We start from the raw sequence: 576716 nt of genomic DNA, 5'->3' as shown, positions 1-576716 counted from the left end.
TTCATTAGTTGATTGAAAATGCCAGCAGCCAGCTGATTAAACAACTGCATGAAGAGATTTGCAAATTTATAATCATAATGCTTTCTTTATGACCGAATTCAATTTCAAGTGAAATTTAAGCAATAGTTATATTCTATTAACTGCAGCTGGGGACTGACTTCCTTAGCCACCCGTGCAGCCTGTAAACCTAAGGCATTAAAATAACCTCTGGAATTCGTTAGAAAGTTGCAAGCTTTATGCGGGAGCTGGTCCCAAACAGACCTTGAGCCAAGCAGAAAATGTTCTGGTAACGCTGTCAAACGTGTTAACATAGAGCTTAATCTTTGCTATCTCTAGGATTGTCCAGAACATGAAGATCCAATCTGGATGTTTAGCTGTGTTAGGACTATGTTAGGATATTTTTAAGTCCAGGATTTTGTTGTGACCAGGCTGTCTGAATCCAGATTTATGTGGAAGAGTTCATTTCCAATACATGAAACATAATTCAGTGTGCCAGAAAATAGCTGCATAGACAATATTGTAGGCATTATAACAGAGACAATACACTTCAAAACTTCAGCAACACTACAGAAAATTGTATAAAGCAGGAATATGCTGCACAGTGTGGGTGTTTCAGAAATCAGACTTTTCTGATGCCTTTTTTGAGCCATTTCTTTAAAAATGCAACCGTCCTATCCTTTCTATCAGCTACCAAGCTGAGTGAGTTTGCAAGTCTCGAGTCTTGTACCTTCTTGCCAATGGATGGTATGGAAACGAAGGGCTAACATAGGGTCAAAAAGAAACTGCATATTCACGCGCTATAAATACATAGACGTCACAACCAGCTCACGAACCCTGGGCCAAATATGGCTGGAAGCCAGGCAAAGATTAAAGCTGTCATGTATACTTTTCCTTAGCTATCTGCGTTTGGCAGCTATATGGGACAGGATACTGCACTAGATTAACTTTTGGTTTGACTGCCCTTATGTAAGAAATATTTGAAATTTTATTTTAATATGGAGCTCTCCGACATAAAAGAGGGTAAGAATGAGCCTCATATAAAAGACTCTGCTCAAGATAAAATTACACTGTGAGATACAAAAAGATATGAAGCTCTGCCCGGCTAATTGCAAATAGCTTGGATTTTCTGTTCTGGGCCCTCCATTACTCCCTATAACTATAAACAATACTGTAATATGGTTATAAAAATGTATCCTGGTGACATTGTTTCCTCTTTCATAAGCCTCTATCTGCTTTAATGTCCCTATCCCAGCTGGCTATTACTTTTTGCAAGGGTGGCCTAGCAGGGCAATTTCTGGTAATCTGTGTCTGCCTCTTTAAGCCTGGACTGGAGCTCGCGGAGCCAGCTGAGAAGCCAGAAAGGCAGGGGCTCTGTCATTTCACTATAATTAAATATGTGTAAACTGTGACAACGTGTTTAATTCCTCTATTCCAGAGATTGCTTGTTTTTAAGGACTTTAATGCTATGGGAATTAACTATTGTGGCCAACAGAGATGAACTTCCACAACACAAGGTAGAGACTGTTGCAGGGATCAGAGGGGAAAGAGCCCCCATCCCAGCCCCTGCCAGTGCTGCACACTCCCACTGCCCCCAGCTGCCTTGTGGCCTCAAATCCCACCTCGGAGGGTGCTAGCACCTTGTCCTGCCCCTGCACAGCCATCACGCAGGGCGATACAGGTTCCCACCGCTTCCCCTGCTCTCACCTGCACCCCACACCGTGGCCAGGCCGGTACCACCATGCTTAGGATGTCGTGCCACTGGAGAAGCAAAGGGTGCACAAGCCTTCTCTGCAACATTTGACCAGACCTGGTCCCTGGGTGCCTGGGCCTCCCTGAGCAATGCATCGTGCCCTCCGGGGCACGGGTAGTCAGGGTGGAGCAGGTCATCAAGCTCATGTAATAGGTTGCCCATGCCCTATGGCCATGGGGCCGCACGCCTCTCCAGCAGTTGTGACATGTAAGTGAACTTGCGAGATCACTGACAACATTCAGATTTGGGAGAGGGTTAGTCAGCGTGAAGCAACTCTTGCTCTTACATCAGGAGCCCTGCTTCCCTCCTGGCCTCAGCAAGCTACTCAGGCATACAGAAAAGCCACACAGAGCTCCTCTTTATTTTTGGCTTTTTGAAGGGTCACCATGATATGGCAACGTCTTAAAATATGGCCATAATATTTTAAAGGAACTATTCTCAGCATACCCAAAAAGCTTCTCAGCAGAAATGCTGGTCTCATGAAAGCTAAGCCAGAAAAACTTACCACTTGACTTATTCAGTTACATTCCCAAATAGCTGAAAGCTCATAAAAACCTAAGATATGTATTGCTTTTTATGGAAAATTCTCAAACATACCAGCAGGAGAGAGAGTATTTGGGGTGGGTGTAGGTTGGGTTTTTTTTAATTTTGAAATATTTTAATGCTTGCTTAGACTCATAAGGGAAACGATAATGAGAGAAAAAAGTGGGGGTTTAACCTCTCTCATGGTTTCTCACTTTGACATACTGGGTACCGGCTCTTTTTTGTTTTTTTTTTTTAACATGCTGATATTTTATCCAGTGGATCACAGAGAGTATTAGCAAGAAGTACTCTGACATATGTATGTTTTTACAAGGAGTCTTATGTTAAATTCAATTATTCCCCCCATTTTAAGTGACTGGGAACATTTCAGTGTTAAGTTGATTGGCCAGAACTCTGTGGAAGGAACACCATTTGTATCTCTTTCAGCAGCTAACAAATAGTAACTGTAAAAAGCTTCTTAAAAATAAACTAGTATCTCCAAGTTTGGGAGTGTTGAGATTCAGAACATTAGTCTGTTGTAAACTTAAGTAGCAATGCTTCTGAATTTGGAAATTCACACTTGCATCAACAGAATTCAGGCAAGAGTACTAATTTCCTTTGTCCCTTTCTTCACAAAGTGCAGAATTTCAAAAGATGAGGAGAGTTGATTTAGTTTTATCTGTACAAGGTCTATGAGGTAGTGATGTGCAGACTCGTATTTCATTTAAAGTCATTGCAAGGGACTGAGTTTGTATCTCAATCTCAATATAACAAAATTTGCTATTTTTGCTTAAAACAACAGAATTCTTTTAAAGTTTTCCCTTTTCCTCCAGATAAAACTATGCTGTAAGCACCTGACTTTTCCGTTATTATGAGCTCTTTACACTTTTAATGATTAACTATTTAAACTAATGTTAGTTATGTCTCAATGCAATAATGTTTCCAAAGAGCTTCTTCGAGGATAGATGGACAAATAGTGATTTAATTACAAAAATTACCACACTGACATGCCAAACACATAATTAATGAAGAACAATTAGAACATTAACCCTCGTCATTAATACTATATTGTTCGTTTAGTCCTTTAACATCTTAATCCAGCAGAATTAAAATTAGTATCATCACAGTAGTAAAAAAACAAGGGTCTCACCTCCATAATAGCACTGACGTAGCATTGGTCAGCAAAAAAGTGTTCTTGCACAGAGAGTGCAAGGTGGTGGCACTGCCAGGGCAACACACCTTCTGCTTCTAAAGCTGTCTGAGCGCTTGCACAATACTTTCTCTTGACTGATAAAGACACAAACTTTATGTCCCACACTTCTGAAAGCTGCAGGCTTACAGGATAAGGGTATTTAATTCTTGGATTATCAATTCTATAATATTTCACAGTTCTTTAAAGATTTAATGCCATTTTCCTCTTTTTCTTTCTGTATATATTTATAACTTTGAAATAAATTTTTTAAGGTTTGATTGAGGTCTCCTGTTTCCTTTTTCAGCTGTTTGGGCCTTTCAGCTGTGATTCTCTCAGGGACAGAGGATTTCCTATAGTCACACCAGAGAAATAATGAATTTTGCTGGACACTGCTGATGGGTTTGTCTCTACAAGGAACAAGATTCTCAATAGCCAAAACATCTCCCACTTTTTTTCTTCCATGAACGTACAAGGTTCACTTTTTTGACACAGATGAGCATTACATGAGGTAGAAAAAGATGTTCTTGTCTTTATACAAGCTTGAAATTATTTTTTGTTGGTGTGGGAAACACTATAAGTAGATTGCAACTTGGAATTACTGTGAGCATATAGAATAACAATTACAAGGCATACTGAGATTATAGATGGATTTGCAGACATATGGAACCAATTTATTATTGACTATTTGTGTGCTTTCACTGTCAAATATGCCAAAAAACATTTCAATTATAAATAGGTATTTGAAAAGTTATTTCCAAATTCTGTAGAAAAGATTGTATTTCTGCTTTGTTAAGCCAACCTGCATTCCTGGATGTTTTCTCTGCCTTTTCCTGATATTTATAACAAGCCACGGTGGCTGGGAATAGATTCTTTCACTGACAGTATTATACAGCATTGAACAGAAGAAATGGAGAACACATTTACATATCAAAATAACTTTGTACTTTGCAAATGAATTATTTTGCAGTCATACGTTCCTTCATATCCTACTATGACATAAATCACTTTCTTCGTAGCTACTTCCTTATTATGTATGCTTCCTAAATTAATTATTTAATCCCAGAACAGTTTCAAGTCTGGCTCTCTATAGCAGACTAAAGCTACAAGAAAAAAAGCAAATTACACTCTCTTAAATTTTTATTACAGCCCATCATCTCTGCGTATATAAGTATATGCATATTTGTGTATATGCTTAGAAAATATTAAACAATCCAAAATATCTTGGTGAATTTGTAGCTGGCTTTTCAGATTGAGACAACAAAAATCATCATAATAATGTATCGTATTGATGGCTGGATCTGATATAGTAATTTGTCAGTAATTTAACAGTGGCAACTAATCATTGAAAAGTGACCATTTTGTTGTCTCAGATGCTATGACAAGCAAATGCTGACCTGTTTTGTTGTTCCATTAGTGGCTAGTTTTGGCACTACGTGCAGCTTGAATACTTCTTTGCCTGTGGCTCTGGCCATGGCCAGAGACACTATGGCAACTTTCCATGCTCAAAGCTGCTGTATAGTTGCTGTTATATAACCACCCACCTGGGGGCTAAATTAGATTATGCCTTTCTCATTCCTAACTTCTAAATAAGTATGCAATGTGTCCATCTGATAAGAAGACCTAATTACCCTTCTTTAAGTGCTCATATTAATTTGAATGAAAATAAGATTGGATGGTGAACTTTTTAAAATTTATTTTTGTGTTGGTGGCAAATATAGTAAATTAACCATGTGTCCTGTATTTACCTGCAAATATGATTAAAATTCTGTATGTTGAAAAGGACATCCACTGAATTATTTTTGGCTGTATACATTGATTGCCCTGCAAGAAAGGAAAAGAACTTTCCGGTACACATTAGTCTAACATTTGCAGTCTCATCCTATTAACACAAATTAATTACATACAGTTGTCCAGGAAGGCACAGTGAGAGAGTGCTGAATCTAATAAAACCTTCTGATACTTTACTGCTGTGTACTGTGTTGCATTTTTGCATGTGGTGTTAAAGAAACCTAACACTGCAAATACCATTTAGAAACAGTTCCCCTCACATTCAAGGCTCTAATACAAGAAGTATCTATTTAGTGGACAAAGAATTTGAGAGTCCATATGGATCACTTGTTTTTTCTCTTTATCTCCTACCTCCATTTACACATATTTCTATGATCTGTCTCACCTTCAGTATTGCCTTTCTAAATGTTAAGATGCTTCTGGTTAGACAGAGTATATGTTTTCAACAACAGCTAAGCAGCTTAGGTATTTATTTGTATTTAAGAAATAGTATACAGTGAATTTTCCAGTACGTAACTGGAAGGAGCACCATGGGTGATTCAAAAGTGCATATTGCAACATATTTCTTCTTACTTAGTTGCCTCAAATTTGACACAGTGCCTTTAAAACTATATTTATACTATATGTCATATCTTGAATGTGAAAAACAAATATCTAATACATTACTGGGGCAGAACTGAAAGTGAGAAGGGAATTATTTGGGTAGGTTGAAAAGGCTATAAAAAATTAACTGTATTGGAACCCACATGCACAGAGGTTGTTTCTGGATGAACTAGGGAATGTTAAAGTCTTGCAAGTGGCATGTCAGAGTTTGCTTTGTGCCTTTTCTTTAAAGACAGAAGCTGTGAAACTGAATCTTACTTATATAGTTCTGTGACAAAGAAAAAAAATTAAGGTGTAGGAGCAGCTCTTGAGACATTTCAAACAGTCCTTTGGGGTTTTTCTTCAGAACAGCTTTCAGTTTTGCAACTGAGTCTGATCTCGAGGAAAAATAGCCAAAAGGGGAAAAAAAAGGGTGAGTGATGAGAAGGTTTTAAGAGTTTAGGGCCATCAACACAAAGAAATAGAGGAATGTCAGAAAGGCTAGGAAGAAAACCACTTGAGTTTATACAATGCCAGTAAATTAAATCTGATTACTTTTTTTTTTGTTAAACTAATCTTTAATTCTGGCACCTGTGAGCGTTGCTTTGGTTGCCCTACTTGAAGGCACAAGGCATATGGCGCGCCTATGGGGAATTTACAATATTCAGGAAAGCAAACAGGGTCAGCCATCTACTGACTTCCTAAAGCAAAGTTATGTTGATTCATCCTGCACAAAAGGCAGCAAGTCCTAACTATATATGCATGGCCAGGAACTATCTCTACTCCTACTGGAAGTGTGCTGGACAATGAACAAATATTTTCAGTTCTTCCTTCATTGCCTGTCTCTAGATTACATAGCCTAAAAACTGAAATGTATTGCCACTGGCAATGCCATCCTGCTCCAAAGTGGGGCAACGTTAGCCCTCTCAGCACCTGACCACAGGCTAACTGATGTGGCCTCTATCAGCATTCAACACAAAAGAAGCAATAAGTAGCTAAAAGAGGCCTTTACTGAACAACTTTCAGCTTTCCTGGACATCTTAGTTGATAACAAAGGCAGTAATTAGGCCTTTGGATCTCAACTGGGCACTCTAATTAACTTGTAGTAATCTTCTCTGGTGAAAAACTGAGCCACTCTAAATGAAACAGGATCAAGGCCAAATCATTCAAGGCCAAATTATTCAAAGCCAGGAAGTATAAATGCACATCAAGAACCTGACTTCTTTTTCTCACCTCCCACTTTTCCTTTATGTGTTCTTTGTAATCAGCAGCCCAAAGAGTATACTTAAACACTACTGCTAACTATTTCATAAATATAATTTTCTCCTTACCCTAATAATGTTCAAGAAAGGCTAAATGTATAAACTGTCAACAAGAACATTTTAAAGGAACTTGAGGTAGACAAACTACTGGTTCCACAGATCACAGATAATATCTCTCTGCTCTTTTCTGCAGTTCTGGGAGACTATGAGTTATCAGGGTCATGAGTTCTTCCATTTGGAAAAACAGTAAAACAGTAAAAAGCTTAACTATCATCTGTTTTTCTCCAATATGAACTAATTACAGAAAATATTATGTATGTCATTTAACTTTCTTTTTCTTAAATTCCTTCAAAACATTCCAAGTATGTCAAATTTCACTTGCAAATGTGACGCCCATCTACAAGAAGAGCCGGAAGGAGGATCCTGGGAACTACAGTCCTGTCAGCTTGACCTTGGTACCAGGGAAGGTTATAGAGCAGTTCATCTTGGGTGAGATCACCAGGCATGTACAGGACAACCAGGGGATCAGGCCCAGCCAGCATGGCTTCATGAAAGGCAGGTCCTGCCTGACCAACCTGACCTCCTCCTGTGACAGGGTGACCTGCCTAGTGGTTGAGGGAAAGGCTGTGGGTCTTGTCTACCTAGACTTTAGCAAAGCCTTTGATACCGTCTCTCACAGTATTCTCCTAGAGAAGCTGGTGGCTCATGGCTTGGACAGATGTACGCTTTGCTGGGTAAAAAGCTGGCTGCATAGTCGAGTCCAGAGAGTTGTGGTGAACGGAGCTAAACCCAGTTGGCGGCCAGTCACAAGTGGGGCTCCCCAGGGCTCAGTGTTGGCGCCAGTCTTGTTTAATATCTTTATCAATGATCTGGATGAGGGGATCGAGTCCACCCTCAGTAAGTTTGCAGGCGACACCAACTTGAGCAGGAGTGCTGATCTGCTCAAGGGTAGGAAGGCTCTGCAGAGGGATCTGGACAGGCTGGATCGATGAGAATTGTATGTGGTTTAACAAGGCCAAGTGCCAGGTCCTACACTTGCGTCACAACAACTCCAGACAACGCTACAGGCTTGGGGAAGAGTGGCTGGAGAGCTGCCCAGTGGAGCAGGGCCTGTGGGTACTGGTTGAGAGCCGGCTGAACATGAGCCAGCAGTGTGCCCAGGTGGCCAAGAAGGCCAACAGCATCCTGGCTTGTATCAGGAGTAGTGTGGCCAGCAGGAGCAGGGAGGTGATCGTGCCCCTGTACTTGTCACTGGTGAGGCCGCACCTCGAGTACTGTGTTCAGTTTTGGGCCCCTCAGTACAAGAAGGACATTGAGTTGCTGGAGCGTGTCCAGAGAAGGGCTACGAAGCTGGTGAAGGGTCTGGAGAACAAGTCTTATGAGGAGAGGTTGAGGGAACTGGGGTGGTTTAGCCTGGAGAAAAGGAGGCTGAGGGGAGACCTTATCGCGCTCTACAACTACCTGAAAGGAGGTTGTAGCGAGGTGGGTGTTGGTCTCTTCTCCCAGGTCACTAGTGATAGAACAAGTGGAAAAGGCTTCAAGCTACATCGCGGAGGTCTAGATTGGTTATGAGGAAGAATTTCTTCACTGGAAGAGTGGTCAGGCATTGGAACAGGCTGCCCAGAGAGGTGGTAGATTCACCATCCCTGGAGTTATTTAAAAGACGCATAGACATGGCACTTCACGTCATGGTTTAGGAGACATGGTAGTGTTGGGTTGACAGTTGGACTTGATGATCCTATAGGTCTTTCCCAACCTTAATGATTCTATGAGTCTATGATTCTATGAAATATCCCTTAACATACTGAAAATTCTTTATGTGTTATACTTAATACTTCTTCATATTTAATCATTAAGTCATAGGTCATCCTAGACATGTTATTTAACTCATTTTATCTTGCCTCTGTAGCGATATTGGCTTATCCAGGTTTTGTCAGATCTCAGTAAAATGTGATTTTCATGTATAACAGATTGGACTGTAACATACTCTGTAGTGAGAGAGAGACACTAGTAATAGGTAAATTGGCATAAGGCGTCCCTCAGTGTTGGTAGCCTTATGATTGCTCTTGAACTCAAACCCATTACAGAGATGTTCTAGATCTAAGACATTCAGCCTCTAATTGTACTCCATTTATCAATACTACCTTCTTAGTCAAGAAAATTGTAATTTATTCACAAAGTTTTCCATATGCATGACTCATAAATAGACTACATCATGAAGCATTAGAAGGCCAGTTCTCCACTTGCAGTCCAATAGGTTAGCTGATTTCAGAGAGCGAAGGATTCAAGCCAATAACTAAAACAAAAGGTTTTTTAGAGGTTCTGCTTCTGCTGTTATCAATACTCAGTTCATACTGTAACTGTAAAAATAAACATTTCTTCATCTGTCAGATCCAGACAACATTACTGGAATCATTAGTGGTCATTTGCTGAACTTGGAAAGGAGAAACAAATTTCATTAATCCATTTATTTGAACCAGAGCTGACCAGAGAGCTCAAATGTCAATGGAAGGAAACTTGCAATGTTATTTTCTGAAAGATCATTTCAGGGGAAAATCCATAATGAACTAGTGAAGGAAGTATTCAGCAAAGCTAATAATCTGCAGCATGCTTTCAGTAGCTATAGGAGAAATTTAGAATTTCCCCATATTTAGTTCAGTGGTAGAGAGAAAAAGTTCCAGTAGAAAGACCTTTTCATAATTGGCTCAATAGAATAGAATGTATATTATAGTCAGCTTCATTTTAAGTGAGTTTCACTTCATTCTGTAGGAAATATCTTTAAAAATGTGATGGCAAAACAGACACCACACAAAAATTTAGAAGACAAAACAAAGTGAAGGACAACTTATGGAAAACTAATCACACCGTATCTAAACCTGCTTTTAAAATGCCACTCCTGGAACAAAAGTAAAATCTGATGGTGTTGTTTTACCAGCCGTTTATACCTTATCAGGTAGTAACCACTTTAAATTACATGAAATCCTACACTAAGATGACTTGATTTCATCTGGGACAGAGTTAATCTTCTTTATAGTAGCTACAATGGGGCTGCGTTTTGGATTTGTGCTAAAATCACTGTTGATAATGTGGAGATGTTTTAGCTGTTGCTAAGTAGTGCTTACACTGGTCAAGGACTTCTTCAGCTTCCCACACTCTACTGGGTGCACAAGAAGCTGGGAGGGGGCACAGCCGGGACAGCTGACCCCAGCTGACCAAAGGGATATCCCATACCATGTGACGTCATGCTCAGCATATAGAGCTGGGGGTAGAAGAAGGGGGAGGGGACACACACGTTCAGAGTGATGGCGTTTGTCTTCCCAAGTAACCATTAGGCGTGATGGAGCCCTGCTTTCCTGGAGATGGCTGAGCACCTGCCTGCCCATGGGAAGGAGTGAATGCATTCCTTGTTTTGCTTTGCTTATGTGCACGGCTTGTGCTTTACCTGCTAAACTGTCTTTATCTTGACCCACAAGTTTTCTCACATTTACTCTCCCAATTCTCTCCCGCATCCCACTGGGGCTGGGGGAGTGAGTGTGCGGCTGTGTAATGCTTAGTGGCTGACTGGGGCTAAACCATGGCATAAGTTTTGCTACATCTTTTTGCATGACAGTTAGCTACACTCTGTTTGCTTATCACATGAGTAAAACTCAAGTGGACTTAGTCTTTCATGCCCTGTTGTTGGTAAATGGTAACCAAATTGTCAGTTAGCAACCTCATCATTTTTTATGTGGCTTGTGAAGCAAACCATTACCTTAAAATCTTATGTTTTATCTCATTTTTCAGGTATTTTAAATTTTTGTGGTGAATCCTAATTTAATAATAAATCTGATAGATCTAATTAATTCATTAATTAGATGAATAGTCAGTTTCATAGTCTTGTTTCTGGAAACAGAGAAGGCAGATTTCACTAAGCTATTTTAATATCCTCTTCTGGAGAGAGACCAAGATTTTGCTGGGTATCGTTACTGACCCTGGGAGAACTAGATGCAGTAGTACAAAGTACACAAAAAAAGAGCATACTTTCAATAACGTGGAAGACAACCATGATTTTAGAAGCCAATTACTTCGGAAGCCTGGAACATCGACTTCTTGTTATGGTCTATGATATTTACACCAATAAAATTAAACATCATTCCAAAAAGCTGGCAACAGGTATTTTCACAGTAATTTTGCACAAGTAATTCTAATGATCAAGCTGTCACTCAGTTACTCCCCAAAATAACTTTATGATGGAAAAGTACTGCAAATACTCCCTTATGTTGCCACATAGGTGCAAAATCATGTGAGTGACACACCTTTAGGAAATGCTGAGTTGCAGTACTGCATGCAAAACTTCATTGAAATGCCTCAGCTTGAACATACACAAATGGCAGCATCAAAATCATGGACGTGTAAAAAAACAGTAAATGACATATAAGGAAGTGTAAACAAAATCATCAGGCTTTTACATGGATTTTATCCTATTCCTATTCAGGCAGAAGTGACATTGTTGTGGGAAAGGTTATTCCATTTGTATTCAAAAGAAAACTCCCTTTGAAGCTAATAAATTAAAAACTGTCAATATAATCTCTGGTCTTTGGGTTTGAGATTTTCATCTGTGCGTAAAATAGTTTATTTAAGGAAATTACTGTGCAGGATATTTAAAACCGATTTTAAAAACCCACAATCTGCGATTGAATGCAAAACATCCTTTTACTAAACAGTCAAACAAGGTATGAAAGATACATCAACACTACAATGCCAATATTATAAGCAAGTACGAGCCAGGATATTTCTTCAGGTTATATTGTGTCAGTCAATTTGTCAAAAGATATAGCTTCAGCAAAATATTTATAGCAGAAATGTTTATAACAGTTTGCACTGTAATTATAAAATGGAATCCAAAATATGTAAGTTCCTTATATTTTCAATTATTTAAGTATTTGTTCCCTTTTCAATAATGAAGTATTAAATTTCTTCTAAATCTATTGAAATGAGACATGGTAGGCTAGGAAAGAAATACAAAACTTCTGAGAAAACCCTAGAAAGGTCTACCACTATTTGTCATTCTAATTTACCGGAGAAAAAATATAAATGGTGGTCATGTGGTAATTATAACAGAGAGCAGAATATATTTGCACAGGGCTGGTAATTGCAATTACTCTAGTTTTCTGTGTAATTTAGGGAAGAAAAATTTAAGCCACACCTTAATTTGTTTTTTAGAAAAACCTAATCGATTTTTCAGACCGAATACATTATATTTTAGTAAATACTTTATAGCATTGTCTTGAAAAGCCATGAACTAAACAAAATTAAAATTAATAAACTGTCCCAATTAGTGTGAACAATTTTTTGTGACATCAAACCAAAACTCTGAGAGGCTTCTTTCTTAACTACACCTATTATTCTGAAATAATATGCATAATTTCATGTTTGAAAATTATCATCTTATTGATTCAATTAATATTTAACAATTTTAACACCAGTGACATTAACATTTTTCAGTTCTTGGGGATAAAAAAGGAAAAGAGACTTGACCTAATTTATTCTTGTCTCTAGCTTGCAATATTTTTCCTTTTGTCCAATGTAAGATGAAATATCTGGAACAAAATCTTAGTTCCAGTTGAATACAATTTCCATCAATGGCCTGAAATTTCACTGTATAATGAAATTATACAGAGCGGATAGGAATTAATACATTTTGTACTGCTGCTTTATATGTCATATTGACACTTTCTTATGAATAATGAAGACTCCAGCTAAGAAGAATTTGTCTACAACTAAAACTTTTTCAATTATAAAGGTGATTATCGATAAGAAAACCATACTTACAATGTTAGATTGAAAAGAGATATGCCAAGGCTAGTCCTCAGGACACTATGGATAAGATAATAAGGAACTTTTTCTGTCAAGTGCTATCCTAAAGAAGTTTGGAATAGATCAGAGGGAGAGTGGTGTAGTTCATATTCTGAGAAAGTCCTCAAGGTGCTAGTCTTACTGTGTAGATTAAATTAATCACACCAAGACAAACTTATTTCCACTTTATGTGATTTTGGAGATAGGTTTGAATAAAATGTTGCTTAGGATCATTTGAACGTTCAGATCAAAGATAACAATGTAATTCAATAAAAATCTGCCCAAGTCTTGAAATCCTGAAAACTTAAATGAGCTTAATATTTTTTCTGTACAAAAAGTGTCTATTAAAATTATTAATATTAATATTTAATTATTTGAATTGTTATAAAACATAATAAAAATTAATTGAAAAATTAAATAAAATACGTCTTTGATGGATGAAATATTTTCTGCAATTGCAATAGATACTTGTGGCCAGATTCCACTTCCAGTTTCATGAATGACTACTATAAATCTTAAGTGGGAACAGAAAGGTAGTTCATGAATTGTAGTTTCTTCTTTCACACAGAATTCTTGCATTTGGGAACCCATAAACGGATATAATGCTTTAAAAAGAAGTAGATGTGAAGCACATTTCTATCTAATGTTTTAAAAAGAAGATGTGAAGAATAATTCCATCTCAGAGGTTGGAAAGATTTTTAGGTTTGCACTAAGCATATTGAACCAATGTAGAAAGCAAGGTGGAAAAGTGAATAGAGAATTATATTTAACTGAATTTTAGCAAAAGCTGAAAAAGTGAACTAATGTGAAGACAAAAGACTGAAACAGAATAATAGATAAAGTGGGACAGGATAATAAGGCAATAGAGTAAAATGTTTTAATGCATTTTCATATTGAAAAGATTCCATTTGAATTAGTTTCTTAAAATACTTGGCAAGAGAATGTATATTCGCCAATAGGATATTTGCATTGTACAATAAAGGACATACATCTTATTAATAACTTAGACTTTTAATATTGTGTGTCGTGTTTTAACCCCAGCCAGCAACCAAGTACCGTAGAGCCGCACACTCACTCCCCCAACTCCAGTGGATGGGGGAGAGAATCAGAAAAGTGAGAAAACTCATGGGTTGAGATAAAGACAGTCTAACAGGTAAAGCACAAGCCGTGCACAAAAGCAAAGCAAAACAAGGAATTCATTCACTGCTTCCCATGGGCAGGCGGGTGCTCAGCCATCTCCGGGAAAGCAGGGCTCCATCACGCCTAATGGTTACTTGGGAAGACAAACGCCATCACTCTGAACATCCCCCCCTCCATTCCCCCAGCTCTATATGCTGAGCATGATGTCACATGGTATGGGATATCCCTTTGGTCAGTTGGGGACAGCTGTCCCAGCTGTGTCCCCTCCCAGCTTCTTGTGCCCCCCCAGCCCGCTCGCTGGTGGGGTGGTGTGAGAAGCAGAAAAGGCCTTGACTCTGGGTAAGCCCTGCTCAGCAGTAACGAAAACATCCCTGTGTTATCAACACTAGTTTTAGCACAAATCCAAAACACAGCCCCATATGAGCTTCTGGTGAAGAAAACTAACTCTACCCCTGGCAAAACCAGCGCACTATGAAATTTAAATTTCCAAATATTGCATATTTATGATGTTAGAGGTTAATTATAGATCTTTGATCTATATTACAGTATACATGAAAGCTCTGCGCTTGCTGACAAAAATGTCCTTTTTTTCATTACAGAGAACATCTTCATAACGAGTAATTCCCATAATCCAACTTTTAACATTATTCATAATCAAAATACTAATGTAGATTAATTGTGCCAACAGTTAAATTTATTTAAGAATAAGGTTAAGTAGTTAAATAGAACAATGCTTAACAGATTTTGAAAGGTATTTATATCAATGGCTGTCAAAATTATGTACTTATGAAATAGAATCTAAGGTAGCCACTGGTACTCCAGGTACTGGTACTAGTAATAATGTTCATCTAAGACAGGATATAATTCAGTGTATTCCAGTGTTCAAAATTCATAACAGCACACATGGGTCTGTAATTGTACTGATATTGCTCTGCCTTTCTTGCAGTTTTAAAATATTGTCATATACCGTTGTTTCCAGAAGGGCAATGTCACATATTTCAAATATGGTCTTTTCACTGCACTTGATTATCTCATTTAGTCTTCTGAAGATTCTTTCTAGAAACTCACAATCCTGTTTTGGAAACATGAAAGTCTCTGGGAGTTTTTTTTTCTGAAAGAATAACACTGGTAATCTGCATAATCTTTCATATTATTTATCTTCACTTTCTTCTATCTCCTGGTTCACAGCTACTTTAGTACTATTGTACAGCTTAAAGGCTTCAAGTGAAAGCAGAATTTTGTTATGGTAGTAACTATATTTACTCAGAAGGAGAGACAGCTTCAGCCCTAGATAACCTGCATTTCTTGATTAAGACAAAGGATGTAAAAAGTATTTCCATGTAACAAGGGAAAAAGTCACCCACCTTTACAATAAAAGTCTGTTTTGCAGCCAAGAACTGAACCTAGTTTCTTCTCCGTTACCTGAACACAGATACAGAAACAAGTTATGTCTTAGACTGAATTAAAATTATTTTTATTTCCAAAATATGAGATCAAGCAAAGGAATAACTAAAGGGATATCCACGAAACCCGAGCTGAATAAAGTAATGTTTGTAGTCCAAAATAAAAAGTTCTGTTTGCTGAGTTTGCTGAGTTTATTAGACATCTAACATGTTGCTAGCAAACATTTTTGGGGAAATAACAATATTTGAATGAGATGAAGAAATAAAGGTAATTTTTTTCCCTCTTAAAAATCAACAGTCTAAAGTAAGTTTTTAAATGATTTTTTATATTTCTAAATACTGACCTGATTTTGAAAAGTGTAGGCTATCCACATTTCACTGAACGCATACCGCTCTGCAGTGATTTTCAGGTGGAAAATAACTTTTAATGAGGTAGCACGAAAGAAAATTCTCATAAAGTTAGAAGTACAATATGTTAAAGAATAACACATGGAGAACGTGCCCAGTTTTCTAATTAATTTAAAACAATTGGGACTGCAAACAGTATGTAACGAACTATCCACTTAATGTTCAAATAATCAATATTTATATGAAACAAGTTTGGCCTTACTAGTCACTGCTGTTAACATTTTTTTTAAGAAAGCAGACAACCTTTTCACTTTTTTTCATGCTTGCTATTATTTTTAATACTTGTCAGAATTTTGAATTTACAGTGAATTTACAGAAGTTAGTTGACATATCTTTTATAGAGTGAAGTTTTCCTGACATCATCTGTAAAGGTGTTATTTAACTACCTGCCCAATACATAAGCAATTCAGGCCTTCACTAATCTTAGTGTTAAAATTAAGGTTTCTGTTATAATTCTCACATCTTGCCTAGCTCCAGCAACACTTGTTGTTTTGCATATCAGAAACTGACAAAAAAAGAGAGATCAGTAAAATCCTGACATATAACTAATAACTCACACAATTAGTCTACATATACAGATGAGGTCAGCTTCACAACAGCAACTAATAGTCAAGGGGATACACTGCCAGCATGTTTTATAGCATCCTGACCCAATTTTTAAAGGATACCAATCATCTATCACATAACTATTCAGTGCTGCAACACCACTGTTAGTCAGGTGCATTTAAGGATTTCCCAAGACTGTTCCTAGGACAGAGCTTGGTAGATCCCCAAGGCCAACTCTTCAGTGTCCATTCCCACCTGGAGAGACAAAATGCTTGCTGCACGTTTGCCTTGGGAGTCATCAATCAGGCCAAAAGAGCAATCCTGAGCTGCTCCAGGGAATGAGCTTTCCACACAGTTATACTGATTTAACTGAAATCGTACAACTTTGTGAATCAAAAATTCAATATTGTTTAAATCTTAACGTGAGCTAAATCAAAAGCATCAACATAAAAATTGTTCAAGTTCAAAATGTCAGTGTTGACACCAGTCATTGCAGAGACAGAAGAAAAACCTTCCACCAGTACTTCATAAGATAAATAAACACTTTGATGAATCCATTACTAAGACAAGCCCGTGTAGTCAGACACATTCAAGGTCTCCAGGGTTAAGAAAAAAAAATGAGAAGCAGCTCATATTTTTCACAATATGAATACTTTCTAGGTGTTGATTTGTTTGTTCTTTTATTTGCTTCCAGAGATGGTAGAAGTGAAGATATTAAGTAAAGTAAAAAAAAAAGTGTTAGCCTGGCTGTGAGGAAAAACAATGTTACAAGCTCAGTTTTTCAGCTCGTGCAGGCTTACAGGCTGTCTTTCATTAGAAACTCCATTTGCCCACCTACAGCAAACTCAAATAAATGCACAAGTTTAAAGAGAGGTGTAAATGAAACCTAATAGAAAACCAAATTTTAAAGTATAATCCCTTGAAAAAAAACCCCACTGGCTGGATAAACAGAAGTCCTTGAAAGTAAATGTCACATTTCCAATTCAGTTCTCGTGTTCTTGTCACTCAAATAATATTGCAAAGGTCACTTTATTGAAGTTTCATGCCTGAAAAATCTATACGCATTTTTTCTTGCTAGGTTTTAGAAATGGTCTTCCAGTCACCAAAATCAAGTTATCTTAAGGTCCCATGTTATTTAAGCAGTACAACAAATCAAACTAACCGGAGATATATTTTGTACTCATCGTAAAATACTATAAATATACAATAAATACTTGGCGTTTATATCAAATTCAAGCCTTTTGAGTGAATATACCAAAAAGATAAGTACTTACTGACAGAACAAATTATATGATCTTAGAATCATAGACTGCCCTGAGTTGGAAGGCACCCACAAGGATCATCAAGCTCAACTCCTGTCCCTGCACAGGACAACCCCAAATTCACACCATATCTCTGAGGGCGTTGTCCAAGTGCTTCTTGAATACCGTCAGGCTTGGTGCCGTGACTGCCTCCCTGGGGAGCCGGTTCCAGTGCTCCACCACCCTCTGGGTTACAAACCTTTTCCTGATATCCAACCTACACCTTCCCTGGCACATCTTCCTGACATTCCATTGGGTCCTAGGGATTTATTATTTAATCATTTGATTTATTACATCAAATGCATTCTTATGAAGAGAAATGTATTTGTAGGTAAGTAGGAGACTATAGAGATAGCACTTGAACCGAGGTCTGAAAATCCACAGACTTGAATTCAATATGTGGGGCCATGATCTTACGTCTTTTCCTTTTTCAGGGTCAGGGTCAGCAACATTACTCCCCCTAGGCCTACTTTAACTGTAGAGTAGGATGGACAGAACATAATGCCTCCTAGACAGTAAAATGCTCTTAGTGATAAAAATACAGTTTCTATCTTTTCTAGTGATGCATCTCAGACAAAAACTAAATGGCAAAGCTAAAAGATTTTGAAGAAGGTCTTAGTTTGATGAACAGTATCTTTCACTCTGAGACAAAAAATTAGTTAACCACAATGTGCTACTCATCCAGTATCAATGGAAGAGTGAATACATCAAAATATTAATTGAGTATTTTCTCACTTGTCTGATATTGTAATCTAGACATTGAACTGGAGAACTGTGTGTTGAAATGTGGTACCTGCTGCAAGACATTTGTGCACAGTAGAGCTTTCATAAGCCTAATAAGCCCTGTAGTTTTAAACAGATGCCATGCACACTCTCTGAGGAGCACTGAAGAACAGGTGACTACCTAACGAGCATGATCCCACAGGGGCTGACTAAATAACCTCAGTGGAGGCTGAGTGCTTGCTGACTGCAACAGCAGTGTTAATGGAGAAGAGGAAATTGCCCCAGATATTCTCATGGCTTACCTTAGGAGTAAAGGAGCCATCTCTATAACTTCTGGCGATAGACACCTGCCTTCTGGAGGAGTCGTTCTGACAGACTCTGAAGAAAGCCACAGTTATTCATCTTCACCAAATCCACCTGTCTGGATTTGGTATTTCCCCCCCAAAAACAACATCCCTCTAGACAGAGAGGTAAGGGAGAACACTTCAGTGTTGCCCTGATTTTTAAAAATAAGGGACCCAAACCTTTTTCTCTTGCTAAATAAACCATACAGATTAGTCTTCTGAAGAAGCCTGAGCATTCCTTAAATGGGTATCTTAAATCAGTTCAGCTTGAAATCTAAATATCTTTAGAGTACACTGTCCTTGGCAGACAAAGTGTCCTAGTCAGAGTGTTTTATGCCTGTCACAACATGGTTTCAGTATCTTTTGGGATCCTCTGGTGCTTCCATAGCACAAGTTAAGCATCTGCCAAACCACAGCAGTATTCACTAGGGACAGAGATGGTTCTCTAAAAGTCAAGAAAGAGCAAGTCATGTCTCTAAGCTCCAGATCTGACGTTTCTACTTTCTGTTATGCAATGATACACTACTATGCCAGTAGTATTTTTTATATTTATTTCAAAATTTAGCTTCTTTCACTATCTCAAGCTTCATGAGTTTCCAAAGGATGTTGTTTTCACCAGTCTTAGGGAGCAGTATACCCTGTCTTCCTTCATACTGGCTTGTATCATCTACTTGTATGACTAGAAGAAAAGGGTTTGAAATTCTTTCTGCATAGCTGCATGTGTCTGATTCTTGAGGCCTTTTTACGTTACTGATGGAGCAAAAAAGGGCTTTCTAAACCAACTGTTGAAATATGTACAAATGAAGAAGGTATAAATTTTTAATTAAAGGATGTCAATCCCAAAGTTTGTGTTTTTTATTGTTACCAGAAAGTATATCCCAGTGGTCAGTCATATAGATTAGACATTGCTGTATCAATATAAAGATAAATCAAGTATATATGTAGCTACAGATATTATATAGATATAAAAATCTAGATTATGAAAGTTATATAGATAATATTTCTGGGAAGGGTGAAGAAGAAATTGTCCGGATAAAGCCTAAAAAATACCTAGATGTTTGTTGTCTGAGATTGGTCTTGATGAAGTTCTGAAAAAGAAACTGGTAAAAAAGATGCATCAACTCCCAATAAGTCAGAAGTGTTAGACAGATGGAATTTTTCCTAAAAACAGAGGTGTCTGGTAGAAGTGTTTCTGTAGATTATTGATAGTGAAATTGTTTTTCTTATGCACTGCAGGGAATCATGCCTAGTTTTACAGAGCAGAAAGGAACTGTTTAACATGTACTGCAGATTCTCCACTGGTATTGATGAGCATGCTGAGCTGGAAAGGTAACAAATTATTCCCTCTGGAACTAATCGAAGCAACTTCCTCTTCCCCACCCTTTTAATTCTTCTCTTCTTGTTCCCTTCTTCCCTTGAGATTTCCAGTTCATCTCTGTAAGAAGTGACTGAAAGAATCCATTACCAACTATTTCAGGGAAAAAAAAAAAGATATCATGCCAAAATAATAGCTCTTTATACAAAAATGTAGGAGTAGGAAATTAATTGTGCTAATATAAGCAAACCCCAGTACTTCTGGTGCAGTAGAAATGTGCTGTCTCAGGGACAACATCAGAAAGTAACAACCATAATGCATTGTTGTGAGCTCTTTGATAACAACCTCCTAGCTTCTCTCCACTGATCCACTATGGAAAATTATCATAATTATCATAATAATATCATAATTTCATAATTGATTTTCACCTGGTTGTTATCCAAATGGAAGAGTACGTGTGCGGCCCTAAACATTGGATAAGGTTCTATAATATTCAAACACAGAAATAAACTGGGAAATAGTATTCTAGCTCTTGAAAAGGGGTAAGCTTTACTATTATTGACCCCTAGAGCTAAAATAGGTAGTGCCAATGAATAGAAGGTATCAGACATAGTGCAACTGTTCACCAGTAATCTGTATATAAACAGTCCCCATAAGCATTAACAGCCCCCTCAGGTAATCACATAAATTTGTACACAGTGAAATCCATTCTAATATACAATGCTTACAGCTAGGGTTAATTTCTGCACTGAAAGCCACTGAGAAAAAAAAAAACGTGATCTGCCATAGATGTCCTCTGAGCAGAAAAAGAGTTTTAATTGCTTCATTCACTTAGTTTTGAATTTAGTTCCATGTTTTAAGAAAAAGGAAAAAGGAAAAAGGAAAAGGGAAAAAGGAAAAGGGAAAAAGGAAAAAGGAAAAGGGAAAAAGGAAAAAGGAAAAGGAAAAAAAAAAGAAAAAAAAACGGGACGGGATGGGACGGGACGGGATGGGACAGAATAGGAGAGGAGAGGAGAAGAGGAGAAGAGGAGAAGAGAAGACGGAGGAGAGAGGAGAGAAGAGGGAGGGGAGAGGAGGGGAGAGGAGGGGAGAGGAGAGGAGAGGAGAGGAGAGGAGAGGAGAGGAGAGGAGAGGAGAGGAGAGGAGAGGAGAGGAGAGGAGAGGAGAGGAGAGGAGAGGAGAGGAGAGGAGAGGAGAGGAGAGGAGAGGAGAGGAGAGGAGAGAAGAGAAGAGAAGAGAAGAGAAGAGAAGAGAAGAGAAGAGAAGAGAAGAGAAGAGAAGAGAAGAGAAGAGAAGAGAGGAGTAGAAAAGAAAAAAGGAAATTACTGCAACAGCAGTTCTGAAATTCAGTGACAAGACTTTCAAAGCTTCAAATAATCTTCAGGTTACAAAGATGCCAAAGAGAAGTGTCTTAATTTTCCCTATATTATTTTTGCATCTTCCTATTAAAGATCAACTGCAAGACCAGAAAAAAAATCAAAACAGGGTGCAAATTAAAAAATAACACCCTGGGTGAAGCAAGCCAGTCACTTCTTTCTTTTCAGGCTTTATATAACCAGCCTAAGAAAGAAAATGCAATGTCAGAATGTACAGCAATATAGCAACAGACAAGAAGTCTGTTTCCCTGATAAAATACCCTATTGTCTGATTTACAAGGAAATATATTTACAGCTGAGGAAATACATCCATAAATACCCAAGGTAATAGTACCCTTTGGTCTTTTGCTGTGGCAGAGATCAGTTTCAGAAAAGCAAGCATTCCATTAAATTGAGAGCTGTGTTTTCCTTTTCAAAATCTGATTAGAGAAAGAAGCCGAAATAAAACTGTGGTTGTCATCCTTTGAAATGCTGCTTTTAAATAGATCCTGAAAAATGCTCATTTCTGGGTGAAAAACAAATGCTGATAAATCTGACTTTCTCCACAGTGAAATATTCCAAAGAGACAGAGACAGACACATCGCTGAGACAAACAGTGGGACTATTCCCAGCGGTAGAAGGCAGAGCTTGATGTGCACCTGACAACCTGTGGTGTGGAGAAGACATGACTGAGAAGGCTCTGTTTTGGAATACTTTTGATTTTACTAAAGTTCCACTACATACAGCAGTATACCTCTCTCTGTTTTCAGTGCCTGCTGAGTGCTTCTGTGTTGGTCAGATGTAAGGACCCTATCCAGGGTCCTCTTTGAACTGTCAGCACAAAGGGGTTGGCAAAAGGGAGGCTGCCTCACAGTTACTGTGAAAAAATCATGTCTTTGTCTCCTGACAGCTACTATCTGGTTGTCTCACGGCTACCAAAAGTGATGACCCCGTCCTCTTCTTGTACTTAGGAGGATGAATGCATGCAAAATTTGACAGACTGACAGCTGATCGATTTATCACTTACCACAAGGGTTTCTTCTTTCATTTCCATTTCCAGCTTCTTCATGATCACTCACCAAGGCAATCTAGTTAGGCCACCAGCTCTTCAAAACAACTAACTTCCATTACCTTTCCATGCACCAGACTCAGATAAAACCTCACTATTCTGGTAATATTTACGATCTAAATTATCTGTCTCAGATTCTGAACAAGCTTTTGTTATACTAATCGTATAGTACCTAACTCTGTGAAGTACATTCATTGCTGAATGTATATTCTGTAGCATTTAATAATTGAATGTAAAAAAATTATTACAAGGGATTCCATCCAGCAATTTTTTGGCCTTTCAAAAACTTCACTTTCAACAGTCAATAGATTATTTTGAATACACACGACAGTCCAGATAGACAGTAAGGTGGGGGAGAGACAGGGCAGCGCTACACCTGAAAGCTACGCAATCTAGCTGAAACACACAGTAGCTTTTTGGCAGGAGATATAAAATATTTAATATCTAATAGAGCTGTCTTTCTCTGTCCAGCACAGGCACCCACGTACTCAGCAAAGCTTCAGGGAGACCCTTTCTAAGGAATAACACAATTACTTTATAGCTCTTCTACCATAATTCTTAACCAAGTACTTGCTTCCAGGTCATGCAGATAGGCAGCTTGTTCAATGGGAATAAAAGCTCATACAGAGAAATTACCAACCTATCTTCAGCTCTGCATCTTCCTGTCATTCATACAGTGAAAATTTCTCTTAGCCTGCTTCTGTGGTACAAATAAGAGTGACAGACTACTAGACCCTTACGTCTGGCAATTCTACTAGCCGTGTATTTGCCATTTCCTGATTACAAAGGAGCTGATATCACAAAAGGATTCAGCATAAAACCCACTTGCAGTCTCCGTGGTCTCTCAGTACAAAGATGGCTTGTCAAAACAAGAGATAAAAAGCCTGAAGTCTTTGGTGCCATGGAAACCAAACAATTAACAAATGTACTTTTTCTTACTTCAGCTGGAACTGCACTTGAGCCAGCCTTTTAGCAGAAAACTATTAAAACCCTCCCTGTGACTTAAGTAGTGGTGAGGTGCAGAGGACGGAAAATACAGAAGAGTTATCTGGGAAGCACAAAGTAGTGTTCAGAAGAAGCAGGGCAAATGACTCAGGAAAGGAGGGGGGCTCAGGGGGAATTTCAAGGCTAGAAAGATCAGCAAGCTGACACGTCTGGGGTTTTACATAACAGCAACATTTTTTATGATTCAGGCGTGTATAGAAAAGGCAGGGACACAGGGGAAGGTGCTAGGTACTGTAAACAGCCTTTTCTGCAAGATGTTTTTCAGCAAAGGTCACTGCCTTTTTCTTTGGCACAGTAAAATACTTTCAAGCAGCTCCTATTCCACAGACCTCTGAAATAGCAAGTGCAGGACAGCTTCTTCCCACTAATACTCCTCAGCTCAGGACTCGGTGACAGCATCTTCTGGGATTGCCTCTTTAGTAAACTAATCCAAGGGCTTTATTGGTCATCTCCAGTAATGCACCGTATGACTTGAAGATGAAGAAAGCCTGCAGCAGTGCACAGCTGCATGAGACAGGACCACCCTTGCAGCTTCTGAGTACCCCTTGAACTTTATTGACAAGTCTGCACTGCTGTGGTGCATATTGAGGTTCACGCTTTCCTTAGTGTTTTGGAGACCAAGAGAGCAATGCATCTCTGTTTTACTGTCTCTGTTTCTGGTAATCTGCAATTTAGGGATCTCCACAGGGCCAAAGACCAAATCGAAGATCCCATAGCCTTTGCTGCAGTCGGTCAAATACACTGAAGAAAAAATATTTGTGCATTACAAAGTACATGGAAACTGCATCCAACTCTTCAAGCCCCAGAGCTGAAAATCGGAGGATGCAAGACTACCACAAGGAATTACCATAAACCTGTCTTGATTCTTTTATTATTTATTAAGCATTCACTTTTGGCCACTGTCAAAAATGAGATACTAGGTTAATTGGCCTTTTAGTCTCACCAAGAACAGTCAGTCTTCCAGCCTCACCTGGGCTGCTGGTACTGCTGGGGCATTCGTTTGCTAGGCCAACCCACAGGGGTAAATACTTCTCCAAAACCAGTGCATTTGCATTAATCAAGATACTACTAAATAAATGTTTTATCTGTTCTGGCAGGCGAGAGTTTGACAATTGCTCTGACTAATTAAAAAGGTTGTGTGTGGTCATGTAGGACTCAGGAAATTTTGTACATGCCGTGGTTTAGCACCAGTCGCAATCAAGCCCACACAGCCGCTAGTGCATCTTCCCCGTCCGGGTGGGATGGCGGAGAGAATCTGAAGAGCAAAAGTAAGAAAACTCATGGGTTAAGATAAAAACAGTTTAAAAGATAACAGTAGTAGTAGTAGTAGTTACAGTAACATTAATAGTAATGAAAAGGAAAACGATGCGGGTGGGGGACACACACACGACAAAACCCAGGAAAACCAAGAGATGCAACATTTCACCATCCACCAAGAGATGCCCAGGCAGTCCCTGAGGAGTGATCACTGCCCCCTGGCCATCTCTCCCCAGTTTATATACGGTTATATACTGGGCATGGCGTCATATGATATGGAATATCCCTTTGGCCAGTTTGGATCAGCTGTCTCGGCTGTGCCACCTCCCCTCATGGCTTCTTGTGCCCCCGGCAGAGCATGGGAAGCTGAAAAGTCCCTGACTAGTGTAAGCACTGCTCAGCAACAACTAAAACACCAATGTGTTATCAACATTATTCTCATCCTAAATCCAAAACGCAGCACTATACCAGCTACTAGGAGGAAAATTAACTGTATCCCAGCCAAAACCAGGACAGTAAGCTTCTCCACAACTCCCACAGTTACTATTAATTCAGGCTGCTTTCCGCAGTATACCACAGGGAAAAATTCTACAATCAAAAATTTAATTATATTAAAAATCTCAGATTCTTCACACATAAAATTGATTATTGCCCAGATCTTTTGTTTTATTTGATCACTAGGCAAAACCTAAGTACTTGAATTTCTAAAGAGTATGTTTTTTCCTTAGCTGTGAAATATGAAATAACTGACAGCATATATTTTTCTTCTTTATTGTATTTTCTAGGTTTCATTATCATGGATGTCAGTCAAGCTGATAAACTCAATACCTTTTCTGACCCCTCTGCTATCATAAAGGCAATATTTAACTTTGTGGACAAGATCCTCTTCAAATGCATCTTATATAACTCTTTTATAGGAAGGCAGAAGACTGACAGATTCCAATTTCTTTCTGTACAATAGTTCCCCTTTATTGCTATTCAGATACCCTAAATCTTTAAATCTATTTGCATATTCAAGCTAATAGGCAATACGTACTACTACAGAAATATCTTTCCCATTTTCAGGAAGTATTGGGTTTGCAAATACCTATTACTGGGTCTTCACTCTTCTGTTAAGCCCTACTGAATTAGTGGATACAAGTATTACTACTAGAGAGTCCATTGCTCACTGTGTTAACAATGAAAGGCAGTGTTTCATATCTGTACTAAACAATAAAACATTATTGTAGATCCCCACTTGGCTAAAACAATTATACGTCTACCTAGCACAGTGTAGTAAGCAGCCTTGGCCAAGCCATATAAACAGCCCATATGGCTACGCTGCCTCCATTTTGTAAGACTATCTTATTTGAAACTCATTCTGATGTTATTCCAGAGCTTTGCAAGTTACAGTGTAGACATGCACTGGGTATATTTCAATATAGCTTTCTCACTATGCAACAAAATATTTAAACACACACTTAATTCCTAATAAATGCTTGATGAGCAGACACTCAATGTCAATAAATTTACAGGATTAAACTTCAGATGTATTTTTGATTGCATTCCATAGGAGCAAGTAAAAACTGCTGCCTTTAGATATATAATTACTAGTTGAAGTAGGCAAGATTATGTTATCCTTTTGGCTGTCTGATAAGAAATGCAGTTCCCTGCGAGTTAATGACATGATATTTTCTCACACTAGTAAAACAGCAATGACATCTATATTTTTCACAGCCAAGCTTAATCATAAGTACATCTGACAAGATCTCAAAATACATTGAAGATCTTTCCTGCTTCATGTGTGACTTTTCTCAGCTCCTCCTTCCCATTCTGCCCTCCCCAAGTGACATTTAAAGATTCACTATCCTCCCTCCAGATCTATGTCTGAAAAGCAATCGACTGGACTTCCAGGCGTCAGACGCATGCTTTTTTGTACTAGCTGTTAATTTTAAAGATGTTCTGGTTTACAATTGCTTTGACATTTACTCTAGAGGATTTGTGCTCCTGAATACATTTACGTAATTTATCTATCCCCAGTTGTTTCTGAAACCCAGATAAAGGCAGAGCTTGATCATTACAAGGTATTGGCCTTGAGTGTTTATTAACTGGTTTGAGTATCCCTGTGCTTCTTGCATCACTTCTGCAACTAGTATGGCACTTCAGTCATCTCTGAATGCTTCATAATCTTTAACATGTCTTCAGTGGGTTTAAATAAATAAATATAAAAATATATCATCTATAGTTAAATGTACAAAATACATCAATAATACACGTCTATTTATTTAGCACATCTAATATGTTCCAAGTTGCTTGCAGCATTATATAAACAAGTTAAACATGAGAATTTAAAAGAAAAAAAAATTCAACTACCTAAACATAATGTCACAATGAAAATCTTTCCAGCACAAACATTCCAGTGGATGAGAAAACAAACAAACAAACAAACACAAACTTTCAGATTATGCAAACAAACAAAAAGAGTGTGAGAGTAAGCTGGGGGAAGGGAAAGAAGGAGAGAGACCCAGAAAGAGTGAGTGAGTGAAAAATCAGAACTAGGTAAAAAGATTTTAAGTAAAAACCCTGCAGGACCGAAGTAGGCAAGAAGGCACTGCACAGCTCCTTTTCTAGTAGACAGACTCAAGGTACCTATAGCAGTATAATGATATTAACCCATTTCCTCTCTGACAAACAAGGAAAGCATGGCAACCTTAGAAATATCCAGCAATGGCACAATAATATCTTAGCTTGTGGCAATGGAGGGTGGAAAACAAATTAAGTTCACAAAATATGCACTTACAGGTAGATAAATTTAAATGATTATTCAAATCTATAAGCAGCAAAACAATTTAAAGAATTATTCTTTTGTGATCTTATATTTCTATATGAAAATCCCTATGAGTACAATATTGAAAAATATAGAATCATAGAAAAGTTTGAGTTGGAAAGAACATTTAAAGCCCATCTAGTCCAACCCCCTGCTGTGGACAGGGACATATTTCACTACATTGAATTGCTCAAAGCTCCATCCAACATGGCCTTGAACATTCCCAATCATGGAGCATCCACAACTTCTCTGGGCAACCTGTTCTAGTGTCTCACCACCCTCACCATAAAAAATTTCTTCCTTATATCTAATCTAAATCTACCCTATTTAAAGCCATTACCCTTTGTCCTGTCACTATAGGCCCTGTAAAATGTCTCTTTCCACCTTGCTTGTAAACCCCTATTTAAGTACTGAAAGGCTGCTACAGGGTCTCCAGGCAGCCTCCTCTTCTCCAGGCTGAACAATCCCAACTCTCTCAGCCTGTCTTCACAGGAGAGGTGCTCCAGCCCTCAGATCATTTTTGTGGCCCTCCCCTGGACCCGCTCCAACAGGTCCATGCCTTTCCTGTGCTGAGGACCCCAGAGCTGGACGCAGCACTCCAGGCGGGGTCTCACCAGAGCAGAGTAGAGGGGCAGAATCACCTCCCTCAACCTGCTGGCCACGCTTCTTTTGATGTGGCCCAGAAGTCATTGGCTTTCTGGGCTGCGAGTGCCCACACATTGCTGGCTCATGTCCAATTTTTCATCCACCGATATTCCCAAGTCCTTCTTTTCAGGGCTGCTCTCAATCTTTTCATCCCCCAGCCTGTATTGATACCAGGGGTTGCCCCGTCCCAGGTGCATGACCTTGCACTTGACTTTATTGAACATCATGAGGTTATATGAAATTATGCTTTGAACGACCTAAGGATAACACTACACTTCTGTTAAAATATTAGGTATTTAAAGGCATGAATTACTAATACAAATTTAGAATAAGACAAAAATTAAAATATATTCATATGCAGAGTTTCTACCACTTTTTAATACATTTATATGTGTTTAATTTTTATTAAAAGTAGAAGTCAATTAAACTTCATATCAATATTTCAAAATTCTTCATTAGTAATATAAAATTATCTTAAATATATGACACAAAACAGAAAAATATAAGCTATCAATAGTATGTATTTTAATCCAAGCAGATTCAAATTACGTTAGGTAATTAATACACTGAGTTAGAGATTTTTACATCTAGTCCTAGTTTCTACTAAAAAAAAATACTGCTAAACTTCAATACAATTTAGTTTCAGTAATCTAAATAGAGGCAGACTCTAGTTCAATGTCTAGACTGTCTTTAAAACTTCAGTGTTAAGTATTTATTGTTAAGAAATTCCTTTAAAGTCACCAGGAAATTCAGCTTATTTTAACTTAATTTAATTGCAAAACACTTATAACTTAATAATTTTTCATTTCAATTTTAACTTTTAATAGTAAACAGAGTAAAATTCCTGGGTAAATGAAACTATTTTCTGTATGTACACATATCCTGGTTTTGGTTGGGATAGAGTTAATTTTCCTCCTAGTAGCTGGTATAGTACCTCTGCCAGGTGCACAAGAAGCCAGGAGGGGAGGGGGCACAGCTGAGACAGCCGATCCAAACTGGCCAAAGGGATATTCCATATCATATGATGTCATGCCCAGTATATTAACTGGCAGGAGTTGGCCAGGGGCCAGTGATCTCTGCTTGGGGACAGGCTGGCCATCAGTCAGTGGGTGATGAGCAACTGTATTGTGCATCACTTGCTTTGTATATTATTATTACTACTACTACTACTACTATTTTACTCTTTTTTATTTCAGTTATTAAATTGTTCTTATCTCAACCCAAGAGGTTTCTTATTTTTGCTCTTCGGGTTCTCTCCCTCATCCCACCGGGGGCGGGAGAAGTGAGCAAGCAGCTGTGTGGTGCTTAGTTGCTGGCTAGGGTTAAACCACAACGATACACTATATATATATTGCTCAAAATTAAGACTATGACTGGCAAAGGATGGAGTGGTGAAATGTCGTGGTGATGTTTCTTTGGAAAAATGGACAAGTAAAGTATTTGGGTGAGGGTATTTTTGTAATATGCTCTAGAAGGTGTCTGAAGTTTGAGCCTACTTAGTATATGCATTGTACTTACGTTCTTGTTTGGTTTCATAATCTGGATTGTGACAAGATCCTAACTGGATTTGGGAGTACCATAAGATTGTTTTAGTGAACTTTCCATAGTGAGTGAAAAGATGGTTGAAGTGCACTCTAAGACAAGACACTGCAGAAATCAAATTGCATTTCTCACTGGGCCCCAACCAGCTATCCCTAGCAAGTCTCTTCAACAGCTCCAGCCACAAAGCTTACTCCATCCTTACACCTGCCCACATTTTCAGGATACATTTTTGATGTTTCAAACTTGCTTCTTTTAAAGTCAACAGTAGAAACATTCTGTACCATGGTTTTGTCCGTGTTTGTCAAAGTTAGCATTTCCACTAGTCAAATAACTCAATAGCCATGCTCTTTGTTGTTCAAGGCCCAAAAAAACAGCAGGCAAAAAAAGGAGGGGGAAAATAATGCCTTTTCCAATGGAATGAGAAATAATAGAGAAATACAACATCTTCATTATCAAGAAAACATACCTGCACAAAGCATTTTCCATCAGCTGTGATTAACTTCAAATATCCATGTAAGCAGCATTCTAGTTATTGCATCTGCAGTACAGTTGATGCCAGTTCTTTTTTCTCATCTGGTGTAGGATCTAGATATGAGTATTTACAGTCTGTCAGGGTAACCTGACAAACCAAGCTACAGATCATGATCATTGCTATACTGACAGCTTGCCCCCAGGTAAGAAGAAAGGTTGTGTTAGACTCTTACATTCTTTTGCAGACACAGATAAATGCAAAAACAGGCTGGAGATGTTCTTGCTGAAGGTTAAGGAACCCTTGGTCTGAATAAAGCAAAAGACACTGAATTTCCTGGATGGAAATGGATTGGAAATGGATGGAAATTGCTCTTTCTGCATCACAGAGGACAGGGCAGTGAGATGGCATAGAGTGATTGTTGCTGGAGTTAAATGGGAATAAGATGGGCTATTTTCTTTTATAATTTTAAGGTTTGAGGATAGAAGCAAAGCAGTCCTTTGGGATGAATAAGGGATAGATATATTTTTTATCTAATGCAGACAAGGAAGGTAAGAAAAAATTGTCATGAGCTAGGAAGATTTAATGTTAATCATTGCCCTTGCTAGTGGACGTTTCTAAGACATCTCTGAAATCTACTGAAAAGCTGTAATTTCACAACCACTTCACAATTACATAAAGCAGGCACAGCTGTCAAAAGAAACAGTCTGCATTTCCTGCCTGCAAGTGCTCGCTCTCCATCTAGTATCACCTCATGTTTCTACAGTCACAACTAGCATTCATATAGCTATATGCTAAAGCTTATGAAGAATATGATTAAGGATATGCCAGCTTAAGGTGGCCATGAAACTCCCATTACAGTTTTGCCTGAGTGAGAAAGGACCTGGCCAGCAAATACTAAAATTAAATATAACGAGTTGTGAAAAGTGAATCCTCTTGCTCTATCATATATTGGTGACCATAAAAAATGCATACCTGTAGGTTTTTTGGTGTGGTTGTAAATCCATCTGTTCCTCTCTGAAAGGCCCATTTTTTATTCTCTTATGCAGTTGGTGTATCTATATATTCACTTAGCACACACATTTCTGTAATTGCCAACACTTGCCATTCTAAAAGGAAGAAAAGATCTGAAAAACGCTTTTTTAAACAAGGTTTGAACTTTGTAGGAAGTACAAGATATTTTCTCTGCTGTACATCCTCTTTCTCTACTTCACATATGTTTCTGGTAAAGGCTATTTACAATTTTTCTTTCTTGGTTTCTCAATTTCTTTTTCAAACAAATAATCCCTAGAGAAGATTTACAAAAGGCATGAACTGGGGAGGTGGTATCAACATCAATGGTAACAGGCTGATTTACAGCAGCTGTGAGCCTGTTCCATTATCACTACACACATTCAAAGTAGAATCTGATATAGAAAGTGCTTCTGTTTAAAATTTTCTAAAACAAGTAGTTTGCTAAACAGCATCAGTTACTTTTACCTACAATCTGTCTGAGATTTCAAGATCCCTTGATCACAGTTGATAGTGTCCTTATGATTGCTTCAGAGCAAGAGTCACTGGTATTTTCTTAGAGGTTCTTCAACTGGAAGAGAAAGGAGTCAAAAGGAGAAGAGGCAGCCCAATACATTTAAACTAGAAATACCCAAACTAGCAAGGGGAAGGTGGATGACACATCCTTTGACTTCATCAGACAAAGGTTGGTCTTTTCATTTGATTTCTTCAGATCAGGGTTGGATGCCCTTTCTTGAAGATTGATTTTGTTCAGATACAAAATTATAGTCCTCAACAGAAGAGCATGTAGATGCAATCCCAGTTTAAACCATCAGCATACAGCTGCAACCACCTCATATCAGCTAGGAGCACAACTACACCCATCGCTGCTAACATGCAAACTTTCTGCTCTTCTCCCATTCCTCCCCTTTCCTTGACAAACCTGTAGCTGAGGTAGATGAAAGTCTGTGACTGGTGTTATAAAGGAGATCAGTCAAAAGAAAATTATAGTTCTCCTCCAATCTTAAAATGGATTTATCTCTAATTAGCATTAGCTTTTCTAACTGTACACAGTAACAAATATATTAAATCAAAACAATATCATATGCTGTATCTAATATCATATGCACAACTTTAGTCATTATTAAAATGCTGGTACTCTCCTATCCATTAATAACTGTAGATTGATATTAACAATCTAATAGTAAACAAAGCTGCTCATTTATTTGCAAGAACCTTTCACTCACACACAATAGAATAATGAAGTATGTTTGGTTCTAATGGCATCCTGGCAAGGAAAGCAGGAAAACAAGGAGCTCTGTCAAAACAAACACCATTTCAAATAACAAAATTCCAACGTATATGCAGAGAAAAAGAAATTCAAGTCACTGCTGTTATAAAAACACAGCTGAAAAAGTGTCTTCACATGATGTGTATGTCATCATTGCAGATAAATATAGCACATTATGAAACCCAAATTACTATTACTATTACTATTACTATTACTATTACTATTACTATTACTATTACTATTACCTGCACCATAATAGAAGAATTGAATGCATAGCAACCTATTGGCTCTCTAGAGCTCTAGTTCTATTAATCATCTTGTTACTTCTCACCCAAACTGACAGAAGTTGAATAATCCATAATCCTCTCATATTAACCTTGTTTAACTTTTATTACTTCCTATGTTCCTGCTAGGAAACAAACAAAAACATTGCAAAGATGATTAGGCAAATATTTTCCTCAGAAACATGCCCTTAGGCTGATCTAATGGATAGTGATATAGTCTAGTACATTTTGCAAAACCAGATTAATTTTAGAGTATCCCTGTATTTATGGACTACATGGGAAATACTTACTACCTTGTACAATATAATAGCGTATTTTGTCTATTATGTGCTACAGTTGTGAAAATACAGTCTTGTCTTATATATTGAATTCCCTAAAAATTATTTTTCAGCTCATAATAGACGATGAATATTCAGAAATTTCATATGGAAACAAGATATGTAATATCTAACTGTCTGGCTACACCAGACTTAGTGCTCTGTCACTGTTGCACAGGGTTTATATATCATTCCTCCGAAGTTGTCCAGTCAGCTCCGTATCATTAGTACAAGTTAATTACTGGCTCCATCTTATGATTAAAGTGTTGATGAGTTTGTAAATAAAACTGACAATTATTTACCTCAGGGCCCCAAGAGCACCCACAGCCCTGCCTGTCCCTGCCCACACCCCTGGGCTCCCCCAACCTGCCCAGGGCCCAGGACCCCGTCTCACCCCCCTGGGCCATCAGCCCCTGCCCCAGCGATGCCACGGCAGGGCTGGTCTCCAGCTCCCCACAGTCCTGCCCAGCCATGGGCCCACAACCCTGCCCAGCCTCAGTCCATCCCCATGACCCTGCCTGGCCATGGGTGAGCGCTGAAGCTGCCGGATTCCCACCCCAGGCACACAGGAGGGGTCTGTGCCTTGCAACAGACTTGAAGCAGGTTTCCGTAAGGCCTCCCACGCTGCTGTGCTGTTACAAACAGTCTCTCGCCCAAGGACCTTGTAGAAGAAGCACTTTCCTCCACGGGATGATGAAGGTGCCATTTGCATGTGCCCCAGGGCACAGTTTCAGCAGTGGCCTGGCAGGAGGAAAATGCCTTCAGCTGCACCCCCGTGTGTTTGAGCATGTCCGGCATGACAGACCTGAGGCAAACTCACAGCTGAGGAAGAAATCCTCCACACTAACATAGACACATCTATGGTGAAATGTATGGTGCACCCAAACACATCAAGGGGCTGTAAGGAATAGCTGCCCTCTGCCATTCCCACTACCTATGGGGCAATCTCAACCTTAATGCTGTGTTTCGTGTCTTGACTCACTGATTCACTTCAGAAGATGGTTTAGTCTTGGGTCGAAACCTACTCCAAATTGAACCAAATGGAGAAGCCCAAACCTGTCCAGCCTAAGGTCTGTTAGGAGAAGCATGAGCAGAAATTTCGACTGAATTCTTTAAGGTTGTGCCTTTGGCACGTTAAAATGATGGGTCACTGATACTTCCCTGATGAATGTTTTATGTCAATTGCTCATGGCGTTAGCACAACGCATTTCACAACTTTCTCTTAGACGTTATTTTTAGACATTTCTGTGTGACAATTTACTCTAGCCAACAAAAAAGCTAAGTATTCATGATCATAACATGGCACTCTTTCATCTTTTATGTTATTAGTTGTACTCCCGTGCTAGTGAAATAGCTAGCTGCTCTCCTGTGTCATCTGCCTAAAGAAAAATGTCCAATATAAAGGAAAAGGTGAACAAAATTACATTTTGAAATACGTCTGACCCTAGCATTGTTTTGTACTGCTCTAATATTTATTTTCCTTGATTAGAAGGTTATCTTTTTAATTGCCTTCTCTGACTTTAGGACTACTACAATTAGGGTCATAGGAACCTTTGAACATCTGTATTTGGCAGAGGAAAGGAGAAGTAAGTTAAGATTAAATACACAATATTTGGAAAATCAAAAGAAATACAGAAAGGCTCTGTTTAATTTAACTGTTCAAGGTTTTCACACAAAATCTCAGGAAATACACTTTTGGGCTACAGAATTCTTAGAAAGCCAGGGACATTTTTTCCACACTGAGCTGATATTTTCACTACAAAGAGACTTTATTCTTCAAGCACTCTCCTTTCTACCCTAACATAATCAATCCAGAGCTGAGAATGCAGATATTAATTTGAACAGGCCTCGAATAAATACATGCCTGGAAGAACACACATTTCCTATTATCTACTCACTGAGGAGAGGAAGAGAACTATAATGATCAAAATAGGAAACCTCTGGATCATAGAGAACCTACTTTTTTAAAATTAATTTACGTAGATGGAAGAAATGGGCAATATACTCCTCCAAGTCATTATTTCAGGCTTCAGCTGAATGTGGAGTATTTTGAATACTCCCTGGCTATCTGACTTTCAGGAAGGACATTGAGCCAGTAAATCTTTCAGCTGAAATTTCTTTAAGTAGTAGCTTGAAGGGATGTAATGACTTTCAGAAAGAGGAATCTTGAGCTGTTGCCCATCAGGCCAAATTTGGCATTACATAGCAGCTAAGTAGGGGTAACAGCCCTCCATTGTGTTTTTCTGGATTAAACAACAGGCAAAGTTTCTATGGATCAACTACCAAGTCTTATTTCTTCTAAATAAGACTAAAATTCTGTAGGGTATTTAATCAGATTAAAAGGTAAATACCAAGATAACAAATAAAAGGTTCAATTAATAACCTTGTTTCCACTTTTGACTTTTGTCTTTGTACAGAATGGAGGCAGAGGTGCTTTTCATGCAGCAAGTGAAAGTGGGCAGCTGGACTTGGTGGGAAAACTGAAAAGGAGTGAGAAAAACTCAGGCATGTAGTTTTTCCAGGGTGTAGCTACTGACAGGGGTCAGGAAAGGGAGAAGCAATGTTGAGCAGAGGGGAAATGGGAAAAGAACGGAACAGAAAATGTTTTTTTGCCTGGAGCTTGAATACTAGAAACAAGACAGGCTAGTAAATTATGACTCCTTGATCCTCCCATCTACAGGACAGGTAAATCATAATCTGCTATTACTTCTAGGCTACCTTGCAAGTTTCCTGTTTTCTTCAGCATACTCTGTGTATCTGAGGAGCAGATTAATTTGTCACCTTCATAAACTGTTTGGCGTGTATGTGCATTCACCAAGACTATGCCTCTTAACCCTCACATTAAAAAATGTGTATTGTTTTAAAAAAATTACCATAGCATGTTAAAATAACCTGTATATTTAGTAGCAGGACAATGAGAAAAAACATACTTTTTTGCTCTATCACACATATAAACGTCAGAAGTCTGACCTCTATCCTTGCTCCTATCTCATTGAGTTTTCTCTTCAGCACTTCTCAAAGCATTTGCTTCCAAAACATATTTTTAGTCACCTTCTCTGACTCTGTCACTTAGCTGCTGAGCTCATAAATGCGAACAGTTAGCCAGTTAGCCTAGCAAACCAATAAACAGCTTTGCATTTGCTGAAAACATAAAATGAGTTGCTGAAGCACAAAATAACAGTTATATTGCTAATCTTTTTCATTATTTCATACCCCAACTTTCTTAGCTTTTCTGGCACTGATTTAGGAAGGGTCTGAGAGAACATGGGTTTTTTATTCTGAAAGGACAGCATTAAGGACTGCGGAAACCAGCTTCTGGGTTTCAGGAACACTACTCCAATAAAAATAACAAAATGTATTAGACACACTGTTTAGGATGTGCTATGAGCTAAACTTGTACAGAAAAAAAAGATTCAAGGCACCTAAAAATTTTCAAGGCATGCCAAAAATAATGGGAGTGAGGAAGTACTGGCCTGCACCAGATAACTGTGAGAGATCAGTCACTAAGAGAAGTCCCCCACAGCTGCTGCATTAGAAGATGCCATTACAGCACCTGATGCATGAGATTAGCCAGGACTTCAATAACAATCTGTACTGCCGGAGCTCTGTCACTGCAAGCCTGGGAAGGAGGCAGAGACACCTATCTCATGGGCCTCTTAGAGGGCAGCAACACTGTCTCCCAGTTAAAACAAGTGAGGGATGATGTCAGGGTTCATGTCATGTCCAAGGACATCGAGGTCCTGGTCCAGTGGTCCTGGTCCATTGAAGTAGTTACACCATCATTTTCTTGCAATTTTTCTCCTACCAAAAGCAATAGGAACCATAGAATAGTTTGGATTGGAAGGGCCCTTTAGAGGTCATCCAGTCCAACCCCCCTGCAGTGAGCAGGGGCATCTTCAACTAGATCAGGTTGCTCAGAGCCCCATCCAACCTCACCTTAAATGTTCCCAAGGATGGGGCATCTGCAACTACAAAGAATACTATCTTTAACACCAATAAAAGCGTATTTTGACAAACAATGAGTGGTTAAGATACAAAACAATAACAAAAGAAAAAACTCTGAAGAAAGCTATACCAAAATAAGTTTCAGAATGCAGTGGGTACCTGCTTTCAGCGATTTAAACAAAGCAGTCTTGCAACTGCAGTCACAGAGCTCTTAGAGGCAAAACCTTGTAACACAATTAACTTCACTAAAAACCTTATTAGAAGCAGTGAGGATTAAGCATGACCAAGTACAGTAACCAGACGCACAGAGCTACATAATGTTTTAGACACCTACTCCAGCCAGCCTGTTCCTGGTTTAATGGAACAGAATGTCTCAGAGCTCCTAATGAGATGATAATGCTTGCAAAATGAGATGTTCTGGTGACATCTGTTTGATGTCGCTGTGGAAACTTTATTTGACTCAGGCTGGTCACTTAAACTGGTAGTTTCTCTTGCTTACAGTGTCAGAGCTGGTAACCACTTCAGTAAGATGTAGGGATAGATGCAATCAAATGTGGCTGATTTGCTACCAATGCTACTTGTAAAAGTATACTTCTAATACAATAGAAATATATCAGACATGTAATTTACTAGTTCTGTAGAATTGTGATTTGGATTTTTTTTAACAAACACGTGACTCATACAAGGAAAGGAAAGCACAAAAAAGGTGCAAAGTAAAACCTGACGCAACACTAAGATAAAATATAGAGAACAGGGAGGAGAGAAAAAATGTCCTCCACGTTCTGCAACTAGACCAAAGTCTGATTAATATGTGTTGACTGACACTGTAAAAGGCTATTGTCTAATTCCTTAACTGAATTACCAATGGTAACATGTAAGGGTGTTGGTTTGTGGGGTGTTTTTTTGAACAATCACTTTACCTTTTTTTTAGAATTTACTACGCTATATTCAGAGTGTATTAAAAATGTCATGGAATGGTTATGCATCGTCTAGATACTTCTGGATGTTTCATTATTCCACAGATCCATGGCCTATAACAAATGAGATCATCCTTTTCTTTTCCTTCTTCTTTTTTAATTCAAGGGAGTTTCAGGGATGAATTTAAGCCCTCAATTTTACATTGTTCAAAAGATAGCAAATGGGGTCAAGTCTCATACTGATAGACATTGCAGCTTTCCTGATAAAATGGTCAAATTTCAGGACATAAAAAAGCTTATCAGGAGATTTTCCTCTTCCTTAGAGCATACTTAATTTTCTGTCTTCACAAGAACACTGTTCTGTAGCATGGAGAGACACTGTAGAAGCAGCAATTTGAACACTGTTTTGCAGTGGGAGAGGGAGTCAGATCTGATTTCCACTGAAATAATTGGAAATACACTAATTTCCTGAGAAGCTAGATCAGATTTAAAAAAAAAAAGCAATGTAAGTAACAGATCATAACAGAACCATGGCTGGTAGGAAACTTTACTGACCTGCTAAATCTTATAGTGATCCATCCCAAAAAATTGCATGCTGGAGAACTTTCCAACTGTCCAGTATCCTACTTACTTCTTTCAATAACTTTTACTGTTACATATTCATGAATTTATCTTTTGCTTTCCTTCAGTAAAGACCAGGTGATTAATTTAACAATAACTCTGATTTTGCTCAGGAGAAGCACATTAGAAATGACAATATGACTAAAATGATAATAGAATAGAATTTCGTCGACAGGAACACTTTTCATTCTTTCTGGTAATGAAAACAAGGGTTGCGCTTGACTTCATCATCTACATAAATATGCAGCAGTAATAGATCAGCTTCACCCTTATTTGCACTTTACTAATTTATCCTCTTGCCTCTTAGAACGATGCATAATACAGTTCTTGGTTTTAGAAATATAGTCTTAAAAATATTCTCCCTCTTCTTTCTCTCTAATATGCACTAATTGTTGGAAGACTAAAAGTAATTTAAAAGCAGTGTATTTTTCAGTAACAGTGGGGTTTTTTTTACAGATTAGAAAACCAGGACATGAACAGGCATTCAGTGATATGAGCTTTAATTTGATTAATACACACTTTTTCATAAATCTGAGTCACCAAGCAAATCATATGTTCTGTTTGCATCTTTTTAGCCAGGCAGAATTAAATACAACAAATATCATTCATACATAAGGAGAAAAGGGTTACAAGTTTTAAGTCAAATTTTAAAAACAAAGCATAGTTCCTCCAGTATTCATTTCCTTTTTATCAGCTATGAAGCAGCCATTTTATTACCATGTTCTTTTACACTAATGGAAGTTATTTCACTTAAAATCACATGAAAATCTGTATTTCACAATGAAAAGAGGGAAAGGTTTGTGAATAGTATATTTAAGAGTGGGTGAATACTGTAAGATTCAGATTAGAAGTAGGAAAGTCCATTTACTTCCATTTGTACTCAACTAAACCATTTGTAATATTGCTGTCTGACAAAAACAGGAACAAACTCTTGCCTTTATATATTAAAGAAAACTATTGAATAAGTAAGTTAAATACAAGATTCTATTTCATTTGGCATTATAGAAAGCTTCTGAATGTGGCAAAATTAGCAAAACACCAAAAATAGTTTAATGAGGCTTCTGTGATCACAAAACATCCTAAACATCGTTGTATTATCTGGACGTTATCTGGACAATATCTTCTGTCCATATTCACGGTATAGTTCTGCATTACTTCTAGCCTAATAATTTTCCCAGCATGGGATCATAGTATAAGTATTCTTTCCAAACAAGTTTCACACACGAACATCAGCTGTAATACTGCAGGTGAAAATTAGGTCCATATTTGAACCTACTTGCTGTGTCTCATTTTCCCCCGAGAATCATTTCAAGTATTACTGGGTTATTTCCCTGTATGTTTAATGGTGTTTTATACATGAACAGTGCCTTGCAGTCAGGTGTCTGCAGAACTGGAGGCAAAATAAACCTTTTTTTCTTGAGATTACCACAAGAGTTAAAAAGAATATTTAAATCTTCATCCATATGAATGTGAGAACAGTTGAAAACACACTCAGGGCAACTCTGTAGAGCAGCAAGGCCCAACATAATAGAAATATGATTCTGCATTATAGACAGGGAGAGAGAAATAAGTGTAAAAAATAATGACCCAAGTCCAGAAGATTCTGCTCTTTCCTTATACTGACAAATTGCCTACAAACTACTAAGTATTGCTTAGGTAAAGGTTGAAAGTTTGAGCCCTAAATATATTCCATTCACACTGATGGTCTTCAACATTGGCTCCCTCTCCTCTTACCCTTCCCTCTCCTCCTCTGATGTTAATAATTAGGTACTACTTTTCATCTAGTGAATCAGGCCTCATTATCAGGATACCTTGAATCTATAGTGACGCATTTTGTCTTTACAGACATAGAACTGTGGGATTAATTTACTGGAATAGCTAGAGCAAGATGAATTTCACCTAAGGTGGCAGATGGCAGAAGTTGGGGAGGAATAGAAAAGACACTCTCTGTGACACTGCAGGATCACAGATTTCAGGGTTGAAAGTACAGAAGGGAATTCCTCGATGCTCAAGATCCCAGTTAGGCTGCTTACTTTCAAGGGACAAAACAGTCTCTTTGCTCCTCTCCTGTAGCACTGAGGGTGAGGGGAAAACAAAACAAAACAAAACAAAACAAACCCACAAAACCCTGCTCTGTATGCACTTTAGTAGGGAGTACCCAGAAGTCTTGAAAACAGCAGAGCCCACTTTCACATCAGCCTTCCCACCTTAGAAGCCCACATGAAGCTTTGCATGGCAGGTAAGCAAGCTGAGAAGCAGCATGTCAGTGGGATGAGATGCTGGCCTGACCACATACCATGCTCAGCAAAGCCTAACTGCTGACAGCAGGTTAAGCGGACATCCCTCCAGAGTGACAGAATGCCACGATCAGCACACTGTACAACTCGTGCAAGTGTGCAGAATTCAGGCCAGGAGCAATTCTGAAGCTGTTTTTTCTTAAAACCTACACAGGACACTCAGAATTAGTCAGGTTTCTCTACCACCCAACCTGTATAAATCTCCGCAAAATATTGACTGCTCTATCAGAAACGCCTTGGCAGATCATGTGTGCTCAGTATACCATTACTTTTTACTAGGTTTCATTTAAGCTGAGCTGAAATGAAAACATGATTGTGAGAGCCTCTAACTTGTAAAGATTTCCAATACAGTTTCGCAGTAGGTTGGTAAAAAGCTTCGATGTTGACTTATGGAGTGAAACACAATTACCACCAGGTGTTTCAAACATGCCAGCAACCATCAGCTCAAAGTTCTCATGAAAACAACAATTGCTATGCAAAAGTAATGTAGAGTGATTACATTTAGAGTACTTACGGCAAAAAGTAATTAATTAACGTGAGAAAGGCATGCAACCTCATTTTAATTCTTCCCCTAACAATGGCAATCCATATGCCAAATTTCATTCTAATTTCTTTCAAATGAAAGAAATTTTTTCTGCTGAGTGGTGCATTGACATGCCAGAAGGACAGGATGTCATCCAGAGAGATCTAGACGAGCTGGAGAGGTAGGCCTATGAGAACCTCATGAGGTTCAACAAAGCCAAGTGCAAAGTCATGCACCTGGGACGGGGCAACCCCTGGTATCAATACAGGCTGGGGGATGAAGAGATTGAGAGCAGCCCTGCAGAGGAGGACTTGGGGGGACTAGTGGACGAAAATCTGGACATAAGCCAGCAATGTGTGGGCACTCGCAGCCCAGAAAGCCAATGACTTCTGGGTCACATCAAAAGAAGCGTGGCCAGCAGGTCGAGGGAGGTGATTCTGCCCCTCTACTCTGCTCTGGTGAGACCCCACCTGGAGTGCTGCGTCCAGCTCTGGGGTCCTCAGCACAGGAAAGGCATGGACCTGTTGGAGCGGGTCCAGGGGAGGGCCACAAAAATGATCCGCGGGCTGGAGCACCTCTCCTGTGAAGACAGACTGAGAGAGTTGGGGTTATTCAGCCTGGAGAAGAGAAGGCTGCAAGGAGACCTTATTGCAGCCTCCCAGTACTTAAAGGCGGACTATAAGAAAGATGAGGGCAACCTCTTCAGCAGGGCCTGTTGTGACAGGACATGGGGCAATGGTTTTAAACTAAAGGAGGGTAGATTTAGACTGGATATAAGGAAAAAAATTCTTACAGTGAGAGTGGTGAAACACTGGCACAGGTTGCCCAGACAGGTGGTAGATGCCCCAGCCCTAGGAACATTCAAGGTGAGGTTGGACGGGGCTCTGAGCAACATGATGTAGTTGAAGATGTCCCTGCTCACAGCAGGGGGTTGGGCTAGATGACCTCAAAAGGTCCCTTCCAACTTAAACCATTCTATAATTCTATGATTCTTAATTGTTGTAAGATCTTTTGTGGATGTAACCCACTTGTGGAGGTATTCTAGGTACATCTTCAGATGACTGCTTATAGATTGTTTTGTCATGGTTTTTTTTCATATCTGCATAGCTCTCATACTATTAATTACAAAAATAAGAGCGAGAATGCTGATAGACTAAGGCCAGAAGGGACCACTGTGATCAGCAGGTCTAAATACTCTGTAACATAAGCTGCATTTTTTTCTCATAGCAGTGCTACCACCTAGTCCATATTTTGAGATTTAAATTCATAAAATCTTTTGAGAAATACTCAAATGTGGCTTGAAGCAAGATGAATATATCACTTTTTTTCATTAAGCATTCTATAGTTACTTATACTCATGGCTTAATGAAAAGACTTCCATTTCATTTACAGATTTTACTGTTAAAGCTTAATTTCACTGTACTGGATCTTGGTATCTCATCCACTCATTTAAAAGCAGCATAGCATCAGGTATTTTTCTCTCTGTATGGCTGTAAATAAGTAAATATACTGTAAATAAGCCACTTCTTAACCATATCCCTCTAAGACGAATTACTGACATTGTTCAGCTTGCGTGTTTGGGGATTTTTTTGTGCAAAAGCCTCCCTGTTTGCAGCAGTGCTCCCAGTGACACAACCCCAGGTACCTCCACAGCCTGCATTCATGATTCCAAGGTTATGCAAGTCCTTTCAGCTACACAGAGTTGCAGGTTATGTTTAATTAAACTGGCAATTTCAGAATCTTCATTTTCCAGTATAATAATCAGTTCTTAAGGTTTCCCTCATGATCTTCATTCCTAAATGTATGTGACTCTTCATTTCACTATATTAAAACTACCGGTTTGCCTGTGCTAAATTGTGAAATTCAGTGTAAAGCAATAGTGTCACGCCATCTCCTCATCCATTAAATGTCACACCTACAAGTCATCAGTGAGAATTTTGTACTTTCTTTCAGAATCCTTATATTAAACTTAAGCAGGCTGACAAATTCTCTACAGGTATTGCTAGAAACATCTATGGAGCTCAAATGATTTATTACTAAAAGAGAGATTTTATTTTTCTCAGCAAATTTTAAATATGGTTAAATGTTTATCAGGGAATGCAATAACCATGCAATGGAAATGGTGCAAAGTTTTCCAATGGGAGAACGCTGCACTCAAGGAAACAGTTCCATAAAATGAGACCTCAGCCTGCACCCAGTAAATGTATCTGGCCAAAGTGCACCCATGTATCTACAAATGCCCAGTACCTACGTATATACAAATGATCGTTTAAGAACTGCGCAGGAAAAATGAGTGATTAAAGTGCATGTCATTTTCAATGCATGCTGTAGCATTTACTTTTGTTTTAAAAAATACGTTTCCTTAGGTATAGGACTGATCATATTCTGGTTTCAGGCTCATCTAGCTGTTTTTACTGTATTGAAATAGCTATTGCTCAATGTTAATGCAAATCCACACACAAATACGCACAAACTTGCCTCCTTCTGAAAGTGGAGCCACATACAGGCTTTCATATAATAAAATAGGTTTGGATTTCACATCACTGGAGAGCTTTGTTTCTTTTCGTATTCAAATACATGGATCTGGCTCTGTTTGTATGTCTCTTGAGCAACAGGTAAATTACAGAGATTTAAATTGCAGTTCAATAAGAAATATCAATGAATTCCATAAATTTCATCTGACTTTTACCAGCCTGAATGAAAGGAGAACCACGCCTTAAGTACCACTTAAGTACTTGAAAATGAGAATGTTTTTTATATGAGTTAAATTTTCAAAAAGGTATTTTCAATCCATAATGACACCTAGCCATGAAACTCTGTTGAGTTTTGTGTACACTGTTTTTTTTCTGGAAGTTTTCCTGAGGGTGCTGCTTGCTTTTAAGTATTACGTAAACATTTTGTAAGAAAAGCATTTTGTATTTCATATTACAGAGATAAGCTGATGGTACAGACCTATTGAAAAAAAGTCACTTGAAAATTCATGCAAAGTACAGTATATCTTAAAACAACTGCATATTACTTATCATTCATTATACATTGAAACAAACACAGAATTTTAATTCTCTGGTCTTCAACATTTGTACCTGTAGTGAATATATTTAACACTAACACAAGCTCTGTAAAGCTAGAAGCTGTTGTTTTCTCTGCTTTTATCTTTTCCCAAAATGCCATAAATGTCATTAGGTTCAATGTGACACATCTTACTGTGAAGCAACCATGAGGATAACAATGTCTAAAACAATACATTCACAACATTATTTTATAAAAAGATCCCTCTGTCCCTTTCCCTACAATGCGGCATTTTAAGTAAAATTTACTTCACTGCAACACTAAATAAGCAAAGCTTAATATTTATCTCATATCTTTGTAATCTACAATAGTGTATGATTTTGTTACCTAGCTTAGACGTATGAAAAATACTAGGAAATCCTACATTTTTGATACAAGATAGAAAATTTAGGCAATTCTGAATGGTTACATTATTACATGTAATAAATGTGTAGTACATACTTCTGACTGAAAACTATGTGTAGTTTAATGACTCAGAAGCAGCCATTAAGCATTAGCTTCACTTTCAACTAAAATGATTACCTTCTTCATAATCAGTTAAATGGGTGATACAAGTACCTATGAAATTAGCAGAACAGAACATAGAGGTGAGCAAGTCCCATCATTTTTCAGGGTGTTTGCACGTGATGAACTGTATGTTGGTTAAGTGCCTTTTTTTTTCTTTTTCCATTTTGGATATGGATCATATTCTGATTTATGTATAGCAGTGCACAGTGTGCATCTGGATCCACACATATCTTAGAGGATGCAAAATGTATTTTAGGCTTTAGTAGTTGAAGAAGAGCACTGCTGTAATCTTTTTTGTCATACCTCAGACACCTACCCGCAAATAGGCAGGGCTAACATTGCACGAAACCTTGATGGAATAATTTTTACAATGAGGGTGGTGAGACACTGGAACAGGTTTCCCAGAGAGGTGGTAGTTGCCCCATCCCTAGGAACATTCAAGGTGAGGTTGGACGGGGCTCTGAGCAACCTGGTCTAGTTGAAGATGCCCCTGCTCACTGCAGGGGGGGTTGGGCTAGATGACCTCAAAACGTCCCTTCCAACCCAAGCTATTCTATGATTCTATGATTAGTTTTTACCGTTTCAAAGTTCCATTGGTGCAGTGTTTTAATGAGCTTTCTGCATCTTTTTAAGGCAAAAGGTAAAAACCATAAAATCGAAAATATAAAATTCAAAATTGGTTAGAAACCTGCTGCAACATCCTAATACACCTCAGAAAATGGACAGAACTGAGTTCCTTTCCAGAGCCAGCAAGAAAGGAGGCCCTCTCACATTAGCATGAGGTGCTGCAGAGATGCTACCTCTTCATGGGTCTTTCATCCACTCTGCAGAGAAAACTATGGCAAGGAGAGACTTCTACATTTCTTCACCAAAACACAGTTTTAAGATGGACTGAACAACTCCTACTAATAGATATGAAGGGATACACTAATTCTATCAGCAATTTTGAAAGTGCGCTGTATGTTTGAAACTTCAGGAGACAATCATGAAGCAGCACAAAGAGGTAGCATTTTGGCAGTACACGTACAATAAAATTTTAGGGAGTTTATAAAAACATATGGAGTTGCCATTTCTGTTACAGTTCTCCAATTCTCTCAATTTATGAGAAACATAACTTAAGACAAGTTGAAGTATTTGCTTAATGACACACACCCCCCTTGCTTTACTTCAAGAGGAATTTGAGTAATCATTCCTGTTGCCTATTTAGTTTTGTACAGAATAATATTTTCAAATTCACACAACAGGGTGGAATTCAGTGGGATTATTTATCTTTCTAGGAGTGTAAAATTCAGCCCTAGCCAGAGAAATCTGTTTTGGTTTTTTTTTTTTTTTCTTTTACTTCAGTGTACACTCAAATTAACCTTTCTGGTTAAAAAGATGTAAAAAAGCATATCGGGCAAGCAGGTGAGGTGAAACTTCTGCTTCACCCTCCACCAGAAACAATGATCCCTGCCAACAGGTTCAGAACTTGAAAGCAGACATTCAGTTGTAAGGGATCATTAGTGCCCATTCCCTGATTTTCTACCCCAAATTAGCCATTTTTGTGGCACGGCAACTTCCTCCCCAACAGTCCAGCTGCTCAGGGGTTAGACACAGTTCACAGCATACATTAACACTGTTTTCACATTCACAGCTTCCATGTTAGAGCTGACTATGACAAAGTCACACTAGAGACGCTGATGATCAAAAGCATGTTTTAGGCAGGAAATTGAGCTTCTGTGTGTCAGCTACTTCTTAAGGTTTCTCTGAAAAGTGAGGTGGAAGTTTTGCTGATACTCACCAGGAACCAGCTGGGGCCTTTCTAACTAGTTGTTAGCCCAGTCCAAACCCACTCCCTCATCCTTAAAATTTCAAAAAGATGTAGCTCCATTACTATCAAGCACTGGGTTTAAAATTATGTACAATTAAGGAAAAAAAAAAGCCTTTTCCAGATGAAATAATAAACTCGGCATGTTAAATTTATAGAATTACATATTTACATTGTAATTTTTTATTCAAAGTAATAAAACCACAAGCAATTTTTAAAAGGAATATAATTTTGAAAGCTGCAGAATCTCCGAATATGTTATAAATTCCGCTGAAGTCCAATACTGCTTCAACAATTTGAGTGATTAGTGGGTGACGAGGATCTGAGAACTCAAAGGAATTTCAATATTGTTCTAGGCTGTTTCCTAACCTCAATCCTAGCCCAGAAAATGCTTTCCTGCAGAGATTAGCCCTTCTTCTTGAACTGAGGGATTTTTTTCATATATTTTGTGTTCCTAGTAATGTCATCAAACTGTCTCTTCATATGAAAGAATGGACACAAACACCATGTGTGCAATAGCCTGTCTTCAGTATTAATTTGCTGATTCCAGGCAGACAATACAGACACATAGACATTTTCCTGTGAACTAACCCTCCATAGTTGATGTGGTTCCACCACTCTGAACTTTTTTATTTTAAAGCAAGTTTGTGGAGAAAAAGGAATCTGACAGAGCATCTGGCCAACACGACTTAGCATCTTCAAAGACCCAGACAAGGGTGTAGGACTGTCTTTGCACATGAAAACAAAGCCAGGGGAGTGGTGGATATGCTGGAGTGCAGGGATACCTTTCAGAGGGCTCTTGATAAGCTGGGAGAACGGAAGTAACAGCTAACAAATGCATGAAGTCCAACAACACCAAAAGCAAAGCCCTGAAACTTGGACTGGGACTCTGCAATTCTGCAGAAAGGACACAAGCGTGCTTGTAAAGCAGAAATTAAATACGAGTCAGCAGTGTACCCTTACAGCAATAAATTACTGGAATACTGGGCAGTATTTGCAAGAATCAGCCAGGGGTCAAGGGAAGCAATTAGTCTACTCAGTGTCCATGAGGCCACATCTGGGTGTTCAGTTTTGAACACCCCAGTTCACAAGAGAGATGGGTACACTGGAGGAAGGCCTGTGGAAGGCCACTAATCTGGCCAGGCAGCTGGAGCACAACAGATGAGGAGAGACTGAGTGTGATACATTGTTTCAGAAGAGAAGGTTAGGGGGAAATTTAATTGCCATCTTAAATTACGTATTAGTTAGGTAGAAGGCTTAAGTACACAGCAAAAGGACAGAAGGCAGCCGTCACAATCTACATTATGAGAAATCCCAACTCAGGATAAGAAAAAACATTTTAGTGAGGGTGATTAGGCACTGGCACACGTTGCCCAAAAATACTGTTGAATTGCCATCCTGAGAAATTTTCAAAACTTGCCTAGACAAGGAAGTGATCCAACTCTGAAGGCAGCCCTGCCTTGAGAGGACGTCTGGAGGCTCCTTCAACTTAATTTACCCTAGGAGTCTATGGGTCATTAATAAAAAAGATAAAGGCATATCTTACTCCAGCTAACAATAACATTCTCAAAGGACTGAGTGCCCTTCCGCTATTTCTTTAGTGGCTTACCACTTAAAGACATATTAAGTATTTTTATAAAATTGCTGAAACTACTCATCTTATTTAAGAACTTGCAGAATTGGACCATTTAGCTTACATACTTGGTATTGTTTTGAATGCATCTTTCTGAATTTTTCCAATTTAGAGCTACATGATATCAAGCCTCTCCTACAACTTTTAAGAGAACGCTATTTTTTGAACACTTAAGCATTGCCCGGAGTTGCTTCATGGAACATAATATTTTAAAACATATGTCTATATTGCACATTTAAAATGGTATCTCCTCCTCAAAGTCTATAAAGTTAAAACATATACACACACGCACATGCAACACATGAAGAAAAGCTTCCCTCATATAGACACAAATCCTCATTTTGGTACAACTACATACAGGCCATAAACAAAAACCTTATATAGCATACACAAAAGTTCTGTGTATACAGTAAGGCAGGCATATGAAGTGGAAAAAAGTCCATCATTTCTCGGTATGTTACATTAAAAAGACAGCTAAACAGATAAAATTAGCATTTCTTGCCTAAAGCAATTGCCTCAATTTGTACATGGGTTGTTTCAACTCCAAATCAGAGCCCATCTTTACTTTAAAAAGAGAAAAGGCCTTGTCGAAACAATCTGAAGAGAGAACAAAAGTTTTCCTCTCTGAAATCATAATACTACTGTATTTATTACCCGTAAGACAGAAAATTTAGCCATATCTTCATTTCGGTAGAGTAAGATGTCAGGAAGTTGCTTGTCCATATCAACATTTCCTTCCTGTATATTTGGATGTTTACACACCATATGCTTAGTGAGTAAGAATACAGACATAGCGTCTCCAAGATTTTTTCTCAAGTATCTTTTAAAGGTCCAAGAGCTTCATTTGACAAAGCTATCTAAGATACAAAGGATCAGCCCAGTTTTCTTTCACACCAGTTTCACAAACTTTTGCTACAAATGCAACGTCAGTACATTAAATACCAATTGGCTTTATCACGATGAACCCAGGATAAAGCTCATTGTGCTTTGTTTTCTAGATGTTTAGTTCACACACATGAAAAGCAAACATACAGGACTTCTTAAAGTTCACACATGTGTGCAGCTGGTAGACGGCGGCGTATCTATCCGGCTTTTGTTTTCCTTAGCATCATTCAGAGGTGACTTGTCACCTATCTGGCATTTGAAGACTTGCTTGTAGGCCTTCCTAAAATTTTCAGAGAGAAATGCGTATATAATCGGATTCACAGAAGAATTGCTGTAAGCCAGGCAGTGTGCAGCTACTCGGAAGAGAAAGGAGGCTTGAGTCAGTGGGAAATCACCAAATTCAGCCCAGAGATGAATCACGTGATGCGGCAGCCAGGAGATGCCAAAAACCACTACCACCACCAACACAGTCTGTGCTGTCTGAGACAGGGAAAGGAAAACACAGATGTCTGATGAGCACTTGAAGAATCAGCTTTAAACCTGCTTCAAAACCATTGGGGGTGGGGGGAGGGTGGGGAAGGTATACTGACAGAGAACACACTTTGGAATATTTATTACTGATTTTACTCCATTACCTATATGGGCTTTATTTTGCATGGTGAACTACTGCAAGGAGAACCTTAGCCTTGAAAATCCCACAGCAAAAGGCAAATGTATAACTTTGCTCAAAGGTCAAGAATGGTGTTCCCAATTCCCTGCACAAAAGCCTAGCCTAGTCTAAAGTGGACATAAGCTTGATGCAAAATAATTATAACATAGGTCTTCGGGAAATCTCATGAGATCTAACGATCTGTATTTTAGTATGGTGCACAAGGATTTCTGACCAAAATTTCAAGAGAGATCTATTATACGTGAAGGCAGCTAATGGAAGAGCTTAGAGGATTCTAACACTTTGCCCAAGAGTCTATAAGGAGCCAGGGCTTTTTTGAAAGTCTGTCCTTTAAACATAAAATTTCCACGTGGGGAGTCATATAACAACATTCTGGGATACAAAGAGGGGAAAAAAAGAGAAAAGTAAGGAACTTGAAATTTCTGGTGATCGCACATTGTCAAAACTAATCTGGAAATTAAAGCTCACCACCAGGCACTGAATCCAGAAAAAAGGAACATGAAACACCCTCAGTGCTGCGTTCTGGCTCTACTTTTGTTGTCTGGATGGGTCTAATGAACTTTATGGCCCTTCCTCCATAAACATTATAATTTCTATATTAACACTTTACAACACAATTTTTCAGATAGGTTAGGCTCTTCTTCACAAGTAAAACTAACCCAGTGGCCACATAGTGATAAATAATGCAGCACAGAGAATATCTACACTTTTCGCTAGTTTATTGAACTTGATCTGTACTTCTTGAATTGATTAATGCTTGATAATAATTCAGACTGACCTACCTGATCACAACATGATTTAACTTATAGAAGCTTACATAAAAAAATAGTTTGATTTCTGTGGCAACAGGCCAAAATAACTTATGACAGATACTGCTGTTGGTTAGCAAAATCTCACAATAGAAACCAAAGGACATTATATCTGTAGTAGATATAATTTGTTTAGTTTCAAGGGTTCATCTGTTTTCACAAGCTGTTCCTCTACTTAGCCCTATGGAGTTTAAGTCAGTTGCCACTAACATACAGCCACATAAATATTTTCTTGTTCAGGCCTCATCAGGAGAATATGTGCTAGCAAGGAAGAATAAATTAAGAGCAGGTCATTCTCTGACCTTTTCAATGTGTTAATATTCCAATTGAAAACACGTTGTCTGGATACCGCATGCACAATTACTTCAAAAGAGGCATATTACTTCAGTTTCTTCAAAATTCCCCGAAAAATTACAACAGGAAAATCACTGACTCCAACAGACTGTATAGATGCACTTGAAAGCAGAGGTTGACCCTGTGTCTCTTGTAACTATTTTACTTAAGGTATTTTGTATCTGCAGAATAAGTAATTTTGCATTAGGAAACCTCACAACATCTGTTTTATCCCATTATTCCTCCTAAGCCTAACTTCAGAGCTTACCTTTCCAAAATCATCACTATACCTTGCAACCAAGGTAAGACTAAAGGGCAGCTCTTGTTTTCCTAATGGGAGCTTTCTTAGGGTTTCTCATTAGCAAATAAAACCCACCTGAAATACATGACGTTAATATCAACCAAATTTGTGACCAAAAAGCATGAAAAATAGCATTTAGGCACATTCATATTTTTCATTAACTTTTTTTCCACACACAGAGCAAATTAATTTTAAGATTCTACTACTGAAATTTTCATAAAGGTTTGGATAAAGCTAGAAATGTATAACTGAGCCTGAAATGCATTCTTAACAAAACAGGAAGAAGGAAAAGAAGAAAGATAAAGTAATCAGAGAGAGACAGCACACTAGAGAAAACAGAGTTGCTTTGAAAAACACGAATTAGGCCTTACTATCAGAAACTTATTTTATTGGGCAAAAAATGTTTTGGGCTGCCTTTTTTTTTTCCCCTTTCATTACCAAACCCTGATATTTCCAAACAGTCTTGGGTATGTCTGTAATGCTTTTCCCCAAAGCTACGAAAGCTATTTCCTAGCCAGCTCTGATATTTATTTGCAGTTTTTAAGAGTTAGTGTTTAGAGGACATGCACAGATATTTCCAGTGTGAGAATAATTTAGATGAGAGTAGAGACGGCAATATACAGAATGCCTTTGAAAACCACACCTTTGGCCTTGACCACATTAAGTGCAAAAGTATGTCAGTTAAGTATTTTACAGAATCAGGGTCATAAAGCTTTCAATTCTAGGAATTAAAATCTACTGACTAGGATATTTTTCAAAAAAATAGAGAATGCATAAATAATAGATTACTTGTTCCCTGCTGAGCCCCTGTATATCTCATTTACATTGCAGACAGTCTGCATGCCCATATGGTAATAGTGATCAGATCAAATGAAGAGCTATAGCCTAAGGGGTTTTTCTGACTCCACATTCATAAACTGAGAAGTTAGTCAAATGACTACTGTGGTCAAATCTGCTCAAAAATCAGAACCATATTACATTAACTGACAAATTCAATATATAAACACATCTTTCAAATATTGTTCTAAATGACAAAGCTTATACTCTGCTTTAAAGACCTTTCACAGTTCTACTTGTAACCAGTATAAAATTTGTCTTGAATATAACAGAGGAAAAATGTTTTGTGGAAAATCAATAAAAGAACTGTAGAATCATTAAAAGTCTCTTATTAGACTCCTATCAGGAAGCACAATAAAGCTCATTTTAAAGTCTCATCATATACCTAGGAATTCTTCATAAAACACTTAAAAAAATCAACTAGTTAAAAAAATAAATAAAAAATATTTATGAGTTGGGGAAAAATGCCTGTGAGGCAGAAAAACCCATTTAATATTAGAGACAGGTTGTCTCTCCATGTCTAAATTTCAGATGCTCTGGTGTTTGAAATACAGGGATCTCAGCCAATGGCTTGATGCACTGCGATGGAAAACTTGGATCAGAAAAGATTCCAATCCTGCTAAGTTCAGAGAGACACTGAACATGTCATTAAATACTTAATTTCAATTCCTTCTCTCCATTGCATCTTTGGCAACAATCAACATAATACCAAATTAGTTTAGCCATAAAACTAAAATATAAACAAATAAATATCAGTAATGAAAGCAATCTACCTTTTTCTTGGACGCTTCTGACTTCTTTGACATGTTTCTTAACTTTTTATGCAGATGATTAAGAACCTGAAAAGATTAATTTGCATCTTGTATTTCACCATATTCTAAAATTCAAACCCATATATTCTAGAATATGCTCTCCAGTACTGCATGAGTCGCTTACAAACACTGCTGATCCAATTTACACATTTCAAAAGTGCACAGTATAAAATCCAAAGGAATTATGTTTCTGCATCCATGTGAATCAACAAATATGAAGCCGACCACAATCGAATTCACATATAAAAATTCAGGTGTATTATGCAACAAATGCATGTTACAAATGAACAAGGCAACAAATGGAAACCTATCATGCACCTAGAATTAGCAATCATTCTTCTTCCATAAAAATGTCAATGCTTGTTAATGTAGAATGACCTTTACTTCATGTAACATAAAAAGTGTATGTTTTGAGTCAGAGCTTTTCTGAGTCACCTGCATAATTTGCTTTCCTCAGATGGATGTTTGGTTAATATAATCAGGGTGATGGCGCTATTTGATCTTCTAAAGCCCAGGCTTTCAAAAATAATTTATACTAAAATGTATCTCACATGAGGCGTGACCTTTATCAACAATTTGATGATACTTGTCATGTACCTTTCACAAGTAATTTTTTAAAAATATGTCTCAAAAAGACTCATCATCCAAGAGCAGGGTCCAAATTTTAACCTAATGATTTACACATAAGATTTTGGATAGTGAATGCACAGAGGTGAATTCCCTGCTTTATCTGCAGTCATTATTAACTGAATCTAATATATTCATATGTCGTGATTTGTAGGCATGGGGGGCAGGGAACAGCTGAATGTGTTTAACAAGTTGTAAAACATAAAGAATTAAAAAAAAGGAGATGCTTAATTAAACTCAAGGGTTTCATTAAAATATGGTAAGAGGAATTTTTTAGAGAGAGTGTCAGAGTGTAGAGCTCAAGTTAGATGACGATGATGGTGTTAGGATGCACTTTACATAGCTCTAAGATGAACTGAGAACAATTCAATAGGTAAGATCATCCAGGATGAAAAGGATTTTTTTTAAGGAATATACACCTAGATTTTAGGGCTTATAAGGAGACTTCTTGAGGTGGGGAAAAGGGTATAAATTCTACTTCTCTTATGTCATCTGGGGACATTTTCTCTGTTTCCTTTGGGATGCACGGGTAACAACTGCCAGGACAGAAACCAGACAAGATGGCCTATAGCCTTGATCCCACTCTGGCATTTGAGTCTTAGAAACATACATAAAGAATTAAAAGAAATGAGATGGTATTTGTGAATAACCATAGCTCATCAGTGGATACCACTTTTTACATATCCACTCTTGGCTACCAGTGAACCACAAGCAACAATAAAAATAAAAATCACTTGTGGCCGCTTAATATGGGAAGTGCAGTCCATTCGTACTTATCTGTGCACTGACATGTTTGTGCATGAAAGGCTCAGCCCTTCATGCTTTCCCTATTCTGAAACTCTAGCCAAGTTGCTACCAAGGCTAACCTGAGCTCAGGAAAGGCAGGAAAAAAAAAAGTGTTTTCTCTGAAAAGTTCTGGGTTTGGCTTCAGCACTTCTTTCTGCTCCAGGATGAAGCAGACCAGAAGGAAGGGACAGAAGAGCCCCCACAGTCCAGCAGAAGAACAGGGAGATGATCCTCTGGCTCACACACCCTTTATTCACCTGACAGCACCATGTACAAGACAGCTGAATTGCTTAGTCTGTGGGTGAAAGTGTAACAACAACAAAAAAAGAGCGTGGGAGAAATGCCGCAAAGTTCACTTTGCACCACTGCTGCTTCACCTCTCACACCTCCTTCATGTAACTTATGATAGGCTGTTTCTACTAGACCTTTGCAAATCCCATCACCTGCCACCCAGAGACTGTACTGTGCTGTGATTTTCCCTACAGCCCAAAATTAAAGTCAGATAATCTCTTCCCAGAAATCAGAACTGAAAAATCTTCTTTTAAAGTTACAAACACTTTTTTTTTCTTTTGTTCTGAAACTTTGAGCACAAAGTTTTGCATTGCGTCTCTCTCCAGCCAATGAAAGATGGAGCAGACAAAGCTGTTAAGTTGGATATTTGGGGGGCTGGTGGTGTTGAAGATTTAGATGATAACCTTCCAACGAATCCTTCTCAATTTCCCCTCTTTTAGATTATATACATATTTCATAAAATAAGTCTCTGCAGTAAAAACATGCTGGCTCTACGTGGTGGTGTACCAGATGGTACGCAAACCAGCAGCAAGAGAAATAGGCAGAATTTAATTACCTGTCAACAGCAGTGGAACAGCACTCAGACACCTATGCAGGACACCATGGAGGGATATTAAGAGCTATGTTTATGCACAAGCACTACAAGGCAAATCAAAGACACGTCTCCTCACTGCCCTGTTCAAATTACCTCTTCTCTGGGCCAATGAATAATCAATTGTTCCTCTAACAGCCACTGTCACTTCACCTGAATGAATAATAATTTTACATGTGCCTCTCATTTTGGCTCAGTTTATTTCTCTATGGAAAGTCTTTCAAAATATCCACTAATAAATTTACACATGCATTTTTAACTCACAGAATGAAATACCTTGCTAAAAAACAGGTCACAGCCTTTTCCAATAAGGTGTTACATTTCTGAAAAATTCAGCTCTGTGGAAAAATTAAGTCTTTACATGAAGCTTTTCTAACTCCAGCTTTCATATACCTGTTGATCAGAGAGCCTGTCTGGCTCTTGGGGAAGGAACAGCTTTTCTTTTTTTCTGGAGATGAGGGTGGGTGCTGCGGGAAGAAAGTTATGCTGTTGTGAAAGAGGGTGTAAGGACACTTGTAGGATCATAGAAGTGTGAGAAGGTCCAGGCTGGTCCGGACCGTACTACCACAACTACCACTGATGGCATTTGGGAGGCCCTGGATTCTGCCTACAAACTATCAATTTCTTAATTTTTTTTTTTTCTGCAGTTGTTTCAGAGACTACCTCCAGATGGTTTGAGAGCCCAGGCTGAGGGACTATGACCAAAACAAGTTGAAAAGGGGATTTTTCCAATAGGGGAAAGAGTTAAAAAAAAACTTAAACTCTCTGTGCCTATTCACAGAGGTCTACCAAACAGTATAAAAGTTTGAAGTCCACACTTGTTGCAAAGTGTGTTTCCTGTCTGGCTATACAGACTGACTACACCTTCATTATCAGCCATTGAAAATCATGCAGAAGGAAAGACTGCCCATGGTCATTATCTAATAAGAATGAACTGCTTGTTTAACAGAGCTATAATGCAAGCATTACCTTATGAGCCACATTTTATAATATGAACCTGATTTAAATTCAAGTGCCATTGCCTGCGATCCATTTTTTAAAATAATGATGCTACTTCTATTGTCACAACATATCCTTCACCCTCTTTTGTTTAATAGTGTGTCACTAATGTATCATACCCTTTATTTTTTCTTTTCAGTGCAGTTTAATAAAGTTTTCCCTGGCTGCTCAGCAAAATTTAAGGTATCATATCTTTAGACAAAAACCATATAAGCTTGTATTTTATGTTGAGGGTCCTACTTTTTGTGGCTTACTTTTAACCAAGTCTATAAATCATACATGTCTTTTGTGAATTCATAATGTTCAGAATGATAGATAATAATGGAAACATTCTTAAGGCAATAAATATTTAAAAAAAAAAAATTTTAACATTATACATCTATTAAAGGAAAAGTTTGCTAATGATTTTAGGTGCCCAACCTAAAAGTTTGATTGAAGGAGGCCTAACTTTCAAGGACTGAACCCTCATAACTGGGTACTCAAAAGCAGAGACACCCAAAATGAGTTGTCACATTGCATCACCCTGGCAGATGTCAACTGTTAGAAGCTCACTGGGAATCATTTATCACTTTGCCCTTTAAGAACACATTAGTGAGCAAATGTTGTAACAATGTTACAGTACACATAGAAAAAGTCAGTTATAAATAAATATGATCAGAAATACGGTAAGCAATTTAAAAATAAGAATACAGGCTGTCTAGAAGTAGGTAGCACTGTAACTCAACTAATAATGATATATTCACTGCTCCTCTGGCTGGAGTAGTAAGCTCCTTGCAAGACTAGTTCTGTGAGCCAGCAAAAGCTGGTTGCCTATGGATTTGTCATTTCTTGACTGTGTTCCCAAAAAGATGTGTCGTGTCTCCTCCAGAAGTAGAAGCTACATAAGACCTCTTCCCCTATGGCTTGCCTGTCGTTTAACAGCTGAGTGCAAACTGACTCCTTAAAGGAGAGAAGATGGAGACTCTCCTCCTCCTTCATTGACTCCTGTTTCCTCAAAACTAGGGACATATCATTCCTTTGGATATTTTCACTCCTCTGTCAAATTTGGTTGAAACTAACACAAAGTTATTTGTGGGAGAGAGGAAACAGGTAGCTGTACACATGCATGGCGCAGAGCATGATCTCATAAATCTCTGCCTTATAGAGCACATCACGTGAGACTTCCAGTTCTGATTTTGTGGGAGGATGCTGTTTCCAAATACCTAGCGCTATTTCAGGACTTCCATAGGTTGCAACAGTCTAGCTGGCCACTGGGGAAGATACAAATCTCCCCTAACACAATTTAAGAGAGAGTGAGAAAGAACTCGGCTCCCTATTAGAGTGCCTAAAAAATGAGACTTTCAAAACGGAAAGTTCAATTGCAATTTGCTTATAAGAGAAACAGAACGACCTTAAAGGAGTCTGGAAAAGGCATTATATTCAAATAGAGAAATGAGTCTCCTTTGTCTTAATCTGCTGTATCAGAAGATTGCATTATTTAGCTGATCCACAGTTCATGAAAACCAGTGAAGTACATAAGAAAGTAATGCATTTATTTCTATAATACTTCTGAGGCTATTACACAGCAGCGATCCTCTAACCCTGCATGCATCCAGAAGCCAAAATACTTGTACTTCATAGTACTGTAGTGACATCAGTAAAAGCTCGTGGTGACCACTCTGCTGGAGACCTGTGAGACTAGCAATGGCTTTGACAAATCTAAAACTTCAGCTCCGAATTTCAACTCCTGTCATCCTTAATTCCTCCTCACTCTGCCCCACATGCCAAAATACTGCAGCTGGAGATTTGCCAGTGGCTCCTAATGAGGGCAGGAGTGAGCCTTGTTGCTGCAGGGTACACATACCTTGAACAGCCTTATACAAGAAGTGGCATTTTTCAGCTTCGTTGACACTGGTAGGAATACCACATATCTCCTAGGTGTCTCCTAGAACTCATCCCTTCAGTTTGGGTCCTCCAGCCTGACACCATGGCAAGTAGGTAGTACATACAGGCTCAAAACACATCACCAAGAAAGGGTGAGATCCTAGCCTCGGCAGTAATTTAAGCACAAGATTTTAGCTGTAACTTTGAGTGGCCCTGATTTTATTAACTTGTTCTGGGCATGTATTTTATGTAGAGTTGTTTGGGTTTTGTTTGTGGTTTTTTTTTTTTACACTACATATTCATACTAATATTGAGGTACCTACTTTAGTAGTGGTGCTTTGTGACAACATGGTGTGATGTATTGACTATGCTTACATTTTATTAAGTATATTTCTCCCCCCCCCCACTACGCAGTACTGTTATAATTTTGAAAGACTTGTTGTCAATCTTTTGTCATATAATTAGACTTTGAAGGCTGGTACTTTATGCCGAAACTGAAGATGCTTTGGCTTTGAAAAACACAAGTAAGAATTCTTAATAGCTGAAAAGCTCCCTCTGCACACATTTGGTAAGTCTCCCTGAAATATGTAATATTTTCTGAAAACTCTGATGATCTATGGCTACACCAAGTTCCATCTCTCTCACAGCTCAGTCATATTCACCACTGTAGGTGAAATACCAGTGTGTTCACCCAGGGGAAACAGAATTCAGTTTATGTACTAAAACATGTATTTGTTGTCCATTTGTTAGGTCCGACTTGTTTCATTACAAACAGTAATTTAGAAATATTGTCCTTTGAGTTCTGCGTAATTCCATCTTAGCAGAGTTGGATGCCATTCTATCCTTAATTTGCACATGACAATTAAGTTGATTTAATACATATGAAACTGAACAGAACATGAAATTATTTGTTCAAATTGAATACATTAATTGCATCTGTTTAACTTGCAAATTAAAGAACTGTCTTCTCGACACTTAAGCAGTCCTTATTTGCAAGAGCAGACCTATTCTCTCAAACGTAAATGACTGCCTAAGGAGAAATCTTGCTTCTGAAGGCTGCTGGCACAGAAACAGGAGGATCTCTGCCCAGTTAAGCAGGTAGCAGCCAGTGCTCCATATCCTGTCCAGCAGCAAGCAGTGGACCCTGCGCTGAAGGCTGCAATTAATATTCACAGAACCATGTGGCAGTTTGCCTGAGCAGAAAAGCCCTTAAGTATCATTATTCAGGCACCCTTACTTACTGCTTCTTCCTACCCAGGTCCTCAAGCACTGTTCCCTAGCACCACCTGCCCTTGATGAAGTTAGAAGTAAATCTCCCCTCTACTCCAACCGGGTCAAAACAGGGCTCCCAGGGACCAGGCAGCACGATGCACCTTTTGCTTTTAACATGTTAACTGGATCAGACCAAACTGGTGGATTTGTGTCATTTTTAAGTACACTGCATTTTAAAGAACTTTGTCTGAAGCCTGAACAACTTGTGGCTTTGTTGTACTTTGAGTTAAACTCCTCATACAGCACTGCAAGAAACAGGAGAGTTGTGTTGACAGAGAAAGCAGCAGAGCACTGGGGCTTCTTAGCATTTTGCAACATGGAAATATGGCAGAGGGGACCCCCAGTAATCACCTGAACAAACCCCTCTCCCCGCCCCATGCAATCCCTGTCCTGACCTTCCTGTACCACACACACACGTCCCCCACAATCATCCCTTGGTTATAAAACCTGCCCTCTCCCTTTGCGCCACAAACTCACCCCCTGTCCAGTTGCCTCCTGACGGTGCCATGTCCCTACATGTGCCCAGGGATGTCCCCGCAGCTCAAGGACACGCACCACCACCCCATCCCTTTTACATACCCTTCACCACTACCTGCTTTGCCCCACCTTGGCATAGCAGAAGGAGATGAGCAGCAGCGGGAGCAGATAGCCGAAGACAAATGTGCAAACCACGTACATCTTCTTGTGGCCTGGGTTGGGCCAGTGCTCCCAGCAAAAGGTCTGGTTGCTGGTGTTGCGGTGGAACAGGCGCTGGTGGTGAGCCACCGGTGAGGCCATGGCAAAGGAAAGCGCCCAGATGAGCCCCACGCCCAGCAGCGCGTTGCGGGAAACGCGCAAGGCCGAGGAGCGTCGGGAGTGCACGATGGCCACGTAGCGGTCCACTGACATAGCTGAGAGCGTGAAGATGCTCACCAGCATGGACACTGTGAAGAAGTAGTGCATGAACTTGCAGATGAAGGCACCCAGCACCCAAGAGGGGAGGATGTAGACAGTGGACTGGAAAGGGACGCAGAAGAGCAGGTAGGCCAGGTCGGCGATGCTCAGGTTGAGGATGAAGATGTTGGTGGTGCTGCGGCGCTTGCCTGGCTTGCTCCTCGCCAGCACCGTGATCACCAGCGAGTTGCCCAGCACCCCCAGGGCGAAGATCAAGCCGAAGACGATCAAGGTGATGAAGTTGTCGATGCCGATACCGAAGAGGAGCTTCTCCTCCGCCTCCGGCAGCCCGGAGAGGTTGAACTCCCCGCGGGGCGGCTCTGCCCCAGCCCGGGACCGGTTGAGGGGCGCCGCCGCAGGTTCCCCCGGCTCCATCCTCTCCCCCTTGCTCGCCGGCCAAACTTTCCGCGGGCGGCCAAGGGGAGCCGCCACTCCCCGGCACCGCCGACCGCGGCGAGCCAGGGGCAGCAGCCCCCCGCCAGCGCCGGCCGGCGGCGGGGACGGAGGGGGGGAGGGAAGGAGGGAGGGAAGGAGGGAGGGAGGTGCCGCCGCGGAGGGCTGAGCTCCCCGGGGACGTCTCCGTGGGGAAAGGAGGGGTGAGGGGTAAGGCGTGAGGGGCGAGGGGATCTCCACACGCCCCCCCCTACCCCCACCCCCCACACGCACCCGGTTTAGCTGCAGTTGCCTCGGCGGGGGCCCGGGGCGGCAGCCGGAGCGTGGGCAGGGAGCAGAACCGACGGGCCCCGGCCCCGGTCCCGGTCCCGGTCCCCACCTCGGAAAACTTGTCTCTGCTTTTTGGCTTCGCTCCTCGGGAGGCTCAGGAGGCGAGTCTTCCAGCACGGCCGGCTGGAGCGGCGCTAGGCGGGTCCTGCTCGGCTTAAATGAACTCTCTTGCAAGACAGAAATAATTAAGCGCCTGCGTAAACCCACCTCAAGAGGTAGCCGGCAGCAAGAGTTAGTCCAGAGTCCACGCCGCCTATGCTCGCTGTTTTCATCCCTTTCACGGGTTTTCATTAATCGTTCTGCGATACGCAGTAGCCCACAGGTGGCAAACCTCCTTACTCCTTCCAAAAATAAAGTAAAGGAAACGAAGGTCTGGCCGCTCCTCACGCTCAGCCCACGAAGCCCGCCTTGCAAAGCCCGGCCGCTGCGCGCCCCCACCCCCGGGAGCCGCAGGGCGAGCTTCGGCAAAGCCGGTCCTTTCGGCACCGAAGGAAACGTAAAAACTTCCTCCGGGGTATGGAGGCGAGTTCTTCTAAACATTCACACAGGCACATCCACCTTGCGGACGGAAGAGATTTGCCTGAGGGTTCGTAAACATTTGTTTTCAAACCGCCGGTCAGCGAGGTACAGCTGACCGCGTCGTGTTTTCTCTCTCTTCCCCAGGGATCTCGGCTGCGAATTGTTAAAACCCGCTTTGTGATACAGGGCGCAGGCTGGGCACACCCGGCGGAGGGCACAGCCTGGGAGAGGCGAGGATGTTTCAACCAGCGCCCTATTTACTGAGGGGCTCAGCCCGGCTCTCCTGCGGGAGCAGCTGGGACAAGCAGGACTGCCCAGATGTGCAGCTGCAGGCAACCAGCTTTTGCTCGCTTATTTTGCAGCCCACAATTTGACTGGCTTTTTTTACCTTTCCTTTTGCTAGGATCATAGAATCATAGACTGCCCTGAGTTGGAAGGCACCCGCAAGGATCAAGCCCAACTCCTGTCCCTGCACAGGACAACCCCAAATTCACACCATCTCTCTGAGGGCGTTGTTCAAGTGCTTCTTGAATAGCATCAGGCTTGGTGCCATGACTGCCTCCCTGGGGAGCCTGTTCCAGTGCTCCACCACCCTCGGGGGGAAAAGCCTTTTCCCAATATCCAACCAACACCTCCCCTGGCACACCTTCCTGCCGTTCCCTCGGGTCCTAATACACGCTATCCTATCCTAATACATGCTATCCTGTAATGCTACTTATATTGAGGCATCTGAGCAGCTGCACATCAGCTGACTGCAGAGCTATTGACTTCTGCAGATCTAGATTTTAATTAAACTTATGTATGGTCTAGTCCATTATGTTGAAAGGAACACGTAATGGGAGAGCACAATTCAGTTTCTATAGATCTGAGAAACTTTTATTTGGATTGACCTGTTTTCTATGTCCATTGTAACTCAGTTTAGAAGTTACAAATGTATCAAGCAAAAATAAACTAGTAAAGATTCCTGAAAGACTAGTGGGTTTTTTTTTCCTTCATCACTTTGTTGACGTGTTTGATTACCATGCAAACCTCTGTAAGGGATCTGAGAATGGACGTTGTTAAACATTTCTAGAATATATCCGATGTTGTGGACTTTTGGGGAATGCTCTGAGTATATTGTGAAAATTATTAGAAGTTTCTATGGATTTCCTTAGTGTTGCCGACACCTGTGTTTGCCGCTATGAATTCCTTCATATAGTGAAATACAAGAAGTACTTTTGAATATCGCTGATGTTTTGCTTTTGAATCATGTCGCATTGCCAGACATCACTCTTTTCTAGGGTGTCAGGAGTGCAATCCTAGCCTTGCTGTAGTTAATGCTAGCATTGCATTGACCACAACTCTCTGTCTCAAATGCTGCATTAGTCCTCATCGCTCACACTTTTGTTTTCTTAAGAAATGTTATCTTCTGAAGAGTATAGTCTGAAAGGTGACCAAAAGATATCAGACCGTTTTACAGACAAGTAAGCAGGAAAAGTGAGTACAGAAACAAAATCAGTTTTAAGGGAAAGAAACCTGAAAATCACATTAGTGATCTTGACGGGGGCATTGCTTCTGTTAGCTTCCTTAGATCTTTGACAGTTTTGTGGTTTAAGCTTTGCTTCTCTGTTATGTATATATTGTAAAGCATATAGTTCTTATAAGAGTGTCCCTGAGCATTAGGGGAAAAATCCACAGAGAACACAACTATATTGTAGCTTTTCTGTCAGACCTACAGGCTTCAGCTTTTACATCAGTGAAGGGAAGTTCCCACACTGACAGCACTCATGATTCCTGTTAAGATTGCCGTAAACAAACAGGTGTTGACATCTCAATCCACCGTCTTGTTACCTAGACTGAATAAATTTTTATGCAGTAGAATCACAGAATCACAGAATGGCAAGGGTTGGAAGGGACCTCTGGAGATCATCTCATCCGACCCCCCTGCTTGAGAAGCGACACCCAGAGCAGGGGGCACAGGAACGCGTCCAGGCGGGTTTCGAATGTCTGCAGGGAAGGAGACCCCACAGCCTCCCTGGGCAGCCTGTGCCACTGCTCTGGCACCCTCACAAAGAAAGTTCCAATGGAAAAGTTGTTACTAATTCCATACAAATAATTATATAATTAAATACACAAATTAATTGAAAAGCTAGGAGAGAAAATCAGTAAAAAATTTATGTTGTGCTTTAGGAAAATAAATCTCATATCTTTGCAAAAAGGCTCTCTTAAGCATGGGCCTCACACATTTCCTTGAAGTTAGTTTTATTGAATCTAGTGCTGAACACCTTTCGACTTTAAAAGATCTACTTTTGTCGAAACTAAAATAGCTTATGAACTTCAGAAAGAGCAGGAAATTAAATGCAATCTTCTTCTGTCTGTGGCCAGGATCCACAGTCATCTTTATCAGGTGTTATTACTCACTTCCAACAAAAGTATTTCCCACAGCAATCAATGGGAAAAATGGTAGGAAAAAATCTACAAAGGAGCTGGGAAACTAAGTACCCTGTTACGTCTAGACCTACCTGTTTATTCCTCAGTCGCTTAATCCGGAAGATATTACTGAGAAAAAAACATCACAAGGATGCCCTTCCTTGTGCTCACTCTGATGGTTGGGTACCTTATTTTTTCTATATGGTTCCAATATTAAAACTATTTCACTTACATTGGTACATTTTTATTTCAGGAAAGATAAATCATTTAACAATCCAACAAATTGATTTAAAACAGTCATCACTACTAAAGTCTGTGTTACTATGTAATGTAGATGTAATAAACATATCATCAAAATAATGTCAGTAAAATGCATTTATATTTATAAGCGAGCATTCACTTAGCGCCTTAGAAATAATAAACAATGCATGTGTTAAGACAAATTTCCTATGCTTTTTAGCTACAGTCCCAATTTTCATTTTTAGGGTACATTGACTAAGGCACAATTGGAGGCTGGTTATACAAATGTATACATAGGTATATGTCTTTATACATTGTATCATTCTACAGGAATAAAATGTGTATAATAGCACATACAACTTCTTCAAAGGTATGTTTCAGTAAAACGCCCTAGAAATTCTTTGGTTTGGTTTTTTTCTTCTAGTGAATATGAAGCTGGAGTTGAAATACAAGCCTCTGAACAGCACCCCGGTGTCAGTAAAAAGAAACAATTTAAAGTGTATTTGCATGAAAGCATGTGAGTAGCCCTGAACATTTTAGAGATCTTTTGACAACTCCGCCTGTAGCTGACTGACCACTTTTCTTTGCTGCAAAAATGGTCTCCACATTTGGTCATGTTTTGTTTATAAAACACAAGGCCAAAAATAGGCTTATTTTGAAGACTGACTCATTTTGTTTATTTGTAAAACAAGATCAGGCACAATAGTCACATCAACTGCAGACCATTATTTTTCTTTATGACAAGTTCCTGGAGTAGAAAGTTATGTTTTAAAGGCAGCTGTGAACTTTAAATATCATTCAAAAGCTAAAGAAAAAAGTTAACGGTTCGTAACTCACCTTTGATTCACCTTCTATAAAGTTATTAGTATGGAAAAGTCAAGTATCTAGAAGCATTATCTCCTCTTCTATCTATACACTTGGGAATAATGTAACCCTGAAGTCATAGTTGTCACTTCATTCAGATTTCCATAGTGGAGAGGTGTCACTAATAAACTGAAGTTTATTGCTCTTTGCTGACATTTGGAAAGAAGCAAACATCTGCCCCTGTTCATTTGAGAGCCATTGCCATTCCATCGCAGTTTGTGCTGATTTTTTTTTCTCCTAGTTCTCTATTCCATTCTTAAAAATCAGTTCTAAAATAGCCTTTAAAATGCAGGCCGTCAAACACACAGAACTAGATTTAAAGCTATAGTTTCCAAAATCCCATCCCTATTTTGTATTACAAGTTAGTGCTCTAAATTAGTATTCTCAACAAATGACCTAAAAATTATATACAAAAACAGGTACCCATACTTTATTCAATGCCGAGCAATTTTCTTTGTAAAAATAACAAAAGCTAATCACCATGGTCTAGCAACATGCTTTTGCTTTGTAGCTGTTGAAAAGGGTTGCCTGTTTCACTTGATTGTGACAATTACCCCATGGGATGCTTTTTAATGTTGGCTGCAGAAGCAACTTGCCTGTGCATAAAAACACAACTGTGTTTTATTTAAAACAGAGAGCATCAATACCTGATTTTCCTTGATGTAACAGAATCAAGACTATTTTGATGAATGCTCGTAATACATAATACAGCAAGTCTTATAAAACTCAGGAGAGTGCAGCAGGTACCCAAGCCATGGGCACAGTGTCTGCAGAAGTGATTTAAATGGCCGCTTAGTCTACCTTCAAGCAGCTTCATAAAATGGGCCGCTGACTGGTTTGAGGTAGTAGAGCAAGAATAGAAATGGTTAAGTTTTGTAAAATGCACTTCATGTTTCCATATGGGAAAAATAGAAATACAAGCTGGGGAAGAGACGTCGGCCATGTGGGAAACATCAAAGTTAGCCGTGCTGAAAGAGATCACAGTGGAAAGAAGCGACTTGGAAAGCGCGACTGCTGCTGAAGCAGGTGTGTGCTGCTGGTAAAGCAACCAGGAGTTTGCAGGTTGCTCTGCCTTGGCCCAGCTCCAGACACAGGCCAAGGAAGCAGTTGCCAAAGGCAGTAAACAGGCTGATGTAAGTAAAAAGGCCAGGGCCACACTGCCTAGCCCTGGAGACCTTGGTCACCAGGGCAGTTGTGTGAGTAAAGAGAGAAAAAGGGTGGGCAGGAGGACAGCAGCCAGTGGAGAGCGGATGGGGCACCATTCCCAGTGGTGGCTGCTGCCGCTACCCTCCCCTCCATCCCGGTGGCAGCAGGAGCAGCAACCTTGTCTTTCTCAGGCTCTCCACAGCCGCTCAGAGAGGGCCTGTGTGTCAGCAACATCCTGGCCTTGGCCTGACCCTGGTCTTCCCCATTGAAGGGAGGCAAAACCCAACTTGTCCACATTGCTGAGGAGCCTAGAGATGGCTCCAAATACAACTATGCAAGAAAATATGAGGGGATTGTAATTTTTTCTGCAGGTAACATGTCCCAGAAATGTGTAAATCATGTGATTTTGATTGCCTTTGGAATATTGAAAATTTGTTATATGGATGCCTATGTAAGCAGAGTTTTATAGTTTCTAAGAAAATGGTACAACTGTACTTCTGTACTGTGAAAGGCCTTGTGCAGATATGGTAAAGGCAGACAGTTTGTAGACAAAAACTACTAGGTCACTATTTCTGTTAATTTTATATGGCAGACTGACATCATATAAATTGTAAGGCAAGAAGAGAATTCTAAGAATTACTATTAGAATTACCAACAGATCCTGACTGGTTTACAAAACATGTTTCCTATCTTCTATTTGAATAGCCTGACAAAATTAATTTCAGTTACAAAGTTCTGGGGATGACTAGAAGGTTATTTTATTTTACAGGTTTGTATGCTGCCCATCACTTTACTACTGTTGTGACTTTGACTGTGACAGAATTTGAGGAAAGGACATTAAAAAGTAGAGATCGAAATGACAAATTCCAGACAGAAAAATCATTCCATAGTTGCCATAGATCTTAACTTAAAGTCTTGCAGAGGCCAGTTTTCTGTGCTGCTGTCAGCTCTCTGAGTCCTGGTGAATCCTTTTTCCAGCTTTCATCATTTTTCTGATAGAACAGAGACTGGTTTTACTTTCAGGTAATTAATGAAACTTTTCTATTGCAGTGGATGGAGGCAGCTTAAGCTTGATTCTGTTTGAGCCAGGCATCCCTTCTTTATTGATTTTGGTAACTACCCGAGTTGGTGCTTATTGATTCAGGCACAGCTGTACGGTGTTTTAATTTGCTCTGGGAGAGGCCTTCCTTCAGAGTCTGGATCATTGGACTGATTCTATTTTTCATTGTTCTGAGAGTTCATGGGAGATGTTAGTACTCAGAGTTTATTTGAAGTTTACCAAAAACATAGGTGAGGTTGTCTTCGCTTCCTTTGTCTCCCAAGACTCGCTGGGTACACAGAGTGCCACGAAAGAGGGTTCTGCTGGATGAGTTCCTAATCTAACTGCCTTGCATCTCAGAAGGCAAACAGAAAACAGAAAGAATGATTAATTATGTACAACCAGTCTTCATAAATACCTATTTGGCCTTAAAAAACACCCCTGTTGTAAACCCCACAGCCTTTGTAGACCTTCAGTTTTAGTGTTCAGCTATCACTTACAATCAGAAAGCTGTTTGTTATTGTTAACTTATGTTTCCAGTGCAGCAATTTAAGCATGCTCCTTTCTGGTCTGTTGATACGGAAGAGACTTTATTCTCTTTCCTTTCGCAGACACTTTTTAATATTTGAAGACTCTCAGCACTTGCTGGAGGCAGTTCAGGTTCACAGCTGTCCACCTGGTGGAGGGACTTGAAGGAAAAAAGATTGATCCAAACTACAAAGATTGCCTGTGCTTGTCTTCCTGGAAGGAAAACAGCAATGCGCCCTGATGTACAATGGTAATTTTTAGTGAATTCAGAGGATTATACAAGCTGTTCCAAAGAATCACTGAGAGTAGACGCCGTGGTGCAGCAGGCATATTATGTGTCTTTAGGTGTCCCACCTTTGCTTTCCGTCCTGCATACAGCCTGGTCCTTTGTGTCACCAGCCCTGACATGGAGCAAGAGAAGCTGGGGCTGCTTTTGGTCATCAGAACCCCTCATGACATTCTTTTTGTGGTGTTTTACCTTGCAGACTCATGACCTGTGAAAATCAACATGAGGCTGGGCCAGTTTTATATTTAATTAACCACATTGACAAACTCTGTCTATCTGTCAGAAGATAAATTATTCCTGTATTTTCTTTGGTATTTTTAACATACTGATTTTGAGTTATAGTTTGGCTTTGTCATGAAAAAGAAGACAAAGTAACTCATTTTAGGTTGGCTGGCTTATTGCTATTCCTTTTCTTTTTTCTCCTTTTAAAAACAGTCTGGAAGCCAGCCCTTGAAACTTCTATTTTTGAATTAAATGTACAATTTTTGAGTGCTAATTATGCTCAGCTTTCACTGATATCCCACTAAGTAAGTGTCCAGGAACACCTAAGTCATTCACAGCATCAGATCAGTAGATGATAGAATTTGCATAACTTTGTGAATCTGTTCCTATTTTTTTAATAATATTTGACCCTTAGGTTCACTGAGGTTGAAATATATCATCAATATAATTTGGTTCAGCTGAAGCCCTCTCAGTTTGTATCAGTTTTGTATCTGAGTCTTGACTTTTTATAAAAAGTCATTTATTAAAGGTAAACCCAGCCTATATTTACATATTCACTTAAGAATTTAATATGATAATATTGGTTAAAATTCAAGATTTTTAGATTTGTTATGGTAACAAGTATTTGGTGGTTTGTTTTCTTTTTAAGAAAACCTAGACACTGGAAAGAAAGAGGAAAGTATGGATACAGAAACTAACGAGTAAAAACAATTTGCAATGACTTTGGTCTTATTTCTCATATTTTTTCAGTGCAGAAAAAATAAACAATAGATAAAACACATTTCTTCTGAGGTGCAGAGAACCCAGAGAAATGTTGTTTAATTCCTCAGCAGAGCTTATCCAAATTAGTATTAATGAAACTAAAACACTTCAGGGATTTGGTTTCATGAGATTACTGCATTTTTCCTATTATTTTATATTGTGATATTTTCTAAGAGCAAGATGTTTGCAATTATACAAGTTCCTTGCAGCACTGTAGAAAAATGTATGGCTTAAAGAGAGGCATAATATTATATAGTAATGATTGAAGAGAACGGTTTTGTGCTTCTATTGCCTTAGGAAAAATCTGCACTAGGTTCTTATAATATTCATTTCCTTGTAAAAATTCTGAAGGAAAATTTCAAAGCTTGAAATTTTTGCTATGTTAGGTTATTGAAAAGAAATCAGCAAATTCACATTTCTCTCAGCTGCTTCACAACCACTAATCAAATTTTAAAACAGTGGACAACCTAATAGAGACTGACTTGAATCAATTGATACCAAACTAACTCTTGGCTGCTTACGCTGACTGAACAGTCATATAAATAGTTTATTTTTGTATTTATTAGTCATTTCTAAAACAGAAAGATTTAATGTAGAAATTTGTGTGATACATTACATATTTTCTGCAACAGTTCGGCTGTATTTATGGAAAGTAGAGAACAACGTACTATTGTTAAGGACTTGAAACAAAGCAGAAGTTCTCCGAGTGCATTCTGTATAGTCATTAGGTCAGAGAAATTACATTCATAAATTTCTTTCAGTAAAAGAAACTTTCAGTTTTGTGCCTGTACACACAATCTTGACTGACCATCATAAACATCACAAAGAGACATCAGCCAATTGTATATGTGCCCAGTGATGCATCATTAGCAGTGATGTACTGAGGGTGGTTTAAAAAGAACGTGGATACTTTAAGAGCTCACTTGAGCTACAGACTATGGAGAACTTTGATAATACCTACTTTTTGTAATCTTCTGTCACCAGCAGCCACACTTGAAAACCAGTTATAGCCTCGAGGATGTTTTTAAGAAATTACATCCATGTTTGAGTCTAGAAAACATCATGATCTCAGAATTTGATCCACTCGGACATGTTGGCGTTTCCTGTAAACAAACAGTCATCAGCAGGTACTGTGCTCCCCCGCCTTTTCATATAGCAGCTGCCATGAAGTAGGTACCAAGTATGCATGCATGCATGCGTAAATGAATCTGTCTATCTATCCATCCATCCATCCATCTGTAAGTATAATTTAATTAAAAGATTTTATATATGCAGGCACACGGTTATAAGACTCTCCGGACGTTTTTTTCCTAGAGTGATGAGCTGAAGAAAGAGTATCTTAGGAATATTAATTGATAAAACCACTAATATTGAATAAAAAGTCTTGAAAGGTGTGAAAGTTGCAGAGGAGATATGAGAGAATAGTCTTGAACATTTTCCTGTGCCCTAACTGTGCTCAGATTTTTACTTTTTGCACATTTCTGGCTAAGGTATAAGTCCTTCTGATCTACCATATACAATATAAGAAGTGTAAACACAAGAATAACAAAAAGTTTCTGCAGTATTACATTCATAATATAAGTTTATCACTTAGAATGATCATCAAGAAATACGCATTTATCACTCATTTTCTGTTTTTCTTTATTTTTGTACTTAGCTGTTTCTTCGAAATGAAGTACAGGTATTTTAACCATAAGAAGTTCTGAAGAGGCAACAAGTGTCAGAAGCTTGACCTCAGTGAGAAATTATTTAGTCTTAATTCTGTTCATCGGCAGAGGTGATGAGGGTAAAATAGGCCAAGCACATGACCTGTGATCTGGGGCTGCCCTGTGCAAAATTTCATGTGTTCTTTTGTATTTCAAATATTCTGTTGTAATAAAAAGAATTACCATATAAAAATCATTAATACTGATACTCTAATTAAAAAAATAGATAGCTGCTTCTTCTTGCACCTTTAGAGGTGACTTTTCATGATATTGATTATGGGAAGATTAAAAAACAAATCTTTTAAAAATAAATAGTAATGTTAAAATTGGCTTGCTATCAGCTCATAAGAGAACTGTATCTACTGAGATTTCAGCCAGAAATTCTCCCATACTAGTCTGCAATATCCCTGGGATGATGAGAAAATCTGCATCCATCCCTGGGGTAGGAGAAGAGATTGTCAGCTGAGAGTATGACACACCCGGAGTATCGGAGAATCTTGCCTGAGTAAAGAGAAATATTAAAAGTCACTTAACTGAAATTATGGATTTAGATGTTCTATTTTGATCATTAACACGGATTTTTATAGGATGTTAACCTACTGGTTAATTGCATCATCTATATCTTAATTTCCAAACCCCAAAAGAATTTGAGAAAAAAAACCCTAATGGATTTTTCAAATATTTTTTAGCTCAGAAAGCATATTATGATCTAGATTACACAACAGTAGGCTACAAAAAGCCTTATATTTTAATAAATTTATAGTTTCTTTATTATTACTAGAGCAAGAAATGCTAATGAAATCAGTCTTTAATTTGCGTTTTTTTATGTGGCCCTAAGCGAGGCAATGTTTTTGTTAGGTAACCACCAGAGGGAGCCTGGAGGGTCTGTAGAAAGAAAACGATGTAGAAAAGTGACAAAGCAAAAATGGTGTTTGAAAAATTAAAAAAAAAAAAAAAAAAGAGGAAAGCTAATCTTGCCTTTTCTTTCCAATGCAAGAAGCTTTTACACAAACTGATGTCTCCATTGATTTCAGTAATGAAGTTTGTATGGCTGAACAGTTTCCTGACTGAAATCCTGCAAGAGGGCGATGAAGATTAAATGATGCATCCTCATTTCTTTAAACCACATCTATAGATTTTTTTTTTTTAATTAAATAGTTAGTGGTGCTTTGTGTACACAGTAGCTAAAGTGCTTCCTTTTAAAAATTGATAAATTGCCCTAGCTTCTCATAAGGGCTGTCTTTAATTCAACATATACAACAAAGGGAAGGCATTAGATTTGAAAACTCAAAAATGTGTTTTCTTCTTTTGGTACAGGTAATACCCCTTTGATATCATAGTGGAAACTGGAGAAACTAAGGTAGCATAGCTGTAAAAATGAAATTATAACATATGTATGTGAAAACGTCTTTCAGAATGTAGCATTCCAGCTTAAAAATGGTTCAGTGTCAGAACCAACTAATGTATCAACTGGGATAACTGCAAAAAGTTTTTGTTCCACCATGTCCTTTTCAGTAATTTCACCAGTTATCTGGATGGTAGAATAAAGACTACAGTAAAAGTACGATACACGACAGTGTTATGTGTGTGATAGCGTCTCTCTGGCAATCTCTGAGTAGCAGTAGGTACTGAATAAAGAGTAACGTACTGAAACATGCCTCTGAAACTGTAGGAAAGAAACAGAGCTTCTGTTTGCTAAACCTCTGCTCTCTGGGTTATGGTACAGCCTCTCTGATTCACAAGCTGTTCCACGGTGTGACAAGATACAGTCCTCAAGAGCGGCAGATTGGCACTGGAGCAGAGGGGAGTGTTTCTCTGTGGTTAGAGTTTCTGAACTTTCGGTAAAAAATAGGGGGAAACAGTAGGAATTCCCTTTGTCTGCAGTCACCATCCCTGACTAGAACTTCAAACTGGAGGACAGAAGGGCAAAACCCAGCCTATTTTGCATATTAGCATTATACCCTATAGGACTCTCATATATTGTAGCATCATCTTAAACAGGGCAGATGGATTGAATCTTCAGCTTTGATATTTTAAGTCAGAAAAATAAACCAGCTACCCCTGGGAGAAGGCTTACAGCTGGAAGACTAGGTCAGAGAGATGAAGACTCAGTTCTTTCTATGGCAGGTTTCAATGCTATACTGAGGAAGTCATCAGATTTTTTTTTTTCTCCCCCTTGCTATTAGTAAATTCCCAGTGAGTTTTTCAAATGCTCAGATACATTGCTGACCAGAAACGTATGAATACCTAATGCAGATGACAGAATATAATTTTCCTTTCTTCACCTGGCAACAGGTGAAGAGAACTGTCTATCAGTTCCCTTCTTATGCTTGTGAGTTATCATTTCTCCAAAAGTGAGCCAGAACAAAGAAGTTTCCTTATCTGTTCCCACAAAGCGAAAGCAAGTTGATTAATAAGAATAGAAACCCTGAGCTCCAACTTCAAACATGCAGCTGCTTGATCTTCCTAAACAAAAAAATTGCCTCTTTTCAGCAATCCTAAAAACTCTCTTGGGTTTTATCTGTCCTAAATAAGAGACATCCTTCAACTTTAGATTGCTATTAAAACTCCAAACATTGTGACAAGTGTCTGTGATCAGACAATATCTAATTACCTCATATGTTTAGAGGAAATGCAAATACTCCATTGCTACTAAAGATAGTCATGTGGAAAATACCTGTATGTGTAGCTAGTTATATATAGACAGGAGTATCATAGGATACGTTACTGATTTCTGTAGAACTAACAAAATAGCTAATCGTGTGCTTAACTGGTAGTACCACCAAAACCTCGGAAGACATTTTCTTAAAGCATTCCCAGGTCTAAGGATAAATAACCAGCTCTTAATGTCAAAATGTTTTCATTCTCTTCCTTCTGGACAACTTACTGAAAAAATAAAGTTTCTTTTCAATCAGTATATTTTTTTTCACTAATGGCAGTTACACCACTGGAACTGGAGTTCTTGCCCACTTGGGAAGATTTATAAAAGAGCTCTTGTTGCTTTTCATGATTGGAAGAACAAGAGCATTATGACCCGTTTCACAGATGAAGGTGGTGCTGGGGTCAGTTCTTACAGCAGTGAGCATTAGTTGTCTGCATTGCATATGACATTACAAATTTTCAGAGACAACAACAACAAAAAAAAAAAGAAAAAAAGCAGAACATAGAAATGTGATTAGAAGCAGGAGAGACCAGCAAACAACTCGCTGATTATGGCTGTGCACCCATCACCTGAAAATCTTTCAACATAGGGAAACTTTAGGGTTGATTTACAAATTTAGTCCAATGCAAATCCCTTCAATAAGGCAGTCTTACAACAGTTCATCAAGATCTTCAAATGTGAACATGAAATGGCAATAGAATAAACTTCAGTTAAATTTTAACAGGAGAAAATAAACCTGTAAGGAAAGAAATAGCACTCCCAAAGTCATTTTTAGAGAAAATGAACAGAATTAACCCCAGCATTAACTGTTTGGTTCGACTGACCAGCTCCCCTTGTGCCGTGCTACTTGTTCTCATAACACAGCCAAAATGCATCTCTTGCCTGAAGGCAGGATGAAAATCTTCTTTTTAGAGCAGTAATTAATCTAAATCACAGGTTAAATAATTTGATTAAGTTGGGCTGAAGTTAGGTCACTTAGGATAAACATGGGTATGTTTTATACTAAGTAGAATAATTGCAACAGGTTTTGTTGCTGAGCTTGTTGTGAATAAATACTAAGTCAGTCACTTAAACAGCAGTTGTTTACAGCTGACATTTCATTAGCCCGAATATCCCTCCTGAATGGGTTTGCTCGGGGTAATGAGTGTCACACTTGGCAGTGGAGCTGGCCCTGTGTCTCCTTTACTGAGAGTAATGAGAAACAGTGAAATGAAATTTTGGAAATAAGGAGGCATTTGCACAAAGAATTTGTAACTTGCATCCTTATTCAGTTGATGACACTATTATCTGACATGAAAAAAATAATAATAAACAGATCGTTATCTTAGCCCATTCTACTCTTCCATAACAAAAGCAGTTTCATAATAGTAATCTTAGAGATTTGAAGTGGTGTTTAGAAGGGAATTCATAAGAAAAACAGATTTGAGCAGTGCTTGCCTGAGTCCCCTTATTAATCATCCCTGAAATCCACTGAAGAGTCTGTGCTAAAGAAATACATCTCAGCGGGAAATAATGATGTTTAGCTTCTTGCATTGGTAGATTCACTTAATGAGTTATTAAAAGTCAGAGCCTTTCATACTGAACTTTATTCATTACATAAAATATAGATGTAGCAAGAAACCCAGATACTATTTACTTCAAACTGATAATGGCTTGCAATGAACTTACTTTTTCCTCTGAAAATTAATAATCAGCTGCAGCTGTGGGTCTGCTTTTTAAAAAAATGCCAAATATGTTCCCTCCTTCTTTCACATGCATCATACAAATGCTGTAAAGATGCTTAGAAATAATGAACAGAATTGAAAATTATTAAAATCTATTTGTCAGCTATATAAAGGAATTCAGGTCTAGAAAGGGCCGTCTAGGCCAGTGTATTGCAGGGCAATCACCATGGAAAGATAAAGTACAGTCCTGTCAGTGTCATAGTGCAGCAGGAATTTCATCATTAGCATTGAAGCACTGCTTCTCTGAAAGCATCTAGTTTTATTTGCCTTTTGTTTAGTCCATGGTTCTCAAAGAATGTTGATTAAAAAAAGCACAACCCACCTTTAATCTTAGAAAACACTTAAAGAATCTAAATATGATGTGTTAAATCAGATCTATGATCTTCTACCTAAATTTTGCAACTTCTGGTTTCATATAGTTATTTTCTTTACTAGTGTTCTGGGGATGGAGATCTGTTTCACTCTGTGTGTGTGTGTGTGTGTGTTCATGCGTGCGCACACAAGTGCACGTGCCCACGTGTGTCCCCTTATTTTTCAGTCCAGGAAATGGAAATATTTCAGATCACGTTAAGCACAATGACAGAAAAATTTCAGTAAGTACAAGATGCTAGACAGTATGAAATCAAATTAATATAAAAACAACCTTTCAAAAATAAGTCTGAGGTGCCAACAACCACAGGGGTCTGGCTGCTTTGCCAAGACTCCTACCCAGAACTCAGTCACCAAGTGAAAATTTCACTGAGTACTCACCTTACTTGGCAGCTGCTCACCAGGCTAGACATCATCTATGTAATTTTCCTATTAATTAATAACAAAACCCTGCATTTTTATGACTTCAGGTTTAAAAATTCAAGACTTGGGAACAAAAATTTCATCAGTTCAGGTATTTGCAAAGTTCTCTTTCATAGGATTCTTCCAAATTCTCACATCATGTTGGCTTTCCTTCTGAAGGAATTTAAATACTGACCCATGATAGGCATACTCTGGATCCAAAAAAGGGCAAAATCAGCAGCAAAGGATGCCATTCTTTAGACATCACCTCATTACCCATATGAGTCAATCTAACAGGTAAAATGGGTTAAAAAAGCAAACATTTTCAAGACATATGTAAAAGAGCTTCCCAGTAATGTATATGAACGGGAGTATTCTGATAAAGTACATTCACATCTACAAGGCTATGTTCTGTCACTCATTCTATTCATTTTATGTGAATTAGTCATTAAAAATATATCGTGACCAGGTAAAGCTGCTTAAAAGCTCTTGCTGACTTGCTCACCTTGACAGAAAAAGATTAAAAGCAAATTCTGACCAAGATTTGCACTTACTTATGAGATCAACACACGCTATGGAAAATTTAATGATGCAGCATTTTTTTAATCCTCAGAAATGACCTAATTTATGTGCCTTCACTAGGGAATCTAAGCTCTGTAAGTAAACAAGACAAAGATGAATTTAAGTACTCTGAAATGGCCTCCAGAGGTCAACTCTCTCTGCTGACTACCAAGGAAAACTAGACTACTCACCCGTGTTAGAGCTCTACAGCAAATGACGGTATGCACCACACTGAGAAGTAAAAACATAAATAGAAAAAGACACTCTCAAGTTCCCATAGGTTAAAAACACGGTTCAACCCAATTGCTCTCACATATGTCAAAAGTCGGTGACAGTTTCTTGTAAACACATGGTCTATTGGAAAGATGACACAGAAGTTATAATTAGAGTGTATTACATGGATAGATTCCAGACTGCTTTCCTACTCTGTGTGCTTGCCTCCTGCAATGTGATGTCTGAAAATTAACAAAGCCATCTTTGTGATGAGGTTTTTTTGCTTGATTTACCAGCAAAATTTATTTCTGGAGGGTAACTACAAAATATCAAACCCTTTGATTCTTTTTTATAACTGGGAGAATTCAGTTATGTGCTGTCAATGCCTATATTAAAATAATCATCTTTTCAGTCTTTCAGTCACCCCCAGCAGAACTGTACCAAGGTATGGGGAAGATATTTTATGAACCCTGCAGATAAAACTTCCTCCAAGAAAATTCATGTTTAGCTTTTCTTTCTTTTTCTCTTTTTCTTCTTTTTCTTTTTCTTTTTCTTTTTCTTTTTCTTTTTCTTTTTCTTTTTCTTTTTCTTTTTCTTTTTCTTTTTCTTTTTCTTTTTCTTTTTCTTTTTCTTTTTCTTTTTCTTTTTCTTTTTCTTTTTCTGTCTTTTTCTTTCTTTTTCTCTTTTTCTTTTCTTTCTCTTTTCTTTCTCATTCTCTTTCTCTTTCTCTTTTTCTTTCTTTTTCTTTCTCTTTTTCTTTATCTTTTTTCTTTTCCTTTTCCTTTTTGTTTTTCTTTTTTTTTTCTTGTGATACCCTTTTGTTTCTATGCTGTTCCAAGGACCTTGATATTTTGTGGATAGACAACTTCTGTTTTACACACAACACTTTCATTTTCACACTGTCCAAGCAATAGTGTTCACATAATTTTATACACCCTAACAGATACCAGATTAAATTCAGCTACAGCCTACTAAGTTTCGGATACATGTACTCCTGCTCTCTTTATCCAGTTTGCCCATATTCTACAAAAGACCGATGGGTGACCTGGGTTGCCCTTCTCAGCAAGCACATCTCTTTGCAAAGACAGCTCAGGAAGGACTGAGGGAAAACTCACTCTGGATGATGCAGAATTGTGCAGGACTTGGGAATCTTTCTGGTAGGAAGACACAGGCCTGTGTTCAACCCTGGCACAGTTCAGTTAGCAATGCTGAACTACGCTGGTAACCTTTTGATCAACAAAATGTTCTCATACAAACCGGGTGACAGTGCACCTCTACCACCATGGTTTTAAACCATTTCCTAAACATCTGAAAACGACTGACTTCCTTGGCTATAAAGTAAAATTCACCAACTTACTTCAAGGCTAGTATTGTTCAATTATTTGAGAGAAGAGGAAAGAGCCCACTGAAGAGTCAACACTTCACTGTTCAAAGCCAAGGAATTAGGATTTAATCAAATCCATGTGAAAATCAGCAGTAGCATAATTTTACTTTCCGCTTCTGTGATATATTACATGGATTTTGTTTCAAAACAAGCTTAAAAAATGGGTAGCCAATTATTTCTGGTTTAAACAGACAAAACAGGCTTCTTGAATTCCACAGTAACTGATCTTTTTCATAGAGGTCAACATAGTAGCAATGGTATTCATAAATGCTCAGTAAAGGCACTGGATTATATGGCAGAGCTGAAATGGTAAAAATGTCCCTATACTGAAGTGCACAGGAAATGATCCCTATTACCAGCACTGAAAAACTGCAGGACCCTTCTGTGCTTGCAGCTGGGTTCTTGTCAGAAATAAGCAAATAAAATAATTTCTTTCTGAAAAAGCATCTGGGAGAAAGTCCTTTAAATTGAAGAGGTGGGTGTGACAAGGGAGACTTCCTTAGATGCAATGCCTTCTGCTTTCTGTGCGTTCAAACTCAGGGACACAGTATTGCCAGTAATTATCTGACTACCCACAAAACTGACATCAAATCTTGTTCCAAAGTTTTGAAAATATTGTATTTTGGGGGATGCTGAAAATTTGATGCTTTCTATTCTCAATTTTGTTTTTAACTCTAAGCTGTTCTGATAAACCTGATGAACATTTTTTTCCTTGGAAACTATGAAGAACAGTACTCAAAAGACCTCAGCACATGAACCTCTCTACTTGGCTAGTAAAATCACTTGTCTGCACTGAACCAGTAGACTGCCTGTGTACTTCATCGAATGTTATGAGGTATTTTGCAAGACTTTTTGAAAATATATATAAGTAATCTATATATGTGTATATATATAGAGAGATATCTATTTTTAAATGATACCAGACATAATTTAAGAGGCTGCTTGCATTTGAAGGCCAGGTTGCCATGAATTGCCATTCATTAAATTAATTTTCCTGTTTATCCTATACTACTTTGCGTAAATGGTCTTCACTGTTTGCATTTTTCCTTCAGACATTCATCTAACTATGCAGGCCAGCCACTCAAAACCAATTAGAATCATATACAGTATAATCCTCTATTGCCAAATTCTTATTCTTCCATCAGTCAAGGTCAATATAACTCAATGGTATTTTCTTGGCAAGAGAAACTATGGATAGCTTCAGTTTATTGTCAGAAGTACAAACTTCTATTTGTAATGCAAGCATAACTTCATAACCTCAAGTGCTATTTTTAACCTAGCTTTTTTGCCTAGCTATGCAAGGTGTATCTCCTATGTACAATGCATAATCATAATTTTTCAAGTAAAAGCAATGCTGATGAAAAAAAACCAACCTGGAAGCCAAGACCTACAGTTAGTTATAACTACTCATGCTTTAAATAGGAGAAGTGAAATTTCCTCACGCAGGAAGCAAAATTGGAAGACTGCCTCAATTTGTCCCAGCCTTCACCTTGCAGAGAGTAGAAAGCTGTTGAAAAAGTGCTTACACCTCCCCTGTGTCTTATTTTACAACTGTTGTCAGTAATAAGAAAATCATTCACAAAGTGTTATTTTGCATGTTCTGTTTTATTCAAGCAAAACATGTGTGTGTAAATGTTACTATGTGCACGTCTAATACTAGGGTTTGCTATCGTAACAGTTCACCAACTGAAGCCCTGTGGGCATATGTGTGATTGCTACTCGAGAGTTCAGAGGTTTGAACAGCAATTTGCAGAAGTCACTGCCCTTATTTCTTCTTCATAATGGTGCTGCCTCCTGGCACCACTGGCCCAGTTGTCTTTTACCTACCCAGCTGAGACCAAAATTGGACCAAAGGTGATATTTTTATGATATTCTTCCTGAATACATCATTTTCTGGGGTTGCAAAGAGTCCAGGTTTTTTAGGACTCATACCAAAATTGCCTCTGCAGTTTCCAGCTTGAAGTATTTTTCATGAACATAAAATTATATCAGCAGCAGTTAGGGCTGCAAAATACCACTTTCAGCTTGCTCTCATCTTGATAATTACTTTGCTCACTCTATCATGTTTGATGGGCTTTAATAATTGCATTATTAATATGCTTATGCAGGTCCCTAGTGCTGCTTAGTGGGCTGCCTTCTTTCCTCAGACAGGATTTCTCTTAAAATCAGTATGTTCCCCTCAAACTGAAAACAAAGAATTTCTTATTTGAAATTAAAATACAGCGTTCATGCTAACGCATCTAGTGTTTTAGGTCCACTTCTGAAAACTGTGGTACCAGGGAGTTAAGTCCTCAGAGAAGCTGCATAAGCAAGAGCTGTTCTCAGCCTTCTCCTAAAAGAGCATGTGTGCAAGGCAACCTACTTGTTCTGCTGAAAGTTTTGTCTTCATTTTCTAAACTGACATAATAACTGAGATGAAGGTTTTTGAATTTTTTGGAGCAAGCTGCCTTTCCTTGCTTAGGTGGGCTCATGGGGTTTGCACACACAGGTTGCTCAGCACAAAAAAACCTAGCAGTCCAGTATAGGATCTTAGGTTCTGGCAACTAAGCCTGACAATCCCTGTTTATTCCAATGCTAAATCCAAAGGGATCTGAAAACACAACAGATCCATGATGCCTGAAGTTTTATGAATCTGTTGTAACTGAAACACTTGTGGCTGCCCTCCCTCTATACCCAGTCTGTGTGACAGCTCTTGATATGCTTGTGTGGTGGTGAGGGATTTGAGGACCTGGCAGTTGGAAAAGATACTTTCTAAAGAAATGCTTGACTTCCTTTTATCATCTTTGAAGTGGGCGCTTGAGAAAAAGACATCACCGTTGAGAAAATATGAATCACACCTATAAATGTCTGTGTACTTTAGAATCTCAGTTTCTTTTAAATTCTGCTGACTTTGAAGTAAGTGGTTCCACTGAGCATAATTGGGTCTTGGGTCAGAGTTATCTAAGTAAGCATCTTCCCCGCCCCTCTCTGTGTCTTAATACAGAAATCATCAGACCGGCTCCCAGACAGCTGCACACACAGAGCCACTTATTTTATCAAGCAGAGAGCTACTGGCAATAAATTCCAACTAGCAGCACTTCAATTTGCTGGAATAATTTTGACCTGGGTTTTGTAATCTTTTAATTTGACTTCCCTGGTGAACTGCAGGGGGGGAGCTGGGCAGGCCTAGTTAAAACAGTTTTATTGGGCCTGTTATGCAAAGGTTCTTTGTGGAGCAGGGGTAAGGGTAAGGGTAAGGGTAATAGCAAAGGAAAGGAAGGATGGAGAGAGAGCTTATAGGGTTCAGTCTGCTGTATTTAAAGTTGGTCACTGTGAGCCCTCTCTTTAATCTCCACTCCGTACAGAGAGGACACGACGTGACTGCTCTGCAGAAGGACCAATTCTATTACCACCTGTTAAGCTAATGCTATTTAAGAAATGCTCATTATATTAGTTGATTTCTACTCTGGGTTAGAGAAGATAGCAGAAATGGCCCTTTCTGCCTATGCTTTTCAAAGTGTGACACTTCATACAGTGATTCATTCGATTAAATTTCTTTGTGTATCTAAAGGAGGAAGAGAGTTCCAAAAAACACCTCATATATCTTGTTACCAGCTTTTAGAGTTCTGCACATTTTAGCTGTTAAAGGCATGATAAAAGTTTTTATTTTACTTAGCTGAATGTCCTTGAACACATGAACAAATTGTGCAGCATTTTTGAAGGAGTTTTGTACAAGTTATTCATAAGAGATAAGATCATTACCTTAATAGCCACCTGAACAAAAAAAAAGTGCTAGTGAATTTCTTAATTATCCATTTCTTTTAAATCTCCATGGTACTAGAAAAGGCTTTTGTATTATTTAGTTTAGAAAGGCCTCTTGAGCAAATTTCATCCTCTGGTCTGACTGATAATGTAAATGTTTGTCATCCTTGGTTAGAAGTGCAAAAGATGGGTATGTAGGAAGAGAAAAAAAATAATGTATTTTCATAGGTAGAAGTAGCCTAGCTTCTACAGACAGAGGAGCAGCTACTATTGATTTTCCTTGTGAGTCTTTCTTACTTTAGGACCAGTGGAGGCACTCCTAGTAAGGAGAGGGAGAGGAGAATCCTAGCAGGAACTGTAGTGATGTTCTCTTTTAAAGCTTAAGAGTGAAATGGCCTAAATGGAAGAGATAGTGACTTTGAGGACTTTTAGCCAGCTTGCTTTCTAGAAATTCAGGAAAATAATCCATTATTGATACCATTTCATTGACAGAACTATTCCAAATGAGCTTAGTTTCAATAAACTGCAGTTTCCTTGTTTAGACTTTCATAGGAAAGCTGTACTTTTGTCCGTACTGAACCGTTTTCCAAGCCTTTGAAACAAAAGACGCAGCATGCCATTATATATGCCATGGGGGTTTTTTATCCTTATTTACTGACACGAGTATACTGTCAGCATCAAATACTGAACTTTTAGCATGTCAGAAAAGGTCTCCAAACCAATTTGACGTCAGTGTATTCTTTAGCCAGTAGTTCCGGATGTGTCTTGTTTTTATGACGTGCTGAAAGAACACTGTTATAGACGTGTCTTCCTGCAGCTTGATCACTTCTGAGTCAACTCTGGTTTTCATCTCAAAATGTCCATGGCCACATGCCTGCTTTATTTCCCCTTGAAATCAGAGCTGGCTCAAGTGTCTAACTACAGGTCAATAGGCTACGTGAACAGTTACAAGTATGACTGATAGGTAGATAACTCATATACCTAAAGGTATTGTATAAGATAGCCTGTGTCTTCAAAAGATGTAGAAATGCAACTGTCAGGCTGTACTTCCTCTCACTGTTTTTTCTATGCCATGTTGAAACCTGACTCATTTTTTAATCTGAGATTCTTCTTCACACATTCTTCCAGTACATGCATGTATTATGAGTCAAGACAGCTATTGTAAATGCTCACAGACGAAACAACGTTTCTTTCTGGAAGAGTATTCCTGCTGTATTTTAGCTCTGAACATTTTGCTTTATCACCTTCAAAGACAGATGGGATCTTCACTTCTTGCTTTCTACCAAGAAGCAAATATAAATGAAGACAAGAAGGGAATGATATAGAAGTGTGGTAAGTTTATGGAGGAATTGTGTTGCAGGAAAGCACAGGCAGTGCATCTTAGCAAGACATTGTATAAAGGTCCTATTATAAAATGCTTGGAACAAAATCTTTGAAGATTTGGAGTAGAAACTGTACAATTTTTTTCTGTGGATCATATAACTTAATAGAGAATAACGCAGTTTCTAGACAAAACCTTTTTTTATATGCCTATGAAAGGAATGCAAAATGCAAAGGATAACGCCATTCTCTACTTGAGACGATCTAATTTCCCAGTGAGAGTGTGCTGGGCAGATTGTGCTGTACAGTGCTTCTTAGAAGCGTTCATGGAAAAAACATCTTGTGCAACCTCCTACACCAGGACTCTTCCTTATCATGAGGATGGCAGGACCTTTGATATGGTCCATATTTTCATGTTTGCTGATGGCTGCCTGTGGGGAAGCATGAGTGTCAAGACCAGCACTCTGCCTTCAGTCCTTAATGCGCTGAGGTTAGGGCAACATTTTTAGTAGTTTCAGTGGTACAAGGAACACTAGAAGCTTTGCTGAAAGCCATTCACTTTTGCACCAAAACTTATCCATGGGCAGCAAACCAGAATTTTGCCCTTGTTGCTGCTTAGTGCAAATTTACCTGATACTGAAGCATTTCTTCCCTTCTCTATACCAAGGCTGTAAAGTAATCCCTAAATCATAACCGTGATACATTTTTCATTATTTCTGTTGGTATGTTCCACTTACTACAGATCAAATCAGCAAGAAAAAAAAGTCCTAGCATGTACTATTCAACAGAGTGCACACAGCAGTTTTTTCTCTGCCAACATGGGCTGCCTCATCTTTGACAGTTGTGACTTTTGAATAAAAAAAAAAAATAGCTTGAAAAACCTTTACAATATACAATTAACATTCTAGGTTAATTGCAGCACTATGTGAGTTGAAAAGTGATTGAGATATAAAGCATGCAGGGATGATACTGTCTCCTACAGATGTTCAGGAAAATAAATTAGCTTTTGCAGAGGAACTGGTTTTATAAGGAGGAGCACAGTTCCCATTCAAAATTGGAGTAGTCTCGTATGGTTTATGGCTCTTAATCTAATCTTGTTTTTAATTCGAAATACCTGCAACAACTTGCATTGTCCCCACAAAGCTTTAAATATTCGTTTCCCTTTGTTCACTGAAGATTACATTGTGGAAACAAAGGGTTTATTCAAACTGTCAAGTACATTAGAAGACTGTACACTCATTCAAAGTGCCTACAACAGAAACATTTCTTCTGAAGTCCTGATGGGAGTTACAGTAAAAGAAATATTCTGTCCTCAGCTTCAGAGATGTTGTAAGGAAATCCATTAATATATGATGTGGAACATTTAAAAGAAATGTTACAAAAACTAGGATAATAAAATGGAAACCATTCTTCCCACTGACATGATATTTTAAAAGATGTTCTAACAGAAATAATCATTTTCACACAAACTAGCAGCCCATGAATGTCTTTTGTGTTCATATACAAATGTGGACTGTCTTTTCTTTAGGAAGAATAATTTTTATTTAAGAATAACATTTAATGCTAGAAATAAACTCTTACAGTTAAAGCAAGCATCAGTTAGTGCAATTACTGTAAAATCATGAGCCAGTAACATCTCATACAACATTATCTGGGAACTTCATGTTTCCTGAGCTATTTACACCAAATATCTTCTAGTTTTTCAGGTGAAATCAAAGGGAATGCTCATATTTGTTGGATAAAATCATATTTTACTTGCCTAACCCTCCTTTGCTTAGCAGAATATTGTGGGGCTTAATTTGCCTTTCTATATAGTGTATTCATGAAAGCTCTTTTTTTAAGGATTCTTGGTATTAGAACTCGTTAAAACAGAATTTTTAGTTCATGAAAATTTTTAAGATTCTCAATTTCTTTGGAAAGGGAAGGAAAGCCAATTTAAAAAATACTTTTCTCACAAAAAAAGTATGACATACTTTCACCTAGATAGTTAACTAAAAAACCTTTTAAAAATAAGCACTGCACTTTTGATGTACTGCTTTCATTATAATAATGTTTCATACCGTAACATATTATTTACTAGTGTTCCAAAAACCTTCATAAACATTATACCATGTCATGCAATTCTATGATGTCATTACATTAATGTAAGAATGTAATGAAATTTATTTTGATATAAGTTCTCAAGTTTTCTAAAACAAATACCCTTTCGTTCAGTGAAGCTCCATTTCTAATTTCTTTGTTGTTATTTGTGGGAAATTTTGCCAAGACTGGTGTCACTTTTTGCTGAAAAAGACTAAATCAAAATGGCAGGTTCAGCTGAAAACTACTTGGAGAAGCCTTGCTGACCAGCTTGATTGCTCTGCATGATCTACAACAGAGCATTGCTTTCCCCTCAGCTGCCAGGGTATGTTCGTGGTGTAGCACAGCAGATATGGAACGTGTTGGGGCCCTGCAAGTCTGCTGATGGCAAGGCCGTTACCCCTCACGTGCTCAGTCATGAAGCATGTGATTGGGAAAAACCAGCACAGGTTCACCAAGGGCAAATCATGCTTGGCAAACCTCATCGCCTTCTATGACGAAGCAACCTGCTCCGTTGATGTGGGGCAAGTCGTGGACATTGTGTACCTTGATTTCTCCAAGGCTTTTGATATGGTTTCCCAAAGCCTCCTCCTAGAGAAACTCTTGCGTTACGGTCTAGATGAGTGGTCTGCGCGGTGGGTGGGTAACTGGCTGACAGGCCGCACCCAGAGGGTGGTGGCAAATAGCTCCTTTTCAAACTGGCAACCTGTCACACACAAGTGGGGTCCCCTGAGGATCGATACTTGGACCCGCACTGTTTAATAACTTCATAAGTGATCAGGATGATGGGATCAAGTGTACCCTGATAAAGTTTGCTGATAACAAACTGAGTGAGGAAGTGAACAATTCTGAAGGGAGAGCCATCCTGCAAGAAGACCTGGATAGGCTGGAAGAGTGGGCTAACAAGAACCTTATGAAGTTCAGCAGAGACAAATGTAAGGTCTTGGGGTCCTGGTGGACAACAGGCTCAGCATGAGTGAACAGTGTGCTGCTGCGGCCAAGAAAGCCAACAGGATGCTGGGTTGCATCAACAAGGGCATCACCAGCAGAGATAAAGAAGTCATTATCCCACTCTACTCAGCTCCCATCAGGTCACGCCACTATACAAAAATCATCCGGACAGGCTGGAGAGGGACCAGAGAAGGGCTATGAAGATGATCAAAGGACTGGGAAGCTGGCCATATGAGGAAAAGCTGAGAGAGCTGGGTTTGTTCAGCCTCGAGAAAAGAAGGCTTAGGGGAGACCTTATTACCATGTTCCAATATTTAAAGGGTGGCTACAAAGAAGATGGAGACTCCCTTTTTACAAGGAGTCTTATGGAAAAGACAAGGGGGAATGGGTATGAGTTACTCCTGGGGAGATTCTGATTGGACACAAGAGGCAAATTTTTCACAATGAGAATAATCAGCCACTGGAATAATCTCCCCAGGGAAGTGGTGGATTCCCCAATGTTGGACAGTTTTAAGATTCAGCTGGGCAGGGTCCTGGGCCATCTTGTTTAGACCGTGCTTTTGCCAAGAAAGGTTGGACCAGATGATCTTTGAGGTCCCTTCCAACCTGGCGTTCTATGAGTCTATGATTTGTCAAGTGCACAGTAAATGCTATCATTTATAATGCCAAACTGTTTATTTTACTCTTCTTATGCATCTTTTGCTACGCTGTTTGTTTAGCATGTTGGCACCATGGTGCGAGGCCAAGTAAAGGTTGCTATTGCAATTTAGCCTGTTTCCAAGCAAAGATGCCAAGCTTTTCCCACAGCATACTGAGCTTTGTTTGAAAGAAATCAAGTGAATTCACACGTTCCCCAAGCACAAAGGCTAACATCTATTTTCAGAATATATCATCACAGTGAAGAACAACATGTTCTCTGTTTAATGTGACTCTACTGCTTGTACAAGAAGATAAAACACCACGTATTTCTTTTGAGGGGAAACTCTATTAAAAATATCATGAAGATAGCCCATATAATTTAAGTTACCAAGTATTTGGTGCCTTAAAAATAATTTAAGCTATGATGAAGATTATTTTTACATTATTTAAAATAACCTATACCAGTTGTGAGTGAGGCTCACCAGGCTCTTATCTGGCTCTGTGGATGTCATAGAAGGTAGATCAAGCCCAGGTCTGTATCACATGAGAGGGGAAACATCACATAGGTGGAGGAAACCTTCGGGATCTCAGACATGACAAAAACATGCAGGTTTATTCTGCAAAATAGTCATATGCATTTACCAGAGGTAAAGACAAACTGTGATGATTAATTTCTTTTCCAACAAAAAAATTTATTTTCCAGTGATTTTCCTGTTTGCAAGACAGTTTATTTGCAGCACCTGCTTTGTATATCTATTTTACTCCCAGGAAAGACAGAATTTTACCTAATGAAAGCCAGTATCCCCTGGCTGTGTCGAAGGTTCGTGCACTGAATAATCCATGGTACTCTGCAGCCACAGCTAACAAGCCCGACACGGCCTGCATCATAGAACAGTATTTTCTTATGCAGAACTCTCTTATCTGAGAACTTTTGGCCTGCTCCTAATGAAAGGGCAAATTCTTCCTGCCAGCTACAAAATTATCCTCATTCACAAGGTGATATAAGCGCAGTGTCTCTTAGTACGTCTCCTCCAATAATGGAGAATAAAAGAATTGGTACAATATGAACTTTGCATTATTGTTCCTACCGCTGCCACAATCCCTGAGCAGTTTCTCTAATAAATCCCACGTGCAGTACAACTGCACTATTTCTTCTACTTGAGAAATCCTACAGCCCATGAATATGGGAGGGGTGGTATTAGTATGTCAGTAGAAAAGCTTTCCAGCGTTTTATAATCTGCAGAAGTCCCCATGTTCCTTTATTATTTAAAAAGGGCATAGGAGTGTTACGCAGTCAAGAAGAACACGCATCAGACTGTGAAGTCTGTACCTCAGCTGGCGGACCCACACTTATTTTTGAGTTGTATGCTAACCCTGTGCCATGTCAGCGTGAGTGTTTATGTGTGGATACACACAAATATATACTAGCCCTGTATTTTGGCGAGGTTTTCTTTACAGCAATAATAACAGTATGCTCAGGCCGGGAAGGAACAATGGCATGTTCATGTATCATGGGGCAATCTCAGTACAGCCTCAAATTTAATTTTTTTTTTAGTGTGTCCATATGGGTTATTATTCCTATAGAGAACTGATGTAGAGAAGGAGAACAATGCTCATCCAGACAAAGAGAACAGGGGTAGCTCTTGCCTTGGGAATACTGAGTCCCACCCAGCAGAACTTCATAAGCCTCACTAAAATATTTTTTTGTTATTCTGTCTTAATAGTAACATGCATTCAGCACAACGCAAGGTGCAACAAGGAGGAAACATGCCAAAACAAATGCAAGATGTCAACAGTTACAGCATACACCAACATGTAGTATCCATATATATTTTTTTTCACTAGTGCTTAAATGCATCATAGAGTTTTCACACATTTGTCCACCTGCACAGTACCCTTCAGCAGGGAATTTTCTGGCTATCCCCAGGATTTTGAAGATGAGCGTGTAGCAATTCAGTCTTAGCGCAAACAGGGGCATGTAGCGGAAAATTACAAGGCCTTTTACAAGGGAATGGCTATTTTCTCTGTTTTCCAAAGTGTAAAATCTGAGCCATCTTGTCTTACTATTATAGTGTTACTGTTAGGAATAACATACACTGTTCTTGTTCTGTGCTGTGCTGCTCAGTGAAATATCAATTGTGTTACACATGCAGAGATTTGTGCTTGTGCACAAGTCTACTATTAATTTTTCTGCTGAGACCTTCACCAGTCAAAATGTGCTAGAGTTGCCACTGATGATGCGTCATGCTAACCAGCCTGCAGTGAAACATCATTCTTTTCTTCTGTTAGAGTGGTTAGTAGGAATATTTTTTCATATCCTCACTCAAAAACTGTTTTAATTTTCTGTGTATACTAGTTACACCTAAGGTAAAAAACAAGAGAGCTAAGTTAAAGGCTAGTGTCTACATCCAGTTCCCTCCTGCAGTGTGCTTGGTAGTTGCACACATCCTTTCATCACCATCATTCGTGGTACCTAAAAGCAAGAGGAGGAAGTGTTCTGCTGGCAATGATATAATGAAGAAACCAAGCCAAATATCCAGGAAACAGTCCAGTTTCAACACTACAGTGGTGCAGGTCAGCCAATGCACCTACAATGCAACTACAAGGAACAATGAAAATGGCAGAAACTCAGAGGAAAGGTGATAGAGCCCGTGGCATTTTACATGGCCAATGTTACTACATGTATGTTTTTAGTGGGCTGTGGTCCACTAAAAATTCCCTTAGAGGCATTAATGGGTGATTTAGACTAGCTTATATGGTGTCCTTTTGTCAATGGGAGACTGCAGTTCAGCAACATAGTCTTTATAGCAGACTGCAGAAAGAAGGAAAAACTGTAACTAACCTTGAGGAGGAGAGAACGAAACACTTCAACATACAATGAAGTGTTGCCCAGCGTTATCTCTCTCTTCTGAAGATGGTAAAAATATGTACCCAGCAACCAGGACTTGCCTGATCTCCAGCTGATTTTCTACACAAGGACGTTTATTACTCCTTGTGCTACCCTCTCCCTCATCTGTCTGCCTCTTAGCCATTAGGGCATACAAAGAGAGACAAAGTAATCTATTCATAATGTGCTTATGTGCTGGCCTAGGATAAGCAAAATTACCAAAATTAACAGAAATCGTAAGAGCCTTTGTTCATTTTTTTCCCCCCCAATACTGTATGCTTTTGTTAAACAGTAATTATTTAAGCTAAACTTATCCACTCAAGCATCTGTCTCAAGCATAGAGGTTTGGGGGAAGGAAAACTCAGCCCAGATGGTTCAGCTGCTTCTCAGAAGAAGGAAATTCATGCTGCTTATCCACATTAAAAATAAATCTGATCACCCTCTCAGAATGATACCATTCTTATAGCTGTTCAGAGAGGAAGTTCTTTGGCCACTATAAAGCTCTCTGAACCCTAGCGACTTCATGCTTGGAACAGCTACATGCAAGGAATAGGAGAGACATTTTCTTACGTGCAAGAGCTGATCCCGGTCCCTTCTGCTAGTAGATTTGGTACCTGGCATGAAGGCCTTTTCTGGCATGTAGAATTCACTTATTCCAGCTTGTGTGCAAAACAAATTAAGAAATAAGAATAAAATAAGAATAAATAAATGTTATGTCCTTTGCATTTACAATTAAGTAACATGATCCCAACATAAAATGCCCTACTTATGAGGAAGTAGCAACATGGTGGTGGCACAGAGAGGTGCCCAGGGGTGTCACTGACAGGGCACTGTCTTGGCACTGAGGCCTGCAGTGGGTCACGGACAGGCTGCTGGGGGCAGCAAGGAGGCACAGTCCCTGCCTCCTCAGGGCGTGGAGAGACTGGAGCTCTGCAAGTGTGGGCACCAGCTACAGGGATCCCCACTGGGGCTGACTTGTAGGGAGGGGCTAAGGTGTGGGACCGGTGCTCTCCAGGCTCATAGTGGGGACTACCTCCTCCCGCAGGGTCCCACACTGGCACAGCTGGATTGGGCCTGAGGTGGGAAACACCCCATGGCCTCAGAGGAGCAGAAGCCCACCCTGGGCTGCCCACAGGGGATAAGCAGGTTCTAGGGCTCAGGTTCCAGCCACCAGGGTTGGGTTGGGACACACAAAAGTGCCTCCAAGGGGGGCAGTGCCTGGTTTAAGCGAGAAATGCTGAGGTAGAGCAGGTGTATCAGCAAGGTGTTGGCAAGGACTGGCATGTGATTTGGGTGTGAAATATGGTGGCCCCTCAGGAGGACACGCCAAGGTGCCTCAGCAGGGACAGCCAGCCATTGGTTTCCTCTCCTACCTAGTATCCAGGTATCTTCTTTTCTTTTATGCTTCTTAATACAGCTCCTCCAAATTGAGAACCTTTTAAGTAAAGATGCTTAGGCTCATGGTTGTTTTTTTCTCTCCCACCAGTGTTTCATTAGTTTAGGTGTCACTGCTGTCCTTGTCAATAGTCAGTACCATCCTTTCCTCCCTGGTCTCACATCTGGTGGAGCTTTGCAGCCAGGACTCGAGTTTCTTCCTCGTGTTGTAGAAGACATGAGATTTTTGTTATGAAAGAAAAGTGGGGACTGATGAGCATAAAATTACCCTGGTCGTATCCTTGGCAAGATGTCAGTTTTTACCTTGCTTCTACATAACAAATAATTTGTTTATATTCTCATTTTCACTACACAGTAATTGGAAGACAACAATTCTAAGTTTCCCCATCACAAAGTATTTCTTGTATAGTTATGTTATCAGGGAAAAAGCACTGATTACTCACTAAAATACCATGTCAATCTGCAAGGTATGCACTTAGATACTTTGAGACCCAATTCTGCTTTAACTCATGGCAAGAAAATTGTACCACACATTCACATTAACTTTACACCAACCATGGAGTGTTTTGGCTGTCATAGACCTAGCATGTTTTTGTTTCCCTATAGTGTTTATTGGGCTCTCAGGGGAAATATGGAAGTTTTCATGTAGGAGTTTGTTGATATGGAGAGTTATTGTAGGAGACGTAATGTATTTTGTCATGGCTATCTTCAAGATGCAGTATGGAAGGAAAGGACAGCGGTTTAGTGACAAGTGGGTATTTTTGTAAGGGACAGTTCAGCACAGCATAGAGGGCAAAGTTGAGGAGGCCTGAGCAGTACAATGGGATTGCTGTGGAAAGCTAATGAAGTGGTGGGCTTTGGAAACCAGGGAGCCTCCAGACCTGGGCTACCTCTGCCTCTTTTCCGCTGCCTAACCAGCCTGAGGACATCAGCACTGGAGCATTCCCCAGCACGACAGAGAATACCTGCAAGCCTGAACCTCCAAAAATTCCACAGAAAGTATTGATTTTCTTCTTTTTATATCACCCTATTATAATTAAATAAAGTTCAGAAAGAATCTTGGGCTCATCCTGATTAAAGAGTGGAACAGGAACACAGCACTCAACCCAGTGGTAGCAATGAGATAGAAACTCCATAACCTTGGAGAACATATTATTATAATACCTCACCTGTTAGTATTCTTTATATAATAAGGCATTAAAAGATAGAAAATCTCTTACTAGCTTTACCTGAACAAGAAGAGATTTAATAAAGGGGCAAACAGGTTGTAGAGGAGTAGTAGTAAACCTAAATTATATTCATCTGGGAGGAAGGGTGGGGTCTTGAAACTGGGAGCAGTCACACCAGAGCTGGATACCTGGGAAGAGAGGACTGTATAAAGCATTGCTATCAGTATGGTCGTGATCTGTTTGGGTAAGGTGAGCTGTGCATTAGAATAAAGGTGGGAAGACTGTAAATTTGATTTTACTATAAATTAGAGCTGCATTGTCAAGTTCAGAGTCAGTCTGGATCATTGTTCAGGCTCCCTTTATGCAATGCCATGACCTGGAGCCACTGTTAGTGCAGCAGCTAAACTGGAGTCTTTTCTTCATGATGGAAAATGTACCCATGAACCAGTTTAAGAAAAGAAATCACACTGATGCATTGCTGAACTTAGCATTTCTTTCAGCAAGGGAGGTCCTCTGTGCTTACTAATAGACCCACAAACCTATTACTGTGAAAGCTAAAATAAAAGGAGATAGAAATAAAAGATTTAAAAAAAGCAGATAAGTAAATAGTAAAATGATATTATATCTCTAGATATTTAAAGCTGAGTAGTATTCCAGAGTTATCTGGACTTTGAATGTCAACTTGAAGTGGCACGGTAGTATAAATACTAGAAGAGGTACAAGTTTTTGGAGCATCAGAAAGCTGGCAATACCACAGTCTGTTGCAAGGAATTGGTGGTTTGTGTAAGGAAGAAAATTACCCTATGCCTGGAACATGCAGGATATTGCTATGCTGTTTAAGGCCAAATTATAAGCAATTTGCAATCCGTTTAAAAGGATAGATCTGCTGGGACCCAAAGTGAGAAATACCGAACCAGGTCTGAGTGTTGGCACAGACCTACTAACATTAGTTTACTTCTCTCCCTGCTTAGCAAAGGCATCTCTGGTATTCTTGTATTACTTGCCTGCACCTTTTTTGTTGTGGATTCCCCCTACTTTGTTCAACAGGTGTTTCTTAGTACTATTAAAATTTATCTTGAAGGGAAATAATTTCTCTTGGAGCTAGAGAAAGCTTCTCTCTCTGTGAAGGGAAATGACTGCAGCTTGATAGCCCATAGTACAGCTGTCTTGAATCACACAATTCCTCTAGAAAAGATAAAAGTCCAACCTGTGTAATGATCTATAAAGGCCGTTAAAATTTTCCTTGATTTCTGTGGCATTAGAGGACAGTTCTTGGCAGAATCAGCAGTGTCATAAATAGGAAAATTGTTCAATGAGTAGCAGAGAGGGAGTATTGCTGGCCATGCTCCTTTCCTAATTTTGTATGAGGGGGGTGGTTTTGGTCTCTGCTTGTATGTAGATCAGCCTGTTTTCCCTGAGTTGAAGGAAATCTGTTTAATCTCTTGGATTACACTAGTACTATGCAGAATTATTATGGGCTGTTGCTCTGTGAAGCTCAGAGTCCCTCCCTTTAAACTGAGCTAGGAATGTGACATTAATATGAGATTTCTCCTGCCCACAGAAAGGAAGCCACAGAGCACCTCTTCACTAGCATCGGCCCTAACAAAGTACAAACAAATCCAAGGGGTTCAAAAAAGCATTCAGCTAATGCAAAGCAGTTAGAAAATGAAACAGTTAACAAAGTTTTAAGGTCTCATATGCCTAATTATTTGAAAATGTATCCTGCTCGTAGACTGATACTGGAGGAAGCTAATTAGCAGGTATTTTGGCAGTCTGTTGAGTTTAATTCTCTTGCTACATCCTGCTAGGTCAGGGTATCCAGAGGTTAATAATAAAAAATCTTTGGAAAATTCTGTCTTGGCAGAGCAGCTGTACATTGTGAGCAATTGCTGCATGTATTACTTTGTAAGTCACCTGACCTGTTAAAGATGCAAGCGGACACTTACCCACATTAGTAAGGCTGGGAAATGGAACATTTTTTTCTTGATTCAACTATGTAGACAAAACTACAATAAAAACACAATAAAGCCACAACCTTCAGGTGGTATTCTGCTACCTGACTTACCTCAGCCTCTTAAACTGAGGGGGAAGAGGCGCTTGCAATGACAGAACACCCATCCAGAGACAGCCCAGATCCCTGGGCCAAGCTCTGTGTCACAGCTAGAATAATGGTGCAGAAATACTGGCTTAACAAGTCAGGGGGGTGATTTCTCAGGGAAAGCTGAGAGATTACAGTTCGCACATTATATGTAAACAGTCCTTGGAGCAGACAGCATGTTTGGTAAAAAGGTGTGACTACTGTTAAATGAAAGTATGATCTTTTTAGAATGTGAAATCCATCTTTTGGGTACCCCTAGAAGCCTGATGCTAGGCTCTTGAATCAGAAGCTCACAGTAGCCTAAGCAAGCAGGCTCACGTGATAAATATCCTGAAGCACCAGATATGTTTGGTGCACATGGTTCATCCATATTTCAGTTTTGCAGAAACACCAGAAGTAAATGGTGCAGAGCTGTGCCTTTTCCAGTCATCTACATCTGTGCAGTGGGAGTGCTCTTCTAGAGAGCAGGTACTCATGGCCACCACGTAGGTCTCAGCAGATCCCTCTCTACTCTCCCACTGCAGCAGGCCGGGGGGCAGGAATCAGCCATTCTGTGCCAGCTGCATACAGCAGTTTCTAGACAAGTTCTTCACTCATATGTTCTGTGTAAACACATATTGTACTTGCTTAAGCTCCTTAGTTAACAAAGCTGGATAAAGAACTGAGCTTTTTACTGGGGATAGGTGGGTAGGGCCGTGCTTCTACATCTCACCTGAAAGCCAAATGCAATTTGCTTCGGCTGGTAGGACAATGTTTTGTGCAGGATGAGCTGCTCAGAGGACAGAAACCTTCCACTCTCACAACAGTTGTTCCTTCTCCTAATCTAACTTGCTTCCAACTCTCACTTGCCCCAGCACTGGCTGGATATTCCAGGTGCACAGTGAAAACCAAAACATCCTGCAGAAAGCCAAACCAATAGAAAAATCCCTGCCTCACAATGCATCTCCATGTCCTGACAATATTGCACCGAGTTCCAAATCTAGGGTCTAATGGAGCAACTGCTTTTTGCAGGACAAAACCCCCAGCACAGGGAACAGCACTTCAACTCCAGCCTCTGAACTCCTTCAGCCTGACTTTTTTCACTAATACCAACATTTTGGTATTATGAATACCAAGCTTGCAGAAGGCAGGCATGTGGCAACTAGGGGTAATGAGGAAAAAGGACATGTTGGAGAAATTCACAAGGTGGTCTTTTACAAGGAAACAGCATTTTTTTTCTGTGTTCCAAAGCATAACAACTAAATATTTTAATCTTGTCAATATTGTCTTGGTAATGAGTGATCCATACTGCTCGTATTTCCCATAATGTTGCTTTCTCAAACCTGCATTACTTGGACACATATGCATGAATCTACTGCAAAATTTTATAAGATTAAGCACTAGCACTGCTACCAGCGAAGATGAAACCTAGGTTGGCAAGGAGTTCAGATTTAAACTTTTCTTTAGCAAGTAGAAGTACTGATTAGTCTCACATTCATTTCTGGAACTTAATTATTGTAACACATGCCTTTTGAACAATGTACTGTATACAGAGGATAAGCATATCTTGAGGTCTTAGGTATTTAAAAAAGTAAATATTACACAGTACAGTCTTTGGATCTGCATAATGTCACCAGAAACATCTGCAGATCTTCAATTCCCTCTAATCTTATTACTTTCCTTACAGCTATAAACTGATGCCTCAAAATGCAACACTGTGGGCAAAAAGGTTTCTTCTCACCAAAGAGAATTCCTCTGCTGGAGAAATAGTCCAGTGACAACAGTAGCAGTATGCTAGGGCTTGTGGCATTTTTGTGCTGAAGAGGGAGTAGAAGTCATTCACAATTCTTGTTAAAGTTTCAAAGTCTCAGTCCTCTACTGTGCCCCTTCAGATACTAATGGGTTTTTTTTCATTAAGTTATCAGCTGTTCATGCCACTTGACTGCAGCCTCCGGAGAGTTATTGTTCCCTCTGCAGCTGACTCAAAAGCCAGAATGCAATGAAAAGGTATCCAGGCTTCCACTGTTTTAACAATTTTTAAATCAAGTTTCATGGTTTTAGGTGCTGGACTGGCAAGATTTTGTCTTTTTTAGAGTATTTAGTCTTGCAATACTTTAACCATTAGAAAGCAGCTTCAAATGCATCGGGAGAGCCTGCTAGCCTTTTATCAGTATAGGCTTGTATTTTCACACATGGTTTGGAATGGTCACCAGTGACTTCAGCTAGCTGAAGAACTGGCAATTCTATAATGAGAAAGAACAACTTGGATAAGTACTATCCACTAGTGAGATAAAGTTTGCATAGATATTCACAAAAGATAATTTAAAGTTCTCATCCTTTCTGTTATCTAGTGTTACCTAACATAACTTGTGTTATGTTTGCATTTTCTGACAGTCCCTCTTTCTTGCCTGCTGTAATTAGAAGTGACATGTAATTTCAGACATGATGCAGTGAGATGAACGGTTCCTGCCTCATAAAAGTGTTGTGTCAGTTGGAAAACAGAAAGGTTGGAGGAGATCGCACTGCTTCATGGTTTGTCCAGACTTTGACAGGTTCCTATCTAGCCCCAGAACAAGAAGCTTTAAAGCATTGCATGCCATGTGCAAGACTGCTGAATCACCAGGCTGCTTCCTTCTGGTGAAACTATGTACATCAGGTTTGTGATACAGGTGAAAGAATGAACAGAAGTTTGTACCTGGGTCTATTACTTTCCAGAATATAGGATAATTCACTGTTTTTAAGTAAAAGCTGTTACATGTAGAAAACCAAGTCTTCTGCCAACATCTGCAGTTACTGTTTCAGTCTTGCAGTGCTAGTTCAGAGTCCCATCTCTGAGTACGCAGGCATCCTCTTCTGAGTGCTGCAGAAGGGTATGTAACCCTATCAGTCAGGTTTTTAACTTTGCCTCAGGAATGTTCATGTGGCAGGAGCTCAGTGACATAGAGTCAGACAGTTCTTGTCTTTGTCCTTACTTTCACCCTTTCTCCTTGAACCAAATCACCCTGTGCCTTCTGACCAATAAGACAAAATAGTAAAATTGACTTTTTTTTGATGCACCATATATGACAGTTATTTTGGAAACATAAAAGATTGTGGATTTGTTGTCACAGGTTTATTTCTGTTACTATTAGAGGATGGGAAACAGCCATTAGCATCAACAGAAGGATTATTTGACAAAGCCATGAAAAATATTGCTACAAGGCAATGAAGGTACTAGGAAAATCTGTAGAGAAGAAAAATCTCTGCAATCCAGACTGAAGAGATCTAGTGCTCTAAAGACATACCTTGACTACGTGATCTAAAGTTGTCCAAAGACTCAAAAACAGTGAAGAAAAACATGAAGACTTAAGACCATTCCATGCAATACTAGCTGTTAAATGTGACTTTTTGCATCTTACATTACTTTCAGAAATTTAAATTAGAATAGATTTTATTTTCAGCTTGATTAATTCAGTTCAGTTAACCATTATGATATTTGTTAATTAAAGGTTGGTTTAACTGAAATCAAGATGAAACTTTGTCATTAGATTAAATCTTTATCCATTGAAGTCAGGCTTCTAGAAACATGTGCAGAGGGGTTTTAAGTGGTTTAAGTAGTGGAACTAAAGCTTTGGGCTGAATCTTATTCAGGAGGTGAAAATAGATTATTATAATAGCCTTTTTCAGTCTTAGTCTTGAAACTTAGTCTTTAAGTCAATGCATAGTGAGACAGATACAGTTAGATGTGAAACTGTCAAGGCAAGGCAAGAAATTAGTTAGACTGGAATTTCAAAATTCATCAATAAACCTTTAAAAATAATGCAGGTTGAACACATTCTGCAAATCAAAGGAAGACTGCTGAGTAAAAGTGAGTAAAACTGCTGAGTAAAAGCGCATACTAAAAGTCAGTTTCACAGTAAGTGGTTCAAGTTCTCTGTAAGCAGTTCAAATACTGTGACGTTTGGTAGCACAACTGCAGCCATCCTCCGTAGTATAAAGAAATGCACTTTCTGATACTTTCAGTTCCCCTAAAAGGATTACAATTAGATTTTCTAAACATTTTTATGAGCAAAACGGATCCTGACCAGGCCATTGATTTGCAAAGGTCTAGGGAAAGGAGCATTTTCCTCAGCTAAAATCAAGGAGAATTTCAGGGGTTTGTGTCTTACATTTTAGATGTGAAAGAACTCTTTCTATACTCAATGGGAAGATAAGTAATAAATATGGGAAGCCAAACTATTTTCTTCATGTCTTTGATTAGCTTTTAAAACCTATTTATCAGTAAGGATATGCTTTTCTAACCGGATGGAGAGGGAATGGCTGAAACTTGAAAACATGAGAAGCAGATGCAATAAAACAGTGAAGAAGTTGTCCAAACATGCTTCAGTTCTGCTGATTTAAATGAAATTTATCTTCTCTAATTGAAAAAAAAAAATATCTTCCATGCTAGTAGCATAAAAGGATTGGTGGAGGAAAGTGTTGTTTTATTTGAGACACAATTGTAGAATATACCAGGCCTGGATGTTTGATTAGATTTAACCTGCAAATCCTATTCTGTATATTCACACTCATAATTCAAGTGTAGACAGGTCTTTCTTCTAAATTCAGAGGCTGCCAGGTGCAGATGATAACCACGTAATAGTGCAGTACCATTTACAGAATGAGAATGTACTACTCTGCATGTGCTAAGATAGCTGTTCCTTGATTTTTGACAAAAGTAAAAACTCATCCTGTGAGCAAAAAGTCCGCTGCTACTTCACTTGTCTGATCAAGTGAATTGTATTTGTCTGGCTTTGTATTGTATTATATTTAAGGTCCCCAAAATGTTGCAAATTTTATGCCATAGACTGATTGCATCATATAGTTCAAATTGTAACTCATACAGCCATTTTGTAGCCACAATCCCTGATGTGCGTGACTGCAATTACAGTAATCTAGTCTCCTATTTCAGCAGTATAAAGAGTCTTGTGGAATAAGGAGGTGTTTTTCTTTTTTGTAATCAAATGTTAAGGCAAACTGTGCTTCAGATTTAGAAAATCTGAGTGCCTATCAACATACAGGCTATGTACGTACAGTTTTGTTCTGCATTGGGACTAAGTGTTTTAATCTAAATTTAACACAGGTTATGGGGTAAGAGGTAGCCCTGGCCCAGCCTGTGGGGCTGCACAGCAATGGCCACACCATGCGTACTAACAGCCAACCTAAGTTTTTGCATCTTCACTAACAAAACCCCTGGGTGGATGACATTCATGCAGCTGATGCTGGAAACTCTGTGGTTACCTTACTCCTTATCTTTTTGACAGGTCCTTCTGACACAATCTCAGATCTATGTAAATGTCAAATCCCAAGAATAAATTGCTATGAGGACAGAATCGAACTTTTAAGGGACTGTCTTTCAGAAGAACTTTTTGCTTGAATGTAAATGCTGTACAACTGAGCTGCTTAAATCTTAATGCAGTAAAACCAAGTGTGAAAACAAATCACATGTTCGTATCCTCACACTTAGAGAGTCTCCATTAGAAGAATAAGAAGGACAATTTTAAGTTCATCCTCCTTTGTGCTGGGGTGGCACACGTGCAAACTCATAAGGTCATTGCAATACCAAAATGCAAGTGGAAAACTCCTGAAACTTGTCCTTTTAGGTCTGTCTACAAGCTTTATTCTAGTTCTTTCTCACTTTTAGAAATGCAAGACATTCAGGCTACAACTTCCCCATTCCTTGTTTTTGTAACAGGTTATACTTTCTTCAGAGGGCTTGAGCTAGATCGGTTGTGCCATCTGAGACTGAAATAAGAGAAATGTGTAGCTTACTAATATTAAGAGAAAAAGCTGGGAAAAACTCTGAGAGGGTAATTTCCAATCATATCTACCCTGAAGTATAACAAACCACAGGCAGAATCATACTTTGGTGTGGTGTGGGGCGACAAAAGAAGCAGGAGCGACCTTGGAGTTTTTGCAGGAAACTGGTACCTGTGGCCGTGAGAGGCTCTTGTAGCCGTCACTGTCGTTTTTGCCATTTTGGAGGAAGGTAGTACCAATCCTGACAGCTTTTCTTGTGGGCATACAGTGTGCTAGTTACATATTATGACAGTTTATATAATCACACTCTATTTGTTCACTGAAGCGTAGGTTCACTAAGTGAGACCATTAAATGCTATGGGCTAAATTGCATTCTCTTATGCCTCTGCTCTACAACTACAAGCTAAGCCAAGGAGACCTGTACTTTCTACATTCAAAATGTGACACTCCACTACTTATTAGATACTTTGAAACCAAGTTGTAGACATTTCAGATTGGGTATCTAAATGAAGAGAAACTTCTGTCTTTAATTTCTGGCTGTATGTTTCTCTTCATATGAGACCTGTGAAACACTCTCATGCCACATTTACAAGCTGCATAAAAAATCACAAGAAGATAAACAATTCTGTCTTTAGAACAGCGTTTCTGCAGTTTAGGGCAAATATGATAAATAAGGCATAATAACGCATTACCTGCGCATTGTGGGGCAAAAATAGCCAAAGCACTGAATAGCTGTCTATCTACAGAACACTACCTCGCTGTGCGCTGAATGAGGCAGGGGTCCCACAGAAGAATATCATCCAGTTATGCACTTAGTGGTGGCCCTTATCCTTGTGTTTCTTAACTTTAGAAACCTTGACTCGATACCATTCCTGTCTTTGATTAGTTAGTTTTCTAAGTATTATGTATTCAAGGAATACTGAAGTTCTTGGCACGTGGTAAACAACAGTCAATAATATTGACTTTTTTTGCATCACCTAATAATGCTCCAAAGGAAGATGTAAAAGGTAGAGGAAGGCTCATAAATATTACAGGAAAGTTCAATAACATTGTGGTTTCATATAATTTTTCTACTTTTATTCTCTTTTCCTTCTTCCTGCTAACATTTCTTCAGACTTGGATCTGCTTCTCCATCCAGTGCCATCACCTGCATTTCAGCACTGTTGCTGCTGAAAATTGGATGGGAATAACTGTTTACAAATCTACTTTATATTTAGATATTATAATAAAAATGTAATTAACTTCCAGTGAGTGATTTGCAACATCAGAACTCTGGTTTTCACTATATAAGATGTACTCGAAAGTGCCTCTTTGCGTCACAAATAAGATCAAAAAGAAAATAATGAAAAAAGTGGAAAAAAATTTACTGTACTAACATTTCGAGGGATGATTTTCATTCTTATATCACTTTTTTGCCAAATACTGTACTAAAATGCTGCATTAATTTATTGCATAAATGCAATAAAATGGAAGAAACTGTAAATCAAATGCAGTATTAACTGCTAAGATAAAGTTAGTAATAGACATGCAAAAATGTATGTAAAATAAACTGCTTTCTGTAATAACTAGATCCTGATTTTTTTCTGTTCAAATTCAGAAATGACTGCAAGTATTGCTCTGCGGACTGAATTGTTAGCTGAATTCTGAAACAAATCTATGAAAAACAATTTTTGTAAAATTGCTCAGATCCTAAAAATTCAATAGTGTCTCCTTTATTCATTCTTCTTAAGATTCCAAGCCATTTCCTATTGTAAATTTTAATGCTATACTTTATCTTTCAGATGGGACAGCAATAACTGTTGTAAGCTTCACAGAGATCAAAACTAAAAAGCTTGTGATAGACAACCTGATAACATCATGAAGGTTTGTTGCCAGTTTGTAGGAAAAATTCCTCTTATTTCTATATTGTCATGGTTGCTATAAATTAAGCGGTTTCATTCAATGCAAAGACAAAGGATAAAGGTGGAGAGTTGCACAAATATTCAATTACTTGAAATTGTTTAAAGCTAATCAATAATTACCTAGCTGTGGACAGATTTATGCCATATCTGCCAAAGATCATCACTTAATATGTAATTGAAGTGTCCTGTAATTCTAATGTAGTAGCAATGCAGAGTAGGTTTCCATGTTTTACGCAGTTTATCTTTATATTTGAATTCATGACATCTCAATGATACTGACAAGCCACCACTTTCCTGGTTTCCTGGTTTCCAGGTTTCCTGGTTTCCAGGTTTCCTGGACCTGCAATGGCATGCCAAGGGTAGTGAATGAGCATCAGTGCAAGATGGAAAATTTAGAAGGAAGAGAGTTTAATAATATCTGTACTGTCTGCTAGTTTTCTTTCTCTTACTGAGGAAGGACAGTACTGTCACCAGTGTTAAGTTCAGGTGCACCTTTTGGGATAGTAAGTGCGTAATACCATTTTAATGTTTCATAGAACTGACGTTTCACTTGTCATTGTATGCCACCAAATACCTTAAAACTAAACCTTTTCGAAAGGGTTCAGTGGGTGTTGGATGGAAGACCGGGTCCAGGAAAGGTGTGCTGGCACAGAGATGGTTATTTAGGGCGGTGCAGAGAGTGGTAGGACACCTCAGAGCTCTGGTACGACAGCTGTGCTTAATAGCATTGGGAATTAATCCTTTTTATGTCATCTGGCATTGCAGACATTTAAAATTGCAGTACTGATGTAGCAGGACAGTATGGCCCATCACTTTTCATCTTGAAACAGAAGATCCATGAAACAGATGTATTTCCTTGGCAGACCACAGGGACTTGAGAGGTTTCCACTTGTGTTTCTCTTCCTTCCTGCTCAAACTGGGCTTTCTTAACCTTTCATACAAATTACCAAAACCCTTTGGAGTTACATCTGCTAATGGTGCAGATGCTTAGGAGAAAACCTATCATCTCCCTAAGATGTAATTCTGACACAAAACAATTGCTAAAGATTATTGTAGCAAAATGGTGTTGTCTTCATAATTCATGCCTAAATCAGCTGTTGGGGAAAAGACCGATATGTCTCTGTGCTCTTGTGTCCAGAGGGCCCTCCTTTTGCTATGGTTCTCTTAATTTCCTGCTCTGGGGAAATGACTGACATTAAGAATAATGAACGTACTGACTCACACTTCTGTTAGCGATTAAGCCACATTAAAGATTCTCCCTCCATGTGGGTGGAAGAAGCTGGGCCTCATTAGGGGTTCAGAAGGAAAGATCAATGTATTAATTAAAGTACTAGAAAATGACAGCCAGGATGTCTGGATCTGATTTCAGGCTGTGTTCTAGTTGCAGTACCTCATATGATAGTTCTTCTAGATTTAGTCAGAATTTGTTCCACTGAAAGACTGTTCATACTCGCAAATTTGAATAGGATTTCCATTGTTAAGTGTCAACATTAATAGCTTATCATCTTTCTGAGAAATATAACTTGTATCTGTTCATCACTGTGTATCATTGACATGGCTGTAGTTACCTCAGTGCAAATCTGAAGGTGAAGCTCAGGCAGAATTATATCCCATATTCTTGTAGTAGTGTAGCCAAAATACTGAAAAATTAAAATATTCCATTTATAATGACTGGTTTTGTTCAGGAAAGGCTCATTATCATTTTCTGTGGCACTCTAAATCCTGACAAATAAAGAGGATAGAAAATTGTGTAGCTCTTGGCACTGTAGCTGGACAAAAGTGTTATTAATTTTCAAAACTTTAAAAACTTATACACACAAAGATTACATTTTTTCAACCATGGCTGTTAAAAACTACCATGTTTAGAGCCTGGTGCACCTAAACTACTCTGTCAGGTAATTACCATGGTTGCAACAAGACCTCCATCTAGATGGGCTTTCCCACCTATTTGTAAAGATTTGCATTGTACTGTAAAAACGTTTGCATCCTCCACTGAAATATTTGGAGGTGGGTAACAGACAATAGAGTAAAATGAGGCGACGGTAGCTGATCCAGCATATTCCTAAGTGCAAAGTTTATTTTCTGGTACTTATTGTACATTCTGTCATTTTGAGGGGGTCAAAGGAAGAAGAAAGAGTATTAGAATGTGGCTAGAGACTTTGCTGCATTCAGCCATTCTTTCATTCAACTTCTGTTGAGTGCGACTGACTTGTTTCCACTGTTGTTAAATACTATTTTAATGCACAGGGTTAAACTTTTCGGCTGGATAATGAATGATTGGAGTCCACAGAATATGGTAAATGTATTTTCCTTTCACTTGGTCTTGCTTCTATGCTTGCTTGTATCACACATTTCTTGTCTTTCTATAATCTAGTGGGATCCTAAGTTCTTAGATGCAAAGGCATTATATTTTTATGTACATTCACTTGGTTCTTTTTCTCTAGGTTCACTTTAAGTGTATTTTAATTGGTAACCCCAAGACAATAATTTTTTATCAGTTTTACCTGTACTATTAACTTGTAAAATACTTAGTTTAACTGTTTTTAAGACTTTTTCCCCACATACTTTTTCTTCAGAGAGTAGCTGCTCAAACTGCTTCTTAGGCTTTGAAACCACTGACAGTCTGTTATGCCTTTTCAGATGTTGCTAAAATTCAATCTCATGTTTAATGATTCTCATTAGAAAAGAAATAACTTCTTACATCCATTAATGTAAATGTACTTTGGAAAGAGCTGCTTCTGACACAGTTGTTAATAGCCTGTTCTCATATTGCTCATCTCTGAGTGACTGTGACTACCAGCGAGTACTTTGGGATGTATATAATTAATGAGAACCAGGAGTATACTTGGTTAATGAAAAAAACATTAGAGCAGGAATTAGATGTCCTCTGCTTTCCTTTTATCCAAGGGAAGGACAGCTGATGGGCCTGGATGGTGTTCACCTTAGCATTAATTCCTTGTGTGTGGAAGGGATTTTGCTCCATCCTTCCTCTTCAACATTTTAGAGTATCACAAGCAATCAAAGCCCTCGGCATAGAAAATGTACAGGAATAAACTAGAACTCTAAGCTGTTGTGGATACATTTCAGATGGGAAGAACTGAGTTTCGTACTGACCCATTTTCTGTGTGTAAGTTGGACCAAGAGCCTCAGAAAATACATACCCATCCCTCTGTTCAGCAAGAGCAGCTTGAGTTCTCAGGCTATTTTTCCTCTTATTTATTTCCTTCCTACTAGTTTTCAGGGTGCTGTGGTGGCCTGGAGCTCCCTGGGGGCCAGGAGTGGCATGGGGTCCCCATGGGGGTCCCTCCCAGGGAGCACCAGGGCAGCCCCAGCCCTAGGCATTGGGCACCTCCCTGGGGATAGGACAAGGCTGGGCTGGGACATGGGGCCATGGGTGGGCCCACCTTGGGGATCCCATGGCTGGGCAGGGCAGGACTGTGGGGAGCTGGAGACTGGCCCTGCTGTGGCATTGCTGGGGCAGGGACTGATGGCCCCGGGGTCTGAGATAGGGTCCTGGGCCCTGGGCAGGTGGGGGGAGCCTGGGGGTGTGGGCAGGGACAGGCAGGGATGTGGTACCTCATGGCATTGGGCCATGACATTGCTATTAAAAACAAATGTATTGTTTCAGCTTCTTCCCCACCAAAAGGAAAACACTATGGATGTAAACAAGACAAAGAAACTATCTGCATTGCTGGAGACGTTCCACTGCAGATAGACCTGGTGAAGAGATGGGACACATGCTGCTGAGCAACAGCTGCAGAGCGCCCACGGGAAGGTGGGACCTGTGGCATGTGGTGGAATAATACTCTCTCTTTTAATGTTGCAGAAGAACCTGTTTCTAGAAGAACCCTATACTGGGGTGAAAGGGATATGCTAAATCATGGGTGGGTTTCCACAGGAAAAAGAGATTTGGCCAGTACATGACATTTCTCTTGCTAAAAATAGTTGTCTTTAAGGTTGTCTGTGCTTGCTTGTGTACCAGTCACACTGTGTTACAGGCAACAGCACAAAAGTGTAAATGTTTGAGACCGGGTGAGCATTCTCCATCTCTGTCTCTCCCATGCTCCATATGCATATGTTATATTGATTTCAGTTTGATTAATGAGGTGAATTTTTGGATTTCCAATATTTCACTGTTACCTAGTCTCCTGAGAGTGGAGAAGGCTGAACTTGTTACCACACATCTCAGAGGAATTCTTAAGATACTAGAGCAGATCGTGACTCTTAGTGTAGTCATCACACGCTTCAAAACAACATATTAGAAAAGCTTCCTAAAGTGAAAATGTCAGAGGGATGATTTGTTCCCAAATCTTGTCCAGAAGGTCTAGCTAGAGCTTTGGTAACCTGCTGCAGTTGGATGCCAACGGGTGCAATAATAGCACTATTATTATGTTTCGACTATAGAAATAATAATAAAAAAGAGACTAGGATTATGCATATCCACCTAATCATTATTTGCCTACAATATATTTTTTTCCTATTGATCTGCTTCAAATACTAAAAGCAGGTGTTGTGTGCCAGACAGTAAAGAGTATACAATTTATTTGGGGTAAATTTCTTTTTAAAAAACAAAACCTGTAATGGAACTTGTCTGCCATTTATTTCTTTACATTTCCCCCCACCCTTCTAACAGCAGTATTGGAAATTTAAGAAAGAAATTCCATCACATTTCTCAATAACCATTCTCCACTAGGAAACTAGAGTTCTTCACATAATAAGCATGCAGGAATGCAGTATATTGTATTTTCCAGTTCATAAAGTGTAACGAATGGAGTGAGCTTTTCTATTACTGATGGCAGCTCCATGCCTTGTGCTCGTCCATTTTCATAGATGTGCAAGCCACGTATGAAGACAAAGATGCTAGGTTTTGACTGCTTTTTGGTGAAATGCATCCTTGCTGTATCCCCACTGCATAGCATTCAAATTTAAGTGGGGAAAAATTTTTTTGAAACCTTGTTTGATTTCATTGTCTGCTTTGTCCACACAAAGTACTCAGGTGATGCGCCGTACGCTAAACACTGTGTAGGGATTCCTACCTTGGAATTGGATGCTTTAAACAATGTAGCTTCATATGATATATGGGAAATCTAGCAATTGTCTTGGTTAATTTTTCTATATTTATGAAGAGCGACTCATGTTCCCTACTCACACTGATTTGCCCAGCTCTCTTAATATGCTTTACCAGAGTGTGCCATGGTGCCTTCCTCCTAATTTGAAGCATCAACCAACTCTTAGGGATTATGTAACGCATGATGCTTTCTCTTCCCCACTGACCATGTCCCTCAGGGACAATTTGCTTCTAAAGAGTCATATGATTCACAGATGATTCTGTCTGTAAGCTCACTTCTGTGATCTGTGGACAGATATCGCTAAGCTGAAGGAAACTAGTAAGGAACGGAGAAACATTTTAATAAAACAAATAAAATGGACAAACATGGGTTGTTTCATGGTTTTAATTTTTCCCCAGGTAGCTTTTGTGTAGGACTTTGATTTGTGAAATTTGGGTGAGATTAACTGCGGATTTCAGATGTGTGACTGAACTTTTTCAAATCTTGGTAGACTGTTAGATCAGACAGTTTTGTTTCAGACAGATCCTGGTTTCAGGGGTCTTGTGGTTCCTCTCAAGGAGGAATTTTCTGGTTTTTTCAGGTTTTCTGCATCCACTGTCACAGATAAGCTTTGTGGATTTAAGCAAGCAATTTCATCTGTCTTTGCATCCATTTGTCTCTTAATTTGGCCTGTCCAGCTAGGCTAGTTTTTCATCGGCACTATGCCCATTACTGTGGTTTTTGATTCTGCAGTTATGACAGGGAAATATAATCTTGGCAGGATCTTGCAAGCAATGTTGTAATAACAATAATTAAAAATGTAATAACCAATATATACCTGGAGACAAAACATTAACTTAAATAATGATTCCTTGTTTTTATAAATGATTGTGGAACATAAAACTGATAAAGAAAAAGGCTTTTCTTTCTGCTTCTGAGCATCAGAGACTTATACTAGAGCCTACACTCTCAGAGAGGTACAGAGGTAAAGGCAGGGTAAGAGGACAGAAGCAATCAAATCCAGATTATGGACTCTCATAATACAGATAAATATGAAGCCTAAATGTCAGCTAAATACAGCAATTTTCTCATTTTGGTTTGAATTAAACATCTTTTTCTCTCCTCCCCTTACAAAATCTCCTGCTTTTGCAATTCATATCATTCCACTGTTCAAAAAGAAGAAAATCCCTGGGGGAAGCAAGAGCAATGCATTGTAAAGCTTTTGGAAAGAGCCTGCTGCATTGGAAGACGATATTGTAGGCTTACGGGTTCATACAATATTTATGCCTTATCTCCTATATCGTTTTCACTCCAAAGTTACTGAGCAGCTTGTGGAGCATGTGGCTTTGTTCTATTTTTTAAAAAGATTCTTTCAGCCTTTAATGCAGTTGAAACCAATAATCATATTGTGACATTTTCCCTGCAAGCCTTACATTTAACCATGATTCTCTCCTGGTGTCTGTGGTGCGAACCCTCCATCTGACTGGTGTGACTGAAATGTAGCCTGTTCTGTCACTCTCTGAGTATAGGAGTATGTACTAAGGAGGCAGGGTTTTATCGAGGTAACCCAGTATATAGATTTTTTTTTTTTTTTTTTTTTTTGTAAGCAATGTCTTGCTCTTCCAGTTACATTAAAACCCACCCAAGCTCAGTTATGGTAGAATGCAAATACAGGCATTTATTCACAACCTCCCAAACCAGCACAGTTACAAAGCGTTACAAAAAAGACATGTGCAGAAGTGAACGAAAACCTTGCCTAGTGTACTTAAAGCAAGGTTATGTACGAAAGTCTTTCTCCCTTATTCATGTAATACTATGTCCGTTTTGAGATGTTATCATTTGGGGTTTGGGTCTTTGCTTCCTGTCTCGGTTTGCCCAGTAGCTTCCACCTGACATCTAGCCCATTACAACTTCTTTTAGTTTCCCACAGGGAAACCTTCACGTATGCTTACACCTCTGCTTGCTCCCCTTTCTACCCTTGGTGGAGTGTTAGCTCTCCTCCCCTTCAGTCCTTCAAGGACATCTAGACAGACCTACTCTTTTGCTCCAAAATGCATGCTAATCCATGTTTATGCAGGAGATAATCAGGCCATTCTTTTTAATGAAAAACAGATTTTTTTCCCCTCCTTCAATACGTAACTATTGCTTTGTTAGGCAAGGGTTTGCTGCCGATATGTGACTAGCTAATAGACAATACTTTCCATCAGTGAGTAAAATTCTTTCTTCCTCTACTTAATGACTGCTTGCCATGTGTCGGTGTGAAAAGCAGTTTTCACTGCACTTCGTATTCTACACATTCTGTATAGAATTCTGTACATTCTGTACATTAAAACCATAATCGAGATACTTATACTTAGGTGCTTTCCTGCATCTCATTATTGGCTGAATCCTGCCTGGACTGACAATAAATTCTGATGACTCATCTCCAACCTCCTACTCCAAAGCATTCAATTGTACATACTAATGGTCTTAAGCTTTTAAAAAATTACATTTATAGCTTTATTATCCTAAAATCATATTGGGAAGAGATGTAAGACTAAATTGTGCTTTTAAAAATTATAATAATGCAGTGAGTTCTGTTGAAGTTCAATAAAAATAATGAAAAATTTGTAAAAAGTTGCATTTTGAAGACTAGACAGACCAACTACCATCAAAAACACATTGGGTGGAGGTAACTCAATCTTGTATTGCAGGTTTGGAAATGGCAGGTTTTCTCTGAAGTGATGCTGGTATTGTTGAAAAACCTTCTTAAGATAGGAAAATGGTGTTTGTGAGACACAGCAGAAAGAATAATTGATACCAGGGACTTTGACAAAGAGAAAGTGAGGTTAAACTCATCAAGTAGTGTCCATACTGTTTTTCAGTTTTTGTTTAAATTTACTAAGCAAAGCTGACTTGACTGCAAAGGGATTCTTTTACCTAGTTAGTAGCATCTCACAATCCAAGGTTTTGGATGAGCCAGAAGAACAAGACAGTGTGCCATCACTAATTGAGTATATATGCTTATCAACCTTGATTCTTCAAAACACCATTGATATCCAGCCTAGAACACATGACTGAATCCCATGGAGCTGCTGTAAGCATGTGTTTAAATGTCTTTTGTGAGTAAAGACAGAAAGAAATCTTGTAGATCTGCTTTTCAGGTCTTGTGCCTTCTTTCCATCCTCCAAAAGTTAAAATTCCTATGGCTGTTTCAGCCCTGAAAGGGTGAGGGATTTCCAGAAGATGCTGTCTTCTAGACAATCTTTGCTTTTTTCGGAACCTAAGTCCGTACCTGAAGCATAATTCCTAGAAGAATTAAGCTCCTTACAGTGTTAAGTGGCTGAACGCAAATTTTAATTCTCTTTTGTCACTGCTGGGCAATCCACTGTATATGCATGAGCCTTCCCGGTAATGAAGTTTGACCAATGGCTAGGTTTGTTAATTGCCTGTGTTCCAGGGCTCTGATGAGGCTGAAAGAGCCCTCTTCACTATCTCACTGCTCTGAAAGGTCTCTCATCTAATATGCATGTTACCTCGAAAGTGAGCAACTGTATAAGTGTTCCACTTCAGCCTTTTTGACTCCTTGAGATACTTGTCCCAAACACTGATGGCAGGAAACCTCAACTAATGATGCCTTTTTCTTCATGGGAACTCAATATAAAAATGGAGAGAAATATGGAAAAATTAATGTGTTGGGGTTTTGTTTAGCTTTATTGAACACACTCAGAAAGCATTGGCAATATTTACACAATTCTACTGCTAACTTTTTATTTTATTCTGTACAAAGATCAAATTTAACAGTTTCATGGATCTGGAGGAGGGAAAACAGTTTCATAACAGACAAAACTCATCTCCTGCATCAAAATAGCCAACAGGCACATCAGGTGCTAATAGCTGCACATGAATTTTGTGTGGGGCGTCATGATTATCACATTATCCTTCCCCAAATCATCTGCATTTATCTCCAAATGACAGTCGTTTTCTCTTCATTTAATGGTAGGAAAAATGAAGGAAAATAACTGGGGCTTTTCCTCAATGAGACTAATTTTTCAAGAGCAAAAGGTAAATTACATTTTTTGTCAAATAAAAAAAATCTCAGAATATATCAAATGAAAATAAAACCTTCTATCTCTTGCCCCAGGAAAGTGTAACATCCACTATTTCTATCTCTTTTCAGAGTAGTTCTATCTGAAGCCTGTTATGATAACTGAAAAGTTAATTATCAGTCTCACCAGAAGCTAGACATTGAATTGGGCCATGCAAGCTGAGGATTTAACTCACAGACAGCCTTAAAATGGAATGACTGTGGCAGTTTCGATGGAAAAAGGCAGGTGGCAGTGCCTCTATATTAGACAGTTTTCTAATCACGCAAACAGACAATGTCACTTTTATTGACCTATTAGCTCAGCACCTCTCTTGAGCGGTACATCCACATGTGTGAAAAGCTCTTGATAAAACAGATCATTGTACAAAAGGCAAATTCACCTATCCTGACGCCTTGTATAGTAAACAAATTCGCAACTAATGTCACTGTTTTTTAACAGGTGTGCTTGTAAAAGTAAGTCCTCCACACCACAGTAAGAAGTTGCAGGATCTAAACCTGAAGTGAGTTTTTCCCAAGTACAGGCATGTATTAATGATGCACTGTGTCACTGATTGTCAGCATTACTGGATAAAGCAGAATTATTTATTTACTTTGTAATCTAATATTTAAGACATGGGTATATATATAGAGAAATTGACAACACAAAAATAATTTTCTTCCAGATTTAGTACTTTGCAAGGGAAATAGTGGAGAATGTGAAATTGGTAAGAATTATTCTACTATTGAAGAAAGAGAAGGCTTCATTAATAGACAGCGTTGAATGAAACACACGTAAAGTATCCATAAATATTAGATGATGCTTGATATGTATTATTTTAAGCTAATATTTCACTTGAACAGCGGCCTTATGACAGAGGTTATCATTAAAATACTCTTTTTTCTACTTAACAAAATGGTTCCACCTTTTTTTGTAACTACTGTCATCATCCTGAATTAAATCTCTGACAACAGGCTGGATGCCACACATCACAGAAAATTCAGTTCCTTTCCCTGAAGAGCTTTCAGTCTGATTAAGCTGACATTAAAATCGATGTAGATCTGCTTATTAACTTAAGAGAAAGAGACTGATTACATCAGTCCAGATTTAGAGTCAAGGATCACAGTCACATACTGCTTTGAATAGGCAGCTTCAGTGAATCTAGGCGCAAGATGACATTCAGCAAGCTGTTCTTTGCAAGTGGAACGCCCATCAAAAGCACTTTTTCCCCCCACTCAGAGACGCTTTCCACTGAAGAAGGGGGATGCTTTTCGGTGCCACTCACAGTCCTCAGCACAAGCAGAGCAAAACACAAGATTTCCAGCGAGGCTGGAGACATTCTGTTTGGCTTGTTCAGCCTTCAGGACTAGCAAGAGAGGCCTGACTCTGAAAGGGATCCTTTAACTTTTGCAGTTGTTTCAACAAAGCAAGTGTGGAAACTTATTCTAGAATAAGTCTATTACTTCCTACATTTATTGACAGTTTTTAAAGACATGCATAAGGCTTGCAAACAGCGATTTCAGTAATTTCTATCCCATTTGATGGGAAAAACAGGAGCTAACTAAGAGTCATCAACTAAACACATTTGCTTATTGTTAAAACAGATAATGTTTTCCCCATCTGGCTGCAAATTAGATTGTATTGGAGCCCTTAGTTTGTGCCAAACCAGCAGGAGGGAGGCATTTTCATTAAAAATGTAGGTAATACAGAATTCTTCAAAGATCTTAATGAACTACAATCCCACAGCATGAGAAACTGATGTAGTCAAAAGGAAAAAAAACCTGCTATAATAAAAGTGTACTAGCTGTAATGATGTTCATTAAAGTCACGGTGAACCCGAGGCCTTTTTGTGCTAAATGCTGTTTCCAGCATGAAAGTAAAAGATGGAGACTACTACAAAGGCTTTAAGTAATAGATGAGACAGCAGATGGGCACAGGCAGATGGGAAGGAGCATAAAGAGGCAAATACTACCGGTCACAAATACTGCCGGTCAGCTTGCTTGGCAGTTATCTCAGCACACCCAGAGCTCAACCACAGTCATGCTGTGGGTGGGGGTTTTTGTTTGGGGCAGGGGTGAGTGGGTTTTGCATGGTTGGTTTGTTTGTTTGTTTTTAAGTTATGCATTATTGCAATTGAAGGTATTAAAGCAACTGGAAGAGGGATAATGAGATAGCTCTGCAGATGTTTACAGGGAGAATTGAGGGCGCAGATAATCTCACAATGTCACCTCTACCTTCCCCTCTAAGGATTTGTGTCAGTTTTAGTGGGTTATATACTCAATAAGCAAATAACTGGCTTCAGACCTTCCCACTTCATACTGTACAACTACCTTAATTTTGGTGAAGTTCAGCTCAGAATTTTAATTGCAAGAGATTTTGGTAATGGGGGTGAGGTGTATGTTACCTGTAAAACTAAACGTTGTAATGTGAAGAGGTGTTTGGCCTAAGGGTCTTGTGGTATTAAATATGTACCTGATTTAACTTGGATTGATGGGTCATTACTGTCATCAAAACCACATTTTCCCTTAATAGTCTTTCTACAGTAGAACACTTTAATATTCTTCACTCTGAAATATTTCATTTCTGAATTCATCATTTTCTCATGCTGTGAGATGCTGACACTTGATGTAAAAATTATGCATCAACTATATTACTAATAACAAAATACAACTATCTTTTGCTATTCTGGACAGGCTGGTGGCTCCAGTACATGCTATTTTACAGTTATACCGCCATAAAATTTATCTTTGAATAAAGATCAAAATGGAACAGTGAATCATGTTGATTTCCAAGTGTAGTGAATAGAAAATATTTTTTTGCTTATCATCTTAAGATGGCTATTTTAAAATTATGTTAGCAGTTTCTTATTGCATTTATTAATTTGAATATTGTTTAAAATGTATCTGGAACGCTTTTTATTTTATTAACTTCTAAGGACTTTTTGATTTTTTTTCAGGTTTTCAATGAGCTTGATGGAAAATCGCAGAAGAGGAACCTAGCCATGGCCTGCAATCACTATTGTACCGAACCCAAAATTTAATGAAAGATATGCAATAGTTTATGACATGTGAAGGAAACATTAGACAAGGCAATCTGAAGACAACATATGTAGTGTTCGCATAATAGGGATGACTGAAACAGCTATTTTCAGACAAAGACTTCCTTGGGCTAAGGCTGAACCACAGATAAGCCTGGTCTACAGAAAACTTCTCACACTGGCATTTTTACTGGGATAGTTTCAGTCACTGGCAGCTGTTCAGCTGCAATTCATTTTTCCAATAATTTACATCTTTCACTATATAATTACAACCTATAGCTATAAATGTTGGCCTTCACAGGTTTTATTAATTAATAAAGACTTTTCTGAACGTGTTCACAGAACTGAATGCTTTGGGCTGAAACTTTAAGATTCGACTATTTTAATGAAATTATTAAAATGTGCCACAGTATTTGAATATATTCACTTTAATACTAAACTCGTTGTCTCTTTTGGCTCTTCCCCAATGGAGGTGCCAATAACAAGTTTAAAAAAAGTGTTCACCAAACCACCTTGATCAGTTTGGTTTCCCTTTGCTTTGTTTTGTTTCTTCTTCTTAGAAATTCAGCTTTGTGCAGACAAGTAACTAGCATTTTTTCCTGTTTTCCATTTTAAGTACTTTTTCCCTTGAAATGTCAAGTTTCCAGTTTACATCATCTCTCTTGGTGATGCATCAGATTTCAGTCTTTCCACAGCTGTGTGAGCTGTACAACAATGGAGTATAATTTGCATTTTCTTCATTTTAGAAAAAGGGCATTCTTCTAAAACATTGAACGCAGTATGTTTCATCCCACTAAGCAAAGATAGTATGTAGTCAGTAATTTATGCAATATTTAAGTAGCTAGTTTTGCCTCTTCAACATTGCTGTCATTCCTCTGTTTAGCGGCAATCATTTACATGCACAAACATCCTTGTTTTAGCTACAAGTAGCGCTGAAGCAGAGATAGCATAACTGTACACAATATTTTTCTTCCAATATTTAGCTTTCAAGTAATTTTGATTACCAATTTTAAGAAAATAAATCTTAAAAAATCCGTTCTAGACAGGAAAAAAACAGTAGAAACAAAATACTGAGTCTGACAAATAGCAGTCTCACCTAGCATCATGTCCTGGTTTCAGCTAGGATAGAGTTAGTTTTCTTTGTAGTAGCTCATATGGGGCTACATTTTGGATTTATGCTGAAAACATTTTTGATAATGTGGAGATGTTTTAGCTGTTGCTAAGTAGTGCTTACACTGGTCAAGGACTTCTTCAGCTTCCCACACTCTACTGGGTGCACAAGAAGCTGGGAAGGGGCACAGCTGGGACAGCTGACCCCAACTGACCAAAGGGATATCCCGTACCACGTGACGTCATGCTCAGCATATAGAGCTGGGGGGAGAAGAAGGAAGGGGGGGACGTTCAGAGTGATGGTGTTTGTCCTCCCAAGTAACCGTTAAGCGTGATGGAGCCCTGCTTTCCTGGAGATGGCTGAACACCTGCCTGCCCATGGGAAGCAGTGAATGAATTCCTTGCTTTGCTTTGCTTGTGTGCATGGCTTGTGCTTTACCTGTTAAACTGTCTTTATCTCAACCCAGGAGTTTCCTCACTTTTACCCTTCCAATTCTCTCCCCCATCCCACCAGGGGGGAGTGAGCGAGCGGCTGCGTCATGCTTGGTTGCTGGCTGGGGCTAAACCACAACACATCACTAAACCCCAACCCTGGACTTGCATAAGAAATTTAACAAAAAGATTTCTTCCCAATATTTGACCTTATGAAAAACTTTCCCAGCTCTTTGAGCCACTTGACGTTGCCTCCATAAAACTGCCACAGCTGTAAGTAACGTTACTTGTGGTCTGGCACCATGGTTGCATTCCTTAACTGGGCGAGCATCATCATGTGTCTTGATCAGCCCTCATCAGGATATCTTGGATGACTGAAAAGATCACACGTGTGCAACTTTTTTGGTATGCAGGCCATCAGCAGTGCAGATGTCAGAATCTGGAAACTACAGGAGCATGAAGAAGCAATCCCAAGAGAGATCATCAGTTGTACCCAGGGACTGCTGCAGACAGAACATGTTCAACGCCATAGGGGCTTATTCTGGTACTTCACCCGATGCTTTTAGTTAGTGTTTCACATCTCTAAACTACTTTGCTACAAATGAAACTACCTTCTTTCTGCCCTTATTCGTCCTGATTATCACAATCTTCTATAAACTGGAAGATTACAGGTTTGTTCCCCCAAGCTTGGCCTAATGAAGTTAATGGTATACTTGTAAGCCCCAGCCATTTCCTACGCTACTGCTGCCTATTCCCCATTTGTATTTATTAATACTTTGATTTTCCCATTCCTAAAGGCATTACCTAGGAAAGGTTTAGAGTTTAATTACTTCAAGATTTTAATTTCCATCTTGTCCTATCAGATTACTTGCATCCTTTCTCAGATGGCATCTTCCACCCATTTTACGGGCATCCTTTTTATCCAGCTTATATTAAACAGGAAGGAATGCAAACAGACAACTGTAGGCTATGGCCTTGTTGAAATGCATCTGAGTCCCAAATCTTCCTTTAATCTTGAAGTATTCAATAATCCCCACTGATATCACACGGGTTGTTGCTGACATGCACTGCTACTGCAAATCAGGTCATTTTTTCAGGTGTTTTAATACGGACTAAAGAGCTCGTTTTAGGCTCCTACTCTCAAAAATCCCTATTTACATACTTGTGCCAATGACCATTACACGAAGTAGTGGACATGTACGAATGGCAGTAGCTTCTATGTAGAAGCAACACACCTCATATAACTGAATTATGCAAAAAGTGAACCTTCATAAGCATAGCTCTTCCTCTTGCTCAGTTTGCAGTATAGAAAAGTTTAGGGTTTCTTCCCTGAAACAAACTTGCGCCAATAAATCTAATCACTTTTTGCTTGACCAAGTCATAACTTGTCATTAGTTTCATAATATTAAAGTCTTCTTTACATAGGCAGCAAACTAGCTAGTAACAAGTGGATTTTTATATTATTTTGTCTATTTGTCAATAATCAGTTACAGTACCTAAAAATCAGATACATCTCATCTGATAGATAAATCCAATTAATCATTGGCAATTAATTATTTCTCCCACAGAATCAGCAAAGTCTGAGCTATGAATTAAATTAATTGGAAATTATGCTCAAGCAAAACTTCATTCCGTGGAATAGACACTAAGTCCTCCAACTTCTATTATCTACTCAAGCCTGAGTTGTCTCTGAAATATGGTTTTTAAACAAATCTGTTATATTTTCCTTCTCTTTTTTATTATATATCTTTGCTTTTTAAGTGTACCTCTTGTCATACCACCTTCCTTCCTACTACCAAGTTAATCTATTTTTTAATTTCCTGTTCATTGATTTTTTTTTTCAGTTAACTCTGTTAAGGAAAATGAAGATTCATACCACTAACTTGAGCTTACAAGAAATGGAAAAACTTACCAGGAATGTGGTAGACTACTGTGATCTCTGCTTCCTTCAAGAGGCAGCTTTAGTATTTAAAACAACTCAATACAAAGAACCTGTATGGTTTACATTATGACAGACATCACAGATTCTCTTAATATCTATACAGTAGTGTGTATTTTGGGAGACAGCTGGATGAAGTTACTCCTGTTTCTAGACTTCATATAATTTTTTTACAAGACATTTGTATTGAAGGCATTGTGAAATACCTAATAATTAGCAAAAGAAAATGTCATGGAGACACCTGGAAGTATTGCTAGGTGGTCAACACCCACTGGAAGACTCAGCTTTGGCCACTTACAATTTCACCAAATGTCAGTTATTTGGGAAAACAGTATTTGGGCTATGCCCTTCCCTACCACCTCCAAGACACTGCTTGAGCTATTTCTTACACTAGGATTGTGCAGAAAGTTGCTTCCTCCATGTAAAAACAAACAAGCACACTTAGGTTTTGCAACGTGCATTTAAAAATCCACAGGGGTTGTTAGTATTTAGAATTTAGATCTACCACCCAGGTAGAAAGTGAACATCCAGTAACATTGTCCTACCATGTCTCATGTTTGTTTTGGCCAGGAAAAAGAAAGCTTGGCATAGTCAAATCCAGAGCTGATCAGAGGTGACATTTTCAGTATTGGCTCTGGAGACAAGACAGCAATTAACCTGCTCAAGCCCCCTGAAACTCCAGGATAGTCCTGTACCATCTGAATGTTTGGAGGCTGTGGCTTTTCAAAGTTCAGTCTTGTTGCATTGTGACTGTAAAGAACTGTTCACAAAGACAAGATCAGAACTGTATTTACAGTGATTACAGAATATTTTATCTTTTGATAATTCAGACTTCTCAGTTTTTCTTATTTTCACAGTCTTTTACATAGTCAGTCCAAATAGCAGTCCTTTATTATCGTTAAATTTATTAGGTGTATAAACCTGAAGCGCTTTCTGACTGAAGTTTCAAACATCCTCCCATCCATCCCCTCTGAATTTGGGGCAACCTCTAGTATTAAGCAATGCAGTACAGTGCACACTGTAAACAATTGAACCGCTACGGAAAGCCTCTTTTCCTTCAACTTGACTATTTGCTTACCCCATAGCATAAGTCAATACATACCTGTCAGTCAGATGTGATCACCAGGAATAGACGTTCTCTGGCACAAATTGGGCTACTGTCATGCTTATCTTTAAAAATGCTACCGACACCCATGCTTTCTGGACCTGTTTCATCGTAGTGATGCAACACCCTGCGAGGGTACTGTATCCTCCTTTCTAAAACCAAACTTTACGGGTGCAAATAGTTTCCCTTTGTTGTTCACCTTCAGTTTGCTAACTCAGAACACTTTGCAAATGTAGACTTTGGGGAAGATCATGTTACACATTGACAACTCTAGCTAAAGCCAGTAGCAGGACAAAGTTATATGTGCACTTTACTAACAAGCATGGTAAGCATAGTTGATAGAATCCTGTCTTATTTACATTGCATGAGCTATTTAATCCGCTCCGACTGAAAGAAAAGCTAAGAGAGCGGTTAACACGCTGCCATGTATGGAAGAGAAAACTACTTCCCAGTGGGGAAAAAGTGCAGTGCAAGCAAATACATGCCCTATAATCGTGCACTTTGCATAGATTTATACTGAAAAGTGCTTGTTGTTTTCAAATCCCTCTAGACTATGCAATAGCAAACCAGAAAAATGGCATGATTTCCTATCCTATAAAGCTGAAGCCCAGCTGCAAAACGTGATTGTTTTTGTAGCGGGAGAGGAAACAGTGAGAAGGGGAAGGCCCCAGTTCAGTTATTTGAACTGTTTGCCAGCTTTTCTATGCTGATGCTGCTGCAGCTGTATTCAGGCATGCTGGAGTATGTTTTCTGTGTGAGAATGGTTGACTTCCTCTCATTGGAAACACGTTGAATAGCAATAAAGCAGAGCTTTGTAGACGTCTGCCCACACAGTGACTATAGCTTCTTCTCTCTTTAGCAATAGGAGCAAATGTAATAATGGTTATCATGTTTCAGATTTAAAGAATATGGTTTACTTAGTGTAAAAGTGATCTGAGCACACATTAGATTCTCCTGTAAAGGTGTACCATATTTCATCTGCAATCTCTGATTTAGTTTAAAAATGCAGTGCATTCAAGAGCTAGGTGATCACAAACTGCATGTAGTACAGACCTTAGCTTTTGCAGATATTAACTTCAAGGCTTACACTGTAACAAACAAAATAATATTGTCATTATCTTATATCACATATTTTAACACATATTTTATTTCCCTAAAAAAATGATTTTGTAATTTCAGATGTCAGAATCTTATGATTATGTAAAGAATAATAAATAAGTTATTTCATTGTGGGTGCCAGGCAATCACTCTTATTGGTATATACACTGAGCGCATTTTTATGTTCTAAACCTGTATTTTTCCAATTGCCCTTTTTGGAAACTTTCACTTGGGGAGCTGTAAATCTTCTTTTTAAAAACTGAACAAAAGCATTCCTCCTCTTTTTTCATAAGGAAAAGTAAAATGACTTCCAACTGGACAGCCCTGCATTTAACATTTGTTTCCAAGTTCAGTGTGGTAGGCAGTTAGAACTTTCACATCTCTGGATAGAGCTGATTTCTCCCAATGGCTCCCATAAACTGGCATTAGAAACAAACCAGCACTTCAACACACTGGAGGTGTTGGATTGAGAAAATGGGTATTGCAAATGGAGACACAGACAGGCAGAATGTCCTCTGACACCGAGCTGAGCGAGGACTGCTATTTTAAAAACCTTTCATAAAACTGAAAAAGATGAAGTGTTGTGCTGGTCATCCCAAAGAGAAGTCCCAGTTCTGAAGAATATGCAATGTAAGAGCCAAGGTACAATAAGTGGAAAGGGGAAAATGAGAAGAACAGAGGTTCAAAGTAGGTAAAGCCCTGGATATATCCATTTCTGCCCCTCCTCAGGTTAGCTTTCTGTCTGCCCACAGAAGCCTTTACCACACTCTATTGTGACTTAAGAAAAAGGGGTATACATGTATCATATGTATGTATATGTATGTGCACGCATCTCTAAGGAATTAGTGAGAATACAGGCACTTTAAATTGTGTAAGCGAAGAGCAATTCACACACAGGCTTGTTTTCCATCATTCATTTGTAAATTAACCGCACACACCAGGCATGTTTTCTCTGCTGATTAAGTACTAGTGAGAACCAGAAACATGGTAATGTGCTTAGTAGCACTTAAACACACGAAATATTTTCAATGAAGTATTCCATTAGCTGGAATGTTTATGACAGAAGAAACAGAAGAGTAAAAACACCTTTTATCATAGGACTTTTCTGACCAATATTGCAGCAGTACCTCAGACCTGTTTGAAATATCCTGCGAGATGACCGGTCTTACAGAAAACTGGGTCGTCAAAAGCAAAGATTAGGCAGAGACAAAAACCTGCAAATTGGAGACAAGTTTGAAAGTCTCCTATGTTCATTTTCACAGTCCTGTGCTACTACAACTACCTGTTACTGAGGTTTTTGATAATTTTCGGCAAAAAGAACATTGGTGGTGTCATAAAAATAATGCTCATCTCTTGAACAATGTTTTAGAATTTGAAGAGAAAATATTTAGGTAAAAAATTCTGAATAAAAATTCTTGTTTGATCATTATGAGGTTATTTCTACTTTAAAATACAGTACCACTCAGATCTTTAAATGCCAGCATTTCTGTAAACAATTATTTTTCTTTCTTATTCAGGCAAGGATATAACACATTATTTGCAAGGACTGTCAATATCTATTACATTGTCATCCACCCACTGGTTTCTTCATCCAGTAGGGAGTCATAATTTACCAGGAGAAAGATTTTTTTTCCAATGCATATTTACAATAAGGTCATATGCCTTAATACCCATGGGTAGTAAGAAAATTAGTTCTGACAAGATTTCCGAAGAAGGTCTGTCCCCTTGTGGCTGCATAACACCTCCTCGATTCTCAGGCTTCATTTAGAAAACAAAAATGCAAATTTTTTGACTCAAAGGCTTCAGAAACAGTGGCTTTTTCACTGCCCCTTTCACAGGTATTTGCTGAAGCAGAACTTATTTTGAACCATTTTTCCAAATATTTGGCAGAGATCTTCTACAGTTTAGCCACCAAGACCATATATAAATTTCTCAGCAACCGAGTCTAACTTTGGGATTCATCAGTTACTAACACATAGCTCTCAGTTTGTGACAGATCTCAGCATCTGCAGGTAATGGTGTTCTGTTTGCCTACGTACTCAGTCTGAGATTATTCAGACAAGCGCTTGGTGAGATGATGCTCCTGTATTGGAGTCTTCGTGGAAAAACATGTACCAAGAACTCATTCTGATTCTGCTTATAAAAGTACTGTAAACATGGTGTTGTTATTTTCAAGGACCTGTACATAATAAAACGATTTATGAAACACAGCAAACTCATACGTCTTTAAGACTTGGTTTTAAGACTTAAAGGAGTCATCTGGAGTTCACTGAAGGTCCATTCATGAAAAATTTCAAGTGAGTTCATAATTGGGTCTAGATTATGTTTCCTTTGCATGTAGGCCTTGATATAGTTAATCTTGCATCAGCAATTGTGGTGACAGTGGTGGTCTCAATGATGGTTCCTCATTATGGCTTTTTGCCATTTGCTATTTTCAGCTCTTGAAAGTGGATAGCTGTCCTTTCATCTTAATAGTACCCTGTGAATTTTGATCAAATCCTTCTCTGAGCTTATACAACATTGGTCTGGTTACCCATTATGAGGCTTTCACACTCAAACTATAGTTTCCCTAATAAGTCTAACCTATTGGCCAACCAGGTCAATTGTTTCTCATTAGGAATAATAAATGGCCAATTCTAGTACAGAAGTACATAAGAAATCTTGGGCAAATTCTGCTTTCCTTCCATTCCCTTTCTCTGATTTGCCTAAGGGAACTTTTTATACCTGACTTGAGCAATTTTTCCTGCACAGTTAATTAAAAAAAAAATAAAATCAAGATTAATTTCCCTGTGTCACTTGTTTTCATACCGTTGTTCATTCCGGTACAGCTCTTTACAGTGGCCCACAGAGCAGGGGTGAAATAGTGTGTGTGTAATATTCAAAAAAGAAGAGGACATTTTTCGTTCCTCCATGCAACAGGAAGCAAACAGAAGAAGAAACGACACTGACTTTGTAGATGGGGATGCATAAGCATTGCTGCTGAACACGCACACTTGCTTTCGCCATGAAGAGTCTCCAGGAGCTGGCATTCATTAGTAGCAGAATTAATTATAAGGGACAAATCAGAATGTCTACACTTCTAGCTACCAATGCTGTCCAGTGATTCTAGTGGTTTTACAGTTTAATTTTTAGATGTAAATGAGCACACTGACATCTGCCTACATTCAAAAACCCTGGAACAATAAGGGAAGCTACAAAATGAAAAGCAGGGGGACAGTCAACAAGTTAAGAAAGAGCTGATGCAGCTGTGCCACGTAACAGCCGTACAAGGGCGATAATTTTTCCATATTTTTTTTCTGCACGTTATATGGCAATCTTTATTCTGCAATTGTGACTCTCCTCATAATTTTATACACTTCCAGGCCTCAACAGAGTAACCATCCATAATTCTATGTACACACACATCCAGCGGTATTTTTATATATATTAAAATGTGTAATTTAATGATCTCTACATACATCTGTATGCAAAGATGTGTTCACGTACATGATCCACTGCCTGCAGGATAATCATTCTTGCTCAAAGCCACCTGTAATGTAAAAGTATGCAAGTCTGGGGTTCTGGTGTCTTTGCCATGATTTATTCATCTGCCTTCTGAGAGTGTGTTCAGATAAGATTTTGGATCTAATTTTACCCTGAGATTTTATGCAAAAAAGGCAGAGATGACCACATGAAGACTGAAACAGAGTGCTGTCTTTGAAAGCTGATAAATATTGGTTTATTTTTGTCACGCTTTTTAACAAAGTTGTCATTTAAAAGTAAAAATATGCATAAAGCTTAAGTACCAAACTCATTTATTGTGCTCCTCAAACTTTCAAAAAAATAGAGTGATATTTTTTGCCAGTGAAGGACTGCGAGGCAAGAGAGTGATTCAAAACACTATTGTCTGTATTCTTAATACAAAATTCCCAGACTTGGAACTGTTCATACCGGTGATATTCCATCTAGTCTTCTTCTCTGCAATCCTTCCTTCCTTTCTTCTGTGATCTTTTTTATCTCGCACTCCAGCATTTTATCTTCAGGTTTTCGCATGCTGTATGGTAGTCTTCACACTTACAATAAACACATTGCAAACTTCTCTCTTCGCACTGTAAAGAATTACTGTTAGGATGTTCCTTTCATACAATGGAAGTATTTAGCCAAATAACTGTTTATCCATAAGAACGTATGTTCTTACGGCCCAAAATATTTTTCTCAAACCTCCTCCATCTTCAAAGAGAAATAGGAAGCCGAAAAAGATTTACGTATCGAGGAATTAGTGGGTAGCTGACTTAATAACTCTCCATCTGTTGAGGTTTGGGCATGAGGCACTTGACAGGTGCAACATAAATAGAGTAATTAACAATGAACCTTCCAAATAAAGCGACTTCTTAAAAAAAGAAAAAAAAAGATCTATCTATAAATTAACTTCCTTCTTTCGGATTTTTGTACAGGATGGAAACGTGTGTTATTTGTCCAAAGTATTCATAAAAGCGAACCGCCCCCAACAAAAGCCAGATGAACTTCAAAAGGCAGTTTCCCTTCCCCCGAAACCCCGAACAGCCCCACCCTCGGGCTTCACGCCGCGAAACCTCATCCCACGACGGTGCCCGGAGCTTGCCAGGGCCTCACGCCGACGCCGCGCCGAGACGGGGGCTGCGGGGAGCCCCTGCCACGGGCCGCGGCTGCCGCTGGAGCCCTGAGTTACGCCCTGGGACTCGGGCTCAGAGCAGGCAAAGCACGCGGTTACCCGGGTATCTGTTGCGGGTGCACGGCTTTGAGTCTAGCATTGCAGGTAGCTATTTTTTTTCCCTTCCCCCCAGGAGTCAGGTGTATTAAAGCCCTATTAGGCCAAGTTATGGGGACGAGTTACCGGCCCGTCAGGCCCGAGAGGACGGGCGGGCGGGCGGGCGGGCAGGCAGGTTGCCACCGCTTGCCTCGCCGCGATCCGCCGCCAAACCCAGCCGCCAGCGGGCCGAGCCCCCCCCTCAGCCGGCAGGACAGCGGTGGCCGCCCCGCGCCGGCCACCGGGCTTCCCTGGCCTGCCCCGCCGCCGCCGGGGTGCGGGGCACGGCGGCTGCCCTGGCCCCCTGCGCCTTCCTGGCGGCGGGGCGCACCTCGCCTCCCGCACAGGTACCGGGCCGTCGCGCTGCTCTCAAGGTGAGGGGCGGGAGTAGGGAAAAAACAAAACCCAAGGGAGAAGAAAACCCAAACCGCAAAGCGCCGGCACCGAGCGGGGGGAGCTCCGCGCCCGCCGGCGGGCGGAGTAAGCGCGCTTGGGCGGCGGCGGGAGGGAGCGAGGCGCCCTGCTGAGCGCGGTGCGGGGCTTTCTCCCGCCCCCGTTCCCCGGCTCCATCCCCGCCTCTCCCGGTGGGTGGCGGGGACGGGGGGGGGGGGGTGCTGCCCTCTGGCACCTCGGCTGCCCCCGCTGCATGCAGCCCCGGAGCGCCGCAGCCCAGGAGGACGCGCTGGGTGCGTTGTGATTTACTCCTCTCGCTTATTTGATGGGTGGGTGGGATTTTTTTCCCCCCCTTCTTTCCGGGCGGCTTCGCGGGGGGGGCTGGCGGGACCCCCCTGCCGCTGCCGCCGGCTCCGCCGCGTTTGTTGTTGTGTTGTGGTCCGGGGAAGGAGGCGGTACAGCGAAGGGTTCGCCCGGGGCGGGGAGCGTGAAGGGTAACGCTTCGACTTGCTTCTCTTCCTCTTCGCCCTGCGTCCCTCCTCCCCGGCGGGGCGGCCGCGGGGGGTGGCGGCGCCGCGGGACACCTGGAGCGGGCGGCGCCGGCAGGGACGGGCGGCTGTAGGTGGCCCCTGGGCTCCCTCCTCCCCTTGATTCCGCCTCCGGGACAGGTACTTGGGGACAGGGCGAGCAGCGCTCGGGGCGGCCCGAGCCACAGCCAGCCGGGCAGGGGAGGGGAGGGCTGCCCGTGCCTCCCGGGAGTGCTCCGTCGCCGCAGCGGGCGGGAGAGGGGCGCGGGGAGGCGGCCCCGGCCCCGGGGGAGCCTCTGCCGCCGGTGCGTTGCATAACCCGGCGGGGCGGCACAGCCTGGCGCGTCCCGGCCGGCGGCGGGAGGCCCGACGTCGGTACCGTGGGCTTCCGGTTTCACATCGCGGCCGTGCACGGAGTTTTAAACAGAAACGGCCAACTTCTCCTTTTTCTTTCTTTCTTTTTTTTTTTTTTTTTTTATTTCTTTTTTTTAATTACCTCACGGGGCACAGCCCCGCCCCAGGCGGGGAGCTGAGGAGGGGGGCAGGTGCTGCCCTCGCCGCCATCCCACCGGCTGCCCCCCTCCGCCCGGGCACTCACCGGCTCCCGCCAGGGATTCCCGTGAAGTTTCTGTGAGGAGGGTGGCGGGACCGGGCTGTGGCCGGCCCGGGGGCGGCTGTGAGGCTTCCCGCCGCGGCTCCTGTCAGCGCCCCGCCGCCCCGGGGGCCCTGCCCCTGCCTCCTCCTCCCTCACCGGCTTGGCTTGGCCGGGAGCTACCGTACCTTTGGTGCGTGTCCCCGGCCGTGCTCGGGCTGTGCGGTGTCCGCGGAGGGATTGGCGGTGGGGCTGCGGCGGTAGAGAAGGCTGCAGTTTTAGCTTCTTCCTGTGCTTCTGGGGACTTTTTGAAAATCACCCAACGGTTTGTCTTGGGAAGAATGTAAACATGTGTTTTTGAAATTTTAAGCAGGGCCGTCATGATAGTATTTCTTGTGAGCGTCAGATTTGCCCTTCAATCTATCGTATGCTACATTTGGAGTAATGTTGATCAAAAAACCAAAACCCCAAACCTATGAAGAAATTGTGAAAGTAAAAGCTTTCTTGTGGAGAAACTTCAGTTTCCCCTCTTTTCAGTGGGACCAGAATTGAGCCTCAGGTGATCAGGACTGACAGCACATATATTGCACTGTTTTATTTCTGTTATATCCACTAATTGTTTTTAAAATGCTGGGATGAATAAATGTAACAATGTCTGTGGGGTACTGCTAGTTCACAAACAAGTTAACCTGTAGATTGTAGGGCGATTGCCTTTAAAGGCTTGAAATACCTGGCTGGAAGGATGAAGAAGTGCTCCCTGTCAGTCAAGGTTAATAATAACAGAGTAGGAGAACAGTCTTATTTTATGTTAATGATTTGATTACTGTTGGCAGTGGAGTAAGAAACAGTTCTCTAGTCTTTAAATGGTCTTAGAGCAGTCAGTGATAACTGGTATGAGTCTGTCAAAGCTCTCAAGCATCATGGATTATGTACCTTTTGTGTTTTACATCAGCTCTGCCAGTATGCATTCTGAATTATTCTAAAGAGCACCCATGAGAACATTAAAAAAGCTACACTGGGCTATACCAAAGTTTCTACTGGCAGGGGCCATGAGTAGGTGCCTAGCAAGGACCGAGACAGGGAAAGCTTGCAGTGGTGCTTCCCCACGATACTCTCTCTGGGCAGCCGTGGCTCAAGAATTCCCTTGGGTGCAAGTGTTGCCTTTTGTGCTTGATGGATAAAAACTTGGGGTTTTGGGGGTTTGGTTTGTTTTGTTGCTGTTTTGTTTTTCTTTGATCTTATACAGTAGTATTTGAAACCATGTAGACATCTAGTGAGAAAGGTATCTGAGGAAATAGGTAACCAGATGGGGAGTGCTTTACACATTATGGATCGCTACTAAGATGGTCAAAGGGCAATTTCTAGTTTGCAAAGGTCCGTGCGTGGAAGTGATATTAATAGATATTACCTTCCCAAGCAATGTTCATGCATTAGGCTCTGAGATAATCCATCTAAAATAAAGCTTAATATTTATAACAACAAAAAAAAAAAAGGCGGGTGTTACGCTTTTCTAATGTATCCTAATGAAATGGATTCAAATTAATTTTCACTGAGTTGGGAGAAAGCCACGAGTAAAATGTCGTGTTTTGTCAGCTTCACTGGATTTATAATAAGTAGAGAATTAAGAATAGAAATTGAGAGTTTTATGCCATGCTGTACCATGAAAGAATGTACACAAACTTTTAAAGCCCCTGTTCTATAATGATAATTACTATGGGTAAGGTAGTGAATGTTACAGTCATTATTGTAGGGATAAATTTTGGCCGATCACAGACCCTTTACTTTATGATAGAAATTGCAGTGCATTACTTGAACAGTTTCATACTTCTAGTTGCTTAATTTTGTGTGTTCTTGAAAACTTTCATGACAAAATTGTTATTCCATTGGGCTTTATTCCTGATGAAGTCAGCTCCCATAAGATTCTTAGATTTCTAGTCAGCTAAGGTCTTACATCCTTTTTAAAGACAAGCTTGTCAGAATTATAAAAATCATGGACTCAAAATACCCTGCATGTGCAGAGAATGATTATATCTGTTTTCAGGGCATGGCAACAACCCAGACTTGACGTTGGTCACCCTGTGAATCAATAGCATAACTGGGACATGCTTCCACTTCTTCCTAGTTCTGGGAGCCTGTGAAGATGAGTGTTAGCAGTGTGTTGGATTACAATTGAAGGTATGTGAAATGGTAATGGTAGGATCAGGCAAGAGAGCAACCCATCCTAGGGGAATGCCAGTGTTCTCTTTCAGTGCTGGCTGGAGAAACACAGAATTTGGGAAGAGATGCGTATGCTGCTGCATATGCACAAATTTCCCGTTTATTCTTTTTGCAATGTTTTTATTCATTATTCAATATAAATTACCCACGTGGTTGAAATAGCCACTTCAGATATTTATTCCATCAAACTGAACGTATCATTATAGTTTAGACTCTAATTACTCTGCTACATGATTGTTATGACTAAAGAAACGCTTTCATTGCAAACTGTTGAGAGAAGGCAGATTAAACCGAAATCCATGTCTCATAACAACTTTTGCTACTTATGTTGCAAGTAAGTGTTCAGAATGATGTGCTGCCTGTTTTCTGTTAACTTCCTACATGACGAAAGGAAGTGCTCATTTATTGGAACCTGGGCAGTTTGTTTCAGACTTTTACTTACCAGAATTAAATTGAATTTACATGAACATAATGATTTTTGACAGTCAGCAGAGTGTAGGGATTAACGTGGATGAAATCTAGTATTCTTTGGCTAAAGCACTGCAAGTATAACCAGCGTTTAATGGGGGAGAAGGCTCGCAGGTTTCCAGTTCAAGACTCTGGTCTTGCGCATGGGTTTAAAGTGTAAACTGTCATGGATTAAAGGTTAGCACTGTCTTCTGGATCATTGGTGAGGTGCCCAGTCCTGTGGTGTTTAACTACCTTAATAATTTTTCTCTCAGGCAAGATGTCACGTTGAAGTTGTAATCCGTGTTTTCTGTGGTGAGGCTCTTACTTAAATAAAGGACACCAGTGATGAATACCAATAGGTCAGGAACTTTAGGTGCAGTTTTTAATACAGCCAGCTGATAGTCTTTAATAAAGCAGGTTTGTCTGGTTTCTTTAAAATGCTCTGAGGATGGAAAGGGAAAAAGCCATTAAAGTTGTCCAGAATTGTTAGGTACTTCCAAGAGAAAATCATCAGGATGCTGTCATTTCTGAAGAAGCTTTAATTTGTATGTATAAAAAAAAAAGTTAGCAACCAATGGAAGAAGAACCAGAAAAAGGATATATGCTTTAGAGCTTGGCTGCTCAAATAACCTGTACAACTGGAGTTTCAGAGACATAACGCTAGGCTCCAGTACTTTATTTGCATAGTCCTTGTGTTAATACCCATTTTATGGGGCACCTGGCCTTCTGCACAAACTGCTTGATTTAGACCTAATTAGATAATTGGTATAAAATTAACAAGTTGGTCTCTGAGAGATGGATCCAGTGGCCAAAGACAGTGGCTAACTTCAGTGGAGGTTACATTAGAGCTATATTAACTGTAGCCTTCAGCTGTAGTTCTGGGTCTCACTGTACTAATCATTCTGCAGGCAGATTGGTCTCATCCCCATGAGACAATATGGTGATACTGACTAGTTCATAAATTAAAATGACACAACCAAAATCTAGCTCCCCAGGGGTTTCGCCCACCTGAGAGTTTAGACAAAATGTTCTTAGTTGTGCTAAGGACTGTAGAATTAGCTGTGGCTGGAAAGAGAGGCGTGAAACCTCATTGGCGGCTCTCCCCCAACGAGACAATGATGGTGTCTAATCTTATGTATTCAGTGATGTTAAATAGAGGCTATGTCACACTCAGTTTTAGATTTTCGTTTCATCTTGGTCAAATCACTCTGGATTTTCTGTATTTCTTTCTCTGGCTATTTTAATGTATTAGTAGCACATGAAGAAATTTTTCTCCTACATCTAATCACCATGCAAATATCGAGTATAATCCTGGTTGAATCCTTGTGTCACGTGGGCTTTTGGGTATAGTAGTAAAAATTTTTATGTTAGTTATGTGGATGATTAGCCATTTCATTAACTTTTCTGAAGAACAAATTGGACTCATGTTTTCTTCCTTTGCCATCTGTTTTCAGAGTCCGGCTTTTGGTTTTTCTTAAATTTTCTTGATGTCCAGGAGATATCAGTCTCTCTCATCTCAATTTCTACACCTCCTCCTCTTAGTTGAGAGGTTTGCAGAGACTGACACTTTTGTAAAAGGTTGACCATCCTGGGCTTAACTCTTCTGTAGAGATGTACAGCTTCCTACTATTTTCTTTAAAGGATTCAGAATCTATTATGAACAATTTTTTGTGGCTAAAGAATTTCTAAATAGCAGATACTTGAACAGTTCCTGACAACAGCAATTGGATTTTAATGTTCTGGGTTTTTCATATTCAGAAAAAAGCTTTATGCTTCTTAAAATGCTCAGTTAAACATAATTGGAGAACTCTTTCGTTAATATAAAGTGAGATTATTCCTGTGAGGCTTCTTGTATCAGCTGCAGGAACTGTGAAATCCCAGCTCTGTTGCTTGGAATAGCTGTAAATCTTGGATATATCCCAGGAAAGCCCACACAAAGGGTAAGTGAGAGAAAAACAAGAAATAACATGGAAATTTCCAGCCAGTTTTTTTTTTTTTTCAGTCCTGAAGTGATTTTGAAATAACTTGGTAGGGAAGTTAGTTTTCTAAATCTTTACTTCACTATTGCTTTTTATTTTTTTCCTGATGCTTTTGTAAGGCCTTTCAAAGGGGAGAAACAAGCCAAGCAATAAATCTGAGAAGACTGCTCAAATCAGAGTTTATCCTTTTTATTTTTTAATTTTTTTTAAAAAAACGCAGTGACTGAAGGTCCAACAGTGATTTTTATATTAATATTTTTTAGATTTCAACCAGTTTTGATCAATGTTTCAGCTGTACTAGGTTTGTTTTGCATGTAGAAAGGAAAGATGGTTTTTAAATCTTACTTTTTTTATATTTTGTTCCAACACTTGCAAAATTTCTTAGAGTACAATCGCAATTATTAATGTTTAGTTTCTTCAACTTTTGGGAAAGCTTAAACATTTTGGAATGTTTAAATTCAGGCCTTTCCAGGTCGGTGAAATTAAGTAGTGAGGGAATCTAGCGTCTAAATGTTAACGATTTGGAAGTGAGAAGGAAAGAAAAATCAAAGCAAATACACACCAACATATATTCCTGAAATTAATTCAGGCATATAGTGTTTTAATATGTTACCTATTGTGTTATCTTTGGCTTCGGCTAGAGAGCTGAAATCTCTGGATCACAAGTGAAAAGTTGTTTGTTCTTAGCCTACTTCTTATTTAGAATTCACAAAATTCAGGTAAAACAATGCAGTTGGACAAGTTATAGGTATGTTTGGAATTCAGACACTTGAAAAAAGAGGCTTGGCAGCGTGAGAGATCATTGCTAACAGGGACACATAAAACTGTTCTGGGGAAAGTTTATGTATTGTTTACAACCCTTATACCTGGTCTTAATATTTGATTTTAATCTTTAACTTTCTGAAAGAGATTTTTTCAAGAATACAGGAGAGGAAACATTGTTATCAGAGATACTCATATGTCCATTGCACCTGGCTGCATTTTTGTGTCAGTTGTCTTGATTGTGGTCTTGTGAATACATGCAAGACCGTGGAAAAAATAATGGTGTTATGCAATGGATTAGGTTTGACCAAGCACTTGTACAGTGCAACAGCAGCCTGTCATCTCAATGGGAATATATTTGTCCTCCAAAGATTCAAAAAGCCCTGAAATGCAGCTGTTCTGGAGTTGTCAGTGCCCTGCCAATTTTTTTTATTTATTTATTTTTTTAAGTTATAAATTGAGCCATGGTAGTTTCCAGATTAGAAGGCAATTGCATATTCTGGGTATCCAAGGGTCTTTCAGAGGACAGTATATAGCTGTTGTGTCTAGGGATCTACTGTCAGCCCTTTCTGGGCGTGGTATTGCTAAAGTGTGGTATGGTGGTAAGAAGCCAACCATGAGTAGGTTCATCTTTGGGCATAAGGTGTTTCACTAGTAAAACGGTCACAGTAAAATCATAGTTTCCAATGTAACGATAGACTTGGAGCCCCAAGGACAGTTGTCCTGTACCTTCTACTTAGGATTCACATTCCAAGTTTTACTTGATAGACTTCAGATCAACAAACTGAAGTAAGGTGGAGTGCCTTCAGGTTGGTAATGCTGGTTGGTAATGCTGGTTGGGTGCATTAAGTGGTAGAGATTATCTTTGCTGTTCCCCGAAATCTTCTTCCTCACCAACCCAGCAGTATCACTTTCACCTTTTCTACTACAGCTGATCAAATGTCACTCATTCCTCAGGCTGGGTGTCTTGATGAAGACACAGCCTAGACTTTTGTTTTTTTAATGCAGCAATTCTGCAGATCCCAGTGACAGCTGTTATTGACCTCTGGCCTTAAAATCTGTGCATAAACCTGAGTGTCATTAACATATCCCTAGCTCATGGCCATTTTCTTCTGACTAATATATATATTTAGAACTTCTATTGGCTTCCCATAATACCCGCTCCCAGGAAGTGTTCCTGGAATTTGTGACAAATTCCTTGAGTAACCTAGACTCTCAGCTCATCTCAGAAAAGACTCGTCAGCTTCTGGGATCACGGTTAATTCCACAACACCTCATGGTTAATAGCAAAACATTGCTTTATTATGTTGTGTAATGTATTGTAATGTTTTTCACTTACCTTCTTCCATCGTTGTTATTTTCCCAGATGTCAGCTTCCCTCTTCTCTTGTGATTCTAAAATAAAATCAGTCCTTAGTTAAACTCTTGTCAAATCTTTTAATAGTCTGCATGAAAAGTAGTGTTGGAATATCATCTGAAAAGCTAGCAAGGCAGAGCTTGCAGTGATTAAAATAAAATCATATACTTGTCCCTTTGAGTGTTCAGAAGGTACAGAATGAATTAAGATGGATTGGCGCATCCGTTCTTTTTTTTGTGGGAAGGACAGCCATACAACAGGTCCAGCAAGGACCTGTTAGAAAACTACGGCAGTAAAAGCTGAAGCCAAAACAAGGAAAATAACTGGACGGTGTTTTCAGTAGGTCTGTGGTATGGGATAAAATACTGATGAAACAATTCAAAGCAGTAACTTTGGAGATCGATGAGTCCCTCAAAACTTTATCCATAAAGAATGATATAATCATTGTAACAGGAAATTTTCTGATCCTTATTGTGTTGCAATTGTAGTGTTTTGACAGCTCACACCATTCTAGAGAGCTAAAGTAGGAGCAAAATGCATAATTCCCTACAATACTAAAGTTCACCTGTCAAGTTACACAGTGATCCCATTTTAATTTGGTTCTTCAGTGAAACAGTCACTGAAGAACAGTCAGCAATTTGATTCCAGGCATTTTCATCTTGCATTGCTTAGTTCAAAGGAGGTAAAAAAAAAAAACCCACAATGCCTGAAGGGCTGACCAAAAGTCAGTGGTGAACTGTTGTGGAAATCGTTGCCTGGTGTGCTTCTTACGGGCGGAAACTTTTCACATTTCTTAAGTCAGCCTTGGTGTTAGTTTTCCTTTTATTTTTGTGAAAGCAGAAAGGAAACAAAACAGTGATATTTTATTCATAGTTGTTTTCTACCTTAATTTAAGTGCTCAAATAATTGGGACTGACTTAAAGGAAAACAATTGCAATTATCTTGTACTTTGGATTTTGTTGGGCCCTTTACTCTTAGACTCTTCCCCCAAATGGTGGAAGTTACTGTATGGAGGCACTTCTTCCTAAACAAAGTGCATAGCTTCTACAAATAGAAACTCACTGGCTTGGTTTTTCATAATCTTTTGTAGGGACTGTTACGTTGCCCTGACTTGTTTGTGGAAAAGAGATAAATATAAGCTTCTGTATAGCTTTCATCAGCATAGACTGACTCAGCACTGTTCACCTGGAGGGTAGGCAATAACTTGGCTTGGCTTTTGTTTTTCAGAAAGATATTTTGGTCAAATGGGAACGCACCCAAAATAGTCTCACAGGGAAAAGTTGTTGTTTTAATGGGAATTTTAGTAGGTCCTTTTCAACTGAATGCAGGGCTGTTGGTGTTGAAAAGTTCATCTTAAATTTTGGCTGACTTTTAGAGTGGTTTGCAAAATACTTTATTCTTCTACTCCTGTGGTAAAAAGCTTTGTATGTGGTGTGGTTATTGAGTTTGGGGTTTTGTTGTGCCTTTTTTGTTGTTGTTTTCTTTCTCCCTTAATTCTAATTCCTGAACACCACAACCTCCTTTATTAATGAAAGCACTATAGGAAGAAATTTGATTCCAAATAAAGGCTGGAATTGTAGCCACACGTAATAATTTTTTGTGCCCCTGGAAAGCATGAGAAAGGTGCAAAATAGTTTTTGTTACTTCTCATTGGCCTTTTATCATAAATGGTTTGTACATTTCATCTCTGTGAGTAATATTTTGTCCAACTGTTAGGCCATAGACTGCATATAGCAACAATAAATGTATGCTCCTTGACTTCAGAGGAGTTATCTGGTACAATGCTAAATAGCATCATGTTCAGAATTCTTAACTGCGGTTTTTATTCTACCATAGGGACTGTTACATCAGCCACGAAGTGTATGTGGTACCTGTAGTATCTTCTTAACTATAATTAGCTTTTATTTCTGGTGGTTCCCCCCCAAAGCTGCAGTGCTAATAAGTGAATTAAGATTAATTGTGGTTAAGGTTGTTCAGTCTTCCTGACTCAGTGAGTGGAGTAGCTTTGTAAAGGCTTTTGAAGGACGTGTTCTGTGAGGCCTTTGGCAGTCACGTGACTAAATAAATAAATATGCAGATCAAAAGAACTGCGTATTTAAGTGCATGCAATTCAGACGACAGTGAAGGCATTCAATTTACTGCATGTACATATGTCATTTGTACAGCATGTTTTGAGTATGTCTGAAGTTTCCCTTGTTTTCCTGGATGCATTGTGCCTAAATGTGCGTGTTCTGCATAACATATGTATACAACTCCAACATAGATCTGTAGACTCATTCAGGTTAGCAGAGACTTTGAGAGGTCTACTGTCCATCCTTCTGCCCAAAGTGGGGTCACTCATAAGATCAGACCAAGCAATGTAGGGCTTTGTTTAGCTGCATCCTGAAAAGCTGCAAGGACAGAGACTCCACTGTTTCACGGTACCTGTTCCAATGCTTGATTATCCTTGCAGTGTATTTTTTTCCCCTATCTAATAAATATTTGTAACTTCCCTGGTTTCAGTTTACGTTGTTCTCCCTCCATGCACCTTAGTAAAAAATCTGGCTCCACCTTTTTAGTAATTTACTTTTAGATATTGGAAATTTGCTATCATGTGCATGAAGCAGAACAACTGCTTCCCTCAGGCCACTGGCTGTGCTTCTGTTACCAAAGCCCAGCATGCTGTTAGCTCTCATTGCTGCCAGGTGGGCTGCCGATTCATGTCTTGCCTACTGTTGTCCAGGACCCCCAGGTAGGTTTCAGCAGAGCTTCTCACCAGTAAGCTAGGCTTCAGGCTGTGCTCTCATTATTTTTCTGTCAGCCCTAAGTTATTCTGAATGGCAACCCTACCCTCCAGTGTGTCATCTGTACCCCAAGTCTGGTGGTGTTTGCAGACTTATTGAATGTTCTGTACACTCTGCTGGGTTGCTGTTAAAGATATTAAACAGGATAGGACCCCTAACCTATCTACTTGTAACCAGGTCATGGCCAGATTGTGAACCATTAACAGCTACTGCTTGAGCCTAATGATAGAGATAGGGGTATTTTATCATCTAGTAGTCTACCCATCTAAGTTATATCAGGTTAGGCGCAAAGGTGCAGTGGGAGACATTGTTGAGCCTTGCTAAAATCAAGGTAGGTGATACCACTGATCTCCTCTCATCCACAAATCCGGTAATTTTATGGCAGATGGCAATCATATTGGCCAGGTATGATTTAATCTTGGTAAATCCATGCTGATGATTCCCAGTCACCACCACAGAACCAAAAAATGGTGCACAGGACCACATCCAGGTGGGTTTTGAATGTCTGCAGGGAAGGAGGCTCCACAACCTCCCTGGGCAGCCTGTTCCGCTGCTCTGGCACCCTCACAGGAAAGAAGTTTTTCCTCATATTCAGGTGGACCTTCCTGTGTTCCAACTTGTGCCCATCGCCCCTTGTCCTGTTGTTGGGCACCATGGGAAAGAGTCCAGTCCCATCCTCTTGACACCTGCCCAGTATTGATGAGATTGCCCCCTCAGTCTTCTCTTCTCCAGGCTGAACAAACCCAGGTCTCTCAGCCTTTCCTCATAAGGGAGACGCTCCAGTCCCCTGATCGTCTTGGTAGCTCTCTGCTGGACTTGCTCAAGCAGTTCCCTGTCCATCTTAAACTGGGGGGCCTAAAACTGGACACAGTACTCCAAATGTGGCCTCACTAGGGCAGAGTAGAGGGGGAGGATGACCTCTCTTGACCTGCTGGCCACAGTCCTTGTAATGCACCCAGGATACTGTTGGCCGCCTTGGCCACATTGCTGGCTCATGGTCAACTTGCTGTCCACCAGCACTCCCAGGTCCTTCTCAAGGACCACCACTTCCTTTACATGCCCAGAAATTACATCCAAGTAGGCATATGTCTGAACATACTGTGGGAATAGACTAGCAAACAACAGAAGTAGGCTGGGCTGTGATGCTTTCTTTCACAGTGATCCCCCAGACTTGGTAATGTGTGCATAATCCCTTTCCTGCTCTTCCTTTCCGGGTGCCCAGTTGTTGTCCATCTGTTGGTGACTATGTGCATGCACGTCACAGGATGGAGCACCTGTATCTTGGGAATGTGATGATGAATGAGTTGGGACTTCATGTGGCCTGGGGGTACAAGCTTGTTAGGAACAGGATGTTGCTGCTCGAGTGATTCTTACTCCCTGTGTGCGTTTGAGGAATTTGCAAGAAAGGAAGGTGGCAGCAAAAGTGACAGTAAGTTTAATAATTATATTGGTTTAATCATTGTATTGTTGATTTGCTTATAGCCAGTGGGCTTTGTCTTGGATCCTCTTTTGTATTGATTTAGGCCATAATCTCACCATTAGCTTGATAAGAAATGAATATGCAAGTGTCAGTGAGAGGGTACGTGAAAAATCTTTATTTGCGTTCTAAGATGCATTTAAAGTGCTCCTTTTTTTTCTTTTGGTGGTTGCTTGTGGGTTTTTTTGTTGATGCTAATAGGCATTTAAAAATTTTCCAGTCATTTCTCCAGCTTTTTTTCTTCTAATCACCATTTTTGATATTCCCTTATTAGTAATAATTTTTAGGTGGTCTTTGGAAAACACCTGCAACCCTCAAAGGCAGTAAGACCAACAGTAAAACTGAGATTTGCTTGACTTGTAAGAGGCAAAGAAATTTAACATGATTGTATGGTGCTGAGCATGAAGTTCACAATGACTTATTGGGAATTTAGTATTTCTCAGATTTTACTATCGACACCGCATGCCTTACTAGCTCACATGCTTAATTTTCCAACTCTTTCTGTTACTGATGAACAAAGATACCTCTGTGTAGTTCATCACGTATCAAAAAACCATGTTGCCATGTGATGATAGTTGTCCGTAGTTTCATGCTGTACAGAACTATATATTATGTTTTAGGTATTCATTTTTATTCATTGCATTATTATTTAGGATCTGGAAAACATCTTGGGTGTAAGGGTACAAATATGTTTAATGAAACATTTCTCCAGGACCACTAGCTGGACTGAATGTAAGAGTTACAATTTACAGTTTAGAAATGTTCTAGTAACAAACCTGTCGGCAATCAGAAATACAGCTTTCATAATGTGTTTTGAATGGCATGAGTAATTAACTCATGATTTTAATGCTTCTAATGGTGTTTAATTGCAGTAAGACTTTAATAGTTTAGGAAAAAATCATAACAGATTGCAAATCATTGTGAGTATTTTAACTCAATCTTACATGTACCCCAAAATCATATTGACAATTTCTAAACTGAGACTGAAAAATGCATGTAAGGGAGTCAGATGCTGAAAGGTAAATAGTAAAACCTCCATAGTAAGTTTTAGATACTTAAGTCCTTTCTTTCTCTAATGTCTATGCTTTTTATATCTTGGGAATCTGTTTTCATGCTTTAATTTATTTGTGAAGTGTAAAATCTGATTTTCCTTTTGTCCGGTTTAGTAAATGAATCACTGCAAATAAAAGATTAACATGCAAATATGACATGGGTAGAGTATTACATTTGAAGATGGCCAAATGATTAAAGGTATTTCACAATCAGCCAGGTCTGTTCTTTAACCTGAGGTAAATAACCAGGGCTTTGGAAAGACAGCAATTAAATAATTTCATAATCACTCATGCATTACAGCAATAATACTGGCACGCACAAGCATGAAAGCTGGTTTTTCAGTGTCTTCCTGATACAAAACAGTTGTCTTCAGTGGGCTTGCTTGTGTAAGAAAAGACCACCCAAATAAGTAAGATCAATTAAATGCAAGATTTTAATACATTAATGTTGTCACACTTATACTAAATCATAAACAGATAAAAAGGTTATTCTGCATATGTCTTTTTGTGGTATTGAATCATCTTGCCACGAATTTTTTTTAATTGATTGAGAGAGGCGTTGACTTAGAGTACGTTGACTCAATTCCAGCTTATAATTGCATTCTGTTTGTGTGAAAATTCCTCCTGTAGTGTCAGTTGAATAAGTTGCCTGTCATTTACTGTTTTAAGCATTTTAAGTATTCTCTATTTAAAGGTTGCTGCAATTCAGAAATGTTTGAAATTATTTGTATTTGGTTGGGAACCCTGGCTTTTAAGTTATTGAACAGATTTAATCTTTGTTGTAACTAAAATTGCCACTCTTAAGAGACTTACTGTATTATTACAATAATGTTTTATGACTTGATGATCTGACTTTACACAGAATACCCATTTTTGAGGTCTGATATCACTCCAGTACCTGAAAATTAAGCTCTCATTAGATGAGACTAAAAGATATGCTTACGTTATTTCACTTAAACCTGTGTTGTAAGAACAAGACTAGCTCCTCTTTAGAGAGGTCCTTGTGATTGCTGTCCCAACAGAAATTCGTACCAAAGAGCCTGAAGTAGGCAAGTGACTTTTCAGCCTCACAACAGTAGTACCAGTTCACATGAAACAGAGAAAATAAAAATTATGTTCAGGGGAAACCAAGGCAAGCAATTAGAGTGCAGACTGAACAGAATGCTGAGTAGCATTGCTGTGTTTCTGACTGAGACAGATTTCCTACTGCTTGCAATAATGTATTTATAATACCAGGTCAGGCAGGTACAGTCAGGAGAGCTTTTTTCATGCTATCTCCTTTGTGAAAAATTGTATATGCTGGATTGTGTTTGGGTATGGGTAGGCTGCAGTGTGCAAAGGGTAAGCAAGTGATAAGCAAGATACTGGCATTGGCAGGGGTCTTATGACTTTACCTGAGAAAATGGTAATCAGTACCAAAATTATTAGGTGCTCTTGTTTGTGCTGTGTTATGATACCATTCTTTCATCAACCTGTGCATGTCCCAGTCCCACTGGGCCTGGTGGTGCTGTGCGTTTGGTTCCATTATTATCTGCTTGTACCTTTTCCCCATGTGGCATTTGAGAGGGTATGTGTGATATGATCTGCAAACCTTCTCCATTCTAGCAGGCAACTGGTTTATAGCATAATTCTGAGCGCTTGATGACTGGCTATTCATATGATATAGTTGGCAAAATAAGGGAAACTTATGTGTATTACTAATTGAATTTGAGAGAATGTAAGTGAACTTAGTATCCAAACTGATGGAAAGTTTACATGCAGCTATGTTTAAAAAAAAACCCCAAACACCCCCCAAAAAAACCAAACCGAGCAAACAAAAACAAAACAAAACCAAAAAACAAACCCAAACCAGTTGTGGTGGCAATTGCTTTCCACTTTGCTTAACTTTAAAGCATAGTCTGCAGTGCTTTTAGCTTTTGTTTTTAAACGTCCTTGTCAGATACTATGAAGTGTGTGGTTTGGGGGTGGGGCTGTGTGGATCAGGGTGGTTTTTTCTTAGTGAATATTGTATGCTTCAAGATAATAAATGGGCAAAACTTTTTTCCCTGGCATTGCTACATTTTTGTTTCAGACATTGGCATTAATTTTGGCAGATGCTCAAATATCAAACTGGGAATGGATTTACTCATAGATACCTACTTGTAAATGGTAATGCGTTAGACTTACTGGATGTACTGAAAGATGATACTGATTAAAATGGTAGAATTAGCTTAATAAGGGCAAGTTTGGTCATCCAGAATTACTGTAAGGTTTTAAAATACCATGGACTAAATGTTAGGGACCACAGCTGGGCGATGTTGGCATAAAGAAGGGACTGGTGTTGCAGATGGGACATCAGCAATGTATTTGGGAGGGAAAGGCTCCAGCTGCAACATCTCTTCAAACTAAATATAACTACTAACTTAGAATAGCTGGATTTCCAGTTAAAGTTATACTGACAGCTTAACTGTTTTATAATTTCATTGCTTGCAAACTGATTGATCCCTTATACTCTCAACAAAAACTGGTTTAAGCAAGCTGCTACATTAAATAAAAGACCCATTTTTTTTCACTCATAGATAACTCCAAGTATTAAATGACAGCTTTTGATTCAGATATCGTGTAAATTGTACTTCAGCAAGTAACCTGTAGCATTGACTGCACTTCTAGTGCTATGAGCTGTTGGAACTTGAGAGTACTATACGTGAATTAAGAGTTGATAGTAACAGGTTAGGTAGAGGTATTGTTTGAGGTGGGAAAGTTAGGCTTTCAGCCAAAACAGCAGCTCAGTATCTTATTTTCTGAAAGGTTTTAACTCTGCTAAGGAGTGGGATGAGAGGCACCGTTTTTGATTGAATCAATGATATGATGCACATGTTTGAAATGGCTGCTGCTGGAGGGTTTTTTTTTAATACATATGTGATTATAAAGTGTCAGTCAAAGACTGTAGAAATATTATTTGTTTTTGCTCTCCCATTGTGGAGCATTTACTGCAGAGTGCTCAAGATGGGGAGGGGATTTTAAGGACTATTTTGGAATATAGTCTTGGAGGAATGAAAGAGCAGTCAGTTTGTAAATTATTTGGGAAACGGTTTAAAGTGACTTCAAGAAACTTGTATAAAGTACCTAGTCTATCTCATGCTGAGAAGTAGATGCCTCAGGTTATTAGCCAATGTAGCCAACAAGGTGAGCAGAAGGCCCCTTAAAGTCAGTATCGGTCCAAACACAGCATGTTGTGCTGCTGTTCCTGTTCCCGGAGCTGTGGGGGCAGGGGGTGGTCTTTGTGCATGTCTCACAACCCTTTCCTTGAGGGCATGTGCTGACAAACTTGCAGAAGGGCTGACTAGTCGAGACCCTACTGTGCCATGTTTGGGTGGAGATCAGCTCCAACCCTTCCCAAAGGGTTCAGACCTGCATTTCCCACTCCAAGGAGCAGGCTGAAAAAGTAGAGGCTGTTGGGCAGGAGTGTGCTGCTCCCTTTCTTCAGTAGACATGTTTTTGTACAGACAGAATTACAGTTTTCCTGTACTTTTTATACTGATCGCTTACAGGATAAAATGGATGAGTAGGAGTTTGTTGATGAACTCGAAGTGGGGAATAAAGTCTCTTTGTCCAGTATGCTACCTGCCAGTGAAACCCAGCTGGCTCAAAGCTAGGATGTTTCATTTTTGCTCTCCCTTTCAGGGAATCACTGGGTTCGTGATTTTGTTTTGTTTGGGGGTTTGGTTATTTTGCATTTTTTTTTAAGTCAGTTGTCAGTATATGAACAGGTACAGCAAAAGGCAGTCCCTCTCTGCTTCCCCCCACCCCCACCCCACCCCCACCCCCAGCCCTGCTATGCTGCAGGTATACCATCTGGAAATGTGGACTGGAATATCTTCAGACAAAAGGAGTCACCTGTGTCATTTAGGGCTGTTGTGTCATGGCAAGAATCACGCCATTCACGCAGTCTCTGAAATGCAGTGGTCGGGCTCTTGCTTTCTATCTTGAACATAGCTAGGTTTTCTACTCTCCTCTGATTCTTCATGAGCCCTGCTCTTCTGACGTTTATAAACACTTTGAGTTTCAGCTTAGCTTTATACGTGGGCAGCATGTATTTTTTCCTCTTCTAGCACTGGCATTCAGCTTTGTTTTGCTTAGTCTTGACATGTCGTGGGCTTTTAGCCTTACCTTGTATAATAGGTGCCTATTGCTCTTGCCATCCTTGTGTCTGTTCTAGTGAAAAAATTAATGTCGTTAAATACGGCTAACCAGAATTGTACCTTATATTCAGCTGAGGTTATGCTAGTGGCTTGTATGATGACATAAGTTCTCTATCTTGACTGGAAGTATCCCCTTGTGATATAACGTAGGTCTGTGTGTCTGTCTTTTTTAAATTTTCCCCTGCCAGATCACATTGGTGACTCACAGTTATCCTGTGATCAAGTTGGACTGATCTTCCCCTCAGTATCTTCTAAAATGATCCCTGGTTTCCCACATCCTGTGTGAGTGTGCTAATCACAAGCTTATTACCTAATGGTATGGGCAACCTCCTGCAATAGCTGTTTAAGAAAAGGCAGGGAGGGGGGAACTACACTGGTTCCACTCTGCCTTGTGATAAGCCTGAGCCTGATGGTTAGCGTTTTCCGTGTCTGAGAAAGCCTGCTGAATTAAGACGTAGGATGGCAGAGAAATACCTCATTGTATATTGATGGGTTTCTGGTGTAAAATCATGTGAAGCTGCTTGGCCACGTCATCATGGCTGGACTGTTATTTTGTATGACATGGCAGAACTTGAAGTCCATGAAATACTTGTAAAATAAAAAAGGAGGTCTCTCTTGTGATTACAAACCACAGCGTTATGTGGTAGCTGAGAACAGGTTTTCAGAATCACAACTCTGAATTTAAGTTTCTAATGTCTGCCTAAGCTTCTCAAGTGGGTCGTAAGTAATTCTTCACACGTTGCCCTTAACTTATCTCCACCTTTGTTCGATATCTGTAATATGGGAGAAAGGTTTACCACCTACTCATGTGTTCTGTATACTTTATGTTGCAAGACCTTTAGGGAAGTAACTTCCTTGCTGTCTTTGCATATTGTCTGACATGAGACCCCCTCTTGGTTGAAGGCTGTGGGCCCTGTCATGGTTTTAATGATGGGATTTGTAATACTTTCTTATTATTTTATAAACATCCAGTTAACAATAAAAGTAAAATAGTTACTCCCCATACTTAACAAGTGCGACTTGTTCAGGAATAAGATATTCTTGTGATGAGTGCTGTGAATATTTTATTTAAGTTTAGTTAACTTTTAATCATATAGTGGATTTGAGGTATATTTTGGTAATCATCTCTGAAAGTGAATACACTGCTAGTCTCCTTATTGAAACACATGTTTTCTTACTTCATTATTTTGCCATGTTGCCAGATTGTTTGTTTGGGGTTTTTTTGTTTTGGTTTTTTTTTTGTATGCTGAATTTGATGTAGATGGTGAACTGCATTGGAAAACTATGCTGAACAAACTAGTGTTTGGTGTGTCACATTCTTTTGTCTTCTTTTTAACATGAAATAAACAGTCTGATTTTTCTTTTTAATGAAAGAAGGGGAAATAACTGTCTTGTATACATTTCACACATTCTCATGGTCAAATAGAAATTTTTCCTTGGGTCTGTCATTGTTCTTGTCAATGGTAATTCAGTAATGTCTGGTTCTATACTGTCTTTATACATACCCTGGATAAAGGTTGGGAAACCAGCATTAGTACCTGAAATTTAAGATTTAGATAAAACGAGGCAATGCTCGAGTTCGAGGCACGCGTACTTGAAAGCATATTTGAAGAAGCACACAAGTAAAATAATTGTATCAGGGTGATGTAAAGACTTAAGTGATTTCTCATGCAGATGCCCAGCGGTGCCAGGGTTGCTGCTGTTACTCATTAATTATTTAAAATTCCAAGTGCAACAACTCACAGCTTAGTGACTGTAACCTGCTAAGCCTCTGACCTAAACAACTAAAGCCCAAAATACCTGGACTAAAATTCCATTTAAAAAGGAGGTAGACTTACTTATTTCTCAGATATACAGTTATCCTTAGCAAAAAATAATTTTGTTTTCTGTGTCCAGAAGGTAAAGCAAACCATTGTGTCATTGCCAGAGAAAATCCCAAACTGGTGCCATAGTATCTGTGTTTCCAGATAGTCATTCATAAGCACAGAAAAATTGCGTCTCCACAGCTTTGTAAGTCACTTTGTTATTAAATTTATTTATTGGTTTAGGAGCAGAGGAGTTTACAAATGCTTGCTTAAGCTTCATGCAGTGTCACTTGTAGCTTGCATAGCAAACCATTTCAAGCTGGAGAACAGTGTTGTTTGGGTTTGTGATAGTGGACTGTGGGTAATGGTAACCTGTTAGGAGGCTGTCATGTGAATTTTCAACCTTGTTACAAGTCTTACGCATACTTACAGATTAAAATATTAAGGGCTAAGTCTCTATCAAATTACTTTCAGAGCATAATCTCATGCATGAACCTTCAGGAAATCAAGCTAGTAAAAGAGAAGGCTAAAAAAAGTGATAAACATAATGCACAGAAAGTGAGAAATATAAGCATATAGTTAAAGATGCATTCCCCCCCACACACACACCCCCCGCCAGAAGAGAAAGATTGGGTTTTGTGCCTCTGTGGCAGTGTATTTATGGGGAGGGAGGGATGTGACTCTACAGCAGTAGATTGAGCCAAGACGGAGTCAACTTGGGGTATGGTGAAAGTCAGACCCTTTTGCAATATCAATATTAATGCCAAAAGTAACAGAGGAGTGAGCATTTGCAGGAAACCCATCTCTTGGTTGATATGTTTACAGTATAGATAGATTATATATGAAGCATAACAGATGGATAGAAAGGTTGGGTAGAGAGAGGCTTTTTTTTTTTTTTTTTTTTTTTTTTTTTTTTTGAGTTACTTAGTTGGGAAGGATATAGTGGCTCAGTGTTTTCTCACAGCAAAGGTAACAGTGTCTGGAGAGGGTGAATCATCTTGTCCCATCTCTGTCTGTTGAATATGAGAAGATAAGAGCCAGCATACAGTGCCTTTGATTCATGTGTGTTTAAAACTGCGGGTGTGCATTTTGTCATCAGTCTCTACAGTGCGTTAATGAAATGCTGATCATCAAAGTGGCAGCATTCACTGGGAAGCTTAGGTGACCTACCTCACTTATGAGGGAGAATATACCATTTGCTATTTGGAGAGGACTTGTTTTTCTAAGCAGAGAACGGGAGAAAAAAATGTAAGTCTTCAAATATAGCTTGTTTTTATTCTTGTGGCATCTTTTCACTTTTATGTGAAAACAGAGTTAGGTCTTGTCTGATTTCAGAGTACCTTAATCTCAAAAACTGAAAGTATCTTTATTTGTTACTTGGAGACTTGTCTGTATGGTCTTTGATTGCCCCATGCTTTTTCACCTCTTGTACTGGTAGGATTATTACTTTAGCCTGAAATTCTCGGTGATTTGAATTTGATTGTTTTTTTTCTTTTTTTCCTGGTTAAAAATACTGCATTTATGTTATATATTATTATGTGCTGGTTCATCCTTTTTAAAAAATATTTTAGCATTTAGGATAAGTGTGTGCCTTTTAGTTCTTGACTCATTGAGGCCAAGAGGTGAAGTCCACAGCTGCAGAGGTGTGCTCCTAAAGGAAATATGGTACTTTAGAAGCAATGATAGTGGAAAGTGATGGTCTTAGGAGTATCTTTACAAAATATAGAATGAGGTTATTATGTGTCTCTGTTCTTAGCCATTCTCTCTATAACTTTCTCTGCCCTGTTTTTTTTCTTTTCATCAGATACTTTATTTTGCTGCACTGCCAAATTATTTTGTCTCTGGAGCACACAGGCACTGGAAAACAGTCACCAGAGATTACATGTCTGATGCTTTTCAGAGGGTTGGGAAAAATTTGTCCTTGCTCCTAGGTTTGTGTGTTATGCAGACCTAAACAGTCCTCCAATATGTAGCGGGGGAAAAAATCAGGCTGTCTTGTTGTGGTGTTCTGTGTAAAACACAGCATGTAGCAAATTGAATGAACCTGTTGAGATTAGTGACTGAGATAAAGGTAGACAAATCAGTCTGAAGTTCACAGGTGGGCAACATTTCCTTTTTGGTATAGGTTTAAGGGAGGTATATGTTACACACATATGTGGTCATCTCTGTTCCCTGGACTGAGAATAGCTCAGCAAAGGCATGGAAGACATACAAGGAAATCCATGTTTTGTTAAGCCCGAGGTGTAGGTGCTGCCAGCAGAAGTGCGGTAGGCAGAAGGAATGGCATGGTCGGGTGCTTGGGTGCGCTGGAGGCATCTGTAGCTTGCCTCAGGTCTTTGGGGTGGTACCTACCTCCCCCATCAAATGCACTGGCCTCTCTTTTAAAGTGGAGGTGATTAAGGAAACTTCCTTATGACCCTGGAGGTGGATTGACATACAGGTCAGAGTGCTCCACTAATCTTTGTGTTTTGAAGACAAACAGTAAGCATGTGGCTAATGCCATTTGACTATAATCATTGACGATTTGTGTTTATATAAGGCAGTATAGATATCAGTATGAGCTAAGAGATGTTAGGTGAGCATTTTTCGGTTCATGAAGGGAAGCAGAAAAGCCCTATTGAGAAATTTGTTTTAAAATAGTATCTTTTCTTTTTCTTAACGGGTGGGATGAGGCTGATGGTGTTCCAGCAAGGAGAGTGGAGTGGGCTGAAGGAAGAAAGAAGAAAAAAGCAAGAGAAACCAAAGCTACAAAAAATAAATATGTGGTTTAGCAATTTCATTATAACTGTTTCTAGGCTGTTGTCTGTAATCAAGTTTGGACTATCCTTAGCTGTGCTGAGGTGAGATTACTGAAAATCACATGCTTTTACAAAAAATAATATGCGATATCCTTCTTGTTGGCAATAGACAGAGGAAAATTGTAATCAAAGCAGTCGGAAAAGATCTTAAAAAAACCTTAGGTCCTGTCTGCTGTGCTTACCCCATGGCAATTTTAGGAAATGGCTTGCAGCAACGTTCTTTCTCAGAATATAATCTCTCAGTGTTGTAGCCTTTCTCCTGTGTTGTACTCTTTGTATACAACTTTAGTGTGAAAATAAAATAATTTTGGTAACCTTTGCAATGATATATGAGGTGTATGTAAATTATTAATCAGCTGTGCCAGCACTGGGGAGTACTTTCTCACATAAATAGTGTTTCAGAACTTGGTCCATCTCTGAGGGGTGATTTTCCAGGTCTGGGTTCCTTGCTAAGGCATGCACCATTGTCTATAAACATGGAAATTATTGTAATGTCTAGATAAACCAGGAAGGGCAGGACTGTGGTAGGCAAGGCACTGTGCAAGCATGATTAAACGCACCTATTGGTACGAAACTCCTGGTGACTTCTCTGGTTTAAATGGTCACCACTGAAATCTTGGTTTTGATAGTTCATGATGGAAATGTGTCTGGAATAATGTATTTTACTTTCAGGAAAGGTTATTCAGAGAAATATCATTGTGGAAGTCAAAAGTGAAATAAGGTTTGATCTAGCAAGGATTGCACACTTTCATGGGTAATGAAAAATTAAACCTTCATTAAATAACAATTAAACTTGTAAGGTATACAAGGCATGGTATTTTATGTAATAATTTAATGCTTGAATTAAGAGGGCAGGTTTCCTAGGAAGGAGTTTGCCGATGAGGCAGGTTACTTCTGTTGTATGGTTGCTCACATCTGTCTCTGAAGCATCTGATGGAATTAACTGCAGGTCACTCACCTGTGTCCACCAGAGGTTTTCTTTATTGGTGCATTGGAGTACTCGGTTACCATGATGAGGAAATTCTGAAGAAATAGATGAGGCATCCCCAGGGTCTCCATCTGTTCTGAAAGAAGTCTGAAGTGAAGGGCTTCCTTGCAAAGATGTATATCACACTGGGGCCCTAAAAAAAGCCCACTCAAAGTTGGCAGCCAGTGCTGGGCAGTGCGTCATCTTGCTTCCCAGGAAGCTATGTAGCCTGGACTTGACACTGGGGGGGGATGGACCACACCCCCCTACCTCAAACCAACCAATCTTTTGCATGTCATTTTGCTGGGTAGGTTTGTAATTAAGAGTCTACATCAGAGGGCTAGAGAAATTAGAAAGGACTTGCGTATTTCTTGAAAGTAATGACACTTTTTATTATGACTAGTAAGATCTGGATATAGTAGTAAAATGTAATATTTTCTTGGATAAGAACAGTCATTAATTTAGCAGGAAGTTTTAAGTAAATGCCTCAAATATTTTTATATTCTGTGGTTACCCTTCCCATGCGTGAGTAAGGCCAGGAGCACTTGGTAAATGTATCTGGCATTGTAGCTCCGCACCATTATGCAACACCATCAGTCTGTGGTGAATACGTATTCCTAGACAAGGTAATAATTATTTTCTGATACTTGTAAATATGTAAGTACTTGCATACCTTTACTATTATGTGTAGTTCTGCTGAGTCATAATTGTGTGTGGGAAGAGGTAAGATTAAACCTTTATTTTACATAATGAAATTACTCTTCAAGGATCATATTTAGCAATCCATTTGTAGCATCCTGTCATTTACATTTGGTAGCTTATGTATTTTAATACGAAGTAACCATTAATGTTCAATTAAGGTACCTGGAGCACATCGGTGTATAGGCTCTTGTAACTCCTAAATTGAAGTTGGTGAGCTGTAACTGTAAACCAGCTCCTGGGCTGAAGTTTGTTTGTATTTATAATATACAAAAATTATAACGTTCTGTGAGATATTACAGGGGAAGGACACTCTTTAGAGTCTGACAATTACAAGGGGTGAACTTTTCTCAGGCTCCCAGGAGTGAGTAAGAAAACGCTATTTTGCAGTTGAAACAGTGGAACCTGCAGAAGGTGATACCGTTGCAATTCTTGGTATATTCAGAAAGTTTAGAGAAGCATTTTTCTGCCTTTCAGTGAAAATTCTAAATTATAATGTAAACCTCTTTATAGGACAGTGTGCATGTATGGGAAGATGATTAGAAACTCTTTAACTCTTTTTGAACTACAAATATCCATTTAACTTCAACAAGCAGACTAGAATGGGCTAAAAAAATCTATATGATGATACCTGTTTCTAAAACTGTATTTTTAATTAACTGTTCAGATGAAGAGAAATAATCCCCGTGATCCCCACATACGTGTATTTTTGTAGGTATGGTTTATGAATGTGATGTGTAGGACAGAGTTTTTCCATCCATTTTTGTATTTGTTTGGGTTTTATTTTGTGTTGTGTTTGGCAGACAGCAAGGAGAAGTTTCTCTCCTTGGGTAAGGCAGTGGCATTTCTGCAGTTGTTGCTAGTTGGAATCTGGCTTTCTGTTGTGGAGAAAGCGGGAAAGCAGTTTGGTCTAGGCTTCCATCAGGTTACCTGTTAGACTGACTCTGTAAGAAGGTAAATTGATGGGAGGAGATACTTTATTTTATTTCCCCAGGCAAAATCCCTGGGCTGTTCTTGGAATTACTTGTAGCAGCCCGGATAGCTGGAGTTACTTCTGTATCAGTCATCGTTTGGTAAGTGCCTGGGTTTCGTCAGCAGAGCCGATTCAGCTCGGTACGTGGTTGTGGCACAGTGCAGGCAGCTGGGTGACTCTGCTGGCGGCATCTGCAGCTTCCTCTGTAACTCACTCACTTCATCTGAAAGAGTTGTTAGGTAGCTGAAATGTTTTCAACTTTTAATCCTATTAAATCAGTTGGCTCGCGTGGCCTGTTATTTCCTGAGTGAAACCCACAGCCTTGGTGGGGAGTCTTATAGGGGTGCTGGTGCTGTATTCTGCTGCAGACCTGCATAGTATCCCCTCTTATTTTGTGACTCAAGCTCATGTGCAAAATCTTTCACCTCACAGGGTTTACAAAACTTGCAGGGTTTCACCAGGAAGGTTTTGGGCAAATGCTCTTGCGGTCATAAACTTGATCTCACGCTCAGGCCTATTTTGGCAGCTTATTGTTAGATGTGATTCATGTTGGATTCAAAGGAGGCCACTGCATTTCTGCAGTACTTCTGGTTTTGCATTGTTTTGGAGCTTCGTGACTGTTCCTGTGGCTGTTTCAGTGCTAAAGCACAGATTCCTCTGCAAACAAGAATGTAGATCAGTTGACTGACATGTGTTCATAAGTGCAAGAAGCTGCTTCTTAGCTATGTACAGAGCTGCTTAGTCTGGCAACCTCTGTGTTACGAAGGTGAATAAAAAGAAAATACAAGTTTTTTTCCAGCTCAGATTTTTTGAATAGTTGGCTGCAAGTTCCTACAAAGATCCTACAATGAGTAGTCCCGCTGAAGTCAGTGACTCAACTCATTACATAAAGATTGGGGCAGGTAGAACCTGTGCAGTGTGGTCTCCTCACAGCAGTAAGAACCAAAATAAAATCAGTGTTTAAGTTGTAACACTTAAGGGTGTACTTGCATCCCGAAGTGAAAATGATCCATGTGCTCAATTTTTAATCAAGTAAGGCAGACTTCTGCTTGAGGCTAAAGTGAAAAATTAGGTCTTTTTCTTGCTGTAAATGATTTTGATATTTACAGGCTTGTGTGTATGTGTATTTCACTTCCTACTTGAACATCTACCGAGCAGTTGGCACTATGCATTCCCCTTCCTAATGCATGTCAGATTTTTTGGAAGCCTTTTTTTCCCCCAAAGGATTGCTTACAGTTTTCTCCATTTAATAGGTAGTACGAAGAATTTTGTAACTTTTTAGGATATTTTTGCTATCAGGCCAGTTACTTTCATCCTTGTGGCTAAAAAGTAGCTTTGTCTCTGCGTAAGGAATTTTACAGCAGGTACCTACAGCTAACCTATTTTGAGTTTAAACATCTGCATTCATTTATGCATGGAAAAATGAAGTAAAATCTAGTTGTATTAGTGCTGGTTTCTGGGTATGAGGTGGGAATAAGAAGGGGTTCAGCAAGTGAATCTTAACTACGTGCTGTCTCTCTTACACATTCAAAACAAAAAAAGGAAACAGAAGTGCAGATTTTACAGGTTTAATCAGTGCCATTAATTTTCAACTTTTACATCTATTCTAGCAGAGAAACGTAACACTCAGCCCCAGATGTAGGTGTACTCTCAAACCACACTCCTAAACTTTGAACAGCATTGTGCGTTTCCATTTCTCCATGCCTTTTTTCTTTCGGGTTTTTTTTGTCCTTACATGTGTAATTTTTAGCATCTTGCTGAAGGAGTTATGCACATGGGAATCAGGAGTGCGTTGATCAGCCGTTTCATACACTTCTCCAGTTGCTTGGTTTTCATTTTGTTTGCTTGCTTTGTGCAGACATTTGAGCAGAAAACTGGCCTTATCATTTGCAGCTCTCTATGGTGTGGCAGCATGGAAGTTCTTATGGCTTTTCTTTTCACTGGCCAACAAATGATTTGTAAACATTTATCTGGCTTAGTTTCACAGCATAGCTCATCTTTACCTGGTATATCTTTCTGCCTTGGCATTGCGGGACTGGGACTCCACTATGCGCAGTGTTTCATGGGTACAGGGGTGGCTGTCCTGGAGCGTTAGTCTGAAGGCACCAGGCAGATAAAGGGGAGGCAGAAGGACACTGGTCAGTGTGTTATGTTTGCTCCCTAATCTGTTTACTTAAACATGTGTATTACAGATCAAGTTTTATAGTTTATCTTTTGATACATGGCTGGAAGAGTAACACTCAAAACACTATACCTTCATATTCTGCTGTAGACGTTTCCAGTAGTTTTATATTCCACTCTGTTTTCCTTAAGTTGCAACGTAAGTGATGTGAGATGAGCTGCTGCTCATAATTTGTAGAGGAAAGGCCGGTTTGAGATAATTCAGCTCTGAAACCCAGTGTATATGAGTTTATTTGTATTTTTCCATGAAAATTTTCATAATCTCACAAAAATGTGAATTGGTTGTGCTGATTCCACAAGTTTAAAGGAGAGGGCTTTTTCTTTAATCTTTTATGCAATAGATAGTGCTGTTAAAAAAAAAAATAATCTGTTTCCAATTTGCCAATACCTTGAGTACACTTACTGTGAGTTTGGATATTTTAAATTTTTTTCCTTTGTGAGACCTTAGAAGTGGATATTTGTGAGGAGTTATTTAATCAGATACAGTGATAATGTGGCACCTTGATTTTAGAGTGAATGGAATTCAGTGAATAGTCAAATGAGCCCTGCAGACCCTCACTAATTTGAAAATTTATCTGGGGAGGGCACAAGTCTGTCAGTCTCTTAAAGTTGCAGTAGAGATACAGGACAAGATTGCTTTTGATAAAGTATACGTTTCTGTGATGGAAAGTCAGAAGTAATCAGTCTCTATCGTCAGAGTCCTTTGGTACTCAAATCTGTGCATGTAGTGAGGGTTATAACTATATTTGTATGTTCTACCAAGTATAACTGATTAATAGCCTGTTGTTTTACTTCATGCATTTTCTATCACAGCAAAAGTCTGGTTGTCCTTTTTTCCCTAGCCTTCTCATAAGATTATGCTTAATGAAATAACTTAACTTTCCGCAAAAGCGTTGTACCAGGATTTCTGATGCTAAGGTTTTATGGTAAATGCTTCTGTCTGTTGCAGAGTAATGAAGGGTTACTGTTAGCACCAGACATTGAACTTTATTACCGAAAGTTTGGCTTATAATTCTGAGAGGAAAAAGTCCACTTGAAACTTCTTTTGCATGTAGTTTTAAGTTTCAGGACGTGAAATGCTACCTGAAGGCAGCAGCTGTGTTGTATAAGATCCTGTACAAACATATGCTTCTCTGAGAAGAAGTATGTAGTATAACCACAAGTGTACTCTAAAAACTGAAATTTGAGTGTTGCGGTTTAACCTACATAAGCTCTGTTAAAGCTGAGGTACAACAGGATGAGCCAGAAAATACAAAGAAGAGTTGGCATTCCTGTCTTATGTGCTAGTCATGGAAGTGTGGGCTGTAAAGAACATCCATCCTCACCTCCACAGCAAATTGTTAGCAGTTAGTGTGGTGCTTTTTTTTCAGTAATTGCTGTTTATATAATGACAAATGTGAATTCAAAAGAACTTACTTGATCTTTTCTGGAAGTTTGTAGTTACAGAGCACTTGATGCATATTACGCTGTTTTGGTATTATAGATGTAATATCAAAAGACAGGACCTCTACCTAATTTCTAATCTAGTCTTGTTTTATGTGCAAGCTTCACAATAAACGCTTTACTTTCTCTCCTTTGTGTTTGGTGTTTTTTAAGGAAAGCTTTCTGATATTGCTTAGATTTGCAAAGTAGACCAGATGAGCGTTTTTTTTTTCCTTGGGATCTTTCACAGATCTTACCTTGGACTGTAAAAACACTTAAATGCTTATTGTATGAGACCTGTCTCTTTGTTCTGTGTCAGGTGAAAAATTTAATTTGTATTTCAGTATAAATGTATTGGTTTCAAAAATGCTGTTTTGGTTTTATCTTTTCAGAATTTGAAGTTCTGGTGATCCATCATGGGGAACCATGTAGGAAAACGAGAACATAGTGCTGACAAGTCAGCCAAGGTAAGTGTAGAAAATTGAAGAGGCAAGGCCACTTCAGAAATATGTATGTTATGAAATATATATTTTATTAGCACATTAGTGTGTTCACCAGATCACTTTCACCATTACTGTTTTGTAGTTGTCACTATAAAATGGCCGCCCTCTTTAAAAAAAGAGGGTCCTGTGAGATGTGGCCAAACAAGGACTTTGCTGTGCTGGATTTAATGAGAGATGTGACTTCCTGCGTCAGATCCATAGCTGATAAAAAGCTTCTCAGTCATGGTGGAAATGAATGAAATGGGGCTTAGAAGCATGGTATTGCAGAAATTTTTACAGAGCCAGTGAGCTGCATTATGTTCTGCGTGTTGACAGTTTTCCATTTGGGCAGTCATTGGCTTTATCCATAAGAAAGAAACTATATATAGAAACAGGTAAAATAAGAGAATTCTGAAGGAAAAGACTGTCAGCCTGAGGAGATACAGCTTTGAAAATCTCCCCAGAAAAAAAAAAGATGAGAACTGTTCACTGAAAGTTAGTATTTGTTTTCTAAGCTTCTGCTGACACTGTTGTGTATTTTGCACATAAGGTGCTATTTTGTTTGCCTTGTGATTATATCTTGTTTATTTGTTTTTCTACAGTGTACCAGAAGAGAATTCACACATATCTTAAAAAAAGACATCTTTGTAAACATAAAAAAATGCTTCTTGTTGCTAGCTATTACTAACTTCCCTCCACCCGTCCCCACCCAAAAATAACAGTTTACAGCCTGAACCAACACTGTATAAAACTATTGCCCTTTGCATTGGATAGATGATGTAAACAGATAGGTCTATGCTTTACCTAGAGGAATGCGGGTATTTTTGCATTGCTGTGGCAGATAAGCAACTATCCCTAAAAGGTATACAAACTAGAGTTCATACAATTATTAGTTCTTTGCCATCTCCTTTAGGAAAATACATAAGCCCACTGGAAGAAATAGTGAGAAAACAGCAGGAAGAGAGGACAACTGGCTATGTATGTTGTTGTTTTGTGTTTATGCAGTATTTTGCCAGATGGTTGCGTGCCCCAAAGCTTCAGTTTTGGTACAAACAATAGCATGAGTCCCAAGTTGTGGTCTTGTAGTGACTGGTCTTGTGGACTTCCCCTCTAGAAAATCTGCTCCATTGTGCAGATCCAGTGAAGTCAAATGGACCAAATGGATGTATTTAGCCAAATAGTTTGATCCTTTCTGACCAAGGGTGTGAGGCACTTCAGGTGCCATATGGCAGGTATACAGAGCTTGATGGGCTGTTGTGCACCATGTATCCCCTGCTTTGGTCTGTGAGGACAAAATTTGGTTAGAAAAACACATCATAACTTGTCTGCTGCTGTGGGATCATGTGTTTCTGATGCGTCTGGGTGGCAGGTGATTGAGTTGTCGGATGCATTGGGCCTCAAAAAGGAAAAGATTCTTCAATCTGTAGCAGCTGATGCAATAGGTGCAGGTTTGCAGGGGTGAGCAAGAGTCAAGTGGTCATGAGTCTTGCACTTAGTGTGTAAGACAGGTCTACAAGGAAATAGATTGCTGCAATTTTTTATATTCCTTCTTTTTCCTCATTAGTCCCTGGAGAATACTTGACTCTGCAATCAAAATAATATTCATTTACCTAAAATATTTTTGAAGGGGGAATTATTTCTGTAGTAATATCTTCTGTCTGTCACTCATCCTTCTACAATGACAAAAAACCGAAATACCAAACCTCTAAACTTTAGAATGCTCAATGCTTGATCAAAATCTCCCTTTATGCACGTAAGACAGTCATCATGTCACAAGAAATAAGGCCACAGATTTAAAATCAGGAAATATATGGTTAAGGTGCTACTATGTATTTCACATAACTAGTCAATCTTGATTCAGTTCTTACAGGCAGCATTAAAGTTCTTACTGGCAGTAGTAACCATTTATCATACCTTCCCCCCCCCACCTTATTCAATATAGCTATAAATTAGAACTTGTTTCCCACCAGTCTCCTAGTGTGGTATGAGAGGCAATTACTGAAGGCTTGCAGAGACTAAAGTGGAAATGCTGAAGTCCCTCTCCCTGCTCTTAGCAATAGAACTGCAAGGAACTGTGTTTCCTATCCCAAAAATACATTACCAGAGAACAACATTTTAGGCAGCTGCTTTGAGCCTGTGATGTCAGATTTGCTGCACAAACACTGTACTGGCTCCTGAACTGATAGACCAGTTCTCCAGATGGCTTTTTTAAGTATAGTGACATTAGAGGGACTGTTGCCAAACTGTAGCAATCGTAACTCTTGGTTGTCCAATAAATGTCCTGTAATATGGCAATTACTGTGGGTTGTTTTTTTTGGTTGGGGATGGGTTTTTTCTGTCTTTGAATTGACACCTAGCTTTGGTTCAATTTCAGTAAATTTGGGTATTTGAATCACATAATTAGAAATAGAGATCTGGAAAACAATTATTTCATCAAATGTCTAACATGACACCAAGATGCTTTTCAGTTGGGAAATATGCAAAAGACAACAAGATGGCTTCCCATGCTGTGATACTTCTCTAAAATATTGTTCTTCTCTTGATTTATAAATATGCCAAACTACAGGGATTATTTAATAAATAATGAGATACTGTGAAATTGATTGGATACTTTGAAAAATAATTGGTCTATTTGAATTAAATAATGCTGAAAATATTTACAAAACCCTCACCTTTTACTCAAAGTAATAAGATAGTCCATCTTATATCTGTCAGATTTCTTTCTCTTGTACTTGATGGATCTGCTTTTTTCTTACAGTTTTGTAAGATACATTAAAAATATTCAGTGAACCCAGCAATTCATCTTCTTTCTTTTTGCTTTGGATTATATTAGACTTTGCAGTCTGCTTAATGCATTACTACATGTGTAAGTATTTATTTTAACTTTGTTCTTAGTGTTATTACTTGGGTTTAAACTTCCATAGATGTATCTGAGAATATCAAAAACAAAAGAATGAGCTGTCCTCCATACCCTGAGTTTAAGTTCTTGGAGAGCTGAATGTAGAAGAGTGGAAAGAGTAGATGACTGAAGTTTTATTGGTCCTTGTTCAGTGTGGTAGTTGATCTGTGTTAACTTGGCACCATTGAGCTTCAAAGTGCCACATTCTCTTTTGTAATGACTAAAGCTGCCTGTAAGTAATACAGTAGCGCGGTTCTCTGCTGCTCTCCGTTTTGGTTGTCTTCCTCAGAGAATTCTGCACAGCAGGTACATTGCCATCCCAAAATCACTAAACATTCTTGGTACCTGTCAAAACTGTCCTTTAACTTCATTGATCGTTTGAGAGGTGGGGTTGGAAGGAAGGTTTCTGTCTTTGTCCTGTCTATTCCACAGCAACCACAAATATATGCACCAAGTTGACAGAGCGTAGTTTCCATGTGTCTCAGGTCACATAGTAGTGTGGGGAGCTGGAAACTAAGCTTGTGACCTGTAACAAGACATCAAAACCCACTGCCCTGCCTGCCACATCAAGAGATTGCTTAAGGAACTTAGACCGTAGAAACTTACCTATTTCATGTCCTTGATGTACGTGGGGTGTGCTGTAAGTAAACGCTGAGGACCTGAAATAAGTTGCCACCTCTGATAGCTAACTCTGAAAAACTTTAGGAAATGTAAATTGCCACAGCATATTGCTTTCTCACAGGTCAACGCTGAAAACAGATATAGTGATGATGAGGCACTCAGTCTACAACTCAATATTTTGTTGGGACTAAAAGCTGTCTGTTAGCAACGACAGAGTCTTGCTGTGTAGTAAACTTATGAAAAATCTTGCCTTTAATTGCCCTATGTATGTACCTACATTCTATAATGTGTTTTGCAGTGGTTGATGTGATAATTTTAATAAACTAACCGGTTCTTAGTATTTAAGGAGAACTCAGTTATAATTTGTTCAAGCTAAATTGCTACAGTGAGCATGTATCAATAAATTGCATTGGTTCTGTGCTGCTTCTGAGGAGATTGTGTTTTCTGTACTCTTTCCCCCCCCTTTTCCCCCCCCAATTGAGTTGCTAACTTTCAGAAATTTGACACACAGTACTCCTCATAACATTGGCAGAAAGTTTTCTGGCCCTCCCTGGTGGGTAGGAGGTAAAATTCTGAGGATGGCTGGCTCAGTACAGTAGCTGTGTTGTTCACCTCTGAGATGCTCAATGATCTGGAAGGTGTTCTCATCACGCTGGTCTCATCTGATGTCCTACCTCTCATGACTGCTTACAGACCTGAGCTGCATGTGTGTGTTTTGCCAGGTGCTTCCTCTTGGTATGCATCTTGAAGTATGTCAAGAAAAGGAAAAAAAAAAACAACAGATGAAGTAATCTTATTTGCTCTATTTATTACTCTGAAGTGTTATTTTTGCAAATAGAGGTTTATTTTTTAATACTTGCAGTTTGAGAGACACTTGACATAGAGTTTAGGTGGATTTTGAAGTCTGGGATTTGCTTTTCTGTAAAAGAACTTTAAAAAAAAAAAAAAAAAACCAAAACAAAAAACCCCAGCCAAACAAACATACATAGATTAATCAGAGTGCAGCCTTTTCACTTTTTTTCCCTAGCAAAGTTGTATAGCACTATTTTTATTTTCTAGTACAACTGTGTGTTTTCTCAGAGATTTGCCTTTTGCTGTTAAGTAATAAAGAGCACAGGTTACAGTGTAGAATTTCTTGTGACCAGCCAGTGTCTGGTTAAGCCAGTGCCTGGTACCAGGTTGTGCTGCTTTTGGAAGAGACAACTCACTTTCCAGGGTGTGAAGGGAGGTTCTGGGCAGTCAGGTTAAGCAAGACCAGTTCAGTTTGATAGACATCTGTTTCCTTCAAATTCTGCCATTAGCCTACATTTGGCCTTGAGCAAATCCTTTTGTGCTTGCTTTGTGCTCCTATTGAATTTCTTAACCTTCGTACTGTCTAACTGCATTGTTTGTTGGGACAGGTGCAGTGTCGTTCTGTATTAATAGTAGTGCTTGGAGACCTTGAGTGGAGCCTTCAGGCACTAATGTGCTTCAGCTAGTGAGATGATGTCATAGTGATACAGAAGTGACTGTGCTGTTTGAAGCCTCTGAGAATGCCAAGTATGCAGTAGCTATATCTGTCCTTAAAAATTAACCTTAAGACCATCATTCAATATGGTATTGGAAGTCTATGTCTAATGTCAAAGCAGGTGAGTAGCTCTGCTATAAAGTTAGAGGGGAACAGTTTGTGTCCAAGTCCAAGTTGTGTTTGAATAGTTCATTAAACTTTTCAGGTGCTGAATTTAATAGAGTCAATTGTAGTTATATTTAATCTTTCTAGTGTCCAAAATATGCTAAGCGCATTGTAAGTATGTGTGGAAGATAAACTGTCCCTGGATCAAAGCTGATACTTTTACACTTCCCTTCTCCCCTTTGTTGCATGTACGTGAAGGCCACTGAAGGTGTAGCGAGGCTTCTGTGCAGAGCAACTATTGGAACAGTTAAAGGTGGGAGGCGAGGCAGATGCGAGTGAGGAGCAAGGTCTGGTCAGTGCCACAGCACCTGCTGCTAGCTTTTAAGGAGTTGTCCGAATTGCATAATCTTGGCAGAATGTCACTAGATCTGCATTTCAGTGAAAACATGAGTAAATATGTAGGTAAAGGTTACATGAAACAAGTTGACAGCGTGTCTTTGTTGTGCACACAACTGCTAAGTATTAGTTTTTCTTGATTTAGGTCTTGAGCTGGTTGAGCTTGCATGGGTGTAAAAGGAAGAGGCGCAGTCGCTGTGGTTTTGGCTGGGGAGGAGGTAGGGTCTTGGGCTTTGTCCTCCCACCCTCAGCCTGCAGAACTGACTAGAAGAAGAGGGAAGTACACTCTGTACTTTTTAAGGTCTTGTGCTTCAGGTGCCGTGCTGTTGTGGTATAGGTTCCTTTCTTATTAGCTTTGATACAGAATTAGATAAACGTCCTTTTAAATGAGTTTAAGGAGAGTACCACTTAAATTAGGAAGCAGCTGGAAGAACAGGAGTGTAATGCACTGTCCATTCTTTGTGAATTCTCTGTGAACTGTTCTAGTTACTGAGATGGCTTTTCTAGTAAGAGTTCAGTATGAGAACATGTTGTTCACTGCTTTGGCCAGAAAAATGAAGGCGAAGCTGTTCAATCTTGAGGAAGCAATAAGTGACATGGAGATCCTGAAAGGGAGCAATATCTTCTCCCTTCCTTCCTCACATAAACCTTTTAGTGCATTTACTGTTGTGGTGGTCATAGATCAGTATGCAATGATATGTTGCATCACCTGCTCTGAAACCAGGTGAGATAGGTCAAACAAATCAGAATTTCCGTTAGGTCGATTTGAGAAGAGCCTTAAAAAAAAGGAAAAAAAAAACCAACCCCAAACCAAAAAAACCTTCTGCAGTAATGTATTACCTTAGAATGCAGTTATATCTGTAAAATCAATTATGGTGAAGTGCATTCTCCTTATTAGAGAAACAGCCAAGCTTTACTTATGGGTACCTAGGGCCAAACCACAGCAGAATCTCCAGTGTCAAACACGGTGACTGATAAATCTGTCTTGTAGCATTTATTAAAGTATTAAACCCCAGTAAATGTGCATTTTGAGGTTTGTCCTCGTTGTTTTCCCCTAATGCTAGTTCTGTTGTCTTTGCTCCTGGGCAGTAGCTGGGGAGAAGAGTGCTAGAGCCATGTTTTATTTTAATTCTCGGTTTAACATGCCAGTGTTTCTGATAGTGTAACTGGCTGTACAGCTGGGTCAGTGTAACTAGTTGTGAGACATGGTTTTACGCTATGCATCGGTACAAAGCCAAAACCCCAGCTCCGATCAGTTCTGATGCTAAATGTTCTGCCATGAGAAAAGATAAATTCCATGTTTCTAAGGTGAATTGAATCTTGCTCTCATTTGTAAATTCAGCAAGTGTGAAATGGACATCAGAAGGAAAAAGATGCAGCGTTTTCCCATACAGTCACTTTAACAGTAGCTTCTTTTTGCACTTCAGAAGCTGAAGAAGAATTTCTTACGTAATTGCAGTTATTTGTACACTGAGTAAATTTAACTTGTCTGTGACTACAGTTCAAAAAACTGATTTTTCCGCTTTGAGCTGAAATGTCATGGAATGTTTTTCCTTTGTACTTAACTTTCTTGTGCCCTCTGCTTCAAGTTTATGGAAATACTTAGGTAGCATTTGCCAGAGGGGAAGAAAAAAAAAAAGGTTTTTGCAAAAGGAAATTTAAAAACTTTTTAAGCATGGTAATATGACTTTATTCTTGATTACTGAGATAAGGTTCACTCTTAAAAACAATCTCGTCTTTCAGTGCAGCATCCCGTGGATGTGGCCATAAAAATATCAAAATTTGCATAGAGCTGAAAGCCACAAGATACATACCGCTTACCCTGGATAATTAGTGGAACTTCTGAGCACTGCTTATAATCAAGAAGAGGCAATAATGGAAATCCTGCATTTTTGTCACACTGCTGCAGAGTGACGCTCAGGTTGGTGTAGCTGGACTTAGCTACAACTGAAAGATGAATGTAGGGAGTCATGAGGGCACTCCACTTGCTCATGACCTTTGTGCAACTCAAAAGCCACAAAAGAGACTGAAGAACCAGGAATCTTAGCAAGTCTATCACCGATGAGATCTGTCCTTAAACAAGATACTATTATCAAAATAATAGTCACCATGTTTGGGTCCTCAGTTATTTCTGTTCTGTGTAAGAGCTTCAGGATTGGATTCACTGTCTGGTAGTGCTGAGGTTTTCAGACGAATTATGGCAATCTCATATACTGGAAAGTCTCCGTTATAAGGTACTATCTGAGGCTGTTACATTGAAATCTGAGTGGTTTTTTGTTTTGTTTTGTGGTCATAACTGACTTATGTCTAGCATACTTTCCCAGCCCTTCACCCCCAGCTCTTCCTTCCTCCCTTTATCTTCCTCTACTCTGTCTTACACCCAGTTTCCTTCTGCACACTGCTTTCTGCCAACATCTCCATCTCTGATGCAGGTCTAAATTCAGTGCAGTGTTTTGATTTTTTGTGAGGCATTACAGATAATACTTAATTGCTAACAGTGCAGTTGCATGCTCAGAAACGGTGAAGAGATGGCCAGCTAACAGTCAGTCAGATCAGTAAGGTGGGAACACCATAGAAGAAAAGAGAAAACTTGCACTTTTCTGACAACACATATCCACTTGAAAAACGGTTTTCTTTTCCAGCCAGCTCACTCTCTTCACGTTGACATGCAACTTTCAGCAGCTATCCCAGCCAACCACAGTACATTGCTATACAAAGAAATCCAGTAGTGCCATTGCCAATATTTGAAGGCTGAAGATCAAAACTCTCCTCTTATTTTTATGACCACCTATCATCATTTATGTTTTTTTGTCATGAAGTTGTGTTACTTTTTTGTGTTTATACATTTATATATACATTTGTTCTATGCAGAAAACAGAATTGCTGTTGAATTCTTTTGGGGAAACATAGCCAAAATTTGTCAATGTGAAGGGGAACTGTGTGCAAAAATGCTAAATCCGACTTTAATTCCTGTGTGCATGTAAATATACGTATGCACATGTGCATATATTAAAAAAAGTACAAGTCTATATTCAAGTATAGATACTCTGCTTATAAACCTGTACGGCTGCAAATGTGCTCACTAGGAGTTTCAAAAAGTAAGACCAGTAGCTCTCCACCCTGGGTAGTCTGGCTATCTGTTCTGATCTTCCCTGTGAACTCCAGGCTAACTGTTTTCTTAACGCTGAGCCAGAGTTTTCTATTGCAGATGAAAGTGGCCTTGTGGTGCGCAGTGATAAAACCTGAATAATCACTGTCTCTTTTTTTTTTTTGAATCAGTGTCTGAAATTCCAGACAATCCTGTGTTTTTGAGACTTAGCAGATGAAAGGTTGGTGCATGTGAGACTGATAATCTCAAGTCAGTGCCTGTAACAGTTCAGGAATGTTCATATCTCATAAAATATGTTACAATACTTGCTACTACTGTGTATAGGTTAAAAAAAAAAGTATCTTTAGTATATTTTAGAAATATGTATTACTAGTAGACATAAACGTATCTTAGTGTTCTAGGAAAGGATTCAGAGCTCACAGCAGGTGAGACCCACTGCATAAAGGAACAACTGTCATGTGTTCGGCACACTGCTACACAGAAGCTTGGTCTATCTGAGGTGATTGATGTTACTTCTGGAGCTTGGTCACATGAGATGAGCTTCTAGATCAAAAGCTGTACATAATGAAGAGTAAAACTAAGGTTTTTCTGCTGAAAAATAAGTTACCTTATGCTGCAGGATACTCCCTGATAGAAGGAGGTCCTGTCCTGTGATGTGGTGCTAATCTTCAGTTTCTTTCAGAATCAAATCTGTGTTCAGAGAAAACTTATATATTTCATTTGAGATGGATCTGAACCACTGTAATCCATTACATTCAGATTGACTTAAATGAAGCATGTTGATTTGTAGGTGCTGAGTGTGGATCTGCAACATTTAGCCTTAGGATATTTGCAGATTCATTTACCTGACAAATTACTTTTAATGTTGATCATCCCCCTCCCCCCATAATTCAATATTTTGAGAAACTATAATTCTTAAGATGAGATTTTTCTTTCTATTTCCTTCAGCTGATTTCTTGCATTATAAGTAGGGGTATTGGTAAGTAGAAAAAAATAGGTAAAATATCTATTTAAAATTCAGCTTTGATACTACTACTTCTTCTTGTTTTGACTTCAGTGCTTTGTGTTTTCCTTTCTTGCAGTCCTTTTAGGAGGAGAGGGAACATAACTCCATTCTGGAATTTCTTTGATGTACCTCCTCTGCCTTATGCACCCTTTACGTTTCCTCCGGTGTCTTGCCTTACATAGGCCCTATAAGGATTGATAAAAACATCTAAAAATGGGAGTTCTATGGAGCTTTAGGGAAAGGAGGCCAAAAGGTCCCTGTCAGTGGATGCCAAGATTTTTCAGGCACCAGGTTCTACTCTGATATTTTGCAGGGTGAGTTTATAATGCAATAGCATAATTCAGTTCATACTGTAATAACACTATTGCAGCTGTAGAGTCACCTGACTACAGGAGAATAAAAGATTTGTCATGTTTTGGAAGCTTATGGGGCTTCACATGTAGAATTTCTATTAAGTAAATTGTGTGTCTTTGATCACTTCTCATTTGACCTCCTGCTGCTGTATGTGAGAGACAGGAGACCCTCCAAACATGTCTTACATGGAGCCCACAAGGGAGATGGTTCCACCAGGAGCAGGGAGGGCTTGGCTTCGATACCAGCTTCCGAGCACTGGTCTCCCCAGTTGACAAGTTCTGTTTTTTTGCCCTGAGCATCTTGCTTTAATCAATTAGGCTACGAACTGTGGGCTGGCTGAGCAGGTGCAGAGCTGCTTTCTTCTGTGCAGAGCGCCAGATGGCCAGTTAATTGTCCCAATCACTGAGTAAGACTTGGCCAAGCCTCCTGCTCGGTTCTCAATTCTGCTACTGTGCTGCCAAGTTGGGCCTTGTGGCTTTAAGAAAATGAGGGCTTCAGGGACATGTCTGAGCATCTGGACTTCTCTTAGTCACAAATTAGTGTGGTGAGTTTCAAATCTGGAAATGGTTCCTGGCTGGTTTTTGTTTTCTTAAGTATCATGCTTTTTTTTTTTTTTTACTTTTAACAGGAGTAAGGACTTCTTGGTCTGAGTTAGAAGATCTTGCTTGTGAGGTCATTGTTAGTATTGAGGTATGGTTGCAACAGAGGAAAAAGCTTTAAGTGGGAATCCATATTTTGAAGGATTGCTTCTCTGGGATTTTGGAAAGAGAACTTGTATCTGTTGAGTTACCTATTACAGGAGAAGAGTTGAGGGAGGGCCCAGGATTTTGAGGGGAAAATATTTGGGCTCACTGGAGTTTCCAGAATCCTTTTTTTAGGATAGTTATTTCTAATTCTTAGGAAGAAATGGGAAATGATCATCTGAATGCTGCACTTAAGAAGATGTACTAGACTGTTCTTCTTTTAAGGGGTTGTAAACTTATCTATATGCTTACACCTAGTGTAATAACTGTAACTATAGTTTGTGTAACCTCTTTGTATGAATATATTTGTGAAATGTAATATATAACTCAGTTGCTTATCTGTCAAGACGATCCATTTCTGTTACAATAAATCATTTTAGGAAATAAAACTGTGGGAATCTAGAGGAAAAGGACAGGATGAAGTAGAGTAATGAAAATATGTCCTTTGCAATGGTAGGAAAATAAAAAGATGCCTAGGTGTTTCCAGTAGGCCACCTATTTTGTTCAGTGCTGAAAAGACAGTCTCTTGGTCTAAAGTGATTTTGAAGTCCCATATGGATAGTTATTGAAGGGCCTTGAATAGGCTGTCAGTCAATTCACAAGTAGCCTGTGTATGGGAAGGATAAATATATAAGTTAATACAATACAGCTATTTAAGTTTTTGTGTTTAGAGTTGATGAATTCTAAGCTGCCTTTTTTTTTTTTGCATTTGTCATGCTCCACCTGTTTTTCAGCCCTGAATCTGGTATGCGCAGCTCTTTTATTAATGTTTTGACTGGATCTGGTGGTACCAATTCTACCAAGAAGTTATCTAGCTGATGGATTACGCTACCTTTAAGGGAGAAGGTGAAGAGCTTTGCATAGTCTGTTGTGCTCATGTCTGAAGTCTGCACTGCACAGTATATGAATAATACCAGAAAGTCTGGCTGAGGTCTAACTGCTTTGAAGTTGTACCTGCTCCTTTTTTATGATGAGAATGGCCGTGGAAATACCTCTTTGTTCATGCATAGGTTTTCTGTCTCCAGTTAAATTCTCTGCCTAGAGAAGCAGCTGAATGTAGCTGGTGCATGTTTGATTCACAGCTCCCTGCGTGACTCCCTTAATTCCTGCTTGCCTATAGAATTGAGGCATGGATTTTAACCTTCACAACACACATGCAGTAATGTAAAATTCTATTTGTGTTCAGAGGGTTACTAAGTAACAGTTGCTGAGGGAAATGCAGTCTTTAACTGACGTCTGTGCACTTAAAATTGCCAGCCAAGTAGTGCATTAACATAGATTTTGCACATTAATGTAATGGGATTTGCTGTGGGCTATGTGTGAGCAAAACCTCGGGAAAAACAACAGCAGTGTAGTTTGAAGAGTTGGAGTCTCTTCACAGCCTGGTCTTTTTAGAGAGGAGGTGAAAACCCATTCCCCTTCTACCTCATCCTCTCCATACCACAATGTAATTATGGACCCTGATATATTTGTGTGTATTTATATCTATATCTACCTATAGCTATAAAGGCTTCCGTGTGTAATCAGTATGTTTTGCATGTGTATCTTCCTTTGGGGGAGGAAGGTTGCATGGCAAACAAACAAAAAGCCCGTTGTGACTCAGGGATAGATTGGGTGTTGATAATACGAGGAGAAGTTTGCCTTGAGCTGTGTCTCCTTTAGTAACTGTGTTTACCTCTAATTTTGCACAGAGGTTATCAGAGGATTCCTTTTTTTCTTCCTAAGGATCTATTTTCAAGGAATGTTACTTTGGAAGGGTCATGTGTCTAGCCTTGAGATGGAATTTATGTATTGAAAAAGATGCAAGTGAGCAACTTTTCCTTTAAATCAAACCTAGTGTAATTTACACTAGGCCTATGGGCTGGATCCCTTTTATGCTGATGAAAATGAGCTGTTGAACTGTCATGAAGTCCTACAGCTTTTAACTCCTTTCTATGTTACAAAGCTACTTTGTGTCTGCAGATGCTTGGAAGATGGGGTGGCCGTGTGTGTGTGTAAATGATTATTGCAGTGGGAAGGTAATATGAGCTTATTGGGCTGTATGATTTGCTCATCGTGGCCAATGTAGAACTTAATTTCAGTGAGGTTCTTGTATTAATTATATCATTATGTCAGTGTACATAAAAGATGTGCAAAACCGATTTTTCCTAAGTAACTACTACCACAGTCCTTTTATAAAAGCGGCATAAATATATGTCAGGCACATTTAGTTGTTAGTTTCTTGGATTTTTGTAACGTCTTAGCTGAATCCTAGTGTAGTATTTGTTAGTCACTGAGAAATGCATTATAGCTGGGAGTTAATATCATGCTATTTACTTGGGCTCTTCAGTAGCCAACATTGCTACTGTCATGTGGAGAGTATGGTAAATTGTCAACCTTGCAAAATTCACTTCATCTATTCACTCATGTTGATTGACTTTTAATTTTTTTTCTTGCTATGGATAATTTAAAAAAAAAACAACGAAACCAAACCTACTGACATCATCACTATAAAAGCTGAGTACATTGATTTTATTTTTTTGTTGTTGTTGTTCCTGGCATTGTAAAGCCTCTTGACATTTTTGATGGGGTATAATTCTGCAGTAGTGTTTGACTGCATTTTTTTGCCTGTGTTTGTCACACTGTAGTATCTGAGATTTTTTTGTAGTCTCTCATACAGTCCACCCACTTAAGTTTTGAGGCCAGAAACCGTTTCCCCAGGGGAGAAATCAGTCTTGAGTTCTTCATTGCTCAGTCAGGCTACTCTCTTTCTGTAACTCCCTGGGACCAGCTGTGACTGTTCAAGTGGTTTTAAACTGATGTATTAGCCACAGCATTTCCCTTGGGAGGCTGTTATCTCTGGTGGCAGTATTAACTCCAAGCAAAGTATCTTTAAAGTCTGTAGAAGAAGCAATGCAGAACAAGGGGAGAAAATTTGTCAGCAGAACTCTAAGTACATATCTGTTCTTCCAGACTCCTTTCTTGTTGCTGTATAGGGACTCATGCACATCTTCTTCTCTCAAATGCCCAAGTTTAGGAGAACTGGATTAAGCCTTTTTGCTAATATTGCCTTTCTTTGCAGTGTACTTCAGGAGCTGCTCATGAGGTCCAAGCATCTGTAATACATTCATTTACGGTCATTTAATTTAAATAGATAAAAAACCCCAACCCAAACATTTTTTGCAAAGCTACTTTCTGACCAGTAGGCCCCCAGCCAGTCCTCATGAATGGGGTTATCCCATTTCAGATGCAGGGCTTCACATTTGCCGTTATTCAACTTCATGAGATTCTTGTCAGTCTGTTTCTGTAGCCTGTCAAGGTCTCTCTGAATTGCTTTTGAATTGCTCTGCCTTTCAGTGTACTGATTGGTCCCCCAATTTGTTATTATCTGGGTCTTTTTAATAAAGACATTAAATGATATTGGCCTTAGTGTTGATCCCTGAGGGATGTGGCTCCTCAGTGACTGCCAGTTGGACTTTGTGCCATTGATCACAGTCCTCTGAACCTGGTGGTCCAACCAATTATCCAACCCTTGTATTCCACCTACCCACACCTCACCTTCTTGGTTTGACTATAAGGGTAGAGCAGCTGACTGTGGGAGGCTGTGTCGTAGGCCATGCTTAAGTCAGGGCACATGACATCATGCTTTTCCCCTCCTCCACAGGACCAGTCGTTTCATCGCTGGAGGCTATCAGGTTGGTCAGATATGACTTGCCCTTGGTAAATCCAAGCAGGCTGTTCTGACTCACCTTCTGTCCACAGAGAACAATTATTGTTAAAATTGTTCTATCATCTCCCTTCAATAAAAAGGTAAAAACAGCTAAGCATTTGAAATGCTATGTATTAAGTGTGGCTTTCGCTTTACCAATGCATTATCTCCCCTTCACTGTAGATGCAGAGGTTTTGTTAAGCACAGAATGTACCCTACCTTTGACAGTCTTCTACACTTCAATGAAGTACTGCACTTTGGGATAATTGACCAAAAAATACTGGAGTTAAGGCCTTTTTCTTTCAAGACAAATCCACATAAAAGAGAGAAGAGGCATGAAGTGCACTTTCTAGTTGGATGATGATCCTTGCTTGCTTAAAACCTTGCTAGAAAGATGGATGCTGCTCACAGTCTCACAAAGACTTGACAAATTGATACCAGCCTGTATATAGTAACTGTTAGCAGTACAGAGTTGCGTTGAGTAGTCACAGTAGAAAGGCAATGCTGACTGGCTAAGCTAAGGTTTGTTGTTGTTCTGTTTTGGTTTTTTAATTACATAGCTAAAAAAGAGGAAAGATCTGAAAATTAGGCCCTGAAGAAAAAGGTGGAATTGAAGAAGGGAAGAACAAGTGTTCCTACTTGGAGTTTGAGACAGGCCCAGGCAGCGAGTAGAAGTGCTTGCTGCTAGTGCTCCATTCTCTCCCAGAGAGCCTGGGGCTTGCACAGATAATGACTATAAAAGGTGCAAAAGTAGTACTTATTTGAACCACTTCTTTTTTTAACGTATAACTCTTGAATTTCAACATGATACAGATATGTTCTTGTTCCTGCCTCCCCTCACCATGATACTGAAACCAGGGTTTGGTTCATTAATATGGTTCTAGTAAAAACTCTGGTAAACTGAATCATCTTTTTAAATGTCAGTTTCTATTTTCTTTTTGGCTCACTGAGTGATAAGGTGGCTGCTCACAGGTGTGGTCGTATTTCTGGTATTATCATTTCTTCTGTCTGTACATGCACATGAGTGTTTAATTGTCACCAGGTCTGATACTTCTTTACATTGGTAGTAGAGAAGATGGACATACATTTTTAGTCAGTTGGAAATTTCTATTGCCTGTTTTTTCTCAGGTTTGGTTTCTTTGTTTGACTTTATATTTGGAAAATGCTCACAACTGTTTAAAGCAATGTTGTCCCTGTAAACTGTTTCATTTTAAAAAAACGACCACCAAACAAAGTGCTCCTGAAGAACAGAATTGTATATAATACAGATGGCATGTTTCTCATTCAGCCATTAGATTATCTGTTCGTGCTTTCCAAAAGGTATGAGAACAGCCTTATGAAATATATGGAGCATGGATCTTATAATCTTGGATGTCTGAAGACACTTTTGATAAACACTTTCTGATCACCATCTTTTTTTATGGTGTACATAAATGGAAGCAATTACCTCTACAGGAAAACCTCCCCTATTTCCAGGTGACTAATAGCGTGTACTTGCTGATGAATCAGGTGTCACCTGGGACTGAAGAAGCACTAAGTGTGAGATGTGAGTCATTTCCTCGGGCTCTCAGGGTTTGTCTTACCACTGGCTCATGGTGGTAAGGAGCAATAGTTAGCTTGAGGTGACTATTTCTGGAAGTTGAGAATGTGTTAAATTCTTGATCTATAGGAAAAAACAATAACATTTTACCTGTACTTATGGCGTATGAAAACACCAAGCCATGTTAGAAACTAGCCACATCACTTTACCAAAGTTTGGATAAATGCTAATAAGACAGCGTATGTAAGTATGCACACCTGCATGTTAACATTCAGGGCTGCGTTAGAGTGTAAGTATGCTCCAGAGGAGGGCACCAATATCTGAAGGTGGCAGCGAAACTGGTGTAACAAACCACTTGGTGGCCTGGTAGCCAGAACTTGCTACAGTCAGGCTCTGAGTGATAGCCCTTACAATGTCTGGAAGCCCTAATGAGATCAGGTGCTCTGAGTGGGTTTAAATTATGCACTCATTAAAGTGCATTTATCTCACAACTGTGTAAACATTCTGATATTATTGCTGCTGAATGAAACGATACATCCCCTATTTCTTTGTAGCTTGCTTCTTGCTTTAGATGATCTTCATATGTCACTTGTGGGGCAACTAATGAAATTGGCCCCTGCCATTCATTAACATTGGTAGCTCCTCAGGGTTTGTTTTTTTGCTGTCGTTTTTCCCCTCACAGTGGTCAGTGCAATTTGAATGCCAATTTAGGCATTTTAAACATAGACCAAACTGTTTATTTTCAGACAACTATTAAAATGTCATCTTTGTGGGCAATTGTTTTTGTATTTTTTTTCCCAAAATATTTTGTCTCTGAGGCTTTATTATTCCTTCTGAGATGGGAAGGTTACTGAACATGCAGGTTTGTATTTCAGCTTGCTAGCTTCGTACATGTGTTAAAATAGTCCATTTTTCTGCTAATCATATTGGTGCAATTGTAACTCTGTGCAGTAGTTTTTGTGAGAGCACCTCTGTGTTGGCTTAAAGCATGGAGGAAAGCATTGTTCTCTTTTTTTGCTTTTAGAAAACAAAATAACAGAATAAGAGGCAAAATAATGGGAAAATGTTTCTGGTTTTACATGGATCACTGACATAATGCCATTTACACAGAGGTGGCTGGCAAATTTTGCTCTGAAGGCATTCACCTTTGTGAAAAGCTGAGCAGGCTTTAATGTGAGTTCAGTAGAGCCTCTCTGGAGTTGCAATTTTATCAGCATCACAAAATTTGTTGCTTTTGAGGAAGCCACCAAAGAAGAAAGTACTAATTTTTATGTAATGTCAGACTTCCTGTCTCCTCAGCGTTCTTGCACAGAGTGATCTGTGCGGGTACTGACTGGGTACTTGCTGAAGACTCAGAGCGCATACGATGTCTGAAGAAGAATTGACTTCCTAATGATTTTTAAGTTGCCTTCTCTCTGAAAATAATGATAAAGCACCATGATCTTGTTTAGTGCATATGAACACAGTGAAAGGGAAATGTTCATCTCAGTAAGGGTCTGATCCTCCATTCTGGATAATAGGTGCTGAAGTCAAAGGAAGCAGTGAATGGGAGTGGTTTTTATTTGTATTGGAGACATCATTGTGTAATTTTTCCTTGTTATTGGAGTGGATTAGTTTTCGTTAGCTTTTTTGAGATTCTCCTGACTTGTGTTGTATTGCTTTAATGCTAATTAGGTGTATTGTCATGTGTTATTTATTGTCTATTTTATGACAGTCCTCTGCGTTCAGTTTACACAGTTTCTTGAAAAATGACTGACAGCTAGAGTATTTCAGAAATCAGTAAATCTTCTCTTTAGATTTTGCATTTTGTGGTTGGTAAGGTAACTAGTGAAAGTGGGAAGGGATCTTTGTTTTGCTCCTCTTCAAATGCCTCAGGCAAATAATAAATTGATTATAATATATGTTCTGAAATGGCTTTACAATACTTTTCTGAATATTTTTAGGATACATTTCAGTGTTAGTTCTTTGGCTCTAGGATGGATTATGGAATTTATTTATTTTTTTACTAAACATAGAGAAATATCTAAGATTTTCTTCCTATTTAGAGAGTAAATTTACTTACATGTCATTGACAGTTTGTCTGCTAGTTCACATTTGGTTTATATTTGAGAGACTTACAGAGGCCTGCTGAAAGGAAGGTCTGACAGATTTGGGCCCGCAGTTGGACATTAGGTGACCAAGTCCCTGGGATAGTACTGTGGCTCTCTGAAAAGGTAGTTGTTCCTGACTTATGATTTTTATATCAAAATTTAGCATTTAGCTTTCTGTTGCTTCCTGATAATTGTCTTGCGTGAGAATTGAAGTTGCTGAGAGTTGATGGGCAAAGTCTGTCTCTTAAAATGAAGTATTTTAAAATGTATTTTAGTCATAGTGCCAGAGGAATTTTGTTGAATTTGTATTTACTGGATTTCTTTCTAAGAGTATCATCCAGACACTCCTTGAACTCTAGACAAGCATTGGTAGTGAATCTAACACTAAGCCAGTAGAACCAAGGAAGCATTCTGACTTTTGTGCTCACTGTTGTGCGTGGAGGTTTATTGACGCCTGTGGGATTTGCTAGATGCACTTACTTGTCAAAATACAACCGAGAGACCGGATTTCAGTAATTGTTCGCTTGATAGTTGCCCTTTCCTGATCACTATTCTGTGCTGATTACTTAAGCTTCAGTTTTGGAGATCTTCTACAAAACCATATGCTTTGGAAGTGAATAGAGGTGGGGTTTTTTTGTTTGTTTGCCTGGGTTTTTTTTTAGCTTGCTTAAGCAGCAGTTAAAAGGTGTCATACTAGATTTTGTGATCGTAAACCACTATTTTGTGCCTTTATCAATTTCCTTTAACTAAAAAAACTTACTTCCATGCCAAATGTATTTCAAAACTGTTATCTGAAATCTTTATTTACCCTTTGAAAAGGGCAATCACATTTTGATTATTTTGTAAGTATCACCCCCATAAATCTTGACGTTTGAAAATATTTTCTTTTAAGTGGTGTTTGTGTGTTTATTTATACTATGCAGAGGAGCTGTGTTCATTCTGGGAGCGCAGAGTAATAAAACTCAGTTTCTTTAAAGATCATGCATTTAATATTGGCCTGTTTAAATCAAACAGGGAAGAGGAAAAGCTAATGTCATTCAGTTACAAAGTCCATAATTTTTTGTCTTGGGTGGATGGATGGGAATATTCATACAAAGACTTCATACGGTGTGACTGGTGGCAAGTTCATGGCAGCTTCCCCCTTAACCAAATGTTGCATAGCAAACCTTGTTTCTCCCATTAAAACTGGGGCAGGGTTGGGGGGAGGCTGTGTGATGGATTGGATCCAAGAGCCGGTCTGGTTCAGTTCTCTCCCCATCATGTTGTTAAGAAGGATTATTTTTAGCACCTCTCCCACCCCTTGTTTGACTCTTGAGGGCCCAACAAGTGTTTGGGGCAGCCCAGCTTGAGGGCACGGTGAAGAGGGAGGAGACAGGCCTAGTGTATGGGACAAGGCTGGGGCCATGAGGGGTGCACGCTGTTGAGGAGTTGAAATGTCAGGCTTTCTGGGTTAAAATACTTTTGAAAGAAAGATGTCTTTTTTTCTATTTTTCTCAACAACCCACCACCCCCCAAAAAAACCCTATACCCTTTTTGTACAAGACTTAAGAAACATTTGATAATTTCATCGTAGTGCAGAAACAAATGCATTGGTCAGTACCAAAAACTCTCAGTGGTCAAAATCTCCTTTGAACCTACAGGTCTTGTAGGTAAATAAAATATGTTTTAATATTAGGCAACTTGTGTGTAAAATTTTTCTTAGCTTTGGCCTAGAAAAACATTTTACAAATCTAGAGACTGCCAAGTGACCTAAAGCCATGAAAAAGATCTTCCTTCCAAATCAATATATTAGAAAAATTCCCTTCTAAAATTAACTGGTTGGTGTTATATTTGATTTTTCTTTTAATTCTTGGCAAGTAAGTGTGAATTCTGCTTTTTCAATGCTGAAAATGGCTTGCTAGTTTTTAGGGAGTTGAAGGGATGTAATTTTGCATCTAAAGTGCTTTTTTGTGAGCTTTCTTTCCTCATAAGCTAAGACTTGGGAAATGAAAATTAAATTTAAGAAGCTGAAATTCCATTTTTGATAGGCAGTGGCAATAGTTCCAGGACGTGTTTCCTACTCATTAAGCTCAGAGGGGATTTGGATTAGTATAATGTATCACTGTGAGTAGAACAGCAAGAAAGTCCTTTAAAGTTGTCTACTATTTTAGCCTTTGATTTTTGTGGTGGTACACTCTTAACACAAAGTAAGCACTTAAAAGATGCTTTTGTTCCTCAGTAAAGTTCAGTCTTCAACTATATATAGAAATGACCCAGACATACATGCTGACGTGTTTATTTTGCACACTGAAGGACTGGTTGTTGCACGTATTGGAATTAAGAATAAAATACCAGAAGTGAAATTCTGGTCTCCTTGCAATCTGGTTTGCTGCTGGGGAACTGAGCAGAGCTAAACTGTTGTGTTGGGTGTGAAGTTCCTTATCTCTGTGTTTAGTTGGCACAATTACGCCTCAGCTCTTTGTAGCCCGCATAGTCACGTGTGTTCCACTTCACTTCTGCAGGCTTGTGGAGTCAACCACTTTTATATTGACAAGTGAAACCTTACCTGTTTTTTCTTAACGAGGGTAATGCCAGGCTGCAGAGTCAGGGTATCAACTGTGATGGGCTTTTGTCAAAAATACCTGTCTACTGTCAATTGGAGTACTGCAAATGCCAGAAGGTTTTCACAGCTGGGGGCCCAGAAAAGATGGGTTTTTTTGCTGCTAAGGTGGCAGACTGATTAATTTCATAGGATCATAGAATGGTTTAGGTTGGAAGGGACCTTTAGGGGTCATCTAGTCCAACCCCCTGCAGTGAGCAGGGACATCTTCAACTAGGTTTTTAATTTCTAATAGCTTTGCATCATTCTTTGGCCTGATACTTTTACAGTGAATATTTCTGAGATGCTCTGCAACAACTTTCATTTTATAATCTATTCCACTGAAAATAATGGGAGGAAGATAATAACATTTGATTCAACTGAGTATTTTTCACAGTGAGGACAGTCAACCGTTGGAATAATGTCTCTAGGGCAGTGGTTGACTCCGCCACATTGGACACTTCTAACACTCAGCTGGACAGGGTGCTGGGCCATCTTGTCTAGACTGTGCTCTTCCTAGAAAGGTTGGACTAGATGATCCCTGAGGTCCCTTCCAACCTGGGATTCTGTGATTTGAGTTTTACTCTTTTAAGACACTCTGAGTATCATCTTGTTCCTGGGGCACTGCAGGCATCCCTTTGTGTGAAGAAGCAGATTTGGATGTCACTTCCAGGCATGATTTACACCCCCGCACCCACCCAAGCGGCAGGCAGACGCAGTGCCATAGAGTCAGCGTGGTTGGTGGCAGCCTGGGAGATGGCTGTACTCTCTCCCCTGAGTATCGCGACATCAGGTAACTTCTACACTGAAGTGTGGTTTGTAATGATGGAAGTCTCCCAAACCTACTGCTTTGTGGCCAGCCATATTCTAGGTTGCCCAGAGGGAAATGTTGGAAGAGCTCTCTCAGTGCCTTTGCTTCCTTTGCTGTTCAGTGCTGCTTTGTGGAAGTGCACACACGCAGCTGTGCAGTCTAGCACCCTGCAGAAATCCTTGTGGCATTGCTTTGAGGCAAGTTTGTAGTGCTGCTGAGTGTTGTGCTGTGCCATTGCGTTGTGCTCCCCATAGAGAGCTGCCACCTCTTTCCTCTCTTCTCCCTTCCTGTGGTTAAAAGGGGCAAATCAACAGGTTTACTGCCGCAAGCAGTCCTTTATAGACCACTAAGGAGGATTCAAGGCTGAGGATCTCGGTGGCAAGCATTCTGCTTTTTATTCATTGCAGGTTGGAGTCTTTCAGTTTGTAATTTGGTAAGTTCAATGTACAAGGTTGAAAGGCAATTTTTGCCTGGAAGAAAGCCTGAAATATTTGTAATTCTCTCTCCCTGACTCGTGCACTGTTATTTTGCACTTTTTTAACAGCCATAGTTTTGTTGGTTTTTTTTCCTCTTAACTATTAACTATTGTGTGTCATCTGTAACTAGTTGCTAGTTTTTGCACCTCTGTTGTACTTTTAGCATACATGGAGTATTCAGATACTTAGATGGCTTTTTTTTTCTTTCTGGTGTATCAGATTTCTGTATGAATTATTTTCAGATTTTATTGAAATGCAAGAATATAGAAATGGTTTAATTAGCAGAGGAAACAGGATTGCTTTTGTACACTTTTTAATTATTACCCTTCAGAAAGGCCTCAGGTGGTGACATTTGAAAATTACTAGTCTGCTGGGGTTAGGCACTGCTCTTGGTCAATGTATTTATAAAGCCCTTAAGGAGATAGGCTGAGAGTTGAGGCTGCAGCATCAATGTTGTGTTTATGACTTAAACCACTTCCTTTTCTTGAAAAAATAGAGAGTGAAATATTTGTACTTGTTCAGCACATGGCCAAAATGAGTGCTCAAAGGAAAGGAAATTAGTGAATACTCAGTCTAGATAGGCTAAAGTGGACTGTGAAAGCATCAGTATTGATAGCTGTCGCTCTTCATATTATTCTGGAAATCTGCTTAAAAACCTTTTCCAAAAAAAGAACTGCTGTTGTGCTTGATGTCCAAAGTGCCTATTTTTGGTTTTGTTCAGCAAGTGTTGTTACAGTTCCTCTTTGACTCATTAGGTCAAGAGCTGCATCCACCAGCGTGCCTGCCAGATGCTGTTTGCAGTGGCACTATAGGAGAGACTGCCTGGGTTCAAAGCAAGCAGCACCTGTGCTTTAATAATGTTAGTATTGGGTCAAGTTTTCTGGAGGCTGTCGAAACTCAGTGTGTTCCCAGGAGTGGTTTTGATCCTCTATTGATTTTCACAGTTGTGTATTGTGTGTGCCGCTGTGCTGCTTGTACAGCTGATGTGGTGGGGATTGCCCTGCTCTGTAAGACCAGGATGGGATTCGTAGAGTAAACAGCAAGTCATAGTCCTGTCCGTGCTTGTCTGAGTTTTATGTGATTCATGTTCAGGTTTCCTGTGTACATTTTCAGGATTAATGCACACAGGGTGAAAGACATGTCACAGGATTCTTGCTTCAGATTGAAAATATTGAGCTGGAGCATATTTTTGTGTCTTGTCTTCACTTGTTTTGCAAATTCCTTGCTGTTCCACGAGAAGTCCTGATTCTGGCAGTGTCTTAGAGTACCTGCAGAGTAACAGGTCACTCATAGCTTTTCCTCTCCCTCTACCCCTATATATAGGGTACATGAGTTTAGGTTTGTTTGGGTTTTTTATTTCACAGTATTCATGGAAAAACCTTGATTACTGCACAAGGTTGTCTGTCCTGTTTTTTGTTTTGTTTCCCAAATGAAGTCTGTCATTTTAGCACCTTGCTCCCAAATGCAATTAGTCTGTGTCAGTGGTATGGGCACAGTAATGTAATCACTTGTTTTCTCCCTATTGCATGCTTCAACATCCCTCCTCAGCACTGGGAGACTATCTTACAGACTAATAAAAGCTGCCTAGTAGCACACTGTGGATCCATTAGTTGTCTTTATCTGTTGCATTCTCAGCTGAAGAGATTTTAGCTCAGTTATAAAATATGAGAACCCCAGTGTGGTCAGGAACCTTTTCTCAAAATGAAACAGAATTGCTATAAAGGCAAGATATCCTGTGCATTAACCTAATTTGTAAGAACTTCTTCACAAACAAAAGTAGTTTTTAAATGCCTTTCATAAATAGAGGGAAGCACATAGCAAAATGGCGTTGAACTGGTAATGGGGGATGTAACAAATTTTTGAGTTGGAATTCAGTGTTTTCTGCTGCAAGCCCTCAGTATCTTAGGGTTTTAAAATAGACTGAACATATTTCTTCAAAGACCTGGATAATATGTTTGAGGGATCTTAAACCTTTTTCAAACAGTCTTTGTCTGCCTTGGTGGTTAGTGATGGGATCCTTTTGGTGAAACTTCTTTTGAAATTCTCCATTGGTGACATTAGCAGCAGTAGCACAATACTGGTGAAGCTGAGAAGAACAGAAAACGGTCCCTGGAAAACTCTAGCCCTCTCTCCTTCTATCACTGTCAATTTTTTTCATTCTGTTACCTTATATCTCAAATAAGATTTGGATACATGCACAGGAACATGAGAATAATTACTCTATATAAAGTTACTGAGTAGAGGATATTTTGAGCGTTGCATTTTTAGAAACTAAATGTAAGAATCTGTAGGGAATTAAACTGAGAATATAAGGTATACCAGAAAACTGGAGATAATGATTGTGATTAGCTTGCTTTTAAACCAGCTATTTTATTTATCTGAAAATTAATAGGAAAATTTGAATCCTTTCTGTGACTGGTGGGGCCTAAAGAAGGAACTGATGTAGCTGTTGCTGGAACACTTCGAAGGGCTTGAAGCTGTAGAGATACCATGAGCCTAGCCTCTGTCTGGCGTAAGCCTGTTCTGAATGATGGCAGTAGTCTTGCTCGGGGGAGTATGAATTAGCTGGTGTGGCATTGTTGAAATCCACCATTCGCGTTCTGTGCAAGAAGCCTGGTGCTTGCTAGTATGTGTATGAGTTTGTATTAATGGGAAGGGGGCTTCACAGTTAAGAAATCATGGGTGAGATCAGGAAGATGTTTGAACATGCTCGTTAGCGCAGGCCCAGGAGATTTCTGCCCACCTGAAGAGGGTCAACTGCCATTCCGTGAGCTCTTGCTGCTAATAAGCGTTGTCCACAGCACCTGTTCGGTTGTGTTAAGCGGTGCCTGTAAAATTCCTCACAATGGACAGGAGCTAAAAACTTTGAGACTGGAAGTATCTGAGAAGAAAATAACAAGGAACTTCTCTGTTGTTTATCGTAATTTTGTGTATCTAGTGTAGAGGAGGAATCAAATGTTTTACCATGCCCCCAGTTCTGCCGGGTCTCGTGGAGTTCAGTGCGGGACAGGAATCAATGAATGAGAGAAGGAACTGGAGAAATGGCTGTGCTGCCAAAGCAGCAGTCTGTGTACTCATGGTCTGTGGTGTCTCGCTGCATTTAGAACTTGATGTCAGTGAGCTACTTTTCTGAAAATAAAGGAAATTTTACTCTGTTCTTATTTGTCTCTGTTGGGATGGAGCTAAACATATAGTAGCTAAGTGCATAATAAGAAAACAGAATAGATTCTAAATGGCAGGAATGAGAGCACAGACAAAACCAATCTCTGCATCGGATTGAATTTCTTTAATTCTCTTTGAGGCGTAACACTAATGCTTCTTGAATAAGTGTTTGGCTTCTGATGAGAAGTTTCAGCTTTTCTGTGTGTCTTTCCTTTGCAAAATGAAGTAATTGAGTAACAGCTTTATGGTTAAAGGAAAACAAACAAGCCCATCCTAACTAGGATGCAAAACTGTCAAGGTAGTTAAGAAGCTGGCTTAAATACTCCAGAGTACAACTTTACATTTCCAAGTCCTATGTTGTTGTGAGGAATTAGCTGCTTCAGTAAATGGGATACACTTCACTGCATTTATTAGCCTGGTCTGTTACTGTAGTGCCTGCAGAACACAGGTCATGGTAACTCAGCATTTCTTAGCATTTCTTAGTATTTCCCATTTAGGTAAGGATAATCTAAACAGGCACTGATAGCAGCAAAATACAAATAGCTTTGCTTCTTGTAGTAATGGGTGTATATATAGCCAAAACATTATTTTTGATATTGCTCTTTGTTGCAAATATTTTGATAGCTGCCTGTTATTTGTATATTTACCTATCAAAATTTTAAAATGTTGTGTAATATGGAGACTGTGGTGTTCACTAGGTGGATAATGGGAAAACAGGTGAACTGAGTTACAAGGCATTGGTGAGCAGCTGCAATGGGAAGCTGGGCCAAAAATGTCTTGTAAAACTGTGGCAGATTATAATGCAATTTCTAATTTTTATCAGGGCTGAGTCAAGAGCAGCTATATATGTACATGTTCACATATATACAGTTGCAGTATATATGTACATCTTATTTTGTATCTGATTTATACAATGATAGAAGTATTTCTAGTCTGTGACCAGCTGTTGTGATGCAGTAGATGCTGGCTTGCTGCTTAGGTGTTTTATGATATTTTTGGAATATGAGTGGCCCAATTCACATAAGGAATGCAACTCCAGTGTGCTTCAGTAGTGATCTTGGTGCTCTGTGGTTTCTTTCCTGATGTCAGAACACCTGCAGAATGGGGCATGTCCTCCTCGCTTTTTTCTGTAGTACAGGTTGGCAACCTTAGTTCAGAGAATGGTCTAACCACACTGAGAATGCCCATCTCATCACAAGAAACTTGACTTGAGTTCCAGTTTAATGCTAATATTTGTGGTGGTCGAGATGTTTTTTGGGGGAGAGCTAATGAGTTTTTGTGAATTCAGGCATATATAATATTTACTTCATGCTAGAATCAGGTGTAAGCTATAATTCTCGGGAACAGACACTGTAAAATAAACCTATTTTGCACATTACTTCTGAAATTGCATTGAGTGCTCAACCTGTAAGTAAGAGCTAGATAGAATGACATTTACTATTTTATATGTAAGGGGTCTTTATTTTATAACCGACCATAGGCACTTTATAAGTGTAGGTAAAGAATCCCTCTTGGTACAGGCAATGTAAGGGAATGTGTTTTCACTTTTTCTGTTAATTAATAGAGAGACTTAAAAATTTTTAGGACACTAGAACAAAGAATTAAACAACTGGCTGAATCTTATGTTATAAACCAGCATTTTAAAAAACAACTTGTTTTACAGTATCTGGATCATCAATTGTTCTTCTGCAGTGACTTTTCTTCTGTTGTTTTTGGTATTACGAATATCAGATGTGCCAGTAATAATGTGTCATGTAATTTTTTTACTGCAAATAATAAAACGAAAGAAATATTTTTTTAAATTTACATTTTGTGTAAGAAGCCATGCCAAGTAGACTTACACCTAACTATGCACTGCCATGTTTTAGACTGATATATCACTCAACTTTCCTGTCAACATCTTGGAGCTGACGTCTGTCAACACCAACATTGGCTCATCCAGGGAGCAGACAGCACAGCTGCTGTTTACTTGTCTCCAGTGATTTAACTTGAAGCAAAATATTTCAGGGCTCAGTCTTTCTAATTTCCCTGAGACTGCCAAAACCATGTTTTAAAAGTAAGCGATGTTCACATCTCCCTAGTAAGGACTTGGAGTGACAACTTGTTTCATAGACACGGCTGAGTATCTGTTGGATAGCATTTTGTCGCCACTGGTCTTGATCTCTTGCAGAAGGTTTCAGACTCTTTCAGTCATTTCCCAAGAGAAACAAGAGCATGGGGAACAGCAATCCCTCTCCTCCTGCACCACCAGCTTTACCATACACTAAATATGATTGAATACATTTGAAAATGGAGCTAACAAGCACTGTCCTTAACTTAAAGCAATAGGGCTGATGAGGAGTTCGATTGTTCTCTTCATCTGGGAAAGCCCTGAACTTGGTTTGATCATCTAACTGTATGAATTTTGTCTCAACCACGACGGCACAATTTTTAGTGGCTTTTTGCTTTGGGATTGGCTCACTCTGCTGTAGCAGATGTCCTCTTCTGCTTTTTTCAGAGTTGAAGGCTGTTTTCCATCTCTTTCTACAAAAAAAAAAATAAAAATAGTTGCTGCTTACTAAACAACTGAACAACTAAAATAGGATGGATAACCCAACTCTAATATGCAGCTTACTGAATCAGTGGCCTCTATGTGCAAGTGGTTCTGTAAACCAGCACAGATGCTGTGGACCTTGGCGTGCGTCCTTTGTGTGGGTGGACAGCACTATTGCATTGCAAAATGGGTGGCTCCACAACTTACAAATGATCTCCATGGAGAAAGAGCTCAAGTGTTTGTGCTGATCACAAAGTTGTTTACCCAAAGCAAGTTGTCTTCTAATATAGCCACTGCTGGTTTCTGACTGGGTCCCTCCATCTTCCCAAGGGATGCTAGTTAACCCAAACTGAGGTGAGCATCCGCTAAAACTGTCTGTCTCCTCAGCTTTGAGATACATAGCTGATGGGTTTTCTACATGGGATGCTCAGGTTGGTGCCTTGAGGGAGTGCATAATCCTTTCTCTTCTGCAGGTGTTTCTTCCTCTGAAGCATATTTTCTCCTTTCTTAACTGTTCTCTCTGCTTTCTGTAATTCTTGTCCGCTGCTGTGTGACCTAGTAGGCTCCCTAGGTCAGTTGGTCTGTCCTTCCTCCCCCCCCACCTTCCTAGGTTGGTTGGTCTGTCCTTTTTTTTTTTTTTTTTTTTCCCCTCCTCTGACAAAGCTTGCTGTCTTGCTTCAGAGTCTCTTCGGTTTATGTGCCCTAAGTTTATACTCCTGTACTTTATAGGGAGGTTGACAGACTTGGTCTACCTGTCATCTTGTATCTTCTGTGTGTTTATTAATAAGGGGAAGTAAAAGACCACTTAGAGTTCGGAAGTGTGCTACATTTCTGAAGGGAGAACTGGTAATTTTCATGGACTGATTATGTAGCAGCATTTTCAAAACATAAATCAGAATTTATAAATTTCTCCAAAACACCACAGAAGGTCTTCTGAATGAGCATGTACTTAAATAGAGCAATATCTGCCCTTTAAAAAGCATATGCATGCTACATTTCTTTTTTCCTTCCTCAACTGTTAGTCAACTCTTTTCAGTAATATTTAATATTGCATGAATCATGTCATATCTGTTGCTGTAGTTTGTCTGCATTGCTGCAAGTATGCATGTAAATTTCTCTTGAGTACCAAAGTAAAACATTTTGAAAACATGAGTTATTTTTTTCTTTAGTAGTAATATAAATGTCTAAAACTCAGTGTTGCACAGGCTATGTTTTTTCAGTCTTTTCTAGCTAGGGATTGAAATGCTTTGACTTCTGGCAGTTTAAGTGCTGAAGCCATTGACTTACTTCTGGGTCCAGTCTAACACCAGGTAGCTAATTGGCAGATCTGTTTCAGAAATAGATAAGTGCTTTAAGCAGTAAGTACATAAGGTGGTTAAAGACTGGAAGATGGCTGCTCCTAAGCAACAGTAGCTCACTTACCTTTGCTCTGTACGGAGGAATGTTTGTGCGCTGTCTTCTAATCTCTTGGTTCACTAAGTCATCAGTGGAAGATTTCACTAGACAGAAAGTGAAATAGGGGGAAATGCGGAAACTTACAAGTCTGTCACGATTTTTAAATGTCCCTCTTAGATTTCTTCTCTAGTCCTCCATTTTATGTCCTCTAGTCAGATTAAAACAGACTAAAAAAAACCCAAACCATCTGTGTTTTTTGAGAGTTTTTCCCTCAGTATTTTGCAAAACCACATATATATATATAAGTAATAAAGATACCAAAACACTCTGTGTTAATGCCTCTGTATCCATTAAGAATGTAATGTGTGCATAATTAAGAAGTTTGAAGAATGTTTATGCTTGATAACTATAAAAGATGACCTAATCTGAAGAAATGTTTGTTTTACAGAATACTGAAACCAAGGTGGAGGAAGTAGCTAAAGAGAGTCCGAAAGCACCCAGGCTAACACAGCAGTCTTCAGAGGATAATGAAGTATTTGGTGAGTTACTCAAGACAACTGGAAAATGTTATTTGATCTGTTAGTTCAGGAAAGGGAATTCCACAAAGTCCTTGTGATCTGCTTAACGTTGGTGTATGGCATATGGGTGCGGGCCATACAGTTCCACAAAGACCTGGAAAGGTGGAGGAAAGGACCAAGAAGAAGACAAAGAGAAATCAAAGGTGTAAAATAAATCATCTCTGAAGAAAGGTTTGCAGTTGGTTACCACAGAGAAGAAAGATTGAATGCAAGCCTTCAACAAAACTAAAAATGGATGCAGTAAGACCAAAACTAACCTTTTCTCTGTCCATGATGGATAGGACAAGCAGTGAATTCTTTAAATTGCAGAACAAAAGATTTGATTAAATATTGGGAAGGGGAATCCTAAAATAAAAACTAAATAATTGGGTTGTATCATCTGGAGAGCATGGAGATTTATCATTGTGGGCCTTTAAAAACAGGTTAGACAAGTAACTGTCTAAACTGATGTAATGGAGTTCATCTTGTGGCAGAATGAGAGGCTAGATGACCTCTGAGGATACTTGGAGGCTGAGATTTTAGATGAGCTTCTCATTTTTTTGTGAATTCTCCCCGTCCCTTCCCCTGTAAGTTTTGCTGGTAGTTTTATTATTTGATCTGAAAGCAGTATCTGGCCTTTTCTGCATTAAGATTCAGAAAAGAACCTTATTATTCCAACTTTATGTTGATTTTATGCTAGTAGAACTCCAATTAAAAAAGCAGTAGTCTAAGGGAGGAGAGGCAAGGGCAAGGCTGAAAGTTTATCAGTTGATGTAGTATTTAGCTCCATTATGTTTTGGAGTGGAAACTCAAAATGTGCAAAATTCATGTGGATTTTATTAAGGCTGACTAGCTTGAAAACTTTTGGATGAGCCAACTGTTTATGAATACAGTAAGGAATTTTTTCTTTCAAGGTGCAAAAGGAATGGAGCATGAATAATTAATTATCTCTTACTATATATGGAAACGATGCTTATGGACATTTAAACTGGGTTTGTTTAAAATCAGATTTCCTCTGTGAGATAATGTCGTGTGATTGTCACAAGGGCCTTAATTCCTGGTATGAATGTTTTGAACACTGATCATATGATGCCAGCATCTGAAGAATCCACAAGTGGGCTTAAGTGGATGTAAGAACTAGGTTTCAACTTCATTAATTCAGTGGTGAGGCTATTACCTCATTTCCTCGACATCTGTTTCACCAGTTATGTGCAGTAGATCCAGTGCTTCTGGTTGTAGAGCCCCACGGCACTGTGTAATGTGCATCTCAAGCTGTGTCCTTTCTCAGTTTGGATCTCTCAGGTTTTCCTTCTGTGAGAAGGATGGAGACAGCAATGGAAACAGACATCTATCTGCAAAATCTCAGCCTTCCAACTTTTATCTATTCTGATCACTGGCCCCTGGTACCAGTGAAGTAAATCAGTAGTCAGACAAGCCTAAGTGGTCCATATGGGGACTATGGACTTCAAAAAATGGAAATTAAAAACCAGAAGTAGGCTTACTCACCATCCAGTGATCCATACCCTCACTACACATTCTTTTACTAATTAAAGAAGGTTGAAATGCAGTGTACTACATGTGCTTTAAGGCTAATGATTTACTAAGAAATTGCTAAGTATTTCCATGTTCCAAATCTGAACTGAACTGCTTATCTAAGATAAGTGAATGATCAACCTTTGATAACTTTGCACAACATGGAAAATTTCTGTCCAACTCCAACACCAGTCAGACTATAGCATTTCATATCAACCCTTTTACCACTTTACAAATGAAAGTCTCGTTTGTTTTGGGTTGGTTTTTTTTTTTTTTTCAAGATTAGATCAAAATGGCAAAAAAAGAGGAAATACAGCACAAATGGTGCCTGTAATCTTTTTCACCCTGGTCAAGTGAGGAATTCAAAATGGACTGAATGTGCAACTGAAAGCACTTTAGTGTGAGACGCCCTGAGAGTAGGAGGAAATTTTGGCAGATACAAGTTTTATGTCTCTGAGAATGATGCTACTGTGTGTACCTCCCTTTTTCTGCAGTCTAGGCAATTTCTTCAGATGTTTGCATCTATCTCATAGGGTTTAAATGATAAGCTTGAAACAGTTGTCCCTAGTAGAGTTATTTGTTTTCCCGTGGCTTAAATGATCAGATTACAGACCCTGCTCAATTATTCTCCCTCTGGCTTGATCTCTTTTGAGCTGTCCCTAATTTCTTTCTTCTTTCTTCCCAGTGATGCTAATTATAACGAGCCTCAAGTACGCACCAGGAGTTGGTTAATTTATAGCTTCAGCTTTGACTAGAATTTCTCTTCTGAAGAATTTTAAATAGCCTCCAGTGTCTCTGAGCAGGTGCAGTACAGCCTTCCCTTTTCACATAGATTGCTGTCTTCTGTGCCTTATTTATTTATTGTTCGCAAAGATCCCTTTTCCCAGCTTTTTCTGCACAATGCCACCCCCTACAGAAAGGTTAGCACAGGCAGCAGAGAAGTCAGTTCCTGCCTGGCGCAGCCACTGAGCCCCCCTCAGAAAGAGGGGCAGTGCTCCTTGACTTCTCCCCTGCCCTTTCCGCCTGGGTGCGTGGGTGTGCAGTGCAGCAGGCGCTCAGAGGAGTCGGGTCCCTGGATGGGGACTGGCTGTCCCTCTTTGCTGAGCCACCTGGTGGCAGCAACTGCCAGTCCCTGGTGGCCAACAGTGCCGGGACTGCCTGGCCAAAGGGTCCTTAGCAAAGGAGGCAGAAACCTCTTGCTTTGCTCTTGTCTCCCACCTCTCCAAGGTTAGTATTGTCTTGGACCAGGTGACAGTAAGATTTATCAGGAGCAGGGAACCTCCTGTGCTGTGGATAGCATGGAATAGATGCAGTTACTAGAGACTGTTACACAGAAGATATCCGAGGGAGCTGTGCTGTTTGAATACAGCAACATCTCTTTTGAAAATACTTGCTTCCAGAGTAAATGTGGTTTCTGCAGTCCCTATCATCTGGGTACACTTTCTGAGGCAAGCACAGTGCTATTGAATGAAAATGCTGTGGTGATAAAGAACCAAGTGTGGGTATCTCTTCCAAGTCTGCCAGACCCAATAGCACTCCCTTTAAATACAAGTAAAGATTGATCCACTGCTGTGGAGGACCACTTGTGAGTGAACACGGATGTCTTAATTTTTTTCTTCCTCTTCATATGATTTGAATTTGGGAATTGCCACTCTGGAGTTTTTGGGGGTTGGGTTTTTTTTTTGCATTTCTCTTCAATATTTTTATACTGGGGTATGGCTGAAACGTCCTTAGCAATGGAGCCGCGTTGTACCAGCCGCTTTATGAAACAAACAAGTCAGGTATGTTCTGTGCCTGAGAGGTCATTCTCAGACGATGAACTTACACAAGAGGATAGAGTGGAGAAATGGAGTAGAAGGGTAAGGATATGGGATAGAAGAAATCTAGTCTGTACAGTAATGGTATTTGTAACTATGAAATTCTGAATTAACAAGAGTTAGTTTTGTTTGTCCTTTGAAAGGATTTTCTTGTGACACCCAACAGAGTTCTGTTGTCTGATATATACTGAATATGCATCTGTGATGTGGAACTAGAATGTCTTGCTTGCTACAAACTTCTGTTGAACTTGCACGTAGTCAACATGGTCTCTACTGCAAGCAGCATGTAGTCAGAAAAGGATCGTGAATGATGTCTCAGTCCAAGTGAGAGAAGAAAATTGCTGAGTGGAGTGCTGTGCATTTAAAGAAATAGATTAGGAGGTAACTGCTGACCTTACTTCCAGAGATAATTTTCAAAAGTTGATTAGATCCGTTGCTACTCTGCAGCTGTGGGGCAAAAGCCAGGGGCCAAACTGCCTGGCATCCTGGCTGGGAGGGCTGAGCCTTCCTTTGGCACAGTCCCATATTGCGTTAACTTGGAGAAGGGCAAATGCAGATTTTTATTACTTTATTTCTACTACTTTTATAAAACTTTTATAAAACTACTTTATAAAACTCTTTTTCCAGTTCTTTATGCTAGGGCAGAACTAGCATAAAGTTACAAGCAAGGAAAAATTCTCCATGGGGGATCTGTGATATGTTGACAGCATATTCCCCTTTCTGATAGCAATGAAAAGTCTAAGTGTACTATCTTTCTCAAACGGGAAGGTTTCATTTCTATCTAGTATATCAGTTCTAAAATTGTATCTGTGGAAGTGGCCATGGTTCTTCATGGCTTAGTGCTTTCCAGTGATCCGTGCTGTGTGGCTGGAGTTGTACTTGTGGGGTGTTGGGTGGTGTTGTTGGGGTTTGGGGGCAGCGGGGTTGTGTTTTGTTTTTATACAGAAGGCAAAATGAACTCTTGCTGCCTTCCTTCCCCCCCACCCCCTGGTCAGAATTGTAGAGCTTTTTTTTTTCTTTTCATTTAAGCTGGAGCATTGCTCTGTTCCAGGCATGGTAAAGTGACGCTGGACACAGCACCACTGTCATTCTGCCGTTTCTAATTGCAGTGCTGAGTACATCCTGAGATATCTTTTGTATGCAGAGCTTCAGGATATAGCTAGAATCCGTACATTCAGCACAATTCCACAGCGACCCTGACTGACCCTGATTCATTGCTTATGCTGACGCCTGCTGCTGTGTCCTACGCAGAATGTCCTGTGGATATTTGTATAACCCTACGCAGGTTGAACTTCTGTCTCCACAAGATCTCCACCTGTAACAGTTTGACAGATGTAGTCATAGTCACCACTGGCTTCCTCTAACATGGTAGGACAAGGGTGGCTGCAGGTGCTGCAGTCCCACCATGTCCCCATGTAGGAATTTTTGGATGATGGGTATTGGGTACCAGTTTTTTTGGGTGTTTTTTTTTTTTAATTTTGTTTTGTGGGTTGGTTGGGGTTTTTTTTCAGTTGGGGATTTAATGATGGTATATAAAGCCCATTCTCCCAAAAATAATAGGCAGTGTTGACCTCCTACAAATTAACTACTGCTTGTACAAAATATACTTACAAGGTGGGAATATAATATATGATTGTGTGCTACGTCTGTATGGATTTCACTCTTCTTGCATCCATTTTTGCTTTTTAAGTTCTCATTTAAAAAAGGGAGGGGGCAGAATGCAAAAGGAGGAGCTGGAAGGCGTTTAGCAGCTCCTGGCTGCACAATGCCTTTATCAGGGAGTGATTTGGTCATGTCAGGAGCATGCTAAAAGCTGAGGGTTATTGTAGTTCAGTGACCTTCTTACTGGGAAGCTTCTCTCTTTGTAAACACAATCAATCGTGGGACACGAGCTATGACTTTAATGCAAAATAATGCAAGCTTACACACAAAAATCAATCTGGAGGGACAGCAAATTGTCCTAAAATAGACGTTATTACCACAGTGCAGTTATTCTCTCTTACATGAGAGGTAAATGGGGGAATTTAGTCTCCTGTAGTTTTTCATTATAAGCTAAGTGATGATTCTGTTGTTCCAGCTGTCCGCGTATTTCCGCATTCCTTCACCATCTCTTTCCTTTTCCCAGTTTCTTGCAGGACTTGGCCTGTCTGCTTCTATCCAGAGACCACTAGTTTATCCAGACAGCAAGTCTGGGTTAAGTTTAGGAGATGGAAAGAATAGATTTACATTTTAACAAAAAATGCTTGGCACTTTTTGTGCAGTTGTTGGATCTCAGAAGTAGGGCTGCAACTCTGTTCTTGCAAGATCTTATGTGTCATAAAACATTTTTTGCAAACCATGTGTAGGGAACCTTGCCCAGTTTACATATGGATAAGAGAAGCTGAAGACTAGAGAACTGCTGTGGTTGAAAGAGACCCACAGGATTTCAGAGGCAGCAGTTGGCCAACTGGTGGGATTTTTTGTTATTTTAGGGTTTGAAGCTTTTTCTAAAGTATAGGTAATTTGCATTCTGATGCTAATTCCGTGGTTGGTTTGGTTAAGGCTCATTTTTATGGATTTTCTTTTTTTAACAATAGCATTCAAACATTTTTTTCTGGCACCTGCCTGAGGCTTTAAACAATAACAGCAGCTCTTAGACATCTCACTAGTTAATATGCCATTATAATTAATGTACTGCTCTTCGTCTAAACTTTTAAGATTGCTTTTAACATGGCACTGATGTTTACCACAAGATTAGTGCACAAGCGCTTAAGGACATTTTAACAAGTCTGATCTGGTATGATTTTTCTTTTTTTCTCATCTGTACCACATGCAAGCTATGTGCATAACGGGAGTTTGGGTTCTTCTCCCCCTTTCACAGGGACTGGAGTTGTTACTAGATTCGTTAGTGTAGGCAGGGACCTAAGCTAGTGATGCCTGCTGTATTTTTAGCAGTGCAGGGCTGGTGGTCTGTGCTGCTGTAATTAATCAGCACAATAACAGTATAATAAATGATTTATTATTTTAAAGCTTGCTACACAGTGTACAGGACCTGCTGAATTTTTTTCGCCTTGTTTATTCAGTAAGAGTGAGTCTGTATGTGAGATGGGGAGAAGCACAATAGGCATTTACCATCCTATTGTTATCCAGAGCACACATTGTAGCTGATTGTAAAAGTGAGGATGGCTAAGGGTGGTCTACTGTCACATGTTACTCGGTGGTGTTATAAGGCCTTTGGCTAATTAGCTAGCCATGAAAACAAGTTACTCCTTTCCCAGTGTATTTTGTCATCTTTGTCCTGTTAGCAGGCTGCAGCCCGAGGGAGTATTCTGGTTGCACAGAAGAAACAGTGTCCTTAGTGTTCTCTGTCACTGATCCTTATGTACCATCTTTGGTTAAGGCACGATTTTATCTGTAGAAAGTGCTTCTGAAAGATCGTTATTTTGGGGAAAGTAGCTGGGATGTTGCTGTTTGTCCCATTTCCAGTTTTGCTGAGGCTGAATAAACGCTTAGTTTTGGATGGAGTGAAATAAGAAGCAGAATGCTCCTCCGTGGGCCAAGTGCTCTTCTGTTGTGTTAGCTGAAACAGATGTTGTCACTAAAGTTTAATTATAATGTGACTTACTTTTTAATGCAATGGCTAGAAGAGAACCAGAATGAGTTTATGTACAAGTTATTAGGAGAATATGGAAACACAGCTGAGGTTGATAATCCTCTTGTGTCTTAAAAAAAACCAAAGTATGAAAGCCACCAACTTTGGCTTTCTGCATAATAAGAATTATGGAATTTCATCCCTAACACCTGATTTGAGCCAAAATAATGTCCTGTTGCAAGAATTGTATTTTATTAAAAAAAAAAATAAATCCACCTGATTCTTCTTAAGCTTTCAGTGGTCAGTTATCCTGGTTAAAAAGAGGCACTTTGCTGATGGTCTAGCCCCCATAATTACCTCTGATTGTGTGACCAGGCTCTGTTAGGCTGCCCATAGCACACATCATCAGAGAGAGATGCTAACCCAGATTTTTTTTGTATCTGAATGCAGAAGACAGAAACCAGGAGGGGAAAGGGATACAGAGGTAAAAATTTTGGCCTTACACAAACAGTAGGTCAGTGTCAAGCTGGTGCTTCCCATCCAGTGTGCTGTCGATTGGGTGAAATTTCAATTCCTTTTAACTCCTTGTCAGGATCAGATGGGCTTGAGAAATTCTGGCTTGGATTCCTTAGAGGTACTTCCCACTGACACACCCATTTAAGCCTCGTTCATTAGCAATATTTCAATTAGCTCTATTGACTTAGGCAAAACTATGAAGACAGTGAGTTAAGCTTAAAAATAAAAAATCCACCAACCTGCCCCTTCCAGCATTAAAGGGGTGGGCTGGAGTATGAAGAGCCGTGGATTTTCTCATGTTCAAGTTGTTGCCTGAAGAGTGTGGAAGGGTGGTGAGAGAGGCATTGTAGCTGCATCTTCTTGTCCAGCAGCACCCCTTCTGCAAAAGTACCAGACTTGGTATGTGACGGGTGTAGCTCTGGAAGGGAAAGCCAAGCAGCAGTAAGCAGCTGGGAAAGGATTATGGAAGTAGAGAATGACAGCATATTGTAAACACCCCACGCAAGCTGTTCACAAGCAGGTGTGGTGAACCTGAAAAGATATTTTTATTTCTATGCTGAGTTTATCTAAATTATGCTTCCACCTAATGTATACCACTTGCAACCGTGTCTACAAGACTGATAATGAATCTAATGGTAGTGAAGAGTGAAAGCAAGAAGGGACGCAGAGCTTTGGAATGAATGAAAACTTGCAGGACTTGGCATCTGTCGTCTTCCCCTTGGCACTCCCACTTCTGTACCCTGGAGCTCTGTGAAAACTCCAGGGGTCCAGTACCATGTCAGGCAGCACATCCAACCCATACTTGAAGCTATGGCCTTCTGTTATGTGTTTGTTTGAGAAGGCCAACTGTGGTTTGGCATAACTCCTTCAAATACACAGCTTGGCAGCAATTGTGCAATAGTCCAGTTTTATGGGCATGACAGTGTCCCTTTAAGTGCTGACAAGGAGGCACAGAGCAGAAATTCACATCTGAGGTATCTATTTTTGATGAGGAAAATAGAAGTGAAAAGGACTAGTATTTACTGGTGTGCACACACTGGTACTTGTACAGAAACATCCTGGTGGTGACAAGACTGCAGTCGCTTACAAGCCTTGCGAGGAGCAGAGAACAGCCATGATAATGCTGTTCTTTATTTTCAGTGCTGTTCAGAGTAGGCTCCCTCCTTAGAGCCTTCCCTATGCTTCCCTTCCCCATTGCCAATGAAAAGCTTGGCTTTCTCTAGGCCTTTTAATATTCCCACTTAATTAGAAGGAACCATTTTTCTACTGGATACAAAGTATCTCCATCAAAACAGGAACTTTAAATTAGTCTGAGTGTGGTGTTTTTGGTTTTTTTTTTTAGTAGCTGTCATCCATTGTAGATTTTTTTTCCCCTTTTTGAGCCTTCTTGCTGTAGCTTTTTAAGATTTCTGCTTCATGTGATATTAACTATGGAAAACTAACAGCATCCCTGGTAGTGCTGACAAGAAGGATGGCAGCAGAAATCAGTATTTTAAAGACTAAACTCAGTTGCTTAAACACATGTATAGACGCTGTTGCAAAAATGCTTCTAAATCTCTATCTCAGGTGACTTAAATAGAAACTGTCTACTCATAACAGAAATTCACAAGAGTTCTCATTTCTGTTCTGAAAGATCTGTAGTAGGATTTTGTTTTTAACCTTTGCTTGTGGAAAAGTGATTGAATATGCTCTTGAAATAAAAACAATAGTTTTTGGACACCGAACTAAGCCACTATGCAGTGTTACCACAAATAGACTGAATTCAGTGGAGACAAAATGAAAATATTGATGCTTCTAAAATAGCTACTTAACATTTGACAAACTGTTTCTTCCCTGAAATAAATAGGCTTCCCTGAATGTTTATCTGGATGTGATGACTCTCTTTGCTTTGATGTATCTATGCAGGACCTCCTGCTTTTTCAGCACAGTAACTCGGCTGATTTCAACAGAGCCATGAGGTGGGTATGCCTGAGCTCCTACCAAGGAAGATGCTGATCTTGTGTCTGTGGGACGTGAAGTCCTTGGCTCAGCTAGCAGGCTTGAGGAAGCCGTCTCTTGCACCAGACGTTGTGCACGCCGCTGAGGCAGCTTCAGGCAGAAAGACATTTCCATTTTTGTGTCTGTAGACGCCTAACAACCCGAAGTCAAATGGGAGAAGTGGAGGATTTTATTCTTGAACTGCCGACGGGCTAAGTTTTAAATGCAGTTCTGGTGTTCATTGTTGCGAGTAGACTGAATTTTTTGCAAAGCATTTTTGGGTGGGATTAGTTCTAGACATGATAACATTTTTGCCTCCTTCTACTTCACCTATTCATCGGGTCTAAAATGTTCCTGTATTTCATTTTTGTAAGGTAAGGTTATGATAGGAGCAAAATTTTGCAACATTAGTAGCATTATTCTGTTACATTTTACTTTCTTTTAGGCTGTCCTTTGTGTGTCATGTTCAATCTCATATATAAACTGGCCATCCTTAAAATGTCCACCAGACCCTCTTGTTTGATCTCCAGATCTTATGGCTATGGTATCATACTCCTCCTGCATTTGTCAATACCGGAAATCAATTACAAAATGGGATGAAATGGAAAACCTAAGATACGTGGATACCAGTTACACAGCAAGCCTAATTTCAGTCTGAATCCCCTACTGAGCATTAGATATTGTTGTGGTTCAACCCCAGCTGGCAACTAAGCACCACACAGCTGCTCGCTCACTCCCCCGCCCCCTGGTGGGATGGCAGAGAGAATCAGGAGAGTAAAAGTGAGGAAACTCCTGGGTTGAGATAAAGACAGTCTAACAGGTAAAGCACAAGCCACACATGGAAGCAAAGCAAAGCAAGGAATTCATTCACTCCTTCCCATGGGCAGGCAGGTGTTCAGTCACCTCCAGGAAAGCAGGGCTCCATCACACGTAATGGTTATTTGGGAAGACAAACGCCATCACTCTGAACGTCCCCCCCTTCCTTCTTCTTCCCCCAGCTTTATATGCTGAGCATGATGTCATATGGTATGGAATGTCCCTTTGGTCAGTTGGGGTCAGCTGTCCCAGCTGTGTCCCCTCCCAGCTTCTTGTGCCCCCCCCACCTTACTTGCTCATGAGGTGGGGTGAAAAGCAGGAAAAAAAGGCCTTGGCTCTGTGTAAGCCCTGCTTAGCAGTAACTAAAACATCCCTGTGTTATCAGCACTGTTTCCAGCACAAATCCAAAATACACCCCATACGAGCATGTAGAAAATTTAACTCTATCCCAGCCAAAATCTGCATATTCTCCACCCCTAGCCCTGCTTTCCTGGAGATGACTGAACACCTGCCTGAAAGTTTACTTATTTCAGTTTATTTGCAAAAATTTCTTGAAATCATCCTACTGCTCTGTTTCAAAACATAATTCCAATATGAAGATCTGAAAGCAAATTTGTTTCAAGGTCCATGCTGAAATAAAACCCTCAACCAAAAACTATCAAGAACCCTGAAAAAACGGAAATATTCCCTCTTCCTTTTTCCAGCAAATCACTCTGCCCTTGCTTTGAGGGATCAGTGGCTGGCCAGCATCATTGTGAACTGTACAGCCTACAAAGGGACAGTGATAAATGAAACTAAACAGAGGAACTTTCCTAGATTTCAGCAGAATTAGGAATATGCTTTAACACTTTGAAATATGATCCAGACTTTGACATAAATATTTTGGTGGATCTGGGTTTAAAGTGAAAATCAGAAGTGACAAATCCTGGATTTGTCCGGCAGTGAGGTGTTACCTCTGTTTCCGTATGTCAGCAGCAATAAATCTGGCTTCTATTTCAAAGTCAGAGCTCACCTGATTGTAATAATTTGTGTTCAGCAGCTTGTTTTCAGGATGTGGATTGGAGTCATCAGTGGGATTGAACCTAATTAACAGGATTTCTGAAAGTGAGAAGTCCAGGAGGCGAGATGTTTAAATGCATGCATGCTTGGGATTTTATTTTTCCGTTTTAACTGCTCTGTTTTCATGCTGCACATTATTTTTTTTTTTCCCCCTCTGTTACTCAAGTATCATAATCCAAGCGCAGGCTCATTTCTAGCATTATTTCAGTTATTATTAATACTGCAGAAGCACCTAGTTGAGGACTAGGACCTCGCAAAGCCTGTTGATCTGTAAGCGTAACGGGAAGGTGGTTGGAAAGTTGCTCTGCACCCCTTACGGCCAATCCCTCTTCCTCAGAGTACTTCCTCTGCCAGGCAAACTACTCTCACATGGAGGAGTTTGTTGCTCTCTAACTGCAGTGCAAGAATCAAATTACTCTAGTTTTTGCAGATGAACTGCAGTTTCAGAATGAAGCCTGATCTACTTCAGAAAGCTCGGTAGCAGAGTCGCAACAGCACAATTACTCTATTGCGATGTGCGCTCCATTAGCACCCTCTCTACACGCTGTTTCTATTCTGGGCAGAGTTACAGCTATGATGTTACACCTGCACTGATGTAGTTCTGCTAGTGACCTCTCCCTGAAGGCAAACATTTAAGTTATTTCTCTCTCCAGCCCTTCTCAACAACAATCTTTTTATATTGATTTGTAATTTTTCTTTCAATTCTAAATAATGATAGGCATGAAAAATGTCTTTCTACTTTGTTAAATTTTCCCCACCCGCTTTTTTTTAACGTATGTGCTGAATTACAAATGTCTCCTGCAGTGAAAATAACAGGCCTTTTCTAATGTATTATTAGTTCCCTTGTAAAAAGGACCCTTTTTAGCACTACCTAAAGTTAAGATACCTATTATGAGATTTCTGTCTGAATGTTCTTGCAAGTTTTTTTTTTAAGATTCCAATGAAAAGAAAATAAGAAAAAGAAAGCGTGCAGAGCTGCCCCCTCAAGAAAACAGAAGTGAATGTCTCGAAACCAGCATGTTACTCAAAATCGCACGCTGCTTTGGCTAGTCATGGTGACTCCCGACCTCTTTGTCATAAATCACTACTGACACACACAAATATCTGACTTTTCTAGTCAGCTCCCCGTGTTTTTCAGAGTATCATAATCATGTTCTTTATCAGGAAAGAAGTGTGGGAAAAGGCTGAATATAAGCTAGTTGGCCATAGGGAGCTATTTGAAGTTAGAGCATTTTCTCCACCTTTTATACTAGTCTGCTTAGGTTGACATAGTTGTGATGCAGCACTGCAACATAAAGATCTATATTTTAAAGGTCAAATTCATAACTCAAATATTCTGATTTAAATAAAATATAACCCCTTTAATTTAACTGATTTCATTGAGGAAGTATAGAAATATTTGACCCTTATGATAGTTTTATTTAGGTGTTTTATTTGCTTTTTTAATTGGATAATAAAAAGGGGTTTAATTTGGAGGTTCTCAGTCAGAATGTTGGAAAGGTATAATATTTTTTTGACCTACAGTGTTAAAAGAAAATATGTGTGCAAAATAATGACATTTTCATCTGAGTGAAATATCCTAACATTTCTTCGTTGTAGAACTTGTAACAAGGTCACATCTTTCTGAAAATGGCAGTTCATTTGCATGAAGTGTAGGTGTTTAGAATCCTTCAGACCTCCTTAAAATGTTGTGGTTACAGTAGTGCATTTATTTTAAGGATATTATTTATACATAAAAATGAGGAATCATGCTAGTAAGCTGTGTTTTTCACAGAAGGGGGAAAAAAAGTAGAACCTGGATTAGGGGGAGGAATTTGATAAGGTGTGTTTATGTCCTTTCGTGCACTGTAGATGCATCCATTTAATTCTTGGTGGGGTCTAGGCAGGCTTGTGTGTTTAATTCAGAGAACAGTAATGTGCACACAGTGGAGATGCATAGGCAATTTTCTTGACTCCCTCAAGCGTAAGCTCTAAAGTGCATCAGTATTCTGTAGATTTTAGCCTGTAGTACTGATGTGAGTTCTTGAGTATATGCTACTTGTGCTAAAGTGGCATGAATCAGAGGTGGCTTGTTTGGGTTTCATATTAATATACATATGGGTAAGAGGCTGGGCATTTCATTTTTGAGATTACTGGTGAACAACTTCATGTTTTCAACAAAACAATTCAAGAATCATTAAAGCGAGCGCATCACAAGATTATCTTAGTGACTTGAACAGATTATTGTAAAACAAATTTTAAGAGGTCAGAAATAAAAACATACATATTCTTAGGAGATGGTAGGAGAGGACAGCACGGATTAACCTTGTTCTTTGCTAATTGCATGATCTTTGTGTGCAGCTTTTTAGTCTAGTGGGTGGGTTTTGAGTGTAGGGGTTTTCCTTGTGTTTTGGAGTGGTTTGGGGTTTTTTTGTCTTGTATGTTAGTATCTGCTTGTACTAAGAGCCTTGGATCAAATGCACTTACAGGTTTCTGCCTGTGGCTTTGGGGAGAGACAGATGGATCTGGGATTAGAATCACATCTGTATCTATTTTCTCATTCTTAAAACTGCTTCACCATTCAACAGGAAAACTCTAAGCTTGAAATCCTTAGGTAAAGGTTTACTTGTGTGCTTATACCTTCTAAATTAGCCCAGTGGTCAGCAAATTCAACTGTCATCGGAAAATGCAGAAGAGAAATTCCAGGTCTATGAAAATCCTTCACTTAAAATGTCCTGCTAGCAGTTCTACCTCAGCCTTTATATGTGGTAGGCAACATATCTCAGATGATCTCAACTCTCAGGGGAACATAAGAATAGAGGCATTCTCTGCGTTCATGAGTGGTTAGAATAACACTGTGCTTAGTGATCAAATGAACAATCCCTTTGAGCTTTCGAGATAGTACCCCCTCTCACAGGGCATCGGAAAGCATTTCTTTAACAATTATGCAACAACAAAGCACAATAGGATCACTGATTGCCATGATTTCTTTTGGAGGAGATAAGTCAGAGTTTGTATATTACCTTGTTGTTAGGATCTCAAATTAAACCACTTCAGCAGTCAAGGAATGGAACATAATCTGTTGCCGAATCCCTGATATTAGTGGAATAAGTTGCTGCATAAATAAGTGTTCAAGATTTTTTTGCCTATTAACCCATAGATTTTTGCAAAGATATCACCTGCCTGGTGCTTGGGTTTTTTGTTTGTTTGTTTTTAATCCTTTTTCTGGCCTGCCTGCTTAGCATTAATAAGTTTAAAAATCCTCTTGGTGTAAACTGAACCTGTACTGCCGACTGTGCTTTTCATATGCTCTGGGTTGCTTCTCAAACCTCCTGTTCTTTCTGTTTACTGTGACTTACTCCTGGTGTGTCACTACGCTATTTTACTGCTGTTCTCTGCTTTTCCTTGCCACCAGTCTTTTCCCTGTGCTTTTCGTCCCACGTACTGATCCATTTCTTTCTGTCAGACCTTCTTTAGCTGTGTTTGCATCCTTCTGTCTGCCTGGTTCCTTCCTTTTCTTCATTGCTCTCTCCCTGTCTTCATGGTCTTACTTTACTGCCAGGGGTCAAATGTACCTCCTCTGCTTCCTAGCAGCTATTCTACCCACAAATACCCAAAGTTCTCCCCCTGGCAAGCTTCTTGATTATTAACCTGGATGTTACTACAACCATACTATACAGTATTAGCCAGCCTTTCTCTCTTCTTCCATCCTTGAAAATTAGAAAAAGGGGGGAAAAATCTCTATGTTAAGGGTAAATTTTGAAGTTATTCAGATATTTTTTTTTTTTTTAAGATAAATGCCTTTTCTTATCTGTAATAAGATGACAGGATATATGCTGCATGTGAGATGCTGCAAGCCACGTGCTAATGAATATTCCAGGCTTGCATAGATGAATACTGGTGAGATGACCTCGGTTAATAGCACTGCTCGGGGCTGTTGTGGCCAGTCTGCTGTAATAACAAGTTCTAGTCAAGACATGAGACATCTTCCACAACAGGATGTCCTTGAAAAAGAAAGTTTCTCTGAAAAGTTTCTTCTAACAAATTATACTCATTTCTGATAAAAGTCCTTAGTGAGTCTGTAAGCAGATTTTGAGCCTAAGGTACACAGAGACAGAATCAATAGAAGTGTTTTATCTTTCCAAATAACATACTAAATTATAAATACAACTCTAGGTAAATTCTATTACAAGTTGGTCACACTGTCCAGAGCGTAAAATACGATCATCACTGAATGGTTCATTTGTCTTACAAATAATAGAAAACTAAGTCTCGGCTGAAATTGGAATCTGACCTACTGTCTCTAATCTGCTTACTAGATGGAGGGGGGGAGTTAGTTGTAGTTGCTTAGATAGCAGCAATTTCTAAGTAAAATTATGCCAGTGGGGGAAAAAAAATACTTCTGCTTTTAAAAATGCCACTGAAGTATTTGCATCCTGACATACATTTCATAAACTACAAATCCCTGTACATTGCAATGCACAGATCTTAACTTACTGTGATTGAGCTACTGCAGTTGCTACTAATAATATGAACTAAATTATTTTGGGTTTATGGTTATTAACAGATTTTTTTGTTTAAATGGTTTTAGCAAACACATGGCATCCCTGAAAAGCTGAAGCTTTAAGAAAGCAGTACTGGCTTGCCATCAGTCTCCTAAGCAATGTACAATGGTTGAACGCATGTATTTGAAAGGCAAAGGAACTAGCTAACCTGAGAACTTTTAAAAATGTTAAGTAAATCAGTTCAGTTTTGCAATTCTTTTCTTTGAATGTGAAAACTAATGTCAAGATTATCTTCTATTGTATATGTGTGTACACAAACATATTTGTATGACATACAAGTGTTGCACAGTTAGACAGCAGTAGAATAAACGCAAAAGTGTGTGTGTATATATATATTCTGTGTTGTTTCGGATGTTCATGCTACCTAATCTTTTCATTCCAGATGAAGAACAACAGAAGTGGAAGGTTGTAAATTGCATTCATTTAAAATTAAGATCAGGTGCTTACATTTTTGCTGACACAGTGCCCAGGCCCCATTAAAAAAAAATCTCAGGGGGAAAAAAAAGCCTGGTATAATCTTAAGCAAAATTGCTAGTTCTCAGCCACTGAAATGGGCCTCAACTTAATCTTGACATTCCTTGTGTTAAACATGTACTGGCTTCCCCCCTCTTCTCTCCCTGCTAATTAGATTGATGCTGCCAGCTTACCATCTTCAGACCAAGAAACATATTTTACTTTTGTATTTATACTATTTATCTATACTGCAGGTTTGTCTGTACTTTTATGAAAGGGAATAAATTTCCATCTTAGCCCTAGATTTCAGATATGACCTATTATTGGTCATTATATGACAATTATATGACCTATTATTATATTCCTGTGTTGTTTTACTTAGACTTCAATCTTAATTTTAAGCAAAGTTTTATTAAAGCGGAGAGTCCTGCAGTGTAAGTTTAGTAGGGTTTTTTTTTGTGGGTAAAGATGAAGACTAAACCTATTTTTATATTAGAAGCACATGATGTCAAGTAAATAGAAGCAGCTTTGAGCTTAAGAGATATTTATGCTTGGTTTTTCCCTTTCCACTGCTTTGCAGATAATTACCTTCACCATTGTGCTTTGTATTCTCAGCTGAGACACCATCTTGTGGAATTCAAGATTTTACTGTGCGCTGTTTGGGCTGGATTACTCTGCCCAACTTTAAAGTTTTGAAGTAAAACTCTGCTTTACTTTTAAGTAGTTCACTAACAAAGGCACCTTTAACAGGGACCGTTCATGCAGACGATACCATAGATGCTGTAGGACAGTATGGTAACGTTCTCCCTTTTCCATCTCATCCCAGTAGAAGAAACCATGATGGTTGGCTTTAAGCTGCTTACCAAGAAACACAGTGTTTGCTGTATTTTGCATTGCTGGAGTGCCAGAAGCTGGAAATGGGGGTGTATAAATTTGATATTTGATTTGATGTTCTTTAACATAGGTTCTTTTTTTTCCATCAACTTTATATTTACTCAATTTACAGGCCTATACGTAGGTGCCTCAGACACTGAATTTTTAGGTTTTGACTTGGAGAAGTTTTAGAGACAGTGAAGTAAGTTTTGCACCACTCTTGGCAGGTTTACTGATCACATACTGAAGGGCCTACCACAAGCTGTGCTTTATGATCCCTGCTGAGTAAAAGCTTCATGCATTTCTCCCTTCTCAATCTTTTCTGCTGATGGAGCAGAACACACTTGATAATGAATCCAAAAGCAAGCAGTTATCTGGGTAGTAACAAAATGCGGCATAACTATGGTCTCAAGGAAGAATGGGGAGGTAGGAAAGTTGTGCTGATTTCGCTTTATCTTGCAGAGTGTGTTTAGCACAGCTGGTTTTCTTAGTGTCATGCTGTGAGTTTGGGTTTTTTTTAGTATGTAGGTGAGCAGTTTTGACGTCTGAACCTACTGCTGACCTTTGTTCCTTGTTCTCAATGTATTTTAGTCCTGTGGGTTAGTATCTTGCTTCAGATTTAAAATCTAAATAAAGCAGATGAAAATGCATGATAAATTGGCAGCATGTTACCCTATCTGTTGGAGTATGAAATGGGTACAAAATAAAAAGCAGATGTTGAATAGTTAAGCAAACCATTTTCATGTTGTTGTTGCATTTTCTGAAATACTTGAAGGGAATTTTTAAATACTCCAGAAAAATTATCAGAAAGATATAACCTCTGTGTGTTATAAATAACAAAGGACACTAAACACAGAGGTGAGCTCTGCAGAACACCCTTAAGTACTTTCACATTCACAGCTCAGTCTTGAAGAAGAAAATTGTAAGCGGAAGGGAAGGACTAGAATAATTGTGACCGTGCAAGTGTTAGTAATGAACACTATGTCAAACCATGTTCTGGAAACTCCGAGATGTAAAATAACTGTTGACGTTTGGGAGTGTGTACAGGGGATTTTTTGGAGGAGTTGAAGGTCAAAATAACTGATGCCAGTCTGTGTATGAGCTCCAACCTGACAGGTGAAATACTGACACCACTGAACGCCAGTTTTGTGGGTAGCAGTGCCCCTAGCTGTGTGTGTTTCCTAAGAACGATACTGGGGACAGCCAAGCAGGATGGCTGAACGGACGCACACTCTTGAACACCAGCTGCCTGTGACATCCAGTTTCACTTGGTGAAGCACTAATTCGATCCTTTGCTACTACTTTTTTTTTATGAGCACATTGTAATCTCTTTGGAGCGGTTGGTTAAGTTAGCAATAATAGTCCAAAAGCAGAACTTGACAGCTGCTGCTTTATTGCCAGCACCTCCATACAACCCATTTCAAACAAAGCCTATTTTCAGGGTGGAGTGGTTACACATTTGGCTTGTTTGCTTTTAATTTCCATTAGACTTTACTGCCAAAACAACCTGGCCGTACCAGTTACAAGGCTGAAAGTTGGCTTGCTAACGAGAATCAATATTTGCCTTAAAAAGCAATTTAATAGAGCTCATACAAAAGCCCTCTCCAAAGAGGGAGGCTTCTTAAGGCGGTAACCACACAATAAAAATACTTAATTCCACTTTTGGAGACCACTCATTGTTAAATTGCTCTGGGTGAATTATATTCCACTGTATGCTGAAAGAAGAGACTTAGCAGTTGATTTTTTTTGTTATGCCCGCATGGGGCAGGTTGAGAAGGGAAGCAAAAGAATTGTACAGGTATGGAAAGTACATTTCTGCTGGTAGGGAAACAGGATGTTTTCTTCTTCTGCAGCTGAATCTTGGTGTGAATTCATGGCATGTGTCTCTCACTGGCCATGATCATGGGTGGAAAGCTTTGAGTACTTGGCTCATTGCTGTGTTTCAGGCAGCTACAATACCAGAGTGTTTACATCCTAAGTGGGATAGAGAAGTTGGCTGATCAAGCACATAACTGATCCTGGAATCTAAAGATTTATTTCTGTACTGTAAAATTTTTTCTCAGTGAATGATTTATTTTATATGTGCACCATTAAAAACAAAGAGGTATTTACCCCGCCTTTAAAACTGAGGAATAACGAGATACAAAGGATCCTTCTAAATTGCAGGGCCCCAGGAACATTTTCCAGCTCTCTCTTGGGGCTGCGTCCTGGCTCCTCCCTGTATTCCTGTGCACACAGTCCCTTTGCTGCCTTCCACACCTCTGTGTCCATGTTCCCATGTTAAAGACACCTTAATGTGCAGGCTGGGTGACAAAGGATGCCAGAGCTCACTTCCTGCCACATAGCATGGGCACAGCTATATAACCTGAATGCATCCAATATGAACAAACAAAAAGGACGGGCTGTTTTTCTATGTTCAGGCCGTTGCGGGTATGGCTAAGTCTGCCTCCTAATTCTTTAGAGATTGGTAGTGATTACTAGCCCTGATCAGTTTTCAGTTTGTATAAAATAGATGCAGGAAAGACCAAGGAATGCTTGGACAATATGATGAATGTTCCCCAACATGGATCAGCTTAGTTCTGAATCATAATACCATGTAATTCCTGTAAGAGAGATGAAGTACGTAGTCCCTGATATGTATGCTTGGTCAGAGGTAAAAGTGTTTCACTCAGTCATTTTTATAAGACTTTTTACAGATAGTGTAGGGCAAACAGTCTTTCTGTAGAGGAGGAAAAGACATTGCTGTAGCTGTTTCTCTGGTATCATTGGCATCACTGGCATGTCTCCAGTCAGCATTCAAGTGCAATGGTATTCTTTGAGTGTTAGGTTTTTCAGAAGCAGAGCCTCTTGCTCTATTTCAGTTGCTGTTACAAAACATGAAAAGACAGTCTCTTTGAATAAATTTCCTTCTTCCAACCACTGACCCTTTTAAATGTGGGGTTTTTTTTTTTCAATTTTGATTCCTTTTCTGGCTACCTTTCAAGGCATATTTGAACTAGTTAGCTAACCCTTCTGCAGGCTTAATGCTGGTGGTACTCCTGAGTTATTAATGCTCTTGCTTGTGTGGATGTTGCTAGAGAAACTGTGTATGCCCACCATAAGAAGCTTTACTGGCAGAAGGTAGGCTGGTGCTGTCCTCAGGGATGTGGTGCCTCTGCATTGGAGTACATCCACCCGTGCCTTTTGCTGACATTTGCACAGGGTTTATCTTTGTTAAGGAAATTGCCTTTATTCATGCAGCAGGTAGGCTGGCATTTACTAATTACATTGGATTTTTGTACGTGTATGTGCAGGATAGTGGTGACTAAAAGCTTCTGCTTTCAAAACTTGGTAATTTTGTTGCATAAAATAAGTGTCAGTTGTCTCTGAGTCTATGCTGACTTACAGTTGTGTAGATGCAAATGTGTTTTTCACAGCGTGGCTCAACAGAGTTAATATTTGTTATTGCATCCAAGATGCATGTTGGATTTACAAGGTTGTCCATCTTGGATATACAAGGTTGTACACCTATCCAATTATGTTTAAGTGCCTGTGAACTGGGCTGGATGTCATAGATCCTAGGATGAACGCAAGTGGTTCCTAGTGACTTGAATACCAGTCAAAATGGTCTTAAAGAAACTTAGCAGATCTATCCTGCAGTGCACGCAGAAAAGCGGCTGAAGAGTATGCAATTTTTCTACTGGTTAGTGGTGGTGATGATGATAGTGCTTAGCTAGACCCATACAACCCCAAGGGTAGCACAAAGTGTGCACTAGTTAAATGTGAGCTAAGCTTTCAGTTCACTTTTACTGTGTTCAGGAATTTGAAGCCTTTTATTGCGTGTGGCAGACCTGGCAATGAAAACAGGTGAAACCAAGATGACTTCCACTTGCAATCATCTATTCAAACTGCAGCAAGTCATAAATGAAAACGTATGAAAAAGAAAAAATTCTCAGATAATAGCATGGTACAGCTCCAAATCCAGTTATCCTGTATCTTTTTCTCATTTTCTATATGGAGCGCAGCACGCTGCTTGTACCATCAGTAGAAGTGTAGGATAACTTGAAAATTGCTGATTTCAACCAAGTTGTGTCAGCCACCTGCAAAGAATATGGGCCTTAATTTCATTCCTTTCAGGTATATAGAAAATATTTTCCTTGTCAGAATAGAAAATTGGGAATTCAGAAATGGGGTGGATGTTCTTCTATTCCAAATACCAGCTCTCTCCTAGTTTCTTGGTTGCTTGACAGACCTTGTCTTATTTAATGTCACAGAAAGAATTGTCAGGAGGAGGTGTGGGTAGAGAGGAGGGGATTTGTTTTGGTAAATGCCTCTTTATGACACTTTCTGAAAGACAAACAGTCAGAGCTGGAAGCTTTTGCCAAGTGCAAGTTTTTGTCCAAATTATGAACTACTTACATTTTAGAAAATGTATCTTAATTTGTTAATCAGTATATGATTGTTTGGATTTCTCGGGCAATACTATCCCCAGTGGGCGCTTTTGCTGCTGGAAGGGATATCCTTCAGGTTCAGCCCCTCCTCCAAGTGTCTCATGTTATTTAGGTAGCTAGGATAATTCAGTGTATACTGGAGGCAATTCTGTAAATTGAAATTGCAGATGGAAACAGGGTGGAACCCTCTGTTTTTCTTACACTCATCAGGTTGAGCACAGATTAATTTTCTTTCGGTATTTTTGAAGGCCAAAGACAATAAATGAGGACTCAAAAATAAATGCATTTGTTTTTTTGCATTTTGATGCTGTCAGGGAGCAGCAGGAGTGGCCTGCCCAGCACGGAGGTGAGCTGGGACCCAGGGTGACAGCACAGCAGGCACCTCAGGTACCCGAGCACGCAGAGCAGACTGGGACTGGGGACGGCCATTGGGGTGGGGTGCCGCCTGGTGACCGCCAGACAAGTTGGCAGTGTTGGGATAGGTCCCATCTCCGCAAGGTGTGAGGCCTGGCACCGTAGTGTTATTCAGGCCAGGCACGACCAAGGGCTGGAGCTGAACCGTGACTGCAAGCCAGTCGCCTGGGAGGCTTCTTGCAGCTCCTTCTCACAACTGAGCTGCTTCCCAGCAGTCTGAGCCCAGTTACAGCTGCCCAGGAGCAGAGCTGACCTTGAACGTAGGCAGGTGAACTCCCAGACGTGTTGGGGGAAGAGGCTGCAGAGCCTGCTGGTGCTCTTGGGACTCTGGCAAGGTTATCTTAAGCTGCAGCTTTTCAAACCATTCCTCACAGTTAGTGAAGATGGAGTCAGCTTTTTCCCTTTTTATTTTTAATTTTTAATTGCTGCTTATTGTATCATTCTGTCTTGATTCCAGTAGTTCAGGCTTTCAGTGGGGAAAAAACCGAGACTCTCATTAAGCCACGAACACAAATCTGGGGGTACGTGGGCAATTTTCCTGCTACCTCCTCCAGCACATTGGGCTCCTACAGGCTGTGGCACCCCCTTGGCAGGCTGCACTGGTTTTCCTGCTTTCTCAGGACAACCAAAGCCCATGATTTACTACAGTGGACTGCATCCTAAATTGAGAACTGAACCAAATCGCAAAGGCTTTATAAATAGGCTGCATTATTTACATATTTCCAAGGGATGCCAAATAACTTTCTGGGATAGCGCATACTGTGAATAGAAAAGACTGCTGCTGCTGCCAGACAGTCCTAATCTGTGGCTACATAAATATCCTTAAAGCATTTACCTTGGAGATAAATGACCTTTTTATTTTCAGAGATAAGACTAGCACAGCTATTTTCTGTCTAGGGAGCACTTTTTACCTTTCGTGAGTTGTCTGCACAACTTCTTAAGAGGTAGAAAACCAAAAACTTCCTGCTGAGGCAGAGTCGTCGTCTTTGTTTATTTCAGAAATCCATGGTGGCTTGCACATAGTGCTCCTGCACACACGGGCACCCACACGTGTTTCTTGTCTTGCAAGCGCAAATGGAGCATCGTTTAGAACTACTAATCGTACAGCCTTCTGCAGGCGGGCACAGGTCTGCTGCACCTGAGGAACCGCCCAGTGGGAGGCTGCGACTCCCAGGTTAGTGCAGCACCAAGCCTGCTCCAGGTGTTGCCCAGGTTTGTTGGCTGGGTGCCGAGGGCTGCGAAGTGACTTCTGCTGGTCTGGGGTGCGAGCGGAGCAATCTCTGCCTGCAAAAGGCAGACACGGTGTCGCCTGGATTCCTGGGGTTGCATCTTTGATTAGGAAAACCAGGAATGTGTGGCATGTGCATCTTGTATATACAAGTGCTGCCCTGTGATTTTCCTTCTGGTGTAACCTATTGAATTGCTCGTAGGCTCTTCGTAAATTATTTTAGAAGTGGTAGTTTTACTCATTATCATACTTTCTGGGTGGATTGAGAGGAATATGCCCAAATTACACTTGGAAAAATGTGTTTATGGCACTTATTGCCTGTTAAAATATTTCAGATCAAGTGTAGCTTGATCATACTATCATTTTAGTCCTCAGAACTTTTTCTGAGTGTTTTCTTTATCACAGAAAAAGTGACTTCATACATACTCAAACAGCAAGATAAAGTTTGTGAATACTTTTTTTTTTTTCTTTTTTTTTAATAACAGTAACTCCCACAAACTGGTACAAAGCTTGGTACTGTGCAAGCAGTTTTTCACTCTTAGAATGCTGCTACTGAAAAGCAGATATTGTGTAAAGTACCATCGATCACTGCCGCGGTTTTATACAGTTTGTCACCATTGTTCTTCGTATAGCATTGAGTCACATTTAGAACTATGGTACAGCTCACAAGTGTTCAGCAGAGGGAAAAAAAGTGTTATGCTTTTTTTTGTTGTTACTTCAAAAACCTCCCTTATTATTTATAATCTAATATCAATCATTTGTTAGTGTATAGAAAATGTCTAATATGGCCTAGTCTAGATGAGAATATGTTTATTAATATATTTGACATGTATAACATGGTTTGTAATGATGGAGAGCAGGTTCTAAAGACTTAGAATAGCCGAGGTTAAGAGACTAAAATATTAAAGCGGAAATCTAAAAGGCTGTTCTGACAGACGGTTAACTCAGAGGCAGAAATGGACTTTTGGTGTATGTCTAGATTTACTTTAACAGCTTTGGGATTTCTTAATAATTTCCTGGATTTTTTCTGTCCAAGAGCAAACTATATCTCAGGTAAAACCCAACTGAAATGCTACATATACATGTCCTTAATTAAAGGGAAGAATTGTACTGATTTTGGTGGTTGGGGTTTTTTTTGTGTGGTTTTTTGTGTGTGTGTGGGTTTTGTGGTTTTTTTTTAACCGAGACTGCTGTTCCCTCTGTGCCACAGAGCTGTTTGTGCTCCCTGGGTATGTTGCTAGGACCCACTAGGTTGTGCTTTTGCCAACTAAGGACCCTAAGTCTACTACAGGGTTCAGATTTTTCCTGAGATTTGATATATTTCTTCTAATATAGTATTGATTTAAACAAGCCATTTCCTTATGTGCTTTAGTGATTCTACCAGGAATTCTGTTTTCATTTGGCAGATTTTTCTGGGCTGCATTGAGGGTGGTGCTAATTGGTGCTACCATCATTGCCACATACTGTAGTAAATAGGTAAGCACAATAAATGCTTTTCTCCATGCTAAGCTTCCCTCAGTCTGTTGTAATGTCTATATATAAACTGGTCTCTGTACGTTCATTGCTATAACGTGCATTCTGGGGTGGGGAAAGATAGGACAAAGACTATAAGAAATGTTTCTTTCAAAGGTGAAGCAACCTGAAAAATTGACATTTGAAAACTTTTAGCGCTTGCTGGAGGCTGGAGAGGTTAAATTTTGCAGAGAGGGAGCAAAGCATTCATGAGTTTTCTAACCAGTTCTTCTCTTAAAAAAAAAAAAAAAAGGTATGAATTGACAGTGATTGTCAGTTTGCTTGAAGAAATCGTATTCAATTGAATTTGTTAAAGGAAATTTTCCTCATGTGCGTGTTTATACTTGGGAATTTAGCAAAGGGAATACAGGCTATTTTTAAGATGTTATTTTACATGATTTAAGACAAATAATGATCAGATAAGGCAAAAGAAGTGGGATAAATTAAATGAACTGCTATACCGAAGACCACTGGATGCTCAGTAGAAAGATTGGTCTGTGACAGCCTGTGGCTTTTATGTTCAACCATGTTGGTCTGGAGTATATTAGCATGAGGGAGGAGAGACTGAAACTTGTCTCTGTGTGTATGGAAGGAAGTTTGATATCAAGATGAAGTATTATGGTAAGGTCAAAACCGAGTACTATTTCTGCAAGCAGAGTTTAGAACAGAAGACTTCTTTAAAAAGTGTCCACCATATACACCTTGAAATAAGCAGAAATGAACATGGGAAGGTGAGAGGGGTAGGGAATTTTAATTTTTCTGCTTTCAATTAGTATGTAAAAAGTACATAAAATGTGCATATAAATACTATGTTATAAAAGTATGCTGTCCTTATTGATAGACTTCACAGTAAAATTCAGTCATGCACTAGATTTACAAATAATTCTAGCAAGGAACAGTAGGTGAGCCGCACTTAAAAGTAGTGGAGGATGACCACCTCTGTGCTAAGTTCATCTGTTTTTCTATTGATGATCTAGCAGAACAATATTGAGGAGTTAGTGATTGCACATGCTGTGTGCTGGAAATTAATCCATGGAAAGAACCTCCAATAAGTCTATGCACCACAGTTCTGTCCAGTTTAGGCATGCCGTGAGACTTGGAGCTTGACTACTTTGTATTTTGCTGCCAAAGGGAAACCATGTTAGCACCGTGCTAAGCTTCAGTTAATTTTCAGGATCTCTTCTGATTGAACTGCTTATGCCTCATGCCTTAGAGAAGCTGTACAACTTTCAGTTGGCTTCAAGAGCATGACAAACAAGATAACTTGGAATTGATGCATGGGCAGACCACATTTGCTCTCAGTCTAGCAAACATCATACAAATACATCTTTTAGAAATGTGAGATTTCATGCTGCACAGAGGGTACCAATGGCACAGGCTACTTTGGAGATTTTGTAATTGGCTGGATGGCCGAGCCCAGAGAGTTGTGGTGAACGGAGCTAAACCCATTTGGCAGCTGGTCACAAGTGGGGTTCCCCAGGGCTCAGTATTGCGGCCAGTCTTGTTATAATCTTTATCAATGATCTGGATGAGGGGATCGAGTGCGCCCTCAGTAGGTTTGCTGATGACACCAAGTTGGGCGGGGGAGTTGATCTGCTTGAGGGTGGGAAGGATCTGCAGAGGGACCTGGACAGGCTGGATCGATGGGGCAGAGCCAATTGTGGAGGTTTAACAAGGCCAAGTGCCGGGTCCTGCACTTCGGTCACAACAACCCCATGCAACGCTCCAGGCTTGGGAAGGAGCAGCTGGACAGCTGCCTGGCAGAGAAGGACCTGGGGGTGTTGGTTGACAGCCGGCTGAACATGAGCCAGCAGTGTGCCCAGGTGGGCAAGAAGGCCAACAGCGTCCTGGCTTGTATCAGTAATAGTGTGGCCAGCAGGAGCAGGGAGGTGATCGTCCCCCGTACTCAATGCCGGTGAGGCCACACCTCGAATACTGTGTTCAGTTTTGGGCCCTTCACTACAAGACAGACATTGAGGTACTGGAGCAGAGAAGGGCAACGAAGCTAGTGAAGTGTCTAGAGAACAAGTCTCTTAAGAGGAGCGGCTGAGGGAGCTGGGGTTGTTTAGCCTGGAGAAGAGGAGGCTGAGGAGAGACTATCATTCTCTGCAGCTACCTGAAAGGAGGTTGTAGTGAGATGGGTGTTGGTCTCTTCTCCCAAGTTACTAGTGATAGAACAAGAGGAAATGGTCTTAAGCTGTGTCAAGGGAGGTTTAGCTTGGATATTAGGAAAAATGTCTTCACTGAGGGAGTGGTCAGGCATTGGAACAGGCTGCCCAGAGAGGTGGTGGAGTTGCCATCCCTGGAGTTATTTAAAAAAATGTGTAGATGTGGTACTTCAGGGCATGGTTTAGGAGGTATAGGGGTGTTGGGTTGACAGTTGGACTTGATGATCCTAGAGGTCTTTTCCAACATAAGTGAATCTGTGGTTCTGTGATAATTTTGCCCCTTCCTTCGGCCAATATAGAAATGTTTTTTTTCCTTTCATGTGCTACCTGCATGTATAGATGAGCATATAAAATGAAATGGGGAGAAACATATTTGTAATTGGGATGTGGAGGAGGCATCTCTGTATGATCTTTGTATTAGCACAGCCATTTAAATTCCTCTGGGAAGGTTGAGAAATTAAGTATTTCTTCTTTCAGTGCAGAAAGGACAAAATTCCAAAACTGGATCAGTCCATGGCACCAACCAAGTGACGCTTAAGACTGGATAAGAGAACTGTGGGCTGCCACCTTTCCAGCAGTGCTCCGTTAGCAGAGCCGTAAAGGGCTGATGGGGTACCGCTGGAAAGGCGTTTGCCAAATGTATTGTGAAATTACTTTGAAAGCTCTTAGTCAATGTAGACAAATGTCAGTAATCCAGAGCAGCAGCAGATTTTCAGAAGGGGCAAAAGCCCATGCAGTATTTATTTTCTAAGTGGGAACCTTTTGAATTCAGACATTTTGTGTTAACTCCCAGTATCATAAGATGTACGTGGGTTTTAAGCGTTTGACAGCTTAAGTTAGGAGAAGTAGCACTTTAATCTTGTGATGACTATTCTAAATTGATTTAGAAGTGAGTATGTGTTGTCTGCTTGTATTAGCTTCTGACACCTCTGGCAATGGGCAGGTAGACTTTATGACCAGGAGATATTTCAGAGGTGAGTTGCTGTGCAGAGATAATCTGGAACTTGGTCCAGAGGAAGCCTGCTAAAGCCTGCAGCAGTATGGCGAGTGATCGCTGTGTTTGTGGAGGTGTGGAGCTTGTGGGAGTGGAGAGTGGTATAGGTGGCACAGCAGAGTGGTTTGGGCAGCAGCTTTGGTTCAGGACCCTAGTGAAAAGGAGGTGGGAGGAAGGACTGGCAGCTGGGGGGGCAGAGGGCAGAGAGGGAGAGGGTGCTCGACATGGGAGAGCAGCAGGATGATGTGACAGATTGGAAGTCCAAATACTGTCCTTTCCTTCAGGGTTGGAAGACTTAGGTCCAGACATTTAAGGCTGTGGATTCTGTGGTTTGCAATGGGGTGTATGGTCTTTCCATGTGACTTCATGTAACATCTCCACTCCCTGCTAAGTGCTGGGCATTGCTTGCAGGCTAGACAGACAAAGCGATTTGTATCTGGCTCTAAACGTCCGAGTTCGTGTTTCTTGTTAACCTCTTCATCATCAAAAGAAATGGTCATCTCTTTCTTTCTGGTATCTTTCTTCCACTTAGTCTCGGGTTTCCGCCAATATTTTTTTTATTCTTTATGTGGAATAATCTCTCTGCTGTAAGACCCTGTGCCAATTCAGTCAGTGTAGACGGCCTCAGTCCTTTAAAGTGTTCATTGTTGTATTTGCTGGAACTTCCTACTTGGTTTCAAGTATTCTTTATTCTGGTTTTAGGGCTACATTCAAGTATTTTGTGAAAAAGATATTGCCTCCTGTAGACCCTATGATAAGTTCTGGAGATAAGATTTTGCCAGGCAGGCAGACATTTTAATCAAATCTCATATCAATTGTTCAGGCACATATTTGAGTTTTTTTCTGAAAAATATTTCTTTGGATGACAAATCTCTTCACTGAGGAAATCACTGAGAAGGCTCTGAATAGCTTATCATTGCTGTATGAGCCAAACTACCTCTATAACTCTTGGGTTTTTAGTCGTGTAGATTATAAAAAAATACAAAGGCATTGAAATAATTCTTGCTAATAGTTTAACAGACGACCTGTATTGCAGGTTTATTGCCTGTACTACAATATTTTCATACCCTCCGCTTGTTCTGCCACAGCAATTACATGGCTCTGCTCCTGGGTCCGTGCTGACGTACTCCATTAGGCAGCTTCTAGACAAAGCTGTTTTGACAAGCAAGACAGAGCATGGTGGCAAAAATCTCGTTCCCTCCCTTCATGGTAGTCAGCAGGATGTATCGTCCTTGGCTGCTGTGTTCCTTCTGCCAGGGCTTGCAGAGACACTTTAAACGGCGAGACGGGCTAGATGCGGCCTCGGGAGTCTGTGCCCTGAGAGCACATTTATGACAAGGATGCTCAAGTGTGGGTGGCTTCTGTATATGGCTTTGGATATGGCGCGTGGAATTTGTCCTCTGAGTAACCTGGCTTTTGGATTTATCTTCAGAGTTCAGAGTGATCGTTTTGACTGTCACCCTCTAGAATCCCATGCTATTATATGAATACATTCAAAAATCTGTTTAGACTAAGCATTCTCAGGCAGACAAAAACTAGAATCTGAAATGCCGAACATCCCTGAAGTGACACATCTGCATTTACTGTGTTTTTAAAATTAGCAGTTAGCTGCTGATCTTTTAGGCAGAATTACTTTCTCACTGTCCATACCAAAGGCAGAGCTGGAGCTGCAGGTGACTGCCACACGCAGTGTCCATATCAGACAGGGATCTTCTCTCATCTTGAAGTGGAGGTGAGGCTCGTGACCTGGTCCTCTGCCAGAGGGCACAGAGGTGCCCATGTCATCCACCGCATTGATGCAGCTGGTGTTGTGGCTCTTGTCTCCACGGAGGTGTGAGCTTCTTCCACTGCTCATGTCTTGGATTGAGCTGGAGGCGTGAGTCACAACATGGTCATTGCATTGCCCCAGGACCCGGAGGTACTCGCATCTTCTGCCTCCTGGACACAGCTGGAGATGTGGGTCACAACATGGGCTTCTGCGTCCTGGCGGGTCAGGGAGCTGCTCTCACTGTTGGCATTGTGGGCAGAGGGTGGGAGGTGTGGGTCTTCACCTGGGCTTCTGCCTCCCACAGGGCACAGAGGTGCTCATATCTTTTTAGAGTAATAAATCAGTTTGAGATGTGACAAGCTCTGTGAGCAAATTCTGTGCAACTGGAAGAAACTCCTGCTCTCTGTTGCTCCTCTGACCTTTCACTGCAGAGGTAAGGTGAAAATTAATTCCGGAGTGAAGATAACATCAGACCAATAGTGTCTAACAGTTGTGGACTTGCTCTGACTGTAGAGAGCTGCAGTTCGGGCAGCTTGAACATCTCTACAGCTCCTTTTGGCTTTTCTTGAGTATTTTTTGTCAACTTCTGTAGAGCCAGATCTTCAATTTTGTCTTACATGTGCAAGAGTGCAACACAATGGGAAATGGTCTACAGGCTTATTTGTGCCCGGGTATTTCAGATATTTTTAGAAGTGTTGGTAAATACGTACTTTGTAGCCCAAATGTGTAATTTATAGGACTGTAGTGTATCTTGGTATTTTCTGGAAAAAATTTTCTTCTAAAAACTACCAAATTAACTGCAAATTCTCTGTAACACTGGTGACTCCCTGAGATCAAGTTGGGCTGTTTAAAGCTTCAATTCAGAATGCATTAACAGGGTATAATAGAGAAATCCAGAGATACAGCAATGTACACCTGAAGGCCGCATGAAAATTTCAAGTGTATTGATTACAGCATCCTGCAAGTAATTCACAGCTACCAAACACCCAGCTTGAGTTGTGCGCTATTCTCTCTAGGACTGCCACGTTCCTGTAATTTGCTTTTTTCCTGCGCCTGCTCTATACGAAGCTATCTTGGAAATCAAACTTCGAAGTTTTGTCCCCAAACCAGCCAATCGGCGCATTGTTTTGGGGGGAGTTACAAGCATTCATATTCATACAGTACTTCGGGCTATATTCACTACCATGAAGCGTTTCATTGGGGTTAGGTTTAGGTAGTTGGTCTCAGGAAAACTTAATACACGTGAACAGTATTATTCTGTAGGACTAAAATGCAGCTCATATAAATAGGGGCTTGTAGCCTTCTGCTGCAAGTAGTTTCCCTGTTGTCGCAATTGAAGTGTGTTTCTTAAAGGTAGTGTATTACAACTGTATTTTATTCTGCAGTCTGTACTTCCTAAATAATAATCTACCACTTTAGACACTTAAACCCTGGTCAAGAAAAAACAGCAATGTTATCAAGCCCTCCTTTGGAGAAGCTACTGGTGCTGTTTTCATGGCATCAGTATGTGATGGGGTTTTAACGGAAAGTATTCTACAGCTGGGGTTTTTCACGCTCTTTATCGTGCTCTGAGCAACTCCCTTTGAACCAGCTGGTTCAGTCACTGTCCTCACCTCACTCATTTCACTGTCATTTCTTTTTCTGCTGATTTTAAGGCGCTATTTCTCTGTGGTGTTATGAAAGAAATTGAACTGTAATATTGCGTACTCAGTTGCACTGACAGGATAGGTGGAAAATACAAAAGATAGTGGAAGTTGTGAAATCTGATGTAAGTGCTGTTCATTTTGTTGTGCTGTTACTTTGGGAGGGTGTGGGAGGTTTTGCAAACTCACAATTATTCAGGTTCAGTGTGATTGTAGCAGAAAAGGTTACTAATCAAGCAATCTTTGTTTAATATTAGTCACTTGGACAAATTTTAAAGACTACAAATGCTGATGGATCAAATAGGTGATTTAATTTTACTTCTTTAAGGACATGAAATTGTTCATTATAAATGATGCCCCAGCTCACTTTGATGTGGGAGGATCCTTTATGAGATATTCAGGATTAAAACAAACCTATATATTCTAGTAATACAAAGAAACACTTTTCTTTGAAACTGGTGGGTCGATAAAATTCTTGGGTTATGTTTTTAAAAAACTCTCTGCAGGCTGAGTGGAGAATTGCCAGATGCTTCTCATAGATTCCAAATTTCTGCCATAGCAAGTCCCACTGGTTTCAACCACAGGCTTTTTTGTTTTCTGTACTCTCCTTTGTAACCCTCAGCAATGGAGGCGATGCCAGAAGCTCTAGAAAACAAGGGAGACAGGCTGCGAGCCAGGCCTACACTGCTGCATTCCTCTGCAAGGGTAGGCCACCACGTGGGCTTCGTTTCAGCTCTTCATTGTAAATCAGTGGCACAGATAACCCAAGTGACCAACTCTAGGAAAACATGCAGAGTGCAAGGCAGTTAGTGCAATCAACTGGCTTGGTTTTAATTAAAATGTTGAGATGAAAAATTGTTTTCCCACAGGGGATATTTTTAACTTTTTTGAATGCCTCTTTTTACTTGCACGTTTCTTTACTTAAATAGGCTCACAAGCACGCAGCACTTTCACGCACCCTTGGGGCAAGTAACAATGTCCAGAGCTGTTTTCTTTTTGCTAGGGTTTGCGCCATGTGTTCCCAAATAGCTGGCTTTCTTTACATGTAGCTGGTCCATGCAGCTAGGTAAAGGCAGCAGATGGCTCAGTAGAAAACTCTTCTGCAAGACCTCAAAAGTTAGGAGTAACTGGTAGTTTTTTACAAAGATGCATCACTGAATTGCAGAAATATGTTTATAGCCTGTACTATAAAACCCTCTTAGCACAGGGGAAGAGGAGGAAATTAAGCTCAGTGCAGTGACAGACAACGTGTAACTTACGCCCCTCAGCTAATTTCTGGCATGCTGAATCTGGTGTGACTTTCAGAGTAGGTTTAAGACGGAAGGGTCTGTTGTACCTCTGGTTTTTAAGCCTCAGTGTCATCTGAAATGGGAGGACGCATAGAGTAGGTGTGCAGTTCCTATGGCTTGAAAGGCATTGCTGACTAGCTTGCTTTGGTCTCTTCCCTTTGACACGGCCAGAACGAACATGGCTATTTCAGCTGCTGCCACTACTCATTTTGCTACTTTAAGCATCTGTGTGAAGGGCTAAGTTTCTCCAGTAAGACAAGAGAGGAAAGAGGATACTTAAAGACATAAATAATGCAGGGGGTACAAGTTTGGGGGTGGTATGATGTTGGTTTTCCTCTATCAGGTCTAAAACCTGGCTCCCAGAGAGCAGCCCCTCACAGTGGGTAAGGGGGATGTTAATGCATTTCAACCACAGTAACCACATGTGCTTCCTGTTAATATCCAGACTTTGGGCACGGACTACAACATTGGGTTATTACTGCACAGACTGCAAGTGCTTTCTCATCTCTGACATGATGCAGATGCTAGGAGCTGCGTGTGCCTTGGTGAAAAGCCTGACAATACATCGGAGTTTTCCAGCAAGAGGGCCCCTGGTGATGGTATATCAAAAATCTCTGACACAGATAGCATTACTACTTTTTAGACAGTGATACTGTAAAACTTAGTTGCCTTCAGTTGAACATTAATGGTGAACACAAGCTGCAATGAATATACAGCGTATCTTTAGTTTTTATTTTATATTTGTTTTATCAAATCAAGCCTCTCAAATTATAAGTTTTCAGCAAAACTAAAAATTATGTGCTGTTTGCTAACTCACAAGATAAGACTTAGGCATGTTAATTAGAGTGTCACCATTCCAGCTAGATGTCACATTCCTGTCTGTTCTCATCTGGTTGTTGATTGATTGTGACGGTTTTACCAGGTAAGTTGAAAAAGTCAGTATAGTTACCCTACCAAATGAGGTACCATGAGGCAACAATACCCCACAGCACCAGCACCACCTGCTACAGGGATCCGTCTTCCAAAGGCTGTTAAGTGACAAGTACACCTTTGTTAGCTTTACTGCAGAGCGATGCTTAGGGGATGCATTTATCATGAAACCGGTACTCTTGTAAAAAGCAGTTGTTCACAGTTACAGGTTAAATGCTTTGTCTGAGACAATGAAGCCTCACAGAATTTAGAGGAAAGAAAAAAAAACCAAACCAACAAATCAAGCTGTTGATTACCCTACTGAACTTGCAAAATTAATACTTTTTTTTTTTAATCACTCCATAATCCAGCATTACTTGGTTGATGAACTTAATGTGTATTGGCTTCTATGTTGTGTTCATCGTCTAGCTTTTAAGCATTGTGTTCCTGAAATGAAAGAGGCAAACTTAAGAAAGCAGATAAGACACATGATATTTGCTGTTAAAGGACATATTTTACTGGTCAGGTTGCATGTAACTTTATAGTTTGCTTCAGTATAAATAGGACCCTGAAATAGTTGCTCCCATATTGAAAGAAGTGTATGTATTTTAACCAGGTTCTGGGAGACCCATGCAAATAGTACTGCTTGTACAAACAACATATACCCTGGGCCCAGTACTTAAAATCTAAAAGTCCTTTCTTGTCCCCCAAGCAGGGGGTTGATGACTTTGATTATCCTTGTGCAGATCATCAGTGACCATGTATAGTAAAGAAAGTTTCTGGCAGATCACATCTCTTGTTTCGGCAACCTTCAAGGTAAGCGACTTCAGAGGTAGATTTTTCCAGCTCTTCTTCCCAAGCTTTGAGAATTCTTTCTGGTTGCTAAGGGAAGTCCTGAAAACAGCACATCTCTGGATGGCAACCAGGCCTACTCTCTTGTGCACTGAGGGAGCTGAGAAGAAACTGTCAAGTCAGCTTGGAAGGTTAATTTTTTTTCTCAGTGTCAAAAGAACAGCAGCACTAGTGTTACAGACACCTTTGATGGGCAGCAAGTTTTTCATTGACTAGCCCCCTGGAAAGTAGGTTGCTAGTCATTTGAAGAGAGATTTTACTGGGTGTCTTACCTAGTAAGACATCTGCTTGTGAATTTATGACAAAGTATGTCAGATGTTTGAGGGTTTTTTTCAGCAGTTCTGGAATACATTTTAAGTTAGTATCAGAAGTGAAGTGAGAGGAACTGCACTTATTTTTTCATTCTGTAGTAATTAGTGTCTGAAAGAATTGTCATTCTACTGTGCAATTTGAATTTTTGTCGGACAGCATAGTTTTCTGCTAAAAAGTAGATATTCCTATTTTACCTGAGTGAACGTAGTATCTATTTCCTTCAAAGTATGAACATAAATAATACAGACATACTGTCACTCCTTTCTCCTGCTGAACCTGCAAAGACAGGTACTTCCATAATAGGATGCGAACTGGCCCTTCCCTTCTCTCCATCAAAACCTTTTTGTGTTTTTGTGCAAGCTCTGCTGCATGGCCAAGCTCTGCTTCTCTCATGGCCGTTCTTCAGCAGAAGTGGGCTGAGGAGGGATTGGAGAGGCGAGATCTTTCATGAGCCTGGAAGCAACTGTGCCAAGACTTAGGCATTAGTGAAGGCCTAGCAATTATTTGACCTATTGGTTTTCAGTCCGGCAGTAGCTCTCAGCCACCATAATGCTGCCTGCAGAGAACAGCTAAGAACTGGTATTCCACAAGGCATCAGGGGTTCAGGGAAAGCAGCATTTGTCAGGCTCTTCCTGGAAAATTTGAAGTGGATTTCATCTGGCCACAGCAACGCAGTCTAAATGTCAGCTCTAAAAACGTGTTGTGCCTTTACCAACAGCAGTGCAATCCTTTTCAGCAGGCTTAGCCAGGGATCTTTATTGACCCAAGATGTAGTACAGAACTAAACTCGGTCTTTTGTTCAACTTAGTTCAACAGAAGTAAATACAACTCTAGTAACAGATACTTATGAGCCTATACTGGGCCAGGTGGGGGTCTTCCACTTTTTACTATATTTTTAAGACTAAGGTTTATTGTAAGGAAAATTGTGCCAGAACAGACCCCTTATTCACTGCTCCATCAGATCAGTGTAGAAGTGTACTTGACTCATCAGTGGAATGGAAACACCTTCGCAACCTTTCATTCTTGTCTGGTAAGAGCCTTATACGCTCTGTAATGTCTAATGTATGTGGTGAGGGAGAAAAGTCAAAAGAATGCATGTTATGCTTAGCAGATGGCTTCTCATTTTTGTGGAGTTTTGGTCTACAGCTTGATTAGACCATAGGAAAAGCTGAGTTTCTTGTGCAGAAAAATATTCTTTCATCAGTTACTCTGAAGCTTTGGAGAAAATTTACCTCTTTTTCCGTAAAATTTATAAGCATTGGCAAGGAGGGAGGGAGAGCGAGCGAGCGAGCGAGCTGTAATAGAAATGGTCTCTTGGCTGGAGTGTTAAACTCATGTGAACCTGTATTTTAAGACACGCTGGCATTTCTCTCTGCATTCATTCTGCTAGCAAATGGGAAAAAATGTTTGTTTAAAGGCTAAATGCACCAGCAGATCAGTTCTAGTTGTGTCCAGAGCTATGACAAACTGTTTGTTTCACAATTATGCTGCATGCCATCTATTCCAAACAAAATATGTGTTAAAAAACCAGAAATATTTGTTCAAAAATTGATTTCCAGCAGTTTGACAAGCATCAGACAAGCCCAGTAATTAGATCTGGGAAGTGAAATGTCTGATGGCATGGTGCCTTCTAACCATATCAGTGAAGTTAGGCCGAGAGCCGTTTTTTGTCTGTAGAGTCTTAGCATAATGAGGATAAATCAAGCTTTGCAGTTCAGATGTAACAATGCAGGCATAATTCTTTCCTCCTTCTCCCCAAATATTTATGTAGTGGAGCCTAAATGCTGCAGTGTCTACTCCGTTCTGCTGTGAGCTGCGTTGTAGTAAAAGTCCAAACCAGGAGCTGGATTGTCCCTCTCACTGGGGCTCAAGGGTGAGAGTGGAACTGCCTCACGCATTTTCATGGGATAACTCCTGTATTTTTCTGAAGCCACTCAGCAAAGGACCAGGAGATCCGTAGGCTTGTTCGCTGAACCTTTCTCTGCACCAGTTTACTGGTTTGCACCCATTCTCTCACCCCCTTTTCTCCTTTTAGTCTCATCAGCACTGGCTGGAAGCCAGGACTGGCCTTTGTTTCTGGCAGACGACCTGTGCCGGTCTGCAGGATGAACAGCTTTTGCTACGCTGGCGGAAATTAAGTGTTAAATTGGTCTGATTTTGATTTGATCCTGGCTTTTGTAGTAGGTCAGGGTGTGTAATTACTGCTGCATGTTCAGACTTCTCATTTACATGCACACCCAAAGCTCCATTGCCCCATCTACTCAAGAACAGTTAGAGCTGGGAGAGGTGTGTGATAGTGCGGGAACAATGGAAGTGTGTGATTTCATGACAATATCCAAAGCTTAGAGTTGAATTGGAGCTTCCAGCGGTGCCTTATGCAATACTTCCTGCAAAACAGTTCCTTAAGGTCCTTTTTGTAGAGAACTTAACTGCGTAAAAAGGAAGGGCAAAATGTTCTGAAACAGTTGCCTTAACGCAGAGTTGGAACCCAGATATCCTCAACTGCCCCTCGTAGGTAGTAATGACAGATGTGCATTTTCTGTCCTTCTCATTCTTTCAAATGCCCTGATATTACCACAAATGTTATTAAAGCCACATGTTCCAGAAGAGTGGCTTTCAGCCTCTTAAATAATGCAAGGCAAACTATTACTAATAGATTGCACATATGCCTTACTACTACAGCTTACTGAAGATCTTGAAATCTTAGGTGTTAAAAAGCTGAGTGGTTTTTAGGTGTAATGTTTTGTTGTTCAAGTGACTAAAACCAGGTATGTCAATGCAAAATTCCAGAGGTTTTAACTAATATTTTAGTATCAGCATTTCAGTAAACGTACTGACACATAGTTGACTCAGAATTGAGAACTGTACTGCGTTATATTTAACTATCCAGTAGTTGTCCTATAAAAGAAATAGGACCCAAAAAGTAGAAAAGGGCAAATACGCGTTATATTTCATGTACTGAAGAGCACTGCTTTATAAATATACATGATTTAAGCTAAAATGAAAAATGAAAGGTCCCTAAAGTTAAAGTGAGAGAGCTTTCATCTTCATACCCTGAGAGAGGCCAAGAAAAAGGAAATTAGTAATCAGTCACAGCAATCTGTAGTTACTATAAAAAATATTAAATATTGGATGTTATAAATTTGATTAATGTAGTTCCCGGTGTTTGTAATGTGTGAATAATATTTAATTCTTAAGATCTTATACAAATATTTAAGCTGCTGTCATATATTTTTACAATCAATATTTTTAATATCCTGTGACTGTTGAACTAAGCCTCTCTTGAGGAGCCAAACTAGGGGAATGTGCGTCGGCTTTTATCAGCTTAATTTTCATCATTTATTTTACAGCATTTGTAGAGGGAGCGGCAATAAGAATGTGAGAGGAATTACAACTATCTTTAAGAAAGCAAGACTGGGAAGGGATGGGAAGAGATTAAAAACTTGTAATATTTTTTTAATTTACCACATTAAAACTCTTAGCTCAGCAACCTCTTTCTAGGTTGTCTTCTGTATGGAAGAAACTATGGACTTCTCTATACAGGAGGAGGGACTATCGCAGAGCAGCTCTACCAAGTGACCCATGAGAAGGGCATTTGTATCCAAGGGCTCTCCATCAGAGATTGTATAAAACAGGTTTCCATGGTCTTGACAGTAGCTATTGTTCGAGCCACTGGGCTGAGAGGTCCCAGCTAATTAGAGGCTTATGCAAAAGCATTATTTTGATTCTCAAGAAACGGAATAAACTATTAATGTCAAATTGAGCATTAAGGCACCGTGGGTTTGAAAATACTTATATGTGGCCCAACCCCTATTAAAGGCAATGAGGGGTTGGATTTATTATTGTTTCATTGAAAGCATCTTTGGAATTTCTATTTTGTTTCGTTAACAGACTGCTCAGAATTTTTGGTCCCTCTGTATTCATTCACTTTGGGAGTCACTGCGTACACAGGGAACAAATGGCTCTGACCAACAAGCATGGGGAAAACTGTGCCAGCGGCAGGCTCAAGAGCTGCTCGGAGCGAGGGGAAGCGGAAAGGTGGCGTTGCCTTCGGGAGCGGTCCTCAGCCGCGCCTGGAGCGCCACGTCCCTGCTCGGCGTCTGGCTTCCTCCTGCCGCTTCTGGGCTAGAGTGAGGATGTGCTTTTCTCCTGTTCTCACTTGCACAGCTTTGAATGGCTTTGTTCACTTAAATGTAAATAGGTGACACTTTAAGAGCCGCCTGGGAATGGCTATGGCAGTGCATTCTGCTGTACTTACTCTTTAAGCCATTTTTGAGGTTTTTTAAAAAAAAAAAAAAAAAAAAAAAAAGCCCAGAGACCTCTTCCTCTCTGGGCAGCTTTCTCTTGTACAAGCGATGTGGTATAGGAAGGGTACTCTTTAACAAGAGAGCTTCATCTTGCAGGGAGAAACAAAACCAAGATTATCAGTATCATTATATGCATCATATGCACAGCATTTATAATGGATTTTAACAGACGTCTAAATACTTGTTTCTAAATGAAAGAATAAGCATATGTTTACATGCTCCGTTAATTCTGGATATCCTTAAGATATTATTAAAGCAATCTGTCTCTCCAAATGCACTTGCAGACTTTGATTAGCTCAAATATTAACAATAGCTCTCTGCTATATATTTTTAAATATTAGAGAAGACTTAAGCATGCAGAAAATCTAGAGGAAGACTTAAATGTGTGCTTTCACTACTGAAATAAAGCATACAGAAAGATTTATACTTTATAGCTCACTGCGTATGCATTGGGAGAAGCTACTTTTGTGGCACAAATACCCCTCTTTGTCGCTTACCAATACCCGTATTCAGTGACACAAAGAACAACTGTTATAAAAAGTATCAGTATGCAGATGCTCCGGTGTTTTGTTAATGCATTTAATTAAACACAATAGCCCTTTTGTTTGTTTTTCTTTTTCTGTCCGTGAATGGATCTGTATTATGGTATAGAACCTAGGCTTAGAGTTGCTCTTTAAAATGTTTTACAGTTTTAGAACGTGTCGTATATCCATGTTAGCTCCTTTTTCTTTTGTTGGATTAAGAAAATTATTTGGGGGCTTTAATAGTTTCTCATAAGTTTGACAGTATCTTTTCAGGAAAACCAGAACGCCCAAGTTGCCAGCAAATATTCTCCTTTTCCCCACTGATGAGGTCTTCAGTGGTAATTAGCATTAGTTAAATAATTGTATTCCCCAGAAATCCTTTCAGATGTTTTAACCAAAGAAAATTTTCTTGAGGTTCCCCAATATTTCCTAGGTAGCTTTCAGAGAAGAAACAAACAAAAAAAAAGGTTGCACAGCAAAAACTGCACATTATGTTTTTCTATGGAAAAACTGTAGCAGACTGATTACAACAAATTGTAACCTAAGCACTGGCGTATATTTGCAGAAGCCATCATTACTGTCTTGTGTTGTTATCCATAAAATTATTCCAGAATTATTCTCAGCCTAGGAAGAGGTCTCTTTAGTGCCCCATGGGTGGGCGAAATCATATGAAATGACTGTGTCAAGTCTAAAATTGCTCTGCTCTGGTGGATCAGCAAAGCACTTGAGGCCAGAGTACTTTGAAAACCTAACGGCGTTTGCCAGATCCTGTCCTTCCCATGGCAACAAGGACCAAATCCAGTGGGGCTTTAATAAGGTAATTAGAAGACCCTAAAGGTAACATATGACTAACTGTAACTTACCTCTGAAATTTTGAAGTCCTGTTAACTCCAGAAATGTTTCTGACATGGAGTGAGTGCGTGGGAGGTGTCTGCTCTGAAGGTTGCTTCTCAAGCAGTGACCTACTAATATTCTTTAAGGTGTTCCTTGGGGGCAAGACAAATTCTGCAGTGGATGTGGTTTCCTTTAGAACAGTAGGAATAATGGTACAGACCACAAAAAACCCTCTATAAATCTTTTTGTCACCGATAGAGGAGCTACTACAGGTTAAGTTTGCTGCAACTGATTCTTTTCTAACGTTTTACCGTGTGCATGAGAACCCAACTGTGGAGACGGCAGCAGACATTTCACTTGCACCACGAGGAGTGTCTTGGCGCCTTTCTTGGCTAAAACCTCATCAGTTTCTGATAATTGTTCTTCTCACAAGCCCTAAGGGCAAACTGGACCATTTTGCTCTAGGCCTTCATCGTCAGAGCTAGAACATTGTATGCTGAGTGTCAGGATCACGCATGGAGAAAAACCACCATGGGAGGCCGAGCAGAAATTGCGGTTCAGTGTTCCCTGCTTTTTTGAAGGGAGGACAACTTAAATAGTGAAAAAACCCACCCCTCATTACACCTGTTTGATCGGTATTGAAGTTACAGTGTGGGACCCCAAATGGGGACAAAACCTTCAGTTACAAAAGGCCCGACATTGTGGGAGAGGGAACGTGCACTTGAGGCGGCGCAGGCCTGCAATGTCACTTTATTTTTTTTCCGTTTTGGAGAAAAACGGCACATCTTAGAATTGCAGTCTTCAAGGGAAAGTACGGGAATTCTGATCCGTTTGCTGAAAGCCTCCTGGTCAGTAACCCTTCCGTGTGAAGTTAGTTTCAGTTGTGCTTCAGACAACTTGCTGATCTACTTACAAATATGTTTAATGAAAAAACCACCTAGAACTACTGCAAATTCTGTGTGAGAACATCATCGTGGTTTCAGTTCCAAGAGAGCTTAATGTTCTTAAAGGCTGGTAGAGAACATAGTTTCATTACAACTGCACATATTACGGGTTTTGTATGAAATGAGCATCTCAAGGCGAGGGAGAGAAAGCAGCATTGTTCCAGGGCTGTTTTTCACAGGCCTGTATTCATATCTCATCCTTGTTGTTTGCAGGAGAGGCAGATGTGAACCAGAACAATGGGACCTCCACGAAGAGCCCAGCGGTGACAGACTCCAAAGGCACAGCAGACCCGAAGAATGCCTGGCCCGAGGCCAACCCAGCTGACACGACTGGTCGCCCCCACTTGATCCGCCTCTTTTCCCGAGATGCCCCAGGAAGAGAAGACAACACCTTCAAAGATCGGCCCTCAGAGTCAGACGAGCTACAGACCATCCAAGAGGACAGTGCAGCAGCTTCAGAGAATTCGGATTTGATGGCTTCACAAAAACGCTCCTCTTTCCGGCACGGATCAAAAATGGCATCTGCGAGCACTACAGACCATGCTAGACATGGATCTCCAAGGCACAGAGACTCGGGTCTACTTGACTCGCTGGGCAGATTCTTTGGAGGTGAAAGACACGTTCCCCGGCGGGGCTCGGGCAAGGTGAGCTCTGAGGAATAGAGAACTGCACAGCTACAGCAAAATAAAGTACAATTAAAAAGGAAGGGTGGGACTAAAGGAAGGTGTAACTGCTATAATGCAAGAGTTGACTTAGCCAGCAGGACGGTACTTGCAGATGTGTAATTTAATGCTTGGCTTTAAACTGAAAACAACAAAAAAAAGGCATAGCTCTGGGAAACAAGAGGAGCTATTCTGGGTAGTAGCGAGGAGTATTAGAAATCCAGGTGGCTCTAGAAACATTGCTGAGAGGAACTTTTATGAACATTTAATGTGGTGCATTGTATGCATTTGTATGCTGTGCCATTTAGAGAAACTTCAGTCTGCTTTTGTGTGTCGTTCTTAGATATTTGCAAAATGGAGCTGGATGAGAGCACTAAATGCAAGACAATCCCTAGATAGCTTGGCAGTCACTGAGGGACTGAGCTGGAAAGAGATGTTAGTAAAAGGAAAAGCGCCGTGGCCAGGCTCTCAGCCTGCTTGTGCGAGAGCGTGTTTTAAGATCCATTGATGGCATTGCTGAGGAGACGGCTTGACAGATATTATCTCGAACCCCAAGTGCACAAAATAGTCCAGCTGCTTTATTCTGTGCAAACTGAAGATTTCTGTTCCAAGCATTTCATATGAGAAATCGTGTAACAAACCATTTCTTCATGTAATTAATGAAAGGGTATTACTTGAATTCTTTCCCTTTCCAGGATTAAGCCGCCTCCTCTGATAAATTACGCAGATGGCACATTAGCTCGCTGCTGTTCAAGTGGCAAAGTTTAAGATCTTTTCACTGTACCCTTCGCCCTGTAAACGATAAGTGGAGCCTTGTGCTTGTGTGTTTACACACTGCGTAAGCGTTTGAGCTGAACTACTGTAGGACAGTAAAACCTTTGTTTTAGCTGAATATCTTGTTTGAGGTAGTTGCTGAAGTTGTGCGTTGCAGAAAGCAATGCTCCTAGTTGCTGGCTGGGTACGGATTTTTCAATAACCGCTGGCAACCTTTGCTGTCCGTTGCCCGGTTCTAACCTGTGATGCTCGCTGGGCTGGGTGAGCGCGTGCAGCTTTCCCGAGCTGGCCGTCTCGCAGCGTCGCACTGGGACGCGATACGCGCTACCCTGTGGTTTAAAACTGACGTGCGATGGTACGACCGCTGCAGGATGTCGGTGTGCTGCACAGCTCCGCGCTTGGAAGCACAACGTGTAATAGCCCTTCCCCAAAGAGGTGCAATGTTTAGGCCACTGGATGAAAAATACTCTAGGAACTTAAAACCAGAAGCTTCTCACACTTGGTAGCTGGTACTAAGTTAGTTGTGTATTTGGTCTTTTTGGTTCTCATGTTTACAAACTGGGGACTATGGTCTTTATGACAAAGACTCAGCAACTACGCGGGCGTTTCTGTAGGTACGTAACGTCCGTACATGCAACACGCAGTTGCTGTGAGGATGAAGAAAACCACTTTTTGTAAAACTTTTCAAAAGTTTCAGAGAACCACTTTCTGTTACTGCCAGTATCAGAGACTTTTCCCAACACTGCTATTTTCTGGAACCTGGTTGGCTAGCTCAACTCTTGCTGTCTTGTTCATATACTGTGTTTCTCAATAAAAACAGCACATGAAATGCGCTTTGTACACCAGGGAAACATTACCAAAAACGTAGATTCTGCATACAGAATATACAGAGGTATGTACGCTCTTGCTTAGCAATAAAACAAACAAACCAACTCACTTTTATTAGTGATGACTGAAAAAAATGGCTACAAGTTGTACACAGGTTCTGTATTTTTTGGCATGAACATGATTGCTATGATTCTCTGCAGCTCTCTGTAATTGTATATGAGGGGACAGGACACCATCTTTTTATCTCTGTTACTGTTCAGTAAACTGCTGGTCTGAAGCACTTAAATGTCTGCAAAACAGTAGAGAATTACAGACAATTCTAACTTTTTTTTATAACCTCGCCAAAGTAGTTATTTGGGGCTTGTTGTTGGTGTTGGTTTTTGGTTTGGGGTTTTTTTTTTTTTAAGAACAACTCCATAAAATGTTACAGGGTCCTGATTTGCAGATCTCAGCTGGAAGCACAGAGGACTTCTATTATCTTGGCAAAAGTCAGTCACAGTAGGACTTCCAGGGCCAAAGCATCTCCAGCGCCATTTCACACAATGATAATATTGGTGCATGAAAACGTGCCTGAGGAAGCTCTGTCATAGGAGGGTTTCAGTGTGGAAAATACTCAGCAAGTGCCACAGACAGTTGTTTCAGCCATTATTTTTTTAGCCTTTGAATCAATGCCTTTTGGTTTCTTTTGTATCAAGGAAGGGTTGTGGTGTCACTTATTTACACATGCGTGTGCAGAGGAGATCTAGATGGCCAATAGTCTTATTTGTGTTAAAACCTGCATAGCTGTAACTTGCTGAATTTTGTAGTGTCAGAGTACTGATAGATGCTGAAGGTGTTCATGGAAGAGCTGAAACAGAATAAAGCCCCCTGGCAGTTCTCCAGACTCCACTAAGTAAACAGGTCTTTGGTAAATAAGACCCCATGAAAAGCACCTTATAGGATGAATTTCAAAGACTTGGAACTGAAAAGTTCCTGGGCCTGGACTGTTTATTTGCTTGCACTTGTTTCTGATGATTTTTTGAAGCATTTCAATGCAATTCTGCAGCTGCCTTTCTTGCAATCTTCCTTTTTTCAGCCAGCCCGTGCCCCAGTGGGAGCGCGTATCTCAACTACCCACACCAGCAAGCACTGGAATGCCAAGACAACACTTGCTCTTTGTGCAGATTTAGGGCTGACATTCAAGCAAAACGCATTATAAATTCTTTGTGGAGGCATTTTCATCGTGCAGCCGCAGCTCAGAAGCACACTGGTGAATAATATTCACTGTTGTGTACGGAAAGGTGGGGTAGGAACAAAGCAGGGACTGTGTCGTGGCCTCCTTTTCTGCTGTGCAACAGGTTCTCCCTTACCCTGGAACTGTGAAGTTAAATTAAGTGTGTGTGGGAGTCCCGTGGGAGTAAATAAAAATAGAAATACTGGAATGTACAGAAATACCCCTTCTCCTCAAAGGGGCAGCAAATGCATTTCCCATTGTTCCCCCTGCCCCATCAAGATTTTAGATAAGCTGGTCTTGATTGAGTTTCAGTTGAATTTTCTACTTTTAAGATTTTTTTAAAGGTAGACTATTCCAAACAAAACTGTTGTGCACAGCCTAAATTGTATTTAAAAAGATTTTTGAAAGGGTGAGAGAAAGAAAGCACGGTGCAGACATTTTAAAAAGCATGCAAGACAGTAGTGTAACTGTAACTTATTTCCTTTCTAATCTTTACAGAGTATTTATCCAAACATTTGTAAAGTGTATAAGCAAGTTTGTGAAAATGATCAAATCTTTCTTGTGCCTCCTAGATAGTAGCCTGTATTCAACTTCAGTAGGTACTGAGTGCTGCTTTGTTTCTTTTAGGCAGTTGTTTATGCTTTCGTAGTTCTTTTGTTTATGATTTTTTTTCCTACTAAAGTTTGGATTGTGAAACAAGAACTTTTCAGTCCTAGTTTAACATCATGCATATAACGTACTAAACTTTAAACTACATTTGTGACACACATGCAACAGACCAAAATATTGTGAATGACATAATATTGAGGGTGCCAGAGCAGGGGCACAGGCTGCCCAGGGAGGCTGTGGAGTCTCCTTCCCTGGAGACATTAAAAACCCACTGGGATGCGTTCCTGTGCCCTCTGCTCTGGGTGTGCCTGCTCAAGCAGGGGGGTTGGATGAGATGATCTCCAGAGGTCCCTTCCAACCTCTACCATGCTGTGATTCTGTGATAGTAAATAATAGGCTGAGGCCAGCCTTAGTGAAAGATAGAATCAATTTTTCTCTTACATTTTTGCTTCAGTTTTGTATGCAAATGCATAAGGTCCTCCTGTTGCCTGTATGAAGCCTCGCTCCTGTACTCCCCTCCCAGTATACGTGGTTTTGGGTGTGAGGAATGTGGAGGGTGGATACGGGGCTTCACCTTCCTACAGCCAGATAGAAGGTACGAGGAGTGCTGGGCTGAAGTTCTTCCCAAACTGTGGTTTGGGAACAGCATTTCTAAAACAGCAGCTCCAAACCCACCTCAGAGTTATGCAGTTGCTGTAACGGGGATCTACAAAAAGGGTTGTGATAAACGTGCACAGGCAAAAAGTTGAGGAGCCGCGGGTTTTAAACGATGACCAGGGCAGTTGTCAGAATATCCAGGCATCTTTTTAATCTTTTTGCACTTGAACTCAATTCACATTTCTTGTGCGAGCTTTAATGTATCCTGCAGCACCATGAAGACTTTGAAAAGTAGTTAAATCAATGCTAGTCTGACCAGTCTGTGATGTAAGTAAATACCTACTGTGATTTTTATTTCCAGGTTGTAGTTTTCAGGGAGTGGTATTGCTTGTGGTACACTGTTTTGTAAAACCTGCTGTGCAAGCAATATGCTTGTGAAAATTTGTTTTCTATAGTTTACGGTGGCTGTAACAATAATTTTGTTTTAATCTTTTGCTTTATATGTGCTTTATGTACTTATTAAATTGTTTACATCACAAAACCCGTGTACTAATGATTTAATTTGTTTTAAATACTTTAATCCATTAACAGAAGTTGCAACAACCTACTTCATGGTACGTGATGGGGTTTCAGATCATTCAAAGATGCTGTTTGTCCTTCTGCAAAGTTCAGTTAAAACAGCGTACGGGGCAGGCATGAATAAAGCTTGCCTTCTGTGAGGAAAGGGCTAGGTTTTAAGTAACTGAAGCTACTAAATCTGGTGTTCTCGCTTGATGATAAGGGGAATTGAATCTGGCCTCTCTTTTTTTGTAGCAGGTCGTAATGAATGACAGAGGACCTCAGAATGGTTTTGTGTATCAGAACTGCCAGTCTGATTAAAGCTCACTGCGCGTGTGCGGTGGGCCTTGGCGCGCTTCAGATTTGTCTGTTCTTAAAAAATAGCGACCTGTACAAAACAAGCAAGTATCGACAGGTGAGTGCCGCGCAGCACGCGGTAAGGGAGAGGCTCAGGAGCCAGCACACCTGGCTGTGTACCACAGGATTGGTACTGACGCGTTCACGTAACACCCATGCTTAATTAACACATTATTTAATGCGCCAGAACTAATTATCTCTTGCATTTGCACGGAACTCACTGCTTGAAGCCATTATTAGAAAAGATAAGAGGAATTTGGGAGTCAGATTGGGCTGAACGCCATGTAAGGGCTGCTTAGAAGAGCAGGCACTCGCTTTTGGTGAAGCATCAGTGATGCTCCGTGCCCAGACTCACTGCGGACGCAGGGCAGGGTTTAGTCTTGGGCTCGCCCATTTGCGTTAGAAGTTGAAGAGGAAATTGTGATGGGGCGGGACAGGAAAATCCTATGCGCTTCACTGCTTTTACTATTGTTTATATGGCCTTTTTTTTGGCCTCTTAAATTCAGAAGCATATTTAGTGCTGTGTTCAGGCTGAAATACTAATTAATCAACCGAAGCATGTGAAAAGATCACTGGTTCTAATCAGTCTACAGTGAAAGACTCCCCCCTCCCATTAAACTTCTAACAGTATCTTCCGGTCAGTCTTTGCCAGACTATTTCTAGATGCTTCTCTCCACCAGTATGATCTAATAATGATCATCTGTTTAGGAGGAAGCTAATAAGGTGCTCTGAAGAAGAGCTCCAAGGCTGCTTCTGAGAGCTTGGTCAAGCTGCAGCCCTGCAGGCGAGGCTTGCCTGGGCCTCAGCGCCAGGGCAGTGCTGAGCCACGGCTGCTGGAGAGGCAGCGATGGCAGCTTTGGGGTCTGGCGGGGGGAGCTGGCCGTGCCTGGTCTGCAGCAATTCCTCGCGGCACCACAGCCTGGGGGAGGAGGAGGTCTGGAGTTGGTTTTACCATGATACCCTCAGGGGGCTGCTGGGTTACACAGGTGGGAGGGGCAGGCAGGGACCCCGAAACTCACATACAGAAGGTCAGATGCAGGTAGTCAAAACTTAGCATGAGGATTTTCTCTACCTACCGTTAAGTTTTTCTCATTGTGTTTACTTCACTGCAGATAAACCAAATTTATAAATGAATGTTTTTATATTAAAATCTGTTACACTGGGGTTTTTTTCCCCGATCACGTGTCTTAATTCCTTGCAAATGAAGAACCACATTATCCTCAGCACTCCATCCTAGAATGCCAAAATCAGTGACTTTATTCCTCAGCCTTTTTGAGCCTGCACAACGGTAAACACCACCCAATTGAGGCAAAAGTTAATAATTTTTTTCCTGACCGTGCTTTGTCCTTCCACCATTGCACGCCATTAGCGACAACTGCTGGCTTTCAGTCTGTATGCTGATGCAAAATGTCTTGCCTTGTTCCTGAAATGGTCTCCAGTGAGCCAGACCGGGTCAGTTACTCATTTCATGCGAAGGTTACTTGGTTTCTGAGCTACCTGCACTCCTCCACTGCTGTTTTTCAGGTGCTTTTACTGAATTTCTTACAACGCAATTTACATAGTGTTCATCAAATGTACCAAACTTCTGCTGCAGAGCCAAGATGAGCCTTACCCTCTCTTTTGCGTCTACTTTTTCACTTCTGATACGTTGCACATTAGGAACTGCACAAGCCTCAGGTTTTGGGTGGTCCGTCTCCCTCCCTCACTGTACACTGACTACATAACTGGAAATTTTACCTTTGATAGTATTTCATTCAAATAAGCTATTAACCACCCCACGTCTAAGTGTTTCATAATACTAAACTCACCTTGCTTTTGTAATCTCCCCGTAAGTTACAGGGATGTAGGCAAAAATACTTTTAACAGCCTGTACAAGGGTTTAGCTTATCATTTTCTTAACATATCAACGGTGGAAAAGACACAGAATCGGACCCATCCTTTTACAAATGAGAACCAAAAAAATAGCATAAGGGCAGGTGAGCGGGTGCAGCCTGAGAGGTCAAGTGTGGATTTCAAGAAGTTAACGCTGTTGTACAGCACCATTTTTACATCCACTGGGGGCTGTAACATTTTTCTCCTGTTTCTGGTCAGCGGGTACGTAGCGATAGTGCACGCCTGGTATTTATTTCTGTTTTCCAAATAATTGTCGTCATCTTGTTCAGTGTCTGAGCATCTCAACTGTATGACAACACTAGGCGACGGGTCTTAAAACTTTTACAAATTTCTGCCTTCTAACTGATAGCCATAAGCACAATGTTACAGTCTTTTTGCTCTAGCAGCACCAAACAGCTGCGCCTCTGCCAACTATGTAGTCTTATCAGTAGAAATGTAGCAGTGTGAATACTGATCGCTGATGCCTTCCGTATCTTGGACGTTATGTCCTTAAGGCTGTGAAGTTTGTTGTAGCAGGAGCTACCCCGGACACCACCCTGAGAACACCCACCAGCCAGTCGCAGTTCTGCTGGAGCGATCGTCCTCAGCAATCCCCAGAACCAAAGCTTTGCAGTGGGATTCTGCGGTGGGTAATTTCAACAAAGCTTAATCTGTGTCAGCATCTGACTGACACCAACTTGATAAACCGGCACAGAATGGCTCCGTACGCACCAGAGCCTATAGCCAAACAGATAAAGAGCTTCTATCATAGAAGCTCTTTGACTAAAATGATTCATGCTAGGCAGAAAAATGCTTTTAAAAACCAGAGGTAAAGCAAAGCACTGGGTTTTGGCCCTGAATCCATTTATCGAGTGTCATAACAATGGAATAAAAAAGACACAGAGAAAAACCCAGAAGGTTTGATGGCACCAATCTCTCACGTGGGACCCATCATAAAACAGAACTACTATCCTGACCCACCGTCTCCATTCTTCTTTATTTTCCCCCCAATAATTCTTTGCTGTCACCCTCTAATTTCTGAACGCCCATCTTCAAGGTGCTAAGGAGTAAGAGGGTTATGGCGAAGAGTAGTTCTGGATTATCGATGATCACTTACCTCTCTTGATGGTCAACGTTCTCCATTGTTTCATTTTTCATGCTGTTTTTCTTCTCATCTTCCTTCAGTTTCTTACTTTACAGTCATCTCAAGTCTTTCCTCCCGTGTTTTTTACTCCCACCTTTCTGCTAGAGCTCCTCCTTTTTCTGTTCACCACCTGTTTCTAGACGAAGACTACATTAATGATTTCAGCACAACACGGGAAGGCATGACCTCCTGGACTCTAAACCTCTCCCCTGACCAATTCTGCTCTGTCACTTGGAGCAAGTAATTTCATTTCTCCCCTAATTTCCACGTTAGTAAAAATTAACAGTACCATTACAAGGATGTGCGCGTCGTCCTTTCTAAAGTGACTAGAAAAGCCTGCTGAATCAGCTAATTAAGTACAACGTCACCGTCAGCCCAGCACGTGGGGAAGACGCCAGCATTCCCATCGCTTCTTGTAACAGCTCAGTAAGTTGTGAGCTAACACCATCGCGGAGAGCAGGTCGGTACTTGGGTTGTACCTGAATGAAAACGGAAGCAGCGACACCAGCGTAACATAGCTCTGCTTCAGCAGCGCACGTTTACAGTAGGCGTGGCGCGACTCGCGTAATACTGAGTAATACATCACGCCTGAGCTATAAGTTCCACCGCTGCCTGATGAGACGCTGGGCAGCAGCACTGGAAGGCTCTGGCTCAGTGTTGGCTGTGCCCAGGAACACTAAGCCCCAAGTACAAAGCACCTGTGAATCCCGAGATGAAGCAATTTCTATATATGAGCCCCTGCCAGATTTCCCATGATTGCTCTAGTCAAATGGTATCGAATAAATTTCCTCTTGTTAAAAAAAAAAGGTGCATATATTCTCTGAAAGGATGCATCTCAACTCCCGTCTGGGGTACCGCTGTGAAATGGTACTAACTAACTACAGCAAGTCAAAGCTGGGTGGGAATTTCCTTACAGGGAATTTGGGTTCAGAGTCCATCTCAAGGACTACACAAAATCAGCGGAGCGGCTTACAAATTGCCCGTTGCTCTTTGACCTTGCTCCTCCCACAAACCAGCACCAACAGTACTCATCACTTAATGCTTAAAGGCACAGTTTGATCTACCCGTACGGTCGCAAATTCCTTAGTGGGGGTTAAGCACCACATCCTGCAGGTTGTGGAACAGTTTGGTTTTCTAAGGCAATTTAAATGTACTTCTCATATGAATTTGCAACTTGTAGATTTTGTATTATTTCTTTTAAATTCATTAGGTATCTTTAGTGAAGACAACCCATTGAAAACCACAAGACCTGCTGAATCCATGAAAACGTCCATTGTTTTTCATTCTTACTAACATCAAAATTGCTTACTTGGTTTGATTACATTTTAAATCGGCTATTTCTGTATTTCATTCATACACACTTGGATTTTGCCGTTACAGAACTGGCACGTTTCGCATCCTAAAGTCGGCAACAAAACTACGTAATAATGATACTGAAAGGAATTGGTAAAACTACAAATTCAGTACTCCAAACCAAAAATACCTTAATACTATTACTGTCACTAATGCATATCACCTACTGATTGGGAATTAGAGCTTTAAGTTTATATTGACATGTATATGCAATCTTTAGCTATAGGCAATCCTCTTGTGGAGGAGGAGAGCGCTCAGTGAGAGCTTATAATATACATTTAAAAGTCCCCCTTAATGAGTACCGGTTGCAAGATCTAACATGTCATGTTTATACCAGGCAAAGTCCGATATGTATTTCCTGAGATCTTCATAAAATCACTAAAAAATGTCCGCCATTACTTAACCACGTATTTTACACTTCTGCGTCAAAGCAGAAAAAAAAAATCAAGTAGGAGACGTTGAATATGTTGTTACTGCAATTCTGTTTATATGAAAATGAATGTAATCCCCCAAATCCCGCCCTGTCTCAAGTCAGGTGCATGCATGATCACAAACCTGCGTTATCAAACACGGTGGCCAAAAGTGCAAACCACGGGCCCTCTCTCCTCCAGCCTCCTGCGGAGTTACGGCACAGACGGTAACACCCCTTGACGCTTATTAAGCGCCACAGAAAATACCAAGAGCACCGGTCAGGCCTGCTCTCGCAGACCACTGAAGAGCATGTGCTCGGGTAGCTTCACCTCAGTTAGAAGCGTAATAATCATCTTGCACAAACCCCAGAAAGCAGCACATCCTGAATTACGTATGGATTCTTGTTACTGTGCTCAAGAAATGGCAATTTTCTTTCCAACAGCTCTTTCAACATATGAGTACACGTTGTGCCAGTGCATGGCTAACGCAGGGAATGCAATGCCATCGTATAGCTACGGTTAAGACTTCAAATACCAGTGTGGTTTCTTTGCACCACATTGAAACCTGTTCTGTCTTGGTGGCCAGCACACGTAAGGCAGGCGGCCAAGTGAAATAACGCAACTCTCCTGTGCGTCACCAGAAGGAGCTGCAAAGGACTCCAACATTAAATCCTTCCCCATTACTGAATAACTGGGTATTTTACGTACATTTTGAAGAGTGTGCTTATTGACAGTATTAATCCTGAAAACTATTAATTTCATAGTGAGGTTGCAAACTGTGTCCATGTCATACGACCTCCCAAATACTCTTCAAACTTCCAGTACAGGCAAACTTTTTCTATTCATTAAGATTATTCTGATGAAGGGATCTTTTCTTTTTGTCTTTTTTTCAATGTACAACACAGTTGACTCTGTAGGGATCCTTTATTAAGTTGACTGGGAACAGTGAAAACCTAAGTGTCCTACTCTTTTTTGAAAGAAAGGCTGCTCACGACTACAAACTCTTCAGTTACCCTAGAAGCTGTACATTTTTAGTGTTTTTGTTTGGTTGGTTTTTTAAGGGCACAATCAGAGGCACTTCTGTTTTCAAATTCACAGCCAATACCCAAAGGCTCTGTGCTCTAGATTATACTGTGGAAGTATATTTCATAATATACGGATGTGGAAGCCAAGTTGCTTTTCATCGGCAACGCTCCCAGGGCTGAAATTCATGACAACGTTGCAAGAGGTGCGGGGAGAGCTCGCCACAGCTGCCGGGCGACAGAGACCCGTAATGCAAAGAAACAAGCAGATGTCACCCATTTCTAAACCACGGTTGCTCTGCTGCATTCCTATTAGGTTTTAAGGTTAAAGCTTTTTTCCCCCAAAGCGCTTAAAGCATATTTAAAGATAAACGGAGGTCTTCTGAATGTACTGGGGAAGCGTGCAGTGACTAGATGAGCTCATTCAGAAAAGCCCTATTATAAAACACCACCTCAGGAGCCCAACCTAGCATGATAAAGCAAATCTGTTTTCTCTTTTGTTCAGCAAAGCATTCCCCGAATCCATTCAAATGTAACTTTTAATACCTACAGTTACTACTCCTCTAGGGGAAGTGATTTTCATGAATCATGATTGTGAGCAATCTCAGAAAAAAACCACTGGATTTCACCCCCCGCCCCTAGGAGGCCAAAAATTGGAAGAACCAACTACAGGTGCAAGAGCAGTTCTAACAATAAATTAAAGGGGAACATGTAATTAACTGCCACAAACCGAGAATAATATGGAGGATTCTGACCGCAGATGAATCTTGCTGATGATAAATGAAAGGAAAGCACTTTGAAACGCTGGGAAAACCATGGTATTGAACTCCTACAGAACCAACAACTAAAAATGGCTTTGGACTTGCTACTACCCGGCAAGCTTTGAAAGGCGACCCAGTCAAAGACCATGCTGACATTTCGCACCACAGATGGAAGAAAGTTTGTACGTACTACACGATAACCTTTTCAATAAGCCAAATTATTAGCACCTAATAATTGATCAGAACACTAAATTCTGGAAACTCAACCTCATCTAAACTGTAAAAACCTACTACCCCACCTCTACTGGGATAGTAGCCCGGCGGCAAGCCACAGCCTGCTGTGGAGTTGCGGCTACGTGCCATCAAATCTGATTTTGAAGTGTTCTGCTTCATGTGCTGCAGTGGTTCTGCAGTTAGAGAGCAACTGGTTCCTGCTGCTGAAGACGGACGTGCAGATCTGCAGCACCACAGTATTTATCACAGTATTTATCCCAAAGGCAAGGCAGTCAACCTGGTTCCAGAGGCAAAGCAATGCTTCGCTTGAATATAGATCAGAGAGACAAACACATGGCTGAAGTAACTTGTTCTAAACATGCGGCAATGCCTTTCTGGCTCCCTCTTCCTAATCACAACATATCAGCAGAGGATATTTTGGCAACACTGGAACTAGTGACAAAGCAGAACCTGCTGCAGAAGTACAAGCAGGACTGACTGCCTGACACTACCGAAATCTTGCAGATCCAATACAGTTCAGGAAGTCCTGGCTTTTAAACAGTAAACATCTACATATTGTCATCATGCAAAAAAATGACGCTGATAAATACCAGCTGAACTTCTCTGCACTGGCTCATTTTTTATCCTAAGGAAATTCATCTTCTAAACAACATATCTGAATTTCATTTCTCCTCAGAATTACGTAACTTAAAAGGCAACTCGTGAAGATGGATATTTCATCTCATTTTGCATCATCCAACATAATGCGACTGAAATGGATTTAGATAGATGGATCACAAGATCTGATGCCAATCACTTAAAAAAACCCCAAAAACTGGCAGGAAGCAGCTTTGAGCAGTAACACGGGATGGTTTCCTGGGACCTTTCATTCAAGAGTCTTAGAACACGTAAGTCTTTGTGCAGCCTTTTTCAGTAGTAACAGCTGGAGGCAGCCTGGGTCGCTCTGAAAGCTACCGATGTCACGAGATTTCACTCAAAGTGCAGAAAGACTCTTCACACCTTTGAAAGTCTGTGCTATAGACACAAACTTATTTGTCAAACACCACCAAACCGTTCGTGAGCCAGGACTCTTGCTCCAACAATCAGACTGAGCTTTTTCCCTGACAAGTGGGTCGCTCTTTTTCTATACGTGATGAAAGCAAAGTATATTTTAAGTAACTATTCACCCTGTTCTTCAGTCAAATGTTCATTCAGTTTGTGCTACTAGGGGAGCGCTTGTGTGAGCTAGTACAGACGAAATAGAAACCCACAGTGAGACAGAAGCCAATGAAAAATTTTTAGTATCCACATGATGCTTATAACACCACTGTATTTTCCGGGAATTCATTACACTAAGAGAACCGCTGCGACACTGTTGCTGTTTCCATTCTCTCCTACCTTCTCTGTTCCCACTGAACACACTTCAGATCTGTGGCACTGAACATGAAGCCTTGTGCCTCTACGTGTGCAGTGACAGGCAGGTGTCAGTGAGTGGGTCAGTCGTATGCAACGGTTCTTTTTTCAACTTTGCCATGCTGCATCCAGATGGCAGTAACCACACCGAATTTTTGACGCTGTTTTCACTGCAACAGATGCATCATCCGCTAAGTACCAGTCAAGGTATTCACCCTTCCCAATATGTTATTCTTGTTATTTATTTTACCTTTGCTTACTGGACTTCCTTCTGTATTGCTCAGGAAGCTCTACTGAAAAATAGGAAGTATCATCAGTCTCATTCAATTCCCTTATTCTAAAAAACAAACAAAAAAACCCCACCCCAAACCAAACCAAAACCCCAAAAAGCATTGCTCTTGCAGTTCGTCGGTGTTATGCAGGCTTTGGGAACTGAGAAATGGTACGCGATCCATTCCTGCTCTCGCATGGAGAATGACCCATTTTAAGTCATTAAAGTAATTTTAAGTTTTTCTCCATTTCAGGTTTCATTTCTAAAATTACGTTATACAATCCTACTTCTGAAAGAAGGAAAATGACAAGGTTTCTGTTATCAGAACTTTCCAATAACAGCTTTAATTCCACCCTGGGCTGTAACGTTAATAACGTGTACACCCAGATATATATGCACAACAGACGTCCAGGTACATACTCTGTATCTGCCACTGTATTAAAAAAATCGTTCCTTCACAGCACAGACAACTTTCGGTTGCAATCGCTGTTGATTTCCAAGGCTTTTTTCTCTTCTTTTCATTCCTGGTGAAAATGACTCGTCTCTTCATAGAGTCGCCCATTCTCTTTCCTTCCCAGCTGACTTGGCGATATGCCTATTCTGCCTTTCAGGATATACACGCAGCCAGGGCTAGCCACCACGTAGGGTCCATCCCCCAGAGATCTCAGCATGGCCGGCCTGGTGACGACAACCCCGTAGTCCACTTCTTCAAGAACATTGTAAGTCTCCTCTCCTCTTGTTATGCACTAAAATGAAGTATTTTCTTCAGGACCCACCAGTAACCAAATACTCCCCAGTCGTTAGCCATTATTTTGAGCCTTGTAAATTGTACTGTGCCTTTGAGCTCATCATCCCGTTCGACACAAAAATAATTTCTACCTGATAACGCAAGCAATACTGAAACGCTACAAGAAAAAGTGGGTGAACGCCCCATCAGCGTGGTCAAATTTCAGCGACCACCATTACAATTATACAGCTTCGCCATTTACAGGTTTTGTCCTTGTGTCTTCGGCACTGGCAGTATTAAGGAATGTTTTCTGTTTAAAAAGAGACAAAACTCTGATGTGTTCTAGGCAAAGCCTAAGACAGAGGAGTTTCTCAGTGCAATTACTTAGATAGCGCTTGATCCTACTAACTCATAGGGAGTACGCAAAAGGCTTGATGATTCCCTACCTTTATTTTTGCCTTGGTTTTACAACTTTTTTGTGTTGGCTTTTAGGTCTCGCCCCGTACACCTCCCCCAATGCAAGCAAAGGTAAGCGTTTTCAGGGGCTCAAGCATTGTCCAAGATATTTTGTGGGCTAATTTATACCGATTCAACTGCTAGCCTGATTCATTTCCTTTAATGGCACTAAGTTAAAATCTGGAGTTATCACTGGGAATATTTAAAGCAAGGGAGCACGACAGAAAAGCCATGGTTCTCTTCCTCATGCACTTCCTGACTTGCTGGATGAGAAATTAAAGCCACTCGCGGGGATTTTTATATTCATGTTGTGGTTGCTTTATGTAAGGAACTAATAATAGGTAATGCTTTCAAACAAGCCTCATCCACCAGGAACTGTCCTTACACTTACTAAGCTCAGCTGGCTTCCAAAGTACATAAAACTGACAAACCATGGCTAGTGAAGCCAGTTCTTGTAATTATAATACAGAATTTTGCTTGTTTTGTTTCATGGAATGACTGTGCACAGATTGTTGTTTTCAACTCCTGCCTCACTGTCTTGCCGGTATTTCATTATTTTCACTGCATTTTCATCATCATCTGTGCACGGTCCACCCAGATGCTATGTTCCATAGTGATCATCATGTCATTGTTTCTATTTCTTGCATGTACAGGGAAGAGGATTATCCCTCACCAGATTTAGCTGGGTAGGTTATGAACGTGCTTTCAATAACAGCCATTTTATTGACCAGGCCAAAGCGTATCTTGCTCCATTGCCTCAAGCTGCTGCAGCAACGTGATAATTTTGTTTTGTCTCAATTTTGCTATTTCGCATTTCCTGTTCCACTTTCCTCCCACCTCCCACTTTAAGACGGTAACTTTGTTGCTTGCTCTTATCCAGCAACTTGACAGCCTTGCAGCCATAATTTCTTTTGCTTTAGCAAGAAGGGAGCAAAACCCACTGCATGGCAAAGCTCTCTTCCCTTAAAGACTCCTGGAAGACTCATCTGCTGCATTTTTCTTTTCCTGGGAAAGGCAAAAATGGGAGGGAGGGCTGGGACAAGACGGGCGCTTATTCCACAGTTCCAGTTGCTCTTATACAGTAAAGTCCGCAAACCTAACGCTGTCACTAATCAAGCATTTTGTCCCACCTTTCCTTGCAACCCCTTTCAGTAAGAAGTGATCTGCCTAAACAGTTATTAGACCAGTTCTTCCCGCAGTTATCTCACAACTAATTAAATTCTACTTCTCTACCACAGGTTTGATTTTGTATGAGATGGACATGTAAATTACTTGCATTTTAAAGACAAAATATTAAAGCATTCAAGCCATTAAGCATTTCTTTCACTATCAATCAGAAGAACACAAATTAGTTGACGTGTTTGACATCTTGGAGCTCCTGATACTGAAACATTTTAAGTTTTGTCATTCAGCTCAACCTTCTGAGTATCCATTTTTTGGTTATTAATTCCTCTTTTACAGATTGGTGCTTCCCTCAGATTTGAGTATATTCAGAATTTCCTAACGTTTTCCTTCACCCTTGTTTATTACGTAGAAATTATTTTATTCCAACACCTCTAAATATCCCATTTGAGTATTACATTTCAGTGATCACAAACAAAGATTACAATGCGCATGTGATAATTTGAATGCGATAGTTTGCAATATATATGAAAATCTTTCTTTGCAGGGTGGTGAAGGACACAAGCCAGGATATGGAGGAAGCGGAAAATTCTATGAGCATAAATCTGCTCACAAGGGACATAAGGGATCCTATCATGAGGGCCAGGGCACTCTTTCCAAAATCTTTAAACTGGTAAAGTACAACTGAACTTACTCTAAGTACAAAATTTGAGTCCAGGAAAAAGAGAAGCCAAACCTCAAACCTCTTCAGAACCTGCCATGTTTGAAACAACCACATTTCCTTAAAGCTTCTGAAGGAACTAGATTTGCATCGATAAAACAGAAGGTTATCACATGGCCTAATAACTACTTACATGATAGGAAACTGAGGTAAAAATGCACAGTCAGTTACCACCAGGAAAGAAGGTAAGTCCACAAAGCCCCACAAAGACCCGCACCAGGATCTGCGTTGTTACTGAACTCACAAATGACCTGGAACACAGAAGATGAATGAGGTGACACAGCTTGCTGTGCTGCTGCTGCTGAATTATTTAGAACAGTGAAAGTGAAAGCAAACCGATAAACTGCAGAACGGTAGTATAGGGCAGTGTGGGACACGTATTTGGTTGAGATGCAATAACAACTCGAACAGTCCCTGCTCCCAGGTGGGAGGCCTCCTATAATATGTCAGAACAGTGCGCCGCGACACCACGTCGTCGGGCAAACTAGAAAACTGTGTCATATGAAAAATAAACATTCAGTCAGATTATCTTTAGGCCGGTTCAGTTTACCGTTTCGAGTCACCGCACAGCCCCACCAACACAGCGAATAAATGAAAACAGAACAGGGAAAAAAAGTCAGTCGTGAGGATTTTTCACGTTCTATGTCAGGAAAGACAGATGTGAAAAGCACATCGTGTCCACTGGCAGCGACTTTAACTAAGACTGTATTTTCCCTCAAAGGTAGGGAAGCATTCACGAGTAACAAATCATCTAGGATGCTACTCGCACATGAAGAATGGAATCAGCAGTAATCTTAACGTCAAGACAGGAGGTCTGAGATCCCCTTAGCAGAGCTGATCATCTCAGACTCTTACTACCCTTACATAACAGCACCATCACCTGTAGCAAAAATACATTTTTCTAACTCTTATGTGGTTCAGGGTACGTATCTTCCATGGTAGAGCTGTTTTTCAAACATATGCAGCACCAAGTGACAGCTTGCAAACTCCAAGGAGGTAGTAAGAATCCTTACGTTGCAATTTAAGGGAAGGAATGAGCTCTTCAGAGGCCCAGGTAGAAATCAAACATTTACGCTTTAAATCTAATTTTCACACCATGCACTTGGAGCTTTTTAGTGGAGTTCAGACACATCAAGAATACCATGGCTATATACTGACATTGTAAAACTTTTTTCGAACATCTGAAAATACCCGATAATAACCTCTCCCAAAAGTTAACATTCTCTTCTTTACATAACCATCACAACTATTCTAGCTTAGATTTATATACATATATATATATGATGATACACATATATCACTTCTACTTTTTAGACAGCCTTTTCCAAGCCATTATAACTTTGGAACTCTGGTAAGAGTTTTACTCCGCCCCTTTTGATTTAGGCCCATTGTTTATAGCAGGAGGCATTAATAACGATTTCTTTATATAGTTTTACAGTCTTTTACAATACAAAAGTTAACCATTCTTTAAGGTAACTTTGAAAGAAAAAAAGACAATTACCTAATGGATTACATGAAACTTCCTAGTTCAGTAAAACTAAGGAGCACTAAAAGATGAGAAGAAGAGTATAAAGAAAGAAAACAAAATCCCAAAGTGCATATATGCTTAATTTTTCTGAAGTAAACAGTTCAGTCATCAACTAATTACAGTAACAATTACCACACCATCTCACATTTATGGTCATAAGTGTATCGTTCAAGATTTACCTAGAAAGTTGCTAAAGCTGCAGGAAAAGATACCCAGTTAGCCTAACCTTAAGTTCCAAAAATGAAATGCTGAAATCTCAGCTTGAATCTATAAAACTGCTCTAAGGCTTTTCTCAACTGCAGAATTACAAATTGTCACAAGGGTTTTTTTTTCCTAGTTTGATGTTTTCTTATTTCTTCTAAAAACAGGCCACATTTCAGCCTTTTATCTTTTCTTAGTTTCCCCCCCCGCCCCGTATTTGCATCTGAGCTTTCCGTACAAAATGATGTTGATATAATCACATTAACAATCTACCCTAATAAATATTACAGAATAAATTCTTACATTTCAGTTCTTTCAGATGTGAGACTATTACAACTTGTATGCAAGGTTTGCAGTTTTTGGTTTTGGTGTTTGTTTTCTTGGGGTTCGTTTTGTTTTGAAGTATACATACAGTTCAGGGGTAGCCATAAAAATGAAAATTTCCAAGATGTCCAAGTAAATAAATTGCTTTCATTAGGAAGGCCTGAATAAGAACATGCACCTACTAATAATTCATGAGAGACTGCCTAGCCCTTTATGAGATTTAACGAGAGTAAATTAATCCTATGTGAAAATATATGAAAAGCAGTCATCTCTTTGCAGTGAAAATTCCAATAACATTCAGCAATATACTAGAGGCCACTGCAAGCTGTTTTCTTTGACAATATTTAAAATTTTGTTGTACTAAAGATCAATGTTTTTCAATTTATAGCCCCAAATATAGAATACCTTTTAATTAACGTAACTCTCTTCTTCCTGCCACAGGGAGGCTCTGGGTCCCGACCTGGATCGCGGTCTGGTTCACCAGTTGCTAGGCGCTGAAGCTCTAAGATGCCATCCAAGGATCATGTACTCTGCTTCATAATGTAACTGCCTTAAAATGAATAACAACTGCAACAATTACCTAGATAGATGCAATCCATTATTTAATGCCAACTAGGTTCTGCATGCAGTAGATTACACAAACTTCTATTGGCAATCCCTGACCAACAGTTGAATGAAAGGAACACAAGAAGTAGCTTTACTAGATGTTTTCCTTATTTTACGTGAAGTAACAAGATCTCTGACTTTACTCATTCTTCTTCAGGATGCCCTAACTGTATGCTGGACTTCATTATTTCTCCCAAGCACCTAATCTGAGCTCAAGTCTGCTGGTTTCGTTTTAGTGAACATCAGAAGTACAAATAAAGAGCTAATGTCTTGGCTACTGAGCACTGCTGTTAATGAATTTCTGAGACACTGCGGGTAAAAAAAAAAAAAAAATCCACCATGTGCAGAAGTTGTAAGGACTGTTTATCCAAATACTTTTTTTGATTTGGTGTTGTTTTTTTTTTTTTTTAATCTTCCTTCTCTCACTCACAGAATAATTTATTTTCATAACAGGATTAGGCAGTCATGGAAAGGTTTACCAAACATTGGGAGTTCAAGGTATGTGAAGTGTGGGAGGGGGCAGATGTTGTAGAATCAATACGATGCGAAGCAATAGTAACAATGAAATTCTTTCCATACCACGAATTGCTACCGCATCCAAACCATTAGAACTAAGAGCAGATGAGGGAGAGAAAGAGGATTTCAAATTTGAGTTAGACTAATGTTAAGAAACAAGGGATATTCCCAGAGAAGAAACATCTAAGATTGCACAAGCGACCACTGGACGTCACTGGTGCTCCAAACTCTGCTGTAACAGCATTAACTTTGCAGTACAAGTAAATAAAGATATGAACAAATAAGTCTAATTTCTGAAAGAGAGCCCTTCAGTACTGGTATCTCAGATAGTCCTGCACATCTCGCGTTAGAATTTCAGATCTTTCTCTTGGTATTGCAGCAGTGTTTTATTTGGTCGGCTCATCTTTTGCCTGAGTAACATCTGGATGCCTATTAAAGACAGCACACCAAAGCAAACTCATAGTAAACTACTGTGAACATTTAACTGTTGTACTGTAGTTGCCTTATAGAAACACATTATAGCTGAGTTAGATTTAGATATTAATTGTCCACAAATTACTAAAACAAATCTGTGGCAATGGTATTTCCAACCACACTTAGGGAAGTAAAAGGCTCTTCTGAATTGCACTGTTTTATTACTTAAATTTACCATTTCTTCAAGCTGTCATCTAAGTGTATGATTAATTGTTTCATTTTTTTTAGTTTTAGCCTACACGTTTTAGACTACAGTTAATGCTTCTCATATTCCTAATGCGTTCCTAGTAAGTGCCCAGTAAATGTTACCTATAAATATGTACGTTAATTGCATTTCACATCTAAACCTATTGTAGGTTTAAATCGGTGTCCATTAATATGAAGCAAGGAAAGATGAGAGGATAGAAAATACATAGAGACTAAAGAAAACAAAACCACCAAAATTATTAAGCGTACACACAGATATTACATCTTCTATTACCTACATTGGTTGCTATGTGTATTTTTCTATTGTAGCTTCATTCAGATGTATACTCTGCAATGTAATAGTTGATTTAATTCAAATCCGTATTGTTCTTATAGGAACACAGCTTTTAAAAATATTCATTATTGAAATAAAGTAATCAACTTGAAATGAAACTTGGACCAGTTTTGTCTTTTACGACAGAGAAGATCGCATATGTGAAGTTCTGTGCGTTTTTTCACAATTTACAAATAATGTTCAGACACTAGAAAATGACACTTCGGGACGCAGGACCCAGTTGCCTGCACACATGCTTCTAGTGACATTGCTGGGGAATCAGCAGAGCCCACAAGGCTGACAATATGACACAGGATTTATGGGAGGCCAGTGTCTTTATGGAGTGGCAGCTGAAGGCCAGGAGGATACTGCAAGGCATAAGATACCTATGTGCAGGCAATGAAATCCTCCCCCTTCACAAACAAACATAGCACAAAGTATCTTCTTTGAACAGGGTATGTGAAAATCAAGTTGCGTTTTAAAGCAGCCTTCGAAAATGGGAAATAATATTTAAGGTAAAAAAAAAAGAAAAATACATCTTTAAAAATACTGCACTATAGAACTACAGAACTTATCCAAAGCTTCTTCCTTGCCTTTACCACTCTGCTTTGCCGTCAGTCATCTTTTCCAGAGGCTAGAAGTAGCTTTTTTGGATTTACTTCCTATGGAAGAAAAAGGTACAGTACTTTAAAACATTATTTTACCAACACAAGTCTCTCTAAAGAGATTAAAACTTAGACTGAAATCTATTCGTTTACTCCCCCACTAGCAGTTGTGCTGAAAAACAGCAGTTTAAACAGCCATTTGATTTGTAAGCAAAGGATTTTTCCTGAAAGAAGAATGCACAACCAGTACTAGGAGTGTGCCATTTCTTTTACTGAAGGAATGGACATAAACCAGAAGAAACACTTGAGCAGACACAAGCCAAAAAGCCTGAGGCTAGTGTAAGTTTACTGCTGCATCAAACCAGGAAGAACAGAGGCATTCCTAAGCACTATTCACTTACCCACTATATACAATGTGACTCTTCAAACAGGCCTTAGAACAGAGACTTCTTTCTGCTTCCCAAAAAACCGCATCTACTGCAACATTGCTTTTGAAAATATCAACATATTGGTTACAGCGTCTGTATTTGTACTGAACATCAACAGATGCACTGCTTTGAAAACCTCCAACTCAATCCTACCAAGGAACCTGGGCTATGAAACACGCTATGTCAGGATGCTCAAAAGTGAATCCTTCAAATTCATGGGGGAGGAAGACGCAGGGAAGCAAATCAAATACCATGTTACCAGAAAGTTTTTTAAAAGTCTATTTACTGTGACTGACAGGACTCCATGTGCTGGAGGAGTAGCAAACTGAATTCAGGAAAAACGTCAGCTGACTCCATAACTCACACTGCTTATGTAACACTTCCAAGACTTACAACACCCACTCATTGCCTCTAACCAAGACATAACACTTTGAGAAGTGACCATTTAAAAAGGGCATCTTTTTACTCAGGAGATCTGCTTTGAGGACATGCTCACCAAGTGTGAACCACTACCAGTTTTTACATACTGGCAAAGCAATCACAGCTAGAGCAGACCAAACGCTTTCAAGCATTCAGGAATCACGTTCCCATTACGAAGGATGAATTTGCATCGGGATGTGACTAGCTATAAATCATCCTCTGTCAAACTGGATCTGGCAACCTCTGGAAAGTGTCATCCCCTACGCAGCAAACCAACTCCAACAAACTTTGCTGTGCATTTACACTGCATTCTCTGAAAGAACAGGGGAAGGGTTTTATACGTGGTACCTGCAACACAGCACATTTTACTGTATTATTACAGCTAAACAGGGAGCTATGCCACGGTGCCAGTATGCCTTCACACAACTGTAAAATACATCTTTCTTAAATCGCTGAAACACTAAGAGGCTGCCTGGAAGGAAAGGCACTGCTAGAAGACCTTCACAAACATCCTTTACGTATAATATTGAAACACACACTTCTGGTTAATGGAGTTTTTAGACGTTCCTAGAATCCAGAAATCAAATGCTTAAAAAAAAAACCACACGAAACAGAATTTGGAAAAAAGTAATATTATTTAACATGTTTTTGAATTAAATATTCCACATAACAAAAGGGTTATTTTCATGTCACCAACTATATTACTTATATACATATGCCAAAGAGTTAACAAAAGAATTAAGAGATGCCCTATCAAAAACCAACAGTGATTTCTTGCTTCAACAATCTGAAATAACTAGTTTGCATCATAGACAAAGTATAGACAATATTTACAGAAAAGGGTTTGGTTTTTTTTGGATCTGAGCGCAATTATCATTCAGAAGGTAAAATTAAAACCCAGCTCTATATTATATGGTACAACAAATCCACCACCGATCTAGAAGTACTCGCGGCAAACCAAAAAGATTAACTTCCTGCAACTGGGATTAGTATTTACAAAATATACTGATCAGCCACACAGAGGCTCATATAACTTTAAATATATATATATACATACAAGCACACACATATATATATCTATATATATGTAACATATAAATAAAATTCAAAAGAACAAGGTAAAAATAAGAAAAGGGCTTCTGTCTTTGGAATGTCTAAAAGATGACTGTATGTTTTTACTCCAGTGTTTCTCTGTTATGAATATACTTAGGAAGTGGCACCTTTCAACGCATTACTTAGTTAACTAGGTAGTTTTGCTGAAACAATGACTTAAACAACAACAAATAAAAGTAACATATTCCCAAAACTCACAAAGAAAATAATGAGGAATTTACAGATTTGAAATGGTAACTTTACAGCACTGGGGAATACTGTGTAATATAGGTGACCTAGCGTGCATCTAACTTGCTCACTGCTAACACAAAATTGTATGCTTACTTCCCAGATTTAGTATATGGCTGTGTTTTCCACAGACACTGAGATATGTACCTGCTGATCCAATACAGCAAACATAAAAGAAGAGGCTTTCATTGCAACCTCTTCTAGCTCGGATTCTCTTTAAATAATTATTGCCAAGTTTAAAGCCTCAGACTTTTACTGTAAAAACTAACAACTAACTGCCTCTGCGGTTGGAATGGAAATGAACATGCTCCCTCTCGAGAGTTTAACTCAAAAAAAGCCAGAAGCTCATGGCATATTATTTTTTTCAACAAACTCTCAAAACATACTAAGAAAAGCCTAAAACAGAAATACAGCGTTTTCCTCTGCCTTGTAAAAAAAAAAAAAAAGGAAAACAAAAAAAAACCCAACCAAAGCAAAAACTATTTTATACTGCATGCACCTACTCTGTGACATTTTGTATCCAACCTCAATTATTTAATTGAACACAAAAAAGAAAGCTGACCAACAGTTTCATGGTTTTCCCACCAAGTTATTCTTCACCTCCTTTAAAAATGGGAATCATTCTACTCTGATATAAAGTTCCAGTTTATTTTTCAAATAGATATACTGGCTGTGAATTAGAAGATGAAACTGTATACAGTATTACCTGAGTTCATTGATTCACAGACAACTTAGCACAGATTAAATGATGGTTTCCCAATATTCTTCTACGAGCTTAAAAAAAGAATGCTTCTTTTAAGTAATTTTTGTAAATAATTAAAAAAACTATAATATATTATTCTATTGTTAATATTTTCAATGCTTGAAGGTTTAACTGTAAAAATCCACCTTCTACTTTTTTGAAAACTTGTTTAGAGAAATTCGAGTCCCAGAAACATTTTTAGCTTTCACATTTTAAGGTGTCATCGAAAAACATTGCCTATACTTTGCCATTCAGTTGAAGATTCTTGTACCACTTCTTCTAAATTCAGAGCACGACTAATATCTTCCCCCTCTTGTTCCTGATGACTAGCAGGCTCTTGTACAGGACCTACCAAAGCACAAGAGAAAAAGACAGGTGAGCATGATTTGATGTATCGTGTAAGAAAAATGCAAACAAAGCACATGGGAATAAAGGAATCATGCTGGGAAGGGTATTACAAAACTACTTCAGATTCTGTAAATTCATTAGATGCTCTTTGAAAATTAAAAAAGCTATCTAATATAATAGATTGTTCTCCTGTAATAGTTTTGAGCTTTCTATTTCTGTACTACAGAGCTCCACACAAAAAACGAGGAACCATAAGCAGTAACCAACCTCTGTTTCAACCTGCTTTTTGGGCTGATGAGGTAGTAGTTGAACATACAACTCTGGTCTTTGTACCTAATTCCTCAGTAACTTACGGGAAGCGTTTTGTGCTTTCCTAGTAGAGCATATGGCTTTCCGCACTCACTGTTACTACCATTATGCTACATACCAGTGTAACCATGAGCCCGTTTCATGTGCAGTTTCATATTGCTTTTCTGTGTAAATCCCATTGCACAGTAATCACATTTATAAGGCCTCTCTCCCGTGTGCTTTTTCATATGGACTTGAAGAGCGCTCTTCTGGTTAAAAGCCTTTTCACATAATGTACACTGAAATGGCCGTTCCCCTTATAAAAGAGAAAAACATATTTAATAATTTATCATTTAAATATAAAAACACAGTTCAGAATTCAGTAAAAATCATCAAGATGACCTAGGAGTTAAGTAGGCATGATCTTTTTCCTTGAGACTTTCTCAGAACAGTGCTGTGGCTCCCTATCATCAGCAAAACATCCCAAATGAAATATGAGAATGTTTACCTAAGTCCTAAACCACTGTTATTGGTATATTTCTTATCCAATTTATTATCTAATAGACGTGTAAGAAATCAGTTTACCAGTTTCTCGTTTTTAGATCATTCACAAATAATGTGGATAAAGTAATATTATAGAATTAACAAAGCCGATGTCCGTAAGAAACTAGGAAGCTGAACGTGTTAACAAAAAAGAAAAAGTCTGGGAGCTCTACGTGGGACCTGTGGCCTCCTATGCTAATAGCTGCTAGTGATTCTGATATCTTACCAAAGCAGGCATGTTCTTCCAAATCTGCCAGAATACTACTAATTTCTAAATATAAACTCAAGAACTTACTCATTACAGAAATATTTAAAAATTTTAAACCACCTACTTTGCAAAACCAGACCTTTGCTTCAACACTCAACACCACAACCTCCCACATCACCACAAGACGCATTGCTGTATGTCATTAGGGGCTTCTAAAAGCACTTTCTCAACTTACAAATACACTTTGTTATTACTTAGCACAATAAAGCACAAGAAGGAGTATAAATGCTTTTCCACCATTTTCTTCAAAGAACCAATTTCTCTCTTCCTTCATTACCTGTATGTTAGTGTCCCCACACGCACTATAGCTTCTATGCTAAATCCAACTTCTCTGACAATCAGTAAAAGGTCCTTTAAAGCACAGAACTGCTCTTTCTATTTTTGTTAACAATGCTTTCACTATGTTTCCTCAGATACTTTTGACTTCAGCTCTTCTATTCTGTTAAGATCAACAGCCTTTTTGATGCTGTGCAATGGACTACCACGTGGATTTTTGGTAGAACGAGAAACACCTGCTTCCCTCTAACTTCGGCAACATTTCTCCAACCTGCTTTTCACAGATAAATCTGAAAGTTCAAGATATTTAGAGCTATTCAGAGAAACAACGTGTTTTCCTTCTGGCCACTGATTCAGTAGGTATTGCCCACTAGACATGGTTAAAAATACTTAACCAAGATAGAAATCACAAACACTTTCTCACAGACAAGGATCACACCTTTTAGGAAAGCAAATCTGTTTAGACTTAGGTTAGTCTTTCCTATCATAATTCATGTAAGAGCACCCATCTAGAAACTTCTGTGCAGCACATTTTCACTCTTTTGGTCTTAAGGGATTTAAAAAGAACATTCTTTTCTGAAAAAAGTTACCATCATGTGTATTAACTTGCTGTTTCAATGTCAGACAGCTGTAATATAAAAATGAATTTAGCAAGAATTGCACAGTTTTTGTGGGCATTCCCAGAATGTGAGCACCCAAGTACAAGAAACCCAGAAGTACCTGAGGATTTACTGAGTAAATTACAAGTTATTCCAAAATAGAAAGAATTTTCCTTATGACGGTGCAGATTTATGAGAGAGAGATGCATAAAGGGACTCTCGTCTGTTCCCAGCCTTCCTGAAGTGCTCTGTCTATTACAATGGGCAGCATGAATCAAAGCAGGGAAAAGGGAAACTGGCCTTCTTCCCTGCTTTCAGATTGTTTTGTGAAACTCTGAACTGGCACTTTTTTTAAAGCCTGTATTATTTAAGTCAGTTACACAGAAAGAAAATTATTGGGGAATTCTAAAGGCTTTTGATCTTGGACTGTAACTCCTGTCTCTCTTTTCCTGCCCCGAATATGACCAGAATGCTACTTTCTACCTCAGTAACCACAAAGCAGCTCTACTCCCTTTCAGTTTTCTCTCAGGAAGAGCAATCACCATTTCTCTCAGGGCCAGGGGTGGAGGGGAGAGAAGCATAAGCAGTCAACCCGATAGATGAGGATACACAGGGTCAGCAGAGACCCCTAATGCATGAAAAACAACTCTAGGAGATCAGATCAAAGTTGCCTCCCGTACTCAAATGAGAAACCACCTTCAACCAGTTGGTACAAATACTCTTTATAAAACATGCTTATACACACCCATAGTACAGTAATTGCATCTACCAGCAACTGATCAGCGATGAATGCTGCTAGCTGACAAATGGCTGCAAATACACATTAACCTCATCCAGAGTTATTGCCTATCTACCAGAAGTTAAGGTTTGCTGAAAGTAGATGACCCGTCCCACTAACATTGAAGTCTATCCTATCACACCTGCACTGAACACTTCTCCTCCTGTTACAGTACTCTATAGCTGCCATTTCTGATACATATCGCCCACACTGCAGTATTTCACAACTTAGTGCATAAGGATCTCATCCCTTTCCAGCTCAACGATCACCCATGTTCTTCATCTGCTTCTTACGCCCAGCACCTCCCCTATCTATCCATGTCTCCCATTACAACATCTCTAAACATGCTCTTAGGATTCCTAAATCTCAGAATTTCCTTCACAAAATGACCCAAACCATAAATTCACGAAGTTCATGAATTGTCTCTATCCAACCTATCCTTTCCTACTGCAGAGTTCTCAGCAACTGAATGAAATGCAAACAAAAGTCAGGGCCAGCACCTAGGACCTCTCCGGCTCTCAGCTGCCGAAAACCCAAAAGCTTGAAGACTCATGTATAAATGAGGTGCAACAGCTCTTGCAATTACTGCTCCTATTTTACCTTTGATGGTATACAAATCATGTGCTGAATCAGGCAACTGAAGTGAGCCAAAATAATTTTACCAGAACAAATCAAAAAATGCCAAAGTAGGCTGCACACTGTATAGGCCTCATCTAATTCATCCACAAACATTCAGAATCACTGAAAAATTATTCTCTGTTTCTTCTTTTTATCCATGCTAAAACAAGTATCAGGCTACATTAATTTCTATGCAAACCTCACAATATACTGTGAAAGCCAGCAAGAAAGCACAGATAGAAAAAGTATGACCCTGTCTTGATTAATTATGTCTCAGTAACTGCTTTTGTGCAATAGTAAGTATGAACTAATTTAACCCTAATGGAAGACTCAGTCATTCATCACATAACAATGACTTTTCTATATGGCCACTGCTATATGGGAAGTTAAAGCAGGTTCCTAGACTGTGGTAATCTTAATATGTTTTCACCTTCATCTACTCCCACGCCCCTACCCTCCCCCTCCACCCCCCACCCCTCTGCCTGCCTTCCCTGGAAAGCCTTTTACCATTTATTATTCATAAAATCACAGTACACAGCCTCAGATGTAGACCAAAACTCCACCATATTAAGTGCTTCATGAAAAAAGAGCAAAGAGACAGACCCTACCTTAAGAACTTGCTATAAACATAATGTAAGAGAAAAAGAAATTAACAGATAGACAAGTATGTAAGGACACATTAAGATAATGCAAATTATCAATACCAGCAGTGGTCCCAAGACATCAACAACCTATCAGATATCATACACACACATAAAAAGAATTCAAAGGTACTACTGAATAAACATTTATATCCCTTCCAAACATTTGGAACAGCATGGTAGGATGCATACGTGTGTGTGTGTTTATATGAGATTGCATTTGTCAAAAGCCAGAGAAGAGAAAGTTTTGATGCATGAAATGAGAGCATGCACAAGACACTGGATATATAGGCAAGTTCAGAAACGCAACACTAAAAACCACAAGACTGAATCTGAAGGTGCAAAGTGAAGGTCCATTCAAAGATGAAACTCAAATTGTAGTTCACAAGAGCAGCAAATGATGCTAAGCAAGGAAAAATGACAGGGTTAACAAGATAACTTGAAGAGATTAGGAACTTTGCTTTAAATGCATGAAGAGCAGCCAAAAGCTAGCTACCAGAACTTGATACTGGGGAAATAGAAAGCTCTGGCTGACTCACTGAAAGAGAGTTACCCTTTTTTGGGGGTCATCTTATGCTACAGCACATCCAGTCAAATTCCTTGGTCCCCTTCAGCTTAGCAGCAATACAGGTAACTTCCCCCTTTCCTTTTTAACTCTAGCAGCGGTATGGAAAAAAGACAAATTATTTTGAAGAACTGACTCCTACACTTAGAACTCGTGTTCTTAAGAACACTGTTCTTAAGATACAGAAGATGAAGGGGAAGGCAGTTGGGCTATTCTATGTACAGCTTTCAACCTGGAGCAGGGCAGAAGCTGCAACCTGAAAAAGCACTTTTATCACAGAAAATGGGTGATTGCTAGCATAGTTTTTTTACAGAGTAACAGTTGAATAAAATAATTTAGCAGAAAAGAACAAAACTAATTAAAAGCCCTGGCATTAGAAACAGATGAACTTAGTAGTTCAATGACAATGAAGCATTGCACACAGCAGTCAGTATCAGCAGTCAAGACTGTCCCTTATTTAACGTCACTGAGCACACCCACTCATTTGCACGTTCTCCTATATGCTTGAAGATCATATCCAGTGTCTTTACACCACTTGAAACAAGGCTTTAAAATATCTTTTCATTAATCTGTTTCAGAGACTGATGAACTTTTAGATACAAGATCGTGCATTCACATTACCGTTGCAGTACTGCCAGTCCCAAAATACAGAGACGCTCCGTCACACCTCTGAGCATGATGTTCTGGCTTTAAACAAAACATCACCGTTTCTGAGACTTCAAGTCTGCACTTTCTCATTTTAATTTCCAAACTCTTTGGGTTAGAAATTTACTTCTTTTTTTTTTCTAAGCTTAAGTTGATATTTAAATGCAGTTACCTGAAACCATGAGCAAGGACTACAAATTTAACAGCCATATATTCACGAGGAAATCTTGTCACATAGAAACCATTTCTGGTGTTACCTGTGTGAATCCGGCTATGTCTTTCCAGCTGACTTGGCTTAGCGAAAGCTTTCTCACAAGTATCACACTTAAACACTCTAGGCTTCTGGGAACTCAGTGAAGGTCCAGCCTGATGGGTTTGCATGTGTTCCTAAGCCAGTATAGAAAAAAAAAATACATTTCAGACAATTTAAAAAAACTTCAGTATTTAACTTAGAAATATATTCACACTTTGAAGAGAAAAGCAGAGGATCTTAGTCATCAGCAGACAAACTGGAAGAAGATGGAAGCTTGCTGGGTTTTTTTTCTTTTAAATAAGAGATCGTTTTTGTATATCAGCTCTTTGTAAGGTTGATGCATCAGTACCGTTACATTTCTGAAAACCTCTGTCAATAACTGTATGCATTGCTTTTTTTTTTTTTTTTGCATACATTAGTCCCTTCACTAATTATCTGAAGTAAAATAAAATAAAAAATCCCCAAAAATTACAAACATGGATTTTTGGACAACTGTGCACTGTAAATTATTGTTGGATTTCTTCCCTCCCCTCTAAGTATCCATTTTCCCACCCTGTGTGATACATAGGTATTCCTACTCAGCACCTGAATAAGCATCACTGTAAAACTGTACAGGCCTCAAAGAGGGGACTATCACAACACACACCCAGAGCTACACAGTATCAGCATCCAAACAGAACTACTTCACAATGAATGCTTAATTTAAAAAATAAAAAATCACTAAGGTTCTTACAGGTAAGAAAGCAGAATGAGGGTATGACATGTTTTATCTTTATGAAAAAGCATTAATAACAGTTCTTCAGTGTTTTTAATTCACTGATCCTGGGCCCAGAAATTTTGCTAGCATAAGGGAATACGTTATGTTATTAACTTTTTTTCATTTAAACCTCTTTATTAATACTAAGATACAATTCAGACTACAAAAGAAAACAAATACAAACATATTTAATCTAAAAAACTAATCTAGAAGTGTATGTGAAACAGCACTGTGAGTACTTGTCCGCTTTCTAAAAATGTGTGTGGAAACTCTTTTCTAGTCTATTCATGACAGAATAGACTATTTAATTAGTCTTTACTACACCTAAACAATAAACCTTCTTGATGTCTATGAAGTCCTATTTCTCACTCCATGACCTGAAGCAACCTGCGCCTGCAGAATTTGGTTTCACTGGAAAATCAGCGTGACAGTTACAGGGAAGGACATTATTATCATAGTAATTGTAATAATATAGTATTATAGGGAAAATAATAAAAGCTCTTCTCAGAAAAATCACAGGAGATTCACAAACCGCAGCTGGGTTAGAGGTGAAGAAAACATTTTGCTTTTATCTTATTCCTTACCTCCTGGAGCACTGAAATGGTGGAAGCATGCTATGGCCTACTCCAGAAAAATTATCTGAAACTGGCTGCTTCTTTCTGACCACCACAAAAAACCCCGAACCCAAAACAACAACAACAGCAAAATCCAACCCCAAAAACCCAACACCCACCCCCCCATTTTCTACTTGAAAGCAAAGAGGAGAGCATCAAGATAGCGGCTGTAAAGCTTTCTCTGTCCCCTTTCTCTGAAGCAACAGTTTGTGATACTAATCTGTTGCACTGATGTGCAAATCCCTTACAATTTTCCTGTAAAATATATGTTTTTGGAAAATAGTTCATGGAATACAACACTGTGAAGTACAAGCACTTCTTCACAGACATGTCAGTATTTCTGTGATTTTTCATACAATATTTTACAAGTTTATTTGTGTAATTCTTATATTTTTGCAGATAGGAAGTATCTTGGGGCCCCAAACAAGTGTTATCTAATTAGAAAATAAGAATAGGAAACCTTTGAAAGAAGCCTTTACCCCCCACCCCACATGTATTGGTATGCAACTCTCATGCTCCACCTGTCTTGAAACATTAATTGAAACCACCTCTGAAAGTATGGCAATGAAGTTAGTTTCATTCCATTGTTTTAGTAAGATCACAACCTCATTCTGTTTTCATTTTAGAATGATGTCCATGCTTTCTTTACTACCTACAGTCACTTTGCCAGTATTTCCACTGTCTAATGACATGGAATTGGACAGTTTAGTCACTGCACATGTCTTAAGATTCTCCTTTCTGAAGCAGTAAAATCAGGACAGTCACCAACATCAAAAGGGGAACTGAACATATTGGACTGAAAATTTTTTGTCACTGGGGGTGTTCATACATAGAATCTCTAACGATTTTCTTGTGGGTAATTGTGAAATTGCTGGTACTGCCACCTTTGGAAAAAACAAATACAGTTAAGTACTGGCATTTGAACTTTGGTACTCCTACCTCCTACTGGATTTTTCTGGGAAGCCTGAAATTTGGCAGTGCTCTTAATATTTTTGATGATCTCCAGAATACCAGCAGTACAAAATTAAGACCTTCAGTAAGAGATCACTGAACACTGACCCCTTCCCAAAACCTGTGGCTTCATTTATCTTTGTTGAGCTTCCTGTTCAAGGCTGCTCGCAGCCAATGTTCTGGAACACCTTAATGAAGAAAAGAGTTTGGTGAAGAGGTGGAATTTGTTTTATGACATGATGGCCAACTGTCTTTCTCTTTAAAACATCCTCTCCTCCTCTTCACCAAAACTGAAAAATGATGATTTGAAGATTCATTTTGACTTTCATGATCAGAAATCTTCTACTGGGTTTGTACAGGATAAAGAAAACCTTCCTGAAATAAGATTTATCAGCTTTCATAGCCACTAGTTGGACTGATAAAGATCAAACTCTTATGCTGGTCAACAGACAGTAATAGTGCTTCCATGGGGATCAGCTGTATCAAACTGCAAACTTCTGCCACATTTCTCATGAAATGTTCCAAAAACTTAGCTGGTCACTGCTAGTTTATATATGGGAGAAGAAACTGTTGAAACTTCCTCATCACCTGGTAAGGTTCACTATCCAATTTTTTTACCCATATATACAACATTACCCTCCTTTCTTAGGAGCTAACAAAATGTGATCCTTTGCAAATGCTGATGTGTTTGGATCTGAAGGTTAAAATGGTCCACTGTACTGAGCAGGAATTGTTTCCTTATATAAAGCCATGGTATAAAGAAGCATCCCAAATAAATCAAATAAGGCTGTCTTTCACATCAGAAAGTATCCATTCAGGAAGCCAATTTTCAAATACACATCTTTCTCTGTCATCACCTAGTCTTATCTAACACAAGTTTTTTTGTCCACATTGTTCCTGATCTGAGCTCAACTGCAAATATTTTTCGAATCTCTTTTTTGCAGGGTAAGTTTAATAGAATCATAGAATCATTTAGGTTGGAAAAGACCCTTAAAAAAAATCGTTGAGTCCAATCATTACCCTACAACAGCCAAGTCCACAACTAAACCGTGTCCCTAAGCACCAGGTCTACATGACTTTTAAGTACCTCCAGGGATGGTGACTCAACCACTTCCCTGGGCAGCCTGTTCCCATGCTTGACAACTCTTTCAGCGAAGAAATTTTTTCCTAGTATCCAGTCTAAACCTCCACTGACACAGCTTAAGGACATTTCCTCTCATTCTATCACTGGTAACTTGGGAGAAGAGACCAACATCCACCTCGCTATGACCTCCTTTCAAGTAGTTGCAGAGAGCAATAAAGTCTCTCCTCAGCCTCCTCTTCTCCAGGCTAAACAACCCCAGCTCCCTCAACCTCTCCTCATCAGACCTGCCCTCCAGACACTTCATCAGCTTCATTGCCCTTCTCTGGACACACTCCAGCAACTCGATCTTTGTCTTGTAGTGAGGGGCCCAAAACTGAACACAGTATTCGAGGTGTGGCCTCACTGGCATTGAATATGGGGGACGATCACCTCCCTGCTCCTGCTGGCCACACTATTCCTGATACAAGCCAGGACGCTGTTGGCCTCCTTGCCCACCTGGGCACACTGCTGGCTCATGTTCAGCCGGATGTCAACCAACACCCACAGGTCCTTCTCTGCCAGGCAGCTCTCCAGCCACTCCTCCCCAAGCCTGTAGCGTTGCATGGCATTGTTGAGAGTCAAGTGCAGGACTCAGCACTTAGCCTTGTTGAACTTCATACAATTGGCTTTGCCCCATCGATCCAGCCTGTCCAGGTCCCTCTGCAGAGCCTTCCCTACCCTTGAGCAGACCAACACTCCTGCCCAATTTGGTGTCACCTGCAAACTTATTGAGGGTGCACTCGATCCCCTCGTCCAGATCACTGATGAAGACATTAAACAGAACTGGCCCCAATACTGAGCCCCGGGGAGCCCCAATTGTGACTGGTCACCAACTGGATTTAGCTCCATCCACCACAACCCTCTGGGCTTGGCCATCCAGCCAACGTTTTACCCAGAGAAGAGTACACCAGTCCAAGCCGTGAGCAGCCAGTTAATCCAGGAGAAAGCTGCAGCAAATGGTGTCAAATGACCACTCCGCAGGTCACCTTGTCATAGAAGGAGATCAGGTTAGTCAAGCAGGACCTGCCTTTTACAAACCCATGCTGACTGGGCTTGATTACCTGGTTGTCCTGTATGTGCCGTGTGATGGCTCTCAAGATGGTCTGCTCCATAACTGTCCCCAGCACCAAGGTCAGACTGAAGGCCTGTAGTTCCCCAGATCCTCCTTCTGGACCTTTTGTAGATGGGCATCTCATTTGCTAACCTCCAGTCCACTGGGACCTCCCCAGTTAGCCAGGATTGCTGATAAATGATGGAAAGTGGCTTGGTGAGCACTTCTGCCAGCTCCCTCAGGACTTTTGGATGGATCCCACCTGGTCTCATAGACTCATGTATGTCTAAGTGGTGTAGCAGGTCACTAACCATTTCCCCTTGGATTACAGGGGCTTCATTCTGCTCTGCCTCCCTGTCTCCCAGCTCAGGGGCTGGGTATCCAGAGAACAGCTGGTCCTGCTATTAAAGACTGAGGCAAAGAAGGTATTAAGTACCTCAGCATTTTCCTTAGCTTTTGTCACTATGTTTCCACCCACATCCAATAAAGGATGGAGATTCTCCTTAGCTCTCTTTTTGGTGCTAATGTAGTTATAGAAACATTTTTTATTGTCTTTTACAGCAGTAGCCAGATTAAGCTCCAGTTCAGCTTTGGCTTTTCTAATTTTCACCCTGCATAACCTCACAACATCCTTGTAGTCCTCCTGAGCTGCCGGCCCCTTCTTCCAAAGGTCATAAGTTCTCCTGGTTTTTTCCCCGAGTGACAGCCAAAGCTTCCTGTTCAGTTTGGCCAGTCTTCTCCTCTGCCAGCTTGCCTTTTGGCACGCAGGGACAGCCTTTAAGATTTCCTCCTTGAAGAATGCCCAGCCTTCCTGGACTCCTTTGTCCTTCAGGACTGCCTCCCAGGGGACTCTGTCAGCCAGTGCCCTGAACAGGCCAAAGTCTGCCCTCCAGAAGTCCAAGGCAGCTGTTCTGCTGACCCCACTCCTTACTTCTCCAAGTTTCAAACACTCTGTCATTTCATGATCACTCTGCCCAAGGCAGCCTCCAGCCATCACACCACCCACAAGTCCTTCTCTGGTCACAAACAAGAGGTCCAGCGGGGCACCTTCCCTAGCTGGCTCACTCCCCAGCTGTGTCAGGAAATTGTCTTCCACACACTCCAGGAACCTCCTGGACTGTTTCCTCTCTGCTGTATTGTACTTCCAGCAGACATCTGGGAAGTTGAAGTCCCCCACAAGAACAAGGGCTAGCGATTGTGAGACTTCTCCCAGCTGCTTATAGAATATTTTGTCTGCCTCTTCTTCCTAGTTGGCTGGTCTGTAACAGACCCCCACCATGACATCTGCCCTGTTGGGCTTCCCCCTGATTCTCACCCATAAACACTCGACCCTTCCATCACCACTGTCAAGCTCTAGACAGTCAAAAGTCTCCCTAACATACAGGGCTTCCCCACCGCCTCGCCCTCCTTGCCTATCCCTTCTGAAGGGTTTATACCCATCCATTGCAGCACTCCAGTTGTGCGAGTCATCCCACCATGTTTCCAGGATGGCAACTATGTCATAATTTTCCCACTGCACAATGGCTTCCAGCTCCTCCTGTTTGTTGCCCATGCTGTGTGCACTGGTTGTATAGGTGCACTTTAGGCAGGCTATTGATCCCACCACCTTTTTTGGGGGGTGATGCCCTAATGCCTATGTGACTGTTCTGAGGCGCTTCGTGGTTTCTAATGCATCAACCACTCTTGCGTCTTTGCTGCCACGTGGACCTCCATCCCCTGCCTTCACCGAGATGGCTAGGGTGCTGCACGCATTGGTACAGTGACATTTTAAATGTGCTCCAGTGTACTCAGTACATCGTGGATCAGACAGAATGACTTTGCTAGCACACCATCCTTTGAACATTGGCATGCTGTCCCCAGGCTTATCTCTAGGGAGACTGGTTTTATCCCTTTTCCCCTTCAAATCTAGTTTAAAGCTCCTTCAATAAGCCCTGCTAACTCCTGTGCAAATATACTTTTCCTTCTTTGAGACAGGTCACCAGCAAGCCTGGTGTCGTGTGCACTGACTCATGATCAACACCCCAAAATTTTGCCGGTGACACCAGTCTCGGAGGCAGTTATTGAACTGCTGCTGTTTCTCCCCTCATCACTCCCTGCAACTGGAGGAACAGAGAACGGTGCTTGCACTCTTGATCCCTTAACCAATTATCCCATTGCCCTGAAGTATCTTTTGACTGCCCTTAGACTTCTTGTTGGAACTTCATCACTGCCTACGTGAAAAAGCAATAATGAATAATAATCCAAGGGCCATATCAGGGTAGGAGGGCTCCTAGTCATATCTTTAACCTGGGCCCAGTGTATAATAGAAGTCAAGGTTTAATTATGAAAAAAAAAAAACACCAAACAACCCCCCACCAGCCAGTTCTAAGAAAACAAGATGAAGCGAGACTGATATTTGGGTTTTATCATTAGTAAAGAAATACTAATGAACTTCATAACTGGATGAAGTTCACAGGGGTGAGCTTCATAAATAGGATGTATTTCCTTAAAACATGATACTAAAGTGAAAGGAAATGTATTGAAAAGCTCTTCTAAGATCTACTTAATATAAAGACATTGCCTCTGGCTCCAGAAACTTCCTGCTATAAATTGTGGGAAGCTGGCAAAATTCTCATCAAGTTATAGTGTATGTTTGCTCTTTTCATAAGACACTTATTCAAATCACTGCCTTTCAGTATCTCTCAGAGATAGGATACTGGCCTGGACATACCACTTGCCTAGTATAGCTCCTAACAGAAACATTCTATAATCCACTTAAAAACTTAAACACACCACTAATTTTTTTGAAAAGACTTGGCAGTATCAGGCTGTTCATAATCTAGAGAAAGCTAGACAGAAAATATCACTAGACAACAGCAATAATATAAGGATGTTTTAAAGCAAATGCTTCACCTGTAGATGTCACTTGTACTCATAACACAGAGCATCTAAAAATCAAATGATAGAGTGCAAAGCAGATAGCTTCCTATGATTCCAAAAGCTTATCTGGAAATCAGTATTAGCAAGTGATACCACACTGAAGCAAAGAAAGTAAGGGAAATTTTTCTGGCACTTATTATTTGCATGACCAGCAAATAAATTAATATTAATAAATAAAAATTTTTTCATTCTGTAGTCAATATATGCATTAAAATCCTCTCCATGCTCCAGAAAAGAGTTCTCTATCTGTGTATACATTACCACATAGACTCCCTCTCTCAGATGTACACCTCACACTGTAAAAGGAAAGGAAAGGTAAAGGGATAATAGGTACCTTTCATTTCCAAGAAGTCCTAAACAAAAGAATGAGTTAACATAACAATCAACTGATATTACCAAATACCTTGAGATGTGTTGCCCGCTTAAAGGCTTTGTTGCAGATGTGGCAAACATGTATTCTTTCCTTGCCATGAACCTCTTTACTATGGTGTGTCAACATGGTGGCTGAAGAAAAGGTTTGATTACACTCAAAACACTGGTGCACGCGACCTTCTTTTTCTGCTTGACTGCTTTTACTTACATTAGGAGAAACCTCTGTCACCTATAACAATTTATAAAAAAACATTGTCAAATAATTTCATAGACACGTCCACAACTGTGGTTTATTTTTCAAAATCTACCTCAACTTGACCAGTTTTTGGAGAGTACTTGCAAGCAATTTACCAACACAAAGGAAATAAGTAAGTTGTATGCAAATATGATCTTGTATTTCATTGCTTTTAGAAATGACACATGTATTTTAAGAAAACAGATGAAAATAAATGTACACACGAAATATATATAAATATATTTTTTCTATATAAACAAATATACACATTAATTTACGCATTATAAATAGTGTGTTGGTACAAATATTTTCTTATACTCAATTTTATGTTCCTGAGCATCTCAGATGATTGTTGCATTTATCACCAAACAAAATTCAAAGCCAAAACCATTTCAGACAAAAAAGAAAATATCTCTGATTTTACAAAGAATATTTTCTATTTAATTTCTCTTACAGCAGAACATCCACCTTCACAGAGTATCTGAACACTAACATTGTTAAGAATTCACACTCATAAGCATATGCAAATGTAGAAGTCACATGCACATGATGTTATTAGAAACGTAGAATAGTTCAAGTTTGAAGGGATGGCTTGAGACTGTCTAGTCCACTATCCCTAGAGTGCACTTAGGGCCATGCCCAGACATGTTCTGAATATCACCAAGGATGGAGACTCTACAGCCTCTCTAGATAACCTCTTTCAGGGTTCAACCACCTTCACAGTGAAACAGGGTTTCTTTGTGCTCAGCTGGAATTATTTTAATTTGTGACTTCTTGTGCTTTCTCTGGGTATCACTGAGAAGAGCCTGGTGCTTTACTCCCCTCATCAGGTATTTATGTACAATGATAAGAACCCCCCAGTCCAGAGCCTGCTCTCTTTTAAGCCAAATGGTCCCAGCTCTCTCAGCCTCTCCTTCTGTGTTGGATGTTCCAACCCCTTTAATCATCTTTGTAGCCCTCCACTGCACTCAATTCTGTATATTCACGTCTCTGTTGTACTGGGGGACCCAGGACAGGGCACAGCACTCTAGATGATGTGTTCTCACTGGTACTGAGAAGAGGGGAGGATCAACCCTCTTGACTAGCTGGCAACACTCAATGCATCCCAGGTTGCTGTTGGCCTTCTTCGCCACATTGCTGGCTCACAGTCAACTACTTGTCCACCAGGGCCCCTGGTCCTTCTTTGAAAAGCTACTTTCCTGCTGCCCTCAGTGTGTGCTAGTGCATGGGGTTTTCTTTCTCCAGGGACAGGACTTTGCACCTCCCCAAGGTTCCTGTTGGCCCAATTCTCCAACCTGTTGAGCTCCCTTTGCATGGCAGCACACCCATTCAGTCTCCACTTCTTCCAGTTTTCTATCACCCATAAACCTGCCAAACATGCACTGGATTCCACCATGCACATCACTAATGAAGAACATTAATGAACAATACCAGCCCCATTATTTGAACCCCAGGAAACACCACTAATGACTGGCCTTGAGATGGACTTAATTCCATGGATCACAACCCTTTCATGCCCAGCAGTTCAGCCAGTTTTCAATCCACTTCATTAGCTTGCCTACAAGGAGGTTAAGGGACACAACATCAAAAGCCTTATTAAGGTCAAGACAAACTACATCCACTGCTTCTCTCATACACCAAGCCAGTCATCTCATTGTGGAAGGCTCTGAGGTCAGTTAGGCATGTTTCTCCCTCCATAAATCTCTGCTTCTTGTCCTTCATGTGTTTGGAAATGCCTCCCAGGATTACTTGCTCTATTGCCTTCCCAGGGACTTGAGGTGAGGGCGACTGACCTGTACTTCCCCAGGTTCTCCAACTTGCCCTCTTGAAGGCAGGAGTAACTTTTGCTTTCTCCCAGTCCTCAGGAACCTCTCCTGATCACCATGACCTTTCAAAGATAATAGACTGGTCTCATGATAACTCATGAGAGTATCCCATCACCAATGGATTTGTGTAAGATCCTCCTCCGCAGAGGGTACACATTCATTGCTCCACCCATTCCCACTGATCTCGTTGACCTGGGATTGCAGAAGACAAATCTTACCAGTAAAAATGAAGTAGAGAGGCATTCAGCACACTGCCCTTTTTCAAGTCTTCTGTCACCAGGTCCTCTGCCCCAATCAGTAGCACAACAGCTTATCTTCCTCTTGCTGCTGATATGCCTGTGAAAGCCCATCTTGTTACATTCTATGTCCCTTTCAGAGTCAACTCCAGGTGGCTTTGGGTTTCCTAAACTCATTCTTCTGCCTCCTTGGATAGTGTCTGTGTATTCATTCCTTCAAGGTCACCTGACCTTCTTCCTCTTACATATGCTTCTTTTATAAATCTGAGTTTTGTCAGGAGCTTCTTGTTCCACCATGTTGGCCTCCTGTCGCCTTTGACTTCCTACACGTTGGGATTGATGATTCTTTAGGAGGACAACGTTTAAAATCAACCAGTTCCTCTGGTCCTTCTCCTCTCCAGGTCTGCTTACCATACAATTATTCCAAGCAGATCCCTGAACAGACCAAAGCCTGGTCTCCTGATGCCCAGGGTTGTGATCCTGCTATTTGCCTTATTTCATTCCCTCAGGATCCTGAGCTCCATCACCTCATGGTCACTGCAGCGAAGGATGTCCCTGACCTTCACATTCCCAATCACTTCTTCCTTGTTTGCAGTATCAGGCCCAGAAGAACAGCTCTGCTTGCTGGCTTCTTAGTCATGGGTATCAACAATACACTCCAGAAATTTCCTAGATTCCTTGTGCCCTGCTGTCCAGCAGATCTTCGGCAGGTTGAAGTAACCCATGTGGACCAGGGACTGCAAATGACAGATTGGTTTAGGCTGGAAAGGACCCCTTGACATCATCGAGTCCAACTCCTCTACTCAAGAAGGGTCAGCTAGGGCAGGCTGCCCAAGACTAAGATCTATTTCTTCCTGATCAGGCAATCCATAGCAGATAGCTAGTATTGACAACAGTGTCACCTTGCCAATCCTTACCCATAAGGCCTCCCAGGCAGAGTTCTGTGCATTCCTGCTGCTGTCTTGCCGGTCTGTCCTTCCTAAAGATCCTGAATCCAGCCATAGCAGCACTTCAGCTGTGTAAGCTGCAGCACTTTTTCTCTCTGCTTCCAATGAGATTGCAGCCCTGCAGCGGCACGCAGACCTCTAGTTTCTCCTGTTTGTTCCCCATGCTGCATGCATCGCTGTACAGACACTTCAGAGAGACACTCAGTTGTGACAACTTTTTCAAGAAGAGTGTTGAAGTTTCCTCTATTATGCTGTTGTCTCAGCACCTTTATTCATACACATACACTTGAGGTAGCCCCCCTCCTTTCAGCCCTTATTATTTTTGAGGTTTCTCTTGCCCGTATCAGCCACAGCTTGCCCACATCTTGCGCTTTGCTTGCCAATCCAGTCCACCACTTCACTTGATTGTGGGTCACCGTCTGCCTCTCCCCTTTTTTCCTGCTTTAGAGCTTGCATTACCAGGTTGGTTGAAAACATTCGTTTTCCCTTCAACAAGAGAAGTCCAAACTACTTTTTTCTAATATTAATACTATATTACATATGTAAAAGTTTCTACTGAAATTCAAACACATAAGAAGTTGAAAAGACTTTATATAACCCCACTATTAAAGCAATTTGGTTACATGAAGAGAAGGTGCTATTTTTTTTCCCCCATAGGTCTCAACTTCGTCGATTTTTCTTATCTAATTACAAACTTAGTTGGAAATTTTTTGAGACATCTATCTCTGTGTTAAGAGCATGGTTATGTCATTTGTAGAAAGAAACACGTTATTAATTGCATTTCTTCTCTGTATATGAAAAAGTGTTTTTAAATTAAAACTTAAAACTGAATCGCGGTGACTAGGAAGTCACTATGAACCTCTTCCCAATACTCTAATTTGGGAATGACATCAGCCTTCTTGCTTTAAGATATAGAGGAATCATTCCAGTATTTTGATTAAATAATGTCCTTTACTCACAAAAAAGATACAGAAATATATTGTACCTACCTGATACGTTATTTCATCAGAGTTTGCAGATGCTGAATGGGGTGTATGGCTCACCAGTATGACTTGCTGTGAGCCTGACCCACTTTGGCTAGCGAGACTGGAATCTGTGAGTATAGCAGGGAACTGCTGACCCTGTCAAAAAGGGGAGACAAGAAAGAAGAGGTACAGTAACTATATTTAAACAGCTAACTGTAGTCATGTGAGAGTTATTTTATACCCCAAAACTACCTTTTTTTTTTTCCTTGAAAAAGTCCATTCCAGAATCCTATCTGAACAAATACTACTGTTTTCTCTCCTTTCCCCCTTCCATTTTAAGTCTACCAATGTAAGGGTAACAACAGCTGGAAGTCTGTAAGAGTAGAGATTCAATTCTGATTATTTTTTCCCAGGCTTGCATCAATTGCTGAATGTCTCAGCCTTCCCTTGTCTTTGTCTCTTCTGCTGATACCTTCTTTAACCCCTCTATTCTGCTTTCCTGTATAATCTTCCCACAATATTTTCCTTTTTTAAAATCTCTTAATTAGACCTACTTCCAAACTATATGAAATCAAGGTACAAAATTACTAATGCAGATACACGATTACTAATATCACATTACAACTTCTATTTCTACGTTACTGTTAAACACTCCTCAATTTCCCCAGGAAACGCAGTACCTTTATGTATTAGCTGTCTATTTATCAAGATTCCTACAACATAGACTGTGTTTGCATAGTTACCAAAACAATATTTCATTTTATTTATGCCTGCCTTAACAGCAGGCATAGTCTTATTAATAAACATCAACACTGTCAAATGTAATTGCTTAAATCATTATGAAGTCTGAAATGAAACCACATGTTGCTTTGTTACTCTGTGATGCCAGAAATGACAAATGCAAATGTGTCACAAGAACTATTTAAGTAGTCTTTTCTTCCCCTCCCCAGAGCAAAACTGCAGAGAGGGAAGCATGTAATCATCCTCACAGGCTTTGCTTCACCAGGTTTAATCACACCGTATGCTAGACAAATGGTCTTTCATTTATATACATTTACACACTTTAATTTGGGTCAAAGACTAAGTAACAAAGTAAACCTAGTTCAGCTAAGAAAGTAGAAGAAACAGCTCAAGTTTTCAGATTTCAAATCTACACTGAAATACCAACCACACAATGGCCCTAAATTTTTACTTTCTGGTCTTTTAATATTATATTTTGAATTAATATTATTTGATTTTTTTCTCTCCGCTCTATAAATTGTATTTGCCAACACATCTTTGGCGCTTGATGACACTACAAAAATCTTAAATTATGATAAAACCAAAACTAATGGTAAAGCTGCTGGAGAGATGATAGTCCATACTGCACTAATCTTATAAAATTTCTTATAACACTATGTGTTATTAAAGACAGTCAATTTAATTTAGATTCTGTCCTGTTATTTGCTGTGACAGGAACTGTCGCAACTACTCTTCAACCTTCATGTTCATAAGTAGTAAATAAAAATTTTACAGATTGAACAATAAGTATTTAGGAATACTAAGATATATTACTGAACAGTGAGAAGTACAGAGTTTAGTTTATCACTAAACACTGATCTCAAGCAATGTTTGAAACAGCAGAACCTAGTTGTTCATTAAAAAACACCACCTACAAAATTTATCTGTATTTCTGTTTAAATATTTTATGCTTCTACATGCCAGCGTGCACACACTGTTGGCAGAAAGAAGGAAAGTTAACTGAATTTTCAAATACAATGTATTCACAGGACGAAATTATTTTCTAAGCAAAATCTCCAATTCCTGCCCTGTAAGACAGTAACATTAATTTATCTGTCAGTTCAGAAAAGCACTTCTTACCTGTGAAGTGATATTAAGTGTAACCGCATCAAGACCACCTGACAACATTCCCTGAGTGTCAGCAAGAGTCAAGGTGACACTACCATCTCCTCCAACTCCTGACGAAGACATCACCAAATTCTGGGCAGAAACTGTAGACTGAGATATTGGTGCTGTTGAAGGAAGGCTTGTTCCACCTGTTGTATGAAGTTCTGGAATATTCACAAAATAGTAAAAAAATAAAATCTGTTACATACAGAAACTCTTCACTTCAAACTTATTTTAATTGAACTTAATTTCTATTTCTCTTTTGCTAGGCCCTTCTATTTTGGAAGCAAAAAAATCAAACAGCTAATCACGTGCCAAAAAGTGTCGGAGTCATGATAAAATTAGAAAAACTACATCTAAACATAGCTTTATGGACATCATACTGCAAAGCAAAGTACACATAAGAGTGAAAAAAATTATTTACATATCAGTAATAAGTCTCGTTGCAGCAGTTTGTACTAATACCATCAGTGCAACCAATGCAACCTGTTGCCCTGGTTGAAAGTCTGAACAACTACACACACAGGTGTTTATGTCTATGTATAAACAGGAATTCATATGTGTATTTCAAATATCAAAATTTGAATACTAAAGCAGATTTGATATAAAGGATATTTTATCGTCTGTCTGCAGCGAATGTATCAGATTTCTTTTTCCTCTGATTCACAGAAATAGGTCTTCAGTATTCCTGTAACTGCCCCAAAGTACTAATTTTAGATGTAACTTCTTGTTTTCATTTTCTTCTTACTCTATGGAGTAAAACTCATTTAAGCTGGCCTAACAAATTAAGGCTAGTGTGAAAACACAAAGCCATGTAGTTCCTGAATCGTAATGCGCAAGATTATACCATTTCAGATTTAGTTACCTGGTCTAACATCTATTTTTTAACAAAACTTTATTATTGTTAGAAAAAAATATATATCTGTATGCATACCTGGAGCATTTAGTGAAGTGCCCTGAGAAAGAAGCTGGTCGTTGCTTATAGTTAGTGTAGCACCTGCAGTCTGACTGTTGATGGTTGGTGCTGTCAGCCTCAAGCCACTATTCAGATCATTGCTTCCAGAATTATGCTGAATAAGATCTTGTCCTGAATAGAAATTAATGCTGTTATAACTGGAAGTGTCTCAGTGTTATTCTGCTACTGTACTTAGAGCTATAAACAAGTAATCAAGAAATAATAAAAGTAGAAAATACAATGAAAGATTCATTTCTACACATGCAGATTTTTGTGCAGAGGGTCAACACGTTTAATACAGGTGTGATTATGCATAGCTACATCCTACCATTAGAGAAATGCCTGTGCTTATTAATAATTAGACAAATACAGATCTTGCTTGCTTAGATTCAAAGCATCAACTCCATGAAACCATAAAACCTGGCAAACGAAAGCCTAATGGTTAAAACGTGATTGTGATTTTAAATTCTTTTTTTTTTTTTTTAGAACTACTATATGGATAATGAATTGCATTGAATATATCCTGTTTTGGGAAAAACTTCACTTTCACATGGTGTTAATTTTGTGGAATGGTCAACAAACACAGAACGAGAAACTGAAAGCAGATTCTATCAGTTGTTGGACAGCTATGCTCCATTTTCTTCAATAAGTGAACGCCCATTAACAAGCAGGAAAAACATAGGTGGGGGAACGTGACACCTTAACATAGACATTATTGTCATGACACTTAAAAAAACTAAGCAGGTTACAGAAAACAGAAAAAGATAAAAGTTAAAAAGAAAAAAGGAAAAGAAAGAAAAGCACTGAATATTATACTGGATCTATTAAAGAAATGCAATGATACAAAATATTAATTTTCTTTGGCAGAAGTGGAAAGCTATTTATAGTGTATATAACTAAGGATCGGTCCCTTAGAGGAAGTAAGAAAATTGGTCTAAATTTTTGCAAGAAACCTGAAGTATTAACTACATATAAAGACGGAACAGTATACCTCAAAAAAATTGTCAGAACATCTATTAGAACCATGGTTCCACAGGCATTTGAACAAAACTAGATTAAATGCTTGCCCCCAATGCCTAACCCTACTTGTCCCCATCCCAGTATTACCCAGGAGTTGTATGTCCTCAAGCAAAGCACCTCGAGGAAATAAGAACTGGTTAAACAGGCTTCACCACTGAGAAAAATATCTGTTGAACCAACAGTATGAATGAAACAGGGAACCAATCTTAACATGCACCCTCAAAGCAAATGTATTTGGTTTTCAAAAGCAGATTTGGGGAATATCTTTAAAAAGCTGATGAATATAACAAATACACCATAGGAAAGCTGTGTAGAGTGAAAATACCCTCAAATGCTACTGTATAGCTACCTTATAAAATGGAGATCTGCTACCATTAGAGACCATTAAAAATACCAACCAGATATTGTAAGAGTGATTTCTTGAGGACTTCCTGATGAGCTTGTAGTAGTAGAACCTGAAGCATGAGCTAGAACTTGACTCAAACTGGAATTGTTTATGGTCAATGTTATCTCATGTTGTCCATTTGAAGAAGATACCATACCCTGTGAAGTCATGACTTGAGAGATGTCCTGTGCACCTAAATATAAGCGGGTAGAACAGAAAAATTCCTGAAAGATCCTTTCTTTTAATAGATACAATTTTTAAAGGAATTAATACATTATTTTCTACACTGCTATTAAGGATGTAGCCAAGTTTGAATGTTAGAACTTGTACTTTAAAAGAAAAATTGTTCTCATATCCAATTTATTCCTCTGCAGGTTAAGATCTTCAGAACAAAGATTTCACATTTGTGAAGACTATAAACGTTTTTCAACATTTTTGTTATATAGTCCACCTTCTGAAAAAAATCACATTCAAAAATGGTAAACCAAAGTTGTAAATTGCTGAAGACACCGATACAAGAACTGTATGCTTATTTGGGGGCAGGGGGCAGATTGTCTCACTGTGGGCAATACCATATTTAAAACTAAGGCATTCAAAGCACAATAAAACTACTGACACTGCTTACCACTAGCATTGGTTGTCAGCACAGACTCTTGCTCCGATAAGGATCCTACTGTCATGTTAGCAGAAGATGTTACCGTGGGCTGCAAAGTCAGGCCTGATATAGGCTGAATAACCACGTTAGCTGGCACTGCATTCTCTGTTGCCTGGAGAGAGGGATTCTGTGGAGCCATACTGGCATCTCCAGTTAGCTGCTGAGCAAGTAAATTACTCTGCTGTAATGTCTGCTGTAGAATACTTGGATCAATCTGAAAAGCAAGTTTTCAAACTGAAGTTAACAAAGACGGGTTAAATGAATAGCCTTAACGTGAACCTAGAATTCAAAGGGTTGCATATAGAATATATTACAGTCAAGCTTTATAAATTAACATTTTAAACTCAAATTTAATTTTTTAGGTGTGTGTATATAGCCAGTCTCCAAAGTCACTACGTAAACAGTCTTCAGCTGTAGAGTCTTCCCTCCCTTCCCTCAGCAAAATGTTTGGGAAATCAAGATCATAGTCACACACAAGCATGCTGGGCACCACATACCCACAATGCTGGTGTTCTGGCTTTCTGTACTGTCTTACTGTTGCATGTAACACCTATCACTGTCTTGAGGTCTTTGAAACTGAAAAGGCATGGAGCAGAGAGAAGACTGATATCAGAAATTATCTATTTTTTCAGCTCCTAGGGCTCATTAAGGTCTCGGTTCACAGTCAAATATCTGTCCTCGATAGTTAAAAACAGATATTTTACTCGTTAGGGATGAGCATATGGGGACTGAGGGAAACAAAACTAAAATGCAGTTTTCTCCATTTTACACTAAAAACTTCTTGAGTAGGTAGACTCTGAACAGCCCAATGCAACTCTGAAGAGGACTCTTCCCCGACCTTTGGGTTGGACTTGGTGACCTCTAGAGGTCTCCTCCAGCCTCAGTGATTCTGTGGAACTGACCAAACACAACCAGGAAAATCATTCTTTCACATAATTTCAAATATAAGTTTTTAAATGTAATCACTTGATTTGAAATGTAATCATCTCACCTTTTTCTATTGTTCATTTTACAAGCTCAATGGGAATTTAAATTGTGAATCCAAATATTAAAAACTTGCCAGGTAACACTGGTGTCTTATGTTAAGGAAAAGAAAACTCTGGGCAATAATTTGGCTTGGTTTGTTTCTGTGGGGGGATTTCTTTTGGTGGAGGGAGTAGGGAGCTTTAGCCTAAAATGCTTTAAAAGTGAAAAGAAAAATACAATTAAAAAAAAAACCAACTTATTTTAAAGCAAATTGCCAAAATCCCAGAGGTGTAAAAAAAAACGTGAAAAAAACCAAAAGAAACCAGAGCAGAAAAAAATCACCGCTGTGTAGCTATTGTCTAAGCCTTCCAACGTGGTACAACTGATATAGCATGGTACTGCCTTGTGCTTTACTCAAGGGAACCCTTCCACAAGCACGTATGCTCATTAAATCTCATTCAGTCCTCAAAGGTCTCTATAAAATTAAAAGCAAGAAACTGAGCAACCTACCTGTAATGTTATGTTGTTAATACTGGTGGCATCTATTCCAGATATTTGAACATTTTGTCCAACCAGATTAGCAGCAAGTTGTAACTGTATTCCTTCAAGAGTGGCCAAGCTACCATCTGTCAAGGACACAGTTAAGTCACCTCCAGCTACCAAAGAAAACAGTCATATTATAATGTTTTTCTTTATCATTACTGACTGCCTCTTTTAGCTTGTTTATTTTTATAAATTAAATCAATATAAAAGCTATATACACACATTTATTTATGCCAAGAAAAATAATTTGACGCAGATGATTGCCTATTTCAAAGCTTCATAAATTCTATGCAATTTAAGGATTTTTATTATTTAAGCACTAGCTACCTTCTTACAAAACAAGAACGACTCTGGAGTAGCTCTGGAAACCTGGAGAAATTTGGTATAAATTTCCTTGGAGAGTGTGCCGCATCTAAATACAAGCAGCACTCACACATGATAAGTACACCTTGAACATACACATGACAGCTACTGCCACATTTTTGCACATTTTCAAGAAGCTAAAGTTCACCCTATGTACTCACATAGATGGAAATAAAGGTACATTAGCATTTGAAATATGAAATCTTTAGAACTTAGACAGCTCCTAATTTCTGAAGTTGAATAGACCATATCTACAAAAAGTCTTAGACTATAACGAGAAAGACACTTTGTGTTTGACACACCTTCTTCTCCAAACACCTTCAGTGTGATCAACCAGTCTCCTCTGGTTGATGTGTCAAAACATGTACCTATCCTTCCCTTTCCAAAATCCTTCATTATACTATATCTGTTTTACAATGCACCCAAGAAATACATGCACTGGGCAAAACACAAATCACTAATCTCAATTTGAGAAGGTTTCTGCCTCTTTCTAGGACATCTCAACGTGCTAGAGACTCCTCCTTACTGGGTTCACTCAAAAAATCCAAGCAAACATCAGACACTTTAATCACAAATTTATGACAAATGGCACCTGTCAAATAACGTTTACCAGTATCTTTCGAATAACCAACAGTTTGTTGGTTCTGGACAACATTTACCTCAAAGCAGATACGCTGAAATGACTACACTTAAATATGAAACTGATACATTACTGTGAATTTGTGGGCATAACAAAATCATAGATATGTACTAAAAAAAAAAATATGCAAAAAGAAGTACAGAAAATCCAAGTCTCACTTTCAGAAGTGACAGACAGTCAGTCCAAGACCCACAATTTAAAAAGCAAATTTAACAGTACCAGGGAACATTTCCACACACCTGAATGCTATTCTGCTCTTAAAACCATCCCTGTCCCAAATTTCCCTGAGGCCAGCTAGCACTCACATGACCAATTTCGGAAAGCAATTTAGAAGTTCACAAGGATCATTCTCAAAAGCTCATTTACTTGAAACATGAACCATGTCCGGTATTCTGTGCTGGCTGGCCTCAGAGTCAGAGAATGGTCTGTGGCACATTTAATGTGCTAATGCAGCTGTAGTCACTGTCAACCAGTAAGACTTTGTACCATAGGCATTAATTATTTAGGATACGTGCCTACACTAGTAGTTTTTTGTATCGCTGAAGTGTTTTCTTGTTTTGTTTTTTTTGGTTGGGTTTTTTGTGGTGTGTGGGTTTTTTCTTTCTACTTTGAACCATTAACTACGCATGTACAGCAGAGCACGTGCACTTAAAACACTCTTCATTATTTATACAAATAACTAGCATAGACAAACTTTTCTTTGCTCTATGATCTAATGCTTGAATACAAAATAAATCTTATGGATGGAAAGCTTACAGAATAACTGTTTTGCTTCTCTCCTTTTTAAGAAAAGGAGAGTATTACCAAAACGAATACAAGTACTCCAGCTACTTGTTATCTGCATTTTCTTTTTTCTGCAGTGTAACACCAGCAGAACCGAACAGACCTTTTTAAGAGAACTGCATAAATTTTCCCCTTCATTCTCAAATAAATACATTTCTATTTATGTTACCACCATGCATTGAATCATGAATTCTGTACAACTCTTAAAGGTCTGGAAGTGTTTTGCATAATTTTCTCAATGCTAATAGAAAGCAAAGGTCAGTACTGGATCTCAACACCACCATCAAAAAGCAATCCATTTTTACCTGACACTGAAGCAGGCAGGATAGCCTGGCCCACAAGTCCTTGCTGAAGTAAATTTTGATCAAACTGACTTGTCAAAACGGAGTTATTCATGATGAAAACATTAGGGTCTGTTGACGATGAATTAAGAAGACTGACTGGTTGTAGTCCTTCAGTTGAAGTACGGGCGACAGGCTTCCTAACTTTCTTTGTCTCTGGTTTATAATGACACTGTATGTGGGTTTTTCTGCGCCCTGAAGTACGAAACCGTAAATCACAGTGTGGACATTTAAAGGGCTTTGCTCCTGTATGCAGACGCATGTGGACTTTTAGACTCCCTTTTGTAGAAAAAGAATTACTGCACACATGACAACTGAAGAGCTTCTGGCCTGAAAAAGTTTTAAGAACACAAAAACAAGTGATAAAACCTCTAAAAACCAATAGCACAGTACCAACAATAAAAAAAACCAAACCCAGCCACAAAACCACCCCAAACCAAAAAACACCCAAACAAATTCTTCACTCATTTGAACAGAATAAATTTGAAATAACTAACCTCTTTCTTTATAGTTTTGGCTGCTTTTCAAATGAATTATGGATCTCAACGAAGGGTATCTTAATTTTTTCCTATTTCTAGGACTTAATAGGCTGTTAAAACTTTCATGCAGAATCTTATTTGGTCACCTTGATGCCTCTGTCCTCTTCATCACCTGTCAACTTCCTGACTAATCAAGTTGTTTGAACTACTCAGCTCATAAAGCTAAAGAATTACAAGTTTCATCTCGGCCTCTTTAGTATTTGGCTTCTCCTTACTTAGCCACTCATTTCCTTTTTAATTCCAGCAGCTTTATTTTTCTGTTTCAGCCTTTACCTCAATACTGACTAGTATTAGTGGATTACAAGTAGGAAATGAAAAAAAAATTAGAAGTGAAATAATATTCTGAAACAAAATACCAACAAACTCAAAGTAATCCAGGAGTACAGAAATCTGGACTATACATATACAGTCTTCTTCCTCTGCTCTCCTTTCAGATTGCGTAACCTTTAAAAAAACCTTGATCTCAAATGGAATTTTTAATGTACTACAAATAACAACAGGTGGCTATGGAGTTTGTTTCACTAACTATATGTGCAACTGTAAAAATCACAAAAAAGCATAATGTCGATATCTGGCAGAAAACATGCCACTGTAGCTGAAAACCCACTATAACTCCCAAAATTCCCAGGCCTTCCAGCACAATATTGCTTCCTAGTTGAACAAAGGGAAGAAATTAATTTTGTACAGCTGTCTTAACAAAGAATAAAATCAAGACTCCTCTATAGCTTTGATAGAAAAATACATTGGTGGATGGGGGAAAATAGTGTGATTAAGTTATCCTTTTTACCTGGCATATCATCATATCAACCCTGAAACAAAGTCAACTCAACTTCCAGATCAGAACGCACTAATGTATTCTGGTGATGTTAGTCATTTACAGTTGGTAAAGAAGTCAAAAGACCAATGGGTGCTTATGATTCCTGCTACTGAGTTCTCGTTTCCATTTACACAGAAGAATCTCTCATCAAATTCCTGAATTACAATTCAACCTACTTCAGATTACAGATTTAGATTACAAAACCCCAACACTGTTGTCACTTTTTGTTTAACAAAATTAATGAAACCTCTGACAACATTCTTTCAAATAATGGAGAAGAGCGAGCCCAAGAATAACATGAACCAGTACGACAGTGGAAACCTGGGCTGTGGCAAAGCTGTCCACCACAAAGAAAACCCTCTTTCCCACTACAGAAAAAAATACCCATTGGGAGAAAGTGGGGCGGGGGGAAGAAAGAAAAAGAAAAGAGAGAGAGAAAGAAAAGTTAGCAAAACAAAAAAAAAAGCAGCAAGGAACAAACTGAACATCTTAAGTCCTGTTTAAACAGAACATTAAAACATTCAGATTATGACCTCACTCTTGTGCTTTTTGTATAAATACTAGGAATCTGAAAAAAGAAAGATGGATTAACTAGAACATAAAACTATCTATGGACAGGGAAGTAGGGACCACAAGGGAAACTTGGAAGGAAGATGATTACAAACTAGGATGAAGTGTCATACAGCATTGACAAATGCCAGATCGGCACCGCTTCCAAATACAGTCAAATTACGTGTGTTTTATCGCATCTACATTTATGCCATACTGCTGGCTACCCAAATAAAATGTTAACAAGAACTGTTACATATACAGGAAATTAGTGAACACAGAAATAAAGTAACATGCAACTTCAGTTACCCCACTGTATGCTGCACCAGGATACAGGAACTAAATGTTCAGCCAAAGAACCATGTCTCTCACAGAAAAACTTCCAGCCAGCCAGCTGGTCTGAAAGGTGGTGATACAACAGAAGCTACAGTAAAACCTAAAACTAACTCTTTGCATCAGTGTTTATTACAGATGGAGTCAGGTAGGTTCCTATCCAGGCAACCTTCTTTTACCGAGGAGGAGCAGAGTAGCTTTTCAAACTGAACTGTTATCAGGGGAGTTCCAGACAATCACACTGTGATTTTATTTTTTATTAGTCATTTAAATAAAATACTATGGCTCAATGTAAAACTGATGAAAACTATTAGCTGTAGGTGTTGCCCACAGATTAGAACAGCTCTCTGAAAAGGGACCTAGGCCGAAATGCAGAAACTGCACAGCGGGTAACCCTTTATGTTCACCCAACGCAAGCTGGTGCAATTATAACAGAAAAGGGGAGAAAAAACCCACAAGATCAAATGAGTTGTAACAGGGAAAAGTTGATGTGGCTTTTGTAGTGAAAATTACACTTCACAAATTTATGAGAGGTTTCTGGAGGACACCAGCACTGCCAAGACCATACCTCGATTTTTTGAGTTTTCACTGGTTTTATATGAAAGTACCTTAGAAAAACTGCTGTCACAGGATGAAAGGACAGAGTCTGTTCCGAAATTAAAGAAAAATAGTTGTAAGACTGAAAACAAAAGGTAAGATTATATGGATAATTTTCACAAGGCTGGAAGTCAGCAAGTGAGTACCTTAAGCACCCGAGTGAGAACCTGAGCTAGTCAAATTGTAATATACATAGTGTGGAAGAGAGGACGAACAGCAAGTTGGAAAAATCTGTTATGGATATTAAAATACTCCTTTACAAAGCTCTGTTTTAGCAAGTCTGTGAAATCATAAAAAGCTTGAGAAAAACAGGGAACACTCATTTTTTTCTCACACGAAAGAACTAGTGGGCTTAGGAGCAAAATCATCAGATGGTACACTGAAAACCAAATCTGAATCAAGGACCTTATTACTACTGGATGTACTGGAGGCCACTCGTGTTTCACCTAGTTTTTCTGGGTTCAGAAAACAATTGGATAAAACTAGTGTAAAATATTCCATTAAAGGTAGCGAGCAAAGACATACAATCTCTAATTCAGACTCCCACAACTTGCAAACTGCTTGAACCTGGAGGATCACGACTGAATCCCTGCTTTGTTCTTTTCATTATCCTTAGCACCTGCTACTATCTGAGACAAGACATTAATCTACACAGAGATCTGGTTAACAGAGTAGTATTTCTTACTCAACAACACTACAAAGTACAAATACACTGAACTGGAAAAAAGAGCTTCCATGAGCAAAGTAATTATATATTACAACATTAAAAGCTTTCTAACTTTTTATTTTGCATTTTTGGAAGAAAAGGTTACAATGCACCTTAGCAAAACTGTAGCCAGCTTTAGAAATTAATTAGTTTAGGATTGGGTTTATTATAGAAGTTCAATGCTAAGAAGAAACAAGCATGAAAGATATAAAGATGGGGTTTGGTTTTTTAAATTTATGCAAGATTGGGGTTGAAAAATACTATTAAAATCAGACCTTCCTCAGGAATACAAAGAAACGACTGTAAAAACTTAAATATCACAGAAAATAGGTTTATATTCAACTTGCATGACTCAAATAGCCGAATGCTCAAATTCTTTGTACTCTTAGTTTTCAATCTACTTAGCAGCACAAACATTAATGTTCATGATTTTTTTCTTTAGCTTAATTTTGTAAAATGCTCCAACTCCACTCTCTTGCTCATGAAAATCATTTAGCATGGAAATGCTAGAGCAGATTTGAAATTAAAATACTATAGACAGATACATAGTTTTTCCATGAGCTGAAGACTATGACTGTTTTATAAGCCTACTAATACAGAAGGCTGTAATAATATGGTTTATTTGAAGTATCACAATATGATGTGTCTGATGATGCCGTAAGTACCAAATTTCACCTAGTGCTGCCATTCATAGGGCCGTCTCCCAGATCATAGTGAAACAAACCATTCCCTGCAAAATCTTCAGTTAAAACAGCGTGTGAAAAAAGTAACCAGTTTCTAAACAAAGACATTAAAAAATCTTACTGACCTGTGTGCGTTTTAACATGACAATCCAGAGTGGATTTTACAGTGAAACTCTTTCCACATTCTTCACACTTATACGGCTTCTCTCCAGTATGGATACGAACATGCCTAATAATTCCAGAATACATGTATATGTGAATTTCTACTTTTAGGTCAGTTAGTACAAATATTTATTTTGTACCTTGCTAATTTTAGAAGTAATTGAATACTTTTATTAACATTACATTAAGCAGAACTAATAAAGATGATGATTTAAGCATCTGCCTTTTTTTCAAAGTGATTTTTAGAGGTTTTTGTATGCACGTCCTGTAGCAAGAAAAAAATACTTTATTCTAGAACTTCATAATAATCATTTTAATACTGCAGGAAAAGAAATATGAAAAGGCTGGTTTAGTCATATTCAGAATATATAACATTTTTGACACACAATTTTAAACTACTCTGAAAAATAAAAATGTACGTAAATAGAAGTCAAACTTTAGCTTAGGCATAAAAAAGTTACATGAAACCATTACTGCTAAGTTTCTGGTGAACAATTTAGAAAACTGAAAATATGCAAAACTTCTCCATTCCTTACCTGACTAAATCACTGGGTTTTTTAAAGCTTTTGGGGCAGTAACTACAACAGTTGGCATATTTGGGCTCTGCTTCCAGTTCTGCTTGCTTATCTTTGATCTCACTAATTCTGTCTTTCTCTGCAGCAGACTGGACAAGAACTTTTTCTGAGACGGTGGCACTTTCTCGAGGCCTAATCTTTGCCAGTTCTGCTGTTTCTTCTTCTGTAAAAGTTATTACACCGGGACGAGATTTTCTGGAAGTTCTTTCAGAGTTTTCATCATCATCTTCAACACAGGCAACTGTTAAGAAAAAAAATACACACGTCTGTTTAGTTTAACCTGTCAGCTGAAATTACAAAAATAAAAGGGTCTATTATTAAACACATGGCCACTGCATTACATGCTTGGACTTAAATCTCTTTCAGAGGTCTAAGTACTCATGCCTGTACTTCTTTTAAATAAAGCTGGATTTATAACTCTTATTTTTACCAAAATTAAATACAGGTATAAGTAATTTAGGACAAAAAATGCTCTACTTTAGTGACACACTAAAATAACTGTGTAGCATACAATACCTTGAATACACTGGACAGACTCCTGGAAAACTGATTTCTTTAAACAATTTAGGTAAGAAAGCAACTTCAGTGGCTCTGGACATTAGACATTATCTGTGCTGGAAGGCTGATTTATAACATTACTGTTATAGCATTCATGTATTCCACTGAAACATCTGTACTGGTTTTGTAGTAAGGACTGTTAAGAGTAAAAATGAAATAATTTACCTCCCCCTCCTGTTTCTGTAGCTGCTGCTACAGCTGAGGAGACTGCCTGATGTTTTTTCATATGTTTTTTGCAGTGAACAGTTGTTCGAAAGCTTTCATCACAGAATGGGCACTTGTAAGGCTTCATGCTCATGTGAGTTGCCATGTGCCTGGTAAGGCTGCCATTAGTTGTGAAGGAGGTATTGCAAATGCTACAGCTGAATGCTTTAACTCCTTAAAGTAACAGAAACAAATAAGTAGCATGCCATTTGTTTAAGTTTACTTATACAGGACATTTAGAAAACCCAAATGTGAGTTAAGCTAATATAGAGCTGGTATACTCTTGTTACCTGTATGAGTCTTCTCATGTGACTTAAGAACACCTGAGGAAACAAAGCCACGGCCACAGAGTTGGCATTTATAAGGTTTCTCACCAGTATGTGATCGTACGTGTTGTTTCAAATGGCTCGATTTCTTAAAACCCTTGTTGCAATATTCACATCTATTAGAAGAAAATTGCTTTCATTACTTGCATATCATTTCTAGCCATAAAAGATCAAGGAAATTCTGTGACAGAACCTAGAAGTATAACAAACCTATACGAACGCCGGCTTTGATCCTCAGTGTCCTCAAGAAAATTAGGCCGCTGGGTATGCAATTCAAGTTCTTCTTGTGATGACTGATCTTGTATCAAGCGAGTAGTCTGGAAATCAAAGCCTTAAGTAAATTTCAATAACACAATACTGAAAAAGTTAAATAAATAGGCAGAAAAAGTTACAGCATCTACAGTTGACAATAAATCAAATTTATGCTTTCAAGAATTTTTTACAAGAAATTAAGAGGGCAATATGATACCTCACTCTTTCATAGTGAGAAGGACAGCAGCAAAATGTACACCTACTGAATTGGAATAAACGTACGTGGTGCACATAGACCTCCCGGTGATTCTAGACAAAAAAAGTGTCTCAAGTCCTGTAGATCTTCTGGTGTTTGAGAGGTTAAATTTAACAGTAAAGCAGCCATTTCAAACAGTATGGGCCCCACCCTGAGCAGCAAAATGCGCAGTGGTGCCAACAGACTTCACTAGTTTTTGAACAGGTTTTTCCTCTAAGCAAAAACCACCACAAAATAATCCTTGAGAACGACAGCATGTTTTAAGATTTGAAGAGAACTCCAAAGCCTATAAGCTGAAATTACTCAAACTCTTCCAGATCTTAAAGCCCACCTCAGTTCTCTGATCGACATTTGCCCTTTGCATGAAGCATGAAGGGACAGTAATTCATGCAGGTCATCATGGTAAACACATAACTATAGATGGTCTTCACTCTAGGTACTGCTACCATCATAAAAAGTTATATTTGAACTGTATTCTTAGCAATTAAGCTCTTTTAAATATTTAACCAGATGAAAATGATGAAAGAACATCATACACTGCAATACGCAAGCTCCAGGAATGACCACTACATATTTGTGATGTTATTTGTGGTGCTTAGTAATATCTGTATCCATAGATATTACAGAATTGGGACAGAATATAGAGCAATAATGTAAAATTATTTTATAACATTAGGTCCTTTCCTTACTTTTAGACTTACAATCCAACTTTACAGCATTATATCCTTTTTTTAAGCCTAGAGCATCAAAACGTACAACTCTTCAAAACACATAGCCAGGTCATTTATCCTCCCCCCGCCCTGTTACCTTCCAGTTGTTAAACATAAACAATCTAGAAAAGAATTCATTAAAAACTTTTCTGACTCCTCATTTTACCTAATCACCAATGAAATAGTTCAAAGGAACTCATCACTGAACACAGAACAACAAATTTTGCATTCTAGCAGTACTTACTACGTTAATAGCGTCTGTATTTGGAACCTGAAGAAGGGCTGGTGGATGGTAACTTGTTGAAAGAGCCTGAGATTCAAGTGTGCTCGAATCCTGCAGCTGCTGCACAGCTGGAAATTGAGTCTGTTGGTTGTAGCTGTCATTCACTGTAAAACCTGCCAAAAATTAAACAGTCACAAACCTGGAAAATACACTGAATTGGATTCTGAGTAACACCACGCTTTTTTGAAGACTACCTTCAAAAGAGATTAAGTAGTATTACCATCTAGTAACACTCATTTTATACTCTTCACTGTTGAGTGTCAAAATACACAAATGTTTGTCATCTATGTAATATGCATAATAGGGTTACTTACCATTAGCTGGAATTCTATTGGAAAATCTCCTCCACAGAAAAACACTGTTTGAAGTTTCTTCGGGGTGCCACAATTACCTTAGAGCCATTGAAATTTTGAATTTCTTGTATGTAAGCATGCATGTGTCAAACAGGTTGACCCATCTCCCTTTATCCATGTTGGTACCACGCTCCCTTAACTACACTGGAAGCCGATCACAAGGATGCAAAGCTCAGTGGGGAGGATGGCGGGTGAGTGGAGGAGATGACCCAATAGGAGAACTCCAGTTTCTGATAAAGTAACCCCATTTTCTCCTACTTTGGATCTCCTCCACATATTCCCACTCTTTAGATAATAGTAAAGTAGAGCCTCTCAAAGGCAAACTGCAAAGTAAAAATTAAACATTTTTATTCACATTTTCAGTATAAAGACCTGAAATTTTTATCTGGTTTTGGTCTTCTGAAATAACAGATCTTAATCACCTCCTTTCCTAAAAGAATGAATGAAATGATATGAAATGATTCAGAGCCAGGGATTCATAGCTCAGATTGCAGAATTTTTTAATGCTATTAGCAATGCCCTTTTGTCAACCCCTGTAAGCCCTAATACTTCTAATATGTATATTAAAAAAATAATCAGTGCTATGTGGAAAAAATGAAACCACAAGTATCAGTAATTAAGGTAAGGGCAGCAATTTTACTATTTCTGTGCAGTTTGCCTTTAGTGGACAAAAAAGGTGAAGATTATGAAAACAGGGTAGAAACAAACCCACATCAGATGATCACAGTATCAAAGGCCAAAAAGCAATGCTTAAAGGATGTTTTGAATTACAGTATATCAAAAAGTGGGATGTGTTAAGTTTAAGCAGAAATTTTCCCAAAAGACATTTTTCACAGCAGAAGAGTAGTTACCAATATAGGAAAACCCCTATTTGTATGCTATTGCTTACACCACAGAATGAAAACTAACAAATGTAAACAAATCTCAAAAGCATTATTAGTCAGGTCGTAACTTATCACCAAGCTTAATGCTGCAACTTGTATATTATTTTCTTCCTAGAACTATCAAGATTACAAGAAAAAAAAGGTTCAACAAGCTGAACCCTGCACCTCAGTTGCTCTTGGTGAAAGGACAAAATAAAAAAGTAGGCTGAAGAACAGCGATGCAAAGCTTTATGGTGATAAGAGGGCTGCTAGTTTCCATTTTCAAATAAATTTCAAAAGAACCTTTATGGAAAAATGGTAGTCCCACTATGCTTGATGAGAACACAAAAAAACCAAGCCTCAAGAAACTGAAACAAAAAAGTGATGCCATTTCCATGCCCTACATAAAAAGAAGACGATGTAACCATTAAATGTACAAAGAAACAGCTATCTGAAACACCTGAAACTTTTTTTAAGTGAAATATAATTTTTATGACTTAAGAAGGAAAAAAGAAGTTACTATACCATGACCTGTTTCACTTCAGTGGTTTAGTAACAGCAATTATTGGCATCCTGAAAAATTTCCCAGGATCATGCAACAAAATGCTAACAAAGAAAAAAATCTGAATTTAGAGGTATTTTGGGACAAACTGAAGAAAGAAATACTACTCCTGCAAGCAGTTCTGGAATAAACATAAACCAACACTGTAACAAAAATATGTATGATGCATCCCCATTTTGCTTAATAGCTAGTAGAAAGGTCAATTTCCACTCAAAATTTTAAAAATATCTGACAATTTTGACCATACTAAAGGCATTTGCTACCTCCAAACAGCATAAAAAAGAAAAACCAAAATCAAACACCAAAACCCAGACATTCAGTCTGATAGGGAGACAGAAACAACTTCCAGAACTTTCATTTTCTGCTCATCTACATCATTATACATTGTTTCCCAGAAGCTTTTGCTTAATCTGCAAAGAAGAGAGAGCGTCTTAAGCTCTGTAATAAGGGGAGTTTCTTACTTCAAAGTCCTCTAAACTTAGAATTGGATTTTGTGTTATTTCAGTACAAGTAGACACTTGCATTTCTTGTTTCTTCTTGGCTTTAGGACATCACCCAACCTATTCTCTTCTACATTACCAAAACATACTGAAAGAATAGACTACTCTGGAAATCAGTTTACTAGTGGAAAGTATGCCTTGTATTACACCTTGCACAACAGAATCAGAAAATAACAACATGATAGTTCATCGCAAATACAGTATTTTAGTTTAGACAATACTTTACGTCTTTACTGGCAGATCATTGGAATCCTAACATTACACACATATCTACATGCACATGCGCATCTCTGGGGGGTCAGTGACTAGCACTTAAATGTTCTCCAGGTTTGCTTCCCAGGCAACTTTTGGAACCAGCTGAACAGTATTGACTAGAATAAATGTGTAAACAGTTGCTGAAAGAATTGGAATTTCAAGTCCTGTGATTGCAGATTAGCTTCTTGGGAAACTAAACCAGCAGTCTGGTGGCAAGACAGTATTTGTATGGGCTACAGAAAACCAGTATCTGGACTTCTTGTAGTTTTTCAAGGTCACTCTCTATCACCACTAATTGAATTATTAACATTCAACCATGCTTACAGGGAGACTTGAAAGGAAGAAAAGGTGACATAGTCTATATGAAAACACATTTGGTGAGAGATGATATTCAATAACAAAGACATTTTCTGATAAAAGATCCATTTGGTTGTTCTGACCTCACCAAAAAGTCTTCAGATGAAGACACCTGAATATGTAAACTACAAAGAATGCTGAAGTCCTTTTTCTCAGTCTTCAAATTTAGCTCAAATGAACAATAGATTGTGATACAGCAGCACCCTCATAAGATCTGCACTTCTTTACAAGTCTGAATAACGTATCAAGAAGAAAATCTAGCTGAACAAACCACTAAGTCTGTAAAAGTATTACAAACAAACCTGAAAGACTAAACAAAGTTGTGACAGGTCTGTGCAGACCTAGAGATCAGCCTCACCTGTCTGAAATGCAAAGATTTTCTTTTTCTCTTAAAAAGAAAAATCAAGACACCTACTGAAGATTTTTTAACACCCCTACGTTGTTTTATTAATAAACACTGAGCCAAAATATTTTTACAAGAATAAGGCCTACAAAAATCAAAGATAAAAAAGACAGCGTTTTAAGTTTGAATGTTCTGTCTAGCTGATAGGAAAAAGAAATTAGGAGCATGAAGCACAGATGCAGACATAGGGAGAGGGTCGACCAATTTAACGCATGCATCCGCGCAAATGCTTACCTACCTGAAATTCAAAAATTTTGAAGGGCTCCAGGATCTTCAAGGAAACTTCAAAGAGTTGGGAATCTGTGGATGAGATTCCAAGTAGAATAGGAGACATCTTATACAAACGAGACTTAAAACAAACCACACCACAAAAGTTCTGATTTTCAGTACCATTTTTATAATGTATCGATGATCAGCCTAGATTTCTGATGATGAAAGAATTGTTTTGTGAGATCTAGAAGAGTCCAGTTCCACCCCTCCCCCACCCCAAGAAATCACTCAGTACATAATATTTATTTAATGGAAAAGATACACATACATAGAAACTGAAGTCTAAATAAGGTAACAAAACAAGGTTTATGTATTGGATTTTCAATACAAAGGAGCCGTAAAAATCCACACCATAACCACCACCACTCTTGAGAGTAACACAGAGTGAAAGGTTGCATGTTTTTCTGTAGTCTCTTTTCATTCATTTGGAAAACTGTAAAAGGTAACCAATGAAATAATCCATAGGGTTTTAAGAGGACCTCATTCAGCCTTTTTTAATAAAGGCAAAGACTAATTTTCTTTTCCCAGATACATACAAATCAGCACAACCTAGAGAATCAAAATCAGCAACGAATTATACTAGTTCTTCACAGTGTCATGCAACTTAGCACAGGCAATTACATTTTTTCAAAAGGCGCTATAATATGCTACATCTAGAAAGACGGTATCAGTGCTATACAATGCCAAAAACCCAGGGAACTCAAGAACAGAAAAGTTTAAGCAGATGGAATACCAATTACTGGTTACTAGCTGTATAAATATGAAGTTATTTGCAGGAGTCAGAAACAAGGAGGAAGAGATCAGCTGGTCAGCCAGCGAGGTATGCTTCCCAACCAAAACAAATGAAACCCCCTTGAACATACTCCCCTTCCCTCCCTGACCCACCTTCCCCCCCCCCAACAAACAAACAAACAAAAAACCCCAGAACAAAACTAATAGCTTTATATCAAGCTACAACTCAAGAAATCCAGCACTGAAAAGCAAAGGAACACAGTCATTTCTTCATTCTCTGCAGGCTACATAAGCCTTATACATATTTCTCACTACTGTGTAGGTAAACAAAAAAGTTTCCAAATGTTTACAATCTCTTAATTTGTTACTTATGTAGCTTTATGAAATACAAAAGGAAATTGCTGTGGTTAGGTGTGAGTATTGATCTTTACATGATTATATTTTTGCACTGTCTTTTTCCATAATGAATCCAACAGCTACTCAGTCAAATCTTAGGCCACGTTTCTGATCATCTCAGGGTATGAGCACATATATTCAGGGAGAAAATTGTGTAAGCTGCCTACTGACACAGCAATTTCAAACACAATCAAGGAAAGAATATGAAATACCTGACTGTACTGTAATGACTAAACATCAGCACATAAAAGCAAAATCTAGTTGTATATAAGTATTCAAAATATTCTATCAAATATAGTTTCAAAATAGTAATTTAAGAAAAAAATGTTTGCAAGTTCCCTGCATTGCAGTTACTTTGACTGTGGATGCCCACTTCTGAAATGCTTTATGACAGCTATGCTGTAAAGCCAGATTTATAAAAATTACTTTAAAAACCTTTATTTATTACTAACCTTGTGATAAGCCCTGTTGATCAAATGGCTGCTGTGTTATAGCTTGTTGCTCAAATTGAGTGATGTTTTCCTGTAAAGCATGCTGGGATGTCACAAATCTATCTGAAATGGGGAAAGGAAGGAAGGGGGATGGGGGAGGAAAAATATCAAGAAAAGAAAATGTAATGAACTGCATAATTCCATTGGTCCCAAAACCCTATATTTAATAATGATCTCAATTTTTATGGCATTAAAATAAATAAAAAATTATTAGCTCAATAGGTATTTAAATCTTTTCTTATGGTAGGCTTTATTTATATTCCTCTGCAGTATTTGCTAACTCAGTACACCAAGAAAAAGAGCAAATAAGCAAAACCAAAATACTTTGTTCCAGTATTACTAATAGACTAAGTACATGAAATATTTTGTATTCTCCAACCTCAAAACACAGGTATTACTTCCTAAGTAGACTACATAGCAGTGCTTTTTATTAATAAAAGTGATATGGTAAAGTTTTGTGCCCATAGTATTATTTTCCTGTGTATTTGTTTAGTAGTTTTGCTTGATACAATTAAATGGTGCAAATCTTAACCATTCTTCTTATATTTTTAACAGTAAACCTAAACACCAATGCATGAAAGAAACTGTACAATATACTTTTAAGTAGTTAGCTTTTACTCCATGTATTTTTCTAGTTTACTTGCATTGTTTTGAAACCCAAATCACTGAAATTTGTGATAAAAAGTTATTTGAGAACTCGTAAGCTTACCTGATTACAAACCTTATGGTATTTCAAATACTCACCCTCATCTTGCTCTAAAGGCTGATCAGCCAATTGTTGTTCTAGTGCTGTTTCTTCTGTGCCTACTACTGGCTGCTGGTCTAACTCTAAAATCGCCTGTTGATCTGTTTCAACAGCTTCTGACTGCTGTAGCTCATCACTTTCAATCTCTACTTGCATCTGTGTAGAAACATGAATGCTCTGCTGATCTACTGTAGAATCATCTATTGAAGCAGACTGCTGATGCTGCTGAAGTTGCTGTGCAAGTTCGTATCTGCAAAGAAAGGTAAGAAGGTCTTTTGATGGCTTCAGTTAGTAACTATGTATGTGCACAAATCTTTATTTTTATTATACACCATAATTTACTATCCCTCCAGAGCTACCTAAGTATGTGCTATCTATAAATATCCTTATTCAATTATTAGAGTAAATCTGCCTTTCCAAGTATCGTTAAAGAAGGGCTACTGAAATACATTGATTAATACATATAAAAACTGTAAACATACCTATGAGTCTTCATGTGTTTTTTACAGTTTAGCGATGTTTTGAATGTTTTTTGACAATACGGACACATGTACGGTCGAAGGTCATTATGGATCCCCATATGTCGCCTCAGGCTGCCCCCAGTAGTGAAGGCCCCGTTGCATATAAGACACTTAAACGCTTTCAATCCAGTGTGTGTTCTAATATGTGCTTTCAGAACTCCAGCTGACACAAAACCTCTTCCACACTGAGAGCATTTAAATGGCTTTTCACCAGTATGTGACCTTTTTAAGAGAAAGCAGAAGTAGACTTAACAGTTTGATTTACAAAGTTATTAAAAGACTAAATTTTAAAATAAGCAAAATAAACCAAACTAAGGTGACTGCTGTATGGATGGAAGAGGCCTCAGTTAACTAAATCCAGAAATTATAGCTTTAATAAATTATAAACAAGCCGCATGTCATCACTGGCAGGGGCAGAAGCAATAGTGTCTGACAGTTTTAATTATGTTTACAGTCCAATCTCATTTTCTGATCGTACTTCATCTCAGTTAAAACATTTGGGTTGAATTTTTCCATGCCAGATAATATACTAGTTCTCCAGGCTGATATATTATCATTCGCATGTATTTTCATAAAACAATGTCCACAGAAGTCTGGAGAAAAATATATAGTCCTCCTTATTATATGCTACTACATTTAATAATTAAACCTTTGGGACAAGAACTACATCCATCCTTAATACCCCCTGAACAGGCACACTACAACTAGTCTTTCAGACCGCTATGTGAAAACAATATTCGAGTGGGGAAACTCTCTCACCTATGCCATCAACACGCCCCACTCACTGTATCCTTCCTTTCAGAGGTGATATCTAAGGGGAAGTTCCTCTAGCAAGGTATCTATATACATCACGATATAAAACAGACTGAGGGACAGGTTAGGAAGTAGAAAGGAATGCAATGAGAATTTTTAGGGTTATGACTGTAGCATCCCAGGAGTGACAGCTAAGAGGAAGGCAATGTGAATACTAGGAAATGGAAGATAAAGGAAGCAAAAGTTAACATTGGGAAAAGTTAGGGATCGCTTATGATTATAGTAGCCTTAGAAGTCTATGACCACCACATCAGATACCATAATAAAAGAAGTGTGACAGATACCAAGATTGCTGTTTTGCTACCAATATACATGTATGGAAATCAGCAGTACGGTATCCCAGCCCTTCCTTGGTGTGCCTGTGGGAGAACCTGACACACTATTCAGTCCCTGCTCTATCAAAAATACCCTTACTACAAATTTCCTTCTGTTTCAGGGAGGGAAACAAGCTTTCTAAGCAATGATCAACATCATTCTGTGAAGACAGACTGACCTCACAAGTGTCAAGTCTAGTAGTTTGGGTATAGCAACGCTGACTTATGAAGAACAAACATGAAAAAGAGGAAAGTTCCTATTTCCTCTACAAAATCCCAAACAAAGCCAAGATAAACTAAGCTTCACTCAGTACTCTGTTGCAAAGATCAATCAGAAAGAAGCACAGTGGCAAGTGATTGGTACCCCTATCACATCTTTGTATTTTCAGTATGGGAGAAGAAAAATTAAGATGCAGATGATAAATAAGAGGCTTTTAAAGGTAGCTTATCCTGAGCTGGAGTACATGTATATCCAACAGCAGAATGAATTCAAGCACAAGCATTTGAAAAACAGAATTAATTCAAACACAAAAGGTATCATGACAAGAACAAAAAAAATGTGAGTACTCAGTGCATGTAAACAAATTGTTTAACTAATAAGCTGTTCGTGTTCTGTGTAATTAAAACACTTTTCCATTCAAAGGATCCTGACAGACTGTGAAAAGGAAAAACGAACTAGGTAAAATCAGAGAACTACACTTCTCTAGCACAAATGAAATATGAAAAATTATGACTAAATAAAACTGTAAACTACATAAATGCTTCAGCAAAATATGCAAAAATTTAGCTTCTATTTAGGCTAAATAAGGCCATCTTTGAGCAGATAAGGCCCTCTTTAGTGGCAACTAACGTTTCAATGGTAACTAACCATCGACAGTTACACTCACTTTAAGATAATAGGCACAAGTGTGAAACAATTAAAATCAACCATTTCAATGAAGGACAATGAAGGTGGCAATGATGCAGACCAGCAACACTTACTACTTTACCATTTTTTTAAATTTAAATCAGTCCAGCTTGATTGTGTCCACAAAAAACAGCGGGAAATCTAGGCAGGATGTTACTAAAGGAAAAGATGTTATATTGGAAGCCTTCCCCCCTATTCCGTTAAGACAGCTTATAGAAACCAAGAACTGTTTCAAGCCAGTTTGAGAACCTACCAATACAGAACTTGATTTTTAAGGAGAATATGAGGAACTCACCATGACTTGGATAAGAGACAGTGAGAAAGCGGGACAGAGCTTACACTGCAGAAACAAGCAGATTGCCACATGCCTGTTTGGAAAATTTCCTTAGATTCTAGTCATGATCTTTGGTGGCTTTTTCCTGTTTTCTCCTCCAGTTATTCACAGTTTACAAATCAGGGAGCAATGTTTGGTAAGTCAACTAAACGTCAAAGCTCACTCCTGTAAAACCACAACCCGATTTAACTTTGAAGCTAGCCTTTCTTTTGAAAACAAGGTTGGATTAGTTTCCCCCACTGGTTCCCCTCCAACCTAAATTTTTGTGTGACTCCATGACCTTGTGGTTTTAACAAACACCCACTATTTGGAAGCTGAACTAAACTCAAGCAAAAAAAATGACCCCAAGAAGATTTACTCAATTGCAATACAAGCCTAAATTCTTTTATGTTTAGTACACAGAAAACAGCACACAGAACAAAAGCTAGCTTCCTTCTCAAAAAATAGCAGTTACGTACAGAGCAGATGATCTGGAGTATGCAATCACAAAATTATGACAAGAATTCACATGCAATGCTTGCTATTTTCTATACTTAGATTAGGAAAAAAGGGTCCGAGTGTTAATAAGCTAAACAGCACACTAAACACAACCACTTCTACTGCTTAGGACTGCACATAGGTATGAATTAGTCCAAAGTCTCCTCCAACTTTACCAGAAAAATCAATTATCGCTCGTTCACTACTCGGAGACAGTAAAAATAAAAGTCTTTTCTGTGAACGCTACATAAATTTCATGCTTTTCCATAGATTTGTTATTACATACATTTCCTTTCTTCTTTGTATTTATTTTACCTGATGTGTTGTTTAAGATGACAAGATTTTTTATAGGCCCGATGGCAATAAAAACATTTGTATGGTCTGTCTGCATCATTCACAAAATTATTGTTAAAATAATTTTGGAAGAACTGGCTATTCCTTGGGATTGGCTGGATAAGACCTGCACACATAAACACACAACAAAAAGGAAAAATTAATTGGTAAAGTTATTTCAAACTTGCAGTAGTTTGAAGAGCTAGTATTTGGAAAAAAAAAAGTTACTTTTAGTATGCAAGAATAAAGAAAATGAGCATGTTTTCAGCACTTAAAATTATGCATGCATCTATTTAGCATGATACATATTACATTGCACATGCTACCTATTTTAGTGGTAGCTCCTCTTTATCCATAGGTCTGTCTCATTAAATTAAGCCTCACACATGTCCAAAATAAGCATTAACTTTTTTTAAAGTTGATGGGTACGAATTCACTGCTAATCAAATAATATCTTGCTCTTCCAACCTCCACCTTACCCAAATGACATATAATCAGTGTACTCCACATATGCATTGTAACTTGACAAATATTTAATATGCATTTTGTGGAAAGCATGAAACACCACGATATATATCTGCCTTTACTTAAAGGATGAAAAAGTCCATTAAAAATTGTTGTATTTGTACATCACCTGCTTTGGCTAATCAGTCTCGCTAATTCTCCAAGTACCTCCCTGGGAAAAAAAAAAAAACCAAAACAAAACCCCAAACCTCAAACCAACTTATTTAAACAAATGCTCTTTATACGCTGGTCCCTGAAGTCAGTCAAACGTTGTTTTGGAAAAATCAGTTAAAAGCTCCTGGTACTAAATGTTCAACTGCTAAGGCAAGACTATGCTGTCACAGAAGCAGCCAACAGAAGGGCATCATCCCAAACACCTTGACAGAATGGGAACAGTAGCGGACTTCTAAAGTAAAAAAACCCCTCAGCATTATTCACACGTCTGTGAACTCAAAAGTACTCATCACAATGCTAACACATGAGGCTGAGGGAGTGATGCAAAGTTTCAGCAAATATGCATAAGATGCCTTTATGGTCCTAAATATTCACCACAAAAGCTTTTTATGACATCTTTTCTTTCTTCAGGCTCCTTCCTCTAGCATGCTATGTTTCATATTCAGAAAGGAAAGCCTGAAGGGTCTCTGCTGACTTCCAAATGTAATTGAAAAAGAGCAGAAGGGGAGGAAATTATCTCAATTTTGGAAGACAGCAACAATGAAAACCGAACAAGTTTATCTCTCTCAGACTCGAAAAAGTTTATGTATACATATGTATGTTATACACATTTATCAATACATATATTGCAAAATTTCCTTCACTTTCTCCAACTCAGCTGGTCTAGTAAAAACTTTTTCTCAGGGGGGGACACACCAACAACAAAAGCAAACCACCCAAAACAACAACAACAAAAAACCAACAACAAAAAAAACCACCCCAAACCCAAACAAGTGAAAAACAAAACCAACAAAAAAATGCCACAAAAACACCAAACCAAAAACCTCACCAAAACTAAAACCACAACCCTACTTTCTAAATTTCTTCTGGCATCCTTCTGTGATTATAATTACCAGTAATGTTCAAGAGATGACACAAGTCTTCCAAATCAGAAGAGAACAAACTCCGAATGACAAATATTTACTATGTTTGATCACATAAAAGCAGAACAATTCAGTTAATGAATGATAGCTGACTAACTTGTGAGCATATCCCAGGCTACAATGGTTCTGGTCTGCAGAAGCACTGCAGAAATTTCTAATAACACACATAACAGAAACGCCTAATAAAACACTTCCAAACTATTTACTTAACCTGTTCAACTTGTATAAATTAAACACTTCTCCAAACTGTTAGAATAGATAAAGGTGGCTCTACACTGGATATAGCAAGTCAGCAAAATAGCTCTGAGCTCTCTAAAAAGTTATTTTGCCTCCCATCAGTTCCTTCTTTGGGTCCACAGCACATACTAGAAAAATTACAATACTTTTTTACATTTCCTAGTCAATAAATACAGTCAACTAATGGAATAAAATGAAACAAACATTGTAACGAGTGGAGAACAGTTTGCAGTTTATTAACTTTTAGAGTAATTTAGACTTTTAAAAAAAGCAGAACAGATAACAGTTGTTGGGTTTTTTTTCATCAAAGGTGCCACTCAAAGATTAGCACTAGTACAGGAGTAACAATACTGGTTTCTTGGCACCTCTACAAGAAATAAAGTTGGTTTTTTCTGGGAACACAGGAAATACTGTCAGTGGGTGGAAAAAAACATGACACCTTCTAGATAAATGGTGGAACTTCTTGTTTTTATACTGAATACTCCAATATCAGCAGAGTTCAGGTTTTATCAGTACCTGTAGGAAACAACTTTTATAGCATTTCCTTTTTGCCAATAATTTTTTTTTTTTTCAAAAAACAGAATTTCACTGCACAGATCTTAATTGTATTGAAGTGCTTTTTCCTTTAAAATCAAGAAATAGGACGGTATCTGTTTCCAGGGTTCACTCAAGAAAGAAATATTGTGTGATATGAATATCTGAAGCTGTCAGGTAAGCTTTGTCGCTACTCTGAAAATTTAAGTTTCTTATACCTGATACCAAAATAGCCACTCCTCTTGCATACAGTTAATTCTTGGAAGCAGTGAAAGCAAAAGGATTTTTAAAAAGTGATCAAGAATTTAGGCTAAAGGTATTACTGATATAATATTCTACTAAATAAAGATGACTACACAACAGGGGTTAGGAAGCTGGTGAGTCAGACAACAATGAAGAGTAAATGCCTTGCCCACTACCATTGACCTCTGCTGGACAACAATATATATTGTGCTGACTGAGCTGTACAGCTACTTACCTTCTTCCAAAAAGTGGTTTTACATAATGTTGTAACATAATTATTCTACAACAGAATTAAAAACTACATGAATTCTCTATACCATGTTCCAGAATTGTTCTGCCCTTTTTTGAAATACTACCACTAATGATTACCACCAATTCAGCTGAGGTCACAATTATACCAAATACCCTAAAATCATATAACACACCAACTCATTAATAAATGTAATTTGAATAAACATGATCACCTCAAGAAGAATGTAGGTCACGAACTGTCTGGCATCTTTTCTATACCAACAGTCTTACAATAGTTTAACTCCTCTCCTAATGTAATGTAAAAAGGCACACACTTTTTTTCTGATAAGGATTATGCAACTTCTCTGTAAATAAAGAGACTCTCATTAATTCTAGCACAAGCGAACTATAAAATACGGCACTTTTCTGAAACCTGATTATTTCTGATGACTTATTACAAAGTGCATCTTTCTAAGTAACTCTGTGTTTTCTTGATTAAACTGTGGCCTCTATTTTCCAGTGAAATCCAAGTATCAAGACAGCATGGATTTACTTGCTCTTTACCTAAATCGGTTATGAGTATGGGCTCTTGCAAAGGAATGTCTGGTACTGGAACACTTGTCTTTCCTACTCGAACTTTTGCAGGTTTACGTTGATGTCGCAGCTTTCTTAGTTCAGTATGTTTAAAATGTGAAGCAATATGAGTTTTCCGGTGGCCTGATGTTCTAAACTTTTTGTCACAGTGAGGACAAGCAAAAGGCCTAACACCTGAAAGAAATTTAAAAAAAATAAATTAGTTTGTGATTTTATTTCCACCACCCCAGAAACATAGCTTTGGAATACATATTCTCTTTTCTGTATTTTTTTTTTTTTCCTATCAGGGTGTTTATAGTTAAACAAGTTTTCAAAACAGATTCATAAAATCCAATCAAAAGTAAATATGAAATTGCTGAACTACTAACTGGTTTTAACACATCTCATTAACCAAGCTTGTTATCAGGAAACTAGATGATGCAAAAGTGACAGCAATTTTCAAAGGGTTCCAGAAGCTATCCTATGAATTGCAGATAGCAGGTCAGATGTCCTTCCAAAACAAACTGTTAAAAAACTGTGAGAAAACAGAATCAGCAAACATGTAGACAAATGATATATAATAGGATAAAGGGGAGGAACAGTGACGTGACAAAGTTTACAGCAATTCTAGATCAGTCTCTGAAAATGTCAGTGCTGTCTGATGGCAGTCAAAAAAGCATGCCAACATGAATTATTAAAGAAAGACTTTTGCAATGAAAAATCCAGTAGAAATCTCTCCTTTGAAAGGATACTGGAGACCTTGGTAAACTACAGAGATGGGCAAAGCTGATGAGCTTTCAGCTTTTGTTCAAGGGGAAATCGTGGACTTGGAAGGCTAGGAAACATGACTGAGAATTATGGAGAAAGCTCTATAAAATCACAGGTGGAAAAAAACGCACAAGGAATAAGAATGAACCTTCTTCACAATACAGTAACTAAAACATCATAACACTACTGAGCAGAATATTTAAAGCAACAGAACTACTTTACTCAACATGTAGCTCAACATTTGAATTCATTATGTTAGGTTGTTCTAGTAGTTACATTCACATGAGTTCAAGACCAATTGGCTTGGTTCTTTGGAACAAAAATCTACAAAGTGCTGCTTATTGCAGAGCTATAGCCTGCTCCACAAAGTCCTCAACCCCAAAACTAGCAGAAACTAGTTGTATGATGCTAAGAAACACTACAGTAGGCTTCCCCTTTTCCACAGGCTGCCATCAGAGAGAGCAACAGGGCTAGAGGAACCTCTAACCTGACCCAGTAAGCCTAACCTGCTAAACAGAGTAAAAAGCAAACGTTACTGACAGGAAAAGCAAATGTGCTGAATGATGGCTAACTACATGCTGGAATTCCATGAACACTGGACTACCTATTTTTCAAGCCACCTAGTGCTTTTGCCACTTTGAATGAGTCTGGCTTCTTAAATAAAGTAAGGTTGACTTTAAAATAACAGAAAAAAATATTGGGTTACAAGTTTACAAAAAATAAAGTGAAAAAACTTTCTGCAGATGAATCCAACATTGGTATTTCATGGATTAAAGGCATCTGACTATAAAACATGTTGAACACCAAATGCACATAGCCAATGAATGATAACTTTTGCAGAATGTAAATATATAAACAGGAGTGAAAGGAAAGAGCAGCACATTTATGAGTTTATCTTGCTGAAAGCTTATTTATGTGCAAGAACAAAGAAAGAAAAGTGGAAAAACAGTAGGTAGTCCACCAAGAGGGGAAAACTCATTTTTCTTTATGTAGAGGACAGAAGTTCAGCCACAGAAAAAAAGGTATTGAAGACATCATATATGATGTAAACAAGGACCATATGAACAGAGAAGTTTTAGGGTCTGCAGTGTAAGATATTGAAAACAGGTAAGTTGGTGAAAGCACCAAGCAACACCTTATTGTTGAAGATAAAATGGGAAGTAACCAAATAGTCCTGAGTGATACAGTGAAATTATCAAAAAGCGTGGGGAAGGGGAAGAAAGGCAAGATGCAGAGTAACTACAAAAGATGGCTGGGGTTAAGTAAAATCAGAACTCAAATTCTAAGACGATGACTCTTTAGAAAGCACAATTAAATACACTCACAATAGCGATATTAAAAGGGTGCAACAGCTGACTCATCATCAGAAAACTAAATGTCCACAGCTTTTGTAAGAGCCCAAACAAAATTTCAAAGCCATGAAACACTAGAAAGTTATGACAATGATTTAAGTTCATCACATGACACTAAAACCAGTTCGTTCTTTGATAGATATCAATGACATGATAGACACCTCTACAATTTAAGCGCTTCACACTGTCTTCTTTCATTCGAGGTCTCACCCACATCATAGAAAACACAAAAGCAATTCTGAAGCCTTACCTGTGTGCAGACGAATGTGAACTTTTAAACTCCCTGAGGTGGAAAAGCATTTCATACAAAATTGGCACTTGAAAGCTTTAATGCCAGTATGTGTTTTTATGTGTGCTGTGAGAGTACTCTTAACAGCAAAGGCGCGGAAACACTGGGGACACTTGAACGGCTTCTCATGGGTATGAATGCGAATATGGCGCACTAGATCGCTTGGTTTTTTAAATTCTTTAGAGCAATATGGACAAACATGCCACCTTATTCCATTTTCTTCACGTATAGAACCTAAAATAAGGAACAACATCAAAATAAACGTGTTGGAAACATTTTAACAGTTCCTCCAAAATTCCACTATGCCAACACCATTACACAAAGCAGTCAAAACACAAAAACATTTTGCCAAATAGATGCCATTGCAATACACTTAGTAGGTAATTAAATTGTCTATCAGATACGTTCTACTTCACAAAAATAGTGACAGGTTGGAATGACAAAACCAAACCTAAGAGAATCCTGTTGAAATGCAAACATTTTTATGCTACTGAAAAGGAAGAAGGTTGGGAAGAAAAAAAAAAAAAGCTAAGAAACATCTGATTGAACACACATATACCAGTTAACTTATAAAAACCACATCTAACAAAAAGTTATCCAACAGTGAATAACTCCTCAACCGTAACCACACTAAATTATGAAGTTCTACACACTTACCTAACTCGCTGGATGAGATACTTTGTATGGTCCTCTATTCTCCAAATTCAGTCTTAAATTACAATTCATAAATTTTTAAAGGAGCAAAAATTCCATAAAAAGTCCTTTTGAAAGATTTAGAATTTAAGGCTGCCTTTTCATAAAAGTTGTTTTATGATCCAAGAACCTTAAACTCTGCTCTGTAGAAACAGCATACCCTTTCTCGACAAAAAAAAACAAAAGAGGCTTCTAAATCCTATCGGGATTTTTATTCATATGTTGTTCAATATCAGATATTCACTCGTTTAAATCAGCTGACTGTTTTTTTTTCTGTAAAACATGTCAATTCACTACGGTTATGTTATTTTATCAAGAAATAAAGGCAGTTGTGCTTGACTGTACTGTAGTGACCTTTTATTTTTATTTGCAGTCAGAGTTAGAGAGTTGTAACTGTTAACACACAAGGACCATAACGGTTGTCATTACTACCAGAGGAAAAAGTTGATGTTGATTTTTAGTCCTGTTGTGCTGGATGAGTTTTCAACTTTGGATCAATTTCTGCATCCCTTGCAAAGATAAAAGCAACATCAATGTAGCTATGAAGACAGTACAGAGCTCAGTGACTGCTTATTATAGAGCTGTCTCCACCAGGTCAGCCACTGAAGTATGATGGCTACACTTGGACCAAACCACTTCTAGCAACCTTAAAGCTTGAGCAACCTTAACACTAAAGTTGCCCTTAAGCACTCAGAGACAGAATCCATACACACAATACAGTATGGAGGTGGAATATTAACATGTATTTAAGGTGACAATACCGTATCAGCACTGTGATTCCAAACACAGGTGACATGAAGAAGTATCCACAATGCCAACCTTCATCCTTCCCTACATGTCCTAGATCAGTGAAGATCTGCATGAGGCAGCAGCACTGCACTTCTGTCTCTGCGAGGCCTCACTTCTGAAGAGTAAGAGTAGTCCTTGCAAGAACTCTCTGGGACACACCATGAAAACCCAATCCTTCTCAGAGAAGGATGATGGCAAAAAGAGGGAAAAAGATTCATATTCTTCCTTTTTTTGTCCTCTTCCAAAAACTCCACTGATATAAATCCAGAAGATTTAACAGTGCAATTTCACTCAGCGCCATTCCAACATTTTTTGTATCAGTATAATGAAAGTTATTAAGTGCTATTGATCATAACTTATACACATACTGTGTTTTAGATAAGAGTAAATGAAGTTCGTAACCAAATGACAATACATTTTGGGAAATCCCTTTATAAAGCCATCAACACACCCACAAATACTATAGCCCTTTTAGCACAAAAAGTAACAAGCAGTGGTGACATTACCGGGTAAAAACGGTGATTTTTTCTTAATAACCTTTTTTTCTTTTTTATCCAGTTTATCTGCACTCTCTTGCTCCTTATCTTGTTCTGCATTATTAGATTCAGCCTGGTGATTTGAGAGTGTCTGGACATCTGGGTTCTGATCCTGGGCCCCAGGTGCCTTGGCCTGGCTGCAGTCAGTAGAATGTGCAGAGACAGGAATCGAAGACAACCCACTGTTCTCTAAAGCTTGCTAAGAGAGAACAAAAAACTTCTAGATTAAGAAAGAAACATTCCACAGTTGCCCCAACTTTTCTTAGAAGATTTAATTAGTTTAATTATATTTGTATTATATGTCTCATCCTCCCAGAACTTCAGCTAGATTTCAAATTTGCAAAAACATTCTTATACAACACTGACTTCCAATTGTCTGTGAGATTTCAAGTTTGTTTTCCTGCACTAATATATGTGCCAACAACTGCCTTTCGGAAAAGTGCCAATTGTTTCTACAGAATCAAGCATTTGGCAGGAATATATAGCTATTTCTTATGCCTACTACGGGACAGAACAGTTCCCATAAAAGGTCAAATTTGAAGCCCATCATCTTGTGGAGAAGTCATAGATGATAACATGAAAAAGGAAGAATGCTAAACCAAAGAAAGGCTCGGAAAAGCTCAAACACCTCCCTTAACAAACCACTAATAACCGTCAGACCAAGGCAAGAGCTATGCACTCATTTTTATGTACACCTGGAAAGGACTGGAATGTAGGCATCTTTAGGGATAGTATTGTGTCTGAAAGGGCCCTGGATCAAAGACCTCAAACACACGTTTAAGTAGGAGTGTGAAGATATTTGATCACCTGGAGGAAAAGTAAGTTTTGTTTTTATTTTGTACAACAATATGGCTAGTGATGTTCATACAATAACTTAGAGCACCAACCTCCAAAGAGCGTTTGGTTTTTTGTTGTTGTTTTTTGCTTCTAATAGCTATCACAACAATAATTATATTCTGTGCTGAAATTTAGCGCAACTATACATCACATTCCCAATGCCAGAGAAGTCAGCACAGGTAGCAATGAACTACATGTAACAGTCGGGTTTTCCAAAAATAAATTTAAATGGAACTTAAAAAGACTACAGATTAAAAAACAGGCTAAAGGTTAGCAGGCTACCACCAATACTAAAAAAAGAATATTCTCCGCCCTGTTCCATTACGCAGTGGAGGCTACAGAACAAGCATAGAAAGTTGAATTACTGCCCTGCATCTCTTCTGTTACATAGCATCTCCTACTGCCAGTATCAAGGACAGAATAATGGGTTAGATAAAACATTGGTCTGATCCAGGAAGGAATTTTCTTTGCACCAATAGGAAATATTCAAATAACCCTTATTAATTAGAACAGGATAAAGGCCAATATACATTCTCATTTTTTAACTAGATAAAAATATTTTTCGCCCTTAAATGTCATTATGTTTAAGCACAGCGTAACTTAAGGACGTGCCACAAGCGGCTTCTAAGCAACCAAGGAAACAAAAAGCCAAAGGGATCAATAAAATGTCCATGTATGGGTGTGTACACTTAAAGCTTTCTTCTAGGTCATGTAATCAATATTTATAACCTCACTTTTGTAAAATTATACAAAAAGATATCTTGGTGCATTCCATACTCATTCAATAGATCTTTACAATTCTTTCTTGACTGACAAATCATTTAGAAATGCGGAACGAATGCTATAATTGAAAATACCGAGAACAGATTTCACCAAAATAAAAATAAGAAGCCACTGAAATGTAAGCTGTTTTCACACACAGAGAACAAATCTTACCTGCAAAATATCTCTATTGATCCCCACTGCAATGCTGAGTTGTTGACCAGGTTGTTGAGGCTGGTTATTTTCTACAGGACCTGGTTCTGATAACTCCAGGAGCTGCTGGATGACATCGGTTACAGCCTGTTGACCCTGCTGAGCAGTAGCTGAAGACACCTGGTTTTCTGTCTGTTGAAGAAGTGGAGACCGAAAATGCGTGGCCTGAAATAGACAGCAGTACATTTGTAAAGGAAGATTGGAAGTATCTACGAACCATCTGTTCCGCTCTCTTATCTGAAAGGACTCTTAACTGTCCACTACAAGGACATCCACTTGTACAAGACAAAGATTATACAGGGTCGTCATTAAAGGTCTTCCCACTCCACTGAAGAATTGCTTCTGTATATCCCTTTTCTGGAGTTGTTCCTAAGCTGCACAACTGTAACCTGCAGCTCGAATTCAGTTTATCGTAACTACTGAACCTTCAACCAGTTTACAAAACACAGGGATCAATTACTGAATTCCACTCATAAAGGCCACAAGAAAAATAATTCCAAAACAAACAGCACTGACATGGTTGTCTTTTTGAAGTTCACATTTAACTGACGCAAATTCTTTGGAAAAATAACTTTCTATTAAAGAAGATTTTTTGTATGAAGTTATTTGTGTTGTTACATCAAAACCTTTCAGAACAATCAAGCCACTAACTTTTTTCCCCTTTGACTTTCAATCTTCTAAATCTCTTGGCTTTAGAGGAACCTCTTTAAACTCTAAAAATTTAAATACCCATGGAGATGTGTCAAAATACAACAAAAAAGCTTAGTCTAAAAATCAAATTTCTTGATCTTTGATTTGATAAATGTATCTTAGGCTACCGCAGAAACAAATATGAAGAAAAAAAGTGATAAAAAGCTTTGGTATTTCTTTTTAAAATCAGAAATAAAGACTCCTCCTGTTCTCCTTCATTTATAAACTTCTCTTCCTTATAACAAATAGACTCCATAAGTATACCATTACTGAAACAATTGCTTTCAATCATTTATTTTAGTGCAGAAAAGAGAAATATGTATTTATATAATGGCTAGCCCCATAATTCTGCTTCTTAGAACACACTGGATATTTGCTTCTAATATGCACTTCTGTTCTCTAAAAATAATCACTTTCAGGCTCACACGTGCACGCATGTGTGCACACACACATATCTATATATAAAAAATGCTATCTTCTTACAGATCATTTTTAACAAAGAATAATCTTAGGCTTCACTTCTCTAATGTTTCTTCCAATGTGAGAATTCCCCTGAGATTTTCTTTATACCGACACATTACACTGGACAGTTAAAATGGCAAATGTCCCTGCATTTGAGGATGGTTATAAAGAAATATATTACGAAAAATCAGCTTTACTTGAGTTATATCCTGTGAATTTGGTAAAGTATTCTTAATGCCATCTCATGAGACTATATATTACCCTTATCTCATTTCTCCTGCATGCATGCAAGAATAGCACTTGCTATTTTGCTGATTTAACCACTAGTTCATCTTTTTTCACCTCACCAGCAGGATAGGTGGAAAGACTCCATGTCTTCAGACTCCAATTTAGCAAAAGTGCTATAAACATTTCAATATGTATTTTACAAAATAAAACACACTATATGCCATTTTCATTGCAATAAACAGGAACTGAGGCAAAGTGGTTTGCTGAAGAGTGTAACAGCTCTTCACAGAGATCATTCATTTTCTTGAAATGGAATGCAGGGAAACTCTTTAGTAGAGCGGGAAGCCTACACTAAAAAAGTCTATAAAATTCTCACAGGCTTTAGCAAGAGAAAAAAATTGTTAATGAAGGAACTGCTCATCATCATCTTTGACCTGAAATCTACAGTATTACGTTTATTTAGCCAGCATGTTCATATATTGAACAGCAGTTTATACACAGTCTCTCAGTGGTTATCTTTTTTCCAAAAAATATTATATATGTATGCATGTGTATGAAGCTTGTTAACATTACCCTTAAGATACCCTGTTCATTACTAGAAGTTTGAGGTCTCTTTGTAGGTCTCACTTCAATAACCAATTTTCAAAGTAGCAGAGAAAAGGAAGTGTTTTATTACTACTTCATAATTCCACATTTGTTCAATTACAATACTGGACCTTGTGATCCCCCTTAGTCTGTCTGATCCACTGTGTAACACAGACCATGTGACTGCTCTGAGTGAATTACTCCTTCAAGTAAGGTTAACTGTACAGAAATTATAGCAGTTCTTTAAATCAAGTAATTTCTTGTGGTAACTTTTTCTGATGCTATCCAACTACAAAAAGTTGCTCCAACAGTAAATTGTCCATGCTAAAATTTCATCCTTTATTTCAAAGTGTGAATTTGCCTAGCTTCAACCCTCAAAACTTTTCTCTCTTAAAGAGATTGCAGACTTTTCCCTGTCTTCAAAACAGCAGATCAAGTCATCCTTAAATATTTTCGAATGTGCAAAACAGATAATGCACCTTGAATCTCTTAATAAACCACATCATATCATACTTTAAGAATTCTGATGGCTCTGCTTCCTCCTACAGCTTTGAATACAGTTCATGAATAGTGAACACTATAAACAGAAAACAGAATAAAAACAAAAATTCCCAGAATGAAATACAGAGGACATACGAGCTTTTTACTTCCATGAGAAGTTTATTCTCTAAATAAGAAGACCAAACAAGATCTTTCCAGGAAAGGTAAAACTAACTTTTAGCTGACATATCAATTATTACCACTTCCATCCCTATTTATAAGGGGAATTTAAAATCTTGAAAACTCCTCTCCTGTGAATATGGCCTACTTTTCCCATTCTTCTATATGTGATTTTATTCTTGGCCGTATCAGAACGTATATTGCTTGGTACACCCAGCTCACCAAGAAATCCAGATCACTCTGTATCAGTGATTTATCCTCCTCAGGAATTACATCAGTCTTTGTATCATCCTGATCCATGATGATTTTATATTTTCTTCTAGGTCACTGATGATACATTAAGTAGTGTAGGGTCAAGAATTAATTTCCAAGGGACTCCATCAGAAACACAGTAACAGTGGCGATTCCCTGCAAACCTCTACAAGTTGTCTCAGAAAGTTTTAAAAATCTCTCGTGGTGCCTCACATTAATTTTAGTATGTCATTCCACCCTTCTGATAATTTTTGTAGCCCTCCTCTGGACCCGCTCCAACAGGTCCATGCCTTTCCTGTCCTGAGGACCCCAGAGCTGGACGCAGCACTCCAGGTGGGGTCTCACCAGAGCAGAGTAGAGGGGTAGAATCACCTCCCTCATGACTATTGAGCTCTTGCCCAAGACAACCAGAGTCTTTCCCACACTGAAAAAGCACACTTTTTTTAAAAAATAGATACTGCATATAAGCTTTCCAGAACTCCATGAAAAGCTGAAGTCATAAGGTTGAAACTCCAAAACGTAGTTGCCGATTATCAAAGACTTTAAAATTACATGATTGTGAAAAGAAGAAAAATTTGAACACTCCCACACCTGACCTCCACACTTGTCAGAACACCAGATTATAAAAAGTGATCAAATACATCAACATAGTGACAAAACACAATCCTGACCTTCATAAAGTTCCTGATCTCCTTCATTTCCCCTACCTCTATCATTAAACACATTTGTATTTTACACAGCATCTAGAGTAGAAAACAGGCTGTGGGGAGACCTTATTGCAGCCTTTCAATACTTAAAGAGGCCTTATAAGAAAGATGGAGACAGATTTTTAGTAGGGCCTGTTGCAATAGGACAAGGGGTAATGGTTTTAAACTAAAAGAGGATGGATTCAGACTAGATATAAAGAAGAAATATTTTTAAATGATGGTGGTGAAACATTGGAACAGGTTGCCCAGAGAGGTAGATGTCCCATTCCTGTAAATATTCAAGTTCAGGTTGGACGGGGCTCTGAGCATCCTGATCTAGTTGAAGATGTCCCTGCTCACTGCAGGTGGGTTGGACTAGATGACTTTCAGAGGTTCCTTCCAACTGAAACTAGTCTATGATTCTATTTGAAGATACAGAACATATCCCTGCTTTTTATCACCTCCAATACAAGGCAGCAAAGGAAGAATCATTAAGGCTGCAACTAGCTCTACTTAACAAAAGCTAACCTTAAATAGAATTATCTATACATTTTCTTAAAACCATGTGTGATACATGGTACATTCCCACAGGGGAATCTGAACATATATCCTAGTTCAACAAATGAACAGCAACTGCATGTAAACAAGCAGGCTGTGCATCTGAAGGCATGGAAACAAGCAGAGAGTACACCAGAGGAGGAGTATCTGACAACACATAACAAAATTGCTGCTGATTCACCTTAGCATTGAGGTCTGTCTGCATTAGTTTTAAGATTATGCCATGTGCTCCTTTTCCACAAGATTCCCATACACATTACAGGATATAGTTACTACTGTAAAAAAAACAGGTACCTGTCCTGGTTTTAGCTGGGATAGAGTTAATTTTCTTCATAGTAGCTAGTGTGGGGCCATGTTTTGGATTTGTGCTGGAAACAGTGGTGATAATGTAGAGATGTTTTAGCTGTTGCTAAGTAGCACTTACACTGGTCAAGGACTTTTTCAGCTCCCCATGCTCTGCCGGGTGCACAAGAAACTGGGAGGGGACACAGCCGGGACAGCTGACCCCAACTGACCCAAGGGATATCCCATACCATAAGACATGATCAGTATATAAAGCTGGGGGAAGAAGGAAGGAAGGAAGGGGGGAACGTTGAGAGTGATGGCATTTGTCTTCCCAAGTAACCGTTACACATGATGGAGCCCTGCTTTCCCGGAGACGGCTGAACACCTGCCTGCCCATGAGAAGCAGTGAATGAATTCCTTGGTTTGCTTTGCTTCCACGCGCAGCTTTTGCTTTACCCACCAATCTGTCTTTATCGCAACCCAGGAGTTTCCTCACTTTTACTCTCCTGATTCTCTCCCCCATCCCACCGGGGTGGAGCGAACAAGTGGCTGCATGGTGCTTGGTCGCTGACTGGGGCTAAAAAGTCAGGCTTCTCATCCCTTCTTTCCTAGATCCACTATACATAAGCTGAAGTTGACTCTGTAAAGTTTCACACTTAAACTGCTTGGTGGCTCAGCAGTTACTAAGTCATTCTCTGGAGAAGAAACAGGTTTGAAGACACTAAGGATGGAACTGGACCAGTTCTCCCACTCGGCAGGTGACAGCACCAGGCAATTCTGGGAGGAGGGGGCAATGGGATGCATTGCTCCCAACTGGCTCCTCTTACTGGGGAAAAACCTGGCCCTCTGCATCAACTACAGAAAACCATGCAAAGTGGTGCAATTGACAATTATCTTCTATTCAGACCTGTGCTTTCACACACACATACAGCCCCCCTAAAAAACAGGCATCACCTCTGATACCACTCCTTACCAAGGAAAAGAATTTCAATTAGTTAAAAAAAAAAAAGAAAATTTACTTGAAATAAACTGCTTTTGAAGAACAATAATTTTTAATACTTTTTGAAGTCTTATAAGAAACATAGTATAACTATTTATTTAATACAACAAGTATTAGTAATCATTTAGTTCACATCAGTTCTGTTCAGCTTTAAGTTAACTGGTCCTGGAACTCTGAATTCACAGTAAAAGATAAAAAGAAAGTGGATAGGCTGGTTATGGTGACTTTAAAGCAATACTGCCACACTTCCTAGTCCTTGGTTTTGTGGATTCTAGTACACCAGAAGATAACCAGTGGCTGAAGTTGGAAAGGGGGGAATGCAAGTCAAATTAGTCTGTCACTAAGATACAATGCTGCAGCATATAGCTGACAAACAACATGCTACATAGCTGCAACAGAACATGCTAACGCTCTCACTGTGACTGGCACATTAAGACCTGCCCGCCTGTACATCAAGACTGCTTGCTATGGGATTCCAGAAAGCCAGCCCTGCATCATCCTTCACCAGCTCCGTGGGCTCCTCCTGAGCCCCACAGCTCCCCTGCTGCCTCAATTCCACCCAACTCAACCAGCACCAACACAGCTCCTTCCCTCTCCGCCCAAACTATGGTATCCCTGTGAAGTAAAGTCAGATGGGCAGGATAATCTGGTTTGTAAGAGTCCTTACTCTCCTCTGGTCTTTTTGTACAGAATATTTGCCTCCATTTTGAAGACCTAATGAACAGAATTATGTGCAAAATCATGACTCTATCATGAATGAGGGAATATAATCCATTCGAGACCTGTTCCATTTCTAAATAACGAGCTGCATTCACCAAGTTTGCCTCATCAACTTATCACAGAGAGCCATTGCATATCCTTTACCACCAGTTAAATGAAAGCTTACAAAATTCTGTAGAGTTTCTCCCACTTTTAGTCTTGACACAAAAATATGAGAAAAAATATACACTTACATTCTTCCATTTGTTATCAACAGGTTGCAAAAGATTAGCGGAGGATGTTGTTAAAGGCTGGGTTACAGAGTCCTACAAAGAAATGAATATAAAGTATTTTAAGGCTTTGTACAAAAAGAATAAAAATGTGGCTAATATCACACATAAAAGTTGCGCAGCTCATTTTCCCACAGTATGGAGACTAGGGACAGAAAAACTGAGACTATGGGAGAGATACAACAGTATGTAGAATCACTAATGTTGCTTCATAGTTTATATACATTAAATAAACACAAGTTACAGAAACTAATACCCTAGCTGTAAGCACTGGTGCAGCAAAAGACAAATAATAACCTTACAGCAAGCATATTTTACAAGGTGTACTCATGTATCACACAAGAATGTGTACAGTAGCACAGCACTTCAGGAGACCTCAACTTTTGGAATTTCTTGTATTAAGGACATAATTATTGTTCATCCCCAAATACATAACACGAAATGACAGAGACTGATCACAAACTACAGAACAAAACTCTTATACTGGAGATTTGTTGTTAAAGAAGCGCTCTAAGTTTTGAGCAGAATGAGAAGGTCAGTCCTAATTAAAGAACGATAATCCTAATCTAAATGTACCACCTTTCTATAGCAATAAAAATCAATCACTCAATCTCTGCAGTTTCAGATATAAAATTAAAAGTGTAATACTCTTAATATGCCATTGACATCTTTGTTCTTCCTTGTTAAACTTCTTGGCATCTGCTTTTACTAAGAAAATTTTTTCTCTCATTTTGCTTATACTGTTGTATGGAGGTATTCTTTATTTTCCCATCCTTCATGCAAGCAGAGAAGTATGCATGCAGCAAAGATGATAACCACACACTTCTGTAAGATCAATACACATTGCAAAATACTTAAGCAAACCAGAACACAAAAACCACAGCTGGACAGGGAAAGCAAACAAAGTAGTATGAAGGAATCCTTTTCCATTCTGCTTTTAAGATTAGGCATGTGAATGTAGCGATGTACTAAGAGACAGAGATTTTATGTACTTGCAAGCAAATAGGACACATTAGTCTTTTTTTTCTTTTAGTTAATATGAAGAGACAAACAGCATCTGCCATACAAAAAAAACTTCATGAAATCTAAAGACAAAAAAAAAAATGGTTCTCCAAACAACACTACTACACACTTGTTTTCAACAAGATACAGATACATAATTAAACTGAGACTTTAAATTTTAATGCTGCTCTTCAAAGTCCAATATTACTTGTCATCCCTTGACCTTTAAAGCACAGAAGTTGAAAATTATACAAAACAGAGTGGAATAGAAGGTAAAAAAAGTAGTTCTATGTAGTTCTATTCAAAGAAAAACAAATGTACTGATCTTATGAAAACAGAAGCATTTTCTGAAATTTAGCTTCTTGTATTTTGGTAAAGAAAAAACACCAACATTCAGCGCTTCCAAAACAGCTACAATTTTTCCTTTATGATCTATCAAATAAGAAGCTAATATTTAAAACAAGTTAACAGAAATATTCAGACAATTTCCGAAAATCAGTTAAAACTAATATATAATTTGAATAGTTCTAGATTTCAGTGTTCCGGCAAAACTTCACAATTATTTTTATCTTGTCTGGGGAGGAAAAGTTTCCTCCCCACACAATCTGTAGACACTAAAATTATGTTGTAAAATAAAATGTTGTATTTTCATCTAAACCTTAAAATTGTAAATGCTTTTTTGCATATGCTTGACTAATATACATTCTGCCGATATTTAATAACGCGAATCAATTCCAAAAAATGACACAAGACTTTAAAAAGACAAGCGCCAGCTACAGGTCTTTCAGTTCTAAACTATTTGAAGAACTACTGGAATTGAGATACAGATCTAATTAAACTCTTAAAGGAATTTTCACAATATACCAAGCAAAGCTTACCGCTGTAACATGAGATACATCTGTTGAAGAGCTTGCAGAATTCTGTGGACCACCCATGTGCATCTTGCTGATATGGGTATTTAAACTACCCAAGCTTTTGAAGACACAGCTACATTCTGTACAGTTGTATGTAGGGCCATTCTTCACCTTCAATAAAATAATAAAAAAAAAGTACTTTTCCCCTCAATCTACCAAATTTTATATTTTTAATTATTTATCCACATAACAAACATTCTATGGGGTTATAAGAGCTAAAATACTTTATTTTTCCAAGTTACTGATATCCAGTTATGGAATCAGTCTGGTATGCCTCAAATATCAAGTCAACGGTAATCTGTGCGCATGACATCTCCTATTTACCACTTCTCAACGTTGAGAAGCACCAGAGAGCAAAACAAATGCCATCTGACAAATGAGACCTCAGACTTTTCCCTCCTTACAGTTTCCCACCATTACACACTTAGAAACAAAGCCAAAATGCACCTTTATCAATTAAGATGTGCCTGAAGATCATACATAATACAAATGGAGGTTTGGAAATATGAAGAGAAAAAATGCAGATAATTTAGCTTCAAATTTGGGCTCTCTTCTGTTTACCTTTGCAAACATACCTTTTATAAATTTTCAAGAAAAAAAATCCATTTTTTGGGTCAAAGTAGAATGTAGGTGAGATAGATTGGGCGTAAGGCCATAGGGACTGCGGGGAGGAGGGCACACCAAAAAAACTAACACAGTGAAGGGCAGGTAAGTTTAATACATAGTTTGAACTGAATTTGAACACACGGGATGAGAAAGTGACCAGGAGCAACTTGTTTGGGACCTTCAGGCCAAGAGGTTGAGGTAATTAAAGCAGCTAAATTTGCAGATTCCAACCACCCTCACTCCCCCCTCCTCCGCAGTCTGTCACATAGCAGTAAGAACCAGTGTGGTAGTTCCAATATGTAGGGAACAACAAAGTCTTCAAAAGAAAACATGCTGCTTGCAATATAGTATGGAATTTTTTTATTTTCTGACATTAGCTTAAACTGGTAGGAAGACTTTCAGAAAGACGTATCAACTAATAAAATACAGGTACAACTAAACAGTTATCTATGAAGTGAGACTCAACCTGTTTCATTATCACCTGTAATGTTATTTTGTGACTTTCTCAGAATAAGATGAAGAATTAAAATAGTTGTTCTTGCAGTCTTGGAGGAAACACAGCAACAACAACAACAACAAAAATCAACAGATGATCCAAAGCAACGACTAAAGTGTAAGCTCAGGATCATGAAACACAGAATAAGACATGATCAAGAGGCAGCATTTATTTTAAGTCCTTTATCTTACAGGAAAACAAGAGTAACAGAGAAAAAAGCAGAATATTTTTGGTTTGATCCCCAACAATCTTGTAATATTGAAAAAAAAATCAATGTAAATTAATGTTGATGCATTTTTTTATTTAGCAAAAGCTATTGCACATAGGGAGCTGTGATCAGAAGACCAGTTACACAAAGTCATATGAAATGTAAACATATGATTTAATATAATTAAGTGCAATATGAACACTAAAACATATTCAATGAAAGACAATGGCCTAAAAGTAAGGAACTCTAACACACTAGAAGGATCCTTAGTAAAAAAAAAAATCCAAATAAGAACTATTGTTGTAACACAAAAATGGCAAACAAGAAAGCAAATCTCAGACAGAACTAGGGGAAAGAGTGAGAGCAGAGATGATATTCTGAATGCAGGAAAAAAGAGGAAAAAAGCTGCCTGTAACATTTATACCTTTCAGATCTAAACTAGTTCTCTTTCTAAGGGTATTTCCAAACACAAATCACTAAAGTCAGCAAAAAAATTATTGAACAAAGTTGCATAGTCAATGTTGCTCATAAAATTATATTACGTTATCACAGCAGTACATTCTGAATCTTAAAAATTGTCTGTCACAAAGAAGAAAAAAAATCAGCAGAGAGAGGTCTTAGACAACAATGGTTTTTATCTTATTTTGTAATTTTCTTCCACCTGTAACTGCAAAACCTGAGAAAGGCTGTAGGATATATACTTCAAAGACAAATTGAAAGTATGCTTTATGATGGAGTTAGCAGGTTGCTGTTTGGCCTTGAAATTTTTCACCATTTTCCGCTTTGCTGCTTTTGGCTTAATTTCATCTGATTCTAGCCCTCTTTCTCCCAAGACTGACACAGGTACATTTTTATACACCTAAAGCCACTAACAATTTATTAATCTTATCAACGTACTGAAAAGACAATGGTAAATGAAGGTTTTGCTACTTATGCTAAGTACACAGTTATTCAGATTAAGCTTTTTTAGGAAAGCTTGCAGGTAAAACCAACAAACTAGAATCTATACTAGAACAGTAAATCTATATTGGCGGCAGAAAGCACACGAATAGCAAACAGGATACTTTAAATACTGAAAATTAAATAATCAGTATATTAGCATCAACCACTTTATGAATAATTGTATTTACCTCTGAATGAACTCTCTGTATGTGTGACTGAAGATTGCCTTTCTGAGAAAAGGCTGCAGGACAAAAGGCACAAGCATGGGGTTTTTCACCAGTGTGCTTGATCATATGGGTCTGCAACGCCCCCTTCTGGTTAAAGGCTTTTCCACATTCACTGCATTTAAAAGGTCTTTCACCTGAAAGGGAAAAAAAGAAGTAGGTAGGGTAAAGGGCTTTAAATAAATGTTAGTAGCTTTCTGTATCTAAATAAAAATTATATCAGTTAAAATAAAATTATATCAGTTAAAATAAAATACTACATACAGATATGTGTACATACACACAAACACAGGAACATGTTCCTATTTTGTTTTGACAACAGAATTGTTAACCTCGACCATCAATCTCCACATCTACTTTGATAGAGATGCAGCCTTGTAAAAAAGCTTTATAACCTAGCTGATTATGATCAGTTAAAATGCATAAACCAAATTAAACTTGTATGAAACAATTATTTAGAACAGTTTCCCTCAACTTGTGGTTTGGAAGATGTCTAAGGTTGCTATGGCAAAACCACTGAAGGAAAAGAAAAAGGGGAAATGAAAGCCAAAACCAGGTATGCCATTCTTTTACACCAATTCCTATAAAATACATACACCTGCATGGAAACAAACGGGAGGAGAAGGTGGAATGGACAGTAATAAATAACTAACAGTCAAGAATTTCATCTTCTATTAAGTCTAAAATGAAAAAGTCTTACAGCAACACTGCAACACTAACAGCCATTCTTTCTTGACAACCACCTACTGAAAATGTGCAATAAAATAATGTTTTTATTATATGAGATATTGTACAGCCTGCCCCAAAATAATTTAAAACCCTGGAATGTTCATATCGCTACTGAACATTAAAGAAAATCTAGGCAATATTATTACAGGACTGCTGTCACTACTTACTGATTTTGGTGTTCTCAATGCTGTGCATTCTTAGAGTTATTTGTACACGAACAGATTAACCATGAAAAACTCCCCAGAAATTTTAAGTGACAAAACATAATAGAACTGAATTAATGTATTACAAAGCTACATAATTTAAACACACAGATACTAAGAACAAAGTTCAGTTTCTTACTTACCATGTGTCTTAACTGACTACTGGAAAATCTCCACTGTGAACTCAGTATTACTCTTTTTTTTCTTTCAGTGAAACAGTTTAGCTGCGGTAACTCCAGGACCTTGAGAACATTTAACACTTTGCCTTTGCACATTTTTATAGCAAAAACACTATGAGCATGCTGCTACATTGTTTGCTACACCAGTAAGTACTAGCAAGTGCTAAATATTATGCACACTAAAGCAGTTTTAATTAATATTTTATATGACTTCTAATTATATAGCTGCAATTACATCTAGTATAAAATTATGAATTCTTAATTAAATTCACATTGTCTGAAATAAAAGCAGCTATTTTCTGAAATAGATTACAAGCATATAACTCAATATTAGTTCTGAAGGAATATGTATTTTCTGTTTTGCTGCCTATGGCTTTAGAAGATGCTTTAAGGTCTGCAGGTTTTAACTGTGTATTTTTTAATATAGATTAAGATACAGAACATTGATTTGGATCTTCTTGAAATACAGTGACAAAATTCATATTGGGCTTTCATAGGTAAGAGGCTTAGCTTCCACTAATAGCTGCTGATGGACAAAGAGAAGTATTGCTTCAGGTTAAGTCTGCCTATTTAAGTAAACTTCATTATACAAACTAAATCTTAACTGTACTGTGGAAATGTGGAATTTCTGTATTTCTCAAGTACAACTTCATAAAATACAGATTTGGGAGGGGGAATGAGGAGTTCATTACTTAGCTATTAATATGGGGATTGCCATCCCTAACACTTCATGTTTTTTTCCCCAAAGGGCGTAAGTGCTTGAAATTAATAGCTATGAACAAAAAAGTACTGCAATTAAGACACTAATGTAACGCTGTAACTGAAGCAGAGGCAACAAAATGCATTTATATCACATCAGTGCTTTGTATCATGAGGCTGTGAACTCATTACTAGAAAACTTTGCGCTGGATAAGGTTCTGCAAATTGTGTAAAGCACAGGCATGCTCTTTTAACAATTAAAGACTTTAGAATTCTAAATCCTTTAAAGCAAAGTTGTTCTTTCCTACAAATTTCACAGTACCTCAAGGAATTGGATGCCAGACAGACTGTCTGCAGATTTAAAGTAATAACATACTTCACAAATGAAATGAGTATTCACTAGCTACTTGGAACTTAGAATGACCTACCACCATGTGCAGATTGGGACTACATTTTCTGTCTCTGGTTTCCCAATAGACAAATGTCTTTTTACTCTTCAAAAGAACTATAAATGCTCTTGAACTTTTTGAAGCTTTACAAAAGTCTCCTCAACCAACTTTAATCTTGTTTCTTTGATTCTGCTCTAGAATAAGCTAAAATAATGTATCAAATAGATTGAAGTAAGAAACTTAATTTTCAATTAATTTTTTTTATATTACTTTGAGGCAACTTTTAAAGCAGGTACAAGGGTGACCTCTTGTTTTATTGTTTTACAATTAAATTATAAAGCTTAAAAAGATTCTTAAGAGTCACACAACGAAATTTTTATTTTTCCCTTGGCAAAGTCATTCTTTTACACAGCAACTCAGCAGTCTGTTCAGACAGTGATGGGACAATAAGAACAGCATTGCACACTTACATAATTTACTACATTAATTAGCTAAAAACTAGACAAACAGCAATTTATTCACAAGATGGAAAATGCAGATGTACTGCACATCACTGGAGCACCTTCAGTGAAGGTTTTGTTTAAAGCCGAACCTATGCTATATTACATATGTCTGGTTATAACTTGAGAACTATTCTTACAGTCCTGTCTACCCTTCAAAAACCGCTGTATTATTTTATACTTAGCATTTGTCAGTTATTTCCAGTGCTTAAGGGTTAAACAAATGCATGTATTTATTACAGTAATTTTGCAACAACCATCTGCTATTCCTTCTGCAAAACTGAACAGACACCTACTCTTCTTCAAGCATCAAAATTACAGTCTAGGCTTATCCCCTCGCAAGTTCACTTTGGACACCCTGAAAATGGCAGCTACATTAAGTACAGAGAATATACAGCAGTAACTTTAACTAAATCAATCTAAAAACAAAAGCAAGGGCACTATGTTAGGAGTACTATTCATTCTCATGTATTTCTACTCTTCTTGTGAATATAAATTTTAGAATCTCTTCTCTAGAGTACGTAAGACCTTAAGAGTACCTTATCTAGGTATTCCAATTTTAGGGCCCATTGAAACTTTAAGTACCAAAACTGGTATTCTGTAACAAATGAAACCTGTAAAGTACTTAAAATTTCCAGATGTATATCATTAGACACATTTTAAAAGTTTTTTAAAAGCATATAAATTTCCTAAACAAAGGAATTACATAAAGGGTGTTTTAAACCAAGAGGTAACAGCATCTAGTGAGCCAGATGTATTAATACTATTTCAAGTCCCAAGTGGAAGAAAAATATTTAGTATTTCACAGATTAACTGAATTTTGTAAAACAAGTGAAAACTAAAAGAATTAATTCCACAGTCTCACAGTCTTACCTGTGTGTATCCTCACATGTCGTGTTAACTGACTCGGCTTCTGGAACGTCTTTCCACAGTGAGGACAGGAATAGGTAAAACCACTTCTGTCAATATTTCTGTTATAAGATCTGGTATTTGACACCCTGTCATTTAAAAAAGAAAAAAAAAAGGAATTGAAATAAAATCCTCTTAATCCCAATATTAAACATTATTTTGAAGAAGCTGATTTTAACCCATCATTTTTTAACATATAGTGTAAATTTGATGACAATGTATAGTATAGGCTGCGACAGTTAAAATAAAAATCCTCTTTAATAATACTAAAAGAACAATGTAAAAGGAGTACTTTTCTAAGTGCCTATGAACACCAAGAATTTTACAGCTATTTCTGTAATAAAAATGATACTTCTTAGAGGTTCTCTAGAGACATTTTCACTGTAAATTCCACTAGAAGTATACAGTGGCTTCACAGCTACTGTTTTAGTGGGAACTTTCAACTCTGTGCAATTTTGTTTCTTTTGCCTGAACACATCAAGACTTTTGTTCTTAACTAGACTAGGAAGACAGAATCACAGAATGGCAAGGGTTGGAAGGGACCTCTGGAGATCATCTCATCCAACCCCACTGCTTGAGCAGGCACACCCAGAGCAGGGGGCACAGGAACGCATCCAGGTGGGTTTTGAATGTCTGCAGGGAAGGAGACTCCACAACCTCCCTGGGCAGCCTCTTCCACTGCTCTTTCATCCTTGCAGGAAAGAAGTTTTTTCTCATATTGAGGTGGACCTTCCTGTGTTCCAACTTGTGCCCATTGCCCCTTGTCCTGTCGTTGGGCACTACTGAAAAGAGTCCAGGCGCATCCTCCTGCCACCTGCTCTTCAGATATCTATAACTATCGATGAGATCCCCCCTCAGTCTCCTCTTCTCCAGGCTGAACAAACCCAGGTCTCTCAGCCTTTCCTCATAAGGGAGATGCTCCAGTTCCCTGATCATCTTGGTAGCTCTCCGCTGGACTTGCTCAAGTAGTTCCCTGTCCTTCTTAAACTGCGGGGCCCAAAACTGGACACAGTACTCCAGATATGTCTCACTAGGGCAGAGTAGAGGGGGAGGATGACCTCCCTCAACCTGCTGGCCACACTCCTTTTAATGCACCCCAGAATACCTCATGAACTACAGCACAAATGCAGTTGCTGAGGTTTAACAATAACAGGTTAAGAATTGAATAACCCAAATATTCACCACTGCTCCTCAAATACAAATCATAGTCTCCACAGAGATACGGTAACAGATGATATAAACTCCCATAATTTGTTTCTCTACAAATAAAACTAATTTTTTAAAATGACTGCTGAAAAACAACAACCGATTTTCTGCTAGAAAAAAAAAAAAGGAAAAAAATGAAAACCTAGGGGATATTAAAAGACCATTACAACAACTCAGCTAAAGAAGGTGAAACCAGGAGGCAGCGTAGCATATCTAGCTCATTCCACATTTCCCTTAGTGCCTGAGCATTTACACCTATACAGTAATTCAGCTTGTCAGTACTGCTTAAAGCTAACTGAAGTTAAACAAATTTAAATACCTGGTGTTTTTCTGAACAACTGAGAAATAAGAATTAGCTGATGTGGAGCATATGTGCAAAATACACCACCACCCTGAAACACAGGCTGCTCTAACAATATGGAAATTAGCAGGAGAGTAACAGTCCATGAGTAACACAGGAAATCAGTAAACTCCTGCTCTAATGAAGCATCTTTGTACTCTAAGAGAACATAGATCACAGAATAAATCAATATAAATAGATACTAAGTGCATCAATGAATACAATATTCAATATATTCCTGAATATTGAATAGATTAGATATTCAGTGTATATTTAAAGGAAAGCACATTTTCCCTTCCAATTACTTCAAACAAATACTACGTTTTTAAACTCTTTTTATACTCTTGCAGAGCAAGCACAGAGTTTAGGCAATATATTTTACTTTTTCATATTAATTACACCTATCAAAATTTACTGAATTATCCAGAGTAAAATCGATTTTACTTTTACATGTTAATTACACCTATCAAAATTTACTGAATTATCCAGAGTAAAATCAACTGAAGATTGAAGAGTAGGAAAGAGAACAGCACATATGTTAGAACCTCCTCTTCTTTCCATGTCAGGACAGATCTAGACCAGCTTGATTGTCAGAACACACTCTCTGATGAGCAACATCATCTGTTTCAACTATAGCTGTGGCATTTTAATAAAGGAAATAATATCCAATTTGGAGACAACTGCAGGGACAATCCTTCAAGATCAGATCACCTTCTAAAATATTCCCTCATTTAGAGTTATAATGACCATTTCCTTTTAGCAAAAGCTAGGTACTAAATTTAAACTATAACTTCATAGTTTTCCATTCAGATGTTTCAAACAAAAAATAAAGACCTTTTGGGGATGGAAAAGTGCAATCACTTTATGAAAAACAACTTATGGGAACAAGGCTCTTCATAATTTTAAATCCTACAAATTTTTTGAGCTTATTTTACAAAAAGCAGCAGGAATCAAATAGTGAGATTTTTGACTACTGATGTATGCCTTTGAATTTTATATACAGTCAAACAGGTTAGGTCAAACATTAACTTTTCAATATGAAATGATTATGTCAAATAATAAATTAAAAAATCAGAGTTTCCATGCTTTTGCTTTCAAAATAATTTATACAGAAACAGTAGGTGGAGTGGGGTCACTTCTGCAATTCATTAACCTGGCTTACATACACAGGTTGTATTGGTACTGCTGGTGAAAGGACAGTAAAGCACTGTATTGGACAGTAGTTTCTTGAATACAAATGCAAAGTGCTTCTACATCTGAACTGATTAATAAAGTGAATCTTGTATAAGGAAGCTCTGAATCCAGAAATAATCCATCTTTATGAAAATATAGATAAATTATCATGGAGCACTTATATCTCATTTGTATCAGAATGTAGCATGCATAATACTCTCAAAACCGCAGCCATCTTATTAGATACACTCATCCATTCTTTATTTAGACATCTTAACTTACGCAGGAGATGTCCACAACACGAACATTTTTTGTTTGTAATATTATGTAACTCAATAGATACATAACGACTTTTCCTCAATTTTCAGATTGCAAATAGAAATCTAAACCACCACTTTTTTAAACCTTCTGGAACACAAATACTCAGATCTCACAACTTGCATAATCTGCTAATAATTGGAAATACCCAATCTTTCTCATTTTTAAATATCTATTTTTCTCATGTTTTTTATAGAAATAGTTTAAAGATTAAAAGATAGATCACTTGTCAAAAACGTTAGCCTTTCTTAATGTACAAACTAAACCAAAAGAAGTAAGTTTTGCTTTCTTCTAAGTTAAAGTAATTTTCACCTTCCTAAAAGTGAAGTTCAACTAAAGAGCTAAAAGAAAGGACAGAACAAATTTTCACCGAAAGGAAGAACAGCAATTAGGCCTTTTTTCCCCCCCTTCATTTTGTGCTGTTTCAGATTTACAAAAAAACTCACAGAAGGTTATGGTGAGGACTACTTGCAAAAGATGATTAAACTGCAAAGAGCAACTTATTTCTTTGCAAAAGGTAAGTATTAGGATTTTTGCAATTACAATATCTGCTATGTAAAATTAGTATACATTTTCTTCAATGTACTGCCATTAGCCTTTAAAATCACACATGAACACACTTCAAAAAGCACTCTCTCTATCAGAAAAACTTTGCATGTCTTTACAAATAGCTACCAGATGGAACTATGTTTAGTATGGCTGCCTAAATACAAAAACAGAAAATAAAAAAAGCCTCCAAAAATAACCAGCTACTTTAGCAATGTTTTAAAAAACAAACTCCATTTCACAACAGCATACCAAAGAAAATAAATGGTCTGCATAGATCATGGTACTTTGCTGACTGGAAATGCTACTCTTGCTTCCCCAAGCTATCACCATAAAAGTAACATCTGCTTATTTTGTTACAATCTCATGATTGTCACCTTATTTTATAGTGAGTTTTCATATGCTCTTTTAGCTGTGAGGAAGTTTCAAATTCCTTTTTGCAAGACTTGCAGATGTGGATCCTACTGCCTGCCAATTCTTGTCGATGTTCTTCCATGTGTATGGACAGCTGACTCTGTAAAGTAAATTCATCTCCACACTCTGAACAGATAAGATTCTGAAAGAGATAATAGAGACTGATTTTTCAAAAGGTTCCCAAACAGCAGTACACTTGCACAAGCTTTGCTCAAGTAGACGAATGTATCCTTCTATGGACATTGGCACCTGGAAGCAAACATCAATAAAAGTATACAAGCCAAAAAAGTTTATGAGCCCCATAATATAAATCATGAACAATAACCACTGCAAGCTTATGGTAATATTTATATTTTAAGAAACTCCACTGAAACTGAATTCTGAAAAAGTTCATATGGTAGCAGAAACAAGCAGTTCAGTATCATCCTCACCACCACTCCCTATTTCCTTCGTAGGCTAGTTCAAGATGCACATAGAACCTTACCTCAGTGCCATTATGCTATGGGCTGCATATACACTTGTAAAAAATGCTGCTTTCTAACCAGAAACACCTTAACTGTAGATTCAAGGATTTTATACTTTTACTGGTTAAAATTATACAAATTGTCACTTCTTTTTAACACTAATCCCACCACAGTTACTACTGAGTTTCTTAAGCTATCTTCACAGGAAAGACAACAGGAATAAACAGGGACACATGATGTTTTTGACAGAAATCATTCAAACCATTGATTTTACAGCAGTGTTAAATACACCACTTTCCAGTTACAGTAGTAATCCATGGCATTTAGAATGGAAATCACACTCGTAATGTCTAATACAAAAGTCTAATACAAAAGTACTGCCATTTCTCTGAAATTCAGAGTAAGAATCAGTGTCAAATATTGTTTCAATGAAAACTAAAAGCTCTGCATTTATTTGACTTCCTTTTGCTTTTCAAAATCATTAATTTCTCAGCAAATCTTTATTTTACAAAATCTAAACAGAGAGTTAAGATTAAATGTCTAAAAATATTCACCATCTCTTTGGCAATAGATCTGCTACAAGCTCCTTACTGATGTGCGTAAGTAACTTCAGTTTTCATCTCAGTTAGTTTTTCAGTAATGTAATTACTGCTGCAAATGGAAATGTTTTTTATCCTCCCCCCCCTTTTTCCTCCTTGAATGATAAACAAGGGAAAAAAAAAAACACAAAACACAACACAGTGGTCATTTAAGTAAAGATATTGACAAGATTGTTTTAATCAAGAAGAATAAAGATATGCAGCACTATTTTTAAAATGCTTTGACAATAAATTTGTTCCCTAACTCTGAAAAACACAAATTCTGCAATATCACCAGACATTTCCACACAAAAAACTAAAAAAATCAGAAATCCTGTAATGAAATTAAATACTACCTCAAAAATTACTTGTTTAATCTAACTAGAGATCATTATTACTGGGCTCAAGTTATAGTGTGGGACAATAAATAAATATTACTTTATTTTCCAGGATCTACATTCAAATCTGAATACTTCTTGCTGAAAAATATGTTCTTATAGAACATATTTGGTTTATGATGATCCTTTTGTACAAGTGGGGAAAAATTACCTGAAGAGAAGCTTACAATGCATATTATATCAAGCTCATGGTCCCCAAAACTGAGAGTCTGTCAATCGCTTCTCAGCATTTTTCAGATACACATGATCTATGACATTTTGTTGCTATTACACATATTCTATTAAGCAACTTCCACAAACAAAAGAATAGTCTAAGTAGTATCTGAAACAACAGAAGTCTGTGTATTTTTATTCATTACTGTAGAATTTTCTGTAGGAAAGCAAGAACATGGTAAAAATATAAAAACTGCACAAAAAAAACAGCAATATATCAAACCCAATAGCATCTCTCTGGCATAGGCAGCACCAGATTTATTTTTTTGCCCCTCAAACAAAAAAAAAACCCCACCACCACACACAGAACAAGTAATTGCACATACTAACCTCACTATGGTTAAACCCACTTTCTAACATTAAACAAAAGGGGCTGTTCGTACATTGCTAGATAATACTTAAAATTCCCAAACTCAAATTATTTTAGAAAGCTTTACTAATCTAATTCTGCCTGTATTAACTATCTTTATTTTATCAGATGTAATATCTGAAGGAATACTTTGGAACTCATGATCTTCACCTGTTTAGCGTCAATGACTCCTGCTATCTGTAACAGAAGATTTTAATTTGCACTTTATCAAAGAACATTGCTACCGAATTAGAAGACAGGACAAGCCAAATACACTGAACATTCTTTAAAAAAAAAAAAAAAAAAAAAGAAAATCAGGATCTTTAAATAAAGGAACTTTCACTCTACCCATCAAATATGAGTTTTAACTTTTTCAACATATTAAGGTTTTCCTAAAGCCCAAGAAAACCTCACGCTCGCGGAGAAAGACAACATAATAGCTGCTTTAATGCAAAAAATTAGAATTTTTCAGTTTGTATTTAGCATTCCTGCCTCACTGGGTCAAAAAGTAGCACTGTCCATTTCCACTGAGGAAATGGACAAAACCAAAAATCCTCTACAAGGTCAGGCATATTTATACAAGGTATATGACTTCTTAAAAGAAAGCTACCTGAAACTGAGGAATTTCAAATGTGTTTTTTCCAGGTTACACCAGTTCATCACACACAAATCACTACAGAAAATGAGGATAAAAGTTAGTTTCTTGAAAAACAGATTTAAATATCCTAGAAAATTCCTTCTGGAACCTCTGACAGAGGCAATCAATCACAAAAATCTGCATTTCAGCACAGACAGATACGTCCTCCCAAACCTAACTGGAGAGCTCAAGAAGCTAATCACACTAGTGTCTTGTTACTGCCCTTCTGCACTCTTCTGTAGATAAAGCTGGCTGATGCAGCACAAAGCAAGACTAAAGTTACCCCAACTTCAGCTTTGTGCAGTAGTCTCCTCATTGACTACGTATGAGTAAGTGAGTACGTATCTTTGCTCTGTTTTCAGATTTTCAGCCTAGCAGCAACAGTAACAAAGTGATAACAAACAGGAGGGAGAATGTACTCCACTGATAACTTCTTACCCTGCACATTACGAAAAACTCCTGAATGACAGCTAGTGCTATCGTCAAGACCATCTGCTTCAAGTTCAAATTCCAGCTCTCCTGCAGGCCCCATGCATAACTATCGGGAAAGTCATTCTTGCAGTCTCTGTGAATTTACTGTTAGGTTCATCTGTTTTATCCCAGAATTTTAGAGCATTACAAGAATACATCCATTAGGAATTGAAAGGTGTTAATATAAGTTTAATTTTTAAGCTGCAGATTGAATTTTAAATTGAAAGGCATCACACAACCTGTTCTTCTGACATCTGCACCAAGTATCAGAATCAGAGCAGCTGAAGTGAATGAAAATCACTTCATGGTAGAAATGAATACTAAAAATCACTCTTAGGAATCTTTCTTGAGACTCAGTTTCCTTACCCTGATGTTTTTAGCAATTCATAAATCGAGTTTACCCAATAAATACCCATTAAACTATGTATCATTATAGATACATTAACACGCAACAAAACTGTACTCAAGTTCTCTCATTTTAACTCGGTTGTGTACATGATAACAATGTGAACTGATAACAATATCAAAGAACTAATACATTCTCTACAGATGGCATTCCCTGCCTGATTTAGGGAAAAAGGCAAACAGGCCTATCATCCCAAACCTACTGGTAAAAACTGCTGCAAGCTGCCTGCAGTTGGTATGGAGAAACATACTATTGTTATGTTTATGATTACAAGTCTGGCAATAAAAGTGCATACTTGACTCAGCTCCAATTCTCCAATGCAAAGTGCAATTTTAAAAACGCCTTCACAGGAGGAAGAGGTAATTACATGATTGAAAACTTGGTATTCTGGGCAGTACAATCAACCCTGGCAGCTGCAGTAATGCAGTAATGACTATAAAGCGTGCGAAATACTACTATGCGTTAAGTGTTGCTAATAATTTAACCAATGCCTTATAAAAATGGAAAACGAAATTGTGAGAGTGAAAGAAACAAGAAGTCCTCTCAAGCAAAATAACTACTCAAAAAAAGGCGTGGGAGTTCTAGATAAGGAACAGCTTCATGGAGCAAGAAATAGATGGTGATAGTGCCTCTCCATGACATCTGCCATCAAAAATAATCTGCCAGACTATTATGTGTGGGCTTATCAGTGCACATCAAATCACAGAAATTGCTTCAAAATGAAGGTATTTGTAAATAACTAATCAGTTCATGTTCCTGTATCATATGATATCTATCAAACATGCACAGATTCTCTTTGTTAGTAAAGACAGGATGGGAACTCTTGCTTATATCCAGTATACTAATTTCTGCTACTATTATTAAAACAGACTCCCCATTAAGCTTTATATTTCTTCTGAATGAAACCCTTTATTCAATCCTCCAATCTAAAGCATATAGGTAAGGTATCAAGTACAACCATTATGACATGTCTTTCCAAAATTTAAATTATGAGGCTTAATAAATTACCTCTTCTTTCTCATGTAGCATTATATGAGCTTTCAGACTGGCTACTCTGGAGAATTTCTTGTTGCACACAGGACACGTAGGATCTTCACCATTGTGAGTACATTTATGAAGTGTCAAGTTGAATTCAACATTAAATGACATCGGACACTGGTCACACCGGTGAGGCTGTTCATTAAAAGCACAAAAATAAAGAAAAAATTCAATCTTCCCATAAGTTACATATACCCTAGCTGACACACATAACCATACAAATCAAAAGGTTGAAAAGAAAAAACAAGCAATTCAAGTACCTACATATGATAATGATCCTTGATAATACCAGTCTTACTTATTTTCTCTCCTTTGCATCTCACTACTGAAAATGCAAATACAGCATTTCAAAAGCATATGGGTAAAGGTGGCAGGGGAACTAAAGAAAGCAGAGACTCAAAACTGGGACTGTCTGAGTAGAGTGAAGTCAGCAGGGGAGAAGAACGAGCATGGAGAAATAAATTTTCCTACTTCAACTGAGATCGTGAACTCTCCTTAAGCAAAAAAAATAATCGAAGCAGCAAAGCAAAGAGCTTAGTTTATGCTAAGATTGACTGCTCTTCAGTTGGCACCTGCACAATCAGCTTTCATTCAAGAGCACCTTCACTTTTAGATATAAAGGCTCTTGCACAAGTGTGCAATAGCATAGTTTAAAAATATCAACTTCCATTTTTTATATACCGGCTTTACAACATTGAAACTTGTGTATGCAGCTCTATGAGATGATAATTCATGAATGCAAAGTCCTACATTTTGTAAAAATTAATCTGTATCTAGCAGCTACTTCAAACAGTAATAAAATTATTTTTCCATCCCATGTAAAGCAGTTTTATCTTCGTGAAATAGAAAGCAAGGAACAGAAACAAAGTGCTTCAGATACAGATTAAACCTGTGCCAAAATTTTCATTTAAAAAGCCAGTCCAGTCTTAATCATATATCTGTATTTTTCTTCTTCTTTCCTAAATTTGACTTGTACCCAGACAAAATGATGACACTAACCTACTGACTAATACACACATCCCAGGTTAGGTTGCTTGACATTACTGAAAACAGCTAAAAGAGACTAGTGGGGTCCAGTTAATCAATATAAGCATTATTTTCTTTTTATTGCAAACTGATTCTACACATTAGCAAAGTATATTAAAAGACACCCATACATTTTCTCATCTGCCTGAAGATTTTATAAATAGAGACTGCTAAAATTAAAGATTACTGAACTAGAAACAATAATCTAACTAAATGGCATCAAGGTAAGGTCCTGTCTCAAAGGAAACATGAGGAAACATGAAAGAGAAACTGTGATGTGATTAAAAAAAAAATTATGTCTTGTCTTAGCTTTACTTGTCAGTATATGAAAATATCAATATACACTGGTATTTGCTAAGTTTATATCTATACCTATATATATCTATATTCATACCTTGTCATTTTGCTCATGATCCCTCATATGGCGCTGGAACTGGGTCTCTTTTGGAAAAGACAGCAAACAGATGTCACACTTATGGAAGTTAGGTACTTGGTAGGGAAAATTACTGTTCTCTATATTTGGTGTCAGAACATCATCTACAAAGCAAGCATTGAAACATTTGTATGAAGTCACATTTCATTTACTTATAATTTATTTTTAAAAAAACCAAATTCTTTGAAGCAGAAACTATTCAAACTCCTGTGAGATTTTGACTTGTACAAGATTCTAACTTGATGGCATCTTGAAGATCTCAGACATAAACATTACTGTTTCCATTGACGTAGGATCAAAAGAATATATCCATTCCTCTAACTGCTAGTAGTTAAGAAGATAATCACCTTTTCCTAGTATTTTGAAATAAATTCTTTCTGTGCTTCGTAAACACCCATCAAGTTTGCAACAAAATAAAATGCTGCCACGCTAGGTGTAAGTAAGTAAATAAGATAATGCCAAGGGTTACTTTTAGTAATATTACATCACATGGTTTCTTTTTGTTTTGTTAGAAACACAACTTTCTAATATGACACAGTCAGTAGTTGTGATTACGTGGGTTTTCTGCCCTCCCCTGCTCCTTTCTCTTTTTTTTTTTCCTTTAAGAAAAATTTAGGCATCTTTTCTTTCTCCTACTTCTGGCAATGTAAAACCTTTATTAGTTACTTTTACAGTTGTAAAACCAACACCAATGTTTCAAATAGCTGAGAGAGGTGTAATAAAGTGCAAGTCAAACTGTGTACAAATGAATTAAATGGAGAGAATACTTTTTTTAACAGACCCAGTCTAAGCCCGCACAGTTTTCTTGCTTTGAACTCCTATAGTCACACAACTTCTGATATACAAGTTGCAAGCTTTTATATCCTCTTGCTCAAATGGCTGAAGTCAGTCTATAAATATTCAAGTTATAATGAAAATATTAATCCAAGTAAGTTAAACACATTTTACACTTGAGAAGATACTGTACTACTAAGTTACCATTATTTAAGAAAGACTTTAAAAAAAGCAATTGGCAGGAGGGGTTAAAATACCTAAGATCATTCAGAGCAGTATTAATAAACTGAAAATAAAAATTGATTGACTCATGCTGCAGATTAAGGACACTAAAGAGAAAAAAAACATAGAATTCCATTTCAAACGCTGCCACAACTCAACAAAGTGCATCAACAACAGAATGCAACAGGGTGCAAAAAAAGGGAACATAGATTTTATTATCTAGACACGCAAGGCCTGATGTTTCCCTTTAAGAAAGTCAGTATTTCTCACCATATAAGAATTAGGCATAGGAAGTAACAACACAACTAGAAATTTACAGCATCCTGTTTACATTTCCTCAGAGGAAACCAAAGATTACGATTCATACAATATTTTTGCTCAATACTGCCCCTACCTCTACGTTCTGTCTCATTCAACACACCATTAAAAAAAAATCAGTACCTTACATCCTTACCTTCTTTCCTGCTAAAATTCTCATAACAAACTTAAAAAGCTTGTAGTTGAGGAAACACTAGGAAACATTTCAGCACAAGATATTTTGGACAAGAAATCACAACTAAAAACAATGTCTTGGGGACTTATACTTCCGATTTCTGGGAAGTCGCCAAATTAACTTTTGCTTTGCAAAGTTTAGTTACACATCTTTCTGTTTAAGAAAAATACTTTGCTTAACTATCACATATCTTTAACACGTGTAAACTTACACCTACTGCATCTTTTAAAGGACACTCTGCTGTAAATTCAGATGCTATCAACAACATCCCTGAAACGGTCACGATTCTTCAAAAGCTGAAAAGCACAGCTTTAATTACAAGACACTGTCCTTTAAGCATCCTTGTGATAAACATACCCGAGTAGAATAAAGGGCACAAAATCAATTTCTGTAAATATTGGCATGACAGGAAAAACAGGGGTGAAAGAAAAATCTAATCCAATACTTGGGCTATACAAAAATGTAATGGAAGAAGCTTTCCTTTCCCCTAGAAAAAGTAGTTTTCCAGCCCCATGAAGGCCTGACCTCTCACTTTAAATTGACAACTGAAAAATGATCCACTCCATGACTTTAGAAAGGCCTTTAAACCTTTCTCCATGAACCAAAGAGATTATTATCTTTAAACATTCAGATCAAAGACACCAGACAACATACAAAAGCAATGCCTAAGCAACTGAAGTAGTGAAAGCATAACTTTGAAATATTCAAAGGTGCTAACTTCTCTACAATTTGAAACACTGAGAAAGCAGCATGTTCGATAGCATCTGAACAAAATTATCAAATTACTTTTTAGGTCAATAACTTTAATAAAAATTATTTATAGAAATATGTGTACCATATTTATATCAACCACAATACTGATTAATCTAGAGGCTATGAATTTTCTTCTGGAATTCAAAAAGGAGTTTAAATTAACTATATGTTAATTAAAAATTAAATATCCTTATCATGTTTCAACAGAATTTGATGACTACAAGTGTATGAATTCATACCACCTGATGCAGAGATATGCAAGAAGATATTTCAGCTTTTCTTTAAAAAGAAGGAAAATATCACCACTAAAATAAAGAGAAAAGTGTAAAAAAAAAACTAGCCTAAACTTGGGGAAATTAGGAGCTGAGGACATCGCACCCTGTGCTGAATCATCAGGAGTTTCTCAAGACTAGTTCATGGCTGATTATAAACCTTGAGTTGCCTGCAAGCCCTTCTGCCTTCCTAAAGGCCCTCAGACCCCAAGGACAAAGAAACAGAAGGCATACATTCAGAAAATTCATTGCTTACGTCTGTAACATCTGAAGCATTACTCTTCCAAAGAAAATCCTTGTAATTCTTTCCAAAGCCAAATCTTATGCTTTTTTGGTCCTATCTTTCTTGCTAAAGAGCAAAAGACAGAGGTTTGGGAGTCAGGACTAGACTGTAGAATCAGCAACTGTACTGTAAGGTCCAGCCTGACTTGGCAGAGTACTCTTACTGTAGAAATCCTTAAGGATAAGGAACAACAAATCAATTTAGCTTAGAATGCAGAAATCCTCAAATGCTCAGCTATTGCAAGATCGGGCTGAAAACTGCTCTAAGTAGTTACAGCCTCTATGAATAGAAAAACAATCTAGTTTGGATTTAAAAGAAGTTTGACAGTTCAATTGTTTCACTTTCACTCAAAGGGCAGGACTGAGATCTTATGCAGATTGAAATCAAAACTCAAGTTCATTTGTTCATTAACACTATGTCCAGAGTAGCGTAAGGGAAAGATGAGACTATAATAACCTTTTTCCACCTGTATTCTCACTAAAATACTTTGGTCCTCTATTACCAGCCAAATACCCAGTATTTCTGAGAGTTGCACAGCTCCCTTTTATTAAAGATGCAGGAAGTGACTTTTTATTTTATTCTTCCAGTAACAAGGAGAGTATTCAGAATAATATCCCTACTGAAATCAAGCAACTGGATAACAGCAAGGACAAAACTCTTAGGCTGTGTTTAGAACTAGGAAGACATAAAAACATGAAAGACACTGTTAATTAAAAAGTAACAAGCAAGCTATATTTTGACTTTTCAGGCAGGTGTCACAGACTTAGCCCAGTTGTGCAATCACCTTTCCTTGTATCAGAGAAAAAATGCTTTTAGGCGCGTAGGCTTGGATCATGAAACAAGCCAAACACTGCAAAATACAAAGTCTATCTGAAAGGCTAGTATTTTTGATTACCCAAAACACACAGGTGATGTCAATTCAAGAAGCTGGCAGTAGGGTATGGATGATACACTTCTAAATGCACTGAGAAAATTGTTAATTAAAAAAAAAAACCAGGTCCTCTAAACCTTCCCTGTGTACCAAAGGGAAACATAATAAAAATCCTGATGTATGTGACATAGCCTTTGATGGTTACAATTCATCATTTAGCAGATTAGTAAGCATATCATAAATAGCTAATACGGTGCCTATGGTCTCAGAAAAATATAAATATTAGGTACACAGATTAAGCAATCTACTGTCAGAAATACTCTATCCAGATGAAAACAACAGCCTGCTGTCTGTTAATGAACTAACAGAATGCCATTCAAGTCAACCACACAGAATTATAAGTTTGAGTTTTTAGAGATTATGTTAACTGATTAAGCATATCACATCAACAAAATCACATGAAAAACTGGCATCCTCTTACTAGAGGGAAAATATTACTGACATCCATAAACACACACACAGAGAAAGCACAAAATTAATATCAGAATAACAAATCCCCTGAAAGGTAAATGCAGGTCTTTCAGGTCTGCACACTATAACAAATGATGAACCTCACTGAACAGCTGCCAAGTTTAAAACACTGCCACTTATTAATATTAACAGCATAGAAACAGTGCAAAAGCTACTGGTTTTTGGTGGGGGTTTTTTTTGCAATTTGCATGTTTGTGTAGACGCAACATAAATCAACCCTATTCCATCACAGCTTGAGAGAGACAGTCAAGTATCAACACAATTAAACAGGGAACACTTAGCGCATTATGCACTGTTAAGCATACGTTTTTGTCAGTATTCTTACAGTTTGTCCAAAATGCCCCAAACCACCACAATCAGATTTGCGAAGTACTTATCAACGATAATAAACTTTCAGTTTAAAGATGGACTAACTTAAATACTGTTAATGTTACAACCTGTAAGTACTTTTCAAAGTAATTGTCCCTCAAAGAGCAGCAGCAATCAAGCTTCAGGTCAACTCAGCCAGAGATTTTTGTGATACAGGTCATGAAAACTTGACCTTGGGAGTCAAGTCAGCAAGCACATTCTCTATGCTATAAGCCACTGATGACAACTCAATGTGGAAGGAGGAAGACAGAATTAGAGCACTCCCAACCGTTCCTTCCTTATGTGAGCAGCACTGTGCCTCATGGCAGCCTGCAATCCTCTCTGCAAGGTCCAGATGGGCTCATTCAGCTGTAAATGCAGCACAACCTTATTAGATATCCAATAGCCTACTCCCATCTGACTGAGAGGACACTGCGAATACAACACTCAAGCTTGCAGAATTAATGGATTAAAATTTGTCACTGAAGATAAATGGCAGCTGACAAGTTTAGGGACAAAAGGGTCTGACCCTATCAAAACCTATGTACTAATTTATGAGTAGAAAGAAAGTGGTAGGACAAGAGAACAAAACAGGGATGGCTATACTGATGCTTCCTCATACTACACTTGAAGTCACAGAACACAAATTGTAATGAATCATTAAAACATTTTGCTTAGTTCTGCAATCATAAAAGAATCAGGTTAGTTTAAACCTAGCTCAGCACTCAAACAGTAAACAGTCATTCCTCATGACTTCTAATGGGAGGAGCAGGGGAAAGACTCAACTCTTGATCCATACGTCAGACCAATAAAACAGAAATTAATGAAGATTTGCTCATATAAGAAAAGGTTTTGTCTTTATGTTTTGGTCAATAATCAATCTGCAATTTAAAGTAGCACCAGGACAGATGCTTAGCTTCCAGGAGCACACAGCCGAGATGGGTGTCCAGGTGCCAGTTGCTCAACATGTGCCAACACAAAGCAGCTGCACATCCTCCAGGACCACCCATGACTCCAGAAGCTGCAAAGCCACACTGATGTGCTGCAGACAGCAGAGAAGCCTGACAGGACACAGAATTAACAGGTCCATCGTAGCTGGTTAGGTGCTAAACAAATTGTACTGCGTCTGGCTGGGATGGAGTTAACTTTTTTTACAGCAGCCCATATGGTGCTGTGATCTGAATTTGTGACTAAAACAATGCTGACAACACACCAGGGTTTCAGGTATTGCTGAACAGTCCTTGCACAGCGTGAGGGCCTCCTCTGTTTGTCACTCTGCCCCCACAATGAGCAGGCTGAGAGGGGGAGAGAGGTTGGAAGGGACAGCTGACAAAAATTAACCAAAGGGATGTTCCATGCCATACAACATCATGCTCAGCAATACCAACTCGGAGGTAGTCCGTTCAAGGTAGTCCTTGCTCAGAGACTGACGAGCATCAGTCTGTTTGTGAGAGGTGGTGAATGTTTGCCTTTGTATGACTTGGTGGGCGTTTTTTTGTTGGCTGGCTGGTTGGTTGGGGTTTTTTTACTTTTTCCTTCATTTATTAAACTGTCTCTGTCTCAACCTGTCTCAACAAGCTTTTTCTCACTTCTGCTATTCCCCTTCTGTCTCCCACCCAAGTGCAACAGGAAGTGAGCAAGTGGCAGGAAGGTGCAACTGCTGGCCTGGGTCAACCCACCACAAAGATACACCATCCACATCATCCTAATCTACAGAGATTACTGAAAATAGGCATTTCCTTAACCAACTCTGATAGCTTAATCTGACATTCAGGTAAATATTGCTATTTTTATTGCTGAATATTTGAAAATACGACTTAGATTTTCTGACAGCTGCATATGAATATACCAAGCTAGCATTTTTCAGCTGTTTGTTTTTACATAATTTGGACATCTCATGCATGAGACCTTGGCCTTTACCTGTGCCCAGCCACTACACTGTTAAAAAAAATTTCAGAATGAACTAATGATTTGCTAGATGATCTTCCCTCTCCCTGAGAGTGAACACTATTCAACTGCAGCAGAAAAACTCTTTAAAAGAAAAATACATGAGATGTCTCAAATAGAAATTTAATTATAGTTAGAAGCACTCAATGCATAGGAAGGAATGAGGTATGACGTATGAGGGCAACTGCAATAGACAATAAAATAATGATGACCTGCAATTGGCCGAAAGCTATGGTGAAGGGACAGAACAAGAGGTGAAGTTAACCGCACAGCCAGAACTTAAACACAAGTTATTTAACTGCATAGATTACTGGGGAAAAGGCACAGACATATTCTAAGTATAGTGAAGACTTGATGTGGAACTAAAGTACACCAGTGTAATCTATCTTCTCGCTGAGACCCAGCATACCCCTCATACATAAACTCAGGTTTTGTGACTGCTGAACAGCAAGACAACCAAACAAAAGTATCACTGTTAAAGTCTAAAGATTATCTTTTCTGATGCAAAAGTTTGAGCAGTTGTCCCTCCTGTATGTTTTAAAAAGGAATTACCTATATCTATCGTATTTAAAATATTTAGCCCAAATCACAGAAGCAGTACCACAACCTCTTCATTCTTGCCTGCATATCACCCACCTACTCTTCTCGTCAGTCAGAGGTCACCACATAAAATCCTAGTGCACCACTACTAAAATAATCTACATAATATAAATTCAGGGAGGACTTAACTGGTGAGTTCTAGTTGCATTTTTGTTCAATAATACAAAACTGGAGTGTAAAGCTTCAGAACTGGTTTTCCCCAAATTCAATATACCCACCCTCTAACTGATGCTAGAGGACTGTCAGGCAGCAAACAAAATGCAGCCAGCTCTGCAGAGGCTGTCTTAAAGCTACTGTCTTTCTTACCTTTGTGTATTTAATATTTACCACTCTCCATATGAGAATTCTGTTAAAATTCATGCCCTCTGAAGGCACAAAATAATCAGTTTTAACTGCACTCAAAGGAACTCAGTTTAAACTTGTGTAAGTAGCCTTTGGGTTTAAATATAGGACATACACTCTAGGCTTCAAAACTGCTTCAGTACACCCTCCAAGTATTTCACTTTGCTGTTGAAAGAATTGCTCTTCTGCTATTTGAAAATCATCAGACAGTTGTGAAAGTCGAAACTGCTCATTTCATGTTGCTGCTATTCAAACAGTGACACGCAGCACTGATACAAATAGAAGGGACCTTTCACTATGGGGAAGGAAAACTCGGGAAGAAAAGACAACTGAGGGTACAAGAACAGTAATAGAGTCTTCAAAATCCTCATACACCTGAAATAACAACAGAAACAGCAAAAAAGTGACTACCAACTCATGGTAACAACTACATGTTTATTAAGACAAAATGGAAACTCAAATTAGCAGAAAGAACCAGTGACTGTCTCAAGTTTTCACAGGACCTACAGAAAACCTTTGTCCACTAGAGTAGCTAATAAAATAGCCATAAGGACACATAATATTACTCTGGATCTGTAACAAATATGTCTTCAGACATTGGTTTTTCATTAGCTAACTAACTGAACAGTAAAAGCCTGGTATTTATTTCAACTCCAGCTTAATAGCAACTCTTCATTGCTAAATTCTAATTAAAACAGAGAGTAAGATTTTTCAAAATAACATCCTTACAATACGAGGCCTACAATATTTGTAAAAGTTTTCCTCAATGCAAAATCATATTGCACCTTCCAAAACACTTGTGTGTTTCAAGGCTTTTTCTTTTCAATTTTCAGGCACTTCTCCCAAGCTCCAAAAATATTTAAAATTACTATCTTCTATTATACTAATATCCTAAATAAAGCATACAACGAATATTTTTCTGCAAAGTCAGTTAGTGAAACTAAATTTTTTTCTTTTAGTAGTAAAGGCAACAGCTTGAAGGATTATTACTAAGAAAGTATCACTAAGTTATCCAAGCTTAAATCAGAGAAAGAAACATATTCAGAAAGGGTCATAAGAAAACATACACCAATATAAACAGATCACAACAAAATATAGACTCATAGAATCATTAAGGTTGGAAAAGACCTCTAGGATCATCGAGTCCAACTGTTAACCCAACACTACCATGCTTCCTAAACCATGCCCTGAAGTGCCTCCTCTACATGTTTTTTGAACACCTCTGGGAATTGTGACTCCACCATCTCTTTGGGAAGCCTGTTCCAACGCCCGACCACTCTTTCAGTAAAGAAATTTTTCCTAATATCCAATCTAAATATTCCTCTGCATGTTTCCTTTGTGCTACCTTAGCTGCACAGTAGCAGCGGAAATCACTTTCTAGTGTCTTATAGAGACTCCAAAGGGAACCGAGTAAACAGAACTGCCCCTCACCAGTGGTTCTCAAATCAATGTTGTCAACAATGTACAACAGAGTGCAGAAAATTCACATGGCCTAACACTCTGACAGTTCAAACGCAGTACTGCAGTTTACTTAGAACCACAGCAGCCTCACTGGAAACTAAGGCCACATACATGAATAATTCTTTTTTAACTTCCTTCTCAGGTTAGAGACTACCTCACAAGAACCCATGCCACTATGTTCTTAGTGTGTGTCATGGTTTTAGCTGGGATAGAGTTAATTTCCTTCACTGCAGCTGGCACAGTGCTGTGCTTTGGACTTAGTATGAAAACAAAGTTGATAACACACCAATGCTTTGGTTGTTGCTGGGTAGCGCTTGTACTAGTCAAGGACTTTTCTACCTTCCCATGCTCTGCTGGGTGCACAAGAAGCCAGGAGGAGAGGGGGCACAGCTAAGAGAGCAGAATCAAACCAGCCAAAGGAATATTCCATATCATGTAACGTCATGCCCAGTATGTTACCTGGGAGGAGCTGGCCGGGGGAGGGAGGCAGCAATCGCGGCTCAGGGACCGACAGCGTCGGTCAGCGGGTGGTGAGCGGCTGTATCGTTTGTGTTTCTGGTTTTTTCCCTTTTCCTTTTTATTATATTATCATTATTGTTATTACTATAATAATAATTATCATTATTATTTTATTTTAATTACTAAACTGTTCTCATCTCAAGCCACAAGGGTTTTTTTGCTTTTGATCTTCGATTTTCTCCCCCATCCTACAGGGGTGGGGGGGAGTGAGCGAGCGGCTGTGTGGTATTTAGTTGCCAACTGGGGCTGAACCACAACAGTCCTTTTTGGTGCCCAACATGGGGCACAAAGGGTTTGAGATAATAACAGTTGCTGGTCACAGCATTGATTCATCTGTTTTCAATATTATTTTGTCCAGTCTACACCATGCTGATTTCGAAGTACACATTAAAAATTGCTGTTGGTTTTTGTAGTTTGCTGTGTTCTGCAGTGATTAGAGATGTTTTGCCTAGGAGATCTGTTATTAAAACACAGGCCTTGAGCTTTATCGGTTATTTGGGTCTTGCATGGAAGCCGTTACTGTACTTCAGCTACCACCTCATGGAGGCAATTAGCAATTATACCTCCTCCTCTGAGAGCTTTTTTATGGAGGAAATACAGAAAGGCACCTTAGCTACCATCTTATATAATGCCTCCTCCTTCATTACAACAACTTTTCAGTATCTTGAACATCAAAACAACCAGCAGGTAGATCAGGCTGCTAAGACTGTAGTGGCTGAGGTGGATCTGGACTGGCAACATAAGCATGAATTATTTGTAGCTCAGTGGGCCCATGACACCTCAGGCCATCAAGGGAGAGATGCAACATACAGACGGGCTCGTGATCGAGGGGTGGACTTGACCATGGTTGCTATTGCACAGGTTATCCATGGATGTGACACACACGCTGCAATCAATCAAGCCAAGTGGGTAAAGCCTCTGTGGTTTGGGGGACGATGGCTGAAATATAAATATGGGCAGGCTTGGCAGATTGACTATATCACACTCCCACAAACCCGCCAAGGCAAGCGCCATGTGCTTACAATAGTGGAAGCAACCACCGGCTGGCTGGAAACACATCCCATGCCCCTTGCCCTGCCCGGAACACTATCCTGGGTCTCGAAAAACAAGTCCTGTGGCGACATGGCACCCCAGAGGGAACTGAGTCACACAACGGGACTCATTTCCGAAACCACCTCATAGACACCTGAGCATGGCATTGAGTGGGTGTACCACATCCCCTACCACGCACCAGCCTCTCGGAAAATTGAAGGATACAATGGACTATTAAAAACTACACTGAGAGCAACGGGGGGTGGGACATTTAAACACTGGGATACACATTTAGCAAAAGCCACATGGTTAGTCAACACGAGGGGATCTGCCAATTGAGCTGGCCCTGCCCAATCAGAACCTTTACGTACTGTGGAAGGGGATAGAGTCCCTGTAGTGCAAGTAAAAAATATGCTGGGGAAAACAGTCTGGGTTATTCCTGCCTCAGGCAAAGGCAAACCCATTCGTGGGATTGCTTTTGCTCAAGGACCTGATTGGCGCACTTGGTGGGTGATGCGGGAGGATGGAGGAGTCCAGTGCGTACCTCAAGGGGAATAGCCAATGAACTGAATAGTATGCTGTTAATTGCTACATAATGTTGTATGTCATCACTACTATGGTTGCTATATGCCATATCAATGGTATAATGGTGTGAATCTCCCAAATTCATAAAAAAATGAACTTTCATTGAACCAAGAAAAGTCCCGCGATGATGGAACAAGGACTGATTTCAGCATGCAACAATCCAACACCACACACACCATCTCTCTGAAAGACTCTTACAATAGATGAGACCCAAAGTCATGGACTAAATGAACTCAGTGGACGCTTCACGGACATTTTACAGGGGTGGTCCATAGACTTGGGGAGCAATAAATGGAATCTGTATATTCTGTTAAAGGATGAGAAGGTGGGTGGGGGTTACTGAAATTGTATTGGATAGTATGAGACCTGAGCATGACATGAATGATATGGAATAAGGGGTGGATACTGTCATGGTTTTAGCTGGGATAGAGTTAATTTCCTTCACTGCAGCTGGCACAGTGCTGTGCTTTGGACTTAGTATGAAAACAAAGTTGATAACACACCAATGCTTTGGTTGTTGCTGGGTAGCGCTTGTACTAGTCAAGGACTTTTCTACCTTCCCATGCTCTGCTGGGTGCACAAGAAGCCAGGAGGAGAGGGGGCACAGCTAAGAGAGCAGATTCAAACCAGCCAAAGGAATATTCCATATCATGTAACGTCATGCCCAGTATGTTACCTGGGAGGAGCTGGCCGGGGGAGGGAGGCAGCAATCGCGGCTCAGGGACCGACAGCGTCGGTCAGCGGGTGGTGAGCGGCTGTATCGTTTGTGTTTCTGGTTTTTTCCCTTTTCCTTTTTATTATCATTGTTATTACTATAATAATAATAATAAATATTATCATTATTATTTTAATTACTAAACTGTTCTTATCTCAAGCCACAAGGGTTTTTTTGCTTTTGATCTTCGATTCTCTCCCTCATCCCACGGGGGGGGGGGGGGAGCGAGCAAGCGGCTGCACGGTGTTTAGTTGCCAACTGGGGCTGAACCACGACAGTGTGTTAACACCCATTGTGTGTTAAGAGCTGCTTGTCCTTTTCTTTCTTTAAAAACATCTGCACAGAGTAGTATTTTTTCTAACTCATTCTTCTTGCTTCATATATACTCAAGGTATCGTACTGAAATTTTCAGAAAGGCAAGAGCCAAGGGCCTGCAGCACCTCTGTAAAAGGACTTGCTATACAACCCCTGCTAAGCAGCCTGAGCAAGAATTAAGCAGCAGCGAAACTCCAAATCACAGAAGATTAGCTCTTTAAAGCCTCTTGAGAATCATACCCTATACTCCATCCACCTCAAAGGAGAATCACAGAATGGTTATGGTTGGAAGGGACCTCTGGAGGTCATTTGGTCCAACCCCTCTGCTCAAGCAGGTTCACCTACAGCCAGTTGCCCACGATCGCTTATCGGTGGGTTGTGAATACCTCTACAGAAGGAGACTCCTCAACTTCTCTCTGTAATCAATGCCAGAGCTCAGTCACCCTCCCAGTAAAGAAGTGTTTCCTTATGCTCAAACAGAACCTCCTGTGTTTCAGTTTGTGCTCACCAGAGAAGCCTATCTGAACAGTTCAATTATATTAAAAAAAAAAAAAAAAGAGATAATCACAAGACAGTTTTGGGAAAACACTACCAATGCAATAGAAGTTCTCAGTTCTCTTAGAATAGCAGCCACTGAAGTCAAGATACTGTTTTGACCATTGCTGTCTAGAATTCACTTTTTTACCTATTTAATTTGCCTAGAACAGAGAACATGTTCTAGTATTTGTCATGCATGGTGGTTAAGGAAATCTAAGGAAGCTGTACAACAAAACATGACTGATTCACCTTTATTTTCTTCCAAAGCTGTATTACCATAAACATACAGACTGTACAACTACAGAGAGCAACACTTCTCTTCCATGAAAGACATTAGCTTATCAGGGTTGTAGGAACTCTGACGACCACACTAAAAAAAGAACAAAACCTAGAAACATACAATTACCTAAGCAAAAGATATGAAATTTATTTTTGTAAACAACTATATTCTAAATAAAATTCCTCCAACTAAAAGCAAAGCCTATGGAATTCACAACCAGTTTTCAAAGTCTGTCATCCTGGATCTAAATGGGACAAACAGCCAAATGTCCTGAGAACATAAATTTCCCAGATTGCAGCTCGGCCGGAGCATCTTCCTTCATGACCTTCTTTTAGCCACATATAAGTGTGGAAAAAAAACATGATGCTTACCAGCACTGATTGCTGTTTCCCCAAACTGCTGAAATCTCAAAGACCAAAGATTCCAGAACCCACAATATTTGCCTATACAGGACAGAGTCCTTGCAATTGCAGACTGCAGAAGTCTCTGAATCCCTGTGCTAGCCCTAGCCCCTGCAATTCTAAATGGCTGTCTGCAATCAAACCACCTCTATGAAGCAATTTCATTAATAAATGAGCAAATTTCGTTTTAAAAAAATTAAGTACAGAAAAATACAAAATATGATCAAATTCCCCAGTAAGTCCTGTCAGCCATACCTCTCACCAAGGGATACAGCTACTAGGCACTTTTTCTGGACAGTTTGTCTCAGTCTTGATCTTTTTTTCATTCATACATCGTGCCATTATTACAGGAGCTTACACGCGTAGGATCCATGTGTACCCTCGCAAGGGCTACTAGAGAATTAAGTAGACGTTTTAGTTAAAACAAACTTTAAAAAAAACCCCTCAGCTTCCAAAACTGGTAACAGCCAAAGCTCTTCGGGTCTTTCTTTATACACTTAGTATTTAACGTTCAAAAGCTGAGATCAATGGCTCCAACAAAAAAATAAACTACAATAAAAACTTCTGGTAGAAACATGTGGACCATTTGGCCTTCCATACTGGAGAAGACATTTTACCCAACTTCCCAACACTCATAACAGCACAGATATTTTCTTTTTTTGCCTGCCAGCACACTTCAATTCTACGAAAAGTAGTCTACAGAAGGCTCACCTACACATTCCTCTTGAAGAGCCAGAGTTCATCTGCAAGCATTCAGAAAACCAGACATTGTAGATATATACTGAAAATAGTAATTAGCAGACTTTTCATGACTGAAGTAATCATGGTACTTGATTGCTTTATGAAATCTCTCCCCACTCTACGAGGTGGAAAAAAAAATCATCAACGGCTACATGCCTGTACTTTAGGAGAAATCACTGATGAGGGTTTCAGTTCTACCTGAAACACAGTATTTTTGCAGTTTGTGGGCTTTATTCAGATGCTACTCACAGACCCCTGGTAACATCGGCAGGAATGAAGTACACAAAAGAGCCATAAAACTAACTAAAAATTGCTGTCAACAAAAGAAACAAAAACCCATGAAGCGAATCCTGCCCTGAAGTGTTCTCTAGTCATCAACGACACTAAAATGCAAGCAACGATTTAAGTGTGAGACAGACTAATACACGTTTGGGAAAGAAAACCGGGAGGGATTTTAATACAAATACTCACAAACGACTACAAAGGTGTTTTTTAAAGCCTCACAAAAAGGACGCCCTCCTTCTTGCAATCAGAGAGATGGAAGAGTTGAATCTTATTTTCACTCGTTTATCATCCTTTATTCGAAGCTCTCATTAATTTGTCCCGGGGGGAGGGGGAGGAAGCGAGGGGCGGAAGGACTCGGCAGCCTTCCTGTCCCGCCGGCCCCTTCCCGCGGCCCTCGCCAGCACCCGGACCCGCGGAACCCGCACCAGGGCCGACGGCGCCCAGGAGGAAGAGGAGGACGACGGCAGGGCCGCTGGCCTGGCGCCGACAGACCCTTGATCGCCCAGCAGCCCCGCCGCCGCCCGCCCAGCACTGGGCGGCAAGCGAAGGCAGCGCGGCGGCCGGTTCCCCCCCGCGCCCTCCATGGGTGCGGGGCCATGACGGCAGCGCCGCCGCTCGCCGGGAGCGGGAGGCTGCGGAAGGGTGGCGGGGCTCGCCAGCGGGCCGGGCGGGCTCCCCTCCGCCGCCTCCGTGTGTGGCGGAGGGCGCCGGCCGCTCGGTATCATTCCGCAGGGCCGAGCCAGACTCCCTCCCTCCCCTCCGCCCTCTCGCCTATACACTCACACAATAGACCCGGCCTTCCTCCCCCATATCCGGGGACTATATGCGGAGACCGCGGAGGACTTTTCGCCTTCTGGCGGCTCCCGCGCTCCCACCCCCGGGGCGCCTATCGCGCTCGCCCGGCCGCGCTCTTTACCTGACTCGGTGCTGGCCTTGCTAGTCTCCCTGCTGGGTTTAGGAGGCCGCCCCCTCGGCATGGCTGCCCCCTCCCTCCCCCCCCTCACCCCCTCCCCCCCCCCCGCGGCGCGCGCACACACACACACTTGGCAACGGCGGAGGAAGCGGCGGTTGGTGAAGGGGAAGAGGCAGGGGGCGGGGACCAGGGAGCGAGCCCGGCCCTACACGCGGGCCGGAGGGACCGGGCGCCGAGGGGGTACAGCGGGCGGGGGCAGGCCGGCCCGGGTAGGGGCGGGGGGGGGGGGGCTAGCGCAGCCGCACAGGGGGCCCACCAGGGCGGGCGGGGGAGGAAGAAGAGCGAGCAGGGAGGAGGTGGCGAACTCACGGCAGGGCCGGGCGGCGCAGGCGCACTAAGTGGGCCTCGCCGCCGCGGCGGGGGGGGGCGGGGGGGCGCACGGCGGAGCGAAAGAGGTCGCGGAGGGGTGGTGGCCGGGAGGCTCGGTTGCGCATGCGCCGGGGGACGGAGTGGGGCGGTGGGGCGCCCCGCGTGGAGGCTGGCACATCCGGGTACGGCGGCGCGTGCGCCGTGTGGCGGGCGGCCGGTGGAAGCAGGTGTGGCGGACCGGTTTTCCTGGGCGCGATGGTTCCCGCCCTCCGCTCCTGCATTCCGGTTTTAGCCTGAGGGGTGCATGATGTGGGAGAGGTGCATGATGGGGGAGCGGGGCTCGGCCCGATCCCGGGGTCGTGGCTGCGTCCCTGGCGGGGCTCGCTGCGCGAGCCCTGGCCGGTCTGTGGCCGCCTTGAGCTGCGCTGCCTGCGCCGTGTGCCAGGCCGGGGGGTCTTGGCGGTCCTAAAGGATCGCCGCTTCATTTAATAGCAGTTTTGGGGTACCGTAAGCCATAATACTTAGCTCTGTCACCTGTGACTTGGGTGTAGTGCCCTGTGGAAAGGCATCAGTAAAGGTGGAGGTGTTTTTACTGAAAAGGTAGTTCCAGCACTTCGTGGCTTTCATCGGCTCCAGAGGCACTGCTGTATGTCATCTTAGAATTCACAGGGCATCAGCTTCTGAAACGAGATTTTTGTTACACCTCTTCCTTGCTAAATAAAACTTCTAATACAAGACGCTTTAGATCGGTGACTTGATTAATCTTTTTTCATTATCTCAATAGTTGGGCCTGTTTAAGATTCTAAAGCTTTCTCTGAGTTTTATTTTCTTTCTGTGCTTTTTATATACCCTTTTAAAAGGGTATATTTCTGTACAAAAGGAACTGCTATGAGTATAACGCCTACAGTGATAAAACGACCTTTTTTTTTTTTTCCTCCCTTGGCTACTCAGTCTTCCACACAAAGATTGATCCAAAACCCACTCCCCACTGAAGCAGGTTGCTGAGCTGTTGTAATGCTCAAGTTCTCGTTGCTTACCAGGATACTCGTTTCTTCCTCCCCCCATCCCATACAGCCAGCACCTGGATGGTTTCTTTATTTGAACCATAGATGTTTCAGTAGCCTGTATTAAAACGTATTTCGTATGATGTAGGTTTAGTTAAGCAAGCTGGATGACCCTGTCCTCATTTAATTCTTTAATGCTACTTTTTGTAGTCTCTGCAAATAGTGTTAAGCAGGTACTTCAGATCATTGATCAAAACAATAGGGCAGGCTGGGTAGTGATACCTGTAAACTATAGCAGCAAAGCATTGCTGGATAGTTCTTTCATCGTTGAATGTTAATTATCACTTCATTAATTCATTTATCTTGTTCTATTGCAAATCTATGTGGCTATTTTTTCATCAGTTCTAAGTTAAATGACTTTCAGATGCCTAGTTAAATTACATCTGAAAACTTGCCTTTAGCTACCAAATTTAATCACATCAAAGAATGAAATCAGGTTTTTGGAATGCAAGGCTTCATTTCTTCCTGAAGGCTAAGGTTGGGTAAGCAATATTTAGACAATTTCATATTCTATCTGCCAGTAAAAAGTGTACCATATTTAATTTTCTCTGCAGAAGTGCAGCATTGTAGCAGAAAGATGGAAAGGAGGACTGAAGCTGCCGTGACCCTTGCCCTGAGGCTCATGTGAGCCGACTAGTCACTCCAGCCCAGCTGCAGGAAGGGACAAGGCAAAGAGCAGCAGTGGCCTCTGGTGGTTATAGGCTGGTTCTGTGCTGAAAATTAAGATTGCCGGTTGTTTCAGCAGAGAGCTACAGCCTACAAGTACATGAGACGATGTGATAGCTGTTCACGTGATTTCAGTTTGACCCTAGGGATAGGGCTCAAAAACAAAGAACCCCAGCTGAATCAGTATCCAGAAAAAACTTTGCACGAGCTCGTTATTTTAACTACTTATCCTGATATTTTCTAACTTTGTTATCAGGATTGTCTGTATTTTTTGTTAAGGCCTTCTGCTTTAGGAGTAAGAACTTTGAATCTTGAGATTTGTTTCAGTTTGAAAAGAACACTTTCATGTGCCTCTGTTAAACTAAACTGAACTAAAAAAATTTTAGAATGCACACTTTAGAGGAATGTAAGTGGGATTGTATGTGCAGGCAACTTCTATCTGTACTGACAGGAATGAAAATTGTGCCTCATTTTTCAAGTCTAATGCAAAAGCACATTATTTTCTATTTCTATTTTTTCTAATTTCAATTTTAGCTTTCCAACACTATTGTTCCCTGCATGTCTTCAGGGTTCAGCAGCAGTACATACAATCATGGTTAATTTTGTACTGCAAAAGTGTGCGTATCATCTGTTCCAAATTTATGCAGTGTGTTTGTTGTTGCCTATCAGTCTCCGAACACTTCTGCATCACTCACTCATTTTGTACAAACCTGGCTCTGCATAAAAGTAGAAAAAGACATCAGATTTTACTTCAGCTCCTCAAGGAGCCTGTGCTGCTTGGAAACAAATAACAATTTATGAAGAGTATATGGAATAGGTGTTGTGGAGCATATGAAACTAACTTTTTATTAATAAGGAAATCCTGTGGTAAATCGTATGCTTAAAATACTGTCTTTAACTTTACGGCCATTTTCAATCTATTGAAGCTGCTTGATCTCTCTGTAATTTCCCTTCTTTGTCTATGTGATTGACATATTTTTCACCTGCACTTTGCAGCTCCTGGAGGAAAGGCACTGCATGCATAGCTAAAACTGTTGCTGTAGTTCTTAGTGAATCTATTGTCTACATTTGCAGAGATGCTGATATTTCAAAATATTTAAGAATGGTTGTATTTTGTAAATAATAAAATAACCTATTACAGTCTTCCTCTAAAGTCTCTGGTGTTAGTCTAGAGGTGCTACACAGGAAACTTCTCAAGTTTTTGGGTGTGCTCTAGCATTGCAACCCAGTGCCTTCTCAGGTGAGAGTCTAGCAGACCATTACTCATGTTCTGCTGTCCATGCAAAAGGAAACATGGGTCAGTTCCCCTAATGGAACCTGTAACATAAGACAGAGTGCTAGATGGTTGGCCTTTAACTCTTCCTATCATTAATTTTATCTGGTATCACTAATTTGTAGCAAGAAAAGCAGCTATAGTGTCAGCCTTTAAAATATGCAACATTAAAAGTTATGCCTGTTTTTTACCTACAGATGAAGAATATAGCGACAGAGAGAGTAAGGTTAACACAAGGCCACAGAAAAAATTGAATTCTAGGTCTTACCACCAACTAGTAATACTGGATGTGCTACCAAATTTTAAGGCAAACTGATGAAATCTGGTGAACCATCTCGGCAAAGCTACTTATTAAGTGCAGTACTACTTGCTGTTAGAGTTGTCAGACCCTTACTGTTGTAAGATACTATTTTCATTTGCTTACGGCTTTGCCACACTTGAACTGTTTGGACTAAAATTCCTGTGGCAGCTGTCTAACTGCAGTTTGGGTTTGGCTGATTTGAACAGACTGCTTCTATTTGTCAGATTATGTTTTAACATTTGTTTTCTTTTTTTAAGAGGACACATGAAATTATTTGCTGCACAGACCTGTGAAACCAGTGATTGAAGCTTTTGACTCTAGCTTGGACTTTAAGTCAGGATGAGTCCATTTTTCTCTCCAATAAAACTTCAAGTTTATCCTTTTTATATATGTTTCAAAAAAATTTATCAGAATGTGCTCAATAATTTTTTTAATTTTTATTTTAAGGAAGTGGGTCATCTAACAGCTCTCTGCCCATATTTTGCAAGCTGAGGCAGTACAGTGATTTCCCGGAGTTAAAGCTGTAGGTGTGTACTACTCCATGCTGGCAAAACCCTCCACAGTTTGCTTAAAATCATGACATTTAAACAAGCATAACACTTTCTGAATTCTGATGTTTTAGCTTTCGCACATCTGAATGCTTGTGAACTAGAAAAAAACCTAATGAATGTACCGTGGTTTATATCATGGTTTGACTTTAGGCAATGGCATTTTAAGAAAAAACAGTGATAATTTTCCTAGCATGATGGAAATACTGATACACCAAAGTAGTTCTGTGTTCAGCCAGGGGTGAGAGGAATAAAGCTCATTGCAATATCCTACATACACAGTATAGCCAGGCCTCCATAGAAGGGTGTTTCGATAGCTATACCAGCACATTTGCTTACTGTAGGCACAAGAGAGTACACTTGGGACTGACTTACACCTGTTGCCAAAGTAAAAGAAGTTGTACCAGGAAGAGCAACTTTATGCTTGTAGGATATTACCTGATCTAGAACCTGCAGTAATGTGGAAATGTCAATAAAATCAGCAGTCTTCTCTCATATTACTATAATAGCAAAAGCTAAAATAGACCTGGTATATATTTAGCGTATATGTAATTTTTAAAATTATACTCTGTGAGAACTGCAGTATACATTTTTTATGAAGAATTTCACTAAAATGTAGTTTTCCGATGTTAACATATTAGTTTCTACAGAAAGATAAATGCTTTCTGCTTTGCTGGGTTGGTTTGTTCATTTATTGAAGAAAGGGCGCCTCCTACTCTTGCTTTGCTTTTGTGTGGCTAAAGAACTTGGGTTTCCTGCACTGTCAACTAGCACGCTTCTAAAGGTGCTATTCCAGTGGAAAATAGTATTTTGATGAAAAACTAATAGTCTGTAAAAATCTAATATTTACACTCATTACAAAAAACATTTAATGAAGATCAAAAAGGCAAATGAAAATATGACTAGAATAATATCCGTAAAATTTTCATTGGCAGCCATAAGGCTGCATGTACAGTTCAGTATTTTAAGAGAAAATTCAACATAGTGAGGTAGTATACTGTTGTAATATAGTATATTGATATAGTTCAGCTGTATTAAAGGTGAAATCTTAGTGTATTTTAAGACCAGACCCGCTAATCCAATGAGAACAACACCGAGTCTAGCAGCTTCTTTTAATATATGCTACTGAACTTAGTTATCTCATATCTGTGTGACTTTTACCTTCTGCGAGCTGGGCTTTAACTCAAACTGGTCATCTAAAGGATAGAAATTACATTTGTTAGCGGTGTTGGAGTTCTAATTGGATTGCTATGAATTCCTACAAAACCCTGTTAGCTAGGTTGGCTCCTACACTGGGATTTAAAGGCTCATTCCATGTTTAAAACTAAACACAGATATCACAATTTTCTTGTGCAGCTTTCCTAAACGTGCAGTTAATACTATGACATTGATCAGTCTGAGGCTCTATGACTAGAGCTGTGTCTTTTCTATTGCATGTGATTCTCCCATTTTTCTTCTATTTATGTAATGTATACCCTGTGGTGCAGGAACTCCACCGGCTGAACTGTATTTTCTGTTTGTGGGTGTAACATGCATGGAAGAAGTTCCAGTCCTTCAAATACAACCTGCTAATCTTCCAGCAGCTTTGCTGCAGGGACACCATAGTATATTATCTGCTCTAGACAGTATGGGGTGTTGGTTCTGCTTTGCTTTTGAATATTTTTTAATCATTGGTCAGAAGTTTAATAAGTTTAATGATTTATTTTAGTGACTTTAGTTTCTGTGTTGTCTGTAGTCCCTGAAATTGCAGCCTCTGAGTTTTCTCTCTGCGTTTTCTTTGTGTGTCCTTTTTTGGGCTAATTACATGCTCCTTGTGGTTTTATGATCATGCATTGTATAATTTTAATCTGACTTTTTGTGGTTGCAATCTTGCTCTCTATTCTCAGGTAATAATGTAGGAGTCTTCATAATCTACTAGGTTCAGTGATGCCTCACTGTCCTTGGCATTTAATTTCCTGTTTGTATGCTGCCTCATCGTGATGTTTTATGATAAACTGAGGTTTGTGTTTTCAGTTTTATGTTGCCTTTTTTTCCCTTCCTCCTCCTTCCTCTCCTCTTTCCTCTCTTCTTTCCCCTCCAATTTCCTTTTCCCTTGTCTACAAGTTTTGGCATGATAATTTCATCTGCTCCAAGTGCATGACCCCAGACACAAGGTCCGTCCGTCATCTTATTTTTCTTCATAGTATACCATGAGCGATTTTATGTAATCTTGTAACTTGCTTGTCTTCTCTGCTCTGTATTGCTTTTTGATGATTTTTAGTGTTGAGGGTGGGTTCTTGGGCAGGTTTTTTGCTGTGTTTCTATGCTTTTCCTATGTTACATGCCAAATTGTCTTTGAGACTGCTCTGTTGGAGAGCTACTGTCCATATTGCACTTGTCTGTGTCTCTTCATAATGTTAACATGGAGCTTTTGTGTATTTTCATTCAACCTCTTGCAGCTTCCTTTATATTTCTAGTTTATGAGGTTTTCAGTCCAACGGTTACAGAATTCAGCTATCTTTTATAATTCAGAAACATACTGGTCTGTTGCTTCCCCAGATTCTTGACCAGTTATTTTTTTTAAAAAAAACCCAACCCTTTCATTACTTCTTAAGAGAATTTAAAATCCTAGAAGGCATCTAAAAGCATGAATTTCCCAGGTCTTCTCTTGGTATATCCAGATGCTGTTGGAATATGTAGAAGTCTTTAAAAGTAATGACCAAGATATATCTTTTCAGATGTATTCCTACGTCCATTTTGTTGTAAAGAATGCCCGGTTACTAAACATATTATGTTTGTGTCTCAGTGAGTTCATGATTTCACGTCTGTGCAAGAGTAAACTCGTTTCTGACACGTGCATGTTTCAAACGGTGAAAGGAAGAGTACAGGCTCAGGACTTTATTCTGCCCTCCACACATAAAGACCTCTCCCGCAAAGCAGGTTCTGAAATGAGGCTTTCCATTCATAGAAATTACACTTCACATATTTTTTTTTTTTCACTCTGAAGACTATGTTTGGAAAACTGGTCATACTGTATTTGCTTGTATTTGGACACGCTACTGAGCCCTGGTATCAGGATGCTGTGTAGACTGTAGAAGTTTGACAACTTAAGTGCACAGGAATTGTTTTTCCCACAAAATTTTCAATGGGAACAAGCTTACAGACCTTAGAGCTAGACTATGTATAGGAGTTACCCTGAAGTAGGAATCTAGGTTAAATACTTTGATCCTGAGGAAGAAAAAATAAAGTTTTCCAGCTTCATTTGGGAAGGGGGTAGATCTTAGCTGCTGCAACCAGTGCTAATCCATACTTTATTTAGATAGGTAGCTAAGCAATTTTTATAATTTCACAAGCGTATGTTTTTCCTTCTTCTTGATAAGAGTCTGTCACGCTGTATCACGCACACAGGTATTTATTAATATAAATGAGCCCACAGTGAGAAAGCACAAAAAGAAGTGAATATGTACTTGCAGGGAGGATGGGAGTAAGAAAGTAGGCAATAATTCTTTCTTGAACAACAGAAAAACATTGCATTTATTAGAAAAATCTGATAACAGTATTTCTGTTTCAAACAGGCTGACTTTTTCTAAGTCAATATATATATCTGAACGTTCATGTCTAGAAATTTTGGAAACTCCTGTGATAGCAAACAGTACAATGTAATTAATTATTTTGTGGTTTTATAGTGTTAATTCTTGTGAAGGAGCATCACTGCATACAGAGTACTTCTGGGGATGTAGCTGCACATCATGAAACATTTGGTGGCTGTTCTCACTTAGGAATTCCCTCCTTACCACTGTCATTGATTTTTCCTCTCTCCACAGCTTGCCACCCTGGGCTGTGCTGGCATGATTGTAAGGACACACACACCACACACCCCCCATATTTTAAATAGATCATGGAACCAACCCCATTTTAAAGCACATCTATTGTTGTGCTTTTGGCAAGCACAATAATAGTCATGCCGAACACAAACACCATGTCCTCAGCCAGATATTGAAGCTGCAAAAATCAGTGTCAGATTTACTGGGAATTGGGAACGTTGCCTTGATACAGTAAGGCCATAGAAGAGGGTTCATAAGGGAACTGGGCTTCTGGCACTTAAAACCAGGAATATCATGAGTGAGCTTGTAAATGAAGAAGTGGTGAGAAAGCCAGGAGGTGCAGAAGAAAAAGTGGTTTGAAATGGAACCTGTGGTGCAAGTAACGCTGTGGGAATTCAGATACATCAGTCAGGGGAGAAAAACATCAAATAGGACGAGGAGACAGGCTGCCAGATAAAGAATAAAACGTGGCAAAAAGAAGTGCTTGAAATCCAGGATGGGGGAAGCGAGTCTAGCCCTGAGTGAAATAAGTGGCACAGTACATGTATCAGAAGCTTGACAGAAGAAAAATAATCCACGGAAGATTGTAACACCAAAACAGAAACTTTGGTGATGAAGAGGAAAGTTGAAGTAGGCCTTCCTGGTGGTGATGTAGTGTTATATATTTTTTAAGAAGTAAAGTCTAATTAAGAAAATCCCCACTTCATCAAGCAACATTATGAATCCACATGGACTGAAATTTGAAGCCTAAATTTTAAAAAAAGTATCATTGGCTTGGTACAACTGCCCAGCAAAGATGTTAATAATGGTTTCAGTATCCTAAGACCCTCAAAGAAGCAGCCAAAGCAGGGTATAGGATAATCATGGGCCTCCTCAGTTACCTGCAGCAATCGGTCAAATACTACACCAGACCATAACACAGAGATCACCATCAGTAGCTGTGTGATGGGCAGCTGGTTGGGGAGAGCCCGGGAGGGCCTGCAGCCCATGAGCTGGTTCAGAGCAGCACCCCGGGGCTGCCTCAGAGCCCCATGGCTGAAGGGTTGTTCTGCAGCGGCTGCTGTAGCATACTCAGCTTCAGCAGTTTTCTGGGAACAACTACAGTTGGGCTCTCTCAAAAAGGGGAACTGTGTAAAAGAATCACCATGTTAAAAAAAAAGGTCAGCTAAAATAATTAATCCTCTTAGTTCACCTGGAACTTATTTAGGTCACTGCTATGTTGGAAGCATGGGGCTAATACACCCTGCTTATGAAGAAAAGTGTGGGGATGGGCAAAAAGACCCCTGCATAGCTAAGCAGAAAGTGCCATGCATCATGAAAGCAAGAAGACACTCTTCAAAAAACTGATGTCCATATTAAAAAAGGATTGTAAATTCTGGCAGGTAACATGTAAAAGCACAATAAGACAAGACACAAAGAATTTTGAGGATCATCTAGCAGAAGGATTCACAAGTAACAATAAATCTTTCTTCAAATGTATCAAAAGCAAGAAGTAAGCCAGAGTCTGAAGGGCCATGATGCTAATCATGGTATAAAGAGCCCTCAGGGGAGAGTTAGGCCATTGCAGAAGAGCTAAACTAATTATTTGCATCAGCACAAGGAATAGGGCAGTTTCTGGTCTAAAGTCTGCTTTGTGAGAGACTCCTCAGAGGACCTACGTGGAGAGGAAGTGACTACAGAAGACAACACATGGAGCAAATAGAGCAGAGCACACAAAGAGCAGCACATCACCGGGACAAGGTGGTGTTCATGAGAGAGTTCAAAACGAATTCAAGTCTAAAACAGTTGGATGGCTCCTCAAACATGACACTGGGTAACTTCTTGCGCAAAGCTGTCTTGGCACCCAAGGACCAAGGACAGCTGAAAATCTGAAGGCAGTTTTTAAAAAAGTTTTGAGAAAAGACCTGTGGAACTACAAAGCTTTTAGGCATGACGTCTGTACCATGCCGATTAGCTAGCAGGAACAGAGTCACTGAATATCTTGATAATATGATGTTTTTGAGAAAAGCCCTGTTGGCTTCCCTGAATTCTTATCAACAGTTATGTGAATAGCTGTGACGTGGTTGACACAGCTTACTTGGTTTTTCCAAAAGGCTTTTGAGAAGCATCTTATTAGAGGCTTTTAGGGAAATATAGCACCACATTAGGAGAGGGAATATCCTTGAATGGTTAAATGGCTAGAAGACAGGAATAAATGGTCAGTTTTCACAGTGGAAGTTGGTGACAGATGAGGTTCAGTAAGATCTATGGCAGGGCATTTGCTGTTCAACATGCTCATAGATGACTAAAAAGCACATTAGCAGTGAGGTAATCAAGTTTGATGATATTAATTTATTCAGGGTAGTAAAACTTAGTGACTGAGCAATAAAATGACAGCTGAAATTCAGTGTAGATAAGTGCACAGTGATGTACATAAGGGGAAGAAATCCTAATTTCACTTACATGAGCTCTGAGCTGACTGGAGTGAGTTGGGAGTTATGATAGATAGTCACACAGAAACATCACTCAGTGCTCAGTAGTGATCAAAAGAGTAAATCAAACGTTAGGAGCCATTAAGAGAAGAATGAAGAACAAAAGAGAGTGTCACTCTGCCGTTATGTAAATCTGTAGTTTCACCGTATCTGTAATATGTTGTGCAGTTCTGACCTTGTCCTTCCATACCACCTCAAAAAAATACAAGGATCTGGAGAAGATTTAGTCAAGGTCAACAAGGATGATCAGGGATATAGAATAACTTCCATTTGAGAAATGATTAAGCTACAACTGTTTAGGCTGAAAGGAGATATTTTCACTGACAAGGAGCAAGCTACAGAAAAAGAAACCAAGAAGAAACTAAATCATTATTAGGGGCAACAAATAATAATAATCATCGTAATAATGAAAAAAATAGAGTTGAAGGAAAAGTCGAAGTGTAAAAACCATTAAAAAAAGGAAAATAGAGATACTAAGATACTAAGCAGAATACCTCAGAATTGTTGCCTTGATTTATCCCTATGTAACATGAATCGGGTAATATCACTTTTATGAGAAGAACAAATTATTTTGTAATAGCATATATCTGGATTCACTTTCCAGGCATGCAGTCAACTGCACAGAAAGCTGATGCCAACTTTTCTTGGGGGAGAACAACTGCGTGCTCCTCTTCCATGTGAGTTATCTGCCTGAGCTCTCTAGGTCATCAGCACAAACATTCATAATTATTTTATTACCAGAGAGGTAACAAAAATGGGTTATCATTTTTGTGGACACATGAAGAGAATGAGATAACAAATGATGGCAGTTTGCTTCATAATTATTTACTAAAGAGCAGAGAAGTGTCAAGACTTTGGAGTCGTGGTTTAAATACTTCATCATTTAAACGCCTGTTGGCCCCCCAGTATTTCCTTCTTTTTTTTCGTCTTAATATTTGTTCTTTTTTACAGTGCTCACTGTCATTGAATGCCTTACTGAGCTTGTCTATCCTTCTTCTGGTTCATACAGCCCATTGCTACGCTTCTGTCTGCATCATCCTACCTACTTTGTCTGTGCTTGCCTTCCCCAGTGATCTTTTTTTCACTCCTGGCCATCTGTCAGAGGTAAAAAACAAGTGGAATCTTCAAAGATGTTGGACACAAAATTGTAATACCTTTCCACTTACGTCAGTGTGTATTGTCTGATTTTTCTGGGGCTCATAGCTTGGCCAAGTATAGACCCTTTCTAGGCAACTTCAAGTGAAATGCTGCTAATTTTCAAGTTATTGTTTCAAGGGATGTAGGTAACTGATTTTTAAAAATGAAGTAACTGAGAGAGAGTCCATATGAAGCGAGCGATCTGTTATCCCCCACATAATTCTTGAAAATCACAAAAACATTTAATCTGAAACACTGACTCCATCTTTTTTCCTTTGGTTTAAATCAGAAGATGACACTCATCCCTGAAAAGATCAGCCCACACAGTTAATTTGGCAATGAAATTGAAAATGGTCTTATAATGGGAAAAGTTAGACAGTCTTAACAGCAGGTGTCAGTGTGAACTCTGCCTGTATAATTAGGGGTGAAAACAATCTGATTAAGAAGTTTCAGTGCCATCGCATGATACCCTGAGTTGTGGACCTTGAAAGCTCATTTGTTATTCAAAAAATAGTACTGTCCAAATACTGTTGTTTCGCATGTCCAGTATGTATTAACTAGTTACAATATCATAATCAGGCTGTTTTTCTGTCTTGTCAGCAGTTTTCACCAGCAGCGGTACCATAATGAAAACTTTGAAATCAGACCTCTGAAAGCAGCAAACAAAGATGAAAATGTGTGATGTTATATATTATATTTGCCTTATAGAAGAATGTCCTAAATAAGCCATAAGGTTGATTGGAAAGACAGACTAAACTCTGAAAAGGCAGAAACAAAATAAAATATAACTTTGAAGAGATTTGAAGAACTGTATAGTCAGTGGAAAAAAATCTAGAAAGTCACTGAAGCATGTAGTAATAAAAATCAATTGTCTGCAGAGCTGGCTGAACAAATTGTAAGAAGTTAATGAAATGAATTAAATTAGAAACACCTGGTAACTCGTAAAGTAGAGTTGGGTTTTTTTATGGTGGAAGAAATGAACACTTACTTTTATCTTGAAATCCATTTAGGTATTCCCTCTTGCCTTCTGCTTTTAGCCAATACCATCCCACATATTTCTGTGCTAGGTGCAAAAAGATATTTTCTGTTATTGCAGATCTTTGGAGTGCCTACCTATATTTCTTCTCCAGTACAGGTGTTCCAGCCTTTACACTGTTGGGATATTTAGTCTTCACTTTTTCTGAGAAGAGAGGCATAGAATTTTTTGTCAACACGATTGCTTAAAAATCTGGTTTATGTGACAGCTGAGGCTAATCACAGATCAGGCAGCTGCGGGTTTATTCTGTACTAGAGTAGATATGAGATAAAAATCTTCCAGTCAAACTAAAAGACATATGGAAGATAATTATTCCTTTAAAAGTTCTGCTATACGTATATACATATATATATATGTATATGTGCAGAGGAGCAAGGCTGGAAGGCAGCCAGGTTCTCCCAGCTGAGAATTCCCCTGGCACTGGGGGACTCCGCAGCTGGCACCCCGCCTGCTTCGCTGGCTCCTGCCTGGCTCCACTCCTGTGCCACAGAGCTGCCTGTACCTCGCCCTTCAGCTATACTGAGCTGGTGTATGTCGAGAAGCTTTCACCAGTATTTAGGACAGCGTGAGTCTGTCCTGAGAATCAGTGATCCATAACTGCCTCCATCATTCAGTCTCCTCTGCACCACCAAAGACATTTCATCTTTTTGGTGGCCTGTTTTGTATGGCTCCCGTGGTGTATTGCCTGAGTGACTCCAAAATGGGAATGTATTACCTTCCCAATCCCTGTAAGGTAGAGAAGTTCTGCTACTCCCCATATTGCACATGGGGAATTAAGGCAGTGTTTTGTTTCTACTGACTTTCAAATCTGTGTTTGAATTCAAAGAATCAAATGTCTTGAGCTACGTCTGCATGGCTCGGAGAAGCAGGAGCTCGGGTATGAGCCAGTCCTGCTGTCTGCCACAGATTTCTTTTTTGGAGAGGCACCTTGATTTTTCAGATGAGAATGAAAGAGATAGCAACATGCAGGGAGTCCCCTGAGTACTTTGACTCTGGCCCCAAGTTACAAGACAGTGTAAATACAGGAGAGATCTGAAAGCCAGAGCTATTACAGCAATTAGGTGTCCATAATTTCAGCGCAGCACAGCTAAATTTTATGAGATTGGGACTCAAGAGTGGAATCCAAACCCCAGAATTTGGGGACTAGACAAAGTCTAACCCAAAAATGTTCTGAGGAGCCTGTCAAAATTATCCCAAAGGTACTAGTAATAAGTAGATTTGTCTGAAAACTCGTTCTGTTTGGGACTTGCATAGCTATATCAAGACTGCAAGGTAAGAATCTAGATTTCCTCTGAGAGTAAGTACTTACAAGTAGGAAGGGAACAAGTACACTTTGGTTGTGCTGTACCTTCTATCCTAATGGCTAGAGCATTTAGCCTGCAAATGGGAGACATGGGCCCTTCCATTTTCTCTCTCTTCAGCTGGAAGAATTTAAATTCGGCGTCTCTTTAGGGCTGCTTTAACCATTAGGGTACTTATGATATGCTTTGGGGTGTCATCATCGTATTGCAGGCTTAAATGGATTGTACTGGAGGCAGAAAGGAAACGTAATCCTGTAGCCTAACGGTTTAGACATTATGGACTGGGCTGTAAACAATTTGCCCAAAACAAAATAGGAACTCAGTGCAGGAGCAAGAATTAATGCTCTGGTCTCTTGGCTTCCAGGACACTACTTGAGGTGGCAGGCACTCATTTCTGGTTATTTAGAATATCGAATATTGACATATTCTGCCTTTATATGTAACTCCAGCCTGACATTCTGCATGTTTCTGACTTTAGCTGAATGCTGTGTTGCCTTTGTTGCAGTGGGATTAAAATAACAGGGGAAGGTGGCTTGTTAAAAAAATGGTAAAAACCGCCCGCCGTCCTTATCAGTTTGGCTATCAAAAGTGATTCCAATGGAATGAAGCTTTACTGCTTTGGTCTTTACTTCCCTGAAGCCTCCTACTTGTCCTCAGCAGTAGTGAGAAAGGGATAGGAGTACGTCTATACTAGCAAATCATTCCCAAGAATATTCCCAGGTACAGCAGCCAACTGGCATGGACTGACTCGCAAGTACACCAGTAAACAAACGCAGCCAGCCTCCAGAACAGGGTGGCTGGATGCAAATCCTTGGGTGGTAATGGTCTGTGGGATGTTCTAACTCCCAGACTGTGCCTGGGAATTGCTTGGGAGACGGCTAGTTGGTACAGGCCAAAAGCATGCCAGGGACCGCTCTAATAATTTCAGAGCAGACATATTCCAGTGTCTGGGAATGCTCACAAGCACTGTTTAATTCACTACCATAGACATAGCCTTAGGTTCACTGGTGTATTCTTCAAACTGTTTTTCAACAGTGCGAAGATGATAAAGACGGGTGATTATTGGTGAGGAAGCGTTTAAAATTAAATCCTGTCTCAAATACCTGTTTTGTTGTGAACCTTTTCACTCCTGAGATACACAAATTTATAGTCTGGTTCGGGATTTCTGGTCTTGTAGTATTTATCTTGTCAGTGCAGCCAACCTTTTAATGACTCATAGTAACATAAAATATCTTGAAGATGTCTACAGGTTTAGAATTAATGCTGTGACCTTTAGGGCAAATTTAGGAGTAGATGACTAAATTTGAAGTGCTTTGTGTCGTTCTTAATATACAGGAGCAGTCTTCTGTGCAGTCTTCTCTCTCCAAGACTTATTGTTGTCTTTGATACCAGTTACTTATTTAGAAGATGATATAATTTTAAAACTATAATTAGAGGGGCTTAATTTTGGGCACTGGTTAGCATATTATCTATAGCTGTCATTAATACTTGTAGCTAAAAGCATGGTTTGCTTATGTAATGGTACTAGGCTGGCAGCGAATCCCAGAAAAGAGATAGTTTTGAAAGACCTCCAGGTTTTGCAAAACATTACTTGGTTTTCTTGTGCAATTAACTGTGCTTATTATATAGGAATTGAGTAAAATTATCACTGTGTTCCATATTAACTTGATACAGAAAAACTGAGGCAATGATTAGGTGTGAATAGGGATTGCCTGTTTGAATTATCTTAATTTGTTAATTATCACAGTTTTAAATCTTCTAATTCCTACTTCCTAAAATCTATTTGTAAGCATCCAACACATGAAAAATAACTGATTAGCCTTACATTGAATTTAACTTCTTTTGCTGATTCTTACAGTCTTTTGATTGCAAATCTTGTATGAGTGAAAAAAAGGTGGGGGTTTTAACCCATCAACTATTCTTTTCTCTTGGAAAAGAAAATCAACTCTGCATAAAGACAGCAGAAAGAATTCAGCTTTAACCTGAATAAAATGGTTCCCCTTTTCTCCAAGTTGTTTATTCATTCAAGTATCTTTATCTGAATTGCTCTTTACTTACAGAACTAATTTAAATCCCCTGAGCTCACAAAAGGTCAGACAAAAGCTTCTGTCACAGCCCTAACGCCCTTCATGAGTCACTTTGTATTTTTATGGAAGTTTTTTCAAACCATGATGATAAAGGAGCAAGGCCCTAAGAGGATCACTCTGAGGATCCCGTGGTCAGTATATTGTAGGATGTTGTCTTACTTTTTAGTGAAGAAATTATGTTTGCGTATTTCAAAGACTAAGATTTACAGAAAATTAGCACATAAAACTGTAGTAAGGCAACGTAAAGGAGGCAGAACAGAAAGAAAATGGCAGCTTTTATTACAGCATATTCTTAAAAGGCCTTTTGGTATCCAACTGTTGGAACAGGTCTGCAGCATTAGATGAGATGGTGTCATTGCTTGGGCAGGGCTGCATTTACTAACACACAAAAAACATGGAGTAAATATTAATTGATACAAGCATTTTTATTATAAAAGTGAAGCAAAGTAAGCAAGCAATAGAAAACATAATTCTTCAGTTATGCTATACCCTACCATCAGCTGAAAAATGTGTTTTTAAAACTCTTCCTTCCAATCTGTTTCAGCATCACTGATTCATTTAACTCCCTCCTGCTTCTACAAATAACATAGTCTCCATGTTGTGACATCATATTCTAGTGATATTCCAAAATATTGTGTGGTTATTAATATAAAGGTAGTGAAAAGAGACATAAAATTATGTAGCAAACAAAACTAGGGAAGATGGTTAGAAGACTCCATTTTTAGATGTTATATCTAGATCTGAATTATCATCAAACCACCTATTCCAAAAATAAAAGTCCATGAATATGGGTGGGGAAAATGTGATGCATGAACTTTTTGTATTTTATTTTATTGTGGTAAACATGTTATGCATAAATCAAATATTATGATTACCAGTTTTTATGAGCAAAGCAGTTCAATAAATAGATCTTTAGGACTGAGAGTGACTTAAGGTAAATAGATTTGTTTAAAGTACACCACGAGTAGAAGACCGCAGTCAGTGTGCTCAGTGTGTAAAATCTGTGAAGTTTGGTGTTTTCTTGTAGTCTTATGACTCTAGGAATTGGTATATTAAAGAAAATCACTAAATACCATAAAAATCATGCCACAGCAATGAGTTCACAGCACTAGAAATTTGTGTCGCTTAGTCCTGTGTTGTCACATCTCAGGCCAGCTATACCAGTTCTAGCTACCTGGTCGCATTAAATATCCTCAATTTAGAGAACTTCAGCTAATACCAAAAGTTGTGGCATGTTCTCTCAGTTTCCCATTTAATTTCAAATCAAAGACAAGGTTGCAATGGTTGGTGGTAGTTGGCTTGGTTAGAGTCTGTGGGATCTGTGGTTTGCTGCAGTTTGTAGTTTGCAGTCTTCTCCAGGGGAGCTAACACAGACAGCCTGCAGCTGAGCCAGCTAAAGCTTTCTGCTTTTAATCACAGCTGATGGACCCTTAACTGCTGAGATTTAACAATGGAAGTAGCCAATGTTGAGGAAAGTCCAGGGACTATAAAAGCAAAGAAATAAAGAGCATTTAAAAATGTTTTTATAGGGTGAGATGAAGGAAGTACAATTTTCTCTTTAAATTTAGGGAAATTTGATCTGAATTGATCTCTTACTCACAGAACTAATTTAAACACCACATGTCTTTAAAAGGTCAGGCAAAATTGTCTTTCACAAACTTGATAGTCTTCATAAGTTACTATATATTTTCATGTCTGTGCAGATTGTTGTTGACTCAATATGACACATCCAAAAAAATCTCCACAGTCTATTAAAAACAGGCAAGGGACAGAGAAATACAGTTCTTTTAATGCATAAAATCTGACTAAAAATGGAACAGGCATGAAAAGGACTTGATGCAGAAGCTGTAGGATATTTTCTAATCTTGAATAGGTACCTGATGGAAATTACCTACTGATGAAGTGTTGCCAGACAGAAGAAAAGATCTGAGGATTAGTACTGCAGCTGGAGGGTTGGTGAAAGGGAGATATGAAAATAGAGGGCGAAGGGAGAGAGGAGGCTGTGCAGGCACTCAAAATTTATAGACACCTATTAAATGAGATGACCTAGAGAAGAGATGCTTGAATAAGTTGGATGAACCCAAAAAACATGTCAACAGGTCGAAATGGAGGAAGAGATCACTAGCGGAGGAGGAGCGCAGTTGAAAAACAGGTTTACATCACTGTAAAGCATGGGCAAAGAACAGACAGAAATATAAGACTTGTTTTCTGGAAAGAACAGGGGTTATCTCTCTAGGAAAGGGGGGAAACTGAGATAGCCAGGGAACACAGCAGGAGAGATAACAATGTAATATAGGAGACTGTGAGTTTCAGTGTTGGTTGGAGGGACCTCTGAAAATCACCCAGTGCACCTGCCTAACTGAAGGAGGACTTTTCAACAGCTGATCAGTTTAGCAATGGCTTTGTCTAGCTGAGTCTTGAAAACCTCCAAGGATGGAGTCAGTCTCTCTGCCCTGGTGCTGCACCATGCTCTTTGCGAAGACGTGTTTTGTAATGTCCAGTTGGAACTTCTCACACTGTGCATTGCTGCTATTGTCCCTTCCAAAACTATCTGCAACTACCACAAAAAGTTTCTGTCATCTACTTCCCCTTCAAATAGTTACAGGCTACTACTAGCTCACACCATATTTTCTTCTTTACCAAACCAAACAGATTTCTCCCTATGTATGTCAGGGGCTATGCCCATGGCTCCTTTCCATCTTCATACCACTTTGCTGGACTCTCAAGTTTCTCAGCACCCTTTCTGAGCCAGGGAGCGGGTGAAGCAGAACACTATATTCCAGGTACGGCCTCACTAGCACCAACTAAAGGGGAATAACAACTTGCCTTCACCTTCTAGCAACTCGCCTGCTGATACAGCCCAGTATGCTGTTTGTTTTGTTTGTGATGAGAGCATACAGTTGTATCTTCTGTGGAAGCAGCTTGGCACCCTCTGTCACCCTCAGATGGCATCTTACAGGGTGACCTAGAATCTGGAAGGAAAGGGCTGAAGATTAATATTAACACCAGGGAGAGGCAGGTCAACATGAGCGAAGTTTCCTTTTTAACACACAAGAGTCACAAGAGTAGGACTCGGAAAAAACCACCCATTCCCCAAGAGGAAAGAGGTAAGATGCTAGGAGGGAAGAATCTCTTAATTGTCTTTTAGAACAAATAACACTAGTATACTCTTTCATACATTTCCAAAGGATTACAAAGGCAAGGTAAAATTGCAAACTCATATTATGTTAGAACCGCAAACTCATTTAGATTGGAAGTCACCTCTGGAGGTCATCTGGTCCATAGTCTGCTCAAGGCAGGGCCAACGTTGGAGTAAGATCAAGCTTACAATTTAGATCATGTTTCTCAGGGCCTTGTCAAGTTTTGAATAGCTTCAGAGATGGAGATTCCACAACTTACATGGGCACCCTGTTAAGTGTTCGACCACTCAGCCAGTGAAAGCATTTTTTCTAAGATTCTATGAAAATTTCTCTCATTGCCTCTTACTTTTTCACTGTGTACCAAGAAGAAACTGTGCCTGTCATTTTATAATAGCAGAAGAGCCGCCATTAGATTTCCCTTGTACAGGCTGAACAAACAGGGCTCCATCACCTCCTCATGTGTGATGTGTTCTAGCCTCCTAGTCATCTTGGTGGCCCTCCAGTGGGTTCATTCCAGTATGTCCATGACCTTATTTTACTGGGAAGCCCTAAACTGAACACAGTACATCAGATATGGCCTCATAAATACAACACGAAGGAGAAAAACCACTTCAGTTGACTTGCTGGCTACACTTTCCCAAGACAGCACAAGATGTGATTAGCCACTCCATCACCACAAGGACAGAGGGAAATCTCTCTATCCTTTGAGAGGGAAGTCAGCGTTGTGTGAAAGCAATAAAAGTCAAACAGATTCTAAAGCCTATTTTGGGAGGAAAATTTTGGTTACAAGGGCTCAGTCACAGTCACTGAGAATTTTATGATAATGCTCTAATACTGTAATTGCATGGGGAATTACAAAATAAAACACAGACTGAGGTTAAACAAAAAAAGGTCTCAGAAAATGGGTTCTTCATCACCTTATCCCGCAGTCCTTCCCTGCACTCCCTTCATATTTGAAGCATTTGGGTGCTGCTGTGGGACGGCAGGGATATTCAGTATCTCTGCAGTGCCTTTCCCAACGTGTTCTGCGTTCTCTTTGCCTGTTGGTTCCCATGTGATCAATATGTGCAAAAACTTGTTTCCAACTACAAGTACAAAGAGCAAAAGTTCTCAGAGGAAAAGTTTCTGCTGTTAGTCTTTAAGCACAGCATCTTGCATTTTAAGCCGTTACATTTCATTTGATGCGTATTTTTCCACTGCTTAAAATTATATATGTATATGATATTCCAGTCTTGGTTTGCATTGTTGATGCTTCCCAAATGTGTGAAATCAACACATTTCATGCTGCTTGTATGATGACCATTAAAGAAAAATAATAACTAATATTGATCAGAAGTAGCACATCATCAGGCACTGGTGGATTCTACCTTAGTACTGGTGTTTTACCTGCCTTACTAGCCACAAGGACATATACGTATAAGAGGGAGAAAAAAAATGTGAGGGGGAGAAAAGAATTGTTCAGCTAAGGGACAGTACTGGCAGAATAACAAATACCTGTGAAGTGCCCATAATGAAATTTAAGCTGTGAATTTAGAATCAGGATTCTGACTGTTGGAGGACTGTTATTTTGTAACTGCCTCTCAGCAGAAGTAATGGAGGGGGGAAAAAAGACAGCTTCTTTTCAAATGGCACTGATCTGTTCAGGTAGTGGAACTCTGGACTTAGTGTAACACAAAAAGCACTTGAAACTAAAGCTTTTTGGCATTTCCACAACTGTTTTTATTTATCTAAAATATGAAATATAAATATGACACTACCTCCTTGAAACTGGCTGGTTTTCGTCTTAAAACAAGAAAAGAGCAAATGAAGATTTCCTGTTTAGTTTTAGTCCTGAAAGGGGGTAGGCAAGGTGGGCTTACAGCCATCCTTGTTTTCTCTGGAAAGAGGGTGAGCACTTTTCCATGTCTGTCACAGACACAGCATGGTTGTCACTTTCTGAAAAAAATTGTGTTCAGGGGAAAAGCTAATCAGATTGTAAGTCATTTTTCAGACAGAGTAAACCATTTTGGGTGAAATGCCCAAAGGTTTCCCAACTGGGGCCAACTGTTCCTGAAAGTAGGTAGTATGACACTTTTTTAAAAATTACAGAATTAAATTACTACAAAAGGAAGTTGTTATATCACAGTTTAAACTGTTAATATATAGTAATATTATAATGATCTTTTCTCACTTTACAAGTGTAGTCATGTCATTGATTTCTAAACAGTGCCCTGGAAAAATTGAATCATGGCTCATTTTTAAAGAAAACTCAGTGAACATTCAGGTTTTAACATCTCCATATAAATCTCATATGTGACATCACACTTTGGAACTTCATGACAAAAAATCTGTTTTATCGTGCTGTAAAATATGCCAATATGTCTTGATTGTATTTCTATAAAAGCTTGGAAGGTAGATTTCTCAGTTTTGCACAAAAAGAAGAAATGCATTGCTTTTGGTAGGTGTGGTTAGCCAATATTTAGAGTCTCTCTGCATTAGGAAGAGAAATAGAGAATAGCCCAATAGTGACAATCCTAGTAACTTACAAGAATGCATGCAGCATCCTGTTTTCTAGGAAATAGTCAAAATAATCACTATGAGGCTGCTTGCTTGTTCAAAAATCAAAATCTGCCTCGCTTTCCAGAAATTTTGCTCCAAATACCTCACGTGTAGCTCATATAGGTATGCCCTTGACATCTCTCACTTTCTTCTGGGTTTCTACTCCTCTCATATGTATGCATTGGCAATCAGTCTCCCAGCACCCCAGGGACCTTCTCCATCTCTCTCATCTTCTTGAATTGCAACCTATTTAGTTAGTTACTTGGTTACCACTCCCCAAAGGGGCCCTTACTTGCTCTTTCCAGTTAGTCTGTTGAAAAGCTAGTTTCTATTGCCCTTTTGATTTTGCTTGTCTATAAATTACAGAAAGCATCTATTCTCAGCATCAGAAGTACTAAAATTCTGCATTCTCAAAAACTAAACTGTGACCTATTGTTTATTGTTCTCATATTTGCATTGGAGTAACTTTCAGCCCAGTCCTAAGTGCTGGAGCAGAATGAGGATAGAGTACCCCTTCATTCCTCATTTATATGAGTGCGATCCAACTAACTTACTGGGTTGGATGGTAAACCTGCCAGCTCTACTGCTGCTGAACTTCCTCCATCACCTGTAACAATAACTGAGTATTTGGCAGGGAGGTTGAGGGAATTAAATAAAAGGGACCGGACAAACTTAAGAAGGATAGGTCCACTGTGATTTTAAATAGAGTAGTCCCAAAGAAGACACTGATGCAGGACCTACCTGGAAATATGAAGAATATTCCTGTGCAAGAAATGCTTGATCTGTTTCTGATGCTGTCTCTCTAAGCAACCGTTTTGCCCTTCTGTCATGGGGCTAGATGGATTTTTGATCTGCCTGATCATGGCAATACTAGTACTTATATAGGAGCAGGAAAAGAGGATGAATTGTACCCGGAAGATAATACCAGAAGCACTCAAAGTAGAAATTAAGTGAACTAACCTTTGAAATAGCTTATGAGGTAATGTTGTTATTCTTTATCCCCTGCACTTTTGATGTGCAATTCAGCAAAGATACCATAGTGGCGCTATCATGCCAAAGCAACACTTATTTTATAGCTGATCAAAGTACCACTCATATCTAAGAAGTTCCTGATTAAACAGAAAGTTGACACACCCTCACTCGCCATATCCTACCATATTGTCAAGTTAGTATTGCCATAAATACCACTCTTGGCAAACAATTTCGTATTAACATTACTTCATGCTTAAATCAGTTACAGGAACAAAGGCAATGAATTAAGGGTACCTTTATTAATCAGTGTCAGGAGGAATGGCTGACCACTTAGTGGTGAAGTACATGATACTGAATAGGAAACTTTTACTATAGTTCATGTTCCTAACAAAATAATCAAGAAAAGAATCAGAGAAACAAAAAAAAAATCTACAAACCAAGCTGAAAGCTGAAAAGGTATCTCACCAGGAGAGATCATGCAGCAAATACAAAATAATTTATATAGATGGAAAAAGGACTGTCCAGCTTGACACAAGGACTCATTGACCCAATGTCATTGCAAGGCCACTCTCAATAATCTTGGAAAGGTCATGACAATTGGGAGAGCTTGCTGGGGACTGGAAGAAAGAAAATGTCACTCTTGTCTTCAGATAGGGCAAGCTGGAGGATCCAGGGAGCTACAGGTAAGTCAGCCTCACTTCGATCCCTGGGAAGGTGATGGAGGAAATAATCCTGGAAATCCTGGAAAGCATTTCCAAACAAATTGGGAGTAGTCAGCAGGGATTTATGGAGGGGAAATCATGCTTAACTGACCTGAGAGCTTTCCATGCTGAGATGACTGGTTTAGTGGATGAGGGGAGCAGTGGGTGGGTTTGTCTTGACTTTAGTAAGGCTTTTGACATTGTCTCACATAACCTCCTCGTAGGCAAGCTGATGTAGTATGGGCTAGATAAAGGGAACAGGAAGGTGGATAGAAAACTAGCTGAACTGCTGGTCTCAAAAGGGAAAAAATCCTAGGAGAATAAATCACTGTGACATGTGAAACCCACAATAAACACAAATGGGGAACATACAAAATGGGGAACGTGAACTTTTAATATTTAATTCAGTGTTTGTTGAAAATTTGATGTAATTGTAAATGTTATGTCAAAATATGTTAAAACATGAGATATCTTCACACTGAGTTAATGTTTTGCCTGTTGACTGGGCAATTCTTAAATGCTTTTCACGCTAAGGATCTTAACAGAAACAGTTGAGGACTCTTACTTTGTAAAAGAAATACAAACTGGAGGTGAATCAAATGTAATTGCTATTGGCATGTTTGATGCAGTTAAGGAGAAAACATGATTAATGACAATTAAATACATGGTCTGATTAAAAATATAATGCATAGAGAGGGACCACAGATGAAGCTGAATGCATTAATATTAAAATAGGCATACAAAAGTAAAAATCTGAAGCAGTGAAGAGGCCAAATATAGCTCCTTTTATTGTGGAGGGATAAATATTACCTCTAAAGTTGTGGGGAAAAAGAATCTTGTTTAAAAGAGAAAGCACATTTGCTGAATGCACAAAAAGAAAAATTGCTGTTACAAATCTGTTCGTTTTACTAGTGATTGAAAGAGTAATGCTCCTAGCATGCACACAAGAAGGACTTCAAGCAAATTGAAGGCCAGACATTGAGTGTGGACTCAAGGCGAATTTCACAAGACTTTGCAGTGTTCCTCATATTGCCACCCAGCAGTCAGCCACTACAACAGAATTTCTGGAGCCAGAATTCAGATTTGATGGAGCCAGAATAACGGGGTACCACAGACTGCTCTGCATCTTAAAGAATGGAGGTGTAGTTTTCTTTTCGTACATGCAAAGGAGCTTAGGGAGTCAAAACCACCACTGTCTTTAGACACCAGTGAAGGGAGAGCATGAGATTTCCACTATTTGCAGATTGGGTGCATTTACTTACAGAAATTCTGGGAATCCTTTACCTTGTTCAGGAGAGAAAGGGTATGAATTTAAGCCGCATAATGAAACACATAAGGGTCTTCCTCAAGCAACCTGTGAACCTGAAGTGCACGAGAGACAGACTTGATGAGGGAGATAGCGAGTAAATGTGGATTGAATATGGGAAATGGACTAAAATAATGCCCATAAATGCTTTAAGCAGTCTAGTATGCCATAAATGTACATGCACAACATCTGAAACTGGGCAAACTGAGTAAAATAAAGGCAAATCAGAAGTGTGGCCTGAGGCAAGCTGCTTTCTTTCATCTGCATTAGGAATGTCCCACTAAAGAAGACTGAAGAAAGAAAGCTAAAGCAACCAGACACCCTAAAAATTTGCCTTATTTACATCTGTTTCAATTATGTCTCATTGCTACAGTTTTAAAAAAATAATAATTACTGATTTTGTTACCACTCTTGCCAAATATTTTTTTTTCCCTAAACAGATGAGGAAAACTTTATCAAGGGTAAAACTAAGCATTAAATACACATTGTTGTGATGAAGGAGGCAATACAGGGCAAAGAGGAAAATGCAAAGAAGTTCAGAAGAATATCTCACAATCAGACCTTAGATAACAGATGTAAGTCGTCTGAAAAGGCTGGAATTGTATCAGAGCTGAGTTCAGTCCTCCGAGGTTACATGAAGACAAACATCTTGGTAGATAGTTTGTGGGATGGATAAAGTAGTATTTCCCCTGTTCAGGAAGCTTGTAGTAAATACACACACAGATGGGAATGCACAAATACTTAATTTATAACCACCCTGCCAGCTTGTACAAATGAATACTTAATTACTTGTTTATATATTTTGCATATCACCACTCAATAATATTTCATGTTCTTCTTCCAAACCAAATACCCAAGTAGAAGGTAAATAAGGGGGGTTGTGTCATTCAGATAGATAATATATATGTCATATGGTAATCTAAATCCCGTCACATTGTAATGAAATTTTGAAGGAAATCAAAAGATGCTCTTTTTAATTCCTGTTGTTCTTTTCAGTTTCTTTCATTGCAGCTTTGTTCATTCTTAGTCAAAACCTTCCCGTATGGCATCTTTGGTACTTCCTTACACATAAATTTCAGTAAATGTTATGGGCTTTAGTCCAAATTTTGATTCCTTTCCCTTTTGTTGTTCAAAAGAACTGACATCAAACTGAAACATGAAAGAGGTTGTAGAAAAGGTTGTTTTCCCTACATGAAGAGCCACAGCACTGTTTTATATTTTCTATGTGAATACAATTATTGTTCATCTCTTCCTCTCACACTGCATCCTACATTTGGATTTTGGCAGGTAAAGTTGTGCTACCTGAGATGGTTAAAATGCTTTGGCCAATACTAAGCAGCACTGTAATCTTTGTTATTGTCCATTAGACGCTTCCCCTCCCCCATATGCTACTTAAATCCTTTTTAAGATCAGTTTTCTGGAGTCCATCTGGCATTTTCAGACCCCTGTTACAACCACGTTTTCCCGCTGCACTGCTGGGGTGTGCTGTAGCCTGCGAGAGGCCATGCTTTGTTACATACAGCAAGAGAAGTGCTTTGTGTTTATACTCCTCCACATGTTATCTATAATCTCATTTCAAACATGTTAATGCTAAAATAAGACTTCCAACTACTGCTTCTATTTATACACTTAAAGCTTTCTCAGTCCTAGTTTTACTGGCTAAAGAAATTTATAAATAACATACCCCAGGCAAAGTTCTCTAATGCTTCATTTAAGAAACATTAGTAACTGTGGTCTGTGGAAATTAACTGAGATAAATTGTTGCTTTTTAAATATAGCTTCTTCATATCCAATTTAGGTATCAAAGACCGAAACATTGGTAATATGACTGAAGTATCTGAAGATGAAATAAGAAACAACCGTTAAAAATGAGGTTGAGTTTACATCGTTTTAAGCCTGATCTATCCAGACTAATACCTTAAACCCAAAGTTTGTGGTATGCAAGGGTGGGGAACCAGTGCCATTGGTCCCTTCATCTTGTTCAGTTCCCCTTTGTATAAACAGCCAAACATTCCCTGGTGTGGATCTTCCGACTCTTGCATGGTCCTCCTAAGCATCACTCCTCAGGCTTCTTGAGCACAGGTCTTCCTTCACCATCTTGTTTTCCCTGCTTCGGTTTGTCTAACCTATTTAAATGCCCGCTCGCATCAGAATGGCTCTCACGTGCTGTTTGAAGCACGTGTCGTGGAACCCAGTCTCACATTCTGGATGAGGGCCCTGAGCTATTGGTTGAAAGCAAACAGTTTCTGCTCTTACGCTTTAGTGAACCTAGAAATTTATTGTGATGGTGAACTGAAAAATCAGTTCTCAGCAAATCCTACTAGCAGTCAAAATGTATAATGGAACCCCAGTCATTAGCACTGTCTTCAGTGAAGGACAGGAGTTCAACCATAGTATTTGTGGCATCCAAAGAAAAGTGTTAGTTTAGAGTGTCTTGGAAAACACTCTTGTAAATCTGGTGGCATTTTTCATATACAGTTTGAAATTAATCATCAGCATCTTCTCTGGCTCAGGGAAAATAGCATTCAGGACAGTTGGTTCATCATCAATTTACAAGTTTTCTGTGAGACCTAGGGCAAACTAAATAGTTCAGCCTCAGTCCTCTATTAATGGAAAATAACAGTGTTTGAGACCAGTTGGTTTCAGTGATGATGAAGTATTCTGATTCTGTGGCAAGTATCTAGATAGTCTCCTTTTGCTAAGTAGTAGAATTCAGAGCTTTGCAGTTGAGTTTTTCATATGAAACAGAAATTAGTGACAAGTCAGTTATTTAACTAATGTAATTTGTGCATTAAAAATTATGCAGAAGTTCCTTTTCTTTAAATAGAAGTAGGAACAAAGAGCAGGAGGGTAATGTCCTGCAACCAACCACCGCTCAAATAACATTAAATTTTCCACAGCCTCTTTCTCTGTTTTTGAGAGGAAGATGAGTGATACCATGCCAAATTTAGAAACATCTATCATGATTGGAAATGTTTGTGCCTCACCATCTTTCTGTTCGTGATTACTTCTTCCTCAGCTGAGACAGATGAATCAGGTCTGGTAAATCACTACCTTGAACATTTCAGGAAAAACCAGCTGGGCTACCCTAAATTCTAGCTGATGATAGTTCATGGCATCCAGGTGACTTGGCACTGAACAGAATGAGGGGCGCGCACAAATTGTTTCACTAAATCAGCTGTACAGCCAACAGTTTCCTATTGAAGAGTCATTAAAATATCTGGGGATAGAGGAAGAGGAGTGCATGCTGCCGTTATTTCTACAACTGCTTTTTTTCACAACTGGGAAACTCCTAGCCAAAGGCTGTGTGCTGCTCATTTAGAAAAAAAGACTATGAGACTGAGCATCCATCTTCCTTCCTGTGTTTCCTTTTTTCTTCATTGTGCTTTCTGCTGGGGTTGTGTAATATAAGGGAACTTCAAGGCTTCAAACACCATCCAGAAAGAAAAAGATAATACTTTGGTTATAGTTAATTACCGTTTGACATAATACTCTCCAAAGTGTTATCCTGCTTGTTTACATATCTTTAACCTTCAGTGTACCTTAAATTCTTCTGTAACAGCTTTAACTTCAGATGCATTATACCAATTAGTATTCCAGGTTTTTTAGTTCAGAATAATTATTCTCATATAATATTTTGAATGACTATGCCAATATATTGCACTTCATATTTAGTGCTAAAAACTTAATTATACAATACACAGCATCTATTTTGCTATGTAAGTTCTCTTGTAGAATGGAATTACTGACCTTCTCATTTCATCCTATTTTCAGTGCCCTCTTACAGCATTCAACAGTGGAACTTAGGAACTTTGTGAGAGCCAGATCAATTGTTTTCGTGGTCTTTTTCACCTTAAGTTCTTACCTTCAGGAAACAAAATCCAATGAAATCAAAATGATCTGAAACAAAAATCAAAAGTGACTGGGTTTATAGGCCCATTTTCTCCACATTACTTCAGATGTTATCTGTTATGTTCATACCACAAATAATCAGGAGGAAAACACTTGGAGGGTCACATAGGTCAATAAACATCTGGCTTATGAAGTGTTGCCCTGCTGCCTGTATTATGTTGATAAAATTACTTTAGTCAGGAGAAAGAAATATAAAGTACAAAATGTAAGTGGTAAATTTTCCCATCTTGACATATGGAAGATTTGCATGTGTAATTTACATTGGCATAAATCTCGGTTTATCAAAACGAAATTCTATCCAAAAATCTGAAAGAAAAGGAAACACGGTGTGTGTGTTTCGGTACTGTATCTCCATCTCACTGTGGGTATAGGGTCCTCTGTGCATTGAGATGAGACCGTTCAAGAGCGCTTTATACTTCTTCAAGCAAAACATATGAAGGCACTGTTTTTTCCTGCTACGGAAACAATTTTAAGCTGCTCTGAATGCAGATCAGCAGCAGAACCCTGCAGCTATATGTATTCTCATAGTCATGCTCTTCCCCAAATTCTTCATGTTTATCTCTTGAGCTTTTGCAAATATTTGAAATTCCTGGAGAAAGCTGTCTTCACCTGCACCCACTAGCAGATCCTCTAAAAGAATATATAATGAGAAAGTACTGTGTTGTCTATGTTATCGGGAACAGCATGCTTAGCTTCCTTTAATTCATGTGGCAGATAACCGCCTTTGTGATAAGTCAGTTTTCTTATTTTTACAGTTGTTCTTTGCATGGCTTTTATGTTCTCTTGTGATGTTACTAAACATTTTGCTTGAATAAAGACTGGGCCGCTCATTGGATTTTTGGCAACTTTCTGTATTGAAAACCAAAATTGCTTTGGGCTAGATTTTTGTTTTGTTCTGTTTTTTTCAAGGAAAATTCCTGTTGCCTTCAAATAAGGGCTTCGGGCGTTAGCTGTCCAAGAAAAATGAATGTATGATAACATAACAGGAAGAGATTTCTGACACTTTCCTTGGGTAGGGGCATTCATCACATATTTGAATGGAGTGCTACCTAGGATCAATCCAGGAAAATAGGTATTAGTTTATGTGCAACTGAAGTGCAATAATATTGTCCAAAATGTTTAGCTGGCAATCTGTTGTCCATAGGAGAGAAAACAAAATCAGTAGACATGATACAAACAAAAAAGATAGACCTGCATTAACTGAAATAATTTTGTTGCCAGCACAAAATTAATCACAAGGCATCTGCCATAGACACCTAATTCTAGTGGTTTGCTCCACGATTTTTTTGTTGTACATCACGAGGGTTGGATCATTCTTCAAACACCTTTAATGGTCAACCTGAAATGAATATTTCTAGAGACTTGGTACTCACACCGTAGGTAATGAAATATCCCCAGCAAGGCATTATAGTCTATGATCATCCCATGTGTCCTCCGAAACAGAAAAAAAACCCCACTGATCTTTTAGTGTAGGTCTTGGCAAATTAGACAGTATTTACCATGAGAAGCAATAATACCCTCAAGAAGTCATCATCTGGTGTTTGTTAGGTAGGTTAGCTTCCAGTGTAGCCAGTTGCTGTCTGATCTGACCACTTCTCTTCCTACATTCCAAATAAGCCACCTCATCTGTACTTATCTGGCCACTTTCTCAGTTTTCACAGAGTCAAAGACACTCATAAAACCGTCCTACACACCTCTTTCACATCCTTCAACTGTTCCAAACAGGTGCAGTGATATATCAGAATTTCATCACTGTTGGCCATGGTGGATTTTCTCTGTGCTTCCTGGAGTATTTTTTTTTTTACTGTTCCCTGGAACGCCGCAGGTGTGTGCTACATGCCAGCAGCCAGCCGTTGACTCTGTCTGTGGAGAAGAAAGGCCAAAACAGCCTTCTGATCTAAACTGTTTTGAGCTTTCAGAATCACAGGGAGTCAGGCAGGTACCTATCTCTGCTCCACACGAAGGAGTGGCATGCAACGTCAGCAACCTTGGTGTTTTTAAGCTGCCCTTCAGGACGCACATATGGCTATGCATATTGGTTGAATCAGTTGAATTAATATCTCCAAATGGCTCTCAGTGCCATTATTTACACTCTGCAAGTGACTGGTCTTGGTGATGACTTCCATGTGGTATGTTTGGTAAACTTAGGTTGTCGTCTTCCATATCCCCTGCTCTTACATTAATGTTCACGGCAACAGATACTCAGCTATATTTTATGGGATTTTTTAACTTCATGTGTATTAAAAGCTGTGTTCAGACTTGAAAAGAAGGAAGCCTTGAGGCTAAAGGAGAGCGACAGCCATTTTCTATATGTTTGGAGGCCTCTTCTGTTCCCATTTATGGTCATTGCAGCCATGTTTGCACGTTGTTGCAGATTTAGCAAACCCTGTGAGTCCCAAAGGTGATTCTGCACACTGTGCCAACTGTCCACAACACATACATCAACAACCCCAACATCACTGGCCTGCTGATAAGCCAGCATTTCTGGAACCAGATATTTAAGTCGCATTTCTGACCCCTGTGTTACTGAAGAGGTGTGCCTGCCTTAATGCTTTCAAAAAAGTATTTTGTGAGGAATGAATGGCATGGACAGAATTATTGTAGGACATCTGAAGACACACTGTCATCCTGACTGATCCACTTCAGACTAATTTTTACAATTGTTATGAAGATTAGAAGGCCTTGGGTTTATTTCTAAGGTTAGATTTTGCACCGTGTGTGGATTTTGTGCTATATAAATTTAAAATGAAAAATTAAAATATATACCGCTATTCCAAGTTAGACTCTTAAATCTACCTTTAGGCACTTAAATAAATGTCCAGGTTTTTAGATAATTAAGCACTTGCAGCTCCCATCAAGTTCAATAGAAGAGACGTGGCAAGGAACAGGCAGCAACTTCAAGTTAGAAAATATAAAGGAAAGAGAGTTTTAACCAGTATTGTATCAACCTAAGGCATATGCAGAAAGAAGGTGTAGAAAACGCACTCTTTTAACATGGATTCCGCTAATTAAGGGGCTCACTGTTCATCTGTCCACTAGTTGGCAGGCATAGCAACGCAATCAGCTATCCTGTGAATGCATCCCTGGCTGCTACTGAATCTCTGTTAAGACATCCTAGCAACTGTGTGCCAGCACTGCACGGTGCAAATGCAGAAGCGTTAATAGGATCAATCAAACGTGCAGGGGAGTTTTCCAGTGGATGGTGCATAAAGCATTTCACTGGAAGACAGTGAAACAGCTGGTAAACTGGGATACTGAGGTTAAGTGTGAAGGTATTTGCAGGACTGCGGATTTTTTTTTTTTTTTTTTTTTTTTTTGAAAAAAAGAACTAGAAGCCACATTCTTGAATGCATAGCATAGAGATTTTTCCCTTCCCTTCAAGATCCCATTCCTGAGGATTATGCAACTGTACAAGTGCCTGCAGCAGATGCTCAGCATATTCGCCCTCTTCTGATGGATTAAATGGGTCACTTTAAATTTAGGACAATAGGACCTTACGGATCAGGTTCACGGTATATTTAGTATTCCTGTTTTGATGGCGGCCAGTCCAAAATGCCAGCAGTGATTGAACTAGCTGTAATGTAGAAGTATACACTTTTTTTCCCCCAAGATACTATGTTTTCAGAAAAATGGCATTGCATATCAGCAATTTCAGTTGACTTAAAAGACAAGGGGCATTTTTTCAGTTTTTCATTTTGCTTTCTGCTTTTGCATCCCCCATACAACAACCCTGCAACGTTCATTTTGGAGCAAACGTTGTTCAGTCAGCAAACCAAGAAATGAGTCAGTCAGCTCCCATTTCACATAAACCTTTAATTCTGTGTATATACAGATTCACAATTTCATTTTCTGTCTTGTGTGCATTACCTGATATATTAACATGCTTTCCTAGTCTTCTCCTACTCTTTCACTTTTCTGTAGCTGCTGGAGAGACTTTTGTTGGAGCTTTTTTTGTACTGAAGCAAAACCCTGTCAACAGAGTGCAAAAGCATGTTTAATGGCCTCTAGCTGGCTGCAGATGCCCACGTTTCTGAATAGTACTCAACATCAGAAAACTGAACGTACTATTAATTAAAGCTTTCTTTTCAAATGATGCCAAAATAGAATATTTTCTAGAAAGACTGCACTTTTCCTCCAACATGAAGTAAGATGAAAGACGTTTACTCTGTGATTTCATTTGCATTCTCTGAAGTGACTCTGTGAAATGTCCTGTGGTAATAAAGAAAGTACTTGTTGCTGAAAATCTAAAACAAAGTATTACTTGTCAGTCTCTATACAGCGTATCTGCAAATGTGAGTCTTGCATGAGAAAAATTAGCGGTGGTGTAAAATAGGACGTGTAAGGTCACACACTTACTGATGAGAAGATCCTAATGGGAATTTTTTCCAACATTAAATTACCCACAGTAAATATCTATTTTAAGGTTATTATACAATAATACCTTAAGATTTATATTTGGCATGTGAAAGAAGTGTAGACAGTACTGAATAGAGCTAGTGACTGAATTATTTTATTTCAGAGTTAAAAAAACCTGAGTTTTACAGCACTTCATTTTGTACCCCTGCATCCCTGTAATGCTGCATGAAGATTCTTTTTACATTTTGATTTCTTTTTAGACATAAATTTCAATGAGAAAAGGAAAAGAGCGCTTAAATAAAGTGTAAATGATGAGTGAAATATATAGGCATTGTTTATTGTCAGAGTGAGCAAGTATAAGTGACGTCTAAGTTGTGTGGAAGGTGTGCTTGTCCCCTTTTGCCAAATTGGGAAACAAGCTGATAAGTGCCTTTCCCCCCACTTCCAGGCCACATACCGTGCTTTCATTTCGACAAACACAAAGCTGAAAGGAGAATAGGAAATGTGGAAATGTGGACTCAACCTGCACAGTAAGGATGTGACTGCAGCATAAGCTTGGACACACCAGCTGGGGAGACCACACAATATACGTGCAGCACTAGGGACTCCAGAACCAGTTCAGGGCAAGAAGAAACATACTGTTGTGCTCCACTCGGAAAACCCCTTCCAACTCCCGTGCACTTCAGAAAAAGGGTAAACACCTCTATGCAAAAACCCGAAGATACACTGGCTGGCGTTCTGGCAAAGCTTTCTCCAGCCTTAATCACTATCTGCCTGCTCTTGCCTGCCTGCATGAGGAGAATACATAATGAGGCAGTGGGATCTGCGTCTCCGCTCGTACTGTGTTGTGAAGAGTGCTGAGGAACATATGGATACCTGGTACCCCTCTGTCCTCATTAAGTTACTACATATTAGCACTTCCAGGGTAATAGGGGAATAGTTTTCTGCCCGGTATTGTGTCATACGTCTTATTTTTAATTATTCAGTCTTGTTGTTCTTGCTGAAGAACTTTTATAAGCTGTAGGGGAATGCTGCTGCTAATCTTTAAAATCCTTAAAAAATGCAAGTTTTTCTTGGAGCAGTCATATTAACAAAGCTTGATTAGTAAAGAATTGTGTATCTTCAGGGATCTAACAGACTCTAAGCTTTTTCATTGGTAGGGTTATTCCTAACAGAGCTCTCCCACTTCTACTGTAGATTTTTTTTTTTAATGCTTAAAAAGTTCATATTCATCCTCTGACTTACTGGAAAAATATTTCCACAGGTATGATGGTGAAACACTGGAACAGGTTGCCCAGAGAAGCTGTGGAGTGTCAGTCCACAGAGATGTTGTGCTCTTGACTGGACGAGTTCCTGAGCAAGTTTAGCTGCATCTTGAGAAAGGAGTTTGACCAGGTGATCTCCAGGGATCTTTTCCAACCTAAATTACTCCACATTTCTACATAAACAATGGACTCTCATACATACATTCCCATCGATTTTTGTGGCACTACTATGCTACACCTATATGCCATTGAATTGGGTTGAAATTGGCAAAAGGAGATCAAAGGTTATAAGAAGATGATATACATAGCCAATATAGACGATAATCACATAACCCTTATTTCCTTGCAAAGCTAAACTGCATATCAAAAGAAAGAAAAGCAGGTTTGTCTGAATAACAGGTTTAAAAAGTGCTGAGGTACAAAATGTTGTAACTTACAGATACATTTATTAAAAATTTATTGCTTAATACCAGGCTTTGAATGGAATTGCATTTCTATACAGATTTTAAATTACTGGATTAATTAGTCTAGCATCTACATTAATATGTTTGTCTATATTAATTGTTAGAGTGACAAAAAATCAAATATTCAGGCAAATTATGACCTCTGCAACACTGAAGTAAATTGCTGAATTAATATCAAACTAAACAAGAGTAGATTTTATCCCACTGATTCAAAGAAGTTACTCTGAATGTTACCGTACCTGACTATTTCTATATAGATTTTTAAGAAAATTATATCCTGGGAGATAAACTAGATCTATGCAGTGAAGATTGCTGTGCCTAAGAAGCCAGAAGAGAAACCATAGCGGCTTTTTCATGTTATCAAATAATTATTTTTGTTATTTTGTAGACGCTACAACTGTGTTCTGTTACTTTCTAGTTTTTATCATTTCATTCATAAGATACAGGATACACAAGATTAGAGAAGACTCTGGGGCACACTAAGACTTAATCATTTGATGAACATCACTGATTACATGAACCACAGGAGTGAAGGCTGGGGAAACTTGGGACGTAAAATGTGTTCAGCCTACACAGGACAAAAAGATATCAGGTGGAACACTGTAAGTATTATTTGTTTATAAATCTAAAACCCCTTCAAAATGGCATGAGAGTTCAGGTCTTCTAAATTAGTGAGATTGGTGATAATGTAGAAAGTGAGAAAGCACGTCTTTAGACTAACTGCAGAAATGAATTTAGTTGTAAAACAACCTGTCTTTTGGAAAGGTCTCAGTTCTTTCTAGAACAGAAACAGCAGAACAAACCAGTCTCTTCTAGCATGGTGAATGCTGCATTGGTGTCATCTGGTGGATGTTTGACATGGTCTCCATGCTAAATTAAGCAGGAACCAGCCAAAAACGTATTTTGTGAAGAGAAGCATTGCACCCTTTTCTTTACCATTTTTTCCATCCTTGCAAAGGAAATGCTAGAAATAGTGTTTCTAAATCAACCCCCTAAGATCCCTTTCCATGCTATTCTAAGATCCTAGAGTTGTGATTCTGTTGAGACTTCCTGAAATGTCCCTCTCTCCAGATGAATTAAGCAAAAGCATTCATTGTTTTATGACTTCACACATACTTTAGAGAAAAGCAAAGATTTTGGAAAGGTTCTCCAACTGGTATAGACTGGTTTGCAGCTTTTAATTTCTGAATTTATACCTGGTAAAATTGTACATGGGTTTAGTGCTATCAGATAGTCCCATTGGAAACAGCAGGATTACTATATAATATAGCACTGTGGTGCACTCCAAAGGTGTCAATATCTGGCCTCAGTATCCAAAATAGTAGTATAATCTATAGTTATGACAAAATAAACATGTGTTCTGGGCCTGAAGCATGGACCTAGCCTGTCTGTGCTTACTGGAGCTCCCTATGAATAGAAGATTTACTTTCTTTTGTAGACCCAGCTTTGGGGAAAGTTGGTACACTTGGTGCTTGTGATTGCTCTACCTTGAGCTGTTAATAGCACCCAATAAGATACTTGTCTCCCTGCCAGCAATTACAAGGTGGATGGTAAGGATGCAGGGAAACCGTCATTTTGCTAGTTAAGCACCTTTAGTGTTGCTTTTTCTCCACTTCTGGCGCAGAGTTTCTGAACTGATGGCCAGGCTCCAAATCCTTCTCAGACTTCTAGCCCATATGAAGTATACTGCAAACAGAAATATTTATATAGTGTCTTCCAGCGTTGCTCGAGGTAACTCAGATTACCATAAGAAAGAGACTATTGTAGCTCATTTTCACAGGGCTTCTGTGCCTGTGCTCCCCCTGTTTTGGCAGTCTGCGTGATTGTAATGCTCAGATGCCAGCCTCATATACATAATACATAATAATCTGCCTCCACTAAAACGAGCAATATTTTCCCAGCGTTTATGGTGGTAGGCAGTTGTTGGGTTTTATATCTGGCTCTGCCTTGCTGTTTGGGAAAATCAAGTCACTGCAATACAGCAGGATGTATTAAGCTCTTAAATACATCTGAATTTCTGGAGTGTCTTCTGATTACCGCAGACTAGGGAGAAAGGATGGGAGAGAAAAGTACACAGCTGAATAAGTTGTTTGGGAAAAGTGGTAAATTTTTAAATAAGAGAGGTTCATTGGCATGAGACTACGGCTGAAGGATGTGCCCTTTAAAAAGGTTCCTCGCTACACCAAAATTGCTAGGAAACTTGCTCCTTGGTCGCTATGCAACACACCACCACAGCGTCCTTCAGCTCCAGGTGCAGCTGGTTAGAGGGTCACTGACTAGCTGCCTATGACAGATGAAGTCCCAGAGTGGACGTGTGGGAGGCAAGAGGCTAGTGAGTGAGTCTCATGCCCAAAGCATATGTCTTCCTATTTCCAAAGGCCAAACGGTAGTGTTGTGTAGAAGTTCACTTGAATAACTGCAGAGGTTCCACCCATACGGATGAGGAATGCAACTCTGTCTTCTGTCTCTAGCCAGAGAGGGAGTTTTATAGCTCTGTGAAAAACCCTGCTGTTGTAGCTGAGCTGACTGCCTGCAGCTGCTTTGGGGGGTTAGAAAAAAACGTAGGCTACCCTAGGTCTTATCTTTTGTAAAGAGTAAATAATACCATTCCCATTTCTTCACAGCAAGTTTGAAGTCTATAGGAACAAATAATAAAAATTAGTACTTTGGGATTTGTATAATGCCTGGTTGATCCATTACACTCTATGGTGACACAAACCCTTACGGTAATTCTGTTTTCTCCTTTACTTAAGGGTTCACCAAAATATATGATGGGTAATAAAGGAAGTGTGTTGCCTGCCAGCTTTAGGATAAATTCACTAGCAAATAAACATGCTATAAGAAAACATGTAATCTACAAAGGAAAATTCTTCTTCACTTATATCCCTCCATGCTTGAAAACCTTATTCTTGATCTATTGCTCTTCCCTGGATTAAAAACAAAACAAAACAAAAACCACAAAAAAACCAAAACCACAGAACCTACCAAAACCCAGTGTCACAGAACAAAAAACCTATTAGTTAAAGAAGTTGAAGATGGAAGTCCAAAGTAGGTCAACTTTAACCAACTGACTCAACTTCTAAGGTCAGGGAAAGTTTCAGTCATACTTTTTGTTCCTTTGCTAGGGAAATTATTACACAGTAATGTCTTGGGGCTGTGCGTTTGCTGGTGCTGCCAAGACAAGTCATTTCTGTGTGTGCTGTGAGCAGCATTCCTTCTCTATCATATGACTATGAGATGGACATAATGCATCGAGTTAACAGCACTGACTCACCCTGTAGTTTACGCCAACACTTAATGTCATTCATGCTTAATAAAACTGTAGGGTTCTGCTTTTCCACCCACTTTTTGTTATTTACCTTAAATGTACCACAGCACAAGAAAAGTTATGGCAGCTTGATTTAAAATGCTTATTTTATCGCCTCCATTCAAATTTTTTTGATACATTGACAGCATACCTGAGTATACTGAGTTCTCTGAACGGCCACATGCAGGCGGCCAGCATATAGCTGAACGACTGCGGCATGCTTGTCAGAGAAATAAGTATCATCGGATAATCTGACTGCTTTTGTTTGATGCAAATTTCATTTGGAAATCACAGATTCATGCAAGCCAAAATCCCCCACAAAAATCCTCCAGCTCAGATCAGCAAGCTGACCCATTTCTGATCTCCTCAGTTTAGACCCACCTTTAAACTTTACACACCAGCTGCCGTGCTCCCTTTGAATGACTGATGTGAAGAGAATCTGTTAATTATTGCATGTACAAACCTTATTTAAAAAACCACTAAATCAAACATGTTTTCCTGCAACGTTGTAAGCCCAAATGCAACAGCAACAGTGTGGTAGCTAATGAGAAACTCAAAGTTGATGCACCTCAGTCCCAGCTCCAAGATGTGCTGGAAGAAGGCAAATGACACCTCTTAATGCCACATTATGCCTTGCCCTACACACACGTCCAGAAGGATTTTGCTCAGTTGCCGTTTTGAGCAATGAGCAGCTGTAATTCCAGCTCTCTCCATTCTAAATAAAAGCAATGAGGAAATCAAATGGGCCTAAGGATGGCACGGCTCAAAGAATGGTGAGGTTCGGTGGGGTGTGATGGCTTTCTTCATGCTGTGCCGCCAGCACACCTGAACATCCACAGGAACCCCAGTAGTAAAACCCTGAAGATTGTTGCAGAGTGTGCAATTCCCATGAACTGTGCTACTCATGTGAGAATATAATATCTAGCAAAATTAGAGGTGCTGTTCTGCAGAAAAAGAGAGTGGAGTTAAAAAAATGGATTTTGCTCCTGTGTTCAGTTCCTGAAGTCTCCTGCCCCAGCAAGGGTAATGGAAATACCTGAAATCTGGTGCTGTCTGCTTTCTCCCAAATGGAACAAAATTATCATTCAGAAATATCTGTAGCAGTTCCAGGAATAAATTGTCTCTCTTACTGATTTAGCAATACCAAGGCAGTAGAAAATTTTCAAGTTATATATAGAGGGAATTGTCCCAGTTTTCATTGTAGCGACAGAACAACTGAAATGTGTTCAGTTCCAGTAAAGTGTTAGTCTACTAAAAACACTTTAATTGTACTCTAACTGTATCTGTGTTCTGTTCCTTCTCCTTTTTCTAGCCAAAAAAGTCACATTTTTAGTAATACTTTTATTCCAGTAAAACTAGTAAACTGGCTTCTCTGCATAGTACAGTTTGATTAGCAGATGCCATACTCAAATGCATGACCTTCTTCTTGCTCAGGGAGCTTTTTAGGGACAGTATGGAGTGTGAATACAGATGTGACAGTGAGTGGATGCGTCACATATTTGTGGCTGGTTTTACTTCAGTAATACTCTTCTTTCTTCTTTTTCCTTTTTTTTCAATAAGAAACCGGAAAAACTTTAAACAGCTAAGGGTTTTTCATTGCTGGCTTTTAAGATATACAGAGGATTCTGACAGTATATATGATTGTTACAGAATATTCCCACAAGAAAGAGGACAATGTTGCTCTAAAGCCTTCTATGTTTAACGTATTTGTTTTGAGCTCTCCTGTGAAATCTATCAGAAGAAAAAGAAGAGACAGCACGTGTGTAATATATAGTTTGATCAGTCAAACACAGTGAAAAATGATATCTGCTCTCTGTGGATAGAAGCACATTTTCAGCTAAAACAAACCTGTCTTCTGCTTTTTGTTTGATGCAGAGAGAAGGAGTGCTGTTCTGATTAGGATAGAGTACTAGAAATCAGGAAAGATACTCTTCATGGTTCTGACAAGCACTTCTCTGCCTGAATAGGTCACTAAACCTTTATGTGCTTCAGTTTTATTATATGTAAAATGATTCTTATTTATTTCAGAAGGATATACTGAGACTAAATAAACTAGTTTTTGAAAATGCATATTTAGATCCCCAGTAACAATGCTGTAAATATAAGACACGTCTGTTTAGAAAAATAAGTTCAAATAAAAAGAAAGGAGGAAAAGTTTTGAAAGGGAGTTTTTAAATGTTTGTAAGATCTTTCTACTTATTCCTGGCTGAATTTTAACAGTAAAGTCTGGTAATAAAAACCAAAGCAAAATGTTGCAGTAGGAAGGAATGACACATGCTGTTTCCTTTTCCCCCCACCCTTACAGTTGGCATTGCTGACAGGTACCTTGGGGCTTTGGGACAGAAATTATCCAGAACTCCCAATATTTTGCCAGGACTGTACTTGGCACTTTCTGCTCAGCTGTCCCCATCCAACAGGACCCTCTTCCAATGCCGTTTGAAGACCCACAGTCAACAACAGTGTGTGCAGTCCATGTTTGGATTAGGTCCTGTCGTTGCCCTTTGCTAACAAGGACAGAGGGGAGAGAGAAAGGAGAAGTCCTAGAGCTGTTTCGCAAGGGCTCATATGCCTCGGGCAGCAAGTGCTGTTGTATGTCTGAGATGCAAACTGTCTTGGAGAGATTTGAGACCTATGGTTTCACTTCAGTTGGCCTACGGTGTAGGTTGTTTGGCTTCCCCTGACTAAATGGTATCTGAGCTAAATCATATAGTTCTTTGCCTTAGGCTTCATGTCCTGACTATTACCATGAGTGTATTTAAAGAATCCCCGTCCCCTTTCCAGCTATCACATAAGACAGTAGACATACACATCTGCCGTATATACACATCCAGATTCATTTTCAGGTTTCCCATTTCAAGGCTTTCTTTTCATTCAGACTTCTTCAACTCGATTGGTGCTCCATGTGAGTCATCCGCGTTGCATTCAGCTCGTTACCCTCAGGGCCAAATGAGAGATGGCACCAGGCATACAGAAGAAAGAAAACTGTGTACAAAGAAGTCACCATACTGGAAAGAAGCACTTGAAATCAAATGGTTGAATTATGTCCCCATGGGCTGTTACTCTAGATACATTCGCAGAAGGGCAAAAATAAAACCTTGCCCTACCCCAGCTATGTTGGGACCAGACTAGGACTACTCAGGTGAGTGACTACTTGCCCATGTGAGCAAAAGGATCACGCCTTGCTAAAATACTAAAATACACAATTCTTATTTGCCACTGTAAGATTAGCAGAATATAGAGTTGCCGTGTGAGCAACGTCAGTGTATTCCCAGATAATTTGAGCCAGTTGATGCTACTGAATAACTCCTACATATTTATAAGCTGTCTAAACTGATAGATACCACTACTTGCATTATTCAGTATTCAGTATATCTGCATACCTAAAATTATATTGATGCACACACAGTATTGTTCCACTGCAATATGGAAAGGAGCAGTCCATAATTCCTTCTGGGATCTGCTCAGCAGTTAATAGGTTATGGTAACATATTTTGCATAAGAAAGGGCAAAGTACCTCATCCAATAATTTACACACCAAGCACCTAATATCTGTTTGAGTTGGCATGGGTTTTTCAAGGAAGACCTGGTTTTGACTTTAGCCCTCCCTATACAAGCCATTTTAGTAATTAATTAACCTCAGTAGTCATAATTTGTGTTGTGTTCCTAGTGAGCATTTTGTAATGTCTGTTTACACGCACTGGAGCTCATGCCCTTTGGTTTGCTATTTACTTGGGCTTTCTTTCCTAAATTAGAAACTACCTTCAATCAAAAATCCTTAACAGCGCAGGAGCTGTTAAACTGAATGCAATTCACCTTACTACCTTTTTAATGGCATTTGCTACAAAAGCATGAAGAATTGCAGGCTGCTTTCTCCAAGCGAACCTAAGAGGAAGCAGACAGAGCTGGGGTATGCAGGGCTGCCCTTAACTGAAGCAATGGGGACCTGCTGCCAGGAAAGACCCTAAAGATGCTGCTTACCAAACACCTGGGGCTCCTTCTGGCCCAGACACGAGTTTTGCACCAACAACCAAGACAGGAGTGTCTGAGGCATGCATGTGTCTCACCACAGTATGGGGTCCATACCTTGTCAAGAGGCATACCTGGGCCTAGAAACTCAGAAACACTACAGCAGTTTAGACGTACTCTCAGCTGCTCAAACGTATTTGGTGGGGAAGAGATATTGCCCTGTGTGTACTGCTTCCACTCAGCTAGTGCTCAGGGGACCGACCGCATGTGGCCATACTATGTCTTCCTCCACAATTCACACAGTAGGAATAGGAAGGGTTTTTTTCCCTTTGGCCAAATATGAACAAAAGTGTGGGTATTATCACTTTTCATATATTCTTAATGTTACTAAATAGCTTTTCACTTACTCTGTATGTGCTCTGTTTATGTATAAATAGAATAGTTGTGATAGCAGTGTACAACCCAAGGTTTATTTGAGGGCAAAGTTTAGGAAATCTTTCCTCTTTTTAGGAAAGCATGCCTCTTTTTCCTCTGGGTAAGGAGGGACTCTGTAATAGTAAAAAATTACCGGAGATAATGCACCTTATCTCATTTACCTAAAGCCTAATTCATATACTTTTAAAGTCTAGAACTCAAAGCAATTTGTGGGCAAATCCCATAGCTTGGCTATCATACGTGTTTCCTACCTTTTGTGTAGCTCAAATGTATTTTTTCAAAGGAAAACGCCTTTTAAAAAATGCCTTTCTATATCTCTAGGTAAGTTGTGTGGAATTCCTCAAGCTAAATTGCCCTTTAGATAATTCTGACAATGGGAAAGAGTATACCTGCACTATTTACACAAGATGGGTCTGTGATTAGAGAATGAAAAGTGCGGTACAATTAGAGATATATTAAGCTACACTATGTAATAGATGAAGAGTTCTGACAATAAGGTAGAAGTATGCCTAGCCCTATTGTTATTCACTGGCAGATATTATGTAGGTGTGGAAATCAGATATACATATCAGAAAACCATTAGCCAAATCTTCGTGTTGGTTGTACCGTTGCAATTTCACGGTTCAAAGGCTTTGGTTGAGTTGCTTGTAAGTGTTTCTCCTCAACTTATTCTCTGCTATACTCCTCTGGACAGTATTAATGTTCCATTTTCAAGTCAAGTGAAGCATTCTTCATCTTACAAGACTTTTTTCTTCTTGAGAAAAGAATTTAATAATGAAAAAAATAATCTTCTGAGGTTTGGTTTGTTTGTTATCTTTCTTAGTCTGGAAAAGCCAATTAGATAAAAAAAGAACTGTGGGAACTTAAGAATGTTATACAAAAATAATTTAGTACTTTATTGCATATTTAGGGTTGCAAATGACCACTGATGAGTCATCCATGTATTGTGGCAAATTTGATTTAATCTTTCTGAAGCTACCCCTGATAAGAAGACATCTGCTTCTTTTCACCACTCTGACATTTTGTCTTGAATATATCCATTCATGGTAGACATTTACAGTTTCCTATCACTGCAGTAGTCCCTGGGAAGTGAAAGGAATGTCCTTGCTTGCCCAAAAGGCAGGATTAAGGAAAGAGCTACAAGATGGATCAGAATTAACCATTCATTTTAGCTCTTTGACTTCAGTGGGCTGAGTTTGAAGCAAAATGTGAACAGATTGATCTTTCTTAACTCCTTTCTGTTTATGGCTATATCCAAACCCAAATTTTTTTTAAACCATATAGAAAAAAAAAAAAAGCAGAGGGCTCTATAGAAACTTTGGACAAAGAGATGCATCTATAGAGGGAAAAAGTGAGCCTAAGTATGGTGAAAGAGCAACAACCATCAGAAGGGTGTACATCAAGGAGGGTATCTCTTCCCTCATCAGGGAGGTGACATCTCCTAGACATCATGTCTAGGAGATAAGGAGCCTTAAGAAAGAGAGCTGGCTTAGTATAAGCAGCAAAATAAATTGCCAGAAAATTTACTGGAATTTATAGGAATCTGCATTTACCCCAAATAAATGAAATGGATGAGGTAAATCTTTAAGAAATAGATTGGGCAAAGAGGTAGGATAAGAAGATAACCACCCAGCATTACATGACACGTTCAGGACATTGAGTTACTAGCCTTTTACTGAACTGAGACAGAAAAAAAGGACTCTTCTCATTACCCTGATTTTGTTATCATCTTACTCAGAATAATCTGAAGAATAACTCAGTAACTTGAATGGCCTGTCCTTTTATCACAGAATCACAGGTTGGAAGGGACCTCAGGGATCATTCCCCCTTGTCCTCTCCCTGTGACTCCATGTAAAAAGGGAGTCTCCATCTTCTTTGTAGCTGCCCCTTAAGTACTGGTACACGGTGATGAGATCCCCTCTGAGCCTCCTTTTCTCAAGGCTGAACAAACCCAGCTCTCCCACCCTATCCTCATATGGCAGCTTCCCAGTCCTTTGATCGTCCTGGTGGCCCTTCTCTGGACCCCTTCCAGCCTGTCCACATCCTTTTTGTATAGCGGGGGCCAGAACTGTACACAGTACTCCAGGTGTGGCCTGACAAGCGCTGAGTAGAGTGGGAAGAAGTGCTGAGTACAGTGGGATAGATGATATAGTTTGCTACACAGTGAAATTAAAAGGATAAGTTTTCTTTTATTTAAAAATGAACATGTGATCAGTTGGTGTTCTCCACCCTATGCTGTTGTACCTGATAATCAGTACCCATGATTCTTTATCTCTGTTTTTCTAATGGCAAAACCCTAGTATAGGAAATCACTACCAACATTAAAAAACAGATTGCAGTGGGCTACCATCAGTACAGTTCTGAGCAGCAGCAAACTCTGTCACTGCTTTTTACTTTCATGGCATCCAAACCTCCACTTGAAACTCACTGAAAGGACTTTAAGAAAGGAGATATAAAATTTAAAATCTCATACTGACCAAAAATATCATTAAATGGCATTTTGGGCTCAGGGCTCAAGCTGAGCGGGACACCCATTTCCTTTGCTATAAATGAAAGCAGCTAGAGTCAAATCTTGCTCCACAGTCACAGACTTCATCATACAAAACAGAGAGAGAGGAATTAACTTTGTTTAATAGTTGTCATTTCAGCTCTTTATGTTTCTCTTTCCTTAGAGACTTGGTGCTTGTAGACAGGCACACATTTTCTGATAAACACGCCTCATTGTACTTTCCTTGCTTTTAAAGGTTGAGGTTTAAAAAGTGCTTATGTGTTCGTTCATCTTTTGTTTTCTCATACGTGCTAATAGAAACAGTAGTGTTGCTGCAATATCATATGCAGGATAAAACTAATAAAACTCTGACTTGGGATGCTCCTCACTAGTTACCTTGCCTAAATGAAATTATTGACTGTAATTATAACTGATCAAAACAATTATATAGGGAAACAAAATAAACTGTGTACACCCAACTTCTCCCAGATACTGATCTTGTTGTAACAAGCATTATTGCACCGTGTTCTTTTCCTCCACTTCCATACCCATGATAATTCATATCCAACAGACATTGCCAAACAAACATGGTGTCTCTACTATTTCTTATGGGCTATGGTAAGATATCAAGGTTGATATCCTTGGTCTGGTAGGTTGTGTTGAAAACCTGCAAGATCTATCTTTCTAGCGTGTCTATACGAACCTATTATTGGATCATCTTAACATTGTCAATGAATTTAACCTCACAGAACCTCTGTGAAATAGGAAGCTATTTCTTTACCTATTTGGGAAGTGAGCATCACAAAGAATAAGACCAAGATTATTAAAGCTATTAAAATGTCCCTGCACTCAGGAGCATATAAGATGTCACTGGTTTAGATGCCTAAGTCCTCCTGAAGTCACAGACCCCAATAACTACCACATTCGTCCTATTCAAAGTGGAGGCTGGGCCACCAGCAAACCCAGGAATAGATTCATAGATGCCAAACTATTGAATCTCAAGTCCTCAAGTCATCCTCTGTCTGGTTTTGACTGGAAAATGTAGACCTAAAAAGTCTGTTCACACAAAAAAAGTTCCAGAGAATAAAATGTTGCCATTCTCCTGGGAAATGTTGTGGATCTGATGAATCCGTTTCTTTTCTCATTGTTGAAACTAGTTTTGTCTAATAATTCCCAATGAGCTCGGCAGGATACTGCAGGATAGTAGGAACAGGCACCTGCTCAGAAAGCCAAATTGTTGTGAAGCAGATCTTTCTTTAAGTCTTTCTTTCATAAATGAACCTCAGAAGATTACATCGTGAAAGCTCATTCTGACGTCCTGTTTACATTCAGTAGCAACTTCAGACTAAAGAGATTGTTAAAAAGGGTGCAGAATAGGGAAATAAATCAGCATTGGTGTCAGTTTGTTTCATTTCAATAATGGTCACCATGGAAACAAAGTCACTGACCTATTTCTTTTCATACGTACAAGTAAACACAAGGGTTTCCAATTTTCATACATACCATTTTTCGTACCAACAATTTACCTTACAGAATGTCCATAACGTACTATCTTATTGGAACTTACATTTTTTCCCTAAAGGGCTAATTTTTTTTCTCCAATTTCCTTCACCAGGGAGACAATGAAAACTCAGTACTGTCATTATAATACCAGACCACTTCTATTTTCACTACACCTACCCTTACACATAGGTCCAGTGACTGTAAACCAGCAATCTAATAGCAGTATGATTAGATGTGCTTCAATAGCCACTTCTGACTCATCAGATTAATTTCAGATTACTTCATTCTGCATCTTTTTAAAATATTGGTCAGTGCTACTATGCAAGAAAAAACATCTTCCTAACGGCAAGCTAGCTGCCATTGAGTAGACACCTTCTGCTTCCAATGGAGGAGGCCTTTTCTCTTAATTCCACAACATGGCACTCTTTAAACAATTTATTACCACCAACCTGGCTTGTGTCATACTGTTCAGAAGCTATCAATATGTTCTTTGCTTATTGTATTTGCATTATTCACATTGATTCATATGCACTTAGATAAGTTGTAGGTGTCATGAACCAACAGATGAATGGTTTTAACCAGCTGACACCCAAAGTGAGTGTGAACATATAAGCACAACATGTGCATATTTGCACAAAGAGGAGGATAATGGAGTTTGCAAGGAATACTGCAAAAACATCAGGTTGGACTGCCATTTCTCCTTTTAATACTGAGCACACAATAACGCCCTCTCCCTAACCCTCTTAAGCATTGACTGTGTAAGTTGTGTGCATGCAACGTACTGTGGCCTCAAGGATAACCACCCACATGTGTGGGAAGGGAGACAATTCATATATGGAAATGTTGAAAAGTGAAAGAATATAATATTTGCTATATTATGGCCTCTGAGACTACGCCCTGTGCTTGTCTCGTCTCAGTAATAGTTAAATAATCTAGAACATTAGCTGCACGTTCTGGGCCAAATACACTTCTAGAGTAACTCTAGTGATGTAATACACATATTTTCCTCTCCTTTAAGCAATGTAAATCCATATAATACTACTGAATTTGATGGCATTACTCCAAGACTAAATAGCTATAACTATGAACAGAATTATCTGACTGAACCAAGCTGTTCAGAAAGAAATCAAAGACATACCAGAGAGAAAGTGCCCTTTATTTTATTGCTCTGTGACAAGCCTGACTGCTCTATCTTCCACAGGCATTTTAGGTTTAAGCTAAAGGCATATGAAAATAGTTTTTTTTAAGTCAAGTTCATCTACATCACTTCATAGCAGTCAATATATGCATTTTAACTGACCTGGGAATTGAGTGTTGTCTAGGTCACTTCATATGGAGATTTGTTGGATTTTTTTTCCCCCCAGAAGGGATTATGCCTAAAGTTTGGCTGCTATTATTTCTGCAATCTACTAGACAAATGTGGTTACAATTTCTTAACTCCCATTGCCCAAATCTACTTAAACTGCTTCATAAACAGAATTTAAACATGCTTTAGCTAGTGCTTGTCACAGATTAAACTTTTCCTCTAGTACACTTCCAAAACCTCTGTTCCAGCTAAGGGCACTGACCTTCCAAATAAATAAAACATGTTTTGTTTCCATGCTCTGTATCTATCTCAATGGTCTGTAATCTTTCAAACTTTCCTTTCCCCTCCTTCTCTTGGGTTCTGCTGCCGTTTCCCACTGATGAGACCAATACGCAAGCTTCCTTATTGGGTAATGTTGGGCAAGTTTAACTGCTGCTGTCCACTGAAGGAAGATTTCTGTAATGACGTATCCAGTTTTTACAACAGCAGCTTGGGGAGTCTGAACTCAGCAGTCAACAGCTTGTGGGATTAAACAGGAAGAGGAAAAATAATAATAATAATAATAAAAAAAAACACCACCAACTGCTTCAGTCTTAATAAACTCTGCTGATTTTTGTTATCTTGAATCACTGGGATATAAAGTTAGAGGGCTTTCTCCTCATTTTCCACTTTCCCATACTTTAATGTTCAGTCCAGATTTTGGTTTTCAACTTTAAAACATTTTTAAAACTTATTGGATTTTTGTATCTTTCCATTGGTCAGGGATACAGTATGGGAGAACTGGTATGGGGACATAAATGATGGTGATTCTTCAGTGCCAAGCAGAGATTACATCTAGTGTGTTGGCTGCATAGTGTCCCCGCACAGAGTAAAAATTCATTGAGAATACACACTGTACAAACCGTGCCGTTTTACTTCATATCATCAGTTCTTAATAAATTTAGGATTATCTTTGTTTATTTCAATAACAAAAATGAATACATACTACATTAGGATTACATAGTCAACTAATAGTCCCAGATTGATGGATCCAGTGGTGACAGGTGTGTAATAAGTTTTCTAAAGTAAAACCACCCTAAAAAGTGTACTCTGTTCCAGGCAATTGCATGGGGAATCCAGAGTATTCTACATCCTGCCTCAAAGCAAAGAGATTAACCAAATTTTAACTGTAGGAGTTAGCTTCAGAAAGAGTTTTTATTTCTTTGTCAAGTGGAGTTTGCAAATGGGAAGTTAAACTAAATTAAAACATGATAAAATAAAATAGTCTTTCTCTAATCACTATGCTAAATTTGATATATCGACCACCCACATAAGCACAGAATCTTCATTTTAAAGATTTAGAAATCTAAATATAGGCATTGTTGAGAGAAGTGATTTCAGAGAGAGTGAAAGAGAAGTCCAGGTCAGAGATGGAGTATGCGTAGCAATAATATCTCTTTAGAAATATACCCTCCCTCTGGTTTTGGCCACCCTCCAAAATTCTACTTTTGAGACATCCCAAACAATGGAGACGTTGTAACGAGAACCCACGGAACAGTGTCCTGCATCATGCTGATGGTTTATAAAAGAGTGGTTTGTCTCAGCTAACCGTTCCACATACATAGAATTAATGGTCTCAAAAGACAAGTAAATGCTTACTGCACGTTGCAAACACGTTGCAGAAATCCACTTAGATGGTACTAACTTTCCATTCATTTTCTCTGCACCTTGCCAGAATAAGCAAGCAGCCTGCAGGGTACTCCCATGTGTAAGCCCAGACCTTGAAAGTGTTGATTCCTAAAGGCAGATTCCTATCACCGTACTTGAGGTGCTTAAATGAAAATGATCAGATTTTCAAAATGGTGAGGAACACACGGTTGGCATGGACATCAAGGAGATCTGCAGCTTCTAGACAAGCCAGGCAGCTCCTCTGTGGGCACCTAACTATGGTGTAGCTCTGGCTGCTCAAACTTAAAAATCTTGGTGTAAGTCTGGATCTACAGGATTTTGTACTGCTTAAAGTTTTTTTACTTGATTAGTGATTTTTCTATTACAATTATTGAGATGATGCACCCCCAGGTTTAGAGAGTTTCCTGTTCATGCAAAGGCTTCTTACCCTCTTGCTTCCTGAAAATGTAAGCCATGCTGGTGTCAGTACTTTATACCTCCATACCTGCAGGCATGCCAAAGGGATTTCACTGACCTGGGGGTTACGGGGTAGAAGTTTATGTTGGTGGTTGTGGGGTGGCATGGGGGGTTGAGCCACCCCAATTCAGACGCAGGGGACACAGGTCCCTGTCTCTAGATGGTGATCTGGTGAAGTTCTGCCTCTGCTTCCCGGGGAGGCAACTTTCGCTAAAGCTGCAAAATAAATATATTTTATTTGTGGTTTGGAGCTTTAGAATTTATTTTATTAATCAATCAGCTGGACATAAATTAAAGAGCTAAGTCTATTAAAGTATCTGTGTAAGTGGATGGTGAGCCACCCAAAGGAAAAGCCTGCTTCCTTTTAGCAAGGGTTGTCCTCCTGCCTTCTCCCACCCTTTCCCTTGCCCCCCTGCACCCACAGCTGAAGACAGCCCAAATGGCAGCAGTGAAATTCCTGTGAAGTTGGGAATTTGGCAGCGAGGACTGGAGTATCCTGACTTGACTTCAGGGATTTAAGAGATGACCTCTTCTGAAGCTCAGCCAATAGTCAGTGTGGGTGCCTGCCACAGTCATCTCTTGTTCCTGACTCACTGATGGTTTTTCTTTTCTAGTCCTTTAAGTTCAAATTGAAGACCATGTTTCGTGAGCATTTGCTTTCCTTAACAGAGGATATGTATACAAGGGTGCATGTGTGTTACTAAATCAACCAAAAGACATTACATGCCTGTGACAATGGGTTACGGAATGAGAGTGACCTCTGATCGTACCACCAATTTACACATAAATTTTGTTAAACCCAATTTCCCACTGAAACTCGGTTACTCCCAGGAAGCTGCTAGGATGAACAATGACACCAGTTTAAAAGTCATGTTTATAAATTTTGTTTGAAGACTCTTTACTTACTTTTTGATGCTGTTATATCAAGTTGCTGGTATTGCCAGATGATTTTTTTTTTTCAGAAAAAGTTCCCATTTCAGTTCTTATCCAAAGTCCATCAGGTATCTGGAAGAAATAGAAAGTGATTAAAAAACCCACTAAGATGCTTAAATATAGTGTTTACCAGATAATAGCAAATTGAATATGCATAGAGCATGTAAACCCTAATTATTTAGAAGTAGACGTTGTTCTACCTAAATGAAAACAAAGTTATTTTTATGATTTTTGCAGGTATATTTAATAGATATAACCCAGAAAACCGTTTTATGTATAAACCCGTGCTTACAAACATTATTTCAAGGACCTATCTACATTAAATAACTAGTTTGTTTTATGGGCTGGTTCAAAGACAAAGGATTCATCCACCTATGCATCTATTAATTCAAAATGCAAAAATATTTTTATCCATGGATTTTATTCCTTGTTATGTCTTTTTGACAGGGGGAAAGCTTAATGGTATGGTAGTAGCAACTAAAAAGCCTAAGGGTGATGAGGAGACAAGTCTGTGTTTTGACACATGCAAGTTGCTGTTTATGAGTGAAGAGAAACATACCTTCTCTTGTATGCTGAAGAATCATATGATGTTTTATGAAAGAAATCTCTGATGTGTTTCTTCCGCCTCTTGCACTTGTCCTGTAGGACAAAACCAGATGCATCAGAGCAATGCCATGGGCTGCATTTCAGCACTCATACCTTTGCATTAAAACACCGCATCAGTGTATGGTGAGTTCCACCACTACTTTGTAACTGATTGGTATTATGTATTGACGAATCTTATCTTGGCATACATCCAAATCTTCGGATACACAAAGTAAATCATGACATTTTCAATGTAATTTGAGTTTTGCTGGTGTAAAATGCAGACAGTTCAACAAATTTAGAAATGGAGAGAAGTCCTGTCTATGCAGACCTTATTCTGGTGGTTGTATAATGTCCTCCGAGAAGAAGCAAATATAATTTACACGCAGTTTCCATACAAGGGGCTTGCAGTTTCTGCTCTTCCCAGGAGATGGCATACATCTTTTGGAAAAAAATGACTGCTCACTTCCTAAAGGAGCAGTGAGGTGTAGGAGGAAATACTTCAATGCACCATTCAGTCCTGCGATTTCCACTTGAAAAATTGAAAGTCAGTTGGCAAACCCCTTGGGATTTAGGAGAGATGGAACGGGGATTGCCATCCACAGAGAAGAGTTTGTATGAATAGCTCAGCAGGAGGAGGGCGAAGAATCCCCACCTAGCAACCGCATTTTCTTTGTGGCATAATATATGTAAGACTATAATACAATGCCCTCCTACTTTCATCTTTCTATATTGCCACTCATCAGCATTACAAAGAATGTAGCTATTAAAAGAACTGCCTCTTGGCACCCAAAAGCCATAGCACTGTATTTTCTACAACAAAAAAACTCGAGCCTCTATTATTTGTTTTGCTACATTTGCAGCAGTCTCCCTATTAAGCTTGCTTCTCACAGCTCCCTGATCTCATTCCCTGTTGGATCTAGATCAGACACACAAGAGGTCAGGCTGACTTTCAAACCTTCTTGTGGGCTGGCAGGCATAGAAAAGTGTAACAGTAATAAGGATTAAAAAGTTCTCAGATGGGCCTACCAATGTGGAAAGCCCCTCCCTTCCCCAGACTTGCCACCCTCTAAAACCCTTGGCGTAAATACCAGAGTCAAATTTATCAAGAGAGTTTGTATTAACCCCTAGTTATTCAGGCCAGTGCTTGCAAGCACGGGGGCCTGTCCTGAAGCTTCTACAAATATGCTCTTAGGCACTTCAGTGAGGTTTTCAAAGGTCCTGCAGCTCCTGCTAATGGGATAGAATTGCCACCAATTTCTTGTGGTAATCCCGAATCTTGGAACTGCAGTGTCAGGCAGCAAAGGGCCATTGGACATTGCTTTTGTTACTGGCACACCAGTGTATAGCTGTTTGTGGTAAATGGGAACTGGTAGGTCACGATTCGTGACACTGCCCATATGTTCAAATTAAAAAAAAAAAAAAGATTCAAAAACTCTTCTGAGAGGGAAGCAGTGCAACTAGCAGCAGTGGCTACAAGAACCAAAATCTAATCTATCATCAGTCACCTCCGTACCTCCTGACAGCCAAGACTAAGGTAGCTGCAGTGGAGAAAGCAGCGCATTGTGTCAGTTGCTGAAGGAAGCTGTAGCCAGAAGGAAAATTAGAAATATTTAAGAACTGGTTGCCCAGCTACTGCAGCAGCCAGCATCTTCACCACACATTGCAGTCAAGGGATTAACTTGACTGTAAACAGGGTCAGGTCTAAAATTCATCCTAGGCAATGTGCAAGGTTCCCCACCTGTGTGTTTCAAAGCAACATGCTGGGCACAGGACTCCTGATTCATCAGGTTCAGACCGTTACATTGCAGGCAACCTAGGCACTGATTTGTGGGATTGCAGGGAGGGGGTTGCAAATTAAAAAGGCCTGTAACCCTCAACATTCACTGCTGGGGGTTGCATGTGCTCTTCGTTATGTAATGGGTACATGGTTGCACCTCCCTCTTCCTCCCGTGAGCACCAGAGCTGGAGCCATTCTTACAGCCACTATATAAAAGCCACTAAAGAGGATACATACCTCTGTATCTCCCTAGTTTGTTACTGCTGATGTTCATGGGGACCAACTTTTAGCCAAGGCCTAGCTATTCAGCACAAGGCTCACTTGTGTCACTGCCTGGATTGCCGACCTCTTACAGGTCTTCCTTCAGCTGTGTGCAGTTACTCTGGAGCCTCAATTTAAATGTGCTAAGGTTGCAACAGGCAACCTGTCTTAATTCACCAAGGCAATGAACCCTCTAACTGGAGCCCCCAGTGCTTGCTACAGTGTGGTGTTGGGACATCCATTTTGTGTATGTGGAGAACTGCCCTTACCGTGCATTGTGGTCTCCCACCAGATGGTCGCTCTGATAACCGTTGGTGTGCTCAGGTACCTGGCCACCCGCTGTTAGGAATAACGTGGCCCCTCAAAGACACACTGGGAAATCTTAAAGCAACTTGACAGCATGTTCCTCGCAGCCTGCCTTCTTCCACTGTGTTCCACACACCAGAGGCAGGGCAGGTTTCAGACTCCAGGGGTCACAAAGGATTGAGATGAGCTTATGCCAGCTCCGCTAAAATAAAAGTAAGCAAAACAGCTGGTAGCAGGTAAGTGATGTATTTTTGAAGTTGCTGGGGGATGTTTGAAATGCACTTATCTTGATGTTGGTGGATAGTTTTAAAAGAGCTCCCTGGATTTGCTGTAGTCAGCTGTTTGCTTATTCTACCAAGTAAATATAAGACACCGCTCTTCAAAAATGAAAGGTTAAATTTGGATGCCATCCACAGGAAATGGGAGCATAAGGGCGAGTGTGTATTTTGAAATACAGGTGTTACAATTCCCATTCTAGCTTGCAAAACAAACCCCAACCCTTTACCATGTCACTTTAATGATTTATAAGCACATCTTTAAAACTTACGCGCTTCCTCGCAATGACTCTCTGGTACACACGAGGCTCAGCAGCCTGCCTGTTTCTCATGCTGCAGAGATTATTGCTTTTAGTGATGGCCAGACTGTGGCTGCCCGGGAGCAGGTGTGTGGATGAGGGGAGTTGGGGAAGCTCAAAGCCTTCGTCTCCTCAGGCATCTATTCAACAAGTGGCAATCACCGTCTTGCTTCTTGCAGTTGCCAATTCAAAAAGAGCAGGTGAGCCACACCACCAGTTGTACCTACACAGTTCAAATGGGGTAAATGCATTTCCCTCCAACAGTGCCCTCTGGGCTGTTTTGGAGACGTTTGTGCTGCATCTTGAGATGTGTCAGTGAACAGCAGCTGCTCCAAGCACCGGGGTAGTGTTCAGCAAAGAAAATCAGAGGGCTCCTTTTACTTACTGACTTTTGTCATTTATTCACAGGAAGAGAAATTCTGTGTTTCTGTTAATTTGAAAGGGCTGGATCTTTCAAGGGTATCTATATAGTCTGCCCCATTGCTCAAGCCCTTTGACACCTGGAGCTTGATTTCAGATGGGTTGGACACCCAGGACTGCACAGGGGCTGCCAGGTCTTTGCTGCTCAGAAAACCAGGAAAGGGCAGCTGTAGGAATTTTGCCATCTAGTTAGGGAGAACAGGAGCAGATTTAAATACAGACACACATGTGCAGGAGCATGAGTGGAAGAAAAAGTGAAAATGATATCAAGGACATACAGATGTGGAATTATTAAAGCATTGATTAATGATTTAGGATTTACTCTGAACCATACCAAAATGGAACAAACCAAAGGAAGGCGTTTTCAGTTTTGTTTGACTGACGCAAAATCTAAACCATACTTAATATATCATCAGATTTCAAAAATGAACTTATCTGAGAGTGTTCCTTTCCTGTGAGATTTACTGTTCTTCAGAGCTGAAATAGGCAAAGGGGGACCTCTAGTTGGATATGATAAATGGATTATCTCCATGGACTTCACTGAAGCTGTGGTATATTGGTCTAGTTTTTGAATATCTGTCCTAAAGGGCTATAAAAACTTTGAGGAAGCCAGCACTAAAACTTACATCTAGGTGCAAGTAACGCAACGGATTTTCTAAGGACTAAGAAATATTCAAGGCTGTATGATGCTTGCAAAATGATGAGGACATTTCCAAAGACAGTACACTTCTTCCCTCCCCCCGCCCCAACCTGAAACTGTTCTCATTGAAATGCATGTATATTTTTCATTACTTATCCTGATCCCATTTTTTAAGGAAGAAGTTGCTCAGCTTAGATGCTAAATGCTGGTCTTTCCCTTTAATGTTCTGTGTGGAATCATGTTACAGAGAATTAGAAACTTTCAGGGCCTCAGCCCTCTCAGGATTGAATTGACAATGATTAACATCATCATTTCAATGATTGTCACTTTACCCGTCTCACAGATACCCTAAAGGTTTTCTGCCATCGTGTAACCACAGCTGAATGCTAAAAATGCTTTCCACTGTAGGAACAGCTATCTGAAGATCATTTTCATTTCTCCTTTTCACGTGCAACTGTTTACTCCATTCTCAGACTAATGCCAAAAAAAGTGGTGGTAAAAGCAGAAATGAAAGCAGTTGCAAAAAATAAAAAAAAGGCAAGCTGTTTCAATTCGGTTAAAATTGAGACTTTTAGGGTTAACTCTGGCTGTGGAAAACAGCAACAGCCAATCTCAGGGGCAGAAGAGTGAACAAGAAGATGCACAGCGCTTGTCACCAGGAGAGTTACTGGCTTCTACTCAGAGGAAGCATCTGCCAAAAGTTGATCTGATCAGGGTAGAGTTAGCCTGATATAAAAACAATTCTATTAATCAATTGTTAAGGACCAGGCAGGAAGAAGTTACAATTTGGTCAGAGAGCAGTGACTGCACCATAAAACTTCCTTGAGAATTGTTTTATGTTTCTTTCACAGTCTAAATGTTTTGATTACCAAGGCAGTGTTTTCCCATGAGACTTATCTTAAAGAGATGTGGTGCCAGGACCAAGTGGGATGAGATGATAAAATATAAGAAGCTGGAACATGAGAAGTTTGAAACTCAGCTGTGAAAATGTTTATTGGATAAATGTTTACTCTGCTGTGTGCTCGTATTTATTTTTTCTTTCAAACCTTTGAGTCTCCTTACTGCTTCACTGAGACAATTAATTCTCTTTGGAAAACATGACATGGTTAATTAAACAGGTGAGAGAAACTAGTTTCTCAACTGTCTGGAGATTCAAAGATCCAATTGCAATTTACGAAGAATATATTACAGTTGTCAACATCCTGTGAATCCTGGATTGTCTGAGAATGATAAACACATGAATGCTGTAGAGAATACCCTTTAGAAACCTGAGCTCTTACTCATCAAGGCCAGTTCTCTCCAGTTCCAGGTGGACACAGCACACTGTGCTTTCCACGAACTGATTGTGCTTCATCTTTAAAATACCTAAGGATTTTGCCCCTTTTTTCTTTCTAAAGGCTGGCTGCTTTGCAACCTCATGACTCTGATGGTTAAGAACCAGATTCTAAACCCCCTGGCTATTTCAGAGCCATTTCTTCTTGTGCCAAAATTGTTCTTAGCTTCGGCAGCCCATCTTTGTCCCTGATGTTGACGCCCGTGATATATTTATAAAGATAAGCTAATGTTCTCTTAAGTCTTCACCTTGCTAGCCTGAGCAATGCAGGCTTCGGGGCACATCTTCATGTGGAGGGCTATGTGGTGGCTTTGCACATGTGAACCAGCCCTACTTGGACCACGTGGTATGGCCCCTGCCGTGGGATGCAGTGGACCACTGCTGCTTCTCTCTGGAGCCCACCCCATCTCTGGTTCCACTCACTTATGCTTCATACCCACCAGCAGGCACCAACAGGGGCTTGAAGAGGTCCTGGAGAAGGCAGCTAAACCCAAGCTCTCATAAAAACTCCTTGAAAAAATAGCACTTTGACAATGAACTTGGGCCTGCGCTATATAGAAGATAAATCTAGAAGATGGTACAGAAATTGCCTGATGGGTCTATATAAACGAGTCTAAACTCTCTGAGGCAGATACTGTTACTTCCCCTATTTTTGCCTTACACCTAGAATGATATGGCCTTGATCAGCAGCCTCTCAGTGCTACTGCAATCTAAGTGTTAAGTATTAATAGCTTCAAACAGCGGGGAGTTTTTAACAAGGCTATGCTATCTGTTGTACTAAGGAAGACCTGTGCACTTAGCTTTATTTACAGCAGGAGGGACTTAAATGTGACAAAAAAAAAGGCACTGATCTGGGTGGGGAATGAGATGAGAGTACTCAGGCAGTGAACTTTCTTTATTACACCAAGTGGTAAGACGTGCTCCTATTTGCCTGTCGTTAGTGACTGCAGACTTTCTTTCATGGTTTTCCACACAGAGAGATCAGGCAACTATGTGTAAATACTTTACATTTGACTATTGTTTAATGCATGTTTTATTTTACTGGTTTTAATGTATTATCTGTAAACAAGCACTACTGTTTGGCCAACTGTTATGTTTTGTTTAAGGTTACTTAAGTCTCAGTTATTTGCAGAATGCTCCTATATTCCTCTGGGCAGTCAGTGCATAACTCACAATTATCTAATTTTTTGGGGAAAAAATATCTCAGATAATTTTTGTGCATCTTTTACGTAGCTGTTAAATATTATCAGACATACATATTCACTTCAACCCTGCCACATCTGCAATTGTGGTTGAAAGTAAGAGGTTCTCTCTATAGCAACCAGTGCATGTTCATTTTTTTTGTTGTTGTTTTAAAGTACCAAGAGCCACATTTTGCTCTCAGATCCTCCGTAGGTTTGTTTTTCTGATTTTTTTTTTCTTGAGAATTAATAAAGTCCCAATATTTTTACACGTGTCTCAAGATCAGTCTGTTTTTGGCAACTTTCTGAACAAATGGTTTGCTGATTTTCCTCTCAATCCAATTAATGGATCTTTGGGAGGGGCTATGCTTTGGATGGATCTGGACAGAATTAGTGACGATGAAATGTTTACTGCAGTATATTCTTTCTGCAGAGCCTTTAGAACTAATTCCAAATGCATACACGGCTGCGTACTTTTAATTGGATAATTCTTGCCTGTTGACTTTCTTCCAGCTTTATCCTGCAAGGCAATGTGTGTCAAGATTTCAGAGTCACCTGCGTATCTGTATATCCCTGTTTTTCATCCGTATGTGTAAACACTATTTGCCCATGCAAAATGGGTCCTTAGATGTGCAAATACTTGATCTTCTCGCATAAATATTTTTTGCAAGCGGATCTGTTTATAAGAATGACTACATGAAATACAGGTATGTTTGAAATGAAATGCAGTCAAATACAGGTCTGTTTATATGAACGACTACATACACAAAAAGAGAGAATTTAACTCTGAAACTGGGGACTTCTGTCCTCTGTCATCTCTCAAGTGTTTTGTGTTTCTTTATGCGTGTGGAACTACCTCACTAACAAAGCAGTTTTAGCAGTGAACCTAGCAGATACACCAACAAAACATCTAAGCATGTGCTTAACTTTAGTGGAGCTTAAGACCCAAGCAAAGTTAAGCACGTGCTTCAGTGCTTTTCTGCACTGGACCCACATTTAGATCCAGCTCTCTACGTTTTTCCAGGCTTCCCAATTTCCTACACCACAAGAGAACCAAATTTCAATAGAAAGAGTTTATAGAGGATGCAGCATTAGGTGTTGTCAGATATATTTTATAGTCAGATTCCTTTTGTAGTCAAAGCTGATCTGAGTAAGGTCTGAGAAACTCAAACACATGCTGTGCGCTGTATCTAGCATTTCCAGAGTTGTTAAGGAAATGGTGATCCTATTGATCTGCACATTACCTTGCAGTTCTCCAAAAATGAAGTCTGTGACATTTACCTCTCCAGAAAAACCTATGCATTTGTCTTTGAATGTTATTTGACAGCACAAATATTCATGTTTAATTTAACTGACTGACCCATTAAGTGGGAATCACATTTTTCAAGAATAATCAATGTTCGGCTGGTGGTCCAGGGTGCCGAGAGCTGTTTCTGAAGAACATTACATTTGTCCTCATTTCAAACTGGCATAGATAGTTATTGTAGAGCAATATCACAATCAATTAGTTCTGCAGTGTTGTTTTGTTAAAGGCCAAGCCCTGAGCAGGGGGCTAAGAGGAACCACGTTCCCTTGGTGTTGATGTGTCAGAAGGGAACTTGTGCTCTTTGACAAAAGGTCTTTACCATAGGTCATTAGTGCACAAGACAACTGCTTTCTTCCAGAAGTCTTTTGGGAAACAGAATGCCTGCAGTACAGGGGCGGGAGGGCCCCTGCGTGCCCATGACTGCTTCAGTTGGCGTTCAGGTGTGCTCTCCAGCGGGATAGGGCAAACCTCTGTCTTCTGTCATCCTCACTATGGTTTTCTACCAAGCTTTTCACTGCTATGTCTATTCTTCGCATTCCTCACTCTCCCTCGTATTACCGTTACAAGATGAATGTGGAAATCCAAGACCTTGGCCCTGGGACCTGGAATTTGTTGGCTCTGCTGGACCAGGCAGGGCTGAAGATATTTCGTAAACTCAGAAAGAACCACGAATGCCTGATCAGCTTTATATTTTGTGATGGTGACTTCAGTGGCACTTAAAATTAGAAGTCAAGTCTCATAACACTGTTCTGTAAGAAAAACAAAATGCTTCTGGTTAGAAATATTTTAATTTTCCTTTTACATGACAAGTTTGTAGCTATTTTTATACCAAGTTGTTCTGCACCTTTGCTCCCCCTCTATCTTTTTGATGATTCGTATGTGATTACTGCTAGCTTAATGCTAGAGAGCTTACATCTTTGTACTGCAGAGATAGTTTTCATCTGCATGCTATAAATATGTACAGTAGGCTCAGCTTTTAGAAATATAACCTTTATATAAGACTTTAGATTTGGCCCTTTTTGCCAGTATTTTATTTCTATTTTGTTTAAGTTTAGTTCTGACTTGGCAAAACATTTGTGCATTTGGCCCACTGTTTAAAAAATGTGCAAAATTTTCTGTGCTAAATGGTTTAATTCCCTGTACGCTTCCAAAATGCCACTTAGCGAAAATCAACCACAAAGACAAACGCTGTTATTTAGCAGTCGTGTTTAAGATAGCAAAGATCAGCTTCCATGTGGACAGGGCCTTCGGATCAAACAGGAGGAACGGGCTAAGAGATTGTATGACTGGGAACAGATGAAATCATGTGACAGGCTTTATTGCTGGTGAAATCTGTTTCCACTTGCTGCCACCCACTAATTTGACAATAGATTGCATCATGTGGTTGCAGCAACTGAGATGACTAGCAACCATTTTAAACTGCTTTCCTTAAAGGGGAAAACACCCTATAAAAGCAGTGGAACAGAGAGACAGTTTTGTGAACATATTTTAAATTTTAGATAAATGCAGTAATGTATGCTGCAGTATATCAAATTTAACATAATCCAAGTATTCAGTGGGGAGCTAAAGTATTAGCCAAAATTTGTTTATTGAGAGATTATTCTTAGTGGACAAAGACAGCTAGGAGGTTTGTTAAGAGTAATTTAGCTCATACTAGAATGGCAATTACCACCTAAGTGCTGTATGGGAAATGCACAACATTTTTCAAAGCATAAAAATAAATAATAATGAACCCTTAGCTTAAAAATGCAATTCTCTCCATGTTCTTTTCTTGTAAAGAAAAATCTACATTTCAAAGGAATATTTTCTTACATATGGAAATGCTTATTTTCTAGCTACTGAAGATCTGCCAGGAAATATTAGAGAATATCATGTTCAGAGTTTTAGAAGGCAAATTGCTTCTGCATACACTGTATCTAGCAGACAGCTTTATGGTGCTCTTTACCTGTCTGTCATAACATCATCAGTTTTTCCAAAGTACCTGAAGCCTTTGAAAGTTAAGAACTGTAGCAGTATACTTTCACATGACACATGTCCTTAGCAATGCTAAGCTGATTAGCAAGTAAATATAAACAACAGATTTATGTGCTTTCAGCCCAATTATTAAATGTTCCTTGATGGAGGGGAAAAAAACCAACTTTGAAATTAAATATTTGCATCAGCATAAGAAGGTGGATTTTAAAGAGCACTTATCAAAGCACATGTAACATGGCTGTGCACCTTTAAAAATGAGTTTCAGATGTACTTTATTGCCTTAATTTATATCCCAGGGAAGCAGGGAGGGCCACCTTAGCTGTGGAAGATTTGGCTTTTTAGATATAAACACTGACTTTAAAACATCTCAGCAGCATTTTCAGATTGTCACAGTGAGCAGAAACATCCATGTTGTTAGCCAGATGGGAAATTTCATATGTGTTTCTTAAACTGGTTAATTTTCTTCTTCAGTGCAGGGAAGCCAAGAGCTAACGCTGAGGTCTGGGACATACTTTCAAATGCTTTTTGTGTCAAATTCCATGCACCCAGAAAGCCTTACTCTTTTATTTATTTGTTTGTTTTCATTTTAGCGAGAAAACAGTGCATTTCTGGCAGATTATTCCCAATCTAGTTTAAATCATTCTGGTATTCTGACAGAAAAAAAAAAATTCTTTGAAACTGCCAGCACAATTTGAAAAAACTATTTCAGAGATAAAAACTGAGCTCTCCTTAGATTTCATATTGAGACAAGTTTTAACTGATTGAGTAAGAGCTGTAGAAATGCCCCATGGTCATACCTTTGAGGAAGTTTTCATCACCACTGCATTTACCACTTTGGTCTCCCATGTTTTTAACAAATCATGAAAGAAAATAGCTCTCGTACCTCTATCTGTTTGCTGTTCGGTTTCTTTCGTTCCCAGTAAATTTTCCTACTCGCTTTTGATTGACTCCAAATTACAGAGTCAAGATCAGTTTTACTTATTGGGTCAGCATAATGCAAATAAATTGCTGCTGCTGTTGGTTACTGCTTAGTGCCTGCAAGGGAGCAAGCCCAGACCCCCCCACCCCACGCTGGCTGCCAGCAGTGCATCTGCTAACCAGCAAGGGGTGCGCTGAATCGCAGCCGTCCTGGGGGGAGCTCCCGAAGGCAGCAATGGCCCAAGGCTGCATTTCAGAGAAGGAGGAAAGGAAATGCAAACCCAAAGCTTTTTGAGGAGATGGTTCTTGCAGGCAGATAGACAGACCAGGGTTGGGAGTCAAAAGAAGTGCCGAGTGGGATTTGAAAATGAAGCACATCAGAACTCTGTTCCTTGGGACCACAACCACCATAATGCACATGGTGTTCATGCTTAAACTTTAAAAACAGGTCTTAGAAAGTTCAGATATTCAATTGTTGTGAAAGCACATTTTTGGCAAACAATGATTGAGGAAGACTGTCACTGGTTTGGAAACGAGAACTTTGAGAAATCTTTGAAAACCCCTAAGTTTTATTTTTTAATCAGTAAAACCAGAAATCCTGCACGGAAAAGCCCACAGATTTTGTAGGTTAACAGAAAAAAACACAAAACACCAAAAAAAACCCTTTCCCAATGGCTGTTTCTACATGGTCTTATGAGGGGTTTTTGAGCAGGTGAAATGTAATTGGAAGGGAGCAGAAAAATTGGGAATTCCTACTCCATGTGAAATTACTTGTGTTTGCAAAGAGGAATTGTGGCCATCTTACAGAAATGCCACCACAACAAATGCCTTTCAGCAATGATTGACAGCTTGGTGATACCTTTACCTGCAGTGTACCACTTTATGCTTCTACAGTGCTACCAGTTTTGATGGTAATGGTTAATACACACCTAATTCAAAGCAATACCAGCATTAACCATGCTCAGCTTGGTATTCAGACAATGGAGGAAAATGAGGTATAATTTTCAGCCTAGTAAAAGACCCGTGAAAAACTGGAGGACAAAATGACATGCTAACTTCCCTTTAACAAATATAGTGTTCAAATGACTGTTTAAGAAATAAAGATTTTGCATATCCTATCATAAGATCACTATGCACCAGGTTAAATGGCATAGCTGATCAAGAGATGACTATGACCCAGTTTTATTACGGGTAGGCTAACCTCAAAAGATTCAGCAGATCTTTTCAGTTCACAGAAGGATAAAATTACCTATATGCTCATGCAAACTTTAGTCAAACCTCCTGCAAGCCAACAGAATACTACTCATGCTTATAAAGCTAGCCACATGTAGAAGGATTTTAAGGATCAGGACCTAATGTTTGCCCCAATTCCTAAGCTGGAAATAATATGAAGGCCATCCTAACTCACTCCCAGATGGAAGTGCTTTGGAATAAAAAAAAAAAGAAGCATGAAAGAAAGGTAATTTTGACTTCAAATCACTGCAAAAATTCTCACAAGAGAAATGTTGGAGACGCTTTTACAGCGTAAAAATTTGTTCCATTTATTCACTATCGCTTGTCTTTCATTATGACCACAGCCATGTGCACCTCATGCCTATTTTTCTTCTTTTTTTTTTTTTCATCCTTTGCAGGTCTTTCTGTCCAACAGTCTTATGAGATTCAGCACTATTGCTACAGTAGTTCAAGGATGTGTCTAGAGCTTGAAAATGTCAGGTTGGATCTCAGCTGGGCTTTGTATATGGTATTGCTGACTGTGTCTTTTCTTGAAAGTTTCTTCAGTTGCTAACTACGCAGTTGCTTGCTTGGGTTTTGCCTTTTTGGGGTGCATGTGATCTTTCTGACATGTCAGACAGGTGCTCCAGCCTTGCCTCTCCCACTGTCTCTGCATGGAGCTGTCATGGGTCTATCTTTGGGAAGTGTTGCTTTGCACCGTGAGGAAACTTTGTTCCTCCGAAGAACTGCAGGGCCTTTGGGTCAGGTCCTCCTATTCCTTTCATTCAGATACCTAATTCAGCCAGATCTGTGTTGTGCTGTGGAAGGCAGCATTCCCAGGGCTGGGTACTGGACCCAGCCCAACCTCTTCACCTAAAGGCAGCAGGACAAGACTCATGCAGCAATGCAAAGACAGTGGGATGAGGAAGGTGGCAACTACTTTCAATTCCTCTCTGTCAATCTGTTTGGTCTGAGGAAAAATTACAGAGAAAGTTAACATCGCTGAGGTACCTGAGACCTTTAAGGCAGCTTTGCTTCAGGGAACTGAAAGAACTGAAAGTCACTGACTGATTTAGTGAACTGTCCTGAGGTAATAATTTAGGAGGTACTTTGATTTTTTTTCTTTTTCTTTTTACCTTCTGAGCACCTACACAGAAATAGCACTGGTGAATCATTAGGGTATTTTGCTCATTAATCTAGGAAGCTGCATGACTGATACTTCAACAATGGTTATTGAAAAGCCACGAAAAGATATTTTATCCTTATCAGTGTATACAGATGTTTAGATGCTTTTGCAACACTAATTGTGGTTCTTAAGGACTCATGCCTTTTCACTCCTCTGGCTCATAAGGGCCTGGACAGTAGCAAAGAATGATTTAGCTATTTTCTGTGCCAGTGGGAGGTAACAGCAGAAAGTATAGTGGTCGGACAAAAAAGGTCATGGAAATGACTTATGATTAGGTCAGATGTTAGTGGGCTGAAAACCTTAATCTTATGACTGCTGATTGTTGTTTAACAAAATGGTTATGAGTGTTTATAAAGCAGAGAAATTCCACAGGGTGGAGGCAGAAAGGTTTAAGAAATCTAAGCACAAAGGCACTGATCAAAACCTCCCCAAGTCCTGTGTGGCTGATGGCAATGAGAAGCGCTGGACAGCAGGATGCTTTCTTAATGTGCAGTATTTGGCCAATAATAACTGTTATGAACTTTTATTAATCTCACTGAGGAGCTACGTATTCGTGGAATTGCTGTTTATTTGCTGCTTCTTGTTCATTTTATCCCTTACTTACTCATTATATCTCATCTTTAAGGTAAAAAACAAATTGTCTACATAGCAAAACGAGACCCTCTTGTTCAACAAAGTAAAAACAAATGCCAAAATTCTGATTGTTTTGATTTGCATCAGAGATCATTGTAAGTACTCATAATATTCCTTATCATTCATTTGTGATGCATGGAAAGGACAGTTTTAGAGTTCATGCCATTATTCTCAGTAGAAAATACAAGATGCTGAAACCTGGAAGATACTTGGAACAAGGAATTGTCTACAGAGTTTAATGACTGATAATAGTACATCATCCTTTGGAAACTTTTATTCATAGTATTTTGAAAGAGTCCAGCTTGATATTGGAGGAGCTGGATGACATCTTAGTTCACTTACTGCTGTTTCAATTCACTTTATTTGCTTTTCTTCCCTTAAAATCCCATGAATTCTCTTGAAAACCCTGAGTACTGTGTGGCTTGAAAAGTACCTTCAGATACATTTGCAGCGGTAGTTCCACTGTCTGTTCCTCTTTTGCTTCCAGGTTTGCTTTTACATCTTCCAATCTATTTTTTCTAAGAGTCCATATATTGGTTTGTGTATTTTTTATTTTATTGGTCCAGGCAAATACTCAAGTTCAAGTTGCTTTGCATGCACAATTATTCTGAACTCACAAAGTTAGTAACAAAGCATTTCTAAACCACACTGGGGCCCTCAAAGGCAAAACTGATCACGACTTTAGTCCCAAACCTCCAAGCTGAAAAGTACAACCAGTGAAATCCTGCAAAAGTGAGAGTATGATTGTGGAATTGTTAATGGAAAACTGCTTCTAGAGGGACAGGTAATGTCTACACAAGCATGATAGCAGTAGACCTGTATTGTGCAGGTCTTGTGGTGCTGGAAGAACTGGTCTAACCTGACTTACAGAAGTTCAGTATTTTATCTGGCTTCAAAATTAAGTGTGGATGCAGGCATGACCTATAAAATTTTGTAGCATAAGCACAAAAATTTGTCAATTCTGTGTCTGTAAGATTGTGTGTCTGTAAAATAATGATGTTTACCTGCTTACCTCTCTCAAAGATTATCACATTGAAAGCTATGATTTTTTTTCAGAGAGTACTGTAATGGGGCCAGATAAGTACCATCCACAAACAGAGACTTACTTTTAGAAACATTTTCCTACTGAGAAGTAAAGGCTGCTCAGTTTAGAGTTTCCAGCAGCTCCAAACCGCTGGCATTGCTTCATCTACAGCAGGCAGGACTTCTTTCTCTTATGAGGTAAAGGAGCCATTCCATTGTTCCGTAAAGAGCAAGCGGATGGACAGGCTATTATTGTTATTTGCAAGATTGTGAGAAGGGGCAGGTTACAAACCTTGAGAAGTTACAGACCTTACCCTTACCATTTACAAGGCTGTCTGCACAAAGCCTTTCTCAGACAAATGGGCTTGAAAAAGGAGTAAAATCACTGTAAGTCCAGTCACATGTTAATCAAACAACATGTCACAGCCTCAAAGCTCAGGAAAACTGCCAAGTTGCCTCCCTACCTGTAGTTCCTGGCCTGCTTTGAACCCATGTGTGCTCTGCTGACATGAATTAGAGCTGATAGGAATGACTGACCCAATTTATGAGGGATATGCAACTCATAAGATAGAGAATATAAAGTACTGCAACCATTCCCTCTTCTGTCTCAACATGCCACTGTCCCTACTGACGCTGTGGGCTGTTGAAACAGGAGCCTCTAGATCAGGTATAAAGCTGGCCGATAAAGTGAGCTTCTGCGAAAAAGGTGTGCACGTGAACCATTTCTTGGTTTTCCCTCTAACTGGGAGAATTATCCCAGCTGGGATCTTCCTCTATGGGCAACTCCTGTACCCCATTCAGGCAGCATACAGAAGCCTTGTCTGGTCCTATTACTTTGCCTGTGAAACGGCATGCCTAACTACAGATAATGACAATAGCATGTCTGGATGCCATGATAGCTGTGACCTACCAAAAAGAGGATTTCTTAATGTTATATTAAAAACAAAACCGTCACAGCAATCAAGCTACTGTTTCATTATGTGTGCTTGAACTTTCCTTAATGTTTCAACTCAGCAGTGAGTTCTTTTGATGAAAAAATAAATTAATCACCATGGTACAAAAACAATACCATGAGAATCCCACAGAAAGCAGAAAGCTTTCCTTGCAGAATATTTTTCCTCTGACTCATTATAGCATTTTTTCCTAATACATACCTGAAGATCAACACGTCTCAGTACACACCTGAGAAGTGTATAACTCCTAAAGAAGGTTGTCCTGTTATTTACAAATTAAATGTGTATTAATTGAAAGCAATGTCTGAGACTAGAAATAACTTATGCACTGACAATTTACAAGAGGTTATCTCAACACCTATTTTTCTGTTAGTAATAAAAAAGTCTTGTTGTTACCATAGAAACTGTCATATCTCTACCTACACTTCTCAAAGAAACACATCAATATACTCTTTTTTTTTTTTTTTTTTTGTGCATGTGTGTCTGTGTGTCCCACTCAGTGCTTGAAGGTAATCCTGGATGCTGTTAACAAATGGTGAAAGAAATAAAGCAGGATTAAGTGACACTTTATTGTTATAAAGCCTAAAAATCTGGAGTCAAACTGATAGACAAACCTCACCAGGCAAAGTTGTTCTGAAGTTCAAAGGTCCCTATCCTGCCAGATGCTCTGTGCTTCTCAAATCCCCCTGCACCCATGAAGTTGCTTTAGGTTGGGATCAATTTTAACTTGCAATGAACTTTTCAACAAGACAACTGGAAAGAAAGGGAGATTTTTAAAATTGTTATTCCAGAAATTCTGTTTTGGAAGAAATTTATAGTTGCTATTAACAGGTGAGATCAATAATTCACATCACTGCTTTTAAATATTATGCTCAAATGTCACAGTAGTAATTTTTTCTTTATTTCCTTTCTGATATTGTTTCCACCTTCATTACAGCAAAGTTCTCCCATCACAACCACTCTGTGCAGTGGAAGGAAATTATTTTAGCTGACACAAGTGAGACTCTTAAATCAGATCCCTGTTATATTTTTATTAATTCTCTAGTTTCTCTTGTCACTTGGATACCATCTTGAAGGAAGGGAGAATGCTCAGGTTGTTGCTATGTAGAGTGTAAAGGAAGACATTTAAAGCAGAACCATCAAGTAAATAGATACAGATATGCCTTTACACATAGTTTTTTTTCTTTTTTTTGGCTCTTACTTTTTAAAATACATATAGCCTCTATCTTTTCTGGCTATCCATGAGCTACTTTTTGTGATCCCTGGATTCTGTCCTATAAAGTGCTGTGTTGCTTATGTCAATTTAAACATGTTTTGAAGTGAGAAAAGATAGGCAATTTTTATTTTGAGGACTTGCTTCTTCATATATTGAGTCACTGAGGCACCATTATGGCTAGAGTTTGATTATAGTCTGGACTCAGTAAACTTTAAGGGTTCTAACAAGCTCTAAAATTCAAGGCTAACTAAAAATTGCACTACAGCATAAAAACCACTCAGCAACAAATCTGGCTGGGCATTACAAATGGATTTTTATTTATTAATGTACTTAAGCATATGAAATTCATTATTGTACAGAAGGATTACACGTTTTGGTTTGCTGAGAAATGCAATATTGAACATATATAAACTAGACTGCCAGAGGAAAAATTATGATGTCTCTGTTATAAAGTTTTGCAGTTTGAGTTTTGAGGAGGCTGTTGGGGTGGAGACCTGAAAGGAACCTTTTTATCTCTACTTACAATGATAGAGGGAAAGAGACTGCTCTCAAACCCTGCCTGCATGACCTTGGTCTGTCTGTACAAAAAGCCTTCAGGGTTATACAAGTAGATATATCATAGAAATTTGCAACTAGGAAAATGTATTTATATGACATTACCAAGGAAATTCAATTAAGTTCTGTAGCCCCAATATTTTTATTTCTAAGTCTTGTACTCCTTGAGAATCACAGGAAGGAGGGAAGGATACGAAGTGGGTGAGAGTACAGCTGCACGAGACTTACGAGTCTGGATGTCAGTATTTTGTTTGCTCCAGGGATTTGCTTGGCACAAATAAATTATAGGCCAAATCCTCAATTTCCTACCTAACCAGAATTCCAAATGAGGGCTCTGAAAGACTTTTTGCTTAGGTAAAGGCTTGGAACAACCTGTGAGGCAAGGCCCAAATTAAGAAGAGCTCTCAGTTATTACTACAGTAAGCATGGCAGCATCTCACAACGAGTACTTCCCTTGGATCTTGCTAGGGTTCACAGCGGTGAATGAACTCTAGCTAGGGAGTGGAAAGGTTTCTGTATTCCAAAGCTCTCTGAAATTTAAAATCCTGCATCTTTCTTGGTCTAGGATACAGTTTGCAGCCTGCAGCTTCACACTTATGTATGACTAGCAGTCAAAACTTGTAACTCTCCAAGTTTTACACACCTGGACTCAAGGAGATGACAACAGCAGCCTTCAGTGTAAGGGACTACGGGACTGACTTACTCAAGGAACAAAAACCTAGGCTTTAGGTCAAAGGGTGCTTGAACTCACAACTCTCCCCATAATGAATGTCCCCTAACCATCAAACTGTAGACAAGATGAAGATTGAGCTAGTTTCCATGTCACTGTAATGCAAGGAATGCAGGCCTCCACCATCCAGAAGGAATAAGCATTACTATTGTGCCTAGGACTTCTGGGATTTCCTTAGGAGAGAGGATCCTGACTCCTAGGCCTTGGTCAAGATAGCTAACAAACAAACTAGTTTAGGCTTCATGAACTCTTTTGCTCACTTTGAAATGGAAAAGGCATTTGATTTCAATCCTCTCAAAAACAAAGAACATTTTGAGCAAGAAAATGTGAAAAATCACGTGAAGAACGTGTTGAGATGAAATGCCTTTGACTTTTTTGGATTCCTTTTAGAATGGCCAATTAAATAAAAGTGGTATGAGTCTGTAAGCATTTTGATGTTACTGAGTTTGTAGCATTTGCAGAAAAGCATTAATTAGAATTTATTTTTTTTTTTTGCCAAGCCCTTATGCAAGTATATGCTTCAGAATTCAACAATCTGGCTGAAATTTTGGACTCCAAAACTCTCCCAAACTCAAACCTATACCCAGTGGAAATGCTCAGGTTCCACCTTGTTTCATGCTTCAACCATGCAAAACCATTAAGTTTGCTATAGCATTTCAGCACAAACCCATAAATCACCCTGAGAGTAGTTGAAAGGCCTCAGAATTAGTGACCCTATTCTAAGTTTTGAATTTGTGGCAAAATGGCAAACCAAGCAGCTTTCATCTTAGGCATTTTGTGCAGGTTTTCTTAGACATTACCCACGCTTTTTTACTGTCTCCTTGCATCTTCTGATATTTAAAAGGAAAAGCTTTGAGAAAACAAATGCCACAAGTAAATAGAAATTAAGCGTACACTGTATGAAAAGGGGTGTTCGTGATCTGTCAGGAGGTGATTAACTTAAAAGTACTCTCACATAGTAATTCCAGGCTCGTACTATAATTTATGACATCTCAGCATAAGCAAGTGAATAATTTTCCAAAAAATGGTATTTTCTGTTTCAGAGAGTGTCTTGAACAATTTAATACAGGAGAAATAGAAACTGTCTGGAAACACCTGTCCTGTTCCACCAGCAATGTCACAAGGCAGCCAGGACAGAGGGTAGCTCACTTGGATGTATGAGAACAAACTTGTAGTCTGAGCAGCTGAAGATCTATTTCAGTATATTTGCCTCTGGGGATTGCATTTTTAGTACGTTAAAATACGTTACTCTGGGTGTACGTGCAATTCAAATATGAGTCACGTTTGTTTCAATACATGTATGCCATCTACATGTAACGTGAGCATCAGCAGACAGGCAACAAACGCATTTTTTGAATGTGTATGTGTGTTTGAACATTGTTTAGACACCTTCAGAAATGGAGTATAAAAGTCTCCAAAATATTCTGTTCTATCCCACGAGGAACAGATTAGAGTTGTTAACTGAATCTGTTCACAGTGAAAACACATAGTGTGGATGCCCAGTTGTAAAGACAGAAAGCCTGATTCATTCCTGTTAAACAGAGTTATGGAAGAAATCCATGTTGCTGTCCATGTGTGGATAGCAACCATTCACATATCCTAGCCATCTTGTACTTTGACTGATGGGGATAATACATTTTAAGCACGTTGTAACGCCAAGTTCTCACAGTATATTCAAGCCTCTAAACTTATATGCAAATTTTCTAAGCTGCAGGCAGAAGACCCTGGTTTTGCAGCATCCTAATCAAACCAGGTAGGGAGAGATTCTTCCAGTCAAGTAGTATTTTCCTTAACTAGGATAAATTACTGTTGGCTTTATTTTTTTTTTTTATTTAACCAAAGGCAAGCTGTTGTTAACAGATGCTGGCTGGCTGTAGGAAGGCGGCTTGAGAATGTGTTAGTAAATATTCTTGACAACAAACTTTTTAACATAGTCAAGAGAAGCCTTTCGTGCAGCCAAAATATCTGCAGAATTCACTCGACATGCTCAGATGTAAGTCATCTTCTTCTTCTTTAAAAGCAAAGAAACCGCACAGTAAAAAAGCTAAGCAAACAGAACTGCGAGAATCTTTCACAGCGTGCATTTGACTAAATAATGTACTTTTCTTGATAAGGTTTAACAACGGAAAACTCTTGCATAAGATTTCATCATTGCCGTGTATTTCATACATTCAATTTAGTTGCATAAGATGAAACAAATGTATCAGCAATTCCTGTTAAACTATAGTTAACAAATATAAATGAACCTGGTATACTTTGGATGGAATATACCTGCCTTTTGTGTTGTACTAGTACACCGGTTGCTTATCTGTAGAAAGAAATTATTTGCAATCAGCCACATACTAAGTGCATCTGAATCATCTTCTACAGCCAGTATAAAACTCTATAACCTTGATTTGGGTCTGCACATGTGCTTAATCTTGGGAATAGTCCCATAGAAACTGAGGAAAACAAGAGAAAAGATAGGCAAGTCTGTACAGTGCCCATGTAAATTAAATGAATTTTTGCAGACTTGTGAGAAAGTCTGATTTTCATGGCAATTAAGTTAAGCATTACCAGCATGGTGTCAATGTGTTTAGATATGCATTTAAAAAACTTTCTGGTAGCAGAATATTACATGTCTGCTATATATGTTCACTGATGTCTTAGCTGAAGATTTAAAAAAATGTCACTGACTGTCTTTGAGACTTGCATTCTTAAATCCTTTCTGGTTTAAGGGCACAGACACTTGAAAATCATCACTGTACCTTTTAACTGAAGACAGAATTTAAAATATCCAGCTTACCTACTTGATCCTAAACATGTGCCATGGAAGGTGCCTGCACCTTTTCCAAATTCAGTTGTGTAATCTGAAGTTTGCAGCAAAGGACTTAAAAAAAGAAATCCGTATTGCTAATGCTTTTAGGATATGAAAACACTGTCTGTAGTATTGTACAAAAGGCTTCTGATCAGTTGTAAATATGTGCATAATACTAAATTTCTCAAGAAGACAATCCAAGGTAAAGGGAACAAATAGCGCAGTGTGATGAGTCATTAACAATGTTTTAGCAGAGGTGAAACTGCATTATGCCAGCACTTTGGTAGCAAGAGTGGTGCATCTTCATTTTGTGCTTATTCTGCAATGTTAGTGGAAAAATATTTCCACTACAGGGGCAGTGAGCATATGTAATGCAAACATTTTGACAGTGAATGTAAACAGCTTTCCTGCATTTTAAACCATTAAATCAAGGACACAAATTTCCATGGTTTTGCAGATTGCAATCTTCGCTGACTATAGAGAAGATGGTGTTGCATCTGTTTTGTGTTTATAATTGCATGCTATGTTGTGCCACTGTGACTGAATTTTAATAAACATGGGGTTTTTTAATCGTCATGGACACTAGGGTCTCACATATAACTATGGTGCAGAGATCCAATAATACATTCCAGAAAGATGTTTTTAAAGAACTTAAACAGTAATTGCGATGACTCGAATATTGCTCTTGCTTGCTCATCTGATAGGAAAGTACAGCAGCCTGCCTCCCATTTGATTTGTGACTTCTTGCATTTCAATTTCAGTTGATTGGCTTAAGCTGTATATTTTTGGCTCAGTTTGTGAACGGGAGCCTCGGGGGAGTCCTCTCCGTCAGACTGTGCTGTTTAGGTGCTCGTCATTATTTCTGTCATTGGAGAGTGAGTAGGGTCTGTCCGAGACTGCTTCCCCTGGCTCTCTTCGTTCCTCCACACTGTCCCAAAATAGGTTTGCAAGGAAAATGAAAGCCTTCTTGAGCAAGATCAGAAAGTGTATGTCAGGATGGGCCCTGTGTGCTACGGAATGGTGCCCCAGGGAAAGAAATAGCTGCGGATTTGTGGGGCAGGCAGCTTTTCGTGGAGGAGGAAAAGCTAGAAAGTGAGTTACCAACAACAGGGCAAATGATTTGTGAAAGAGGTAATATGACTCTCTCAGCTTAAAGGAAAAGTTTTCTTTTCTAATAAATTATTTCTCCCCCTGGTTAGTAAATCATTTCCCCTTCCTAATACACTTAATTTGCTATTCCCTTTAATTATTGCTTGTCCAGGTGGATCTTAAAGGCTGCAACTTAAAAGGAATCTAACTTAAACCTGGCAAAAAGCCACCCCCAGCCACATCATTAACTGAAAGACAATCATACTCTGACTAGCCTTATAATAATACAGACAGGGTTCAAAATGCTGCAGTAAGTGTTTTTCTAAAGGCAAGATTGTGCATTAATAGGAGACTATGGTGGGGGTTGTATCAGGCCCATCAGGCCCTTCCTGAATGAAATGATGGTGTATTAATCTGAGAGTTTGTGTCCCTTGGATAATGTAGTTTCACAGAGATGCAGGGGATGGTATTTTCTTAGAGGAAAATTGCCTTTGCATTGTCACTTCCTGCCCGTAACTCTAACCTGTTAAAATATACTAGAGTTTACCCCTCACTTCCCATGGGAAGGAACAAATTGGAAACATAGTTTTTATGTACAGAAAGAAGGGCTTTTTCCATTCTGTACCTAAAAGTGCTGAGCTGCACTTACCTTACAGCCCTGCCTCTGTCTCAGTATGTGGCTGACTGACTTGGACATTGGGATTTATTTCTGAGTTAGCTGTGTATCACTGTAGCCTGTCTATTGAATACACAGACTCACAGCTGGCTTGTCCTGATATTTTAAAGTCATTTCCAGTAGCATACGACAGGTTCCTGGGATGTTTGTATCTTGGGAGAAGGGGATGGGAGAGAAGGGGTGAATGCAAAAAGATCAACCAGAGGGAAAGAACTCTTATCTCTTTTCAAGATATGATTTGGAAATGGAGACACCCTGAAGTCCCAGGATTGCCTGATCCCTCTAAGCACTACGCCTCCCACAAAAAACCACAACTGGCTCTGTCTGCCATTAAACACCTAATATGTGTACAGCTTTTATGATGTGCTCCTCCTCAAAGCTTTCATTATTCATGCAAAGAGAGACATCCTCATTCCCTTCTGTCCTGAAAATGTGTTCGGGGGCTCAAGTTTGAAAGAGCCTGGCATGCCAATTCCCAGGGACACATAAAAGGAGCAGCAGTGGAGCAAAGGGAGCTCCCAACTCAGGAGCCTGTTTGGTACTCTAGGGCACAGACCACAGAATGACTTTTCATTTTAAAAGGAAAATTATCAATTGTCAGGAGGGGAATGTGAAGGAAAAGGCGTCTTGCAAGGAGCAGTCGGAGCCATTCTGCTTAGTCCAGTGCCTTAGGAGCCTGCACCACAAACCAAAATGTTTTCAGACAGACAAAGCAGCTGGTCACTGTTTTGGAACAAAACTGATCCACCACTGAAGAAGGGAGGGAGTGTCTCAGTGCCAGGCTACCTCTGTGCCATGTTGGCCTTTTTGTTGAAGTGTACTGCTGGTGACATTGGTAAGGGTCTAATTCCCATTTATGCCTGATCAATTTATGATCAGCCTTTTAGGAGGTGCAAGGCTGCGCTGTGTCTGCCCTGTTATGTCCAAGGAGTCCTTACATTTATTGATTCTTCCAGCACTTGAAGAATATTACTGATTATTCACCACGCAAAAGAATAGCTGTTTAAGCATATGCTCCAGTTAGAAAAGGAATCACAGAAAGTCTTCCTTTTATTCATGTTCATTAGGACCCTCTACTTTTCTTGCATTTAGGTACACAGTTTTAGAAGACCAGCCTTTCGGTCAGTTGTTATGTTAAGGATATAATTTTGTCTGCCTGTCCTTATTAGGACTTTTTTGAAATAACCAGTTATCCAGCCTCATGTAGATGTTTCTTTAGTCACTAGATTTCATTATATTAAGCCTGCCTTCTACCCTTTTCTTTATGCCAGCTTTCAAATCCCTCATGTGAATGAGATTTAAATTTGACTTAATGAAAAATTCGTCTTCTGTGTTAACTAAAGCCGTCTGAAAAATTCATAAGAGGAAGTGCAATTATGCAAAGTTTTCATCAAAATGGAAGTGAAAATCAATTCCTAAACATGACTAGGTTCAGTTGCAGTAGTACCGCTATAGATATGTATATATAAGTACACCTATCACTACAGCTACTTAATGGTCTAAGCTGAGGTGATAAGACTATTTCCAGGTGGCCTTCATGTTCCAGCTATTAACAACCGCAGAAGCTGCTTTGGAAGGACCACTGCAGACAGTGCAGGCTTCATGTATTGCTGACCAGCCTGGTGCCACATCAGACCCAGAGACTAGCACAGATGGCAAACAGCCTACCATCATTCACAGGAGCACGGATTTTGGGCTAAATACCATACTTCAGCAGTTGCACTTCCAGGAGACAGGAGGGAAGACAAAAAGATAATAGTGAATAATGCATAATTCTTTAAATAAAAATGTCTTCTACAGATTACTTACACTGGATTTAGCTAGGCTTGTTGGTGTACAGTTGGAGCAGTGCATGCTTCTGCCTGATACTGGTCACTGGCTCCCAAAACTAAATAGACCTCCTCACTGGGACAGTGTTCACTGATGAAGAACTCATTATCAGATGCCATGAATGTAGAGAGATGCTGTCTCTCCATGGAATCTGCTTGTCTCTTCTGCTGCATAGAAGGTGCCTGTTATCATAAAATATGAGCATTTCCCAATACTTAATGAATTTATCCTTAAAATACCATGTATGAAATAAAGTCTTTCATTTTCATGTGGGAACCTGGTTTATACCGTAAGGGGATTGTCCTGCTTGTGGCTCTCAAGGCAGGAACGCCTGGTCCATCTGCACACCATGGCCTCTTAAAGCATCTCTGTAGTGTTCTAGTTGCATCCATTCTCCTTCTTCAGATCTGCCATTAATGCCACAGGTTCCTCCTGTCAAACTCCTGTCAGGACCCATCCAGCATCTGCTTACTGCAGCACCTCTGTTTCACAGGCATACCTCTTTCCTCTATAAGAGAATGTTATGCCATTATCCACAAGGCCACAGAATAAAAAGGGAAAGAGAAAGTGATTACACAGGTCAGGGTTGGGAGTATGGTCTGTTTGCCTTCGCCAGTGCTCCCTCATTGGCTGATTGTGCTTGTATCTGGCCGAACTGATAGAGCAAGTCAGCAAGAATCTGATATTTCAGGCTTGGCTATCTTGAGAGCAAAAATCCTGGCAGTCCCTGTGGGTTCTTTCTATTTCCCCAGAAAATTATCTGGAGGCCTGGACACCTTCTGGATGAAGCCTACAAGGCCAGTATGGCTCACAGCATCTGGCACATGGCACCAATTAGCAAGGAGAGTCTTTCTGGTTTTTGCTATGCATGAGCACGTGGTGGAGGTGCATTGAAGGCAGAGCTTAGGGGACAAGGTCCTTCCCTCTGAGCACTTAGTCAGAGTCCTTCAGTCAGGTCAGGGTGCACAGCATCAAATGACACAATTTTAACCCCTGAGAGAACTAAACCATCTTTCTTCTCCTCTTCGTGGGCTGGGAAAACAGATTGGGACCCCATAGACCAATGGCCCATCATGTTCCCATGATCATCTGGAAGCCCTGGGGATCCTGCTGGGCAGGGAGGATTCTGTCTCCTGGTCCATCCTGCTGCCCTGAAACCAAATACCAGGTGGGGGCCACATCACAGCTGCCTCAAGACAAAGTCATAAAAGCTCCTGCAGTCATGACCCAAAGCAGAAGTAAGAGCATTTAGCTTGAAACAACCCCTCCAAAGGCAACTAAAGAAGTCCCCACCCCTCTTTCCTCCCCACTTCCCGCAGCCTGGGCGTAGGTGAGCCTGAGAGGGCTTAGAGGGGCAATGGGGAGCTGTGGCTGACAATCAGCAAGCCTCTGGCTGGGTTTTAAGGGAGAGAGGCTGGGGAATCTGGAGCTTGAGAGGCAGGCCTGTGAGGCGGCAGCCTCCTGCAATGCCCCTTCCCACTGCCAGGGCACCTCTCTCCTTGCCCTCGTGGCCCTCCCAGCCTGGCTCAGAGAAATGAAAATCCAGTGGCAGGACAGTCCGGGTAAAATGACATGGACAAGTTGACCACCAAAACCAGTCTGCTTAATCCAAAGCACAGCTGGGCACTGCCTTGCTTGCAGTGGAGCTGCCACAGCTACCTTTCTGAGGCCAAAAATCCTAAATTTCAGCTCTTTCTGAGGTCTGCCAAGATCCAGCCTTCCAGTCCTAGCTCTGTCCTTGCCTCATGCCTTTATATTACAGCCAGACAAGGAAAAAGGGAAAAGTAAAAGCACAAACCAGCCTCTGTCTTACCTGCTATTAGGCAGTTTAGGATTTTTAAAAGCTCACAATTTCCTTGAGGGGAAAAATAGTTAACGTGTCAAAATATACCAGGCCTTCTGGTTCGGAGCAGGACTTACTGAGTTCACTTGCTAGCTGTCTCAAGGTTCATCTGCCAATTAAACCTCTTCTAACAGAAATATAACATTCATTAATGGGTAAACATCTGCTTATAATATGGTGTTCTCCTTTATCCTAAAAAAGCAGCATCACAGGAACAGCTATCATTAATGTTGATGGTTGTTAACTGCAACAAAAAGTCTCTCTTTTTACAGTATTTAAAAAGAATTGATGTTTGCATAACAAATTAAAGAAATTTGGGCTGGGAATGCACACATCTGCAGGATGTCCTCGAGGCACTAACCTTACCCAAGAACACAAAGTCCTTGTTATGATATGCAAACTAATGAATCGGCTGAAGGAAGCATTTATATTTTGACAGTGTTTTAACTTTCTCTGCCTCAAATTAGCTGTGACTGTGGCTGTGACTATCTAAGATTCTGTGAACTTTCCAGCTAAAATTAGTCTTTCCACTGCTGGATGTTATCACAGAGAAAGTAATTTGCTGGAAAAGGAATAATTGATCTGAAACTATCCCTTTCACATTTTGATATTTGGAGAAAACAAGTTGCAGATCATAACTGTCTTTTGCATTCTTGTCTGTGATATGTTAAACCTGTACTGGTCTTACCTGGTTTAAATATAAAATTGAACTAGGGTCAGGTACCAGCACAGACTGTGTGTGGATAGGCTGTGGTCTTACACAATGTGGATTTTCATATTTTATTCCGTAAACATTTAAAGAAGCTTCATACCTAAAACCTTCCACATGCATCTTGTTTATTATCTTTTATTAAAAGAATGCATTGTTGGTTGACACTGGCTTTTGTGCCAGAATGAGCTTATAAGAGCCCTTAAAGTCAATTTATTGACAATTCTAAATAACATTTATTAATCACTGTATTAGGCATTTTGTGCAGTGCTTCCTTAGTCACTACAACACCTTTAAATCTCCAGACTTCAAGGTCCTTCTGTCTTCTGCCTAGATCTCTGCTCTAGAATGAGTATGAAAAGCATTTAATTAGCTATAAATGGCTCTTTGTTGTTGTTGTTGTTGACATTATTTGGTCTTTGATATTGATTTGGCAAACCCAAAGCTTTACTCCTGATCAGGTTGGACAAAAAAAAGTATTACAAGGTGTTCTTTGGCTTGTGTCACATGGGAGTTCAGATTTGAGCTTGTGCTGCAGTTGGCCTGGCTGTCTCTGACAGACAGAAATATTTGAGTTGTAGTATGTGCTATGAAAGCAGGTCTTCAACATACGTATGTAATTTTATTCCAGCTGCCTGAGATCTAAGTTTGTTGCAGTACAGCATGTTTTGGTATCTATACTCTCCAGCACAATGACCTGAGAGCCGAAAGTTGTGCTGCAGTGATGCAGTTCTCATGAGCCAGTAGATGCTGTTTTATCGTAGCATGAGCATGATGGTGCCTCCACCATGGGAAGAGAAACATGCCCTGGGCCCTTTATATGTGCTATGCTCATGCAAAACTCTCATCTAGCCATCCTGGAGGTATTATTTAAAAGAACAGTTCACATTCTTATTCAAAGATTACACAAACACTGCTGACAAGGTCAGTGTCTAGAAGGATTAGCTGGCATGTAAAGGCCAACCACATAAATAAAGCTCCTCAGGAGTAGCATTAACTTGCCTAGTAGTACATATATTTATTTAGCAGCTTTCTTCATCTATTGATTTTACATATCAGTCTTTTTATTTGTTTATGCTGCCTTTTTCTTTGGCCCCCTTCTCCTTTCCTCTGTAGTGTGTGGGCAGGTGGTGCTAAGGGATATTTCTTCCATCTTGTTCATACATGCTTCCCTTACTCATTGTTTTAGCATATTGTGAAAAAAAGGTGGCCTTTTAAAATTTGCATGTCCAACAACTGAGGTGTGGTACATTTGCAAAATACTGCAAAGAGATTAGGTGATGAGCACTTTCACACACGCACACACATGCATGCACACATGCTGCCCCACCTTGGAACAGGTACCCCTACCTATAAAATTACTTTTCTGTAATATAGTATGAAATTACTGCTGGGGATCCAAGCACATTAGATCAGGTTATGACTATAGTGTTAAGCTATTCACTGCTCATTTCTTTGCTAAAGTAGTCCAGCTCAAGAAACCACAGCTCCAATCTCTGCAGTAGAAGCAAACACTGTGTGTATATATATATCAGGGGGTGGGGGGGGTGCGTGTGTGTATAAAGTCACTTGTCACTTTTTCTCTTATCACTTTTTCTCTGTTTTTGAAAGTAATTTCTTTCTAAACTTGAAGACTTTAAACACACAGCAGTCAGACAGCTCTGTAGTTCCAGAAATGGACATTAATAGCCCTCCTATTTTTCTCTCTGTGCACCACTTCACACTACTTTCATAACTTTGAAACTCTCTGTGTAAGTGCCAACAGTGTCTCTACTCATCCATGCTTCACTTCGTCTAAGCTGCTTCTGCACTGAGGGGGTTCTTTGCCTGTTGCTGCTGCGGGGACAGGTTGTCACCTTCCCAGTGCTCCAGTGTCATTGCTACTAGCTCTGCTCTGCTCACTGGGGCTGGCCCCAGTCCTGGCTCCTCCGGTACTGCACTCCTTGCTGTTGCTTTGATTTGTAGTGTCCTGTGACAGTCGTCACTCATCACTCATTTGTTTCTGCTTTTCTTTCCTCTGTTTCTGGGTAGCAACCACAGCATCCTAGGTTTTTGACACAGAAGACTAAGTCCCAGCCTCAGAGGACCCGGCATGTAACATAATTCCTATTTCCAGTTCTTCTTTTATCACTCTAAATAATTGTATTAATCTCTCTCTTTCCAACCTTCGTTTCAATGTGTAACATACCTTGTGGCTTCTGTGGCTGTATTTGAAAGAGGCTATGTCACAATACCCCTCAGATTAATAAACCATATATTAAAGAACTGTATAAAATTTCCATTCTTTCCCATCATACTGATCTATGCTAACTATAGCCAATATTTTCAGATAGTTGCCCTACATTGAGTCTTGAAATATATGTTTAAGCATCTAAGTAAACCGTGTACCATGGGGAAAGCTCAATGTGTACAGTTCTGTGGGTAATTAGAACAACCTCACACCCAAGCTTACTAGTGGGGTTTTTTGACAAAGTTTTCGGTGCCAAACTAGGCATTTCCAACTCCAGCTGTCCAAAATCCATGAGCCAATGAAATCTAGAGTTTGGCTTAAGAATTTTGAGATTAAAACCAACTTGAACAAAAGCTAGTTCTGTTTTTCCATTATTTCTCTTGTTTGCTGATGCTACAGTGTTTAAAGTTCTATTTTCAGGATTTTTCCTTCACAGCCAGGAGGAATAGCAATTGCCCTTATTGCCAAATGAGAGCTTGACGGTGTGTTGTGAATTCAAGAACTGTGGCTTTTATTATTTTATCGTGCTTGTTTGCAATACTTAAAGGTCATCCCAGAGTTGGTAACAAGAGATTTAACTTTGAGAATTTTAGCATCTGCATCTGATTACATCTTTGTAGGACTTCTTATGGGCCTGATCTTTGAAATAGCTCCATATTAAATAGAACTACGAGTCTTCTGAAATAAGGCTCTGTGTTTAATCCTACTTATACAATGCAGGTCTTGTGTTTCACAAAAGCAGTGTCACAGCAATATGAGCTTTGAGGAGACACTCCTAGCCCATAAATTAGGTTCTTGGCTATAAGATTTCATCGTTATCTTACTGAGAGTTATCTGGTATCGTGAAGGAGTACTTTCATTAATGCAGAATTTAGTTCTCTTCTGTTTTCTGGTGGGATTATAATTTTTTACTTTATTCTCTGGTATGTGTGACACACTGTAGCTGTGGTGCACAGTTACAGCTGTTAAATCTGTGCAGATCAGCATGGACTAGAAGTTTGTCTTCCTCAGTACTTGAGACACCTTAGTGTGTAGTGTCCTTTTCAGAGAAAGAAACTGCTGAAACACCTAAGCTACTTTGCATTTATTTTGCATTAAGACATTACCTCATTCCTGGTCATGTAAATTCAGATGCTTCCTGAATAGCAGAAGTAGTTTAGATGCTTATGTTTCAGAAAGGATATTTCCTTTGAAGATAAAAACCAAAGGAACCTCTTATGAAAGCCCAGGGTTCTGCTTCCCTCCCTTTCAGTTCTTCTAGCTCCCCTACCCCACAAGTCTCTCTCCTGCCACTGTTCCCAGGAATATATTGCAAAGGTTGCAAAATGCAAGAATTCAGCCTGCACCATTGAAATCAATATGAATTGTCATCAGTGGTTTTTATGAAGATTTATGTTTTACCAGTAATGCCGGCTTAGCCACTCCTGTTTCCCCTTCCATATCATTTGCTACATCCCAGAAAAAAAAAATCTATGTAGAAGTAGGTAAAATCTGTATACTTATTTATATTTTACTTACCTATCATTTACCTGTATTTTACTGATGCATATTTATCCGTTTATTTATACATTTGTAACCTGGATCAGCTGGCTGCAGTCTGGCAAACTGAAAAGACAGCAAAGAGACAGTAATTAACAGCAGGGAGTAGGTACTCTTTAACTTGGTACTGCTACTGAAAGAGTAACGATGCAGCTGTGACTTCAGAGCATGATTTCATGTACATTTTATTTGATTGGGAAGGAGACTAAAGAGGTTGCCTGTCCTAGTTTTCCCATAAGCTCCTGCTCTTGAATTACAATTTATCCCTTTCTGATGTATGCCCATAAAACTGTAAGGCTGTGCTATATAATGGTCAAGGAAATGAGAGAACCTGAGGTTTTTGGAGGCTCATTTTTACTGATGAGTTTACTGTGCAGCCTCCCAGACAGTTGTATCAGCACAATTCAGTGTGACGGTGAGCTGCAGCATGGGGGATGCGAGAGTGTACAGCAGAGGATCTTGTAAGGCAGCTTTACAGCCAAAGAAAATGTATCCAGAACCACATCCTGTCTCCTGACCCAGGTGAATTTGTCCTGTACCTTTAAAGTATGAAATTCACAGGTATTAAAAAGCATCTGTTTCTGTAAAGCAGTTAATTGAACTAGTCATATTTAACTGGTTACGTAAAATAGCTAACCCATAATTTAAACTTCTGGTTGCACATTAAATGCGTCCCTTTGTAGGAGGCACATAAAATACACATCAGTGGCACCACTTGGTATTGCTAATTTTTCACAAGCGACAGGGAATTTTAGATGCAGAAGTCCCATTGATTTTCAATGGAATTTAGGCCCTCGAGTCATGTAGGCTCTTTCAAAAATTTTTACCCTTAATGATTTTCTTTGGGAAAGTTAAAAAGCCCTCATGCCACCAGCAGTTGTGTAAAGAGAACGCTTACTGTGTTGGGTGCTTAGTCATAAGGATTTAGCATTAGAAGTCTTCCTGTGTCTCTGTGTGTGTGTGTGGCTTTACCACACATAAATTATCCAGCTTTCCTTTTTCCTCCTACATGCAGAAAAATATATGGACAGTCAAAAGACAAGCGAATCATCTGAAACATGAACCCATGCCTTTTATTCCCATTTTAGATTTAGGCTGGAAGATAGCTCCAGAACCAGTCCCAGTAAAAGAACTGCTTTATGCAAAGCAAAAGAAAACCAGAGTAAAATCTATTGAGTTGTAAAAGCAGTGGAGCTGCAACTCTTTAGCATTCAAGCAACTATCTCTAGAAGGGAAGCAGATTATGCGGTATCATATTGCAAAAGGGCTGTTCAACCCTGTTGCGCTTACTCAGAGCTACATATTTACTTTTGTCACTGTATAGCAGCGATTGCATTATATCCTTCCTGCCAGGACACGAGGAGAAACAGAAGGTTAAGTGTAAAAGGGGGAGGGGAAAAGAAGGAGGGAGAAGCAGCAGGAAAAAGGCTAAACAGGGAGAAAAGAACAGCTGAAGAGAAAAGAAAAAGTTCCTTGGCGAGGCAGGAAAAGATCCTGAAGAAACACGGAGCAACAGGGAAGGGATCAGGCACTGCACATATGGGTTTACTAATGCAATTGTATTTTATCCCTGATATGACTGAAACCAAGATAGTTTGGTCATAAGAAAATAGATGCATTTTATTAAGCGTACATAAAAGTGGGAGGCACAGAGTCTGGCACCAGCGTGGCCTAAAGGAATTTCCATGATTTGTGCCATGAATGCTGAATGGGAGACTTGTAAAAAGCACCTTTCTCTTAAGGATAGCTTGCTGGAATTTGTAAATATAGCTGAAAAAAACCCAACAACAAACCAACCCTGAAGTAAAATAGTACAAAGTGATCAAAATACGAAAGGCCCGTTCTCCAGATATAAAAACCTGCAGCCAAACACTTTTACTTTAGGGGGGGCTTAGGCAATCCTGAGGCCACTTGGACTGATGGGGTTGGGGGGGTGTCTCAAGATGGTGGTAAGTAACAGAAATGGCAGAAGGCAAAGAGGTCTGTTTTCATAGCTCAGGGTTTCCCAAAATCAAGGGTTCATGGGTTGGAGTGTGATGGGGGAACATGCCTGACAAGGAGGCATCTGAAGAGAGCCCCTCACCACCACCTATGGCTTTTGCCAAGGCAGGGAATGGCATCTTCCTAGTAATTTCAGCGTCCATAGGTTTTGGCACTGCCATCAACTTTGACAGCCAGACCTGTCGTGTTTCACTCATTTTATGGAGGACCCACTCATTTGGCCTCCATCCTAATATCTCCTAGCCATTGTCCTCTTTCTGAGATGGTTTTACAGGTCGGTGGCTCAACTTCTCCCTGTGGGCCAGCAAAAGTGGTTGGCCTGACCAGCGGGAGAGGCCATGACCCTGCAGCTAGCATGGTCCCACACGTAGCATGGCTCCAGCCAAAGGCACCTGGTGCTGCTTTCCTTCTCCTGTGAGGCTCAGCCGCTTGAGCACTCAGCCGTGGTCCAGCACACAGCCCTGCAGGGCAGGGCTGCGCTCCACCTCCTCGCACAATTCCATGGGCCAGCCTTCTCACCTCTCCCATCGTGTGAGTCTATGCCAGAGGTCTGGACAATGTAAAAACTATTTTCCCTTTGCTGGAGAAAGAGCTAGAAGGAATATTCAACTCATTAACAGAATGTCTTGGCTTGAGTAAAAGTGGCATTTTTCTCCAAAATGAGTTAGCTAACTCATTTTAACTCCTATATTATATATTCTGGTGCAGGCTGAGCAAGTAATGTTTTAATATGTGTTAGGTAGTGTACATGAGCCCTAAGAGTGAGCCAACTAAACCATATTAAAGTACAATTTGTCCTGTCAATAACAGGAGTCTAAAACCTGTTAGCTAATGCACCTGAGAAAAGAGAAAGAAAACAAAACTCCTTTTATTCCCATCCACCAGCATCCCTAGCACTGAAGGAGGTTTGTGGATCTCAGGATGGTCTCAACATGGGAAACAGTGAGAGGCAGCCACATGGGTATATGAATTTACAAGTCTCTCTAAAAATATTGGTTTATAACAGCACAGAAGCCTTTTGAGTCTGGCTCTTCCAAATTAGCTGCACGTAAGGATTAGGAATCTCTGCTAAGGAGATGGGACATACTTTTAAAAAAAACCCTGACTCTTGCTAGACTTTGACGTGAAGTGTGAGTCCATAATAATTCAGAGGGTTCTGAGCTGATGAGGAGAGAGGCACTGTGGTACTGCCTTGGCACTGTGAAGATAAGAGTAGCTTCACTGAACACAGGCAGATTTTGTCTCGTGCAGTGGAGAAGAATAGCATGCTGGATCTGTAGTGTTATTATCAGTTCGATAACCAGATTTTCCAGTGTCTCTGCAAGATAAATACTAACTGGAGAAAGAAACTCTCCGTTGTGCTCTCACTTGCTGTAGGGGTGGCATATTTTATGGATGTTGCAGAGGTGTGGATAGCTCTACCAGAAGCACAGCAGTCCCTGGAAAGATAGCATTACTGGCTCCAGTCCTCTGAACTGGTGTTCTTCCACACCAAATTGCTATTTTTCATCACACTGGGACAGTACCCACTCTTCAGCAGCATAAGCCTGGTCCATATATCTATATACCACAATAAGCGTGCCCAACATTTTAAGCAACTAAAGGATCTTGCCGTATAACCCAGGCTTAACATAGAAAAAGATCACAATAAACAATGGGAGGAAAGAGGAAGAATGAAGGGAAGAATGAGAAACCATGATGAAATTATTCTACACACATCAACCTTTACTTCCTTTTATTATAAGTGCTTTATTTGAACAATGATCAAGTACTGAAGTCTTAAGGTTTTATGAACGCTAACTTTGCCTACAGAGCATCAGCAGACTAAGGAATTGTCCTAAGGCTGGATATGCAAAGCAACAGCAGTGTTTTCACTGAGAAAGCCTACCTAGTCCCTGGCTTGTAATTGCCACCTGCAATAAAGTCACCTTGCTTGCCCTTCCTAAGTAGCAAACAAGCTGGGATTAAGTTCTTTGGCCTCATTTTTCCTTGTTCTGCATCTCAGTTGCTTGCTTTTAAGTGGGTAAAACCCTACCATGTGCACTACTTTTGTATTGGCATAAAATGATAGTAAAAGGTAGTGAGTTCCAGTAAGCAGGTGCCTTAACGCAGCTTAAAGAAAGCAAATCCCTGCTCCCTTCTTTGTGTTTATGTCTGTGGCTAAAGCATGGCAAGTGAATGGAGAACTTCAGGCACAAGCAGGTGAGAGGAAAGGTAGTGCTTCTGGCAGGAGATGCCAAATGAAAGATTACCTAAAAACCCAAGGAGGCAAAGAAAAGATGGACAGGGTCTGAATACATACATACATACATACATACATATCCAAGGGCAGGCACAAAGGGAAAATGTCATGGAAAAATAACACTAGGGAGAAAGTGTTGGAAATTGTTTATAAGGTATAGACAAAGACACTCTATGGAGGTTCCCAGACCCAAATCCTTTGCTTTCATGGCCAGCTGCCGTGACTAGACTGACAAAAAGTGGCCCTTTAAGAATGAATGGTGTTATCAAGACCTTACACGTAATCCCAGCATTGCTAATGGGGGAGGGCGTGCAGGTCCTTCACTGTTGCTTCCTCCTCCTCTGTCCCTGATTGATTAGAATTAACATACTCTGCGGTGCACAGCAGGCTGGAAAGCTCATGCAATGCTAAACCCTAACATTTTTCTGGGAATTTATCTAAAGTGGAAAACTGTTAAACTACTGCAGGAAGGAACTGCAACAAAGCAGAGAACAGGGGAGAGAGAGGTGACAGTGGGGAAAGTGGCCAGCAGGTTGTCCCTGGCCATCAGGGGATTCCCTGGAAGCACAGCCATAGGAAGTGGCAGGTACTCTGTTCTCATGACCTCAGCTGCATTTGTTTCTGCTTTTCCTATTGACTCTGGTGCTGGAAAGCACAGAAGATTTTTATTTTATTTTTCTCATCACTCTGCATTTGGGATTGAAACTTAGTTCTCCCAGGCCATTAACATATTTGCTTCATATTTGCTTCATAGGCAGAGGTTTGGCTACTAGGAATCTTGTTGGTTATGTGAAACAGCTGTCCAATAAATGGAGTGAGGCTGGCTGTCTAGTCGTCCCTGGCACGTGCTTTTGCCTTGGTCCCATTGTCCAGTATTTGATGCAGTTTCATCACTGCATCAAGTGATGCAGTGATCTGTCAGTAACTGCATCCGTGGATCTTCCCATCCAAATGGATATTAGATGCATTCGTTTATTATTTCTATAGTGACTTGGTAAACTCATAGAGTTCCATCAAGTCGCCTTGCTCCCCCCTACGCTCTGGAAAGCAGGGTTCCCAAAGAGGATTTATCCTGAAGAAATAAAAAACAGGGTTACTGCTATGGGCATAGTGATGACTGTGCACAATAATTGCCATGGCATATATGCCCTAGGTAGCATCATACTAGCATCACCTCAGCAGTCAGCAATGTCCACTCTGGTAGGCTACAAATTCCTTGGGGCCCTTGTCCATTTACCTGCCAGTCAGCCCTCCCACACAAGGTCCTGATTTCTGTTATGCCAAAGGAACCCAGAGAAATGCCAGGCTCAGACAGTGGCCGCCGTCACGTCTGATGTATGCTGCATGCAGTGCGCGCCCAGCGATTGTAACGAGAGGCTGTTTCCATGCCTGAGCTGGCTCTGGATGAAGAGAAAGGCTTGGAGCTGCTTCGGTGGGTCATACTCGTGCCACAGGCAAAACAGAAAAAAGAGTGTCTCTGCAAGGACTCCTGCAGTCTTGTCTCCTTCCTCGTTGCAGGTTGATACATCCATTAGGTCCTCCCGGGGATAGGCAGATACCTGTGCATTCGCTTGGTTTTGTTCTCTTTATCTAATTACCACCAAGCAACTCACTCACTACAGGGAAAAAATATAATCTTATACCAATGGAGTCTTTTCTGGACAATATTGTCATGATTTTATATAGTATATACCAGCTATGGTGGAGAAAATTAACTCTATCCCAGCAAAAAACATGACAAATATGAATTCTATTGCTCAACCAGCCCTTCCTGAAATTTTTAAATTAATCCTTTTGTATCATAAATTTTTAAAAGTAACCCTCATTGTATTGTGCTAGCAAAGCAATGACTGTTTAATAATATTTGATAAAGATATTAAAAGAAAGAAAAAATTATCTTTCTCCTGCTCAAAAATATTTTAAAATAATGTGGCCAGTCTGAATGTGTGTGAGGAGACACCTGGCAATCTGTGAAAGAAAGAAGCCAGACTTGGTCGTCTTCCATTATTGAAACTTTGGGCAAGTTATACACTTCTAAGTGTTTCATAAAACATTATCTTTGTTAGCTTGCTTTTGACTGTAAACAAAACATCTCGGTTGATCTAGTGCATGGTATAGTAAAAAACCATAATCATAATGCTGACTTTGGTATCTGGTGTCCACATCTAATATTGCAGATGACACAGATCCTTAAAATCAGTGTCTGTCGCAGGATAATTTGTTCTCATGACACCTCTGTTATTATCATCCAATACTGCATGAAAATGGCCAAGATAATCACCAAGAGTCACAAACTTAGCTGTCACCAAGGTACCCTTAATGCAGCTGAGAGGGGATGGAACAGAGATATCTTAAGTTATCTTCTCTTATTCTTTGCATTCTCAGGATGCTCAGGGGCTTTTTTTTGGTCTCTGCATAATTTAAAGGAGCATCAGAGCATTCATAATATCTTCCTTTGGGTCAGGAGTAAAAAGGAAATGGCTTGAAACTCTTCAGGGGCAAAATGCCTTCTGCCCTCTGGCTGAGCAGCCTTAAGGCACCTTAGAACACACCGCGCCACACACTACACAGCTACAAAGGCAAACCTGGGCAATGACACTATCTTGTCAAGCTAGAAGAAACACTGTTATGTAGAAATGTTTTGTAACTATCTCATGACTATTGTAAATAGTCATGAGCAAACACCACCTTGGCCTGAGCCAGTCAAAATCCTACAAAATCCCACCTATGCCTAGAAGAGCCTATCCACTGAGCTCATGTCTGGAGGGTGGATGGGGGGATGAGGCCAGTGGCTTTCCTGCAGTTAGTGAAGTGCAGCCGGTGGCTGGGGTCGTTGTCCCCATGACAGGGAGAAAACAGAAAGACCTATATGACCAGTTCAGAAGACCTAGTTGTCCATTTCTCCCCTAGAGCCAGAGGATGGGTCTGGATTGAGAGTGTGACTGCAACGACATACGTGGTTCACAAAATGTATCCTGCCAGTATCTCACTCAGCCTTATCCTCAGAATGTGGAAAATATATAGGTTAGGATTTAAGGCTGAGACTGAGAGGCAGGATCCTCTCCGGACTCAATGCACTTCGGTCATCAGAATGAGACTCCAAGCTTCCCTAATAGGTAACAAGGAAATCAGCTGAAGTTCACGAAGTGTTTGGTCTGAATCATTCCTCTTTCACATGGCAAATGCATGACCTGGGGCTACCATCTTGTCGTTGGCAATCTTTCATCCTGAGTTCTGAATCAGCTGGATCCATATAGGTCAGGTCAAATGTTGTCGATGTGTGAAAGATGTCTTCAGAAAACCTTGGTTTTGGAGGCTCTGGGAACTGGCAGAAAAGTCCAAATCATTAACCTAGTCTGTCAGAGTCTGTACTAGGGCTTCTCCAGACTCCCAGTGGTCAGTGCTGGTTGAGCCCTCCTTCTGCAGGTCTGCAGCTTCTTTCCATACAGGAGCTGCTGTTGTTGCTGTCACACTGTCCCTGTGAACATAGCACCTGAGAAGAATTGCAGGCAATAAGGAAGTTTATCATCACATTTCCATACAGGTATAATTATTTAGCTATAAAGCTGCACTATTTGAGCCGAAGGAATCAGGCATAACAAAAGTTCTTTTTTCACTTCTTTTTTAATCCACAAAGCTTGTCTGGAGGATTGGTGGCTGGACTGGCAATTAGCACAGTTAACAGAAGTAAGTGGGAGTGATTTTTCTTCCATAATGCAGATGTCTGTGAGTTTTGTAGATGCTTCTTTTGCAAGTAGCATTGTTTGTTCCTTGCAATATCCTCCCTTAAAGAGAAAGCATCATCCTCCAAGCACATTTAGGAAGATGTGTAGGTTGGATGCATCTTATAATAAGAAAATTACAGAATTGCTTTGCTTCTAGCAAATTCCATGGACAAAGTGACTCCAAGTCTTGTACTTTCAGGAGGAAAAACAGGTTTACAGTATTTCTACTATCCTTGGTTTGACAAAATGCTGTACGCCTCCAGCCACTGTGGGGCTCATTAGAATGAGGGTAAAAATCAAACCCACAACTTAGTTGAATAAGCGGTCTTTCATTAGGAAGTTTCATTTCCAATAAGTTATTTGGGTGGGTGTGGGGTTTTTTGGTTTGTTTGTTGGTGTTTTTTTTGGTAATTCAGCAATATAGTCACAAACATTAGAAGTGGTAAAGCAAGTTAAACAATTTTAAAAAGATGCTTTGTAAAAAAAATCCTGTGTAACTTCATATTTTTATCTTACATTCAGTTTTCTGGACACACGGGGAAGGCACCAAGTAAAATCCTGGCCTTGAGTTGATTGCAAAGTTGACCTATGACTCAGCCTGAGGTTGTAATACTGTTTTATATCTGCTTGATCCAATTCGTCACCCTTTACTGTTAGAGAGAACTGACGGCCTACTGGTTAAGGCACAGAATGGGAGCATTTAGATTTAGTTCTCTGCTTTGCCATAGTCCAGAGAAAGCCACTTGGTCCAAAAGCCTCTGAGGGATTTCCCTCTTCTTTTGGTGCCCCTAACCTCCACTGATTTCCAAAACACAAGTCAGACGTCTTAGGAGATTTCAATCTTAAGCTTTTAGCAGCAGTTCATCCCCTCTGAGAGGAAGGATTATAACTCCTCCCTCTCTCACATCGAGAAAAAGGAATTTATTAATCTGTGGATTGCTTAAAGATTGCAGCAATGGGGTCAGGGCGATCGCTTTTCAGTAACAAAATTAGGCAGAAACTGGTACAAGTAAATAAGGTTGTTTCTCGGTGCAAAAAGCTGTGGAAATATAGATTAAATCTTAACAACCTGTTCTCCATGGATTTGGAAAGGCTTCATAGCAGTGTTTTAGTAGTGAGGATTGCTTTAGTGGCTCTGCAAAAAATTTCCCTCATCTAAAACAGCTTGTGTACATCTTAAAAGTCTTTTCCAACCTAAATGATTCTATGACGCTATGATTTCAGCTTTCATCATATGGCTGCCCTAAGGGTAACTACATTTCAGTAACGCTGAGTGGGCAGCACAGGAGATGCCCTCTGAGTCTGTCAGCCAACCCTTACACAAACACACAACATCGTAGCACAGGGGGTAGGTGTCTTCTATTTAAAACCTGCAGATAATTGCCTCATCCACTTACCTGGGGTCTACCAATAGTATTTTCCACTCCTTGGGGTAAAAGCATAGAGCAGGAATTCAAGCCTTACCCCAGCTCTTGTGGATAATGCTCTAAGAATAGCGCAACACAGCCCCACCATGTTGCTGCTGCCAAGCAGGATCAGACATCACACAGGGTTCATTAGTCAGTTTAAAGGCAAGTCTTCTAACCTGAAGTGTGGTTTAAAACTGTTCCCCAGTGTTCTGGGCTTTAGATTGAGATACTTTAAGAGTAGTAAAGACTGTACCATTTTCAAAAGAGCTTCACAGAAATATAGCAGGATCAATCTGCAGGCATATATTTTCTAGTGTTTTAATGATGCATGTTTTCCAAATGCACAGGGACAAGGGCTCCCTCCATTAAGAATCTATTGCAATCACTTGTTATATTTTTAGTGGTATTTAAAGTAAGATTATGTTACTGCTGCTGTTTGATATCATGATAAAAAAGAAAAATTTCTCATAACAGTTATTTCCTGATAACTAGTAGCAAACTGCTGTCTGCTAACTGTCCTTCCATCTGTACATACATACTTGACATCACAGTAAAATAAAATAATTACATATGTCTTTTCTGTGACACTCTGATACAGAAAGTAGACCTGAGCCCTGTGGGTTGCATTTTGAACAGCTATTTCAAAAAGAAAAACAATTCAGACTTACTGTGGTGACACATTGCACAAGTTAGATGTCAAGACTACAGTTATTCCCTGTCAATACATTTTCAATTTATAAAATTGGTGAAGACACAGAAGGGAAAGAAATAGAGAATAGAATTATTATTACAATAATTGCATGGTGTAATTTACTGTAAACACTAAAACAAGCTGCTTCTGTGCAGTTTCCCATGGGACATGAGTGCACACAGGGAACCTCCTCTTGTTTCTAAAGAAGACAAAAAAAAGGAAGGATGGAAGGATACTAGTTACTAGTTTGCAGAGCAACCATTAAGATAAAAGCAGAGGGGGACCTGGCTGAGAGGATCAGTGATAGGATATGGTACCTTTTCCTTCCAGGTTACTGACTTGAATCAAGTTCAGGTTCCCCTTCCCTTCCCTTCCCTTCCCTTCCCTTCCCTTCCCTTCCCTTCCCTTCCCTTCCCTTCCCTTCCCTTCCCTTCCCTTCCCTTCCCTTCCCTTCCCTTCCCTTCCCTTCCCTTCCCTTCCCTTCCCTTCCCTTCCCTTCCCTTCCCTTCCCTTCCCTTCCCTTCCCTTCCCTTCCCTTCCCTTCCCTTCCCTTCCCTTCCCTTCCCTTCCCTTCCCTTCCCTTCCCTTCCCTTCCCTTCCCCTTCCTTCCCCTTCCCTTCCCTTCCCTTCCCTTCCCTTCCCCTTCCCTTCCCTTCCCTTCCCTTCCCTTCCCTTCCCTTCCCTTCCCTTCCCTTCCCTTCCCTTCCCTTCCCTTCCCTTCCCTTCCCCTTCCCTTCCCTTCCCCTTCCCTTCCCCTTCCCTTCCCCTTCCCTTCCCCTTCCCTTCCCTCTAATTTCTTCCCAGACTTTCACAACTTTTTCCCCATATTGTCCTGATTTGTTGAGGCACAGTTTTATTAACGTATGGATAGAGAGTATAAATTAACATCTCTGCTTCTGCCTTGAAAATTATCTAGATTTTGTCTTGCGTGCTGCGCTTTTTTGTTTCACTTCATCCTGCCATCTTTTCCCTTTTTGAACTCAGGGCTTTTAGGTTTCACCAGGAGGACTGTGGACAGAGATGGTGATGCTGAGGGTGCTGTGGTGTCTGCAGACCAGCTGGACACGGGGTCTCACTGGCGTAGGCACCCTAGCAAGCCCCGCTGGGAGCCAGTCCCTGCCTTGCTGTCCGAATAGCCATGCCTAAAACATGTGGAGGGAAGAGAAATGCTTCTATCTGCATGAAAAACACCACAAGAATTAAAAGCTCAATCTGATGATTGCAGGAGTTTATTTTAAGTAATACTGGCCTTGTATCTGTTGAAATTCCTTATGTGATTCTTTTTCCAAGGTTAACACATTTTTAGATGCCTTTTCTCCCCCCCCAGGGCTTTGGAATAAAGAAAGTATACTCATCTCATACCAGGTTGGGATCTCAAGTCTGGTTAGTGGCGAGTACCATAATCTCACCTCAAAGACCAGCATGCCAAGAAAGTCAAAGGCGACACTCAAAATACTTGAGAAATAAATCATAATTGTTATCCTATTCAGCAAAGATGATTTTTCATTTCCTAAGTCACTCAGTCTTTTGAAGTGATACATTGTAAAAGCAGAGCAAAGGTAAAACTTTACATTGTCTTCTTAGTGATGAATCTACCTGCCAAGATGCAGACTAGCTGGAAAAGCTGCAAAAACTAGATTCCCCACACATCCCCCCCCCCCCCCTTTTTTAAAAATTTTTTAGTAACTTTTCTGTTTTAGGGTTGAAGAAAAAATAGTTTAATGCCTCATTATCTCTTTCTCCCATCTCTCCCTCCTATCCAAACTTTTCAAGCCTACTATAAAGTAATCCAAGAATTCAGTAGTGGTTTAAAAGCTTACAACATCCACTAATAATTAAGAATATCCATTCTGCCACTATTCAGGAATTTAATCTATTTATTTCAATAAGGACAGAGTAGGCAGAAGCTGAATAATACATAAAGTAAACAAAGAGTCGAGTCTGGTTAGGGAAGCAGGCATCAAGTTTCATTTCCCAAGAACATTACATTTGTAAAATTAGTATCTCACAAATATCTTGAAATGTCTTCAAACTGAGAAACTAACAAAAGTAATTATCTTTTTTTCCCCCCATAAATTTTTGTAGAGTTAATACTTCTGGAAATGAATTATTCAACATTTCTTTAATGCTTGAAAAGATAAAGAATGTCCTTTTAGCTTTGTAGATATGGGACAGCAGAATATCCACTACTATGGAAATAAAAATTTACTTGTTTTCTTACTGTTTTCAGACTCTGTGTGATACCTACACATTGGATAAAAATCCATTCAGATGTGCATTTTGTTATGCAAAAGTTGCTAATTCACTTTGCAGGAGATATATCATTATGATTATGCAGGACATAATAAAAAATCGTAGACTATCTACAGCGTTATAAAACGAACTGGGAAATGTAATAGTGAACTTCAACAGAACTTGATATCAACTTACGTTTCTTTTCCAGACATTCATTAAAACACTAGGGAAAGGGTTTAATTATTCATTGATTTCTTGAACTTGCGACACTAATTTTCTGCAGACTTGTTTTCTGAGAGCTTATTTTTAAAATGTATCTTGTGTTTTAATATCGATGCTAAAAATAAAATTAAGCTAAAACTAGCTGCTTAATTTCTAATTATCATTACTTCAGACAGTATGATGGTACAGATTTAGTACTCATGCACTCTGGATTAAGTATGAAGACATGGATCTCAAAGAATGTGTGCAGCTGGTAACATGGAATTAAGAATACACTCTAAAGGATAATGCAAGAAACAGAAAAGGAACTGAATAACGACTGGGGTTTTACTTTGCAAAGATGTGTGCGAACAGTTGCTTCTGGCTTTTACTTTGAATACCTGTTGTGGGTGTGTTGGAAGTTTTGGATGTTTCTGTAAAAATCAGAGCAAAATTAAGTTTATATTGGTTGTCATCGGGTTATGGTCTCAGTTTCACTCGGAAAAGCAAATTGTCACACATAATGCATTATTTCAGTGTAAATATGTATTGGCTCAGATGAATCCGAGTGAACCTTTTTTATATATCTAGTCTGAATTTCAAGGTTATTGTGAAGGAACAAAGGTAGTCTGAAACATTTTGACATCTCTGACCACGGGATCAGCTTACTATTGATTCTGAATATGACCTTATAATATATACAAGTTATAAATCTTTCTGTACGTGTGCAGCACAGATCTAGATAAATACAATGCTTTCTACTTCTTAGAAGCATGGACTTTACTTGAATGTATATTGAGCTCTTCAGATGAAAGTCACTGCAGACATAGGGCAGCAAAAGTCATCGAATGGAGTGCAAGAAACACAAGTCTGAGCTTCTGCTCCCAGCTCTCCCTCTGACTCACTTTCTGGCCCAAAATGAGTAATTTTGCATCCTCAGATATTTTTCTTAACTGCTAAATGAGCACTACTGTTATTTAGCTAGATATTTGAGTTACCTCAAGGTCTCAGGACAGAAGCACTAAGTTTTATTTAAAGTGCAGTTTATTAAATGCCATGTATTTTCTTGAACACTAAAGAGTGTTCAATGAACTGGTAGAACAGGGCTAGCGAGCAAGTCAGGAACAGGACAATGTGAACACTAAGTAGATACAATGAATTAGGGGAAACTTAGATTAAAACTGAGGTAGAGACAAAGAAGGTCAACCACAGAAGAGGCAGGGGAAGGGAACTCACAAAAAAAAGATGACAGGAGATAGGAAATATGATACGTCTGGGGAGATGGGAACAGGAAATGAGAAACACAACCTATTCTGGAAAAGTGTGATCCTGTGCAGGATAGTGTTACCCATGCTTTAAGTTACTACCATACATTCACCATTGGAAATAAGGGAGTTCCTCATGGTGGGCACCTACCAGCAAAAAAACCACAAACTCATCATCATTTGCTGGTGCTTTGCCATTAGCTTCAGCAGGTGAGACACAGGCGAGACACCTCAGGTCAGACACTGAAGGGGCTGAAGTCCCACTTAGAACAATTAAGGGCAACCAACATGGAAAAGTTCACATTGGCGTGGCCTATTTCTGTGGATCACTAAAGGTTTGAATTATGACTTTTTAAAGAATGAAATAATAAACACAGATTTCACAGTACGTTTTTGGATAGTTTTAAACTTGCCCGCTGATTCATGCTGTTGGTACAGTTAGGCTCAGGTCCTTGCCTATAGGATGTGATCCCTGTAGGTAAGATTAACAGTAACTGAGTAGAACATAAAAATAAAAATGTTCATAAACTGACCCCAGAATTTTCTCCAGAGTGAAACAATAATGTTATGCTTTGCTACAGCCTAAAACAGATTATTATTTCCTAATCCACCAAATTATAAGGTTTATAGAGATATCATTAAGATGGAGACATATACATCAATACGTAAACTGGCTATCAGGCACAGAATAAACCATATTTTGTCTTCTAGTAAACACTTGAGCCTCAAACCATGCGATTATCACCATCAGGGAAAAATATGAAGTTCCTGACAAGGTAGTAAAAGCATCTGGCAGAGGACAGAGATTTTTAATTTTTAATTTAAAGACCAACTATCATTCTTACTAAAAATAGCTTGAAACAATCAGGTGATCTTCAACACTCCAGGTGGATTAAATTTTTCACTGAAAGCTTTTACCAGTCTGCCATAATCCTTCATGACTCTGCTCAACATGAATAGTGTGGATGAAAAATGCATGGTTTATCGGTTCACATATAAAATGTGTAAACAAGGGAGCAGAGAGGAATGTGTGCCTATGTGTTTTTATCAAACTTCCTTTGTTCTGTTCAAAAAGTTTGTGTTCTTGAATAGGGCATGCAGCCCTAGTGAAGTAAAATAATGTCGAGGATTCATTTCCCAGGAACCTGATGATTTACTGATTTCCTGCCATTGCCTATGTAGAGGCCAGCTCTACCTCTTTATCGTTTAAGGAACACATTAAGAATACGTTAATATTCACTATTTTCAAAAATCTCAGATGAGGGAGAATGTCATTGCTCCTCAGGCTTTAACTGTACACAAGTTGAGATCTGGTTTCTTATAAACAACAGTGGCAGAAACAAATCCTCAGTCATTGTTTTCTTGTAGTCTCCCTTTCCTTTCAATCTTCTTTTTCTATCCTGAAGTCAAACCTGTAAGTCTGTGAGCACCTGAGAAACACTTTTTAAAATCCTATCCATCTAGTCATGGTTTGTTTTCGTTGTTTCAGTCGAGTTTGAAGTTGGTGCTTGTCTCTGCATTACTTTTGTTGACAAATCATTAGAATGACATACGCTAATTTAAAAGTAAGGAATATGAACCAGGTGTACTTTTAATTTAGCTTATACATCTAGAATGTGCCACACTAAAGAAGGCTTTTTCAGAACTCAGAAAGAATTTTTTAAAGCTAGACTAGATGCCCAAACATATATTTTGGCCCTGAAAGAAAATGCTGAGGACCTATATCTTCTGTTAGTCTAATTCAAGGCAGTGAGCTCTTCTGAGACTTAGGCTAATGATATTTGGATGTCCTGCCACTGGTTTAGGAGATGAGCATTACAGCATCCTGTGCCCGGTTGTGTTAGCAAGATCCGTAAGATAATTTAAGGAGCACTGTGGTTTCTCTTACAGCTTTAGGGGAAAGCTGGTACATTGTGCTCTGCAGCAGCCCATGGCACCAAGTAGACTTTGGAGGGCTACCTGTCATTAGTGGAGGCTGAACTTACTGTGTTGAGGATGAAGGTAATCATCCTCATAATTAAAGCTTACCGCAAATGCAGATTTTTGCTGGGTAAAAGGGATGATTTCTGCCTTAACAAGAGCATGCCTTCACGGTTATCAAGAGAGGTTATAAAGCCGTCATCCCAAGCTAACAAATCCAGGTGTCTTTCCCTTGTGAATCAGGTTCTTGGAAGGGGGAAATCTCTTCATCTGCCCAAATATTTCATTCAAAATCATGTGTTCTTAGGGGTGCTTGTTCCCTGCCCACTGCCAGCCTGTTCCTTACTCTCCACACTCCATTTAAGGACAAGGTGCTAACACCTTTTACGTGGAGTAGGAGTTAAGCACTTAGATACCCTCAAGACTCTATCCTTCAGTCTCCTGACTTTCTCGGGCACTCAGTGAGCACCACTAGCGCCCTTCCCTGCCACATATGGTGCAATGCTGGGTAAGGCAGGAGTGATGTTTTGAGGGTGACCTTCTCCCATGGACTTCCCTTCATTGAAAGGCAACACACTTCACATCATTTTAGCAATGGGCAGATTCTTCCTCCACATGAACTTTGAACGTCTAGTGTCTCCTTAATGTTAAAGGACCAGTGTGGTTGGTTATCAAAGCACAGGGAAAGGAGTATGATTAAGATAGAGGTGCCATTATGGCTCACTAGGATTTGAGATTTGAACTCTCCTAGGTTAATTTGAAAACCCAAGCCTAAGAGCATGGCAGAGAGTGAAAACAAGCTTGTATCTATAGCTGCTTGAAGAATGTACTAGAAAAACAGCCAAAAAAACCTCCTCCATTTCCTACTATGCCTTTCTGTGACCCTTACTAAGACCTGTTTGCAGTCCCCAGGTCAAATCCTTGGCATCGACAGATAGACTTTTATGGCATACATCATGACTGACACCAGAGAGAGGAGGTGGAGAGAGACAGGAAAGCCTATAGTCACTGCCTGAGGCCCCTGTCACTGCAGAAGAAATCTCCATATAAATTATGGTGATAACCTTGGGAAGCTTTTGCTTTTGTTTTCCCAAAGGGCTTGGTATTTCGTTAAATAAATAGGAATTAAGCACATGAATTTTTTAATATCCTAAGAATTCAGTGCATACGCTGCAATGACACGAAAGTGGGAATACGGGCAAATTTTATGTGCTAGTATTCCACCTGCACACAGAACAATAGCAAGTCCAGATCCTCTAACATCTGCTCAGGACAGGGTGATGATGTTATGAAACGTGATGGGTACTCAGTCCCTGTCTGCTAACGCACACTAAAATCCACTTTGTCCACAGTCTGAAAAGGTGTCTACATAAAGGATTGTGTAATTTCTACTATTTCTTGCTTTCGTGTGAGCTAGTATGCCTTTGGAAATCACCTTTGTTACACAATATACCAGTCATAATGTTGACTCAATTGTATCCTCAGCAAATAAGAAATTGGAAGATATAGTTTCCTCCCTTTGAAGCTGTGCAGTCAGCACTATAGCTTTTAGGGAGAAGGTTTCCTTCTGTATTTTGTAAAGTGTCTTCTATAAAGAGATTAGAGATTGTGCCATAGTAGAAATAACTATGCATAATTATTAATGGGAGTTGTACTCAAGGAAGGACTGCAAATGAGCACTTTGTGATCTAGACTGTATGAATATTAAATAGTTGTGTACTTTTTAATAAATTTAATTATCTGGATAATATTTTTGTCACCAGACAAAGCAAATACATGTTTCTTCCTCTTTACATTTCAGTGAATTTTTATGGAAATTAGCAAGTGTGAGAAACTTATCAGATCAAGTTTTGTACCTATTACAAAAGAAAAAACAACCACAAAACAAAACAAAACAAGCTGCATAGGGGTCAATGAGGATTATTTTCTTCACCTTCAGTGGTATAACAGAGGGAGTCCTTAGGAATGTGCTTTGTGTGATTTTTTTCTAGTAGTTAAGTTGGTGGAACTGGTTGAATAGCACGAAATTCTGCTGCATAAATTATCATTAACAATGTGGTTTATTTTTGTTTGGCAGTTGAAATTTTAATGTAACTTTCTGCTGAAATTCTGAGATTCAGTCAAGTTTTAACAAGCTACAGCCAGAAGGAGTTTGCATTACTTTTTATGTGTTTGTTATTAAAATTCTTGATAAATGTTGCAGAGATTCTACCTGTGAGCTGTTTTTCACTCTCTAGATGATATTACATAGTTGCCACCAGAGCTGCATTTTTGATGGTGATTTGTCACATGGTATTATTTCTGCTCCTAGAATGGAAGAATGCAACCTTCTTTGGATTTCTTGTCTGCAGCTTCACGAGAAATACATTTCAAAACGAGTCTCTTCAGTATGTATGTGCATAAAATTTTCCATAAAGATGTATTAGTACTATTTTCTTGAATGAATGTTTATGACAAGGTGACATGAAGACTTTCAGCATGGGTGAAATGGATACATATTTTAATACTGAGCAAAATTTAATAGAAAAAGGTTGGTTTGTTCATCCACCTGTGTTTTGTTTTATTCAGCATTTATCCAGGAAAAGCTACTCAGGAGCCTTAGAAAAGCCCACAGACAAAGTTCCTGTGACCAACAGTGGCCTTTGGCCAAGCCACCCAGCCTGGGAAGGTGGGAATGCTGGGGCTGCTGCTCCTCAGAGTATACAAAGGTACAGTTTTAGATCGAAGGTGAAAAAGCTGAATTTACCTAACTTTTCTCTGGCATGCTTTCCAAAGTCTTAAGCTAACAGGATCCCAACTTGCCTGCAAGCCTGGTTATGGTTGTTCTTTAGGGTTTAAATGTGCCCCAGTGCATTTCTTTCATGCAATGCTATCTGCTTTCTTTAAAGCACCAGGTAGTGCCTCAAGAAGTCAGTATGGTAGCATCATGCAGCCTCCCTGTGCGCCAGCCTGACCCCAGGCTCTCCAGCCAATTGCTGTTATGGGACTTGCTCGCACATCAGCAGCTTTGTGCACCCAACTGTCCAAAGCGAGTGCAAAAAGATGGGTCAGTGATTCTGTGTCTGGATATGGGCCCGACCCATCTTCTCGGGTGGTTCCGGTGAGCGTCACTCTCTTTGAGCTTTTCTATTGATTCTGTGTAGTTAATCTTAGCCCACTGTGCTTAACCCTCAGCAAGGACTTGCAGGTGCAGATAAAGTTGTTCAGTGGTAAAACTTGGAGAAAGGGACGGCCAAGAAAAGAAATTTCCCCAGCGGTTCTTCCCTGATCATGTAAATGATCACGCAAACTTTAACCATCCTGGGAGCCCAGAAGGAATATGGCCACAGCTCTCCGTGACCCCAGTCACCCTTTCACACTATAGTTTCAATGAAAAATCAACTTATACCAAGGTGGCTGTTCCAAGGATGGACTCCTGGGAATGCCGACTGGAGTCACAGAGGTACCTGCCCACAAGTTGTTTCTCCTGCCTGTCATGCCGGGTGGACCCAGGGGGTTTCTGTGTTATCCCGGGAGGGTGGATGGCTGGCCAGGGGAGTCTGACTGACAGAGAAGGGTGGAAAAGCCTGCAGCATCCTTTTATGTGAGAATCTGCTGGTACTCCCTGACCCTTTCCTGTAAATCGTATTAATATGTGAACACGATTAAACCTTCATCTATAGGTTTTGTATATGTGGCCGACAGAAGAGGGTTGGGTGTTGGGTTTGAGTTTGATTTGAGGGAGGAGTGGGATCTGAAAGCTATAGATGCTGTTTTAAAGCTTTTTTCCATTAATGATGATAATGAATGATGTAAGCCATTCCTTAAGACTGATGATTAATCCTAAAGAATATGTTGCATACATATGTTTCACAGCTGTCATTAAGCTTCCATTTTAACCACTCTTCCCCTTTCCCCACTCCCACCCATGCCTGCAATCTGCAAACTCTTATTCCCTGTAGGTATTTTGATAGAGAAACAGACAGGTAACGATCCCGATGTCAGACTGTAAGCCATGCAACTGTCAGCTCATATTGTGTCTGACAGTCATTGACAGCTTGCTTCTTCAATTTTACTAAGATTAATATTCTTCACATGTTTTATTTATATTTACTGATCTTGCTGCAGTGAATTTTTAAAGGGACATTTTCATATTAAAATTCCCTGCTAAAAATCGAATCTGCATTCTTTTCAAAATTTAAATTTGCATTTCATCGATATTGCTTGTGGAATTTTTGCACGTTGCTAATGGCCTGATCACATGAGCAATGCTTTATTCATACAGTGGTCAATATGGCGTATTCTGATAAACCCTTAGGATCGTCATCCCGGGAACCTCCTCATCCTTGGAAACACATCCGCACATGGTTAACCTGACACAAGGCAGTAGCTTCACAGCAGAAGACTACTCAGATGCACAAAATTATTCATGTGTGGAGGCATTTGAAAGATTCTGTTTCTGTAAGAGTAACATTGTCACCAGAGTAATGCTATTGAGCTCAAAAGTATTCACATGAGTAAACGATTGCAAGATTAGCCTTTACTCTCTGGTGAAACTCTCATACCTTTCTGCCTGTTTGGGTTGGCTCACCATATCTCTAGCTGAAGCACACCGGGATATCGGAATTGCAATAGGGGAAATTTTACTTCAGCCAAAAGAATTTTAAACACAAGAGAGAGAAATAGTTGGAAACTTGGGGAAAAAATCTAATTTGTGACCATTTTATATAGATAACTAAAGGTTATTTAATTAATCTATATGAAAATGTTTGAAATATGTAAAATTATATATCTATGTGTATAAACATATCTTTTTTATATTATTTAAATACAAAGAAAAAGCTGAATCTTAATTTCTCTGCTATGTCTGCTTTGAAAAGCTCTAGCCAAATGCTCACTCCTTAGTCAAGGGTTTTTATTGGGTGGCCTATCTGAGTGCAGGCTGACTTATCTGACCCAATTTAGGGAAAACCAGATCCTCACGCTGAACATCTTTGTATGTTTGTGAATTGGAAATTTTCCACTTCAGGACTCCTTTTAACCCCTCTGATCTTTCAAATTGCACATCTCTCAACTTCACGGAAAAATTAGCCAGTTCCAACCTCATCTAGCCTTGAGATGACAGCAGTGTTGTATTTCTTTTTTCCTTCCTTTCTCTCCAAATCTGCATCATCTTGTTCTTCCTATTGCCATGGCAATACAGCTAAGTACACAGAGAAGTGCAACAAGCCAATTGCATGTAAAAAGTTTGCACAAAGGCAGAACTGCTAACTAAACAAGGGGCATTGCTGATATGTGGCTCCTGCGGGGACACTGAGGCAGGGGTGGAGGGGGTGGTGGGGTTCCCTCTTTATCTTCTCTCCTTACCAAGTGCTTACAGGTGAAAACTCAAACGGGGAGATGAAAGATGACACATCAGGATTTCTAAAACAGGTATAGGAGGGGAAGTCGGCATAAAACAATCGTACAGTAGCATGAAAGTGTGATGTTTTGTTCCGATCATATGGAGCTCTGGCAGCCTCTAATGAAAATATGGGTGATATTGCGCTTCTTTGGTGAAAATAGCCCTGCCCTGGATCTCTGAGAGGGGGCCTATTGTTAATGAAGAAACAGTGGCACAAACGATCAAGGACACATAAAAACCAATGAATCAGTGAAAAGCCCCTCCATTTAGCCTGATAATACTCTCCATATTCTTAGGTGTGAAATGAATAATAATTTGCCCTTCAGTAACTCTTCACGGCAGCTTCTTTTTTTTCCAAATAATAGTAATAAAGTAGTTAAACCAGACATCCCTTTGATTCTTCCTAAGATGAGAGGAAACGGCAGATGAACAAGCTGTAGCTTTTTACTTTTCTGGCTTGGTTTCATTTACATTTAGTTCACTAATTATCTTTTAGGGAGAAAAGGTTTGTCTTATTTTCGGCGAAAGGAATGCTGCTTTCTCCTAGGGATATTAGAAGAATGTCAAGGAAAGCCATAAATATTTTATAAAGACTGATAATAGAGTTTTCTGCGCTAAGGAAAAGTCGATGATTTTTGAAAAGGGATACATAATGATTTTCTGACTAACTGCGAAAATGAGATAGCAGTAATTTTAATATTAGTTAATAAATATTGACATTAGTATTTCAACGAGTGTAATCAGGCTTTGGTTGGATATTAGAAAGTCATGATTTGTTCAGCAGTATTGTTATAAACGCTTGGCTATTTCCACTGAAGCTATTAAACAATCTTTGCAGAAAGCCTCAGTAACTTCTCAGAATAAATCCAGTAAGACCATGCAAGAATTAACACATGCTCTCTGCATCATACTGTGAGCTCATCTACTTTGCTGTCTGACTTAAAAACAACATTGTGCAATAGCTTACATGTTTATGGCGTCCTCGTACAAAATCAGCCTTTATGCAGAACGGTTTGGTTAGAATGACAGCATCAGGCATATAGGTGATCTGCTGTCTTCAGCGACCTTTACCTTGTTGTATCTCACAGTTATTCAGAAACTTACTGGTTAGGGGGAAAAAAGAGCTAGAATATACCCAGGGGTCACCCAGAGTGTGAAATGTCAGCTGTTATTCATGTTGGTAGCCTATTATTGCTGAGACAGTCAGAAAGTCATTATTCCATGATGACTTTTGAGTTTCCAAAAGCTTTTACTCCCAAAGTTACCACCCCACCACCAAAGCCAAAACCCAAAATTGGTTTCAGGACTGCTACATTTCTGGTGAAGGATGCCCCTGGGATACCTGGTATTTGATGAATTGAAAATGACATCATTCTTGTTGGCTTTAGGACTGATAATTACTGTCTGCTGAGAACACCCAGCCGTGAATGGTGGGAGAGGAAATGGAGTGAAATGAATCCTAGCTGGTTAGAAGTTCATTAACAGACATGTCTGAAACAAACAGTGAATTTAAAAATTGACTCTTTTTTCAATACAGACTGTTTTAATCAGAAAATTCCTTAGCAGCAATACTGTTTCCTCGCAAAACAGCCCCAGTCTCTAAGCAGTGTATTTTTTTAGGGGGCAGCGCACCCTTGCCCTGGATGCCCACTCTTGCTTCCGCTCTTCAAAAGCCTCTGCTATGCTGGCACAGATGCCCAGTGAGCTGGACTGGGGAGCAGATCTGGCTGAAAAATAGCCTGGTTTGTATAATCTTTAGCTGGATTAATTTCCTGCTCCAGGTGAGATTGTTCAAAATAAACCAGGAGAGCGGGAGAAACTGAAACTGGCTGGTGTAAAAAAACCTGCTCACTGATGGGGAGCGATGACCCTGTCTTAGTGAGTGCTACTGCACCATCCTCACCTTGGACTTGGCAACGTATTCCCAGACCCTGCCCTTTTGCTGGCCCTGGTGCTCCCCTGACCTCTCTGTGACTCTATTTAAAGTCTCAAACCAGCTGAGAAGAAACCCAGGAAAAAAAAATAGCTATTTGTTTAAATTGGCTCCATAAGGGGTCAGATAAGCAATGGTGCTAATGCAATTCCATGCATCAGCAACATGTGGCATGGCCCAGAGAAGAGGGAGGACCCTCACTAGCTCGATCAGTTTAAACTGTCTTGAAACTGCTCCCTGGATGTCTTGCCAGGGGCTGCGCAATAGCAAGAGGAGCAGCTGATGTTTAGTCCTGGCTGATTTTAAAATGTAATGCAAAAAGCCTTCCTTTCTTTTAAAAAAAAAAAAGGGATTTGTGAGCCTTTCTTTTAGAAATACACATGCACACACACAGAGTAGAAATTAATCTGGAAAATATCTTGATTTACATAGTGGGGGGAGCAGGGGAGAGAGGAAAACTAAACAATCTCTTCTAGTATTGCTAATATCAAGAATGCCAAGCCTGGTTTTCCCCTGCATGGGGATAAGGAGTTTGGAGACTTTTGAGGGAGGGACTGGGATCTTCTTACGAGGTTTTGCACAGTTTAGATGAACTGAAAGGGATACTAGAATTTTAAGAAAGGGTTTTTTCCTCCTATATGATCTTGCATGCTGAAGTTTAACAGCTGTTGCAAGCAAGAAGAAAACATATTTTTCCAACTACATCTTTTGATTCCACCAGATGAACTGAGTTTCTTTGGCATTATTTCTTTTTAAAAAAATTCAAAAGACTAGGCAGTTAAATTTAACCCAGATATAATTCTGCTGATGTAAAATTACATTAAAAGAAAGGTCGCATTTGGCCAAACCTCATGACCACATTATTTTCTGTCCCCCTCCCCCAGCCCTTAACTATTTGTCCCATTGTTTCACTAGGGATTGAAGTTAGATTTACTGGCTGGCAATTACAAGGATTGCTCTTTTTGCCCCTTTGCCCCTTTCCCTGTTTTAAAAAATAACAAGGAAGGGGGGAGGCAAGGGGAGAGGGAAGCCTCAGAGGGGTTTGTTTGTTTGTTTTTTCCCAGTCTCCCCGTAGGTTTCTGGTGTTACACTGTGACTTTTTAGGAAAAGTGAGATTATAAGCCAATCGATTCCCTTCAGCTCCGCAGGACCACACTTTCCTGGGACACAGCAAACATCTAATTGCCCTATGAGCCGTCCTATCTCATTTTATTAGATTTGGTTTTCCCTGTGCTATAGTTTATCATCATTTTTATACATATTTGCCCTCATGCTCTATTTCTGCTGTCAGCTAGAGCAACAAATAGGCTTTTATTAGCCGGTGAGCCACATGCAGGGGAGCAGGAGCGGGCAGCACCTGGAATACAATCTCCCTTCCTGCATTACCAAGCTCCCTGTGCCACGGTGGGATTCACTCCCTAAAGAGATAAAGTTCCCACTGGGTCCTCCTCCCCCGTCGGACTTTCCACTGGTGTGAGTGCAGGCATTTGCTTTAGTTTATGATTGTTAACAGAGCCTGTGGGGGACGTGCTGGGTCAGCATGTCCTGTAACTCCTCCAGCTGGCAGACCCAAGGCTGGGGGCTGCTGCCATCCCCAGGGGCTCCCCCTCAGCCACAGAGGGGTTACAGTTGGTTTTGGTTGTGGGAAATTCCTCTACCAACAAAACTCCCACCTCAGAGGTCCCATTTGGGGTTTTATATCATCATAAGGTAGCACCAACAGGAACTGAATCTGACCCCCTATATATATCCAAACCAGCAGTAAAACTGCAGACAAACATAATAACACATGCTTGCACATACTCTGCTGTGTTTTGATCCTAGTAATGCTGAAGCTGGTATCTGAGCACTTTGAACCCTGGTTTTAGAAAATCTGAAATGCATCTATTAAATTGCAGCCTTTGCTGAACCTGTCAAGAAGGGTTTCTGCCCCAAATGAAAACTGTCCAAAAAATTATGCATGGCCATTTTAAAGTTATGCAAGGTCAGAAAATACAAACAAAATGAAACAAACAAAAAAAAAAAGCTGGGCAATTGAATGGCCGCAGGACAAAACTGTGAGTTAGGAGAGACCTTTCCCGTCAACTGTGCCCACTTATCCACGTGAAACTGGGGCAGCAGTGAGTTACACAGGGCTGAGGTGGGGGTCATCCTCCCCCTGAACCACAGAAGTTTAGATTCCAGTTTTATAAGTGTTTTTCATCCTGACTTTATTTTAGGCTAATAGCTGGGGTGAAAAAAAATACTTCACTGAGCTGGGTAGCCTTGAAGGGGTGGGTATATGAGAAATGGTCCTTTTTTTCCTACTACAGCAAGAGCAAGCTCTGGGGGAAAGGGGGAGACAGGTGGGCTTTCAAACCCATGGATAGCTGGGATTCAGTGCTTACATCAGTACCCGCTGCTGTCTGCCCTAGCAGACAGGTGTCCCAATATCAAAGGCCCATCCTTTTTTTCCCCCCCAAACTAGCCACAATAGCTAGGCTGCAGGCGAAGCAAAATTTTACGTGTACTCTGAATCTTAGGCGGCGTTTTGGAGTTGGGTGCACCGACGAATTATGGGGGCGTCTGGGAAAGGGTAATGATTTCTAGCTTTGCTGGCTCTGTTTTCTGGGATATTTCAAATGGATGAGTCTCCAGAGCTGTCAGCAGTTCCTCCTTCCTTGGAGCCCCCCCTTTCCCCACCCCAGTCCCCAGACTGGCCCTCTGACATATATTGCAGTTCCTGGTTTTCAGTGAGTTTCCCCTTCATTAGCTGAATTCTAAACTCAGTTAATCTCTGCTCGCTGGATTAGTAAAAACTTTTTTGTCTTGTTGTGAGCAGTGCTTTTTGTGATCTTTATTTTTAAGTTCCCAACAAGCAAGTTGGAAAGGAAATACTAAAAGTTTACTGGCTATGACTGTGAAATCAAATCGGCCGCAAGTGACTTAAAGTTTTATTGATGAAACTTTATGATTGATTGGTTAATCCACGGAAATGCAAGGTCTAATTTTTTTTTTTTTTTTTTCATTTAAGTGAACTCTGAGAGGATTTTGCAGAAAATCTAAAAAAACCAGCTCTCTCTCTAAAAACATATCTCCAGGGAAAATTATCTCAAAATACAAAACAGGGTCAAATAATTTAGAACCTGTGGGTTCAACTTCCACTGAACACAACCATTTTGCAAGCTGAAGGTACTCTGGAGCCAATGTAAACCAAAAACACTGGGATGCTGAAAGTTAAAGCTCCAAGCCTGAGTACAAACTGCCTCCCTGTGTACATCTGACAGCACAAACAATACCTTGTGTTGGGAAAACATCACTCCCCCTCTGTCCAGGGAAGCCTGGAAGATGTAGCGGCAGCAAGACACGAGAAGGCTGGAGTTGGAGCCATAGCTCTGTCGTTACCTCCCTGCCTCTCATGGAAGGCAGGTCCCTAGCCAGGATTTACAATATGCTGGTTTCTCCCAGAGTAGTTTGACAAACAGCTTTTCAGGAAGGCTGCCAGCAACCTCCTCTCCCCCTTCCCTGCCACTGCTTCATGTTGTCCTTGGCCTTGTACCGGTTTGTCCCACGATGCGATGAAATGGGCGAGGGAGATGAATCCCTGGGAAAATCACTCCTCTTCTTACATTTCCTATTTGTTTGTCTCTTTTATCTTTTCTGGGCGGTTTTTGTTTTTCCAGGGGATCAGGGCTGCCATCCAGCCTACTGCACAGCCAGGACAATACTGCCAGAGAGACACCTGAGGAACAAGTTGCTGGCGAGGGTCAGAAATTGCACAGGGCAGCTAAAGCATCCTCCGGCCCATTGGGTGCCAGATCACGGCTTTAGTCCATTTGGAGACCTGCTGCCTGCTATGGTTATTAAATACATATTTATCAGCGGATCTGCAACCACCAATTCTCTGCTGAACTGTCCCTAATTTACACCGAAGAAATGAGAACGCGGCATGTCTGCAGAGCTGCCTGACTGCTGTTTTGACTTGCTTTGTACAGCTGTGAATACAAGGTGGAAGGCAGTGGAAAATCAGGAACAGAATAGCTGAGGATGTTATAAACAATGTCTGTGAGGTTAATTTAAATTTAGCTTATGTTTCTCAAGAGCCATTAATGATACATCATTTTGCAGTCTTAGGAAGGTGGGGGGGGTACCCAAGCAAATTGACACTGTTATCAAAACAACAAAAGAAATCCCTGGAGGCCATTTAGAAGCTGCTGGAACCAGGTTTCCCAAATACCGTTAATTGTATTCTTCCCTGTTACTGTGTTAAAGCATGTACGCGAAGATGTAAGCAATAATAACAGAATGCATGGAGTCACATGTATGTGATGTGCTGCATATTCTTCTTGCTCTTCTGCCTCTTCCTTCGCTGCTCAGGATACTTACATACGCCTGCTGCTCTGACGTTACTCCTTTCAAAGGAATAATTGCAGATAACAGACTTCACTCTTTGGTTTATTGGCAGCTTAAGGCACTCGAGCACTGCAAGGATTAAGTCTTATATTTTGAGGGACACCTTTCTGTTTCATGTTCTTCGGAAAGCTAGTGGTTATTAGAGATGTATGGGCAGGTGTGTGGCTGGCTTAAAAATGAAAGACTTTTTTGAATGACTCAGTGTTTATTTTATTTTTATATGTTTTGACTTTCATTTAACTTTCCCTCAAATCCTTTTTCTTCCAGATACTTTAAGAAAGGTGCAAGGTTCTCTAAATGTCGCCTTAATCCAACACCTCCTCCCCATGCTTCACTCCTCGGACACAGCACTGCCTGTCACTGCAGAATGTAATGGACAAATGTTTCTTGTTATACCATAGTTTAAAAGGTATTTTCCAATTACACGAGTATGGAACATTTTCTAAACAAATAGTCTAATTTTGTATACATAGGCAGCTTTATAATAGGATGCCGCAATTTAAAATTACCGTACAATTCTTAAGGCCCAGTATCGCAAGCATGCTATTAATTTCCTAATGAACGCATGTGAACTGCTCCGTGCTTCACTGTAGAAATCCCTTTCTTTTCGCCTTCTTCCTTTTTACCAAGTGCAGGTAGCAGATTGTTTTGGCCTATTGGAAACAATTAAATCAAAGTCCGTGGGGCTTTCTACAGCTGTATTTAATAGAGGAGGGCAGACTCTTTCCTGCTGGTTAAATTGGTTGCTGCGATGCACGGCTATTTTTATATTTGTGTGAAAGTGAGGTTTTGAAACCTTAAAAATAAATTATGGACTTGGCAGGGGAAAAAATATTTGGCTATAAGTCAGCACAAATGTAGTCCTCTGTATTACTCTGCGGTGTGTATCTGAATTTCTATTTTGATTCAGGAATTTACCCTGATAGATTAATCTATGTTTAGTGAGAGGAGCAACTCATGCTACCTGTTTCAACAGTGAATTTGCATTAAATAAGATGGGTAAGAGGAAAGCTGAATACCCCATTTGCACATTAAAAGCTGATCATTAATCCTATATTTTAGCTCTACAACTGTCAGGAGCTATTATTTCCCAGAGAGCCTGACAGTTCAAGGGATAAACCGGAGAGGGTCCTATTATGAAGGTCTATGAATAGACGTCAGAATAGTTTGCGCATCAAACCCCAAAGGCTATTAAATGTGATACTTTAAGAATCAATTTGTAGCTAAATTAAAGTGGAGGGATGAATCCTAGGATGGATTTTAATAAAGCAGAAAATGTAACACATAGGCATTTTAAATACAATTAGGCAGATGTAAAGATTTTTAAAAATATGTATTATTAACTGTAAAAAATAAAAAAACCCCATTGATTTTCAGCCTAGTGCTTGGCAAACTGTGCCAGTTTGCCACAGCAAAGAGATCAAACAAGGAGAGGTGCTGAAATGCTGCTTTCAAAATTATGTTTTCAAGCAACACTAGAGCAGATCAATAAACGAGCTGATAGCTTACGAGCCTCTGAGACAAGTCAACAAATGCAATGCAAGAAAAGAGGACCAAAGAGCTGTCTTTGTACAAAAAAATTAGTTTCTAACAGGACATCCTGCTGAGTTTTATCTGAGTTCATTAGTCTTGAAGGCTGAGAACTGCTAATTCCACATGAAAAGTTCCAGACACTTGCAAAACCAAATCAAATGCGCTGCTGTACTTAAGCTTGTTAAGAAGTTGAAGTTAACACTAAAACCTGCTTAAATGGGCTATTGGGGAACACCTGGCACAAGCGGTACCATACTCACCCTTTTAGCAAGCCAAAAGAAAGCACGTAAGCTCGATGCAGTTCTGCAGTTCTTCTGAGACTTAAGCACCACACTAGATCCGTGTCCTGTCCCGTCCCGTCTCCCCCCACCCCCCCGCCCCCAATGTTAGGAAAAGAACATGATTCTCCAGTATGTTACTACCGTTTTCCCCCAAGGGGTCTCAGACGAAGTCAGGGAATCAGGCTCAACATACATAATTACAAGGGCGGGAGTGCAGAAAGACTGACAACCTCACTGTACTGGGAACAATTTTGTTATCTCACATTTATTTCTACAGTTTCTTTCCCTTATGTAGTTTATATCCCGGAGTCCTTGAAACCGGATGTGCTTTAAAAATTATGTCTTTCTCTGTGCTCTGAAAGTTAATAGTTGTTTATTATTCAAAGTAGGCTACTGAAATAACATCTCATAAAAATGAAATCACAGTTCATTTCCATAGCTGAAAATGGAGCTCCTTGGTCACTGCAGCTGGAAGAGGTGAAGACAAAGAGAAGTTTATCACAGACAGTTCCCCCTGGTTGTTCTCTTTAGAGCTAGCTGAGACGCAAATGGAAACTCCAGAAAGCTCCTCACTTTGTACTTCACTGGTTATCACAAGTTTTAATATTCTAGTTGGGGGGGGGGGGAGCATAGCTGAAAGCTCTGTGCTGTGGGTTGACCATAATGTCTAGTAAATCATTGTCTCTGATAACTTTGGAGTAGTTATTCCTACCTTTTTTATATTGTCAAATGCAATTAACTAGTGACCACTGCATGGTCCACCAATACTTGATTATTTTGAACTGGGGGCAAGCTGCCTATAGGCATATGTGTGAACGTATAAACACAGGGTAAAGGAGCTATGTTCTTTCCTGTGCTCTTAAGTCATGTAGGCAAAATAATATAGAAGGCACCAATACTGAGGGTGTCTGTTCACTCAGCCCCTTGTATGTGTGCTTTATGCTACCATCTTTAATTGCGCGGCCACATACTAATTTTATTGCAAAGCACCATTTAAGTTTCAGGAATAAGTAGTAATTCCTTATTTTGTTACCTTCAAAGCAGTTTGTTATCTCATGCCTTATTTACTGTATGCTATTCAAGCGCTTCTCTCAAAAAGGAATAATTAAACTCCTCGTGAGATTTTCTGTGGTGACCAGTTCTGCAATATTTGAATGCTTCATGAACATAAATTAATTTACCTTCCTCTTAGCAGCTGCTGTTGGAACTGATCCCAACCTTACCACTCTGAGTTCTTAGTACAGTGAAATTTTGGCTTTGCCCCTGTAATCTATCCCAGAATAATGTATTCAAGCATGGAATAGTGAGGACACTAGTCTATAACCAAGGACGTGGCATATGTGGTTCGGTTGGCGCTACCAGCTGTGAGAAACCTGAGCATCCTCAGTTACAGCAGAATCTTCTTAGAATTTAGCAACTCCAACCGAAGAGGTAGTGATGGAGCATGTGCAAACTGTGATTTTTCACAGACTTATAACACAGCCAAATGTATAACAAGAATAGCAAAAGGCAAAGCCCTAGCACAGGGAGCCTCTTCAGATTTTTCAGACTCTGGCTTTAGATTGTGGAGGTGCTAGAACAATTCCCAGAGAAGATCCAGAATGTTTTGAGATGGGCAAAATAACCTGGTTTCTGTTAACCTCACTCTCAGAAACAGCTAAGTAGTTATGGCTGAAATTTTCATCTAAATTTGAGCCTGGATCAGACACGCTGCATGCAAATTACATTAGAAATGGCTAAATTTGGATAAAATTTAGCTGCCTGCCACGACAGGCTTATAAAGGCAAAGAGTCGGGCAATTTTGCCTTTAAGCACTCTGCAAGTACACAAATGTAAAAATCTCCTTATGCATAAGGCCATGCGTGTGATATAAACATATAAGTGCTGTGTGGATGCAAATGTCCTTGTGCAAATACACTCAAAGATCAAATGTTTTGTCATGTTCAAGATTATCACCTACAGATAGTCACCACGTGTAATTCGGGATCAGTTATGCAAGCACACAGGACTACTGCTCAGGAGCCTCTCGGCAACAACACCACCTCTGACTTTGATAAGAACAGCAGGGTCAGGATTATAATCTTATTGAAGGAGAATAGATTCAGAAATCATGTCATACTTTTGTTAAATGCAGCACTGATAGGTTACATGGATTGCCTATGGTTTGAAATGCTGGTTATGTACCTGGCTTGCAAAAATTATTTGATTTATTTGAAAAATTCTAAATATTACCGTTAACAGAACTTTCTTCCTTAGGCCCAGGTATATAAAAAACAAGAACTTGTGTTTGTCACCTGTAAAGAAGTTCTCGTTATCTTTTATTGCAGTGAGCCAAGTGTAATCACCATGAGAAGAAACGATCCAGTTTGGCCGCAGCCTCAGCAGGAAAGCTGATTGCCAGGTGCATGAAGTGTAAGAATATCTGTGCTAGCTATGTACGCACCAAGGGTTTGATCTGCATTAAAACAGTGCCGGGTTGGAGGGAAAAGACTGAAAGAGAGGATAGGTAGGCACCTACCCCACCACCCCGTCTCTGCTTGCTGAAAAGGTTTCGGTTTCACGGCAGAAACACAAATACAGTGTGAAGCTAAATAATTAAAGCCTGGCATTACGGGCCAAAGTAACTTCTTATTATCAGGAGAGCACTTCTTGGTGCGTAACAGACAAAGCTTATTTTGAAAGATTTTAAATGCATTCCTAAGAGAAAACATAATGTCTTCTAGCATTTGCAAAACTTATATTACCCCAGGAAAAAAAAAAATACCCGACACCCCTGAGCACATGGGCTTATCTGCAACCTAATACTGTTATTGTAAGGGTTTGTATAGCTCACTTCCTGCCTTTAGGCTTACACAACAGGATATTTAAATTACAAAGACAATGAAGAAACGAGGCAAAATGATCTTGATATTAAAAATATTCTAGTCGCTTTACTGCTCTAATTCCCCATGAAGTGACTCGCAGAATTAATGAGTAAACACAGGGTCACTCCTAGAGTTGCACTGGCTAAACAAACTACAGGCAAATTAAAGGCAGCCAGCAGGCAGGTTCAGGGTTTACCGGCTGTCCCACTATGCTGTGAAAAACGTGTAACTTACTATCATAATGGCAGCCACTACCCCTTACTACTGTTAACAGTCTGTCACTGTTTCCATTGTTAACTTGGTCTTCAGGGTTTAATATCTCACCTGTATCAAATTGCATCAGGTTGAAACTTGGCACACAGGTGTGTCTGGATGGTACACTTTGGTTTTTTTAAACAACAAAATTAAATTGCATCGATCAGGGCTGAGGAATATATTTTTTCCCCCTCTTTACTTTCAGGCACTGTTTATTCACTTCCCAAATCTGAATACAAACAAAATTTTAACTTTTCACTGAAAAAGCCCCAAAGTATAATTCAGCCAGTCCATTGAATCTTTTGGTTCCTATTCAGTTTGTATTGATGGGGCTGTTTTTATCCTAGAGGTCTTTATCTGAGTGGGTACTTCTTGGCTTACACTTTCCTGATCTACCACCCTGGAGTACTAATAGAAACTGAAATAACCCATACTGGATTGCCATTAGACCCTGTTTTTAATCTGGCTTGTCTTTGGGACAGGTTTTGTCTTCTATTCAAACTGTATTTATTCTCTTCTAGGTGTGCAACCGCCTCTCTCCGATTGCACAGCCCACTCAAGGAAGGCGCAAAAATACTTTGGCAAAATACTTTGGCAAAAAAATACTTTGGCAAAGACTGCTGAATGGGTATAATCCTTGCTACGCGCTGTGTTAGGTAAAATGCCAAAGCACAATTCCAAGCACAGGTACCATGTATGACTTGTGCCATGGCTTGCTCTGTCTGGGTCAGAAAAGGTCTCAGAGTATTTCATTAAGGCAGTAGTGAGTGCAGCTCTCTAAAGGTACCGACCCATTTGGCAGCTACAAAAAATGAGGCCTAGAGAGAAAAACTGACTTTTTCAGCGAGTGGAGTGTCCCCCTCAAACTCAGTACATACGGTTGTAACAGGGGTCAGACCCAGCACAGCGCCTTGTGAGCAGGGGAGGGGTGCGCTATTCCTGCATCCCGTGTGCCGGCCGGCTGCAGGCAATGCGCGGGGAGAGGGGAAGATGGTGCATGCCGTACTGCAGGCAGGTAGGTGCAGCTGCAGCTGCAGCCAGCCAGTAATCACCTTGGATCCACATCAGCCGCATCAGCTCTGCTGGGTGGCACAGTCCTTCCTCTCTCCTCATTCATCTGCTCCGAAGCAGGCTCTTCAACCGGGCCTGCCCTGGCGCTGGGACCCACGTTGCGTGGGGTGAAAAGAGGACAAGTTTTACAAACCCTTGGTACAGACCGAGTACCTACTCGCGCGCAGCTCACGTGAAATTCAGCTTATATTAATAGTTGGGGTTCTAAACCCGTTTTGCATTAGCGGTGAAAAAAATGCGCTAGTATGTGGATGAATGTAACTCATTCATGGGTTTATGGGCCCAAAGGTCAGGGAGTGGAGGACTCTGCAACAGCTTTGATGGTTACATTCTTCCATTCATATCTCTGATTAAGTTTAAGTGTAAAACTCAGAGGATTTCCCATTAACTGTACATCTGAGGAAGCTGCTGAATGCACTTTATGCGAGTCCACATAAGCAGAAACTTTAGGTTATACAAACTAGTCACACATCCCCTTGCTTTTGATAAAGCAGAAGAGGGACAGTAGGATTGTATGTGTGCTAAAAAAATGACATTAGATGAAGTAATGCCTTTTCTGGACATTTTCCACTTTGCATTTGGAAGTCAAGAGGATCTGGAAAACAAAATTTTTTTGAAATATGGTGGGAAATGATTAAATAAGAATGTTGCTGTCAGTCTCTTGCATTCAAATCTTACAGGGTCTGGAAATCACCAGTGAACTTTGGAGAGAATTCTACCCTTAATATGGACTAAACACATTTGGTAGTCAAGGAGAAAACACTTGGCTACCAACCAAGCAAATACTTCCTTTTAAAAATGTTCTACTGAGCAAGTGAAAAATGAGGTCATTCATGCAAATATCCCATTCACTGGCACTTTTTTTATAACCAGATTATGGCTACTATGCCTGCCCTACAGCAGAGTGGTGTGCACTCTGAGTAGAAAACTCTTGAGAGTAAAACTAATGTGGTTACCTACTCCTTGCAGAAGCATTTGTACTCACTTTTGTTCAGTTGGAAGGGGCCATACTGAAATTAGGAGTATGCTCAGGTACTATTAATGCTCTGCTGTGTTGTGTCCTCCAAGAGGCAGAGGCGGGAACAGAGCAGGTTTCAGGAGCCGATGTCGAGCCAGGCAGCAGTCAGGGGTCTGCAAAGCAGGCCAGCTTTGTCCGCAGTCCCGTGGCAGAGCAACTCCCCAGCCCCTGGCTGAGATCTCACCAGTCACCCGTCTCCGGTTCTTACAGCTGAGGGCGGTGGGGGGAGCATGGGTTCAGGTTCAGCTCTTCACACCAGCTTCCAGTCGCTGACCTCGCATGGACTTGGCACTGGGACCACCATAACAGTGGTTGGGGTTGGTTACATGGCAAGAGAGCACTGCCTCTCTTCACTGTCCTTTAACCCCTTCTTCCCATTTATCCCTTATGCTTTCTCTCCTATGGACTACAGAAGTACAGATACACATGCTAGGTCATTTCTACCTAGCAGAGCCTTCAGGGAGTTAAGCACCAAATGGTGAACCCAGCTCTCTTTAACTCTGTAAAACAAAACAAACAAACAAAGAGAACCTTTAGCTTTAGTGACTATGCAGGCACACCAAATGGGGTTGCCAGTACGCACTTGTATGCATCCTCCTTATCTGGAGAGACAAAACATAGGCTTGGACAGTACCGACAGCATCATTCCGTGAGAATTTTTGGCAGCATTGTTACCACACCTATTTCACATCGTATTATTGTTATTACAGCAAGTCCCACCAAAATAAATAGGATCCTGGACTCCTGAGATGATAGAGGGATTTGGCATGAAATATTCTAAAGTCTTAGGGAAAAATATGTGGGATATTACACGGCAACACACTTCATAGCAATAAAGGTATGACCAGTGGTACATCTTGTATTACGAGAATGTTGTCGTACCAGTGATGTGAAGAGCAGATGTACCGCATTTGACTTTATTAAGCGTAGCCCTTTTATTATATAAAGCCCCTAGGAGCGAACAGGATGCTTGCACCGTTGATATTAATGGGATCCTTTGCGATAAAAACAGTACTCGGGAATCTCTTGCACAGCAGAAGGAATCTAAGAGTTGCTGGTGTATGTGATAACTGCTTTATTGAGTGAGTACATTGTTGCTTTTATCAGAGAAGCAAATGAAAATGTAAATATAAAGAAAAAAAAAAACAGATGAAGTATCGCTCCACAAAAGCAACATTCAAAACGAAGCAGCATCTTCCAAGTAGCCTGTTCATCTCCTTAGGAAGCCAGGTAAGTATTTTAGAATAAAAGCGCTGCTTATTTCCGAACAAGGCACCCACATAGGGAACGGCTTTAGTTTGGTTATTCTGCAAACAATTCCAACAGCAAAAGCTATGCCAGCCGGCTTCCTCGGAGAGGAGGGGGGAGGAGGTCTTAACTACATTAGGAGCCTTTTGTTGGTCTGATATGGCTATATTCCCCGCCGCACTGGTGTTCAGCAGGGTTTCCGGGATAAAACAGAAATCCAAATACCCCTTTCTGTCTGCTTGAAAGTTTGTTCTGATTTGAACAGAATTTGTGTACTTGCCGGACAATTGAATAGTGTAGTTTAACACTCGGCCTTTTCTGTGCTCGTTTTAAAACACAGGGAGGGGGGGGAAGCAAAGGGGATTATACTGTAGGAAACAGAGAAGCAAAAGTGCATGTTCAAAGTACGCTGCATATGACTAAAATATCTTCAAATCCTCACCACAGAAGTTTCTCAAAACCTTGCCGTCTCTAAGTAAGGCCTTTGTTGACATGAGTGCCTCACTTGTTACTGAATGCTCGGGGTTTATTAGCTTTGGAGTTTAACAGAGGAAAAAGGCAAATGCCTCGCAAAGCCTGTAGCGGACCGACTTCCCGAACTAATTTCTGTCTTTCGAACCCAATGGAAGGAACAAACTAGAAGCCTTCTGCGTTTTTTTGTTAAAAGTTAGGATAATTTTGTGCCAATAATTTTATGCTAATGATCCTGGGCGTTTGTTTCAGACTCTTTCTCTCAGTAGAATGAATTCACTCGGTTGGTTTGTGGATCCAAACGTGGAAAAAGGAGTCATGAATTTTGTGTGATTTATGGGGAAATTAGAAAAGTAGCCAATTTGGCATAAAACTGTACAGGGAAGAAAAATGAATCTATCAGCAATGAAAGAAATAGTGGGAAGTTTTTGGAAGAGTTCCTGTTCTCAAAATAATTTTGCCCAGAATTGTGCATCTTTATTATGACTTATACTATAGCAAACTACTGCATCTTCAGATGTAATCATTGTACTTTTACTCATTTTTAATTTATGCCAGTTCAGAAGTACAGGCTGGAACACACACAGTTTTAGGAATAGCAGCAACATCTTAGCTGCCCACCCTAATCTAGTATTGCATGATTTGACTTTAAGAGGTGGGCAGCAGTGGCTAATGCCACATATTTCTGATTCAAAGGAGATCCAGAAGGGGGGAAAAAAGGTTTGGGAGCTTCTGAATCCCGAGGTTTTGTCTGGCTCGCTGAAATGTTAGAAAGCACTGGCAAACTTTTTCTCCAGCCTGTGAATGGATCTGTGTGGATGGACCTCAGTATAGGTTGCAGCATCTCTGCAGTGAGGTAATAAAAGCTGGGATTTAGACTAGAAAGCATCTCTATTTCTTATTTGCAAGTTCTTGTGTGCTTTCAGCAAAATAAATATCTGGCGCTGGTTAACTTTTTCTCTTTCATCTGCTGCTCGTCATTGCAGATCCACATCCTACTGCTTATGGCATATTATGTTACAGCCAACCAACTATCTTCCTCTTAAACATGTTACTTCTACTCTGTTGCTCGTGATATTGATGGCTATTTTGACCTTTGCAGTTCTCTAATTACCGAAGCCTTAAAATAGTACACGTCAGGTAAAATACTCTCTTTTTGAAGTTCCTTTTTCCTCGCATGCCTGAGCTGAAAGACCATATAACCCAAGATTATTCAAACACTTGGACCACTGCACAGAATGTCAAGGGAAATTTTGTTAGTGAGAACAAGTGACTGTTTTGTTCCACTTTTACTTTTGAGGTATTTTTTTCTCAGCAGAAGACGATAGTACATCGATGCATTTACCACGGTGCTACAGAAACTGTAAGGGGGAGGCTTTCCCCCTTACTAAATTCCAGAAGTGAACATTTGTGAAACTACTTTTTCTGTATTCCTTTATTTTCAGGTTTGTGAAATATCACCAAATAACGTGCTGGTTCAGACCTGTCAACCAGTTTCCCCAGTTGCATCGAGCGGCGCATTCGCTGTCGCATCAGAGGTCATTTTTAGCTATTGTACCTCTTTGTCTGGTCCAGTTAGAAAAGCGCACGAGCACTCCAGTACTATCAGTTATGCTTGGAGGAACATAAGAAGGGGGAGGGGGAGGGGAGGCGCCACAAACTCAGAAATAGCCTGTTTCTTTGCTTTGAGAGAGCGCGGCCCGCTAACAGCCAGGTCCGGCCTGCCAGAAAAATTGGTGTGCTGCAGTATTACAATCGGTAGAGAGCGTGAACAAACCCGTGCCACAGAAATATACCCTCCCAAAGATCTCTTAAAAAAAACAAAACCAAAAAACAAACAAACCCCAAACTCTTACAAGTGACACCCTTACTGAATTTGTCTTCCCTGAAATTAATTCGACGTTGTGGCCTACTTCTTTTTTATTTCTGAACCTATTACAGGCCACATCTGTGGAAGTCTGTATCAGCTATTCTGAAACCAGCTGCTGCCGAGATTCTTTCAGTTAAGCTGAAATTAAGAACAGGTTTGTGGGCTCCCTACCTGCTGTGAAGCCGTGATGTAGTTTATAAAATTACATATGGGTGAGAAAATCTGACTGCCAGGGCTGGAAAAGTTGGTACTATATACAGCACTTAGCATGAACCTAAAATAACCACGTACACTGAGGCTACACTTTGCAATATTAATTTTTTTTTTGCGCTCTTCCTCGATGTCATTGTGAAAGCAACGTTGAATAAAGTGGTGTAAGAAAATGTGGGCTCGAGAGGATCAAAGCACAAAAATCAAAATCAGGCTATATCCTAGCAACTGTGTTGACGGAAGGGGCAAATATGAAAGACATTAGAGTTTAAAATGTTGATTTTTGAAGAAAAGTCTCTGGATTATTTCTGCTGTAAGGAAAAACTTGTTACATGCCATACATGAGATGACAGAGACAAACACTGATCGCCTTTTATCATTAAAGTAGTTCCATTAATAGCAAGGGGACAACTGGCATGAGCAGAAGGTAAAGAGGATACGACCACATCCTGGCACCCCCATACAATTTGCCATCAGATATGCCCAAGTCGCTTACTGTGCTTACATCTTAATAGATCCTTCAGATCCCGAAATACGTGCAGCTCTCAGAATGGAAAATTGCTAGATTTGAGCTCGGCTAAATTAATGGAGCACAAGAGCTTGACCTCCACGTAGACCCGGAGTACACCACGTACAAAACTTTGCCAGACTGCGGTGCGTTTTCATAGCACAGCCTCTGGAAGCAGCCTGATGCCACACGGCTACCCAGGCACGATTAAAAAATAGGCAGAAAGATTTTTGTGGTGCGCATGAGAAGTCGATGTATCTTATTCAAGAGTATACGCTTGTTATTGATTGAAACCATTTTGTTTCAGAGCGAAATTTGTGCCACCCACATAAGCTCTGAAAGCATTCCAGTGTTAGAGCGGTCCATTTTAACTGGAGTTAGAAATGTTAGTTTCTTGTTAAGAAGCATCACCGGGCATGTTTCTGTGCGGCGATCTGCAGATGAACATGGGTATTTGAGCTGCCTGTGCCTTCCTTCCAGTTTGTGACTTCTGCACATGCTCTTTGTATTTCCAAATATACCAAGAAAAAGTCTGGTTTAGAATGTAAAGACTAGTACAAGATTATTTGTCGTCGGGCTTTGCGTGCTCTTTTTTTCCCGACCCAATTACACTTTGAAAGCAAAATCTCTGCTTTTGATTAAAACAGATTTATATTGTTTTATTGGCAGAACGGGAGAACTAACTGTAAAGGGTCATCGAGAGACAGATATGATGGGAGACCCCAATGAAAATGCCAGTCCCAGCCTTGAAATGGAGAGACAGATTCCTGAAGAAAAAAACTCAAGAGCCATCCTGGATTAGCATTATTTAGATGCATCCTCTAAATTTCAGATAGATTTGTAACGACAAAGAATACTCATTGTCACAAAACCTGAGTAACCCTGAGCAAGCTATACGGCAAAAGCTAGAGCAACCGACTCCTCTAGATGACGTTTCACCGAATATATCTGTGTGCGTGACACGTGTACACACGCACACAGACACACACGCGCACACATATAGAAATAAAATGTAATCCAAACTTGGCTTGTTTGCCTGCCTTGAAGTATTTATATATGCTTTCAGCTTTGCTTTTACAGAGACGGCCTTTTTTCCTTGCCATCCTACGACGGTGTTTCTCCGGGAACCTTTTCTTATCTAAACTGCCACCAATCATTCCTAAGGCTAAGTTATGCAGACAAGTCATCGCCCAGACTTTCATCAAAATGCCATTTTCCTTAACTTGAGAAAGCCTGGTCCCAAACGCTGAACAAATAATTTATTAGACTGTAGCAAAAGTAAATAAATGTTTTCCTGCTCCAAGTATTTCATTAGCCAGAGTTATTATACATGCAAGTCTATAAATAGCAAAACACGTATTGAGCCATTAATATCGCTGACATTCTCATGTGAAATACCGTAATTTAAAGAATTTGAAACGGGAGGACATCTCCTGGAAGATTTCTGGCAAAGATAAAATGGGTAAACAGTGTCTGCAAACAGATTAATCACCCACCGTAATGGCACGCTACTGGCGATTTAAAAATTAAGGATATCTCCTGCACCTGAAATTTCTGACAACATCGACGATATTCCGCAAATGCATTTTGTATATCTTTTAAGTCTCTAAATTCTTCTGCTCTTCCAGCTTTGCTTTTAAAACCCAGAAGTGCTGGACTCAGCAGAAGAAATGTGAGAAAATCTCCTATTTAAAATTACATGGACAGAGGAACCCTGCTAGTGACTTTCCGTGAAATTAATATACCGCTTGATTGTTTTTAAAGTCTCTGCATCTTCTGAATTTTTAATTGCCTTTCCATTAAAGCGGAATGCCCCTCACTTACTAAGCGTGTGATGGGTTCTCCAGCCCTCTCACCCCCGCAGCCTCAGTATCCTATTTTTTTAGGGGAACAGGGAGCGTGAGACTGGGCCCTGCGGAAGCAAACCAGGAAAGCTGCTGAGCGTTTTAAGCATCAGTCTATCAAGTAATAGAGCGAGCACTGTGTTGTGCATTCTCATGTTTTACTGTCTAAGGAAGCGAATCTATACAGACAATGAGAGAAAAAGGAGTAGGTCGTAAAAATCACATTTTTACGTAGAGGAGTTGGGAAGTCTCACGCACCTTTCATTGCCCTGACTTGTCAATTTTCGCCATATGGAAATTATTAGCTTAATACTGTAGTTCTAAATACTGCCCAGGAATGCCGATTTATAATGGATTTCTTACTCTTTGTGTAAAGAAACGCTAAACTACTTCATAAACTGTGATTAGGGAATCTACACTCTTGCGTTACAGGCGTATGCCTGGGGTGAATTCTTCACCTTTAGGGAGGTGACGCCTGCTCCGGCCCGCTCACAGGTAAATCCGGCATCAGCGCACTCGGAATTCCCACAAAACGCTGCAAGGCTGGAGTAACCGGGAACACAATTTGGCCTGCGATTGAAAAAGCATGCAGGAGAGGTGCCGATGCATCGGGAACAAAACCCAGACATTCCAGATACATTATTTACTATCGAGGCATTTAAGAAACACTACCTCAATGTGAGGAAGCTGCCTTTGGACAGGCAAAGTGCATTTTTTAAAAGCGCGTCCTCTTTCTATTTTGACCAGCTGCTACGTACGCCCGAGAATTTTTTTTTTTTTTCCCCTGTGAATTAGAATTAAATTTGATTGTCCCAAATACATCCCACTCAGGCATTCATGCTGAAAGCAGCAACAATTGTCAATGACCTTTAACACGCCTGCTATTCAAATTAGTGCAGATCATTAATCACACATAGCTTACATTTTATGATTCGTGTATCCTTCATTACCAACTTTCCCTCTCTCGCTCGCTGCCCCCCACCCCCGCCCCTTTCCTTTATTCCGAGGGTTCTGGTAATAAGCACTGCGTAGGGCAGGATTTAAAGCTTCTCCCCCCCCACAACCTCCCCGCCCCAATTTTTGTTTTCTTCTCTGTGCCAGCGGTACAGGAGCAGTTTGCGTCCCAAGAAGCGACGGAGCTGGCGGGAGGCGGCCGCGGGGCCGGTGCTCTGGGGCAGGGCCGGGGTGGGGTGGGGGGGCTCGGAGCCGGGGTGCCCGGGGCTGGAGGGGGGTGGGCGTCCCGCCGCCGGCCCGGGGCGGTGGCCCAGGGCGCTCCGGGGCGTCGAGATAACGCCGAGCCTCCGTCAAAAGTCCTCCTTGTCAATTCTACGTCATCGCACATTACGAGACAAAGAAAGAAAGAGGAAAAAAAAAGCAAGCCTCCACACCCTTGATGTCTAGCACCGAGCTTTAGCAGATTAAATTGGGCTTTCCAGCCATAGACTAAACAGACTCCCCTCGCCTATGGCACACATATTTGGCGTGATTAAACTGAGCTTCGCAAACACGCAGGAAAACAAGAATTGAACTTTTCAGACGCAGGAGGGCTGGTGGGTTTGTGTTGGTTGGCTTTTTTCTCTTTTTTTTTTTTTTTTTTTTTTTTTTCCCCAAAAAGCCATATGGCAGATTGATTTGTTCGGAGGTCTTTCAACTTCCCCAGCGTGGCTGTTGAACAGTATTCCTCTTTGATCTTGATTGAGGACTTTAATGTTGTTGTTTCTGCGCATTTCAATAGATCCATAAATATTTTACCGGTGGAATTCGCGCCCCCACCCCAAATAAAGAAAAAAAAGGGGGAGGATTAAAAAAAAAAAAGTTTCTAATAGAAATGCATCTGGGACAACTCCAGCCCGCACCTTTCGCAGCGGAGGTACGTGGGAACCGGGGCGGCGGCGGGCAGAAGCGCGACTCGGCGCCCGCACAACGCGGGGCCCGGTCCCCGGCCCCCCCCGCACGCACCCCCCCGCAGCGGGGGCCCCGGGGTGGCGGCACCCCGCGCCCCAACTTTACACCGCGCAGAGACAATAGTGGCCGGCGTGGGGGCTCCGCACCGGGGCGGGGTGCGTGTGTCTGTGTGCGTGTGTGTGTGTGTGTGTGTGTGCGCGCGGTGGGGTGCGGGGGGGGGTGCGTGCGGGCGGGGCGCGGCGGGCGGGGGCGGCGCGCGGCGGGGCGGGCGGGCGCGCGGGCGGGCGGTGGCGGGGCGCGGCGGGGGCCGGCGGGCCGCCCCCGCCCGCGCCAGTGGAGCCGCCGGGCGGCTCATGTGCAGCTCCGCGCCGCCGCCGCCGCTCGCATGCGGCGCCTGCCTTCACCTTCAGGGCGGCGGGTGGCTCGGCGCCCCCTTCCCCACGCCTGGCCGCCGGCACCGGAGGTGAGGGGGCGGCGGGGGGGGGGGGGGGCTGGACCGGGGGGCGGGGGTCCGAGGCCTGCGCCCCTTTGGTGGGGGGGGCTGGGGGGAAACTTCGACCCCCCCCCCCCCACTTCTGGAACGGGGACTGACCCACGGTCATCAGAGCGGCTCCAAAATGGTAACTTCGCGCTGTTTGGCGAGGAGGAGGAGGAGGTCGGTTTTACTGCAGTGGCGGGGGGGCTTGCGGGCTCTGGGAGCCTTTTGGCTTTGTACACTCTCAGGGGAGGGGGGGGGGGGGCGCGGCGGGCTGCGATATTAATCCATTAAGAGACAAAGAACAAATTGCCTCACTTTAAAGTAAAACGCTTCGGCTAATGAAGGTGGGTGATGGGTCTGGGAGCCCCGAGTAGCCACTTAAATTATTAAGCGGGTGCCCCCCCTTCCCCCCGCGATAGTACTGATTGAGCGTGTGCGTGAAATGCCCGATGCGTGGCCGTGTGTCCGTCCGTGTGTCTGTCGTGTCCCCCCCCCGCCCCTTGTTTTCTCTCCGCTCCGTTGCGAGTCGCTAGCTGCGTGATCCCCGTTACAGAAGTAACACAGTTTATCAAAGGAAGTTGGGGGTGGGCGGGCGGAGAAAACAATTATTCACATATAGACAGGGAGAAGGGCTCGGAGGACAATGTCTCCCTAGCGATTATTTCCAGAAGAGGAAAATAAGCCCCGTTTGATGCGGGTGGGGTGGGGGGAGAGGTAGGGAGCTTAATGTACATGTTAAAAAAAATAAAAAGGGGGGGGGGGGGTCGAGGGGAGTAGAGGAAGGAGAGAAAGAAGAATAGAAATAACGCAGTTCCAGACATTTTGTGCTATAAAAGCTTTCCTCCTCCTCGTCCCTCCCTCCCTCCCCCCGCTACTATCTTCGGTGATAATTAGCATAGCGCCTAGTCGCGATCCTAATGCGAATTAAGTACTCGGGGCAAGTTGAGGAAAGTTTGGATGGGTAAACTTTGCTACGAGGGAGCAAGGTGGGGTGTTAAAATCGGCGGTACGTGTGGGGAGGCGTGTGGGGCATGACAGCCGGCCGCCGTTCTTCCCCTCCGAGCAGCGAACCTCTGCAATTAGCTGCTGCAGACAAACCCTGCGTTTTAAGCCGAAAAGTGTCGGTTTGGAGTCAGCACCATTTATTAGGGAGCGTTAATAAGCTCCCGGCAACAGACGCGGGGATCTTCTGGGGAATGCGCATTGTGTGTGCCCGCAGCTTATCCTCTACGTTACCCCTATAGATACGGAGGCGCTCGGGCACTGGGCGTGCAAATATGATTTTGCTCGGGCTACTTTCTAAACATTAATTCTGGTCTCTATTTAATCCAGATGCAGGGCTCCCCTCCCCCCCCCCTTCCCCCCCCCCCCCCCCCCCCCCCCCATTTGCTGCCTTATTGTTGGTTTACATTTTCTGAAAAGGCGACTGGTGTAACCTGTGGAATTTGAAATGCAAATAAAAGCCTGTGGGAGTTGAGGCAGAACAAATCAGCATTTATAAAGTGAAAAAGATTTAATGTCTTTGAAACCATTGCGAGGTTGTTTTTTTTTTTTTTTTTAATAAGAACAGAATCGTGACGTCAAGTCGTTCGGGAAAGATTTTTTTTCTTTTTAATTATTTTTTTTTTTTAATGTCTGAATCGCGGGTATGCGAAGTGCTTACAGGAAAAACAGATTACAAGATTAACATCTGTTAACATGATCGTTTATCTCCAGCCAAAAATAGGTCAGTCCTTTCTTAAGGAAACACGATTGCTGGGCGCATGATTCAATAATGAAATTAAGGCTGACGAGTTCATAAATGAGGCGCTGTGCCGACCTGCGGTGGGATCCGACCCGTGACAAAAATGTGCAATTCGGGGTCCGCCGGAGAGCGGTGCGAGGTCAAAGTCCCATTTTGGGGGTGAAGCGCAACTATCGCCTCCGCCTCCTCCTCCTCCTCCTCCTCCTCCTCCTCCTCCTCCTCCTCCTCCTCCCCCCCCCGGCAGCCTCTCCCCGCCCGGGGAGCCCAGCTCTTCCCCGGCGAGCGGAGAAGTTTCCTCGGCGGGGAAGGGCGCGGGGGGGGACCGGGGACGGACGGACGGACGGACAGACGGACGCGCGGCGGAGCCCCCGCCCCGCCTGCGGTCCCCGCCCCGCCGGGGCGGCCCCGTTCCGCCGTCCCGCCCCCCGCCCCGCCACCGGCCCCGCTCCGCCCCGCCCCGCCCGGCCCCGGGGTGTCGGGGTGGGACGAGGAGCCGCCGGGCCGGGCCGGGCCGCGCCGCCTTGCCTTCGCCGTGCCCGGGCGCGGTGCGCATCCTCCGCCCCGCCGGGCTGCGTGCGTCCCGCTCGGGGCTGGGGCTGGGGCTGGGGCTGGGGCTGGGGCTGGGGGGCGGGAGGGCTGCTTCTTTGGAAGTGGATGCAAAAGTGCCCTTACGAAAAATCTCCGCTTGCGATGGCGTGGCGGTGCCATCGATTTTTTTTTTTTTTTTTTTTTTTTTAGATTCACTGATTTCTAGGGGCAAATCTCAGCTCTTCAGAATTGTGGGCTGGCTGCTCAGCTCTGGGCTGCTTCCTCGGCGGCGGTCAGGGAGAGGTCCCAGAAGCCTGCCCGGCAAAGGGCCGCTGCGCTTTGGCCCCCTGCCACGGACTTTATTTCATGCTTGCTGCACTAAATGAGTTAACAGCCAAAGGGTTTTTCATTAACTCGACTTGGCAACCGTGTATTTGGTTGGCTCCTGCCCCCCCCCCCCAAAAAAAAAAAAAAAAAAAGCAAAAAGCATAATTTTAAGCAGAAGCTGAATGGCAAAACGTGGGTTGCTTCTTTTGAGGGGGTCTGTTTTTCAAGCTCTTCTGTCAGATTTCTTTTGTGCCCCCCCTCCCTGTGTGTGGCGTGTGGGTGGGTCGATAGTTGAGAGTTTTATTTTGTGGGGTGTGCATGTCTTGATTTTTGACCCTTGCTTTCCCACAGTGCGTTAAGGCCTGGCGTGTCCTGAGGGGGGACCAAGCAGGAGGATGCTGACCCTGAGGGAGGGCAGTGACCTGCAGCTGCTTCCCTGTAGTCACCTGTGGGGGGTGTGTGGATGTATGTGCAGGGGGGGGCACAGAGTTGCATGCAGGGCAGGTGCGTGTGTGTGTGCATGCATGCAGAGCCAAGGATGGGGCATATTGCATCGCTGCACGTGGGCCAGATGTGTGTGCCCGCAGGTCCTGCGGGGTTTAGGGGAGCTGGGTATGCGTGCGTGCACCAAGATGGGGTTCGCATGGGTGCAGGTGTGCCGGTGCTTCACTGAGGCAGGTGCATGTGTGTACACACACACGTGTGTGCGTGTGGTGCTGGGGCTGTGCCCCACGGATGGGTGCAGGTGGTAGCGGGCACTGGGTGCAGCGGCACATGTGCTCTTTCAGTGAGGCCCCCCACTCTTGCCCCCAGGCTGGCTGCTGCTAGCAGGCCAAAAATAACTGTATTGCAAGAGGTGTTGGGTGTTCTGGGAGGAGAGTAGCACTAGGGAGGGCTAGTGGTGATGGGACTGAAGGTTTCATCGAGATGGGGAGTATTTTGGGAGTTTCACTCCTGTAGTTTTGTTTGTGGCAGCTGGCCGAGATGAGTCGTCTCTCCGCGAGCGCTGCCGCTTTGTTTCCCACCAGCATGTCCTTCAGCTCTGCCACAGCAAACCCACAGCCAGCCGGCCTGGTCATGCGCTGCCCTGCGCAGCCTATCTCGTCCTGCTGGGCGGTGAGGAGGTTGCAGGGGTTTTTGGAGCTTTCATCCTGGTAAAACGGGAAGCTGAAGTTTTGTAGGAGCAGCTGTGGTGTAATTAGTATTAAAGTGTAGTTATTCCAGGAGACATCTTTCATTTCACAAGAGCAGCTGCCATAGCCGTCTTGAATGAGCCCTGTACAATAAAGTGATTTGAGTTACTGGCATGGCGCACACCTTCACTATCTCCTGGTGTAAAATATTTTTCAGGTGTCTCTAATAATTCTTGCCTGGGATTTGTTTTCAAGCCTTTAGTTCCTATAAAACTGAGTGATGTTGAAGTGACATCTAGTTAGTGGTAAGTACTGTGTGGTCTGTGTGAACAATAGGGCATTATAACCCCCCTCTAAACTGTTAGTGTACTATGCAGAGAGAATGCTTACAAAAGGGAAAAAGAGAAAAATTAAACATTGGTGAGAATAACATTGTTTTAAGGAGTGATCTGACAGAAGGGTGTCCAAAGCACCCTTTAGAGGAGGAGTGGTACTTTTTAGCAAGGCTCCTATCTAAGCTCAGGATGACCTTCTAAGTTGCTGTACTGGTCTAAGACAGTATGCATCAAGAGCTGCATACTGGCACTCCATGAATGTGAATGACTGTTTCTCTGTGCATCATAGAAAAGAAAACAGTTCACATCACCAAGGTGAAAGCTACCTATTGTTATTTGCAAGTGACCTCGGTAACAGTACAGCTGGCTGGCACGGAGCAACAGCAGTGACATTCGACTTTAGTAGATAAAAGTTTTCCTGCAAGACTAATGTCTTCGCTTTAAAAATTAGGTTCATCATATGTTTTCATAGTTGGTCATAGTATCATGCTGTCACCAAGATTTAATAATAGCAATTATCAGTGCAGAAGTGCTCATTGGAGGGGTGAAAACGATTGTGCCATCCTTCTGAATCTCTGCCTGTTCAACTACCCATAAATGCAGTCATCCCTCGTTTTAGCAAACAGAGATGTTTATGTCTTGACATTTCACAGATCTGCTTCGGAAGCAGGGATGTTGGCTTCAGCTGACTGAAAAATGAGTTCCCTTTAAAATGTGCCTTGCTGTGGGTGCTTGTGTAGCTGGTACCAGAGGGGGCAGCCTGGAAGAGTGTCATTGGATGAATGATGTAGTTACCAAATCTTGCAAACTTTGGGCAGTTGATATAGTCTTTTTTTGTTTTGTTTTGTTTTTTTGTTAAAGTCTTTACATGCAGGTGACTTCAGCGGAGTTACCTATAGTTAGCTGTCATCTTAACTGGCAAGTTTTACACTGAGATCCCACCTAATGGGGCGGGATCTATATTTAGTATGATCCAAAACCTGCCAACTTGGAAGGACCTCGCTTCTGTGAAGACTTAAATTCATGCCAAGTACTTCTAGGACTTCTTTGGGATTACTTACTGTACGCAGAATGAGCCAATGTGTAAGCTTTTGCGAGACCAGTGACAAAGTCTGTATGTGTATACTCAAACTGGAAAGCTGAGTTTGACTATATTGTTAAAGTCATCAAAATAGAAAGCTGGAATATGAAGTGATTGCATTTTACAGGAAGCAACTTGTCCGAGCTTGCAGATTTTACAAGTAAAATGTGCCTGTTTAAGTTTCGGAGACACAAGTATGAATTTGTAGATACATACCTTTTAAGCCTGAATGGGCGTTAGATTTCTGTGCAGAAAGGGGGAATGGACTACTACTGTTTTTCATAGCTGTGCAGTGTTTTTCGGTTGGGTAAGAGTGTGTAAATTGACTTGCTGCTTGTGAGTCCAGTGCTGTCCCCTAAGAAGCACGCTTGCCACTCCCATTGACTACTGTCAGTTGCATGAGGGTGTCCCTGGGTGGAATTACAGTTTCTGTATGCGAGTCTGAAATCCTTGGCAATATTGGTAGTTAATCAGCTAAAACGTACTACAGCGTGGGGGTTTTTTTGTCTGTCTTTTTTTTTTTTCCTGTAGCTGTAAAATTAAAACATATAATTAATCACTGCATGGCAAAAAAAAAAAAACAAAACAGTAAAAAAAAGGTCACATTTATTTGATTAGATATCTGCAATATAAATATTTGAACCTTGGAGCAACGTTGCTTTTTCAAAGCAGGCATCTTACATGCTGCAAATGTTTACACACTTCAGTGCTAGGATAAAGCTGTTCTCACTCAGTCACTGAAGGCAAAACTCTGTTTTTCAGCTACCCACTGTAACTGCACAGTAACTCTTTGGGCGTCATCAGTACAGTACTTGGGAGTTAGAAAGACTTCCCAAATAGCAGTATTTCTTGATTGTCACTTCTGTGTTAAAAGTAAATGAGACTTCCTTTCCTTTTCCAGCAGGAGCGATCCTAGTAAATATTATGTTAGCGAGCCTGCATTAAAACACGCTAGTGGATTATGGTCCAGGTAGTTAACATGGCTTTCATTAGGATGATGACTTCATTGCAAATGTTTACTTTCATTACCTAACTGTTAGTCAGCAAATGTTCGGTCTCTTGATCTGCTGAACCTGCTTTGCTATTTGAAGCCAGTGAGCTCTGTTTTTCTGATGCGATGATTACTCAACGTTGGTTATTCATTTTTTGATGTTGTTTACATCTTGGTTATCTGCAGAGGCCCATCTGCGTTGTTACACACTTCATGTTAGCAGTTTCTCCTTGCATTCCTGAAACTGCATTACAGCAACAGCGCTTATGCAAACGGGCTCCGGGCATTAAGCATATGTGCTGAGATTAAATTAGTGCGCGGATGGACAACGCTTGCATCTCTTAAGCTGCTGCCAAACTATTTATTGCCTAATAAGTTCTGGCAGGTATTTTACAGCAGTAGTACTGGGCTGCTGTAAGATAACTTGTTTGTTTACCCCTCCCGAGTTGTGAGCTAACGTTGCAAATAGTGCCTGTTGCATGGACACTGGGACAGTGGCTGCTTGCATGGTGATAATGTCACGTGCTAATGAAGACACTGGTCCAAACAGTTTTAAGTCTTATGTTGCGGAGGAACAGAGGGTTTCTGTTCTGGATTCAAAGCCACTTATGTTTTGATGACTACTTAAAATCCATTTTTGCTAACCTTTGATTAAAGTGATTGCTTATGGAAAAGAATTTAATTTGTATCAGCGGGATATTGCGTAGCTTAACGCTCGTTCGACGAAATCCGCATTTCATTATGGGATGTAAGCGGGAAGCCGAAGACCAGGCATTGCTGTTGTACGGTTGTCGTAAACCCACGGTAACTTTAGTAGAGTGACTCTGAATTTACAGGGCTGCGTGTGGGGATGAATTTAGCACACAGCACTTAGCTCCTAATTAAAGCTTATAGTATTACATCTGTAATCAGGGCACTCTTAGAATTGCTAAGAAATTACTTTTTTCTTTGTCTACTCTTCTCCCTTCTCTTTCTTGCTATCTTGCTGTATGGCCTTGGGAGCCTGCTCCTCAGTGTTGGGGCCGTCATATTTAAGTCCCAAAGGACATATTTTCCAGCAGTGTACTCCAAATTGCAAAGTAGAATAATTTTGTGGCTCCCCAAATCTTTAAGGCCAGTTTCTAAAACGATCTAGCTTTTAATCTTCTTTTCAAAGTAAAACAGAAACTACAAAGCATATGTAATTACAATTTGTAGCTATTTTTAGACTCCTGACATGTTTCATTTATAGTATAATGATAAAAACAAATACTCAGCACAGAGGCTAGACAGACAATTTTCAAACCAACAGCATCCGCTCCAGCTACCCTTTGTGTATTTCATACGTGATTGCTTTGGTCTTTTTTTTTGTTGTTGTTGTTGTTCTTTTTGGTTGGGAGTGTACTGAAACAGTATGTTTCAGTACACGGGGGGAGGGGGAGGATGGGGTGCAGAGAAAACGAGAGCTCTCTCTATTGGGCAGGTCCTGTTGGGAGTGTTTGCTGAAAATCGGATCATATGTCACTGAGTTTTAACATACTGCACACACACACACACACGCTTTGCTTTTCCGGCAGGTAAAATAAAGGAAGAACGGTGAGTTGGCTTGTCACTATTTTTACACTGCATGGAAATGCTCATGTTGGCTTATTACAGGGATAAAGCTGACTTAGTAGTAATTTTTCGCTGTCTTTTTAAAAAAGATGGTGAGCAGTGAAGTGGCATTAGTTCTCAGTAAAAAGAGAGAGAGAGACTGGTAGAAACAGAGGTGTTTTAGTCATAATTGTAGCCTCATTTTAAAATAATCACATTTATTTATTTAAAAATAGATTTGGAAAAGAAATTAGCCATGTTCTTTGTTTTTAAAAGGGTAACGTGTGTGCAGTCACCATATGGTAGCATTTAACCCATATTGTATGAGCTGACAACAAGTCACATTTATGCTCTGATTTATTTTAGTGTTTCAGAATGTTCTTTTTCTGAAATCTAGTACAATAAATTATGCATTTAGGATTGTGCAATGTAACTGTGTCTTTAGCTGTTTTGCCTCATTGTTATAATGATACCAGGTTCATGAGTAAGCGATTTCCTCTCCCCTTTCTGGAATAATTTCCTTAAGAAATAGTCGGGCTCTGAATGTTGAAATGATTTGCGGGAAGAGTTACGAACAATAGCCAGTGACACAGTGTGTTGTAAAAGGATCGCGGGGCGAGGTGTTACGGTCTCTGCTGGCTGAAACTAGAGCTGCTCCTTTGATGGTTGAGGATGTGCTTGGAAGGACTTTCTCCCCCCCTCCCGCTCTAGTCTTTGCAAAGAGGTTGCTATTTTAATGGATGCGTTCTGGCTTCCCTTGCAGTAGACTGTGAGGCACTTGTATGGGTGAGCTGGTACCAGCATTGGCAGCCACGAGTACGGTAAGACCATGAATCAGGCAGCTTAAGGATTGACTTAAACTATGCAATTAGGGAAATAAGGTCTCTTATTTTCCCTTTGGGTTTGGAGCCCCTGGGAGTTGTATTTTTAGGCTTTCTTTCCCCTGTGCCATCCTAGCTATGCATATCTTCAGGGTTTCAGGAGATGGGGCTCTTCTCAGAAGTCCCAAGACGTGCAGTAAATAGGAGTTAGCCCCATACGGTGCGTTGTGTGAGAACTTCCAAAAGTCAGTGGCACTCCTCGGTGAGGTACCAATTGCTCGCCATCTGTCTCTTAAAGTCATTTCTTTTAACCTTGGAATACAAAAATATTTCAAAAAGGTTATTCATGTATCTGTGTGAAGTGTCTATAAGCGTACCAAAAACCTGCTAAGCTTCTAATTTCAACCTGGTGTTTGAATACTAATGTATACCAATTAGGAACGGCTAGTTGAAAGGAGCATTGACCACCACCTTTCCAACACTAAATACAGCTCCTGTGTGTAGCTGCTTACGTGAAACCAAGGGTCTGTCTTCCAGATTGTTGTTCTAGCACGTTGATGCATCCTTGGATAAACTGCCAGTCTCCTGTATTATCATGTCAGCCCCTTTGCAACATCCTGTGTATAACTGTACCTTTAGCTGGTTAGCACAATACTTTCTTGGTACTGTTTTTAATGACGCTGTGAATGCTTTTTAAAGACCATTTTTAGAGAAGTGTTTTCATCACTACTGAGAAAAGCTGTACAAATTCTGTAAATACTTTAATTGGATTTGCTCTGTTTGACTCTTTTTTTTTTGTTTTTCCCCTTTCCCCACAGATAAATTTTACCTCTGTAATGAATGCTCTGATCTTCGATGCATAATTTATATTGACATTAATAGTGATACTTGGAGAATGTTTTAATGCCCGTTTGAGAAAACATGACAATTTATGTTGATAAGCCCGGTCCCATTAAATTTGAACAGATTTTAGTAGAGAGAGCCGCGACTGTCGGTGATATGATGAAATAACCCATTTCTTCTCGTTGTGGCAAGCATATTGGAGAGTTCGTCTTATCATGAACGGTACATACCAGGTGTCAAGTGACATGCCAGACACACAGCTTTGCTTCTGAATGACTCCTTCCAATTAGAAAGTAATGGCTTTAAGGGGATCAACCGAGTAATCGGAGTCTCTCAGTTTTCCAGTGCCAGGCGGTGTATATTTGCAAATTTTACTTATTTATCTGCTCTTTAATGAGTTTCAAAATTGTTGGTAGCCTTGGGTAAATTGGGGGTGTGTGTGGGGAAATACTATGTGGAAATTGTGGGATTAATGGTTTAGCAGTTGGGATTAAAAATAGTCTCAGCAAATTACCCTGTTGATACTGAAGCCAGAATCTGCTAATGGGGTTACAAGCAGATTGGTTTATCAGTCATTTATTTTCTAGGTTGATTAGGGATTATAGGTTGCCATGTATTTGTATCACAAAAGTAAGCAGTGCAAAAGCTGAGGAGTGCTAGTGTTTCCCTTCAAAGTTTCATGCACTTCAAGGAGGGTGTCTGGAGCTCAAAAGTGTCTTCTAGACTGTGGGCAGCCTTTTCCTCCAGATCTTGATGCTCTGAAGTGCATGTCTAAGGAGCCTGGGTATTGCAAAGGGGTGGCTTGGCATGTTAAAAGTCTGAAAAACAGAGCAAAAGCGGCAAGGTAATCTGTGAAATTCGTGCAGGCCACTAAGCATGAAATTTTGAGTGCCTGCTGCTGAATGTCTGCGTTATGTCTGCTACTGTTTCGGTGCAGAACCTAGGACATTTTTTAGTCATGATAGTGTATATGATGTGCAGTCTGTGCAATGGACTGATGACTTCTGTGTGTCCTCTTCTAACCTGCAAACAAACAGCCTTTACGCGTAGCCCTGCATAACAAAATCTTTCAACTCCCACCTGTATATTGCAGGTCACGCAGTAGTCTCTGAGCTAGGCATAGGATTGCAAGCCGAGGTGTCCCCTCTGAGTCCTTGTAGATGATGAGAGCCATGATGGAGTCATTTAGATATTGCTCTTATCTTCTGCTGTCTAGCTCAGGAGGCGCTGTGGCTTTCACACCCTTTGCTACCTTGTCCTGGTGTACAGCTTTAGCTAACCTAGTGATGTTTATTGGCTTTTCAGTACTTGCCAAGTGAACTGCGATGAAATGGCAGGTGAAGATGATTTCTGCAATTTTTTAGCTAAATCTGGAGCACTGGAGAGCGTTGGTGGAGAGACTTGTAACTGTTTCCACTTCCTTGTCTCTGACAGAAAATAAGGGGGAGAACAAAAAGTTTAAGAGGCGAAATGCTGAACTGGTTTGAAAGAGGAATGGAAGGTATTAGCTGAAGAGGAGTCCACTGGGGACTGGCTGGTCTGGCAAGTCGAGGAAAGGGAAGGAAATGGGGTCTTTGGGATGTAAGAAATCAGGCTAGTTACTTACACTTCTAAAGCCTAGGTCGTCTTCTCCCCTTGCAAAAACCTTGTCCAAGCCTCCTGCAGGCCCTGGGACTGTTGTCCAGGGGTCAAGGCTTGTATCACCAGACTGGAGAGGAAGAGATGGTTATCCCCTTAACTTGGCTCTTCTGTATGTGAGTTTTGTGCTCCCAGAGGATGTGAGATGGGGGAGAGAGTGTAATGGACATGGTGAAGGATGAGCAGCCCAGGGCAGTGGCAGGATCCAGAAGTCTGTCTGAAGTTTGGTTTGAGTCTGCTCTGTTCCAGGTTGTCTTGCAGTGTGTAGGGACCCTTGGGTGGTCCTCCTGGCTCTGTAAGGTCTGGGAACACTGCTGTCAGTTGGTACTTCCCCTGCACAGGAAAAAAACCCACCCATCATGCAGGAGAGTCTATGTCCTCTTTTGTCCCCATGGAAGAGGACACTGTCTCTTAAACTCTATTCAACATCTAAGAAAAAGTACAATATGAGCAGAAGTGTGAGTCTGACAGCTAAGAAGATGCTAGACATGAAGCAGATTTTTGTTGTTCTTACAAACCCAGTTTATTCTGCTTTGTTTAGTATATTTTACACTTTGGAGAAGAGAACAGTATTTGAAGGACTGAAATCCCAGTTTCTCATGCAAAATGAACTTTTAAATTTGAATGTTCTCATTAATCTTTTAAAAATAAAATATGTAGATATAGGGGTATGTGAATGTGGAAAAAATACATGAAAAATAACTTTGTGGAGGAGCAATAAGAATGGTCTTCACAGAGTCATCCCTGCTTTACTTCCACGCTGTTATGGTCTAGTGGATTTTGACTAGTGCAACTCGAGAGTTTCCTCATGGAGTCTTACAGCAGCTCTGCAAATTTTATTGAAGACCAGATACACAGAATTACTCTTTGTGTAATTCCACCCACAAGGTTACACCTTAGGTTCAGGATAGCGGAGCTGTGGCAAGATGAGCTGGTTGACTTGTAAAGATGTCTCAGCTGTTTCACGGCTGGCATCAGCGTCGGTCTCCACAGAGGCAGTGAAGAGCTGGTGTGGGCAGCAGAGCCAGGAGGAGAGGAGAAGGGAGGGTGTGAGGAGCTGAACACAGCCTTAAAGGAACAGAGGATATAACAAGACCACACTGAAAAAAGAGGGGTAACTTGCTAAGTGGGTGTTCGGAGGAGCCGGGGGTGTCCAGGAAGGCTGTTGAAGGTGGAGAACTAGTTTCTTCTGTGCCTAGGGACACGGGTTTCTGTAGGTGGGTGTCTTTGTTCTCTGTTTCATCAGAAATCACCAGGGTAGGAATCTGGGGTTATCTGTGTTAAGGCAGTAGAAGCATCATTGCCCCTTGGTGATGCTTTTCTTCATGAGCGGTGAGGCTGAGATGGCGGCTGGAGCTCCTGCAGTTATTGTGTCCCTGTACAGAGTCTCTGGATGTTGCCGTCTGGGTTAACATGGTCTAACTGAGATCTTGCTTGTTTTACTTGTCTCTGCCATCCTGCAGCAGCATGAGAAGGAGATGGGGAGTGTACAGAGCTGTGTAGGAGGAGGATGTGGAGATACCTGGTGTTTGTGTGGTGCCTAGCACGTGCAGTCCTGCTCCATCACTGGGGGTGCTGTGAAAAATTACAGTGCAAATAATGGTGGTGTTGGGGGTTATGGAGAGGAGATGTTAAGCACAAGGAGAAGAGGTTGGCCAAGCACGTGTGTTTGCATGTGTCTGAAGTAACTGAATTTTTCTTTTGTGTAGTTTCATTAAGGGACTTAAGACTTGGTTCCCACTGCACGAATCACTGTTTCTCATAGACCCTTTTCCTGTCTCTCTGTTGCCCAGATCCACTTTGCTCTGCGATCCCCCTTTCCCGGCTGCTGCCCACTTTGGACTTGAGCTGGTGTCAGCATTCAAAACCTGAAGGTGGTGGAGGCTTGGGATGAGTGGGTGGATGTGGCATGGTGAGCATGAGAGTTTTTGGAGGAGGAATATGAAGTGGAGCAGGTTTGCGTTCAGGATCCAAGTGTTGCAAGGGGCCCGTGAGAAGGATGGGGCTTTGCTGAGAAACCGGGCTGTTGGCACAGGAAGGCTGGGAGGGTGGCAGGTGGGATGCTGACAGCCACCTAAGGCTGCTTAATTTTTAACACTGACAGCAAAGTTCCTTAAAAAAGGAAACAAAGAAATTGCTGTGAATGAATAGAATTTGTTAGGGCTAGCTAGGTTTGTGGAAGATGCGTGTCAGCAAAACCAGCCATTTAAAAAAAAAAAAAGGCACTTGGGAAGTCTGTTCATCCCCTGTCTTTTCTGTGAATACTTATGAATGTGTCCTTGAAAGCACTTTGTCTAGACATGACTTTGACTGCTATGACCTTAACTGATTAATTTACAAAGGATGTGCTGTGTATAATGTTTCTGATCTCTTAAAAAGAAGTAATAACTTAGTGTTTTAAGCATTATAAAGTAGATAAAATGAGGACATGCAACAGTTCCTTTTTTTTCAAACTTCTGCATTGTGTTCGGTTCCCTTTTGCTAACAGCCATCCTCTAAGTCAAACCACACATGATGATCAGAGGTAAAGGTGTGTGGGAACATGCCAGGCATCTGTTTTTATCTGACACAAAGTCAGAGGTTTAGGCTTACAAAAGATCATGATTTATCAGGACAGTATAATTATACCTGTTGTCATATGGTGGCACCCAGTAGCAATGATGATCTGTTGCTGTTGTTCCAGGATGTGTACAAACACATAGCAAGAATTGTCCCTGGACTCGATTGTATCTTCTCTGTGTACATGTGGTTGTATGGATCCATTAATGGGTCATTAAAATTCTTCAAAGCGTATCTGCTGCCACATTAAATGCTAATAAATGCCTGTTAACTATTACAACCCTCTTCACAATAATAAGATATTAGAACTGAATTTACTGTGCATTTTACTAGAGAAGGGGGGAATCCAACTTCAGCATTTGATCCTCAGCTGGCATTTCAATGTGTAACCACCTTACGAGGCAAAAATTTGGCGGCAGTCTTCCTGGTACTGACGGCCGCCTGTGTGTTGATGTTCTAGAAGTGCTTTCTGCTCTCCTCCTAACTTGGGTGGTTGCTGTGTGGGGACCATGGGCACCATCCAGTCCTGCCACAGGCTTGCAGGAAAACAGGACCGTGGGGCTTTGGTTCTGCGTTGCTCCGTGGGCGCCTAGAAACGCGGTTGATGCCAACGCACCCGGGTCATCACAGAAATTAACCTGCCAGCTTCTTAGAAAAATAAGGGTGGTTCATCTGTGTGTTACCCTCTTCGTATCTTTTACAGAGGGGTAGTAGTGCAAAGATGACAGTGAAAAGTCACACAAGAGATAAGAGCGACCGAGGAGGAAGAAGTTTGGCGTGCCATGTAGCATGGGTGTATTCATATGAGCATAGCGCTCGCCTGTGGGGTAAAGTATTGTCTATGCAATTTTCCTCTGCTGCAAGGATACTCTGCTTTTGCAAACAGCAATGGCAACTTTTTGGTTTTGGAAATTCACCTGATTAGTAAGAGCTGTGTGGCATGGTAAATATGCACAGATACAAAGCTCACTTTTATGTATTTTCTGAGCAGTGCAGCTGGGAGTAAAGTGGTGCTGTGTCCCATGGACATGTAAATGGGGCTCTGTAATTTCTGCTAGACGCTAGTTAGAAAATTATATAAATCCCATCGCTTTAGGACTTTGTATCAACTTGACCCTAGAGACTAAGCCTTGCTCGCTTACTCTGTTTCATTGGTGTTTCTCCACTGACTTCAGGCATGTTAATTTAAACTTACATCAGCATAGGTGAGACCAGAGGTTAGCATTGTGTGCTAAATATGCGCTGTGGCACGGAAAGCGTAGCAGGATGGAAGAGGACAGAGCCGGTAGGAGAGATGCTGTTGGCATATATCTTGTGCCTCTGTGTACTTCACGTCAACCCTGTACTCCCTGTCATGTTTAGTCCTGGTATAGGTAGGTACAGCCTACGCTGAGGTTGTTCCTACCTCAAGGTCACGGCATAGGGTCATTTTTCTCACTTTCTGACTGCTTTTTTCTGTAACCTGTACTGCCTTGTAGATCGGTGATGATTTCATGGCTTTTATGTAGTCGTGTTTGCTCCTGTGCATGTGCACACATGCACACATATGCACATGCACTACTACAAAATAAAACCTTCAAAGCCCTCACTGAATAATCTGTACTGACATCAGTGAGGACTACTTACTCATCTGAGGAGTCTCGCGGACTTCAGAGGCACATTCTTCTGAGTGAGTTTGCCAGTGATAGTAATGGTTCCCCAGCCTGGCCCCATAGGGTGGTGTTATGACTCAATCATCCTAAGCTTGGCGTTGCCTGGGTGCGCGCACGCTCATACGCCCACCAAAAAGTGTTGGTATTACCAGGCCAGGACTTGAAAAATGTGTAATCGTTGGTTTGACTTCTGTTATTGATGCTGGCCATCTCTTTAAAACCAGGCAGACGGCAGACCTACAGCCTTGTTAGGTACAAGTGCCTCCTTGGCTGCACATGACGATGTAAAACACTGTGTTTATGACAGTGCACTGTGACGTGCTTCTGTCCCCTTGCCTCCTCTCTGTCCTGGTGGACTGGATTCTCCTTGAGTCTTTGCCATCGCTACTCACTGACGTGGAGATTGCAGAGGTGCAGGTCTGGCCGAGTTGGTTCTCTGTGTATACAGGACATACACCTGCATGCTCTGTGAATGTATTTGTTTGAAGTACAGGTTAGTTGTTAAGAGAAAATGGTACGTGACTTGTTAGGTAATGGGAAAAAAAAAAAGGCAAAATTGTCATGATAATGATGTTAGAAACAGAGATTGTGTTTTGTAGTTCCTCAAGTATAACAGAAGATACCTGGCTAAGTATTGTTAAAAAGCGTACTTGCTTGCTAGAATAGCAGCCAAGTGCATGATACAGTTAATGCCAAAGGTGAGAATGTAATTTAATACAGGGACTTAGGAATCCTGCAGTCATTCAGTATTTCTGGTTCTCGTATCTTGGTAAAGACCAAAAGATTTCCTTCCCCCCCTACCCCCCACTTCCAGTTTTGCAGAAGTAGGTTGTAGTCCTCTAGTTTTGAGGTTAGACGTTAGCAAGCATCGTATTATTAACCCTTGCAAGTCAGTGTTCATTTTTTTTTGCTAATGTAAGCATGGTGTATACTTACACATGTGGGGGGAAAAAAAAAGTCACAGATTTATTTTAAAGCTGTAAAGGTGGATATGTGGTGCTGGCAAGAACCAGAGTGTACCCTAAGGCATCCTTACATTGCCAGTTGGGATTTGAGCTTTTATACAAGTAAATTTTATTGTCTAGGTTAAAAGCTAAATTCATTGAACCAAATTAATCTCTGGTTCCTTTCCAGTGTTGGCAGAGTTTAACCAGGGACAAATATAGCTGTTTGGTTAAACATTTAAGGATGGTATTGATTTGATATTTTTAAACTAATATTAGACTGAGCTCAAAATTAAATAGGTTTTGAAGTTTTTGCATGGGGTTGCCATGCTGCCAGTAGTAAAATGGATCTAACTTCTTTCTATTTATTTAATCAACATACTTGCCATGAGTACAAAGCTTGTAATTTAACACTTGTCCTTGGTCTGGCAAGCTGATCCATGTAGGCAGATGCTAGTGGCCACTTGGAAGCCTATTGAATTGACTGCAAAGATTTGCTCATGTGGGTCAGTCTGTACAACTGGGGGTTTAGTTTCAGAGGCAATTAACGATTCACTGTTGCCTAATTTTAGAGCTCAAATTGCTTATCCAAGAGAAGAAACACAGTTTTCTTTTTAATGTTCCTAACTAGGGTGTAAAACCAGGTAATTTACGTTAAATGGCAGGAGAAAGTTTGTCTACTGCATAAAACCGCTGTATTTATGTATCAGCGTAATCCATCCATTAGTTTATGGCTTCAGAGTCCTGGAAGCATCACAAATCCGCAGTGCCCCCGAGTGCTAGATTTAGCACTTGATGCTCAGATGTAGTTTTCAGATCTGTAAAGTGTCTGGATCCTTACAGCTCCCCAGCAGCTGTGTCTTTCAAGATGCTCAGGTGCTCAGTACCTTTCGCAAGTCAGCTGTAATTTATGCTCAGTCAGAGGGGTCTCAGGCAGCCCAGATGGTAGGGTTGTAATTATCTTAAGGGATGCTGTTGTCTTCAAGGTGGCAGCTGCCCTGTCCAACTTAAAAGCCTAGTTGGGTGTATAATGCGATATCAGTGTGCAGGTTAGCCCCGCTGCTGCTGCAGGTCGGTGCTCCGGTCCCAGCTGGCGCTTCCACGCGGATACCTGCAGAACAGCGGAGTGCGTCTGCTGCCGGTGCAGAGTCAGGAACTGAGGTAGCAGGCGGGAGTGTTTGTTGCTGTGGATTTTTGTAAAAGCAATGAGGAGAAGGTCAACGAAGGTTTAGGAAAGTTAAAATGCTAACTTGGGTAAATGAAAATATTTAATAAATGCACTGCTGGCATAGCATAGGTGAGATCTTGCCCTGTCACTCCACATGCCCTGTCACGACAACAGGAGTGGTCAAGCAGGGGAAGCGTGTTGCTGCTCCCCTCCCCAGGTTTTCGTGCTGCAACGCCTATATGGATGTTTTTCGGCCAAAAATTTCTCTTTGCCATCTCTTTAGGAAGCGTTTTTTGACACAGCCTGCTTGCATATGTGCTTAGAGGGAGTCACTGCAGGTGTCACTGCAAAGAAGACTCTTTGATGTGTGGTTGGAAGACTCCAAGGCAAAGAAGTCAGTGAGAATTACTTATTCTTCTTAAAAAAAATTAACAACTCCTCCTGAAAACAGCATAAATGTTACAAAATTATGTATCAACATTGGGTTTATTGGGGGGGAGGCAATTGGTTTTAATATGTAATGTTTGTTTTAGAAAGTTCCAAGTGAGAGGCATCATGTCGCAAGTTTAAAAGGCTTAGGTTAATCCAAACTGGTATTTTAACATTTTCCAGGAAGTGCTTGCTGTAGCATCAGGTACACCCATTTTACCCCAGACTTGCTGCTTTTTCACGGACAAGCAGTTTTACTTAGTTGTGTGGCCTCAGCAGGAATGTGCAAATATTAAGCTTATAAGCAAGACTGATGTAGTCACTAGATCCTGTTGTGTCAGTATCTGGAGACACGTGTGGACGTGGAATCTTCCCCATTGTGTGAACAGAGAAAAACTTTCCGGCTTTGAAAGCAAAGTTCAAACTTCAAGGTCATCTTGAGAGCAAAAAATACATCCTCCTGCCCAGCCAAAAGTAGAGGTGTGGGGTTGTTTTATTTTGTTCTTTTTTTTTTTTTTTTTTTTAAAGCACAATGGTATATGCACTTGCACATGGAGATGGCAGTTCACCATGACTGTTGGTGGAGATGTGACCTTAGGAGAGGTCCTGGGCCGGGTCAGTTCCTCAGCCTGCTATACCCCTTCTTTCAGGAAACAGTTGGCATGAAATGGCTGACTTGATTTTGAGAGAGGTGTGGCTTTTGGTGGTGTGGTGGGGTTGTTTGTTTGTTTGTTTGTTTTTTTTGTTTGTTTAATCCATGTGCATTGTTTCTTTTGTGGTTGTGACACAGATACCTATGAAGACCAGGTCTGCTGAGGGACTTCATTAACACACTAGATGTCCTCTGCAACTCTGCAAGGGTGAGGAGGAAAGGATTTGGTTGGGATGTAGCAATTGGCAAGTATGCTAAAATGTGTATGAGGCCAGGTCGTTGCAATTATCAGGGTGCAGTCAGCTTCGTTTGCCCTGTGCTTAGTTACTCTTCCTGTGGTTACTGACAGGTGAGGCATCCTGTAGTGTAGCAGGCGTCTGCATGTTTGAGCTAGGTCATACAGTATTCAATCTTACTGATTTAACAATCTAGAGAGGCTTTACAGCATAAGGAAAAAAGTTTGCGTACTTCTTCATGTTAACAAGATCTGTCTCTTAAAGCAGGGGATTAAGTTGTAATTATTCTGTATTTATGTAACAATCACTTGTGGTCTATGCAGGTAGCTTATATAAACTTTTCTTTAGGATTGTTTTTTAAAACCTATTAGGTGGCTGAGAAGTTGGTTTTACTTTTTAAAATATAGCTGGATCTTACCTTCAGACTTTTTTTTCCCTCTGTGCATAGGATGAGACCATTGCAGTGGTGCAAACTGAAATGAAAACATCATTTGCTTTATGCTGACTCAACAACATAGAAGTTGTGCCTGTCTGCGCCTTGTGCTTTGTGGGTCACTTACCCATCCTTTCCAGCCCAACGGGCCAGGCTTCTAGAGCAACCTAATGCCATAAAAAAGAGCCCATGTCCCTTGTGGCGTGGTGTCTTTGTTTGTCGCAGCAGTTGTGCAGTGGAAAGCAAAGCCCTGGCAGAGGGGCAGGGGAGGTAGAGGTGGAGGCTTTGGGTCCCTTTATGCCACAGCTGCGGGGGGTGTGAGGAAGCATTAAAAGACATTTTTGTTTGAGTTGGGGAGTGCTTTGAAGTCCTCTGGTGGAAAGACTGCCTCCTCGTCCCCTATCTTCACTTGCAGGTGGGTAGGTTTTTCTACCTACACTTTACGAGAAGTGTAGGTTTAGCTGCTGTGCTTTACATGTTTCCTGTGGCAAACAGAAATTGCGTGCAGAAACCCGTGTTTGATTTCACAGTTCTGAGTTCCTCTGTTCTTTCAGAAGAAAAGGTTTGATGCATGTCTCTGTTTCACTTGTTAAGTTTTAAAGATTCAAATTGTACTATTCAAGACCATGTAAAATATTTAATCAACTTGGTCAGCAGAGGAGATCTGAAGGAGTTGGAAGGTGTCAAAGGAAGAGGAGATAAAGATACCTGTCCACATAAAAATAACGGTGCAGTGAAGTTAAGGACCCTTTATCATTTTTATTCCAAAACTCAGACGTGAATTTCATTTCAACTGCTGATTGACACAATCATTGCCCCAGTTGCAGCGTCTGACTAACCGTGAGGAAATACCTGAGCATCTCCTGTTTGCTGACGATGTCTTGGTGACCTCATGCAGTGATGTTCCTGTTTTCTCCTGTTGGGGCCTGAATGCGCTCAGCTGCCTTTGCTTTCCTCCATCCGCAGGAGGAGAGGCATGAATACTCAACTTCATCTCTGTGCCACTGCCCATCCTCAATTAAAATTGTTATTTCCTCCTCATGGTGGATGGAAGTACATCTCTGAATGTTGAACACTAGTGCCTTAGGATTCAGGTAGAAGGGTAGGGAGCCCTACCTACCTCAGGCTTGTAAAAATCACTACCCCAGCAGGTTTTGTCGGATTTCCTTCTTCTGTTTCTGTTCATTCTTCAGCATTTGAAACTTGCTGCTGTTTGCATTTTGAGCGTGAAATTTTAGTTGCTAAATGAAACTTCAGTTATTCCTATAAATTATGAGGGAAGCAGTAACAGCTTCATGTTTCTTACAGTTCTGGTTACGCCTGCTAGGAAACTTTAAGGAAATATATGGAGCTGTCAAGGATGTTAAAGCCAGGGAGTCTTGTTCTTGAAGGGAAGAGACTTGGATAGCTGCTGAAATCGCAGCCCTTGGGTGCTGCGGAGAAGTAAATTGAAGTCATTATGACATTATGGCAGAGAGCGCCTGATCTGCCAAACTGTCAGCTTTTGATGGACGCGGTATCTACTGACATGATGTTGCGTGAGCGCCAGCCAGTTTCTCTTTCTGTCAGCATAGTGTTGATACTGCCAAGTGCCTGTTATTCTCGAACTATTGCACGTGTAAAAAAGCTGCTGATCAATACTATAAATGGGCAATTTATGTTTGGTGATTATCAAACACGTATTGATCTGTCTTTCGGTTATGGGTGTGTTACTTTAGGAAGTCACGGATTGAGAGGGTTGATGTATTGGTAACAGATAATTTTCTAAATTAAAACATAAACATTTGCAACACTTAATAACTTGCAAGATATAGTTTCCTGACAGCTTTCCAGCATCAGTTTCATTTGGGAGCTGACTCACTAACACCCTAAAATTGAGGGGAAGAGAAATCAATAAAAATATCAGGAAGTGATTTTATTTATTTTTTTTAATATTTGGTGTGCTTTTTTGCTTGTTTGTTTAACACGGCAGAAAGTGAGCATCCTAAGGAAGTGATTTTACACCCCTGCTATGACTAAATGTCTCCAAAATGAGTCTGGAAGCAGGTTCTAAAAGTGGAGATGCAGCAGAAACAAAGGCAAAAGTTGAAAGAGCAAATGCCGACATTATGCAAGATAGCAGATGAGAAATGATTCAGTAATGGTTACAGGCATTCATACACAGGGGGGAAAGAAAACAACCCAGATTCCCACTTAAGAGTATTGATTCCACATTTGAAAAATGAAGTGCAGCTTATTGCATCCAAGTTCTAGGGAATGCCATCCGCAGATACAGGGAGAGGTATGACAGGGAGGTTTTTGCTATGTGCTTAGGCAACAAAGTAATACAGGAAGGATTAAAGGACTTCTCAGGTGAAGTCATCCTCTATTTAATGCTTGTTGAGAAAGCACTGGCATCTTGTATTGTTGGCTGAATATGTTTTGGAGGGTTAAGGATATTTCTACCACTGTATGAGTGATTGTTAAAAAGATCAAAGCTCCAGTCTTCTGTTGGCATCCTCTTATACAATTTTTTGAAAGGGAGTGTACTTTTTATTTTACTGTGTCATAATTTCTAGGGTTTTGTGGGGTTTTTTTTTTGGTGTGATAGTTTATCGTCTCTAGAACAATGCACAAATTAGTTATTCAGACAAAAACTGTAAAATGTGGATGACCTAATTATAGATTTCTAAATTTGCACTCCTGTGTCCTGTTATTAAGTATTCCCTTACTCAGAAGAGCTGAGTACTTAGAAATCCCTTTGCAGTCAACGGGAATTGCAGTAATAAGCACTTTGAAAAGCAAGCTCTCCTTGTTAAGCACTTAAACATGATGGTTTATAGAGATACCTGAGACTTGAAAAGTGTTTGCCTAAATTAGTAACCTAGTTAATATCTCTAGAGCTAATTAACTGTTTGAAAAATATTTGCACATCATTTGGGAATTTGCAGGTTTAATTTTATGTAATTTTAAATATTGCGGTTTTTTTGCTTGGAGCAGATGAGTAAAATTTGATCAAGTGTTTTAAGTGCTGCCTGTTCGGAAGAAATTTCAAAGTTTCACACTGAAATCTCTGATTTCACTTTTTGTTAAATCTACTGTGACGTGATTCTACGCACACTTAGTAGGTATAAGTAGCTTTGAAAATATGAGTAGCCCCACTGGACTTAATCAGATTATTTACGTGTGTGAAGTTACTCGGTTGCGTAAGTGTTTGCAGAATTGGGGCTTGTGTAAAGTTGTAGTTAATGACTTAAGTTTCTTTTTGTTCTATTCTTAATATTTTTTTTTTAAGATGTCTGAAAAGCCTCTGCTTACAGCACAGCCCACCCTCTGCATTCTATTTCAGAAAGGAAAATCATTTTAGGTCAAATTTTATTCCTATAGAAGGGAAAAGAAGTCATGTGGAAATAGAACGGATTTTGGCTTTATGTGTGTTTCATCAGTGATACAATGGATTAATTCATAAACCTTTAGTAAGATGTATTTTTGATATTTTTCCTTTCATTGTAAAATGTAGGTGCAAGTTTTCCTGGAGGATAACGATACAAAAGCATTAATTTAGAGTTATAATTATGAAATGCTGACTTAACCATTTGGAAGAGTTTTTATGTGGAACGAGGAGAGGGATGAGGCTTTCTCTAATGCAGGCTACTTTAGGACACTGTAATTTGTGCATCATATATTTTTATTCAGGCAGTATACAACAAAACATGGAGAAAAACTAAGACTACATCTTTTAGGAATATATATTTATAAAATAGCAGTTTTAAATACATCCTGTAATACTGCCAACTACAGTTTGGACAAGCTGTGAGGCTCAGAACATCATAGACTTCCTCAGACAATATAAAATACTTCTTGTTATTAAATTTTAAACAGGATTCACTTTGTGTCCTTTTAAATAGCCGTTCTGGGTAATACCTGGAGGTTTAATGGTTTCAGACACTTTTTGGCTTGCTCTGCAGAGAAAATAGGGCATTTTCAAAGTAGAATTTAAAGCATACTGAACCCACATGCACTAAAGGGTAGACTAAAAAGTACTTCCTTCAAAAACTCACTCTGTAACCTCTCTCCCTTGTCACTCCTTCCCTCCACCCCCCCCCCCCCCTTTTTTTTTTCCTTTCCTCCTCTGTGCAAGAGATATTTTTATTTTTTCTTTCTGGGTATGCATTCTTGAGTAGTTATCACTAAATTATCTGATTAACTCTTATTAAAAAACAAAACAAAACCCCCAAAAAAACCAAATGAGGAGACTTGTGAAAAGCACAGCTGAAGTTTTCAAAGGAACCTCCAAAATAAGAGTCTTAAGTCTCTTTGGCTACTTTGAAAATTTCAGTTTACGCTTCTCTCTTTGTCTATTTAACTGCTGCGTGCCTGTGCACATACAAGTGTATAAAATCTTCTGTATTGTAAAACTGGCTTAACATCTCTTTCAAATTAAATGTAGACATTGAGGAAAGGTTGCTTTAGGCTCATGCCATTTTACCAATATTCTGCACTGAAGTTATATTCAAAACCAGTACTGCCTGTAATAGTGTTTGGAGTTGGAGCAATGCTTTAGTGAAAAGAGATGTCTTCATGTGGCTGGGTACAAGAACGAGCTGACCTCTCAAAGACATTTAATATGTGGAATTCACTATACCAAGATATTATCAGAATAAAACAATACAGCTCAGGCTAACTAATGGAGAGGTTATGACATATGGCCTATGGCATAAGAGAGCTGCTCCAAGCATGAAGTCAAGACGACACCTTTTGAACAAGGATGCTGTTGCCTGCTTTGGAATTACTTTGCACATGGTAATTTGGGGGCATTGGTCTCACCACTTATGGCTGTTCTTATGATGAACTGATGGTGCTGGTTTTAGTAGTAGTATTTTTTTCCTATGAAACACTGGTATAGAGGATCAAATTTTAAGTGAATGTCCTCATGATTGTGCATGCTCTGTTATCTTGGTACCAAATATGAAAAACGTACATCATAAAATGACTTTTTACTCCAACAAAATTGATTTTTTTAAAAACCTAGTGCAGCAGTTAAACTCTAGGTCAGCCAGAGTAGAGCCACAGGGTACTTGCAATGTCACTGAAACTGCATTAACTTGTATGACAGTGAGCGGTGACCTGGCGGCACTTGCGCTTGATTTTCTTCAGAAATTTTTTTTGTACAAAAGACTCCAGTCCATATTAGAAACAAACGTAGTATTGTAGTATGCGGAAAGCAACACGCTACTTCGCTCTGCAATTTATGTCTCATGTGCTTCATTGAAGAACAGCTTTATTAAACCAGCCACTGCTTTCAGATCTTCTCTGGCAAGACCAAATCTGACACTTTTAAAAGTTGTGGGGTTCTTTTCTTCTTTCCCTTGATGAAACAAGCAGAAGCAGGCAGACTCACTGCATATTGCTTCTCCATTCACGGAAAAGATTAATTCAGAACTATCAAGCCAGTTTCCTGTTTGAATTTTTTGATTTTTTTTGTTGCCCAGAACTGGAATTCAGATGAAGCAAGAACCAAGTATTTCTCTATGACTTTGACACATATTTACTTTTCTTGGCCAGCTGAAAAAAATGTTTGAACAAACTTCATAGCAAGACACTAAGAGAATAATTAAAACCTTGCATGTAGTTTTCCAGTTGTTGGTTGCATTTCTTTAGGTAAGTGATTCCAGTAATTATAAATGAAAACAATCATAACACTCCCAGGAAATCTTCCTGTGGGTGCTAGAATTGATGGGTGAAGAGCTGTGATTTTTGTGCATGTTTGATGATTGATACTTGATCATTGTGGAGACTCCCTGGAAAGATTTTTGTTGTGCTGAATGAATGAGACCAACTTTTGGCTTCAACATTTTTTCTGTAAGTGTCCTGCTTTTGGTAGGGATAGAGTTAATTTTCTTCCTAGCAGCTGGTATAGTGCTGTGGCTTGGATTTACGATGAGAATGATGTTGATAACACACTGATTTAGTTCTTGCTGAGCAGTGCTTACACTAAGTCAGGGACTTTTCAGCTTCTCGTACTGCCCTGCCAGTGGAGAGGCTGGGGGTGCACACAAAGCTTGGAGGGGACAGCCAGGACAGCTGACCCCAACTGGCCAAAAAGGATATTCCATACCATATGACGTCATGCTGAATAAAAAAACTGGGGGAAGTTGGTTTGGGGGGTGTGTGTGGTTGCTGCTCAGGAACTGGCTGGGCATTGGTCTGTTGGTGGTGAGCAATGGCATTGTGCATCACTTGCTTTGCATATTCTTTTATCGTTGTTATTATTTTCCCTTCCTTTTCTGTCCTGTTGAATTGTCTTTTATCTCAACCCACAGTTTTACCTTTCTTCTGATTCTCTCTCCCATCCCACTGCGGGGGGAGTAAGCGAACGGCTTTGTGGTATTTAGTTGCCTGCTGGGCTAAACCATAACAGTCCCCTTTGGTGCCTGATGTGGGGCTTGAAGGGTTGAGATAACGACAGATCGGACCACAGCATGTTAAAACAAATTTGTTATAAGCATTCATTATTCGGTTAATATTTGCTGGTCTCAGTGTTGATTTTCTTGCTCTGAGTTGTTGTGCTTGCTCTGAGTTCTATATAACACCTTACTTGCTATATATCTTCCCTGTTGTGCTGTTTATCGCTTCTGGGGGCTGGATTAATGTTATCATTTTGCTGTACCACGTAACACTGGTTTATGATATGATAAAACTACCGGTTGTGAGACTAATCTGGTATTTGTACTCAGTATTGCCATCATCTCCATACTTCAAGAACCATATCTTGGAAACTATTAATAATTGCACTCTTCACCTTTTCTCCTCGGAGTGCTAATTTATGGGGGAAAGAAGGGGGGATGCTTCCCCTGCTCCTTCCCCTTTTCTTCCAGGCTAGTTACAATAGCTCTGGAGAATTTTGAATGTCCTTGGGATGTTCAAGCCAGCACGTTCCTATTGCTATGTCTCCTGAATGTGTTTCAGGTCTTGTTTAAGGTTAAACAACTACTTAAGGATACCACCCAGCGACCTGCCCCAGGGCTGGATAGTTATGAGAGGCAGGGTATGTGGGATGTTATGGGCAAATAGCTAGGACAGCGGGCACCTCCAGTGTTTTGGAACTTTACCCCTGAACAAGTGCAGAATCCTGAAAAACTAGTAAAATATTTGGAAAAAGCATGCTGCCACCCTGGCAACTCCAGACACACACATCAGTGCAGTGTGCTGGGGCCTGGCCCATGCCTACTGAGCCCTGTTCAACACTATTCAGTACCCTCAGGGGGAAGAGAAGGTCTCTGGATCTGACGACAAAAGAACAGGCACTGCAGTTATTCCAACCCCTGTGACAGGCACTGCAGCTGAACCAGGGAACCAACCCATGCAGTTATCAGTCACCCTTATACATAAGAAGTAATATTGGATGTGAGTATTGGATGTGAAAATCAGCTTGTTTAGTAAGGGAAGAGACTCCTACTAAGAAGAGCAGGAGGAAGAGGCAGAGCCCCTAAATGAGATGGTAACCACCCAACCCCTGTCCCTCAGTGAGCTGTGAGATATGTGAAAAGATTTCAGCTGTTTTCCAGGCGAGCACATTGTCACCTGGCTGCTCTGATGCTGTGATAATGGGGCCAGTAGCCTGGAATTAGAGGGTAGCGAAGCCAAGCAGCTGAGATCCCTTTCTAGGGAAGGGGCCATTGACAAAGTGATTGGAAGAGGGGCACAAGCCCTCAGGCTCTGGAGGCGACTCATGCCCTGTGAGAAGGAAAGTTATCCCTTCAAAGAAAGTGGTGTACATGACCCAGGCAAGCGGACCACCATGGAGAGGGGTATCCAGTACCCGAGGGAATTAGCTGTGCTGGAGGTGATTTATGACGATCTGGGCAATGAGCAGTTATCCAAAGATCCAGACGAAGCCCAGTGCACACTACCCCTGTGGCAGAAGTTGGTATGGAGTGCACCAGCATCACATGCAAACTCATTGACAGGAACGACCTGGAAAGATGGAAACGGGAAAATCGGTGGATGAATTGGCTGGCCAACTCTGGCAGATGAAGAAATTCTGTCTTCGTCCCTACAGGCCTGTGTTTCAGCTGTGGAAAAACTGCCTGAAAAACTGGCCCAGGAGTTCCAGCAAGTCAAATAGGATATGTCTCACTCCCCACTTGTATGGACCAGTATCTCAGCTATCAGGAGTAATCGTCCCTCTGCTCAAGAGAGAGGGTATAGTGGATACACACCGTGGCAATGCTGTGGTTTTACCTGTATGGCCACGGAGAGGACATGAGGAAGTGGGATGGAAAACCTACCTCAGCCCAAGATGCACGGGTACGTGACCTGCAAGGAAGAACAATCACAAAAGGGTGTTCTTCCAGGAAAATTGCAGCTCCAGTTTCCAGTGAGCAGCTCACCAGACAGAGTAGAAAGGCTAATCCTACTTGCAATCTTAATAAAGGGACTTCTGGTTCCTATTTACAAGAAGTGAGAAACAAATACTATGATCAGGAATAGAGGGGCCCTGCCTCCAGCCAGGTGGAGGAAAGGGACAACTGGGTTTACTGGACTCTGTGGATCCAATGGCCTGGCACATCTGACCCACAGGAGTACAAAACCTTAGTGGACACCAGTCCACAGTGCACCCTAATGCCATCAAGCCATACAGGGGCAGAACCCATCAGTATTTCTGGAGTGACAGGGGGATCCCAAGAGCTAACTGTATTGGAGGCCAAAGTGAGCCTAACTGGGAATGAGTGGCAAAAGCACCCCATTGTGACTGGCCCAGAAGCTCCGTGCATCCTTGCCATAGACTACCTCAGGAGAGGGTATTTCAAGGCCACAAAAGGGTGCAGGTCAGCTTTTGGTATAGCTGCCTTGGAGATGGAGGGAATTAAACAGCTGTCCACCTTGCCTGGTCTCTCAAAGGTCCCTTCTGTTGTGGTGTTGCTGAAGGTCAAAGATCAACAGGTGCCGATTGCCACCACAACGGTGCATCGGCGGCAGCATCGCACCAACTGAGAATCCCTGATACCCATCCATGAGCTGAGTCATTGGACAGCCAAGGAGCGATCAGCAAGACTCGCTCACCTTTTAACAGTCCCATATGACCAGTGCAAAAGTCTAATGGAGAGTGGAGACTAACAGTATTGTGGCCTGAACGAAGTCACACTGCTGCTGAGTGCTGCTGTGCCAGACGTGCTAGAACTTCAATACGAACTGGAGTCAAAGGCGGCCAAGTGGTATGCCACAATTGATATCGCTAATGCATTCTTCTCAATCCCTCTGGCAGCAGAGTGCAGGCCACAGTTTGCTTTCACTTGGAGGGGCATCCAGTATACCTGGAATCGACTGCCCCAGGGGTGGAAACACAGCCCCACCATTTGCCATGGACTGATTCAGACTGCACTGGAGCAGAGTGAAGCTCTGGAACACCTGAAATACATTCATGATATCATCGAATGGGAAAATACAGGAGATGATGTTTTTGAGAAAGGGAAGAAAATAGTCCAAACCTTTCTGAAGGCTGGTTTTGCCATAAAACAAAGTAAGGTCAAGGGAGCTGCACAGTTTTTAGGAATAAAATGGCAAGATTTTGCTGGCAACCAGCAAAAAGGAAACAGGCTTTCCTAAGTGTTGTGGGTTTTTGGAGAATGCATATTTCAAATCACGGTCTGATTGTAACCCCTCTTTATCAAGAGGCCCAGAAGAAGAGTGATTTCAAATGGGGCCTTGAGCAATGACAAGCCTTTGAACAAATTAAACAGGAGACAGTTCATTGCCCTTGGGCCAGTCCAGGCAGGACAAGATGGTTAAAAAACCCCAATAATTAAGTGGAGATAACTTATTTATAAAATGCATAGATGTTGTTTCACTTATTTGCTCAATAGGCCAGAGACATGGGAATATGAACCAGTGAAGCAGTAAGCATTCTTCTGATAAAGAAGCATTTACAAATGAAATAGCTCTTAAATTTGGTATTTAAGCACTCAGCTGAAGATATGTTGTGGTTTTATGTCTTGGAGTTTAGTATGGTTATGTCAAAGGGCTATTGGAGTAGTTTAAATATTTTTGGGTTGCAAATCCCTTATAAGGAAATGTAAGGTGATACAAGCTGTTGGTTCAGTTGCGCTTTCCAGTTATTTAATGTATATGGAAACATAGTTCACTTCAGCTTTCTGAAATATATCAATCTAATAATATCGGTAAGAAATGTGAGTCTTTTCTCAGAGCCCCACACTGCACAATTAAAACTAAGTTGGACTATAAATGGTTGTTTTTGCAATACCAGTAGTTAGCATCTCACAGCCTAGCAACAGCTCTGTATCAGCATAGCTCACTGTCTTAATTAGCTGCTACTGCACAGGCGTGGCAGCAAAGGGTACAAACTATTGCAAGCAAATCCCCGAATTTGCATGTGGTGTTTTCATTTACAATGTTAATATAGGTGACAAACATTATTAACGTAGGATAATTAAAGTGCTCATCTATACCTTTCTGGCATCTCTGCAGTTTGTTTTATTTTAGGTTGTAGGAAGCATTATGAACTCTAAAAAGCTAGAGAGAGAGAGATTAATAAAAGTTACTGAAAACAATTTGAGATTTAAATGGGAAAGCCTTTAAAATTATTTCTCTTTCTTTTATTAGGATATACTCCTATATTTCATGATTTCTAAACTACTTTTTCAAGGGCTTATACAGATTCTGGGTTAGGAAAAATACTTTAATATGACTGTTGGGATAAATGTTGATAGTAGATGGGTCTGACTCTTTTTAATGATTGAAAGTTGTTGTTCACTTAAATTAGACCTTGCTGCACTGATACACATCTGGTCATTACTTTCTTTTGGCAGGATTTCCCTAACAGTTTGCCTTCATTAACAGCTACCAAGTGACTCTTAGAAAATAATTAAAATTTCATTTGATGGTATTTGTAATACGATGGCTGTATTGTTGCTGGAAAGTGAAATCAAATGCTTGTTAGCCACAAAATATCTACAGATGAGTTTCACTGTTTCAAACAGAGAAACTATTGGTCTTACAGTGAAAGCTGTGAAGGCTGGTGTGTGTGTGTGTGTGTGTCTGTCTGTCTGCAAATACCCTGATGATGTCCTCTCTTTCTTCCTAATAGCATGCCATTCACTCAAGAAATCTAATTGTGTTCAGGTTCTGAAGCTTCTCAAGCTTAGGACATCTTTTAAAATGTCATTGCTTAAGAAAACAAAATCCCTGCAATTAATTATGTATGTATTTTCCTTGACTTCTCTTCCTTCCCTTTGAGTGCAAGACACTTGAGTTGGTCACTCAAGTCCATCTGATGGAGGCACAGTGAGGGTGTCTCTGAAGCCCCTTCTAGGCAGCCGTGGTGGTGTCTGGTTTGCAGTAAGGAAGCCGTCGTGTTCCTGACAGCCTGTGTGGTGGGAAGCTGTGACACAGTAACAGAGCAGGTAGCAGAGTGGGAGGAGATGTGTATGTTTTTAGAGCTTTTTGTTGTTGTTGTTGTTGTTGTTATGTCCTGGGGAACCAGCACTATTTGCCTTCCCAGCTTGAAAGTTGTGTTGCCAGCTTTTCTGGAGGCTGTTGACCTCTCGCATATGTTCATAAAAAGGCAGGGAAGGAAGTCGGCTTTACCTTGGCGAGGCATGTTCCCACTGCTCTGCCGGAGATGCTGGCTGCGTGCTGGGTGGCTGCAGCACCGGCTGTTTTGCAACTCGCTGTGAAAGATAAGGCTCGCCCTGAAATTCTGCGGTCACATAAAAGTGATTCCCCACCCTTCAACTAGAGGTGACTGGGCTGTAAGATCTGAATGCAGGGAGGCCTTCAGCATTTTCTGGTACAGCAGCAGATGGCTTGAGGTTTGTTATTAATAGTCACGGGAACATAAGAGGGTCTGAACTGGGTCAGGCTGAAGGTTCGTGTTCTCCACTATCCTCCTCTGACAGCGCTTGGTGGCAGCTGCTTGGGGAAGGAGCGTGAGAAGTGGGACAAGTCTTCACTGGCAACTCCTGGGGTACTCTCCAGTTTGATCAGTTTGCAGCTCAATGACTTCCTAAGCTAAAGGTCACGTCTGTGTCTTTTTGGATTCTTAGCCCTGTATGGGCTTTTCTTTCATGAGTTTGTCCATTTGCAAATGTTGAGCCTCATTTGAACCGGTTTGGTAGTGGTAAGGTGCTAGGCAAATTGGGAACTTTCTTATAAGTTTTGGTGCCTTGGTTTCCAGCTGATCTCCATAGGCTCAGGCAGGGTTTAAAAAAAAGTCTGGTGCAAAAGGAAGTAATTCCAAATGTAGAAGCCTTGGACTTCTAAATTGCGAATTGCAGCCTTGGACTGAAAAATGAAAACTGAAGGGCTGGTGTGTCCCTTCTCCTGCGAGTGTAAGTGTGCAGTGACTCCACTAAAGTTGGTGCAGTGGGATGTAAGTTGGGATGGACACCTGTCTGACTCTGGTTAGAATTTGACTCACAGTTTGTAACCAAGAAAGCCTCAAGCATGCCTAAACCTCCTGTGAGCTGGCGATCTCTCCACGAGCTCTGAGACGAGATTCTCGTGGAATAAAAGAGCTATGTAAAACTGCTGTCATGGAGTTCCCAAAGAGCAGTTGCCTCATGCAAGAGGTACCATGCTGCCCCGTGGTCGGGCCGCATGGTGACCAAACACTGTTTCAGAGGCTGGACCAGCCGCAGTTGGTCCAGTCATCTAGAAGAGGCAGCATGAGGAAGCATCTAGGTGGTAGCATGAGACCACCCTTTGTACTTTTGGTTTGTAGCCTGCAGCATAGGGAGGAACGGCATCCTCACAAGTTTGAAGGTGATAATATGCTAGAGAATAAGATGGTGGAATAGATGCTAATCTGGAGGTATATTTTCCAAGATTATTGTGTGTCTCAGAGGGTTGGCCTATTGCTTTCTCTTTTACAGGATACCTAATAATTTGGGTCGAAATGACCCAATCCTTTATTCTTACTGGTTTTGGTGTCAGCAGATGCTGCATCTGCCTTTAGTTGTACCCAAGACAGACCCAGTTCTGCAAACAACAAGCCCAGTGGGACACAGTGGGATTTGTCTGTTCCCTCAGAGCTGTCTTGTCTTGCAATAGTATTATCACCATCTATTCTACTTACATTCAGGGTTATAGTTTACTAGAAACATTCTGGCAGAAGATTAAGGTATTTTTAGTACTATTCAAGGTTTTGCAAATGTAGCACAAACATTGCACCGCAAGTCACCTGGCAGATGTAACAAAGGAGTTGTGTCCAGCAGGAGAGATAGCTGGGGCCAGAGAGTATATGGCACTAGATGTCTGTCAGCGGGTACCTTGATTTTTTTATGGTTATACAGGCTCAGCAAATTAAGATGGTTTTTTAACACTGTATTTTATCTTTAGCATTCTTAATTTTGTTAAGTAGTCAAAAGCATTAAGGAAAACATTTATGAACATACATCTCAAACCTAAATCATGTATACCTAAGTCAAATATTTTTTTCCAAACCAAATAAAATTGTTTGTCTTCTTTTGCCTGATTTTTTTTTTTTTGTTACTTGTAAATCCCGTGGAGTAAGTGGAGGCTACGCATGCTCAGTACACCTGACCATCCACCAAATGAGTATGTGGAGGGATTATTCTGTCCCCCTGAATTAGATGTTTCTAAGTAAGCTGCCATAGCCTTCTGAGAATTCTTCTATGGGTGAAGTGGAGGAGGGAAGGAATACCACATCTGTTTGCTTCAGTTACGGTGTTCTCACTTCTTACGATTTTGACAGTGGAGAAGATACGGATCATTTCCCCAAGCCCCTTTTCTGCAGTTTGGTGGTTGCAAAACAGTAGATGTAAGCCTCTGAAAACAGAAATTTCCTCGGCTTTGCGGTTATTGGAAGAAGCTTGAGACATGACTGAGTGTACTCTAAAAGCTCAAAAGGCAAATGAGAGAATCCACAGCTAAGCTGTGTTCAAAAACGTCTCCTAAATCTTTGGATGTATCATGATATTTGAGTGCTTGACCCATGAAGTTTACTGCTCTGGGTTGGCAGTGCTATAATAATAATTTTTATTGTGCTTTCTGTGCAAGTTTTAACCATACCTGGTTTTGGATAGTGTTTTTAAGTAACACCTTGCCTTTATATGTTAATTGAATTAATCAAATGTGGGAAGTTCAGGAGGTACTTGAAAGCCTTACAGTAGAAGTATGATGCTATCAGGAATGATACTTAGCATTTAGTAGTAAAGCTGTATTTTTAAGAGTTGTGATGTTGAAAGGAGTTGTCCAACTTGATTACAAGCCTGATACACAGGTTTTATGGAAAAAGTTTCCTTATGTTTAGAAAATACATGATTATAGATAAGCTGCTGTACTTGTGACCCCATGCACAGTAGTGATAATGCTATGTGCACTTTCTTTCAAGAATGTGTTTTTTGCTGTTAGTCAAGATGTGAGGCTGGGTCTTCTTTTTTTTTTTTAATTTTTTATATGCAAGTCTCTTCTTGTGAGGAAATCTTCTCTTCAGATCACAAAACGGTGAATTTAATAAATGTACCCATTTCCTAAGGAAGTAAATACGGGTGTGCTTATCTAAACCTGTTTTTAAAAAGAAAATAAAACCCCAAATCCTCTAACATATTAGCAAACATTGTAGCTGACTATTGTAAACCTGCCAAAATCAGATTGCACCTGCCTAAAAATGTGCTTTTAGTCAGGCATTTTCAATTAGTTTTGCTGGATATTTCTACTGAAATAGAAAATAAAAAACCTCGTCAGTTAAGATTGCTTCTTTTCATTTGTATGCTCTGTGTTTAGCGCTGCAAGTGGAGTAGCCATGGAGTATTAAAGGTAATAGATAGTTATAAATGGTTTGTTTTGATAGTAAGAAATGTCAAGTAACTGTAATGCAAGCATTTAGATACAGAGGAAGTATAATACTGTGCTGTTACATCATGATTATTTCGTGCTCTCTGCGGTGTAAAAGTATATTAAATAGGGAGTAGGTGAGTAATAAATGGGTGAAATGCAGAAAAGTGAAAGCCATAAAGATCCATAATGAAAAATAGGAAAATGGTCTTTATGTATGTGGCGAAGACGAACAGCATTTGTGTGTTAGGAATAGCATCACAGAACATCCCATAATGAAGCAGCCACGCCATAATCCATGCTTACTTGTTGTGTAACAGGTTTAAGGTTTTAGCAGTGTGGCTCAAATTCTGCTATTTGAGTTAGAGTCACAGTTACATTGTGCTTCTCTGGTGGAAAACCTACTTGCTGCAGCATTGCCCTTAAGAGCAAAGGAGTATATTTGTATTTGCAGGGCGGTAAAATGTATGATACATAAAGCAGCATGCATGTGCTGGAGGAAAGTGAGTTTCGAAAGCTTTTAAATCAGACTTAATAGTGCCAGGTGTAGAAAGAGACTAACCCCCGTAAGAAGAATACCTCACTTAAGTGAGACTCACCACTAGGGATCTTACACTTCAATTTGACGTTCTGCATAGCCCACTTTTTTCCAGTTGTTTGTGAATTGAAGAAATGGAGAGAGAAGTGTTTCCTCTGGGGGTATGTGGCACTTGAAACTTACTTGCTGTTATGCTTCTTGCTTGTTGTTATTAGATAAAATGGGCTGGAAACCTATGTTTCAGAAAGGCAAAGACATGATAAATTAGCGGCATGTGATTTATGCTTTGTTCGTTTCTTTAATGTCTGATGGTCCTTTTGGATCACTAGGAGCTGAACTCCGGGTATGCAGAAGAGGGGATTAGTTTACTTTTGGGGCTCATGGGAAAGAACCTGTTTTTTCAACTTCTGGCTGTGCCTCTGATGAAAAGAGGGACTTTGACTCTTTGAAAAGGTGAAGCTTGACTTCATAATGATAATTTGCTCTTAGAAATTATTTGAAGTCAGAACATTTGGCACTGTATAAAAGTATATAAAAGAGCACATATAAAAGATCCCATGTCCCTGCCTTGAGGTATATACATACCAATTAGAACATAGCAATATGTACTACACATACTATGCGTTAGGGGGAAAAAACCAACAAAACTGAGTGTTGGATTTAATTTTGGAAAATAATTTTGAGTCATTTATAGAAAATATGCTTTTAAGAATGAATAAAAAAAATATGAAAACACAGTTCTAAATGCAGTGTTGAAATACAAGGTCGTAAGTTGGGAACCAACAGAAAAGATGCATTAGGGAGAGTGAATTGCTGCCCACACAAAAGAGAGTATGGTGGAACTGTGGAGGTCCTTGAAAGAGAAGAATGGCACTTGAACCTAACATGCGAGACATTTGACCTGGGTGTTGGGATCCTTTGATTTTTGGAAGAGCAGTGTACTGTTAGCAGCAGAGTTACTTGAATAGACCAGAGGGGATCAAGTTATGAGCTTGGTGGCTGGAGATGACTCTGTAGTAACTGAAGATAGAAAAACCTGAAGAATGGGCATCCTCTAGAGAAGAGGACAGCAGGGGCAAGGAGGAGGACTTAAGCTCTTGCTGAAATGTCCTGTCAAACAGGGAGCCAGTGAACAGGGACTGAAGCCATGAAAGCGAGGGAGAGCCCAAACGGAAGAATTAGTCACAAAGGGCCCAAACAGGTTTGAGAGAGAGAAGGAGGCAAAGGTGATTCTGGAAGAAGCAGAAGCATTGGGGAGGGCTGAGAAAGCAGAGGCTGAAGAGTGAGCAGAGAGAAAGGGAGGAGTGGGGAAAAGAAGTGGCCTTTAAATTGTGTCCGTGGGATGGCAATGACCAGGGAAAGGGACCGAGCGCCTGGCAGCTGCCTGCAGGTGATCCAGAAGGGATCTGACAGGCAGGCGGAGTGTGTGCATGGATAGCTGGGTCTTGGAGGCATGGTGGATGACAGAGGTAGGGTGGAGCCGGGTAGAGAGTGGAAGTAAGGAGGTCAGTGCCTCAGGAGTGGGGTGGCTGGGGATGTGTGCTGTGGTGGAAGATGAAGTAACACGTATATGGTGGTGATGGTGCGTTGAGCTCTCTGTCGTGAGGACCGTGTGAGAGGGGAGGGGGTTGGTGTGTCTATGGTACATAGCCACATTTCTTTGAAAGGAGATTTATGTTCTTGGTTTGTGTAATTCATGTTTGTCTCACCAGCTGATAGATCTGCCTTGTGAGTTGTGCCTGTATATATGGAAAAATAAACAAATCGGGAATAGCCTGTGCAGCAGAGCTTTCTTCCTTGTGGTCTTGTTTGCTTGCTGTCCTATGAGTGATAATTTCAGGGAGTTTGTTTTGTTTTTAAGTGGTTGTTCCGCATTTGTGTGTTGAGGTTGTAGAAGAGTTTCTAAGTAGGGCCGGGTTTTGTTATTTTGCTTTTTTTTTTCTGCTCTTAGCTCTACCTTCCCATTCCTAAGGCCAGCAGTGAACTCAGGAATGGTTTTAGGGATGGATGTCTGTCCAGGCCTTTCACTTTCATGGAGGATGTAACACAGAATAATTTTCTGCACCCGGGTAAATTTGTCGGTCTTTGGATTTCTGGGGAAACGACTTGTATGCTGTAGGTGCGGGGCTGGCACAAAGATTCAAAGTCTTTGATTGAATGGCAAGGGGAAGGCATGTGCATGTACCTGTTTACGTAAGGAAAGTGGAGTAGTTCTGAACAGAGTTGTCAGCATTTATTTTGCAATGTCCACAATGTCCTAACCTGCCAAAATCTGAAGCATGCATTGTGCAGTAATGAGAGCAAAGTTGACAGTGTTGGTAAAATGTGCCTTGAAATTGTATTTATAAGAAGCGGATGGAGTCTGTTTGTCTCTTTGGATGATACATTGCGGTGATGTTCCACAGAGATAGTTCAGCACTTCATACCAAAATAAGCCGGACCAACTGACAGCTGAAAGATCTGATTTTGGGTTTAGTTTCTCTTTTGTTGGCTGGGAGCTTTGAAATCCAGAAAAAGTAATCTTGTGCTTTGTATTCATTCCATATACAGGACTGTTGCTTTCTTCCCTTTGTGTTTAAAAAATTAAGTAAATAAAAGAGAGAAAAGTAGTTACCCTACTGTGTAAGTCAACTCATGCTTTATGGTAACGTCACTTTTGTTGTACTGGCTATACCTGTTTGCCTTTCTGTGCTGACAGTGATGGGCCAGTGCAAGGTTGAGTATATATATATTTCACAGCTGGATTTATCACATACGTAGTGGAAGTAGCTTTTGATGATGAGAACTACAGAAAACTCTAAAATGAATTAATGGAGTAATGAAGCAACATCAGACATCTTGTCTTTAAAACTGCTGGTGAACTTAGAAACTTGTAAACCCTCTTAAACTACTAGCAATCACCTGTCTTATTACCAAGTGTAAGATAAGCTTATCATTACAAATTACGCTTGTGGGTGAAGGGATCTTCAGGGGTACTATGTACCTTATCGAAAGAAGGTGAAATGGAGGTATTTCTGAGACACTGGCTGTCCACAGATTGGCCTTCGGCACTGTCCTCAGTTGGTTTGGGGCTGGTGTCACTGAACCAAAGCTGTGTGCACTTCAAGCAGTGCAGTGAGTCCCGAGTCTCAGCTGGTGCAGAGTGAGCTTCAGCTTGGCTGATTTGGGATCTCTGAAGTGCAGAGCATCTGCGCTTGGGCCTGGGCATAGTCTGCATGCTTGACATTCAGAAATGTTGCAGAGAATGGAAAAACTGTGATTGAAAGTCTTAATTACCTGCTTAAGTTCTTAAACGTTTAAGAAAGCTTCCTAAAATAGAGCTTGTCCATGTTGTTTTGTGCTTTGCAAAAGCTTCCAGTGAAATACATTTATATATATATATAAACAACAACAACAACAAAATATATATATATAAATTAAAATAACTCAACAACTGAAAATGAGATTTTGGTGGTGTGTTTTCCGTGAGCTTTGTGTTGCTTCTTAGCGCTAAACAGTGCTACCTCAGAAGGTAATGTTTAACAGAACATTTTTATGGCTTATTGCATATGATTATCCCTCCTTGTATTTCAGGGCACAGCTCCTCTCCCTTTCTCTTCCTCTGTCCCCCCGTCCCCGTCCCCCCCCTTTTTTTTTAATTCAATCTTTTTACTCTCTTAAAGTGGGATTTTGAAAAGAGGTAGGGAAGTAGATCCCAAAAACTTGTTTCAGTGCTTTACAGTTCCTTTATAATACTAGTCATGTGTCCCATTCCATGTCTGTCCGTTCCCCCCCCCCCCCCCCCCCCCCCGAAGCAAAGGACTTGATGGTGTTACTTCAGAAATAACTTTTTATTATGGTAAAGCTTTAATAGTTAATCAAATAACAGTGCTGTAATTCTAAATCTGTTAACAGGTTAACGCTTGGCAACACTTATATTTATAAGGTAATGATTTTACTGTAGCAGTTTGAGCAGTAGGATATATTAGGTATAAGAGAAATGAATTTATTACCTTGAATTTCTTAATTCTCCACACAGCTTATTTCATAGCAACGTACCATAGAAATTATCTTTACCTTCCATTGACCTGCTGAACACATAGCTGTAGCTAATAAATTTTCTTACTATTAAACATACAGCTTTTTGCATTTGAGGTCGGCAACGGGCAAGTCATTACAGCGCTGTATGTATGTGCTAAAGCACTGAGGTTCGTTCCTCACTGGTATAATTGGTAGTTGTGACAGGGAGGAATTTGGGCACTTAGGACAATATTGCGTCATGTAACTTTTGCTGGGGTAGGAAATCAACAATTCAAAATATTTACTTTTAATTATGCTCATGTTTTTCTTGCATTCAAGTCTTGATTTACACAGCACAAAGGCACTCTGGTTTTAGCTAGTGGTATAGCTTCTCATTTGACACCAATTAATCTCATGGCACTGTGTGCACTTACAGCAGCTGAGGATGTGGTTTGTGTGTAGCTTGCATTGATGGGGCAGTTGGAAGAGGCGGCAAGAAGGGGTGGGTGTATATGTTCACGATGTACTGCACTCCAGTGTTCAACCCTTATTCTTCTGCAGATAATGTGAAAATAATAAAGCTAAGTATTTCCTTGTCATGACACTGCAAATAAAAACATACCTGTTTTTTCCCCATTTTAAGATGCAAATTGAGCAGGACATAACAGAGCATATTAGCAGGAAAATACCCTGCCCCTACAGTTTGAAATCAGCCCCCACACTGCAGATTTAAAATGGCTATGTTACAACTCCATGTAAATTGGTTTGCAGTGGAAACCCTAACAAGATCATTAAATATAAAAGCACTGTTGGATGCTGGGAAGATACCGTGCTGCCCATGTATATGTGCATCTCCATAGTCATGCATGAATAGACAGCATCAATGCCATCGATTTGAATAAGGAGGTAATATACGGCATTGGGGTGACTTTGCTTGTATTTGTAACTGATTTCTTTTTGGTTTGATACTATCAGAATTGTGGATGTTTCTTCAACTTTTAATTTTTAGTACTTGAGAATATGAAGACACTAAAGTAACTCACTTGGTGGGTGTGGCCAAATGGGAAAACGTTATTGTTAAATTGAAGTAAAACGGAGGGCTTTTTTTGTTTGTTTTGTAAAGATTTTTTTTGAACCTAAGATAATGCTTATATTCAGAATTAGCGATACTGTTACAGCATGTCAAAACAAGAGCTTCTGACTTTCCAACATATATCACTAATGACCCTAGCAAAAAAAAAAATCACATCTGCACTAGTGCAGTTCTTGGCTTTTCTAGGGCTGATCAATAATCACATTGTGTATTCATTCCCCCAGCCCCCACCCCATGAGGTCAACTATAACTACTAGTCTTTATATTTCAGAAAAAGGACATAGACTGCCTTATGCATTAGTAATATTAGTCTCAGTGTTTTCTTTGGATATAATTTACTGTTACCCATAAAAAAATAATTAAGGGTTTGGGTTTTTTTAAATTGAAATACTTTATCTGTAATTTTTCAGAGAGCTTTTCTCCTCTTCTGCTCTCCGGTGCTGTGTTGAGAGGTCTAGGTAGGAACTGGACTGAGGATGCTGAGGTTTGCTGTGGTTTTGCTATTTAAATGGATCTTCTCTTGATTGTATTGTAGCATGTGACAGTAGGAGAACAACAGTTTCAGGGCCTCGTGTCTGGATAGTAACACAGCTGCTGCAATAATGTCTTGTTATGGTTGACCAGTCACATTTGGACAGTTATTTCTAATTAGAAATTTTTATTTATGTTGCATCAGAAAATAGTTTGAAGCAAATTGGTAGATACTTGGATGAAGTTAGTTCATTTTCTCCTCCTTGCCTTGAACGATTGTTGCTTTTTTGTTTTGTCCCACAGCCAGACTAAGTAGCCCGGAAAGAATCTTGCCTTTAAAATAAGCTTTTTTTTTTTTTTTTTAAACACTATAATATAGTGACCTCCAGCAACTGCTGTAACATAAAGGGTTATTGTGGGTAGTTCTGTCAGTGTTAGACATCACCACTAGTTTTAAGACTTGTGATGGCATTTTGTGATTTCTGCATTGTTGGTTTTTGGTGTTTTTTTTTTCCCCTCCATGAAAGTACTAGTGATACTGGTTCCCTTTTATTCATTTCTTCATATTAGAGGGGAAATGTAGTTTGTTCATAATGGATTATTGATTGGTCTGCAAACAGCAGAAGCCCCAAGGCCTTGTCATCAATGGTACTTACTCTCCCAATAGTGAATGCATCGCTTCATGCAGCTATTTGCAACCCCAGTCAGTAGAATATAAGCCCATAATTGTTACTCTTGTGCAGCGCAGTTTTTAGGGAGAGGAACTCTTCATTGTCATTATGGGATTTTCCCCCTCAATTTGTTCAAAGAATAGTCCCTTTGTTTTGGTAGCAAGATAAAGCTTGTCCTGGATGTTAATGATATATTTCAATTTGAAGCTTAGAATACTACAGTGTAACTAATCAAGTACATTTCTTTGTCTCCCAGAAGACAAACATGCACAGTATACTAAAACACAAAATATGTACTGAGTGGGTGACAGCTCTGTTTCTCAACATACCCCGTAGCAGTGAGAAAGCAAACTCCCCCCCCCGCCCCTGCTCCTGCATTGCTTCTTGAGGAGCCACAAAAAAATCTGGGTTATTGAGGTTTTGCTGACATTGTTTTGAGAGAGATCACCTTGCTGCAAATGCCTACCTCCAGCTTTTTCAGCGTTATTGTTTTTATCTTTATTTTGGCATATTCTTTCCCCTGCTAAGGGTGTGGCATGGGTTGAGAAAGGCCTGACTGTGCTTTCGCAGCCCTGGCTGCTGCTCTGAAGCCTGCTGCAAAATGTCATTAGCTCATGGAGGGAGAAGGACACAAAAACACATGATGTATTTGGAGAAGCTCAAAATAATATCTCAGGGTTCAGACAGCAAACTTTTTAAATGGGAAGAGCTTTCCCAGCTGCAGGGGAAGGTTGGTTTAAAATAATTAAACACAAAAGTACTGCAAAATGCTGCCGAATGATTTTATAAAGCCTAAGCGGAAATAGACTAATAGAAATTCCTTGTTTGTTTTTCCAGGAGCTTTTTATTTTTCCTTTCCAGTCCTCTGTCAGGTTTGGCAGGCTTAAACAAACTTCAGGAGGTCTGTTGTCAAGATTGATGCTTTTAATAACTGAATACATTTGAAAATTTGAGTCTTCTACAACTGGCTCAGGATTTTTAGATAGCTTTTCACTGGGTTAGTTTGGATTACTCCCAGAAAATCAATTCAGAGCTATGCTGCCTTTACCTAATGGCAAGTTTAGTCTATAGGTTGCAGAATGCCAGGATTTCCTGCAAATTCAAGTATGGGCTTGCTATTTAAAGATATGCACATGCTTCTACCCTCTGGTGTAGTCTGAAGGATGCTATCAGCTCAAGGCAGGGAAGAGGCTATAGGCTAGTGATGTGGTCCATAAGAGACACTTTGGTAGGACTGGTGCCTAAATGAGGACGGCAGGATTGAGCCTGTAATCAGGGTGGTGGACTGATGACCCCCATGGCACCTGGGTGTCCAGAAGAAGCCATGTCCCCTCACAAAGTGAGGAGGAGGGTGTGCAGGTGGAGCGAGGCTGGCGTGTGTGGAGGATGGTATCTCTGCAGCCTGAGGAGAAGAACGGTCTCTGTGGTTCAGTGAGCGTGACGGCTGGCGAAGCAGTTGTAAAATGTTCTGTGTCTTTTGCCCACTTTCTTCCTGCGCTTTGCTCTCTTCTGGCATCTTTACTCTGAACAGCAAAGCCTGGCTCTGGGGCAGCCTGAGCCTTCTCAAATCAGGAGAGATCAGCTCCCCAGGTTGCTGCTGTTTGAAAGACCCAACTTTCTCAAATTCACCTAGATGTTTACATGCTATGTCCTATCATTTCATCATCTAGAAGGAATTTCAGCAAGATATTTTTTCCACAAGATCACGCCTCACAGTGGGTTTTCTTTTTTTTTTTTTTTAAGTTGTTGTTGCTTTTGGCAGAGGAACACAGCGGAGTGATGGCGGTGTATATTCAAACCTCTTGGAGATGAGAGGAGCAGTATTTCTCCGCTGCATTTATCTTTCAGATGGAACTTGAAATACTCACACCCAAATTGAAAGCAGTTTGTTTTGAAATACACGCTATGCTATTTGAATAGGTCTGTGTAGCTTCCCAGACTGTATCTTCTTGTTTATTACTTACTGAAGAGTTTTCCCTTCTTGCGGCCACAGCCCATCAGCAATATGATTTTTAAAATCAGGTTTAATTGAAGAGAAATTTAAAAAGAATGTATGATCTTCTGTATGTTGGAACAGGAGGAGTTTTGTCTGTTTTCCTCTGTCTGCACTGCAGAGGATATTTGTATATAAGAAATAAATTCGCAATTACTCTTTCAGTGTGGTTTCTCTTGCATTCTATTTTTCAGTTTTCTTGTGTTGTTTATTTTCTTTTTTTTTATTAATTGTTTTCCAAGACAAAAAGTCCTTATGAGGGTCTGTCTCGCCCTGTGGGGAGTCCTCACAGCATACCTGGTCCTGTTCCAGAACATGCAGGTGGCATGAAGAGAAGAGTCCTAGGTATTTCAGAGTGTTCCTGTTTTATTTAAAGTACTGTTTGTTCCCCTGTGTTTCTACGCATGCTTCATGTCAAGACTCTGTGAAGGTCTTGCAGAAGTTGCGAGGGTGATGCAGCCGTGCTCCGGCGTACCTGCCATGCTGCCAGCAGGGACGGGTTACCAGGGCCTTGCTGGGGAAGCCAGGGCTGATGCTGGGAAAGGTGCCGGGGCTCCGTGTTGAGAGCAGGTTGCTTTGGCCAAATGTGTTTTCTCTCAAGACAAGAACTTTGTCCAAGTTAGTTGTTAAAACCAGAGAAGTTTTCATGCCTAAATGTTTGAAATAGAGTCAATTCGGACAAGCACTTGGTTTAAGCTTGTAGGAAGGCTTGTTTTCCCTGTGGGGGCTGGATGGGATAAAAAAGAGTTTATTGTATTTGTTCTCATGTGGGTCAAGGCAAAGACTCCCTGTTAGGCAATGGATGCAGGACCAAGCCTTACAACTAAAATATTTGGCTGAGCAAAGGCATTTTTCGGCATAACCCCCTTACCATTTTTGGGGTTCTGTTCATGTTTCTCTTCCACCTTGCTTTATACACCAAACCTGCCTGTAAACAGTGATGATGTTAAGTGCCTCAGTGTATTTTAAAGGGGCTGAAAACACCTGGACACTGGCCAGCAACTTACGTGAACTGCTGATCGCTGGTTCAACAAAATGAACTGAATCTAGCTCATATGCCCCTTAAAACAATCAACCCCCCCTCAAGGAGTTGCATGGCATTTGGCATAGGCTGCAGTGCCATTAAACCACACAAAATATTTTTAAAGACTGTATATTAATTTACAGTTTGCATTCACTTGCATTCCCTTATGGCTTGCCTCTATGCTAGTGGGGATCTCCATGCTGTGAGAGCCTGGGAGAAATCTGCTGGCTGGATGTGGCTCTGCTCTGGATTCTGTGTGACAAACCGGTGTGAAGGAACTGCAGGGTGAACTTGGACCAAAGTGATGAAAGGTTACTGGTTACCACCTGAAATTACTGAGAGTTGAAACATTTTTTAGTAGCCGTAGGGTAGCTGGAGGTGGCTATGTTCCACGTGTGCTGAAAGAGGTTTATTTTAGAATACTTTCAAATTTGTAATTATTTCAAAATACAAATATTTTTATCATCACAGTCAGCCAGAAAGAAACAAAAATAGCTATGGCAAAATTTTACTCATAGCAGAAGAGTAATCAGTGTGGTTTGATTTACCATTTGATGTCTTCCATCCCTTGTGCCACCTTTGAAGTTGAAATAATTGTTTAATAATTAATACCAAGGTGGAAATTATTAAACCAAAATGTTCTTTTCTATTGGTAGGATTCTTTACAAGTCTTGTTTTCCTCATTTTGTATGTTCAGCCTTCTGAATCAAAGCTTTTTTTCAAAGTTGTCATTTTTATTTCATTTTTTGCTGCATCTTTCAGATGAATACGGGCTTTGCTATTCTGCAGAGACCTCCTCTAAAAGAATTACTTTTAAGTGGCACTCAACTGATGGGAGGAGGGAGTTCTAAGTTGTTCGTATACGTTTGTGTCAGTGGATTTACTAAAGCCTAAGGGAGTCCTCCACACACTTGTGTAAAGCAAACTCGGATTGGGTGAACACCCTTCCTGGAATTTCTCTCTGTGGAAGAGCAGTCCTGAAAATTTGTGAGTCTTAAATGTGTATGAATTCAAATCTAGGAATACTTTATTTCAACTTTTAAAGTTAAGTTGCAGTGCATTGGCCAAGCTAAAGTAATAAAGATGAAACAATTTTCTCAGTATATTTTGTGAAGATGATGACACTTCCATTAAGTATTTTAGACTAATAAAATAATTTGGTAATTTTTTACCTCTGACTTTTTCCCCCCTCAGGCCTAATTTAATATAGGGCTAGGGGGATCTTCTGCGAGTGGCTAATATCCCTCTTCTAAGTAATACTTTCTTCATATCCTCATTTTCATAACTAAGTTCCATTAATGAAAATGCTATAAATAATTAAAGTGAAATATGTCAAGATTAAGCACAGGGAAGCTGTGGCCAAGTAAACAGAGGGACTCTGAAGCTTTGGATTTATATGTGCCTGAACTGCTGCATACAGCATTCTTGTCTAAGTTTGGTTCTTAAAGCTCTTTTGAACTTTCAGACAGGAAGCACTGTAGAAAGTTGAGTTAAAATGGGACGTACATTTAAAAAAAAAAAAAAAAGTCGCTAGTCTAAAAGTCAGCCTACCAATAAGCAGTGTTCTCACTGGTGCAAACTGTAGAAAGTGCAGAAAGCACAGAATAAAATACCTGGAAAAATCTGTCCCTAAAGCTTACTGTCTTCCCTCCCCCCCGCCCCAGTGGTGCAGAACATTTTGGAAGAAACTCTTGCTTGTGGTGTTAAGTGCAAGAAGTTATTCTGGTGTTTCTTTTTACGATTTAATGAGTTTTAGGTTAACTTTTTGATTATAAGACAGTATGGGTTGTTACTCGGCAGATTTAGATTATGAGTCAAATAAGTAAGCTGTTACTCTGAATTGTTTCATCCATCAGTGTGCAGCATAAATTGCATTTGTATTTGCTGTGTGGCATGTTCCTACCTTCTGGTATAGCCACAGCTTCCAGTGGCTGCCATCCTTTATATGCCCAAGGAGTTTCTTCTGAGGCTGCCCCTCAGTTTGGTTTTAAATGGCTGATTTCAGAGATTAATTTAGATACTCTTGTTTGTAAACCTCCCGCTCATATGGACTTCTGAATTTGTGATCTGATGTGATTTTTTTTTTGGTCATAATACATTAGTCATAATATAAAAATGTTTCATTCAAGAAATGAAATTGCATTTGTAACACATCCCTTAGATATTACTGTCAGCTCTCTGAGGAAAAGGAAGCTTGGGTAGATGCTGTTGATAATTCTTAACATGCTGAATGGATACTAGATATGCAGAAAGTCAAACCCAGAAACGAATGGTCTTGGAGCAAGTAAGAGGGCTAGATTAACTTAAATATAATGACTTTATAGTGTGTAACCGAGAGGAGCATTGCATCAGTTTTCCCTTGGTGTTTGTTAGGCTCATGCTGGTGATGTGGTTAGACGATTTATTTATCTACATACGGAAGAGACTCGGAGGAGGATATAATTAGAAACCTTAAAATTCTCAACTGCACATCTGTAGCTCTTCATGAAGTCATAGATGTCAAGTGTTGGATGTGTGAATATCCATCTATATGGTGCATATATATATTGTGTGTGTGTATATATACACACATACACATGCACATATATGGTATATAGATACAATATGTGTCTTGTTATTGCTCTCCTTATTTTTAGCTATGTTTTAAGAAGTTGACGTTTTCTTAACGTAGTAATAGATTGGTTCTCTATTAGAGATCTTAGCCATGTTGTGTACTTAATGAGGATAGGAAGGGGGAAGAATTTTATTTTACTGTGTGGTAATTGTTTCTTTTCCAATCTATGGAGATCTTAACCTTTGGTTTTTGCTCTGTATAAGGTGGAGAATTGCTGGGGTGTTGCATCTTACATTGCTGAAGCAGATATTGACACTTGCATGTAATCATCACTAGACACAAAAGCTTTTAAACTTTTATTAATCTGTTTTGTTTATCAAAGCTGTTTCTTGCTTTGTTTGTTTGTTTATGGTTAAGATTCTGTTTCATTGAGGTGGGTGGTGCTGTGGTTTCCTGTATGTCTTGTTGAGATAAACCATTCACTTTTAAGATCATTTGATACCTACACACGTTATCAGTTTGCTTTGTTAGATTGAGACTATATACTACAGTTCAGGTTGTTGGGTTTGTTGTGTTTTGTTTTGTTTTGTTTTTTTCCTTCATTGTCCACTAGGAAATAACTTTTAGTTTTCCTGGATGCTTTGCCAGGCTCTGGATTCTTATTTTCTCTCTAATCAAAGTACTGAGCATCCTCAGTCTCTGCGCCTGCTCTGTGCATGCCACATCAAGCACAGCAGAGCTGTCTGAGACACAAAGTAATGCAGTTGCCAGCAGGAATATGATACTTGCTCAAGTCTCTAGGAAAGCCTTTTATCTTTGGCAAGTAAGTATTTTACATGAAATTACACATGATGGTAAAGCCACAGATTTAAAGTGTAATAACCCCCTCAAGAAATGTTTTCCTCATTTAAGGTGTATTTTTAGCCACTTCTGCCTGGTTTTAAAAGAAAAAATATTTTTGAAAGTTTTCACTTTTTTGAAGACACTGTGATGTCAGTGTATGGAAATGAATGTTTGCTCTCTCTTGGATTTTACTTGTTTATTAATGATGCCTGCTATTGAAGTCTAGAACATCAGCAAAAGGAGAGGCTGCTGCTTTTCCATGCAATGAATTGTAGTATAGTATGGTTCTGAATGTGGGGTGAGTGATGGAAGCTGTTGAATTAAAAATATGAATATGTTTACATATATTTAAGAATCTCCTTACACAATTGCTGTACATTTGTGTGATTTTGTTCTTGTTTCAGGTGATCTATGCCATCTGCTCCCAGTGCACACGGAAATAAACTGGCACTTCGGACTCTCGAGCAGCTGAAAGGAGAAATGTTATCCCGAGAATGAAGCAATAAAATATCTCTGCAGAACCGTATGATTGAAAACACGGTCCAGCCCTCCTCTGCTGCCAGACATGCTTTTGTCCTCCTGCTCCGCTCACCCGATGTTGCAGTAATACAGATGGATCGTAGTAGAGGGGCAGAAATGGAGTTACGGAGATCGTCCAGCCCAGGCAAGCTAAGCAAGAATGACATGGATGCTGACAAGACCATGTGCCACAGCTGCTGCATCTGCGGTAAAAGTTTCCCTTTTCAGAGCTCCTTGTCGCAGCACATGAGGAAGCACACGGGCGAGAAGCCCTACAAATGCCCTTACTGTGATCACAGAGCTTCCCAAAAGGGCAACCTGAAGATCCACATCCGTAGTCACAGAACAGGCACTTTAAGTCAGGGGCATGAGGCGGAGATGGGAGAGGCGCAGCTGGGGGAGATGGGAGTTTCGGAGGGCCTCGGCGGGTGCACCAGCCCCACTAAAAGTACGTCCGCCTGCAACAAGATCTTGAATGGGACCGCTCAGGTAGATAGCAGCAAGATCTTGTTGAGAAGCAGCAAGAAGGAGGTTGTGGAGGTGGCGCCAGCTGAGGAGGATGGCAAGCTGACCTCTTACCAATGCACCTTCTGCAAAAACAAATTTGAAAGGAAGAAGGACCTGGAGCAGCACCTGCACCAGGTCCACAAACCGTTCAAGTGCAGGCTGTGTAGCTACATGACCCTGAGGGAGGAGACACTGTTAAACCACATAGAGAAGGATCATATAACAGCTCAGGTCCCAAATGGGGAGGCCTACGCCGAGAACTGCAAGAGCGAGCTGAGTGCCGGCGAGTTTCCATGTGAAGTCTGTGGCCAGGCTTTTAGTCAAACCTGGTTCCTGAAAGCTCACATGAAAAAGCACAGGGGGTCGTTTGATCATGGGTGCCACATTTGTGGCAGGAGATTCAAAGAGCCCTGGTTTCTCAAAAACCACATGAAGTCGCATGGTCCCAAGACCGGGAGCAAAAACAAACCAAAAAATGATTTGGAGCTTATAGCCACTATCAATGACGTGATACAGGAGGAGACAATTGTGACGGGCCTGTCTCTGTACGAAGTTTGCACCAAGTGTGGAAATCTGTTTACAAATATGGAAAGCCTGAAGGCGCATAATACTGTTCACTACCGGGCGCAGCGGGGCAGCGCTGGGGATAAAGCTGAGGGCTTAATTGATGGGAGCCTAAGCTCCTCGGTAACGAAGCAGTTTTTCTTGCAGTGTCTGAATCTAAGGCCATCTGTAGGGCTGGATAGAGTTACAAGAGGACAGCCTGGGAAAAGAGTAGCCGAGCTGGATCCGGTCAGTAGCTACCAAGCTTGGCAGCTGGCCACCAAAGGAAAAGTAGTAGAGCCCTCGGAGTATGTGAAGTATGTGGGATGGGATGAGGCCCTGGCAGATGCAGACGTGACTTATGACAAGGATAAGAGAGAGTATATCCTTGTCAACCAGGAGAAGCGCAAGCGAGACCAGGACTCGCCCAGCTCTTCCAGCAACCCCAAGAAGAAGAGCTGTACTGGCGGGCGCCCGGAGAAAACCAGTGGCGCCCCGCCGGGGGAGAGCTGCCCGCTCGCCCAGGGGGACCTGGACTACCGCCCCGCCTCGCGGCAGAGCCGGCGGGTCGCCCAGAATAAGTCCACTGAGTGCTTTGAGTGCGGGAAGGTCTTCCGCACCTACCACCAAATGGTGCTGCACTCCCGGGTGCACCGCAAGGAGCGGAGGAACTGCAGTGAGGGCGGGACGGCTGCCCAGACCGACCGCTATGGCTCCAGCAGCGAGGAAGGGGACTCGGGGTCCGTCAGCGGGCCCAGCACCCCCGGCTCTGCATCTGCTCCGGAGGACTCTGCCACCTCCGGCCTGGGGGAGGAGGGGGCCGAGGAGAGCTCAGAGGAGGGAGCAGCCAACCCCTCGCTAGGTAAGATCAGATTGCTCCCAACCTTGCCTCGCTCGCTGTCGCTGGTCCTGCATCTCCCGGTGCAGGACACAGTGATGAGCAGAGGGAGAGATGTGTGAAAGCACGTGAGAGGTTTAAAGGCAGTGTGGATGCAGTCCTGTGCCCACTGAGCACTGCTGGTTGTCTTGGCATGGCAACTCATCCTTTCTGGTGCAACTAAAAAAGGCAAGATCAGAGGATGTCTTCATAAGGTGCAGGTGAACGCGTACTTTGGTGAAGGACACCTGGGAAGTATCTTAGTTGCCTATAGCAGTGCTGTTGGGTAGGGTAGTGTCTTTCCTGGTCATCTCGGGGGCTGTGTTTTCCTGATTTATGGGCGTCCTGTACACTGTTCTGCCAATAGCGTTCAGGTGTAGCAGGGCACAGCCTGTGTGGTGCAGCCCTGAAGCGCGTAAACTTTGTTAATCGCCAGTGTGAGAGGCGTCTCTCTCCTCTTCTCTGCTTCGCTTCCCAAATTGTGTTTATAACTCCAAAGGCTATAATTAATCTCCCTGGATTAAAGCGGTCCTTTGAGCCCAACACTACTAAATGGAACAAATTATTCTCCAAATAGCAGCAAAGTAAATATTTAAAAGAACACTATTAAGCACTTTTGTATTTTTTTAATTTTATTTTTGTTGTTCACATTCTTTGTTTATAATACCCTCTTAGAAATCTGACATTAATCATTCTTTCCTTACTAGCCTTGCGCTGTTTTTTTGTTTGGTTTTTTTTTTGTTTGTTTGGTGAACAATAAGGTTTTCCTCTCATTTTCATTCCTTTTGTTGTGAAGAACATAGTTATCTGTAGAGTTAAACTCACTTTCAAGACCACCACAGATGAAGCAATCTTCACCATTGTGGAAGAGGGTGGGTTTATTCAATTAGCTGTGTTCTTTCAGGATTTTGTATAAAGTTTCGCTTTCTCCACTGGGTACAGACCTTGCAGCAGCAAAGCACCATTTTCCAGAATAGTGTATTAGAGTTACATGTTTTTCATAAAGTTTTGAAGCAATGTTGGATATATTTTTTGTCATTAAGCTTCTTTAATGAAAGTACCATGGTTTTACGACAACTAAAGTTGGGGCCAACACTGCTTGGCAGTATGACTTTCAAAATGCAAAGCGTAGAGGGAAGAGAGCTCCAAAGGATTGAAATGGTAAAAAATTAAACCCATCTGTTTGTCCTTAAAACTTATAAGAATGGTCCTAAACTTGATTTTGCTACAACTTGGATCAAGTCCCTGATGGACACATTGGATGCACACTAGAACAGAAATGTAAATTAAACCAAGAACTCTTTTTTAAAACGTTTTTTTTTTCCCTTTCCATAAACTATAATTCCAAAAAGCCCTAGTGACAAGCTGACTTAAATATTTTCACTATGATTATTTGCCCATTTAAAAGATTAAAAATTCTACTTTTCCATCAGCTGCTGGATTTTGGACACTTAAAGCTCTTATGAAGCATACATACTTTGTGTGAAAATCTGTCAGCTGCCACCTAAAACACCTCTGAACAGCTGACACAAGATGCAGTGATAAACTGCAGCTTAGTCTGGAGTTAAATGGGGCTGCCATGTTTTCCTGGTGTAATGTACAGTGCCCGTATGGAAATTGCTGTGATGGAAAAACATCTCTCTGGAGATAGGCTGAAAATATCAAAACACTTTTTCACGTGATATTCAGATAGCAAAGCTGTTCTTACGCACTCTCCATATTAAGCACTTCACTTTTAACAAGAGGAGCCATCTCATCTCTTTGCCTGTCCTGCTTCTTGTCTCAACTCAAGCTCTGAGCCCTTGTTGCAGGAGCAAAAAATGAGAGTTAAAGTCACACAACAGTTTCTCTCACAGGAATTAAGGTGACTGGCTTAACCAGTGCCACTAGCCATTTCTTTGGGTGCCAAACTGGCTTTTATCTGCTTTAACTGTAAAGAAGCAGTAAACTGATGGGCCTAAATAAAGGTGCATCTTGGAAAAAGGTTGTGTGTGCATTGATGGGCTGGGAGGGTGGCTGCTGCATTTTATATTTGCTAATGTCACAGCTGAAGAGCTAATCAATTAGTTAATTTGGTAATAAGAAATGTTTTAATCTTATGACCAAAAGAAATGTTGCCCTTGCTTCAGATCACTGTGTCAATGAAGAGAACATTTTACAAGTGACAAAGATTTTTTTTGATTCCAAAGAAAGTTGTGTTTTGGTTTTGTGTGGTGTTTTTATTTTTTTTAAGGAGTTCTCATAGGTCAGTGTTCAAGACTTTAAGTTTCTCAATTTTCTCTTTTTTGGTATGCAGATTTACTGATGCTGTTCTTATATTGTTTTCTAAGGGACTGGGGTCCTTCTGTCCAGCAGGCTGTAGGATTAGTTTTACTCTTCCGTAGATTTGCTGCTTTAACTCGAGGCTTTCTTTCCTTCCCCTATGACCAGAAATTTAAGGTGTACAGAATACAGGCCAAATTCTGCCCTCATATATGCTCCTGCTAAAGTCAGGTGTTCTGGTACAGCCTTGAAGCATGTTTTTTCCTAGAAGTGCTGCAGTTTGCTATCCTCTGCTGTGGCTTTTTGTAATTTTTCTTGCTGGGGAAGCTTTTCTGTCGAGATCCACACTACAGCCCCACAGACAGCATCCCCCCCCCCCAGTGAAGGCAGGCAAGCAGCACTCTCGGTTCCTGTTCCTGACATGTCTTCTATGGTATTATTTTTACTCAGGCTGTGGTCAGGAAAATCTTGTGCTACTCATAAGGTTATATAATATCTGGGTTGGTCGTCCCCCCCCCACTTTAGTGTCTTTATACCCCCCACCCCCCCCCGACACATTACTGTGTTGTCCTAGGTCAGAAAAGGGCCTTGAGACTGCCAAGTATTGAATGTTGTCGCCTTGACTTAGATGAAAGTACTTCTTTGTGTTTTTATTTCTTAATAATCTGAGTAGTCCTGTTGACACACAGTGGCTTGCAGCAGGGAAGCTGGCAATGCACCTCTGTGGTCATTTGTGGCCAACAGATGTTGGGGCTGAGTGTGACTGGGGCTGGGAAGTACTGATAGGGCTTACTGGGAGAAGAGCCAGAATTGTACCTTGCATGTGAAATGGGGTTGGGAGCCTCCAGGGTAGGCACTTCTTTGCTCTTAACATATCGGTAATTTGTCTCTGCTGTGTATGTAGAGTAACATAATGACTTCTTGGGCACAGGGGTAGTATTTGCAAACTCAGCTTATTGGCTGCCAGTGGGGAAGCTAGCTGGCTCTGGTTGGAAGGAGGGTAGGAGTTAGTTTTCCAGGGTCACATAAGGGATCTACCGCATGATACCTGTCATACAAAGATATATGCATGATGTGTGTGCACTTCATGTAACAGCCATGTTGGAAAAGGTGGCTCAGAGCCCATTCACTCTAAGAGCAGCCTTTAAATATTTTTGAGGTCTTCCTGCTCCAGATGAGTCTTCATTTTTATTTGGCATTCAAGCCACTAGCTAACTGTACCATAATTTCCACTGAGTTGTATCCAAAGCTGTTTGAATCACCTGTGAATTGTTGCTCTGCACTTCCCCAACTTGAGGCTTTTTTTTGTGTGTGATTTTCATGTTTAACTAAAAGAAAAAACCACAGAGCTATGACTGAGAGAGTAGAGGGGGATTATGCACGTGTTGATAAAAGTGGAAGGGAAAACACTCTGTATTTTTAAATCTTCTCAACTAAAATGTAGTTTTAGGTATGCCAAAGAAATAATTCAGCCTTTGTGCATTTGGTAGTTAGTATTTTTAAGGCTCAATGTGTGTCCCCTCATTGTCATGGTGTATTTATCAGTGAGAGTGTTACAGTTTGTTACTTTAGGCACTATGAACTATTTCAGTCCTGAAATGAAGAAGGAAGTATAATTTTTGAGGCTGTGACTACTGCCAGCAGGTGGGAAGATGAAGAAAAGAAGTGAAAACGATTTAAATACCCCTTGGCGCTCAGCAAACATGTAATAAGAGCACAGGCCTGTGATGCTCCTGTCAGCAAGGGAGTCCCATAAAGGTACTTCTTTTTGCATGTAAGCACCAGACTGGGCAGGAAGTAAATGTTAAAAGTAAGCTAGGGAGGGGGGAAAAAAAAATAAAAAGGAGTGTTATATAGGAATAAAGGAGAGGAATGCTGCGTCTAGCCTGACCTTGTCAGTGGCAGGAGAGGGTGTTGCACCGCAGACGGAATGCTGCTTCTGGTGAAAACCATCTCCTCCATTTTGTTTCCTTTCTCTCCTGCCTCTTATCTCCTTTTTCTTTTTCTTTTCCTTCTGTCAGACTCCTCCAGTTTTTTGAAATGTTTTAAGGAGAGACTGATTCACTTGTACTCAACACATGCTGTTCTTATTACGCTGGCTAATGCAGGAAGGGGCTGATTGTGAGTGAGAACTGTTGTGCTGGGCCCTGTACGAACACAGCTTTAGGCCCAAGATGCTCGTGGTCTCACTAGATGAGGGGAACACCAGTTGCTAGACTGTACAGAATATTAAAAAACAAACAAAAAAACAATGAATACAAAAGAGTGGGGGTGTGGCTGCATTTGGTTTGTGTTAGAAATTACCGGTGGTATGGTGGGACTTGCTCAGGAGAAGATGAGCTCCATGAAGTGGCAAGACAAGAGATGGGTGTAGGATGCAGGGAGGAGAGGAAGGCAGAGAGGAGCAGGACCTTGGTGAAAGGAGCTGTGCTATGCGACAAAGTTTCAAAGAGGAGGGCAGGCTGAAAAGGTGTAGGGTGGCGTTGGGGTTCAGACCCTCCAAGGTAGTGCCAGGGTGCTGGGTGTCTGGCACTGAAGCCGTGAGGGCTCGTGACGCCCTGCACTTGGAGGTGGGTAACTCCAAGACGGTTTCCATGAGCAAACCAGAAGGTCTGGAGCAGTCACACAAATCGGAGATGGCAGCAAGAGCTTGCCTTGTCCACACCTGCCAGTGGACTCACTGGCTTGTTGTTACTGATCTGCTAAAAAGTCTGACGTCTCAGCTCCTTCCTTGGTTTTAGCTTCTTTTTCTTAAGAGGAGCAGTGCCTGGTTTTGGAGCTCTTTGTTCGTGTTTGTTACATTTTAAAAACTCTTAGAAATCCATGGCGAGACACTCATTTAGTATCTTTATTAGTAAATTGAAGGAGAAGAGACAGCTGCCTGTGAATTTGCTTACAGGTTGTACAGACTGCGGGATGTAACACATGCCATTTATCCAAGGCATGTTTTAAGAAAATCCTATATGTAAATTGGAATGCTTGAATAGAAATGTAATGACATTAGTAAGTTTTGTGAAAGAAGTAGTGTAGGAGAGATTTATGAAGCAAAAATTTGGTCTTTGTTTTGCTCAGATATAAATTGTAACAAATCCAAGAGCTGGAACTTTAATGAGAAGTACCTAATTTCATCAAGCTTTTGATTTAAAATAAATCAAAAGTGAAAATTGTCCCGAGTTGCTTTAATTTTCCAGTAAAATGGTGAGGTTGTAATTTGTGGGAGGAGAGAAACAGGAAGAATAAAACAGCTAAGCAAGTGAAAATAGAAAACCAAAAATTTATAGTAACTCAAAGAAGAGAGAAAGATAGTCCTAGTAAATGTTTTCTGTCGCCAAAGTGAGTGCATGAAACACAGCTGCCAGTACCAGGACTTCATTGTTCTGCTTATATGAAAAAAAAGTTCTTCTGTGTGCAAGGGAAATCCTCTCCACTATTTCAAAATCAAGCATTTTTACTATATATATTAGTCAAATAATCACATTTTAGATACTTATCATGCCAGACTCACTTACTATAAATTCCACAGTATAATGCCACTGAAGGCAGTGCTGTTGGGACATTTTGTACCAAGTGAAGATCTTGTTCTGTACGTACAGTCTTAAGTATGTTGAAGTTATTTAGCATATTTGTTTTACAGAATAAGCATACAACAAATTTGAGAATGTCTCAGTGCTGGACAATTGGTAACTACTGCCCCAAGCTTCCAAGTAGTGAGGTAGTATCAAGGAAGAACGGTCTGTCGGTGGCTTCTGTTAGATTCCTACCCTGAAGATAAAAATGTTACACTGTGATGACACACTTTAGCCGTTAATTTTGGCATTGTCAAGGGTTGGTTGTTGGAATATAAAACCCCCTCAACTTTTCAACCCCAACTAATTGTTTTGGTTGTTAATACCAGTGGGATTAATGCCAGGACTTTGAAATACTGAAAGTTGATAATTTGAATAATAGGGGAAGTTGGGCAGAGGCAAGGACCCTGTGCTTACAGAAGTAAGATCCATTAAGTGTTGTTTGGGACTTTGCAAAGTTCGAACTGTTCCTTAAAGCAAATTCGGTGGATCAGGACTAGATCAGTTACCTAGTTTGAACATGCATTGTAATACCAGTCAGAAATTTCTCTTTTAAATCTACCTTGCTGTAACGCACATGGTCCAATCTGGATGTGTGTAGCAAAGCCACATGCGGTGTGGTATTCTCTCATGACCTGAAGTTTCTCTAGAAAGCACAGCAGGTTGGAGCATCATTTTTGACCATTACAGCCCCCTGTGTGTATCTCATGCCACAGAGGCACTTTGTTGCCTCTTCCCTCTCCTTTGGGTTCTCGTACGCCCTTCAGGACTGCAGAGGATATATCCTATGTGTGACTATATTCTTGTGGTGCTGCCATCAGCAATAGCTTTTTGCTTTATCTTTAGCTGTGGGTTGATATGAATGGGAATAAGAACTGAGGGAACAGAACAAAACAGAAATTATGCTGATCATCCCAAGGAAATGGATAACAAGAAAAATTCTGGCAGCCAGAATCACTGAAGTGTGTATCCAGGGGAGAGGAAGAGAGAAGAGCCTTAGGACATCTAGAGGTGTGGTTAAAACCTCCCTCAGTTACATGTACCTCATACATGTGAAGTTGTTTGCCCGTTTTTTATTTTAGGCGGATGGTAGGAGCCGTGCTTTAAGAAGCTCATGCAAGAAGTGTTTGACTGGAACAGGGAAGCGGTGCTTTGGGATAATGCAATCTGTACCCTTTAATGCTATATATTACCCTGACATCATACCAACTAAGGAACATTTAACGATTGCCCTGTAGGCATCTTGGGTAATTTCCACTGTGTTCCTGATTACCATGCTCTGCCTTACTAGGTCCTGTTTTACTCGGTCTCATGTAATGTGGGTGGCCAGCAAGAGTGTTAAACAGTAATTCGAGTTCCTCTTGCGACGGGGTAGGGTGATGAGGAACAGATAACACACAGTCAGGTCAAGTCAGAACTAAGGCTTGCTGGCTGAGCCTGAGATACTTCAGTATCTCAATGACGTCTCAAGACAGAGATTGCCTTTGTTGTTGCTCAGAGAGAACTTCTGCAGCATTTGGAAGTTATTCATCCAACTGTTGCACTGCTTTTATTCCTTACAGACATTTCAGTGGGGGTCTTATTTAGGTATGGGAGAATTTTGTGCAGGGTATTTTGATACAGCATGTCAAAGATACCCCTGCTGTCTTCAGCTTTAATTGTTCAGCATTCCTTTTTTGCCGGTTACCATATAAAATAACAAGAGATACAATTAAGACAGAAGTATTGTTTAGACAGTTTATCGTAGCTGTAGGTCTGTGATATGAGTGACCAAAGTGTAGCTCAGCTTGGAAGAAAATTTATACCAAGATGCTAAGGGAGAGATAGGTTTACCCAGCCTTTGTTTTATCTGTTAGAAAGCAGGGAGGTGAGTGTGGCTTCTTAAAGGTAAGAGATGGCAGGATAAACTTTGCTCTGAAGATTATGTAAGATGCCAAAGCAAGATCAGTTCTTCATACCTCTTCCGCAGCTTTTGGAAATGTCACAAGATTCAAAAATACCCCTTTGTGTTTAAGTCGGTTGCATAGGGGTTCCAGTTCTCATAGCAGGCTTTTAGCTCTTCTTCAGCAAATATTTTAACTATGTGCATATAGGGACGTGCATTTGGGAATCCAGCTGCACAGTAACTCAGCTTTCTCAGAACCCTCGTGTCTTGACACCTATCCTGGCCTTGCTGCTTTGTAAAAGCCAGTTTAGCAATTCTGGTATTTCTTAGTACTAGATGTTTCTATTACAACAAGGTATAGCATGTGAAATACTGCTTTGTGACATTTATAGTCATAAGATCACATTGTGTAGTGCTTTTATTTTCTAGCAGTTTCTGATTAGTGATCGAGGGCTCCATTCCCCCACAGCTAGTAAAACAACATTCAGGCAATGAAAATTGCCATGGTAGTGTTTTTAATCTGATTTCCAAATATTTCGGTAGCGCTGTGGCTGTGTTTAGTGGGATTCTACTGATCTGTAAATGACTGCTAACGAGGGACTTGTGTCAATGTCTTTGATGTTAAATCTTTTTGCTGCTCTTAACATTATGGTTCACAGTTTGCCCTTCATCCATCTTAAACTGAGAGTCAGGTTTTCTTTGTGACCACATTAGGTTTGGCAGTAGATGCTCTCAGTGGATGTGGTGGGCTAAATTCTGTGGGAGATGAAACCTGGTGGAGTCCCAGGGCTGTACAGAGTATAAAAGTAATGCATGGTTTGTCCTGGTGTTGGTAGATAATTTCTTTTCTGCAGGTGCCTTTTACAAATACAAATTTTACTAGGTCACTTGACTTCACTTTATTACTTTTTAACCCAGTAGTCTCATTCAAGCACTGGATTGCTTTAACTTGAATGGACCTGACTATGGTACCAGTCATACTGGTAAAAGTCAAGAGCAACTTAGCTGCAGTCAAGGGAACACTTTACGTTGAGAGCATCAATAGCTTTTATTCTCAGTTTTCTGTTGATTACCTACAAGATTTATCATCAGCAAATCTGGGCAGATAAAAAGCACGTAGTGAATTTTATGGAAACTGTGGAAAAAACCTTTTGAGTTTTTAATTACAATTTTCAATGTTCTAGTCCTTGACGGAGATTTTTGGATCCTTGTTGCACTTGGTGTGTGACTGCTGCTGTGCCATATCTTGTGACTGATATCTAGACATTATTTTCAATGCCTGGAATGGATTTGCAAACATGTAGGGAACTTACTTCCATGGTGAATTTGTTTTCCTTGTTTATAGAAAGCATGGGTTTGAACTGGCAAATTGCTGAATGCTTTGGCCCTGATCCAGCAAAACTCATAACTGCTGGCTTGATTTTAAGCATATGAGCAGTCAAGTTGGAATCATTGTTAACTTCTTTATTGAACCACTTGGCACCTAATGGCTTGAGGTTAGGGAAGAATAGAGAAATCTTTTTTTTCTGTAATCAATGCCAGTGTAAATTACATATCTGGAAATGTACTGTAGCATACAAACTTTACACAGGATAAGGCATAGGGGAGGAGCAAGTCTTAGAATTGTCTTTTGTGGATACTGTTAATGGATTCAGTTACGGTTTAGTGATGCTAAGGGCAAAATTCCAGCACTTCATCCTTTTAAAGTGCAGAATCTCTATTGAGAAAGTGTCCATGTGAAAGACAAAAGCACTTTCTCGTTTGATGCTTACTGTAACTTGGATATGGGTGATATCCAAGGAGGAGATACTCCTCCTTGTACCAAACTCATGGGGGAAGGTTTGCTGTCCTACTTCTTAGAACTTTGTTTTCCAGGTTGGTAATCTTAAACCTCAGACATTACTTCATTATCTCTGTTCTTCAAATAACAGAAAAATAAATGGCCATTAAAATTATTATTTTGTCATTTCACAGCTGTAACTTTAGTCTTGTTTGGGAGCCATAAGTTAGGGGTAGTTACTCCAAGTCAGATCTCTCCCCCCCCCCCCCCCCCCAAAGGATGCAAAATCACTGATTTTTATTTATTTATTTTCAAGACTAAATTTGGGTTTAGTTTGTAATATAAGACACTCCCAAACCTTGTGTTTCTTTGAGATAACAAATTTATCAGGCAGTTGAAGGCATCAGCTACACCTAACAGCACTTCAGAGGTGTGTTGTTATCTCAGGATAGCATATGTCTTGTGATGTCTTACTGCTTAAATAGCATTTGAAGCAAGCTGCTGTCAGCAAAAACTAAATGTTTGGAGGGAGGAGGGGAAAGCACAACCACAAGGGAAATATATGGGTTCTTTTGGAAATGTGAACCTTGAGTCTAAATGGCTTCCTCCCCTGCCCCCCTCCATGATTTCGGGTCTGTTTTAACCATAGAGGTTGCATGCCAGTGTCATGATGGTGAAGGACTGAGTCCAGTGAATTGGGATGATAACGGGATGTAAAAGGCGTAATCTCTTTCCATCCCCACTGTACCCCAAGTAGCGGAGCAGATGCTGCATTTGGTCTTTGCCTTTTGTATATTTTGCTAGGTGTGCAGTGCCACTGAACCAAAGGTGTGTTCAGTTTTCTGTGATTCGGACTTTATTCAGTAGGTAGTAAAGCCTTTTTTACTAGATAATGAAGCAGATAGATCCTTCTCTTCCCTTAAAAGAGAATTCAGGAAGTACAGCTTATGCTGCACATGGAACACATTAATCCTAAACCCCCTTATAATACTTCACAGAAGTTTCTTGTCCTTATACATGCCTGTATCCACATGCACAGCGATTTCCCAGAAACATATTAAGCTTAAGTACCGTTGAAGCCTGGAGGAGCCTTTAAAAAAATAGTCAAACACAGAATGGTAAGTAAAGTTGTAACAGGAAAAAATTAATCTTTGCTTGGATTGTTCTGGGACAACAAAATGGGTGCATGTAAGTGAGGATCACTTATTTGCCACTGTAGTGCTAAATAAGTTTGACAAGGAAGCCTCAGTGCTGTTATTTGCGTGGAAATATGGAGTGTTGATTTTTCATTAGTTTATACACACAGACATGACCTATTAGTTATAATTTGATCATAACAACTTTATTTTGCAAGTGAAGCTGTTGAGGTTTTGTATCTCTGGTGTTATCAGCCTGCAAGTGCCTAATATTAAGGCTCGTAATGGAAATGAGGTGTTATTAATGTGTAATGAAATTTTTATGTGCTGGTAAAATTTTCTGCTAGACTGACCTTTCTTGGTCAGTTATATTAGAGCAAGAATCTTTTTTTTATTTAAATCTCTTAGGATATATTCAGGAAGTTGAAACACTGAGTTCACTCAACCAAGGCATCGTGGAAAGTACTCTTCATACAGTATTTACTCAAATTCCAGTTTTGCAACTTTCTTTGAGGCCTTCAGAAGCCAAAAGGAAAGAAACACGATACCTAGGGAGGTAAAGAGTGGAACAGGCCAAAAATGTAATGTAATTAAAAACTCCATAAGCTGAGAAGATTTTGAGAAAGGCAAGGCAAAAATTCAGAAAGTATGTGAGTATATGTGACAAATACAGACTAATGTATATGAATGGGAAAGGGCTGATGTGTTACTATTTGAGATGCATCCCAGTGATGTAAATGGCTTTTCCTGGAAGTGCATTGATACTTCCAAGCAACTCTGATGCTGACAGCCCTCCGGGGATCCCTGTCATAGCAGGGAACAGAGGGCATGCAAAAGCGCAAGCCAGAAACGTGGTCTTCTGCAATAACTGCCCTTTGATCCAGCTTGTTGTGATGACCACGCAGTTGTGAGCCGAAGGAAGTGGTAAAAGAGTTTGCCTTGAAGGGGTTGGTCTGGATTCAGGCTCTTGTCAGCTGCAAACTGTAGGCGCTGTGTGTAGGAATGGTAGCAAATGGGAGCCTGAGGAGCAGCCTTGGAAAAAAAGCTGAATCAGTGGCATCAGGAAGGAAGCTGGAGGTAAGCGTGTCATGTTTGCATAAGCGGTGTCATGACGTTAGCTCGCTACCAGGAGAAGGGCCACGAGGACGGCTGAGGCCTGGAGCAGCACGTGCCAGGGAGGTTGGCACGCTGCGGGGAATCAGCCTGCGCAGGCACAGTTGGCGCTTGAAACACGGGTGTTGTTTAAAGGGAGGAAGGAAATGAGCGACCGCGGAGTGCGTGTGGGGAGAAAGTGGAGCACCAAGGAGGGAGGCGCTGTAGCTGAGCGCTCATTTTAGGGCACGAGAGTGCATCGGGGCAGGAGGCCACGCCGTGCCCCTGCCGCAGCCCTGCGCGAGCAGTCCCAGCGCTCGAAGCTGTGCGCGGCGGTGGGAGAGCAGGTGAAAGAAAAATGGGTAGAAATTTCTTTCAGGTCCTGAGAGCAGCTGAAACTGAAAAGGGAAGAAGTGATAAGAGTGAAGCGTACAAATGAGGGATTCCGGTTTGATATGTTGTGTGTCTCAGTGTTTCACCTGGTAAATCACAAGGATGATTATGTTCCTCTGTACCTTTTCATCTGAGCGCTTGAGTGTCAGGAGATAATCATTACGTTTGGAGAAATACTTTGAAAGAAGACATTTGCAATTCTTAAACATCTGTTTCACTTTCCTGGTGTGCAGGTAAATGGAATAAATATATTTTTATCGAAAGTGGCATTGAGTGGGAAGATTCAGAGTGATAAAGTGCTGGACTTTGAAAACATGACTGTTAAAACTGGTGTGGCTAGACTTCTTGGCTTAAACGTAACATGTCATTTCAAAGACACTAAAGCCAGACCCATAACTTGCCCCAGATGTTTTGATTCAGTGGAGCAGTCACACATGGTGTTTTGAACAAAGTTGCCTATACCCTAATAGTGGATATTTTATGAATAATACTGTAATTCCAGACACCTTGCTTTGCCTATATTTTCACACAAATAAATTGGCACCAATGGCAAGCACTGTAATTGTCAAACTAGCTTCAAAATCTTAACGTGTTGTTTTCTTGTTACAGATCCTTGAAAGTATTTGCTATGTTTCTTTCCTTTAATGAAATTAACAGCTTGTTTAGAGCTAAGGTTGCACATTAGATCTAAATCAGTTTTGCTTATATGGAATATTTTATTTTCTCCCTTTCTTTCATTTCAGGGGCATTTATATAGTAACAGAACTTGCATTAACTCCTGCTGTTTATTCTTTCCCTTAAGCTATAGCCCTTTGTTGCAGCATCGCAGTGTTGACCCTGGAACCAATTACTGTGCATAACAACCAGAAGATGATGAGGCTTATTCTGTAGCTGTTGTTTTCCAGTTGTCTCAGTGTACGTAAGTCTCTCATAGTACATGAAGCAGTAGGATAAATCCATCTGAGAACCTCGTAACAATACCTGGCCAAAAACAACAGCAGAAGCAGTACAGGAGAAAATAGGCTCCGTTGCCGATCTCATTTTACAGTCCCAAGAGCGCAGCTGGGAAGGCTACAGCATTCTTCCTGCATTTGGAGAGTTGGGATGTTCTCTATTAGTTTTGATGTCTGTCTCTTCCTTGGAAGTGAGTGCATGTGCAAATGTCATACAGATGTTGTATGAAAGCTTAATTACGCCTCTCTTTAAGCTTTGGTGCTGTTCTGTTTTGACCCCCACCCCCCACCCCAAAAGGCTTTTTCTGAGAAGAGAAGGGAAACCATTTTCCCATTCTTCCCTTACTTAGGGGTTAATTATATTCTGCGCTGTGACTGTACCTCAGCAAAAGCTGAATGGAAAAACAAGACTCTTTTGACAAAAAGGCGGAAGTTTTAAGGCTAGCTTAGATTTTCTCTTGTTTTTTAGGAATTAGAAATCCTTACCAATTTTAGGCAAAAGAAGAAATCTTGCCCTGAGGTTATGTTTCATCCACGTGCTTTGCTTCTGAGAGAGCTTAAATCTCTCTGCTATTTCCTCACATTTGGTTGCTGGTCGTTGACAGCCAGCTTGGTTAAATTGTCACAGGTACAACTGTAAGCAGCTAGCAGGAACTGAAGAAACATGGGTAATCCCACTTAGGAAATCCCCTAGTAGCTTGGTGCTTACTTGAAGCATAAGACCAGAAATACAGTTAGCGGCAGTTAGAAAAAAAGGAAGAAAAAAAAAACTTAGCTCATGAATCAAAATTAAAGGGATAGTCTCTTCTCTAATTTCTGGGATTAACGTGTGTTATCGCAGCTCTTCTCACAGAGTCTTCTGTATCTGGACTCGTGAAACCAATGAAGAAATCGCTTGATTTCACTCTTAAAACTAATACTGTACTCTGGTTCTGGGATGCCAGATATGCAGTCAGATGGGATAAACACATTTATTTTTGTTTTGCTGTATTTATTTCTGTGTATGCCTTTGTGCCTGTTGACTCTTGATGCTTTCACAATTGCCAGTATAATCTTTTCACCCTTTATTTTTAAACACCCCCTCCAATACCACAAAGTGAAACAAGTCATTCTTTCAAGATGTCTGAGACCAGACTTGTTTATATTTTCAGATGAGAAATAACAAGAATAGTCTCATAATTCTTATGAACAAATATAACATGGAAATTTTTTTTTTTTAGTCACCTGAATAATGAGGTAATGAGATTGTCAAAATCAGCTTCTAAGCTAACATGGCTTGTAACTTTTATTTGCGGAAGATTAATAGAGCAGATCTGAGACCATTTTGGTGTTTGGTCCATGTCATCCCTGTCCCCCTGCTGCCCCCCAGAAGTGGAGCTTCTTGTCTCTTTCTGCAAAAACTGTCAGGTTTTTTTTGGGGGTGGGGGTGGGGGAGGGGGGAGAAATATGTGAAATGCATTATTTCACATGCCATTTAAAAGATAAAATTAACAACCCCTTCTTGTCCATCAGCTCTGTTGGTTAAAAATACTTTTTTTGCCCTCGGTTCTTTTAAGGAAACAGCTTCCATTTTCACAGAATTATATAGATTACTCTTTTGATTAGAAAGAAGCCAAGTGACAGTGCCACAGAATCATTTTCAAGTGGAATGCTTGGCAAAGTCCCCAAGGGAAAAGTAAGAGAGAACTTTAAACAGGGATCAAAACAGAGACTTAAGGAGTAGATAATGGTATATCTGAGAACTATGGAAGTGTTTATGACCAAAATCTTCTGACAGGATTTCCCACTGTGTGTTACTATTTTCAAACGTACATCTGTGTCTAATTATCTAAAGCTGCTGTACAATGCAATTAATGTTATGCGCCTGAAGAGCCAGGTAACAGGGCAGCTGATCATGTATGTGAACAAATAACCTCATGTGTGAATGCAGTGTGTGCATACAAATGCACAAGGAGCAGATTCAGGTGTTCAGAAACCTTTGCAAGCCTAGCTTGTGGGCCAGTGTGGACAGAGATACGTGGAAGTCAAGTGAGAAAACAGCAGAGACACAGCCAGTCAGTTGGGAGCATAGTGTTTAAAGTTCAGGCAAAGCCTTTCTAAATTCCTTTTCAAGCCATAAATAAAAACAATCCGGCAAATAGTTACTGCAAAACGAGAGGCATTGTGACTTTTTAGAATTTCTGAACAGCTGATATCATGACCCCTGTATTCTTTGTTATTTATGGAAATGTGTCACTTGCCAGATTGTGAAAATGGCTGCCTGCTTGTATATGTATTATTTTTTAATCACTTCATAAGTCAGCAGCTGCATTTTCACTAAAAGCTTAAAATAAAATATAAAAGATGGAAAAGACAACTTCTCTTTATAAATACCTAGATATGAAATTCTTTAAATGCTTTAAACATTCAAATCATTTGTGTGAAACAGAAGGCTGGAAAAGCTTTCCTAAATAAATGACTGTCATCAAAGCTTCTTTCCATATAGGGCTCATATTTCAGGTTTAAGACTAACTAAAAAGAATAGAAGTATATGATTGTCTCATATTAATAAATGACCACATTCTGATTGGCAGTAATTTTACTAGGCTTTCTTTAAAGTGCAATTAGTTTTCTCCTACATTATGAAGTTCATTTGAGCTTCAGATCTTATATTTTGCTCAGCTGTTGTAAGGCAAAGCTAATCTTCATAATTGATTTACTAAATGTTGCTGTTTGTATTTGCCTATCCACGTCAAATATTGTACTGGCCGAGGAATTATGTGGAAGCAACAGAGTTAAGTATAGTGATAAATTATTTGTGTGCAATCAAACCTGTTTCCCCGTCTTCGCTTGTCCCCACCCTGCCACTGTACCAAGGGCTCAGCCAATTCAGCTGTAAATTTCATAGTGAAAACTGTTCATTCTCTTCAACTGTCCTGTCACCAAAATGGTGTTTCAAACTGGGTTCATCTGCTTGCCTGGAAGTCTGTATCCATAAGCCTCAGGAATGGAATAGCTGAGAATCTACCCTGTCAAAAACAGCCACCGACTGTACATGCGTAAGGTGTCTACAGCTTGACCCCTATAGGCAAGCTGTTGTACAAGAGCTTGGTGTGAGAAAAATATTTGAAAGTGAAGCTGGGAGCGGGATTGGGTTTTTCTATTTTCAAGAAGCGTGAAAGAAGGGGCGCTCCTGTTCTCTTCAGGCAGGACGTTAATTAGTTTCTGGCCAAAAAGTGGTGCTGTGGAGTTGGTGGCAATGATGACTGGGAGGTTGTAAGAAGTCAAGTACAAAACCAGTCCACAAGACCAAAGTATGCAGGCTCCAAAACACAGTCAAACAAAATTTCTCTCCTAGTAGGAAAAAGTAGAGATATGGACAAAGCTGCCTTCAGGCTGGTTTCCTACCAGGCTGCGTTGGAGAGAGGATGGGTTTTGGCAAGGAAAGTTTGAGTTTGTCAAAAAGACTGTAGCATTTTTTTGCTTCTGTCAGCCATAAGCCTAAGAGCTGTGCTGTCTGCAGAATATATACTACTAATTTGCCAAAGCCCAAACAGGTTTTTTGACAATCCTTACGCTTCCAGTATACCCTGGCCTGCCTCATATGCAAAGAGAGCTCCTTAAGGCTGGTGTCTAGACAGGGCCTTGTGTTTTGGCAAAAGGAATTAAAAGCAGGCTCTGACGTCCCTAACTTTGCAGAGAAATCCTCCTTTTGGCTACCTGCCTCTCATATTCAATGGAGAAAATGTTACGTTTCTTTTGGGTCCTGGGATGTGTGAAGATAAGGAAGGTGTTTCGGGTGTTGCTTGTCAAAGGATGTAACTATATCGTGGCTTGTTCAAATGCTGCTGATGAGCTGCTGCTGTAAGGAATAAACAGTGGGGTTGCTGTTCTTATACAATCCCATTCAATGTCTCAGGCTGTCATTGTAATAAAGGATTATTCTGACATTATAAACCATACAAAGGAAGCTCAGTGAGCTTGCCCTTCTTAAATCTAAGATGAAATTATGATCTGTTTTGCACCCCGCAGTATGGACTTAGTCCAAGATGGTCATTCTTCAGTTCAGTCACGGCAAATAAATTGCCCTATCTTACAAGGCAGTAGTTAGTAGGACTGTTAGTTAATAGATTCTTATTTGGGGTATTAACCTTGCTCCAAATTTCAAAGGTGTGCTGCCATTTGCGACCGTTGGAATTAATGCCATTGTGGAGTAAATTACTTGGGTAATGGCTGTGTCAGGATTAATAATACAGTGTGGGTCATGTTGCCAGTCTTAGTTCCTCAGGCATCCAGTGTAGTTTGTAAATATAGCTATTGCTGGTTTATTACTTACTTGCTTAAAAAGTAACATCAAAACCTCAGTCCATAACAGTAAGGCTCTTTATTCTTTGATTGTAGGTCAAAGTCACTTTATCAGGAAGATGCATACGAGATGCTCAGTGCAAAATATGTTAGGGAATATGAGGCAAGTGTACTTCTCAGCCTTCAGTTCAAACAACCAAGCTTTTAAGAGACTTAAGACTGGAAGCTCAAGTTCAGATTTAGCTGGTGTATTTCATTCTTGAAGGTAAATTTTGCAAAATAGGTAGACATGAAATGCTGTTTCATTACTTCACAAACGGTCTCAGAAAAATTCAGCTTTTGTTTTCAGATAATCTGCATTCCCTCATCACTGCTTGCACCACTGAAAATAGTCCCCTGTAGTGCCCCTCCATCCTTCATCTGCAGTACTCTTTGCTGTTGGTGAACGGCAGGTTTAGAGTTTTGAATAATAGGCTGGGACTCAAATGGATAACCTCTATCAATTATTCATGATAGATCTCAGAGTAGCCAGTGTACAACACTGACAACATTCATACCTTTCTGCTGTAATATGAACTGTAAACTATATAGTGATTGATAGACTACAGGTGACCTTTGGTCATTTTTATTAATTCCTGTGGCTGAGTTCTGCAACCTGTTTTTCATTGCTTATGCCATGGAGCCACTGGGTTTTTAAAAACTCCAGCTGCTTATTGTCTATAGTTTTTGGATCAGTTCCCCCTCCTTTGAGGTTAGAAGTTGTATCATCAGTGACTTCAGTGGGATCATAACAGGCTTCTTGTACACATTTAGAATAATATTAGGTGAATGAAATAAAATGTGGTTGGGGGATACTGTACTGTGGCTGATGGTAAGTAGAGCTATGGGGAGTTCTCCTCAAGAAAAGCAGGGAAAAGAAGGGATGCTTGCCTTTTGCTCATGGCCTGTTTCTGTTTGTCTGGTAGGTTAATACAAAAAAAAAAAAAAAAACAACAGACTGAAACAATAAGAGGGTTGAGGTGTTTTGCTTCCTAACTGTATGCATAATTGTATAATCATACATTACATATACTGTGCTGTGAAGAGCCTCAGATACAAATTTAGCATTACAGAATAAGCTGAAGTTAAGAACCTTTAAATCAATTTACTCAGTGTCCCACTGGAGGAGTGTTTTCTGAAGTCCAAAATGAGAAAAGGCTCCTTAATTTTGCATTTGTTTTGCTTATGGAGTACATTGCTTATAAGCACGGTAATTTGGGTTTTTGCTAATTTGTCTGAGAATGTGCTGTAGGTACATATCTACAGAGACTTAGTTCTGCATTTGCACATGCAGTTTACCGGGAGTTCACATGAAGGGCATATTTAGAAGATAAGAATAAAATTCATCCAGACTTGAGAAAAATCAGCACTGACCCCTGTACTGGAAGACCGAAGGGGATGGGGAAGGGGAGTCCTAGTCTGTGCCAATAGCCAAAAGTAACCCACAACTGGAAAATGAGCAAGAAACATCTTTTTTTTACAGGAGACCTAGATGCACTCTGTGTTGCCGGCTCTGCTGGCAGAATTGCCTGTGTTAGGCTTTATAGCAGTGTGGCCCCCTAAGCAGTATAGGTCTGGTGGAAGGGACCCCTCTTGCAGATGCAACGATGTCAGCCAAGTGGCACTTCTAACTGGGTTTTGTGCAGAGGAAGGGGATTTCGGCTGTAACAACACAAAGAGCAGTCTTGCCGGTATATCGGCATCCTTGCTGACAGTCTGTGGTATCTGGTTTTGTCTTCTGGGATGGGTATAGCCTTGGGACTCTTGGCATGGGCATCCTCGCAGTGACACCACAGCTGCTCTCCCCAACAGACCTGTGAGGTTGGCCTTGGTGAGGGATGACGGGGATGGTGGTGGCCTGTGTTGCAGTAACAGCTATGCCACTACCCTGTTGTGGGCAAGGGTTCTGTCATACTTGGCCTTTGTGCAAGCAGGGAGCTAAAAGCATTTGGAAACCCTGCCACCTGTGTTTACAAGGTTGCTTCAGTCACAGGCATTATATGAGGAAATCTCTTCCCTTCAGCTTCATTTCAGGGAAAGTGCTGTGGCAGGCTTTTGCCACATGTGCTGCAGGCGTTCAGGAGACTGAACCCGATGTGTTAGGTTACGGAGCAGTCCTGCTGGCACACCTGAATCCTGATCTGGCTGCTGTGCCTCCCCCGGCAGCTGTGGAGCACCAGGTGCCTCTCCCCAGGAAACGCTGATCCTTGTGCTCTGCTCCCTTGTATTCACGGCAGGTCTTTAGTGTAGCTGAAAATAGGGCTGTTCTCCACTCACCAGTCCACCTTAACAGAGCATTAGTGGCCAACATATTTTGTTGATCAGTGTGATTCCAATTCTGCAATAATATGCAGACTTACCAGATGGAGGCTTGTACCTCTTGTGATTGTAAAATTAACCAGAATCATTGATAGTTACGAGAGTGATGACGGAGACCCAGGCGCTGTCAGAACAATGTGCTTTGAGGCATGCTTAAATCTGTTAGCACAATATTTCGTGTTGGTGCATGCTCAGTACACAATTCAACAACACAGCAAAGTGCGTCCGCCTCACTCTCAGCTGTGAGGGTGGGTAAGGGATGAAGACTAATCGCTACTGAATTTGACTCAGCAAAGAAGGGGCAGGTCCTGCTCCATTCAGAGGCACAGCCAAGAAATTTTAGTCACAGTTCCAGGTGTATGTGTATTTAGGTTTTGTTTGTTTTGGCTGTTTAATAGTTCAAAATTGGATTTTCTAACTTTCTGAATAAAAAGTTTTTATTTTAATTGGAAAGTAGTGTGAGAAATTCCAGGGAATTGGTGAGAAATTTGTAAAAAACCAGTTGGAAGTATCAGTGGAGCAGGCAGTGCCATCTCTATTCTCTTCCTGCCACACAGCCGACAGACGTACTGTAGATGCCTCTTCGTTTACATCAGTGACTAAAAGACCTATTTAAATGAATGAACTTCATGAATTAATAAGTGCGGAGGGGGGCAGAGGGGGGAAGAAACCTGCATTACAAAAGGTACTTTGTTCTTAGATGTTGAGAGTAAGAGTTCGGTTTGATATTTCATAACATAGTGCTGACTGCTCTTTGCTGTGTTTTGTAATACACCCCTAGTAACATGAGATCGCACCACAGATTCCTGCTATTACATGGTTATTCAGACGTGTTGCGCTACTGGCAGCTTTTTTGCTTGCATGTGAATTATTAGGTGTTTGAATTAGCAAAATGTGGATTAGCAAAGTTTTTGCTTCACTGGTGGTGCAGCAGGCACTTCAGCCATTTGGTCGTCAGCTACAGTCGTTCTGTGTTTGACCTCAAAATAATGCCTGCTAGTGCCTCTGTAATTAAACATCTGTCAGGGTTTTCAAAATGCCCTAAGGGTTTTCTTTGAGGGGGGGAGGGAACAAGCCCCTGCTTTTAGGGGGAAAAATGGTGCATGTAACAGCAAAAGGTATTTTGGCCGTTTTTGCAGGACGGCAAACTTAGGAGATCAGCAGCTTTCTTCTCCATTTTGGCTGATGTAAATAAGCAGTAAATTTATTGAGACATCCGGTGCAAAACTGGTGTGAGAACAGAACTTTGGGCCTCGTGTGGCAGCTTGAGCAGATGGGTGCTTCTTACTATTTCTTAAAAACTGAAATGACAGGGAGATTAGGGTTTAAAAATCACAGCTTCTGTCGCATGCATTAATTAAAGGGTTTTAGTGTAATAATTTTATCTTATTGTTCTAAAGCATACGGTCAGCTACTTTCAGTTTTTAAAAGTACTCAGCCCTTCTCTGGGAGCCACGGCTGTTTGTTCAGTTAAATTCCTTCTGATTAAAGCTCCCTGAATAGTCATTGCCTTCATATACCGAGACCAGCTCTGTTTTCTCCATGCTACGCTGATAATGGGGTCACTGGGAGATTTCTGAATTACAAGTTCTAACCAAAGTTACAGCGCTTCGGGGATGCTTCGCTGCTTGACATGGTCTGATGCGCCTCAAAGTACCACTGGAGCACTTGGGGCAGTGGCTCATACATTTCTATTCCTGACTTTTTTTGCTCACAGGGAAAGCACTGTAGCAATTTTGGTTATTTCCTATCAGGTCCAAAATATCATAGTATTTTTAATACGGAAAGAAGTTGGAACCCAACCTCCGCAGTGATCTAGCTGTAGTAGCATTTTTTCTTTTCAAAAATTTTTTTCCAGATATGCCTGCAATAGCCTGTCCTTTATCACTTTTTCCCTGCAAAATATAAACCTGCAGATTTTTCAAATCTGAAAATGACAGGCATCAAGAGTGCGGATTTAGTAACCTCGGATAGGAGAGCTGGGCCTCCTCTGGGGTCTTAAGCTGATGGGCTGTGACAAGGTCACTTAAAGAAAAAGGCCCTTATTGTAACTGTCATGCAAGTTTTATTTAAGAATGTCAGTCCTGTGGATACTGTGGATTTGTTACTGCTTCTGCTTCTTCCAACAAAGCTTGACATTCCCTGGAAGAGCAGATGTTCGTGGAATGAACTCCTTCTGGGGAATTAACTAATTAAGAAGGTCGAGCTTCTGTGTTCTTCCAAACCGTGTATCCCGAGGCTGCAGAGTGGTGTCAGGGCTCTTCCTTGGCAGTGCTTGATAGACACGTAGGTTAAGACAGGGTGAAGACCTGTAACCGTCTGCCAAGCTGGTGCTCTGGTGCTAGAGTTCAGCAAGGAAAAGGGGAAGAGCTGCCAGTCCAAGAGCTTTCCTGTTTTCCCTTTAAACTGATGATCAGGAGATATGGTGGTGGCGGCATCCATTTCTAGCAATTTGCTGGACAGCCTGTCCTGGTACCAGTGCAGGGTGTGAGTAGGCAGAGGTGTGATGGGCTTTATGTCTGGGATATGCAGATACTGTCATCAGCTCTGCGGCTGACTTAGTGATGAGTAGTAAAATGATGGTGAACACAAGTTGTGTGTCTGTCTCTCTTTCATTTTTTAATTTTTTTTTTTTTTAATTTATTTTTTGGCCAAGCTGGGAAGTGCCACTCCCAGCAGTTGGGAGCAGCACCTCGCTGTAGCCGAGTTGTTGTTCTTTGCCTTAATAAGCACTACAGCTCCCTGTAATAAGCTATTAAGCTGTTAGGGCAGGCTGATCTATCTTTAGACTGTATTGACCCATTATTACCCCAAGTCTTCATGCCTTAGAGGACAGGGCACACCAAATAAGGGATTTCTTAGATCCTCTTAGGTGCAGGAAGGAGCTTGGTAGAAAAGGAAGGTTGGCACCCACTCTCAACAAGACAATCACAGTGAAAGGGGCTGTTGATAGTGCATTTCTGGCTTTGGGGGAATGGAAAACCTCCTCGGAGGGTGTTTCAGAGAGAGGTGAGACTTGTTCAGTGGTGGGTTTCCATTTTGAGAGTGCAGCCACCTCTTACACAGAGAGTCTGCAGGATGCATAAAACTAAATCTGCAAGGATTTGGGGTTGAGAATACCGGCAGAGGGATAGAGACGCTCTTCACAACCCCTCCTGGTGCCTTTCAACTTGTATTATAAAACCCGTCAGCATAGAATTTGGAAGGAACTTTAACTGAGGTTATGCTGATACATTAAATTTCTCATACTTAATTTTGAAATGAAGGCTAGAAAATTTTCATGAAAGCTGCTTAAAATGAGTCTAAGATCCAAATATGCATATTTTGAAAGTACTGGTTGTAGCAGGGTGATATTATAATGTTTAAATCACTGCTTTCCACAGAAAATAATTAATTTCTTGTGATTCAGTAATGTTGTTAGACAAAGTATTGCTTTGTTTTTTGTGGTTTTTTTTTCAGCCTAGTAACAAGATGACTCAGATAGTAACCTGGATTATCAGGTTACACAGAAACAATTTCTATTAAAAATTTAGTTTCATGTTCTTGACATTACAGCTTAAGTTAGCTACCAGCAGTAGTGGATCAATTTTGAACCAAAATATGGTATGGATAAAAAATTAAGCTCCATTTTAAAGGCACTTCCAATTGTAAATACAGGAGTACAACACTGCAGTAACAATGCATTTTTTAGGTAAACAGAATGAAGAGATTTTTTTTAGAAGAGCTGCTGGGGTAATTGCACTTCTGATTTGTTTGAAAACAAGGATTGTATTTTACCACAATATTAAAAGTACTCCATAGTCTTAAATGTTGTGTTTTTTTCTGTTGAGAAGATTCCCAGGGTAAAATTCGACTTCACTTTGAAGTCCGACACTAAGCAGCAAGAAAACACCTAGCGCAATGCAAGTGCTGGTGATATTCAGCCATATGAAATCCCTGGTAGTTTAATGGAAGTCTGAATTTTATGTTTAGGTTGAGGGAGCATGAATTTCTTGGGCAAGAGTTACAGCCTAAAGGAAATTTTTTGACTTCCCATAAGCACAAATATAATGCACAGAAAGTATAAAAGTTGAGAAAAAACTGAAAACTGGTGTTCAGAGATGTTGGGGGAAGGAGAAAGGCAAAGACTGTGAAGTGCTGTTTGTTTATTTTAAATTTACATTTTTTTTCATAATGACTGGGACTTCTTTTGCCCTACGTAATAACTTAGAACTTCACTGCAACTTGAGTGGAAAGAAGGAATAACCAGGCTACAAACTCTGATCTAAATACACAGTTGTAGTAAATGATGGAGACTGGATATGATGAGGAGTTACAATCGGTACAGCCGTTCTTACTGTGTCACATCTTCAAAAACTGGCGGTGCACCAGCTTGTTAAGTTCCCTGTCCTGGCCAGGGCAGGTGGTCAAGGAACCACCACTGAAATTAAGCCAGAGGCTTCTACGTGGAGAGTTAGGTTGGATAGAGGATAAATCTTCTCAGTTGGATCTGAGATACTCGCACTTCTGAGTAACAGTGCTCTTCTTCCAGAGGATAGGCAACTTTAATCTCAAAGGGATTGAACAACTTTCTCATGGTCATTTATGGGACTAAAGTATGTGGTAAAACTGAAAACTGTAACTTGGAATGTCTTTGGATGCCTTTAACTACAAAACCATCCAGCCTCTGAGATACTTTTTTTTTTTTTTTTTTTTCCCCTTGTGAAGTAGAGAACGAAGCAAGACAAAAGGACAGAGAAAGATTACGGGTGAGTAGCAAGGATATGTTCTCGAGATACTGGAAGGATGTGGGGGAAAGAGCTCCAGAAGGCATTTTTATGGTTTTGACTAAGACAAAAACTAGGTGTAATGACCTTTTCCATGGGCTGGATAATACAGAAAGATAGATGGGAAGATTTAAACAGTCAACGGAGAAAAGTGCTGGGGTAAAGTCCTGTTGCAGGAACTCAGCAGAGGTTGAAAGGTTGGTGGAAGGCCCTTGCTGCTGAATTCTGCATGCTGCCGTAAAGGGTGGCTTTCACACCTGTGACCTCAAACACAAACCACTGAAATCTAGAACCAATGCTAAGGATTCCCTTCTCATGGGAAGCCTGCTTGCCAATCCCAACAAGATGAAAAGAGGTACCTCATACTGTAGAATTTCTTAATTATAGATAAAAGAAAACTTTAAAGGCTCTTTTTAAAATAAAAAGAGGGGGAGGGGAGGGAAACTGTTGACAGCTTGGGAAAGCCAGTATTTCATCAACAGATATACAAAATTAGAGACAGAGCCTTGGAAAATCCCTGGTAAGGTCTCTGCTCATTTATGCTGAGTTTTTGGAGGAACTTTCATTCTGCAGTAATAACCTAAATCTTTAAACTAGGCAATTTTTTTGAGAAGTCACTTTCAAGCTAACGCTTTTCATTAAACTTTCATAAAATGTCCTTAAACTGCATGTTCTGGCTTCGCTACTGTTCTCAATTCTCAAAGAATCAAATGGAAAAGTGTAGCATCAGGGGGGAGCTGGTAGTTTGCTCATTCCTCGATCGCCTGAAATGGAAAATAGATGCCAATCAAAGTAGCAAGCGCACTTGGGTGCCTAGTGACAGGTAGTGTTTCCATGTTTTTGAGAACATGTTATACTTGTCTTCTGAAAGCTATGCCCTGTGAATGGAGGCATATGAAGTATGTTTTAATCCTAGAAAATAGGAGTACCCGAAATCCTTTATTACTTTAAGAAACCTAGGCCTTTGTGTCAGGTACTCCACCCCCTAAATCCTTAATTTTTTGTTCTGTTCCTGAGAATAGGGAGTTGTCTCCATTTACCCCACTCCAGGTCTTTGTCTTAGGCTTGAAGTTGAATTCAGAACATAAAACCATACTTTTTTCTTTTCCTCACTACAGTTGGCAAAATCTGAAGTTTTTTATTCACATGCCCTCTCCAGATACTTTAATACTGTGTTGCTGCAGCATCTTAGCTTGTCCTCCTCTGACCATAAACCAGCAGTCCGGAGTAGTTTAAAACTGACTTGGTTTGCAAGTGCCGGCTACCATCTCCATAGATACCTGCTTTCTTGGGCATGTTACTGCTCATTGGTTTACTTTCCTGTTAGTTGTATGTAAGTGAAGCTTCTCCCACTCCTACAGCACTTTTTAAATTTGTGAGAATGTTCTCTTGATTAGCACTCGGCAGGCAAAGGTTTTTGCATTTGTGAGGTCTTTGTATTTTCTTCTCCCACGTTTCTGTATTTTCCCCAGTGGCTGCACTAGGAAAGTTCAAGCGATCCTTTCCTGCAGAGAGATGCATGTGGGCTAACTGATTACCATGCATCAAGAATGACTCTCTGAAAAGGAGGACAGAGATTGGCATTACCTCATCCTGCTGCTGACTGACCAAACTCTGGCCTGTTTTGATGGAGATCTTTCTACATAGCAGGAGCAGTGAAAAAAAGTCAAAACCTCCTGTGTTGGAGGTTTTGTTTTCCCTAAAATGGATGCTTTTCTACCATCTGCAAACATGGTGCTTCATGTAAAGTAACATATATTAGCCTGTTGGATTTGTTTGTTTCAAGGGAATTTTGGTTTAAAAAAATAAAAAAGGTATAATGTAGCACATTATGTAGAAAAGCCCATCAAAGTACTGCACTTCTGTCTCTGTTCCCGGCATTTCTGTAATCACAGCCTAAACCACTGGACCAGACACAGCTTCAGCTGCGAGGATGTTTTTATTCTCTTTATTTTCTTGGTGGTTGCAAACACTTCAACCTAGGGTGAGTTGCTCATCATCGTTAAATGCGTTGGTACGCCCCAGCGCTGCGGGAAGCCTTTCTTGTTTGAGAGGATGGAGCCCCGCTCCGCCTTGCAGCACTGGCATGCACCCCGCACTTGGGCACTGCGTCCCCGTCGCGCAGAGGCACAGCGGCGAGTATGGGTTTGGTGAAGGGTGGCAGGGGAGCTCAGCTCAGAGACTTCCCTGGAGCTGGTGACCAGGTTTTCCAAATGCATAGCTGGTGAAAGGTGTCATTGAGAAGATCTGTGGGATGCTGGCCGTCCCTTCCCGCTCCTGTGGCTGGTTGTCTCTTTCAGCACTGCAAGGTGCTTCCCTTTGCCGTCCAGAAGTGTGCTGGTAGGTGCTTGCACAAACACCAGTGACTCGACCAGCACGGCCCGTGTAATCAGCTCAAAATCAGTGCAGGAATGGAGCTGCCCCGAGTGGGTGGTGAAGCAGGGAGGAATCCTGCTGAGGACTGCCTCTCCTGGTCGCAGTGTCCTGCCTGGCACTGCTGTTGCCTGGGGTACTTCTGCAGGGTAAGCCCTTTTTTGTTGTTTTGGTTTTGGTTTGTTGTTTGTTTGGTGGTTGGTTTTTGGGTTTGGGTGGTTGGTTTTTTTTTAAATATATATATATATATTTTTCCCCCTGACTTGGCAGTGTTCCCAGTGCAGAGGACCTAACTGAGGCTGTGGGCACTGATGGCAAGTCGAGGGGTGCATGTGCACGGCAGGAGGCTTCCACCTGCCCTGGATTAGCCATGCTTAGGGCTGGTGGCCCTGCGCAGCAGCTGTGGGAGCGCTGTCACCTGTAGGGTTTTTTTGGGTGGATTATTTTGTTGTTCTTTGTTGTGGGTTGTTTGTCTGGGGGGTGTTCTTGCGCGGTGGGTAGAGTTTTGAAGCACGAGGCCCGGGCAGCGCAGGGACTGGCGCAACGCGAAGACAGCAAGGCGCTTCGCAAGGGGTAGCGGGGAGGGGGGTGGGTTTGGAAACGGGCTGCAGGCCCCGGCCCCGGCCCCGGCCCCGGCCCCGGCCGCTCCGGGGGGCGCGGGCAGCGGCGGCGGCGGCCCATCCGCTGGGCAGCGGCGCCACCTGGCGGCGTTGGGCGGAGCGGCCGGCCCCGAGTCCTTCCCCTTCCTCCTCCTCCTCCTCCTCTCCTCCTCCTCTCCTCCTCCTGCCGGCCTGCTCTGCAGCCTGCAGCTGCCCGCTGCCTGCTCGCTGCCGAGCCAGGGACTGACATCGGCATGCCGGGAAAATAACAGAGCCTTCAATGACAGTGAAAACAACCAGAGTTTTCTTGTAGGCAGCGTATTGTAAAAATCTGATGTAACGGTGCTCTTCGGGACGCGGGAGCTGCCATGGCGTGCCCGTGGCAGGGAAGGGTCAAATGTGCTGCACGTGATGCTAAATTCATAGGGTGAGATTTTAACTGAGAGCATTGCCGGTGTGCCGATGAAGTACGCTCGGTAGCGCTGAGAGTGTGTTACTTAATTCATGGGGATCGGTAACTCCGTTAGCTACGTAACCTCTTTTGTGACTGCTTTGAGTCACTTGGGAAGCTATGTGTTTCTTTTGATTAAAGAACTAAAAGTGAAATTGGCTTGATGCAATGTCTGCACCATGAAGGCTAGTTATTACCTGGTCCTTGCGCGTAGCCAGGTCTGTGGGTGGATTAAGTCACGGATTAAATGTGTTTTAGTGAACAGACTTTAAATGACCCTGACTTTGAGGAGGATTTTCAAAATGCTCTGTTTGCCTGATGTTGGCCTAATCTGTGTTTTCGCCGAAGTGTAGCTGTGGTACTAAGTACTTCTTTGTGTGGTGCTACTGGGGGGACACAACGCACCATGCAATTGTTTACCACTCTCTTTCTGCAAATATCTTGGCAAACGTCTTTTTCTGCATGATTTTCTGCTATTTAAGAATCTGAAATAACCAGAATAAATTCTTAAGCCCATTATTCTTCAGGCAAGTTTTATTTCTGTCTGGAAGCAGTCTTCAGGAGTCAGCTGCAGCTGGGATGGGGGGTGTCCTGCCTTTTGTAACAGGAGGGTGTGGATAAATGGCAAGTATGTGATGTAGGTTATCTGAGCAGCTCTGTCTCTATTGGTAACGAAATCCTTCGAGGTTTGTTTGGTGGTTTGCTGGTTTGGGGTTTTTTTTTGGTGGTGTGTGTGGGGTTTTTTTTGCTTCTGTGTGTTTGGTTCTGTTTGGTGGTTTTTTTGGTGGTTTTTTTTGTTTGTTTTTTTTTTTTTTTTTTTCTTCTGTGGAGTTTTACGTGGATAACAACAGATCCCTGCAACTGATACACAGCTCTGGCGGTGGGGTGGGGAGGTGGTTTGGTTACCTCAGTTCCCCTCATCCTTCCCCAGTGCATTGTTTAATCATGCTGGAGTTGCTCTGACCAGACCTGTCGTGTCGTGCGCTGCTGGGAAAGCAGATGGCCTTCCTGAGTTTCCAAAAAATCAAGTCCCTGTGAGTCCTGGACGCTGGGGAGTAATTAACACTTAAGCTCCTCGGGAGGAGAGGTGTCAGATCTGCTTCTTGCAAAAATACACCAGGCCACAGCCCTCGCCCAAGGACCAATGCAACTTGTTCCTTGTTCCTAGCAGGGTACTCCTCCATCCCACCAGGTTTGCATGTCTGAGGACAAGAGCTTTGCACTGAAGTGGCAGGCATCTTTCTGTTTAAGGACACCTCATGTAGATATCTGATCATAGACATTTTTAAATCCTCCGTTGTTCGTCCCGTGGCAGGCACAGGGATTTTCTTGCTGCTTTCTGTGGGCTTGCTCTCAATATGGAGGCAAAAGACAGCAAGGAGGTTAACTGAGCCTCTCGCCCAAAATGGTGCTTGCAGGCTGCTGCAGGTACGTGTGTAGAAGTTCTTTTCTGTCAAACCAAGTTTGTAAGTTGGCTTTAAATATATTTCTCTGTACTTTCCTGTAATGTATGTAACAGGACAAGGGCTGGAGAAAGGAAAAAAACTGAAGTACTTTCTAGCCTTTCTGTATGTGTGTGTTTGATTCCACACCCCCCCCCTTTTTTTTTTAATCCTTTTGAAAAGGAGAAATTCCAAATTAAGCCAGTCTGTGGCAGTGTTTTTCAGCGTTTCTTTTGCTTCTGCTGCATTTAAAGCTTAAGCCTTGCTGCTAATTGGAAAAGTTGGGAAGCTTACTATGCACTATATGCAATAGTTAGTTTCAGTATTTTAAATTAAATTCAATTAGTTTTAGCATTTTAACACAGCTCTTATTAAAATGAGTGTGTGATATAAATAATCATGACTCACAGGTGCAGAATCACTATTTTGTTGTCTATGAAGCTTATTTTAAGAGTGATGTGTTGCTATTGCCATTTTTCAAATGGATTTGATTCCCCCCCATCCTCCTTTAGCGTAACAATGTTTCTATTATTTGAAAGATTTATTAAAACACATTTATAGCTGGTTCGTCTCCTGACCTTTCTGAGCTACGTCATGCGCCGTGGGATGATTCGCATCTGATTTCCTTCCCAAACAGAAGGCTTCCTGTTTTTTGAAATGGGAAGCCTACACATCAGAGATGAATAGATGCTGGAATTCCTTACATCTTTTAGATTACCTCTGAAAAATTATTTTTTTCCTTACTCATTTTCCAGATTAGTAAGACTCTAAAAAGTCAGAATTTAAGCAAGCCCAGAACTTTGGTGCTCTCGTGAGCTCTCAAATTTACCTCTCGGTATAAAAGGAAAGGTGTCGGGAAAAATGCTGAAACTCCAAATCCCTTTCAGAGTGCAGTTCGCCCACAGGCAGCTGCCCTTTCTGCTGCCGTGCTGGTGGCCTTAGGTTCCAGCCTGCTTTGTCTATTAGCTCTTCAAGGGGATTATGGAAGTTGCCAGTAAATGGCTGATGTCTTTAGTGATCTGCTAAGGCTGTCACAGAGTTGTTTCAAGCCAGGTCTGAAAGGCCATTTACTTTGCTGGAAGTGCCTCCCATAGTTACTGTTATGGTTTCCCCTGTTCCTGCACAAAGGAGCAAGGGAGGACGCTGGAAAGAAGGGGAAGGGGAAAGGAGAGGCTACTTACCTAGCAATTAGCCAACCTGCGAATGCCGCTGCCCTGCACAGTCAGTAGGAGCAAATGCGCCGATGGTGAGCGGGAGGCTGGGGAGCTGGGTCTGGCAGGCAGGACCTCGAGCTTCTCTTGAGGCCTTTGGCTCAGGGCTGCAGGTTGTGTGGCACATGTACGGCGCGTTTGGTGCAGTTCAGCTGCTAGTCGGTACTGAGATGGTGGCCTTGGCCAAGTGGCCAGAGCCTGCCCTCATGGCTGCAGCCACATGCTCCCTGGTAGCTCTGGTTCCCTGTGGTCCATCTGGAGCTGAGCTGTTCAGATCAACTTTTGATCTGTCTTTAGCTTAGAGCCTTCCTAAGGCCTTGTACTTTGTGGAAACTATGTACGTCCCACACCCTGCTGGGCTCAGCCCCTCATCTGTCCTGCTGCATCCTTGTAGCACTGTGTAATGGTGATAATTATGATACAGCGATCTCATCTTCATTGAGGGCATCCAGTTTTCAGTGATGATAGTTCAGTCTGCGCAGGCTATGTGTTGGATTTGGTCTGACTTGCTTCTTTTTCTACTCCAGCCCAACTTTCTTCCATTCTCTTTCCAAAGTCATCTTTCCTCTGAAAGCCTGAAAAACATAACACAAGGAAGCAGATTTATTTTTTTTTTACCTAAGTACTGTATAACTAGAGAATCTTTAAAAACTCTTAATACTTTTTAAATTACAGTTTATGTTCACTTCTCTGTGATGTGTCACTGACTGACATGCCTGATGTGCAGACTAGAGGTCCTTGACTGCTTTAAGTCTGTGAACAGAGCTACCAGCCATGGTAGCATGGCCTTCGGCAGGAGAAACAAGGCAAATTAGGCTATGGAGAGCACCTTATTTCCAAAGCCGTGCTACTTCTGTTACCATGCTGGGCTGGTGAGCTGTAGCTTAGGTATTTCTGCAGGACCCTAGCCTACGGCACAGCTGTACCCTCTGTTTTTAGACTGAGCAGCTCTAGTAAAGGGCTTTATGATGTATGGCAATATGCTACCCATGCTTAACAAATGATAGGAGAAATTAAATATTGGATGAGGAATGTTAAGCTGTATGGGTGGCTGCCAGTCCACAGTCCTGGCCCTGAAAGCCTTTCTCCTTAATGTACTTGAAGGGAGAAGAACAGGTGGTGGTCAAGAAGGCGCTCCGGAGCAGACATTGTGGCAAGTCTGACTGTTGGAATGAAAGGGAAAATCTCCAGGAAGATTTATAACTGGGTCTGTGTTTGGAGTGGCTGTACAGGCAAGCTGCCACTTTCTTAAAAAAATCTGAGTCATAATTTTCCATCTCCTCTGCAAGTAGTTTTGAGGCATCAAAACCCATTGTACTTCTTTTTCTGTGCCTTAAACTAAAAAACAAAACCATAAAAACCCCACCACAAACAAAGAAAAAAAACCCAAAAGGAAAAAAACACAGCACCCCCTACTCAGATCCGACCCTCTCAAATTTAATTATGTATCCTGCTGTGTTAATGCCCTTTCTTTTTCCTCCTTCTACCTGCACCAAACTTCAACAGGCAGGGCCACACACGCAGAAATGCCTAGCAGCTACAGAGCGTACTGGAAGTACTCCGCTTAGGTTTTGGATCAGCTCATACAGTATTGCTATTAACTCTGGAATTACGACAAAGCTGTGTTAGAGTCAAATTGGTATCATCTGGCCTAATCACTTCCTAATTTTGCAGAGCATTCCAGGGGTTTTATATCCCATAATTTTCTTTAAGTATATTATGAGCAGCAACATTTAAGGCAATGCCAAATTGTACAGTTTTCATTTTGGCAAGCAGTCCCTGCAAGTGTTTTTGTATTGTGTAATGTGTTGTGTATGTATTCATCTCTCTGTTTTACCTGTAATTTATAGATAAGTACCTAACCATTCCCTCACCACTGTCCAGGATCCAGGTGGTGATGTGGGCCTGTGAAGGTGCCTGTACTACTTAAGCCGATGTAGTACCTTCGCTTCGGTTTGGTCTGTGAGCGGGAGTGGTGGACCCTTTCCTCTGCATCCGCTGGTACACTTTGGCATTACGTTTCCCAAAGGAAGAAAAGCAGGTTTAAGTTTTGCGAAGTGGGGACAGAGTTGCAAAAGCCATGCGTAATGTGGACAACTCACTCTGATGTCTCAGCACTGTGCTTTGCCCAGCTGCAGCTGGAGCAGCCCTGTGTGAGATGAGAAGACATCAGGATGCTCTTGAAGCTCACAGGGCAAAGAGGGGCTGTGGGGCATGACTGGGAAGTCCAGTCCCCAGTCCCAGAAGGGGCCGTGCTGGGGATGTGAGCCGGATGGGGCGACAGCATGGGGATCAGATGCGTTAGTTGCAGCCTTGCTGTGTGAGGCTGGACAGACCATTGTCACCTCCCCTCAGTTCTTTATTTAAAGGACAAGCTTTCTTCTTAACCAGTGAAAGCCCCACTGAAGTCTTAACTACCCTTGGGTCACGTTAGTGTGGATGAAGGGTGAAAAAGACACTTGGAAATACTCTGGTAACAGCAGCTACTGCTCCGCTTGCAGATAAGTACATGTTATTTTGTCGGGCTTTTCCCCTTGCTGCTGGGCAGAGATTACCCTTATGGACCTCCGTGAGAAATACGGAGGTGAAAAGATTGGTGAGTCATTGTTAGCTTTGCTGCTGCCCAGAATTCCTATGCACAGTATATATAATGACTTACAAAAAAATCCCACTGACAAGGTAGAGAGAGATGTGATGAACACTGGAAATGTCATGTCTGTGGCAAGCTGCCAGCAGCAGCCATTTTACCCTTACGTGCGCTTTCACTTCATTACATGCTCTGCTGTGGATGCTTTCCTTCCCTCACCTTAAAATAAAGTCTGTGTTGACTCTGGAAGGGCTGGTACCTGGGAGACAGATCCCAAAGCACCTGGCGTTAGAAGAGAGTTTGCGTTTGGGCTTCAGCACAAAACTTTTTGCACTTGGTGTGCACCTGTATGAAGCTGAGGGTGAAGAGTGGAGTAATTTAATTTGCATATGACGCTGCTTTTGCAGCCAGTTGGGCTTTGGGAGGCTTGTAGCATTGGTACCCTAGATAGCAACAAACCCAAATACTCTTTAAGGAGAAGATATATACAAGTAGCTAGAAAGAAAAAGTTTATTGTGAACTTTTAGGCTTGTTTTTCATCATGCCTTTAGTACCTAACAACGTGCACTTCAGCCTGACAGATTTTGGACCTGATACTCTTTCCCACCTAGTTCCTCAGTTACTTTTTTGGTGCCATTCGCTGATCGTGCTTGAAATTCTAATAACCTTGCTGGTGTTTGCATTTGTGGCTGTGCGATGGGGGATGGTTTCAGGCCTTTTTTTTTTTTGTTCTTCTTTTTTTTAAAAAAAAAGTGATCCTTGAAGTGTGACATAACTCTAAAGCATTTCTGCTGTGCAAAGGAATTTGTAATTTTACTGAGCTAGGAGAATACCTTGTAGAAAGGGGTCTTTTGTGTGCTATACTGTAACTGTTCTCAGACTCAGATTTCACTCATTTTAAAACGTTAAGTTTCAAATTTAATCAATTAAAATTTTTGTGTTTTTTTTTTTGATCACTTTGACCTTTCAGATTCTTTCCAAAATGCAAAACTAATGCAGTCAGTATCTCTGATGATAATAACAATAATAATCTAAAATAATTCAAAAACCTCAACATGTGCAGTCCAGAACGGAACAAACTTTATTGAATTAGTTTGATGGTTGCCTATTCATGTTTTTTGCTGCCCTGATTGTAAGAGCTCAGTGGGTTTTGTTTTCACAAGCAGCAGGTGTCCTCCCAGACAATGCCAGAGAGATTAGTCAAACGGAGGCTGGGGAGTGTTAGGAGCTGTGTGCTCCGCTGGCCTGTCCTGCTTTCATCCCCTGCAGTGTCCCCCAGTTCTGTAGAGGGAAGGAAGCAAACAATATAACGGGGCCCTTCAGCTACTTGCACGCTCGGGGCATGGCGGTACGATGTTATAAGTGTTCAGCAGCAAGGGTAAAAAGTAACTTGTGGGTAAAGTTAGAATTTGCGGAGGGTAAAGTTAGTGAAATGAAGCAAATGGGACTTGGGAATAAATCTGTACGTCGTTGTGCCAGGAACAGAGAGAAGTCTGAAAACAAATGTGCAAGAAAAACAGATGAAAAATAGCGTGGTCGTAAAAAAAGTTGAATTTAGGGCTCCAGGCATTAGTCATTTAATCATCATGGCAGCAGTGGTAGTACCGTTTAGGAAGAAGAGAGTGGAAAGGAAAAAAGCTAAATTTCGTTACTCTAAGGTGCCTAAAAGAATTAAAATGCTTTGGTCAGATAGTAATTTCCCCTCCCTGGGCCCTCCCTCAAAAAACAGGGACACAAAACTTCTCTCTCTGCTTGTGAGATCGTGCTTTTTCATAGTTGGCATCCTTTCCCAAGAAATACTGGCTGAAAGCTGACAGTTGCCATCATGCATCCTTGTCCTGGAATTGCTGGCCGTGAGATTAAAAAGTTGGTGAGAAGTCATTTTAGGAACTATGAGGTTTAGATGTAGAGAAGGGGAATGGAGACCATGAATGCAAGCTATACCAAAGGGCTGCTGGTTCTGATTGGTGAACCCATGATCTGGATTTATTTGCTAAGGATGGAAATACAGTGTTAGAAATGTAGAGCTGATCACATGGAAGTGAAAAGGTAACTCCCCAACATTGAGCCGCAACAAAAATAGGGGGGAAAAAATGCTGAAAAGTAATAAGGAAAAGCAGCGTAGTATAAACCAGAATCACCTCGCTCGTGACCAAATGGAGGCAGGACTTCTTGGGGCACCTGGGACTTGTTCTCTGTGCACTCGTGGGCTGTGGCGCGGGACGGCGTTACTCCCCTTTCCCTCGCATAGCCGAAGTGAAACCTCTGCAGGGTGGGGTGAGCTGGCTGACTGATAAACCCTCTGGATCAGCCAGCATCTCGATCTCAAGAGCTGCGTTGGGTTTCTACCCAGTTAAAAACCTCAAACCTCAGCCAAAAACACTCACTGTCGATTCTAAAATTAGTCCCAGAGGAAGCAGGGATACCAGTTGACCCTTCGGGATCACACTCTTGCCTGCTAGCCTGCCCAATCCTGCAGTACCAAGCACTCTGGCCTAATCCTTGGTCATCCCTTTTTCTGAATTACTGGGCAGATGATGTAGCTGCATCTGAAAACATCTAACAGCACTTAAAGCCAGATGAGGTTTGCAGATGAGAAGCTGAATTTCATGTCGAAACAGCAAAACCTTTTCTTCCTGGTATCTCATTGTAGCACGTGGCCTCGTGCTGTAAGAAAACCTAAAGGAGTTTGTAGGAGTTGTCTCTCACCTCGCGCCTGCTTTGCCACCACCTTGGGGATCTGCCAAGTGATGCAGCCGGAGCAGAAAGCAGGGGAGGCAGCAGATAGCATGTGGAGTGTGAAAACTAGACATGCAGGCAGCTAGAACAGGGGGCATGGGTGGCGTAAGACAAATCACCCTCGGCAAAACAGATACCGTGTCTCTCTGAACAGCCTGACCTATGCTCAGATGACAAACCTGCTGCTAAGGAGGGTCATAGGCTCACCATTTAATGCTCCGGGAGTCCTTTTCTTAGCTAACTGCATAAGGAATTAGTATGAAAGGAAGGCTGGTTCTGGAATATGTCGACAATGCAGTTGTAGTGTATGGATATTAGCTTACAAGGGGGGTTGGTTTGCTGTACTGGTAGACTGAAGGGAAGGAGTAAGTCATGCTTTCTGTCTCCCCATGAAAGGATGGATTTCTGTCACACATTGGTAATCCATGTTTTGTCCATATAGGTTTTACAGTCCAAGAGGTGTTCCACCTCTTCCCTTGACATTTATTCCAAAAGCTGTAGTACACATAATTTTTTTTTTTTCCTGTTCATCCTGAGTTTTCCTGCATGCAATTATATCTGATAAACTCCAGTGCTCGGGATGACATAATTCTCCCTTTTGGAGCTTGGCGCTTCTGGGGAGGCTGCAGGCGTTGGCCTGTCACCCTCCCATCTTCCCTCAGCCATGTGAGGGACACTTAACTCTTCGTCTTTATTTTCTGGTCGGTTATTTTCTGTTGCAGTTCTATGAACTCCTTCTGACTTGTCCATATTTGAAGATCTGCACACATATTCTGGAAACATGGAGTATTGTTGTTGGACCTTCCCTTCACAGGATAAAAGACCTTGATTTTCTGCTGCAAACCTGCTTTTTGCCTTTTTTTTCCCCTGCCATGTCCTACTGATTGTGCTTACTGTGGGCTTTTACATAGTGCCTCTTACTATGGTATATATATTTTGGGTTTTTTTATATAGAGATATATAAAAATAAAATATGATGCGACCAGCATGGCCATCATGTATGTGTCTTCTTCAGAGGAGTAGTTTTATTTTTATTTTTATAATGTGTACTTTTATTTGTGAAAGCTGAGCTGAAGAACCTCACATAGTACAGTCGTATTTAACGTGCTGTCTATTGTAACATCTGTTATTTTCAACATTGCTTCTTCCCAGATTTCGCCCTCCCACTGCATGGGTTTTTTGGATCGTTTCCCTTCACTTGTCTTAGCCTGCTTTTTTTCCCAGAATGAATCTCATATGATTATTTTCAGACTGCATTTCTATTCTCTCTAAGTCTCTGTGCATTATTTCCTTGTCCCCTTTATTTTTGCAGCTCCTCCAAATGCGATATTTCCTGGAGATTTAAGTTAGCATGCTGTCTAGAGTCTCTTCTGGATCATTAAAGAAAATACCAAGTGAAATAGGACCTAATACAGGTCTTTGCAATATTACACCTTCTCCCAATGTTATCCTTTGCTTTTATCATGATTTATTTGCAGCCAGTTTCCAAATCGAGGCACAGCATTCATCTCAAGGTGCAAATCACTATCAAATGTTTACTAAAAATCAAAACATCACATCTGCTCCTTTCCCTTCGACTCCTACTGCTGTAATGCTAGCCAGAAAAGGGGCCAATTTCTAGCCAGTTCTGCTCTTCTGAATAGAAATCACAGTTTCATTGTCCTCAGGCTTATAGCCTGGTTTACTTTATAGGAAGCCTCATGAAGTAAAACAGCTGTGCGGCCCGTTCTGAAATTCAGTTTTGTGGAGAAACAGTGCTGGGGGAGCGGGGGAGCGGGGGAGGGAAGTGGAGTTTATGCGTGTGAGGGGGAGAAAGAGAGAAGGGAGAGGGGTGTGTGTGGGGGTAGAAGGGGAGTCACTTTTGTTTGCCTGTGTAAGATACATAACTAATTGATGGCAATTCTATATATTTCTGAAGAACTGGGTGAATCCCTGAATGTTGCTGTGTTTCTAGACCGTGGCTTCCCATATAGTTAAGTGTTCCGCACTGCCTGGCATTGCTCTTCCGTGGCCTGTGATGCCGTCGATATTTGAAGTTATGGCCAAACTGAAGGCACAAGATGGCATCAGCAGCCACCTCCTAGCTGGGCACCTTGTAAAACTCTTCTGCTTCAGCGGTTGGCTGGGTATCCATGACAGAAAAATTGTAACACTTCAGGGATCTGGTAAAAGGACCTTTCTCACTCTTAAGTACAACAGGTAAATGGCTGTTTTGGGTAAGAAACAAAGGAATTGAGACAAACTCGAGAAGATGACAGGGTCTCTAGGATAAAAAGTGAGAGCATGCTTAGCCAAGAACTCTTTCAGTGGGGAATGTGAGTTATAGTCCCTGGAGATCATGCAAAAGGCATCCCATTCATGGCTTTTTGCTTTGACCTGGCCATAATAAAATCTCAAAAGTTTCTGGTGACAGTAATGCCTGCACTGTGCTGGTTCGAGCAGTATTTTATACTAGTGATTTAAAAGGATTGTTAGTACCCCTTTTCAGCTGGGGCAAGCGGCTGGGAGCAGGCAGAAATAAATTTAATCTATTTTTCGAAAAAGGCTCTGCCAATATTGTTGGGTTGCATACCGTCTCCCTCTCGCTCTTTCCTGCATCCCCTCTTCCCCCGGGCTTTTGCTACCTGCTTGCAGCCTGGCCTGGACCACCACCCATGACAGGGAGGATGGCACATGGCAGCATTTCAGCCTGGGTGTTGATATCTGGAGTGTCAGGTCCCTGGTGGAGAGCAGGATGGGGCCTGGGAAAAGCTTAGGGTGTGCTTTGTGCTGGTGAAGAAGTATGAGCATGTGAAAAGCATGTCTGTCCAAATCTTGGGGAAGGAGGGTAGGGGTGTGGTTTAGTGTTTTTGTTTGTGGTTTTTTTTATTGATTGTTTTTTGTTTTGCTTTTTTTTTTTTGCTAGAAGTGCAGCTTGAGCAATTAACACAAATGTTGCTATTGAGGCTCCTGATCTAAGCTTTTAAAATTACTCCTTTTATGTTCAGTACTGTTTGTGTGAGACATCAGAGGAATTGAATCTAGCAAGATACTATGAAGAGATGTTAGAAACAATGTTTTGTAATAACCTTACAAATTTTCATGTATTGTACTGACAGCGTATGCCTTCAGCATTGTGGCAACTGCAGGCCTAGATACACCTCAGAAACGCCTTCATCGTTTTCCTACTCCGTGCTACATTTTCCACCTGGAAAATCCGTTTTTCTTTGACGGCTGTCCTAAAGCAATACGGCTAAAAGGACTTCAGCCACCTCTAGGTTCGCAGTCCCAGGCTTTATACTTGTCGTTATTGGGGCACATGTGACTTAGTCTGTCTCTCTGCTGCCCCCTCCTCTTTTTCTTCCTCCTCTCCCCAAGCACCGACCTAAACTGAACAGTCGATACCTAAAGACCAAGACCAGACCTAACCCGTTTCATCTCACAGTTTATTCAACTCAGTCCTATTTACTGAAATGGTGCAGTGTGTAGGTTTTGCCCAAGTCAGGCAGCATCAAGGAGTATCTGGGAGTTGCAGGCGTCTGCCCATCATCACGGCTTTGTGGGCAGACCAAGGGGCAGCAGGCCCCGAGAGCGGGGCGGGCAGTGGTCCCCCACCTCCCTGCTCTGCCTGCTCTGCTCAGCGCAGCCGGTGGGTCGGTTCAGTCTCTGCTGAGTACTGCTGCGATCGAATGATTTGTTTTTGCTTTCCTTCATTATTTACTACGATGATCAAAGGAGCCACTCCTTGTGATCGTAAAGAGAAGCCTTAAAAATCTTATTTAAGAGCACAGATATTTTGGGCTTTGACAGATGTGGTTTGAAAATAACACAGATGTGCAGTGTCAGATTTCACCGCTGCATGCAGTGTCTTTGTTTCAAACTGTAAATTTGGCTAGTAGTGCTGGGCATGTGCTTTCCCTAAGCCTTGCCCACTGCAACACAGGAAAAACAAGTTTCTGGGTTGTGGGGTTTCCCCCCCCCCCCCCGAATTTACCCCCTTAGAGAGTTTGAAAGGAAAATTATCTTAGAGTGAGCACTCAGCCCTGCAAGGCTGCAAATCTATGGGTTATTTTTAACTTAATTACCTTGAATTAAACAAAAGCTTAAGAATTTTTTGCTTGACTTGAAGGCCAGGCTAAGTAGATTTTATCTGCAGTGAAACTCCAGTGGAAGACATACTTGTTCCACTGCGCTGTGCAGAATAATGCCTGTGGCACTGCGCTGTGCTAACGAACAGCACTTGATTTTCTGAGCGCTGGCTTTTATGAGTTGATGTGAGAGGATATGCAGCTCTAGAGCAGTTAACTCTTTTCCCATTCTCACCCCTCCTACAGATGCCGTGATCACTTTGGACTGGTGACATTTTAGATGGAGCATGGTCTCCTTACACTTGCCTGGCAGTGGCTCATTAACAGCATGTTAATTGAAACTGAAAGTTTGTCAGATGATTCAATTCAGTTACATGTTAAATGGATTCAGTGCAGTAAGCATTACTGCTGTGATGAAAATCTCTGTGGAAGTGATTTGTGAACTGATTTGGAGGGATTCAACGGCTTCATCAGCGGCTCTGAGAGATCGGCATTGGCAGAGCAGGCAGAGGTAGCCGCGCTCCCAGCAAAACAAATCCTACTCTTCTCTTTCGCCCTAAATGGCTTTAATTACTGCCCAGTATGTTCCCTTTCCCAGCCATGTGTTAGGCAGGTAAATTTACTCTGGAGAGCTGAGAAGCGAACAAGAAAATGGGAAGAATCAGAAGTCTGTTTTGAATTCTGTAATCTAAATCGCTGAAAATGTTGAATTCCTTATCTCTCAGTGGATCAAGCGGTTATAAAATTTTCCTGACGTTTGACTCAAACATAAAAGTATGTTTAAAAAGAAAAGTGTCCGCTTTAAACTAACGGACGGAAAATTCAAAATTTACATCCTCCATAACTCATCTTTTATACTTGGCCACTGCAAAAGTCCCTCTTAAGTGAGCAATTTATTCTGTATGCTGTACCTGCTTATATGCTTGGCTTCTGTGTGGAGCCAATTTTTATTGCTGAGTTATAAACCCTTTGAAAATAGGGGCTTGTAATGGAAGCACTGACAGACCTTTAACTAGGTCAGTCTTATCTGGCTCCATTGTCTTTGCTTTTGTTAAAGCATTAAATGGTTGCATATTTGTTTGTTTTTCTCGCAGTCACGGAATTTTAACATGGGTATATTACTGAATCGTTCTTTCTTCAAAATATCATGAACATGCAGCAGCAGAGAGTTTATCCAGACTTTGCAGTCATCTTTAAAAGTAAATTGAATTGTTGCCTTATTTTCTTGCTTATATAGTACATTTGGTCTGTAGCACATCATTACAGTACTAATACCAAAGTTTGCTTTTTCTCCTGCTATCTTACTCTAATATTGAATTTTTTCTCTGGCTTTTGGGCTCCTTTCTGCATAAAATGACAATGATTGTTTGTTTGTTTGTTTGTTTATTCCATCCAGATGAAAAGCCATACCACTGCAACTCTTCTGAAGAGGAAACCCCAATGGTAACATCTCAGCTGGATGAACTCCCAAAGCTGGGAAGCTGCAACACCAGAGAAGATGAGGCCAGGGAATCTAAACCAGGGATTCCTGCCCTGGTGTCAGTGCTGGAGAGTGTCATCAAGGAGCCCTTCTCGAAATACCAAGATCTAAAAGGTTCTGCAGACATAAAGATGCCGGCATTTCACCACAACCAAGGGCTTCCTTGCTCCAGTCACATTGCTAGCTTTGCTTCAGGTGTGGGACAGATATCTTCAAACACGGTCATGGACTTGAAAACATCACTTGAATTGCAGGCTAGTTGCGCTAGAGAAAATGTGCTAGACCTAAACAGGGAGCATCCTCTGATAGAAAAAGGTGCTGAAGCTCAAGAGGTAGCTCCACTCGATTTGAGTGAAAAATCAACAAGGGATAATTCATGCAATAAAAATCTGAACACATCCTTGCAGGCTGCTTTAATTGTCTACCCGTGTCCTTTCTGCAGTCACAAGACCTACTATCCTGAAGTCCTGTGGATGCATAAAAGAATTTTGCACAAAATCAGCTGTAACTCGATGGTCCCGCCTTGGGTTCAACAGAATGGATTCAAGAGCATTAAAAACAACCTGGTCTTTCTGGCGAGGAGTGGGCGTACTGGCCCCCCTCCTGTTCTTGGCGGTAAGGAATGCCAGCCTTTGCCCGTTGCCAGATTTACGCGCACTCAAGTGCCAAGTGCATTGCCAGGGTCCAAAAGCAGCTCTCTTTCTGTTGGGATGACTGCAAAGTCTGGGACTACACATCAGTCAAAGGATGGTCATGTCTTCGGCCACTGTGGCCCACGCTTATCAGGTCTGGATGGGTACAGACAGCCCAAGTTAAACCATTCCCAGGAGCAATACAGCACAGCAGCACAACAAAAAAGTAAATATGAAGCAAATTCCAAACTTATGCAAATGGGAGCCTATAGCAGAAGCGTAACTCCTACTCAGACGGTCATATCGAGGCCTAGCACACAGCCCACCAACAGTAAGCAAGTAGAAAAGTACATGGTTCCCCAAGGAAGTACTAGCTTTGCTCCTCCAGGTAAGCATTGTGCATCCGACTCCATGAAGGCCAAATTCAACCCACCACCGCAGTATCATCCTCTGTGTAAAAGCGAGCAGTACACTAAACTCGAAGAGCCATTGGTGCCTCAGAGGGAGTCTCACGTGAAGGCTGGGAGTGAGATGAGGACATTGGCAAACTGCACAGCGGTAGCACGAGTGAGTCCACTGCTGCAGCCCCAGCCTAGTGCTGCGGGAGTTTCTCCGGCTTTACACTCCAGCAAACAGGATCCAGGATCAGATGGGCATGAGAAACACTTGGACATTTTAAATATCTTTAAAACATACATTCCAAAGGACCTTGCTTCATTGTACCAAACCTGCGGTGCCAACAGCCCTGTCCTGGATCATGCAGGTAAGATTTTTCACAAGCCCTTTCATGGCTGAGGACGTGGATTGCTTGTTCCTGCTTTGTTCGGAGCCACGACATGCTGTTTCAGTTTCTTCCTTCTCTCCCTTTAGCGGCTGGGATTACAAGTTCATTGTTTTTATCATTTCTGGATAGGCTTGAGTAGGTTTGTTTACCGATCTCTAACATTGCAGCATCCCCCCTCGTGCACTGCGTGACATTTCTGTTGCAGGTTAAATGTATCTGGTTCCACCTGGAGTACTACTGTTCCTTTGTCCCCTCGTTTCAAGCAGGCTAAAGTTACACAGATGTGCTGTCACATGAAGATCCCCCTGATATGCTGGTGCTGGCACACATCATAATCTTTTTGCTTTGGGCAAAATAAACATCCTCTGGGGCTTATCTGTGATGTTATTTTGGAGGTTTTCTTCAATTTCATCTGCAAACAAGTCTTCCAACAACAGAGATAATTACTTGTCAGCGTAAGGATTGTCTTTCTCGACAAAAGTCTTAAGATCTTCCTTGTCCGTATCAAAGACTGCTATTGTATTTTTCAAATTATTATTTTGATCTGTTTGTATGTTTATGATTAAAAAGAGGTGTGGCTGAATCTGTGCTTGCTAATTCAGGTAAGCAGGACAGGCAGCTGTGCAACTAGGCAGTTTAAAAGTTCAGGGACTAAAAAAGTATTGGACCTCTCCTTCTGTCTCTTGCCAGTCAACAGCCACGTAAAAATAAGAAAAAAACCCAAACCCTTTGTATTTGCATTTGAAACCATACAGTTCTGACTGTCTGCCAGAATTAGTTTGTGTTGGTGGAAACTGAAAATCACACTGATTTATTACTCTTGAGATTGGGGGGGGGGGGGGGGGGAGGAGAATGGGAGCCATAGTCCCAGCTCTCACCATTTGTAAATGATCCAATTTTTTGTGTGTGCAAGAAGTTGTGCAAGAACTGAATTCCACATGGAAAGAGTGCATGTTCCAGACCAGTGTTCTAGTGTCCTCGCCTGACATAATGCTTTCTGTTTTGTCAAAAGCATGTGTGAAATGGAGCTTGTGACCCCAATTTGCAAGTGGGACAAAACCCAGGCCTTTTGGAAGCTGGTAGTCTAATGACAACTATGATCTAGTGCCCAGAAGGTGTGTGTGCAAGTTGACAGCTCTGGCAGCTGTGAGGAAAGGAAGGAGCCATGGTATTTGGTCCGGTTTTGGTGGGAAGCCTTTTGGAGAAGGCAGGAAGGCAAAATCTATCAGAAATAGTCCATCAGGTGCACCTTTCAGCCACTCCATTGCCAGTTTTGCTCAATCACTTAAAAAGTAATGCTGCATAGGAGCCGACTGTTGTTTATTGCTATTGAGTAGGTCATTTCACAGGTGGTTAGAGGCTGTGTGATGATTGCAGCTAACTTCAGGCTCCTGGTTTTTGTTAAGGAAGCAGAGGAGGACACGCTCAGTTCATAAAATAGCAGGATCAGTATTCCCTTTATCGTCCAGCTGACCTTGCTTTTGCCATCCCAGTGCCTAGGAGTGTTGTCTGAAGTTTCTCCCTGCCTGCTTCCTCCTCTAAATACCAGTTAATTGTTCCACCATCAACTTGGGGTGCCTTCACGTGGGTGCCCGCCTTGCTGTTATCTAATACCACATTGTGTCAACCTGCTCAGAGGACTCTTTTTGATCCAGTGAGCTCCCAGCCGTGTTAAGAAGGATGGAGGGAAACAGTAGAAGCTGGGAACTAGAAGCTGACTTAGTGAATGTAGGTACCTGAAAAACCATGAAGACCATTGGGGCAAAGTAAAGTAGGGGCAGGGTTTCCAAGGAGGTCTCTGTTTACCTGCTTTATAAAAGGGGGATTTTTACTGCCAAAGTGTTTTTGCTGGGCAGTGATTTCCAGAGACACTTTAACTGGGAGTTATTTAGTACCTATCTCTGCTTTGAAATCTCTTCTTTCATTCCAAGTGTTTTACAGCAATCAAGTTTTCAGAATCTGAAACTTCATTTTTTATGTAGCTTGTCTTTATTTTATATACAACTTCCAGGTTGTTGATGGTTCTCCAAACCAATTGGCATGATGGCTGTTTTTCATAGCACTAAAATAAAAAGGTGCTGCAGGCAAAAGGAACAAGATCCTACCAACTGTGAATAGAGGAGGGTAAATGAACCTTGTCTGAAATAACACATGGCCCTAGACTGAGCCCTCTGAGTCAGTATGAATCATACAATTAAGTCTTAACATGGCAGTGTGAATATGGCAATGGTGACATAAACAACAACCAAAAATCCCACTTAGGTATTCTATTTGTCATGTTTTGGGTTGGTTTTTTTTTTCCCAATTGAATATTCCCAATAGGCTTTACTTGGGTGTTTGGTATACTACCTCGTCTTGGATTGTAGTAGAATATGTCTGTTTCAGTGTGTCCTTGGAAAAGAGAGTTGTATGTACTGTTTTGATACAGCTGCAAACACAAAGCTTGCTGTGCTTGGGCTAGGTTTGTTTCACGCTGCCCAATCTTCCCAAATGCTTGTAGAGAGAATCTTGTTGTTATATTTAATAGTGGTTATTTGTTTTATTCATGACACTTACATGAATCTGCCATATTAGGAAAGGATGGGTTATAGCAGCAGATGCACTCCTTCCCTGGGGCTCCTTTGAGACCAGCTTTGAACATCGGTTTTGCAGGAGCTCCCATTCACATAGTCACGTTCATTTACCTTAATTTGCTAACACCTGTAGTCATCCACCCTCTTCCGTTCACATACAGTATAACCTGAGTGATGACTCATAGGGGTATTGCCTTGCGGCAGTGGTGCCCATCGCTCAAAGCTCTGAACTATCAAAAGCCTTATGGTGCTCCTTATGAAATGCAAGAATGGCAAATATACCTGGAAGCAATCCATTTTTTCCACCTGTTTTTTAAATAACTATGATAAAGTGAGTGCCAGGGAGGGGTTAGATGAAAGTCCTAACCTGCTCACCTTCAGCAATTGTACAAGGTATGTTGGCTTACAACAGCATCCTCAACATGCCTCATGCACACTCGGGCAGAGGCAGCGCTTCCATGAAGGTTGTTGGATCAACCCCATAATGGCTGCTGAGACAATTGTATTCACCTTTCACAGAGGGAGGTTTGAGTTATAGAGAGATTAAATGTCTTTTCAGAGGTGGCAGAAAGCCACCTGAGGAACCCAGGTCTCCCAGGCTCCATGGAAGTCGTTCTGCCAGTCGCAGAGCCCTGTGCTGCCTGTCCCTGCCTGTTTGGCAGCCGGCACAGCGTCCAGCAAAGGCCACGTCTGGTCCCTCAACGCGCTTCGCTCAGCTTTGCTTTTAAGCTTGCAGCTGTAGTTCTGGCCAGTGAGAGGAAAATGCTAGTAACAGACAAGAAAATCTGCTTTAATCTTGACTGCCTTGCAAGACAGATCTGTCTCATTATAGTATGGTAAAGCTCTCATTGAAATTTGTGTTTTGGGGGTCGTCTTTTTTTTTTGGGTGGGTGTGTGTGTGTGTGTACGCGTGCATGGGTATATGTGATCTGGAATTGCCCCTAAATCATCATCTCGTATTTGACTGCCAGGAACTTAATTGTTGGGAATGAGCGTGTTCAGCTACATTATACAGACTGTGCTGCCATCTGCAGGAGGTGGTATTATAAAAAAAGGAAACAATTTGGGAGTAAGTTTTTTGTTTTTTGCAGCCAGACATTTCTTTTCAATATATACTGTGGTACAAACCATCGCAGGACACTTGGTGCCATACCAGCAGAGTAAATGGCAATCCGTCGTCTTTTCCATTCATTTTCAGGTACAGCATCTGTATTTCAGATGAGCCCTCTGGCATCCTGCAGTGGAATTTTCAGTTGGGGTGGGGGTTGTTGCCACATTTTTGTTCGCAATTTTACTCTTTATAAATACTGTAGTGGGGGAGAAAATGAATGAAAAGCTGAAATTTCACTTCTGCTGACAACCCCCCTGAGAATTTCTTTAAAAGCCAAAGTATTCCAGTGGCAAATGGAAACATCAACTCTTTCCTTCTGAGGAGGGCATTTCACCAATATAGAAAAGATGATGTTCAAATATTTTTCTTTTCTAATAAAAAAGCCCAATAAAAGTCAAATGTGTCTTTTTTGATCAGCAGCAAAAAGACAAAGACCAGCCCTTTAAGTCAGATGCTGTAAACTGACCTTTGGAGAAAAACGAGAGGTTTGAGTGGTTTTCCACAAATGCTAATGGCCTAGAAAACATGTTTATCCAGGGCTGGGGGAAGGCTGCTGTGCTGCTACCAGCTCAAAATGTCCGGAATGACACTTTCATTCACAGATGTCTTTCGTCTGTGCCTCAGAGGTCCGGGGTCAAAGCAGCACCGGCAGGCAGGTAGGCAGGGGTGAAAGGTTTGATCAGTCTGTGATGGCTCCACTCGCTCTGCATTTGTCTCTGAGGTATTGCTGCCCGGGGGGGACAGTCGGGCTCTGGTCCTACTCACTTCCTATTATCCATGTGACTTGTCTCCGCCACGCTGGAGTCACTTTGATTTGCCTGATGTACTGCTTGACAAAGCTGGGTGATGGCTGAGAAGTGGATCCAGCTGCTCTGAAAAGCGCACACCTGACATGCCAGTCCTGGTGCGGGCACATCATGGGGAGCATTTTTTAATTCAATGTAATTTATGCATTCTTGCAGTCCTGTGTGTGCCTGGCCTGTCAGCCAGTGCTTAGATGAAGGCTGACAGTTGTCATCCAGGGCCTGAAGGTAGCCTCACATAATGACACATTAGACATACTAATGATGTTTTCTTCTGGCATAATGTTTTCTTCTCAACTTTCCTTTCTCCTCTCCACCCCACCCCCTCCTCCCTCCCTCCCTCGCTCCCGACTACAGGGATGCTCAGGACACAAACACGCCAAGGAGACTGCGTCTGCAGAGAATGTGGAAAATGCTTTACCCAACCCAGTCACCTCAGGGCTCATCAGAGGTCCCATGCAGGTACCTTTTCACACTTGCTCTTGCTTTCTCCCTTTTCCTGCTTGTCTGCTTTTGGATCCAGCTAACAAAATGCCAAGAATTACGTTTCACATACCATGTTAACCTAAGTGATTCCAGTACCTAAATCTAATAGAAAGGTTTTTTATTTTTACCACTGTTGCTCTTGGTCTCTGGATATTGCTTACCTGATCCCTGCCCAAATTCTATAAAATAGCAATGCATTTAAGATAAGTCTGTTTGCAAATCTTGTATTTTAATTAGAGAGTAGGGTACTCAGAAATGAATATGCTAATGAATTCTGTTGCCACCAGCACAAATTGAAATCAAAGTACCCCTTTCAGCACAACATAAGGCTTTGTTTTGCCTCATTGTTGCTGTTGACAGGAACATTTTTGTGGGAAACGAGATTTTTTTCTGTAGACCGGTCAGCCCTAAAATGGGAAATCCCTACCAGCCATTTTTAACCTGGCGCAGTCTATGGTTGAGGCTGTAGGAGGCTAAAGCCGCCAGTGTTGAGAGACCTCCTGAGCATTGCACGAGACAGTAAGACTAGCGGGTTCCTCCAGAAAAGTGTGAATGATGCATACATAAGCCAGTCTGATGCAAAATGACAGAGGCCAAATGGTAAGTAATGCAAGAAGAGGGTCCCTTTACACATACACTGATAATTAATGTTGTCAGTGATTGCTTTCTTCAGTGCTGAAGTCTGAATTAAAAAGGGCAGTGGCCCTAGGCTGCCATTAGCACACTCTCTTACAGTAAGTGTTACGGTAAATTGGTATTTTCCGGCCACAGGCTAGTAGCTGGTGTCTTTTTTTGAACGTGGTTAATCTGTAATGGTCTCAAATAATGTACACACACTAACGAAGCTTGAATGTTCATCTGTTAACAAGCCCCCTTGTTCCCACAGTGGTATTTGAGTCTAATGGACTCCAAGGTACTGAAGTTCACACCACCTCCGCAGATGCCCCAAAACAAGTATGTTTTACAATTAATTGGATGTTTGGTTTTTAATGTGGTAGCTGGGAAAAAGTTGCACAGTGATACTCATCACTAAAGTGCTGGCTGGTTTATAACATGTATAAATAATAATGGTGCTGCTTGATTTTTAGCTCTTAAATTTTTAAGCATTTTATCAGTCTGTTATATAGACAGTCAGTTAATTGTAGAGCAGGTAGTTAATGTTTAAATAAACGTGTTACTGGCTTACTCGGGAGTGGGTGGGATACGTAACTTTAATGTTTAGTGATATGGAATAGTGCATAAAGAATTCCTAGAAATAATTTGCTTTTGGAACTAACACGTTCTCTGCTGGCAACAGTACAATCAACAATTAGAGTATTTGTACCCTGATATCCAGTATCTGGCCTTCGAAATGCTCTCATCCTCCAGTTCTTGTGGACTCTGTGTGGCAGTGTGCTTTCCTGTTTCTAGTGTACAGAGTTTCCTGTCCTAACAAATACTTCTCAGCACTCTGAACGATACATGACAAAGCTGTTAGATAGAAAACCATTGAACTGAAGTTGTTTCATGTATCTTATGTCTTTGTAGACCAGTGTCATAACCTGGACCTTCCCACTCCATCTTCCAGCTTGACGGGTGGGTTTCAGGGCACACCTTCTCATGGGCAGTTTTCTTCCATTGTGAAACCGCCTCTGGCATCACTTATTTTTTCTTTCATCCCTCTTTTTAGTTTATTTTTTACTACAGCACTTTTCCTGTGCTCCTGTCTCTTACTAAACAGTTGCAGATGGTTTCGGCCATGCTTAGAGAACACATCTTCATCTCCCACCTTCTTGAAGTTTAGGAGTTGCTTTCTACTTGCTCAGTAAACGTCCTCATCAGGCACCACCATGTTGCATAGTTCATACGCTGCACCCTTCATGGAGGCTCTTAGGACCTTCTCTGTTGCACTTGCATCTTTCTGGGCCAAAGGCTGCATGGGGAACCCAGCTGCTGCCACAGAAGCATCTGAGTTGCCATCAGGCCATAGGAGTGGCAACAACTCTCCTCCTAAAGTGTGGCATAGCACTCAGTAGTTGTCGTTGTGGGCAATGTTTGCTTTGCTTTGTGGGACAGCAGCAGCAAAGTTGTGGTATAGTTGGAGAACTAGATGAAGGTGCTCTCCTTATAATGCTTATCTAATAAAATCATGCGAGGGCATACCTCTCAGTAGAAGTATGTGACAGAGTGAAACACTGCAGCTCTGCAAACTAGCTCAACTAGTCTTTGGCTCTCATTGGTTTAGTAATGTAGCTTTAGTAAACCTAAGCATCTTCAAAATGCCCTTTAATCTTTTCATGCTCATGGTTTTATCTCATGTGTAGTTGAGATTGGATTCTGAAGGTGTCTGGGCTTTTTTTCCTCTAAAAGACAATGTAAGGTCCAAAAAATTCTGAAATGGCCATATCTGTCCAAAAAGAGATGTGGCAGCTCAGTCCACATCTAGACTCTTTTTTGTAATTCGGGTTATATTACTGCACAATAAATTTACTCATAATCTTGTCTTTGTAAACTACTGCCATGCCAGAATTTATTGACTAACTTCTTCCACAGCAAATGTAGTTTGCTCTTGCAGTCTCAGTCCATGTCAATCTGTCTTCAAAGTATTTGATTAAATTACAGCACCTCTCAGTACAGCAGAATACTGAGTAGGGGTTAGCTTCATGAATTGCTTCGTCTCTTGCCAGTCAGTATTTCTTCCACAGAAGCTGCGGTATGATCACTTCTTCAGGAGATAGTTCCCTTTCTTTTGTCTTGTTTGCTCCTCGGTATCAGCCTTTGTCTCAGTTTGTCAGCATCTGTGTCAGTTAGGATTATTCACTTGTCTGCCGTTTTGCTTGTTCTCATCACAAGCATGCTTTGCGCTCCCCCAGAAGACTCCACCTGCACAGTCCCTAGGCGTTAGGGAGGGAACATGCTCATTTCTACCTGCAGCTGTAGGGGCCTTTAGAAGCACAGAAACGAGCTCGCACTGAGAACGATGCCTGCAGCATTCTGGTAATGTTACGATTTCCCACATTAAATATTGTCACTCCGTGTCTTCATTTCATTTCTTAATTGGGGACAGATCTATTCATGAGAGTTTACGGTGTAAAGTCAGTTCAAGTTACAGAAGTGCCGTGCACATGCTCCGAGCAAGAAACAATAGTTATTGCGTACAGTAGCTTGAGAATGAAAGGGTTTTTCTTTTTTTTTTTTTTACATTAAGTGGAAATGATTCACTTTATATAATATTTCCTCCTTGCAGGTAAAATATCTTTCCCTGAGTAGTCTGCCAAAGAGTTAAAATATCAACATTAGTATTTCACTGTTCCCCCATTCCCTTCAGTAGTCAACCAGAAGATCATCTCTGAAGGCTCCTTTATGAAAGGATGTTAGGTAGGGCTTTTAAAGTCCCCCAGCATAGTAGCTTGCAGCAGTGCTACATTATATAGCAATTTTCTCTCAGAATCATTTTAATTCCGCATGTTTAAAATAGGGTCTACAGCCAGGCTTTTTCAGAAACGAGCCAGCTAAATCTATATTTAGGTGTCTAAATAAGAAACCTACTTCAGGGTAATGAACCACCAACCGGAGATGCAGGTGTTCAGCATCACTGAAAAGTAGGCCACCTATAGGGGCGTGTAAAGAACACCATACACACCCAGTTTTGATAATATTAGCACTGGGCTGTGTTTCATACTTTGTTCAGCACCAATGAAATACAAACAAAATGTAGGGAATAAGATGTTCATCTCATTCATGACATTATTTACTGTGGTTTCATACTTCTACCTGAATGCCTTAAAATAAAAGCAGGGACATTTTTACATCAAATTAATTTCCCATGACCTCTTGACTATTTCCTGCTCTTCTTTGTCTAAAGGACAAAAAATGCTCTTTACATACCCCGAGTCAATACAATCTGTGCAAAGTCATGTAAATTCTCTTGAAAGGCTGCCATATGAAACATACTGAATATTCTGAATATTTTTATAAATGCTAAATATCCCAATATATCCATAATTAAGCTTGCTTATCCACAATGAATATGTATCTTAATTTGGAATACACTAAGCAGCATTCAAAGACCTGATTTAGTAGGCACGAATTCGGGGAACACACACTAATTGCTTATACATGGCAAGACAAAAAGCTGGCTCCCCTTGGGGAAGGGTTCCTGTGACCGCATGTATCTCGAAGCTGCTGGAGCACTCAAAGCAAAAGTCTCCTAAAGCATGGGGTCATTTCAGAGACACAGCCTGATGCTGCAGCATTGCAGCCAGAAGCTCAGTTCCCAAGTGCATTCAGTGGCACATGGAGTCAGTCTCTAGCCTACTTTTGCAAAATGGTGACAGCAGTGGTAGCAATTTCTAATAAATACGCCTTGCGTTTCACTTCTGTTGCATTTTTAAGAACATATAAAAACTTGGCCCGCTTGAGGAATATAGTTTATCCTCTGTCAGTGCTGTGTCAAACAATATGCTTTAAAAATTTTAAGGGGCAAGTAATTGGGTGTTCAAAAGGCATGATTTACGGGTTAGCAACAAGGAAGAGTTCCGTCTAACTGAGAGTATATATACGTGAAGCATATTTGCAGTGCTGGAGGCAGAGACACCAAGTTCTCTGTCTTTCGTGTGAATGAAATGAGGAAAAAAAAAAAAAACAAACCAAAAACCAAAAACCACCCACCCCCAACAAACTCCAGCCTTTCACCTCTCTGGAAAAACAGCCTTTCCCTCATGCAAAAACAATTAAAAGCTAAAGCCCAGAAAAAAAATAGGAACTGTTGGTATCATGGATATCTCTGGCTGAAGCTTTCCACATGCCAGAAGGCAGTGATGGTCCTTTTCTGTGAAGGAGCTGCGGACACCACGTTTCTTGGGCCTTGTTCACTGAAAAGAGAGGTGCGTAGTAGGTCCTTCATGGAAGGGGGTAAACCAGCTTCATTAAGGAGTCCATAAGCCTTAATTTTATCCACTATAACTATTTTTAAATATTTCTTGTAGTGCTAAATACTTCAGGTAGAATAAATGTGAATAGCCAGCGTCTGGGGGATAGACAGACTGGAATGACCCATCAGGAGAACAATATATATGTTGTAAAAGGGTTTGGGGGAAAGGCTGTGGGGGTATCTGTTACCTCTCATCTTTTTATAGACCAGCTACAGTACAGCTCTGCTTGGCCTAAAGCAACTCTGGAGAGAAGGGGAAGAGCAAAAAAAATAACAAACCCCAAAACAAAAAGCCCAAACAAACAAACCTACAAATAATTAAAAAAAAAAAAAAGATTAAAAGTTATTGAAACCATTGGATTGGAGTTTCTTTTTTGCATTTGAAATTTTAGCACTGTCTGTTAGAAGTCCTATTTATGACATTTGTTCATATGAAATGTCTTGCCCCAGTTCCTCGCAGAGTTTCTTCTAAAGATCATGATTAATAGTTCAGTCCTCATTATTGCAAATGTTATTTTTAAATAGTTATTCTGAGAACAAGAATTCCATTAATCAAAATAATAGATAATGAACAAATAAATGGCAACCTAATTTGTCTCGTTCATACATATGGAGATTATAATGCAAACAATCAAGGAATCATGGAGGCTGCTGTACTGGCATCTGAGTACTATGCACGTACTGTATGTCCATCAGTTTATGAGCATTATAGACAGGATTAGCAGCTGTAGTTCCTGTCCCAACACTTTCCCCTTGCCAGCAAACTGGAGCTGTATCTGTGCTCCAAAACGATCGCTGCGATTTATTTCAAAGTCCTGCGATAATCTGTCTCTAGTATGTTAACATGCACACAAGATAATTTTTTTCCTGTAACTCGTGAAAAGCCCTAGAAGTTGGTATGAAAGCAGCTTTTGGCATGGAAGCTATAGGTTTCACTTAAAGATCTGCTGGTTTTCCCCTTTAAAATGCTGAAAGTGAAGAAAGCCTACTTTTTGCAATGGTAAAGGTTTCACATCAGGAAGAATTCAATCCAGCTACGTATCAGCTAGTTCAAAATCTGCCCACTCGGGCCAGTGCGAGTACAAGGAGGTGAGGCACTGGATGGGTTCTGGCACGTGTGAAACTGGGAGCCCAGCTGTGCACCCACCCACCCACTGCCCCTGGCCCCTCTGTGCCTCCCTGCCAGGTGGGAAGAGGATGGATTACCCCTTTCCCGGTCCATGGGCAGGTGGTGCCCGGACCCGCACGGCATGCCTCTGCCACCCAGCACCCCACAGGCTATCCATCCCCAAAAAGAACCCCTAATTACACCCCTTTTTTCAGTTCTTACCCAGGGAAGCTGGGGCCAGGCGCCTGCCATCCCATCCCCTCCCCTCCTTCGCTCTCTCCCTTCTTCCCTCCTCCCCTGGCTCGGCGAAACCCTGCCACGCTCCCCGGTGTACATAGAGCCGGTTCGATACGAGACGTTTCAATGATGAATGCCTCCTCCTGGAATTGTGGCTCTGTCTCTCAGGCATGATGCAGCCGTGCAAAAATGTAAAGCATCTTTCTTGGTTTACTGCAGGAAATTCAGCATCCAACTAAGGAAGTTTTATCACATCTCTCATTCAGTTACTGTTTCCTACATTTCAAATATACTGCCGTCTGTACAGCAGCTTTTTTTTTCTTTAATTTTGTTGCAAATCTTTCTGACTTAAACCAAACTTTGACTGGTAAATGTCATGAATCTCGGGCCAGGTTTAATTAGGAATTTTCTAAATCTATTAACAAAAGAGATGCACTTAATACATTATGTCAACCAGAGCTGGGCTTTCTTTAGCTATTTCGAGGGCTGCCATAGGCACAGCTTGAAACTTGCTTGGATTTTACATGGGTGCTGTATTTTATGTTGCATTAATTTAAAATGGTCTGTTTCACTTCATCAAGACTTTAGCTTAAGGATAATGCATTTATGTAAGATTAATCTTGCCATGTTGTTTTAGGATCAGGATTGTAAACTGCATTGTTCAGACAGTGATGTTCTAAATGTCATTTTAAAGCTTTTCTTGGGAGCTGCAGGCTCCCACTTATTCATGATGTTATCTTTAATTTCACTTGATTTTAGAATATCCCTGCTATTTTTTTCAACATGGTAATTATTCATGAAAACTCGCTAAAAAAATAAAAGGAAGATGACAAGGGGGAAAAAAAGCTGCCTTAGCATTTGACAGACCTGCACAAGAATTCAGTTTTTTTTTCTTTTAGATGCCTGTGTGACCTCAGACTTCACCCTTTTTAAAATGCTGATCTACTTACGAATCCCTTTTGGCTAGCTCAAAATTCTGCTATTTGGAGGCCTCTTCTTCCCCTCCTTCTTCTCAGCCTTCTCTGCACTGCTCCATCAGACGCTATTACTTGCTCTTCTAGTCTGTCAAGGACTTTATATTGGCCTGACACACTTTGTCTTGCTGGAGATGGTTAAAAACCCCAAAATTCTGACGCGGTGGGCCAAAACCAATGTACGTGACGCCAATAAAGGGTAACGAACACCAGCAGGGCTTGCTGGAGGGTTGTGCGTGGGAGCAGAGGTGAGAATGAGCTTTTCCCTGTGTCGTCCTTGCAGGGGAGAGACCACGGCGGTGCAGAGGTCGCCCACACGCTGCCTCTCCGGAAGGGAACCTAGATCCCCGGCGGAGGAGCCCCCGTGCCAGCGGCCCCCACCCCAACGGGCAGCGCCGGCAGCCCCCCGCGCAGCCGCCCCGCGCCCTGGCGGCCGCAGAGCAGCCTCCCTGCCAGCCATCGCCTCGCCCGGAGCCGCTGCGTGAGGCTGAAACCAGCGCTCTGCGAGGAGGGGGGTGCCTCTGCGCTGTTAATCATTTTAAAATAAATGAAGATGCTACACAAGATATATATAAATTGACGTACTAATCAGTCCCATGGTTCCTTATTTCCTTTATAATAAACAGTGGAGTTGGCAAGCACTGTGGCAGCACAAGGCATCTATATTAATCAAGAGAAGTTTGAGACACTGGAAAAATTAAACTTTATGTGATTTGGACAGCATGAAGAAGTTAAGCACTGTAACAAAAACCTCCCTGATGCTCACAATGACTATTTGATACATTTGAAAAACAGCAGTGGATTCGAGGGCTGGAAAAGTATTAATTAATGAAAGTGCCACTGCCTGTCATGCTGAAAAGCAAATTAAAAAAAAAACAAACAAAACAAAAACCACCAAAAAACAAAACAGAAAGGAAGAAGGGGAGGGGGTGCGGGGAAAAGGTGGCATTTGGTGCTGAGAAAGCAATGCTTGATGAAGGATTAAAGGGACTAAAGAGAAAGACCATCATTCTGCAATGGTTTGTTTCATTACAGTTTGGGGACCACTTGCATTTCTAGTGCTCTTGCTCTTGACTGCGCACCATTAATAGTATGTGAATATGGAAATTGAAACACTTCCACAGAAAAGCTTCTATTCGGCTTTGGAAAAGAAAAGCTAGTCGAACACTAAGAAAAAAAAACAGGCTTCTGTGTTTTACTCTCAGGACCTTTTTTTGTAACAGGGCTACTTTCTTCGACCTGATCACAAAGGAAGTCTTCACGTTTTAAAAAAAAAAAAAAAAAAAGAAAAAGAAAACACTCAGCTGTCCAACGCCGCTGATCTGATGTTTAGAAGAGAAAAGGTGTCACTGAACAAGTTCAGGCAGCCTTGGGCCCGTAAAGTACTCTCAGCTCCTGCATTTGGTTCACCAGGTTCACTGCTCCTCCCAGGGTCTGGTGACGTTTTGGAAAGACGAGGAACTTCTTTTGTGGTGGCAGGTTAATGTTCATATAAATGTGTCATGTCTTGTACTTGGTGATCACTGGTGGTGTTAGGAAAAAAAAAAAGAAAAAAAAAAAAGCTTTATATACCTCTTCTACAGTAACTCTTTTAACTGCAAGTTTTCAAGGTGGGGTTGTGGCACATAACAGGTTGTTAAACCATGCAGTGTAAGCAATTAAAAATGTATTCCACAGATATAAATATTTTCTTTTCTTATTGCTGTGACACTATGTGTGATGGTAATATTTCTGAGAGTTTCAGATTTTGCACATATAATTTTATGCATTATCAAAAGTTACTGCTGCCTTGAAAGAAAATGTTCTGTGAAAATTTTTGCAAAAGCTTTACTAGTTTTTTTTTTAAATTGTAACATTTTGTAAAGGCAGGAAATGGATTAAAAAAAACAAACCCTAGCATGCTAAATATATTTTTCAAAAAAGCAATAATTTTACATGTACAGAAATGATGCTAACCTTTACTACAGGTGAGAGCAACAGTTTACTTAATACAATAACGGAATAGTGCTGTTTTTGTAGAAATGGGCTTCTGACACAAAGATTTGTTTAAAAAAAAAAAAAAAAACAAACCAGAAAAAACCTTAAAGCGTGATCTTTCTGTTCTAACAGTTTTGGCGGGCGGGGGGTTCCTTTTTTAAAAAAAACTAGTCGGTAATTGGTTCTGGATACTACTTGTTACTTGTTTTAAATTACTTGACAGTTTTTGTTACTTCGCAACACTTGCAACAATGCAAATTAACTTTCTTATGTATTTTTTTTTAAAAACTAGTTTTTCCTTATGCTATTACACCAGATGTATACCAGAATTCTCTGTAAGTCTCGGTGTAGTTAGGAACGTCTGTGCAAATACTTACAAGTGACTGTAATTAACTGTTCTGTGAAGTTATTTTGAGGGAGGTCGCATAGACACATTCCATTGTACACCAAAAAAAAAAAAAAAAGAAAAAAAGGAGAAAAAAAAGAAAAAAAATTATATTTTGCTGTGTTGCTTAATGATTATCATTTTGGGTTTGCACTAGCTTTCTCAATTTGTTTGGGGGTTTGGGTTTTTTTTTTGTTTGTTTCTTTTCTGTTTTGTTGCTTTTCTGAGTCATACTTTCCATGAGTGAAAGTAACGCAGTTCAGGAATGCACAAAAGCTAGTTGCTGAGCCTATTTGTTCGTGCTTTAGTTATTAAAAACTCTTCTGTACCCAAAATGGCACAAAAGTGTAGTGTACATTTGTAATTTCTTTTTTTTTTAATTTTTTTTGGTTTTTTTTTTTTATTTTGCAAGCTGATCTAGAAAATCTTTAATATTTAGAGCCAAAAGCTTTTTTTCTGGAGCTTTTCTTCCAGAAACTCTTGACAGAGAAGCTAGTGCTGTCACTGCTATTGCCAGGGTACTAATCAGCAAAGTTTACAATCATAATTTAGCTCCATAAAGAACAACAGTAGGGGAAATCAGTTTAAATAATTATATGCTGTGTATAGCACAGAAATGAGACTTTCCCTTAATTAAACAAGAAATAAGAGTGGGTGGGGGAAAACCAACCTTAAAGACCATCTGTTTTCAGAAGCAAATCCCACAATTTCTTTTTTCTTCTTTATCATTGTATTGTATTGATTTGTTATTTTAGTTAGGCCATAGTATTTAAAATGAGTTGTGTTCCTTATTTATTTAGTCAATGGGCTTTGATCGGCTCTTTTAAGCAACGTGATAACTTTTTTTGGCATGACACACTCCTGTAAAGCCCTTTTATGACTGTTACAGGGACTTTCTACTACCTCTACCAATCTACTGTTTCTTCTTCTTAACAGGTTTTTATGGTGTTGCAAGTCTAATGTAACTTAGACAATAAAGGGTTTGATTATCTACGCTGCAGATTTTCCGTGTATCTGCCATCTCGTTCTCTCTTTCTCTCTCCCTCTCTGGTTTTTATGCGGTTTATTATAGCTAAAGTGCAGAAGACCTTTCTATTCTAGCTAAAGGGAAAGACCACCACCTTTGCCAGTGTATTTTTGTATCCTGAATGTTGTGCACTGTCCGAAAGCCAAACTCGGAGAAACTTTTTCCACGGAACTAATCAGCTACTACATTGCCATCGTGCTGTTTGCATTCTTGAAATTCCTTCTGTCAGAAATGCTATGAATAAATCGGTACATACTGCAAAACAGAAAGCAAATTAGAAAGCCAAAACCATTTTTAGTCTTGTATCTCAAAACCACTTAAAGTCCTTAGTGAAAAGCCTTAGTGTAAATTGCTGCCCCCATCCTATGAAGACTCTGCTTATATGAAAACAGCTAGTTAAGAAAATTATCCTTTGGAAAACAGCATCTTCTTGTTGGTCCGAAAAAGTGTTCTGCTATTAACAGACTGTCAGATAAAAAGCTGTCACTGGAAGGACTTCAAGGCGTTGACATCACGCACATTTCGTGGTGATCCCTGTGAACGCGTTGCTGCCTTCTAGTACTTTGTGGCGCGGCGTGCTGTGGAGCGCATGCGTACGTTTGTTGTGATGGACGTGTCGGAGCGTGCATGATGTTTTGAGCTGTTCTACAAAATAGTGTCATCGTAGTGGGAGTGCATCCCTGTGTTTGCTCATTTTCATGCTCAGAGGGTTCTCGTGACCAGGCCTGTGTTTGGTTTTCTCCTTCCTTGCTGTATTCCCATGCTGGGCTACTTAAAGCCTATCTCGGCAGCGTCAACAGGAGTGCTAGAATTCACTGACACCTGTGGGGATTTCTCCTTGAAAAACCAATCTGTCGTGAGAAGACCTGGAACAAAGCAAGAGGTAACTTCTTTATTAGGTTCTTGCCACATAAAATGTGTTGGGTTAAAAGTAGGAAAGGTTGCATTTTATGTCAACTCAAATTCCTGCTCCCCCTGCAAGTAAGTGTTTTTAAGCTAGCAGTTCTGTGCGGAGCACTTCAGTGCAGAGGGTCCTCTTCCCTCGTGCTCTCTCCTTTCTCTTTGGCGGTGCTTGACAGCACCATACTTCAGGGCAATCCAATGTTTGAAGGCAAAGCACACATGGATTCACTGAGAGCTTGTAGGTAAGGAGTGCTTGCTTGATCTCAATGTTTAGAGGGTAACTCAAATGAAATGGAGTATATTAATATATATAAAACTTCCA

The 576716-nt window shown here is 40.2% G+C and overlaps 4 protein-coding genes across 16 annotated transcripts; 2 read left to right on the top strand and 2 right to left on the bottom strand.

Moving 5' to 3' along the window:
• Positions 1–41864: 41864 nt before the first annotated feature.
• Positions 41865–61831, bottom strand: GALR1 (galanin receptor 1). Of its 2 annotated transcripts, XM_009503837.2 has the most exons (3): positions 60144–61831; positions 53069–53134; positions 41865–49825 (listed from the first exon to the last, which is right to left on the bottom strand). In XM_009503837.2, the coding sequence occupies exons 1-3, from the start codon at positions 61731–61733 to the stop codon at positions 49508–49510; spliced, it is 1974 nt and encodes a 657-aa protein (XP_009502132.2). In that variant the 5' UTR covers positions 61734–61831; the 3' UTR covers positions 41865–49507. The 2 variants fall into 2 exon arrangements, with proteins under 2 accessions (XP_009502132.2, XP_064299203.1); XM_064443133.1 differs by lacking the exon at positions 53069–53134.
• A 62792-nt stretch (positions 61832–124623) lies between these two features.
• On the top strand, positions 124624–246088 carry MBP (myelin basic protein). 4 transcript variants are annotated; one of them, XM_064443131.1, is made up of 9 exons: positions 124624–124773; positions 153771–153845; positions 183322–183412; positions 224931–225361; positions 239386–239493; positions 239994–240029; positions 240611–240643; positions 241627–241752; positions 244295–246088. In XM_064443131.1, exons 2-9 carry the CDS (start codon positions 153795–153797, stop codon positions 244349–244351), a joined length of 933 nt encoding a protein of 310 aa, XP_064299201.1. In that variant the 5' UTR covers positions 124624–124773; positions 153771–153794; the 3' UTR covers positions 244352–246088. The 4 variants fall into 4 exon arrangements, with proteins under 4 accessions (XP_064299201.1, XP_064299202.1, XP_064299199.1 ...); XM_064443132.1 differs by lacking the exon at positions 124624–124773 and adding an exon at positions 125067–125138; XM_064443129.1 differs by lacking the exon at positions 124624–124773 and adding an exon at positions 125345–125450.
• Positions 246089–248038: 1950 nt separating this feature from the next.
• On the bottom strand, positions 248039–342510 carry ZNF236 (zinc finger protein 236). Of its 5 annotated transcripts, none has more exons than XM_064443127.1 (33): positions 342451–342510; positions 327062–327204; positions 325612–325776; positions 321051–321229; positions 317055–317179; positions 313447–313619; positions 310971–311117; positions 309055–309126; positions 302657–302860; positions 300854–301082; positions 298827–299099; positions 296448–296651; positions 293020–293164; positions 289821–290081; positions 289338–289588; positions 288555–288656; positions 283373–283524; positions 282121–282227; positions 281875–282026; positions 281546–281758; positions 280784–281063; positions 280211–280314; positions 275826–276191; positions 273702–273847; positions 272196–272439; positions 271584–271763; positions 270145–270297; positions 269184–269374; positions 267348–267479; positions 263146–263343; positions 255332–255461; positions 250281–250457; positions 248039–249853 (listed from the first exon to the last, which is right to left on the bottom strand). In XM_064443127.1, the coding sequence occupies exons 2-33, from the start codon at positions 327086–327088 to the stop codon at positions 249726–249728; spliced, it is 5610 nt and encodes a 1869-aa protein (XP_064299197.1). In that variant the 5' UTR covers positions 327089–327204; positions 342451–342510; the 3' UTR covers positions 248039–249725. The 5 variants fall into 5 exon arrangements, with proteins under 5 accessions (XP_064299197.1, XP_064299193.1, XP_064299194.1 ...); XM_064443123.1 differs by lacking the exon at positions 342451–342510 and adding an exon at positions 342324–342401; XM_064443124.1 differs by lacking the exon at positions 342451–342510 and adding an exon at positions 342324–342401 and having other exon boundaries at positions 273702–273817.
• A 124829-nt stretch (positions 342511–467339) lies between these two features.
• ZNF516 (zinc finger protein 516) lies at positions 467340–575457 on the top strand. Of its 5 annotated transcripts, XR_010371524.1 has the most exons (7): positions 467340–467529; positions 515017–517043; positions 558399–559877; positions 564743–564847; positions 565758–565825; positions 572028–572281; positions 572386–572526. XR_010371524.1 is itself a non-coding variant. In XM_064443120.1 (6 exons), the coding sequence occupies exons 3-6, from the start codon at positions 515138–515140 to the stop codon at positions 572688–572690; spliced, it is 3795 nt and encodes a 1264-aa protein (XP_064299190.1). In that variant the 5' UTR covers positions 467340–467529; positions 486100–486169; positions 515017–515137; the 3' UTR covers positions 572691–575457. The 5 variants fall into 5 exon arrangements, 4 of the variants coding, with proteins under 4 accessions (XP_064299190.1, XP_064299192.1, XP_064299189.1 ...); XM_064443120.1 differs by lacking the exons at positions 565758–565825; positions 572028–572281 and adding an exon at positions 486100–486169 and having other exon boundaries at positions 572386–575457; XM_064443122.1 differs by lacking the exon at positions 572028–572281 and having other exon boundaries at positions 572386–572584.
• The last annotated feature ends 1259 nt before the right edge of the window (positions 575458–576716 follow it).

This window comes from Phalacrocorax carbo, chromosome 2 (genome assembly GCF_963921805.1).
Source record: "Phalacrocorax carbo chromosome 2, bPhaCar2.1, whole genome shotgun sequence".
NCBI lineage: Eukaryota > Metazoa > Chordata > Aves > Suliformes > Phalacrocoracidae > Phalacrocorax > Phalacrocorax carbo.
This window is presented reverse-complemented; position numbering and strand designations above follow the sequence as displayed.

Bases quoted from the DNA above. Each gene is read 5' to 3' on its own strand.
- GALR1 (XM_009503837.2), bottom strand. From the start codon at position 61,733: ATGTTTAGAAGAACTCGCCTCCATACCCCGGAGGAAGTTTTTACGTTT. The intron at 53,135-60,143 runs GTGGGGCAAAGC...TAATCTTTTCAG, and splicing joins TCTCCTTCTGCTATGCCAAG to GTTCTTAATCATCTGCATAA. The intron at 49,826-53,068 runs GTAGATTGCTTT...TCCCTGTCTCAG, and splicing joins CAGAAGCGTCCAAGAAAAAG to ACAGCACAGACTGTGTTGGT.
- MBP (XM_064443131.1), top strand. From the start codon at position 153,795: ATGGGGAACCATGTAGGAAAACGAGAACATAGTGCTGACAAGTCAGCC. The intron at 153,846-183,321 runs GTAAGTGTAGAA...TTTGTTTTACAG, and splicing joins GTGCTGACAAGTCAGCCAAG to AATACTGAAACCAAGGTGGA. The intron at 240,030-240,610 runs GTAAGCGTTTTC...TTGCATGTACAG, and splicing joins CTCCCCCAATGCAAGCAAAG to GGAAGAGGATTATCCCTCAC.
- ZNF236 (XM_064443123.1), bottom strand. From the start codon at position 342,384: ATGCCGAGGGGGCGGCCTCCTAAACCCAGCAGGGAGACTAGCAAGGCC. The intron at 321,230-325,611 runs GTAATTTATTAA...TATCTCTTTCAG, and splicing joins TGCTACATGAGAAAGAAGAG to AATCTTATCTGTTCAGAGTG. The intron at 283,525-288,554 runs GTTAGTAATAAA...AATTTTTGGCAG, and splicing joins TCAACAGGGCTTATCACAAG to GTTTTACAGTGAATGACAGC.
- ZNF516 (XM_064443119.1), top strand. From the start codon at position 515,138: ATGATTGAAAACACGGTCCAGCCCTCCTCTGCTGCCAGACATGCTTTT. The intron at 517,044-558,398 runs GTAAGATCAGAT...TATTCCATCCAG, and splicing joins AGCAGCCAACCCCTCGCTAG to ATGAAAAGCCATACCACTGC. The intron at 559,878-564,742 runs GTAAGATTTTTC...TCCCGACTACAG, and splicing joins CCCTGTCCTGGATCATGCAG to GGATGCTCAGGACACAAACA.